Source organism: Balaenoptera borealis, assembly GCF_965194805.1.
Source record: "Balaenoptera borealis genome assembly, chromosome: 1".
In the NCBI taxonomy this organism is placed as follows: domain Eukaryota; kingdom Metazoa; phylum Chordata; class Mammalia; order Artiodactyla; family Balaenopteridae; genus Balaenoptera; species Balaenoptera borealis.
The window spans coordinates 128,683,108-129,259,823 of NC_138860.1; the positions used below are offsets into that span (position 1 = coordinate 128,683,108).

The following is a 576,716-nucleotide window of genomic DNA, read 5'->3' on the forward strand; positions in this document are numbered from 1 at the left end:
CAATTAAGCTTCAAGAAGAAGAAAAGAAAAGAAGAAAAATTAGCTTTGTTGCTAGTAACAGAGAAAAGGGGCCTGGTTAATGAAAAAATAAGCTTACAGAAGCCAAAAAGATTTGACTATAAAGCAAGGCAGGGGGGATGCACATGGGAAAGGGGATAAAATTCATTGAAAAGTATATACTTGGATTACTTTCTTCTGGCCCACTTTGTACAGGGCTTCAGTGTAGAGAGCAAAGGGAAGAGCGACACCAGAGGAGGCTGGAAATGGTCATGGGTCAGATCATTCCCATGTAGGCATGTTGAGGATTTGGGATGTTTTTCTATAAGCAGTGGAAGCCCATTGCAAGGATTTTAGCAGGAGAGTGAGATGATCAGCCTCCTCCCTTAATCCTATCCATCCCTATTCTGGCTAGATTCCATAATACATTACTTTCTCTTCAACTTGTTATCCTTCTCTCAAATCCTTCCTACAAAGCATACACTATCTGGTCCTATGCACTGACTGAGTAAAATAAAGTAATTACCAGCTTGATTCTCCTATAAATCCATTGTCTTCAACACCACCTTGCTGTAACAATGCTCAGGATTCTTTCAGTGTTTTCTTAGTTATCTCTTTCTCTTATTCTCCGCAATGCATATGTCAAATTATTCTATTCTTCTCAGATGTTCTTCCCCACAATTTACTCCTTCAAACTAAGCAGATAACTTTATCTCTTACTTCAAAGAGAAATATAGAAGCCGTTAGACAGAAGCTTTCTCAACTTGTTGCCACCACTATCTACAAACTTACCTGCACCCACACCAACTTTTATCAGTTAAGAAACTGCAAATGCCAGAAAGCACAACAGCAGTTTAAACTATAAGAGTTTGTATTTTCTCACGTAAAAAGCTTGGGGCTAGAGACTAGAGGTGAATGATGAGGATTCAGTACAGTAATTGGGAGGCTGGGACAGGAGTACAAAAAATAAATAAATAAAAGCTTCACTGGCCATCATAACAGGAGCTCAGTAGTTGCTGCTGCTATTATTTTCTTCTTTAATCATCGGAGTAGTCCAAAGTCATAAAGAGTATCAGTAGACAAGTTGTGACTAGAACTCAGATTTCCTGATCTAATATGCTTTGACAACCCTAATGAGGATAATGTTTTTGGCTTAGGAGACCAGTGACTATTTAATTCCTCATAAACCATTTTCCCTGTGGCTCCTTGCACATTGAATCAGTGGCAATCATTGCTTCGGGGAAGGCATAATCCACCTAGAGAAAAGGATCTTCGCTCAGTTTGGAATCTCACAGTGAACTTTCTTGAGTCCCTTGTGAGACAATTGTCTTGAAATTCAGGCTTTTTGAAAGGGAAAGGAGGCATCTAAATTTCAAAAGTGGGGACTTCCCTGGTGGTCCAGTGGTAAAGAATCTGCCTTACAATGCAGGGGATGTGGGTTCCATCCCTGGTCAGGGAATTAAGATCCCACATCCCACAGGGCAGCTAATCCTGCATGCCACAACTACTGAGCTCGCGTGCCTCAACTAGAGCCCACGTGCTGCAAACTACAGAACCCACGCACCCTGGAGCCTGCGCGCCACAACTAGAGAGAGAAAATCCGCATGCCACAGCTAGAGAGAAGCCCGTGCACCACAGCAAAGAGCCCGCGCGCTGCAATGAGAGATCCCGCATGCCACAACTAACACCCGACGCAGCCAAAAAAAAAAAAAAATCTTAAAAAAAAAAGTTTCAAAAGTGTCCCTTTATAAACCAAGGGGAAATTTTAGTTATTTGAAAATAAAGTTAATCCTCTATTAAAAAAGGAACATAATGGAGAAAGGATGGAGGATATGATCCAGGAGAAGTCCCATTGTATGAAAAGTAGAAAGTGCTGGGGAAAGAGTTAAGGGGTGTGTGTGAGAGACAAGTGAGCAAGAGATGAGACAGTGTCATTTACTCACAGTGCAACTCTGTGGCTTGATAGTTTGGGAGAAGTTTGGGAACTTCACTGGCCAAGAGGTTGAAAGCCTCTGAGGAAAACCCTGTGCTAACAGGGGGTGACCACAGAAGCATAAAAATTGTGTCATGGTGTTTTAGGCAGAATAGTAGCTGGTGCATATGGCAGAAGAGATATAGAAGTTCCTGAGCAACTCTGAGGAGATGAAAGGGTAATTTAGAGATAAGCGTTAATATATTGACACTTGCCAGGAAGTCACAGCAGAGGAAATCTCAGTAGAGGTCTCTGTTCAAAGGAACATAATAGTGGTAGCTGTGAGTGGGCAACTCCAAGTCAAGATCCAGATGGAAGATATTGCTAAGGTTCAGAGGATTTGCTGCATCAGTGAAAAATCAGTGTAGGTAGCCTGGTCAGCAGAAGGAGATGGCTGAGCTTCTTGAGAGCCATCATCCTGCATTGCCCGTGCCAAGAGATCAGACAAAAAAACACCAGTTTTAGCAGTGATCACAGTAAACATATGGACCAATGCCCAGTGCTCAGGTGAGGCAAGCTATGCGTCAACCACACATTATCTGGGTGCCAGGAAAGAAGGACAACGTGTAGACCAGATGATACTCCCACTGTGCTATTGCTGAGATATTATATAAACTTCTGTGCCCAGATCTCGAAAGATGAGAGGGGAAGAGAAAGAATAAGAGGAGAAATACCTTGAACAATTGAGCATTAATCTCCCAAGAGACTGGGTTTATCTTAAACTGTTTTACCATTAATTGGGAAAACCTGAGTTTTTCACTCCCCCCCCCCTTTTTCTATTTTGTATTTTGAAAATTCTCAAACCAGCAAAGAGGTTGAAAGATTTTTATAATGAACATTCTTATTCTTTCACCAACATTCATCAGTTTTTAACATTTTGTCTTAATTGATTGATCTACCTATGTACCTATATACTTATCTATTATGTACTAATTTTTTTGCCTAAGCATTTGAAAGCAAGTTGCAGACATCATGGCATTCATATCTAAATATTAGGTTTAACCTTATGAAATTCCTAATACTTAGTCATTTTTGTATTTTCAACTTAATACTTCAGTATGCATCTCCTAAGAATAAGGACGTTCTCCTATATAACAACAATACTACCAACACACATAAGCAAATCACATTAATTCAGTAATATCTAATATACAGTCCATATTTAACTTTTTTAGTTGTCCAAAATGTCTATTATAGGTGATTCACTTTCCCCACCCTGATCCAGGATCCAGTTGCATTTGGTATTTACGCCTCTTTAGTCCCCTTGTCTTTTCATGACATTGACTTTTATATTAAAAAAAAAAAAAAGTCCAGGACAGTGTCTTATAGAATTGCACATTTTGGTTTTATCTGACTTGTTTCCTTATGATTAGATTTAGGTTAAACATTTTTTACAAGAAAACTACATAGGTGATGTTGTGTACTTCTTATTGAGTCCCATCAGGAGGCACATGACACATAGTTCAACTATGTGATGCTAAGTTTGATTATTTCGTTGATTAATGTGGTGACCACACAAACTCTCCATTATAAAGATACATTTTCCCCTTTTCAATCAATAACTAATATACAGGATAATATATAAGAATATCATGTTCCCAACAAACTTTTATCCAAAGGCTTTAGCATCCATCGATGATCCTTAGTTATTATATGGGAAGTTTGCCAAATGATGATTTTCTAATTCTATCATTTCTTCTACACTCACTAGCTCAATTCTTCTGAAAAAAAAAAAAAAAAGCTAAAATTCTCTCTTTTGGATATCACTATGGATTCCTAAATTTTATTCTATTTTATTCAATGTATTATAATCCATTATCATCCTTATATATATATATTTTGAAGCTCAAATTTTCATGTATTTAAGCAGTAGGCAACCACTTCAAGCTGGCTCATTTGTCCTTTTGTCATGACCTCACTGGTCTTTGAGCACTTCCTTGCTTTCTGGCACATCAAGATGTTCCAGGTTCACCTAGTACTTTGTCTGCTACAGACCTGGAGTTGTTTCTCCAAGGATCTCTGTCTCTGTCTTGTGGACAATGGTATTTAGAAACCAAGATCTGGGTGACAATTGTGTTCATTGCTATAGAGTGCACTGCTTCTAGGCCCCATAAGGAGCTCCAGAACATGTCTGAGTGTTGGTGTGAAAATTTAACTCTCACCCAACCCAATAGCCATATAATTAACTTATTAGACTTATTCCGATTACCCACACAGGAATAAGAGTGTTATTTTAAAAGGTAAATTAGATCATATTTTCCCTGGCTTAAAATCATCATGTACTAAATTTCAGCCACATTGATCTTCCTTTAGTTGCTCTAATGCAGTAGTGTCTGGAGGTGATCAAGATGGGCCATTTTCAAAAATCTTACCCTTTAAAACTTTCAAAATTTTGTGTATATTTTATAATGTATATATGTATTACTACAATAGTACACACAATGTAAATATAACCCAATAAATATGGTTGGAGGTGGGCGAGCAATTTTTTTTTTTAATCAGTAATTGATGAGATGCCTATCAGTTTGGAATTTGGGAACCACTGCTGTAATCCAGAATTTCCTACTGGCGTCTTTGGATGTGCTGTTTCCATGAGGAATTTACAGGTTAATTCTGTCTCCTCTGTAAAACTGTAAATACCATGAATGCATGGACCATGCTGTTTTATTTCTCCATTGTATACCCAATCACCTAGAACATGACTGGCACATAATATTACTCAATACATTACAAATGTCAGAGAGAATAAACAGAAATAGAAGAGAATGGAAAATACAGTTTGGTTCATTGTCAAAAATCTCTCTAAAACATTTATTTATTTTGTATGCCATTTATTTTGTGTGCAAACTTCTCACTCGCATATGGAGGAATCCGTTGGTTGACTGGTAGACTCAGTAAAGGAAAAATGTTATAAACAGAATTATAATGGAGGGGGTTACTGCAGACAACTCGAGAACATTTTTGGGGTAAAGTGATTACTTGGAAGCTAGCAGAGGTCAGACTGAACATTCTGTCCTTGAACAGGCCAACTGGAGTATCAAAACAATTTTAGTTGTTTATATATATTCCATAAAATCTTGAGAGTTTGAGTGTGGATCATACACAGCAGACTATCTCTATGTCATGTCTGACTATCCTGCCATCCATGCACTGCTTTACTCAGGCCAGGTCTGTGCCATTTCCCCCAGGGGAACTTCTGGGTTATTTGGGCAGAGACCTAGCTTAAGGATTTCTTAGCCTTCCCAAATGCCTTCTTTTGTTTCTTGTGGGTTTCTGTGGGGTTGAACTCTCTTAAGTATACACTTCATTGTGGGTACAATAAAGCTCCCTATTAATTAACTCCCTTTCAGAAGGACATAGTTCTAGAGGTTAGGTAACAATTGGGAAACTGAACTTAGCAAAATTAAATTTTCTTCTGCATAGATATAGCATGATATCTTCAATTGCTAGTAGTGACAGCAGTATCATGGGTAAGGCAGGTATCTCTGTAGGACAGGTTTGGTCTGAAAGTAGTAAAGTGTTAAGGGATCTTTTTGAGAAGGTTTTGTCTGAGAAACCTAGAATTTACATTTAAGTGCCTAAATGATGTCTCTGAATTTCATGTCTTTCTGTGCAATTCAAACATGCAGAAGTGAAATCACATTTCTTAAGGTCAGGGTCATCAGTGGAAGAATTAGAATGAGGTAAAGGGACAAAGATTCTATAAACTCTCACTCCAGGACTCTCCATCTAAATTCAGGTGAAATTTTATTTAATGAATATCTATATATCTATTATATATATAGTGAATATCATATATATCTATTATAATGATCAGAGAGAAAGGGAAGAAGTGTTATTTAATGTCTCACGTATCCATAATGGTGTGTGAGATGGGGTAGGAAGCCAGCCTCAGTCTTCCCACTCCTTCACATGTTGATTTTCAGTATATAAGCACTATAGGAATCTTTTTTAGTGCACCAGTTGGACTATCCCCCTGTCTTCCCACCATCTTTTCTCTTTTTACCTTTCTTTAGCTCTAGTCACGTAATGGCAGTTTCCCTTAAAACCTCAGCTGAGGTGAGTATTATGATTTTTTTGATATGTAAAGTTTTAAAATACTAGTTTTTTTTTTTTCAATAATGGGGCAAGTTTGGATTCTTTTGATATTTTTTGGTATTAACATGATTAAAACCCGTGGGACTTTTGTTTCCCCTTTTCATTTTCTCTAAACTACAGTAGTTAATTTATGGATAGACATTCAGTATAAAATATTTCAGCCAAAAATACTCTTCTGAGGGTTATAATTTCAACCTTTTTACTGCAATTGCAGTAACACACAATTAATGACAATCACACTTTTGTAATATGAATTATATTTTCACTTTGGTCTTTAGTATAATTTGTATGACAAGTTCATTTTCCCTGTTGAGCTCACTTGATACTTCCACCCAAGGAACATGTATTCCTTGCCTCCATTCTGATTATCTTACTCTATAAGCAGTCTTGACAGGGCTGGAATAATCTAAGAAGAATGACTATACTACGTATAACTAAAGTTACCATTTTAGCACCATGACTATTTTTTGAAAGGATTCATTCAAAACCTTCCTATAAAGGGAAATAGAGTTTAGGCCAGTTTTGTCCTTGTCACCATCATCATCATCAATACTTTGTCATCATTATCAAATAAAATGTATAGATTTGCTCATGCCCAGCAGAATCACATGTGACTTAAAAATTATTTGATTTGCTGTGGTCATTCTCATTGATGGCTCTAAGGACAGCCAGAAATTTAGAAGCGCCAATCTCTGCAATCTATCTTTAGAAATCATGATTAAGTGGACACAAAGCCTTGATAACCTCTAATTCTAAGGGTATGTAGACACCAACAGAATCAGATTAGATCCAAGGATTTGGTTCAGTACCTGTTCTTTGGTGATAAAACTCAGTTGATGGGATGTGAAAACAGATACACGGCCCATAAGCTGTATATTACTGGCAGTTTTGTTCTGTTAAGCCTGCCTTGTTTTGCTTTATGTTAACCAACATCAAAAAGGATATTTTACCTGGGAATCTGGATTCCTGACTCCTCTTAAAAAATCAGAATCCTTATAACCTGAGGTTTCCATTCCCACAAGGCAACCTGCAGCTCTCATGTGCTCTCAACTCCCCGAAGTCCCTACCCCTCACTCAATAAAGCCTACATATTTATACTGCTTGTGTGATGTATTTTGCTTTACTGATCCCTACAGGCATTCTATTTGAACCCTTAAACAAAAGCATGCACTGTGGGCTACCCAGGGCCTGAGTGGTTGTGACTGCAGTTTCTCTGGGCCTGTTTCCTAATCTGTTCCATTGGGCTCAATAAATCTCTTTTGATGGTCTTCTGTGATAGTTGTGACCCTCAATTAAGAAAATGCACATAAAAATACTTTGAAGTTCTACAAGTTAATCATATCCATGTACAAAAAATAGACATAGTTTGTCAACTAAAATTTTGAGTTCCCTCTGCTGAGAATAGTATTGGCATCATGGAGGGAATAAATAGAAGAAAGGAAACTATCTCTGGTCTGAGGCAGAAATATTCTATTTCATAGGCAGCTGGTGTCATGGGATGAGGCTGGTGTTGAGTTAGAAGAGCTGCACAGAAGTCCTGGAAGCTGTGCACAAATAATTGCACCTCCAGGAACCTCATGGCCCCATCTATAAAACGTGGAAGACAGGACCTGCCCTCTGAACTCACAGGTTTGTGGTCAGGATCAAATGAAATAAAGTATGTGAAAGTAATGAATAAGCTGTAAGACATTATCTTAATATAGGCAATAATTAGTACTTAGTGATAAAATATGAACGCATAAAATAAACTAAGAATGTTTACAAGCCTACTATTTACACATCTTAAGAGTTTGAAAAGGTTTTGAATTAAATCAGAGACAGCTTTTCGGAAGAGGAAATTTTGATTGAGTCATTTCTAGCTATGCAACTGAGAATGGGCCTATTTTGCTAATTAAAATAAGCTTGCTATTTGCACACCTTTGTTGTAAGAGGAATTGGGTATTTCACATTTTCTTCAGATTACTTACTTCAATATAATACATTGTATAAAGTTAAATTTAGAAAGAGTGCAAAAAGTAACGTGATGATTTTGTGACTAAAAAATCTCGGGATATTTATTAGAGCTGGAAGGAATCTTTGAGATGATATTTTACAAATCAGGAAGCAGAAGAACAGAGGGATTAAATGACTTGTGTAAATTCTCAGAGCTATGAAGATGCAGGGCTAGAACTCAAACCCAGGGGTTTGGACTCCAGTGTTCTTACTGGGGCACCGCATCAACGTGGGGGCAATTTCTGGCTAATGGTACTGAATTCAATCACTGGATGTTTAGATAATCAGATTAGGTTGGCAACGTAGGCGGAGGAAAGGAGACGTGTTGATAAGATCGCTGTGAATTAGAAAGCGGGTTTTGGGGAAACCTCAGCTCCTGTAAAGAAAAAAATCAATTGGCACCTTCCCGCATACATACTGGTAATCTCCTCCCCACACTACCCCTTCCGCCATTCTTTTAAAGCCCGGTTACTACCTTTACATTCTCAGACGGGTCAAACTTTTGCATGACCTTGCTGTCCCGGGACACTGGTGAGATTCCTTCTCTGATCAGCACGCTAGAGGAGGACAGCTCCTCCCGGATAATGAAAACTTTCCAAACTCACAATCAGAGCGAGAAAGAACGCGGCCACTGGAACAAAAGTTTCTACTGGAGGCCAAGGAATCACTCCTCCCCTCCTAATTCCTCCGACTTGAACTTTCTTTCCTGCTTTCCCACAGCCCCAAGGGACCTGTCCTGAGTTTTCTCTATTAAGAGGTTTAGGGCCTGGGACTTCCCTGGTAGCACAGTGGTTAAGTCCGCCTGCCAGTGCAGGGGACACGCGTTCGATCCCTAGTCTGGGAGGATCCCACATGCCGCGGAGCAACTAAGCCCCAGCGCCACAGCTTACTGAGCCTGCGCTCTGGAGCCCGCGAGCCACAACTACTGAAGCCCTCGCGCTCTAGGGCCTGTGCTTGGCAACAAGAGAAGCCACCGCAATGAGAAGCGCGAGCACCGCAGCCAAGAGTGCCCCCCACCCCCAATCGCCACAACCAGAGAAAGCCCACGTGCAGCAACCAGGACCCAATTGCAGCCACAAATAAATGAATAAAATAAATAAATTAAAAAAAAAAGAGGTTTAGGGCCTGAACTCGGTCATTTTTCCAGGTGACTATCGCTGGGCTGCCTGTGGAACTTAATTTCTCTCCTCTCTACCAGTATCCAGTTTCCCTCTTCCCTTCTCGGTTCCGGAGGGGCAGAGGCATCGGCGCGTCCCGGGGCGTATCGCCCGCTTGGAATTCGGGCTCGGCGCCCGAGAGCAGCTTTGTGCGGAGGACGGCGGCGGGGCCGGGTCGCGAATGCGGGCGCCGGCACTCCTGCAGTTGGCCGGAGTTCTCGTTGGCTTATGGAGACGGGTGTCTTTCGCCGGCCCACCCCGCCGCCCACAGCGCGCCCAGCCGCCTGGGGTGGGGGTGGGGGCGGGGCGGGGGCTTCGGAGGCCTGGAGGCAGGCTGAATGCGGGCGCCGTTAGAGTCGGGCTGCCTGGCTTTCTCCGCCCGGACCGCAGATGGCTGCGGGCCCCCCACTTCCACCAGCAGACCACCGCTGCCGCCACCGCCGCCTTCCCCAGCAGCGGCTGCCGGATGACAGCGCCGTCACTGGTTGGATTGGAGCTGGCGGCTCAGACGGGACACCCGGGGTAGGGAGTGGGGGAGGGAGGGTGCAGGAAAGAGGGAGGTCAGCGCTGGGCGGGCACTCGGGGAGCCCAGCGCTGCCCCCTCCAGCAGCAGGGGCAGCACAGCAGCGTCCACAGCCGCCGCCGCCGCCGCCGCAGCGGCCCCAGCAGCGCGAGCGCGAGCCTCGCAGCGCGGCGCGGCAGAGAGCAGAGGGGCGGCGGCGCCGGCCCCAACCGAGCCGAGCCGAGCCGAGCGCGCAGCCGGGCTGCCGCCGCCGCCGCCGCCGCCTCGCAGATGCCATCACAGCAACAAAGAGCTTGCTGAGCTGAGAGCCGCGGCGAGAGCTCGCCTGGAAGCCACGGCGCCGGCTCCCGGAGCTGGGCGGCAGCAGAAGGAAACGCTCCGGGGGAGGGGAGGGGGCAGAAGATGGCCAAGAAGAGAAAGCCCCCCAGCATCAAGGGTGAGTTCTGCTCCATTCTCGCCTCGCCCCATCCCACCTCCCACCGCGGTCCGCTCCTCTGGCTGGCCTGTTTACACTCAGGCTCGGCCAAGTGAAAAGCTGCCTGCTGGGGAAGAGTTTTCCTTCTCCGGGAGGTGGGGAGACCTCAACACTGCTGCACCTCCCTTTGCCTCCGGGGAGACTCCGATAGGAGTTTGTCCCCTTTTTGTAACCCGGGGAAACCTGAAGACTCTCTCACCCCACCGCTTTCCTACTCCACAAGCTTGGGTATCTGTTGCACCTTACTCCCTCAGGGCAGTGGGGAGAGAGGCGACTCTCGGCTCCCAGGGTCTTAACCTTTTCGGAATCAGGCCGTGTGTGTGTGTGTGTGTGTGTGTGTGTGTGTGTGTGTGTGTAGAAAGAGTTAGTTTTTCATGGTCTCTGCTATTCCTTCCTTCCAACCTCCCTCCTCCCTCCGTCCTTTCATCCCAGGGTGACAAGTTCTGCATCCATTTTCCCAATCTCCATTCTCAGGAGGAGAGAGGAGTTGTCTGGTCCTTCTTTTCCCCGATGGTCAAGGGGACTCGCTACGGGCCGGGTCCCCGCAGCCTATTTCCCCCTTCCCGACCTGTCGAGGCGGGCAGTGACTCATGCTGAGCAGGGCCCCTGTTGCTCCTTTGGAACCAGGGCTTCTAAAGTTGGAAAGTTCCGGGGGGGGGGGTGCGGGAGAGGCGCTGGCAGGGAGAACGAGGACGAGCTTGCTGCTGGGGTGACTTAAGGCATCGCGGCGTTGTCGGGAGCTGGACTCGGGAGGGAGCCTCCTGGGCGGCATCGGGCGGGGGGCGGGGGGGTGCGGCCGTCCCCAGGACGCGCATAGCGCAGCGCGGCGCGCGGGGAGCAGGTGCAGCGGCCGCCGGCGGTCGCAGCGCGGACTCGCAGAGGTCGACGCTCGCCGGCTTCCTAGCGCTCCGGCTCTGCCGCTGGGGAGCCAGCAGTGGCCGAGAGGCTGTTTGCAGCACTGCAGAGAGGTGGAAGCCAGCTCGACACCATGCGCGGTGAGGAAGGCTGTGCCGGGGAACTGGACCTGAGCTTGGTGGGGAGGAGGAATGAGCGGCGTTTGAAGTTGGATTTCGACCCAATGGGCCTCATGGCCCGAGAGGCGGAGATTTATTGCTCCTTGGGGTTATATAAAATAGGACCACACTCTGAGATGCGAGGGGGTGTACTACTGAAAATACCGTCTTGGTTTACAGAGCGCGCCAGGCTTTGGCTGGCTTCTTGCTTTTTTCCCCGAAGTCTTGCTTGTGGGAGCTTAGCTCCACTCTAGAGGTCACTAGGGGGACACAACTTTATCTTGGTGCTTCAGCTTGCTTTTTAATTGCCCCGGAGTACTCAGATCACTTATTGGAAAGGGTTTCAAACCATGATCCTCAATCTTTTGGAAGATGTTACTACGAAACACCTGGGATTTTCTGCTAGAAACTATAATATATGTAAAATAATTTTATTACAGTGTATTTCCTTAAAATTAATACATCTCCTGTAAAATATAAGAGGCCTTAAACCTGATTTTTTCTCTCCCAGTGAATTAGTACATGTTTATAGTGGTAGACGACTAAAGAAAGAATGAGAGAATATATTCATCTATCAACAGTTTCCTTATCATAATATCAAAGAATTAGTGTGAATCCAGATTGACAGGGTGCATTAGCTGCACTTTTGGTTCGCTCCTTTTTTATGGAACCATATGGCACCATGAATGAAACAGGAGGATTGGTTTTCAGCACTGCTGATGTGGCTGTCCATTGGCAGAAATACACTACATACCCACCCCGAACCTTGCAGATTGTAAATGGTCCGTGAAGAGTGGAAAAAATTTTCCAGTTTTCCCGTACATGCTACCTGGAGACAATCTTACCCTGAGATTAATCTTGGTAGAAGTGCAAAAAGATACAAACGAGACCAAATTAATGAGACGTGAACTAGTATAACAGTTTGATGAAACATATCTCATTACTAACCACCCCCCCCCCCAAAAAAAACCACTAAGAAGTTTTTGATTTGTAAGCCAAGACAGAATTGTGTGTATTTTCTTAAATTTGACTTGACAGTGAAATAATTGAAGATCAGCAATTAATAGAGTTTTGTCATTTAAGTGTTAAGAGTTCTTCTGGAGGAGTTAATAACCAATCTTTCCTAGGAAATGGGGTCTCGAGAAATTTTATTGTAGTTCTTTAAAAATAAAGTTTTCTCATACTACATGTTTTATTTAAAAGTAATGTTATTTGGCTCTTATTGACTTATGTTTTTTTCTCTCTCGACTAATGTTGAGTTTCTTTCTTTTTTTAACCAGATTAGTTAATATTTCTTAGACGGAAAGATACCTTTAAAAAAATCCTTGGAGTTTCCCTTTAGCAAAGCACAATTAACTGTGATATTTTATAGATAACAAAAGCAAGCCCAGGAAGTTGGAATCCATTAACTTGTCTCAATTTTGCCTTTTAAGAGGAGAGCTCTACAAAAGCATCCAACTGCAGCCTTGCTGAACTGCTCTCAGACGTCTGCTTCTAAGCTACAACCGACTAATCTGGGACTGCCTGGTAGAAAACAAAATTGCTAAATGTTGGGGGTTTTTTGTTTGTTTTGTTTTTCTTTGGTGGGCTGGGGTGAACTTTGCTCTATAATAAACTATAGGTTTAGCAACATTCCAGGCTGTGTTGGTTATCCTTTTACGAGAGCTGTTTCTCTGCTTAGCTACATTGCATGCGGGGAGAGATCATTTGTTAGACCCCGTGACAGGCAAGTTGCTCATTGGCTTCTGAAATCCTAACAATAGATCCTACATATCTAGAACAGCTAGAAATTGGCCAAAGGGAAATGCGGTTTCTTAACATTGACAGAAGAATAAGATGAGTTGGCAGTATTTCTCAAGGGATACTAGCTTTCATTTGTGACACCTCATTAAAGGACAGCTTTTCAAAAAGGCAAATAGAATATTTATCAATCCAATATTTATAATGTTTTAATGAAAAGAAATGCTGTAGTCCATTATCAATAAATGTCATAGAATCACAAGTTAGTTACATTGGTTATAGTGCTATTAACACCCCGCCCCCCGCCCCCCGCCCCCGACTTCCAGTATTAGTCCAACAAGGATTTCTCACTCAGTTACTTAAGTTTAAAGGTTAAGTTATGCTTGGATTCATCTATTCATGCATTCATTCAGCAATATTTATTTGCCACTGAATATGTACTAGGTTCTGTGCAAAACATTAGGGATGCAGTGATGAACATGATAGACAGTGAAGGGTACATTGAAAGAGGGGGCTGGAAAGGCCAGGTAAACAAATACATAAATAAGAAAATTTCACAGTGATTAATGTCATGAATAAAATAAAACAGGATGATATGCTAGAAAGTGTGAGGTTACTTTAGGTTGTCTGAAGAGATGACATTTTAGTTGGGAACCAAATGATGAAGAGTAATTTGCATGCCAAGAACTGGAACATAGCACTGCAGGCCTTAAGGCAGGAATGAGCTTGCAGCTTGGCACGTTCAAATACAGAAGGATGGCCAGTTAGGCTGGAGTGTAGTGGGTGAGGTAGAGACGGGTAGGGAGAGGCCGGGGTTTTTTTTTGACCCTAAACAGGAGTGTAGATTTTATTTTAAGTTCAGTGAGAAGCCAATTGGATACTCATTAGATGTTTAGGGTTACATTCCTATCCTTGAGGATGATTTCAGGGAGAGCAGCTTTCCTACATCAACTCCCTAGGCCAAGTAAAGCTACCTAATGGACTTCATTTTTCTAAAAGGTCTAGTTCTATTGAAGCATTCCTTCATATTATTCACCAAAATACCTGCAATATTTTGGGCTGGGATGTTGATAGCATTTCTAGGAATCTCTGCTTAAGAAAACAATTCTAAAGAGAATGAGGACTAATTCAACATTTTAGTAAAGATTCTTAGGGTGGCCATCCTCCCCATTCCCCCTGCCAGCAAGCCTCCCAAAGCAAGCAAATCTTAGGAAAAACATATTGTAATGGTAGAAGGGAGGGATATAAAGAGTCTGGAACATTACTGTGCAGTAGGCGGAATGTGGAAGGCAGCACGAGGGCCTCCTAGGTAACGGAAAGGGGTCCATGAAAGAGGAGTGATGCTGGGAGAGGGGATGTGAGAAAGCCTCTAAGACAACATCAGCCAATTCATGATTTTGCCAAGAGAAGCGGAAGCCTGATGTGAGAGTGTTCTAAGAGAAACACTCTAATTCAAACACAAAGGAAGTTCAAATCAGGGTACCTTTATGCTCTTGACTGATTTTTACTTGTGAAGCATTTATAACAATAAAAGCACACAGGCTTTTAGAAGATCTCTTTGATTTTACTTATTCATTATTAGGTTGTTCTTATGGATTATAAACCTCACAGATGAAAACGCCTGAAAAAAATTAATGATAAAAACTGCCATTTGTTGGAGGTAGCTGCTTAACATCTAGTTAGCAGGCAAATTACACTCTTTGAGTTTCTGTCTTGCTGTGGAGATGTTGGCAGGGGGCGAAATGGGGTCTGTGGGATGATTTTCTGCCCCCTAAGCATTTGTGCCTAGAAGGTGCCATGATATTTAGGGGAGATGTAAATAATAATTTTAAAGCCCTCCACTGCCTCTCCCACCTCCAAACTGTCTACTTCTTTGCCAGCGATTAATAATAAAAAATATATTAAGAATTTTTGTAGCTTCAGGACTTTGTGTAGTCCCCTCCCCCTCTTTCTTTGTACTCTAAGGGACTCTGTTGAGGCTAGCAAGAATGGTAGTACTTCAGGGATTATGTGACTAAAAATGGATCTGGGCCTTAGTGATACTGTAACATAATGTGTTTATGACATCAGAGTTTTTTCATAGCACTGAGAGTCATAGTATGTTAGAAGGAAGCCTCAATGTTTATAGCGTTTGTGGAGCAATGCTATAGGAAGAGGTGAGTGATGCTGCGAAATATGAATAGTCTATAAGGAATTTGGTCAAGTTTATTATTTGTAAATATATATTATATATAAGTCAAGATATGTCTATATATATATAGACATATATGTAGAGAGAGACACGTATACAGACATATCTTGATATATATTTGAACTAGAGCTCAGCTCCCAATTTATATTCAGATTTCATTATACATGTGAGTGTGATCATATCTGCATTTTACCTATAAGGAAACTGAGACACAAAGACATTAGGTACTTTCTTGAGGTCTAAGAATAAATTATGTACTGTGGATAAAGGCATAACCAAGCCCCATGACTGTCTCCCCTTTGCCTACATTCAGCATTTTAATATCTGTTCACTTTCCTCAAGGTCTATCAAGTCTAACGTGGAAAGGTAGATAAACTTTTTTTTCCTGCTGAATCAAGAGGATGATATACTTTCCTCAGAAGTGTCACAACTTTATTGTTTGTGATCCACTTTTAAAATTAGAAATACATTGTTAACAAAAAGCAGGCTAGCTGCTCACAGATGCTAAGGTGATATTGTACAGAGGTTTTAGGGCTCTCTAGAGATGGGGAGGCAAGACAAGGTGAACAAATGTTCTCATTTTTTGAAGTGGTGTAAGTGGGAAAAGATGGCATCTGGGTCACCTCTGAGGTAGATTCAAATTATTTTGCCGTTCACATGGTAAGCCATTTGACTGCTGTGGTAGCCTGCCTTTAAGATGGCTTCAATGTTCTTTGCCTACTGGTGTTCACACCCTTACATACTCCACTCCCACACTGAATTGGGGCTGACCTGTGTGACCTGTAGAGTATGGTGGAAGGCTATGTTGTACGTAAAGGCATTGTGGCTTCTGCCTTGCTCTTGTACATCTGCTGCTCTCTTATATTGCTTACTTTTGGGAAAACACTCAAGCATTCCTGTGGAGAGGCCCATGTGGGAAGGAACTGAGGCCTCCCGCTAAGAGCCAGCTCCAGCTTGCCAGCCTTGTGTGTGATCTACCTTAGAAACAGACGCTCTAGCCCAGCTAAGCCTTCAGGTTGCTGAAGACCTTGACAAGGGCAGTTGGACTAGGTTAAAGAGAGAATGGGAGGAGGAGAATTAGAGACAGCAGAGTCAACTCTTTTGAGGGTTTTTTTTTCCAAAGGGAGCAAAGCGATGGTGCTGTGGCTGCGAGCAGGTGTAGTCATTGAAAAAAAAATTTTTTTTAAGATGGGAAAAATAATGGCAGTTTTCGTTCCTTGTTTTTGGTCACCATTTGCTTCGTGAGGTGGTCTTTAACCTCTCTTTCAGTATTTTAGATTTTGGCTGCTTTCTAGAACAGTTTCCTGGGGACGTAAGGAGGAATTAGTGTGCAATGATTTTATGTCAGTTATAAGGTTGTTTCTTTTTTGTCTTTATTTTATTTCTCTAAATATATTCTCTTTAATGGATTTCCTGACAAAATATTTAATAAAATATACCACAATAGGAGAAAGTTCCCATGAGAGGACATTTTGCCAGTCATCATGTTGCTGACTATAGCAGTCCATTCTGTCAGCTAGAAAGCTCGGAAGGGACTAAAGAAAAGTTTAAAATATTTTGTGTAGGGGCTGGCCTAGTGGTTCTTGACCAGAGGCAATTTTGCAGCGTCTGAAGACATTTTTGATTGTCATTACTGGGGTGATGCTATTGGTTTCTAGAGGGTGCTGCTTAACATTCTCTAGTGTCCAGGATGGCCCACACAACAAAGAATTATCTGGTTCAAATTGTCAGTAGTGCCGAGGTTGAGAAATTCTGGGCTAGCCCCAGCATTTTTTTATTCTTCCAGAGAGAAGCTAGGAACCCAAAAGAGGCAGCTTTACCTATCCCATTGTTCTACGTTTAGACGGAGGCACAGCTTTTTAACAAATAATTAGGGTTCAAAATAAAGACAGTTCCTTTGTTTGCCTTTGCTTTCTCTCCCCACTCCCTTCTCCTCCCTTCTGTTGGTTCCCGTCATATGTTACTGTATTTATAAACTTGGGTTGTTTCCCATGAGGGCAACATGACATTAGAGGGACATTAAAGTCATGGTAAAAAATCCCTAGTTCAGTTGGAGAACCACAATGTCACTTTGCTGATTCCTATTCTGCATCTGTCTGACAATTTTGTGAAAGAAAAGATCAAGAATAGGATGATTTGTTATGTTCTAGCTCTTTAATGAGAAAGGATGGGTGGCCTCCCAGCTATCTTTTCTGTGGCTTCTCTTGGCCATTAGGACTTCAGAGGAGAGCTGCACTCTTAATAGCTCTACTGTCAAGGTGTGTGTTACCTGACAAGGAAGACTCCGAACAAAGTCAGGAATGGTCCTAAGTACTTGTTGAGTGACAATTTTCCTGTAGGGTGAAAAATTTTAAATCCAGTTTTATAAAAAGCAATTCAAAATTTATGTATTTAAAAAACTTGAAGGACAGGTTCTTTATGTACATTTTGTAGTTCATTGGATTGTGTTTCACTGTCCAAATCCAGAGACAAAAATAAGATTTTTAAATTGACATTAAAATTTTATAAAAAGTGTATTATCACTCTAGGTTTGCCTTACAAAAAAATTCAAAAGTCATTTTCAAATTAGCCTATGATTATATACATTTTGTAAGTATTAGTTTAAAAATATCGAGTTATAAAATGAGAAAAAACTACAAAAGCTACTTAATAGACATTCATACTTCACAAATTCTGGTATTAACAGTATCTTTCACTTTGAGTTAAGCTCTTTTTTTCTTTTTAGCCACTGTTCTCATCCTCTTATTCACACTTATTTTGTTTGGCTGCACAAAAATGTCATCACATTCTTTTCCCATGGCAGTGACGTTGATTCTGCTGATTTAACACCTTTACTGTAGTGAAAGAATATCTGTGACTAAACAAGAACCATTATGTTGTTTAAAAGAATCTTTGGTCATAAATAAATGTGTCCAGGGATATCTTAGCTATGTGAGGTAGGACAGACTTGAAGTTATAAAGAATAGCATTGGAATCCATCCCTTCCCTTATCCTTGTTAACCATTAAGAAAGTCTTACATTAAAAGGTATACTTTGTAAAACTTTATGGTAATTCTGCATTGAATAATTATCACACTTCTCACATATAAACTTTATTTAGTAATCTATAGAAACAACACAAAGACAAAAAGACATAGGCTTCACATGCCTAATTCTAAGGTCAAGACTGGTTATGTTTTAACCTCTGTAAATTCTCACTGCCTGATTCTGAATCAATGCCTTAAGTATGATGAATAAGCAAATTAATAGATTATACATAAGTTTATATGGGTCAAGAGAGGCATGTAACCTATTTAAACTATTTGGTAAACAAACCATTCTCAAGTTTTTGGCAGCATTAAATGGTAGAAAAGTATATTAATTAGAAATAACTTACTAAAACAAGCCTTTGAGGAATTTTAATGGTAATATTTGGTAATATTAATAAATGGTAATATTTTTAGCTCATTGCTTTTCAATATCTTTTGAATATTTAGAACATTCATGAATCTAGACTTCTTTTCATTCAGTTGGTCCTATTTAGTGTGGTTTTATGCTGCATCTTGTATTTCTGAAAACTGGGTTTTTGTCTGTATTGAGGCTGAAGAACCTTGAGAACTGCCACTGGCAAACCCGCGGCTCAGAAATCATCAAGAAGACCATTGGGGTGGGAAGGAGGTTAGATTGTGTCCTTGAGTAACTTTAGGGGGGGCGCTCTTTATGAGGGATTTCCTGAATAAACACGTAGTCTTTTCATTCCTTTAGATATGCTAAAATTTTTCTTGTAATCAAGAAAAAGCTATCTTGAGATAGCTCTTTATTTAGGTCGTTATTTTGGCCACGTAGAAGTGCTTTTGCTGATTTGTGTTTGGCTGTCGTAATGCTGACTGGCATTGAGAAACTTGACACCATATTAAGTTCAAGGATGTTATTTCTCATGCTGATCGATATTTTATGACGTATCTGCATTATGAGTACCTGATGAAGATGTTTCTCTGAAATGTCACTAGCTAACAATAGACAAAGTAAGTCATGAAACTCATTGAGTTTCCCAATGTTAGGTAGCTAATGAGTTTCCCAATGTTAGGTAGCTAATGAGTTAGGTAGCTAATGAGTTTCCCAATGTTAGGTAGTCATGAAACTCATTGAGTTTCCCAATGTTAGGTAGACAGTTAGTAAGCTCAAAATTGGAATGAGCCCACTTCTTTCATAAGACTATGGGATCATAAATTATGCATCTGTGGATTAATTTTGTTTTTCATACCCTTATTCTTCTTTCCTCTCGTTGTCTCTCTTTATACACTTTGTTTTGTTGAATTGTATGTAGTTTTATAAACTACTTTAAATCTTCTTAGAAACAAGATGAATTGTAAACAAATTAATATTGGCTAAGACTAAACTTATAGAAATTAAATAATCTACTCAAAGTTATAAACTAGTAATTTGCAGAGCGTGCATTTAAACCTAGATGTAGCCCCAATCATTCTATTTTTTTTTTTTTAACGTACAATAGAACATTGAAACAAAGGATCCTATTTTCCTAACCCAACTTCTCATTTGCAGGTTACCACTAGTTTTTGTTCATATATAATTTTCCATAGTTGAGATTTTATTTAACGTCACCTTTATCCACCTGTTGCACAAGCGGAGAATCTGGAGTTATCCTTGACTCTCTTTTACAGGCCTCTGCTCAACCCTGAATAAGTCGGTCATTACTATTGATCCTAATCTTAACCGCCACTGCCACAGATATAATTCAGCACTCATCATGTCTAGTATGGATTAGAACCACCTATACACTAAAGGGTCTCTTTGCATTAGGCCTAAATCACCTCTAATTTATTTTTCACACTGTTGCAAATATGATACTCCCGACAGGCAAATCTGATCATTTCACAATCCTAAAATAAAGTAATGGCTCTCCATTAACTCTACCCAGGATAAAAATCAAAATTCCATAGCAAGGTATACCAGACTTTCTAGGATCTGACCCATGGTTACCCTTCCTGCTTTATCTCTCACCTCTTCTCACATCCATCCTAAACTTAATGACCCTACCATTCCAATACTGGGGACCACACACATTCTTTTATGCTCCTCTGCCTTTGTGATGCCGTGTGTGTGTGTGTGTGTGTGTGTGTGTGTGTGTGTGTGTGTGGTGTGTGTGTGTGTGTGTGTGTGTGTAATGCTGAAAATTCCTTTTTATCCTTCAAACCTCAGCACAAATGTCCCTACTTTCTTTTTCAAACTTTCATCACCATCTTCCCCTCTGACACTCCCTACGAGCACAGTTAAGTTCTTCCTCTTTGATGCTCCCGTTACATCTTCCACATACATCTATTAGTGCCCCTATATTGATTTAAAATGTTGAGTTTACTTGTCCATCTCGTTTCTCAGTCCTCCTGTGGGTCTTTAGTCCTACCACTGCCCTGAAGCAAAAGGAGCGAGAAGCCTGACAGGAAATCAGTCAGTGGCTTAACATCCCAGGGTCAAAGTATCACTGTAGTTTACTCCGCCTCCCATTGTTCTGGTGAATTATAGTTCAGCTTTAGGACAGCCAGTCTATGCTTCATGCCTGAGAGAACAGTGCCCTATGCCCAAGCCAGTCTGCTAGAAACTTTCTGTTTTTTTCCTAGGACTGCTTCCAATTTTTCTGCATCCTGGATTAATTTTCCTGGATCAAACCTGGCTCTGTGTAGGCTGTCATGTGTCTGGAGTTGGACCTGAGTTTAATGGGATTGAGGCAAGGGGGGTTTGCCATGTGCCTATTTGTTGTCCTCTCCTGTAGGTCTCTTCATAGATACCTACCACTAGGCTATGAGCGCCTTGAGGGTCCTGATTGTGTGATATTTATCCTTTAATCCAAAATGTCTAGTATAAATGAATATATTATTGAATGAATCAAGCATATATATTTCTATATTTTTATTCATTCTCTATAATTTTAATGTTTGATAATATTTAATTGCATTGCTTTAATTTAACTAGCATAACTGACTGAATTTTCTGGGTTTTCTTTGCAAATATAATGGTGTAATGAGCATTTGTGTGTATATGTTTACGGTGTTGAACTACCTCTTTAGGTTAAAGAGCCTCAGTAGATCTGAGTCTAAAAGTTAAGTGTGGCCCATGAAAGAGGAAGTAAATTTGTTATTAGTATATCCAGGGACTTGGACTGATTGGATATTAGAAGATTTGAGGTTAGCTCTAACTCATAATAGTACTGTCTTGTAATAACATTATAAAATCTCAGAAAGTTAGCTATAAAGTTAAATCTTGGGTCAGATATGTAATAATTGCTCGAGTTCTAAGAAAAAAGGTACCGAAGTGATACTAAATTATCTTCCTTTAACTGGAAATCCTAAGGTCTATATTTCAAGTATTCATTTTTCTGTTCTATTCTTTCTTTATTGATGGTACATTTTCACATGAATATGAAATTAAGCTGTAAACATCTTGAAAGTAGAGACTACTAAATCTTTCTCTTGGTGCCTAGCACTTAGTAAGTGTTCAATAATAATTTGTCAAATGAATATATGGGTGAAATTTAAGATGCAGTTCTTCTAAAATTAAGCACATGAGTCGAAGAATATACTGGTGCGCTCCCCTGAACTGAAACCCATAAACCCGTAGATATAGCTTAGAGCAGGTATTGCTTCTTCCTGTAGTAGGAAGAGTTCCCAGACCATATCTTAGTAATCTATAACATGAATATATTTCTGGATAATCAGGAATTGACTATTACTGTTTGTCTTACTTCAAAATTTCAAGTAGGGAAAGGCTCAACTCATTGAATGTCTTTTATTATAGAAAAATGTTGGTTCCATGATCCACAGGGAACAAGTAACTTATGGGTCAGAGCCTTTGAGATGCTTTTGAAATATTGACATCTGGTATGCTTGGACAGGAAAATTCTGATTGAAAAATGTAGACAATGGGATGGGTGGTGAGTAAAGTTTGAAAGGCTGCCTTTAGGCAGTGTTTTTTCCAGAGGATACATCACTCTCACCTAGAAATAGTCTTTAGTTAGTTCCGAATAAATGACTTTTCTACATTCAGAATCTTTAAATCTCACTGCTCTAGAATTGCATACCTGGAAAGATATTTTCTCTTTCCTCCCTCCCTTCCTCCCTTCCTCCCTCCCTCCCTTCCTTCCTTTGTTATAAGTATTTTCTTATTTTGGGTTAGTCTTGTTTAACAAAAAGTAATTTATTAAAGATGATTTTATTAAAAACTGCTGATATTTAATATCAAATATAATTGTAAGGATTGGCAAATGAATTTATATATTTGTGTTCACTTTATATGTTTCACTGAAATTTGGGGCAAAATATTATACCTTGAAAAACCAACTTGTTAGGTTATTATTAAAACTGTGAGTTTAATAATCTTTTTTACTAAAGTGATTTAAAAGAAAAAGGTACCATAGTCCCTCTACCTGTTTCTGTTGCATTACAACTTTCTTCCAAGGTATAAAACCTTTATAATTGTTAACTCAGTAATCTTCAAGAGGTAGGGAAGGTTTGCAGATGTAATTTTTCTCATTTCTAAAGATGAGGAAGCATAGAGTCTTTGTTGCTTACTGTCAATTTACATATCACTTGATCATTTCATTATAATTTTTTGGCTGTGCTGAGCAGCTTGCGGGATCTCAGTTCCCTCACCAGGGATTGAACCTGGACCAGGGCAGTGAAAGTGCCGGATCCTAACCACTAGACCACCAGGGAATTCCCATTTCATTACAATTTTGAATGTCATTTTACATTTGACATATGGACACTTTTAAAAGATTGACCTATTAATGAAATACTATTAAGACTGAAATTCAGCTTTTCTAACCTTTAGTCCTATTATTTTTCTACCCTGGGCAGTCAGGTATTATGCTACAAGATGAGAAAAATTCTATCTTTTAACATTTCTTTTCATTTGGAGACACTAATGACATTTGGATATGGCTTAGAAGACCCTGATGCTGTATTTAAACATGTTCTTTTTTTCCCCTTTTGGAACTTTATTTTATTTCAATTTCTCAAAAGCTGATATATTTCCATCTATGATGTCAGTTTTTCTTACCTTTCATATTGATTGTGAAATTTGTGCGACTGGGGTTCAGTTTAAAAAAAAAAATAATGTAACTTGAAATAGTCATCCTTATAAAAGTCTAAAATGCTGAGATATTGAATAGTTTCCAACCAATTTCTGATTAGCAAGCTGTGATATGTAGTTAGAAGTCATTAGAGTTAAAACTATGAGTTAAAGCTCTATGTTATATATGTTAAAAGTGGAAGAGACTTTAGAAATGGTTTAGCTTAATTCCTTTTGCAGATGAGTAAACTTAGGCTCAGGGAGGTTAAATTACTTTTCCACAGTTACACAGCCAGAAATTGGGCAAGCTTGGATTGAAATTCGGATCTGGCTTTTAGTCCGATGTTGCTTTTCACCACATGCTCTCAAATTGGCTCTATTGTCTATGGATAGCATGGCAGATGGAGCAACAGAGGTCTTCCATTTATGACCTGGAATTAGAGTATTGTTTTGAGTGTGAGTGGTGTATGTGTGTGCGCACATGTGCAGTTCCTTCAAACTTAGTGTTAATAGAAGAAAGTGCTTTAATTTTTCTTACTTATGCCTTGAGTCTCAACTTGAAACTGTGTCTGACAGTCCTCCTTGTCAGTACTTACGTGTTCTTATACCTCCTTGGGGTTTCACTTGTTATAGCATTTATCAAACTGTATTTTAATTGCACGTATATCTGTCTTTCTTCCCCACTAGACAGTAAATATCATGCCTTGTTCACAGGTGTACCTTTGATGGCGGTTAGCACAATGCCTTGCTCGCACTTAGTGCTCCACAATTATTTGTTGAGGAAGTAAATGAATAAATATTTTAAAAAAAGGAAACATTATGGAGTAGGTATAGGGATTGGATATCCTACTGTAGAAAGTACAACCTCATATCTCAATTCAGTTTCCTATCATGCTTGGTCACATGTTCGCAAAATGAATATTCTTAACATTTTTAACAATATCTTCCCAGAGCCTACCCCCTTTCTTTTTTTCTGGACTTTGAGGCCAGAAATATGGGTTCAAATCCCACCTCTGTGATCTTGGGCAGGTTACTTAACCTTTTTGAACTTCACTTTCCTTATCTGCAAAACAGAGACAATATCTTACCTTATAAGTAAGTACCTTACAGGACTATTGTGAGGATTAAATAACATAACAAACGGCAAAGTATATACCATCATGTTTGTGTAGTAGTTATTGAATAAATGCTCATTTCATTCCCTTTTCCCTTTTCCTTCTTCACTCTCTCCTTCCTTCCTTCCTCTCTCCCTCCTTCCCTCCCTCCCTTCCTTCTTTCTCCTACTTTCCCTTTTCTGGAAATGAGAACTACAGAAAGTTAGAAGCATAGTCAAAGCTTTTTCTTACAGCAAAGGTGCTCTACCCAGTAAATCACCCTCAGCCTCAAGCTTGCCTCCAGGTCAGCCTCTGTTTTCTCACACTTCTTTTTCTCTGCCGCATTTGTATCTACAGCTGACCAGGTTTACCTTCTGTTTCCCACGTTGGCGTGCCTGAAATCAATTATTCTGCCATATTGGTCAACATGCATTTGGTAGCAAGGTAGCAGAAAAGAGAGTGGGTACAGACAGGGAAATCCGGGAGTGCCCAAGACAGTAAAAACACCAAGAGTTTGTGCAGATTGCAGACGGTTGTTCCAGGAGCAGAGTCTTTGGAATGACATTCAGGGCTCGTTTAAAAAGAAGGGGAAGGTCACAGCTGTTTGTTTTTCTTGCTCCTGACTGTTAAGGATGCTGCTTCATTATCTTCCCATCAGATTATTTTGCAAAATATTTCTAACCAAGATTAGAATTAATATTTAAACAGGCCTAGTCTGAAAAAGAAGAGCTGAGCCACGTAACTGAATGAAGGAAAATGATAAAAATAAGTTGAATTATTATCAAAACAATATCTGAAGGAGAGAGTTCTCCTGACACAGGCAATCTTGTGTAGGCACAGAAAGTGAGCTATCAGGAGCAATCCGTGGTTGAATAGCTACTGGTGAGGTTCAGATTAGATAACGGATCAGCTGGCCCAGAGTTAAGAAGGTCTTCAAGAGTGTCTGGTTCAGAGTGAGACTGTATGTTATTTCTAATCCCACTAACTAGCTGAGTGACCTTGAGCCCTAGGTTGCAAAATGCTGTCTGTGAAACAGTTATCTCCTTGTAAATTGTTGCTATTGATGTTCTTTCTCTGGTTTAAGGCCAAACTTCTGTTTAGGAGGGTGGTGGGAGAATTTAGGAGCCCTGCTTAATCAGCTCACTTGGATTCCTCTAATGCTGAGTTTCTCAATGTAGCCACTTTTGACATTTGGGGCTGGATAATTCTTTGTTATGGAGGCTGCCCTGGGCACTGTAGGATGTTTAGCAGCATCCTGAACCCTACCCACTAAAGGATAGTAGGATCTTCTCCAGTTGTGATAGACAAAAATGTCTCCTAACATAGCCAGATGTCTTCTGGAGGTACTTCCTCCCCCTTTTTGAGAACCACTGCTCTGATGAAAGAGAGGTGAAAAGGAGATGGTTGTCTATATACCTCTAGACTTTCCCATGAAAGTCCATGGAATTACCATGAGAGTTAAAAAAAATAAATAAAATTTATTCCAAACTGAGTTTTCGACCATTTTGTTGAATGTCTGCCAGCACTGTGTTAGGCTCTGTGGGTACATAGGTAAGTAGGACTTGGTCTCTAACTTCGTGGAGCTTGCTTTCTACTAAAGGGAGGAAGTAATGCGTTACCAGTTCATTTCCATACAAAAGTGTTAACTGCAGTGATACATCTCAACTCAATAAAAGGTGCAATGGGATATACCTTCCCATCCCCACCGCCACCCCCACCCCCCCAGGGGAAAGTTGTCAGTTAAGGCTTCATTGAGAAAGTAGTAACCATATGACACTATATTTCAAGTCATCCAACAAAATCAATCTCACTGACATCTAAACTGTAACATTTTGATACTGTATTTTCTGCCTATTGTTTCTTTTTATTTCATATGTACAGCATTTTTAAGATATGATTAATGTTTCTCTAATGCAGTGTTTCCTGGAATTTTATCCTTGGGCCAGCATCATCAGCATCACCTAGGAATTTGCTAGAAATGCAAATTCTTAGGCTCTGCCTCAGACCTACTGAATCAGAAATTCTGGGGATAGGGCTCAGCGATCTGTTTTTACAAGTTTCCCACCCCTCATTAAAATCATGCTGAAGTTTGAGAACCACCACTTTAATAATTCACTGATTATTATTATTGTTATTATTTTTTTGGCTGCGCCATGCGGCTTGTGGAATCTTAGTTCCCCGACCAGGGATCGAACCTGGGGCCCGGTAGTGAAAGTGCCAAGTCCTAAACACTGGCCCGCCAGGGAATTCCCCTTGGATTATTTCTTAAACGTGTCTTATAAAATAACTTTTATAAATATATATAAGATAATATTTTAAACAAGCAGGATATTATCTACATACTTATATGAATTAAGCATGTACTCAGTACCTTTATACATGATCTCATTTAATCCCAATAACAGCCCTAAGAGGGAGCTTAGTATATAGTTCTCAGACCTGGGGTAGTTTCCAAATACCTGTGAAGCTTAAATGTATTTGTTCAGGTCTTGTCTCAGACCTACTGAATCAGAAATTACTGTACAGGGTTTCTAATATGTACTGTGATTGAGAATCACTGAAGTATTTGTATATTTTACATACATGACTGGGGGTTCTGACATAGGAAGAGGCTGAACAAATATTTCATTATTTGCTCAGCAAATACGTATTGACATTGAATGATTTCTGAGACTGTCTGACTTCAAGGACTGTGCTCCTAATCATTCAGGTAAATTCTATTTATGGGATCTATCAGAAAAAAAATGCTTTTTTAAAGATAGAGAAAGCTAGTATTTGCAAGGTGATTTACAGTTCCTTTACTAAGCGTACAACTTTGCTATGTTATTATCATTGCTGTTCTACAAATTAGGAAACCAAGGCTGAGTAAGATTAAGTGATTTGCCAAAAATTACTCAGCCAGCAAGACCTAGGGCCAAGAGTGTGGATCTAGGTTTTTCAACTCTGAACGTTAGCTTTTCTCATGATTACTTAACTGTATATTTATGAATAGAATTAGAGTATGGAAGCTAGTTATGTGACATTGCAGGATTACTTACCTTATTGATAATTAAATTTACTTAGAAATTGTAGAAAAAACAAAGCTAACATAGTATCTGTGGTTGGATTTCATTTTCCTAAAGCTTAAAGAAAGTGTCAATGAATTATCCATCTTCTAAATATGAGGACTCTAGCTTTTCTAATTAATAGATATACTGATAGTGTCCTAATTCATTCCTAATTCAGAATACGTTTACCAATTTTACTATGATACGGGTTTTATATTCTAGTGTAATCTGGCACCTGGACTAGTTTGCTAGCGTGGCAACTGAAGCAGATAGATTTATTTACCCCAGGAAGAATGCCATTAGGATAATATGCTGCTCTTGCTGTCATAACCCTTTTAATTACCTTTGCTTATGCCCTTTCCACCTAGGCTGGACCACAGGTGAAGCTCAATAAAAGAACAGTTTCATTCTAAAGGAACAGAGCCATTAGGGTGAGGGCCTTCGGCTCTTTATTTTGGATTTCTCCTTTGGGGTAGTTGGATGGCAATACAGAAAGACAAATAACTTCTCATTAAAAGAGCTTTATTCAAAAGTCATCTTACATCTGTAACAACATATGGAATGGAAGATGTCCTGTTGTCTTAAAATCTGAGACCTCAAAGCTTAGGACATTAGGTGACAATTACTTCTACACTTCAAAGAGAGGTGCTAGACACAGCCCCACAGGAATTACTGAAAGTTGGTCAGATCACCAGTACTGTCCTCTGCCTCTGGTCTATTTAGGGGAGGTGAGATTCGATTAAGATTTTTTGAAAGGAATTCATAGGGGTAGAAAACAATGTGGCATTTCTTTGTCTTCTTTTACAGGGAAGGAAGAGAGATGCTTCCCTCACCCTTAACTCAATTGTTGGGGAGCCCACAAGTACTGCTTATAAAAGTTAGAGTTGTCTATGAAATGGTGAATTGGCGTCTCAGCCACGGGCCAGTTGCTTTTGCAAAATGTCAGAATCTAGCAGGCTTTTCCCATGCCTCTCCGGAAGCAGAGTGTGAGCATTTTCTTGAGAGAACCTGATGTGTGGACCCCCATAATTTGGAGCAAAGTGTGATAAGAACCGATCCCTTCTGCTCCTCTGGGGAAGACAAAAAAGAAGCTAAGTGGAGCTGCCCTTGACAGCAGGGCAAGGAGGAAGGGGTCAGCAGTTTGTCAAGCTGCACTTCCATTGTAATTCCTGGGAACCACGTGGACCCTATGAAAAAGGGCTGCCTACTAGAGCCTGAGAGCCAGTAATGATGATTACACCTGGTTAGTTGAAGCGTTTACTGTCTATTGCAGGAAACACGTAGGTCATAGGACCTTGCTGAAGGGCTCCCCCAGATCCACAGATATGTCTTGTGAGGTCCAATATTTGGAAGCCCGCCATGCAGAGTACATTTCATAGTCAAATGAGAATTATAAAGAAGACTTCCGATTTTTGATCCCTGCCATTTCCCAGGATCCAGAAATTCCCCGTGATCCAGAAATGCGAAGGGCAAATATGGGGGTGGGGAGGGAAGAAAGGAGCATGAAAGAACAAAGCAGAGCCCTCCTCCATATCTTGCTACTGCTTCTCCTCTTCCCACACACCAGGAGTCATTCCTGAACTGGCGGGAGGGGAAAAGCTCTAAATCGAATGTAAGATTTATGCTTTGATTTAGACGAGACTGAACGTTTTAATACCTGATGGCAAAACTGTTTTGAGAAGAAATCTGAAAGAGATGCTGTCAATGATAGAGGAGGGGAGACCTGACAGAATGTTTAATGAAGTGATAGGAGAAAAATGAAGCTCTTTCCTGATTGTTACTGAGTCCAGTTCAAGCAATAATGAATAATAAAGGTTCCAGTTTCTTTAACAGATAAATTGTGAGGAAAAGAAAAAGATGGAAGCAGATTCTGCTGTTTGAATTATAAACGATTTAGAATACTGTACAGGAATGCTTTTTTATATAAATGAAGCTAAATTAGATCATTTTTATGATACCTTCAAACTTTAAAAATCTATACCTTTTGCGGGGGGTTGTGTGCCTTTTTAGTAAGCTGTGGCCAAGAATAATTTGTCAGCTCTCAATATGCTTTTGTACATAACTGGGGCTCAAATATTATTTTTGGAATACTGTCTAAATTTCCCACACCACCATATCCATATATGTCATTTTTATGAGTTTATGATAGGAGAGTTTTCATTATAATTCTGAAATTACATTCTTCACTGTTGACAGTGCAGCTTTTAAATCGTTGGTCCTAATAGTGGTATTAACTAGCTGGCATTTTTATTATTTTATGCCAGTAGATCAAACCTTTTGAATGTAGGCTAGTTCAGTTAGCTAGCTCCATCATTTCTTTAAAGCCAAGATACAATGTGGAACAATTTTAACAGGTAGACTCCATGATCAGTTTTTAGACAATGAGCTTTAGTTTTTTATAAAGCTTGATTATATATTGTAACATAAGTGCTAGATCTTCCACCATTTCTATTTATTTATTTATAAACATTTTTATTTTATATTGGAGTATAGTTCATTTACAATGTTGTGTTAGTTTCAGGTGTACAGCAAAGTGATTTCTCCTGCCATTTAAAAAAAAGCCTTTGTCTACTAGGGCTAATGGTCCTTGACTCTCTTTAGGTAATGAAAGAATTATATCACTGGAGTCATTATGTGTTGAATTTGGCTATTTTCATCAGCCTTCAGGGGCTGGCCTGTATGGGTTTTTTTAAGATTTTTAAAAAAAATTTACTTATTTATTTTTGGCTGCGTTGGGTGTTCGTTTCTGTGCGCGGGCTTTCTCTAGTTGTGGCGAGCGGGGGCCACTCTTCATCGCGGTGCGCGGGCCTCTCACTGTCGCGGCCTCTCTTGTTGCGGAGCACAGGCTCCAGACGCGCAGACTCAGCACTTGTGGCTCACGGGTCCAGTTGCTCCGCGGCATGTGGGATCCTCCCAGACCAGGGCTCGAACCCGTGTTCCCTGCATTGGCAGGCAGACTCTCAACCACTGCGCCACCAGGGAAGCCCTCTACTATTTTTTTAATTCAAGTATAGTTGATTTGCATTGTTTCAGGTGTACAGCAAAGTGATTCAGTTATATATATACATATATAATTATATTACATATGTATACATATTCATTTTCAGATTCTTTTACATTATAGTTCAACCAGTAAAGACAGACATGCAAAAATATACATGCTATACTCATCCCTTACAGGGTGAAATATTAAAACATATTGTACAGGGGGCTTCCCTGGTGGTGCAGTGGTTAAGAATCCGCCTGCCAACGCAGGGTACACGGGTTCGAGCCCTGGTCTGGGAAGATCCCACATGCTGCGGAGCAACTGGGCCCGTGAGCCGCAACTACTGAGCCTGCGTGTCTGGAGCCTGTGCTCAGCAACAAGAGAAGCCACCGCAATGAGAAACCCGGGCACTGCAACAAAGAGTAGCCCCCGCTCACCGCAATTACAGAAAGCCGGCTAGCAGCAACGAAGACCCAAAGCAGCCAAAAATAAATAAATAAATAAATAAAACATATTGTACAAAAGCTTGAGCTGAGATCTTAAAAGCTAGCCTTTTGTGTAATCTCCCTGAATTCCTCCCTTTTCCCCCCCTCTTGGTTGGCAGATTGAGATAGGTTGACAACTCTTTTTTTTTTTTTTAGTGTAGGTAATTGAATTTTGGCTTTTCAAAATTTTCTTTCTTCGTTAAAGGAAAGTCTATAGAGTCAATTCAGATTTTTTTCTCATATATTCTGCCTTCTCCAAACCCTATCTACTGAGAAAGCTATTTTCATCTTGTCATTTCAAAAGTATTTCTAGGTCTTAACCCACTATTTATGACTCTTGACAAGAAGTGTAATTAGTAGGAAACACATCTCTTAAATGTGTTGGGTCAATGAAAAAAGGGTATCTATTTAGAATTCATGATGAAGAGGAATATATTAGTGTAGGGAAGTGAGTGAAGGAGATTCTTTTAAAAGTTTTGTTTAGGGACCTAGAATTTATTCTTATCCTATAGCCTCTGACTTAAATTTATGTATTCTGGCCAAATTCAGCTGATTATTCAAGGCATTTTCCTTTATTCTGATTTGCCTTCAGTAGTCATCTAAATGTTTAGCACTTTCCTGATTACAACCAGCTCTTTTTCCTGGTAAATTAATGGTCATAATTCAGAGTCCGTTTCATTTCCTGACTGAAGCCCCTGCCTTCAGGAAATTTAACTGGGTGTTTTAATTCTTTCGTTTATAATGAACATTTGAAGCCCAAAGATCCCAGTTTTTAATCAATACTACTATTATCGATTAGAATATTTATAATAATATGTACCATTTTAATTCATATGATAGATTTTGTATGCTAATATTTTTATATTTTAAGTGCTGAAATTTGGCAACATAGATGATTTTTTTTTCTTGGAAACCTAAAGTACTGTACAGAAACATGTGTGGCACAATATACCTACATTATTGGTTAGGTAGAAGAATGAGGCATTTGGTAAATAAAATATTTGTGTTAATTGAAGATTATTACATATACCTTGTAAATTAATAACTGATTTAGCAAAGATTATAATACAGTAAGATGCCTACAACTCTAAAACTATGCAAAACAATCAAGGCTTTCTAACGGTGAGTCAGAATAATTACTATGAACATTTGCTATCATTGTGCCATAGATATAGAGAAGTGCTAATTAAGCAGAGCCCTACTTGTGTTGGATTCCAGAGAGCCACCTGAGTACTGCTCATTTTTTTGACTTATGATCCTATTATGTTTGGAATTTAAAAAGAGGTAAAGAGAATGGTAGAGGAAACTCATGGTATGCTAGATTTTTTTCTTTGCCATTTGAGTAATTTATTAGATTGAGTAAAATTGTTTAAACTCATTTAGCTTTATAACCTTTAAGAAATCATAGAAAATGAATAGATAAATATATACAAATTATATATCACTAGGAATTTTTATAATTCTCCCCACTTAAAATGCACTTAGGGAAAATGTATTTAGGTACTCTTTAAAGAGTATAAAAATATGTATTTAAAGGCTATTGAAAACTAGTTTTTAACAGATCATCCTTGTAGAGAATGTCTTTGGACCTTTATGATCATGAGTTTTTAATGTTAGATTTACTGCATATTGAAGACAAAACAAAAGCAAAAAATTAAGAAACTATGAACTAGTTTGAAGCTAATATGATCTATGATCAAAGATTGAGAAGACTTAAAATACTAGAAGTGACTACATAGGCTAATACCCTGAGTAAACAATAGCTAACACTTATTGTACACTTAGTATGTGTCAGACACATTTTAAAATGTTTTATAGTTATTGAATTCAATTACTTAATAAATATTTATTGTGTACCTAGTCAGTGACAGGTATTAGTTTAGGCTCTGTGGGATATATAACTGGACAATAAACAGAAAAAACCTCTGCCCTCAGGCAATTTATATTCTAGTGGGAGAAGACCCATGATAATCAAAATTAATGAGTAAAACATAGTGTGTTTTATGGTGGTAAGTTTTATGATGAAAAATAAAGGAGTAAAGGAAGGAAGGGTGTGTGAGTGAATGTGGGGTTCTTTAATTTCAAAATGGTTAGTCAGGGAAGCCCTCATTAAGATTGTGACATTCGAGCAAAGACCTGAAGTAGGTGCTAAAGACATCTGGACATCTAGAAGAAGAAAGGCCCAGAAAGGGGCAACATGTGCAAAGGCCCTGAGGTGGGAGCAACTGCACACATTCATTCTAGGTGCGACAGAGAAGCCCATGCGGCAGGAACCAGCAAGTGAGGAGGAGAGTAGCAGGAGAAGATGAGGTCAAGGAGGTGATGAGGGACCTGATCATGTAGACCTGGGCTTTTATTCTGAGGAGATGCAAAGCCAATGAAGGGTTTGAGCAGAGAAGTGACACAATCTGACTTACATTCTAACAGGATTCTTTGAACTGCTCTTCTGAGAATAGACTGTGGGGCGTGGGGGCAAGGATTGGAAGAGGAGATCAATCAGGAAGCTGTTGGAATAGTCCAAGCAGAGACTATGGTTCTTGGAGCAGGGCTGTGTAGTGGTGGAGCGTAGTGAGAAGTGGTTGCATTCTGTTTGTGTTTGGAACGAACGGCCAGTAGGTAAAGGAAGAGCAGAATCAATTCTGACTCAAGGCTTTTGCCCTGGGCAATGGAAAGAGGAAATTACGATGGAGATGTGAAGACCGTGAAAGAAATAGGTTTGGTAGGGGAAGATCAGCAATTCGGTTTTGGACATTTTGAATTTGAGATGCTTGTTAGGTAGTAGAGATGAATCCTCGCTACAACTCTCTGAGGTAGTTACTATTATTGTCCCTCTTGTGCAGACAAAGTATGAGTATAGAAAGGTTAATTTCTCTTTATTCACTCAGGAAGTAACAGGCAAGATTCAAACCCAGGCACTCTGACACCACAGCTCCTGATTTTAGACACTGAGGGGTCTACATCTAAGGAATTTAGAAATGAGCATGGTCATATTGAGTTATGTAGAATTATAACATGGAAAAGTCCTACCAACCGTAAGATCTAGGACAGCTGGCAGCTTAGGTTAAAATGGCTCTTTTAAACGGACCATATATAAAAATTTAAGTGGTTAGCACTATGTCCATGTCCATCTCTATCTCTGTGTCTATTTCTCTCCCTCTTCACTTTTATCCTAGAGATCTACTTCTCCATACCTGCCTGGCTGGAGTGGGAAAGAGTTTTCTATACTACATAGCTCTGTGTAGCTGTGGAAACAGTTCCTATTTTGATCACTACAAATTTCTGGCACTGTTAGTCTCAAGCGCTCCAGTATCTTAGGTTCAAAGAAGCTCTTGTGCTTCCTGATTACTTCCTGAATGTTGAACCAACATCCTTGTTTCCTAGGAATCCACAGGTTATGGCATTGTTCAGGGTTAGTATATCTTTACCGTTCCATTTGGCTCAGTGTACTTATAATTTAACTTATCACATGGCAGCTGTTTAGGTGTTCTTTGTCAATTAATCTCCACATGTAAGCCCAGCCCAGATAACTTGTGTTGCATTGTACAGTATATAACTTAGCAAAACAAATTATTGCAATTTAAATATACACTCTCTGTATTAGGTAGGATAGCATTAATGTGGACTCCTTTATATAGTTCATCCAAACAATTGTGGAGTTAAAAAATTTATTTTTTAAAGAATTACTTATGATTTGAGCTAAGTTTCCTACTAGTTTATAGAAAATGTTTTATATCTTGGCATGACATCCCTAGAAATATGTATTTGTAAATGAATGGCTGACATAACATTAACTATTCAGCAGTACATTCACCAAATCAATACAAATGTAGTGCACTGTCAATAATATGATTCATTTGTCAGTTGGTGGTTGGTCCCATCAGAGTAAGTACGATATTATAAAAGCTAAATTTTTTCCTTCCTATATTGTGTGCTGTGTTGCTGCATGATTAAACCAAATTGTTAAAGTCTGAACTCATTATATTTCATACTTACAAATAATAATACATGTGGCTGGAAGCAATTAGTGAAACAATATAATTTGTTGAGGGAATTTAATCTTAGGGTGCATTGAAACAATGAATGACTTGGAGTTAAGAAGCTTGATTAACTATTAAAAATGTGGAGGCTGTAGAAATTAAGTAGTTTTAGGAAAAGAAAATGATTTTTGGATTTCTACTTGTGTAAACTTTAATAAGCAGTTTAATGTGTTATAAGTGTTCTTTAGAAAATAGGAGTGATAATACCCCTCTTTCTTGGACTATGCTTTTCGGAGTACCTGTCCCTAAGACTTCCTCATTCTTCATTGTCCTTGTTTATGACCCTGAAGGAATGTGTAGAGCTACCATTCACTTAAAGACCCAACAGGCTCTCTTGTGTTGACTCCTATTAGTTCTTAAGCATGTGGCATATAACTATTCATAAATGCATAATCAAATTTTTTCCTTTTGTGTCTTTCATTGTTTAAATAATTTTCTTGCATTACTTATTCCTCCAATATGGGCTTACGGCTTCTGCTAATGACTGAACCTAGGAGAGAACAGAGCCACATCTAGGAGGGATGTGCTTTGTAAGGTAAATAGCATTGCACTGATCTTGAAGGGTGCAGGTGTTGGATTATGGGGTGCTTACTGTAGGAGTGAAACTCCAATAGAGGTGGGTCACTGAAGGTTACTTGCTCCACAGTTTTGCCTAAGAGCCAGATCTGCTTCTGCTCTTATACTATTAAGCAATTTGCTTTATCAGCACTGCTGGGTTACAGTTTAGTACCAGGAATATTTATTATTTTAAATAGTTCATTAAGATTTATCTGTTATTTAAAACTGCAAAAATTTCAGCTGACACAGAAGAAGAAAAGGTCTCAAGTTTAGTGACAGATAATAATTTACCATTAGGGTATTCTTACTTAAGTCAGATAGACTGAAGCCATGTAGCACTATTTAGATCATTTACTGAACAATATCAATGTATATTTTCTGGGTAGGCTTCCTTGAGATTAGATTGCTGCAATGTAGTCTATCTGGAAAAACTTTTGAAAATGCAACTTAGAAAATGAGAGAGGGCTGATAAACCACAGGGAGAACATTGTTTTTGTCCTCTAGTTCCACAGTTTACTCCTAGGTGCAATTCAAGGTGTTGGTTTTGATGTATTCTGCTTTCTTGGCATGTTCTCTTTTTCCAAATGCTTCTCATGAAGCTTATTCAGCTGAGACTGAAATGAGTTGAGACTTTTGCTGACAGTCTCTAGCCATATTTGCTGATGAACTGGGTGCACCAGTGCATGGGGTGCATAATTATCTTTACCATAAATATTAGAACTAGGTAGAAGATGCAAGCCCTATATTTGAACCTCAGTTATGGTGAAAACATTGTACATATTTCTCAAAGCAGCAAACACTCTCATAGGAAGAGGAAGGAAACATTTTTTCTGGCTTCATTACTTGAATTATACTCCATTTAATTCTTGTACTTATTTACATGATATTTATTAGAGCAGCTTCTATTTGTTTCATAAAATAAACCGACATCATTTTTGGTGGCAGCAGGGCCTATTTGGGGTGGAGTCACTTCGCTTATGTATGATCACTGCCACCTTTAGGAGTCAGAATCACACTCAGCAACATTTAAGCACATTCATTTTACATTACCTGTGATGGGGACACGCTAAGGAATATTTTCATTTATTCGTGTATTGATGAACATTAAATTTTATTGAAATAATAAATTCATTGGTTAAAAAAGTCTAGCAATACAGAACAATTTATAATAAAAGCTACAATATCTTAGAGATACAGCAGTAACTAATAGAAGAATCAAAACAGAAACTGTTAAAAGTTGGCCACCTCTGGGGGGTAGGAAAGGGTGTGCCTGGATGTTGTGCCTATATATACACATACCACTATACCTTGATTTATTTAATTTTTAAAAGTTTAATTTTCTTCTTGATATGTTAGATTAGGACTGAATTTATTTGCACCACTGTTCATGTTCCCATTCCCCTTTATCTACATATAATTAATTATATCAGTACAGTCTGCCCTCTGTATCCACGGGTTCCAAATCTGCAGATTCGGAGGGCAGACTGTACTACACCATTGTCCATAAGGGACTTGAGTATCCGTGGATGTTGGTATCCAGGGGTTCCTGGAACCAATCCCCTGTGGATACCGAGGGACAACTGTAGTCTGTTTCCATACAGATTACCTTTGGTACTTGAAAAACATAATTAAATCTTCATTTCTTATTCCATTAACCATGGACAGTACTCTTAACTACCCACTTTGTAAGATGAACACATTATAACTCTAATTCTTTCTTCCATTTCTTTTCATCTTCTACTTCCCAATCTTCCAAGTCAATAAAACAACATTTCCATTAATATTTACTGCAAAGCCATATATAGTGTGTTGGTATTACACTTCCTTCTCTATGGATCTAATGTTAGGACTTCTCTGTCACTCAGTAGAGAATGTTCCTAGCATCAAATTGCAATGGATTATCTATTTAAACATTCCACCAATAGACTTTATCATATCCTTACCTCTTTCAGAGTTCTCAATCCATTCAGTCACCCTGCCTTCTTTTCCTCCTGGGGACCTCCCTCCTGGGGCACTGCATCCCCTGGGTACAGTCTGGAGTGGCTCCTCTCTAGGGCCTTTCCAAAGCTGTCCTCCTAGACTTAACTTTCACTCTCTTTTGAACAACACTCTCTGTTTTTTGGATCTTATGTTCTTTTCTAGCTTACATCCTCAAGTTAACTTCCTAAGGAAGGATGCACAGGAGGAAAACATCTTGTAAACCAGATATGTCTTTATTCTACTTTCATGCTTAATTGTCCCGTTCATTTAGCTGGAAATAGAATCCTTGGTTGAAAATCATTTGCTTTTAGAACTTTGATGGTATTGCTTCACTGTTTTCTAGCACTTTGTTTTGTGGATGAAAAAAATCTGATGTCAGACTAATATTATTTGTTGATTACCTGTTTTTTTCTCTCTGGAATTTTTTAGGACCTTTCTTTATCCTTTGTGCTTCAATCAAACAATTTATATATGTATGTATTTACTTTAGCTCTAAGATATTTTCTTATATTATTTCTTTGATAACCTTCTCCCTTCTATGTACTGTCTCCCTTTTTCTCCAGAATTTATTAGTGGGTATTGAATATTCTGGATTTATCCTCTTTTTTTCTTTATTCCATATTTTCTGTTTCTTTGTCCTACTGTTCTATGTCCTGGGAGATTTCCCTGGTTTTATCTTCTAATATTTCTCTTGAATTATATTATTCATCTAAAGCACTTTCTTGTTTACTTTTTAAAATAATATCTTCTTCCTGTTTATGTTTTCTGGCATCTCTTTGAGAATAATATTTTGACGTTTTAAAAAGTTCTCTTAAATCCCCTGGATTATCATTGCTTCTTGTGGGGTCATTTTTTCCTGCTAGTTCATCTTTATCTTTCTTCTTTAACATTACAGGCTTTACTCAAATGTCTGGTGATTTTGGTGGACTGTTTATATGGAAGAATGAAACTGAATGGAGGCTCTGGGTACATGAGATGGTTTCCTGACTGGCATCCTCTGCTTTTTGGTTCGTGGCTGGGGTACCAGCCATTAACCTTGGGAATCCCTAATGACCAGGCCAAGGAAGGCTTTAATCAGCCCTCTAACACTTAGACTCGCTGCCTTACTTCTTAGTATGATCAGAGAAGATAGCTCAGATCTTTGTGCTGGGTTACCTGCCTGGCCTCGGGCAGTCTTACTTCCTGGGATGTGGGAGGGGCTTTCCTCGGATGTGGGAGGGGCTTGTACAGCTTGACTCTTCTCTAAACCAAGGATCAGTAAATGTTTTCCGTAAAGGGGTGATAGTAATATTTAGGATTTGTGGGCCACATACAGTTTCTGTCACACAGTCTTTTTAAAACAATGCTTTAAAATGTAAAATCCATCCTTAGCTAACTGGCTGTAAAAAATAGGTGGTGGTGGCCTGCAGCTTGCCAACTCTTGCAAAACAGACCTCCTGTTAATCCCTGTTTTCTGCCCTATATTTCACCCTCAATTTCTGAGTCTCAGTCCTATCTGGGACTGGGATTTCATAAAGCAGTTTGAGCTCCCCTGCACCCCGCCCTCTCCCACCCCCCCCTGCTGATCTTCAGCCTTTCTCCGTTTGTATTCTGGGCTGTTTCTTTCTTCTCTGATTTCTTGGTCAGTAGCCTTCCATCTACTTTCTGTCTTCTAAGAATCTGTTGAAAATTCATGTCCACTAATGGCTCCCTCCCTGTTGTGTTTTGCTACTGTGGTAGATGCAGTTGGTACCTATATCCTCTCATCACCTCCAGTTTCCCAGTACCCATCCCATCTTTCAGTTGCCAGCACCTGCAACTCTTAGCGTGAGGGTGCCGTCTGGCTGTAGGAGCTTGCTCTGCCTGCCCGTGAAGGCCGGCTAGAAGAGCCAGGGTAGGTCCCCTCCCACCAGCCCTCAACCAATGGCTTTCAGGAATTGGTGGGTAAATACCCCAGCTTCCTTGCTCCTCTGTTGGCGTATCTCTGAGGTGCGAGTTCTCCACAGGCCCCAGGTGCTAACAGTATCTTGTTTGATAATGAGCCCTTTATTGGCTCTCCCTTGTTCCGTGACTCACGTGACTCACGCTCTCCCTCCTCTACTAAAGTTTCCTGGATTCCTTCTCACATAAGTTGGTTGAATTCGAATGCTTATCAAGAGCCTGCTGCTGAGGAACCAAAATGGAGATATCATGGGTTAGTTTTTTCCCCTTTATTATAATTTTAATTAAATCTCAGGTAGAGGGAACAGATAACTTTGAGTACTTTTATTATACTGAATCTGAATCTGATTAATCAATATTATACTGAGTATTTACCATGGGCCAGGCATTATCTGTGGGGGATAGACTCATGAATTAAACTTGAATTCTAACCTGCAAGGAGCTTGTGTTCTACAGGGTAGATAATCCACGCAGTAGACTGTTTGAAGTGTTCTTAAGAGAGGCTGCGATGTACGTGTCGTGGGGCTTAGCAGGCATGAGAAGTTATTTGCAAATGGGTGATCAGGGATGGCTTCAGGAGGGGAGTGAGATGAGAGCTGGGTAAAGGAGAAATCAATTTGAAAACAGAATGATGGGGCTGGGCGTTCCTAGGGGAGAAAACGGAATGAACACAAACCCTGCTCAAGAGGCATGCGAGGAGGACTGGTTGAGTCGAGAGAAGCCTTCTATTCCTGAGAGAGGACAAAATGGTGTAAAACAAGCATGAGTACATATAAAAGCACAGATGTGTGTGTGTGTTCGTTCGTTCGTGTGTGTGTGTTCATTAATTCAAACGGTAAGGAGATGTTCACATGAATATTGATGGAGGTTGCTGATAATTGATTTTTATAATTAGGAGTTTGGATTTGATGTGGGAAACAAACGGGAGCCATCAGATTCCTCTGAATCCTGAAGGGAAATTAAAAACTTATTTAAGGGAGAATGTTGTGACTTAGGATGTTTTATTTTTGTGAGGGATTGATGGAACGGAGATGAGGAAGAAGCTGCTGCAGGTGAGTGTGATTTTTCAGTCTGCCTCATTGTGGGAGACTGTGGGATTAGGAGTCTAAGGGCTAATTTGAGAAATATGGAGGAAAAAGCTGAACTGCTCAAGGAGGAAAAAGCAGATAGAAGTATGGAGAAGGGGGAAGCAAGGAAAAATTCTAAGAAACAGGTCTAGCTCTTAGGAATCTCTCAAAGTAGGAAAGATACTAGAGAGAGTAAAAAAGAGAAAGGCCTGCATCTGGACCAGTTAGAATTGAGAAGATGAGCTAGATAGGTTAGGAAGAACTCTGCTTTATCATCTACTTATCCTGTCACTATTTCTGATCATTTGTGTCCTTCAGAAGAGTTGGTGAGGAACTGTGTAAACCTATTGAAGGTTAAGCTTTGGGTTCATTTTGAAAAAAAAAAAAAAAAAAAAGTTTTTTTTTTTGTTTTAGTCCTTAAAGAGGTTTCAATGGGAATAATTAAAAAAAATAGAAAGTAATACACCCTTCATTGATAATAAAGTCTTGAGCTTAAGTGAGACTCTTAGAGCTTTCAAATTGTACATTAGAATTTCTATTTAAACTGATTTACTGCTGTAGCCACAACAGTTGATCTGCTGACTTCCATGTGAAGGCTTCCTGTATGGAGAAAAAGTACAAAACAGAATTTAATGCTTTCCCACAATGTCAATTTCTTAGGTACCAAGCCACAAATTAGCATTATTAGTGGGGAAGGACACCCTGTGTCTAGCTACATGTATTTAACTATATGCTGAAAAGACTGTGCTCATTACTGCAACTGTAAGGTAGCTGTAGCCACACATTAATAAGTTATGAGCTACTATCTCAGAGAAATTACTCTACCAATAGTAAGTAGCCTATGTTCTATTTTTCTTCTCCCTTGGATATCTGTATGGAATAAAATTAATTCAGAAAACAACAATCTTCGAGAAGTGGGAAAGCTTAAATTACCTTATAACTGGCCTTCGCCTCCCTTCCCCACCCTTATTAAACAGCATTTATTGATAGAATTATTGTAGCATGTTAGTTGCTCTTTCAGACCCTAAATCTTAAACCTTTTTTTTTTTTAAATTTCACACATCCCTTCAAGGTCACCTCCCACTGTCTTTTCTGTTAGCAACTGCTATAAATGGTATCACACTCTCCTAGTTTTCTACATTTTTACCTATTAGTCATTTACCCTGAAGATTCTTTTCCTTTCTTTTGCCATCCAACAATATGGAAGCAGGCTACTCTATAGGAATTCTGCTCTCTTAGGATTTTGGAGCGAACAATTCCTCAAAAGCCCCCAGGTATCTTAAGAACACCTTTTTTCGGATCTCACCCATTCTTTTTAAATACATCATTGCTTATAATCTACAATAACATAATTAGAATATTGCTGCTTGGTTACTGTCAGATATTTCTGCTTAGCAAATTACATGAAAAGTTCTAATGCCAGGACAGGGGGTACATCTTCTGGGGGGAACTTCTGAGGTTATTATATATGGGGTAGAGCTGCACTTAAGAAGATAGCACATTTTCCTTCCACATCTAGCTTTGGAAAAAAGTGCAGCATCCTGAAGAAACCCGGGATACCTGAATACCTGCAGAAATTGTACGACTTTGTCTAAATTTATCCACTTCCAAGATCATATGATCATTGGGCTTAGGAGCCTGAAAGAGACCATAGAGATTGAGTATCCACCTTTGCATCCATTCAACATTCCCATCCAGTACTTGACCAGTGAAAATGTGAGGTAGAAATAGAGTAACTTAACGTAGTAGCTAAAAGTGTGGGCTGTGGAGTCAGACATTGAAATCTAGACTTTCCACTTAAAATTATGAATTGTAATCCACTTTTGGACAGGTTAATTAACTTCTTTTGCTTTACTCCTCTCAACAGTAAACTAGGGATATTAATACCTACACCATGGAATCACTGCGATTAAGTTGTGTCCTGGGCTATCTTAAATATTAAATAAATGTAAGCTGTTGTTATTTGTTACTTTCAGAATATGTAAGGACCATTTCTTTAAGTTTGTGCTAAAATCTTTTATTGACTCTAGTCAAAGAAATGCATTGTCTGTCCAGCTTTTTGAATGAAATCTTTTCTGTTGTATTCTGCATTGTATCAAACTAAATTAGTAACATAGTTTACACATCATTCACATGTATACACATGTTTAAGTTATTTAAAAAAATCTAGCTACATTTTCAGGAAGGTTTTAATAAAAAGGTTTTTAGAGATCATAAAAATATTTACCTTTTAGCAGGATGGTTTATTTTCATGCTGATGTTGGAATTTTGGGACAGTGCTATTTTGCATGACTGTTTAGAAAGACAACACATATTCTGCTTTAACTGTAGCTGGAATTGACTTTTTTTTAAAAAATAGACTCAGTCTCAGACCTTTGAAAATAAAGGCATTTTTATTGCTAATTTGATTCTATCAAAATGACTTCTGAATCTCATAGAAGAATTTTAGTTGTTACAGGTAGACTTGAGGTGACAATCACATGTATTTTTATCATAATAGAACAGTACTGGGATAAACTTCTGCCCCTTTTAATTTTATATGAATTGGTACTCTAATTATCGGGCACTGAGTCTCAATAACTTCTGGTGCTGTGGCATTCTGTTTTCTCCCAGTTCTCACAGGCTTCAAACACTGATTTCAGAAGTGCCTCATTACTGCATAATGTTCCTGGTTCATTGTCATGAACAGATAGCCTGAAGTAGAATGTATGCCATTTAAAGACAACAAAGTTTTTTTCTTTTTAGTTTTTTTGTTTTTTTACGTTTGAATAATACATTAGTGTGAAAAATAGCACCTTCAATATTAAGTTTTGGAAGCCAAATTGAATTGCACAAAATTTCAAAAGTTTGTGTCTCAAATGTTACTTTACTACTTATAAAACTCTGTGTATACCAGGTAGGGAAAGCATCTCATATTTATTTAGTAGCTTTCCAGTACCAGGCACTTCAGATACATTGTATCATTTAATTCTCATAATTGTTCCTAGAGGCAGGAATTATTACCCTCATTTTATAGAGGAGGAAACTGAGAGTCAAAGAAGTAAAATGATTTGCAAAACTAATAAGTGCAAAGCAAGGACTTACTTGAACCTGGACCTGACACTAAAGACTGTCTGCCTTTCCACTCTACTGCCTGGAGTGAAGGAGAGGGAATGTGTGTAGTGAAGTATGGAAATGAATAGCACCATCTGGAAGGGCAGTTCTGCCAAGTTCTAATATGAAAAGTGCTGGACCTCATTATAGCAAACATTAACGTAAAGTTGAATCCCTTTACTGAATGATCCCACTCTTACAAAGCACTCTGAAATACATTTTAGTTCTGAGTTCCCATCCATGAGGGTACAGCATTGGCCATAATTGCTGCTGCTGTAACTTTGTACATTAATGGCAATTTTGTGAGGCTAGGTGAATTTTCCTATTTAGCTAGAGCTTGATTGTTCTCTCTAGACTTCCCTTAATTTCCTGCTGAGATCTTATTAAACATTTTGAGGATGAACTAATCAGTGTTTTGCATCCTTTTAATAATGTGAATGCTTTTTCTTCAGCATAATTTAATGTGAGACTATTCAGATGGAAATAGATCGAAAGACTTCCTCACCAGTCATGGTCTCTGAAAATGGGCTCGCTTAGTGATGCTGATGGGTAGGCAACCACATTAAGGTTTAATATGAGGTAGAAACTTCAGATAAACGTTTGTAAATGGGCAACAATTTATAAATAACTTTTAGTCATTTATTCTTTCATTCTCAAAATTAATGGTTCCAGGTCACTTGTACATACTGAAATTCCTTCTGGGGGTATTATGAGAGGAAGGTGATCCATTCACAAATCTTCATAGCCAAATTGATAAGCTTTTGATGCTTATGCTTTAATGCCTATTGATTGATGCTCGAAAATCAAATTTGCTCTTCCCTCACCCTAGTGGATCACTTCAGCATAAAATTAGAATGCTTAATTTGAAACAAATTCTCCCAAAAGGAGAAACAGCTCTAATTTTCCTGTAGACGCTATCAGTACTGCTTCTTTGGGTTTAGTGTTAGATTACATTAGTCCCTGGGTCAAGATAGTTCATTGGCATATTATAACTTTTAACAAGAAGCCAGAGTATATTTGGTAGTATGCTGTTGTATGAGGTGAAAATATGTTTTGATGACTTTGATGGCAAGAATCTTTTAATATAGTTTCACATCATTTAAGTATGTAGAGACATGGGAAATAAACCAGTTTTTTTTTTTTCTTTCTGTATGCTACAGGGTACAGATTTTAAATTTTAGCAGTGTAATTCAGATTTTTGCCTTATGTACTGTATTACTAATCTGAATATTTTCCAAACTTTTTGAAGAAAGTTCTTGTGATTTGGTTTGAAGCAGAGTTGGAAATCATAAGCTGCTTGTGTAATTTTCAGACACCTTTATGAAAACTGAAATAGTCAAATGCTTCCATATCTAATGTAATGGAACAATTGTGTTATTTTCAGTTATTATTTGGTTTAGGATGATGAACTCACACAAATATAACCATTTCTCTTACATTTGATACCAAGACCATTACCCTGGCTTGTCTTACGGAGAATGAAAGCATATTTTAAGTTATTTGTATATATATATATGATTTATCTTAATGGTATTGGTTCAACTAATCCTTTTGGCTATCATTTATTATATAAAAATAATTTTTTCCAAATACCATTAAAGAACGTATCTGAATGGGATGATAAGATAGAAAATTTCAAGATTTTGGAGTTCAGAGTAGGTACAATAGATAAACTACTTTTACAGAATGGTTTCTGAATAAGACCCTTTCTTATTCACATGTGCCATTAAAATACACATGAGTATTTAAAGAATACTCACTTACACTTATCATCATCGTATACTTTTCTTCAGTGTTAGTGACTTGGTAAGGAAATTGGTCTTAAACTGTTAACCTCAGCAATTGCTTAACTTAGTTTTACATCTCCCACAAAAACTATCCCTGAGATTTTACTGTGAAACTCTACTTACATCCAAAATCCTTTTATTTTCCCACCAAAGCAGGGATTCTTTTATTTGCATACTTTTTTTCTTCCAGTTGTACTGAGGTATAATTGACGTACAGCGCTGTATAAGTTTAAGGTGTACAGCATAATGATTTTACTTACGTACACTGTGAAATGATGACCACAGTTCTAGTGAATATCCATCATCTCATAGAGATCCAAAAAGAAGGAAAAGAGAAAGAAATTTTTCCTTGATGAGAACGCTTATGATTTACTCTTAACAACTTTCATATATAACATACAACAGTGTTAATTACATTATTTTTTTTAATAAATAAATTTATTTATTTATTTATTTTTGACTGTGTTGGGTCTTTGTTGCTGCGCATAGGCTTTCTCTAGTTGGAGCGAGCGGGGCTACTCTTCGTTGTGGTGCACGGGCTTCTCATTGCGGTGGCTTTTTTTCTTGCGCAGCATGAGCTTTAGGTGTGTGGGCTTCAGGAGCTGAGGCTTGCAGGCTGTAGAGCGCAGGCTCAGTAGTTGTGGCACACGGGCTTAGTTGCTCCGCAGCATGTGGGATCTTCCTGGACCAGGGCTTGAATCCATGTCGCCTGCATTGTCAGGCGGATTCTTAACCACTGCGCCACCAGAGAAGCCTGTTAATTATGTTATTATTGACTGTATTCCCTACACTGTACATTTCATCCCCCTGACTTACTTATTTTGTAACTGGAAGTTTATACCCTTAATTTCCCGCATCTATTTCACTCATTCTCCCACCCTCTGCCCCTCTGGCAATCACCTGTTCATTCTCCATATCTATGACTTTGTTTCTGTTTTATTATATTTATTTTTTGTTTTTTAGATTCTACATATGAATGAAATCATATGGTATTTGTCTTTCTCTTTCTGACTTATTTCACTTAACATAATACCTCTAGGTCCATCCACGTCGTAAATGGCAAGATTTCATTCTTTTTAATGGCTGTGTAATGTTCGTGTGTGTGTGTATGTGTGTGTACCTGCCACATCTTCTTTATCTATTTATCCATCGATGAGCACTTAGATTGCTTCCATGTCTTGCTATTGTGAATAATGATATTTTCATACTTTTATGAAATGGTCTTATATAAAACTGTATTATGTTAAACTATACTATCTTAATGATATTAATATATGTGTAATCTATATTTAAAATTCCATAGAATCTAATTATTGTCTATCAAAGAGAAAAAAATAACATATAGCAGTTTCAGTAGTTGAAAGGAACTCTAAACAATCTCAAAGCAGACAAAATTTTTGAAATATAATATACAAATATATCTGGATAAACTTCACATGTTTTCCTGTGAGCTGTTTCTTGCGTTGTTTCACATATTGCGGCTTACTGTGGTGTCATGATAGCTAGAAGAAATCGTAGGAGCAAAAAATCTTAGCTAAGAAAAGTGGGTGATGTCACTCATTTGATAGAGAAAGAGATAGTAGGAGGATACAGATTCTGAGCTGGCTGAAGGTAAAGATTAAGGGAAATTTTCATAAGGATGAGAAAAATAAAAGTTACAGTATTATCTTAGCAATTACTTTCAAATACTGTCATAAAATAATAAAGAAAATTATGTGAAAATGATATAATTTTTGGAATTATTTCTAAGAAAGATGTTTAAAGGTGATGATGGGGGTGGGGCAAAGGAGAAAGAAAACATTAATAATAAAAAATGGGAAATATTAGAACCTAACATGACTATCTACTAGGAGAGTATTTATCAAAATTTTATTGAAAGATCCTAAAGTTGTATTTGTTATAATGAAAAATATTACATTAACATGGCTCTTGATAAGATGTAACCTGTATCTCCAAATAAAATTTTCGCATTTCCCTTATTCCAGTGCAAATCAGATTATAGCTATCACTTCATGGTAAATTATAAAAATAATCAATAAATTTAAAATAACCATAATATGACAGTAAATGGTAACCTTAAACATTTTTGATCACTGTGTTTGTTGAAAATGTCAGATCTTATTCTGCCTACAGTAGATCAGGGAACCTCAGGAAAGTGGAGGGATTTCGTGATATAAGATAGTTAAAATTTAAAGCATTTTATTTTCTGTTTTTAATTTTATTCAGCCAAGGATTATAAGACTCTCTCAATGCCTCCTAAGTGACAAATTCATTAAATATTTATTGATCATTTATAATATTGGAATATTAAGCCCTGCAGTATTGGATGTTATGGGTGCTGGAGGTATGTAGTGAAAAATACCAAGGTCAGTGTTCTCATAGCATCCACATTCCCTGGGAGAAGAAGGACAATAAAAAGAAATGACAAATGCATGTAAAGTATACCAATTTGCATTAACTACTATCAGGAAAAAATTAAGAAGGGTAAGAGTAATTTTTTTTAGGGTAAGAGTAATTTTTAGGGTAAGAGTAATTTGAACAAATTACCCTAGCCTAGCTTCATTGTAATAAAATATTTCTATTCTTGTCCTTTCTATTGTCAAGGAATTTGCTAATAACAAACTCTGATAGTACAGTGAGACGCCATGACTAATTACGCATAATTGGTCTCTTCACTTTTTCACATATTACAGAGAGCAGATTATGATTCCAGTAAATTTGGATCATGCATAGAAAAGATTTCAGGTAAAAGTGATCCACGGAAATAGACACTGACATCTTGTTTGCTGCCAGAAGCCACAACTAAATGGCTAGCAGAGTGTTGAATTAGCCCATGGACAGATGTATGGGAGTCTTGGAGCAAAATAGTTTTAATCAGGGGTGATTTTTAACCCTCTTAGAATTTTTACATTAAATGTAGCTAAATTGGATTGAGTACCTAATTTATTATCAACCTGGTTTAGGTTTTGGTCACTGAAAGCATACATCTAAAATGTAACTGTCAGAAATCTGAGTAAGGTGTAAGCCCATTTGTCAGTAGAGTAAGTGATTCATAGTAGGTGATAAATAAATATTTTTTGAGGGACTAGCTTGTTCTGAGGAACTGAGCAGAAACTGAGGTTACTGCCTCCCTGAAGGCTTTTGCTCAGTCTTGGGGCACAGAAAGGTAGAGGACCCAATCCACTATAGATAAAACTTTGTTGGGAAAAATATAAACCTGCCAAAATTTTAAAACTTCTTATGAAATATTCTTTTTCAAGATTTAATTCACATACCAGACCATTTACCCATTTAAGGTGTCCAGATTTATTTTGTATATTCTCAGGATGTGCAACCATCATCACAATCCAACATTAGAACATTTTGTCCCCCATTAAAGAAACTCCAGTCCCATTAGCAGTCACTCCTCATTCATCCAAACCCCTCAAATCCTAGGCAGCCACGTATTTAGTTTCCATATCTATGGATTTGCCTATCCTGGACATTTCATTCAGACTTGTTATGGCCAAATAAAATTCAATTGTTTAGAAAAGTTTGCCATATTTTGTTTATCCATTCATCAGTTGATGGACATTTGAGTTTCCACTTTCTGACTATTATGAATAATACTTCTATAAACATATGTGTACAAGTTTATCTGTGGAACTGTATTTTTATTTTTCTTGGGAATATACCTAGGAGTGGAATTGCTGGGTCATATGGTAACTCTGCATTTACTTTCTTAAGGAACTGTCAAACTGTTTTCCAAAATGGCTGTACCATTTTACATTCCTATCAGCAATTTATAAGGGTTCTAATTTTTCCATATTATCACCAACACTTGTTATTGTCTTTTTATTATAGCTATCCCTATGGACTTGAAGTGGTATCTCATTATGGTTTTGATTTGCATTTCCCTGATGACTAATGGTGTCAAACATCTTTTAATGTGCTTATTGGTCATATGTATATCTTATTTAGAGAAATATCTCTTCAGATCTCTTTGTCCATTTTTTAATTGGGCTATATGTCTTTTCACTGTAGAGTTGTAAAATTCTTTATATATTCTAGATACAAGTCCTTTATCAGATACATGGTCTGCAAATATTTTCTCCCATTCTGTGAGTCCAGGGATTGGCAACTTTTCTGAAGTTACATCATAAACCATCATGAATAATTTCATTATATTTGAGAGGATGTTTTGTGGTAAAGGGATGAATGTTCATGAAACTACTGTGATTTTAAGGACCCTGATCAAGCCACTCAGAAGTATGGATGGAAATGCAACGCGGTAGTATTTTTTAGAAAGACAAGGAAGATTTCCTTCCTCTTCTTCCCACCCACCACTTAAACTCATAAAGAGTTTTTTGGTTTTTAAAAAATGAGAACTTCTCTGGAAGGGTGTGAGGGTGAGGTTTAACACTGGCCCTGGATGTGCCATTCAATCATCTATGTGTCACAAATTACTTCATTTAGTTTTCATAAGATCCCACTTCACCTCCCACCAACTCTTCCAGTTCCTCACTCCTGTGATGTTTCCTCTACCATTTCCCTGCTGTTTCAGAAACCTGATTCTTCCAAAGAACCCTTTCCCGTGGAGCCTCCTGGAGTGGGTGCTGCTCATTCTCTCGTGCTCTGTGTATCATAGATCCCCCAAATCTCATGTGAGTTGCCTGCTATCTGGAAATCATCCCTATCCCTTCTCTTTACCGTAATTCACTGACATCTTGGCCACTCTCTCACGTCCATCAAGGCTTTAGTATCTTTCCCCTCAAACTTGAGGCTTATTATTATTTATTATTATACACCATTTATTATTATTCTAGGTGTCTTCATCCGTGTATTGACTGCTCATTTCTTCTTTACTACATCCAGTAATTCCCTACTGTCCACTAGATTAGATTCAAACTTCTCCAAATAGTACTCAGTGCCTCTAACTTAATTGTCCAACATTTTCATACCCAGTGCTTGATGCTAACTGACCATGAAAACCAGAGCTGTCCTTTTTGTGACCCAGCCAACTCCTACAACCTGTGTGTGTTTCTAGCTCTGTGCTTTTGCCTGTGTGATTCCTAGTATTTAGACTGTGCTTTTGCTTGTGTGATTCCTAGTATTTAGACTCTGCTTTTCTTATTCATATTCTGTCCATCATTTAAAACCCTATTTCAGTTCTGCTTTCTTTTCCCCGACTGCTCTTCGTGATTTCCTCTTACACTTGTTTGAGCCAGACAGTGATTACTTATTAAGAACTGGTTATTTAATACAGTTTCTGTACAGTTCAATTTAACACTTTAAGAACACTCTGATTTTTCGTGGTTTTGTGCTTGTAAGACTTTTCTTATCAATTGATAATAGACTTCTTGTGAGCAAGTAAATGTCTGCACATCTACCACAGTGCCTGAAAAGTGGCACATGGTCAGTAAGCACTGGTGTTTGTACACTGACTCCCTGATACCTTTGGGAATTCTTCAGTCGCTATCATTGAGATTATCTGAGTTTTGTTTAATAATAATAATGATAACCTATTATCTTATGTTGATTTTGGGAGGAAATGTGTGACTGAGATCACTGTGCACTTTCCTTCTCTTTGGTTGAGTCTGATTCCACATGAATGTGTTTTTTACACATTCATGATTAGGCAGTGTTGGTTTTATGACAGTGCCTCAATATTGAGGTCTCAGGGCCTACATCAAAATACCGTAAAATCATTGATGATAGAAGAAAAGCATACACAGTTCATGTCCTGTAGTTCTATATGAAAGCTTCGGGATTCTCTGAATATGATCTTTAAATTTTTTTCTTTTTAAAATGCAGCTAACCAACATTATTAAGGCACTATTTATATTTGAGTGTTTCCTTTTCTCTGAGTGGAACAGCAAATCAACAGTGTGCAACCTTCGTGCTCATAGATGACAGAGGGCAGTGAATTGTGCTTATTTTGGATACCCACTTCTGTTGGTTTTAGTACAATGCGATATCTGTGCTAATTTCTAGGCAGCCGTCTGAAATCTGCAACAGAAAATAACTGATATGTCTGCATAAGCAACACACTTAATCTTTGGTAAAGTAATTTGACAATTTGCATTACATTTTATCAAGTGATAAAAATTTTAGATAGTATGTTTCTAAAACCTCTCAGGCGTAAAGTCTACAGTGCTCTTGCTATTACTTGAACATCTTGCTCAACTATCTTGCTGTTACTTCTAAAGAAGTGATAAAAATGAAAAATGTGAAGGAAACAGAAATCAGAATTGGAAGGACATTTGTGGTGCCAATTATATACATTTACCATAGCACTTATCAAACTGTCATCATTAGATTTTTTTTTTTTGAGGGCAGAGGCTATGCTTTATTTTACTTCTGAACCTAGCACAATGCATGGTTCATAGGTGCTCAGTAGATGGCTGCTGAATTTATATGTTTTTGGAGTGAGCTAATATATAATGAAGCTTTAATAATTTAGACTGAAAAAGTAGATTCTTAATGTTTGACTCACTGACCACAAATTATATATTAATATATTCATAAATAAAAATTAATACTCATATTTAATACTTGAAAAAATGCTTTTTCACAACTACTGAATTCTTGAGCAAGTGAATGACATCCAGTCCAATTGACCAGGATACTTACACATACTATGTACATAATGTGTATGGGCTTGATCTCATAGCTGGAAGTTATGAATAGTGTGGTTTGGATTTTAGTCATTGTGGAAACATTTAAGCCTCATAAATGTGAACCATGTCCTTTTTCTTTCCTTGTTTTAAAATTTTATTTTCCTAGAGATGATATTCTGCCTATCTTGCCTCTTCTTCACACTCAGGTAATACTTGTCAAATGTGAAAATTGTCTTGACAGAACACCAGAGAACTTTCTAGATATGAGATATTCAGAAACTGGTGCTAAATCACAGGGCACTACAAGAGGTAAAGCTGATGATTAGATAGAAAAAATGCGAAGTTAAGCTATAGGTCACCATGTCCCACTCCTCCCTTCCACATATTCCTTCCACTTTAAGGAAAGGCAGAAAAGCTTTTTCCTTAATTATGCTTGCTCTCTCGAAGTATAAGAAACTAACGTGTCTCTTACCAAATACCTACATTCTTCCTGTATTCCATTCTCTATCAAGTCCATGTTCCTCAGGATGTTTTTCTGAGGGGGATGAGTCTGGCTTCTTTCACGCAACATAATTATTTGGAGATTCATCTATGTTTTTACATGTTCAGTAGTTTGGTTCTTTTTCTTGTTGAAATAGTATTCTATGGTATGGATATACAAACATTTGTTTTTACCAATTGATGAGGAATTTTGAGTATTTTTAATTATTTTAATTTAATTATTTAAATTTAATTAATTATTTTAATAATTTTTAATTATTTTGAGTATTTTTAATTATTATAAGTATCTCTCTCCCAGAACACTTTGTTCATAACTCTAATGGAACATTTCTCATAGTAGGTTAAACTAGGTTGTTTTCATACATCCTCCATTAGACTATCCTGACCCTTCAAGATAGCGGAACTGTATCTTTTTCATCCTTGCTCTCCCAGCCCCTAGCATAGTGCTGTAGTTTCGAATTGGTACTCCATGTAAACAACCCTCTTAGGTGAAGCCAAAACTTTTTCTTGATCCTGTACTGTCTCCATCATCACCACTTATTGATTCATTCAAATCAGAAGCTTGAGAGATGTTTGTTTGCTTTTTTTTGAAAATCTACTTTGTTTAGGTATAATTCATACACAATAAAAGTCACACATGCTTTTTTTTCTAAATTAAAAAATTTTAATACAATTTCTAAAGATTATACTCCATATCTACCTATATTGGCTATATTCCCTGTGTGGTGTAATACATCCTTGTAGCCTGTCTTACACACAGTAGTTTGTACCTCCCATTCCCTCACCCCTGTGCTGCCCCCCACCCCACCCCCGCCACCGGTAACCACTAGTTTGTTCTCTGTCTGTGAGTCTGCTTCTTTTTCTTATGGTGACTAGTTTGTTGTATTTTTTAGATTCCACAAATAAGTGATATCATAGAGTATTTGTCTTTCTGTGTCTGACTTATTTCATTTAGCATCGTGCCCTCCAAGTCCACTTGTGTTGCTGCAAATGGCAAAATTTCATTCTTTTTTATGGCTGAGTAGTACTCCATCGTGTATGTATGATATGTGTGTGTGTATGTATATATATACACACATATATGTATAGTGTGTGTATAAATATATATACATATGTATAAATATATATATATAAATATAAATAAATATATATATATGCATGCCACATCCTCTTTATCCATTCATCTGTTGATGGACACTTAGGTTGCTTCCTTATCTTGGTGACTGTAAATAATGCTGCTGTGAACATTGGGGTGCATGTATCATTTCAAATTAGTGTTTTTGTTTTTCTCAGATATATACCAGGAGTGGAATTGCTGGGTCATGTGGTAGTTCTATTTTTAGTTTTCTGAGAAACCTCCATACTGTTTTCCACAGTGACTGCACCAATTTACATTCCCACCATCAGTATACGAAGGTTCCCTTTTCTCCACATCCTTGCCAGTGTTTGTTATTTGTGTTCTTTTTGATGATAGCCATTCTGACAGGTGTGAGGTGATATCTCACTGTGATTTTGATTTGCATTTCCCTGATGATTATCAATGTTGAGCATCTTTTCATGTGCCTGTTGGCCATCTGCTTTCCTCTTTGGAAAAATGTTTATTCAGTTCTTCTGTCCCTTTTTTTTTTTTTTTTTTTTTGCCATGTGGCATGGCTTGTGGGAATCTTTGTTCCCTGACCAGGGATTGAACCTGGGCCCTGGCAGTGAAAGTGCCGAGTCCTAACCACTGGACCACCAGGGAATTCCCTGCCCATATTTTAATTGTTTTTTTTTTTTTTATGTTCAGTTGTATGAACTGTTTGTGTATGTTGAATATTAATCCCTTATTGGTCGTATCATTTGCAAATATTTTCTCCCATTTAGTAGGTTGTCTTTTTGTTTTGTTTATGGTTTCCTTTGCTGTGTAAAGGCATTTGTTTAATTAGGTACCATTTGTTTATTTTTTCCTTTTATTTCCTTTACTTTAGGAGATGGATCCTTAAAATATTGCTGCAATTTATGTCAAAGAGCATTCTGCCTATGTTTTCCTCTAGGAGTTTTATACTACAAAGCTACAGTAATCAAAACAGTATAGTACTGGCACAAAAACAGATACATAGATCAATGGAACAGGATAGAGAGCCCAGGAATAAACCCACACATTTATGGTCAATTAATCTACAATAAAGGAGGCAAGAATATACAATGGGGAAAAGATAGTCTCTTCAGTAAGTGGTGCTGGGAAAACCGGATAGCTATGTGTAAAAGAATGAAATTAGAACATTCTGTAGCACCATCTACAAAAATAAACTCAAAATGGATTAAAGACCTAAATGTAAGACCAGATACTATAAAACTCACACATTCTAAGTAGCTAGATCAATGACTTTGAAAAGTGTATAGGGCTGTATAAACCATCAAACCAATTAAGATATAGAACATTTTAATCTCTCACCAAAGTTCACTCTTGTACCTTGACAGTTTCAAACTGTCAGTCTCTTGCAACCCTCTGTCCCAGGCAATTACTGATCTGATTTCTATCAATATAAAGTGGTTTTGTCTGACTTAAAATTTCATATAAATTAAATTATTCAGTATGTACTCTTTTTTATTTCCAATTTCTTTTCAATTTGCATAATATCTGTAAGGTTCAACCATATTGCATTGATCTGTCCTTTTAATTGAGGGTGTTTAATCCATTTACATTTAGTATAATCATTGAAATATCTGGGTTTAAGTGTACCATCTACTTTTTTTTTTCCCATTTTGTCACCTCTACTTTTTCATCTGTTGCTCATTTGTTGACTTCTTTTAGGTTTATTGAATTTTTTTTTGCATGTGTGTTTCATTTTATTTCCTCTGTTGACTCCTTAGCTATACCCTTTATTATTCTTTTTAGTGGTTGCTCTAGGGCTTACAATATATGTCCTAACATAGCATAGTCTATGTAAAAGTGACACTCTACCTTTTCGTGTTTCCTACATCCTTTACAAACATCCCACTTCTCATTTCACAAATATAATAATGTTAATCAGTATTATTCCATTTACACCTTTTCTCAAATTCACTTTTTCATTTAAAATCACTCAAATGACTTTCCTTTTTTTTCTGGTACTAAGTTAACTCCTAACATGGCTTATCAAATTCATTATGTTTTGAGTCTTGTCCACATCTCTAACTTTATCTACTACTGCTTCAATTCCAGGAATACTGATTTTCTTACAATTCTTCAAATACATCTGGCTGTTTCAAACCTCTGTGTCTTATATAAATTGTTCCTCTGTCTGGAATACCCATTCTCTTTTGGCATTTAAAATTTTTTTCTGAGGGATTATATGTCTGTGAAACTTTTCCTGACTCCTCTCCCTCCAGACAGAATTAATTATTCTCTACTCTGTTCTGCTTCTGTGCCTTCTGTATACTTGTATTAGATGCTTCTTGCACCATTTCAAATTTACTTGGCCATACCTCTTATTCCAGCTACAACTGCATTGACCATTTCTGTGAAGATGCTGTCCATCTTCCTGCAGATACAACTTGACAGTGCCCTGCCTCAGTTTAACCTCTCACTCCCCCACTCTAACCTTCATGGATTCTTTATTTGATGGTGAAATAGCATGGGGCACCCCTGGGATTTTGCCCAGCACTCAAGCATGTGCAGCACAAGGAATGATGGGGAGTTATTGCCCTGGGGGACACCCTTGACCAATGAAGAGCAGAGAGATGAGTAAATGCTTCCTGCTTTCTTTCCCTGGGAGGTTATTAGGTGTCCTATAAGGCTGAGTATCCAACCATCTGTATGGGTAGCCAGTCAATTCAATAACAAATCTTTTTTTGACTTTCCTTCCTTCCCGCCTTTGCTCCGTCTTCTCTAAATCTTGTTCCCCGAATCATACTTCTTTGTCTTAGGCTCTGTGTTCTGAGGAAACCAGGCTGAGAAAATACAACTATTACCTGTATAACATTGTCTTTAAGTGTGTTGCTTCCTCCAGACCAGTGATTTTTCAAACCTCTTAAAGCAGTAATATATTAAGCCCAAAAATATACAACTGGTAAAAGTAGAGCAATTCTGATTGGAATGAGAATGAAGCCAGAGGTTTTGTAAAACAAAAAACAATATACTAATTAAGCTATGAACTTCATGAGAGTTAGAATATATGTCTTATTAATCTTTGACTCCTAAGAACCTGGTATAGTGGCTGGCTCCCAGCAGGTAGTCAATAATATCTATTAAACTGAACTAAATTTAATTGAGGGAAACTAAAGTGTATAAAATATAAATAATTTCATTTAGTCTACAGTGATTATGGATAAAAGAAGAAACAAAACAAATATAGTCCTAATACTTTTTCTGGAAGCATGAGGTTTATTAGAAAAGGCAATAAAACTTTTTCTGTAAGCTCAAGTTTTTCTATTCTTAACTTTGTATATTAATTTTCAGATGGTTGTCCAGGCTTCTGCTTTATGTCATCAGTAATAAATTGAAATTGAATTTTTAAAAATCCCCCACATTTTTTTTTTGTTTTTTGTTTTTAATTTTTATTTATTTATGGCTGTTTTGGGTCTTCGTTTCTGTGCGAGGGCTTTCTCCAGTTGTGGCAAGCGGGGGCCACTCTTCATCGCGGTGCGCGGGCCTCTCACTGTCGCGGCCTCTCTTGTTGCGGAGCACAGGCTCCAGACGCGCAGGCTCAGTAATTGTGGCTCACGGGCCCAGTTGCTCCACGGCATGTGGGATCCTCCCAGACCAGGGCTCGAACCCGTGTCCCCTGCATTGGCAGGCAGATTCTCAACCACTGCGCCACCAGGGAAGCCCCCCACCACGTTTTTGAAATTGTTTATTAATAAAGGTGAAAGGGGTGGGAAAGTTATTTACAACTATTTTATGGTCATCAATGTGGAACGGGTGAGATAAAAAACTAAAGATAACATCTAGAAAATAAATATGCCACTACGGAATCAAAGAGCTGCGAATGGAAGCTCCTCTGATGTACTGTGATGATAGTCAGTATTGAAGGGTGTCGTCATTTCTTTTTCTTTTTTTTTTTTTTTGTCGTAATTTCTTAAACATGACAAAAACTCCAGAGGGATAGACTTCTTGAATTAGTTATTATGAACAAGGTTTTCTGAGCATTCAGAGGTGGGGAAAACAATGAAAAAAAAACAACAACAACTTCCCTGGAAATTTATGCTCTTAAAAAATTTATCAGGGTATATTTTTGTATGAATAAGGTATTTTATCAATTGGTCCATCAATTCACCTACTCACTCAACCACCCATTATAATGGTGTTAAGATTGGCATTTTAAAAAGCCTACGTGAGAATCTGTCCTTTACCATCAGTCAATGAATTTTTTTCAATCATATTTCTTTAAATAAGAACTTTAAACTTTTATGGATAGCAAGTTAGTGACTGATTTCCATTTTCTTTATTGTAAAAATTGGGCTTGTTTATGAGAGTTGTGAGAAAAATATAGTCTTAAAATACATCTATCCAGTCATTCAACATACATGTCAATAACACATACTTTGTGCTGAGTGCTAGGATTCAGTGGTGAATATAGTTAGTAGATTTTAGAGATGGAAGGAACACCATGAGATGTTATAGGATGAGCTGGTAAGGCATAGTTACTGACTAATGAGACACAGACATGGAGAAAGGTTGTGGCTTGCCCAAGATCAGAGCTTGTAAATTATTCCTCAGAATATATAAGGTTATTTTTAGATATCATTTTGATTTGCATTAATCTTCTAAGCATTACTGAATGATAAACTACAAAGATAGCCAATGGTAAAACGCCATTGCACAAATGAGAAACCATTAAAAAGGATACTCTTTAGAAGAGGGAGGGTTAGGGATAGATTAGGATGGAGTGGGGGAAAATATTTAGGATCATTTCAGTTCATCTGGAAATTTTTCAAACTTGAGTCTTTTCCCCTGTTGAGTTGCATATGGCTTAAAGAGTTGAAAAATAAACTAATGTTTATTGAGAATCTAATGAGAATCTAATATATGCTAGGCACTTTAATGTATATTAACTCATTTAATATTCACAACTACTCTGTAAAATATTGTATTGTTAAGTCTGAATGGCTGTTTCAGCTTAGTGTCAGAGTGTGTGTGTCATTCCTTAACGGTTGTCATTGTCCAGAGTTTGACACACAACTCTCGGTTCAGTAACTGGACTATTATGTGGTCAACCAGAGGTTAACGGGCCCAGGCAAATTGGTCCCTTCTAACCAAACTCATAAGAGTCTGGTTATAAATCAGAGCATCAATTTACAAGTCTCTATGAGGAAATTAACTGCCAAGTAGACCAAATATTCATGTCAGCTTGTCAGAACATTTTCTTCCCTGAGGAGAAGGACGCTTGGGAAATAAAGGACAGGAGAATGCCAAGGAAGTATAAAATTAGAAGAAAGTGAGTTGAATGCCCTTAATAAGGAGAGTGTCATGCAGTTACTGGAGCCCAATGTGCCTTCCCCACATAGGAATATATCTGCCTGGCTAAGGGATCTGAGTACTATTATTACCGAGTCAGGTCCCTTTGTCAATATTGTTTAAGATCATGGCCAGTTGTAGACTCAGCTGCAGTAAGAGAGAATAGATTGGGAGAATCTGAGACTTTGTTCAAAACAAGCCCTCTAGTTTGGGCCAAGCATCTGCAGATGCTAGAAGAAGGAACAGAGAGGCAGTTTATGGAATAAATATAGTAATTGGGTTAGAGATTATGACAATAATCATCTCTAACAGTGACTCAAGATTTATTATGTGTTAGAAATTGTGCTAAGAACTTTACATCAGTTACCTAACTTAATTTGCACAGCAACCATCTCTGATAAACGCTGTTAATATTCCTATTTTATAGATGAGAAAACTGAAGTTTAGAAAAGTTAAAGAAATATACTGGAAAGTGGAATCTTAACATAGGATAGTCCAAACTGGATTGGGGTCATCTCAAGGTTACTGTGTGCAAAGTTGAACTCTTCATTTCTTCTTAAAACACATTCCTCCTCCAGGTCTGAAGCCTCTGGGTACTAGATCCCTCCTTCTCTCCCTCCCTCCTTCCTTCCTTCTCTCTCTCCCTACTTCTATCCTTCCTTCCTTCCCTGCTTCACTCCCTCCACTCTCAGTTCCTGACATCAGAAAATCCAGTAAATTTTACCTCCAAAATACATAGTGGATCTTCCCCCTTTTCTCCAGCTCTGCAGTCACCACTCTAGCCCAGTTATGGACCACCTCCTGCAGCCGCTAGCCCCCCTCCCCTGCAAACCAATCACTGTCCAAAGAGTGGTATTTTTCTTTATTGAGGTGTAATTCATGTAACATAAAATTAGTCATTGTAGTCATTTAAAAAGTGTACAATTGAGTAGCTTTTAGTACATTCACAATGTTTTGCAACCATCACTACTATCTAATTCTAGGACATTTTCAAAACGAACCCCTCATCTGTTAAGCACTTTCCATTCTTCTTCCCTTGGAAACCACTGATCTACTTTCTGCCTTCATGAATTTGCCTGTTCTGGACATTTCATGTAAATGCAATCATACATTTGTGGCCTTTTGTGTCTGACTTCTTTCATGAGAAATAATGTGTTCAAGGTTCATCCATGATGGAACATGTATCAGTACTTAATTCCTTTTTATGGCTGAGTAATATTTTATTATATTGATATATCACATTTTGTTTATCCATTCATCAGTTGATAGACATTTGGGTTGTTTCCACCTTTTGGCTATAATGCTGCTGTGGACATGTTTTTGTTTTGTTTCTGATTTTTAAAATTTTTATTTATTTTTTTATTGGAGTATAATTGCTTTACAGTGTTGTGTTAGTTTCTGCTGTACAGTGAAGCGAATCAGCTATATGTATACATATATCCCCTCCCTCTTGGACCTTCCCCCACCCCTCATCCCACCCATCTAGGTCATCACAGAGCACTGAGCTGAGCTTCCTGTGCTTTATAGCAGGTTCCCACTAGCTATCTATTTTACACATGGTGGTGTATATATGTCAATCCTAATCTCCCAATTCATCCCACCCTCCCCTTCGCCCTCTGTGTCCCCATATCCATTCACTATGTCTGTGTCTCTATTCCTGCCCTGGAAATAGGTTCATCTGTACCATTTTTCTAGATTCACATATACACGTTAATATAGGATATTTGTTTTTCTCTTTCTGACTTATTTCAGTCTGTATGACAGACTCTAGGTCCATCCACATCTCTACAAATGACCCAATTTTGTTCTTTTTTATGGCTGAGTAATATTCCATTGTATATATGTACCACATCTTCTTTATCCACTCATCTGTTGTTGGACATTTAGTTTGTTTCCATGTCCTGGCACTATAAAACTCTTAGAGGAAAACATAGGAAAAACACTCTTTGACATAAACCACAGCAAGATCTTTTTTGACCCACCTCCTAGAGAAATGGAAATAAAAACAAAAATAAACAAATGGGATGTAATTAAACTTAAAATCTTTTGCATAACAAAGGAAACCATAAACAAAACAAAAAGACAACCCTCAGTAGGGGAGAAAATATTTGCAAACGAAGCAACTGACAAAGGATTAATCTCCAAAATATACAAACAGCTCATGGAGATAAATACCAAAAAAAAACAAAACAAAACAACCCAACTGAAAAATGGGCGGAAGACCTAAATAGACATCTCTCCAAAGAAGACATACAGATGGCCAACAGGCACATGAAAAGATGCTCAACATCACTAATTATTAGAGAAATGCAAATCAAAACTACAATCAGGTATCATCTCACACTGGTCAGAATGGCCATCATCAAAAAATATACAAACAACAAATGCTGGAGAGGGTGTGGAGAAAAGGGAACCCTCTTGCACTGTTGGTGGGAATCTAAACTGATATAGCCACTGTGGAGAACAGTATGGAGGTTCCTTAGAAAACTAAAAATAGAACTACCATATGACCCAGCAATCCCACACCTGGGCATATACCCTGAAAAAACCATAATTCAAAAGGACACATGTACCCCATGTTTTTGTTTTAACACCTGTTTTCAACTCACTAGTGTAATCTTTTAAAAATGAAAATCATGTGGTTTCCCTATTTAAAAGCCTTCAGTGGCTTCTCATTACAATCATATTATAATCCAGATGCTTTCCTTTGCCCCATAAGGGTTTGCATGCTCTGCCTCTCCTTTCTCATTTAAGCATCTTTCCTCTTCCCTCAATATGTTCCAGCCACACTTGCCTCCATTTAGTTCCTCCAACTTCCCAAGCCTTTTTAAGAGTATGTACACCTGCTGTTTTCTGGCCTGAAATGCTCTTTCCATTATTTCACGTGGCTAGTTTATTTCATCCTTCAAATCTTCATCCTTAATGTTACCTTCCCTGAGAGGTTTTTCCCTGGCTACATTATTTCCTGTTTCCTTCCTAATACTTTTCCCACCTTGTAATTACATGGTTGTTTCTACTGTCTGTCACCCTCACAAGAATGTAAGTTCCTTAAGGTCAGGAATTAAAGTATACCCTTTTTCATCATTACTATCTGCACCTGTGCTTAGCACCATACTTGACATAGAAGAGGTACTCCATAAGTGTTTGTTGAATAAATAAATAAATGAGAAAGATCACAGGTGCTGGATGTGAGATGGAGTAATTCAACATGTGGTTACAGAGGTATACTAACAAAAAGGAAGAGCAAGATGGTGGGGAATCTTCAGTTATGCTAACATTTGAAAATCTAGGCAGGTGAGTGGTCAACAGAACAAGTCAGTCATTGGTTCAAGATGGGAATTTGGTCAAGGAGTCAGAGCAAAACCTCTGCATATAAAGTCAGAGTTATGGAAAAAAAGAGCATGGTTAATTTGATGTCAGCTCTAGAGAAGTTGGCTAAATTTTCTTAAATATCACCTTTCTAAAATCAGGATTGCGTCTAGAAACCAGGCTGGGACTGAGGTTACAGCCATAGCTTTTGGGAGAGGAAGGACACAAAAGATGAGGAACTAGGCAGGGATGACAAACCCAAAACTGTGTTAAAGAAACACTAATAGACTTATGCTCTTCAGATCATCAATCTCCTTTTCACACTTTTAATTAACACTTCATCCTTATCTACTTGATGTGAATAGGTTGTGGCCAAATCACATCATGTTCCCTTGCCTCCTGGATAATGACCAGGTCCTTTCTAGCTCTGAAAATCTATGATCCTCCATGCCACAGTTTCCAAGTTTCAAATGATATTTCACTGTACACAATTGATGTTGGCTCTTTCTTGATGATTTCATTGGTAAACAGTCTTCATGGACATAAGAAGTGTTATATGTGTCTGTGGGTCCTTGTGGGTCCTTTCAGACAGAGTGGCACTTCTAGACTTGACTGCTTGACTCAGAAAAACAGCATATTTTGGAACCCGTAGCCCTTAATCTACTGACTAGAGATAGAACTTCAGAAATAAAGAATTTGAGTAATATTTAGTAGCAAAATTGCCTAAATTATTGTTTAATATAGTGGTTGATTAATGGTAAACACTTATGTTTTAAAAAATCATTAAATTTTAGAAAGTTAACATCCAAAGTATTTTTTTCACTGAAGTTATTAGATCAATCCTTTCTCTGAGGATTTCATTTTGATTCTTTCTGAACACAAAATTAAGCTAGTAGAATAGAATGTTACTGGTACCTAAATTACAGGATTAGACTAAATCTATCTTATTCTTCACTGTGCAATGAAACATGATAAAAATGAGAATTAGTCTGTACAAACCAGAGATGTGTTAACAAGATTCTTAGACAAGTGTTAGACATTTTCCATGACTGATTAGGTAGCACTGTAATGAGACAGAGCTAGTCTTGGATTACAGTTAGAAGTTTGAAGCAAGACTTTGAAGTTTTAAACAAATTTTATGGAGTACAAAAATGGTTAAGTTGCGCAATATGAAATGTCAGCTCTGGGCTTCTTAACATGTAACACTGAAAATGTAAAGTTAAAGAAAAATGTGATAACGTTTAAAGATAGATCTAAAAATAACTTTTGAAAAAGTCTTGAATTTGGACTTATAAGGAATAAAAACACGAATCAAGGAGAAGATATTTAAGGAAAAGAATGGTTATGTAAGCAAATGTAGAAGGACTAATGGAAGTAGAAAATCACCATTTTGCAACCACTGTGGAAACTGGATTCAGAAGAATAATCAATGGCTGCCAAACGTTTGAGGAGGAATGGGATATTTATGTGTTACCAGAGTATCTCCTTAGAGATTATTTATTAATTACAAAGCGAGAAATGGTAACTTTACAGTGGGGAAACTTGACTGCCACTACTTTATTGAGTGATCAAAGTTAACATCACCAGTGATGGGATAAACTAAGATTTGATTCCTGATGTGATACACTGAGAAAGTCACAAAATCGTTTCTGTAGTATTCCTGCCAAAAATGCATAAGTCGAATCTAATCATGTGGAAACATCAGACAGACCCAAAAAGACATTCTTCAAAATAACTACCTTGGTACTTTTGAAAAATTTCAATGTCATGAAAAAAATGTGAAGAACTGTTTCCAGTAAAGGAGACTGACAAGACATGCCAAAAACACGTGATTTGTGATCTTTGATCTGTATCAGAGAAAAAAAAATTCCGTAAAGGACATTATTGAGACAATTGGAGAAAAAGAAATAAAGACCATAAATTAGGTAAAGGTGTTATATAAATGTTATATTCCTGGATTTGATAAATGTGCTGTGGTCACATAAGAGAATAACCTTGTTCTTAGGAAATGAAGAATATCCTTGTACTTAGGGATAAAAAGGCATGATTCTGCAAATAACTCTCAAATGGTTCAGGAAAAATATTTTGTGGTGTGTTTATGTGTTTGTGTGTGTGGGTAGAAAGGAGAAATATGGGCAAGTGGTAAGAGTTGGTGAATTTGGTTGAAGGGTATACAACGGTTCTTTGTTCTATTCTTCAGACTCTTCTGTAAGTTTGAAATTATTTCAACATAAAACGTTAAAGAAAAAAATGAGTGATTTTTAATCATCTACCTGAGGAAAGGTGTTCTTTTCTGCTTAAGTCCCTGTCACTGAATAGAAAACATTTGACAGTGCCAAACTGAAAGTGTGGACCCCATGAGGCAGAGCTGATAGCAGAGTTGGTAGATGAACTTGCAGTATTATTTATCAGTATAATTCAGAAACCAAGGTCGAGTTTCTTATAACTCTCTCTGAAGATTGTTACCTTGTGTGGATAATTCAGTTCATTTTATAAATATTAAAAGGGCTCCTATTATATGTCAAAAACTTTGCTAGGCACTGGGGCTACAGTGATGACTGAATCCCTTGTTCTCAGGTTATTGACAGTTGGGGAGGGGGGACAGCTATAAAAATAAATTTAATATGAAATAGTAAAAGTAAACATAGAAAAACAGGCCCAATAATTAAGATGGTATCGGAGAGGAGGGTTTGGTGTGGTTGAGGGGAGTGACAGTGAGGCCCAGGAGTTTTCCATTTGGTAGGGGTGGAGGGATGGAGCAGTAGAGATTCCTGGCAAAGGGAGCAGTAAGGGCAGAGGCAGGAGATGCAAGAAAGCTTGGATTGTTTTGGGGACTCTTAGCAATTTGGTATTGTTGAAGTGTAATATAGCTTTCTGATTTTCAGTTTGTAATAATAAAAAATTAGTTTTTAGTTTAGCTATAGTTATGAATATTGATAAGACATTAAAATAGTATAAAATAATTAACACTAGGGAACATACAATACAAACTGATCCTTTCATAAGCTGTTCTTATTTTGTATAACGTGGCATTTTTAAAAATAACTTGGGATTCCTCCTATTTGGCCTTTGTAACTTTTGCAGCTTTTGTCAAATTTGAATAATATATGGACTCTTTTTTTTTAAGGAAAGAAATTCCCATAATTCTCAGCAGGTACATCTCAGATGCTTAGTGGCTGGTGGATCTCACTTTGAGAATAAAAATGCCTTTTAATTACAAATTACTACTATAAAAGAGATATTTTGTTTTCAATTGGCAAAAGTGTTTTGGATTATCAAAATGAAAATAAAACAAATAAAACACAATCATCAAAATGAAAAATATTTACAGTCTTTGAGTCAAAAGCTTAATATTCATATGCAAGCTTTACACAAATCTGTAAATAATACATTCAGGCACCCATAAGTACATGGGCAAACAACCTGATAAATAATTTACAAAAGATGAAATAAAAATGACTAGTAAGCATTTAAAATGTCCACCTTCATAATAATTTAAAAAGTAATTTATAATGAGAGACCATTTTTGACCTGTAAAATTAGTAGATATTTTTAAAAAGTATAACTTGGGTTGATGAGAATTTTTAATAATAGAAAAAAATTGCAAGCAATCTAGTTACCCAACAGTGTGGAAATAGTTAAATAAAATATGCATTGATGTAGTATGATATTACCTGGACATTAAAATGTTGGTTTTGAAAATTTTTAAATAGAAATGCCTATGCTTCTTATAAGTTAAATGTAAGAAGCAGTGAACAAAAAGTGTGATTTCCCCTTGTCAAAATTTACATAGAGGAGGATTTTGATAAGTATGCTATGGTAATAGAGGATGTTATCAGTAGGAGAAACTGGGTGAAGAGTATACAGGAACTCTCAGTACTATTTTTTGCAGCTTCTCTAAGTCTAAAATTATTTCAAAATAAAAAGTTAAAAAACATACATAGAAAAAGGACCAATAGGAAAAACAACCAAATCTTAGTAGTAATTTCTACGTGGTAAAATTAAGTAGTTTTTCCCTTTCATTTAAAAAATGCTTTTCTGTAACAAATTTTTACAAGTTATATGTTATATCATCATCATCACATACATACACAACTCCTCTCCCTAAAATTAGAACAACAAAAAAAAAGCTAAACTTGAAAGAAATATACCATCTACCACAATCAGTTTGTTGATCAGTGTGGCAGCTAAATATAAAAACATGAATGTGAGTGCTGAAAAAGGGTCCATATGGGTGGAGGATAATACAGAGATATCAACTGTGTAGGGATGCATTTTACAGGTGGATGTGAAGTGTGAGAGTAGATAATAAAAATAAGGACAGAGATAGATTTAGGAGACTGTGGCACTGAGATTTTTATTTTAGTAGTAAAGAAGAACAGGAAGTTGTCTCAAAAGAGAGTAGATACCTGCAGTATTTTATGTTAGAAGAGAATTAAGCTAATTCTCTGGGTTTCTAGGGAGCGTAAATCATAGTAGATTGTGGGAGTATTCCCCAAAGGTTTGTTTTTAATAAGTTAAAATTGTTTCCTTTAAATAACTATCTTCATACTTGTTTTTATCACAGACTCCTTTCTAAGCAGCTCAACTTTGCAGTGGTTCAGGTCTTCTGAAGAGACAGCCTCTTATCTTAATGAGTGACGAAGGTAATCATCTACTCGAATTAAGTCCTTCTTGATGTAGACTTTTGTGTAAAATATTACTTGTTCAATATTAAATAAGGACAAATAGAAAAATGAATATATACTATGGTGTCACTAGGAGCCATACCTGAAAAACTGCAGTATATTAGACATTGTGTTTCTCAGTCTTTTCCTATCTCAAGACCTCTGAGATGCATGGCAACCTCCCGTCTTTGCCTGGGGGCTCCCTATAGCAGCGATTCTGGGGAAGGTGTGGTGAGCAGGGGCTATGTGGTTTGTAAAAGCACATCACCATGCATACTCAAGTCAATTCTGAAACTGCTCCCTTTCTCCTGCATTGCCCCCTCCACCTTAAGAGTTATTGCTAAAAAAAAAAAGATAAATAAAAAATAAAATAAAAAGAGTTATTGCTAGCATCAGAACCTTCACATTTTTCTTAAAGGATTATTATTTTCAGCCCCCTTTCTCATTTTTCTCCTTCGAAAAGGACCTAGAGGCTCCACTTTAAATTCTGACCCTGATTCCTGCTGTCTTCATAATTAGATTTTAAGCCCCTGGCAGGGAAAGATCAGGTCTTATCCACCTTTTTACTTTCTTCAGTGTTAGCCTTTAACTTACGTTTTTTAATTTTTAATTCTTTTGAATTTTATTTTATTTTTTTACACAGCAGGTTCTTATTATCTATTTTATACATATTAGTGTATATATGTCAATCCCAATCTCCCAATTCATCACACCCCCCCCCCCATCCCCGCCGCTTTTCCCCCTTGGTGTCCATACGTTTGTTCTCTACATCTGTGTCTCTATTTCTGCCTTGCAAACCGGTCATCTGTACCATTTTTCTAGATTCCACATATATGCGTTAATAGCCTTTTAAAAAAAAGGTAGTTACGTAGTAAATGTTTACTGAAAATGAATACTATTTTCCTTAAGGGCAAATTTTATTCCTTCATGAAGGAAAATCTATTCCTTGCTATGAAAAAAACAGTAAATGTTGCATAAGTACAAATTAAAATGGAAGATGACAGAGTGTGTAGCTTAAAGCTGAGCAGCAGCTTTGATCTTTGGCTGAGTATTTTAAAAAGATTATAAGGGTTATTAAAAATAGGATCTAAAGGTCTAACAAGACTTTAGAAAGGGCCCAAGAATGTGTCTAAATCTGCATAGGCTCCTGAAGGCTGCAAGCACATTGCAGTAGGCTGATCATCACTGACAGGGACCTCTGCTCCAATGAATGTGTTACAGGGGAATCTGTGTCCAGAGCCTCTGCCCTCTGAGTGTGGATTGCAGTTGTTCCTCAAGTATGAAGACTGGGGAATGACAGATTTAAAAGACATTTTCTTTTACGCAAATATACAGTATTATTAACATTCTCATGCCTGGGGCAGATTACTTCAGTTGTTTAGGCCTGTGTGCTCCTTTGTGAAAGAGAATAACAATAATCACCTCGTAGACCAAGGTAAGGATCAGATTGACCCAATGTCTGAGGAGTAGTATGGATATGTTGAATAAACAGTGGTTTTTATTTTATTCACAAATTGAAATTCAGGAGTATGTTACAAATGTTTAAGTATATTTGAAATAGAATTATTAGGGTCATATTATGCCTCAGCTCCATTGTAGTTTAGATTGGCTTATGTGAACAGAGAGCAGGGCATTGCTACCATGTCTAACAATGCTTTAAGGGAAGACAGTTTCTCAAAACCACATAACTGGCATCCTTCTAGAGTTGTGGAACTGTGATGCACTCGTAGGATGAGTGGTACCCAGCTCTTTTCCCTGTTGCTCATTTGATATTTATCTCTCTTTCCTGAATATTGGCTATTAGATAACCTAGAAGAGATATCACAACTTTCACCATCAGGAAAAAACCATTTCTTTCACAGGTAATATCTACTTTGAAGACTTCTACTAATGGATGCTTCTCTTGGCCTTCATTTAAAGTCAAGTAGCTTGCAGGCCTCCGACCTTAAATTAATGAATGACTTTCTCTTTGTCATTTTTAAGTTAGACTCCTTGGGCATGAGTCATTACTCAACTCACTTTGTAAGGACACTTACTTTTCTTTTTTTTAAAAAATTTATTAATTTATTATTTTTGGCTGCATTGGGCCTTTGTTGCTGTGCGCGGGCTTTCTGTAGTTGCGGCGAGCGGGGGCTACTCTTCGTTGTGGTGTGTGGGCTTCTCATTGCGATGGCTTCTCTTGTTGAGGAGCATGGGCTCTAGGCACATGGGCTTCAGTAGTTGTGGCACGGGGGCTCAGTAGTGGTGGCACACGGGCTCTAGAGCGCAGGCACAGTAGTTGTGGCACGCGGGCTTAGTTGCTCCGCGGCACGTGGGATCTTCCTGGACCAGGGATCGAACCCGTATCCACTGCATTGGCAGGCAGATTCTTAACCACTGCGCCACCAAGGAAGTCCACTTTACATTTTTTTAATCAATTTTTTTTGCAGTTTTTACATGTGCAACAGATGAAAAACTATGATGATTAGAAAAATCATAGAAAAGAGTATAGATCTTGGCAAAAACGTGCCCATCCGTAGGACAACACTTGTATACTTGTTAGAGTAGAACACGGAAGCTGCAGCATCACCAGTGCTACCATTATCAATAGAAAATATTCAGTAAACATAAAATTACCTGTGAAGTTGTGCTAGGTGTCATAATAAGGGAATCACATTGAGAACAGTGACCAGGAACTACTTATATAGAATTGACAGATGGACAGAACAAAAACAGTAAGCAAATATCTGTGTATGGGCACTGTGGTTTTCATCACATATAAGTTACAACCTAAATTTTGGCATGTGGGTAAGGTTGATTATGTGACTGAAATAGCAATCCGAAATAAAGTTTAGGACTTTCATGTCTTGTCAAACTGATGCATACAATAGTAATGTGAATAGGAGCTCTTGAGTTTGTCAGGGGTTAAGGCATTTCAGTTTTGGCAGCCACCAGTGCAGGACATCAGGACAGTGGCAGGGAGAGTGATGGCTGTTATTCTTTGGAGTGCCTTCTTCAAGGCTGACCTAGACTCTGGTTGGGCCTGGTGCTAGTGCCTGAGGCAAGATAATGGCTAGTGCTACTTTTCAGAATGTGCCATTGGCTCCCATGACTGTGGGAGGGGTCAGAGAGGGGAACACCAGCATTTTAATGCATGTAGCTCCAGGGCAATGTACGGCTTCAGGGACAAGAAAGAGGAACACCAGTGCTAGAGAGATAACGATGATGAGACTTGGGGAAATGATTTAGCACCAAAAATTGCCTCAGAGATGAATAATAAACTTAATCTGAAACTTGTAAATTTTGTTTCCAAGTGCACATGTGAGCAACAAAGCCAGCAGACGTTTAAATGGGATTTTCAAGCTGACAGTTTATCCACACTTTAGGCTTTAGCTTAAATGGGAGTGCTGCAAGTCACTTCTTACTCATTTCTGCAATTGAAAGGGAGTCTTTATAGTAATTCTTAAAGCCACTGAGGATTTATTTGTATTAACATCTTAATTTTGCTAAATGCCAATAAAGGCTATGCCTTATATTCACTTTTCTGTTAGGCAATTGCCTGAAAGAAAAATGTGACATTGTAAAATTTAAGAAATATGTCATAACTAGTATTTACAGAAACCTAGAAACTATTTCTATATATATATCTGTATCTATACCTACATCCATATCTGTATTGTCCAATGGTTATACTCTCAAACATACTGATATTATAGAAAATAGAAATTGATATGTTTAGAGTTCATAAGATTAAACATCATATAAAAATTAAACACACACCTATACTTAAAAAAAAAGACTGTAAGAAATGAAGGTAAAGGCAATAATACTTCTCTTACATCGTAAGATAAACATCGTTGCTCAAGACCCACCTGTTCAGTCTTGGATTTTCTATTCTATTTCTGTGGTCAGCCTCACTCCTGTGGCACACATAACAACACTAGAATATTACAAAGAAGATAAGTATAGCCCCTGTGCAAAGATGACTTACAAATTTGTAAAGTTGCCATATTTTTGCATAGTTAATGATTTCTTTCTTTGGGTTCTCATGACACATTGTATATACATTAGCTGTCGTCTTACTGTATTATAATTATTTGTTTACTTCTCTGCCCCTCAACAGAATTACTAAAATAATGAAATTATTCTTTGTATCCATAGTGGCTTGCACATTGCCTGGCTTCTAAAAAGCACCCAGAAAATGTTTAATGAATGAATAAAAGCTTTATAGTCTATGAGTAAGAAACCTGCAGCAACTCTTTGTATATATCCTGCTAACCCAGAAATTGATTCTGAAACAGTTAATCCTTTTCTTACCTTCTCACCTTGTCTTCCGGATGACAGAATTTCTATTTTAGTGTGATGCCCACATGGCCACCTCCTGTTGATAACTAGTGGGCACAACTCAGTTTGATGATGGACAGATGGACAAGCCTGCTGTTGTTCTTGGCCGTAAGACTGTTCCTGCATATTCTCTTATTTGCATCAAACATGCCTTTCTTCCCCTCTTTTTTTGCCAGACTGTACATATTTGCTCCTTACATTGTCTTGCAGTATTAAAGGCTATAAGCAGGCTTTGGAAGACAGATAAGCAGAATTATTTTGAGAGATGCATGGTATCTAACACAAAAGAAAAGGACTTGATGGAAAAAAGGCCATAAAATATTGCTGTTATTCAACTGAGGAGGTGTTGGTTTTCTCTCTTTTCTACCATAGTGCGATTGAAATAAAACTGCAATATATTTCTGATAAAAGAGATCCAGATTATGGTACCAGTTATAATTCATTCAAATTTTATGTATAATCACGTACGTAAATAGTAGTTGCTTCAAATTAGCAATATAAACTAGAGTTGCATAGATAAGACATTGGCATGTTAATTACTTAAACAACATGCAACATTCAAAACATTTTAACACATATATTTTCTTTTCTAGAAAAAAGGAAAGGGGGGAAGGAAATGAATATTTATTTAGTTTCTATCATGGGTCAGGCATTTTTGTGCTTTTTCCTATATTTTTCATGTAATCCTCAGAACTACATTGTAAAATAAATTTTATTGTGATTATTTTATAAAAGAGAAAACTTGAGCTTAAAGGCAATAAGTAATTTGCTCATGGTCACAGAGCTAGGAAGTGACAAAACTGATTCCAAATCGAGTCTTTTCAACTCTTGAATGTATTCTCTACCTACTATGTTTGATTAGCTGGCATACAGTCAGTTTTTAAGGAATTTGGGTTTTTATTATAAATAGTAGTGTTTTAAAGGATTTTCCATAATTGTGAACGGTGTCTTGAATGCCAACTAATGTTTCTGCTACATGAGATGGGATTCTTTTTTAAAATTAATTAATTAATTAATTATTTTGGCTGTGTTGGGTTTTTGTTGCTACACGTGGGCTTTCTCTAGTTGCGGCGAGTGGGGGCTACTCTTCGTTGCGGTGTGTGGGCTTCTCATTGCGGTGGCTTCTCTTGTGGAGCACAGGCTCTAGGTGTGCGGGCTTCAGTAGTTGTGGCACGCAGGCTCAGGAGTTGTAGCTCACGGACTCTAGAGCGCAGGCTCAGTAGTTGTGACGCATGGGCTTAGTTGCTCCGTGGCATGTGGGATCTTCCCGGACCAGGGCTCGAACCCATGTCCCCTGCACTGGCAGGTGGATTCTTAACCAGTGCACCACCAGGGAAGTCTGAGATGGGATTCTTGTCCCCTTTTCCAGATGAGTAAGTGGGTTGATTGGAAAATGATTCAATAATGTGGTACGGGAAAAGTGATCTCTGAATTTTTGGAATGACTAGGCTGGAAGCAGAGTGCTCAGTGTTTCACAAACATCCTTAAGGAACTACTGGTCCATTGTTAGATGTCAGGATTTGCCTTGGCTGTCCTTTTTGCCTAAAGGGTCTGTGCTGGGCTACGATGATGGGGTCTGACTTCAGCTCTTGTTTTCATTCTTGTTTTTGACCTGATTCATGGAGCACCAGTGTCTTGACTGATAAAGGGAGTTGAGGGAAGAACCACTCCAGCCTTCTGGGGCTCTCTTAGCAAGCATCAATTTGTGGCTAGATTTTTTTCTGAGGCCCATTGAGATTGTTCCTGTGTATATCTAGACCCTAGGAGAACCCTTGAACTGATTGCATTTTTTTTTGTGGAGCAGGGGCCATGCAGATCCTGAACTTCCTCTGGCTGTTTTAGCACCACTACTACTCCCTCCCCCGCTTTGGCATGGTAGCAGAGGGCTTACTGAAGACAAGAGATTCTGTGTGTTTGCTACTTTCCTCATCCTACCATCAAACGAGTTAGGCTCACCTTCTCCGTGTGAAAGGACAGGTTATAGGACCAACTGCTGGTGCCTTGTAACCAAGTAACATAGTTGCTAAATGGGATTAACTCTATGAAGTAACAGACCTGCCAGCTGTCATCCTGGTTTCCTTTAGTAATGCAGACAGTGCCAGAGGCAATTTCTAACTGTGTTAATGATGATTACCTGCCCCTCCCCCCAAAAAAAGCCTTCAATTATAGTATGTCTAAAAATGAGAGTTAATCAAGACAGAATGATCAATTGGCTAGGTAAAATTTAACAAGTGAGTTTCATTCCAACTGAGTTACAAAGGTGATTGTAATGTTTGAAAACTGTCTTTTAGAGAGAGGCTCTGGAAAAATTATAATTCTGAAATGCTGGTATAATTTCCATGGTGAGGAAATGGTCATTATGTTAAAATACATGTTTATTTCTCTCTCCCTCATCTCTTTTTCATATTTCTTTAAATATATGTGTTTTCCTATAATGTAAATTTAATGATTAAACTATATTTAAACTAATGCTTTGCCATTAATGAGAGAAAGGTCACCTTTAAAAAGTTGATTCAGTAGTGTAAGTTATTTCAGGACTGGAGTTGAGCCCAGTTCCTGTTAATGAAGACTATTTCCCTTTTCTTTTTCTAAGACAGTGGAATTAAAATAATCAGTTCTGTCTCTTTCCAGTCATGATGCATTCTAGGCTTAGGTAAATAAACCCAACTGAAAAATAACAAACTAGCCAACCCTGTCTGTCACTCGGCTCGAAGCTGTCATTTTTCGTTTCAACGTTATATTCATGAGCATTAATATGAAAAGCCTCTGTCAAACGTTTGCTTCGTGTGTTTTGATTGCTTTAGAATGGCAATTTAAATACTGAATTTCAGAAACGAATTAGGAGGGGGGTGGAGAGAGAGCCCTGCACAAAGTCAGGCAGCTGGTTCTGGTCTTGCTCTGCTACCTTGTATGCACCTGGATAAATCACTTTAAATTTCTTAGCATGCTTCCTTTGCTTTTAGAACCAAGATGGTTCGACTAGGTTGGGATGGCACATAGGTGTCCGCTTGTCTGCCAGCTCTGATCACTTGGTCATGCCTGCCTAGGGGGCTGCACTGGGGATGAGGGTGAGCCTTTTCCAGGTGACAGGAACACTGGGAGCGAGAGAGCCACTTATTTGCCAATACCCAGACTCAACTATCAATACTTCTTGGGTCATTTTCTGCTTCTATTATGACTTTCATGATTGTTTTTTTTGGCCAAGCCACATGCCTTGTGGGGTCTTAGTTCCCTAACTAGGGATTGAACACACGCTCTTGGCATTGAAAGCACGGAGTCCTAACCACTGGACCGCCAGGGAATTCCCATGACTTTCATGATTTATTCTTAATTTTTAACCACAAGAAATGTTCTCTCTATCCTTGAAGGTAATTTGAAAATTTAAGAGCAAGGAGACATAGTCTTTGAGATCATCTAGTCAAAACTAGGCTGATGTGTATAAAAATGCTTTGTAAAATGTCGAGCACTATTTTAGATATTTGAGGACAACATGGCTAACTAATGGTAAGCTTTCCCATTGTTTTTTTTTGGGACCCCCCTTCCTCCCTAATTTTTGTGAAACGCTTGCTAGAGAAATGATGCAGGTTTTTAAAAGTACATTTCTTAGAAGTTATTCCACTGACATTAAATTAAGAAAATTAAGTGTTAAGTTGTACCGTATAGGCCGTAAACACTGTAGATATTCCAAGAACTAGAGAGCTAGAGTCATCAGGGGATATTGAAAGAAGAGGTAGAACTTGAACAAGGCCTAAAATGGGCAGAAGTTAGTAGGGCATTTTTAAGTATGGGACAGAATTTGGAGAAAGCATGGAATAAGAACAAAGCATAATTTGGGACAATAAACAGGAAGTATAAACAGGTTTCAATAAGGAAAAATTTGAATTGCTAATAATATTAATATTCATAGTTAACATTTATTCATTCATCTTCCCACCAATATTTTTTGAGTCTTTCCAATGTGTCAGACCCTGTTCTAGATACTGGGGGTATAGCTTTTAGTAAAATAGACAGAAATCATTGATTTTTAGAGCTTACATTCTAGTGGGAGAAGACAGATAATAAACAAAGCAATACGTGAAATATGTAATATGTTAGAGAGTAATAACTACAAAGGAGAAAAATAAACCAGGGGAGGATACAATGGAATGGTAGGGGTGAGCTGCAGTTTTGGATACAGTGGCCAGGGAAATACTCAATAGGTGGGTAATGAATATCACATTTTAGGCAGTCTGCTAAGTGAGTTATAGATATGAAATCATTTAATTTTCATAGCAACTTTATGAGAGTAGGTACGATTGTTATTCTCATTTTATAGATGAGGACCTGAAACACAGACAACCAAAGTCATCAAGAGTGCACAGCAATTAACTGTTAGAACTGGGATTTAAATCCAGGAAGTCTAGTTCCAGAGCTTATAATTTTGGTCTGCAAATCTGGATAACAAAAGTCCTTGAAGAGGCTGTCAGAGGTCACAGTATTGATAGCATTTTAGAGCTAGAGGGAAATTTACTTATTTTCTAATCCAGTGGTTTTCAAAATGTATTAGAGCCACCTGGAGAGCTGGTTAAAACCTAGATTTCTGGATCCTGTCCCCAGTTTTTTGATCTAGTAGGTCTGGGGTGAGGTCTGGGAATTTGCATTCTAACAGGTTTCCAGGTGATGCTGGTGTTGATGGTTTGGGCAGCATTTGGGAATCACTGGTTAGTCTAGTGGTTGGCAAACTCGGCTGCACGTTAGAATCACCTGGGGAGCTTGTAAGGCCAGCCCATGCCTTAATGCAGGAGGTACTGAGTACGCATAATTGGTCTGGGCTGAGACTCTGGTGGTATTAGTGACTACAGTGAACATAGGGGATTAAATACCACTGGTCTAGTTTAACCTTCATTTTACAGATGAGGAAACTGAGGTCTGAAGAAATAGCTATTACCTTCTTGTTTTGGCTCCTAGTATTCTGCACATTGTTTCTTGCTCACCCACTCGGTTCTTGATTGTATAAGGTCAGGAGGTCTGTTAATCTATTTGCCACACAGTAAAAGTTCAATAAACCTCTGTTGTTGAGTTACGAATGTAGCTGGGAATAGGGAACCACTGAAAGTTTTTGACCAGCAAAGTGACATAATGAATGTAATATTTTAGGAGGATTCATTATTAGAAAGGGTAGGGTAAAGAAATTAGAGCTGTGATGATCTTCCTTTTGCAATGTTCCTGTAGAGCCTTGCTACTCAAAATGTGACAGAGACCACCAGCAGCAGTAGTATCACCTGGAGCTTTGTTAGACATGCAACTCTCAGGCCCCACGTCAGACCTACTGAATTAGAACCTACGTTTTACAATATCCCCAGTGATTTGTATGCACATGGATGTTTAAGAAACACTGCCTAAAACATCATATGACCAATACCTGGGCTTATAGGGTGGCCCTAGAGGAGATTGAGAAGCAGCAGCAAACATAAATGGCTGAGCAGGTTAGCTTTTCCTTAAGCCTATTCCTTGATATCTTTCTTTCCTCCTCCAGGATCTTAATAGGTATTCAGTGGTCAAAAAGGTTTGGCAAATACCAGGTTAAACAAAGTTAACATGTTTCTTTATGACCAGACTTCTTTTATCTTTTAATATGCTAATGCACTTTCTGAATCTCTAAGATAAAAGTCGAAGCAGCTACACAGCACAGTTTTTATTGATCATCGAAGTTAGTCTGGGAGTCATCTTCACATATTACTATTTTGTGGAGCACATCTTGGTAAAGATGTAATAGGCCCTTTGTGATTATTAAGGTTCCAGACTTGTAAGATATTCTAGCCCCTGGTCATCTTAGACTTCCTACATTTAATATCTGTTACTTATCTGTGCAAGTGCCCAGCCTTTCCATCACTGGTTCAGGTATATGACTTTACTTCTGACTTACTTTCATTGGCTGAGCCCTATTTGGAAAGAATCATAGGATAGGTCTGTGGGTTCTGTCAGTGCTGGTCTGGGAAAAACATTCAAGAGTTAGTTGCTGGTTATGGTGTCTGATGAAAATGAGGAGGAGATACTGGAGAATGTTAGGGTCACTGGTAATTTACCAACGTTTAGATTGTGGTAGGAATAAAATCAGGAGGTATGACTGAGAGCAAATACTGAGCGTATAGAGAAAAAACATGGAAGTTTGATTGACTATTATGAGACACAACATCTGTCAGCAAATTTATAGTCAAAAATAAAAAGCGAATGAACAGATACATTGGGGAACTAGGGTAGGGTGGTCCAAAATGGCTTTTCTGCAGTTTATTTCCATTGATGGCCTTTTTGAAAAATCATGGCCCATTTTAACCTTGACAGGTTGATTTATCCCATATTCTATGACTCAGAACACATTTGATTTTAAGTTATGTTCTCCAATAAATTACCGGTATTTTGGATATAATTCGTATTACTGACATAAAGTTTTTACTTTATTTTTGGTAGCAGAATACCTACTCTACTCTTAGCCCTAAGAGGAATGAAAATATTTTCTCAATAATACCCTTACTTTGGGCAGTAAGCACATCACTTTTAATTTTTATCTTTTCTGTTAATAAACCAATGGAAAGTATTTTTGATTTAGACCTGTCCCTCAAATGCTCAAAGGCTTTGTTTTTTATCCCGTTTCCTGACACTTAAAAAATGTCATTTCTTGAAAAATCAAGGGAGTACTGTTCTTTCTATTTATGGCATCAGTATAACTTTTCTTAGGAATTTTTCTCTTGAAAAATGTAATATTACTTTAATGGGTGAACTTGGATACATAAACGTTTCAAATCTGATTCAATTTGTTTCGCTTTACTGAACCCTTAGTTAACAGAATTTCTTGCACTTTCAGGAGAAATTTTGAAGAGAAGGGAAAAACATTTAAAAATCAAGAATGTATTGAATTAAATAGTCTTTGATTTCAGAAACTTCTGGAGGGGAATAGTGAAGTTTAAACCCACTTTTCTCCATCTCTAAAATCTACAGTTCTCAGAACAATATGACTAGAATGGTGATCCAGAGATCTTATAAGCTGCTAAGTCAACCCAAAGACATTCAATTTTTCTTATTTTACTAGATAAGGCAGAAAAGTAGACTGATTCTTTACACAATATATAGAGGACGGCAGTCTCTAGAAGGAGTGCTAAGATGCTTGTTGTGTCCTATTGTCAGGCTAAAAATGGTGGGAGATGCAGTTTAGTAGGCAACCCTGACTCTTCAGTGGAGGGGGGGCATGGGAGATTGTGGTAGCTGAGTGACTACCTCTGAACAGGCAAAGAAGACTAGGTGGGTGCTATGAGCATCAGCTGCTGAATTTTGCACAGCGCGGGTAGCTTGTGCCAACTCTACACCCTATGGTCATAGGGAAGGGATAATAGAGGCAGGAATTGTCCCACATGCCAAAGGTAAATTACTAATGAGCCTTACATACATGCTACGGGTTGCCACTATTCTAGAAAGATTTTCAACAAGGATTGAAGCTGGAAATTCAAATTAAGCCTTGGGTTACTAGACAATACCATCAGCTAAATATTTGTACAACATCCATCCAATAAAGTTTTTATTAAACATCATCAGGTGCCAGGTTCTGTGCTGGCTGCTGGAATACCAGGGCAAAAAAGGTAAACGTTGTCATTGCCATTGTATTGCTTGCCAACTAGAATGGGATGCACATAAGTAAACAAAATAGTATAACATAGTATATTATGTGCTCTGATAGGAGAAATACAGTGAACCATGGTAACATACAGAAGAGGGGTGCTTAACTTTTAGTTAATGAGTCAGGTAAGAAAGGCATCTACAGGAAGGATGAATAAGCATTGAACGGACTGAGAGGAGCTGGGGCAGGAAAGAGAATTCTGGGCAAGGGCAAAAAAAGCATGTACAAATGGCTGGAGAAAGATGATAAAGAATGTTCTGTTTAGAACATACAGATCTTGGGAAGGAGGAGAAGTGGCTAGAAGTGAGGCTAGAAAAGTAAACACAGTCTAGACGTGGGGTTTTGTAAACTTTTAGGTTTATTCTAAATGAAAGGGAGAGCCATTGAAAAGTTTTCTAGCAGAGAAATGATTAAACATGTGTTTTAAGGTAATGACTCTGACAGCATTCTGGAAACTGGGGTGGAGGGAGATAGTACTGGAGACAGTGAGACCAGTGGGGACACTGTTGTAGAGGTTTACGTAAGAGAAGATGGTAGCCTGTATTTGACAAATGATTTCATTCTTAATGGCTGGTATTTTTGTATCTGGCACACTAGACATTAAAGTGATTCACTCTTACAAGATTCAAGATTTTATGTCATTCTTTAACTTAATATTCCCCATTTTATAATTCTTCAAGAAACCATTCTTATTTCCTCTCTCTCGTATCTTTGTAAATGATTATGTTTTTCTTGCTTCCTGAATATTCTCCTGCCAATGTCTTTTTTGCTCTTGACACATATCTCTTTTCCACCTTTTGTCATTGTGTTTTCTTTTTCAAACTTGAGTAAGGAGAATTAATGTTGAGAGAGAAATAACTATGATTCTAGTGAATAGGTCTCGGTTGTCACAAATATGGAGAAGCTGAGGTTTCCTGGAAAGGACTAGTAGAAAAAAATTCAGTGGTTCTCAGCATTGGAAGGAAAGAAGATAGTTTAAAGACAGACAGTGCTTGTAGAGGAAAGGCTTGCTGTACAGCAATCAATATACTAGGATTAGGAAAGACCAACATGGATCAACCCCAAAGTGGAAAAAGTAATTAAGGGCACAAAAGGCACATAATACATGTCAAGTTCAAAGGAGAAGCTCTAAAATTACACAGGGGAGTTCAGAGTTTAAAAATGACAGAAAGAGCAAAGGCAGAAAATGACAAAAGCATTTCATGTAAGACTAACTAAAAGTGCTGAGATATTACAGCGATAGTACATGGGACACAAAAGGTCAGTGAACAGCCTGGAAAGGTGTCTAATGGATGGAAAGGGTAACCCATTGATTGAGGGGGCCTTGTAGACATTGATTAAAAAAAAGTAAAATTAAATGAATTCTTTGCCTCAGTGCTCTCAAAAAGCACAATCTTGCTAAAAAGAGAAATCAATTTAAAATGAAAGAAATAAAATTGTTCCTTGGAAATGTTACCAATCAATAGGTGGTAAAGAAATTGAGAAATTTGAATTCTCAAATAGAACTAGATATGCTTTCTTCCAGAATTAGTGGTGTCAAAAGCCAATATTTCATTCTTAGGTTTGGAAACCCTTTTAAAAATGTATTATGTCACTTTTGTGTATGTTGTTCGCAAGTCACTCAATGTAGGCCATTTTTATTTTTTAATTTTTAATTTTTTTTTACATCTTTATTGGAGTATAATTGCTTTACAATATTTTGTTAATTTCTGCTGTATAAAAAAGTGAATCAGCTATATGCATACGTATATCCCCATATCCCCTCCCTCTTGCATCTCCCTCCCACTCTCCCTATCCCACCCCTCCAGGTGGTCACAAAGCGATCTCCCTGTGCTATGCGGCTGCTTCCCACTGGCTATCTATTTTACATTTGGTAGTATATATATGTCAATGCTATTCTCTCACTTCGTCCCAGCTTACCCTTCCCCCTCCCCCTGTCCTCAAGTCCATTCTCTAAGTCTGCGTCTTTATTCCTGTCCTGCCCCTAGGTTCTTCAGAACCATTTTTTTTTTTAGATTCCATATATATGTGTTAGCATACGGTATTTATTTTTCTCTTTCTGACTTACTTCACTCTGTATGACAGACTCTAGGTCCATTCACCTTACTACAAATAACTCAATTTCATTTCTTTTTATGGCTGAGTAATGTTCCATTGTATATATGTGCCACATCTTCTTTATCCATTTATCTATTAATGGACACTTAGGTTGCTTCCATGTCCTGGCTATTGGAAATAGTGCTGCAATGAACATTGTGGTACATGACTCTTTTTGAATATGGTTGTCTCAGGTGTCTCAGGGTATATGCCCCGTAGTGGGATTGCTGGGTCATATGGTAGTTGTATTTTTAGTTTTTTAAGGAACGTCCATACTGTTCTCCATAGTGGCTGTATCAATTTACATTCCCACCAACAGAGCAAGAGGGTTCCCTTTTCTCCACACCCTCTCCAGCATTTGTTGTTTGTAGATTTTTTGATGAGGGCCATTCTGACAGGTGTGAGGTGATACCTCATTGTAGTTTTGATTTGCATTTCTCTAATGATTAGTGATGTTGAGCATCCTCTCATGTGTTTCTTGGCAATCTGTATACTTTCTTTGGAGAAATGTCTGTTTAGGACTTCTGCCCATTTTTGGATTGGGTTGTTTGTTTTTTTGATTTTGAGTTGCATGAGCTGCTTGTATATTTTGGAGATTAATCCTTTGTCAGTTGTTTCATTTGCAACTATTTTCTCCCATTCTGAGAGTTGTCTTTTCATCTTGTTTATGATTTCCTTTGCTGTGCAAAAGTTTTAAGTTTCATTAAGTTGCATTTGTTTATTTTTGTTTTTATTTCCATTTCTCTAGGAGGTGGGTCAAAAAGGATCTTGCTGTGATTTATGTCATAGAGTGTTCTGCCTATGTTTTCCTCTAAGAGTTTTATAGTGTCTGGCCTTACATTTAGGTCTTTAATCCATTTTGAGTTTATTTTTGTGTATGGTGTTAGAGAGTGTTCTAATTTCACTCTTTTACATGTAGCTGTCCAGTTTTCCCAGCACCACTTATTGAAGGGGCTGTCTTTTCTCCATTGCATATTCTTGCCTCCTTTGTCAAAGATAAGGTGATAATATGTGCATGGGTTTATCTCTGGGCTTTCTATCCTGTTCCATTGATCTATATTTCTGTTTTTGTGCCACTACTGTACTGTCTTGATTACTGTAGCTTTGTAGTATAGTCTGAAGTCAGGCAGCCTGATTCCTCCAGCTCCATTTTTCTTTCTCAAGATTGCTTTGGCTATTCGGGGTCTTTTGTGTTTCCATACAAATTGTGAATTTTTTTGTTCTAGTTCTGTGAAAAATGCCACTGGTAGTTTGATAGGGATTGCATTGAATCTGTAGATTGCTTTGGGTAGTATTGTCATTTTCACAATGTTGATTCTTCCAACCCAAGAACATCGTATATCTCTCCATATATTTCTATCATCTTTAATTTCCTTCATCAGTGTGTTATGGTTTTCTGCCTACAGGTCTTTTGTCTCTTTAGGTAGGTTTATTCCTAGGTATTTTATTTTTTTGTTGCAGTGGTAAATGGGAGTGTTTCCTTAATTTCTCTTTGAGGTTTTTCATCTTTAGTGTATAAGAATGCAAGAAATATCTGTGCATTAATTTTGTATCCTGCTACTTTACCAAATTCATTGATTAGCTCTAGTAGTTTTCTGGTGGCATCTTTAGGATTCTCTATGTATAGTATCATGTCATCTGCAGACAGTGACAGTTTTACTTCTTCTTTTCCAATTTGGATTCCTTTTATTTAATTTGGGATCTGTTTGATTGTTACCAAGGTAGTTCTTACTTATTTTTATCATCTGTACATGGAATTGGCTGTGTGAATAGAAGGTGCCCAATATGTACTAGTTTCCACTTATACTTGCATAGGGTTATCATAACCATCTGCTAATGAGTCTGCAGGACTTAAAGGGGAAACCAGATGAAAGGGGACTGATTACCTTTTCTTTGTTTGGCCTTTAAAAGCTGTTCTCTCTGCTTTCCCTCAATGTTGATGACTTGTACTTTGAAGAAGGGAACACGAGACAAACAGACTCCAGGTCATGGACAGATGACGGAAGTACAGTTTAAGTCCCTGAAAGAAATGTTGATCCTTCTTTTTATCTTCTGTCTTCAAAGCTGTTCAGAATAAGAAAGCCATCTTCAGTCTCTGAAAGTAAAACCCTACATATGTAGTTTAGTTCCAGATTGTTTGGGGACAGGTTCTAAGACATAAACGTAGGACTGGTGAGCGGAGAGAGGATCAGACTGGAGAGACCATTTTGGGTACATTCTTGTGGTGAAGTCAGTCCACCAGTACTGCCAATGAATGCCTGAGTGATGATGGGGTGGTAGGAGGAATTTGGTGGGTATCCTAACATTGGAGGAAGATGTTTGGCTTAAGTTTAGCAGCTAAGCTCAATTTAGAGCTTTAAATACGGTAATCTCAGGAAGCATGGCTGGACTAAAACTAGTTTTATCTAGGCTTTTCTCATTCTAAATAGTGGACATTGCTGATTGTGGAGGCTCTTGAAAGGAAAAGCAGAGAGGCACTATGACAGAATCACCTTTCCCCTAGAAGATACTAGGCCAGGAGAGAAAAAAGAGACCTGGATCTGAAATACAGGGAGTTCTCTTTTATTCTTGAACTATTCTTAACTTCAAAATATGCCACTTTATGTTTTGTAGTACTCTGTGGTTTTTAAAACGTTTTCTCAAATGTTAGATCTTTGACCACCTAAAGAGGCAAGTCAGGCAAACATCCACGTTTCAGAAGAAGAAATGAAACATGGAGAAATTGTATTTTTTCTAGCTTTATAGAATTAGGAGTGACAGAGTATCCTTGATGCTTGTACATCAGTGTTGTCTGTAGTCTACACCAACGCTTATGTAGTTCCAGAGGTTACACAGTTTCTCTGTTCTTAGACTTTTTGTTGTTTGGAATTTTAAACTAGTCCATCTGTGAATAGTATTTAAAATAATGATTATTATGTGGTTGCCTTCCCCCAAATTCAACACAAGACTTCAGAGTATGCCCACTGTGTTCTCTGAAATTTGAGTGCTACCCCTACTCTCTTTTTTTATGTTTTCCTCTTTTCTGTCCCTGTGTAAGGCTGAGCAGAGTTTATTGCTGTACATATATCACATTTTGAGTTTATGGTAGGTTTTCTGTTCATGGGTTGGATATTATTGTGTTTCAACCCCTGTGACCCTGTGTCAGGACAGCTCGGCTCTGGGATATATTGCTGAGTCGTAATTTAAAAACCTTCAGCTCTTCTCCCTGTCAAGCAAACTTGAACATATAACAGTGTTGTCTTAAATAGGACAGAATTAGGATTTATTTTTTGGTAAACGATGGATATTTGAAAAACAGTGTCTGCTTAGAATAGCTCTCTCTCTGTCTCTTCTCTACTGTCTTTAGATTCTTGCTCACAATGTGTTAAAGCATAATATAAGGTGGTAAAACTATCTTCCCCACTTTATCATGGTGCTATTTTAACTTATACCTTTCAACTACTTCATTTTATGAGTCTTTTTGACCCAAATTATTTTCTGTCCTGAGCAGCTTTCTTGTAGCTGATCATTGCCAGTTGCAATTCTCAGTATTTTCTCTTCTTTTCTCTCCATCCTTGCCTCCTTTTTCTCACTCCCCCTTTCTGTTATTTTCTATCATTCATCCACCCACTGATCAATTCATCCATTCATCCATCCATTTCTATCTCTTAGTAATAGGAAGCTCATATTTAGCATCCATAGTAGCCAAAGCTGTACAATTTCAGAATTTAAAGTTCGAAAGTATTCTTAAATTGAGCAAGTTTAAAGTGAATTTAGAATTGATCTGCCCACTCCGTTTTTGAGCGTGTTTTATAATATTATTATCTTTTAAGTATGATTATATAACCAGCTGCCCATAATTTATGGACTTTATGTGGCATCAAAAACTAAGAAGTCTTTGCTTAAGAGATTGAAATTTAAAGTCAATTCAGGGTGTAGATAAAAATGGCTTTCTGTGTCTATCCAGGTATATTTCAGTAATTGATCTTTATGATTTCAGTGGCTGTGCTGTTTCAGTATCACCCCCCTCAACTCCTCCCCCCAAAGATGGAGCCAGCCCTGCTAGCAAAATAACCCTCAATCTCTCGCACTCTGAACTGCCTCAAGATTATCTCACATTATAGTCTCCGAAGGAAAATGACAGGTGGCCAGGGAATTTTCTTTCAGCAATTCAGTCTGACTTCCTAAGAGAAAACTCTACCTCCCCATTTCCATCTTACAAAAGGCATCATGAGGAATTTAGATAACTCAGAGCTGAGTGACTGGTGAGTTACTGCATGATAAAGATATATTATTTAGGAGATGATGGTCAGAGACATGTAAACTAAATGAAGAAGGAAGAAATAATAGCTTCAGTCTCTATTTTTTGTGGAATAGTGCATATTTTCCAATATGTAGTAGGTTTTCCTGTGTTTTAATATTGAGAATTTTGTGTGTGTGTTGGGGGGAGGGTACAAATAATAATGTAGTAAATCCAGGAGGATTTCGATTTAAGGTAACCTAGCTTATGAGCCAAGAAATGTATCTTATGTGGGTGGTCTCACACTTTGTGCTGAATTTGTCATTATTGTCTTTGTTGAAATGTTATGAGAAAAGAAAAAAAAATTAGGGATATGTATATCCAGAGCTACAACCCTGAAGACTTGTTTGTGGGTTCAAATTTTTTAAAAAAGCTTCTAATGAAATAATTTTTACTAATATTTAAAATATCTAAAATATCTGAAACAGCTTTATTGAGATATACTTTAAATTTAATATAATTCTCTTTAAAGTGTGCAGTTCAGTGGTTTTTAGCATATTTGTGATGTTGTGTGACCATCACTATAATATAATTTTAGAACATTTTTACCATGCCAACAAGGAATCTCTTTTGCATTCACTCCCTGCCCCCCAGCCCTAGACAACCATTAATCTGTCTTTTCTACTGACTTGCCTATTTTGGGCATCTCATATAAATGGAACCATACAATATGTGCTCTTTGGAGATTGACCTTTACTAATAACCTTTTGTGATTATATAAGAAAATTGTTTTAGAATTACTTAACATAGATTTTTTAAAGAAGAACATTAAAACCACTTCTAGCAAATCACTCTTAAGAAAACAACTTTAAATCATGTTTTATCTGTTTATTTCCCAGTCTTTTTCTATTTATTTGTTATTTCATTCATTAATTTGCTTAGCAAATTAATTTATTGAGTATGTAACATGGATCAATCACAGTGCTGGGCATTGGACATACTGACGTACACAGACGAGCAGCTTAAGAGTTGATGAAGAAGTAATAACCATTGCAATAAGTGTTGCAAATGAGTACAGACTGCCTGTACTGTACAATGCAGATCTAACTTAATTTTTCTAAAGAAGTTATTTAATATATGCCTATATATATGTATTTTATTTTATTTATTTATTTTTTTAACATCTTTATTGGCGTATAATTGCTTACAATGGTGTGTTAGTTTCTGCTTTATAACAAAGTGAATCAGTTATACATATACATATGTCCCCATATCTCTTCCCTCTTGCATCTCCCTCCCTCCCACCCTCCCTATCCCACCCCTCTAGGGGGTGACAGAGCACCAAGCTGATCTCCCTGTGCTATGCGGCTGCTTCCCACTAGCTATCTATTTTACGTTTGGTAGTGTATGTATGTCCATGCCACTCTCTCACTTTATCCCAGCTTACCCTTCCCCCTCCCCATGTCCTCAAGTACATTCTCTAGTGGGTCTGTGTCTTTATTCCTGTCTTGTCCCTAGGTTCTTCATGACCATTTTTTTTTTTTTTAGATTCCAGATATATGTGTTAGCATACGGTATTTGTTTTTCTCTTTCTGACTTACTTCACTCTGTGTGACAGACTCTAGGTCCATCCATCTCACAACAAATAACTCAGTTTCGTTTATTTTTATGGCTGAGTAATATTCCATTGTATATATGTGCCACATCTTCTTTATCCATTCATCTGTTGATGGACACTTAGGTTGCTTCCATGTCCTGGCTATTGTCGATAGAGCTGCAATAAACATTTTGGTACATGACTCTTTTTGAATTATGGTTTTCTCAGAGTATATGCCCAGTAGTGGGATTGCTGGGTCGTATGGTAGTTCTATTTTTAGTTTTTTAAGGAACGTCCATACTGTTCTCCATAGTGGCTGTATCAATTTACATTCCCACAACAGTGCATATCAATTTACATTCCCACCAACAGTGCAGGAGGGTTCCCTTTTCTCCACACCCTCTCCAGCATTTATTGTTTGTAGATTTTCTGATGATGGCCATTCTGACCAGTGTGAGGTGATATCTCATTATAGTTTTGATTTGCATTTCTCTAATGATTAATGATGTTGAGCATTCTTTCATGTTTTTGTTGGCAATCTGTATATCTTCTTTGGAGAAATGTCTATTTAGGTCTTCTGCCCATTTTTGGATTGGGTTGTTTGTATTTTTGATATTGAGCTGCATGAGCTGCTTGTAAATTTTGGAGATGAATCCTTTGTCAGTTGCTTCATTTGCAAATATTTTCTCCCATTCTGGGGGTTGTCTTTTTGTCTTCTTTGTGGTTTCCTTTGCTGTGCAAAAGCTTTTAAGTTTCATTAGGTCCCAATTGTTTATTTTTGTTTTTATTTCCATTTCTCTAGAAGGTGGGTCAAAAAGGATCTTGCTGTGATTTATGTCATAGAGTGTTCTGCCTATGTTTTCCTCTAAGAGTTTTATAGTGTCTGGCCTTACATTTAGGTCTTTAATCCATTTTGAGTTTATTTTTGTGTATGGTGTTAGAGAGTGTTCTAATTTCATTCTTTTACATGTAGCTGTCCAGTTTTCCCAGCACCACTTTTTGAAGGGGCTGTCTTTTCTCCATTGCATATTCTTGCCTCCTTTGTCAAAGATAAGGTGATAATATGTGCATGGGTTTATCTCTGGGCTTTCTATCCTGTTCCATTGATCTATATTTCTGTTTTTGTGCCACTACTGTACTGTCTTGATTACTGTAGCTTTGTAGTATAGTCTGAAGTCAGGCAGCCTGATTCCTCCAGCTCCGTTTTTCTTTCTCAAGATTGCTTTGGCTATTCGGGGTCTTTTGTGTTTCCATACAAATTGTGAAATTTTTTGTTCTCGTTCTGTGAAAAATGTCACTGGTAGTTTGATAGGGATTGCATTGAATCTGTAGATTGCTTTGGGTAGTAGAGTCATTTTCACAATGTTGATTCTTCCAATCCAAGAACATGGTATATCTCTCCATCTAGTTGTATCTTCTCTAATTTCTTTCATCAGTGCCTTATAATTTTCTGTATACAGGTCTTTTGTCTCCTTAGGTAGGTTTATTCCTAGATATTTTATTCTTTTCGTTTCAGTGGTAAATGGGAGTGTTTTCTTAATTTCACTTTCAGATTTTTCATCATTAATATATAGGAATGCAAGAGATTTCTGTGCATTAATTCTGTGTATCCTGCTACTTTACCAAATTCACTGATTAGCTCTAGTAGTTTTCTGGTAGCATCTTTAGGATTCTCTATGTATAGTATCATGTCATCTGCAAACAGTGACAGCTTTACTTCTTCTTTTCCGATTTGGATTCCTTTTATTTCTTTTTCTTCTCTGATTGCTGTGGCTAAAACTTCCATGTTGAATAATAGTGGTGACAGTGGGCAACCTTGTCTTGTTCCTGATCTTAGTGGAAATGGTTTCAGTTTTTCACCATTGAGGACGATGTTGGCTGTGGGTTTGTCATATATGGCCTTTATTATGTTGAGGAAAGTTCCCTCTATGCCTACTTTCTGGAGGGTTTTTATCATAAATGGGTGTTGAATTTTGTCGAAAGCTTTCTCTGCATCTATTGAGATGATCATATGGTTTTTCTCCTTCAATTTGTTAATATGGTGTATCACATTGATTGATTTGCATATATTGAAGAATCCTTGCATTCCTGGGATAAACCCCACTTGATCATAGTGTATGATCCTTTTAATGTGTCGTTGGATTCTGTTTGCTAGTATTTTGTTGAGGATTTTTGTAACTGTGTTCATCAGAGATATTGGCCTCTAGTTTTCTCTCTTTGTGGCATCTTTGTCTGGTTTTGGCATCAGGGTGATGGTGGCCTTGTAGAATGAGTTTGAGAGTGTTCCTCCCTCTGCTATATTTTGGAAGAGTTTGAGAAGGATAGGTGTTAGCTCTTCTCTAAATGTTTAATAGAATTCGCCTGTGAAGCCATCTGGTCCTGGGCTTTTGTTTGTTGGAAGATTATATAAGTATTTTAAATAATTGGGATCATATGACACACAAAGTTTAGTATCTTGTTTTCTTAAAAATTTGTAATGAATAATTTCCTATTTCTTTAAATATTCTTCGAGAATGCTATTTTCAGTGACTTCATAATATTCTACTGGATGGATATATCAAATTTATTGGAAATCTGAACATTGCCTGGAATTTAAACTGCCCACAGTGGCATTCACCTGAGGTTTAAAGTGACAAAAACTTATGTGTGAAAGCATATGAATTTATAAATAAGACTTGCCAGTTAATTCCTTTTAATGTATGTCTGCCCTGTACCTTTTGCTTTAAGATCCTTCTAGAATCAGGGCTTAGGATTTTTGGCTCCTGGAGATAAAAAGGTGGTTACAGCACCTTTTGCTTTAATAGACACTCTCACTGTCACTGCTGTAAGATATTTGGGAAATCTCAGAGAAATCCAATGTAAGAGGTGGCAAAAAAAACTGCTAAGCTTTCATGGGCTCCTCTGGACTCCAAGTTGAGAGTTCTTTCTGGACTTAGATACTAGGGTGATTGTTGGGAAGTTAGGGGCAGGAAAAGATATTGTTGAAAATGAACTTTTAAAAGAAATGGTGACTCCACAATCATTGATGTTTGGGAAGTACTCTCTTTTTTATTTATGAGTTTATTTGCTTTTTATTTTTCCTTTTTCATTTTGGTTTCTCCTCATTTTAGTCTGTTTCTGTGTGCTCCCACCTTGTTTATTTATTTTATTTATTTATTTTTGGCTGCGTTGGGTCTTTGTTGTTGTGCGTGGGCTTTCTCTAGTTGCGGCAAGTGGGGGCTGTACTCTTTGTTGCAGTGCGCGGGCTTCTCATTGCGGTGGCTTCTCTTGTTGTGGAGTGCGGGCTCTAGGCGTGCGGGCTTCAGTAGTTGTAGCACGCAGGCTCAGTAGTTGTGGTGAACGGGCTTGGTTGTTTCACGGCACGTGGGGTCTTCCTGGACCAGGGCTTGAACCTGTGTCCCCTGCATTGGCAGGCGGATTCTTGATCACTGCGCCACCAGGGAATTCCCTCCCACCTTGTTTAAATGTGCCCTCTATTTATCTCTATTTCTTTCCTGTGCAGGTCAGACATATTGTCAGCTACTTCTCTGGGGTCAAAGTCATCCATAAATCCTCTTCTGTTGGTCTCTTGGTTTTCTCCCACCCCTGCGTGTTGCCATTTCATTCCCCACTTTTGTTTTCCATTTTGCTTTCTTGGGCTGTTAGCTCTACTTCTATTCTTTCTTGGGGGGTTATAAGGTCCTTTTTTCATTTAGCGGTATAACCTCTTCATTCTGTTGTGCTTTGGTATCTGTGATGCTTCTCTCTCTCTCTCTCTCTCTCTGTATTAATATGTATTTCACCTTGGCTCTGTTCATTTCTGGTCCTGAATTTCTTCAGTAGCTTCTCACACATCCTATGTAGACTCATAGAGGGTAGAGAAATTGGAAGGAAAGGGAAAGGACAGCTGCTGTAGTCACTGATGGAACAGCAGCTCCTAATATAGATTTACTTAGAAACGGGACTAACTGAAAAACGGAATTTCCCTAACATGCTGCTCCTATTAAGAAGTTTCCTGGCTTAAGTCCAGAGATTCATTGTTGTTTTTAAAGAAGACCTCTAAAAATAGGCTGGTCCTCCAAGTATGATTATTTATAGAGCCACACCAGATTCTCCCCATGAGCACAATTGACTGTTTTAGAGGCTTGTAATAGGGGAGATATTCTAGGAGGCAGCTGCCTAGAGTCACTTTGAAATAGGTTTTAAAAATTTCACACACAGGATGTGCTTCAATACTCCATATGACAGAACTGGTTGTTTAAGAGCTCTTACCCCAGCTTGCAAGAAGAGAGGGTCAAAGAGTCAATTTGACAAAACTTATTGTAGGGCTGCTATGTGCCGTATACTGAGCTGGATGTTGGGAAGTTATAGGTGAGTGGGTGTACATAGTACCTGCCCTGGTCATAGTCTAACAAGGAACTTGCCTTCATCCATCAGTTCATTCATTTATTTATGCATCATGAATGAACAAACTCTTAGACCTTGAACTCAAGTAGTTCACAGCCAAACTGTTGCTTACTGTTCATGGGAAGACATGTGTTAGAAAAGGGGTTAGGGAACTAACATTTTACATACAGAAAGAATGGTATGTAAAACCATTTCATACCATGGTATGTAAGATTTCAGTTTGATAAATTTTAGATTTCAAATTGATACAAAATTTCTGAAATAACCAAGAGCTTTTCATAGTGGCCCTAATTAATATAATTGGAAAGTTGGAATGGATGATTTCTAAGGCCGTTTTCAGTTATTAAAAAAGATTGTTTTCTGATTTTATTCATGTCTATTTTATCAATTGCTCTCCATCCGTAAGAGTCATATACCTGAAAGACATTTACCTAACTCACAGAGATCAAATTTTAGTTTCTGTAGCCACACATCACATTTTATTATCATTTATAACAGGTGCCCCCGGATAGTATTGGACATATGGTCTGGGTTTGTCCTAATAGATCAGTGTAATTTTTTGACCCTGAGTAATTATATCAAAATAACTTACCTTTATTCATAATTGGATATTTAAATCAGAAGTCTGTCATTACCCTTGCATAGTCTGAAATAAACTGCTTCGTTGCTGCAATCAGTGTGTTTTCTGGTGATGTGTAAATGTTTGAAAATACTAATCACCTAATTAAGTACCAAAAAATAACCCTGTTCCAAATCAAATTTATATTGGTAAAGGAGAGAGGTTAAAATGATTATCTCAGATTAAAGGGGAAGGAGTGTGAAAAGAAAAGAAGCTCCTCCATTCAGTGTCTGTGTCTCATTTTTTACTTGGACACCAGTCAGCATTTCCTTCACAGGCAGAGTATCTGAGTACTTCACATGATGGCTGTGCTGACTTACCTGGAAATATAATGCATTTTTGCAATTGCTGTCACCCCAGAATCTTTGAGTACCAGACGGAAGTTGGCTGAAAGGAAAGTGTGGAAAAATGTGGACCAGATTTGAATAGTTCCCAGGTTAGACTGAAAGAAGTATAGAGCTATCATCAAGTTTTAGCTAGTGATATTTGGGTCTAGTAAATGTAGCAGAAGAGACAGTAAACAACAATCTATTTATCCATTAGTAAATTATCTTTTATAAATAGATTATATAAATAGATTTTTTTATGTTAATAGTGATAAGGTATAATTTAAATAGGAAATGATAGTCTAGTGGTCCCTTCTATGGTATTGATTTAAAAATTAGAGCAGATTCAGTATACTCATCATGCAATAAAGAGAAGAGGCAATAAGAAAAGTATAATTTTCCCTTCAAAGGCTCCCTTTTGTATGTTGGATTGGAACTCCTCCTGTATCTCTAGTTATATACTGATCAGTATTGTTGAATAGCATCCATTTTCAAGAGAGTGGTTGGCAATCTTTAACTGGGAACTTAAATATAATTACAGTTGTTTTAGATGTGTATAAGAAAACGTATTTTTGCTAGTATATGCCATTTAAAATAAGCTTTAAATTTACTGTTGCAGTCTTATGTTTCTTTTATAAACTCAGCATATTTTATTTTAAGCTTCTATGTTATGGAGTGGTTTATGTCATCTATTATCTAGTAAAAATAAAGTTCTGGACAAAGATGCACTGTACAATATCCTTAGACTATGAGCTCTATGAGTAAAATATCTAACAATAATTTGAATTTGAGAAGCCAAATGATTGGATTCTGATAAACACTATTCCTCTATGAAAATCAGATATATTGGCAATTGCATTTGGGAAATATGTTATGCCAGTTCATCTAATTCAGGCATCAAGATGGGTTTTGCATCAAAATGGTAAATATTGGCCACCTACATAGCTGCAGTATAGAACTGCCTTCTGTTTAATGTTTACTGCATAGTTCAGATCTGAGCCTCTCTCTAATAGCACCTGACTTGGAGCCAGAAGATCTAGGTTCCAATTCTGGCTTCATTGTTCACTGACCCTGTGACATAGAGCAAGATGAAACTCAGGCTCAAGGTTCTCCTATGTGAAATGAGCCTAACATTATCATCGTACCAAATTGATATTTGTGGTGAGGATCAAATAGCATTAGATAAGAGAATGGAAAAAAAAAGCTCTGAATGCTGTAATCACCCCAAGTAGGTTAGTAATAAATATAAGGTAGCAATGTTGTCAAATGCATTTTAATAGAAAAATTTCATTTTTCCAACAACACAAAGTGAAATTACTGGCATAAAGTACATGTGGCAAACATAAATATGGAATATGAGCTTGTAGGTGTTCCTTTTCTTCCTTACCCACTTTGCTTAGGGAGCCTTACCTCAGTCTTGCTCAGGATCATCTTAGCTGAAGGCTTTCTCCTCCCCTCCTACCCCATTACAATGGGTAATTATGTGCCACCTCCCTTATACAATCTAGTGCTTGCTAGCATTCCTCTATGTAGCTCGTGTCACCCTTTGTAATGGTTACTTGTGTGCATATTTGATTGTCTCTCCCGTTAAGTTCTGAACTCCGTGAGGGTAGGCTCTTGTTTGTTTTGCTTACATACCTGATCGCCAACGCAACATGTGGCACCAAATCATCACTGAATGATTGATTGTTAGGTAAAAGTTTCAGCTGTTAATATGTTTATCTAAATCAATTGGAGTCACTAACCAAAAACTGGGTTCAGGACTGCTCAAAAACTCAACACTGTAATCCGCAGAGATGAAGGAATAGTCAGTCATTCTACTTGAACTCGGATGAATTATGTTTGCTCTAAACGCAGGTGCAAATTGCCACCTTTGGGGCCCTAGGTTCAAAATAAATTCAATTCTTTTAATATTACATGAAAAGGATTTCTGGTTTTAGTACTGTTTACTGCAGTCAGTCGTCCCGGATGTTGCAAACCTTCTGGTTGTAAATAAATTTTGAGTCAATTTTTCATTATTCATTTATAAAATAATTCCTTAAAGTAAGATTATATTTTCAGAGAGAAATCCGTATCTTAAGGCTTTTATTTTTTTTACTTGAGCTGTGCTTATTTACCTGAGCACATTCTCAGATTTATTGAGGCCAAACCATCATAGCACATCATCAAGATTGCACAGGACCCAGAGGCTTATGAGTTCCTGTCACAGCTCTGCACATAACTTCTCTGTGGCCTTGTGCCAGTCAGTAAGCACTTACGGACTTTAATGTCCCAGTCATGTAATTGGGATTATAATGTGTGTTTCTTCCCCGCCTCACTTGAATGGTGAGAGGATTAATGAAGAGACTGACTTGACCCTACCAGTGAGAAAGAAATAAATCACTTGCTTTTTAAGAGGTTCATTAACTGTTTGAGGCTAGTAGCTATTTAGTGCTTGGAAAAGATAATTTACTAAATGACCCCAGGTTAGCCTCAAAGATGTAATGCACCTCCCCAAAGTGAGAAATTGTTCACTTCTTGCTGGCAAGAGCAGACATCCAACCTTGTATATCACTTTGCAGGAGTAGGTTTCATACATGTGCATATTAGTCACATTGCTCTGTTAATACCTTGTAAAACTAATGCTGGTGAGACTGTATTGAGAATATATTAAAATGGATTTTACAGTTAATATTTGTTCAAATGAGAAACACTCTGCTGTACTTGATATTTATGTTATTTTGCATCCTAATTATTTTGGGGGAAAAATGTTCAAGCAAGTTCTAGAAACACATTTGCTTTTATCGTAGCAGTGTTTGTGTAGTCATATCCCCCCACAAGCTTTATGTGTTTTTTAAATTAACTGATATAGCTACCATGTAAATGTCTGTAAAACATGTTTTATGATAAAAAAAAAGAAGTCCCCATACCTGAAAAGTTTAGAAAAAACTGTCCAATAACAAGTCTGACTATATTTAGAGTACAAATCTGGGTATATTTAGCATTTCTGTTCCTGACTATAACAAGATCTAAGATACCATATTGGATTTTCCCCATTGTTTCTACCACTTCTGTCTCACTGACTAATTTTCTGATCTTTGTTGTTGATCAGAATTGGGTTCAGAAAGCATGTACCTTTATTCTTCCTTCTAACTTATCAAACAGGGGCTCTTATCATGCACACCAAGAATTTATCAGATGTACTGATTTTATCAAATAGGCTTCTTTGAGATGCCTAGCTATTTGAAGTCTCCCATAATTACATGTCTTGAGACAGTATATGTGAATGTGTTTAGCACACTGTCTAGTAGCTACACAGTAGATGTTCAGTAAATCTAAGTCTTTTTGCCTTTAAAACGGCTGCATCAGAAATGTGACATTTACATCCTTCAGTTGGCCAAAGGGCCTGTGGTATATGCCCTGAATGGTCTCAGGTCTCTTTCTTTCTCCTTTTATCCTCTTCCAAGTTTTCTACCAATCACACTGCTCTTTCTCCAACCTGGGCTTCTTTTCATTGAACTAATACATTTTCATCACTGAAATCTAGTTGCAAAGTTATACTATCAAGTTTGGGAAATACATTACAGTCGCCCCTAGATATTCATAGGGGACTGGTTCCACGACCCCTGCAGATACCAAAATCTGCAGATGCTTAAGTCTCTTTAATACAATGGTATAGTATTTGCATATAATCTATGCACATCCTCCCATATACTTTAGAACATCTCTAGATTATTTATAATACCGAATAAAATGTAAATGCTATGTAAATAGCTGCTGGAGTATGGCAAATTCAAATTTTGTCTTTTGGAACTTTCTGGAATTTTTTTGGAATATTTTTGATCTGTAGTTGGTTGAATCTGTGTGTGCAGAACGTGTGGATACAAAGGGCCAACTGCACTTTCTTTGCTTAGAACACTCCTGCTCTTTCTGCTCTTTTGGACTCTGTTTAAGAACCACCTACTCTAGCAAGCTTTCCCTACCCTCTGGTTTGAGTTAAATGTCCCTCATCTCTTATTTCATAGAAATCCATATGTATCTCTATTGGTATTTAAAATACGATAATTGTTAGTCCACTAAGCCGCCTCACCCACTAGATTGTAGGTCGCAGCCACTGAGGTTCTCAGGCACTGTATTGCATCTCCGTATGTACATAATCAGCATTCAATAAATATTTACTGATCCGATAAATAAAATTGTATTTATTTCCTTGTGTTAGCATCTCAAATTTATTAGCCATTATGCTTTGGAGTGTAGACATCTCAGATCATAACTCTTATTTCTGCCTCTCCTTTACAAGTGGGTTTCTCATGTAAATTATTGAGCATCTCCTCCATTGTGAGTTTTCTTCCAATATCATTTATGTCCTCCAAAGTAACCATTCTATTTTTATAGTTTTAACTGAGCATTTTCACCACACCACTTTCATTTCCCATTTAAAGACTTTCTGATCAAAGCTGTAAATTTCTGAGCAAACATATTGAGTCTTTCATTTCTTGCAAGATGAGTGTTTTGTCCCAACTAATTTTCATCATTTTGATCTTTTTTTAAACTTTTCATTTTATATTGAAGTATAGTTGATTAATAATGTTGTTAATTTCAGGTGTACAGCAAAGTGATTCAGTTATACATATACATGTATCTATTCTTTTTCAAATTCTTTTCCCATTTAGGTTGTTACATAATATTGAGCAGAGTTCTCTGTGCCACACAGTAGGTCCTTGTTGGTTATCCTTTTTTTTTTTTTTTAATCCATTTGAAATATAGCAGTGTGTACATGTCAATCCCAAACTCCCTAACTTTCCCTCTCCCCCACCTTTCCCCCTGGTAACCATAAGTTCATTCTCTAAGTCTGTGAGTCTGTTTTGTAAACGAGTTCATTTGTATCAATTTTTTTAGATTTCACATATAAGCAATATCACACGACATTTCTCTTTCTCTGTCTGACTTACTTCCCTCAGTATGACAATCTCTAGGTCCATCCATGTTGCTGCAAATGACATTATTTTATTCTTTCTAATGGCTGAGTAATATTCCATTGTATATATGTACCACATCTTCTTTATCCATTCCTCTGTCAACATTTTGATATCTTAAACAATCTTAGAAGTCCAAATCACATTCTGTATTCTCATAACCATCCATTGCTTCTACTCTCTTCTCTTCCCCAAATCAAACTTTTCAGTTTGAGTTAAAAATACATCCCTGGTTCCCAAAGTCTCAAGTTTCCTCTTGGCATAGATACTTTCTAGATTTCTCTACAGTGTTTTTCATCTCACTATGAAACACCAGGAGTGAGACATGTTTATTGTTATGTCCAGAAAAATCAACAGCTTCTGAGTGTCTGTGTCAGTCGATCCAAGTCACTTCCATACCCCATACCAAATACTACCCCACCACTCCCTCCAGCCCCCAGCTTTGTCATTGACATTATGGCATATATTTCCTTCTAACTCTTCAAGGATGATTTAGTTAGGCTTCTTCAAAGGATCCAGAGAATCCCACTGTGGGTCCAAATCTCAAAGGTGTGGCATAGCTCAAGTGCTTTAGCATTTTTTCCCCTTCTTGCCTAATTCTTTTTATTTTTTTAATGTATTCCGTAGTATTTTTTTTTTAATATTTATTTATTTATTTATTTATTTATTTATTTGGCTGTGTCGGGTCTACGTGGCGGCATGCGGGCTCTTTGTTGTAGCACGCGGGCTTCTCTCTAGTTGTGGTGTGCAGGTTTTCTCTTCTGTAGTTGTGACGCGGGTTCCAGAGCTCGTGGGATCTGTAGTTTGCCGCACATGGGCTCTCTAGTTGAGGCACGCAAGCTCAGTAGCTATGGCGTGTGGGCTTAGTTGCCCCGTGGCATGTGGGATCTTAGTTCCTCGGCCAGGGATCAAACTCACATCCCCTGCACTGGGAGGTGAATTCTTTACCAGTGGAGCACAAGGGAAGTCCCTAATTCTTTTTATTAACCCCTCTCTCAACAATGAGTATGATTGTCAGAATACTTTATTTCCTTCCTATTTGTAGTCTTTTCTTTATCTGAAGAAGAAAGTAATCATTTTCTCTGACAAGCTGGGTGATATGGAGGTATTTTTCTATAGAAAATTTATGTGTATTTCTATATGAGGCAGGGAAGATAATGCTTTAGCACTAACGTAGAACCTTTATGACCAGTTTCCACATTGATTTTACAGGTACTGATTTCAAATTAGTTTACAGTATTGATATACTTTACTTTGTGCCTTATATAGAAGATTTTGTGGGATTTTTTTTGTTTGTTTTTTGTTTGTTTTTTTGTTTTTTAGTTAAAACAAAAGGAAAACATATACTTCTGTGGTTTCTACATTTTATTTATAAAACTTTGGAAATCTTATAGATATGCAGTTAGGATAGTGATTGCAAAACCAATTTTCAGTGTTCCTATGTTCTGTGCTATTTATTTTATTTATTTTTTTTTAAAATTTTTATTGGAGTATAGTTGATTTACAGTGTTGTGTTAGTCTCTGCTGTACAGCAAAGTAAATCAGTTTCACATATAAAAATATCCACTCTTTTTTAGATTCTTTTCCCATATAGGCCATGACAGTATATTGAGCATTCCCTGTGTTATACAGTTGGTCCTTATTAGTTATCTATTTTATATATAGTAGTGTGTATATATCAATTCCAATCTCCCAATTATCCCTCCCCCCTTACTCCCTGGTAACCATAAGAGTTTCTTTTCTACATGTGTAACTCTTATTTCTGTTTTGTAGGTAAGTTCATTTGTACCCTTTAAAAAAATTATTATATTTTATTTTTTTAAGATTTTTTTGATTTGGACCATTTTCATAGTCTTTATTAAATTTGTTACAACACTGCTTCTGTTTCACGTCTTGGATTTTTTTTGGCCACGAGGCATGTGGGATCCTAGCTCCCCAACCAGGGATCAAACCTGTACTCCATGCACTGGAAGGTGAAGTCCCAACCACTGGACCGCCAGGGAAGTCCCTGTACCCTTTTTTTAGATTCCACATATAAGTGATATCGTATGATATTTGTCTTCTCTGCCTGACTTACTTCACTCAGTATGACGATCTCTAGGTCCATCCATGTTGCTGCAAATGGCATTATTTTGTTCTTTTTTATGACTGAGTAATATTCCATGATATATATGTACCACATCTTCTTTATCCATTCCTCTGTTGATGGACACTTAGGTTGCTTCCATGTCCTGGCTATTGTAAATAGTGCTGCAGTGAACATTGGGGTGCATGTATCTTTTCGAATTATGGTTTTCTCAGGGTATATGCCCAGGTGTGGGATTGCTGAGTCATATGGTAGCCCTATTTTTAGTTTTTTAAGGAACCTCCGTACTGTTCTCCATAGTGGCTGTACCAGTTTACATTCCCACCAACAGTGTGGGAGGGTTCCCTGTTCTCCACATCCTCTCCAGCATTTATTATTTGTAGATTTTTTGATGATGGCCATTCTGACCCATATGAGGTGATACCTCATTGTAGTTTTGATTTGCATTTCTCTAATAATTAGTGATGTTGAGCATCTTTTCATGTGCTTTTTAGCCATCTTTTTTCACATCTCCAGCCTACTCATGTGGACATATTAGAGATCCTTTTCAGCTCTTAACTTTGGTGACTCAGGGTGCTGCTCGTGGTGGATTAGCCTGGCAGAACAATATTGTTGGAGTAGTTCTATGGCCGTTCATGTAGACAGTCTTTCTCTTTCACTTCAACCTAAATATTATGGCAGGCCAGTGGTTGTGTCAACGTGTGAGAACTTGTTTTTACAAATGAAGTTTCAACAGAACATTTATTACTTCAGAGGTTTATAAGGTTAATACATTTTTGAAAAGGATGTGATTCAAGTATGATATTTTGACAAATATAAATTATTAATATATATTAACATTATTAAGGAGAAGAATTAATTGACATTACTTGAGAGGAGATGTGGAGAAAGGGTTGAGATGTCCATATGTTTTTGTAACTATTCCTGTAGCTGTGAGTGCTGTGGGAATCAAACATAGTGGCAGTGATACCTTTCGTTCACATCACACTTCTAACTTTAACATAGTACTTTAATCTCATTTAATTCTCAGAATAACCATGTAAGATAGGCAAGAAGAGTATGAGCCAGATAAGAAAGTTAGGGCTCAGGAGAGGTTGAGTGATTTGAGGACCAGCCAAGCCAAGACTGGAGCTCTCCTCCTGAGCTCCCAGGGCCAGGCTTGTTCCACCACAGTGCTCGGACTTGTTCAAAGAATATGCTAAAGTGCCATTTGAGCCACTTTTGAAATAGTAATTCTTTCCACGTCAGTATACAGGCCAAAACAAATTAAATTTCTATTTTAAAAAGTAAGGATCTTAACATTTATCTTTATCATCTTCATGCACTAATATTTATTGAGGGTCCACAGAGTGGTTGGCACTGTAATTGACTAATTTCATGTGAGTTCAGGCTTCCCATAAGGCAATGATAAAGCAAAATACTGCTGGCTATAAACATGCTCTCAGATACACAGGCAAAAATATTTTTCTGTCCTTTGATCAGTGTTGTTTAGTGTTATTAAGCTAAATTTTTACCTCCCTCTGAAGCCAAGCAAAACATAGCAGATGCAGAGGTACCACTGATTTTTGAAAAAAGCTCTGTACTCAGAGAAGCTCCAGGGGTGTGTGTGTGTGTGTGTGTGTGTGTGTGTGTCTGTGGATGTAATAATGGCATTTGTCCATTTACTGGTGCATCAAAATTGCTGCCTTTCCTCTGCTGCTTTTGTTAATACAAACTATTGTTGGCACTTCACTGGGTACCCTGTGCTGATATTCACCCTTGCTTTTAGGATTTGAATCTGTCTTATGCATTGTTTCATCACAAAGAACTTTAGTAATTTTATTCTCATTGTATCTGAATGATCAACTTTGTATGTATGACTTGGGCTTGTTATATCCATTTTTAGCACATGTGTGCCTAGAGAAAAAGCAGGTTTTAAAAAAGAGAACAATGGAAGTTAATTATTTTGCTGTATAATGCTGTTTTATTAAGCATTTGGCTTTGGCATTATTCATTGGCATCTGTCATTTCTCTATGCCTGAGGCTTTTAACTCGGATAACAATTCATCAGAGAAGCACAATTATTCAACAAGAATCCTCTGTGTAAGAACCTGAAGTGTAAACTATTTCAGCTGTCTTTTTTGGGGGGTGATGTGGCAGCTTACTGATGACTATCAATACCACCATAATGTCTCCTTGGCTCATGAAATTCATGACTGGAAGGTTTTCCTTCTTGTAGCTATTACTTGATCATGTTCCTTTCATTATAATGAGAAAATGGATGTGAAAGTGCTTTGAACTTTATTGAATGCTTAGCAAACATTAAAGTATGGTTATTATCATCAGTTATGCCTACCAGAATGCTCACCTTAATAATGTGAGATTAGCTTGAAAAGGGAGCAAGATCTGGTATCTTTAGTTTTGTGCAAGTTGAGGGAATGTAGGAATAAAATCTCAGCTGACAAAGAAATATCTGATCCATTATCTATTTTGTTACTGCTTTACAGGCTTTCAGTGCTTGGCAAAGAAGGATGAGATTGAGGCGGGGCAGAGGAATGGAGAGATAAGAGGGAAATAATTTCTCAAGAGACTTTCACTAAGATGTGGTGGGAAGGCTGGCTCTTTGTCTCTCCCTCACCCTATTAATTTGTACATGTGTTTTTTAGTTTTCATTAGAGTCAGTGATTGACGGTTTTCACTAAAATTAAGTTTTCTTGAGAGTTACCTTATATAGCAATACAATTTTCTAAGATTTCCTTAATACCCTGAAATTACTATAGGATAAGGAGAGATAATCAATTTGGCGCTTTACTTAATGTCTAACTTTGCCCAAAGCATGCTGTGTGTGTTATAATGTTGTTATAACAACCCTACGAAGTAGAGTAGGTTTTCTCCATTTTATATACGAGAACAAGGAGGGTCCAAGATGATAAATCTATATGTTCAAGGCTATACAACTAGTAAATGGTAGAGCTGGAATTCAAGACTAGGTTTCTCAGAACCCTGCACCAGGGCTTTTAACCTTGTACCCAGCGTACTGACTTTAAAATGACATGCTTATGCATTTGATATTTTCAAGGTTCTTTCACAAAGGTAATTTTCTCTGACTTTACCAAGAATTGTGGTGATGAGCAGAAATGATTTGCTTCATTTTTTACAAATGAGCTTCAGAGTGTTTTATCAGTTAAGGTATCTGCTGTAACACAAAGTCTAAAAATGTGCAATGTTCTAATATGGTACAAGTTTATTTCTCTTCCATATAAAGTAAAAAACCCCCAAAACCCCTCATGTTTATAATTGGTGGAGTTGGCTGTTTTCCAAGCAGTAACTCAGACACCTAGTTGCCATCCATTTGGTGGAGGCTTCATCTTAAACATATGGTTTACAAGATTATACTGGTAGAAAGAACATGAAGAGGGAGAAAGTGATGGACAAGATCATGTCTCTTCCTGTTCTAGGGAGAGCTAGCTACCACCTGACCCTACTTAATTGCAAGAGGGACTGGGAAGTGTAGTCTCTGGCTGGGCAGAGCTGAAGGTTCAGTGGGCACATGACTGATCTTGTGAGTTTTTGCAGGTGATAGTTTTACCAAATGTTCTGCCACTGTGTACCAAGACCCTCCATCTTTCTAGTCTCTGACATTAATTCCTTATTATCCACTGCCTGGCCACAAAGCCAATCACATAAATTTTAGGTTTTTCTTACAGCAGTACCCCATTTTAAGGAATGATTTTTTTTGACATTGATTGCAACAGACTAACTGCAGTACCAAATAAACCTTAGTCGTCATGGTTTACCACAGTAGAAGTTTATTTCTTGCTCACATAGTAGCAATGTGGGTCCACAATGGTATAGTTGTGTGTTGAGAGTGGGAGAAATCAGGGTTAGGGGAACTATGATCTATACAGTTCTTTGCACATCTTGACATCCACTTTGTCACCTTTAACAGGTGGCTTCCAAGATCACATGGGCGTCGACACCTTGATAGTGAATGGGAGTGTTTTATGGGTGGGTCTGGTAGTGGTGTCTATCACTTCTGCTCACATTCTAGTAGTCAGAACTAGGTCATATGGCCACACCTAACTGCAAGGGAGGCTGGAAAGTGTTGTATAGCTATGTGCTTAGGAAGAAGGGGCAATGGTTTGGTGAATAGCTAGCTATTCTGTTCCATAAGGAATAATGATTTTCTAAGCATATTTACATTGGCCACATCTATACATTTGACAAGGACTGAGTATGTTCACATGAATTAAAAAATATTCCTGCTATTATATAAGCAGAAAGAGAGGTGGAACAGCAAAAAGCTACCTAGCTGCAGCTGAAAGCTCCTGTTTCGCATTTGAGTGTATAAAATATACTGACAAATATGCAAAGCACTAGGCAAACCTGCTTTGATTATATTTGCTGATAGTAAAAATTTGACTTTCAATGTACTGCATACAATTTTGTCATTTGAGAGAGGAAGTGTATTTGTAGACCTATGAATGAGTTCTCTCATCTTGAAAATAATCCATATTGGTAACTAGATTAAATTCATTTTATGGAAAATTTATATTCCTGCTGATTTAAAGAGTGTGATTTTGATAATATGTACTTTCTAACACTAAGCTTGTCTGACTTTAATCGCTTTGTATAGCAAAACATAGACTGATTACATAGCTTTCATTGTATTATTAAAATAAAATAAAATATTATAAATAAAATATTTTTGAAGACTAAAGTAAAAATAACTGTATTGGCATGCAAATGTTAGCATCAAACCTGAAAATTCCTATTATTTTAAGGAAAACAGATTTAAAATGAATGAATAGAATAGAATGAATGCTATATTTTCTTATGCCTATCTTAAAAATACAACATAAGGTTCAAATTTATAAAGAGGAAATTATGATTAAATTAACTGAAACAACATCAGATTTTAGGAATATGGTGCTGCTATTCCAGTGGTTTTATTATGAGAATTTATTGTTGGTTTATTGGCTTAGACATGTGGAAAAGGGAAGGTTCACACTGAGCATGTGCATTGTACATGGTTGATTATATCTGACCAATTGAAAACATGGGCCAAAAATTAGGTTTTAAGAAATATTTGTTGAATGAATATTTGGCATATTTTTGGGTTATTTGGTCCAGCATATTGTCAGAAATAGAAATCTTAATTTATACATAATCATGATTTTTTTCTAACAGTTTAAAAGTTTAGATTGTATTCTTATCGAACCTCCCAAACATGACAAGAACCTTACCTGCTTTACATACCCATTAACATCCTCCTTCTCATGCTTCTCTCTTGTTTTTATTGTCCAGAATTTTAGTTTTTCATTTTTTAAGCGTATAAAATAAGTTACTTTTTTGGTAGTCATTAATTAAATATAGTAATAGCCAAAAAAATAAATTTCTGTGGTTATCATTGTTTCTTGTGAACCCCACCTTTCCTCTGGGTTTACTTTTCTTCTAGATAAAGTATATTCTCAAGTAATTATTTTACTTATGGATGGTTTGCTTTATAGTCTGTTAGTCATTATCTATCTGAAAATGTCAGTATTTTATCTTTATTCATAGATGGCAGTTTAGCTTGGTATAAATTTTTGGATTAAAAACTATTTCCCTCAGGATTTTGAAGATGCTATTACATTGTTTTTTTTTTTGGTCTCTCTTGTGACTGATGATTCTGTTGTAAGTCTAATTTCTCTTGTGGTTAATGTGTGTTTATTCTCTGATAGCTTTTCTCTTTGTTGCTGATTTATCATTTATTCTTACAATTTTGCCAGTTGTTACATAACGTATTTTGAGGCTGTGTTGTTAGGTGCATATTTGTTGATAGTGCATACAGGCTAATTGGTATATAATTATACCTTTGTCCATTTTGACAGCTGGTTTGGACGTATAAAGATTAAATGCTATCCAGGTTTAATTCTGGGGGAAAATATTATCAGACACAGCCAAGGGCTTGATATCCTCTGGTATTGTCTATGTATTATTGTTCTTTCAGTTTCAAAAATCAGAAATCTAATGCAAAGTAGCTTAAACAAAAAAAGGGCCTTCATTAGCTCAAGTAATTGTGAAGGGCAAGGTTGAAGCTGAATGTGTATAGAATCAGGAACCTAAATGCTTCCATAACACTTCTTCCATTTCTCGCACTTTGTCTTTATATGATAGGGTCATATGCTAGGGTCATGATCTTTGGCACCTTGGGGCTTATATATGAAGAACATTACAACCAGATAATAAAGGGTACTACTTTGGCAGCTCCAGGTAGAAAAGCCCTAGGGAAGGATTTTGATCTTCCCAACTCTGGTCGTTTGCCCATCCCTTGTCCAATCGACTGTGCTCAAATGGATGGGTGGCATGACTGACCTGGTCTGTTTAATATGCTGATACTGTGATCAGGCAGGGTGGAGGTGAGAATTGTTACCAAAAGAAGGAAGAGGTGCTGAGTAGATAAAAACAATAGTTTACTGCGCCTTTCCCCCCCTACTTTCCCAGATTAGGAACATGACCCTTCCTTAATTCTAATCCTGTTCTAACAATATATCTCTATTATTGCCTTTATGACTGAGCCTTCCTTAGCCTTAGCTATGTGCATTTAATAACTTATTTATATGCTTTCTTAACACTTTGTATTTCCTTTGCAGAATTTATCACATTGCCTTATATCTCTGTGTGTCTCCCTTAGTAGACTGTAATCTCTTTATGATAAGGGACTGTTTCCTTTTTGTTTTTATAGTCTTCATTTAGTCATTCATTCAACTTTTATTTATTGAGTGTCTTAGTGCCAGATACTGTGATAGATCCTGGGAAAATAGTGGACACTCAATAAATGCCTTTGGGAATAAAACTTCCTGTACATTCTGAGAAAATATTTGTTATGCTACTAAGGTTTTGACAGGCTAGATTCTTTCATTTCGTTTTCCTGTTATTGTAATTTAAAAGCCTAGACATTCTAGAGAATGACCTTTGAAATGTTACACATGACGGGCATTTCAAGGGAAAGTTTGGCTTGGCACACTGACCTTCTTACTGTGTTTTGAATTGTGATACCTCAGGGAGGAGGGCAAAGCGGCCAAAAATCTTCACAGAGAGATGAGCTGCAGGGCCCCGTGTATTCCTGTTTTCACTAAAACAGGTAACATACCCATGCGTTTAGTCAGTTACAGGCTATTTCAAGATTCTTTTAAACACTCTGAAGTACTAAAATAAACTTCAGTCCTTCTCAGGGTAGCACCAAATAAAACAAAGAGTAGAATAAAATGGAAGAAATGGAAAAAACAAAACAAAACCCACATTCTACCCTCTGTCTACCACTTGTAATCATAAAAAACATATTAGAGCTGTTTCAGTTTCTAAGACAAATCACTTTTTAAAGAAATAAGCAACTGATATTCCCACACAGCCTATTTTCCGCAGACCCTATAATGTTACCAAAAACTGAATTAATATTGTGTGTGTGTTTACACACACATGTGTATGTGTTCGTTAAACTCTCTGACACATCCGAAACTGTACACATATTCTAACGACAGTTATGTATGATTTGGGGGGATAATAAAGCATCGTAGAGTCAAGAGTTCCTTAAAGAGAAAATGTACTTATTCATCCAGTTTTATCCAATAGAGGTGTTCTTTCTCACTTTTTTGACTTTGCACATCTTGTTTCTTATAACTGTATTGTTCCTCTCCTTCCATGTATCAAATTCATACTAATCCTGCAATTGCAAGTAACAGGAATTCTCCAACTCACATGATTTAATAAGAAAATGTATTACGGAACCTGGAGTTTCCCAGGTTGGTTAATTAAAATCTCATTGACATCATTGAGAACCCAGGTTCTTGCTATTTTAAAACTCTTTGATCCTTAGTGTATCCTTTTTGACATCAGGCTAATTTATTTTGTGGTTGCAAAATAGCAACACAACCAGTCGCAACAGTGTCCTGCTGAAAAAGATACATCTTTTCCCATGTGTCTTTTTCAGAGTGGGGAAATCTCCTTAAGCCCCGGCAGACTTCCCCTGGCAGCTCACTTGCCAGCGTTGAACCACATGACCCTGACTAAACCCACCCCAGGAAGAATGGGATTACTATGTTTGCCTTGGATTAACAGGATTTGCTTCTGAGGAATAGGGGGGAAGCGTAGATACTGGACAAAATCAAGGAAGAAAGGGGAATTGGATACCAGGTAGATTACCCTTGGTGTTGTCTACGCTCACCTAGAGAGTGGCTCTCTGACCACTCCAGGTAGAATTAATCTTTCTTCTCTCTGCTCCCAGCACAAACTTGAAGGGGCGTTTTGCTTCTGTTCTTTGCACTTAGAAGAAATAACAATGTTTCATTTTTGTTTAAAACAATTGCATTGTAATTCGTTATAGATACACTCTGTGTCAATAACAAGTACTTTCTTTGTTGTTTTTGAAAATATACCTCTTAAGATCTCAAGGTTAGACGTTATTCATTTTTGTTTAAAACAATTGCATTGTAATTCGTTATAGATACACTCTGTGTCAATAACAAATACTTTCTTTGTTGTTTTTAAAAATATACCTCTTAAGATCTCAAGGTTGGACGTTATTCCATCCTGTCTCTCTGGCCTCTGCCTTCTGCCTGTTGTGAACACATACTAGAATAATAGAGTGGACATGCTCAGGAGTGTTGAAGGGAGGGTAGAAAACAATGGAAACTGAGAGGGAGAAAAGGTGTCTAACATGTGGGAACCACATAGCTTAGTTCTGGGAGAGAACAAAACCCTAACATTTTAAAGCGGCTCTTACAAATAGTTCTCTCTTCAATGAGCAATAGTGGTAAGATTAGATAGATAAAGACAGTGTGAATGAAGCAGGATTTGAGTAACTAGGCTGAATAATTATCCTTCAGATGTTGACCTGCAATATAACATGAAACAGTTTGGAGAAAAATGCTCTTTTCAATAGGTAGTAAACATTACTTCTATAAAGAGAGCAGTCCTACTGACAGAAAAAAATGCCTCTATCTCAATGTGTTTTTTATCGAAAGCCCAGAAAAAATGAAGTCATTTGTAGACAAAGAACGCAAGTAACCATGTAATTCACAAAGATACCCCAAATGCCTTCATTAAAGACATAACTCATTTTAAATGAACAAACACATTAATATCAGTGCTTAAATGTAACATTCTGTTTCCTTAAGTCAGTAATTACTATAAACGATAATGATTCCTCATATTCTTAGATATCCAATACATTATTCATTCCTCCTTTGGCTGATAATATGAGAGAAATCAGAGTGATTATAGGTTTTTATGTACTGATTTATAGAAAAAATAGATTATTCATTAAGATAATAGATGAATATTAAATGGAGGCATTGTTGCCTCACTGTTTACTTTTCCTGATGGTTTATTAATTTTCTTTACTGTTCTTTACAAAAAAAACACTTTACAACTTAATGTCTTCATGCGGAGTTAAGGGTCTAATGAGTATGAATTTTAGTATCCTTAATGGATATCAAATACTCTAAGTGGGGATTCAGCACATAATTTATGTGACCTCTTGTTCTTTTCTTAACTTTTCATATGGGTTAGTGCATAATGAAGCTAAGTAAAGAATTAATATTCCTTCTTTAGAAGTTACAAATGTTTTGCTTATTAAAATTGAGTAAGTCTACTGTTAAAAAATTTGGAGACTTAAGTTATTGGTTCCTAAATATCTTTCCTTGAATATGTTTTTTTAATAAATTTATTTATTTATTTATTTTGGCTACGTTGGGTCTTCGTTGCTGCGTGCGGGCTTTTCTCTAGTTGCAGCGAGAGGGGCCTACTCTTCATCGTGGTGTGCAGGCTTCTCATTGCAGTGGCTTCTCTTGTTGCGGAGCACGGGCTCTAGGCGCGTGGGCTTCACGGGCTTAGTTGTTCTGTGGCATGTGGGATCTTCCCAGACCAGGGATTGAACCCATGTCCCTCTGCACAAGCAGGTGGATTCTTAACCACTGTGCCACCAGGGAAGTCCCCTTTCCTTGAATATTAAAATCCACTTATTTTATGTCAGCTTCTTTGACAAATGTTTTCTGTTATCTTTTGTTTTCTTGACTTGCCAGTGAGCTCCATTCATTCATTCACTCACTCCACCGCAAAAGGAGGTGTGATCAAGACTATTAGCACAGATAGACCATTCAGTTTGAAGCTTCTACCTGACAAAACATAAAGGACCCTCTAATGCTGCTTCAGATATTTCAGGGGCTTAAACCCAAAGAAGCCCTGTCTTTAAAACAAACAAACAAACAACCTAGCTGTAGATCTTGTATTCTATAGTCTATGGACATGGAGTGTGTACAAATGATGACAGAGCATCTGGCTGCTGGCTGGCTGTTTCTCTTTTCCATCCAACTGTTTTGGTTGTAAACACATTTTAGTCAGTAAGGTAAAAGTTATGAAGCAGAAATCTTTAGACTCTTTACTTTCAGGCCACTAAAGCTCTCTGACCTTTCTCTTCCTCAAACACATGAATTTTTTTATTGTCTGTTATGCCTACTCTCTGAATTCACAGAATAAATTCCAGGCTTGTTTTCAATGATGAAGGCTACTTTAATTTTGGATTAGAGAATAGCTATCATACCTTCAGAGTTGGTCTCAGTCAGCTATCATAGACATTCAACTTAATTATACACATTTTTAACAAGTTGTATATATGTCATCAGATCATTTCACCACAGAACATAAATTAGTGCTGTAATTACAGGGAAATGTCACATGCATCTCATTATCACATAGCAGGATTTGCCTTAGAGAAGTAACTAATTTCATTCTAAAGAAAAGGATAAAAGTTCAAGTATTTCTGGGTATTGCCAATACCTTAATGCATAATTGAATAAGAATGAATTTGGAGGATTAAATATGAGAGGTGAGAGTGATTTTTAAAAAACAGATTACTTGAGCAGTGCTTTCCAAATTCAGATGGAAATTTCTCAGCACTTTGTTACTTTTATTCAGACTTGGCCAAAAATCAGTGCTGTACCTTACCCTGAGGACCTCATAGAAGGACCACAGTCCAGTGAGATCTGAATCAACTCAGCAGAGAGCTCATGTGGATTATTTCTTGAGGCCTTGGATAAATTTATTAGTCTCAGACAAGACATTCCTTTCTATGCAGTATGTGTGATTGACACTTTCTTCAAATTCTTCGAGAGTGCCCACATTCCATCTTGCCTTATGGCCACTGCACACGTGTTTTCCTCTGCCTGGAGCTGTTTTTCTTGCCCAATTTGCATGGCTGATTCCATTCTCATACTTCAAGTTTCAGCCAAGTATCATCGCTTCTAAAGGGCCATTTTTGGACCACTCCATCAAAATCCCTTTTACTGTTATGTTCTCTTATTATGCATTGTCTTTTCATTCATTTTACTTTTATAGTTTATAGTTGTGGATTTATTTAGTCTTATTATGCACTGTCTTTTCATTCATTTTTACTTTTATAGTTTATAGTTGTGGATTTATGTGGTCTTTGTCTTTTCCCTAGCCCCACTTCTTGGGGACTGAGGACTCCATAGGTACAGGGGCACAGAGTAGGTGTTTATTAAAATTTGCTGACTGACGAATGATCCTGGTATTAGGGCTGGAATCGAATCCTAGATCTCCAGAATCCTACTGTTGTTGTACTTTAGCCATTGCATGCTTTTACCATACAATATATTGAATTATTTTCTGTCTTCTCTCCATATGTAAAATAAGTCTCCACATGGCCTAAATTCAAGCAATGTCTCATTTCCATGTTATATTTGGGAAGCATAAAAGAAGCAAGTAATTACGGCCTCCCTAGGTATAGTATTGATTGTAATACAAAATCAAGAATAGTAGGATTCTGAACAGAAAATGACAGTTTCTTTTGACAGTTAAAAGGCTTTTGCTTTTCAAAAAGACTGATTGACTCTCAGGTCAAAAGCTACTTTCTTCAAAGATAAATTGTTTATTTGTGTTTCTTTCCTCTGAATTTCGGTAAATTAATAGGAAAGGGTAAAAATAGGCTTTCTTTCTATGGAATTAAGCCTTGTTAAGCTTTATTTTCATTAAAAACTCTAAACACTGATTATTCCATATCACACCTTCTACACGTGCGCATGCATACACAGACACACACACAGCCTCATTCTGCATTTTTTTTCAAGCACAAATTATCTTGGAGACTTACTTGATTGACTTAGGTGTGAAATAATTTTCTTGTCCAAATCAGGGACAGATATGTCAAATCTTCTCAGATTCTCTTAGCAGCAGGCTTTCATTTGCTGGCTATGTAGAGCCTTTTAAAGTTTTCTTTGTGGAGGAAATACCGTATTTGAAAATGTACCAGCATTTTCATATTACTATTTTATTATTAGAAGCAATTTATATGATTTTAGAATTAGAAGGTTTCTTAGAGATAATCTAGTCCAGTAATCTCATTTCTTAGTTATTAATTTTTATGGTAACAAAATTAACTTGTATTTACATAATGCTTTTTTGAAATGTATTTGAAATAAAAGATTGTAAGTAAGAACCTTCAAATAAAGAATAATTTTTAATTTTCTTTCCTCATAAAAAAGAGAGGGGGAATTTAGTCCCCTGAACGTTTTAGCAACTTTTTGATTCTAAGACCTTATTTTTATCCCCTTTTGGATGTTTCTTATCATAATTTATAGATCTTGGCTAGAGTATTTTTGTTTCATCTTGTTTCAGTTTATAAGGACTTTTAAATAAATTATCCTATGTGCTATTAGATAATTTGTGTGTTTAGGGAACAAGGTATCTTTAAGCTTCTTTTGAGGTTTAGGATGTTGATAATAATAATAGTAGTGGTAGTTATAAATGATATATTGATTTTGGGACCAAAGCTTGCTCGTTTTTAAAATTACACCCAAAGACCCTCTTTTACCTCATAATTTCAGATTGATTAATCTCCCTCTGAAGTAGCACTACTCTTTTCCTCAGGCTGTCTGGCCAATGCAGTTTTCCCTCTGTCCTGAGGTGGCAAGCCATTCCTCTCATCCTTCCTTTCCCTTCTTCTAACTGTTTATATTAAAGGCTTTTCTAATTTATTTTTATGCCCAGCAAATAGTAGATACTCAGTAAATATTTGTTGACTATGAATAAAAATATAATTTATTATATTTACACCATATGTTATTTATTCAGTTTTCAAATTTATCTAGCTGGTAAATTTAACACATTCATGTGACTTAATATTATTTCATAATATATCATATCATTTATTCTATAAATGGATTTTCCTAGTGTTTCAGATTTTCCTGAAAATCTGATCAATTAATATAGGAAGAAAAGAATATATATCTCAGGGAAAACTTGAAATTTATCTTTACTCTTTAAAACAAAAGATTTTATGATTCTTAAGGGCAGAGACTATGCCATGTGTTTGTTTTATGGTTTTCCATGTCCAACAAGTTAAAGAGTAGATTGCTACTAAAGTCTTAGAGTTTTTAAAGAAGGATTTGTGTTAGACTTAAACTCTTGATGTTTTAGGACTAGGAGGAATTTTAGAGATGGTCCAATCTAATCCTTTCATTTTTCAGACAAGGAAATGGAAACACGAGAGATTGTTGCCATTAACATAGTATATGTACATATATAGGGACCAATAATAATAGCCAACATGTATTCAACGGTTGGGCTACTGGGTGTGATTCTAAACGCTTTTCATGTATTACCTTGTTAATCCTGATATCTCCCTTCTGAGCTATGTATTAATTTTATCCCCATTTTGTCCATGAGATAAAGAAGGCCAGACAGGTTAAAATTACTCCTTATCCTCACAAAGCTAGTAGGTGGTAAAGTTGGGATTTGGATCCACATATTTAACCTCTCTAAGCTCTCACTCTTAATTCATAAGCCATATTGCCTCTCTGATTAGAGCCAAGATGTTCTGAGCCTTGATTCCTAATCCTCTGTTTCCATATGTCTACTCTGAAAAGCTTAGAGATGGCTGAGTGTTCTAAGTGAGAAATAGATATTAGGGTGGCAATGAAGATAGTAATGAAGTGAAGCTGGTGAGATGAGAATAGGATTCAGGAGGTATCTTAGGAGAAGAAATGCTGTTGTGGAACTCTGGCTGGAAAAGTAATCGTAAAATATTATTGGAAGAAAATAGACCTTTCTTAGTAGCCCATGAAATGATATTTGTTCAGAGGAGTTTAAACTAATCAGGGGTGGTCCTTCCCAAAGGAGTAGCAAAGCAAGAGGTAATTTCAGAGCTCATCTACAGAAATCTCTATTAGACCTTCCTCTTTGTGGCTTTCCCTCTTCTGAAATAAGTTTGCTATTGTGATTGTTATTTGTCTTTTGAAAGGATCCCTCAAATGACACTGGAAGGACACGTAGACGGTGGACATAAAGTCCACTTTCTTCTTTTGGCTTCTTGCTGAGGTGTGAATCTTTATGAGGCGTAATATCCTCATTATTGATGTTATTTTGCCTTATGAGGACTTCTTTCATAAATGACACAGAGGGCAAGTAGGAAAGGACACAGAACTCAGTCTCCTTATTTAGTTTCCTGCTGATGTGTGAATAACTCAGGGGTGATGCACAGCGTTTTTATTTTATGCCATTTGGCATTTCATGCAGGCAGTTGAATTGCTGGACATCTCTTACCAGAAGTCTTAGTAGGACCATCTTAGCAGAGTGGCACTTTGGAAGAGTTCAGAATTATCTGAAAATTCCAGTTACTAAGGGATGTTTTACAAGCCAAGGAGCAGTTATATTGTTTACCACAAGGTTAGTGCAAAGCACAAGTTTCTGAACTTTTTTTTAAAAAGGAAGCCCAGAAAGATCATGGATTAAACATGTATTTAACTAAGAGAAATGCAGGGTATAACATACTACTGATTACGGCTCTCTCGTATTGACATTTTGAAAATGTCCTTGAGCCACGTAATCCTAGGTCCCAGGAAGCAAACTTACATGAACTTGGCCTACCAAATGGCAATAACAAAATAAAACATTCTAGTCGAATGTTGTATATAAATGTCTTACTATCAAGATTAGCCAGTGGCCTATATCTTAATTTTATGAATGGCAGTAACTCCAGTTTGCTAATTATCAATCCAGGAAGTGTTAAGACTGTTAGTATTTAGGCATCTATTTGCAAAGATTAGAATTATAAGATTGAAAATAATGTGTTCTTATAAGTGAATGTAAATATACATAAAGATAATTATCCTGGGGCACATTTAATTTAGCAGTGTTAAATGAATCATTTAATAATAAAGCACAAAATGAATCTAGTAGGCCTAGGTTGGACAAATTTACTATCGACAATAAGTGCCTAGGAAATGGTGGAAAATGGAGAATATATGATAATGAAATTTAAAAAATGTTGTTAGTGGCTTTGCCTTTTCTAGTCATCAGATTGTTGCCATTTTCCTCCCTCTGGATTTTAGAATAAAATCTGCTATTGACAGTGAACTGATTTAATGAAGGAGTGTTAAATATTCAGTGAAGCAGCAAATCTGTTCATGTTTTTATTAGCATATAGTTTTGAAGAAACAAAGCAAGCCCAAGGAAAGACTTAGAGTATAAGATACAGGCGTTAAAACAAAGTCATGTCTATATGTCATGTATATAGTGAATCAGGATGAAAATATTTGGCCTCTCTGATTTTCTGTGACAGAATCACATTGCAGAACCATAGAGCTTGTATTTAAAAGACTGGTTACATTACTTAGTACAAAATATTCCGCTGACAGCTGGGCTAGACATACTGCCATTGGACAAAGTCTAAAAAGCCTACTGCCTTCCAGAGGAAAAGATCTTCTTATTAAAAAGGAAGGTAATTTATAAAACTATGGGAAGCACATAAGAAAAAAATAAGTCTAGGACCAAGAGAAAGAGCTTATAAAATAAGATGTTGATTATGTGCTAGAATCAAAGAAGCTGAATACAATGGCGAAAGTCATCTGTAAACTTATTGTCTTTTGAAAGTAAACATACAGATGTTTCTAAACCAAGGCAGAGAGGATAATGAAACATCTCTGAGTGAATGGATTCTAATTGAGGCATATAGGTAAGTCTTTTTAGCAAAGAACAGCACAAAACAAGCCCTCCCCACTCAATAAATAAGCAAAACCCCATTCTTCTTTCTACCTTACCCAAAACTGTCTGACACAGTCTAAATCCATGTCATCCATTTAGGAATTTTGCTTTGGAAGTCAGCCAGTGAAACTGAATTGTATCTTTAGATATTATCTTTTACTCTTTGGAAAACTACCAATACATTTTTATTTTATGAGCTGTTTGTTTTAATTGTTTTTGGAATTCTTTTTTAAAAAATTTAATTTTTTATTGAAGTACAGTTGATTTACAATGTTGTGTTAAATTCTGCTGTACAGTAAAGTGATTTAGTTATAGATATATGTATACGTATATGTGTGTGTGTGTGTATATATATATATATATATATATATATATATATATATACACATTCTTTTTTAAAATATTCTTTTCCATTGTGGTTTATCACAGGATATTGAATATGGTTCCCTGTGCTATACAGTAGGACCTTGTCTATTAATTTTTAACCAGCATTAAACAGTTGTATCTACTTCGTGGCTTTTGAACGTCCCTGAAGAAGTTTTTGAAGGATTATGCAAAGTGTTGCTCCCCTTTGGGACTTCCCTGTAGGCCCTAGAGATGTTGGGAAATGCTTGTGAGTAATTTTCATGCAGAAAAAAGGACACCCAGCAGAATTCACTAGACTGTAATTCAGTCAGGAAGATCTGGTGGCATTCTAAAACTGGAAGGTACAGTTTGAATGCTTTATGAATAACACCACATTGCCAACATTGAATTACAGCTAGTATTTTTACTCGAGGACTAGGAATACTAGGAACATAAAACAATTTTATAGCCAGTTACCTTTGAGGTTGAGGGAGATGACAATTCATCACACCAGAGGTCTTTAGTGCATGCCACAAAGAAAGATTATAAGGCTTGCCACTTGTTAGTCTATGAGAGAAGGATTTGAATATAGAGGACACAGTGGTCTGTGAAGCATTACAGGACTTGTGATATGAGGACAGGATTGCAGTGCTTTTGAGGACACCCAGGTTGCCAGGGACACGAAACCTAGTCCTCATACATACCACATTTATACTTCAATGGGAAAAATTCTACTGAGACTAACCTTTCAGCAAGGGAATATTATCTAAACAGAACACAGTCCTTTCGACAGATGAAAAACTTATACTTCATGAGCCTAGAAAGAAGTGAGTTGAATGTTATCGTAAGATAACACATGGTCTGGGGGCACCCTGGGGTGCTGATATCTCTCATCCCAGCACAGGCTCAAAAACCCTTAGCCTGCTTGATAATTGTCAGAGATATTTTAATTTGAGCCATGACCAATTATTTATGTAAAAATATACTGTAAAGACGGTAGCTGGAGAGCAAGAACACGAAAATGTATATTTTTTTCAGACTTGTGGAGATTAATGAACCCTCAAAAATGTTATTAACTCTGCAGAATGAGTGCCAAGTCTAAACAACTCTGCATTTAAAAATGCCTTGGCTTTCTTCTCAGAAGAACGAATGAAGTTGATACACATGACTGGGTCAGAAACGTGCTACAGATAGGTTGCTCTGCACGCTTCTCCCTGCTTGGCTCACCCTAAAGATACCTTAATTTTGCCATGCAGACTTTTTATTCTAGTTCTGCTCCTTTGTCTTGTTTGAGAGCTCTGTTCCCAGAGGCATAGGAGCAGGAAGAATAAATGCCCAGCGAGCCTCAGTATTCAGTTCCCTTTGGCATCATGTTGTTTCACTATTTTTTTAAACTCAGGGATAGTTGTTCTGCCCATTATTCCAAAGAGCCAGAGCCCTACTAGAGTATGGTGTCTAATCTCTCCCAATCCTGCTTTGTGGGTATGTGAAGAACCTGAGTGGACTTTCCAGGACATGCCACAAAAGAGATTCAGGGCTGGAAATTAAGAATGATTAGGAAATGGCATTACAAATACAGAACGGGGAAGAAAAGGCTTAGTGACTCCTTGCCTATGGTTCTTAGGACTGTGCAGAATTTAGGGACAGAGGGTGTTAACTAGCTTTTTTGGATCTTTCCTGAGGATAGAATAAGAGTAAATGGACTTAAGCAATGACTCGAAGGGTGTAGAGACTGAGCTGAGCAGAAGCTGCCAGTCTAAGACAGTAAGCAGAAGAAAATTAATAAGACATAGAGGGTACTGGAACAAATTAGAAAAGAAATCAAACCAAACCAACCGAACAAACAAACAGAAGACCAGTATCTGAAAGAGAGGCATTAGCTATGTCTGCAGCCTCTCAAGAGGATGACTGATTGAGGGATTATGCTCTCCTGGCCGTCAATGGGAGACAAAGGATTTGGTGAGAATGATTCTGAGAGCTGCCTATGCCATTCCTCCAGCCCTTCCTTTTGCCCTTTATTCATGGTGTGTGCGCACGTGTGTGTATGTGTGCATGTAGTAGCTGGAGAGAGGGGTCTGAAACAACATTCGCTTGTTGAAAGGAAGGCCTCAAATAGAACAACATTCCATATCTCAGAAAGATTTCTATCCTGGGGATCCCCTTTAAGGCAGGGATTCAAGCAATGATGAGAAAGGTGCCCTAGACTTGCCCTGTAATGAGATGTTACAAGCCATTAATTTTATGAAACTCCAAAGAAACCCCAGCGAGGCCATTAAAAAAGGAAAAAAATAGATCTAGGAATCACTGAGAAAATACTAGCTTTCCAGGTTCAGTGAATGAATTTGAGCCTTTTTTTGTTCCCTTTTCCCATTGTATTTGAAGTTATGGTGCTTAATTAGTTTTTGGTGCTTTTCCCCTGAAACCCTTGTAGAATGCTTTAGTTCTAGGGTTTTCAAGGAATTAGAGAGCTAGAAAGCCCCGACAGGTGGGAGGTCAAAGCAAAAGCGGTCACTCAGAAGCTCTCCATCTCTGTGAAGATCAAGTTCACACTCCTTAGCTTACAACAGGCCGCAGGATTACATCCCTTACTCACCCTCCAACCTCATGTCTCCACCTGGCTTCCTTATTTCTCTCGGTTCTTTTTTTTTTTTTTTTTTTTAACATCTTTATTGGAGTATAATTGCTTTACAGTGGTGTGTTAGTTTCTGCTTTATAACAAAGTGAATCAGTTATACATATACATGTCCCCATACCCCTTCCCTCTTGCATCTCCCTCCCTCCCACCATCCCTATCCCACTACTCTAGGTGGTCACAAAGCACCGAGCTGATCTCCCTGTGCTATGCGGCTGCTTCCCACTAGCTATCTATTTTACATTTGGTAGTGTATATATGTCCATGACACTCTCTCACTTTGTCCCAGCTTACCCTTTCCCCTCCCCGTGTCCTCAAGTCCATTCTCTAGTAGGTCTGCATCTTTATTCCCATCTTACCCCTAGGTTCTTCATGACCTTTTTCTTTTTTTTTTTTTAGATTCTGTATATATGTGTTAGCATACATTATTTGTTTTTCTCTTTCTGACTTACTTCACTCTCTATGACAGTCTCTACGTCCATCCACCTCACTACAGATAACTCAGTTTCATTCCTTTTCATGGCTGAATAATAGTCCATTGTATATATGTGCCACATCTACTTTATCCATTCATCTGTTGATAGACACTTAGGTTGCTTCCATGTCCTGGCTATTGTAAATAGAGGTGCAATAAATATTTTGGTACATGACTCTTTTTGAATTGTGGTTTTCTCAGGGTATATGCCCAGTAGTGGGATTGCTGGATCGTATGGTAGTTGTATTTTTAGTTTTTTAAGGAACGTCCATACTGTTCTCCATAGTGGCTGTATCAATTTACATTTCCACCAACAGTGCAGGAGGGTTCCCTTTTCTCCACACCCTCTCCAGCATTTATTGTTTGTAGATTTTTTGATGATGGCCATTTCTAAGAATTTGTCCATTTCTTCCAAGTTGTCCATTTTATTGGCATATAGTTGCTTGTAGTAATTTCTCATGATCCTTTGTATTTCTGCAGTGTCAGTTGTTACTTCTCCTTTTTCATTTCTAATTCTATTGATTTGAGTCTTCTTCCTTTTTTTCTTGATAAGTCTGACTAATGGCTTATCAATTTTGTTTATCTTCTCAAAGAACCAGCTTTTAGTTTTATTGATCTTTGCTATCGTTTCCTTCATTTCTTTTTCATTTATTTCTGATCTGATCGTTATGATTTCTTTCCTTCTGCTAACTTTGGGGTTTTCTTGTTCTTCTCTCTCTAATTGCTTTAGGTGTAAGGTTAGGTTGTTTATTTGAGATGTTTCTTGTTTCTTAAGGTAGGATTGTATTGCTGTAAACTTCCCTCTTAGAACTGCTTTTGCTGCATCCCATAGGTTTTGGGTTGTCGTGTTTTTATTGTCATTTGTTTCCAGGTATTTTTTGATTTCCTCTTTGATTTCTTCAGTGATCTCTTGATTATTAAGTAGTGTGTTGTTTAGCTTCCATGTGTTTGTATTTCTTACAGATTTTTTCCTGTAATTGATATCTAGTCTCATAGCGTTGTGGTCGGAAAAGATACTTGATATGATTTCAATTTTCTTAAATTTACCAAGACTTGATTTGTGACTCAGGATATGATCTATCCTGGAGAATGTTCCATGAGCACTTGAGAAGAAAGTGTATTCTGTTGTTTTTGGATGGAATGTCCTATAAATATCAATTAAGACCATCTTGTTTAATGTATCATTTAAAGCTTGTGTTTCCTTATTTATTTTCATTTTGGATGATCTGTCCATTGGTGAAAGTGGGGTGTTAAAGTCCCCTACTATGATTGTGTTACTGTCGATTTCCCCTTTTATGGCTGTTAGTATTTGCCTTATGTATTGAGGTGCTCCTATGTTGGGTGCCTAAATATTTACAATTGTTATATCTTCTTCTTGGATCAATCCCTTGATCATTATGTAGTGTCCTCTTTGTCTCTTGTAATAGTCTTTGTTTTAAAGTCTATTTTGTCTGATATGAGAATTGCTACTCCAGCTTTCTTTTAATTTCCATTTGCATGGAATATCTTTTTCCATCCCCTCACTTTCAGTCTGTATGTGTCCCTAGGTCTGAAGTGGGTCTCTTGTAGACAGCGTATATGCCGGTCTTGTTTTTGTATCCATTCAGCCAATTTATGTCTTTTGGTTGGAGCATTTAATCTATTTACATTTAAGATAATTATCAATATGTATGTTCATATTACCATTTTCTTAATTGTTTTGGGTTTATTATTGTAGGTCTTTTCCTTCTCTTGTGTTTCCTGCCTAGAGAAGTTCCTTTAGCATTTGTTGTAAAGCTGGTTTGGTGGTGCTGAATTCTCTTAGCTTTTGCTTGTCTGTTAAGGTCTTAATTTCTCCATCAAATCTGAATGAGATCCTTGCTGGGTAGAGTAATCTTGGTTGTAGGTTTTCCTCCTTCATCACTTTAAATATGTCCTGCCACTCCCTTCTGGCTTGCAGAGTTTCTGCTGAAAGATCAGCTGTTAACCTTACGGGGATTCCCTTATGTGTTATTTATTGTTTTCCCTTGTGGCTTTTAATATTTGTTGCTTGTATTTAATTTTTGATAGTTTGATTAATATGTGTCTTGGCGTGTTTCTCCTTGGATTTTTCCTGTATGAGATTCTGTGTGCTTCCTGGACTTAACTATTTCCTTTCTCATATTAGGGAAGTTTTCAACTATAATCTCTTCAAATATTTTCTCAATCCCTTTCTTTTTCTCTTCTTCTTCTGAGACCCCTATAATTCGAATGTTGGTGCCTTTAATATTGTCCCAGAGGTCTCTGAGACTGTCCTGAATTCTTTTCATTCTTTTTTCTTTATTCTGCTCTGCAGTAGTTATTTCCACTATTTTATCTTCCAGGTCACTTATCCGTTCTTCTGCCTCAGTTATTCTGCTATTGATCTTGTCTAGAGTATTTTTAATTTCATTAATTGTGTTGTTCATCACTGTTTGTTTGCTCTTTAGTTCTTCCAGTTCCTTGTTAAAGGTTTCTTGTATTTTCTCCATTCTATTTCCAAGATTTTGGATCATCTTTACTATCATTATTCTGAATTCTTTTTCAGGTAGACTGCCTATTTCCTCTTCATTTGTTAGGTCTGCTGAGTTTTTGCCTTGTTCCTTCATCTGCTGTGTGTTTCTCTGTCTTCTCATTTTGCTTAACTTACTGTGTTTGGGGTCTCCTTTTCGCAGGCTTCAGGTTCGTAGTTCCTGTTGTTTTTGGTGTCTGTCCCCAGTGGCTAAGGTTGGTTCAGTGGGTTGTGTAGGCTTCCTGGTAGAGGGATCTAATGCCTGTGTTCTGGTGGATGAGGCTGGATCTTGTCTTTCTGGTGGGCAGGTCCACGTCTGGTGGTGTATTTTGGTGTGTCTGTGGCCTTATTATGATTTTAGGCAGCCTCTCTGCTAATGGATGGGGTTGTGTACCTGTCTTGTTAGTTGTCTGGCATAGGGTGCCCAGCACTGTAGCTTCCTGGTCTTTGAGTGGAGCTGGGTCTTGGCATTGAGATGGAGATGTCTGGGAGATTTTCGCCGTTTGTTATTACGAGAAGCTGGGAGGTCTCTTGTTAACCAGTGTCCTGAACTTGGCTCTCCCACCTCAGAGGCACAGCCCTGATGCCTGGCTGGAGCACCAAGAGCCTGTCCTCCACATGGCTCAGAATAAAAGGGAGAAAAAACAGAAAGAAAGAAAGAAGATAAAATAAAATAAAGTAAAGTAAAATAAAATAAATAAAGTTATTAAAATAAAAAATAATTATTAAGAAAAAAATTTTTTAAGTAATTAAAAAAAAAAAAAAGACTGACAGAACCCTAGGACAAATGGTAAAAGCAAAGCTGTAAAGAGAAAATCACACACAGAAGCATACACATACTCACAAAAAGAGAAAAAGGGAAAAAAATATGTATATCGTTGCTCCCAAAGTCCACCTCCTCAATTTGGGATGATTCGTTGTCTATTCAGGTATTCCACAGATGCAGGTACATCAAGTTGATTGTGGAGATTTCATCCGCTGCTTCTGAGGCTGCTGGGAGAAATTTCCCTTTCTCTTCTTTGCTCGCACAGCTCCTGGGGTTCAGCTTTGGACTTGGCCTGTTCTTCGCTCAGACAGGACGGGGTTAAAGGAGCAGCTGCTTCGGGGGCTCTGGCTCACTCAGGCCGGGGGGAGGGAGGGGTAAGGATGCGGGACGAGCCTGCGGCGGCAGAGGCCGGCATGACATTGCACCAGCCTGAGACGCGCCGTGCGTTCTCCTGGGGAAGTTGTCCCTGGATCACATGACCCTGGCAGTGGCGGGCTGCACAGGCTCCCGGGAGGGGCGGTGTGGAGAGTGACCTGTGCTCACACACAGGCTTCTTGGTGGCGGCAGCAGCAGCAGCCTTAGCGTCTCATGCTCATCTTTGGGGTCCGCGCTGATCGCCGCGGCTCGCGCCCGCCTCTGGAGCTCATTTAGGCGGAGCTCTGAATCCCCTCTCCTCGCGCACCAGGAAACAAAGAGGCAAGAAAAAGTCTCTTGCCTCTTCGGCAGCTGCAGACTTTTTCCCGGACTCCCTCCCGGCTAGCTGTGGTGCACTAACTCCTTCAGGCTGTGTTCACGCCGCCAACCCCAGTCCTCTCCCTGGGATCCCACCGAAGCCCAAGCCTCAGCTCCCAGCCCCCGCCCGCCCTGGCAGGTGAGCAGACAAGCCTCTCGGGCTGGTGAGTGCTGGTCGGCACCGATCCTCTGTGCGGGAATCTCTCCGCTTTGCCCTCCGCACCCCTGTGGCTGCGCTCTCCTCCGTGGCTCCCAAGCTTCCCCCCTCCGCCCCCCACAGTCTCCGCCCTCGAAGGGGCTTCCTAGTGTGTGGAAACCTTTCCTCCTTCACGGCTCCCTCCCACTGGTGCAGGTCCCGTCCCTATTCTTTTGTCTCTGTTATTTCTTTTTTCTTTTGCCCTACCCAGGTACGTGGGAATTTCTTGCCTTTTGGGAGCTGTGAGGTCTTTTGCCAGCGTTCAGTAGGTGTTCTGTAGGAGTTGTTCCACATGTAGTGTATTTCTGATGTATTTGTGGGGAGGAAGGTGATCTCTGCGTCTTACTCTTCTGCCATCTTGAAACTCCTCTCTTCTCTCGGTTCTTTGACATGCCATGTTTCTCCCACTTCTGGCCTTGGAGCATTCTGTTTTCTCTGCTTCGAACTCCTTTCACCGGGCTAATACCTACCCATGGAATAGGTTTAGTTTGGGCTTTACTTTTTCCAGGAAGCTGATCCCAATCACACACCCTCCTCAACATGTCTGGCTGACGGCCCCACCTATGTGTTTCCACCACACCTCCCCTATTTTGGTAGTCATCACAGTATATAATAATTTAGATGCTGACTTACTTGGCCGTAGTTGTTCGCAGTAGGCTATAAATTGTATTTCATGTTTCAGAAGAGTTCTTAAACAACATGAACTAGCTTCTGCAGAAGGATTACCTCAAACTTGGAGGCCTAATTTTAGCTGCGGTAGTGGGTGAGGAACATTTATAAGGGGGCAAAACTCTACAACATTTGCTTTCTCTTGTGTGCCCGTTCTCTTCCATCTTTGGGTATTAAAAAAAAAATGTTGTTGTAAAGTATAGCCCTGGGATTTTTGAAAAACAAAGATTTTGTTTCACGCATGGGCCTCATTCAGTTTTCTTTAGAAGTCTTGTCCTGAGGATTGATTTGAAAGCTTGGTTATTATCAAAAGCCCTTATCTTTCCAGGGTCATTTCTTAGTTGCTCTTGCAGAAACACCTAAACTGTGGGAACCCCTTTAACGTGATGTGAAATGATGTGGTGGAGATAAATACCTGCCTCTAAAGAAAGTTTTTGGTGCTTAGGAAATATGCAAGTCATCCTTGAAGGCCCCCTCCCTTTGAACTGCGATGTTTCATTGTGATAGGCTGGATACACTGACTACTTTTTATTTGTGTCATAACCAGGACATCTTACCCCAATGGCATAACATTTTTATTCCATTATAGTCCATAACATTTGTTAGTTTTTTCACTAAGTTACACACATATTGGTTTCAGAATAATATCACAAAAAGAAAATGGAAAAATATCATTATGCTTTCAGTTGGGAATGGTAATAAAATCTACTTTTGAATTACATAAATGGTATTATTGTCTTAAATGGCACATGGTGTTACAGAATAATGCTTATTATGTTGCAATATACCTTACACAAGTATTTTCAACATTCTGTCATCAATCACTCAGTCTTCAGCTGTGCTGTCCAAGACGGAAGCTCCTAGCCATGTGTGGCCACTGAGCACCTCAAATGTGGTGAATCTGAATTGAGATGAGCTATAAATGTAAAACACAGGGTAGACTTCAAAGACTTAGTAAAAAAAAAGACTTAGAAATATTTCATTAGTAATTTTAATATTGATTACAACTTGAAATTGATGATATTTGGGACATACCAGGTTAAAGATATTAAAATCAATTTCATCTATTTCTTTTTACTTTTTTAATGCTGTTACTAAAAAACTTAAAATTACATACATGGCTTACATGTGTGCCTTGCATTATATTTCAGTTGGACAGTGCTGATCTAGAATTTCCTTTTGCTAGAAAAGGAGGTATTTAGTCAGTGTAGCAAGTAATACTTGGTGACTGGTTGACTTGTAGGAGTGGGGTCCTTAAAAGGCAATTAAGTATACCTAATGTCTTGGGGTAAACCACTCATAATAATATTAATAATAATAACTACCCTAGTGAGCTAATAATATTATTTACCTTTTTGGATTTTTAAAGGATTCAGTAAAATAAGATGTGTGAAGGAGCTTACCTAAATAGTATTGTCTCATGGATAGAAGGGTGCAGGTGCAAACTGTCAGAGATGAATACTATCAGGGAACAATTTAAAAACTGTTTTCAAACATGATATATAGTAGTGATGTACTCTACTCTCTGTGGATTCAATTAAAGCATCAGAGAATGGACTTTTTTTGGTTTATGTGAAGACTTGTTATACCAGCAGCATTTTTCATGTACCTATATAATCTGTGTAACTATGTTTCTAAATGGTGTGTGATATTGTATTTAATCAATATATCAGCCTTTATGTAATCATTCCCTTATTCTTGGACATTGGGCTGCTTCTAGTTTTTTTCTCTATTATTGGTGTTATGACGATAAATATCTGTAAAACTTTTCCCATATTTTACGTAATTTTCCAAGGATGTCAGATTGATTTTAAAGGAGATAATGAGGTATGTAGGGATGGAAAAACCATTCAAATTCCTGGCTGATACTGAATGAGTTGTCCAACTAGGAGAGAGTTGAATACAAGCTGTTTCTTCACCTGTCTTACATTTCTAGGGTAGGAAAGTGAAATGGGTCAAAGATTTACTAAATGTTGACATGAGCTTGCTCCTATTGTGAGAACATTGGCAATAAAAATAAAAAAGTAATAAAATTAACAGATTTTGGATATTTCAATTTCAGTATCTAGACCTTGTTATAACTGAAATCTTGAATGCAGAGTTTTAGCCCCATTGAAAAATTTTGTCTAAAGCAGTCCAGAGGACTCTCAGAGTGCCCTGCAACTGTATAAAGACTCAGATAATTGACCAATATCACATGTGAATTAGCTTAAATCTGCACATTGTGTTTGGGAAGAGACCACTATTTGTATTTCAGACCTTTCATTTCCATAAAAAAAGTCTTGGAAGAAAGGTTTCATTTTGCCCACCAGTGTGTGTTTGTAAAAGTTTTATTTTCAGAGCAGATGTTTAAAGCCCCAAAGGCTGCGTTTACATTTTGTGAATATATTTATTGTCTTAATCGCATAGAGCTTCTGTTACTGGTTGTAGGTTAGAAATTGCAACTCATTCCAAATAAAGGGGCGGAAATAGGAAGGCAACTCCAAATTAAGGCAGAGCACTTCAATAATGATCTCTTTTAAAATACAGCTTCTCATTATCATAACGTTACAAACCCTGTTTGTAGCTAGCATTCCAGAGTTTAAGAGCAAATGTTCAGAGCTGCTGCTGCAGTGCTCATTCAAATGGAGAGAAGAGCTCAGAGAATTTATATTTGGTGAGGCCGATTTGTATAGTTTATGTTCTATGCATATAGAGCTGTTAATTTTAATACAGCTGCCCTTACTCTCAAGAACACCTGCTACCTGAACAATCCAGTTATAAAATCAACTCTCCCAAGAATTATTTCGTACTTATATGGCTTGGGTTTAAGAGCAATGCTTGGGCACTGCTTGTGTATAAGAAGAATGTTTTAAAGTTACAATTACTGTGATATTGGTTGAACATTTAAAAGGTTCTAGACACCTTAAAGACCATGACTATTGCCCCTGCATTGTGCATTGAAAGTTCTAACGATGGTGTGGTGATATTCTGGAATAACAATAACAACAACAATAATAATAGTAATGGAAGGGTATTCCATTTATAATCAAAGCGCCTGGGCTGTGTTACTTCGGTGCTGGCTGCTATGTCACTTGGGCAAGTCACATAACTTCTGAAAACTGCTGAATTTCCTGGTTGAGAAAGTGAGTGCAGAGTGGATGGTCCTTACAATTCTTGGATCTTGATTTGCATGATTTGTTCACCTTTCCTTATCCTTGGGTCAAATAAAATGAAGCTTTTATTTAAGTGAAACCCCCAGGGGACTATCCTTTGCCAATATCTCCTCTCACTTTCTAAGCTCATCCATTCCCACAGCTTCACCTATTCAGATGGCATCTAATTTTCTGTCTTTCTCTTGGACCTCTTTCCTGAGCTCTAAACCTACATTATTTTCAACCGGAAATTTCTACTTGGAAATTTCACAGATATCTTCAAGCTCATTATGTTCAATACCAAACTCATCATTTCCACCAGCCCTTTGCTTTTTCTCATTAATTCCACATATATTTTTTGAGTGCATACTTTATGAAGGCATTGGCCTAGGCACTGGAAATGCAATGGTAAATAACATAGTCCCTTTCTTCACTATGATTACAGACTAATAAAAGTAAATATAATTTAAACAAGTTCAACATGTAATAGGCATTTCCTTCCTTAATTTTTGGAAAACTAGTTGTCATCCTTGATTTCTTTTCCCTCATATTTGCATATTTCTAATCAATAAACTCTTCTTATTTCACCTTCCCATCTGTTACGTTTATTTCCATCTCTCTATCCATCTATAATGTAACTACCTTAGTTCAAGCCCTCAGAACCTCTTTATTGGACTACTGTGGTAGCTTTCTTATTGTTCTCCAAGCCTCTGGACTCCCTTAAATCCATTATCAATGCTATTATCAGAGTGATCAGCCTATAATTGTATGCTTCTCCCAGATCAAAACTCTTCAGTAGTTCTGTGTCACCTATAGCATAAAGCTTAAGGGTCTTAGCAGGGCATTAATTCCTCTTTCTCTTCCCTCCAGTCTCAAGGCTAAACATTTGTTTCATGGTTTGTACCCCAGAAACACTGAACTACTGATGTTTGCTTGGTATCCTACACAACATGCCATTTATCACCCCAAGCCTGCACTTAATTTTTCTTCTTCTAGAAATACTTTTTCTAACTCCATTGGCACCATCCTTTGGTTATCTCTTTCCCATTTTTTAAGACTTGGTTAAGGTGAGTATTTTCTTAACTCTCCTAGGGTGAGTTAAGTGAAATCATAGAGAAGGGCACTTATCACATAATGTTGAAATTCCCTGTTTATGTGTTGGGTTTCATTCACCAGATTATAAACTTATTGAGAGTAGGGACTGTATCTTAGTCTTTGTATTCCCAGTGCTCAGTACATGGTAGGTGCTCAATAAATGTTTGTTGAACTGAATCAAAGGATATGCTCCCTGATTCTTCTCCAACTTCATTTCGTGCCGTTTTCTTCCCACTCTGTTGTTCCATCTCACTGAACTTAGAGTTCTTTGAATATTCCGTGGTCTAGTCTCTAGGCTGTTTATAGGAATGTTGCTGTTCCGTTCCTGGGAATACTTTTCCTCCTGCTTCTCTGTGTGGTTTGTAACTATTTGTTCTGTAAGTCTGACAGTATGACTTGGGCATCTCCTGCTCTAGGAAGCCCCGATTCCTCTTTCTTGACCTTCCCATTTTATGACAGATTAGAAGGTCTACTTTTGTTTTCCTAAAGCGTCCTCTGCTATCACAGTACTGTTTGTACTGATTGTCCTTTTGGGTTTACTTGTCTTTCTCCCCCACTAGACTGGGACCTCTGGTATCTCTCACCATGCCTAGCATTTGGCAGGAACTTAATAAAGCTTTCTTTACAAACATTTTTTTTCCTTCTTGCATGAAAAGGAGAAGAGAGAATTAACATTTTGAGAACCTAATATGTGCCTGTCACGATGCCAGGTGTTTATACAGTTTTTGGAGAAAAGCAGTTGGAGGCAAGAGCCTTGGCAAACAGACAGCATTCGCAGTTCCATAATCTTAGACCTGTGCTTATTCATAGGCTTGAGGATCTATGTTGTTTCCCCCATGTGTGCTCTAAAAGGTGGTTTCTCTCATTAGAAAATGTGTGAAGCCACAGCTATTGGTGAACCCACAGATAATTAGTTTATTTTGTGATATTCTCTTCTTTGTTGGGGAGAAATTCTCTTTTAATAGCCTGTAAGGTGCTTCTTAAACTAGGACAAGCATTCTCCTGGGGTATGAAGCCACAGAATAAACAGACACATCTTCCACATGGTAACATTTACTCATAGCTACAGACACTTCTACTTAAAGGTGGTGGAGTAAAGCCATTTGAATGCTACTTTCCTCCCTGAAACTCATAAAAACAATAAAACAAACTAACCCTCCCCTAAATCCCCAAAGAATAAAAATCAGGGAAGAAAATACTATGTTCAAGTGAAAATTAAAAAAATAAACAATTATGAAGAATATCAGCCAAATATAGTGAAATTTAGATCAAATATGAGGAAAATAGGGTCAAATATGTGGGACTTTAGAGTTCTTGTTAATGATTCCTAAGAGCAATGGGAAGCAATTGAAAGATTTTAATCATAGTTATGACATGACTAAATTTGCATTTTAAAATGATCCCTTTGACTGTAATGAAGACAATTGCTTTGGGAGCAAAGGCTAGTGTGAATGCAGGGAGACCAGTTAAGAGGCTATTGCAGTAAAACAGGTGAGATGTGATGATATCTCAGACAAGGGCTGTGACAGTAAAGATGGATATAAATGGGCAAATGGGTGTTTTTGTGAAATATATAGGAGGCAAACAGACTTAATTTGGTGATAGATTGCATTTTGGGGCGTGCAAGGCAGAAACCACTCATTGTTCCCTGTATCCATTTTCCCTTCATTCCTTCTAGAGACGGTACCACCTATCCCACCCTGAGTTTGAGCCATACACATGACAACCCAGCTAGAGTCTTTGTCAGGCTCTCTTTCAGTTACATGTGACCATGGACTAAACTTGGACCAACAACCAGGTCCCTTCCTAAAAGTCAAGGCTGCTTGCCCTGGACGCTAAGCCCCATTCATGGGCTGGAACATGGACGTGGTGCTGATGATCCAGTTTCCGTCCATGGAGACTTGAGCATCAACTTAAGGGCTGGCAGAAGAAACCTAGGTTCTTGAACGACCTTGAGGAGCAGAGCCTCCCCACTGGCTTTACTCTACTCACTTTTGCATTTTTATGCATTATGAAGATCATTTCCTATCTTCGTTGAGCCACTGTATTTTTGGATGGATTTGTTTCAGCAATTTAGCTTAATTATTCCAGGTGATGAGAGGGGACTGAATTGGATGAATGGTGATGTCGTTCACTGAGATGAGAAACATTTATTATCTCTTTCAGCTTTGAATCATTTACATATTTGATTAAATATTATTGTTATATCTTAACTTGAATAATTGATAAAAATGTTTCAAAACTATTTACCTCTCCTTGAGTTATCACAGATTTATTCTTTTTATGAGATTAAACTTTGCCAGTTATAATCTTATCTAATTGTGCTATCACCCAGCTCATATTTCTGAAACTATTAAGGTATATGAAACGCAAAACTGACTTGCTGAACCCTAGGTATATTTATTTCCATAGCCTTGAGCTGACTTATCCATCTGCTTAGACAACAAAGAACAAACAGATAAAGAGGAGGAGCGAAAAGAAAGAAAATGAGGTTAACTTACAATGAGTTTAGGGACTTCCCTGGTGGTGCAGTGGATAAGACTCCAAGCTCCCAATGCAGGGGGCCTGGGTTCAATCCCTGGTCAGGGAAATAGATCCCACATACATGCTGCAACCAAGAGTTCATATGCCACAACTAAGGAGCCCGCCTGCCGTAACTAAGACCTGGAGCAACCAAATAAATAAATATTTTTTTAAAAAAGATATCTTTAAAAAAAACCAAAAGAATGAGTTTATTTTTTAGTTTACCTATGAGGGCCCCTAGAAATCATCACTTTCATTTTTAAGAAGGGTTTATATGCTCTGCACTTAATAATCCACTTAATAATTTTGTTTGGAATATAAACTATACTCAATATTCAGAAACCATCCTCTTTCCTTTTGAAAATCAGGGCAGCCACCCACATGCAGATTTTAGCATCTCTTATTTTCTATAGTGCCTCTAAGATAACTAAAAAATATTTCTGTCAATACACTTCCTATATTATTTATACAGAGACATTATTATTTTCAAAGTAGTAGAAGCTAAAACTAGGTAAAAAAGTGGTTTATTGCTATGAGAATTATTCCTACCTTACAAAATCTATATTAAACTCACTTGGAATTTTATGAACTTTTCCTATAAACTCAAAAAGATAGAAATCAATGAAGGATCTCAATAATTTCTGTAATAATTTTGATAAAAAGAATATTTTACAGCTCCTATTTCAACAATTCTACTCCTTCATGCTTATCTGTAGAGAATTTTTGGAAGTATATTAGGGCATATCTGTTCCTACTTAACAGATGAGGCAATGGAATTAAGCAACAGAAGCTTTTCTAGGTTTATATACTAATCAGGGACTAAATAAGCTATCTACTCTGAATGTTTTAATTTCTAGTCCAGGGTACTTTTCACAGAACTATGCTTTCTTATGGTAAATGGAAGTTCATTATCAAATAAGGTAGTACTATAATCTATTTGAAATGATGGCAATGAATGAGCTAATTGCATCTAAATGGTGATTTCTGTAGGTACTTTACTTCCAAATCTTTCAGTGAGTGTTATTTTACACATTGGAAAGTCAATTTAAGAAATGATTATTCTTCTACTAGGAAGCAAGCTGACCTTAGAGTGTGCAACAATCCATAGATCCATAAACTTGATGCAAACAAAATTACTTAAAAGATAGATTTACCAATTAGAAAGAGAATTTAATTGTGATTTCCAAAGCTATTTGAAATGAGCTTGAACTTATTCAACCAACAAAAATTTTTTGCTGGCCACTATTCACAGTTAACAATGGCGAACAAGGCAGTCTCTGCCTTCATAGAACTTGAGTTCTAGTGCGAGAGACACACAAAAGGTATATAAAACAGAATGTCATTCATGCAATCAAGAAAAAATAAAGGAGATTAAAGAGATGAAGAGGGTAGGGCTCTTTTGGATAAAAATACCAGCTTCAAGAGGTGATATTTAACTGGGACTCTAATGAAAAGAATGAATAACCTAAAAATATCTGAGGCACCACTGAAAGTCGATGCAAAGACCCTGAAGTAGAGATGAGCTTGACACCTGCTAGAAATGCTAAGAGTTCTGATGTGGCTGAAGCAAAGTTAGAGGTGGGGGGAGTGATGGAGAGATGTAGTTAAGGAGCTAGCCAAGGCCAGATCATGTAGGGCCAGATAAACAGAGTGAGGGCTCTGGATTTTGTACTGAATGTAATAGATAACATGAGAAGATTTAAGCATGAGAGTATGTGATCTGATTTATGCTTTTACTATTTTTTTAAATTTTTATTGGAGTATAGGTGATTTACAGTGTGTTAGTTTCTGCTGTACAGCAAAGTGAATCAGTTATACATATACATATATCCACTCTTTTTTATATTCTTTTCCCATGTGGGTCATTACAGAGTACTGAGTAGAGTTCCCTGTGCTATACAGTAGGTCATTTTTAGTTATCTGTTTTATATACAGTAGTGTGTATATGTCAATCCCAATCTCCCAATTTATCCCTCCCCCGCTGTAACCATAAGTTTTTACATCTGTGACTCTATTTCTGTTTTGTAAATAAGTTCATTTGTACCATTTTTTTAAGATTCCACAAATAAGCAATATCACATGATATTTGTCTTTCTCTTTCTGACTTACTTCACTCAGTATGACAATCTCTAGGTCCATCCATGTTGCTGCAAACGGCATTACTTCATTCTTTTTTATGGTTGAGTAATATTCCATTGTCCATATGCACCACATCTCCTTTATCCATTCTTCTGTTTGTAGACATTTAGATTGATTTATGCTTTTAAAAGATCACTCTGGCTGCATGTGGAGAATGGACTGGGGGTGGGAGTGTAGCTACTTTGGAGGCAGGGAAGCTATTGCAATGATGTGGAGAAGAGATGATAGTGCCTTACAGCAGGATAGTAGTGGTGAGAAGGATTAGATTTGGGATTTGAGAAGGATTATATTTTATAGGTAGAACTACTATAAGTTGCTGATGGATTGGGTGTGAGGTATGAGAAGAAGATAAATCAAGGAAAAAACTAGGTTTCTGCTCTGGGCAACTGGATGAGTAGTTGGTGCCATCTACCGAGCTGTAGAAGACTGAGTAGAAAGAGGAATAGGCAGAAAAATAAAAACTTTGTTTTGGACATGTTGAACATGCCTTTTGGACATCCAAGTGTAAACATCACATGAGCAGTTGGATATACAAGTCTGGAGCTCCTGGAAGAGGTTAGGAGCTGCAGATAGCAATTTGTGAGTCTTTAGCATGGGGATGATATTTAAAGCCATGGGACCAGGTGAGCTCACATAGAAACATAGTGGAGAGAATGTATCTGAGGACTGAGCTCAGGCACTCCAATATTTAGAGGTCAGGAAGAGGATAAAAATCTAGCAAAGGAGAATGATAAGGAGTGCTCAGTGAGGTAGGGGAAAATCAATAGAATGTGCATCAAGGAGGAGGATGTCCCATTACATTTCCTTGTTCAGTTTGCTCTCCTTCTCTTAAAGTTAATTTCTCTTCTTCTCTCTTCTCAAAACTCCAGTGCTCCCTGCTTCACTCCACCCCAATCACTATCAGCATAACCGTGCTGCATATTTCACAGAGAAAATAGAACTACTCAGAAGAGAACTTCATCATCTTTCCATCAACAGATGTATTAACTGTATCTACTCTGCCTTCCCATCTATTAAAACAAGTGAACTTTCTCTGCTGTATTGTAAGATGGACCCCTCCACTTATGTGCTGGATCAGATTTCCTTTTTCCTATCCAAGGACTCTGCTCTTGTAATTATCCTCTTTTTCTCTCTTGCATCCTCAGTCATTCCCATGTTGCTTGTATCATTTCTACTAGTATAAGAGCATGCTGTATTTTCTCCCATATTAAAAAATAAAACCAAAAAGTTGAATTCTTTCTTAGTCCCATGTCCCCTTCTGCCTTTAATCCTTTCAGTTCTTCTCTTTATAGTAAAACTCTAGGTAAGATGTCTGCGTTTGCTATTTCTATGTCCTCACCTCCTTTTCTCTCTCTTTTAAAAATATCTTTATAGTGTAATATTTGATATATACAAAAGATTGTTTTAACATATGTAAAATATAAATCATGATATGAACAACTGAGCAACTAGAACCCAATTTAAGAACTAAAATGGAGGGGGTGGATTCAAGATGGCAGACTAGGAGGATGCGGGACTCACATCTCCACACAACTAGGGCACCTACCAAGCACCAGTGGGAGACCATGGACACCTAAGGGGATGGGAGGAACCCCCAGCAACCAGTTGTTTCAATTATATTTTTATTTTTCCTAATATATTTTTTATCCTTCTAATTTTATTTTATTTTTTATTCTTTGTTATTGTACTGCTCCTTTTTTCTTTTCTTTTGCCATGCCACATGGCTTACGGGATCTTGGTTCCCAGGCTGGGTGTCGGGCCTGAGCTCTTGTGGTCGCAGCGTTGAGTCCAAACCGCTGGACTAACAGAGAACCTCAGACCCCAGGGAATACTAATTGGAGTGAGGCCTCCTGGAAGTCCTCATCTCAGCACCAAGACCTGGCTCTACCCAACTGCCTGCAAACTCCAGTGCTGGACGCCTCAAAAAAATATGTTACAGACGAAGGAGCAAGGTAAAAACCTACAAGACCAAATAAATGAAGACAAAATAGTCAACCTACCTGAAAAAGAATTCAGAGTAATGGTAGTAAAGATGAGCCAAAATCTCAGAAACAGAATGGAGAAAATACAAGAAATGTTTAACAAGGAGCTAGAAGAACTAAAGAGCAAACAAACGTGATGAACAACACAATAACTGAAATTAAAAATACTCTAGAAGGAATCAATAGCAGAATAACGGATAAGTGAGCTGGAAGATAAAATGGTGGAAATAACTGCCGGGGAGCAGAATAAAGAAAAAAGACTGAAAAGAATTGAGGACAGACTCAGAGACATCTGGGACACCACTAAACGCACAAAGGTTCGAATTATAGGTGTCCCAGAAGAACAAGAGAAAGAGAAAGGGTCTGAGGAAATATTTGAAGAGATTATAGTTGAAAACTTCACTAACATGGGAAGGGAAACAGCCACTCAAGTCCAGGAAGCACAGAGAGTCCCATACAGGATAAACCCTAGGAGAAAGACAACAAGACACATATTAATCAAACTAACAAAAATTAAATTCAAAGAAAAAATATTAAAATCAGCAAGGAAAAAGCAAAAAATAACATACAGGGGAATCCCCATACTGGCCAGAAGGGAGTGGCAGGATATATTTAAAGTGGTGAAAGGGAAAAACCTACAAGCAAGATTACTCTACCCAGCAAGGATCTCATTCATATTTGACAGAGAAATCAAAAGCTTTACAGACAAGCAAAAGCTATGAAAATTCAGCAACACCAAACCAGCTTTACAACAAATGCTAAAGGAACTTCTCTAAGTGGGAAACACAAGAGAAGAAAAAGATCCACAAAAACAAACCTAAATCAAGAAAATGGTAATAGGAACATACATGTCAATAATCACCTTGAATGTAAATGGATTAAATTCTCCAACCAAAAGACACAGACTGGCTGAATGGATACAAAAAACAAGACCCTTATATATGCTGTCTACAAGAAACCCACTTCAGACCTAGGGACACATACAGACGTAAAGTGAGGGGATGGAAAAAGATATTCCATGCAAATGGAAATCCCAAGAAAGCTGGAGTAGCAATACTCATATCAGATAAAATAGACTTTAAAATAAAGACTGTTACAGAGATAAGGAGGGACACTACATGATGATCAAGGGATCAATCCAAGAAGAAAACATAACAATTATATATAGTTATGCACCCAACATAGGAGCACATCAATACATAAGGCAAATGCTAACAGCCATAAAAGGGGAAATCAACAGTAACACAATAATAGCGGGGGACTTTAACACCCTATTAGCACCAATAGACAGATCATCCAGACAGAAAATAAGGAAACAGACACTTTGAATGACACAATAGACCAGATAGACTTAATTGATATTTTTATGAAATTCCACGCAAAAGTGGAAGAATACACTTTCTTCTCAAGTGCACACAGAACGTTCTCCAGAATAGATCACATCTTGGGTCACAAATCAAGCCTTGGAAAGTTTAAGAAAATTGAAATTGTATCAAACATCTTTTCCAACCACAATGCTATGAGATGAGAAATCGATTAGAGGAAAAAAACTGTAAAAAACACAAATACCTGGAGGCTAAACAGTGCTCTGCTAAATAACCAAGAGATCACTGAAGAAATCAAAGAAGGAATAAAAAAATACCTAGAAACAAATGACAACGAAAACATGACGACCAAAACCTATGGGATGCAGCAAAAGCAATTCTAAGAGGGAAGTTTATAGCAATTCAAGCTCAACTCAAGAAACAAGAAAACATCTCAAACAATCTAACATTACACCTAAAGCAACTAGAAAAAGAAGAATAAAGAAAACCCAAAGTTAGTAGAAGAAAAGAAATCATAAAGATCAGAGCAGAAATAAATGAAATAGAACTAAAAAAAACAATAGCAAAGATCAATAAAACTAAAAGTTTTTTCTTTGAGAAGTTAAACAAAATTGATAAACCTTTAGCCAGACTCATCAAGAAAAAAAGGGAGAGGACTCAAATCAATAAAATTAGAAATGAAAAGGGAGAGATTACAACTGACACCGCAGAAATACAAAAGATCATGAGACAAGCAACTATATGTCCAATAAAATGGACAACCTGGAAGAAATGGACAAATTCTTGGAAAGGTACAACTTTCCAAGATCGAACCAGGAAGAATTAGAAAATATAAACAGACCAATCACAGGCAATGAAATTGAAACTTTAATTAAAAATCTTCCAACAAACAAAAGTCCAGGACCAGATGGCTTCACAGGCGAATTCTATCAAACATTTAGAGAAGAGTTAACTCCTATCCTTCTCAAACTCTCCCAAAAAATTGTAGAGGGAGGAACACTCCCAAACTCATTCTACAAGGCCACCATCACCGTGATACCAAAATCAGACAAAGATATCACACAAAAAAGAAAATTACAGACCAATATCACTGATGAACATAGATGCAAAAGTCCTCAACAAAGTACTAGCAAACAGAATCCAACAGCACATTAAAAGGATCATACACCATGATCAAGTGGGGTTTATCCCAGGGATGCAAGGATTTTTCGGTATACGCAAAACAATCAATGTGATACACCATATTAACAAATTAAAAATAAAAACCATATGATCATCTCATTAGGTGCAGAAAAAGCTTTTGACAAAATTCAACCCCCTTTTATGTTAAAAACTCTCCAGAAAGTGGGCATAGAGGGAACCTACCTCAACATAATAAAGGCCATATATGACAAACCCACAGCAAACATCATTCTCAATGGTGAAAAACTGAAAGCATTTCCTCTAAGATCAGGAACAAGTCAAGAATGTCCACTCTCGCCACTATTATTCAGCATAGTATTGGAAGTCCTAGTCATGGCAATCAGAAAAGAAAAGAAATAAAAGGAATACAAATTGGAAAAGAAGAAGTGAAACTATCACTCTTTGCCAATGACATGATACTATACATGGATAATCCTAAAGATGCCACCAGAAAACTACTAGAACTAATCAGTGAATTTGGTAAGGTTGCAGGATACAAAATTAATGCACAGGAGTCTCTTGCATTCCTATACACTAACAACAAAAAATCAGAAAGAGAAATTAAGGAAACACTCCCATTTACCATTGCAACAAAATGAATAAAATACCTAGGAATAAACCTACCTAAGGAGGTAAAAGACCTGTACTCAGAAAACTACAAGACACTGATGAAAGAAATCAAAGATGATATAAACAGTTGGAGAGATATACCATGTTCCTGGATTGGAAGAATCAACATTGTGAAAATGACTATACTACCCAAAGCAATCTACAGATTGAATGCAATTCCTATCAAACTACCAATGGCATTTTTCACAGAACTAGAACAAGAAATTTTACAATTTGTATGGAAACACAAAAGACCCCGAATAGCCAAAGCAATCTTGAGAAAGAAAAACGGAGCTGGAGGAAGCAGGCTCCCTGACTTCAGACTATACTACAAAGCTACAGTAATCAAGACAGTATGGTACTGGCAAAAAACAGAAATATAGATCAGTGGAACAGGTTAGAAAGCCCAGAGATAAACCCATGCACATATGATCACCTTATCTTTGACAAAGGAGGCAAGAATATGCAATGGAGAAAAGACAGCCCCTTCAATAAGCAGTGCTGGGAAAACTGGACGGCTACATGTAAAAGAATGAAATTAGAACACTCCTTAACACCATACACAAAAATAAACTCAAAATGGATTAAAGACCTAAATGTAAGGCCAGACACTATAAAACTCTTAGAGGAAAACATAGGCAGAACACTGTATGACATAAATCACAGCAAGATCCTTTTTGACCCACCTCCTAGAGAAATGGAAATAAAAACAAAAATAAACAAATAGGACCTAATGAAACTTAAAAGCTTTTGCACAGCAAAGGAAAACATAAACAAGATGAAAAGACAACCCTCAGAATGGGAGAAAATATTTGCAAATGAAGCAACTGACAAAGGATTAATCTCCAAAATATACAAGCAGCTCATGCAGCTCAATATCAGTTAGTGATACTGTACATCTTTTCATGTGCTTTTTGGCCATCTGTATGTCTTAAAGTAATTTAAAATCTTAAAATCCTCCTTAACAATTCGAGGATCCTAGAACATTAACTCTAATTAACTTTCTTGTGTCATATGTGCTATTGTCCAGAATTTTAGTTCTGCTGTTTTAAATTTTGAACTCCAGATACTGTGCATTATTATCATTATCATTATTTTATACTTGTTTACAGTAAAATTTCCAAATATCATCACTTGCCATTCCTTCTTAAATCTCAGTGTTTCCTTAAGAGATTATTTCTTTGCTTCCTGAAATTCCTTTAATGAAGGACTATTTCTGATAAATTCAAGTTGCCCATTATCTGAAAATGTCTTTGTTTGTTCCTAATCCTTGAAAGATAGTTTTCCTTAAAGCAACTTCTTTAACTTGCTTTCAGGAAACCATAGTCTCCTTATTTTCCTCCTGCCTAACCCACTGCTCTAACACGATCTCCAATGTTTATGGTTCTGGATCCCTCTAACCTCTTAATGTTGGAGTGTCCTAGGTTTTCATCTTTGAATCTTGTCTAATTTCATGACTTTCTATACTATTAATTTACTTCTGACTCCCAAATTTATGTATCCATTCCAAACCTTATGAATGAACTCCAAACACCTGTATCCACTCTGATATCTCCATGTGAGTAATACATATTTCAAACTTGGCATGTTTTAAACTGACCTCCTGGTCTTCCCTCCAAGCTTGTTCTACTCAGTTTGGCTCCTTAGAGTAAATATCAACTGCATCCTTCCGGTTATCCATCTAAAACTCCCCTGCATGATAAACCATTTTAAAACTGCACCAAATCCTTTTGACTCTCCTTCAAATCTGACCACTTCTCACCATCTGCCTTGCTACTACCTTTGTACATGCCACTGTGCTCTTTCACCTAGATCATTGATGTATCTTCCCAACTTGGTTTTCTGGATTTTCCCCTTGCCTTCCTATAATCTTTTCTCATTCAAGTCCCCCTTTAAAAATGTCAATCAGATCATGAGATGACTCTGCTCAAAACTCTCTCATAGCTTCCTGTTTGATTTGGAGTAAAAGCTCAAGTTCTAACAGTCAATCTGGAAGGTTCCAGGTGATACGCCTTCCCCTAGCTCTATCTCTCCAACCTCATTTCTTGCCATTCTATCACTCCCATTGCTTTAGCCACATTAGCATCCTTGCTGTTCTTTAAACATGTCTTTGAGCTACTACATGGCCTTTCAACTTGCTATCTCTCCCTGTAATGCTTTCTTCATAGCTATCTATTTAGCTCCCCCACCCCAACCCTGACCTTACTCTTCTCAGGTCTTTGCTCAAATATCACTTTTTCAGTGAAACCTGCCCAATCCTTCATATTAAAAATTGCCAATTCTTCCTTCCCTTGTACCACCATCCCCTTTCCTGCTTTATTTTTCTTCATAACAATTGACATATTTAATCATATCCCTTATATCTGTCCCCACTACTATAATGTAAGTTCCATGAAGGCAGTGTTTTTTGTCTGTTCCTGACACATAGTAGCTGCTAAACAAATATGAATAAATGAATGGGTTTATAATTCTTTGCTGACTTCTTTTTCTGGCGGTTTTTTTTTTTTTTTGGCATGTGTGATCTTAGTTCCCTGACCAGGGATTGAACCTGCGCCCCCTGCAGTGGAAGCATGGTCTTAACCACTGGGCCGCAAGAGAAGTCCCTTTTCAGTGCTTTTTTGAATACATTTCCCCCCTCTCTCCTTGGCTTCACTTTTTCTGATCAGAAGCTTGTTGACAAGCCTCAGGTAACATCTTTGTTCTTTCCGACTGCCCTAAGATTATCTCCTTGTTTTCACTTTTTCAATTTCCACTAGTATAGTGTATCTTAGTATGGATGTTTTTCTTTTGTCCTGCTTGGTTGACATTCTGCTTCCTGTACCTGTGGATTCAAGTGTTTTATCAATTTTGGAATATTCTCTGTCATTACTCTAATACCAGTATTGCCTTTTCTTTGTTTTCTCATTCTTTCCTTCTGGACTTTAGAGGATTATTAGCTCTTTTTACTCCATGTTTTATTTCTTTTATATCTTTCTTTAATATTATACATCTTGCTTTTCTGTGCTGCATTCTGGATAATCTATTCATTTTTGTCTTCTAGTCACTGATTCTCTCCAACTTCGCTATAATGTTGTTACCCTATCCACTGAATTTCTAATATCAACAATAATGTTTTTAATTTCTAAAAGTTGTGTTAGTTATTCTTCCAATCTGCTTTGTCATTTTTATGACCTCTTACTGCCTGCTTATTTTATGCTTTTATCTATTATGTCTTTGTTTTTTTATATAGTCTTTTCCCTATGTTTTTAACTACTGATTTCAATATCTGAAATCTTTGAAGAGTCTAAATCTATTATTTATTGTTTTGGTTGGTTCTTGCTCTTAGTGTTTGATAATATTTAAATTTTTATTTAATTGTAAGCTCATATTTGTTTGATCTTAATTTGTGAGTGTACTGTGAGCATAAATTGGGGGTGCTCTTTTCCAGAAAGAATTGGTATTTGCTTCTGCTCAGAGCCCAGAGTACTCTTAACCTGGTACCGCTTTAGTCCCTTTGAGATGTTTGGGTTGATGTGAGGGTCTGAAGCTAGGCTGCCATGTCTTGCAGTTGGCCCAAGGCTTGGTCTTAGTTAGTAGTGATGGTATCTGCATTTGTTTATCTTCAACATAACCCATTCCCTCTTCTTATTTGGTATTGCACAGTGCTGCCTACTTAGGTTTCAGCTCTTGGAGTTTTTTCATTTTGTTTTATTTTATGTTTTGGTTACTCTGGTAGAGATGCTTGGATATTTTTTTTTAGTTTCTGCGAACCCAGCAGTTCTTTAAAACACTATGTATTATTCATGATCTACTTGGTTTGTAGCAAAATTGCTCTTTTAGAAAATCTGGTTTACTATTATTTGGAAGCCATCATTTTGTCTTGAAGCCACTCCAATCAGGCTTTCTTCCCTGTCATTTCAGTAAACCTACACTGTCAAGATCACAGTGACTTCTGGATTGCTGAATCCAATGATGAGTTCTTATTTCTTTCTATCTCTTAGCAGCACACTTGAACGACAACTTAAATGTTTTTTTAACATAACCTGTTGAACAGCTTGGCTTTCAATCGCTTGATTTTCTGAGATACTTCTTTTGTATTAGAGTGAATATAAAGATGGCCAAATAGATCTTCAATAGTGGCCCATCCTGGGGGCTAATCTTACTCAGGATCAGTGCAGCAAAAAGCCCAGAAATTCAAAGGAACAAATATAGTACCAACAGTAAATCAGAAGAAACATGCATTAATAAAAAGCCATTACACTCATACACAATTTATCTTTCCTCTTAGTGAACACAGTCTTTTGACAAGGAAGATGATGCTCTTTTGACAGTCTTCCCTCAGAAGTACTGGAGTCAAAGAAAAAAAAGTTATTGCTCCTTCGCAGTGCTTCTGGTAAAATTTCAGAACCTAACCGAAGTATTGCCCACCTATCAATACTAGCTGATGGTAATGGTGAAGCTAATTGTTCTGGTGTTTTTGTACCACCCTACTTTATCATTGCTATGATTACCAAGAGGCCCTTTGGCACCTTGGACCCTATTACTTCATTGATAGAGACTGAAGCCACCCTGATGAAAATTTACAATTCTCAGCAAAGACAAGCTCTTTCAGTAAATATTATCAAAGACTGATGTGTACAGAATTCAGAATAAAAATTTGCTTGTCCTGTCAATCCACTAAGGATGGATGCAGATTTCGAGATTAGATCGTGTCCTTGGCTCATTCATTGTATGAGAGGTGGGGAATTACATATATTTGTGTACCTCTTAATTTCTGGTGCTATTTATCAAATTTGTTTAAATTAGCCACATCACTTTTTTATCCCATAAATGAAGCGATGTAATATCAAGCCCCAAACCTGATTGCTTTATAAATAGATTATTTCAATTCTCAAGTATTAGTCTTGTGTGCCTACTGTAGGTTTGGAACTTGCTAGGATCTGAAGATACAAATGTGAATAAGAGTATCCAGATGATTCACTCTCTAGTAGATCCACCTTTATTCCTTAATACAAATTGAAAAGAAGCAAAGGTCCTATTTCTTTGAGCCAATATCAATTCAAATATCCACTATAATAAAAAAGCTTTTGGAGCTTGCATGTATCTGAGTGAATTATTTGGTTTGGATTGGGAAAAATCTGTAGCACAGCTGATTATGGTTCTTTAGGGAGGAAGAAAACTTTAATCAGTGATAGAAAAAGAGTACGATAATGGTGACATGTTAGAAGCTGTGAAACCTAAAATAGCTCATGTGCAATATAGAAGGCAGCCACATTTGTTTCATCACTTATAGTCCTTGTGAGAATTAATATCACCCATCATTCTCTTTGAACTAAGCGAACTGAGAGGTTTTTATAATTAGATGATTCTTTATGGCAAAGATGGATACGTTTACATGTTAAAAAAACCCAACTTACAACTTACTATTTTATCATGATTATCAGATATTTTATAGTCAGAAAATAAGAAATTTGTTAACGCTCAGTGTCATGTTCAAATATAATTTTGTAAACTGTAGTGTAACTCTGTTTATGTTTTTTAATTCCTCTAAGATTATGATGCAAAGTAAAAACTAATGTAGGATGAATTGGGAGATTGGGATTGACATATATACACTAATATGTATAAAAGAACTTGCTGTATTAAAAACTAAATAAATAAATAATAAAATTTTTAAATGTAGGAAATTCAGACTTTACTTCTTATAGAACACAAATAATAGATAACCTAAAGATGCTATAATGCATTTAATTTTAAACGGCAACTCTTATTTGTGATTATAATTTTGCATTTAACCTCCTTGCATTTAAAAGGTGAAATTCTTTGAGGTTAAGCCCAAATCAGGTTGTGGTAGTTTTATAAGAGAGAGAGAGAGTGTGTGTGTGTGTGGGGGGGAGGGGGGGGTGGTTGGGAGGGAGAGAGAAAATGTGTTTTAAAGATCTCTTTGAAAGAATGCTGAGTAACATTGCTAATTATTTTGTCATATTTTGTCAGTGGTATAGAATCCAGTTATTCCAGTGTTGGGTTTGAGACTTAAGTTTTCATAAACCAGTGAAGGAAATCACCTGTGAGTTTACTCTGACAGGAATGAGCCACCTTTACCGGACATAGAGGAGTGAAAAAGGTCTCTTTTTCTACAGCTCCATGTGGGGATGTGAAGCCTAACATAGTTTGTAGGGCAAATCTAAAATGCCATCTAAAATGAGCCACCTCGAGTTGTGGCCTATCTTACTTATCCACAGGTCCCCTTTGGGGTGAGACTATAGGTGTTGTAGTTAGGTACTGATATAAAGATAAGCAGATATACACTACCAAACGTAAAATAGATAGCTAGTGGGAAGCAGCCTCATAGCACGGGGAGAACAGCTCGGGGCTTTGTGACCACCTAGAGGGGTGGAATAGGGAGGGTGGGAGGGAGGGAGATGCAAGAGGGAAGAGATATGGGAACATATGTATATGTATAACTGATTCACTTTGTTATAAAGTGGAAACTGACACACCATTGTAAACCAATTATACTCTAATAAAGATTTTTTTTTTTTAAAAAGATAAGCAGAGATGAAAGAGTAGAATTTAGAGAGCATAGTTTCCCAATTTTCTTGCTTAGCAAACACTGTTTGTTGTACATAGAGAAGTCATTAAAGAAGTGTCAACAGCCACTACTGTGGTATCCTTTTAGTGTATTAGAATCTGGAATCAGAGATCATGGCAGGGGCCTTGGAACGGGTGACCTTAGAAAAGGAGGCTCCTTTTCTTTCCAAAGGCCAGAGTGATGCTGATGTAAAAGACTAATGCTTCAAAAACAGATTTCTTGTCAAGATTCTTGATTTCCATGTTAAAACCACATATGTGTCATTTGCTTTACATAGATATTTTAATTAATATATTAAAATATTTTCATTAATTGACATATGTATTTCAGTGAACTAAAACCCTAGCACCTTGTACTAGCAGCGCTTTTTTGGGATGGGGTTAGCATAGGGTAGATGGAATACATTTAAATATTTTGGACCAAATGTGCCAGTAGCAGGGAGGATAGTACTAAAATTATTAAACTGGGCTCTTGTAAAATGAAGTGACGCAAGAGTTACTGAGTCACTTCAGTAATCCTTTTATTGAATGCTTTCTGTTGTGAGGCAGTGGCATAAGCATATAGTGGGGGATTCTTCATGTCCTTGAGCAGCTTGCTCTAGTCTAGTTGAGGAAACTCTCATGTCCACACCTGTAATGCAGGGTACAGAACACTGTGTACAATAAGGAGGTATAAAGTGCTAGGGTACACAGAGAGGGAAGCAGTTCTTCCTTACAGGAAGAATTGGAGAAAACTTCATTGAGGAGGTGGAATTTTATTTTGACCTTAAAAGTTAAGTAGGATTTCAGTAGGCAGAGATATAAAACAGACATCCCAAACCATAGATGTAAGTAATACAGAGTGGATTCTAGAAATATAAGTAGAAAGAGTAAATAGTGTGCGTGTCTAGAGTGGCGAGTAGATGGTGGGAGATCAGACATAGTCACAGGTTCAGAGCAGTACACAGAGGACTCTGAATGTCATGCTAAGGAGTTTTTTCTCTTATTCTGTGGTAAGAGTCATTGAAGATTTGGGGGCAGTGAATTTACAGGATCAGACGTCTGTTTTAGGAAGATAATTGCTGGCAGTGGGAGTTCAGTTCCACAAATATGTATTGAGTGATGGCGCAGGGGAATACAAAGATGACAAAGACATTCCTACTCCAGAGAATTTAGTCTGTTGGTATGAAAAAAAATGGATTGGAGAAGGGTGAGGTTGGCAGCACAGAGATCAATTAATAGGCTTTTGTAATGGTCTCATTAAGAGATTATAAAAATTTAAACTAGGACAGTAGCAAGGGGAATAGAAAGTATGGGGCAGAATCAAGAGACATTTCAGAAACAGTATCAATAGGACTTGAAGCTGAGTGGAAGTTGCAGGTAAGGGGGATGCTCACCTCAAAAAGCACTCTAAAATTTCTAACTACGTGACCCGGAGGATGGTGCTGCTATTCATTAAGGTGGGGACACAGAGGAAAGGCAGACTTAGGGATGGAGGGAGGGAAGGTTGAGTCTATTTGGTTCTACTGAGTTTGAGGTGCCAACATGACATCTATGAGGAGAGGTTCAAAGGGCATTTAGAAAGGCAAGTCTGAGAGGTCGAAGAAAAATGAGAACTAGAATTATGTTTGGATGATGCTGACAGAGAAGGTATTTGAAACTGTGTCAGTGGTTGAGATCTCCTATTGGAAGAGTATAGAGGAAAAAAGAGGAGAGGGTTAGAAAACATGTGTTATCAGTGAGTTTTGGGAGGCTCGGCCATATAAGTAAGAGGAGCCTTAGTATATTGCAAGAAAACTTGAGCGAAAGAGTATTAATAATAAGGGTTGGTTAGCAATGTCAGGTGCTGTGTAGATGTCAAGTAGAACGAAGGGTAAGGAGAACTCATGGATTTTTTAAATTAGAAAGTTACTGGCCACCTCTGGAGACCAGTTTTAGTAGAGGAGTGGGCAGAGTAGTTTCATTAGTTTGCAGTGGAATGGGGAATACATGTGAGATGAAGCAATAGGGAAATAGATTTCTTTTCACCCATTTCATCCATAAATATTTATTGAGAATTTGCCTCTCATTTGTGAAGTGAGGGCAAGAGGAGAGATGGGATAGTTATTTAAAGGGGAAATCAAGGTCAGAGAGAGATTATTTTTGGATGGGAAAGCAGTGCAGAGGGAGAGATTGAGGCTAAAAGAAGAAATAATAGAACCAAGGTCCCAGGGAAGGAGTGCAAGTTCATAAGCCCAGGTGGAGAGGTTTACTTTGGCCTAACAGTGTTCATGTGGGTGGGGAAAAGGGCGAGGCTGAACCAGAGCTCCACACACAGAGCTCTTTAAAGTCACACTAACAATTGCTTTCTTTATCGCATGTTACTGTTTGTGACGATGTTTGCAAAATGGCATAATAATAGTACTTTTGCGGGGGGGTTGGATCTTCACATTTTTCAGGTGAACAGAGCTCTCTGAACACCATTTGCAATATTAATGTGGGTGCAGTGTTGTCAGGAGTCCACCTAGTCATTGAAGACAACATTACGAAGTGGAGTTGGGATAATCCCAGTAGTGCAGTCACACAGAAACGGCGTCTCCCAAGCAGGAATCTCACCTGCTCTGCAGCGAATAACGGCTGTTCTCTGGAAATGACTCCTCTTGGAGTCAATTGGTGATCACGTGAAATAATAGCAATGTCCGCTTCTGGATGCGTAATACAATGTACGTGACATTTAAACATTTTGGAGAGCTGAAGGAGCTGTGTTTTTATTCATATACAAGAGAGAGTGTGAATCAGCTGATTCAACAAAGTGAATCAGCTATACATATACATATATCCCCACATCTCCTCCCTCTTGCATCTCCCTCTCACCCCTCTAGGTGATCACAAAGCACTGAGCTGATCTCCCTGTGCTATGCAGCTGCTTCCCACTAGCTGTCTATTTTACCTTTGGTAGTGTATATAAGTCCATGCCACTCTCACCTTGTCCCAGCTTACCCTTCCCCCTCCCCGTGTCCTCAAGTCCATTCTCTACGTCTGCGTCTTTATTCCTGTCCTGCCCCTAGGTTCTTCAGAACCATTTTTTTTAAATTTTAGATTCCATATATATGTGTTAGCATATGGTATTTATTTTTCTCTTTCTGACTTAACTTCACTCTGTGTGACAGACTGTAGGTCCCTCCACCTCACTACCAATAACTCAATTTCGTTTCTTTTTATGGCTGAGTAATATTCCATTGTATATATGTGCCACATCTTCTTTATCCATTCATCTGTTGATGGACACTTAGGTTGCTTCCATGTCCTGGCTATTGTAAATAGAGCTGCAATGAACATTGTGGTACATGAGTCTTTTTGAATTATGGTTTTCTCAGGGTATATGCCCAGTAGTGGGATTGCTGGGACATATGGTAGGTCTATTTGTAGTTTTTTAAGGAACCTCCATACTGTTCTCCATAGTGGCTGTATCAGTTTACATTCCCACCAACAGTGCAAGAGGGTTCCCTTTTCTCCACACCCTCTCCAGAAGCTGGGTTTATTATAAAGAATGTTCTCATTGCCATTACATTTGTATTGAAACTGCTTTTGCTGCTAAGATGTTTAATAAAGAATCATTTCAGGAAGGTTCACCAAACAGCATGGGAAATGGATTCCTGAAAGGGTTTAGAGCAGTTGAGGGAAGATCAGAATTGACAAGAAAATTTAACCTTGATTTAATGCTTTATAAAAATCGCTCACTAAAAGGAATGGGGAGGGGTTAAGAGGGAATTCTATTTTTATTATTGACAAGAACTGGCTTGATATTCACATACCCTAAATGGCACTGTCTACACTTAGGCAGGAATAAAATGAAGGCAGGAATGCTCTAAAAATTCTATGTTGTGAAATAATTTTCCAAAAAAGGAATGAAATTTGAAACAGAGACATTCCTCTTTGACTAATAGGAAATAAACAAGCTATATTTTTGACCATATACTTGAATTATATGTTTTCACCTAAAGGTCTGACCTATTCCTCCCCTTTCCTTCAGATGATTGTCTTTTTTAGTTTTTGCTACATCATCAAAAATCTTGTATATTTCTCATTGGACATGAATTAATAATGCTTTACCTGCAACATAAAGACCTATTAAAGTGATAAAAAAGACGATGAGTGTATTTTAGCTCTCCAATAAAAATTAAAATCTACTCATTTTCTTCCCCACTAGACTATTAAATGCTGAAAAATCCGCAGCCTTTCTGCAAAGAGGGTCACCTTACAGATCTTTTAGATAAATAAGTTAATTAAACCTTGACATTATAAAACAATTCTGAAAAGTTCTAATTAATTTTTAAACAATATTGAAATAATGACTTGGTGCCTCACATTAAAATAAAATATTGTAACCCAATCAATCCCACCATACAGTATGCCACAGTAGACTGCTGATTTTCTAATGGTTAGAAACACAGTTCATTGGCCTGGATAGTAATCAAGATCGCTTGGGGAAGAAAACCACTGAGGGTTTATAGAAGCGACCAGAATTTTTAATGGCTTTATTGAGTCTCGAAGTATTTGCTTTGTTTCTTCCTTGATAGTATGATAAGGCACAGAAACTACTGTATTCAACTGCAATCTTTTAATTTAAGTCAGTGTTTACCTAAGGTTGTTGGATTGACTCTTTTCACTGGAGAGATTTTCCAACTCAGTAAAATAGGTCTGGAATTTTTCCCATGGAATTCTGCAATTATGCTCCAGTCCCCCTGTGACTTGACTGCACAGTGTAGACAAAACCGCTTCTTAATCACTGGAGGATTCATCTAATTTCTTTGTTGTTTTTGTTCCTGCTGCTACTGCTGTTGGCATGAGTTGTGGGTGTTTGAAGGGAATGCTCGACTTGAACAAGAGTTATAGGGGAGTTGGTGGGGAATGGTAGAGAGGGAGCTGCATCTGGCTGGAGCCCAGAGGCCTGAGCTCAGGACCTGTGATCTTTCTGAAATGTGTAGCTGCTCTTGAGACTATCTTGCTTCATGGGCAGCAGAGTTTCTCACCACCTGTTTGAGATTTCCTGACATGATTGTTAAAAAGCCATCTCCAAGGGCTCCATTCCAGCCTACTGAATCAGATTCTCTGGGGATGGTGTCTGCAAATTTGCATTTTTAACAAGCTTTAGGACTTCATACTTTAAAGTCTGAGAACCTGAACTATGAGATAAAGTTTAAGTTTCTTGGCATACACAGCAAAGATAGTCCTCCCTGAGATGCTGTCTCACTATTCATTCCCAGACACTACAGTTATCAGTGGGGAAATGCATGCATTTCTGTTCACATCATGCTGTTTCAGGATCCCCTGTCTTTGTATATGACTTGGCCCAGAATTGCTCACCTGACAATTTCTATAGATCCCTTTATATCAGAGAGTTCTGCAGACAATAAGCTCTATGAGGGCCATGACCCTGTGTGTTTTCACAGTTGTATCCATAGTGCCTTGTACAGTGCCAGCACATAGTAGGTGCTCAATAAATACTTTGAACGCATCAGTGCTTAGACATCATATCCCTCCTTTGCCCAGGAAAGATGAAATCATCTCTGCTCTTTCTTTTGGTCATAGTTTTGATATGAAGCCAGTTCATGATCGTCAGGACCCAGGCCTACTGACCCTGGAGTCTGTGTCTTAGTTTCTTAGAATATGTTTCTCTAACGAGAACCCTTGCTAACAACAACCAAAAGTCTGGATATTCTTTAAGAAACAGTTATTTTTGAAATATTAGAAATGATTATTGCTGAAATTGACAGGGAATCCAGCTGCACCAAACCCAAGCTCCACTATTAGAATCCCTAAGGATGAGGTCCAGGCATGCGTCCTCTTTAAGAGCTATAGGATTCTGATATTCAGCCAGAGTTGAATCACCTTTTATGCTGCATGCGGATAATGTCTTTACTGACCAACTATTTAAGTATATGTTCTGTAAACTATTTGGTATCATGGGAAGACTGGAAAGCTGAGTCTTACCTCTGGCACTAACTAGCTTTGTGCTTGAGGCCAGTTACTTATTGCTCCTGGGCCTCAGTTATGCTGTCTTTAAAATGGGGTATTGGGTAGCTAATCTCTGATACTTGACAACCCTACTCTTCTATACTCTTCTGATTGTAAGCCAAAGTAAAATCAGACACTGGAATGGCAGAGTTGCACAGGTGGTATATGTATCTCGTGGCAGCTGTCATTTATTTTTTCCTAAGTAAATCATTCTAAATTGGTGCTTGCACTGGGAATGCCTGTCAGGTTTAGTTTATTGTGCTAAATAGTACCCTCAGATGAAGCTAATTTCGCTTCCAAAGTCACATCGACTAGCAACTTCCATGATGAGAAGATCTGATCAGACCACATTTTGCACTCTAAAGTTTAATTTGGGTTAGCAAACATTTCTTGAGTTCCAACTGGTATATCATACACTGTGCTAAATTCTGAGATACAAAGATTAATAAGATATGGTCCCTGTCCTTGAGTTGCTAACAAGGAAAATGCACAAATAGGGAGGTGTAAGCAGGGTGATTGCCCATAATGGAAAACTGATGAAGTCACTGTATTTCTAGGCCTTTCCTCCAGCTACAGCCAGATCTTATCATAATCCAGGGTTAAGAGTCTGAAGGATAGAGACCACATAGGTCAGCTTGTTTATCAAGGAATATTAGACATTGAGAGAGTGGCTATAACTAGAAGTGGGTTTTAAAATAAAAAAAGAAAAGAAAGATTTCAAAGCATATGCATTTCATTTCAGCTTATGGTTTGGAATCATAGAGATGTAGGTACTAGGACATCTGAGAGGGTGTTCAGGAAACAAGATTGGAAGGAGCTTTCTGAAGTATGTGTTGACACAGTTTATGCAGAATGGAAAACAGTACGTTTTCTAGACTCATCGAAAACGTGTTAAGGTACTCCTCTGCCCAGCTCAAGTCCAATACTCAATTTTCAGAGAAGAGTATGAGGTTAACTAGACGGAAGGTTTAAAGATCTAGCAACTGCTTAGGCAAGCGACTGATATTTTAACTTGGCATTCCAACAGAATTATAAAACGCATGGAAACTTGCTCGCCTTGACTTGGAAGATCATCCATGACGAATTTTCACACAGTTTTAGAAGCAGTGCAACCAGTGTTTTTTGGGGTCCTCTGGCAAAAAGGCCCCATTAGAGCTGAAAATGAGATGATGAGAATCATGACAGCCCCTAACACTTAGTGTGGGCCTGCTTTTGCTGGGCCCTGGGCTAAGCACCTGACATTCATTGTTTTACTTAATTCTAACAGTGACTCCTTTTATAATTTTACACAGAAGAAACCTAAGGCACAAAGATGTTAGCTCTTGCCCAAATTCAAGCAGCTAGAAGGTGGTGGGTCTAGGAATCAAGCACATAGGTTAGTTAGTACCCTCCTGATGGTGAGTAAAAGAAATATACCTAAGCCCACTTAAACAAAAGAAAGGATGTAGGGCTCTATGATGTAACCCATTGATAGAGATGCGATTGAACCTTTGGAAGGGATTGACTCTCCACCTTTCTGGTCTTCATTTCGTCTCCTTTCTGTATGTCTGCTTTGTTGCCTCTTTCTCTTCAACCATTTTTGACCCCTTGCCTTCAGACTGACAAAGTAACAGCAGGGTATAGTGGTTAAAGTCCTGCTATGTGAGTCAGACAGGAGCTTTGCAATGACTTATCCAGTGGCCTCGAGCATGTCATTGAGGCTGTATGAACAGTAGTTCCTGTAGTTGGCTGGGTCTGTCTTAATATAAAGTGACATGGATCTCGGATAATTATTTCCATAATTAAACAGCCTCCATGATTTCCCCCATACACATAATTTTTTCTGAATTATAAATCAGGAAGACTTTCCAAGTTTATCTTCCAACACAACTCTTTTTTTTTTTTTTTTTTAATGAGAAACACAGGCATGGTACCCACAAAGCCTTTTTTTTTTAAAATTAATTAATTAATTTATTTATTTTTGGCTGTGTTGTGTCTTCGTTTCTGTGCGAGGGCTTTCTCTAGTTGCGGCAAGTGGGGGCCACTCTTCATCGCGGTGCGCGGGCCTCTCATTATCACGGCCTCTCTTGTTGCGGAGCACAGGCTCCAGATGCGCAGGCTCAGTAGTTGTGGCTCACGGGCCCAGTTGCTCCGTGGCATGTGGGATCTTCCTGGACCAGGGCTCGAACCCGTGTCCCCTACATCGGCAGGCAGATTCTCAACCACTGCGCCACCAGGGAAGCCCCCAACACAACTCTTATGCTGCCCTGATTCTTCCTGGAAATGGATTGGATAAACACATTCACTTGAATGTATAAAGATTTGCTGATTTCTGTATTACTTATCCCAGGGTTTTATGCCTTATTTAAAGGGATGACTTGAGAGTGCTTTCCAAAAATCTTCAGAATGAATGTCAGACCCCAAAGGAAAGGCTGAGACAAGGCAGATATTTGGGGACATCACGGACCTGGGCAGCATTCTTCAAATTACTCTTTATCGGTATTATTCCACTCTAGATATTCCTGAGGGTGTCATTCACTTGAATATAAAATGATATTTCATTGAAATATCCAGATAATTGTCTTGCTTTCTGCATTACTCAGGATAGTCAAGGTTATGCTTTGGAACAAGCAATCCCCAAAATGCCAGTGGCTTGAAACTACAGAGGCTTATCTTTTGCTCATGTGACATATCCATCTCAGAGCAGCAAAGAGGCTCTGCTCGTTTTAATTACTCTAGTCCTCCAGGCTCCACCATATCAAACACTCCTAGTTGCCATGCCGGAGGGAAAAGATGCTCTGAAGAATCTCATACTCCCATTTAAATACTCTAATTCACTTGACTTGTTCATTGGCCAGATAGAAACATGACCCCACCCAACCACAAGGGAGGTAGGGGGTGCCATATGCTAGAAGGAATGAAAATTTTATTTGATTAATAGCGCTAATGACTGTCCTGCATTCTAATAATTTTCCTCTATAGGACATTCCCAGAATATAATAAAAGCAGACATTTCAGTGGTATTTACTAAGAGTCAGGTACTATTTTAACCATTTTATGTGTATCATATCTCATTTAATCTAATGACAACCCTTTTGTTATTCCCATTTTAAAGATAAGAAAACTGAGGCATAAGGGATTTAACAGTAGTTTGTCTAAGATCTCACAGCAGCCTGGGATTTGATGCCAGGCAGTGGAGTCAATGCTTTTAACCATAAAACCATGTCCTATATCTGGATTTTCTATAAATAGTGATGGTTTTCATGAGACATGATTAATTATTGACACATTTGCTAGGGAAATTCTGAGTTTATAGGCATATCAGAGGTGTAAAATCTAACTGTTGCTACAAAAATAGAAGTAGCCCAATTTTGAGAGCATTTATTACAGGAGGCATTTTTCTCTTTTGGTATATTTTGGAATTTCAGTGCATGACTGGTATCCCAATGGCAAGCTCTAATTTAGAGTGATTTGTTTGGGAGAAATAAATGATAACTTATTTATAGAGATTAACATGCAATCTGACTTTATAACATGTTTACCTAAAAACTAATGAAGGTAGCATGTAGGGCTATTAACTTTTAATGATGAGAAATAATGAGGATGCAGACACCTGAGAAAATCTTGCTGTGGCGTAGGAGGGTCCCCCAACAATGTCGCAAGCCTGGTGCATCAGTCCAGGGTGAGGGGTGATGAGCAGCAGGACCCGACCCTGGTTGACTTAAGCAGGAGATGGATTTATTGACGGGCATCGGTGTAGCAGACAGAGCTGCTGGGAATGCTGGAGAACCTGCCCCAGAAAACAGGCAGAACAAAGTGGAGCTGGGCTCCAAGAAATTCAGCCGGTGTCATGAGCACCAGTCCTGTGAGGGCTTCACGGTCACCGATGCTGAGCATTGGGTGCTGCGGCTTGTCCTGCTGGCACTGATGCCGCTGCTACATCTGGACACTATGCATTGCTGCTGCCGTCAGAGCCACCAGAATGGATTCTCCTCTCTCTCTGCTTCTTTGTGCCACTGGTAACTCATTCTAAGTCCCAAGTGGCTTCAGCTGTTTTGGCCATATCTAGGTCAGGTGCCCTGTTCTAGTTGCCAGAGAGACTGGGAAAGTGAGTCCCCTTTAAGTTTTATAGCGGGCGGTGGGCTCTTTCTTCTTCATATGCGAGGCATTTTCCAAACATAGGAAGGGAGTGCTGAGCAGCCAGTAGAAAAAAAAAAAAAAAAAGACAAATGTCCTCTATAACTGGTTGGGTATTGTTTAAATGATTAATCAGGAAAATGTATCCTTGTTCCTTTGTCTGTTTTGTTGTTTTCTTTCACAGAGATTTGTATCCAGAAGACTTTTAATTTATTCATTTATTTATTTAGCTAAAAATAATTTACTATAACATGTGAAACCTTATTCTAGGTGCTGAGAGAGTTACAAAAACAAAAAAGATACAGACCTACGTTTCCATTGCTCAGGTTGAGTTGGGGAGGGGTAAGGAAGTGGAATGTAATTCAGAAGATGGAGAGAGAGTTCATAGAAGCAGACAAGGAAAGACTTCGAGGGCAAAGGGCATTTAAGCTGAAAATCAGACATGCAGAGGTGGGAGGACAAACATTTCACATGGAGGAAAAGATAAGAAAAGAGATAGTGTGGCTATATTTGGGGAACAATAAGTTATTTGACTGCTGGTCTTAGAGGTAAGGCGGGAAATGTGAATCAGGCCTCGATCGTGGATGTTTTTGAATGATTGGCTGGGAATTTGGAGTTTTAGTTCATAAGTACTAGGGAGCTATTAAGTGATTTTGAGCAGAGTGACAGAAATCTACCTGTGATTTAGGAAGATCAACTATCAATAATATATAGGACAGACCATAAAGGAAACCAGAGTCAGAGAAATTATTTAAGAAATCGAATAACCCAGGACAAAGATATGAAGGCCCTAAAAGAAGATGATAGCACTGAGAATAAAGAGAAGGGAATGGATGTAAGAAATAGTCCATATATTGTAGTTAAGGAAATGATTTTTTTGTATGTAATCACTGTAATGAGAAAGAGATTCCTATTAAAGACCAATCATAGCCAGTCAGAGAGAGAGAGGAGAGAGATGGGGAGGGAGAGGGAGAGGAGGAGAGGGGGAGAGAGGGAGAGGGGGAGGAGCAAACTGGCCCAGGCCTTTCCTGAGCACCACTCTAGGATGCTACCATCACCTTTTCGGACCTTGCTATCCTGGCCTCACTATAAAAGTGACTCGTTTCGTTAGTTCTTCTGAAGTAAGATTGGGATTCTTTTTTTTTTTTTTTTTTTATAATGAAACTCTCTAGGAGTTAAGCCAGCATTTTATTTATTTATTTATTTTTGGCTGTGTTGGGTCTTCGTTTCTGTGCGAGGGCTTTCTCTAGTTGCGGCAAGCGGGGGCCACTCTTCATGGCGGTGCGCGGGCCTTTCACCGTCGCGGCCTTTCTTGTTGCAGAGCACAGGCTCCAGACGTGCAGGCTCAGTAGTTGTGGCTCACGGGCCCAGTCGCTCCGCGGCATATGGGATCCTCCCAGACCAGGGCGCGAACCTGCGTCCCCTGCATTGGCAGGCAGATTCTCAACCACTGCGCCACCAGGGAAGCCCTGGGATTCATTTAAAAAAAAAAACGTTAACACACTCTACCATTTTTGACGGTCGATCATGTGCCAAACATTTTTCATGCTTCATTCCCAATCTTCATCACAACCTTAAGAGGCAAGTACTGGTATCACTTTAAGTGTGAAGAAACTGGGGACTAAAGAAGTAATAGGCAGAACTAACATTCAAAGTCAAGTCTTCTCACCAATAGCCTATGATTTTTCTGCTCTTTTTTTTTTTTTTGGCTGTGCAAGAAGTGACTCAAGTTTATATTTTTATCTTAAAGTTCTCTACAACTGAGTAATCCTGTTCTTTTTTCCTGCTCTTTATGCTGCCTTTCAATGAACTTAAAAAAGAAAAAAATAAATATATAAGAGAAAAACTTAAGAGAAAAGGAAGCAAAATAAGAAACGCACACATGGCTGACTTTCAGAATCCAGATTTGTCCACCCTAAACTAACAAAACTCTGCTACAGTTTAGCTTAGCTGCTAAATGAGCTTATCAGAAAGAACCTACCTAATTACTCTCCTCCTCAGTGTAACCATGTCTAGACCGCCTGATTCTTACAATCATTCATTGTTCTTCTTTGAGCATTCCTCCTTTCTGGCAAGGTGTGGTCAGTAGGAAGTTCAGTGTGTTGACCATCCCTGGCCAATAAACCAGTGAAACCTCAGACACCTTCCCTTGGGAACAGTCAAGGGACATTTCTTAGAGACTAATAAAATCAAATGGAGGTAAAAGCATGAGAAAACCCCCCTGAAGGAAACAGAGAAGGGACACTGAAATGGGGGTGGGGTGGGGGAATGGGGGCCGGTGCTGGCTGGGTCTTTAGAGATCTAGCAGTGAGACCTGTCCTAGAGCCTTTCTTGCTCTGCTCGTTTCTGTCCAAGGTGCTGCTGCTAATGGAGGTAGTATCGATACACTGCAGTACAGTGTGGGTAGAACCATGAGATCCGAGACAGAAGGACAAGAGTGAGCGTGGCACGTTCAGATCATTCAGGATATAACACTGTTAGTACTGGTGGAATCCATGCAGGGGCTGCTACTACCATGGTCTTTACTCTTCAGGAGAAGGATTAGGACAGACTTTGCAGATCTAAAGCAAGTTTCTTAATTAAGTTGGCCTGTCTATTTGACAGCCTTTGGGTTCCTGAGAAGATAATCATCTGTGCCGCTTCTGTCTCTTGTACTAGGTCTCAGCCCCTTGGTTGCTGGCAGTGTTCCTTTAAAAGGTAATGCTTCTGCAAGTTTACAGACTTCAGGGCTCCACAGCTTTATCCACCATCTGCCACTTTCACACAATTAGTTTTGCCCTTTCTTTCTGATTTTAATCATTCCAGTTTACAAAGTTCTTCACTACTCATGTCTTTTATTATTCAATCAATCAACCACCAAATGCTTACTAACGTTCCTAGTGTGCCTAACACAGTGTGCTGGACGCCTTGCAGGGAACATGCAAAAAACCCATGGTGGCTCTTTTCCAGGTTGGGCTGCCCTTTGCCTCCTTTTTGCCGTGGCTTTCCTGTCACCTTCCACCTGGTTAGTACATTTAGAGTTACTATCTTGTCTCAACTTTTGGACGAGTTGTGTTTAAAGAGTTACAGGATAATAAAGATAAAAGTTTTAACAACTTGGAAAGGAAGCTAAAATGGTATGGAAAAAAAATGAACTGAACGGATGGAACAGTACTGTTATTTTTAATGCTTCCTACCATCGAATGGCTCCTTTTGTTGAGAAATGTATTAGGTATTTCTTGGGTTGCTTGTACTTTTCACATGAATCATTTATGTTTTTGTTTGCTGAGTTGAGGGGTACAGTTGGCTTACTAAATTCTTCATGTTGTGTCTTCTTTACAAGAAAGAAACTATACTGAGAGACTGTAACTTAAAATCACATTCCCTGCAATTTGATGCAGAGAATGCATTATTTAACTAGAGTCTTATTATTACAGAGGACTTTGCTATTAAAAAGTATGATGATGTATCATCATATTGATGTAATATTGATGATGTAAATATTTAACACTACCTTAGGGAAAATTTCAAAAACACAGAGTGGGGGTCTCTTTGTTAATCTATTAATGTAGAGCTATAGACTGAGAGTTGTTAGTTTTATACAGTCAGTATTATAATCTTTAGAAACAAAACAAGCCCCTGCATAGCAGAGAGCAAAGTAAATTATTCAGAATCTTTACACAACGAGGTGTGTTAAAAATCCTTCTGTATTCTGGGAGGTGGTCCTAAACATTTGCAATGCCTGATTACTTCCAGAAGTGGAAAGAAAGTGACGCATACCAAAACCAAGTTCAAATTCTCCAGGGACATATGGGCTTCCAGCAAAGCAACACCTTTTCTAACCACTTTATGGTGTCTTTGTGGCTTATACCCTGAGCAACAAACCATAGGAAACTAATGGTGTTTTAAATGGAAAACAGCAGTTCATTAGGACTGGTTAATAGGTTCTTGGCAAAATTTCAACTTAATGGGTATGCAAGTGTGTCTGTGTGCTCAGCAAGGCCTGTCCGGAGCTTTCTAATGGTGTCACTCAGTACTATAAATTTACTTTGACAGCTAGTAAACAGATAAGTGTGTCCTGGGAACAGGGAATGTGGAGCCTGCAGCGGTTTCCAAAAGACGCAGGGCAAATAGAGCCAGGCACATATTAACACAGCAAACACTGAACTTTTCTGCTTCTCCATTCTTTCATGGAATGTTAGTAACATAGCAAAACATGATGCAAAACCTTCATTTTTAAAAATCCTTAACTGATAGACTCTAGTTAGGAATTTAGGATTAGAACTAAATTATTAAAATGTACATTTCAAGGGAAATAACCAATGGCCAAGCAATATTTCAAGGATATTAGCTTCGTCGCTCTGTGTTAGATCAATGTTTCTGTTGGCTACAGCTGACTTGGTAGAAGATTCATATAACAAGCAGACAACCATCTAATTTAATTCTACCAGCCTTAGGAAACTGTAGTAGGAGATGTTTGTATTTCATTGTTTGCTGAGGAAGCTTAACCTTACTAAGCAGATTGCTAAGTATTGTTTTATGGTGTGTTTATGAAATTGCTGTATATGTGGGAAATTACTATAGGTGTTTATCCCATAGAGAATACTGTAGCTTTCTCCTTGCTTTTGGGCAGTCAGAATAATACGGCTCACACCAGAGAATGTTTTTTTTTCTAATCCTTGCAAAAGGTGCATTGGAAGAAAGAACCAGGTTTTAATGTCAATGAGTGGAAGTAGCTTGAGCCTTGAAAATTTTTGGAGCAGAGAAAATGGAAGGAAGTTTTTATTTTTTAACTAAAATATTTTTTAAATTAATTTATTTATTTTTAGCACAGAAAGGCAGCAGGAAGGGAAGAGAGCTGGTTTCTGTTTAGTCCAAGTCTATAGCAGAAAGCTCTTTCTAATGGAAAGAGCACTAGACCTAGAGTCAAAATGTAGGACCAAGTTCCAGTTTGGTCGTTTGATCATCTTGCTTCATGGTGAGATCCACGTCACCCTTGCCAGCAAATGAAACAAATAAGGCCTCCCTCACATGCTCAAGGTGGTATGCAACTGCTAAGTGTTCTAATAGCTTCATAACATATAAAACTTGCTGCACACTCAAAATCTCTATTTCCAACTCTCCTATTTCTGTTACTGACATCAACATTTCCCCCACCCCCCCAAAGCAGCTCTAATCACTACTGCTGTGTGTAGTATCAGTTGATTTGGGATACTGATTCTTTGACTAAACTAAAGTTTCCTTTCTAAGTTTTTATCTACACGAATATTTTGACGTGAAACAAAGCGAGCTTGTCAAAAGGTAACTGTGTTTTCACTTGTTTGTTGCACACCTATTCACTAAAGACCTACTAAGTGCAAAACACGGTGCTCTGCACTCTGGGCAGCTGACCGAGGACATGAATAAGGCTCTCTTCTGGCCCTCAGTGAGCTGACAGCCTAGTGAAGCTTCAGATGTGTCCATACCTAACCCTGGTACAAAGCATAGCTCTTAGAACCGTTGGGTCACTCTAACATGGAAACAACTTACAGCAGTATCCACTCCAGAAAAGGCATTCACTTTTCCACTTGTCGAAATTTTACATCACATCACTCTGGGTAAAGAGCCCAGCTCCCTATTTAACGCACACACACACACACACACACACACACACACACACACGCACACACACGTTAAATTCTCTTTTGCCAAATACTTCTTGAGGATAGTATTTTTATTGAATACCTGAGAAGGTCATAGAATATGACCATGCTGTACAGTCACATCTTCTTGATCATATCGTCTTGAATAAGCAGTTCCGTGACAATCCTTAATGTATGCACTCCACTTCAAATGGCCCACCAAAGTGCTTTTTTTTCCCCCCCAAACAAATAACACTGTTCTTCTGAAGAGGAATTCTGGCACATAACATTTTCGCCTTCTTACCCCACAAGATTTTATGAGTTGTAGACAAAGTCTGCCTAACAAAAGCTTTTTTATACCTATAGATTTTTCTTTTTTCTATTATGTTTTGATCACTCTTAGCAAGGCAGCAATGAACTGATGACATATATGAAATGAATAACCAGCAATTGGCCCTTCAAGAGCTACATGCAAAATGGTGATCTTAATGAAAGTAGAGGACAGCCTTAGTAAATTTCTCAGCCCACTAGGGCACCATTGAGAACAATAGTGAAACATTGTTTCTATGCAGTCAGCAAAATGCACCACAGCACACGACAGTGCCGTGGCTTCCTGTTGAAAGAAAAATTAAAATGAGAGAAATGACTGGGCTGTCATCTGTTAATCTTTTGCACATATGGCTAATGGCCTACATTAAAATCTCTAACCAATCTGTATACTTCTATATATAAAGAAGCAGCTCCTTTACTTCCTCCTCAAGTTTGCTGTCCGTGGGCCAAATAGGATATCTTAAAAGATGATGGTGGATGCGTTAAGCACCTATAGGGTCATGAGTCCTGAATCGGCTGTACATATTATTCTGTCTGTGCTAATTAAAATGATATAGAATGATTTTGTAATACATAGGTATATTTTTATACTAATAGCATATGGTTTCCATTTTAAAACTATTTCATGGTAAATAATTGTTGTGTTTGGAAAGGATGATATTTGAAGTGGACCATACTATATTTGAAAACAATCCTGCAAGTAAAAGTTTCACTTCTAAAACAGTAAAATTATATTAAGTTCCAAAGAGATCATTTCCTAGATGGCCAAATGCTTGCTCTTCTCATTTTTGTGAAATCCACAAATTTAATCTGTAGCCATTATCAAGTATGGCTTACAATATGCAAGTGTAGGGTAAGAAACTCCTAAGGCTATGGTGTTTGGATACTCCAACTATGGGCTGTAAAGTCTTCCACTTCACCGAGCGTGATAAATGAAAGCAAAGCATGAGAATAGAAATTTTAACCTTGAATATGCTTGCACTTTGTAGATTCCTTTATAAACTAGTCTGTACAATTATCAAGATATAGTTATTATTGAGAAAACAATGTGTTTAATTTATCAAAAAAGTATTTCCTTTGATTGAGTGAAGAAAACTGTACACACCTCAATAATCTGAAAACCTAGAGGCTCTAATCAGAGCACTCAAAGTCTAAGAAATTGAGGAACCTATATTGAAAAACTAGTCAATCCCAGGATTTATATTTCTGTGGACAGCAGGTAGTTGTCTTGTGCTTTCTTATTTATCTAACCTGACAATTTCTTTTAATTGAAGTGTTTAGACAATTTACTTTAATCTAATTACCAATAGAGTTGCTGTTTATTTTTATTTGTGCCATCTGTTCTGTGTTCCATTTTCTTTTTTTTCCTTCTCTCTTTTTCTTTATTTTTAATTTTTAAATTGAAGTATAGTTGATTTACAATGTTGTGTTAGTTTCAGGTGTACAGCAAAGTGATTTGTAAATAAGTTCTTTTGTATCATTTTTTTAGATTCCACATATAAGTGGTATCATATATTTGTCTTTGTCTGACTTACTTCACTTAGTATGATAATCTCCAAGTCCATTCATATTGCTGCAAATGGCATTATTTCATTCTCTTTTATGGCTGAATAATATTCCATTGTATATATATACTACATCTTCTTTATCTATTCATCTGTCGATGGACATTTAGGTTGCTTCCATGTCTTGGCTATTGTAAGTAGTGTTCCTATGAACATTGGGGTGCACATATCTTTTTGAATTAGAGTTTTCATCTTTTCCGGATATATGCCCAGGCGTGAGATTGCTGGGTCATATGGTAGTTCTATTTTTAGTTTTTTAAGGAACCTCCATGCTGTTCTCCATAGTGGCTGCACCAATTTACATTCCCACCAACAGTGTAGGAGGGTTCCCTTTTCTCCACACCCTCTCCAGCATTTATTATTTGTAGACTTTTTTAATGATGGCCATTCTGACTGGTGTGAGGTGATACTTCATTGTAGTTTTGATTTGCATTTCTCTAATAATTAGTGATGTTGATCATTTTTTAATGTGCCTGTTGGTCATCTGTATGTCTTCTTTGGAGAAGTGTCTATTTAGGTCTTCTGCCCATTTTTGATTGGGTTGTTTGTTTTTTTGTTGTTGAGCTATATAAGCTGTTTGTATATTTTGGAAATTAAGCCCCTGTTGGTCGCATCATTTGCAAATATTTTCTCCCATTCCGTAGGTTGTATTTTTGTTTTGTATATGGTTTCCTTTGTTGTGCAAAAGCTTTTAAGTTTAATTAGGTCCCATTTGTGTATTTTTGCTTTTATTTCCATTACTCTAGGAGACAGATTCAAAAAAATATTGCTGCAATTTTTGTCAAAGAGTGTTCTGCCTATGTTTTCCTCTAGGAGTTTTATAGTATCTAATCTTACACTTACATCTTTAATCCATTTTGAGTTTACTTTTGTATACAGTGTTAGAGAATGTTCTAATTTCATTCTTTTACATGTAGCTGTCCATTTTTTTCAGCACCACTTATTGAAGAGTCTTTCCTTCTTTTGATTGAGTATTTTTTTATTCCGTTTTATCTCCACCAATGATTTAACACCCCTGATGTCTGCACCTTCTCCCCTCCCATGCCCTGTCGTGGGCCAGCACTCTAGTGTATTTGCTATAGGTCCTCAAATACACACGTGTGCAACTTAGTAAATGAGTTTTGCATGCTTGTATTTTTCAATTACGCAAATGACATGCTATAAAAATATTTTAATACGTTATATACTTTAATATACTTAAAGTATATTTTTAAATACTTTAATATACTTAAGGTATATTTTAAAATACTTTAATATACTCCTTTGTTTTATTTTTTAGTGGTTGCTCTAGGGTTTACAGTATACATCTTTAACTTATGACAGTGTACCTTGAAATAATATTATACCACTTCATGTATAATATAAGAATCTTATAGCAGTATGCTTCCATCACTCTCCTCCTGTCATTGGTATGATTATTGTCACTAATTTAAATTCCTTATGTGTTATAAATCTCACAATACACTGCTGTTATTTTTGCTTTAAACAGTCTATGATCAACTGAAAAGGTTAAAAATGAGAAAAATATTTTTATATTTACCTACATATATACATTTATGTTGCTGTTCATTTCTTTGTGTAGGTTCATCTTTTTATCTGACATAATTTTACTTCTGCCTTCTCTAGAACTTCCTTTAACATAACACACAGATCTGATAATGAACTCTTTCACCTTTTTCTTGTCTGAAACAAGTATTTCAGCCTCATGTTTGAAAGCTTTTCTTCTGGATATATAATTTCATGTTCACAGTCCTTTTTTCCCCTTCAGCACTTTAAAGATGCCATTCATTGTCTTAGATCTCTGATGAAAAGTCTAGTGCCATTCATTCTCATCTTTCTTCCTGTGTACATATATTATCTTTCTCTGGCTGCTTTTCAGATTTTATTTTCTATTTTGTTGTTTCTCATCAATTTGATTATGATATTCCCCGGTGTGGTTTTCTTCATGTTTATTCTGCTTGTGGTTTGTTGAGATTCTGGCTCCGTGGGTTTATAATTTTCATCAAATTTGGAAAAATTTCATCCATTATCTCTTTAAGTATTTTTCTGTTCCTTTCCACCTTTATGGAACTCTAATTATGTATGTATCAGACTGCTTGATATTGCGATATTTTTTATATTCTGCCCACAAATTTCAGGCCTCTCTGCCTTTTCAAACTCTGATCTCAGTGAAATCACTGGGCTCTGTTTAGGTTTCCTTCTCTGAGCTGTGGCCTGGACCTGCTTCCAGGTGGTAATCAGGGGCAACCAAAAGCCTCACCTGCTTTATTTCCCTTCCCTCAGAGATCACAGTCCCATGCTCTGAAAACTGCTGTTTTATGATTTTTTGTTTTGTTTCCCTACTTATATAAGGCACGAAGGCGATTCACACAGCAGTTAATCCTTCACGAGCAAAAGTTCCCCCGCTATACTTTTAATCAATTCATAAAATTCTTTTAAATAACTGATCTTTTCATAATATGAATTAGAATATATGAATATCATGAAAAAATGTATTGCATTTAGGATCAAATCCTGAATGCTTTCTCTGGCTTAGAGACCTTGCAGGCCCTGGCCCCTTTTTTCCATTGTAGGTACCTCTTTTACTACTCTTTCCTCCATTCAAACCCTCCAATGATACTGGTTAAATTCTTTTATTCCTCAGATCTACCATGCATGCTCTTGTCTCTGCCTGGCAGGCTTCTCCCAACCATTTCTTGAGTACTTTTCTGTCATCTTTTATATGTAGGCTTGAATGCCACTTACTGAGTGATTCTTTACCCGATCCGTCACCACCCATGTGGGTGAAAAAATTAGGTTTTCTTGTTATATTGTGTCATAGCATCTTCTTGTTTTCCTTCACAGCACTGAACATAATTTGTTGTTATATTTTTATTTGTATGTTTATTTTTAATTGTCTATCTGCGTGGTAGACTGTAAGCTCCAAGAGGGCAATGACTGGCTATTTTGTACACTCTGTATCCTAGGCTCTGGGATATAGTAGGTTCTCAACAAATACTTGTTAACTGACTGTTGTGCAACCTGTACAGTGAATTCTGCACCTTGTAGGCCATGGGATGACGAATAGGCATCATTATTGGGAAAATGTTCCCTTCCAAGAAGGTACTTAAATGTCACAGCTCCTCTACTTTACTGTTATTTTAGTGTCAAGAAAATGGGTGTGAGGCGTTAAAGCAAAGGGAAATGCCACTTTTTGGTATTTCTGTGCTTCTGTATTTATCACTATTAGTTGCTGTAATCTTATGGTTTTAAAAGTATAGCACAGAAGATCTGCCATGAATATTCTGATACATTTTCTCACTTTCAAATAATGACTATTGCTTTTAGTTATTATAAGACATTCTAATTGTAGAAAATTTGGAGAGTAAAGAAAAGTTTCTAAAAGTTTCCTTGTTATCTCTTAGTCTCCTTTATTGGCTCATCACCCTCTTCCCATCCTTTTTGGTGTGGGCTGAAGGTTTTAGCCTTGGCTTTCTTCCCTTCTCATTGGGATTCTTTCCTTAGCCCTTATTACCCTTGTGTGTAGCTTCTCTTTCAAATGTGTATATATATATATATATTTTTTAAAATTTGTTTTATTTTATTTATTTATTTTTGGCTGCGTTGGGTCTTCGTTGCTGCGCGTGGGCTTTCTCTAGTTGCGGCTAGCGGGGGCTACTCTTTGTTGCAGTGCACGGGCTTCTCATTGCAGTGGCTTCTTTTGTTGCGGAGCACGGGCTCTAGGCGCGCGGGCTTCAGTAGTTGTGGCACGTGGGCTCAGTAGTTGTGGCTCGTGGGCTCCAGAGCACAGGCTCAGCAGTTGTGGTGCACGGGCTTAGTTGCTCCGTGGCATGTGGGATCTTACCGACCCAGGGCTCGAACCCGTGTCCTCTGCATTGGCAGGCAGATTCTTAACCACTGCACCACCAGGGAAGTCCCTCAAATGTATATATATATATTTTTTTAATATATATTTTTAATTAATTAATTAATTTATTTTTGGCTGTGTTGGGTCTTTGTTTCTGTGCGAGGGCTTTCTCCAGTTGCGGCGAGCGGGGGCCACTCTTCATCGCGGTGCGCGGGCCTCTCACTATCGCGGCCTCTCTTGTTGCGGAGCACAGTCTCCAGACGCACAGTCTCAGTAGCTGTGGCTCACGGGACTAGTTGCTCCGCGGCATGTGGGATCTTCCCAGACCAGGGCTTGAACCCGTGTCCCCTGCATTAGCAGGCAGATTCTCAACCACTGCGCCACCAGGGAAGCCCTCCAAATGTATATTTTTAATCCCAGTGTTTGTTCTGGGCTCCAGCCCCATGTATCCAATGCCAACATGACACCTCCACTTAGAGATCTGACCCATGTCCAGAAACAATGCATCATCAGTCTTCTAGACTCATTCCATGTCTATCCTAGTGTCTGGTACAACCATCTACCTAGCTGTCCAATCCAGAAACCTGTACATTATCATGAGCTCCTCTTTCCCCTTCCTTATAACCCTGATCAAATTCTATCACTTTAACCAATCAAATGACTTTGTGTCAGTCTATTTTTCTCCATCTCCAGTGGCGTTTTTTAGACTGAGCTACAACTATCTCTCACCTAGAATACTACTCCAGTCTCCTGACTGGTCTCCTTCATCATTCTTATTTCCTTCCTTTCATTCTGCACACTGCAGCCAGACTAATCTTTGAAAAATACACGTTTTCCCCTGCCTAGAGCTCTTCAATGGTTTCCCACTGATGTCACAGTAAAGATAAAAAATCCTAGTCTGCTAGGCCCTACATAAAGCCTTCCACCTATTGCTCCCATGTTTTCTCTTTTGCTCTTTTTCTTCTTTGCAATTATGCTAGACTTTTTAAAAATTAATTTTTATTGGCGTGTATTTGATTTACAATGTTGTGTTAGTTTCTGCTGTACAGTACAGTGAATCAGTTATACATATACATATATCCCCTCTTTTTTAGATTCTGTTCCCATATTGTTCATTACAGAGTATTGAGTAGAGATCCCTGTGCTATACGGTAGGTCCTTATTAGTTATCTATTTTATATATAGTAGTGTGTATATGTCAATCCCAATCTCGCAATTATCCTTCCCAACCCCTTTCTCCCTTGGTAACTGTAAGTTTGTTTTCTACATCTGTGACTCTATTTCTGTTTTGTAAATAGGTTCATCTGTACCACTTTTTTAGATTCCACATATAAGAGATATCATATGATATTTGTCTTTCTCTGTCTGGCTTACTTCACTCAGTATGACAATCTCTAGGTCCATCCATGGTGCTGCAAACGGCATTATTTCATTCTTTTTTTTATGGCTGAATGATATTCCATTATATGTATGTACCACATCTTCTTTATCCTTTCCTCCATCAATGTACATTTAGGTTGCTTCCATGTCCTGGGTATTATAAATAGTGTTGCAATGAACATTGGGGCACACGTATCTAGACTTTTATCAGGTCTTATAATGTGCATGCTCTCTCTTTCCTTATAGGCTTCGTATGTGCTGTTCCCTCAGCCTTAAACACTCATCCTCCTAAACTTTGGTCTATTTAATTCCTGCCTGTACTTTAACACTTAACACAAGGCTTCCTTGACTCTCAAACAGGTTTCCTTGTTTCATGCTTTTATATCACCTCATACCTCTTTTTTATGGCACCTCAACACAATTGTAAATTGATTATTAATTTTAAGTTAGTTGGTTATGTCCTTCTCTTACTAGAATGTGAGCTTCCTGAGAGGAAGGCTTGTGCCTGCCTTATTCTTTGTTAGCTCTGGTGCCTAGCACAGCGTTCTGAACAAAGTAGGTACTCGGTAAATATTTCTGGATGGAAAGATCCTTTGAAAAAATTGCTGACGAAAGAATCAGGGTTCCCTTCTGATTGTTGGGCTCTGTTATCCATATTTAAAATGGGTGGCAATAGAGATTGAGCACAAAGGATACACTAAACAATAGACAAGGGAAGAAAAGCAAGACTGGCCACATACAGTTGAAAGTTTAGGAGAGTGTAACTTTCAGGTTAGGTAGGATGTCTGGGATTCTGTTTATCCCTAGCCATGTATGGCTTTTTGGCATGGGGTAACAGAGTATTCCCTGAATAAACCTGCCAACTTGATAATGGAAAAGAAATTAATAAAAAACATACCACTGGACATGGGTCACATTAACCCAGAGACCTGGCTAAGAGTAAAATTTGTAATTTGTGGGCAGTAGATTTTATTGTGGGCTATTCGGCAGGGTTCAGGACAGGAAGAAACTGTCCCAGATAACCCACGCTTTGCAGGTTAAGTGTCTACAGTAGGGAGAAAGGAAGTTGAAGGACCTGAAAATTTTATAACCCAGTTGATCAATAAATACTTATTGAACATCTTATATGTGCCAGGTACTAGTGATTCCATGGTGATCAAGACAGACATTAAATAAATATACAAGATCTTGGATAACAGAAAAATTGATGTCAAATTTTATAACTGTCATAATAGCCTAAGTACCAAATTAATTTTACTTATAATAAGGATATCAACAAAAGCTGTCTTGTGCTGGGTCTCTGGTCTGCTCAAGATTTATGGATGTACATAATATTATAAGAGGGGAAGAAGAAGACAGAATAACATACTCTAAAATGTATATGTTTGTGGATATGATGATTATCAGAATTGTTAATTTCTATGTTGATACCAGAGGAGAAATTCTGTGAAAACATTTCCTGCTTATGGCTTGCCTGATGGAAACTTCTATTTCAGGGATAGGAATAGATTTCACTCTAAATGCCAACTTTGATAATAGACTGTAGCTGCCTGGAATCCTGTGCTGAGAAGGATTCTGAGGCTGTGTCTAGGCTTAAGGTGTAGAACCCTGTGATTGAAATATTTGACATAAGCTGAGGGTATAGTTATGGAAGCTCTCATGTCATAAATTGGTTCTCCTTTTTTCCATATGGTAGCAGAACTTACCTTTTTTCTCCTCAGTAAGTGAAATTGATTATTTATTTATTCAACAAACATTTGTTGAATGCTTAGATATGCCTGGCACTGTGCTACGCGCTGGAACTACAAGGATAAAAGGACGTAACCCTTGCACTTAGAAGAACTTACAGTCAAATAAAACAAAATTACAATGTTATTGCATTAAAAAATGCCACGTCTCTACGTCTGAGCAGTATTGTGAAGTGCTACATTTTCTATTTTTTCCCTCATCAAATCCTACTGAATAAAATCTGCTCAATTTAATTAAATACTGAAGGTAGGCTGAAAACTGTCATTCTCAACTCATTTGGAGTTCAAGATGAGAAATCTTGCACAATTCACAAATCACAGTGAATTGCCATCCAACAGAGAATATTTTCATCGAAGGATATAGGCTACCCTGAACTAACAGTTGTATTTTGGCGCATATTCTAAACCTCCATGGCAACAACAACAAGAATAAAGTATATCATTGTGGTGTGGCAGCTGTTCAGAATAAATATGGAAAAATATCACAGAAAAAATGTCCTATTATAGTGTATCTGTGCATATATAATAACTTCTCTCTACTTTTTTGTCTTTATTTTCCTTTTCCTCTCCTTCCCCCCATTGTCATCCCTGCTAGGTCATACCTGAGTTTTCTTGTTTTTCATTGAGGACCATTGTTCTTTTCCCTTTGTATGTGGTGATTGGATTCTGTTATGGGTCAATGACTGTGAAAGAGAGAAGCCCTCACGTTCTCCTTTTGTGACTGTTTAATTGTTTTCTTATCTTCAGTCATCACATACTTGGTAGCTCATGCTTAATCAGCTTGCACCCCGTTTCTTCGCTTCGTCCACTACTTGCACTGAAGTACTGCAATTGTCTTGCTTCTGACCTTTTCGGGGTGGGGGGGACATAATTGCACAGTCTCCAAAGGCAGATGAATCTATGTGAAGTGATCTTTAGACTAACCTTCAAATGTCTCTTGAAGGTTGGGAAATTGACTAGTATCATGGCACCAGAAGCATTTTCCTAACCTACTTTATGAGCCATGTTTAACTCTAACTGCTTCATTACACTTGAGATCCCCTTCCTCTTCAACTCTTTCTAATAAAGGTGCTTAAGGTAATGGAATGGAATGAGTTATGATTGTTGAATACCATTTCTTTATCTAATTTGCTGTCTTGTCTCACGGACCTGGGTAAAACTCTGACATTGACTATGCTTCTGGCATTCAAAAATGGGATACACCATTATGCCAGTAGTCCAATTTGGATCCCCAAAGTTGCTAACTTCTGTACTCTGTACTTCAAACATCTCACTTCCCCATGCCTTTTTTTTTTTTAATTTAATTAAAAAATTTTTTTTATTTTTGGCTGCGTTGGGTCTTCACTGCTGTGCGCGGGCTTTCTCTAGCTGCAGCAAGTGGGGGCTATTCTTTGTTGCGGTGCGTGGGCTTCTCATCGCGGTGACTTGTTGTGGAGCGTAGGCTCTAGGTGCACAGCCTTCAGTAGTTGTAGCACGCGGGCTCAGTAGTTGCAGTGCATGGGCTCTAGGGTGCACAGGCTTCAGTAGTTGTGGTGCATGGGCTCAGCAGTTGTGGCGCATGGGCTCAGTTGTTCCGTGGCATGTGGGATCCTCCCATACTAGGGATCGAACCCGTGTCGCCTACATTGGCAGGTGGACTCTTAACCACTGCGCCACTAGGGAAGTCCCCCCTTGTCTTATAATGGTAACACCCTCATGTCCTGTCACTGCCTCAAGAGTATGGTAAAATTCTCATTCTTGCTGGACTGCAAACTATTCAGGGGGTGGAGACAGGGCCTTGCTATTTCTTTGTGACCCCAATGCCACACTACTAGCACAGAGCAGGTGCTCAAGAAATTTTGGTTGAATGAATAAAAACAATACAAAGCTATTTTCATTTAAAATAGTATAAATGTAACAAGCAACATTTCTACAACCTCCCTCTCCCAAAACACAGTGCAGAAATTTGCAAAATCAGTGCTGATTCTCAAGTTTGTGAGAATCATTTTCAAGTTTGTGATTCTACATGCTGTTGTTAGATTCTGTCTTCTACCCAATTTCTACTTTTCCTTCTCTTACCTGCCCCATCACACAGCATTATGACATGTTATACAGGCTGATATGAAAAGAGATTGCACCTTTCCTCATTCAAAGGATAGTGCTGATCTGGACAAAGGAGGTGAATCCTAGAAGCGTGGATTTATTTAGGATGACATTGCTTGAGATGATATCACATAGATCTTTTTCATTCAATGAACCCTTGTTTTTTGGGGGGGACACAAAGGGCTTTATTTTTTTTAATCACAGATGAAAAGAGACAATAGCATAAGTTGGGAAACATGACTTGCCTTGTAAACAGACAATTAATTGCATAAAGGATTCAGAAATGGCATCATTACTGCCAAACCTATTCTTTTCTTTACCTCCCCTTGTCTGCTGTGCATCACCTGGATGCCACAATTTCTGCAGGGAATTTGTGCTTTATGTGTGTCTTTTTGGGGACATCTTTTAAAATGTAGTTAGTATAAATATGGATAAATTACCCAGTTTCTTTCCAAGACGTGTAGCATAACACTAATTCACGCTACAGCATTAAAGACATCTGTTAAGAGAGGGTTTTAAAGTGGGACACATTATATCTGAATATCTGGAATAAGGATGAGTTAATTGAGAGCACTGAGAGAGAGGAACAGGTGGAAAAAAGTGAGTTCAAGAGTCCTGGAAAATGTATGTATGTATGTATGTATGTATTTATATGGAGAAAGATGTTCATCATAGTGGCAAAAGCTGGGAGAGAATCAAGTGGGTAAACCCTGAAACAGCCTTGGGCCAAAGCTGCCTGGGGCATGATTATTAAAGGAGTTTTGGGAGACTCCTGCTATATATGAATATCAGTGACCATCTATTGTGCTCTTGGGGATTTGGAAGGGATACCAGTGGGTATGTTCTGAGGTGCACATATTTTCCTCATAGTTCATGCTATTTCAAAAAATACCAGTGATTTAAAAATTAATCTTTTCTTTATCAATTGTCTCTTCTTTTCATCCACCTATTTTATTTTCATGTGGCAGCATCTGTCAGAGCTCCTGTGTTCTATAAGGAAGGGTGTGAACATTCATTCACCGAGTATCTATTATGTGACAGACACTGTGGTGAGCATTTTAATATCATGTCACCTACTCCTGACAACAACCCTGTGATGGAGCTCCCTCCCATGTTACAGATGAAGCAGACACAGCATACTTGCCCCATGCCATAGAGGAAGTGGGGGGCAGTGCCGGGCCAGGTCTCTCTTGACCCCATCGTGCCATGCAGAAAGCAGAACTTGATCTCATCTGCTTAAAATGTATTTTTTGGGGGGCTATGAATTTGCAAACCTTCTACATTCCATAAAAACACCATTTCTAATTTCTAAAATGTAGTGTTCATCTTTCTTTTCCCTTGCAACCATTCTGTAGCCTTTGATTTCATAGACTTGGGTCATCTCTACCTTCATCTTTTTTTCTCTCTGTGTGAAGCTCTTTATGTATGGACCACATTTTCTGGCCTTTTTTTTTTTTTTTTTTTTTTACTTTCTCTGGGCTTTCCCTAACTGCGTTACATTTTTCTTTAAATTATGGCTACTAGAACTGTAAAAAAAGGTTACTGATGCATGGGATGATGATTTTTGTTTTGTTCCAGTACCTGACCTTGATGCCCAGAATACTGTTACCTTTTTGGACTCAGCAGCAGTTCTTCTTTTGAAAAACATAAAAGGTTACAGATGATACCCAGCAACCTCAGGTCCATCTCAGACCTCAGTTGCTTGAGCATATATTTCTACAAGGCCATCTAGGTGGGGAACAATCACGTGTGCCCATTTGCCCTCCCTTCCTGCTTGTCCAGCCCCAGCTCCTATCACTCAGCTCCTCACCCAGTGTCCTCCAGCCATGCTGGCCTTGTTTTAGTTCCTCATAGTTGCCAAGTTCCTTCCTATCATAGGCTCTTTGCCCACGCTGTGCCCTTTGCCAAGACTGCCAACCATCATGCCAGCTTACTCATCTTTTAAATTTTCAATTAGATATTTTCCTCACACCTTGTACTTCTCCTTCATAGCATCTCTGGTATCACATTTGCAAGTAAATAATTATTGGTGGGTTTATTTGGTTAAGGTCTATCATCCTGAAGCATTATGAACAACTCTAAGGGGGCAGGGGTTCCCTTGGTCACCTATGTAGCCTCAGTGCCCAGTATAGTATTTGATACCCAGTAAGAGGTCGATAAATGCTTGCTAGTAAATGAGTGAATGAAGGAAGGAGGAAATTAATAAGCCTGTGGATGTAGTTGTGCCCAGACCTTGGGTCCTGTTCTCTCCTTCAGCAAGGAGTTTATAACCAGCCTCTTCTTCAGATGATGTAGGCTTAGCATCACATCTGTCTTGGGCTTGCAGACTGCCAGGTCTTTATAGCAGCGTGCAGTGAAGGCAGGAGAGAAAGAAATCGGCTACAGAGGCTGGCTCCACCTGGGCAGCTGCCTGGTCCCTTGCAGGATACCGGACGTGCTGCGCTCAGGCACAGTTTGGGTGAACAGCAGCAGCCAGAGCATGTCCGATTTGGCAGGCAGGGCACAGCAGTGGCAATTCCAGCCACGAGAAGCTGTTGGAATTTCAGATAAATGGCAGCATTGTGGCTCTGAGTGTTCCCTCTGTTCAGACATATCCAAGCCGGGGAGTTGGAGTACTGTGAACAAGATTCAGTCTTTGGGGCTGGCAGGAGTGAAGCAGGACCTCAGGGTCAAAGCCAGGAGGTGAGCTCAGGAAACAAAATGGAGCTCTGGGCAAAGCAACTAAGGCAGAAGCCCGGGCTTTCCCACTGATGGGCCCATCACGGTGGGCGAGCATGGGCAGCTAACAGGAATGCTAACACAGATCAAAGGTTTCATGAATGCTGGGACTCATCCCTGGCACCTGGAGCCTAAGGGGTGGACAGAAGTTAGGGTCCTACTGAAAAATGTCAACCACTGTGTTTAATTCCTGAGTATTCTACTAAGGAGTTGTGTATTACGGGTACTGAAAAATGGGCTCTGTGGGAAGGACCATGCATTTCTATTTCAATAGCTAATTCTTTTAATTAAAATAATTTTTATTACTATAAAAACAGTTTTATTCACATTGTAGAAAGTTTAGAAAATACATCAAAGTAAAATTTAACTACATAAAGCACCATATTCTAATCACCATATTCTAATCACAAACTTTATCATGTGTCCTTCCAGATCTGTACTTTCTTTACAAGAGTGAGATTTTGCTTTATAATCTTTTTGCTACCTGCTTTTTTCAATTAACAATTTCGACTTTTTCAGTTCAACAAACGTTAATTTTATCTCGTATTCATTCTACATTCAGATTTCCCCAGCTATTCCCCCCCCTCCCCAAACGTCTTTACAGCATTCTGTCCAAAGCAGGATCTAATCCAGGGCCAGGCCTTGCATCTGGTGGTTTATGTCCCTCAAATCTCTTCTAATTGACACAGTTCCCTTTTCTCCTAATACTGACCTGTTGTCCTGCAGAATATCTCACTTTCTGGATTTGTTTGGTTCCTTCCCAAGAATATAACTTACATTGTTTCTCTATCTCCTGTATTTCCCATAGGTTAGGTTAAATCTGAATGATTGGTGGATTTCTATTAAACATTTTTGGGCCAGAATACATCCTAGGTATGCTGCATCACATCAGGAGAAACGTAATATCTGGTTGACCCACCATTAGCGATGCTGAACTTGAGTCTGGGATTAGGGTCCTGGTTCTTTTTAATGAGATTCTAGCAAGAACATGACTCTCTCACCAGTTTCCAACCTGGCTCCACTCATTGCTACTCCCTCCTCCACCCCTATCTCTAACCAATCCTCATCCCCCTAAACACCTTTCAAGCAAGAAAGGCAAAAGGGAATAAAGGTAGTAAAAGGCACAGCAACCAGACTAGAAAGTAGAGTCCACTGGCTCCTGTCTCCAACCTCATACTGATTCTACTGCACTGGATACAAGTGGCAGGCTGCATATCTGGGAGCTTATCTCACTCTAGATGCCAGTCTTCCCAGCTGTTGCCAGGGTCAGAATAACTTGGCTTCGGTGTCTGTACACACCACAAGGCAATCTGCATAAGATATGAATGTTCACACAAACAGCTTTCGAAAAAGACATAAGCTCGCACAGAAAGCTGGCTCAACCATCTTGTAAATTGATCACACCAAAAAAAGAACTTGGATGTTCTTACTCTTTGTGCAAAATCTGGGAAGAAGGAGTCAAAATTATATTGTACAATATTCAGACTAGGAGATAGGAGACCTGCTTTATTTGTTTGTTTTGGTTTTTTTTAAACAATAAGACTATGCAAACTTTGTCAAGTACTTTTAACACTCTGAGTTTCCATATTCCTCATCTCTAAAATGCGGATAATAACACTTATAGTGTATAGTTGTGAGGATTTAACTATGTCTATAAAAGCACCCATATTACAGTGAATACCCACTTTCCTCCGCCTCATCTGCTAGGGCTGAGATTGCTGATCTGCTTCCTGCCATGCCCAGCTGTGATCCTGGAGGGGCCTGGGCCGGCAGGTGGAGTTCATGAGTCATATTAGTATATTAGTTCATTAGGTGGGAGAGCTGGGGAAGATCAGAGTAGAAGACTCAAGGCATGGGCTGACCACTGTTATTGTATGAGCTAGCATTTGATTAGAATGGTGCACTGGTGGGCTTTTCAGAAAAACCCTTGTGACATGGGATTTTTTTAATCAAACCTCAAATTTTGTCGCTTTTTAGTATATTGGGGTATTAAAGACTAGTCTTGTCACTTAGGGCCCAGGAACAGTTATGAAGCAGCTAGTATTGGATCTTGACATCTTATTCTCTCTCTCATGCACTAAGCCTTGCACATACATGCTAGTAGTCTAATAAAACCAGTGGGAGATGGCCATTCTCATGATATTCGGAAGCTTTATTTGGTTTTGCAAATGGTAAATCTGGAACCTATATGTCGAATGAAAAAGCTGGGAAGTCAGATAATGCTTATCATCCTGATGAATGTGGTCCAGCATTGCTATTTTTGAAGTGGGGAGGGGGAGAGGAATGTCATACAAAAAAATTTTATGAATAATCTTTAAGTTTGTGGTAAATTTGATAGTACTAGAGGCTAGTAGTTGTGCTGGTTACGAGTGGATTCTGGAGCCACACAGACCTAAGTTTGAATTCCAGATCCCTCACTTGCTAGCTGTGTGACTGTAAGCAAAGATTAGACCCTAAGGTTCACATTGCCTCTGGGAGCCTCAACTTTGCATTTTTTCAGAAGCGAACCGGTTATTGTGACTATAGCAAGGGTTCTTGTGAGTCTTAAATTAGGTAATGTTCATGAAGCATGGCTTCATGCCTAGTAAGTACTCAAAAATCGGTTGCTATTTTAATTATCATTATTATTATCTTTTCCAAGTGAACACAGTTTGTACATATTCACTTTCCCTGGACTCTTTATCACAACTCTGACTCTCAGTGATTTATTATTGTTAGTCAAAGCTTAGACCAAGTGTTGTTATTTCTGCCCATCATGCCTATAGTGGGAATTTTTTTCAATAGCTTTCATTAATGGGTGGCAAGTCTGATAAAGCACCAAAGAATGGGGTATTCATAGAAAGTATTAATATTTTTGTTTAACATATGTATGGGATTATTTGAACCTTAAAGCCTTAGGGTGCTGTCATTGTTCACTATGGAGCTTGCTTCCTTTATTTTCTTTCCTCCAAGTAACCCTGAATTTTACCTTCCAAATTGAATGGGCTGTGCTAATAGCTATCATGTGGAGCTTCTGTTAAAGCAAAAGGCCACACATAATGTGGTTAAAGTGTGGCTGCTGAATTTGAATTACATCTCTTTTCTCTAGTCTACAATGGCTATTCTGCATGTAGTTAAAGGTATTTCATGCATATTAAGTTTCTCGCGACCAATGTGCCTTCTGAGGTCTAAGTAGTAACATAAAGTGAAAGTAAACAAAGTGCCTCATTTTTTGATGCCGAATTTTGCAAGACTGTGCATATATCATCTATTACATTGTACAAGGCATGGACAAAAATGGAAGAGTTAACAGCTTTATTCCCCTACCCCCAAACTCTTACCTCCAGCATTTTCATACAGTCTTTAGACAAAATTTTTTATTGAAATATAGATTTACAATATTGTGTTAGTTTCAGGTGTACAGGAAAGTGATTCTGTTAAATATATATATGTATATATGTATATTGTATATATATATATATGTTCTTTTTCAGATTCTTTTCCATTATAGGTTATTATAAGCATGCAGGTTTTTTTTTACATTTCAAATGTTATCATTTATGATGCTTTATAGTAATGATTTTAAATTATTACCTATTTTATTTTATATCTAGCAGTTTGTATCTCTTAATTCCCTTCCTGCTGCCCCTGTCCCCTCTGGTAACTGCTAGTATGTTCTCTGTATCTGTTTCTGTTTTGTCATATTCAATCGTTTTATTTTTTGTGAAAACATACAGTATGTGTCTTTCTCTGCATGCAGTTTTTAATTTTTAATTTAAGATTAAGTGTTCATTATCAGTGAATTCAGGTATTCACCAGTCCAACTGACTTTGTAATTCTGTGCATTAAAGTTTAAGGACCAGGATTTTTAGGGCAGGGAGAAGTGGGTATTGAGCTCCAGAGTCACCAAGTCCTACAAATAAAGATTTGTTTGCCCTTTGTGCTTTTTCCTAGGAGAACTACCAGCCACTTACTTAGAGGGCAAGAACTATAGTAAGTCATAGTCTGAGCGTTAAGTACTAAGTTAGTCTAAGAATGCTTTATGACAGTCTATCGATAACAAATACACGATTCTTTCAAACTCTAGGAACACCTAAGTATTTGGTTGATAAAGACTAATTGCTGATGAAGACTTTTGGTTCTTTCAAGTGGCTGATTTCTACCTCCTGAAGGGGTTCCCTCTCTTTAGAGTTATAAAAGAATCCCCCACGAAGAGCATCATATAGCTACTGACGCTTCATGACCTCACTTCATCCTATACAAGTTGTTTTCTTCTGGTCCTTCCATCCCAGTTTGTGACTGACACATGTGTCTTCTTTAAATCTCTTTTTCTGATAAAGATCTCCACCATCAGGCTTCTTGGATGTTTCGTGACATTCTGAGTATCTTACCCAGTCCTCTTTGTTTGGTGTCACCTGCCTTGCTCCTCAGTTAGCCCCTGATAGTTGAGTCTTGCTACTCCAAGTGTGGTCTGTGGACCAGCAGCCTGGGTATCACCTGGGAGCTTGCTAGAAATGCAGACTCTCAGGCCCTGCCCCAGACTTATTGAACCAGAATCTGCATTTTCACAAGATTCCCAGTGACTCACGCAAATGAAAGTTTGAGCAGCACTGGCTTCAAGAACTGTTCTTCCTTTATGCATTCTCATTGCCCCTGAGATCTACAAATAAGTACTTTTCTGCTGTGACTTCCTACATTACTTGGGTTCCAAATCCTCAACTAAAAAAATTATCATGTATGTACTTTCCTACCTCTGTTCTCAAAGCCACATTTTGGACTCTTGTGTACTTTAATTTTACCTACGTAGATTCTATTGTTTACTACACTTACGTAGCATTTTATGGTTTTCAAAGTTCCTTCACACAGATTTTGTTAGTAGATCACATATGATCCTATAAAGAGGAGAGGTAGGTAATATAACGTTTTGAAGAGGCTATTTTATAAATTTCCAGTTGTGATTTTTTTTTTAACCTTAGGGGTGAAAAATGTATCAGCAGATTTTTTTTTTCTCCTACCTTACAAAAAAGCAGAAGCCAAGCCTTTCAGGGCTATCAGAAGTCAGTGAGTTGTTCTGATTCAAAATGTATCATGATTCAAAACCATGTTTTACTGCTCAGTGTGATGAAAGTTATATTTTCATTCATAAGTCTTGCCTTCTTAATTAGGATAAAGTAATTAGGCCTATAATAAAATCTTCATCTTTCTGATAAGAATTTTGAGATAAATGAGCCAATGAAGAATAAGCCCTCCACTTCTGGTATCATAGCCTAAGGTGAGAGGGACCACTGAGTACTGCTTCTCCTTGAATGGACACGAGTCAAAGAAAAGGAAAAAGTCCAACATAAGATATTGCCTTGAGACCCTATGCAACTTTCATTCTCCCAGAGAAGATATATATGGGGGAACTCCCTGCTGAATCATGGCCTGGGAAGAACTGTTGGGTTTACATCCCCTGAAAGTACATCTATACTGGGGGAAACACTCCCAGATCCTAAGAGTGTTACACCCAGAAGTTAGGGGTGAATGGGTCAATAGGCATTGCAAGCGGATTTGGCAAGTGGTGCCATTTTTGTCTTTTCTCTTTTGTCCATTCACTCAACATGCACACTCATTCTTAACCTTATGTTTAAGAAAGTGTAACTGTGATTGACAATGTGGGTGAGCTTGGAAGAATTGGAGTGTTGTTGAGGTTAGCCCATAGAAAACATTCTTCAACAGCATCCTGTTTCAAAGAAATTGAGACCTAGAGAAACCCGAGACTTGCGCCCATGTGCTCCATCTCCTCTGCTCTTACGAAGAAGGGGAATCTTCACCCTCTCTGAGGTTAGTACCTCCTCAAAGACCTTGCTATGAAATCCCCCTTCTGCACCATTCCCATCTAGAAACAAACATGCCTTAATATCGGCCACCTGAAGTTTTAAAAAAGCCTCCATTGACCCCCCTCATCGTCTTCCAACTACCTCCCCATTTCTTTGCTTTCTCTCACAGAACACTCCTCAAAAGCATTGGCTAGAGGCACTGACTCCACTCCTCCCTCCCAGCCTCTCATTAACCTTCACCAACTGGAATTATCTCTGCACTACTTCATAAAACAGCTTTTTACCCAAGTTTCCAAAAACTTCTATCTTGTTCCTCTAATGAAAAACTATCCTTTCTCACCTTATTCTCCTTTAGCAGCATTTAACACATGCAGCCACTCTCTCTTTTGAAATACTTTCTTCTTCTCCTTCCGTGATGCCACACTCTCCTGATTCCTCCTGTCTCCTGATATCTCCTCCTCCTCTGCCCATTTACTATCTGATTATTGGAGGGCCCCCAGGACACATTTTTTCTTTCTGTACTCTCCTAGGTGAGTTCATCAGGTCCCATAGTTCTAAAGCCCATGAATATGCTGTTAACTCGTACATTTTTATCTCTGACCCTGATTGCTTTGTCTTGCTCCAGACTTGTTGGTTCAACTTTACATCCCACCAAACCTGCTCTTGTCTCCCTACCTTCCCATCTCTAAGAAGGGCTCTAAACTCACCGTCTCCAGTGCATCACTTCATTCAAGCCACTGTCTGTTATTTACATACTTACAATAGCCTCCCAACTGGTTTTTAAGCTTTAGCCATTGCCCTACTCTTGTCCATTCTCCACTGAAGAATATAACTACAACTTCTGTTCCTAGAATCAAGTAGTGAACTGAGCAAATAACCAACTGCTATTTAAAATTTCAAAGCACAAATGCTGATGATTTAATATTACTTTTCTCTAAAAGGTTAATTTTTGCAGTTTTAAGATTTACTAACAATATTTGATTCTTCAACCCATTTTTTAATTAAAAAGGAAAAGGGAAAAAAACCCCTTTACTATATATAGATATATCTATATCTGTATATATATCTATATCTATATACATACATATATATAATATATCTTTAGCATTGTTAGTTTTATTTTTCATGATAATTTCTACCTAATCTAATTTTACTTGAGTCAAATTGTATTTTCTGTTAAATGTCCGCAGTGTCAAAATGCCTGGGTTAAAATGTTCTGCTGTACTTTTAATTGCTTCTTATTATTTTCTCAGTCAGGATATCAATGTTAGCTAGAGCTGTAGCAATGGAAAATTATTGCTAAAACAGGTTTGACTTCAAATAGAAATTCCAGAAAGCCTAGAGACATCTTGGGGGGAGCAAATGTAAATTTAAGGGAAAAGGACGCATTTCTTCTTCAGGCAAAACATGTTATATAAAGGTGACTTCTGATTCCCTGGGAAAGAGCTCTTCCTTACCTTGGAACTTTTATTTCCCCTGGTAATCCAAGCTGGCTTCCTCTCTCTCCATAGCATTGAGTGCCTCTTGGCACAAACTATTGCCATCAACTATTCCACATCTATGTGAACAAGAGCCTTTGGAAGCAGGAACTGATTAAAATATATAATTTCCTTACAGTATTAAATATGACACCCTTTATTATAGTTTTTGATGGCTTGGTTTAAGTAACTGAAATGTATATATCTCTCATTATTAATTTTTGAAATGGTTTGGACTTTGCCTGCCTAGTCTTTCAAATTACATAGATAAAGTTGGCTTTTCTAGAATGGAGTTCATTTTATTTCCCAAATGTTTTTCTATTTTTGGATTTTCTTGAGGATCAGGAAGGTCGAATGCTATGCACTGTTGAAAGCTATCTGAGTCTTTGGGGGTGTTGATGTGACAACAACAGCAATAAAATATTTTCATAGCACAGTAAGTGTGTGTTGGACACTATTCTAATCGCTTTACGTATGGGAATTTACTTAATCTACCCAACTACTCTTTGAGGTTGGTTTTATTTTCCCCATTTTAAAGGTGAGAAAACTGAAGCATAGGGAGGTTAAGTAACTTGCATAAACAAGCACAGTAAAGATCTGACACAAACTGCATAAAGTTTTCTATTTTAAAAAAGACTTTGTATCTTGCTTTTAACTAAAAACAAACTTTTGATTTCCCCACCTTAGGAAACGAAGTGAGCCTGTAATTTCCCACTGACATATCCTTGCTGCCCATAGATAGATAGAGAATGAAGTCTGAAATATTTGCTAATTATGGATTGATTCCTCCACTTGTTTGGTAGCTACCAAATCCAACAGAAAACTGAAGTGATTTCTCCACATCAGACTGAGACCACAGCTCCGATTCTCTTTCCTGACAGACTGCTTAGTTTAGGTCTTCTCTGTAGCACATGCATGTTATTCCTATAACCGACAAAACTGGTCATTATTGTTAAGGAGTTTGTGAGGACAAACTACATTCAGTCGAGATTTATTAAATGCTCAATCTCTTATTACTTAAACAGGGAAATTACATTTTCCCTCCCATTCCTGCTTTTCTCTGTCTGGCAGCACTGATTCCTCTCAATAGCCTCCCTCATTCCCACTCAGATCCCACATCAAAGATTCTCTTTTGGGTGGTGCTCAGCTTCCTGTATGATTGCTGCAGAAAACCAACGTTCTGAATTTTGGTTGAATGTTCTGTGTACAACCTGTATATCATAACCTCTAGTAGGGTTGCCCTGGTTTGAATTTTATTCCTTCTGTTCCCTCTGTACAGTTTATGAGACTGACTCTGGCTTCCTGGTGGTTCTCCATTCTCTCCACTTTGAATCAAAGCAGTCTGGGTAGGCTGTATTCTGTATTTTCTATCTCTTGATTTTCGGCGGTTGTAGGCATTTTTATTCAACAAGCATTTATTCAGGATCTATCATATGCCAGGTGTTTAGAGCCTGAAGGAACCTTGAGGATCATCTTCAATCCCTTCCTTTTATAGGTGAAGGGTTGAAGTTCAGAGGTTTTAAAGGACTTGCCCCAGATAGTTAGTGCTGGGCAAGTATTAGACCCAGATCTTAGAATCTATGCTCTTTCAACACCATGCTTTTCTGCCCTTACACTTTTTTTTTAATACATTTATTTATTTATTTATTTATTTATTGGCTGCATTGGGTCTTCGTAGCTGCTCACAGGCTTTCTCTAGTTGTGGCGAGTGGGGGCTACTGTTTGTTGCGATGCGCGGGCTTCTCGTTGCAGTGGCTTCTCTTGTTGTGGAGCACGGGCTCTAGGTGCGCGGGCTCAGTAGTTGTGGCTCACGGGCTCTAGAGCGCAGGCTCAGTAGTTGCGGCGCACGGGCTTAGTTGCTCCGCGGCATGTGGAGTCTTCCCGGACCAGGGCTCGAAACCTTGTCCCCTGCATTGGCAGGCGGATTCTTAACCACTGCACCACCAGGGAAGTCCTGCCCTTACACTTTTAATTGGGGGATCTTGGTTGTACCTAGACTTCCATAATATTCTTAAATTTCTCCTAAAAACTTAAAAATGTTAACAAGTGTCCCCTAGCTTTTGTAACCAGAGAGCAAGGATGCCTTATTATGCAAAATGGGTCCTGATTCCTACCTTATGTTTCCAGAGATTCATGATACATGTTTGCATATTAACAAGAGTTCCCACCTATTTATTTCTCTACTTCTGTAGCTACATATTTGCATTTTATCCCAGTTTGGTTTGCTCTTGTAGGATAAGGTGAGAGCAGAGCACTTCAGCACAAGGACAAGGGGTAAGGAGTACGTACTCTGTATAAATTGCATGGCAAGGGCGTCTATAGGCATTTGTAAGGACATACCCTTGACCATTTTTGTAATGCTTGAGAATATTCTGACAAATATGCTACCTGAGCCTGAGTCAGTTCCAGTAGCTGGAGAGATGAAAGGAGTTATAAAAGAATGGAACTATTTTAAGTGCAAGAAATTCCAATCAACAAATCCTTAAAGTTATACTCTTCTTTCTAAAATAATAGTTTCAGATGTAGATAGGTATAAGTATATATTATAGCCTAGGAATACAAAGAGCCCAGAAATTCTTTCTTTCCTCCTGCAACTAAAGGAAATCCTATAATGTTAATTTTTGAGCTTGGCATTCTTTTCCAGGTAACCAGGCCTGCCTTAATGCCAGAGGGTGGAACATTGAGGAATATAATTTTTCTATTCATTGAAGAAAGCTCTTCAGTTAGAACCACCCTTAGCAGAGAAAAAGCTAAGCTACTCAATTTTATTTTTAAACATAGATAAATAGTATCTTAGCAGCTCAGAACTTGCTGAGAAAACTGGATTGCTTAAATGGGAAAGTGCAGTTGGGGTTTGAGAGCATGAGCCGGAAGCAGGGACATGAGTAAGCAACTGGAAAACTTCAGCTGGAAACCTGGTAATTGGTTAATGTGGTTCACCTTTATTTTTCATTCTTTTGGTGAAGCTTTACTTTTCCTTTCTTTACAAACGTAGCTAACGTCTTCGTTTATTGAAAAAGAAAGCTGTTTGTTTTTTTATACTGATGAAACAACAGAACTACATTTAACTGGAAATGTGAAAAAAGAAAGAATAAATTCTTATTTTTATTTTAAATAATAATTGTGTGCCAAAATTATTATTTTGAAATTAAAAATCAACCTCTGATTTAAAGAGACCAATTTAAATTGTTTTCAAAAATGAAATAATAATAATATACCTTCAAAATAGAAAGTTCTATCATGGCAGATTTGCTCTATGAATCAATGTTATCATCTCAATTTTAATCACTGCATTGAAAAGAACAAGTAATTATTTCACACCAGTTCTTTCTTTTCCTTATCCCAGGAACTCCTGAAAGTTTTGATCATCCTTAAAGCCAAAAATACAAAAAATAGTATTATTTTAAAATATTTCTGATGTAATACTTAGCAGGTTATTTATTCTATACCAAAATATACAAGTAGTAAGAAGAAAAGAATTAATCACTCTTGCTTTCTTTGGATGTCTTCCATAAAACCATAAGAATAAGAGAGATGTGTGCCTGCAAGGAAAATTTCCATTGCACTGTAGTTTAGCATTGCTGACAAATTTTAATGTGCATTTAACTGGTTGGTATACTTAATGTTCCATACATAAATGTCCAGTGTTCTAGGATAGATTGTGGAAACAGTAAACATAGGGAATGTTTTCATAGTTACATGTCCCTCAGGAAGCAGAATTCCTTTTGACAATAATAAACAATAATAATGAAGTTCTTGGAATACATTTTCAGTATGTTTGATTTTGAGCATTCAGAATACCAATTTGTCCTGAATTTGTGGGTGTCCTGTGTGTGTATGCGTGCTTGTAAGAGAGGGGGAGCCAAAGTCCATTTTGTTATGATATCAAGGTACGCACTTAAAGTAGTTTTACAAGCACATTTTCCAGAAAAACTGAGTTGATGCTGCCAAAGTCAGAGCTCATTAGGATCTACAGAACAAATAATTACTCAAGTCAGTGATTGTGATAAGAACCTTGACCTGATTGGTCAGATGGTCTTGTTAAATGTGATACTTAGCAGGGGCCTTTTTCTTTTTCTTGGTTACTCTGTCAAATAATTCTGGCTAAAGCAACATGTCCTGATAATATTGACATTTTACTCCAATACCTGACTTAGTGATATACCAGCCTAAATAAATATTCACAAAAAATTGTTAGTTATTTGTTAAACTTTTATAAACCTAGTTAAATGCTCTCCTGCAAATATACAAACCAATGTATTCCTTAAGCATAGGGAATATGATGTAAAAGTGCAATGCAAAAAAGTTGGCTTTTTGTGTAATGAACACATTAGACTGAGTCATTGGCATAACAATCTCTATCGATACTTTAAATATACTAAATATGGCATGCATGCTTATCAAGCTTCTGTAACTCATACCAGTTTCCCCTGTGCTTCATATATTCACTGCATCTTTTTGGGGTGCTTTTAAAAAAATTATTTTGTTGAAGTATAGTTGATTTACAATGTGATGTTGATTTCTGCTGTACAGCAAAGTGATTCGGTTATATACGTATATATACATTCTTTTTCGTATTCTTGTCCATTATGGTTTGTCACAGGATACTGAATATAGTTCCCTGTGCTATACAATAGGACCTTGTTGTTTATCCATCCTCTATATACTAGTTTGCGTCTGCTAACCCCAGCCTCCCACTCTATCGCTCCCCTACCCACCTTCCCCTTGGCAACCACAAGTCTGTTCTCTATTTCTATGTTCACTGCATCTTGATTTACATCATTTCAAGCATTTTTTCCCCTGAAGAATCTGCTGGAGAACCTTGACTGTGCAAACTCTTATCTGTTTTCTGTTCTATTCTTTTTGTATGTTTACTAAGTACTTAAACTATGAATCAGGTATAGTTTCTAGTATGAAACAAAGTAGCTCATAGAATAAAAATCTTTCCTAAGCAATAGTCTAGAATTGTGTGTGTGCATGTGTGTATGTGTGTGAATGTTTAAGAAGCACAGAACTAAAGACAGATTAGGGTAAAAGCCATATTAAATTTTAAAGGCAAGTTGTTTTCCAAAATTTCTGAAGTTCTGGAGTAGGTTTTCTGGAAGCTATGTGCGACATTACTTATTGAATCATATTTGTTGGTTTTCTAATGAGATTTGAGAACAGGGTTAAATTCAAATTAGTAAGAAAGATAAAACTAGCTTATTTGAACAAGTCTTTAAGCTAGCTCTGACCGTATTTACACATCTTCCTCCTGTGTGATTCACTATTTTCTTGACACACTGAATTTCTCCATCTCAGGTTTTCCTTTCTTTACCCACTGGGCCCAGGCTCTCACCAAGTCTAGCTCAAATGATACCTCCTTAATTTGAAGGCTTTCTTGGTGTCTTCAGCTGAATGTGAGCTGTCCTTCCATCACATTACCTGAGGTCTTTGTACTCTCCTTCCAGAACTCTTGGAGTTCTTGCCGAGTTACAATATTGGTGTGTTCCCACTTCTACAGTGCAATTTCCTTCTCAAGAGGAGCACTGTTTCTTATCCATCTTGACCCTCACAGTGTAAGTGCTCAGTGAAATAAAATCAGTTCTGTTCAGTACTCAGAGAAAACTGTTCAGAGGTCGAAATCAACTTAAAGGGAAGTTTTTGGTCAGGACACATATTTTAAGGGCTCTTTGTCAGTGAATAGTATCCCAGGTTGCCTGAGCCTCTAAGTTCAGGAACTCTTGGAGATGAGATTTGTGAAGGCACTTTTGGTCATTTTGGCAGCTGGAAAGGCACCAGAAGCTAAAGACAAGAGAGGAAGATGTAAAGGTGATCCTTTCCTTTCTCTAAATTCTCACTGGTAAGATAAAGGAAGACAGAGTGAGTGGCATGGGTGTGGGAATTAAAATTGAGCTGCGTTTTTAGGAAATCAATAGGGAAGGAGAAGGGAAATTTTTTATTGAGGACCTGTGATGTGTCAGACATTTTACATATGATATTTAAAGTAAAACTGTAATAATCATAATCATAATGCTTTCTCATGTTCATGGAAATATACTTTTTATAAATGATTTCACATCATGATCTCATTTGATTTTTCAAGCCGTGACTTAGGTGGTGTATCGATTATATCCTTCAACAGGCAACTAAGATATAAAAAGGCAAAATGTATTCAGAGTTACATATAGAGTCAAAGACACAAGACTTGAATATAAACTTTCTGTTTCTTGTTTAACTCTCTTTCTACTACATCTTTATATGTTATAAAACCCAACAATGTAGTTTATAAGTGTTTTATACAGTTGTCTTTTAAATCAGTTAAGAGCCTTTTATTTTTTCATGTGCATCAACACTGGTTTTATTTTGGGAAATATTTTATTGTGGGAAATTTTTGTTTATTAAACACAGAGAATACCGTAATTTAAAAGTTTTGACTAAATATATATTGCTAAATAAATAAACACATCTTACTAACGTCTCACTTCTGACTCTAACTGATAACAGAGTGGGGAAAAGTGGACATTAGGAAGTAGATATACTTGTAATAACCTATAATGGAAAAGACTCTGAAAAAGAATATATATGTATATATATGTATATATGTGTGTGTGTGAGTGTGTATATATATATGTATATATATAGATAAAACTGAATCACTTTGCTGTACACCTGAAACTAACACAACATTGTAAATCAACTATACTTCAATAAAAAAAGAAGTAGGTATAGATTTCAGAGGTAATGGGGAAATGTTTCTCAGTCATCTACTCGTGGAGGACGGTAGCAAACTCTCCTTGGACTGGTGTCATCTTGGCATAGAAAAGATGTCCCAAACAACGTTTTACTTGAGTACATAGGGTAACCTAATAGACCTGAGTCAAAAATAAATGTCTTAGAAATTCTAAAGAGTTCCTAGAAGAAAGAGAAGACCTAGGAGGTTTTAGTTAAGAGCTCGAGTTGGCTGGACCACTGGCTGATCATTGGATTTTGAAAGCTCTTCTAGCTACCTTAAATCAGGTATCATCCCATTAATCAGGAAGCCTTGGGAATGATTGGGATGGGGCTGTAACCTGAGTTATCTTCAAAATGCCTAAAGTACCCACCTGTGCACAGCTGTGTAGACCTCTGCATAAAGCTGCTCTAAAGGATGCTATCTGCATCCTCTAAGAGCTTTTTCCTGTGGCCCTGGGATGATCAGGGGAATTTATGGCTAAAGTAACAGACAGCTGCAGTGATTCTACAGGTAGAATCTGTATGTGTTCTTTAGAGGTAGAAACTGCTCTAAAATCCCTCTAAAATATTTCACTTATTTAAAAAAAATAGTAGTGGGAGGAAAGGTCATATGTTAATTTACAGGCCTTTGGGGTGAATAAAATGTGAAGGAAGAATCATCCTTAGAAAAGTGTAGCAAATCTTGCCCTATATTATTTCTTCTTTATGAACGTGAGGCTAGAGGTGGCACCCATCCTTGGCTGCCGCAGCGGTAGGAAACGGCTATTGGCAGGATCATCACTGAAATAACCCAAGTGACTAGGAAGCACTTGAGAAGTGTACACATTCCTTCTGGCTGTGACTTCATCTTCATTGTCTCCTCTGCGGAAAGCAGGTTTGAAATCTGGCATTGAAATCTGGCGGGCAGTCAGGCTTTTAAAATGTGAAAGCAATCCCAGTCTCCCAATTCCTCCCGCCCTACCCCTTTCCCCCTGGGATTGACACATATACATTATTGATACTATGTATAAAATAGCCAACTGATGGGAACATATTGTATAGCACAGGGAACTCTGCCTAATGCACTGTGATAACCTAAATGGGAAGGAAGTTCAAAAGGGAGGGGATATCTGTATGTGTATGGCTGATTCATTTTGTTGTGCACTGGAGGCTAACACAACATTATAAAGCAACCAATTAAAATCAATTTAAAAAAATGTGAAAGCAGGGCACTTCTTAAGTCAATTTTATGATGCGTTCTGGCCAATAGTTGCATGTGTAGCATTATGAAAAGCCTAACTGGCATCAGTCTGTGTTAGAGAGTGAATAAAAAGTAACTGTATGATGACTAATGTAGTCAAAATATTACTATATTTTGAGTCAGAGAAGTGACTTGCTGAGATAACACAGATTTTGCAGCTGTAATCAAGGTCATAGCTGGTTTCTTGGTAGATTCACTAAATGGACTATTTGAGTCTTTGGATTTGAACTACCAGAGTCTCTGAAGTAATATGGGTATCCTCTGTGGGACTTTTTCTTTGGAAAAAGTAGAATTTTATTTTCCATGTTTGTGAGTTTGGGTGTGTTTATATGTGTGCCTGAGAAAGAGCATATGTACAGCTGTATGGATTTCGTAAACATAATGATAAGGGGAAAAGACAACCCCCCTCCCATTCCATTTACGTAAAGCCAAAAATAACCAAAACTAAATTATATTATTTAGGAATACATAAGAGATGATAAACTACAAGAAAAACAAGGAAATGATTATCATAAAACTAAGGGCAATGATCACCTCTAGCAAGGAGGTAACTGCTTGGTATTTCATATATGACTACCATAATTTATTTATCTTCTCTACTTTGGATGGACATTGAGTTGTCTTAAATTTTTGGCTATTACAGATGTTGCTGCCATGAATATTATTGTACATGTATCTTTATACATACAGGCAGTAGTTTGGGATATTATACTTAGGAGTAAAATTGCTCGGTCATAGGGTCAGATCATGCCAAACTTTTCCAAAAGTGGCTCTACCGATGTTCATTCTCACTGACAGTGTATGAGATCCCATTACTCCACATCTTTGTCAACATCATCTTATCAAGCTTTTTACTTTTTGCAAGTGTTTTGGGGTTATATAGTTATTTCTTTTTTGTGGTTTTCACTTATATCTGCTTAATTATTAACAAGATGGAATATTACTTTATTATTTATTGACCATTTGGATTTCCTCCTCTGAAGTTCCTACCCAAGTCCTTTGCTCACTTTTCCATTAAGCTTTTGGCTGGTCTTTTTCTCTTTAACAGTAGGAGTTCGTTATATACTCTGGGTATCAGTAATTCAATGTTATAGGTGTGATTAGTATCCTCTGTGAATGTCTTATCCCTCTTTTTAGTGAGTCTTTTGATAAACAGAATTTCTTATTTTTGTTGCAGTTAAATTTATCATTTATTTCCTTTATGACTAGTACTTTTTGTGCTATTGCTTAATAAATCCTCTGTCTGAGGCTTTATGATTTTATCTTTCACTTTAAGTTTTTCTGGAATCGATTTTTGTGTCTGATGTGAGGTAGGGGGTTCAAGTTTATTATTATTTTTTTTCTTTGTGGATATCCATTGTCCTATCATATTTACTGAAAAGAATGTACACAGAAAAGGGTTTTTTGGGTCTGTTTTATCATAGTATTTGAAATACTGAGAAAGTATGTCAAAATCTTCTACTATGATTGTGGATTTGTCTGTTTTTCCTTGCAGTTCTATACATGTACACTTAAAATTTTATTAATTGCCTGTGTTACATCTTCCTGGTTAATTGGACCTTTTATCATTATGAAGTGACCCTTTTTATTGCTAGTAATGCTTTTTACTATAATCTCTGTTTTCAGAGATTACATACAACTCCTTTCTTTTGGTTATTATTTACATGCCGTATCTTTTTCCATCCTTTTGCCTCAACTTTTTTCTATCCTTATTTTTTGGATATACATATGGCATATAGTTGGATTTTTTTAATCCAGTATGACAATTTTTATTTCTCACAGGCACATCTAGTCCATTTATATTTAATGTAATTGTCATTATATTTGAGTTTATATATGTCTTAGTCTGCTACAACAAAATACCATAGACTGGGTGGCTTAAACAACAGATATTTATTTCTCACAATTCTGGTGGCTGGGAAGTCCAAGATCAAGGTGCTGGCTGATTTGGTTCCTGGTGAGAGCCCTCTTTCTGGCTTGAAGATGGCTGCCTTCTCACTATGTCCTCACATGGCAGAGAGAGCTGGCTCTGGTCTCCCTTCCTCTTCTTATAAGGACACTAATCCCATTGTGGGGGTCCACCCTCATGACCTCATCTAAACCTAAGTATCTCCCAAAGACCCTTCCTCCAAATACCATCATATTCGGTGTTGGGACTTCAACATATGAGTTTTGGGAGGACACAAACATTCAGTCCATAACAATATACGTCACTTTATATACGTACGTATCCCCTTCTTTTCAAAAGTTCCCTTCACGTCACTTTGCTTTTATGAAAGACCTAAAACAGGTACTAAAACATTAGTACCTGTTTTCATTAACTGAAAGAAATTGGAAGAGGATTTTCGCTTTTACAAAAACAGTGAAAAGTGAAAATAGCATTCAGCATTTGTTTTGCAGCGCAGCCAGTGTAGAGGCAGCACACATTCCAGGGGGCAAGAGTGGCACTGCCAAGCTCCTTCCCCAGGAACTATACACTCAGTCTCAGCATCAAGCTGCCATAGCTTTAGAGTATATCTGTAAGCATCTGTGCTTCATCTCAATTTATTTTGTGCATCTGTTAGCAAGATGTGTCCTAAGGTAATTGCTTCTTTGCTTTACCCCGTTTTGGCTTATGAAAGGTTTCATAGAATTTTGGATAGTGGGGGAAACCTGTATTGTGCTTTCTCATTGCCCTGTCTTTTTTTTTTTAAATAAATTTATTTATTTACTAGTTTTTTTTTTGGCTGTGTTAGGTCTTCATTGCTGCACGTGGGCTTTCTCTAGTTGCAGCGAGCAGGGGCTTCTCACTGTGGTGGCTTCTCTTGTTGTAGAGCACGGGCTCTAGGTGCACGGGCTTCAGTAGCTGTGGCACGTGGGCTCAGTTGCTCCGCGGCATGTGGGATCTTCCCAGACCAGGGCTCGAACCCGTGTCCCCTGCATTGGCAGGTGGATTCTTAACCACTGCGCCACCAGGGAAGCCCGCCCTGTCTGATCTATAATGATTTTTCTTCTCTTTCTTATCTGATTTTGGATTGGCTAATTTTTCTTATTCCGTTTTCTTCCTATATTATTTTCAAAGTAATATATACTGATTCTGCTTTTTAAAAATTATAGCATGCATACTCATTAAAGTTTAAAATTCATTAATATTTTACCTGCTATTTATACAAGAAGCTTACAATACTTCAACTCTTGGATTACATTCTATTATTGTTGTAATTTTCTCTTGTTTTATTTAACCCCACAGACTTTATTATCATTGCTTTCTATAGCCACTGATTGTTCTCTTCCTCCCTTCATAGGTCTTCACACTACATTTCTTCTTTAATCAAAGACCTTCCATCTGTCTCACTGTTACTTCTCTCAGAAATACATAATATATTTTAGTGAGATGCTGCTGATGGCAAACTTTCTTGCTTTTTTTTTCCCCTAAAAGTCTCTCTATTTCACCTTTTATTGGGGAACATGTTTTCTCTAGATATAGGGATACTAGATATCGAATTCTATGTTAGCAATTATTTTCTTTCATTGCCCCTCTCCATCATCTCTATTCTCTTTTTCTGGAAATCTGATTTGACATATATTAAAACTTCTCACTCTGTACTTAGTGTATCAACTATTCTTTAATATTTTTCATTCTTAGTTTCTCTGTGCTGCATTCTGAATAATTTATTTTTACTTACTTTCTAGTTTGCCAGTTGCCTCTTCAGCTGTGTCTAACCTGATGTCAAACTTATTCACTAAGTTTTACATTTCATTTACTGTATTTTTCACTTCCAGATTCAATTTGATTCATTTTCAAATCTGCTGGGTAATTTTGCATTTTGTATTTCTAGCACGGCAGATTATTTAGGCAAATCCTTGTCCTGAATGCTAGATTTCCCTTCCCTAGTTTTTCACTCCCTCCTCTAAATCTGCCCAGAATGTCTAAGAAATAAACCCCCAAACTTGTCTTTTGACATTGAGCTCACAATATGTTCAGTCTCTTTGTGAAAAATCCATTTTGTGAGCAAAAAAATTTCATGAGCATTTCTGTCTCACATACGCTCCATAGAATTTACAAGTATAAAACCCAGTCTATTTTATCTTTGACTTGATTCAAGGAGACAGGACTCCAGGAAGGAGTGAGATAAGCCCCCAGGCATCCATTCCAAGGGATTGTCTTGTTCTGTAACACACCCCCACCCACTACCCTGAGAAAGAAGAAAGAATATCAATCTCTCTCTTTTGTTCTCTCTCTGAATAGAGGCGACAGTTTAGAATGGGTCATGAAGTAGGTTGTGTACCCCTGCTGTCTGCTATTCCCCTGATGGTCATTATAAGTGACTAGTTTGACTGATTGGTGAAAGACCATAGTTTACCACAATTTTCCCTCAATTATCCTATAAGTAGAGGCATCCACATGATACAGATTCTAATAGTGTACTCCACCTGCAGTTTTTATTAGTTGGATTGTGATGCCTTGTGGGTAGAAATTATGTGCTAAAACACGTTTTCTTTCCAACATTTCAGGCCCACGAATAGGGATGTTTTTCTAGTGATTATGATCTTCCATCTTCTTGAGTTGTGGCAAAAGTCAGAGTTGATAAGCAGTTTAATTTTGGTCTCATCAATAACCTGTGGACGATATGAGGAAGTAGGAGAGATATTATCACCAGCTACCAAACTGCTTTATGCAATTGTGATAAGTTGACCACTTCTTGCTATTTTTCTTTAGTGTTTATTCTTAAGTTCAACAGAAAGTCTTGTACTCAACTATAACTTTTTTTTTTTGTCATAAGAACCAAAAGAAATTTATTTACAAAATTTCTGACTTGACTGGTGGTGAGAAGCAAGAAACCATCAACTAAGACCCCACTGATAGTGTTCAAGCCAGTTCACACAAGAGAACAACCATTGCAGCTCCTGATGATTAGGCCAGAAAGATGTCCTTCTGCATGTCCTTCCAGTGAACAAGGAGATACATTTGACCACAGGGGCCTGTGTAAGTAGCATCATGGTACTTGTAGGCTCAGTTGAATCACAGCTTCTAGAGTGCTGTTACCTGTCTACCTTACATAGCTGTTTCACCACTTTTCTTGATTTCTTTGTAGGCTTCTTTCTCTTTTTCTCCTCCTTTGTTGGTTTTCTCCTTTTCTCCTTCTCTGTTGACTCCTTTATCTTCTTTTCCTCCATTGTTGGCTCCTTTCTCTTCTTCTTTGTCCTGAACACTAGTGTAAACTGCTTTGTTATAACCTTCCCGGTTCCTAGCAATTTCAATGGCAAAAAATTGTATCCTGGGTGCAAAGATGGTGTTTTCCTCAGTGTACCCCTGAGAACAGTTCAGTCGCAGCAAAGTACCATAGTTGAAGTCTTTTACAATCCCATCAAACTTCAAACAGAATGGTCTCCACTTTTTGTAGTAGACTTCAGCATGCTGCATTGCTCTCATGGCCCAAGCCATCTCAATATCAGGATCGTTGCCGTAAGACTCGGCTTGGAGAGAAACAGCGTGCGCCACAGACGTCAGTCCCCGGAAACCTCATCATTTCCACTGGTCGCCTCCATGTTGCAGCCCACAAGGCGTGGCTCCAGTTCTCCGGAAATGACGTTTTGCGTGCTCCTTCCGCAGTTCCCCAACTATAACTTTAAAGATAATTTTCTCCTTTTTTTTTTTTTACAAAAGTTAATGTCTGTATTTATATAATGATGAAAACTATCATTTTCCCTAACCTTTATTCATTTACTGTGCTACTGCCTGAACTCTGTAGATGGAAAGGCAAGATGAAGTCACTTATTTTTATTTTTAGGGTGAGTAAATATGCTCTTCATTTCCTATCTCTGGTTGTGAAATTGTTCTTATAATTTTTAGGAGGTAGAGGAATAGGGAGGGACTGGCATGATAATGAAATGTATAACCTATGAAACTGGAAGAAAATATGGAGTTGCTTTAGTATAATTAGAGTATGTCATGGGTCTTTTTTTTTGTTTTTTTTTGAGTGCCACATGTTGAGCAATAAAATACAAATATGGCTAGAAAGAAATATTAGAAAACCCAAGCTGAATAACCTTCAAACTCAATTCATGTTCTTGTTTGCTTCCAGACTCTTTTTAAATCAATATTGATTCAGAATTTTATTTATTCTGAGAAGATGTGTGATTATCCAATAATTCATGGCTGTTCTATAGCACAAATTCACTGCTTTGTCACAGTAGTCAAGAAAAATCATTTTTTCAGAAGTGCATTTCCAATGCCCCCAAACGTGCATCTTTCAGCACTGCCTATAAAATCAGTCTATTAAGACGCAGCCTGAGTGCTTTATGTATGTTTTCTTTTACCTGCTCAGTGGAAATGAGGTTGCTTCTTTTAGGTATTACTTCTAAGGTTGGCATTCTAACTAAATGTTAACAATTTGTGTTCATATAGGGCAGACTGTTTCAAATGATGATGCAAACTATTTAGAAACCAACGCTGTGAGTAGAAAAACCTTTCTTAAAGTAGGAGATTTGACATTCTGGTGTAACATAGGGTGATTTATCATCCATATGTTTAGGAGGTTACTCAGACTGGGAGAAAAACCACCATTATAAGGTCATGATACCATGGTATTGTTTGGTTTGAGTCAATGCTGAAGGAGTCTCATTTCCATTTCCATTAATCTTGCCATGTCCAGTGTGAGGTCATGTTTCTACTCAAGATGAGTTTCTGGAATGCACATCATTTTCTGCATGAGGCATTGCCATCACTAGGTGATGAAGCATGGTACCATGCCCTTTCTTTCACCCCCACCAAATGCATTCCTCTGCAGTGCTTCTGGAATTGCCTCATCGTCTCTCACTGCTACAGCCTCAGTCAGGCATCTACCATCTTATGTCTGAAATATGATAGCAATCTTCATGTTGGTGCGTCTGCCTTAACTTTTCTATTTCCTCTGCATCAAGCAGAAACAAAAACACATGACGGTTGGGTTACTTTCTCAGGGGACTTGAGGGGCTTTGTACATCCTCCTCCAACTCCCGATGATATACATCATTCCCCTAACTGCTCTCCTCCCCCAGACATAGCTCTTCGCTATGGCTCAGTATGTGCTTTTGTCCAGCTTTCCCATGTGCCACAAAATTCTGTCCTTTAAGCAGGCTCAAAATTCCTCTCCTCCAAAAAGTGATTCCATAAATGTCACACCCATCTTAGTCATTGAAACCATTTAGAATTGTTGGTGTCACTTATAGCCAATGTGACAATTCAACCAAAGTTGAGTTGCATCGATTCTGCACAGATCAACTTTGGTTATAAAGGTGATTTACATATCCTTTACTATTTTCCAGTTAGATGGTCACCCCGAAGGCAGAAATTGTTTCGTTCTTTTTCATTTTTTATTTTTTGCTACTATCATTCTATAAATGACAAAATGGAAGTTCAGAGAGAAAAAAGCAATTCTCTCAAGATCATACAGCTTGTAGGTAGCAGAGATGACATTTGATACTAGGTAATTTGATACCAATTTTTAAAAAAAATCTCATTAATAGGTTTTTAATATGATTTTTTAAATTAATTAATTAATTTTATTTATTTTTGGCTGCGCTGGGTCTTCCTTGCTGCGTGCGTGCTTTCTCTAGTTGCGGAGAGCGGGGGCTACTCTTCGTTGCAGTGCGTGGGCTGCTTATTGCGGTGGTTTCTCTTGTTGCAGAGCACGGGCTTCCGTAGTTGTGGCTTGCGGGCTCTAGAGCGCAGGCTCAGTAGTTGTGGTGCAGGGGCTTCGTTGCTCCGCGGCCTGTGGGAACTTCCCGGATCAGGGGTTGAACCCTTGTCCCCTGCATTGGCAGGCGTATTCTTAACCACTGCGCCACCAGGGAAGCCCAGATACCAATTTTTATGCACCGGTATGAGATACTGTCTCCCTTACTTCCTTTGTTAACTCCTACTGATCTTGACATTACAAATTGTATGGTAAATTAGTGTTAGTGATAGGGAGAGTAATTTTTTTTCCATAAGTGCATTTTAAGGAGTCTATTAACTTGCTTTTAATCCAAGTTGAAATCTATCTAAAATAATTACCTGATGATTGTCAAGATTGCTCTCCTATTTGTATTTTTATAACCTAAATTAAAGATATGAGAGTTCAAAATTACATTGACATTCTTTTTAAACTTACTCTATAAACATTTATTGAGTGCCTGTTATGTATATATTGATACCAGGCACCAAAGTAGGTAATAGCAATAGAGCAATAACCAAGGTCTAGTTTCTGCCCTGTAGGAACTATCAATCCAATAGGAGGATAGTCGTGTGTATTAGCTTCCTCTGCTGCTGTAATGAATTACCACTAATGAGGTGGCTTAAAAATCACACAAATGTATCTTATAATTCTGGAGGTCAGAAGTCCAAAATAGGTCTCAGTGGGCTAGAATCAAGGTGTCGGCAGGGCTGCGTTTTTTCTAGAGACTCAATGGGAGAAGCAGTCTTCTTACATTTCCAGCTTCTAGAATTTGCCACATTCTTTGGCTCATCACCCGCTTCTGTCATCAAAGCCAGCAATGTCCAGTCAGGTTTTTCTCATCTTGAGTCACTCTGACCTTGTTTCCATTGTTGCACCTCCTTCTTTGACTCTTCTGTCTCCCTTTTCCCCACTTAAGGACTCTTATGATTATATTGGGCTCACCTAGATTATCCAGGATAATCTCCACATCTCATGGTTCTCAACTTAATTAAATCTGCAAAGTCCCTCTTGCCATGTAAGGTAACATTCACAAATTTTGGCATTAGGACGTGGGCATCAGTCTACCACTGCATATAAACAAACACCTTGTTGGTACAGTGTATCAAGTGCAACAATGCAAATAATAGAAGTATGTATGTCTCAGAGATGAATGGAATTAGTTACCATGGGGTGGGGTTATATGAAAGTTCTCAACATTGGTCTCCAAAGTGGGCTCCACTTACTGGCACAATGGCCAGTAGAATGTCTTTAGTCCTTGTTCTCCTTGACAATGAGTGGGAAGTTTGTAAGGGGAACTGTAGGCTTCCTTTAACCATTGCCAAGGGAACAAAGAAGGGAAAGTCATATTATTCAAAGGGCAGTATGCAAAATACCTGATTTTTGGAGGGGAACCATAGCAGTACAGATTGGCTAAAAGATCAAGTTAAAGTGAAGGGTGGTAGGAGATGAGTCTGGTGAGATGGGCCAGGTGGAGAAAGGCCAGATGTGCTGGGCTGAGAAGTCGAAACATCATCCTGTAAGAAATGGCAAAGAACATGGCTCCTTATCCTTTGTTGAGACTTAGAGGAAAGAGAACCCTTTCCTTGTAAGAAATGACAGGCCCTTATTTATGGACACAGCATCTTAAACATGTTTGAAAAATAAAGTAAAACAAGTATTTAATTATTCACAATTCTCCACTGACTGTTGTTGAATATTAAAGCAAGACAATTTTGTATGACACTATTTTCCCATGCTTGTTGGAAAGTTACCTGATGTGCTTGCTCATAATAGTTCTAAGTTCCAGGATACTTATTTACCCCACCTTAGTTCTCCCTTCACTAAGTCACATTAGATCCTCTGAAGGAGACTACCTGAATGAATAAAATTAAATGTCTCAGAATTTTGCTTTTAATAACTGATCAATGGTAGTTATATTGTCATTTAAACAGATTGCATTTAAGAAAGAAAAGAGTCTTTCTAAGCATGACTGGCTGCTTTATCTTGACATTTTCATTCAACAGAGTCATGTGCAATCAGCACCCATGAACTGAATTAATTACCTGGACTGTTTTTCGTAATATTCATGAATTATTTCTAGTAAGAAAAAATTGCATTGTATGCATGCAGTATAAACTGTTAGCTACAATAACAAATGTGCAACTGTCTGTAATGAATATTTTTTAGTGATTGTATTGTCACAATAATTTTGGTGATCAGAGAGTCATAAGAACTGAAGAAGCTTTTAAAATGATTACCTAATCTTAATTTCTTTTTCTTTAATTGAGAAGTATGAATTGCATTTAATTAGCTAAGCTATGTGATAGTGAAGCATTGTAGCTCTTTTTACTTAGCTGGCCCCTCAGTCTATTTATTCCAGAGATGCAATTAGAGCACATGAGAGCCTCAGAAAAAGCGATGCCCTGTATTGATTTCAGGAAATAAAAAATTTGCATGACAATACAAATTCTGTCAGCACATGGGGCAGGCTGAAGTCATCACTTTCCAGCTGCCATTACTATATGAAATCAGCTAAATCTTATCATTTGACTGTGGTCTTAGTGTATTTGCAACTGAAATATAAGGTAGCCAGAATTTACAGTCAAAAAGTGTCAGCTTTTCAGATTTGACAATAGCATTTCATTTATACTACAATCCACTTTTTCACTTTGTGAGGTGCAAATCACACCAAAATTAGAAGCCAGACTAGACACTTTTAAACCAGTTTTTCCCATTTTTATGTAAAAAGCAAATAATTACAGGATCAATATAAGTTTTTAACCTCTTTCAATATATCTCCTCTCCCCACTCATCTATGGAATTTCTCTAAGATCACTATTGAGAAATTCACTGCCAGGTAGCTCAACACAGGCTTTGGGATCAGACCATCTGCCTTTGAATGCCATCTCCACCCCTTATTAGCTGAGTGAGCTAGGACAAATTAGCTTATCCTCTGTGACTCAACTTCCTCATCTATAAAATTGAAGGATAACAATGGCATACATCACAGAATTATTGATAGCATTAAATGATATAATAAATATACCAGTGCTATTGTATTGCACAGCTCAAGGGGGTACAATTCACACTGTGTTCTATGTGGAATTGTGAAAAATGACATATCTGTGTGTAAATCACTTAACAGCAGTTCCTGGTACAAATAAGCATTCATTTAATAATCATTTTTCTGTGGAATTTATAATCCTTCTTTCTTGAAATTCTTGAGCTTTTTTGAATATCACTTTTCTGCTTCTCTTTCTGTAACTGTTATCTCTTACCCTTAATTGTGGTATTTCCCAAAGCTCATACACATCTGATGACGTGCTTTTCTCTTACTCCATCAGGTTTGGTCTGTTATGTACATCTAGAATTAGGGACTGTGCATGAACTGAGACAGAGGTTAAGAATGAAATTCAGAATAAAATCAAGTGGCCTAGTGGTCTCCAAATCTGATTGTGCATCAGAATTATCTGATGGGACATTAAAAATTACACATTCTAGGTCCACCCCAGGCCTACAGAATTGTAGTACTTTGTGTGGAGGTGCTGGAAGTTGTACCACCACCACCGGCACCCCCCCACCCCCAACCAAAGTTTTCAAGATATTTTAGCTGTTCAGCCAGTTTGGGGATGGAAATCTGGAACCAGCAAGAATATCGGCACTAGTGTTCCACATTAGAGTGGAAGATCCAAGCCAAAAAGCACAGGGGCCAGAGAGCTGGTGGAAAGTAGAGCCCAAGTTCAGAGTCAGTCAAGAGCAGGAGAGACCTATCCATTCATGACGCCCTCTGCGTTCCACAGCACCCTCTGCATGTCTCTATCATGGCTCTTAACACCAGTGATGATATTATAGTCTTGAGCTTATATTTCTTACTCAACTGTGAGATTTGTGAAAGCAGACTTAGTCTCCAGAATTCATCCTTGAATCCCCACCACCTTTTTATTGCAACGATATAATAATGTTGTTAAAATGAGTTATTGAAACCCTAACTCAGGTCAAGAGAGTGAGTGTATTATGGGACTCCTTGGTTGGCTGTACCTAGCAAAAAGCAAGAAAAAGGACTTCAGTATAAGGATACAATGTATCTCATGAAACTCAACCCCAGGTCTCAGGTAGGGACTGGAACAGGAAGCTGAAGTCTATCAGGATTTCCATCTTCGCTTCTCCTTGTGCATCTGCTTCAGTAATTTCTTTCTGAAAGCTCGCTTTCTCTGCTTCTCTGGTCTTCAAGCTTTATATTTTGCAGTTCTGATCTCCTGATGCCTAACTCACTGTCTATTCTAATTCCTGGGATAGAGTGGCCAGAAATGACTGGCCTAGTTTGGGTCTAGTGTCCAAACCAGATCTAGTCACTGATTGCCAAGGAACAGGCACATGGGAGAAACTTGGCAGCCAGAGACCATGCCTGTGGATTACAGAGGAAGTCAGTTCCCAGAGAAGGGGTGACTAGATACCCTGAAATGTATTTGTCGCCATGAGGCAGAGTCAGACAAGCAGTCAGAAAGGAAGCTGACAGTGTGTCAGAGAACTGTAGGATATACAGACTGTCTCAAACAGGAAGCATTTTACTCATTTCCCCAGAGTAGGAACCGATGCTGGCAGTGCAGGGTATGACCAACAGGGGTCTGTTCTGCTGCAACGAGACAGGGACGAGTGTGGCTCCCAGGTGCATTATTTACCACCTGGGTGATGGTGGGTACAGTCCTTAGCCTCTCTATGCCTGGTTTTTTGCATATGTAAAGTGAGGCTAATAATGGTTTCCAGTCTACCTACACAATAAGGTTATTTTTTCAAAATAAACAAAATAATGCATAAGAGCACTTAGTACAGTGCTAAAAACGTATTAAATATTTAATGCTAAAAACGTATTAAATGTTACTGTTATTGTCATTATAACAAGAGATCCTGATATTCTTTGTGGAAAATTGATCACTTTTCATGTGGTAACGTTATGACTTCCAAATATTTATCTCAAGATTTGACCCAAGACTTCAGTTTCTTTCTGTAAACTTTTTAAATTGAAATAGAGTTGATTTACAATGTTGTGCCAATGTCTGCTGTACAGCAGGGTGACTCAGTTATACACATATACACATTCTTTTTTTTAATTTTTATTAATTTAACATCTTTATTGGAGTATAATTGCTTTACAATGGTGTGTTAGTTTCTGCTGTGTAACAAAGTGAATCAACTATACATATACATATATCCCCATATCTCCTCCCTGTTGGGTCTCCATCCCACTCGCCCTATCCCGCCCCTCTAGGTGGACACAAAGCACAAGGCTGATCTCCCTGTGCTATGCGGCTGCTTCCCACTAGCTATCTATTTTATGTTTGGTAGTGTATATATGTCAATGCTACTCTCACTTCGTCCCAGCTTCCCCTTCCCCCTCCCCGTGTCCTCAAGTCCATTCTCTACATCTGCAACTTTATTCCTGTCCTGCCCCTAGGCTGACCAGAACGACTTTTTTTTTAGATTCCATATATGTGTTAGTACACGGCATTTCTTTTTCTCTTCCTGACTTACCTCACTCTGTATGACAGACTCTAGGTCCATCCACCTTACTAAAAATAACTTAATTTCATTTCTTTTTATGGCTGAGTAATATTCCATTGTATATATGTGCCACATCGTCTTTATCCATTCATCTGTCGATGGACACTTAGGTTGCTTCCGTGTCCTGGCTATTGTAAATAGAGCTGCAATGAACATTGGGGTACATGACTCTTTTTGAATTATGGTTTTCTCAGGGTATATGCCCAGTAGTGGCATTGCTGGGTTGTATGGTAGTTCTATTTTTAGTTTTTTAAGGAACCTCCATAGTGTTCTCCATAGTGACTGTATCAATTTACATTCCCACCAACAGTGCAAGAGGGTTCCCTTTTCTCCACACCCTCTCCAGCATTTATTGTTTGTAGATTTTTTGATGATATCCATTCTGACTGGGATGAGATGATATCTCATTATAGTTTTGATTTGCATTTCTCTAATGATTAATGATGTTGAGCATTCTTTCATGTGTTTGTTGGCAATCTGTATATCTTCTTTGGAGAAATGTCTATTTAGGTCTTCTGCCCATTTTTGGATTGGGTGTTTGTTTTTCTGATATTGAGCTGCATGAGCTGCTTGTAAATTTTGGAGATGAATCCTTGGTCAGTTGCTTCATTTGCAAATACCTTCTCCCATTCTGAGGGTTGTCTTTTCGTCTTGTTTATAGTTTCCTTTGCTGTGCAAAAGCTTTTAAGTTTCATTAGGTCCCATTTGTTTATTTTTGTTTTTATTTCCATTTCTCTAGGAGGTGGGTCAAAAAGGATCTTGCTGTGATTTATGTCATAGTGTTCTGCCTATGTTTGTTTTGCTCTGAGAGTTTGATAGCGTCTGGCCTTACATTTAGGTCTTTAATCCATTTTGAGTTTATTTTTGTGTATGGTGTTAGGGAGTGTTCTAATTTCATTCTTTTACATGTAGCTGTGCAGTTTTCCCGGCATCACTTATTGAAGAGGCTGTCTTTTCTCCATTGTATATTCTTGCCTCCTTTATCAAAGATAAGTTGACCATATGTGCGTGGGTTTTTCTCTGGGCTTTCTATCCTGTCCATTGATCTATATTTCTGTTTTTGTGCCAGTACCGTACTGTCTTGATTACTGTAGCTTTGTAGTTTAGTCTGTAGTCTGAGAGCCTGATTCTTCTAGCTCCATTTTTCTTTCTCAAGATTGCTTTGGCTATTCGGAGTCTTTTGCGTTTCCATACAAATTGTGAAATTTTTTGTTCTAGTTCTGTGAAAAATGCCATTGGTAGTTTGATAGGGATTGCAATGAATCTGTAGATTCCTTTGGGTAGTATAGTAATTTTCACAATGTTGATTCTTCCAATCCAAGAACTTGGTATATCTCTCCATCTATTTGTATCATCTTTAATTTCTTTCATCAGTGTCTTATAATTTTCTGCATACAGGTCTTTTGTCTCCTTAGGTGGGTTTATTCCTAGGTATTTTATTCTTTTTGTTGCCATGGTAAATGGGAGTGTTTTCTTAATTTCACTTTCAGATTTTTCATCATTAGTGTATAGGAATGCAAGAGATTTCTGTGCGTTAATTTTGTGTCCTGCTACTTTACCAAATTCATTTATTAGCTATAGTAGTTTTATGGTAGCATCTTTAGGATTCTCTATGTATAGTATCATGTCATCTGCAAACAGTGACAGCTTTACTTCTTTTCCGATTTGGATTCCTTTTATTTCTTTTTCTTCTCTGATTGCTGTGGCTAAAACTTCCATGTTGAATAATAGCGGTGAGAGTGGGCAACCTTGTCTTGTTCCTGATCTTAGTAGAAATGGTTTCAGTTTTTCACCATTGAGGACAATGTTGGCTGTGGGTTTGTCATATACGGCCTTTATTATGTTGAGGTAAGTTCCCTCTATGCCTACTTTCTGGAGGGTTTTTATCATAAATCTGTGTTGAATTTTATTGAAAGCTTTCTCTGCATCTATTGAGATGATCATATGGTTTTTCTCCTTCAATTTGTTAATATGGTGTATCACATTGATTGATTTGCGTATATTGAAGAATCCTTGCATTCCTGGGATAAACCCCACTTGATCATGGTGTATGATCCTTTTAATGTGTTGTTGAATTCTGTTTGCTAGTATTTTGTTGAGGATTTTTGCATCTATGTTCATCAGTGATATTGGTCTGTAGTTTTCTTTCTTTGTGGCATCTTTGTCTGGTTTTGGTATCAGGGTGATGGTGGCCTCGTAGAATGAGTTTGGGAGTGTTCCTCCCTCTGCTATATTTTGGAAGAGTTTGAGAAGGATAGGTGTTAGCTCTTCTCTAAATGTTTGATAGAATTTGCCTGTGAAGCCTTCTGGTCCTGGGCTTTTGTTTGTTGGAAGATTTTTAATAACAGTTTCAATTTCAGTGCCTGTGATTGGTCTGTTTATCTTTTCTATTTCTTCCTGGTTCAGTCTCGGAAGGTTGTGCTTTTCTAAGAATTTGTCCATTTCTTCCAGGTTGTCCATTTTATTGGCATAGAGTTGCCTGTAGTAATCTCTCACGATCCTTTGCATTCTGCACTGTCAGTTGTTACTTTTCCTTTTTCATTTCTAATTCTACTGATTTGAGTCTTTTCCCTTTTTTTCTTGATTAGTCTGACTAATGGTTTATTAATTTTGTTTATCTTCTCAAAGAACCAGCTTTTAGTTTTATTGATCTTTGCTGTCGTTTCCTCAATTTCTTTTTCATTTATTTCTGATCTGATCTTTATGATTTCTTTCCTTCTGCTAACTTTGGGGTTTTTTGTTCTTCTTTCTCTAATTGCTTTAGGTGTAAGGTTAGGTTGTTTATTTGAGATGTTTCTTGTCTCTTAAGGTAGGATCGTATTGATATAAAATTCCCTTTTAGAACTGCTTTTGCTGCATCCCATAGGTTTTGGGTCGTCATGTTTTCATTGTCATTTGTTTCCAGGTATTTTTTGATTTCCTCTTTGATTTCTTCAGTGATCTCTTGGTTATTTAGTAGTGTATTGTTTAGCCTCCATGTGTTTGTATTTTTTACACCTTTTTTCCTATAATTGATATCTAGTCTCATAGTGTTGTGGTCAGAAAAGATACTTGATACGATTTCAATTTTCTTAAATTTACCAAGGCTTGATTTGTGACCCAAGATATGATCTATCCTGGAGAATGCTCCATGAGCACTTGAGAAGAAAGTGTATTCTGTTGTTTTTGGATGGAATGTCCTATAAATATCAGTTAAGTCCATCTTGTTTAATGTATCATTTAAAGCTTGTGTTTCCTTATTTATTTTCATTTTGGATGATCTGTCCATTGGTGAAAGTGGGGTGTTAACGTCCCCTACCATGATTGTGTTGCTGTCAATTTCCCCTTTTATGGCTGTCAGTATTTGCATTATGTATTGTGGTGCTCCTATGTTGGGTGCATAAATATTTACAATTCTTATATCTTCTTCTTGGATTGATCCCTTGATCATTATGTAGTGTCCTTCTTTGTGTCTTGTAATAGTCTTTATTTTAAAGTCTATTTTGTCTGATATGAGAATTACTATGACAGCTTTCTTTTGATTTCCATTTGCATGGAATATCTTTTTCCATCCCCTCACTTTCAGTCTGTATGTGTCCCTAGGTCTGAAGTGGATCTCTTGTAGACAGTATATATACAGGTCTTTTTTTTTGTATCCATTCAGTCAGTCTATGTCTTTTGATTGGAGCATTTAATTCATTTACATTTAAGGTAATTATCAATATGTATGTTCCTATTACCATTTTCTTAATTGTTTGGGGTTTGTTATTGTAGGTCTTTTCCTTCTCTTGTATTTCCTGCCTAGAGAAGTTCCTTTAGCATTTGTTGTAAAGGTGGTTTGGTGGTGCTGAATTCTCTTAGCTTTTGCTTATCTGTAAAGGTTTTAATTTCTCCGTTGAATCTGAATGAGATATTTGCTGGGTAGAGTAATCTCGGTTGTAGGTTTTTGTCTTTCATCACTGTAAATATGTCCTGCCACTCCCTTCTGGCCTGCACAGTTTCTGCGAAAAGATCAGTTGTTAACCTTATGGGGATTCCCTTGTATGTTATTTGTTGTTTTTCCCTTGCTGCTTTTAATATTTTTTCTTTGTATTGAATTTTTGATAGTTTGATTAATATGTGTCTTGGCATGTTTCTCCCTGGATTTATCCTCTGTGGGACTGTCTGTGCTTCCTGGACTTGATTAACTGTTTCCTTTCCCATATTAGGGAAGTTTTCAACTATAATCTCTTCAAATATTTTCTCAATCCCTTTCTTTTTCTCTTCTTCTTCTGAGACCCCTATAATTCGAATGTTGGTGTGTTTAATGTTGTCCCAGAGGTCTCTGAGACTGTCCTCAAATCTTTTCATTCTTTTTTCTTTATTCTGCTCTGCAATAGTCATTTCCACTCTTTTATCTTCCAGGTCACTTATCTGTTCTTCTGCCTCAGTTATTCTGCTATTGATCCCTTCTAGAGAATTTTGTATTTCATTTATTGTGTTGGTCATCATTGTTTGTTTGCTCTTTAGTTCTTCTAGGTCCTTGTTAAACATTTCTTGTATTTTCTCCATTCTATTTCCAAGATTCTGGATCATCTTTACTCTCATTATTCTGAACTCTTTTTCAGGTAGGCTGCCTATTTTCTCTTCATTTGTTAGGTCTGGTGGGTTTTTACCTTGCTCCTTCATCTGCTGTGTGTTTCTCTGTCTTCTCATTTTGCTTAACTTACTGTATTTGGTGTCTCCCTTTTGCAGGCTGCAGGTTTGTAGTTCCTGTTGTTTTTGGTATCTGCCCTCAATGGCTAAGGTTGGTTCAGTGGGTTGTGTAGGCTTCCTGGTGGAGGGGACTAGTGCCTGTGTTCCAGTGGATGAGGGTAGATCTTGTCTTTCTGGTGGACAGGTCCACGTCTGGTGGTGTGTTTTGGGGTGTCTATGACCTTATTATGATTTTAGGCAGCCTCTCTGCTAATGGGTGGGGTTGTGTTCCTGTCTTGCTAGTAGTTTGGCATAGGGTGCCCAGCACTGTAGCTTGCTGGTCATTGAATGGAGCTGGGTCTTGCCATTGAGATGGAGATCTCTGGGAGATTTTCGCCTTTTGATATTACATGGAGCTGGGAGGTTTCTGGTGGACCAATGTCCTGAACTTTGCTCTCCCACCTCAGAGGCACAGCCCTGATGCCTGGGTGGAGCACCAAGAGCCTTTCATCCATACGGCTCAGAATAAAAGGATGAGAGAAAGAAAGAAAGAAAAAGATAAAGTAAAATAAAATAAAATAAATTGAAATGAAATGAAATAAAATGAAATACAATTAAGTTATTAAAATAAAAAATAATTGTTAAACAAATTTTTTAAAGTAATGAAATGAAAAAGAAAGAAAGAATGAAGAGAGCAACCAAACCAAAAAACAAATCCAGCAATGATAACAAGAGCTAAAAACTATACTAAAAAATAAAAGAAAAACAAACAAACAAAAAAATGGACAGACAGAACCCTAGGAGAAATGGTAAAAGTAAAGCTATACAGACAAAATCACACACAGAGGCATACGCATACACACTCACAAAAAGAGAAAAAGGGAAAAAATATATATATATCATTGCTCCCAAAGTCCACCTCCTCAATTTGGGATGATTTGTTGTCTATTCAGGTATTCCAGAGATGCAGGTTACATCAAGTTGATTGTGGAGATTTAATCCGCTGCTCCTGAGGCTGCTGGGAGAGATTTCCCTTTCTCTTCTTTGTTCACACAGTTCCTGGGGTTCAGCTTTGGATTTGGACCCGCCTCTGTGTGTAGGTCACCTGAGGGCGTCTGTTTTTCGCTCAGACAGGACGGGGTTAAAGGAGCAGCTGATTCGGGGGCTCTGGCTCACTCAGGCCGGGGGGGAGGGAGGGGTACGAATGCGGGGCGAGCCTGCGGCGTCAGAGGCCGGCATGACATTGCACCAGCCTGAGGCGTGCCATGCATTCTCCCGGGGAAGTTGTCCCTGGATCACAGGACCCTGGCAGTGGCGGGCTGCACAGTCTCCTGGGAGGGGAGGTGTGGAGAGTGACCTGTACTTGCATACAGGCTTCTTGGTGGCTGCAGTAGCAGCCTCAGCATCTCATGCCCATCTCTGGGGTCCGCGCTGATAGCCGCGGCTCACGCCCGTCTCTGGAGCTCCTTTAAGTGGCGCTCTTAATCCCCTCTCCTCGCGCACCAGGAAACAAAGAGGCAAGAAAAAGTCTCTTGCCTCTTAGGCAGCTCCAGACTTTTCCCGGACTCCCTCCCAGCTAGCTGTGGCGCACTAGCCCCCTTCACGCTGTGTTCACGCCGCCAGCCCCAGTCCTGTCCCTGGGATCCGACCGAAGCCGGAGCCTCAGCTCTCAGCCCCCGCCCGCCTCGGCGGGTGAGCAGACAAGCCTCTCGGGCTGGTGAGTGCTGGTCGGCACCGATCCTCTGTGTGGGAATCTCTCCCCTTTGCCCTCCGCACCCCTGTGGCTGCGCTCTCCTCCGTGGCTCCGAAGCTTCCCCCCTCCGCCACCCGCAGTCTCCGCCCGCGAAGGGGCTTCGTAGTGTGTGGAAACATTTCTTTCTTCACAGCTCCCTCCCACTGGTGCAGGTCCCGTCCCTATTCTTTTGTCTCTGTTATTTCTTGTTTCTTTTGCCCTACCCAGGTACCTGGGGAGTTTCTTGCCTTTTGGGAGGTCTGAGGTCTTCTGCCAGCGTTCAGTAGGTGTTCTGTAGGAGCAGTTCTACGTGTAGATGTATTTCTGGTGTATCTGTGGGGAGGAAGGTGATCTCCACGTCTTACTCTTCCGCCATCTTGAAGCTCCTCCCCTAGACATTCTTTTTTTAAAAATATTCTTTTCCATTATGGATTATCACAGGATATTGAGTATAGTTCCCTGTGCTATACATTAGGGCCTTGGTGTTTATCCTTTCTAAATGTAATAGTTTACATCTACCAACCCCAAATTCCCAGTCCATCCCTCTCCCTCCCCACAAGACTTCAGTTTCTGAACTCCAGTTGAACACTGGACTTTCAATTAGATGTCACTTCAAATTCAAAAAGCGCCAAATCAACCTCATGCTCTTTTCCTTATGACAACTGTATAACCTCTTCCACCTGCTAACATTCCCATCTGTTTTAATAGCATCAAAATTTCCTTAAACTGAGATAAAAACCAGAAGTGACTGAGAATCACAATTTCTAGGTCTGAAATCTCTTTGTTTGGAACCTTTTTTGACTTCTTTTACATCCTGAGTCTTACCATTCATCAAGTGCTTTTTATCTTTTTCGTGTAATTCTCTGACTAAGAATGAACATTTATTGGGGGCCTCCTAAGTGCCAGCCACTGTTTTAAGCAGTTTTACAGGTATTAATTCATTTAATCCTCATAACATCTTTCTGGCATAGGTACTATTATCATCCCCATATACAAATATGGAAACTGAGACTCAGAGAAGTAATATGATCTGTCTAGGGTCACTGCTAATAAGTGATAGAGAGCAGGCAGTCTGACTCCAGAGCCATTGCTCCTAACCCATAAGCCCCATGACTGCTCTGTGATGATCCTTGAATCTCTCTTTCCATTACTCCTACCACTTTGGGTCGTAGCTCACATGACTTTACCTCTATTACTGCAATAGACTCCTGGTTGGTCCCCTTGACTTTGCACTTTGTGATGCAACTTATATACGGCCACCAGATTGCTCTTCCTTAATTAAGCCCTGCTTCTACCTGGTCCTTCCTTTGTTCCAAATCCTTCTATGACTCCCTGTGGCCTAGGATATATAAAAAAACTTCCATCCCTGGCTTTTTAGGCTTTCTGTAGTCTGGTTCCATACCATCTATTCAGCTTTATGTTTTCCTTCTCCTGTTCCATTATCTATGACTCCAATCAAGCTGATCTTTTCACCGTTCCTGAAAACATGCTGTTCTTTCCTTACTCTGTGACTTCATACATCTCTAAACTTTATTTGTCCATCTCAAGATATTGTGGCTCTAGGAACCCTTCCTTACTAATCTCAACTGAATGTGACCTTTCCTTCTTTAGAACGTTCCTAACGCTTTCCTTGTACCTCCTCTCACGATATCACATTCTGCCTTATTTGATAGCGACTTGTGTTCTTTTCTTATTTCTCTCCCTGCTTCACCACTTTGTTAGCCTGTTGAAGGCAGAGACTGTGTTTCACTAAATCTTGTATCCCCTGCAGTGCTTCTTCTAATGCAGAGCACATAACAGGCGATCAATACATAGTTACTGAATTTAACAGAATTCTAGTTTCACTCACTCAGAATGTTTCTCTTTTCCCTTTTGTTTTGTTCCAGTCTTTCACAAAAATCTCACTTCTTGAATGAAACTCCCTTGACTGCTCTAGTCCTTGATGAAACCTACTTTTCAGAACTCTTGTAACACTTCAGGCCGATACATATAATTTAGTACTTGATTAATCATTTTATACGGTATATTCATTGTTCATGTATTACAACACAGGGCCTGATACATAAAGATTCTCAACAAATATTTGTTGAATGAATCAATATGTCGATCTTGCCCCACCAACTGTAAGGTCTCGAAGACAGGGACCATGCTTTATAGATCTTCTGTGTCCCCTCAGAGCTCTCAGCATGTAATAGGTGCTTTATGAATATTTGCTGACTGACTGGCTCTTGGATTTCTGTTGCAAGTCTGTCCTTACCTTCCTGTTGTTCTGCCCTCAGCCTGTGATTACACTGAAGAGGTTTCTGAGTCCTCAGGTCTAATTTCCCCACTGAGAACAGGCTGAGTCAGGTTGCTGACACACAGGCCTCTTTTTGCCAGTCCCTTTTGATTCTGTCTTTGAATCAGAACTAGGCCTTCTTACAGGGACAAATCCCTGGAGGAAGAGAGCAGGAGTCCTTAGGTTGGGGAAGAAGAGTCGGGGATTGAGAATTGCAAAATATAAACCTTTGGCCAGAAATAATTCTACAGAACTTGTTACTGGGCCTACCCAGTACATGTGAGGGAAAGACCATTCTGTGTCTACTTTGTACTGTTTAAAGACAAGGGAAATATATGGCAATCATGATGCAAGAGTAAATGACTAGGGCCCATCTTCAGATGGCATGAAGTCTGCCAGTAGATCTAAAAAAAAAAAACAAAAATAACATTTGTATAATGTAATAATGATTTGTATATACCATATAGCCAACATGGCAGAGACCAACAGTGACTTGTATTCCAGCTTCTCGAAGGGACGCCTCATCTACTGAGAGGAAAGGGAGAACTGAGATAAGCCGACATCTCTATTATGCTGCGCACCTCACAAATACACAGCAATACTTGGGAATGGCAGATGGTGGAATGTGCTTTTGCAGACTGGAAGGGCTTCAAGTTTTGCTGTCCTGGCTGCAATCTATAATGTTGCTGCTCAGAACTGTGGGAGATATGTACACAGTGTGTCTAAGAATTATGGTCCTTAACAACTCTTCCCAGACTTGCTTCTAGCTGGAGAGAGGGAAAATGATTGACAGCTGTATCCTAGGCATACTGATGTTTCACTGGACCAAAGAATGAGTTCAACACTGCACTGAGCAGTGGACTAGCTAAGATATAAATTTTTCCTTTATTAGTATCTTATATGTATTTATTTGCCATTTCATTGGCTTATATGCTTAGCAAGTTCTTTGTTTTAAATGCAGGTGATCCAAGGATACATGACCCACATTTCAAGGGGCCCATTGTCAACAGGTAAGCAATTCTTTTCTTTGGAATGTATTTTTTAACAAACACAGAAAGCTTATTTTTTGGTATCATTTTCCGGTCAATGGAGAATTGTGTCTACTGTGAGGGGGAAATGACTTATTTTTAGCCTAAATGTCACCTTATTTATACAGGGTACAGGTAATAAATCTTTCCATGAGTCATAAATATCCCCTCCTGTTCAGCAAATGAACTGCCTTAATTTATGACTGAAGAGTTTGTATTTCTGATAAAGAGAAGCCAAAAATGCTTTATAAGATTTAACCCCTTGGTGGAGAAGGAAACACATTCCAGTAGCTGTCTTACGCACCCGTTTACTCTGATTCACCACTGCAAGTGCAGAGTTGCTATGCCAACTTCTTCCACACAGGGTGTTTGTGCTACTCAGCCTCCCAAACCAGAGAGCTTTCTGAGAGACAAACATTCACCAATGCATCATGTATGCTTTAGGATATTTTAAAATGCTCTAGGGAAGTGTGTACTTGTCTTAACTGGTGCTTCTCCTGCACGGTTGCATAGCGTTTAAAAAGTATCCAATAATTCATAGGCCTCTTTTATTATTATATTTTATCCTCTATTCCCAGGCTTCCTGCTAATCAAAAAGGGGGTTTGCAGAGTAGAATGGCTAAAAATGAGGAGAAGATTATGCTGTGTGTAGCTGTTTTTCCACTTAGCGTTGACTTTAATTTCTGGCAGTTGCATGTCATAATAAACTGTGATGTGAAATAATGATCAACATGCTTATTTGCACTTGCCAGCCATCAGCATGTATATGAGCATTACTGTTATGTCTCTATAATATCCCAGCTTTAAACAAATGTGTATCTAGTTTATTCTAATTCTGTAGGAAGCCAAGTCATTTGTTTGGGTTACTCTTTCAAAGGTGTACCTATGCCCTCTTTAGAGTAAGTCTGAAATCTCTCTCATTCTCTCCATGGTAACACCATGAATACATTTTGTTGTCCAGTGTACAAATAGCCTCATTTGATATGGAGGTTACTTTTATTGTACTTGCATTCATTTTATAATAACTAATTTGTATGAACAGAATCTAGCTTATTGGCCTCAAGGGACCTCTAGATATAATCTGGATTCAATAGTAGTAACAACAACGATAATAATAAGTGAACTACCCCATTTGGACAGATGAAATACAGATTACAGATGTGCCTTTTCTAGCCATAGAGAAGAAAGCAGAGCTCAGTCTGGCTGGCTGTAGGTGTGGGCAGCGAGGTGAAATCTCTTGTCTTCAGTTATTTAGAATTTAGTGATGGAACCACGCAATCCAGGTAAAGTCTAAACAACTATGATAAACAGAATAGTTTATTTTTACTAAGGACCTTTTGTGATGTCCTAGGTACCACAAAGGCCTTCAAAGGTGAAATGGTCATTGTGTATACATACCCCTTCCCCCCAGATCTTCAATCCAAGAACGGAGAGAAGTATTGTAAAACCACAGGGGCTTAACTACAGGAAGACACAGTTTGGCCCATTGGTAACTTCCCAGGCTGCAGGGGTCTATAATGCCTTTCCTGGGAAAATAATTGGGGTGTTTAAGGAGCAAGTGAGAAACCCCACATCCTTCACATTGCCTCTTGCTTACTATAACATTTTTTTGCTTACATAATGTCATTTTCCTTTTGAGAGGTCCAAAGTCTTATTAGATATTCAGGTGGACCCTCACGGCACTGTCTGCTCATCACCCACCATGTTCTGTGCGCCTCTCTCTGTTTACAAGGACATCGTTTTGTGCCTAGTGATCACCCAACTGCAGTTGTTTCCAGGAGAGGTGAAGGAATGATGGTAATGCCACAGGAGAGATTAACTCAGTTTCTCATTTGTCCCCATCTACTAAGATAAGAATTGGACATGTGGAAGCTATTGCCCCGTAGTGTTGACCAGAAACAAACAAACAGCGATTTTGATAGTCTCTTTTGAAAGAGTAGTTATCCAATGCCTATGCTTTGTCCCCTATATTCAACAGAATTTTAGCATTGGATTGAGGTGAGATTTGTAGAAGTTTAAGGGCTGTTCAGTACTGTTCTTGGCAGTACATTAGAGAGCAAAAATGAATGCACATAGAAAACTAAAAAATAAATCTCTTTTACAAGGTTCTACATGAGAAATTCTCTTATAATTTTAGAAGAAAATTTTCATTTAATGGAGAGTTAATATACTTTCTCCTGTTAGATAGGGAGAACTGTAATCCACTGTTTCTCCCTTTGTCTTGACTTGTAGAAAGCCCACTGATACATTTAATTTCAATGCCAGCAACTACATTAGCCTTTGAGTTAAGCATTTCTTTTCAGGACTTTGAATTTCTATTTCTATTTTAATAATGCTATTGCATCCAGTTTTAAGTCATTTCGTTTATATTCATTCTGAAAAGAGGCAGCATATAGGTGGACAGGTAAATAGAAATGAAAACCTTGGATGTTCCATAATTGACTCTTTTCCCTTCTCTACACACAAAGTAGGTGAAGGACATATGACTCATACTAATCAAATTGGTAGGTTTCACAATGCTGAAAACAACTATTATTATAGAAGGTGGAAAATCTGTCTGGAATGTAATAAGATGCATTTATTTTTACCTGAGGCATCGGGGAGAGGTTAAACTCACTATCATGAAGGGATTCAAGGAGAGAATGAAGAGGCATTTATTAGGGATGTTGTAGAGGGGATTCATTCATATAAAGGAGTTAGACTCAATGACCTCTGAGTTCTTTCCAATCCTGAAATTCTATGACTCTGTGATTCAACATTTTTTTTTAAATTAATTAATTAATTAATTTATTATTTATGGGTGTGTTGGGTCTTCGTTTCTGTGCGAGGGCTTTCTCTAGTTGCGGCAAGCGGGGGCCACTCCTCATCGCGGTGCGCGGGCCTCTCATTATCGCGGCCTCTCTTGTTGCAGAGCACAGGCTCCAGACGCGCAGGCTCAGTAATTGCGGCTCACAGGCCTAGTTGCTCTGCGGCATATGGGATCTTCCCAGACCGGGGCTCGAACCCGTGTCCCCCGCATTGGCAGGCAGACTCTCAACCACTGCGCCACCAGGGAAGCCCCCAACATTTTTTATTGTTATAATTAGCATACAATATTATATTACTTTCAGGTATACAACATAGTGATTTGATATTTTTTATTCATTATGAAATGATCACAGTAAGTCTAGTTACCATCCATCACCATACAAAGTTAAAATATTATTGACTATATTCCCTATGTATGTATTATATCCCTGTGACTTTTTTATAACTGGAGGTTTTGTGCCCCATAATGCCCTTCACCTATTTTGTTTTGTCCTCCCACGTCCCTCCCATCTGGCAACTATCAGTTTGTTCTCTGTATTTATGAGTCTGTTTCTGTTTTGTTTGTTCCTTTGTTTCTTAGATTCCACATATAAGTGAAATCATATGGTATTTGTTTTTCTCTGTCTAACTTATTTCACTTAGCATAGTACCTTCTAGGTCTATCAATATTGCCACAAATGGCAAGATTTCACTCTTTTATGGCTGAGTAATATTCCATTACACACACAGACACACACACACACCACACCACACCACATCTTCTTTATCCATTCGTATATTGAGGGACATTTAGGTTGCTTCTGTGTCTTGGCTATTGTAAATAGTGCTGCAAAGAACATAGGGGTGGATATCTTTTTGAATTAGTGTTTTCATTTTCCTCAGTTAAATACCTTGAAGTGGAATTGCTGGATCATATGGTAGTTCTATGTTTAGTTTTTAAAGGAACCTCCATACTGTTTTCCATAGTGGCTGCACTAATTTACACTTCCACCAATAATTCACCAGAGTTCCTTTTCTCCACATCCTTGCCAACACTTGTTTCTTGTCTTTTTGATCATAGCCATTCTGACAGGTGTGAGGTGGTATCTCACTGAGGTTTGGATTTGCATTTTCCTGTTGATTAGTGATGTTGAGTACCTTTTCATGTGTTTGTTGGCCATCTGTCTTCTTTGGAGAAATGTCTATTCCGGGTTTCTGCCCATTTTTAAGTCAGGTTGTTTATTTTTTTGATATTGAATTGTATGAGTTGTTTATATATTTTGTATATCAACCCCTTATCACAAGTATTGTTTGCAAATATCTTCTCCGATTTAGTAGGTTGCATTTTCATTTTGTTGGTGGTTTCCTTCACTGTGCAAAAACTTTTTAGTTTGATTTAGTCACATTAATTTATTTTTGCTTTTGTTGCCATTGGATATTTGGAGACGTATCCAAAAAGATATTGCTAAGACCAATGTCAGAGAGGTTACTGCTTATGTTTTCTTCTAGGAGTTTTATGGTTTCAGGTCTTTCATTTAAGTTTTTAATCCATTTTGATTTTATTTTGTATATGGTATGAAAAAGTTGTCTAGTTGGATTCTTTCACAATTAGCTGTCCAGTTTTCCCAACATCATTTATTGAAGAGACTGTTTCTCTACATTGTACATTCTTGCATCCTTTATTGTAGATTAACTGACCATATAAGAGTGGGTTTACTTCTGAGCTCTCTATTCTGTTCCATTCATCTATATGTCTGCTTTTGTGCTCATATCATGCTGTTCTAATTACTATAGCTTTATAGTATAGTTTGAAATCAGGGAACATGACACTTCCAGCTTGGTTCTTCTTTCTCAAGATTGCTTTGGCTATTTGGGGTCTTTTGTGGTTCCATACAAATTTTAGAATTATTTGTTCTAGTTCTGTGGAAAATGCCATAGGTAATTTGAAAGGGGTTGTATTGAATCTGTGGATTGCTTTGGGTAATATGGACATTTTAACGATATTAATTCTTATAATCCATGAGCACAGAGTATCTTTCTGTTTATTTGTGTCATCTTCAATTTCTTTTATCAATGTCTTATAGTTTTCAGAGTAAAAGTCTTTTACTTCCTTTGTTAAATTTATTCCTAGATATTTTATTTGTTGAAGTAACAGTAAGTGGGATTGTTTTCTTCATTTCTAATGGTTCATTATTAGTGTATAGAAAAGAAACAGATTTCTGTTTATTAAATTTGTATCCTGCAACTTTACTGAACTCTTTTATTAGTTTCGATAGTGTTTTGGTGAAGTCTTTAGGGTGTTCTATATGTAGTTATGTTGTCTGCAGATAGTAACAGTTTTATTTCTTCCCTTCCAGTTTGAACACATTTTATTCCTTTTTCTTGTCTGGTTACCATGGCTAGGGCTTCCAATACCATGCTGATTAAAAGTGGTAAGCGTGGGCATCCTTGTCTTGTTCTTAATCTTAGAGGAAAATCTTTCATCTTTTTACTGTTGAGTACAACATTGGATATGGATTTGTCATATATGGCCTCTATTATGTTGAGGTATGTTCCCTCTATACCCACTTTGTTGAGAGTGTTTATCATAAATGGATGTTGAATTTTGTCAAATGCTTTTTTTCTGCATCTACTGAGATGATCATATGATTTCTTACATTTGTTTCATTAATGTGATGTATCACATTGATTGATTTGCAGCTATTGAACCATCCTTCAATCCCTGGAATAAATAAATCCCACTTGATCATGGTATATGATCATTTTAATGTATTGTTGTATTCAGTTTGCTGATTTTTTTTGAAGATTTTTGCATCTATGTTCATCAGGGATATTGGCCTGTAATTTTCTCTGTGTGTGTGTGTGTGTGTGTGTGTATGTGTGTGTCTTTGTCTGGTTTTGGTATCAGGGTAATGCTGGCCTCATAGAATGAGTTTAGAAGTACTACCTTCTCTTCAATTTTCTGAGATAGCTTGAGAAGAATTGATAACTCTTTTTCAAATGTTTCATAGAATTCCCCTGTGAAGCCATCTGGTCCTGGAATTTTGTTTGTTGGGAGGTTTTTTTTTTATTAATGTTTCAATATCATTACTAGTGATTGATCTGTTCAGAATTTCTATTTCTTCCTGGAAATTGAGTCTTGGAAGTCTTGGAAGATTGTATGTTTCTAGGAATGTATCCATTTCTTCTAGGTTGTCCAATTTGATGGCATATAACTGTCCATAGTGTTTCCCTATTGATTTTCTGTCTGGATGATTTATCTATTGATGTAAGTAGGGTATATAACTCCCCTACTGTTATTGTATTACTATTCCTTCTTTATGTCTGTTTATATTTTGCTTTACATATTCAAGTGCTCCTTTGTTGGGTGCATAAATGCCACGAAATGTTATATTCTCTTGTTGTACTGACCCCTTTATCATTATGTAATGCCCTTCTTTGTCTTTAGTTACAATCTTTTTTAAAAGTCTATTTTGTCTGATATGAGTATGGCTACCCTAGCTTTCTGTTTGTTTCCATTTGCATGGAATATCTTTTTCTATCCCTTCACTTTCACTCTGTGTGTGTCTTTAGAGCTGAGGTGAGTCCCCTGTAGCAACATATTAGGTGGGTCTTTTTTTTTTTTTAAGCTACCCTATGTCTTTTGATTGAAGAATTTAATCCATTTGCATTTAAAGTGATTACTGATAGGTATGTACTTATTGCCATTTTATTAATTGTTTTCTGGTTGTTTTTGTAGTTCTTCTCTGTTCTTGTCTTCTTCTCTTGGTTACTTCTCTATGGTTTGATGGGTTCCTTTAGTGTTATGTCTGGATACCTTTCTCTTTATTTTTTGTGTATCTATTTTAAGTTTTTGGTTTGGTCATGAGGTTCATATACACCAACCTGTATACATGGCCATGTATTTTAAGCTGATAGTCTTAAGTTTGAAGGCATCTAAAAGCACTGCATTTTTACTCCCCCCTCACATTTTATATTTTTGAGATCATATTTTACATCTTTTTATTATGTGTATCTTTTAACTACTCATTGTGGTTATAGTTGACTGTCCTACTCTTGTCTTTTAACTTTCAGGCTAGCTTTTTAAGTAGCTGATCTAACACATTTACTATATATTTGCCTTTACCAGTGAGTTTTTTTTCTTTCATGTATTTAAAAATTTCTATTCTGAAATAGAATAGAAATTTTCTGTTCTATTCTATTCTTTTCTTTTCCACTTAAAGAAGATCCTTTAAGATTTCTTGTAAGGTGGGTTTAGTGGTGATGAACTCCTTTATTTTAGCTTGTCTGGGAAACTCTTTATCTCTTTTAATTCTGAATTCTATAACCTTGCCAGATAGATTATTCTGGGTTGTAATTTTTTTTCTTTCAACACTTTAAATATATCCTGCCACTCTCTTCTGGCCTTGTAAAGTTTCTGCTGAAAAATCAGCTGATAGCCTTATGGGATTTTCCTTTTATGGGATTAGTTGTTTTTCTCTTGCTGCCTTTGAGATTCTCTCTTTAACTGTTGCCACTTTAATTATAATATATCTTGTGTTGATTACTTTGGGTTCATCTTGTTTGGGACTCTCTAGGCTTCCTGTACCTGGATGTCTTTTTCCTTCCCCAGGACAGGGAAGTTTTCAGCCATTATGTCTTCAAATAAGTTTTCTGTCCCTTTCTCTCTCTCTTCTTTTTCTGGGACCCCTATAATGCAAATGTTAGTATGCTTGATGTTTTCCTAGAAGTCCCTTAAACTCTCTTCATTTAAAGAAATTCTTTCTTCTCTTTGCTGTTCTGTTTGGGTGATTTCCACTATTCTTTCTCTAGATAGCTGATCTACTGTTTTGTATTATATAATCTGCTACTGGTTCCCTCTTTCAGTTATTGTATTCTTCAGCTCTGATTGGTTCTGTCTTATATTTTCTAAGTCTTTGTAGAAGATCTCACTGTATTTCTCCATTCTTCTCCTAAGTATAGTGAGCATCCTTCTGACCATTTCTATGTACTCTATGTCAGGTAAATTACTTACCTCAGTTTCATTAGGATTTTTCCTAGGGTTTTATTTTGTTCTTTCATTTGGAACATATTCCTCTGTCTCCTCATCTTGTTTGACTCTTGGTGTGTGTTTCTATGAATTAGGCAGAACAGCTACCTCTCCTAGTACTGAAGGAGTAGCCTTGTGTGGGACTGTCTACTCTGTAGACTGTTTGTACCTGGTAGCTTTGGCAGGCTAACTGGAGCTGGAGCAGGTTTGAGTTGGGTGAAGTCTCAGGGTGCATTGTGCCAAGGCTGCCTTGGCAGGTTGGCGGGAGTTAGAGTGGGCATGCGTTGGGGACAGTCCTGAAGCCACCTTGGTGGGGCCACTAGAACAGGAGCAGTCTCTGGCTGGGGACAGTCCCTGGGTGTGCCATGTTGAGGTCACTTTGGCGGGATGGCTGGAGCTGGGGTGGGTGTGGACCAGGGGGAGTTCTGGGGGTGATTCAAACAATGGCACTTGCCAGTGCCCCTTACATCAGAGAGAGTTCCTGCAATTCTCTGCCAGTTTGGCAGAGGCTCTAAGGTTAGTAAATGGATTTCTTTTCCACATAATCTAGGTGCCCTTTAAACTAGTGTGTTTTTTGGTTTGTTTGGTTTTTATTTTTTGCGGTGTCTCAGGATGGGTGAGTCTGCGCTCAGGTCCCTCAGTAACATCTGTCCCTGTTGCAGGTTGTGGGGTCAGGGGTGAGGTTTCTGTGGATATTGTTTCTCTGTCTTTCCTACAAATTTCTACATGGTCCTTCTATTTGTAGAGCTGTTCAATCAGCCCTCACAAGGAATTGCTCTCTAGGTAGGTGAAGATTCGGTGTGTTCGTGGGAGGAGGTGATTTTAGCGTCTCTCTACTGCACCATCTTGAACCTCTTTCTGTCTCTGTGATGCAACTTATAATGCCAAAGCAGAGAAGGAAGAGTTCAGCTTCTGCCTACGTGATGCACACATACAGGTCTATGTTGATGCTCACCACAAACTTTTGTAATTTCTAAAGTGCCGTTATTAAGTAGACATCTCAAATTATTGTGACAACATCATGCTGTCTCCTAAATTTATGCAGTTCTCATGAACTTTTTGTTCGTTTTGAAATAATTGATATGCTTCTTGTCACTGTAGATGGAAATTGAATGTCTAAAAGTGGGGTCCATCATCATGGAAAAACGTGAGGAAAAGTTTATTGAAAAAAGTACACAAAGGTTAATAAAAAATATAGATCCCATGTTGTAAAAATGTATGGAAGAGGTTAAAAATCATTTTGACTTGTAAAATAGTTTGAAATAAAAGGCCTATATCCATAGCACTCCTTCGAAAACTTTTAAATAATCTCAAAATGTGGAAGGAAATAAAAATAAATAATTTCCCTGAATGGCTAATTCTTCAGAATGCAAATGTGAGTTGAAGATGTGCTCTAAACCTGGCATTTATTTGCCTCATTCCGAATGGAGCTAATGGCCTAATGTGATCAATTATTTATCAGTGTGACTCTTTACTACAGGAAGATGTAGACTAACACATGTCTAAAATTCATAGCCTATCCCTTGTATGCCTCAGTATGTGAGCTTGTTCTTTTTTTATGTTTTTGCACTTTGAAGAAACACCACCTACAAATTATTCCTAATGATGAAAATAATCGACCTAAAAATACTATTAAACGTTGCAAGCACCTTTAAATCAAAAGATTTAAAGAAAAGTATTCATTAACTGTGTGCTTGTTATGTGTCCGGCAATGTGCTAGGTGCTAGAAATACAAAGATGAACTGAGCAAAGTTCCTGTCCAACAGAGCTTGCAGTCTAGTAGGAAGAGCAGATGATAAAATGATTAATGTGGTGAGTACAAAAACAGAGTTATTTACATGGGCTCTGGAAGCAAAGAAGAGTGTGCACTAGGAGTAGGGAAAGGGGAATCTGGAAAAACCTCAGAGTAGAGGTGACCCGTGAGCTGGTTCTTGAAAACATTCCAAGAAAAGTCAGCAACACACATCAAAGTACAGAAGCCTAAGAAAAATTGTCCTAGAAATGGTTTGGTGTACACCCAACGTGTACATGTGTGGGTGGTGGAGGCATGAAGGTCAGGATGAGGTGGAGAGCAAGGATGCTGAAAAGGTAACAATGAGCAGAATCACCAAGGACTTATTCAACATACCAATGTGTTTGGCATTTCATTCTGTAGACTCAGAGGAGACATTGAAGAATTTTAAGTAAGAAATCGACAGAATGCAATTTGCACTGTAGAAGCTTTTGTTTAGCAAGGACTTGAGAACACTACTCTGTACAAGATCTATGGTGAGCACTGGGGACACAAACCTCCTAGAAATGATCCCAAACTTCACAGTTTGTCCTTGTTCTGTTGTGTGTGTTTGTGTTAGAGAAGTAGGGGAGAGGAGTGCTGTGGTCAAATTGGAGACTGCAATGTAGTGAAGTGAACATTACATAGAGGTGCAGGTTGCAAGAGAAGCCCTAGGGAGAGAGTAAATCACGTGGCGGGAGTGGCACTGCTTGCCTGATGTGGTCATTCCTGAGGGTGATCGAAGGACCTGTAAAGGTTTTGCTTCGTGTAGGGAAGAGCAAGGAGTAACTCAGAGAGAGCCAGATGTGTGAAGGAAGAGACCTTGCATGATTCATGTTAGAGTGTTGTGAGTACTTACAGTAGTAGGAGGGAGAGTATAGTTGGGAGATTAAGTTGCATAGGTAGCAAGAGCCCAGATAGCGAAAGGCATTGTATATCCTAAGGCAAGGAACTTGAACTTTATTCTAAAGGGCATGAGATGAATGGCAAGCCTCTTATTGCTCTTAATCAGTGGAGTTGCAAGGTTAAATTTGCTTTAGTTGTCTGTACTTGCCATTTCTCCTTTCTCCCCTTCATCACATTCTCTCCAGTAGAGATTTATTCCCCACTCTCCTCAAACTGATTTTGAAAATGTCACCAGTGACTTCCATCTTGCCAAGTGTAGTGGGGCGACGTCTTTTATTTTAACTTCACAGCAGCATTTGACAAAGGTGACCACTCTCTCCTTTTTGAAACACTTTTCTCTTGGCTTCTGTGATATCATACTCACCTGATGCTTCTTCCACCTCATTGGCATCTCCTTTATAGTCTTCTTCTCTGGCTCCTCAACCCCTGCTTGATCTCCGAACGTGAGAGTGCCTTGGTCCTCGTCCTTCACTCTTCTCTTTCTCTAGTCTACTTTTAGACTAGGCCAATGACTTTAAATACTGTCTATATGTCAGTGACACACAAGCTTTATATCTCTAGCAATGAATCTTCCATTGACCTCCATATTTCTTTATTCAACTGCCTTCTTGACTTCTCTATTTGAATTCATAGTATTCACACTTAATTTGACCAAACAGAGCTCTTGCTTCCTGTTCCCACTCCAAAGCTCTAAAACCTCCTCCCCCAGTTTTTTCCATTTTAGAAAATGACACCAATATCCCCACCCTGTTTTACTCAAATTATAGGTCCTTGGCTTCCTCTTTTTCTCCCCTCATCTCTCACATTCAATCCATCAGCAAGTCTTATTGGCTTTAGCTCCAAAATATTTGTATATCCCCAAGCCACCTACTTCTCCATCTTTCCTACTTTCACCCTCATCCGTGGCACTATATATCCTGTCTGTACTTTAGCACTGGACTATAGAATGGTCTTCCTTCTCTCCTTGTGTTTCTATAATCCATTCTACATACAAAACTCTTGAGTTTTCAAATCATGAACTAATCATAGCTCTTCTTAATACATTTTCAATAGCTTTCCATACCATTTAAATTAAACTCAAACTCGTGTCCTACATGAGTGCCCTCTGTGTGACTCACATCATCCCCTACCACTCTCTCTCTCTCTCTCTTATCCTCTTATTGTAGCCATGCTTGCCTTCTTCTCATTTCTTGAAGATTTTAAACTTGCATGCATCCTGGGGACTTTGTATTTGTTATTCCTCTGCCTGAAATGCTTGGACCCCAGACCTTTGCATGACTGGCTCCCTCTTGCCATCTAACTCTTAACTGCCATTGCCCGAGAGCCCTTCCTGACAACCCAGTCTTCTGATCACTATCTACCACATCATTTAATTGTATTTTCTTGAAAGTTTCTTCATTCATTTCTTTCTTACACAATTAATATCCTGTCTAAAATATCAGGTCTGTGAGAAGCAAGAACCTTGGCTGTTTCATTCATCAGTGTGTCCCATGGAGTTAGAAAAGCCCCTGACACATAATATATACCTGTTGAATGTGTAAATGAACTATTATCCTAGCTCTAAAACCAAGGATATCCTGGAGAGTATAGAAACTAGTTGAAATGAAGGCAGGACACCATTTAGAAGATTATTTCAGTAATCTAGCTGACAAGTGATTAAAACCTAGACTAAGGCAGTGGCTCTAAGAGAGAAGAAATCTAAGAGGTAATAAGAAGGCAGAAATCTACAAGGCTTTAGGACTGATTGTATTCAATATGCTGGGGGTAAAAGAGAGAATCTAGCATGACTGTGCCTAATAACTAGCTGGATTGCAGTTACATTCACCAAGGTAGGGAACACATGAGGAGGAGCAGGAATGGTTATGAAGGGCAGAGAAAATCATGAGTTTAGGTTTTGAAATGTTGAGTTTGAAATGCCTATGGACTATCCAGGGAAGAATATTTAGTAGAGAGTCAGAAATATACTTCTGAATCTCTTTGAAATATCGATATATTTCTTTTAACTAAAATAAGTATCTAAATAAAAGGGAAAATTTGAAAGAATGTTAAAATCTAATAGAAAAATGTGTAAGTTTTATCTTCTGAGAAATGCTTCCTGATCATCCCTAGACTGAACTTCAGTACCTTCCTTGGTGCTCTCAGAGTACTCTGTGTGCTTATAATACTGTGTTGTAATTAGTTGTTTGCTTGGATGGATGGGATGGGGGGGGGAAGGATGTCCAAGAGGGAAGGGATATATATGTACATATAGCTGATTCACTTCATTGTACAACAGAAACTAATGCAACATTGTAAAACAGCTATCCCCCAATTAAAAAAACAAAAAAACATGAGTTCTCCCAAGTAGAGCTGCACATAATAGACCTGTAAATAACAGTTTCGATCATGTTATACCCCCTATTCAAATTTCATCAGTGAGCTCCCGCTGCCTAAAAGTTAACTCCAAATGCTTTAACATGATATTAAAATCGCAACACAAATTTGTCTTAACATATCTGCCTAAACTACACTCTCTCTGGGGTTTCTAAACCCTTGAACTCTCTGTTGAGCCAAACCAGTTGTGTTCATCTCTGCAAGGTCTGAAAATTGATTTTGTCCGTGTCCTAGAATTACTCTAATTCAGGTATGATGACTGGTACTAACAAAGCTCACAAGAGACTGATATATAAAGCCAGAATGTTAATGCAATCATTTACATTGAGAAATTTAATTGCTGAGAAGACCTGATGTTCCTTTTGGCCTGACCAGCACATTGTTCCCTTTAGGCAAACTGTACAAGAAACCTAATTATCAAAAGGTTGCTGACTGAATGTATAGTCAGAACAAGGAAATTACATGAGTGGAATGGCTAATGGCATCAGGCTCTGCAGCCTGTGCTGTCTATCAGCAGACCAAGATCATCCTCGCATTGGATCCTCATATCAATCCTTCATAACCTGGAGGGTCCTCAGATGGGCAGAGCTGTTTGATCATCATTTGCACTTCTCTTTAGATTTGTTAATAAATTCAAGAAGTTTGAAATCAAGCCTTGCTGGGCTGGGAGGCTTAGTCTCATTGAGGTGACTGTGTACGTTAATGATGTGTTGAGTCATAGTTTTAACTCTCAGAAAGCAGTATTATTTTCTATACTCTCACATTTTGGGGAAGCATCTTATTGTCACCTCAAGTGATAGTCTTCCTTGCTCAGGATCCACCTCCTCCGCCCCCAGCTTCAGAGTGCCTTCCCTCCAACGAAATCCTGCAGCTTTTGCTGTAGATGGTATACAGCACATAATATATGTGATTGCTCTTTAGCTTTTGGTATTCATGTATTGTCTTGTCATCTGGTTTGTAATTCCCTTGGAGGACAGAGATCAGCATGCAGTGTGTGTGTAAGTAATTATTGATGAGCCGGTCTTTTTTTTCTCTTCTCAATGTAGCACTAGTTAGAGCACCTGCTCCTTGGATGGCATTCTGTTGTAAGGAACGGGGTTATTTCTTCCATGGCTGTGCTTAAAAATGTCAAGATTCTTTTCATTTGCATCCTCTTTCAGATGAGTTTTCTGTTAAAAAAAATAAACAAACAAATAAATCCGATCTCCATGTCCTGAGAAGAGAGTACATGACCTTTATTACAGGGTGCCAATTGTAGCAGTTTGGACTTTATTTTTCCAGACTCGGATCACAGGTCAAGCAAGTGGTCATAACATTTTAATGAATTTTCTCTGACACAAAAAGAATGAGATAAACAGGATAAGCTGACTTTTTGCATTGGGACCTGTGAATCGTTGACCTGTTTTGACACAGCATATTCAAATCCACACTGTGTACAATGTCATGCCCTCTGTGGATGCTTCACAAAAACTAATTGAATTGAAAAATAGTCTGAGGTGTATTTCATAAGTTCTAGTAATGCAAATAGCTCAGAGAACTCTGACACTACTTTTCTATTACCTGATCATCTCATTTAGGAATTCGAACTCCTGTATCATACCAGTGTCATCTGAAAATTGTGTAGGATTTGGATAGCTTCTAATAGGCAAGAGTGTTAATAATGACTTTAAAGTCTTGAAGTTCAAATCTATAAGTGAAGCTTCACTTATATGTGATGACTGTTTTGCCTCTAATGTGACTGTGCCATGGTCATTATCCAGCTTCTTTTGAGGGTTGCCTTTGTATTCATCCATAGGTTCTATGTCACACTGCTTCCTCCCTATCCTTGTTTTCTTTCATTCCTTAAACAAATATTTGTAGTACACCTTACTCTATGATAATAATTATGCTAGTTGGTAATAATACAAAGATAGGATGTCCTTGTCCTCAAGGAATTAGTAAATAGTAGAAGAGATAGGCAATGGAAAAGAGTTTACAGTTCAATGTGGGAAGTACCGCTGTGGAAGAGAGAACAAAGGACCTGGCTCTCGGTGGTGGATGCCTTATGTGGCTGCTATTCCAAAGATTAATATTCATTTATTCTCACTCAACAAATACTTACTGATCATCTATTATGTGCCCTGTCTCCTCTAGGCGTTAGAGATAGTGATGAGCAAGATAGGCAAAGCGCCTGTTCTCCTGGAAGGGGGAAGAGACAGGGCAGATAACATCTGAGAAATGAACATGACAGTTTCATAAGATGATAAATATGAAGAAGAAAATAAAACAAGGTGATGTGATAGTACCTAGCTGGGGTGTGTGTGGGAGCATTAATTTAGATTTGGTGATCAGGGAAGACCTCTCTGTGGAGGTGACAACTGAAATGAGACTTGAATGATAAGGAGCAGCCAGCCATGCAAAGACGGAGAACAGTGCATTTCAGATAGAGGAAAAAGAAAATGTAAAATCCCTAAGGCAGGGATTTTAAGCTTCGTGTGCTCAAGGAGCCAAAAGAAGGCCAGTGTAAGGGCAGCTTACACTGGATGGGGATGGATGGGGGTGGGTAGGGGAGTGGGAAATGGGTTGGTAGGAGATCCCTGCAAGCACATTCTAGTAAGTGCAATGGAAAAGACATTGGAGAAGGTTTTAGTAGGAGAGTAAGTTAATCTAACATATTTTAAAAACTTATTCTGACTGCTGTGTGGAGGATGGATTTTTAGAGTCCAAATGCAGAAGCAGGGAGATCAATAGGAAGCTTTTGCAGTCATCTAAGTGAAGGAGTCAGTGACTTGGCATAGGGTGGCAGTAGTGAAGATGGAGAGACGTGAATAGATTCAAGATATGTTCCGGTGTCAGAGCTTATTGATATGAAAGGTGAGGGAAAGAAAGAAGTCAAGGATAACTGCTAAATTTGTGACATGAACAATTAGGTGTATGACGATCCCCTATGCTAAGAATGGAAAGATTAGGGGAGGTGCAGGTGTGCTGATTCAGAAATCAAGACTTCTGTTTGGCTGTGTTAAGTTTGCGATACAGAATAGATATCCGTGTGATGATGCTCTATGTGGGCCTGGAGGTCAGTGGAGAGTAAAGCGAGGGCGGGAGATTGAGAGTTGGGGGTCACTGGCATTTAGATAATATTTAAAGCCAAGTATCTGGGTGAGACCACTTAGGAGGGTAGAGAAGAGGCCCAAGGACAAAACTCCACATTTGACAACATTCGGAGGTCAAGCAGAGGTGGAGGAGCCAGCAAAGGAGCCCTCAGTGAGTTAGGAAAAGCCAAAAGAATGCAATGTTGTAGAAACTAAAAGAAGTGTCGTAAGAAGAGTTTGGTTTTTATTTGTTTATTTGTAAAGTTGCCAACTGTGTTGACAGCTTTGAGAAGTCAAGCAAGATGAAGACTGAGAAGTGACCACTGGATTTGGCACCATGAAAGTCATCAGTGACCTCATCACAAATAGGGCTACTAGAGACAACTCTTTGAATAAGTTTTATTGGAGGATGAGGGGAATCTGGGATCAAAGTAGAGTTTTATGGAAGATGGAAGGTACTAGAACATGATAGTGTGTGGTGCTGGAGATGATCCAGGACACTGATGATGCAAGGGAAAGGGGAACTATGGACATGAAGTACTGAAGATAGACTCCAGAACACAATTGGAGAGTCTGGCCTTTGGTAGGAACAGGGATTCCTAGTCCGTAGTGTAAGATGGTAAGCAGGGAATAGACGAGAGATATCGAGTGTCAATAGTTTTGGTGATGAAAAGAAGAGAGATTCTTACTGCTTGCTTTTGACTTCTCAATGAACTATGGGGTAACGTTATCAGGCAGGGATGGGCTGGTGGTGGTGGCAGCGGCAGGCCCAGGTGTATGAGGATTGAGAGGAGAAAGGATGAGCAATCATTTTGGAGAGTGGGGCAATAAACATACATATATGATTAATGCAGAGTATATACATATATACCGCATTTCCCATACAGAGAGTATTATTCTAGTCTTAGACTTAAGAGAACCTAAAAATTGGCCGCTGTTCTGATGGAGCATAAAGAGTTTTAGACACATATTAGATACTAGAAGATCCTGAGGTAGCTGGACTTGAGAGGCAGTACCCTGGGGTGCTTCACAAAGAAGGAGGGTCTGGGAGAATATTTTGAAGGAACATGCTATCAGAGGAGACTGGAAAAGCATGTACCATGCAAAAGCAGATTTGCTTAGCTAGATTGGAAAGCAGAAGCTAATATAACATATAGCTGAAAAATAGAGGGGGCCGGGCCTATGTATGAAATATTGGCAGGATTTCATTTCAGTTATAATAGAGAAGGGAAAAAAGAAGAGGTTTAGGCAGATTCCAGATCATACATTAATTTTTTTAAAAATTATTTATTTATTTATTTTTGGCTGCGTTGGGTCTTCGTTGGTGTGCACGGGCCTTCTCTAGTTGTGGAGAGTGTGGGCTACTCTGCGTTGCGGTGTGCATGCTTATTGTGGTGGCTTCTCTTGTTGCGGAGCGCGGGCTCTAGGCTCACGGGCTTCAGTAGTTGTGGCACGCGGGCTCAGTAGTCATGGCACACGGGCTTAGTTGCTCTGTGGCGTGTGGGATCTTCCCGGACCAGGGCTCAAACCCGTGTCTCCTGCATTGGCAGGCAGATTCTTAACCACTGCGCCACCAGGGAAGCCCCTCATACATTAATTTATTCCTTCATTCATAACTCTTATCTGTTATGCACTGTGGGGCATACAGAAATGAATGACACAGACTATGCTCTCAGTAAACTTGAAATTTAATCTCCTAGCTTTAATACAAAAAATTAATGACCTGCTCAATAGAGGTGTAAGCACAATTCAGGGGGACAAAGTAAAATGAGTAAAATGAATAATTATTCCTGATTGGAAGGATCAAGAAATGTTTCTTGAGGGTGTTATTTAAGCTGGACCTTGCAGGAAGAGAATCAGATAGAGAATGAAGGAGAATCAGACTCAGGGAGGCATGTGTTGCAGACTGGGTTCTCCACAGGCAGATGCTGAGATGGAGTTTGGGGTGCAAGCTCTCTGATAAGGATCAACACCTGTGAAAAGAAAGGGAAGGAAGTGGGATTACACAGAGGGAGATATCAGCCTGTTACCAGACCCCACAAAACCTCAGCCCACATTTCAGGGAGCTCTGGAGTACTGCCCTGCCCAGGGATCTGGAGTAACTTTGAAATGGCTGCATCTTTATGAGCCCACCTGACTCAGTCCCTGATTTGTCAGCTTCCCTGGAGGGGTGAAGCGGTGGAAGTGGATCCTGAAGATGCTGGAAGCTAGAAGCTGTCTGCAGCCACACTCACCATAGCCAGGCGGCAAGTTCTTCCTTGAAGGGGAGCCTGGGTGGCATGCATCTTGGTGTGGACTGTAGAGTGTGAGTGCATGGCGTGTCCCATCATGCTCCAGAGGGATTGGAACAGAGACTAGGGCAAAAGACACTTGGGGAATAAAATTGGACAGATCCTTTGGGATTATGGTTTGAAAGGCATGTATGAGGATTGGGACTTTTTTTTTTCCCTATGGGGATCTTAAGGGAATTAAATAGGGCTATATAATGAACGAGTGCTCTGCTTTCAGGAAAGAACCCCAGGTAATGAACCTAGGGCAGCAGAACCTCTTAGAAATAATAGTTGCCATAGAACACAGCTGCCTAATGAATTTGGTAGTGGGGGCAAAGGGCGGGAAAGACCACACACTGTGTCCATTGTCATTTGGATCCCTTGTTCTTGGATAACAGTGTCCTTGATGGTTCATTCAGAACAGACATCTAACCCTTCACCTTTACTCTGATAACAACTAAAATGTTTCTAGGGGACCCATATCCCCTCTTTTTGGAGAAGTTAATTTATTACCATATATAATACTTGTATCAGAAAAACATACCTGTGTCAGAAGCATATATTAGCATATATTCTTCGAATATCGTTGCGCTTAGGCTGTTTTGCCATTGAATGAATTTGTTTTCCATTTGCTCTCAATCCACCATTATATATATTTTAAATGTGAATTCTTTTGGCAGGGGGAATGGGGAGAGAGACCATTTTTCTATTTAAAAATTAGAGGTAGTTTGTGTCCCGCCAGAGCAGGAGACCAGTGAATGGGCACAGTCCGGAAGCCAGCAGGGGTGGGAAGCAGCAGGCAGCTTGCAAGGGCTTGGGCCCTGGGGTGTGGCGCCCACTTGTGACTGGGCTGTAGAATGTGAAATGAGGGCCCTTGAGGCAATGCTAGTAGCAGCATCCCATTATTGAATTTCTAAGTCATTCAGAAACCAGCAGTGTGGAACAAGGTTACCAAGTCAAAATAGAAGCGCAGAGGACTCGAGAGTATAAAGATAATATCAAGAAGCAGAAAGGCCAGGCCTGCAAGAATTCCCTTCATTCACTAGCATGCCACTTTAATTGCCTCTTAATGTAATGACCGTGCAGGGCTTCGCTGCCAAGGTTATTTTCTAGTTAGACCTGTGAGGAAAAATTACTGAAGAAATAATATCAAATTTTATCTGGGTATTGGTATTTAATTTAAATCTTTTCCAAATTGTGTATTAGTTTTCAAATGATTATTTTGCTTGGTTAGTTACATAAGGAGTTATATAAATAGTGTATGCAACTATCAGTTAAATGTTGCTTGAGATGCTTTCCTATTTTGGTCATGAAGCCATCACTCAGGCACGACCCTTCACTCAATATGAGCTTGCCCAAATTCCACATATAGTGTCTGACAGAAAAGGAACAACTTTTTTTTTTAGGAATAACTTTTTATTACTAGCCTTATAAACCCAAATGAATAAAGTGACAACAAACCTCACAGCTGTACATTTTTAAAGTATGGGCATGATAAAACTTCCTAACACATATCATACTGTCATTTAGATTTCATTTATTTGTTAAAAATTTATCCAAGATCTCATTGTGTTTCATGACTTTTGATCATAGACATCACTTTTCATGCTTTGGACTTTTGAATTCGGATCATTATGAGTTTATTTCAAACTAGAAGTCATTTTATTTGGTGAATGTCTTTAGGAACCAATTTCTTCATGTTGGCAAAGTTGTGGCCCTGCAAATTATAATTTATCTTATGTTTTTGGTAATTTGTTGTCTATTCTTCACAGGATGCTTTCTGTCAGACATAGTAAAAAAAAAAATAAAGCTGAAAATCAATGATAAAAATTAAAAGAAAATAAGTAATATTTGCTAAAAATTTAAGTAAAAATAATCCACACCAGAGTTGATGGTCTCAACGTGTTATATTTCTTAATGTTTCCTTCCTGAAAACACTCTATTGTAATGTGCATTAACATTTTATAGGTCCCTCTTACAAAGAAGGGGAAGTTTGCCGCCTGCAATAAGTGGCGAATGTACTGTTATTTTACAGTTGTGCATTTGATACCACAATTTGTTTTTTCAAATTTCAGGTTTCAAAGTTACAACCACATAAGCCATCTCCATACGCATTATCCATAATTTAATTTTGTCCTGTTCAATAAAAGAGGGAATGAAACTCCATCTCCCTCTTCCTGCAAAAGGTTTGATTCCCTATCCCACTGCCATCCATTCCTCCCTAAAACCTTCATTTTGATGTTTGTATATAATATTTGTACTGAGTTTATGAATTTATTCAATGCTCTTGGTTTCCCTAAACTAGCTATGATAGTGTTGGTATACTGTTTATTGATTCTGTGATCTATTTTGGATTAGTAAACTGTGTTTAAATTTCTGTGCCATCTGTATCATTTGCTATTCAATTGGGGAGTTAATACTAACACACATAAACTTTAGAGAGTTGTTTAGTGCTTAACCATGATGGTGATTGTAAGACCAATGGGATTTCCAGTTATAGAAGAGAAAGCTCAGTCAAGTGCTAAAAATCAGATTTAATGTAGGAGAGAACTTTTGAAGTGAGCCTGGAAAGATGGGTAAGATGAGAATTTTTAAAGAAAAGGACAAAGTATTCCAAGTTAAGAAATATCCAGAATAAAGGCAAGGAGTCTTCATTCAGCATGTGGAATACTGTCCTAAGCATAGGGCTTCAGCTCATCTAAGTTTCCTGAATGAATATATATCTATCTATCTGAAGATATATATATATAATATATGAATATATATGCATATTTGTGTTCAATTTGCATTAGAAGCTGGCCCAAGTATTGATGAAACAACTTGTTTGACTGAGTTGTACCCCCTTTGAACTGGTCCAGTTCTTTCATTGGATTGATCATATTGAATAATTGTCTTGATATTGAGTAGATATAGTCTCAGCATCCTTAATGAGGAACACAGTAATTTTCTCTCACTATTCCTGATTAACTTTTGTTGCCCGAGTGTGCCAAAATGAGAGAAGTCCTTTGGCCACAATCCTTGGTCTGAGACTTACTTTTTAATTCCCTTAAAAATCAGAAGCCATTATGACATATGCTGAATGGTTTTTACATCCCTGGGAATGTTCGGAGTAAAATAAAAATATGTTATTTACTCGTTAAAATAACCATAGAAAGTGTTTTGTTTTAACAAATTTATTCATTTATTTAATTAGTAATACATGGGGCATGGGTAAATGATTCAAACAGCACAGAAAAGGCGTAGAGTCCCTAGTACCTCAGAATCCTGCCTCAGAGATGGCAAGTATTATCAATGCCTTGTGTATCCTTTCAAGTAAATGTATGCATTTAAAAGTATATATTTGTGTCTATATGCATACATATATATATATATGTATCTGTATATACCTTTCTTTATATAAATAAAAGCATGCTATAATAGCATTCTATGCACACAATGTATTTGGGAAATCAATTCATCAGTATATACAGAGCAGTCATAGGAATTTGAAGAAAATATTTGACTCTTAACATTTTATTATTATTCATAAAATTCGAAGAAATATGTCTTCAATACCCGTCTCTGTCTTCTACTCACATATAAAGGCCTAGTCCACACGTTCCCTTTCTAACTCTTAGACCTAGTTGTTCTCTGGCAGAATCCATTGCTCTCTTGTCTGTGTTCTCTAAATAATTTATATATTATACATACTCCGTTTATGACCCTGATCATACTGAAGATTTTTTGTTTTCTTGTTTATCTGTTTTCATCCATGAATAGATTGTGAGTTCCCTTAAACTTTTCTTTCTCTGGATCCTCATTCCCTAATACAGAGTCTGGTATATAATAGGTACTCAATAAATATTTGCCTGATTTAAAACAAAAGTGTGAGGCCCTTACCTTTTGCTGCTCATAGAATCCATATTTTTTCCTTGTTGTTGTTATTCTTTGGTATTTGACTTGAATACTTATCTCCCCAGTGATAACTTTTTTAAACCATGGAGCAGGAAAAGAATTAAGGTGAAAAATAAAACAAATATGTCACCTGGAAATATTTATACAATGCACCTTTTATGAACTTTTATGAGAAAAACAAATGATCCTTTCCATTTGTGTTAAGAGTTACTGAAGAAAGGCTGATAATGGCCAAAATAAATCTGCAACCTTCAGCCTGGAGCAACTGCCTGTAGATGTGTTTGCATATACACTTCTTGAACCTACTGCATGATGTATGCACGCATTTGTGTAATGCTCACAAAGATGTTTCATGTCATTACTTCTAAAATCTTCATGTTTGGCTTAGTCAAGCAGACTTCTTTGATAGCATCATGGATTTTGCTGCCATGCTATAAGTCTACAGTGCTATACTTTCATCTATCTATGCTCTGTTCATTTATATCATCTTCCCTTACTTGCAATATTTAATAGAACTTTTGGTGTAAATGCAAATAGTTGAAAGAATTATTTTTTATTTGTTCATATTACAGAGCTTGTGGTTCTGTTTTAAACATCCTTACCCAAAGCATGAGCAGTTTTCTTCATTTTGCTTTGAAGATCATTTAAGACTTATCTTTAAACTGCCTCATTATGTCTTTCAGAAATACAGTTCTCGTGTAACAACTAATCAGGAAATTCAAAGTTTTTGAAATATGTTAGGAAAAACAGATGTTTGCTATTTAAAGTACTGCAGATGATTATTTCTTTTTCTAGTCAAAAGACGTTCATATCCACTAGATAAATGTATTGTCTTTTGCACCCTTCTGTGTCACAGTGGTGGGAAGTCTTCATTGCTAGAGTTAGAAATGAAACTGTTTTGCTAATGTTCTGCTTAGCTTTTCATTTTGCACAGTAGGAAAGCTTGGGTTGGGAAAACATCAGTAAATTTCACTCTTCTCAGCCTAACATGAAAAATAAACAATGGAAATAGCAGTTGTTGGCTCGTTGCTATGAAATATTAGCATACTGAATGAGTTCAATAGCTTTTTTTTTTAAACCCAAAATAAGCTTAGCTGATTTTGTAGAAAACTAAACCTTACAGATAAATGTAGATGTTAACAGTTAAGCAACTGAGCTAATGAAGCCAAATCTAAGGAAGTAGAAGTAGGAAGAATTGTTCAAACAGGTATTATAATTACACATTGAATTCAACTACAGAATTTAAAAGGTTTAGTATCATTTAATAATTTCGTTGAAACAATCATAATAATTTCCCATTTACCTTTAAAAGAACTTTAGAGTTTATTTGGTTCAGCATTCTGTTTTGGGATTGCAGGCCTGGATAGGTGGAAAGGCTTAACCAAGATTACCTGATGACTTGGTGGCAAAGCTGGGGTTTGAATCTGGGTCTCCAGGTTATGAGTCTAGAGTTCGCCTGTATTTCTTCAACATACAGGAAATATGCCACTTTTAATTTCTTGGCAGTATTTTGTTTTACTTTTTGGCGGGTGGGGAAGCAAGCTGAGAGTGAGAGGAAAACCATATTTATGCAATGGACGGAGGAAGAAGAAAAAAGGTGAGACTGGTTGGAAGATGGGAGGAACTTTGGGAGCACAAAAACATCCATTAGGGAATATACTCGTGTTTCTGGCATATGGTGTACAGTGTGTGTCCTCTTCTCTGCCTCCCCCATGAACACTTCAGCAAACATTTGTTCCTCAACTCCATTGTAGAGTTGGATCACTTTTGATGGACATGACTAAAATGCTGAGGATAACCTCTGAGTGGATGGTGTCAAGAGCCCAGACTGTCATGTGAAAGACTGTCACATGTATTTATTTGTGGGATTATTTGAATAAGTCTCTTCTCTAAACTATGAGCTCTACAAGAATAAGCCATGGGTCTCATGTTCACCATTGTATCTTTAATACCGTGTATATTGCCTGGCATGTAATCATGCACAATACATTTTTTGAAATCTGTTAGGACACAAATATAAGATGACTACTTCTTTGCAAAGGATATGTATCAGGAACTTGATCTTCAGGATGGTTTAATCTCAGGACAACTCTACAAGGTGTTTATTTCTAACTGCCAATAGAGATTAGGGAGCTGAAACTTGGGGATAGCAAGTCACTATACAAGGGCACACAACTCATTAGTGGCAAAGCTGGTATATGGAAAGAATGCTAGGGCTATGTGACTTCAAATGTCATAGCTGGGGGACAGTTCAAGATGACAGCATAGGAAGACCCTGAAGTCACTCCTCCCATAGAAACACTGAATCTACACCTACATATAGAGCAATTCCTCCTGAAGAAGAACTGAGGGCTGATTGAACAGCTTCTGTACAACAATAGAGGGACCACATAGAGATGGTTAGGAAAGACAGAGATGTGGTATTGACAGGAACCCCACCCCTGATGCAGTGATCTGTAGTAGGGGTAACACTGAAGGGCTCATGTTCAGACTTACACACTCTGGGGCATAGTGAAAAAACAATGATTTAAAGGGCACCTAGACCATACATGAAGGAAATCCATTTACTAAACCTAGAGTGTCTGCCAAATGGGCAGGGAACTGCATGAACTCTCTCCAGGGCTGGAAGTCCTGGAAAGTGCCATTTTTTTGTGTTCTTCCTCCACCTTGATGATGGTACTGGAACATGGTCTAGGCTCTCTGGCTACCTGCCAAAACTGCCCTAGCATGCTCTGGGCCCCTAGCCCACATCAGCTCCAGCCCCCCCTGCCAGGTGTCCCCTGCCCCATGCTTGTTCTTGCCCCAGCTCTAACCTTCCTGCTAGAGCAGCCCTGGTGCAGAGCACCCTGAAACAGCCCCAGCCTGTACCTACTCTAGCTCCAGCCAGCCTGCCAAAGCTTCCTGGCACATCCAGTCTACACAGCAGATGCCCTTACACAAGACCACACCATTAAAACCAGGAGAGGTTCCTGTTTTGCCTAATTCATAGAAACAATCACTGAGAGTCAAACAACATGAGGAGTCAGAGGAATATGTTTTAAACAAAAGAACAAGATAAAACCATAGAAAAAACCTAATGAAACAGAGACAAGTAATTTACCTGATAAAGAGTTCAAAGTAATAGTCTTAAAATGCTCATCAAACTCAGGAGAATGGAGGAACACAGTAAGACCTTCAACAGAGAGATGGAAAATGTAAGAAAGAGCTGAAGAATAAAATAAAAAAATACACTAGATGGAATCAACAGCAGATTAGATGATACAGAAGAGTGGATCAGCAATCTGGAGGACACAACAATGGAAATCACCCAATCAGGACAGCAAAAAGAAAAAAGAATTTTAAGATGAGGATAGTTTAAGGAACTTCTGTGACAACATCAAGCATGCTAACATTCACATGGATGGGGTCCCAGAAGAAGAAGAAGAGAGAAAGGGACAAAAAACTTATTTGGCGAAATAATGGCTTAAAACTTCCCTAATCTGGGGAAGGAAACAGATATCCAGGTCCAGGAAGCACAGAGTCCAAAACAAGATGAACCCAAAGAGATCCAGAACAAGACATATCATAATTAAAATGTGAAAACTTAAAGAGAGAACTTTAAAGATGGCAAAAGAAAAACAACCAATTACATCAGCTGATATTTCAGGAGAAACTTTGTGGGCCCAAAGAGAGTAGTATAATATATTCAAAGTGCTGAGAGGAAAAAACTTGCAACCTAGAATACTCTATCCAGCAAGGCTATTATTTAGAATTGAAAGAGAGATGAAGAGTTTCCCAGACAAGCAAAATTTAAGAGTCTGTCACCACTAAAGAGGACTTACAAGAAATGTTGAAGGTTCTTATTTAAGTGGAAAAGGCCATAACCAGAAATAAGAAAATATATGAAAGAAAAAAATGTCTATGGTAAAGGCAATGTATATAGTTAAGGCAGTGGATCAGCAACTTATAAAGCTATTATGAAGGTTAAAAGGCAGAAGTAGTACAATCAATTATAACTACAATAAGCAGTTAAGGGATACACAAAATAAAATGTAATTATGATGTAAAAAAACATAAAATGTGTGAGGGGTTAGTAAAAATGTAGTGCTTTAAGAATTTATTCAAAATGCAGTGACTATAGGCTTAAAATAAACTGCTGTATATAAGTCAATGTGTAGTAACCTCATGGTAACTACAAACCAAAAACATACAATAGATACACAGAAAAATAAAGAGAAAGAAACCCAAATATAACCCTAAGGAAAATAATCAAACTACAGGGAAAGAGATGAAGAGAAGAAGAAAGTAATAGAGAAGAACTATCAAAAAAAAAATCCAGAAAACAATGCACAAAATGACAATACATACATACCTATCAATAATCACTTTAAATATAAATGGATTAAATTCTCCAATCAAAAGACATAGGGCGGCTGAATGGATAAAAAACAAGACCCGCCCCTATGCTGCCTACAAGGGACTCACCTCAGTTCTAAAGGTACAAATAGAGTGAAAGTGAAGGGATGGAAAAAGATACTCCATGCAAATGGAAACAAAAAGAAAGCTGGGGTAGCAATACTCATATTAGATAAAATAGACTTTTAAAAAAGACTGTAACTAAAGACAAAGAAGGGCATTACATAATGATAAAGGGGTCAGTACAACAAGAGAATATAACATTTTGTGGCATTTATCCACCCAAGAAAGGAGCACGTGAGTATGTAAAGCAAAATAAAAACAGACATAAAGAAAAAAACAGGCAGCAATACAATGACAGTAGGGGAGTTAAATACCCTACTTACATCAATGGATAAATCATCCAGATAGAAAATCAATAGAGAAATACTATGAACATTTATATGTCATCAAATTGGACAACTTAGAAGAAATGGGTATATTCCTAGAAACATACATCTGAAACTCTATGTCCAGGAAGAAATAGAAAATCTGAACAGACCAATCACTAGTAATAATATTGAATCAGTAATAAAAACAACAACAACAAAACTCCCAACAAACAAAAGTCCCAGGACCAGATGGCTTCACAGGGAAATTCTATGAAACACTTGAAGAAGAGTTAATATCTATTCTTCTCAAACTATTCCAGAATATTGAAGAGGAGGGGACAATTCTAAACTCATTCTACATGGCCAGCATTACCTCGATACCAGAACCAGACAAAGACACACACACACACACACGCACACACACACACACACACACACACATACACATACACATAAAAAGAAAATTACAGGCCAATATCCCTCATGAACACAGATGCAAAAATCCTCAAAAAATATTAGCGAAGTGAATACAATACATTAAAAGATCATACATTATGAAGTGGAATTTATTACAGAGATTCAAGGATGGTTCAATAGCCACAGATCAATCAATATGATAAACCACATTAACAAAACAAATGATAAAAATCATATGATCATCTCAATAGATGCAGAAAAAAAGCATTTGACAAAATTCAACATCCATTTATGATAAACACTCTCAACAAAGTGAGTGCAGAGGGAACATACCTCAACACAATAAAGGCCATATATGACAAATCCACATCCAACATTATACTCAATAGTGAAAAAATGAAATTTTCCTCTAAGATCAAGAACAAGAGAAGGATGCCCACTCTCACCACTTTTATCAGCATGGTATTGAAAGTTCTAGCCATGGTAACCAGACTAGAAAAAGGAATAAAAGGCATTCAGATTGGAAGGGAAGAACTAAGACACTATTTGCAAAAAACATGACTATATACAGAATGCCCTAAAGACTCCACCAAAACACTATCAACACTAATAAAAGAGTTCAGTAAAGTTGCAGGATATAAAATTAATATACAGAAATCCTTTGCATTTCTACACAGTAATAATGAACTATTAGAAGTGAAAAAACAATGCCATTTACTATTGTATCAACAAATAAAATACCTAGGAACAAATTTAACAAAAGAGGTAAAAGACCTGTACTCTGAAAACTGTAAGACATTGAAAAAAGAAATTGAAGATGACACAGATAAGTGGAAGGATACTCTGCTCATAGATTGTAAGAATTAAAATTGTTAAAATATCAATATCACCCAAAGCAATCCTCTGATTCAGTGCAATGTCTTTCAGTATACCCAGGACATTTTCCACAGAACTAGAACAAATAATTCTAAAATTTGTATGGACCTAAAAAAAACCTCAAATAGCCAAAGCAATCTTGAGAAAGAAGAACCAACCTGGAGGATCATGCTCCCTGATTTCAAACTATACTACAAAATTAGAGTAATCAAACAGTATGGTACTGGCACAAAAACAGACATGTAGATCGGTGGAACAGGATAGAAATCCCAGAAATAAACTCAGCTTTATATGGTCAATCAATCTATGACAAAGACTGCCAGAATATACAATGGAGAAAGACATCTCTTCAATAAATGGTGCTGGGAAAACTGCACAGCTACATGCAAAAGAATAAAACTAGACAACTTTATCACACCATATACAAAAGCAAACTCAAAACTGAGTAAATACTTAAATATAAGACCTGAAACCATAAAACTCTTAGAAGAAAACATAGGGAAAACAATAATCTTAGCAATATTTTTTTGGAGCTCTCTCAGGCAAGGGCAACAAAAGCAAAAATAAAAAATGGGACTATATCAAACTAAAAAGATTTGCACAGCAAAGGAAACCATCAACAAAACAAAAAGGCAACCTACTGAATGGGAGAAGATACTGCAAATGATATATGAGATAAGGGGTTGATTTCCAAAATATATAAACAACTCACAGTTCAATAGCAAAAAAATGAAACAACCCAATGAAAAAATGGGTAGGACCTGAACAGACATTTCTGCAAAGGAGACAAACCAAAATGACCAAAATGTACCTGAAAAGGTGCTCAACATGGCTAATCATCAGGGTAATGCAAATCAAAATGACAAGATATCATCTCATATCTGCCAGAATGGCTATTGTCAAAAAGACAATAAATAAATGTTAGCAAAGGTTTGGAGAAAAGGGAACCCTCATGCTCTGTTGGTGGGACTATAAATTGTTGCAGCCACTATGGAAAACAGTGTGAAGGTTCCTAAAAAAATTAAATTAGAACTACCATGCAATCTAGCAATTCCACTGCTGGGTATTTATCCAAAGAAAACAAAAACACTAATTCAAAAAGATATATACACCCCAATACTCACTGCAGTATTATTTACAATAGACAAGGTATGAAAGCAACCTGAATGCCCACTAATAGATGATAAAGAAGATGAGGGGTGTGTGTATACATTTATGTATATATATAATGGATATTAGCCATAAAAAGAATGAAACCTTGCCATTTGCAATAACATGTATGGACCTAGAGGGTGTTATGCTAAATGAATAAGTCATACAGAGAAAGATAAATACTGTATGATTTCATTTATATGTGGAATCTAAAAAATAAAACAAATGAGCAAATGTAACAAAACAGAAACAGAGTCATAGATATAGAGAACAAACTGATGGTTGCCAGAGGTGAGAGGGGTGGGGGAATGGGTGGAAATAGGTGAAGGGGATTAAAAGCTACAAACTTCCAGTTATAAAATAAGTTAAGTCATGGGGAGGTAATACACAGTATAGAGAATATAGTCAGTAATATTGTAACAACTTTGTTTGGTGACACATGGTAACTAGACTTATAGTGATGATCATTTTGTAAAGTATAAAAATACCTAATCACTGTGTTGTGCACCTGGAACTAATATAAATTGTAAGTCAATTATACTTCAATAAAAAATAATTTTTTCATGAAATTTAAAAGAAAAAAATCACTAATTCCAAATTAATATATCATTTATATTTATATAACATGATTTTACAAATGCATGTGTAAATAAACGTGTAAGTCAAATATATAAGTAGATCTTTGATTATTTAATCCAGTTAAATATATCTTGCTTGAACCCTGCTCCACCCCGCCCCCTTTTTTTAATCTTCTCACTGGGGAGATAGGAACTTGTCATACATCTGGGGCTGTAATGCTAGGTATATAATATTGTTTCTGGCTTTTTCCCTTTAAATAATCCAATTATCAAATTAGTATGTGTAGAAAGATAAGATTTGTTAGTTCTCAAGATGATGAAATGGAAAAGGGTAAACGTTTAGAATGGAGTATGTATTCACTAGAAAGGAAATGCCAGTAAATAAAGGCAAGTGAACTTTCTCTGGTAAAACTGAGTATCTGGGGCTTCCCCCTTGGCGCAGTGGTTGAGAATCTGCCTGCCAATGCAGGGGACACGGGTTCGAGCCCTGGTCTGGGAAGATCCCACATGCCACGGAGCAACTAAGCCCGTGAGCCACAATTACTGAGCCTGCGCGTCTGGAGCCTGTGCTCCGCAACGGGAGAGGCCGCGACAGTGAGAGGCCCGCGCACCGCGATGAAGAGTGGCCCCCGCTCACCGCAACTGGAGAGAGCCCTCGCACAGAAACGAAGACCCAACACAGCCAAAAATAAATAAATAAATAAATTTATTAAGAAACCAAAAAACAAAAAACTGAGTATCTGTAATTATTTATAGATAAAGATTTTTGAGAAATGCTTTCTTTAATATCATAAAGGTATACATAAGCATCTTTTTTTTTTTAATTAATTTATTTATTTATGGCTGTGTTGGGTCTTCGTTTCTGTGCGAGCGCTTTGTCTAGTTGCGGCAAGTGGGGACCACTCTTCATCGCGGTGCGCGGGCCTCTCACCATCGCGGCCTCTCTTGTTGCAGAGCACAGGCTCCAGACGCACAGGCTCAGTAATTGTGGCTCACGGGCCCAGTTGCTCCGTGGCATGTGGGATCTTCCCAGACCAGGGCTCGAACCCGTGTCCCCTGCACCGGCAGGCAGACTCTCAACCACTGCGCCACCAGGGAAGCCCCATAAGCATCTTTTTATGATACTGTTCTAATTTTCATTTTCTCCTATATATTTATGATAAATATATTCATATTTCTTTGTCTTTTGCCTTACTGTAGCAATCCAACAATGATAAATAAGCATACTTGCTTAGAATTCCAGCCTGATTTTCTGAAACAAGGTCATGTATCACTAGCTTATTTGTGCTGCCCCAACCTTTTACTAGAAGGCTCTTATGGGGTTTGTGAATTAAATCTTTGAGTGCATTTGAAAAGCTTGCCTGGTAATTGGACAGAAAGAGACCCTTAAGTACAAGGTCACCTAACCAAAACCATTATTTAGGTCACATACCTCTCTAATATTAAGCAGTTAGGAAGACACACATATAATTAAATGATCCGTAGTATCTAATGAATATCTATTTGTCATTCAAAATATTGTTCCCATCAGGGAAAGGTGACAACTATTAGTAAACAGCCCTTTGGGCTATAACTTAAAGGTGAACTTTTATCCTTAGGCACATAGAATGGTTTTGACCTCCCTCAACTTACAAGAAAAAATATGTACATATCTTTGGCTTTTTCTTTGGTTATGTTGTCTTTCGGAGCACAAAACGTGGTTCTTTCTTTCCATACAGATTAATGTCATTGTATTCAGTCTCTAAAGAGTTATCACAGAATTTTGATATTTGCTACAGGGCAAATGAATTATAAAAATCATGTTTTTAAAATACCTTTCATTTCTAGGTTTTGCATGAAGAATTCCCTTGTCATTTATCATTCATTTTTCTTTCTATGAATTTCTTTGATTGCTCTTATGGATTTTATTTTGCTAGTCAGATACAGCTTGATAGCATTCTCTTATTATTTTTTTCAGGAATCAATTCTTTTTGAGGCTGCTAGTGGATAGCTTTTACTAAATTTAAATATAAGCTTCTATATAAACCCTATTACACTTGAAACTTAGAGGCCATACATTCTTGACTTTCCAGCATATTTGAATTCCAAATAATGAATTTTTGTTTTCTGTTTATAAGTAATGATCTCTTCTTTAGTCTAGAAGGGTCTAAAACTTTTGAAAAAGATCAGAGTAAAAAATGGTAGAGAGGAGGGGATTTGGGAAGTGGAGGAGAATAGGTTTTCCAACTCAGGTGCAAAAGCCAAGTAAGTATTTAACACAATTACTGGGAAGATGAAATGAGAAAAGTTCAAAGTTTTTTCTACATTTAAGTAATTTATTTTATCTTCTGCTTCCTTTATTTAAAGACTATATTCTTTCTTTTTTCTAGGATACATTATTATTTTGCCTGTTATATTTTGAAGGCTTCCTCTGAGCTGCTCATGATTTGTAATCATTATACCTTCTGTTCCCTGTGACCCATTCTAATGTAAGAAAGTTAGGACGTGCATGATCCATGACAGTTCCAGACTGAACCCATTATTAAATACACACACCTTTGTCTCTCTTTGCCAGAAGGATGAGAGCAGGGAGGCAGGAATACACTGGCGGCTTACTTCTATTGAGGTCTATAGAATCAATTCAGAAGAATATAGGGTCGATTTTAAGCCTTGAGCCTAAGATCCTTTTCTTTCATTGCTTTTAGAAGAATTGATAATGATTTAAATAAATCAATAATAAAAATATTTTAATAAAGTTAAGAATTTTCTTTACCTCTTAGTATCACGTCTGAGAAAGTAGATAGAGAGGTATTACTGAGGTCCATGCTGCAAATAAAATCAAACTAAAAAAGCTTAATAACAAATTTCAAGAACCCGATGAGTCTGGGATGATGGTTATAAATTTTTCTCATTTGAGTTGATACGGCATCTAGGACAAATGCTATTTCCTGTCTGCTGCTTATATATTCAGAGAGGATGTATTTGCCTAAGGATTGGGGGTAGAGAGGGAAAGGAAATATTACATTCTGTTTCGTACAAATATTAATGCATCCCAAAGCACATAGAAGTCTCTATGGAATCATATGGAGCTAAATAAAAATCAACATAATGCACTGTTTACCAACCTAGCATCTAAATGTCAGCTTGGCTAGATTTTTATGGGACCCTTCTTATTTGATAGTCTTGATGTGCTTTTGTCAACTAAGCACACATCTCTGAAGATTTTCAGATCCAGAAGGGCCTTGAAAATATGGGACGGAGAGATGTGTGTTGGGGGTTGAGATTTGGACTGGATATTTGGAATGAATAATGTTAAACCAACTTTGGATACTGGAGCTGGAGAATAAGAAGCAGGCTTTTGTCCTTCACTTTATTCTGGTGTTCACCTCTCCATCTAAGACAGCTGCCAAGAATACCAAGGAGACAGTGCAACAGGGGAGCCACAAAGACTGATGCTGGCCAAAAAAACCCCCTCTGGACCAAAAATGAAGCTTAGAGTAGAATATTCAAGAGGTAGCCAAGGGTGATGCTTCTGCATCGAAATCCAGAGGACAATGTAGTTAACCTGGCATTTGTGTCTGGCATTCTTTCGTCTCTTCCAGGGTTTTATTTATCTTGAGATTCAAGGACATGAAGCCTCAGGTCACTATATGAAACCCATATGTGCCTGTCATAGAACCTCATTTTGGTATGACTTGTTTATCTGTACTTTTGGATAAAACAAACCAGATCATCTTGCTTCAAATTAAATATATACTCACAAAAGTCAAATGTTTAAGCATATATTTTACTTTTAGTCTATGTGGCAGATTTAAATGACTTCCATCAGCTACGTTTTTAGAAAGAGGTTTGTGTATAAAAAGGGATACCGCACCCAAACTGGAATAGGTTCTATCCTGGCACTGCACTATGAGAAATGCCACTTACCTGATGTTATGGACTGAACGTTTGTGTTCCCCCGAAATGCATATGATGAGCACAACCTCCACAGTGATATTTGGAGATGTGGGGACTTTGGAGGTAATCAGGTTCAGAGGAGGTTATTAGGGTGGATTCCTCATAATGTAATTAGTGCCCGTATAAGAAGAGAACAGACCTCTCTCTCTCTCTCTCTGCCATGTGAGGATACAGCAAGAAGGCAGCTATCCGCAAGTCAGGAAGAGAGTACTCACCAGAACCTGACCATGCTGGAACTATGATCTCAGGTTTTCCAACCTCCAGAATGAGAAATAAATGCCTGTTGCTTAAGTCACCGTGTCTATGTTATTTTGTTACAGCATCCCAAGCTGACTAAGACACCTGGGATGCTCACTTTGTCTACCAGGATAGCATTTTTAAATGATGGATGCATCTCCCTTGTTTAAGACTCTATTCTTACTCGTGTGTGAAAGGCATTTTATGACAACTACAGAAATATTGAGAATAAGTGATTGAACACAACTAAGTGTGTTACTTAGTGTATAATTTTCCAACTACTTTTGATCAGTTTCAGCAACCAGTAATATGTAGGCATCAAACACTATGATTCTGGTATTAATTCCCAGTTGGTTTTGCTAATTGGTGGGGGACATGGTTTGGTGAAGAGTCTGTCCTAGTTCTGCTTTGAGTCCTTCCAATGTCTAAGCCCTGCTGTGGTCCTGGTCCTTCCTGGGTCTGTCAGTGATCTGCTTGTGATATGCATATCCTGTCTGTACCTAGATTAATCCAAGCTAAGTAGACATCTTCCTGTTATCAGAGATGATTGAAAAATTGGAGCATTCACAGTCTCTCAGTCTAAAATCATACTTTTTGAAGAGCTAATATTGCAGTCATATATAAAATCCAGTCTTTAAAATAACAGGCTTCATCTCTTCTATTTCTATTGCTCTTGGGATTTTCTTAATCACTAACTCCGCACATTTATAAAATTCTGGATCTGCAGCTTCTTTCAACATAAATAAGCTCTGCAAAAATATCTGCTATAAAATGCCTCCTGTACATTTTGCAGTTTCTATGAATGTCCTCCCTGCATTTTCAGGGAGGGGTTTCGTTGATCCCCACGGTTTTTGGTGGGTAGAAAATAATTTTGGTTTTAATGTTACCAGAAACCATCTTAGGATTTGCTTAGGAAATCTTTACCTTGTGGCTGATACCTGTCTGCTTGCTGCCTCCTGGAGCTTTGCTGATTGGACGTTACATGTGGGTTACATGTGCATAGCATAGCTCATGGTGACCATATGCTCCGGTAGCATATAATCATATCTTTCATAGCTGTATTAAATCCATCTGGTATGGAGAAAAGGGAACCCTCCTGCACTGCTGGTGGGAATGTAAATTGATACAGCCACTATGGAGAACATTTTGGAGGTTCCTTAAAAAGCTAAAAACAGAACTACCATATGACCCAGCAATCCCACTACTGTGCATATACCCTGAGAAAACCATAATTCAAAAAGAGTCATGTACCACAATGTTCATTGCAGCTCTATTTACAATAGCCAGGACATGGAAGCAACCTAAGTGTCCACTGACAGATGAATGGATAAAGAAGATGTGGCACATATATACAATGGAATATTACTCAGCCATAAAAAGAAACAAAATTGAGTTATTTGTAGTGAGGTGGATGGACCTAGAGTCTGTCTTACAGAGTGAAGTAAGTCAGAAAGAGAAAAACAAATACTAACACATATGCTAACACATTTATATGGAATCTAAAAAAAAATGGTTCTGATGAACCTAGGGGCAGGACAGGAATAAAGACGCAGGCATAGAGAATGGATTTGAGGACACAGGGGGAAGGGGAGACTGGGATGAAGTGAGAGAGTGGCATGGACATATATATACTACCAAATGTAAAATAGATAGCTAGTGGGAAGCAGCTGCGTAGCACAGGGAGATCAGCTCTGTGCTTTGTGACCACCTAGAGGGGTGGGATAGGGAGGGTGGGAGGGAGACACAAGAGGGAGGGGATATGGAAATATATGTATACATATAGCTGATTCACTTGGTTATACAGCAGCACCTAACACAATAATGTAAAGCAGTTATACCTCAATAAAGATGTTAAAAACAAAACAAAACAAATACATAGCTAGTAAGAAGCAAAAGGGGGAAGGTGATATAAAAAGACGAAAGAGATATTCTAGTGATACAATGTATTAAAGCATAATACTAACCCACCTCTCATTTTTAACCAAAAAATATATCAGCTCCTTTGTATAGCAAGTTCAGAAGGAAATTTAATCTTTCATTCAACAAATATTTATTAACTCCTAGTTAGACATTGTACTAGAAGTAAAGATACAGAGATAATTACATCCTTGGTTCTACCTACTCTCAAGTTTCCCATATTCCAGCGGCAGAGACAAGTATGTACAAATAATGAAAACATAGTGCTGTGGCAGAGATATGACAAAGTGGTTAGGGAGCACAGAGGAGGGACCAGTTCTTTAGCCTAGTGTGGTCAGTGATTACTTCCCAAAGGAGGCAACATTTAAGATGAGTCTTGATGTTTTGACAGGTAGTAAGAGTGAAAGAGCATTCAAGCCAGAGACAAAAGGCATTATTAGTTGAGCCATATGAAATTGCCATTTTTATGTCAAAATCATTTAAATATCAGCAATTTCATATGGTTCAGCCAAATATAAAGCCACTAAGATTTGAGAGAGCAGAGGTTATTTGTGAGAGTGGATAGAGGATGGAAAGTAATTTTGAGCAGCTTAGTAGGGGCCAGATTAAGGAGTCTAGATTTTATTTTGTAAGCAATTGAGAATCTTAAAAGGTTTTTCCGATGGATTTATATGTCAAGTTCTGTATTTTATAAAGTGTGGATGGTGGGTCAGTGAGAGCAAGATGCTGTTTGGAGACTGTGGTATCAGTCCAGATAAGAGATAATGAGGCTTCTGCCTAGACAGTGGCAGTGAGATTGGAGAGAAAGAAACAGAGCATTGTAGGATGGAGAATTTTAGGACTTGTCAATCAAGCAGATGTGGAGGATGAGAGAGGAGTCGAGAATGGCAGGATTTGTAGTTCGAAAGAGTGGGTGGTAGATAGAAATAGATAAGGAAAAGAGCAAATTTTTAGAGCTCTGGGAGCAATAGATAGTAAATTCAATTTTGGACATTTGGATTTAAAAATAAGGGGCTAGCACTCAGGAGAAAGGTTAAGGCTCTTCATGGCTGAAGCCTTGGAAACGATGATACAGATGAGATCCCCTTAGATAAGCAGATAGAATTGAAAGATGAGCTGGATCACAAGAGAACACTGAGATTATGCCAACACTAAGATGAAGGCAGACAAAGAAGTGTCCATGAAGAAGACTGAGAAGGAACAGAAGAGTTGAAAGAGGTATGCATGTGAAAGAGTTTTTCTGGAAGACCAAGTGAGAGAGAATTTTAAGGATGGAGTCATTAATAATTATGGTTTCCTGGGAAATTCATGTTTGGGGGTGCTCTGAAAGTATATCATGTATTGTAGTGTTCTGCTTAGTAAAATGAGAACCAATATTAAATATTGGGAGAGTTCAGACTCTAGATACTAGAAAAGCAAAGATATTTTAGACTGGTATAAACCCTTTCCAGTCCCAAGCCTTATTTTTTTTTAAATTTAAGTTTTGCATATGGATTTATATATAATGGTGGTAATAATTTATAGTTCATTTATGTCAAAGTTCCAGTTTTCTGCTTCTCCCTGTGCTTTTCTAAACATACATTCACAGGACACACTCCAAACTCACCCTTTTCTCTGGGGAGTTCTACATGCTTTACAAATGTTGCATAGAGACTTCGCTGGTGGTCCAGTGGTTAAGACTCTGTGCTTCCATTGCAAGGGGCACAGGTTCCATCCCTGGTCAGGGAACTAAGATCCCATATGCTGCATGGTGTGGCCAAAAAAACCCACAAATCCTCTAACAAATGTTGCATAATTCATCTTCTACACTCAGTGCTGTGTTGTGGATAGAAATAATAACTTTGTGCTGGAAACTAAGTTAAAGGGGTTGTTAAGAGACTTGCCAGATAGACAACTTTAGATAGAACCTAAATTCCCAGACTGTGATTCTGTTTGCAGCATGATGAAGCAGGGAAGAATGACTAAAAGCTGCAGTTCAGCAACTTTATTCTTCTAGAAAAGCTCTTAGTGAACACAAACTAAGATGAAGCAATAATAGTAATTTGCTGTCTAAATTTAAGATCAATTTGATGGATCAAAATTCAGAAAAGCTACCATTGAGCTCAACAGAAGTGATGATCAAGAATCCGGGATGGTTCAGAGTTATTTGATGATTGCTAAGACAGTCTTAGGATTCCCAGTTATCGTCCCAAATATTTGCATTAGTTTAGGTAAACTCAAGCCTTTTTTGTGCCCAGCATATTTCATTTTAGCCTTCATAAGTCTTTAGAGAGTATCTCAGCTGCTGTTATTGCTGCTACTGCAACCCTAGAGTTGATTAAAATCTAAAGACAGGCTGCTTCTCCACACACTCTGGCACATTTATCCAGGCACTAAAAGATAAAGTAAGGGTGAAAGTCTGAAAATCTTCCAGCCTTTGAAACAAAGAGCTACTGAACACACACAGCTTTCCCAGCGAAGTATGAACGATAATGCTGGCATGTTTCCTGTTATCCAGCGTTAATTAGCATTAGATTGGAGGTTGTCCTAACTGTGACTCTTCTGGGACTAGCCTGCACAGACATGAAGTTTTGGTAGGCTTGCCAAGTGTATTAATAAGAGAGACAGAAAGAGACATATTAGGTTTGTTGAGTGGCTTGTAGGTAACTGACAGATAGTAGTTGTATTAGAAAGGAATTAACTATAAGTGTTTTAAAATGAGGGGAACAATAGATACAAAGAATAAATGTCCTTAAACTTTTCTCTGGTGTACAACCTTTATTATTTGACTGTTAGAATTACTTAAACTAAAAAGTAAAAGTAGAGAAATTAAATTTCAGGTTATTTAATAACCATCACCCACCTCATTACCTCCTTTCACAGAATATGAAATACTAATTTTATAATTGGATGTGTGTATCTGCTTTTAGATTTTCTTCAAACTCAAAAGGATTTCAGTAAACTTTCTCATGTATGACCTTTGTATACTTTGTTTTCCTTTTCTTATACCGTAATGGTTCTTTCTCTACATTTTTCTTGATCCTGTTTGTCTGATTTTTTTCTCTTTTGCCTTTTTCCTTTTCAACCTTTACCTTGATTCTTCTGATTTTAATCAGGAGCCTACTCCTTCCTCTCATTTTTTTCTTCCTTAAATCTCTCTCCAGCTTATTTTTCTCTTGGTTTTTTCTTGCCTTCAGTTGTCACTTTTCTCTTTGCATCCTTGTCCTTTACCCTGTCTTTGCCTGCTTACGTTGCATGCAATTGACAAGAGCTAGAGACAACACAGTTCAATAACTTGTCACATAGGTTGTTAATAATGGACATCCACACCTAGGAGCGTTCAAGGCCAGCTCTCTTTTGATGTGGCCCTTGGGGATTAAAACCAACAATAGAGCAACCCTTTATGTCCGTTACAGAAAAGACAGATGTTACCGAACCACACTCACAGCAGAAAACTGAAAAATAAGATCTTTGATCTCCCAAAGCTCAGAGAAAATATACTTTTATCAAGTTGCTATAATAAAAAAGTGGAACAGGGCTTCCCTGGTGGCGCAGTGGTTGAGAATCTGCCTGCCAATGCAGGGGACACGGGTTCGAGCCCTGGTCTGGGAAGATCCCACATGCCACGGAGCAACTGGGCCCGTGAGCCACAATTACTGAGCCTGCGCGTCTGGAGCCTGTGCTCCGCAACAAGAGAGGCCGCGATGGTGAGAGGCCCGCGCACCGCGATGAGGAGTGGTCCCCACTTGCCGCAACTGGAGAAAGCCCTTGCACAGAAACGAAGACTCAACACAGTCATAAATAAATAAATAAAAGAACGTGAATTTCTAAAAAAAAAAAAAAAAAAAAAGTGGAACAGAGTGCTTTGAAGACCGTAGGAGAGATAAATATAAGATTTGTTGCTCAAAGATGTGTGAGCCTCCCTTTCTCCTTCTGTGTTAGAAACCATTAGGGAGAAATTCATTCACATCTATTCCAGTCTATGAAGAGTCTTTGTGGAGCCGTAAACTCTCTCCATGCTGTGGCATTTATCTTCACAGTATCCTGGTGACCCAGGAAAACAGATGTTCGTGGGAGACCAGTGGTGCTGATGAAGCAGAACTGGCCCTATTTCATTCTCTTCTGTCTTGCCACCATCCTATTTCAGCCCTCATTTCCCTAACTCATCCTTCTGCACTTACCACATACTTCATTCCAATTTGTTCCCCTTTCTGGTGCCAAATATATCTAACTAAGATACTGCTTTTGATATATTACTACTCTATTCAAGAACTTTCAGTAGAAAATAAACTGAAATTGTAGTCAGTAGTTACCTAATTTGTAAAATGATGTGTTAGTAACAGCTCTGTGTCAACTTTACAGAGTGGTTGTAACAATCCAAATGAGATATAAACGTCAAAATGAGTCATGAACTGTCAAGTCCTTAAACATATAAAATACTGTAACTGTGGATTTCCTTGATAAACAAGTTCAAACTGAGGACTAGTCAGTCATTCTGCTGTATCAACCTCCTCTTGTACTGCTATCTCCCTTTTCCTCTGTTTTTTTTTTTTATTTTAACATCTTTATTGGAGTATAATTGCTTTACAATGGTGTGTTAGTTTCTGCTGTATAACAAAGTGAATCAGCTATACGTATACATATATCCCCATATCCCCTCCCTCTTGCGTCTCCCTCCCACCCTCCCTATCCCACCCCTCTAGGTGGACACAATCTCCTCTATGTTTTGTTCATATTGACCATCTGTCACTTCCCAGGGCAATCCTGGTCTCACCTGCCCTCAGGGCCTTTGCATTTGTTGTTTCTTCTGCCTAAAACACAACCCCCACCACCTCTTTATTTTTTCAATCCAGCTTTATTGAGATATAATTGGGGCCTTCCCTGGTGGTGCAGTGGTTAGGAATCTGCCCACCAATGCAGGGGACATGGGTTTGAGCCCTGGTCTGGGAAGATCCCACATGCCGTGGAGCAACTAAGCCCACGAGCCACAACTACTGAGCCTGCGTGCTGCAGCTACTGAAGCCCGCGCTCCTGGACCCCGTGCTTTGCAGCAGGGGAGGCCACGGCGCTGGGAGGCCCGTGCGCTGCAGTGAAGAGTGGCCCCCGCTCGCTGCAGCTGGAGAAGGCTCGTGCACAGCAAGGAGGACCCAACATAGCCAAAAATAAAAAACAAGCAAATAAATAAATTTATTAAAGAAAAAAGAGAGATATAATTGATATATGACATTGTATAAGTCTAATGTGTTGATTTGATACACTTAAATGTTGTAAAATGATTACCACTGAAGTGTTAGCTAATACCTCCATCCTATCACACAATTACTGTTTCTTTCTTGTGATAAGAACATTTAAGGCTAGTCTCTTAGGAACTCTGAAGTATATAATGCAGTATTGTTGACTATAATCACTATGCTATACATTAGATCTCCAGAATTTTTTCGTTTTCTAACTGCAAGTTGTACTTTTTGGCCAACATCTCCCCACTCCCCACACCCACAGCCCTCAGTAACCTCCATTCTACTTGGTTTCCAAGAGTTCAGCTTCTTTAAATTACATATGCAAGTGATATCATACAGTATTTGTCTTACTCTATCTGACTTATCTCACTTAGCATCATGTCCTCAAGCTCCATCCATCTTGGAACAAATGGCAGGTTTTCCTTGTTTCTGATGGCTGAATAATATTCTATTGTATAGAATTATACCATATCTTTATCCATTAATTCAACTGACAGGTTGTTTCCATGTCTTGGCTAGTATGAATGATACTACAATGAACATGAGAGTGCAGATATCTCTTCAAGATCCTGTCTCATTTCCTTTGGATACATACCCAGAAGTGAGATTGCTGAATCATATGATAGTTCTTTTTTTAATATTTTGAAGAACCTCCATACTGTTTTCCATAGTGGCTGCACCAATTTACATCCCCACCAACAGTGCACAAGGGGTCCCTTTTCTTCAAATCCTTAGAAACACTTATCTCTTGCCTCTTTGATGGTATCCATTCTAATAGGTATGAGGTGATAATTCATTGTGATTTTGGTTTGCATTTCCTTGATGATTAGTGATGTTGAACACCTTTTCACACATGTGTTGGCCACCTGTATGTCTTCTTTGGAAAAATGTCTACTTAGATCCCCTGCTCATTTTTAATTGGATTGTTTGGATTTGCTTTTGAACTGTATGAGTTCTTTATATTTTTTGGATGTTAATCCCGTATCAAATATATGATTTTCAAATATTTTCTCATATTCTGTAGGTTGCCTTTTCATCTTGTGATGGTTTCATTTGCTGTGGGGAAGGTTTTCAGTATGATGTAGTCCCACTTATTTTTGCCTTTGTTGCTTGTGCTTTTGATGTTATATCTCAAAAATTGTTGCTAAGACCAGTGTCAAGGAGGTATTTTCCTTATGTTTTCTTTTAGGAGTTCTACAGTTTCAGGTCCTACATTTAAGTTTTTAACCCACTTTGAGTTAATTTTTGTGAGTGGTGTAAGATAGGGATCGAATTTCACTTTTTTGTATGTGGTTATTTCATTTTCCCAACACCATTCATTGAAGAGGCTCTCCTTTCCTCACTGAGTAGTATTGGCTCCCTTGTCAAATATTTGTTGACCATTGAAATGGGGGGTTATTTCTGGGCTCTCAGTTCTGCTCCATTTATGTATGTGTCTGTTTTTATGCCAGTACCATACTGTTTTGATTACTATAGCTTGGTAATAGTATAGTTTGAAATCAGGAAGTATAATTCCTCCAGCCTTGTTCTTCTTTCTCAAGATTGCTTTGGCTATTCAAGGTCTTTTGTGGTTCCATATGAATTTTAATCAGAAAAGTATGGTACCCACCACCTTTTTAGAGAGTCCTTCCCTACTCTTTCATAGTGTCCTTATTATACTCTTTCATAGTATCATGTTTGTTTCCTTCCTAGCACTTCTGTCACTACCACACAATCTGTCATTATTTTATGTGTTGACCTTTACTTATTTATTGCTAGCTTCCCACACTAAATTGTGAGCTTCATAAGAGAAGGCACCTTATCTGTCTGGCTCACTACTGTATTTATAGTATGTACTACCTGGTACAAAATAGGTACCAAATAAATATTATGAAAATAAAAGAACAGGTTAATATTTTTGACTCTGTAATACTAATCTGGTCTGTTTTATAATTTCTACTGAATAAGGATTCTAGCTAGCCTGGTCTCTTTCTCATCCCCATCAGCCATACTTGTTTTGCACCTTTGTTCTTATACTTCTTTTTGCCTAGAATGGACCTCTCTCCCCAGCCAGTCATAATCTTCTCCATAATTCAAAAGTTTAACCCATCCCTTGTAATTAAAGTGCTCACATACTCTAGCTCACACTGAGCTTTTTCTACTCTAACCATCTAGAGCGTTCCTACTTGTAGTACTTATTTTTGCCTCTACATTTTAAACTGTATTTTTTAACATTAATCTTTTAGATGTGTTTATCTTTTTTTTCTCCTTAAATCATGAAATGAGTATTTGAGGGCTAGGATCATATTCTTCTTTTTTTTTTAATATCTCCTTCCTCCCCCTAACAGTCTTGGTTTACCACCCATCCATCCTGCCCCCCACCCCCCATACACATATCTCACCATAGGAGCAAATAGTAGACACTTAACAAATAGCCATTGAAAAAATTGCTGGGGAGGTTTTGTGAAACCCTGAGGAGGAAGGACTTACATCTGGGGGGAAATTTGGGTTTTCCATGAACTTTTATCTCAGAATGGAAGGAAAGAGGATAGTAGTAGGAACTGACACCCATTATGTATGCTGCGTTGTAATACTTTGTTATAAAAAAAAAAACAGGGACAATTCCTGAACAGAATTGCCTAATATCTCCCAGACTTACTATTAAGATGCTGTTCTGAGTATCGCATATTGAAATGAAAGAGACTTACTGGTATAGTTTGTGATACATTTTATGTCTAATGATTTTTAAAATATATACATTATTTGTTTTTTTCTTTCTGACTTACTTCACTCTGTATGACAGTCTCTAGGTCCATCCACCTCACTACAAATAACTCAGTTTCGTTCCTTTTTATGGCTGAGTAATATTCCATTGTATACATGTGCCACATCTTCTTTATCCATTCATCTGTTGATGGACACTTAGGTTGCTTCCATGTCCTGGCTATTGTAAATAGAGCTGCAATAAATATTTTGGTACATGACTCTTTTTGAATTATGGTTTTCTCAGGGTATATGCCCAGTAGTGGGATTGCTGGGTCATATGGTAGTTCTATTTTTAGTTTTTTAAGGAACCTCCATACTGTTCTCCATAGTGGCTGTATCAATTTATATTCCCACCAAGAGTGCAAGAGTGTTCCCTTTTCTCCACACCCTCTCCAGCATTTATTGTTTGTAGATTTTTTGATGATGGCCATTCTGACCAGTGTGAGATGATATCTCATTGTAGTTTTGATTTGCATTTCTCTAATGATTAATGATGTTGAGCATTCTTTCATGTGTTTGCTGCCAACCTGTATATCTTCTTTGGAGAAATGTCTATTTAGGTCTTCTGCCCATTTTTGGATTGGGTTGTTTGGTTTTTTGATATTGAGCTGCATGAGTTGCTTGTATATTTTGGAGATTAATCCTTTGTCAGTTGCTTCATTTGCAAATATTTTCTCCCTTTCTGAGGGTTGTCTTTTCGTTTTGTTTGTGGTTTCCTTTGCTGTGCAAGAGCTTTTAAGTTTCATTAGGTCCCATTTGTTTATTTTTGTTTTTATTTCCATTCTTCTAGGAGGTGGGTCAAAAAGGATCTTGCTGTGATTTATGTCATAGAGTGTTCTGCCTATGTCTTCCTCTAAGAGTTTGGTGGTGTCTGGCCTTACATTTAGGTCTTTAATCCATTTTGAGTTTATTTTTGTGTATGGTGCTAGGGAGTGTTCTAATTTCATTCTTTTCCATGTAGCTGTCCAGTTTTCCCAGCACCACTTATTGAAGAGGCTGTCTTTTCTCCACTGTATATTCTTGCCTCCTTTATCAAAAATAAGGTGACCATATGTGCGTGGGTTTATCTCTGGGCTTTCTATCCTGTTCCATTGATCTATATTTCTGTTTTTGTGCCAGTACCATACTGTCTTGATTACTGTAGCTTTGTAGTATAGTCTGAAGTCCAGGAGCCTGATTCCTCCAGCTCCATTTTTCTTTCTCAAGATTGCTTTGGCTATTCGGGGTCTTTTGTGTTTCCATACAAATTGTGACATTTTTTGTTCTAGTTCTGTGAAAAATGCCAGTGGTAGTTTGATAGGGATTGCACTGAATCTGTAGATTGCTTTGGGTAGTAGAGTCGTTTTCACAGTGTTGTTACTTCCAATCCAGGAACATGGTATAGCTCTCCATCTATTTGTATCATCTTTAATTTCTTTCATCAGTGTCTTATAGTTTTATGCATACAGATCTTTTGTCTCCTTAGGTAAGTTTATTCCTAGTTATTTTATTCTTTTTGTTGCAATGGTAAGTGGGAGTGTTTCCTTAATTTCTCTTTCAGATTTTTCATCATTAGTGTATAGGAATGCAAGAGATTTCTGTGCATTAATTTTGTGTCCTGCTACTTTACCAAATTCATTGATTAGCTCTAGTAGTTTTCTGTTAGCATCTTTAGGATTCTCTATGTATAGTATCATGTCATCTGCAAACAGTGACAGTTTTACTTCTTCTTTTCCAATTTGTATTCCTTTTATTTCTTTTTCTTCTCTGATTGCTGTGGGTAAAACTTCCAAAACTATGTGGAATAATAGTGGTGAGAGTGGGCAACCTTGTCTTGTTCCTGATCTTAGAGGAAATGCTTTCAGTTTTTCACCATTGAGAATGATGTTTGCTGTGGGTTTGTCATATATGGCCTTTATTATGTTGAGGTAAGTTCCCTCTATGCCTACTTTCTGGAGGGTTTTTATCATAAATGGGTGTTGAATTTTGTCAAAAGCTTTTTCTGCATCTATTCAGATGATCATATGGTTTTTATTCTTCACTTTGTTAATATGGTGTATCACATTGATTGATTTGCATCTATTGAAGAATACTTTCATTCCTGAGATAAACCCCACTTGATCATGGTGTATGATCCCTTTAATGTGTTGTTGGATTCTGTTTGCTAGTATTTTGTTGAGGATTTTTGCATCTATGTTCATCAGTGATGTTGGCCTGTAGTTTTCATTTTTTGTGACATCTTTGTCTGGTTTTGGTATCAGGGTAATGGTGGCCTTGTAGAATGAGTTTGGGAGTGTTCCTCCCTCTGCTATAATTTGGAAGAGTTTGAGAAGGATAGGTGTTAGATCTTCACTAAATGTTTGATAGAATTCGCCTGTGAAGCCATCTGGTCCTGGACTTTTGTTTGTTGGAAGATTTTTAATCACAGTTTCAATTTCACTGCTCGTGATTGGTCTGTTTATATTTTCTATTTCTTCCTGGTTCAGGAACAGAAGGTTGTGCTTTTCTAAGAATTGTCCATGTCTTCCAGGTTGTCCATTTTATTGGCATATAATTGCTTGCAGTAATCTCTCCTGATCCTTTGTATTTCTGCGGTGTCAGTTGTTACTTCTTTTTCATTTCTAATTCTGTTGATTTGAGTCTTCTCCCTTTTCTCTTGATGAGTCTGGCTAATGGTCTATCAATTTTGTTTATCTTCTCAAAGAAACAGCTTTTAGGTTTATTGATCTTTGCTACCATCTACTTCATTTGTTTTTCATTTCTGATCTGATCTTTATGATTTCTTTCCTTCTGCTAACTTTGGGGTTTTTTTGTTCTTCTTTCTCTAATTGCTTTAGGTGTAAGTTTAGGTTGTTTATTTGAGATGTTTCTTGTTTCTTAAGGTAGTATTGTATTGCTATAAAATTCCCTCTTAGAACTGCTTTTGCTGCATCCCGTAGGTTTTGGGTCATCATGTTTTCATTGTCATTTGTTTCTAGGTATTTTTTGAGTTCCTCTTTGACTTCTTCAGTGATCTATTGGTTATTAAGTAGTGTATTGTTTAGCCTCCATGTGTTTGTAGTTTTTACAGATATTTTCCTGTAATTGGTATGTAGTCTCATAGCATTGTGGTCAGAAAAGATACTTGATACGATTTCAGTTTTCTTAAATTTACCAAGGCTTGATTTGCCACCCAAGATATGATCTGTCCTGGAGAATGTTCCATGAGCACTTGAGAAAAATGTGTATTCTGTTGTTTTGGGATGGAATGTCCTACAAATATCAATTAAGTCCATCTTGTTTAATGTATCATTTAAAGCTTGTGTTTCCTTATTTATTTTCATTTTGGATGATCTGTCCATTGGTGAAAGTGGGGTGTTAAAGTCCCCTACTATGATTGTGTTACTGTTGCTTTCCCCTTTTATGGCTGTTAGCATTTGCTTTATGTATTGAGGTGCTCCTATGTTGGATGAATAAATATTTACAATTGTTATATCTTCTTCTTGGATTGATCCCTTGATCATTATGTAGTGTCGTTCTTTGTCTCTTGTAATAGTCTTTTTTTTTTAAATTTTTTTTTAATTAATTGATTTATTTATTTTTGGCTGTGTTGGGTCTCCATTTCTGTGCGAGGGCTTTCTCTGGTTGCAGCAAGTGGGGGCCACTCTTCATCGCGGTGCGTGGGCCTCTCACTGTCACAGCCTCTCTTGTTGTGGAACACAGGCTCCAGATGCGCAGGCTCAGTAGTTGTGGCTCACGGGCCCAGTTGCTCCGCGGCATGTGGGATCTTCCCCAACCAGGGCTCGAACCCGTGTCCCCTGCATTGGCAGGCAGATTCTCAACCACTGCGCCACCAGGGAAGCCCAATAGTCTTTATTTTAAAGTCTATTTTGTCTGATATGAGAATTGCTACGCCAGCTTTCTTTTGATTTCCATTTGCATGGAATATCTTTTTCCATCCCCTCACTTTCAGTCTGTATGTGTCCCTAGGTCTGAAGTGCGTCTCTTGTAGAAAGCATATATATGGGTCTTGTTTTTGTATCCATTCAGCCAATCTATGTCTTTTGGTTGGAGCATTTATTCCATTTACATTTAAGATAATTATCGATATGTATGTTCCTATTACCATTTTCTTAATTTTTTGGATTTTTTTATTATATGTCTTTTCCTTCTCTTGTGTTTCCTGCCTAGAGAGGTTCCTTTAGCATTTGTTGTAAAGCTGGTTTGGTGGTACTGAATTCTCTTAGCTTTTGCTTGTCTGTAAAGGTTTTAATTTCTCCATCAAATCTGAATGAGATCCTTACTAGGTAGAGTAATCTTGGTTGCAGGTTTTTCCCTTTCATCACTTTAAATATGTCCTGCCACTCCCTTCTGGCTTGCAGAGTTTCTGCTGAAAGATCAGCTGTTAACCTTATGATGATTCCATTTTATGTTATTTGTTGCTTTTGTCTTGCTGCTTTTAATATTTTTTCTTTGTATTTAATTTTTGCCAATTTGATTACTATGTGTCTCGGTGTGTTTCTCCTTGGATTTATCCTATATGGGACTCTCTGCACTTCCTGTACTTGACTGACTATTTCCTTTCCCATATTAGGGAAGTTTTCAACTATAATCTCTTCAAATATTTTCTCAGTCCCTTTTTTTTCTCTTCTTCTTCTGGGAGCCCTATAATTCGAATGTTGGTGCATTTAATGTCCCAGATGTCTCTGAGACTGTCCTCAATTCTTTTCATTCTTTTTTCTTTATTCGGCTCTGCAGTAGTTATTTCCACTATCTTATCTTCCAGGTCACTTATCCGTTCTTCTGCCTCAGTTATTCTGCTATTGATTCCTTCTAGAGAACTTTTAATTTCATTTATTGTATTGTTCATCACTGTTTGTTTGCTCTTTAGTTCTTCTAGGTCCTTGTTAAACCTTTCTTGTATTTTCTCCATTCTATTTCCAAGATTTTGCATCATCTTTACTATCATTATTCTGAATTCTTTTTCGGGTAGACTGCCTATTTCCTCTTCATTTGTTTGGTCTGGTGGGTTTTTAGCTTGCTCCTTCATCTGCTGCGTATTCCTCTGTCTTCTCATTTTGCTTAACTTACTGTGTTTGGGGTTTCCATTTCGCAGGCTGCTGGTTCATAGTTCCTGTTGTTTTTGTTGTCTGCCCCCAGTGGGTAAGGTTGGTTCAGTGGGTTATGTAGGCTTCCTGGTGGAGGGGACTGGTGCATGTGTTCTGGTGGATGAGGCTGGATCTTGTCTTTCTGGTGGGCAGGACTGCATCCGGTGGTGTGTTTTGGAGTGTCTGTGAACTTGGTATGATTTTAGGCAGCCTCTCTGCTAATGGGTGGGGTTGTGTTCCTGTCTTGCTATTTGTTTGGCATGGGGTGTCCAGCACTGGAGCTTGCTGGTCGTTCAGTGGAGCTGGGTCTTAGCATTGAGACAGAAATCTCTGGGAGAGCTCTCGCTGATTGATATTATGTGGGACCAGGAGGTCTGGTGGTCCAGTGTCCTGAACTTGGCTCTCCCACCTCAGAGGCTCAGGCCTGACACCCAGCCAGAGCACCAAGACCCTGTCAGCCACACAGCCATGTATGTGGGGAGTTTCTTTCCTTTTGGGAAGTCTGAGGTCTTCTGCCAGTGTTCAGCAGGTGTTCTGTAGGAGTTGTTCCACATGTAGATTTATTTTTTATGTGTTTGTGGGGAGGAAGATGATCTCCACGTCTTACTCCTCCGCCATCTTGCAGGTCCCTCCTTTAATTTTTTTAAGTTAAAAAAATTTTACATTTACAATCATGTATTTAATACCTGTATTAAGCTTAGTCATAGCAAAATTTTAAATGCAAATAACTTATGAACTTGAACAAATATATTCCTATATATTGCAGCCTTGCAGTGGTTATTATGTCTTCCATGCTATGTGTTTTTTTTTAAAATTATGGTAAGAACACTTAATTTGAGCTCTCCCCTCTTAACAAATTTTTAAGTGCCCAATACAGTGGTGTTAAACATATAGGCACAATGTTGTACCACAGATCTCTGGAACTTATTCATCTTGCATACTTGGAACTTATTGCCGTTGAATAAGTGACTCCCCATTTGCCCCTCTCTCCTGCCCCTGGCAACCACCAGGGGTTAGATATCTCAAATTAGTAGAATCCTGCAGTTATTTGTCTTTCTGTGATTGGCTTACTTCACTTAGCATAAGTTTCTCTAGGTTTATCCACGTTGTCCAAAGGAATTGAAATCAGGATCTCAAAGACATATCTGCACTCCCATGTTCACTGCAGCACTATTCACAGTAGCTAAGATGTGGAAACAACCTAAATGTTCATTGACAAATGAATGGGTTAAAAAACATGGCATATACATGCAATGGAATGTTATTCAGCCCTAGAAGAGGAAGGGAATCCGACCATATGAAGAATGGGATTTTAGTAGATGGGGTTGAGATCCACACTGGGGCACTTTTCATAGTAAAAGGGAGCATTGCTAATTGTTACTTCAGGGTAATAGGTGTAAACCCTGGCTGTTTCCTACAAATTGGGACATATGATATCCCAGGAGGATGAGTCTAAAAGGACCATGAACAGAGAGCCCTGAGTGTGGTCAAGGGAGATTTCATGGTGTATTCAGTGAGTGAAAAAGTCCAAGTTGGTTGAAGCACATTGAGATGAATAGAGGGAGAAAAGCTAGAAAGGTAGTCTGGGGCTTGAACTAGGATTAAATCTGTAGGTTCTTAAACATAAAGCTAAGACATTTGGAAATTATTGAACAGGTGGTGGAGAAGCACTGCAATTTTTAAAATAATAAAGTGACATTGTCCCCTATCAGTGGTATCAGTGATGTGCAGAATGATTTGGATCAGGCAGAGACTACATGCAGGAGCCCAATTAAGGGACCACAGTAATAGTTTGAAGAGAGGTTAAGAGAATGTGGACCAATGTGGCAGCAGGAATAGAAAGGAAGGGGTGGATGAAAGACACATCAGAGAGAAGGAATCAAGAGAACTTATCAACTGAATATGAAAGATAAGCAATGAAAAAGGGAAAGTCAAAGGAAACTCCCAGGACTTCAAGTTGAGGTGACTGTAGGCATTCTGTACTTGTGGGTTAGAGATAGGAAGGAAAGGGAAATCTGCAAATGATTATATAATTGGGATCCTATTCATATTGCAATTTGGAAAAATAGATGTAAGATAGCAATGGTACTTCTAGTTTAACTTTTGAAAATACTTTTACGCCAGGACAGCTCAATCTGAATAAAAATTTGAATAACTTTCTTATAACGTGAGTGTAAGCAGCTTGTTCTGAAAAAATTGGACTTTGATTTGGAGGGAGGGTAGGGGAGAGGGTTCAGGTATATTTAATCTTCTTTCTAGAACTCAGTGGGATGCAACCCATTTTTAGGTTAGTACAGTGGTTCTTATAGTGGTTCTTACTGTAAAAGTGAAAATGGACCCAACTGAGGAAAATGTACAGCTATGACAGGCCTCTAGCTAGAACATGATTCAGAATGATTTTAAACCATGAGCTTGTATCACCCAGTTACCTCAATAGCTATCTTAAGAGTATTCAAAATTATCCAAATTAAATACTTGGTTTTTAAAAAATAACTCATTTTCTACAGAATACTTGGGATTGTAAAGATACCTTGAAATCAAAGAATCAATGATGATGTGCTGTAACTTCTAAAATTTGAATTAAGCTTCTGCTATGTTTCTGACTCCCAAAATGGTGCCCAAGCTATATTTTATATTTTCTTCATATTCAATTTCCCAATAATTTTCTAAGCAGTGAATTTTTTCCAGTAGGGAATATATCTGAGGAAGTGGGGAGAAATAGATGAGTTAATGGGGAAAAAAATGACAGATAACTGTAATTATCTGAAAGCGCGCGCGCGCGCACACACACACACACACACACACACACACACACACACACACACACCTATTTTTAAAAGAAAAATTTTTAAACAGCAAAGGGAATCAAATCACTATAGGAAAAATTTCAGAAATAAGAATGTTTCATCTAGAAAAACTTTCCTGCTTTTTGAAACTCTTGAATTCTCCATAATTTTCACTTTGTTCAACATTATTCCATGCTTAAATAAAATGAAATTAACCAGTCTGGCCATGGGGTATCGGCTGCTATTTCTCTAAAGCAGAGTTCCAGAAAAGCAAAGCAGACTTGAATACGTTATCCTGCCTAGTCCCAGAATAGAATCCCCAAACATCTCAAGGTGTGAGTTACTGAGAAATGCTGTCCCACTGTGGTGAGAGACTGCTGGGGGAAGGGGTAGAGAGAGGTTGTGTGGGTACACAGTAGCCCCTGGGGCTGTAGTGTGTCCTTGGCACCAAAAAGAAAGAGAAATGATAATGTAAAACCCCACATGGAACCAAACCCTGACTGATGCCATTCATCAGGGCCAGTAACCGAGGAGTGTGGGTTTTACTTTTTAGAAATTGGGGGGGGGGGGGGTTTCTGCTTCTTTCCTCGTGCTCTGTTTTTAAGTTTCTTTTATTCATCTTTCTAGTATGTTTTTAAGTTTCTCTGTGCTTCTCTCTGTGCTTACTACATAGTATGAGAAGAAAACGTTATAATACTATATGATATTGTCATTATAGTATATATTATATACAATGTAACTATGTAGATATAAACATATTATAGATATAATATTACAGGATGCTGGCCAGCCTGTCTGGGGCTTCTGGTTACATCCCTGTCTCCTTGGTAGTTACCATTACATACAGGGCTTTGACAACTTCAAGATTTCTAGTAAAAACATACCACTGTTCTAGTTTTCTCTCCTTTAGTTCCTCACCTGCAGGCATTCGTTATTAGGTATCAGGCTATTTAGCAACTGCCCTGACAGGATGAGAACCTGATCTTGAGTAGGATGTGTCAAAATGCACACGAGCTAGATCCTCTCCTCACCTCCATCAGGTTTTGCCTTCAATGGTTGTTAACCAAAGAAAACGAGGGTGCCTGTTTTCTTCTCTTTTTATTATTCTCATAATTCTTCAGTCCCAATGAAATTTAAAATTCCTGGGTTGAAATTAGACTTAAACAAGTGATAGTTTGTTTCTGCATTGACTGTGATTAGCTTTCCCTATGATGGATCCATTTCCTATTGTGAGGTAGAGTAATAGGATGTGTGTGGAGTTTTAGATATGGCTAATTGGAATCTTTCTAGAAAGTTGTAATCATATTAGAATAGCCACTAAATGAAAAAGTTTAGGTATCGGAGACGTAGATATTTGTCTGCCTCTCTAACTACCTCTCTCTCATGGAGGTCTCATGACTTACATAAGTCAGCTTACCTCACTACCCCTAAAAAACCAAAGTTATGTATGTGAGAGCAGTAAAGGTATAACAGGGTTTTATCAATGTGTAAGGTATTACTGTGTCTGTTACTGTACAATTATCATTCGTTATTATTATTACTACCACCACTAAAAATAGAATGTAACTTCTGCCTGCCTGTGCTAAAAGACTGGACCATATCCATATGCCCTCTAGAACAAGAAGTTTTTGCTATGAAAATTCTCATGCGCATCTTTTAATCCTGTCAAATAGGTCGATCTTTTTCTTTACTAATAGATTCTTCATTAAGTTTCAAGTAAAGAATGATTGTATTGTTTCATACTTTCAAGACATAGTTTTGACCTTCTAGACCACTTATGAGCTGAACAAAATTTAATATTAGAAATAGGAAATACTTTAGTTGAAAACCTGAGTATCCTACTGGATACTGGTTTGACTTGTGATCCCTTAGAAAATAACCAAGTCTCTATGAGCTAAAATTTCTCTAAACCTCATTTCACAATATCCAGCTTTCAGAATAGCTGGAAAATTACCGTTTAGACGCATTTCATTTCTTAATGCATTATAGACATTGTTGTTCAAATAGTTGCAACTCTATTCCTCATAGAAAGCTTATGTAGTCAATCCTTTATTTAATAATAGTACCCTTTAAATGTGCATGTAGAAAGATAATGGAGAGAGAGGGGAATGGAAATGGCTAATTTTTTTTATTATACCATGTATTGGGAAGCATGAAGAAAATCAAATAGCTTAAATTACAATTTCAAATAAAAAATAGTTTCTTGATGTTGGTGTACTCTAACCTCTAAAAACATTTTACAAATAAAGAATCAAGAAAATAAATACTAACAGCTCTGGGGAAACTTCCTGAATCATGGAACTATAACCACTCCCTGCTGCTAAAGTCTTTGATTGCAGAAATGCATCCGATCTACCTTTCAGAATTATTAGGTATAAAATGGCACATCACTGTTGTTATTGTCTTTTTCTCCCTTCTTATATTTTTTTGCACTGAACAATAAGTTATTTTGTACCCCTTTTAATTCTCCCCCCCCCCCACCTTCTAATACTATCACCTTGGGGGTTAGGTTTCAACATAGGGAATTGGGGGAGACACATTAAGTCCAAAAGAGGGAGGAAAACGGATGCTATGTGAGTCTTCTCAGGACGCTTTTAACTCTTTATTCCTTTTTGTCTTTAGGAGTTGTACAGATGTGCTGTGCTGCATGATCTTCATACTGTTCATTATTGCCTACATTCTTTTAGGACTTGTGGGTGAGTAAATACAGGTATAGAAGATATTTAACATTTGCTAATTAAATAACTAAGTCAATGCCACATTTTTAACATTAATCATTTTCTTCCAAAATCCTTCTTATTATCGATTATTATATTTTCTGGAGGGAATGTACCTCACCAGGACTCATTGGGTAGCAGATGCAATGAAAAATAAACACAAAGCAGTTTATCCAAAAGCAAGCCTAAATTACTTAGGTAAATACAATTATACAGAAGAACAAAAAAACCTTATGGTTGCTTTTTAATCATTTTTACTTTTGAAATTTTATTAAGCAGCTAATAAAGTTCATGTTGCTATTTGCTAATAAGAACTAGGGCCTAGATAAGTTTAAGTAATACATAACCTTTTCTTTTTATAAGTAAATTAAAAAGAAGGAACAGATATTAAGAATTTCACCAAATATGCATTGACATATAGGAAATCCTATTGTCTTTGCCTACCAGAAAGAGATATCCTGTTGTTCATTGTTAGATTAAAGATTTCTCTATGGAAGTGAAAATTAAGAGGGCGAATATAGATGGTCTTTATTTGGGTTGTTTTAAAAACTACCAAAGGGGATCAATCAAGGTGGCAGAGTAAGAGGACGTGGAGCTCACCTCCTTCCACAAACACATCAAAAATACATCTACATGTGGAGCAGCTCTCACTGAAAACTAACTGGAAACTGGCAGAAAGACTCCAAGGCTGTAAGAATGATACACACATAATTGGGTAGGAAGGAAAAAAAAAAGCAATCAGATCAGGACCTGTGCTCCTGGGAGGGGACTTCAGAGGGCAAGAAAGATCACACAGTTGGACACTCACCCTGGGGAGTAAGCAGTGAGAGCCACTTGGGTTGGATTGGGTGCCCCAGTCCTGGGGTCCTATACAGAGGAGACGAGCCCCCTTAGCTGGTTGGAGGACTGCTGGGCCTAACAGGAGGGCTGTGGGAAGCCTGGACTCCAGTTGTGAGGAACACTCATGTGCTGTCTTGCCCTGAGGCAGGGTGGAGAGAGGTCTGCTGCAGTGCCTGCTGGGTTTCCCATAACTGCCTTGGCATGCACCCAAGCCAAGCAGAGGCTCTGATCCTGCTCATTCCATGTCACAGAGCAGCACTGGATCTGGGGCAGCCACGACTGGGGAGAAGACTCGACTGTGGGAGGCAGAGATGAGCTAGTCCCTGGGCACGGCCTGGGTGGGATGGTGGCAGCCACTCTTGAGCTTACTCAAGCAGTGCATCTGACGTAGCCCCGACCTCTGACAGCAGCTGCCCCACCACAGCTCACCCCCTGATCACATGCCAAGTGTCCACATAGGCCTCACCTGCCCAGTGATGTGGCTCAGCAACAGGGTGGGGGTGCGGGAGGCTGAGGACACTGATCCGCTGTGAGGAGCAAAGGGGACTTGCACCTGAGTCTGTGTCTGAGCAGAATAAGGAAAACGGTTGTGCGTGCCTGCACAGGCAGTGCATTAGAGACAGCTTGGACCTCTGTCTGCAGACAACATGAGCAGAGAGCCCTCACAAGCCCCACTTGCTTCAGCACTCCCCCACTCTGGGGCAAAGGTGCCAGTTCAGAGAGAGGGGAAAACACACACTTAAGGGGAACAGAGCCAGCTCGAGCCCGCCCCTCTGGGCTTCTGCTCCAGCAACTTGGGCTCAGACCCCACCCCTGATAGGGCAGTGACAGCCACTGAGCAGAAAGGAAGCCCTGCCTCACACTGGGCTCCAGCTCTAGCCCCTCCATCTCTAGCCCCACCCCCTACCAAGGTGATAGCTGCCAGCAAACCCTGAGGAAAGATGTGACTTGGATCCACATCAAATCCAGCTCTCCCACCAAAGGCAGTGGACACACTGCACCTGTACAGGAATGGCCCCACATAAGAACAACCCTTCAAAGCAACGATAGGTAACTGTTTCACCTAAATTCATAGAGGCAGAGAAAGTTAAGCAAAATGAAAAAGCAGAGGAACTGCTGTCAATTAAAAGAGCCAAAGAAACACTCTGAAAAAAATAATGAAATAGAAATAAACAATTTACCAGATAAAGAATTCAAAGCATTAGTAATTAAAATGTTTACTGAATTAGGAAAAAGAATAGATGTGCACAGTAAAAATTTTAACAAGGAACTATAAAATATAAAAAAGACCCAATCAGAAATGAAGAATTCAATAGCTGAAATAAACACACTAGAAGGAATGAATAGCAGACTGAGTGATCCAGAAGAATGTATATATGATCTGAAAGACAGAATAATGGGAATCACTGAATCAGAACAGCAAAATAAATAAATAAATAAATAAAAACTTGAAACGGTTTAAGAGATCTCTGAGATAGCATTAAGCATATGAACCTTCACATTATAGGAGTCCCAGAAGGAGAAGAGAGAGAGAAGGGGATTGAAAATGTATTTGATGAAATTATGGTTGAAAACTTCCCAAACCTGAAGAAGGAAATAGACATCCAGGTACAGGAAGCACAGAGAGTCCCAAACATGATGAACCCAAAAAATACCCACAGCAAGACATACATAATTAAAATGGCAAAAGTCAAGGCTAAAGAGAATTCTAAAGGCAGCAAGAGAAAACAAGGAGTCATATACAAGGGAATTCCTGTAAGGCTATCAGCTGATTTCTCTGCAGAAAGTTTTCAGGCCAGAAGAGAGTGACATGATGTATTCAAAGTGCTGAAGGGAAAACCCTGCAACCTACAATACTCTACACAGCAAGATTATCATTTTGAATAGAGGAAATGTTAAAGGGTCTTATCTAAGTGGAAAAGAAGTAAGAATCTAAAAGGGAAAATCTCACTAGGAAATGCAAATATATAATAAGGACTGATGATCAACCACTTAAAGACTAAAAGACAGAAAATTCTAAAGCAACTATAACTATAATAAACAGTTACAGGTGTTCCTTAAGAAATAAGAAAAATCTCAAATAAACAGCCTAAACTGCCACCTAAAGGAATTAGAAAAAGAAGAACAAACAAAACCCAAAGTCAGCAGAAGGAAGGAAATATTAAAGAACAGAGAGGAAATAAATAAAATAGAGATTTGTAAATCAGCTATACTTCAATTTAAGAAAAAACTACCAAAGGAACTGGTGTGAATATTTTCTGTAAAAAGATTTCACCATTGCATATGAATGTATCACATATCCACAGAGACTTAAGTCCTATCCCTTAGATGCTGACTTAGGAAACTTTATTATTATTGGGAGGGGGGGCTGTGAAAGTCAGATAATAGCTTCTAGTAACAATAATTAATGCCTAGAGTTAATGTGGATAGATTGTATCAGCAGAAAGAAGGCAGTGCCTACCTAGAGAACAATGGAAAATACTTTTCTCTGGTCTTCAGTTTTATCTTCCAGTAAAGAGAAATACTTTGAGAACAGCAATTGAAAGTGATTTCCAAAAGATCATCTGAGTAATACCAGGTGAAAACTACACATAAATGGAGAATTCAAAAAAGTAAGGCAGGAAGATAGGGAAGGAGAGAAGAAGAAAGGAGTATAAACCACAAAACCAAATAATGTGCTCTTAGGTCTTCAGAAGATTCCTTTGTTATTTCTTCAGTGTATTTGAACTTCTAAACGTTAATGCATTAGTAGCACAATACATAAATATATAAATTGAATATTATAATACAGTGCATTTTCTTATTATACAACTAATAGAATTTTAGCTTCTCCAACTTTGGGACACATGTCTGTCTCTGTAATTTTTTTGTTTTTACTTTTTGTCATCGAGTTGAAATATGTTGCATGAGAGAAAAAAAGATTTGGAGTCAAGCAGATCTAGGGTTTCCCCATGTTATTTGGTGGACTTGAGCTACTTTCTAAATCTCAGTAGTTTTCTCACCTGTAAAAATATGGAGGGCTTCCCTGGTGGCGCAGTGGTTGGGAGTCTTCCTGCCAATGCAGGGGACGCGGGTTCGAGCCCTGGTCTGGGAGGATCCCACATGCCACGGAGCGGCTGGGCCCGTGAGCCACAATTACTGAGCCTGCGTGTCTGGAGCCTGTGCTCCGCAACAAGGGAGGCCGCGATGGTGGGAGGCCCGCGCACCGCGATGAAGAGTGGCCCCCGCTCACCGCAACTGGGGAAAGCCCTCGCACAGAAACGAAGACCCAACACAGCCAAAAATAAATAAATAAATAAATAAATAAATAAATAAATAAATAAATAAATAAATAAAAATCCTCTTCTCATCCTTTAAAAAAAAAAAAATATGGAAACACTACCTACTTTGCAGGGCTGTTATGAGGAGTAAATGAAATAATATCCAGCTACACCAATAATGCTACATAATAGTAAGAGGCAGTACTTCATTTGCTACCATTGTATAATCTAGCTGCTCTGAATTTTAATAAATTGCTTTTAAATGTAATTTACTATACTGTTTCTATAGCAACCCATAATTTTGGTTATTAAAGTTTGAATGCACACAGGGATCTCTTATTGTGCCCAAAATCTTTCCCTTAGGAGGCCTTATGGCATAATTGAGTAAGTCTCTCCTCTGTATCTCAGAGCCAGTCTCTTGTAATCCATAGAGAAATGCCTTCTGTCCTTATCTAGAGCTGGGAAAGCCACTGCCACTCTCCCCCTTGTCAGCACGGTAGAAGAAACGGGAGTGTGTACTGTCATTCCCTCTGGAGCAAGATGAGAAATCTGCCTTTTTGTTCAAGATCTCCAGATTCAGTTTGTAAATGCCTTAATTCACATAAGGAAATTGGAAGATAAAGATTCCTCAATGAAAAACTGTGTTTAATATTGGATTAATTTAGTGTTTCCTCTAAATTAATCCTTATGCCACTGATTAAAATGAGCGACTCACAAAATTTAATATATGTATATTTCTCATCCCTGAACTACAAATAGCCGTACTTGCCTGTTTCTAAGATAAATTTAACTCTTACAATGTTGGACTAAAAGAAGAATGAAGGAAAACGCTTGGCAGAGGTTAGTAGGAGTGTTAAGAATTTTTTTAACATGAAAGAATGTGTACCTTCACCTGAGGAAAGGTGAAGCTAAGTCAGTTTTACTGATGTGTTGTAAGTAGTTTTGCATCTTTTGCCATTTTGTTAGATCAGGACCTTCTTAGGCTTACTTTCATCCATGTTCTTTTCATAAGAAGTGCTCCCATGAAAGAGCCATGTTTCTTACAAATTCTCCCAAGAAAAAAACTGTTCTTTGCCCTTTATGTAGAATATGGCCAGCTAGGGTAACACTTGGATGCAACAAAGGCACTTGACATTCGACTGATGAAAGGCAGAACCTCCGTTCAAGTGGGTGAAGTGGAGTCTGGGTAGAAGGTAATCAAATCTCCTTGAAAGATCAAACATTTATGGTAATAGCCCTCTTTTGTCCTACTTCACTGATGGGTGCTATTCAATTGTGGTAGCTAGAAAAAAAGAATAGGAATATTTATTATGCAGATTGTTCTTGCTGTCCTTGTGCTAGCATTATGTATACAATAGTGCAATTTTAACATTCAATAATTTTTTCTTTCTTTTTTTTTTCAAATGGATTTCCAGTTGAGAGAGTTAGTTATTTCATTGTTGTATTTACACAGGAAGCACTTACAGTTAGGGTCTAAAGTTTGTTTTTGGTTTTGTTTTTTAATCTTCCTCTGGAATAATTATTCCTGTTAGTTGAGAAGATAGGAAGTTAATAAGAAAGTAAATTTATGCAGACAAGCCTAGAACTCTGTCACTATCCTGTGAGAAACCCAAGCAACATGGAGAAGCCCTGTATAGGGGTCCTAGTCAATAGGCTGGGCTGAGCTCCCAGGGATAGATAGTGTTTACTGTCAGCCCTGAGGGTTTTCAGATGATTGAAACCCCACTCAACATCTGGCTGCGTGAGAGAGCCCCAAGGGGCTCAGCTAAGCCTTCCCCAAATTCCTAACTCCCAAAGTCATGAGCAAAATAAAATGGTTGTATTAAGCCAGTGGGTTTGGGGGTGCAATAATAGATAAGCAGGACAAAACTTGATATCCAGAAGTGGCATGCTGGCTTAACAAAACCTAAAATATGGGCATTGGTTTTGGAGACCAGGTGGTGTTCAGAAGCCAGGTGGATTTTGAAAGGGTTGTTGGCGAGAGTTTGAAGGAAAGGGAGGAAATGTAATTGGAAGCAGGAGGGAAGGGCACTTTGTTAGGCGGTGGTGAAGGTTTGGCAACACTGTTGCCAATGGTAATTAGGAAATATACCTAATGAGTTCAATGATCTAGCTAAAGACACCATCCTTACAAGAGGAACCAACCCTCAAGGGCTTCATCAACCCCTGGACCCGACTTAGGTGATGAGATTCAGACCTTTAGCTTGAGCCTGATGCCTTAATTGGATGAGGCTTCTGGGGCTCCTGGGAGAGTAAAAGCATATTTGATTGTGGAGGGAATGTAAAAAGTTTGCAGCCACAGGCTGAACTATAGTAGTTTTAACACATGGCTGCAAACTCTTTGCCATTCCTTTCATCAAGAGGTGGGGTCTGCATCCCTGTTTCTTGAATTTAGTGAGGTTAGGGATTGCTCCTCTAATAGAGAATGAACCAAGGCAAAACATACCAGTAAAGGGCCTTGATGGGCAAGTAATTTATAGATCAGTGCAAAGGATTAAAGGAAGGCCATCATGGGTCGACTGGAAACAGCGGAACTGAGAGTACCAAGTACAGAAAGGAGGAGGTTTACATAATTCAGTCTTAAATCCTTCATGGAGTGAGGTGGAGAATAAACAAAATGGCTGAATTAATAATCAAAGTAGGGCTTCCCTGGTGGCGCATTGTTTGAGAGTCTGCCTGCCAATGCAGGGGACACGGGTTCGCGCCCTGGTCTGGGAAGATCCCACATGCCGCGGAGCAACTAGGCCCGTGAGCCACAACTACTGAGCCTGCGCGTCTGGAGCCTGTGCTCCGCAGCAAGAGAGGCCGCGATAGTGAGAGGCCCGCGCACCGCGATGAAGAGTGGCCCCCGCTTGCCGCAACTAGAGAAAGCCCTCGCACAGAAAACGAAGACCCAACACAGCCAAAAAAAAATAATACAAATTAATTAATTAATTTAAAAAAAATCAAATGTAGTCCAGCTTGACCACATCATTTCTGGTATTAAAGTACATGTGCGTTGTCTGGGGGTAGCAATACAGTCACACATCTACTTTTCCATTCATTGTGTTCATAGCAAGAATGATATGCAACCAGCGTATCATTCTTTACCCTGACCTGGACTGCCCCGAAATGTCAAGGAGGGGGCAGTCTTATTTCCAGTTTCTCACTGGAGAGCAAGACCTTGTAGTCTACTGGAGCTCTGATGTTTTGGTTGGTGCCATTTGGATCATTTCTTAGTGAATTGCTCATCTGGATCCTTCCACTCTTGTAGTGGTTTCCTACACTAGGATCCAAGACTATAGCTTTTTAAGTCTTTATACCATGCTCAGCCATTTCTCCTCAAAGCATGGCTAGTATCAGAATGCAGCCCCTACTCTTAGACCCTTCTATTAAGCCTAGGACAACAGCCCAGTCTCTGCCTTCAAGGTATTTGTATTCCTTTTGGCCTATAGACCTAGTTCAGGGTCAGTCTGTTCTGTCCTAAATTAAAATCTCAAGGAGAAAAATTTAGTTCTTGTCCCTTCCTTCTCTTAAAGCTAATTAGTCTTCCCATCCCAAGGGATATGAGGAAGGGAGAGAACCATATTTTCATAACTGAGAGGTCCCTCAAGTGACTTTTTGAAGAACAAAGATAATTCCAAGATGACTTTTTGATACTGTCTATACAGAGAAGCAGTGGACAGTCTCTCTTACTAATAAATAAATATAATTTTAAAAATTATGTTATGCCTCACCAGGCATCCCTTTGTATTGAGCTTAAAGGTATGATCCTAATATTCATTGTAAGTGGACACTGGTGATGGAGAATGAATGTGACAGGAAGTCACACTGTGCCTTTAGTCGACTTCAGAACTAAAATGAGCCTGCCTATCAGGTCACAGCTTGGAAACATTGTTTTAGCAAAAAAATTTTTTTTCGATAAAAAGGTAAGAAATTTAAACGACTCCTGTTCCATTATTTTTAAAATTGTTCTCGTAAACTTTTTTTAATGAAAAATTTATTGTATTTATAAATAACCAGAACCAGTGTTAAATGTCCTTTTGCATTCTTGACAAATATATAGATGTTTATAAATAAAACTACATACTTAATACTTTACTATGGAAGCCTTCATTTTAAAAGGAAAACACTTAGTTTTGACTGTTACTGGAACAGATTTTTTTTTTAATGCTGAGTGAGATTTTTACTGTTTGTTGTATTTTGCTGAATGCACGAATTCTAGAGGATTTCAAGTAGAATATTGTTAGCATGAGAGAGACTGATTTGTGCTCAAGGACATGACCCTAAACTCACCATTGGGTGGAAGAGGCCACCTGTGAAATGAGAAACGTCGTTTTTCTTATCCAGGCAACCGGACACAGGGCTGCTTCCAAAAATGTTTCTACGGCAGCAGTGTCATGAACACAGATTTTCAAATTCGGTATCATGTGTCCTATTATCTGCTTCATTGCATTTGTAAATTGCTTGTGTTAAAAAGCCATAAGCACGATTTGGCAGGCCTGTTCCTCACATATTAAAACAGTTAAAATGTATCTTTAAGGGATACAAAATAATGATTTGAAAGCCGACATTCCCAACCAGCAAGTGTTCAGGGAATGCCTTAGCTGCCCCAAACAGATTTGCAGTTAATTTTTAAGTGTCAGTGCAAGCAGTTGGTCTAATCACATTTTCTCCTTGACAGAGGGCTTTGTAATGGCTGCAACTTCTGACTCAACCCTAGAGCACAACAGGAACATACTTTGCAAATGTTTGGAAATAAGAGATAATACTAGGTAATAATACTTGCTCCTGGTATTTCAGTAACAGGATATGAGTTCCTTGATATGAGTGAAAATATGATTTGCCTGAACAAAGTTTTTACCCATCGCTTATCAATCTTTGTTAATCTGCTATGAATTACCCAAATAGGAGTGTTTCACAAATAATTTCTCTTCTTACCTTTCTCTTCTCCCTGTGTCTCTCTCTGTCTCTCTGTCTCTCTCTCTCTCTCTCACACACACACACACACACACACACACACACACACACACACACACACATGCATCGGCTACACTTAAAGTAGTCTTTTATAGTTATTTCTAAAATAGTGAGAAAATTAAGGGAAAAAGATGATTGATCCTGATTTGTATTGATTGCTGTGTAACTTTGGCATTTGGTTTTATTCACCAGTATAATCCAGGCAGTTTTATTCTAGAGCCTCTGCTCTTAATCATCATGCTATACTGCCTTTTATTTAATAAAGAAGATGAATGAGGATTCTTTAAGTAATGAAGGATACTGAGAGAGGGGGCAGATCAGAACCCCATGATACTCTCCTAATGCTTTCTCTCCCTCCTTTCCCTCCATCGTCTAATTCCACGTAGAGTTGGACTTAAAACAGAGAGAACGGCACCAGAGGAGTGAGTGAAATGCAGGTATTGTTTTGCAAGCAAAAATCATGAATAATTTGGTAGCTGCAGTCTTGCTCTGTGAGACTGAGTACATGTTCACTTTGCTGCAGCGTCATTGTTTACATTCAGTAACCATTTGCTAAATTAGCCTCTATTATGTACCCACTAAAGAGAGGACCATATTCTTTATGATAATCCACACCTATTAGTAGATTTGGTTTTTTCTTTCAGTTAATGCTTGTGCTATAGAGTAAATAAAATTATGTCAGACAGTATCTCATTCTTCGGGCTTTTTTGGCCAGGAAGACCTCAAAGGATTTCATAGATCTTTCTAAAAAGTGTATTTAGTAGTAGATGTTAATAATGAAGATTACATGTAGCATTTTCAGATATAATAAATTGCATCAGGTTTTAGGAACAATGAAAGCTCTTCCTTGACATAAAGCAATGGTTGCCAATTATAGAACCACAATTAAGCAAGTAAACACCAAGATGAGTGATACTGAATGTGTGGTGACCTTGAGTTTTTCAAGGAAAATTTAATAGGAAGAGAAGGACCCACTTGAACAGAGCCTCTGCTATGGATTACACAGCTGGCACTGACAATCTTGTTACGCTAAAACAATCTCCCTGTAGTTCATTGTATAAAATAACCTAAGATACTGCTTCTCCATCCAGATCTGGGACCATGCTCCAGCCCACGTGTGCACCACACTGGCCTCCTTTCCATCCCAGTACCCATCGTGCCCCTCCCCCTCACAGGGCCTTGTCCAGGTGTCCATCGGCTGGAAGCCTCTTTGTGCCTCTCTTCGTTTTTCAGATCTCAGCTCCTGCATACCTCTCAGGAACATCATCCCTGGCTTTCCTCATTTGATCATCTGCCTCTATGAATCCCTCTCTCTGTACCACATATTGCTTCTTTGTAGTGCTTGTCAGAATTGAAATTTCACATCTGTGCAATTAATTCATTAAGATCTCTTTCCCCCAGTAGACTGTAGGCTCTAGGAGAGCAAGGACCTTTATATACCCAGAGTTTAGCATGGTGCTGACACATAGCAGGCACTCAAAAAACATCTGGAGAGTGAATGAAGGAGAGAATAAATAAATTTTTGTCTTCATTATTTCCAGCCACTTCAATGTGAATCAAAACCTTGAACAGGTTGTAAATAGTAGTAGACTAACATCTATTTAGATTAACTAGAAAAAGAAGCATATTAATGTTGCAAGCATAAAGTCAGACCTGCTAATACAGAAAAAAAACAAAGGTGTTGTGAAAAGCCTAATTTGATTTCTTAGTTATTGGGTGGTTTTTCCATTTTCTTTCAATTCTGTGTATTATTTACAAATATGCTTTAAACATACTCTTCGTCCCATCTTTTACTTCCTATTCTCACCCCTTCCATTTTACAGACTCTGAAATTTAGAATGTGTGTCATTTTGCTCTTTTCTTTTGCTGTCCTATGTGGCAGTAAATTCTAATAAAAGAGTCTGAAAACATTGTACCTCTGGTAGTTTTTTGTTTGTCTTTATGAAGTCCTGAATGTCTTGCTGAATATATCTAAAGTTTCCCCTGTGAGTAGGCTGGTCTCTTGTTCAGAACATGGGCTGGGTATTTTTCTTTCTTTTTTTTTTTAAAGATTTTTTTACGTGGATCATTTTTAAAAATCTTTATTAAATTTATTACCATATTGCTTCTGCTTTATGTTTTGGGTTTTTTTGGCCGTGAGGCATGTGGGATCTTAGCTCCCTGACCAGGGATCGAACCCACACCTCCTGCATTGCAAGGCAAAGTCTGAACCACTGGACCACCAGGGAAGTCCCTGAGCTGGGTATTATTCATTTAACCCCTTGGATCTCTTCTCTACCCTACTCTTCACCCTGCTCTGTCCCTCGAGAAGTTGGCTTTTATGATGACACCCACAGGCTCTCTTGTCCCCTGGCTTCCAATTTGGTCTGTGGGAGGTATCAACAGCAGATTGGAGTGTAAGAGAATGGTTTTATGGAGTTTATTCCTCTGATTCTCTTGCTGGTAGGTCACCACAGGTTAGCTGCACCTCTCTACCTAAGGGCCCAAGTCCAGTCAGTCAACTCTTTCCATTTGGCTTCTCTCTCTGGATTTAGGGAACTCCTTCCTCCTTTGCCCCTTCAGGCCTAGAGGTAAAAACGACTCCCTGTTGTAGCTAGCCTCTGGGTTCTGAACCAACTCTTCTTTTCCTTAACTCTGCCCATACCTTTGTAAATATTTCTTTATTAAACTCTCTGCAATTATCTTGTGTGACTATAACATCGATTTCCTGCTAGGATCTTGCTGTATTCTAGAAAACAGCAACCCAACCTTGAAAGGCTTGCTTCCTAGGTGGTGCTTTAACTGGATCTTGCATAGGGTATTTTGTTCCATAAGGCTGGCTATTCTGGGTGATTGAGTTCAGTGTTGGTTATCCACTGCTGACAGATTTGTCACATAAGCATTGTTGGGATCCAGGTCAGCCTTTGTGAATTAAAAGTCCATGTTATCCAAAACCCACGCATAATTTTCATCCCTATTGTCATGATTACTTTTTCACAAAATCATTGAAAAATTACTTTTCGATCTGGTTATTGAAAGCTGTCTCTACAGAGGGTTCTTTACTAAGCAGCTACATGAGACATAAATATTTTCATATTCTGGGTCCATTTGGAGGTCAGTACTTCTAATATTTCTTAAACTTCCTTGCCATTGGTTGTCTAATATTTTTTCTTTTCCAGTTTGTGATAACGTGGCCAAATCATTGGCCTCTGTCTATGAATAGATAAACGTTTCAGATTCAGTTCCTCTCTTCTTTCAGTCAAAGTAGATAACCAGAAGAATGCCTCCTGATCCGTGCCAACAGATCCTCCACACCCACCTGTAAATCTGATTTGATTTTTTTGCTTCCTAGTCAAATAATCACAGGGACATTTCCATGAGCCATAGGTATGTGTTAAAGCTGTGCCTCAGGAGCACGTGCCTATTATTGTGAGCAATCTTCTTATGTAACTTTCTTGTGCCTTCATGACCTTCTCAAGCGTTGTATGAATACACCACTTCTACTCAATAAGGGAGTGCTATTGGGCACAGCCAACTTTAGGCTTGATGGATCAGATAACATTCAGTTCACTAATGGGCTTCTCATGTCATTAGGTGATCATTCAACGTTCAGGAGCTACTTCTCAAAAGAAGAACATTTATTTGCTGAAAGGATATGGATTTTCTCCAAAGCCATAAGAACCTCTAATAGGCATTTGCCATATAGACCTAGTGGCAGACCTGCTATTACAGTAACCTGGATTATCTGAAAAGCACTTTATTTCTTGGGGCAGCCATTAAATGCCGTGCCTCTTTTTAAATAACAGACAATGCAAGGTACAGCAACTTATCTTTTACTTTGGAGGAGATATCACTACCTGACCCTCAGATCTTACTGGAAGACTCCTGTATTTTCATGAGGTTTATCTCCCATCCATTAGCACACGTATGTCTTTGTAAGACATCCAGGTTACACGCTATCCAATATTCTCCAGATCTTATCAGCATGATGCCATCAGTGTAAGGAATCTGTGTGGTATCCTGTGAAGTAAGATATTATATTAAAACCTTGCAGACTAAATTGTGACAAAGAGCTAGGAGGTCATGTAACTTCAAGGGGAGATGGTGAGGATGCAGCACGCTATCCCTGCCAGGTGAAAGCAAATGCTCCTGGTGTTTTATACTTACTGGGAAAGGGGAAAGCTTTTGTTAGATCAATTGCTGCATGCAAGCTGGCAGAGGCTGCTTTTATTTGTTCCAGTAGAGAGACTACAACTTGAACAGCAGCTAAAATTAAGGCTGTGACTTGGTTAAGCTTAAGCGAATCCGTTATCATTCTTCAGAAACCATCTTCCCTCTGCACTGGCCAATAGTAAGGCCCAATGAATGAACGAATGATTTAACTTAATAAGAATATGATGACTGGGGGCTTCCCTGCTGGCGCAGTGGTTGAGAATCTGCCTGCCAATGCAGGGGACGCGGGTTCGAGCCCTGGTCTGGGAAGATCCCACATGCCGCGGAGCAACTAGGCCCGTGAGCCACAACTACTGAGCCTGCGCGTCTGGAGCCTGTGCTCCGCAACAAGAGAGGCCGTGACAGTGAGAGGCCCACGCACCACGATGAAGAGTGGCCCCCACTCGCCACAACTAGAGAAAGCCCTCGCACAGAAAGGAAGACCCAACACAGCCAAATATAAATAAATAAATTAATTAATTAATAAAAAAAAAGAATATGATGACTGACAATTCAGTATGAATGATTGAATGGGAGTTTGACTATATTCTAGACCCACACTTTAAGATAAAGTTTTCGTATTAACTTTTTTAAAGAAGTAAGGTAACTAGGTATCAGATAATGTATAATTGGTTAGGTAGGCCCTAAGTCATATTTTAATCAAGTTGCAGGCTCCATGTATTAAATCATATAGTGAAGCAACAAAAAAATACTTAAATCCTAAGAATTGTAGCTATGAGTTTAAAACATGACAAGAGAAAATAAAAATAGAAATAGAAATCAAATAGAAAATAAAATTTAAGTATTGTGAATATTTAGGTTGAAGGAGAGAAAGGTGATTTAACTGCTTCCTTTAAGTATATAAAAGATTTTTTAAAGCTATATAGTAATTAGTTATCTATTGCTGCATAACAAATTACTCTCAAACTTGGCAATGTAAAATAAGCAAACATTTCTTATCTCACAGTTTCTGTGGTCCGGAATTGGGAATAGCTTAGTTGAGTGGCTCTGGCTCTGAGTTCTTTATGAAGTAGCAGTCAAGATGTAAGCCAAGGCCACACTCAGCTGAAGGCTTGACTGTGGTGAGGGATCAGCCTTCTAGTTGGCTCCCTTGCGCGGATGTCAGCACGAGGCTTCAGTTCTTACTGACTGCTGACAATCGTGGGCTTTTTCTATAGGACTGTCTGAGTGTCCTCATGACATGTCAGATGGCTTCCCCTAGAGCTACTGATCTAAAATAGAGGGAGAGCAAAGAGGAAGCTGCACTGCCTTTTATGACCTATTCTTGGAAGTCACCAAATATTATTCTGTCACTTTCTATTCATTAGAAGCAAGTCACTAAGTCTAGTCCACACTCAAAGGATAGGGAATTAAGCGCCACTATTTGAAGGAAAATTGTCAAATAATTTATGGACGTATTTGAAAGCCACCATACATGCTGATCAGCTGAATAAAAGTAAATGGCATTATTCAGGTCTTTTGTCCATTTTTTAATCAGGTCATTTGGTTTTTTGATGTTGAGCTGTATGAGCTGTTTATGTATTTTGGTTATTAACCCCTTATTGGTCATATCATTTGCAAATATTTTCTCCTATTCAGTTGGTTGTCTTTTCGTTTTGTTGATGGTTACCTTTGCTGTACAGAAGTTTTTAAGCTAATTAGGTCCCATTTGTTTATTTTTGCTTTTATTTTCTTTTGCCTTAGGAGATGGATCTAAAAAAATATTACCACAATTTATGTCAAAGGCTGTTCAGCCTATGTTTTCTTCTAGGAGTTTTATGGTTCCCAGTCTTATTGGGTTGGCCAAAAGGTGCCTTCAGTTTTTAAGTACAAATAAAAGGCACATTTTCCATTTTCACCAGGAACTTTATCGAAAAACGTGTTCGCCCTTTTGTTTCACTACCTTCTGCCATTTTTCAGGCACCTTCATAATTCCATCTTCCAAAACTTTTTATCTTTTTGAGCAAAGAACTGTTCCAGGTGCCTTTTACAGTCTTCCAGGGAACTGAAATTGTTTCCATTAAGAGAATTTTGTAAAGACCAGAATAAATGGAAATCTGAAGGTGCAATGTCTGATGAATACGGCAGATGAATCAGAACTTCCCAGCCAGGCTGTACCAGTTTTTGCCTGGTCATCAAAGAAACATGCGGTCTTGCTTTATCCTGATGGAAGATTATGCATTTTCTGTTGACTAATTCCAGATGCTTTTCATCGAGTGCCACTTTCAGTTGGTCTAATAGGGAGCAGTACTTGTTGGAATTAATTGTTTGGTCTTCCAGAAGGAGCTCATCATAGAGGACTCCCTTCCAATCCCACCATATACACAAGATCACCTTCTTTGGATGAAGACCGGCCTTTGGTGTGGTTGGTGGTTTATTTCGCTTGCCCCATGATCTCTTCCATTCCACATTGTTATACAGTATCCACTGTTCATTGCCCATCACAAGTTGTTTTAAAAACAGAATGATTTCATTACTTTTCAATAGAGAATCTCATGCGGAAATACGGTCAAGAAGATTTTTTTCACTTAACTTATGTGGAACCCAAACATCAAAGCGATGAACATAACCAAGCTGGTGCAAATGATTTTCAACGCTTGATTTGGATATTTTGAGTATGTCGGCTATCTCACGTATAACGTTGATTGTTCTCAGTTAATGTCTCAATTTAATCGCTATCAACTTCAGCTGGTCTACCCGACCACGAGCATCGTCTAGCGAGAAATCTCCAGCATGAAACTTTGCAGACCACTTTCGACATGTTCCATCAGTCACAGCACCTTCTCCATATACAGCACAAATCTTTTTTTTTTGCATTTCGGTTGCGTTTCTACTTTCCTGAAATAATGACGCATAATACGCCGAAAATGTTGCTTTTTTTTTCCATCTTCAATATTAAAATGGCTACACAAAAATTCACCAATTTTGATAAGTCTTTTTTTAAATGCATGCTGATATGACAGCTGTCACATGCAATCTAACAAAATTGTTTCCAGTGAAAGACAACTAAGTGCTACTAGAGCCATCTTATGGAAAAAAATGAACAAACCTTTTGGCCAACCCAATACATTCAGGTCTTTAATTCATTTTGAGTTTATTTTTGTATATGGTATTAGAAAATGTTTGAATTTCATTCTTTTACATGTAGCTGTCCAGTCTTCCCAGCACCACTTATTAAAGAGACTGGCTTTTCTCCATTGTATGTTCTTGCCTCCTTTGTTGTAAATTGACCATAAGTTCATGGGCTTATTTCTGGGGTCTCTATTCTGTTCCATTGATCTATAAGTCTGTTTTTGTGCCGATACCATATTGTTACTATAGCTTTGTAGTATAGTCTGAAGTCAGGGAGTGTGATTCTTTCTCAAGATTGTTTTGGCTATTTAGGGTATTTTGTGTTTCCATACAAATTTTAACATAGACATTTTTCCAAAGAATACAGATGACCAACAGGCACGTGAAAAGATGCTCAACATTGCTAATCATCAGAGAAATGCAAATTAAAACCACAACTAGATATCACCACATACCTGTAAGAATAACTATCATCAAAAATAACACAAATCACAAATGTTGGCAAAGATGTGGAGCAAAGGGAACTCTTGTACACTGTTGGTAGGAATGTAAATTGGTGTAACCACTGTGGAATACAGTATAGAGGTTTCTCAAAAAAAAAAAAAAAAAAAAAGGGTGGCGCAGTGGTTAAGACTCCATGCTCCCAATGCAGGGGGCCCGGGTTCGATCTCTGGTCAGGGAACTAGATCCCACATGCATGCCACAACTAAGAGTTTGCGTGCCACAACTAAGGAGCCCACAGGCCACAACTAAGGAGTCCATGTGCTGCAACTAAGGAGCTGGTGAGCCACAACTAAGGATCCCTGGAGCCTCAACTAAGGAGCCTGCCTGCCACAACTAAGACCTGGTGCAACCTAAATAAATAAATAAATATTAAAAAGAAAAGGCAGTACTTAAAAAAAAAAAAATAGAACTACCATATGACTCAGCAATTCCACTCTGGGGTATATAGCCAAAAGAAACAAAAACACTAATTCAAAAAGATATGTACACTGCAGTGTTCATAGCAGCATTATTTACAATTGCTAAGATATGGAAACAAATGTCCATCAACAGGTGAATGGATAAAGAAGATGCGGTATATACATACAATGGAATACTACTCAGCCATAAAAAAGAATGAAATTTTGCCATTTGCAACAGCATGGATGTACTTGGAAGGCAATATGCTTAGTGAAATAACTCAGAGAGAAAGATAAATACTGTATGATATCACTTATATGTAGAATCCAAAAAATAAAACTAGTGAATAAAAAAGTATATGGGATTAAATTATAAGAAAGAACTCCATGATAGCATATCCCCCAAAAAACCAGGGAGGAAAAGACCATGTGAAATCTATATATTTTGGAAATTTTTAAGAGTGTGAATAAACATCTACATCAGTGGCTCTCAACTGGAGCAGTACCACTGCAAAGGGGGTCTTCTGGAAAATTTGAGTTGACTTTCTGATTGTCATATGTTTTGGAGGTACTACTGTCTTTTAGTGGGTGGGTGGGAGCCAGGGAAGATAGATGCCTGGCAATATCTGGGACAGTTCTGCAAAACCAAGAATTGCCCCACTTCTTGCCTAACTTTCCCATGTACCACTCATGTAGGTAACAATTTGCTTTTAAATATTTGAATCTAGAACTTCTGTTTTAAAATTACAAATTTTTATTTTTGCATGGTTTTAATAACTACCAAGAGAATTTGAGGAAAGATTGTACTTTTTTGGTTGGAATTTACTAAAATTTTTTCGTTTAGGAAAATCATATCATTGACAACACCACTTACAGTATTTGAGTCTCCTACACAATACACCTGAATCCTCCTGCAATTATAACTGTTACATTCAGTGATTCTATCTATAGGTGCAATTACCTATTTTACTGTGTCTTCTAGTTTGGTCACATGTGAGCATTTGCAATATTGATATGGATACTGTTTAATTAGAACTTATTTTCTTAGTTCTCATTTACATTACAGCTAGTACACTTTATTGTTTTTTTTTAAAGAAATTGTGTGTGGGGGGTAGATGAGTTATGTATAAATAGTACTTCAAGATTTATATAAAAGCAGCATTGTCAAATATTCGTTATAAAAAGGATGTGTTGGGTATGATGGAGTTGAGGAGGACTGACGTACAAACCCATGATGCTACAGCACAATTAATCACCTTATATGAGAAGCCCTGGCATTTTTGGGGAAATATTCTAGAACAGATCGAGCCAGAAGAAACATAAGTGAGTCAAATGTGTAATGTTAAATTTCCTAGTAGCTACATTTAAGGGAGTAAAAATAAACAGATGAAATTAGTTATAATAATTAACCATAACCAAATATTATCATTTCAAATATACTCAATATGAACAGTATTAATGAGATATTTACATTCTTTTTTTTTGTTGTTCATACTCTCTTTAAAACCTGATGTGTATTTTGCAGTTACAGTATGTCTCACTTCAGATAAGCCACATTTAAGTGCACAGTAGACATATGTGGTTAGTGGCTACCATATTGGACAGCACAGTTCTAGAAGTTCCATGAATAGAGAAATTCCAAGAAAGGGAGTAAAATGTGAGAAGCCCCTTACTTTACTAATGGACAGAATGACTGCTACTGCATATTTCCTTTTCCTCCTCCTTTTTTCCCTGCCATATTCCTCCACTGGAGGTGTGGAGAGATGTGGTCTTAATGGAGAAGATAAAGAAAACTAGATACCCTTGACTGAGGTGACTTGGTTGAATTGGCCTTTGAAGCTTTCAGCTCAGACTTGATGTTCCAGCTCAAACACAGAACATATGCAGCAAAACTTCTGTGCCAGAGGATACGTGGAGAGGTGTAGCAGCAGCTTAGTAAACAGCCACTTGCCATAATTCAAAACTACAAAATCAAGAAGGAGAACTCTTCCCTTGACACTTGCATGTTCATCTTCCTCTCCTTTGTCTTGGGCATCAGATCCCCGTCAACCAGACTCTCTGCTTCTCCTGCCAAGTACAAAGCTCTTCTTTACAGGTGGCAGAGGCTCCAAAATTACCTGTGTTATCTCCTTTCCTACCATATGTGTCTAACATACTGCTCATCCTCATTTAGCTGATATCCTTGTCGTTTCCACTGTTAGCAAGCTCTTTCCTAATCTATCCTTTAGTAGGCAGCAGTATAGTGACTATAGTCTAATGTTTAAAGCATGAGCCCCAGAGAGCAACACTCCTAAGTTCAAACCCTGTTTATGCCACTTAAAACCTGGGTGATCTTTTTTTTTTTTTTTAATTTGGTTTTGCCAGCATTCAAACTTTTTTTTTTTTTAATTAATTAATTAATTTATTTATTTATGGCTGTGTTGGGTCTTCATTTCTGTGCGAGGGCTTTCTCTAGTTGCGGCAAGTGGGGGCTACTCTTCATTGCGGTGCGCGGGCCTCTCACTATCGCGGCCTCTGTTGTTGCGGAGCACAGGCTCCAGACGCGCAGGCTCAGTAGTTGTGGCTCACGGGCCTAGTTGCTCCGTGGCATGTGGGATCTTCCCAGACCAGGGCTGGAACCCGTTTTCCCCTGCATTGGCAGGCAGATTCTCAACCACTGCGCCACCAGGGAAGCCCCAACCTGGGTGATCTTGAGAAGTAAATAAAACTCTGAGCTGCAAATAATATCAGAGGTAAAAATATCTACTTTATAGGGTTATTGTGAGACTCAAATGAGAAATGGATATAATATATTTAGCATAGTACTTGATACATGTAAGCAATTAGTAAATTGAAGCTCTTATTATTATACTGTTTCCTCAATCTATAACTCTTTCCCTACTCCTTGTCACCTTCCAGATTCCTTCTCAGATCTCAGTCATTTTCCATTCTTTTCCAGGTCCCACCTCTTCTCCAAGCCTTCTACAAACTTTATTCTCTCCTTTTCATGTGTTTGTTAAGAACTCTGACATAAACTATACTGGTATTGACTTCTAGTACAGGACACATAGCTGTCATTTAGTAAGATCTTTAACTGAATGACTGATGATGAAAAAAGAAAAAAAAAAAAACTACAGCAGGTGTTGCTGATGCCCCACCCCATATCCCCTCAGTCCTTCCAAGTTTGCTTGCAGCTATGGCAGGTAGTTTTATCATGCCCACTGACATGGGGACATGGGCAGATGTTCTCCATGATTCCTCAGAAGGTCCCCAGCAGCGTGGAGTCACCTCACCCATAACAATATCCCACTCATTAACATGCACTTTATTGGCTTTGCTCCCTTCCCTGTCTCACTCTCTTCACCCCCCACTTAATCACTTCCCAAATTAACTACCTGTATCAAAGTCCTTGTCTCAGTGTTTGGTTTCTGTGAAACCCAAATAAGAGAGGAACTATCATTACTGAGTCCATATTGCACGCCAAGCACCACATTAGGCATTCTACTTTCTTTATCTTCTTTCATATCCTCAACATTCTTTGGGGCTGGGTATTATTATACACATATTTTTTAGTAACAAATTGGAAAGCCAAGACTAAAGCATTTAAGTGACTTGTTCAGGGTCATAAAAATATTAAGTAGCAAACCTAGCAATCCAAATGTTTCTTCAGGTGCCCATTTTGAATTAATAATTGTATAGAAAAGGAATAAACCATTTTGGGATAAAGTTAAAAGAAACATATTACAGAGTATAGAGTCAGGTAGAATTAGAACTCTTAGATATCTGACAAACTAAGATATAAAAACAGAATTTAATAAAATAGTGCCTGGAGACATTATACATTGAACACTTAGATGTCATTTAAATGCCTTATTTATAGTCCACTTTCTTTATCCTGGGAAATAAAGATGGGAGCATATGGCAGCAGAGAACTGTCCGAATGAGTCAGATTTTATAAGAAGGTATTAGAAGATGAAACTGTCAATGCCTCTATGACATTGGAGAAAGAATTAGACAAAGGAGACTTTTCTGGGTACTCGGATACTAAAAGGAAAGGCTTGGATGGATGAGAAAAAATATTGAGAAAGGTGTCTTTTCCATATTAAAATTCTCATTCAGAATGGATTTATTTTTGTCTTCCCAAGTCACACAGGCCATATACATAAGAGTGATTGAATTGTAACATGAACTGTCAAATCCATTAAATGTGGGTAAGGAGATAGCTGGAAATGTTAAAAGAAGCAAAGGACAAAGAGATATGTTTTCCATATGCAGAGGCAAGCATTAGGTGACCAATAAATTTCCCAGATTTTTAGGAAACATATTCATCAAATTAGAGAAATTAGAAACATTTAGTTAGAATTAGGGAGTATTGCCCAATTTAGCTAATGTATGTTGCTTTGTGTGGTTCTCTAGTCTAGCTGATAAGTATATAAGGGCGATGAGTTTGTATGAGGTAGAGCCCTCCCAGCATCTTCAGAGAAAACAGAGCCAAATCTTTAATTTCATGAAGTTTGAAAACACTTGATATTTATAGGCAGCTTTGAGATTATCAGACAAAGTGTACAGTGAATTTTTATTATGTGTTACTTCTGAAGTTGCTACTGTTTGCCTTTACAGTGTCATAAGAAATCATAAAGAACTAGGCAATTTGAATTGGGTATTATAGTTTCATTCCTTTGAATTTTTTGTAATGGTCTTCACTTATGTATAACCCAAAAGAATTACATCATAATATGTACTGCAAATTTATTAGCTCTGCTATGAAGTCATTTAGGTTTGAGCCCTAGCAAAAGTGACTTCTTGACAACCAAGCATTTGTAGTGTGCCCTCTAATTCACATTTTAATAAATGTCATTTTCTAAGTGCATTACCTCATGTTTTGGCTACAACCCAGATGAATCCTGAGAGAATAAGAAATGTGCTTTCTGACTGATGCATCCATATTTTATTTTACTTTTCATTAAGAAATTACTCCTTTAAGAAAATCAATAATCTTTTGTGATTGAGGGGAGAGGTTAGTGTGTTGCAATGGTGCATTCTAATTTCTCAAATCAGACTGCCTTCAGCCAGCTGTTGCTGATTTTTTTTGTCTTTTCTTGTTCCTGCAGCCTGGGTCAATGGCGACCCCAGAAGAGTGGCCTATCCTACAGACAGCCAGGGCTACTTTTGTGGCCAAAAGGGCACCCCCAATGAGTGAGTATGGCCACTTTGCTTTGTCTGATTTTACTGTCTAAGCTGGAACCTAGAAATCACTTTTGCATTAATCCTACTCATAAGAGGATTGAAATTCATAAAAAAGGACTCCCTCCCCTTTTCCCCAGAGACAGTTTATAAGCAGGTGGGATGTTTCATACTGTATGACTTAAGACAAGATGTCATTGTTCTGCAGCATTTTATTAGAACACATGAAGACTCTGCTTAGTAAAAATATAATTGTACTGGGTGAATTGGACCAGTGATTTTATCAGAAGCCATATTTTAAAATGCCTTATGAAGTGGGCTATAGGAAGGCTGAGTTCTGAGGAGCTGCTAAAAAGCTAGACGGTGCAGTTGTTAGAATTGTTTTTGCCACAGTGTCTACTGATAAATCACTCCACCTTTCAAAGTGAGGGGCACACCTAGAAAGTCTTCAATGAGTGGCAGGCCAGCTTTTCAAGACAACTAACTAGCCTACTGCTGACAATGACCCTGAGTAGCTGAAACAAACAAGGGAGAATGTTCCATTAAATTCCTTTCTAATGTTAATTATAACAAGTTTTCATTTCTGAAAGCAAGTTTTCTTTCTTCATCATAAAGAAAAAACAAAACAGAAACATAGATTTCATATTTTTAGAAATTTTTTTCTCCTTTCTCACTGGTCCATTTCTTTTCTGGTAATACCTGAGTTTTTACTCAGTACCCTAGTTCTTCATAACCAATTCAGTTTCTATAGAAGTTGGTATTGAAAGGGTAAGAAACCAAGGCAGCAGCAGCGCTCTCTACCACCAAAAACAGCAAAAAGGAGTCTCAGAATATTTCTATTGTGTCCCCATGTTGCCCACCCATAACTTGGAGCTTATTATTCCAAGAGATAAACAGATTTAAAAAATAGGTTTAGGAAAGGGTTAACAACACACAAGGAGTAGAATTATTATGGACAATCGAGAAACCAGAAATTTGGGTGAGGTTGGGGGATAAATCCTTAATCATGTCAGGTTGAGTTTATGGCGGGTAAGTTGACATCTACAAAAGGTCCGCATTGCCTATTAGAGACAACTAGACTAAATTCTGATCTAGGATGGTAATTCTTACCTTAACCTCAGTAACTCAAAAACTCCTAGACATTGCCAACAAAACCTTCACACTATGAAGGACAGCGAAAGCACCAGGTGGTAGAAAGATCACACAAATCTCTAAATCTCTAGTTCTTTAAAATAGGCTATTTTTAAAAGGACCTCTGTAACGTTTCCCAGACCTAAGCCAATGACCCACTTATTTCCAACAAAAATGTGATACCACAAATTTCAGTACGCAAAGATCATTCAAAGACAATCCTAGTGTAACAGACATGTTCTTTAAAGTATTATTTATAATAACAGTATATTGGAAACTATACAGATACCTAACAACATGTGGATGGTAGTAAATTATGGCCCATGTATTTAATAAAATATAATGGAGCCATTAAAAATGTATGTTTATATTTTTAAGAATTGATTATGTTAATTTTCTTTATAGTTTCTGGATTTTGTGTCACGATTTTAATTGCCTTCCTTCTCCTGAAAATAATATTTAGCTATATTTCTCTAGTATGTCTATGGTTTATTAGAAATTATAAATTTCCAATGCACTTGGGATTTATTTTTGTGTATGGAATGAAGTAAGAATCAAACTTTCTTTTTTTCCAATTGCAGCGCCAGTTGATCTCAGAATAGTTTGTTGAAAAATATGCTCTTTTTCCTCTCTGATTTCTGATACCACAATTATCATTTGGTAAATTTATATACTTGTTTACAAACCACCTATTGTATTCCAATATATATATATTCTAAGCCTCTCAATTGTTTTAATTCTTATATAAATGTGTATTAATTTGAAAAGTTAATAAGTTACTTTAAATGATTCTGAGAGTTTTTAGTAGTAAGTGAAAATATTTATGAAAATATCAGATTTCAATCATTAAAACAGTGTGAAATTATCATACAACTAGCAGAAAGAAATAAATACAATTACAAATATCAGTTTTGAATGTGATAAAGATGGGATTCCACACCAGTAGCCAAAGACTAGATTATTAAATAAGTGGTATTGAATTAACTGAAATGACATTCATGAATATAAAATAAAATTTTGGGGCTTCCCTGGTGGCGTAGTGGTTGAGAATCTGCCTGCCAATGCAGGGGACACGGGTTCGAGCCCTGGTCTGGGAAGATCCCACATGCCGTGGAGCGACTAGTCCCGTGAGCCACAATTGCTGAGCCTGCGCATCTGGAGCCTGTGCTCCGCAACAAGAGAGGCTGCGATAGTGAGAGGCCCACGCACTGCGATGAAGAGTGGCCCCCACTTGCCACAACTAGAGAAAGCCCTTGCACAGAAACGAAGACCCAACACAGCCATAAATAAATAAATAAATAAATAAATAAAATTTTAAAAAAATTAAAAAATAAAATTGGATATTTATCTCATACATTATACCAAAATGAATACTGAAACATGGAAATATTGTATATAAAATATACAACCAAAAAGTAGCAGAAGAAAATGCAGGGGCATGTTAATAGAATAATGGGGTAAAGAAGCTTTTTCTAAACATGACACCAAAGCCAGAAAATGTAACAGAAATTTTAAAGTATGACACAGAGTAATCCCACTTTAACCCACAAAGTGGTATGCAAAGTTAAAAGATAAGTGGAAATTCAGGAAAAAGAAATTTTTTCAACATGTATACCTGACTGTGGGTCAGTAGCTTTATAATATGAACTACTTTTATAAAATCAAAAAAGAAAAAGATGATAATTCAGTGTAGAAGTTGGCAAAAGTAATAAACAGGAAATAACATGATATAATGGCCAATAATAACAGAAAGTGCTGATCAACCACAGTTAAAAAAGAAATGCAAATTAATAAAGAGATATTACTTGAGCTTATTAAGTTGTCAAATAAATTAAAAAGATTAATATTTCCAGGGTTGACCAGAATGAGGGGAAAAAAAGACATCTTATTTTCTACTGGTGGTAGTGAAATATGATAATATTTATCACATTTTATCAAGTATTTATGAAATTTGTATGTTCTTTTTGATTCAGCAGTTTTTCTCCTAGAACATATATGATGGAAATTTGCATAAACTTTCCTAATGTTATAGGTACTATGAAATAGTAATAATAAAATGGAAACAGCCTAAATGTCTATCAATAGGAGATTGATTAAATGAGTTACAGTATAGTCATATAATAAAATACTATTTAATCATTAAAAGTGATTGAGTAGAGATATATTTATTGACATGGAAATATGCCCATGATACTTTGTTAATTCAAGAAATCAGGTTACGCCATGATTTAGTATAATTATATAATTTAGTGTAATAAATGCCATGTATAGTATAATTCTGCCTTGTGATATATATGGATATCACGTAAAAAAAAACACCTATATATGAAAGGATATACACATTCCTACATTAATTATTTCTGGGTAGTGGGATTATATTTTTATTTTTATTTATGTGTTTACTGAGTCACTATTATGTTTCCAATAGTGTTCTAAAGGCTGAGGTTATAGTGCAAATAGACAAGCTACCTGCACTCATGAAGCTTACATTCAATTAGGGGGCAATTACAATAAAGATGTAAACAATGAAGATAATTTCAAATTGTGTGATAAATGCTAGGAAGAAACAAAACAGGTGGCCCCATAGAGAATGACTGGTATATAATGAGCTGCCTCGCGGTTGCATGGGGCAGGTTAGGACTTTCATGAGGAGGTGACCTTTAAATTGAAATATGAAGGCTAGGCAGAAGGCAGCCTTTCAAAAGCCTTGGTAAGAGCTTTAAAGCCAGAGACAAGGGCAAAGGTCCTGAGGCAGGAATGAGCCTATGATACTCCAGGAACAGAAAGAAGCCCAGGAGGCTGGAGTGTAGCAAAGAAAAAGGGGAGTGGAATGAGCAGATGTCTGAGAACCAGATAGGAGTCAGATTTTGTGGTTCTATGTGCCCTTTAAAAGTATTTGGATTTTATGTATAAGTGCAGGAAGGCCATGGAAAGGTGTTCATCAAGAAAGTGATACAATCCACGTTACATTTTAAAAGACCATTCTTGTTGCTATTTATACCTTCTTGAACTGTTTCAGTTGTTCACAGTGAGCATGTAGGCAGGAAAATATTAAACTTCTTTTATTTTGAAAAAGAATTAATGACAGATATTATAAAATAGAATTATGAGTAATTTTTATTTGCTTATTTATATATTAATATGCATTACAAGTTTCTACCAAAAAATCTAATACTTTTATATTCCCTCCAAATTGTCCAAAAATAAAAGTCTTGAAAGTACATGAGCTGAGGCAATGAGTTACCTTACTTATCAAAGCCCTTTGAAAGAAAAAGAGAGAAAACATTTTGTTGAAAGAATATACTCTAGAGTCAAATCCTGACTTTACATCTTTCCATTGTTGACCTTTGGGTATTGGATGCAACCTACCTGGCCTTAATTTTCTGATAATAATGCAAAAAATTAAATGAAAGAACAGTAATTAGGGTGAAACTTACATGTCCTTTTTTTAACAAAGCACTTTCATATTCAATATTATAATACATCATTCGTGAGGTCTCCAAAGGGCCAGTCACTATGCAAAAGGTTGGAATCACTCTAGGAGACAAAACACAGTTTTCTCAAGGATTTCAGTCTTCAGGGATATAGCCAAGAAATCCATGGATTTCAGAGAGTTCCAGTCCAAGCTGGCAACATAGGAGGCTTCTAACTCACCTCCTCCCATGGACACACTGGATCTACAGCTACACACAGAGCAATTCCCTCTGAAAGAAATCCAGAAACTAGCTGAGTGACTCCTACGTATCAGGTGAACAAGGAAATACCCACATCAAAATGAGTAGGAAAGGCTGAGACACAGTTTTACCGTAAACCCCACGCCTGGCTCAGTGCCATACAATTGGGAGGAAATGCCCAAATCCCAGCCTGTCCCTGAGGAATGAAAGGTTTGAACCCCACATCTAGTGCCCCAACTTTTAAGACTCTGACCCAAGGGACAGGCCCTCAAAACACTTAGCTCTGAAAGCCAACAGGGCCTGCATCCATGAGACTCATAAGACTATTGTAAACAAGGAAGTTCTTAACTCACTGTGGTTATTTCCCCCAGACCCATCTCAGAGGGAACAGACAGAAACACCCATCTCCCAGGCTTTTCCTGAAAGAAAGCTACTTGCATACTTCAATAGCTGCTGCATGAGGGTTAGACTTCTAATATGCACACATCTGGGGATGACTACAGTCTTCCCCAGAGCCTGGAGGAGGCCAGTGGGCACTGTCTCTGTGTTCTCCCTCTGGTAGCTCCAAGTTGTACTGACTACCTGGAAGGAACTTGTGCACACATCTAGTGCGCGAGCTTTTGCAGCTGCCACCAGGGGACACACCCCTTGATCTGGCTCTGGTGGCCCATGGGGCTTGCATTTCATTGGTCCCACAATGAAATGGGATAACTGTAGCAAACAAAAAAACACTTCTTAACTGGCTATCCCCTCAGCACTCAGTGCAGAGGGAGCAGACTGAAATGCTCATTTCCCAGTCTTTCCCTGAAAGAGATCTATTTATGTACTTTAAAAGCTGGTGTCTGAGGGTCTGACTTCCAATCAGCCTGCATCTATCACTGACTGAGCTCCTCCTCTTTGGGACACTGACAGGTCTTGGCACTACTCAACTACTAAAAGCCACTAAGAACAAAGAAAGCAACTTGGACATGCACGAGGGTTTGAGAGACAGTTAAGAGCTGGGGCTGGGGTGAACATTAAGGTTTACCTCCTACAAGAAACCAGACTGAGAGAGGCAGCTGTTTTATCTAATGCACAAAAACCAACGCATAGAATCAAGGAAAATGAAGAAACAGAGGAATATGTTCCAAACAAAAGAACAGATAAATCTCTAGAAACAGAATTTAATGAAATGGAGATACATGATTTACCTGATATAATTCAAAATAAAGGTCATTAAGATGCTCACCAAAGTCAGGAGAACAATGCATAAGTATAATGAGAATTTCAACAGAGAGATAGAAAATATAGGTAAAGTATCAACAGAAATCACAGAGCTGAAGAATATAAAAATTGAACTGAAAAATTCATTAGAGGGGTTCAACAGCAGACTAGATAAGCAAAAGAAAGAATGAGCAAACTCAAAGATAGGGCAGTAGAATTCATCCAATCAGAGGAGCAAAACGAAAAAAGACTGGAAAAGAGTGTAGATAGTTTAAGGGTCCTATGGGACACCATCAAGTGGATCAACATTTGCGTTATATGGATCCCAGAAGGAGAAGAAAGAGAGAAGGGGCAGAAAGCTTCTTCAAAGAAATAATGGTTTAAAACTTCCCTAAGCTGGGGAAGCAAGCAGACATCCAAATCCAGGAAGCACGGAAAGTTCCAAATAAGATGAACCCAAAGAAACTCATAGCAAGAAATATTATAATTAAACTGTCAAAAGTTAAAGACAAGGACAGAATCTTAAAAGCAGAAAGAGAAAAACAACTTGTTACATATAAGGGAAACCTCTGTAAGACTCCAGGCAGATTTTTCAGTGAGGCTTTGCAAGCCGGAAGGCAGTAGAATGATATATTCAATGATATATATATTGAAAGAATAAAAACTGCCAACCAAGAATACTCTATCCATCAAAATTATCCTTCAGAATTAAAGGAGAGATAAAGAGTTTTCCAGACAAGCAAAAGCTGATAGGGTTCATACTGGCCTTATAAGAAATGTTAAAGGGACTTCCTCAAGCCGAAATGAAAGGATGCTAATTAGTAACAGGAAAAACATATGAAAGTAAAAATATCACTGGTAAAAGAAAATACATAATTAAGCTCTATTTTAGAATAGTCTAAAATTATAATGGTGGTGGGTAAATCATTTATAAATCTAGTATGAAGGTTATAAGACAAAAGTAGTAAAAATAACTAACTACAGTAACTTATTAATGGATACACAAGGTGAAAAGATGCAAATTGTGACATCAAAAGCATGAAATGTTGGAGGGCGAATAAAAATGTAGAACTTTAGTATGCATCTGCATTAAGTTATCGGCTTAAAATAGACTGCTGTAATATGTTTTATGTAAGCCTTGTGGTAACCACAACACAAAAACCTATAGTAGATACACAAAAGGTAAAAAAAAAGGAATCTAAGCATACTACTACAGAAGATCCTCAAATCACAAAGGAAGAGAGCAAGGGAAGAAAAGAACAAAAGAACTGCAAAACAGCCAGATAGCAATGAATAAAATGGCAATAGTAAGTCCCACCTATCAATTATTACTTTAAATGTAAATGGATAAAATGATGCAATCTGAAGATACAGAGTGGCTGAATGAATAATAAAACAAGACTCAACTATATACTGCCTACCAGAGATATACTTAAGCTTTCTGCGCAGACACAGAATAAAAGCAGAGGGATGGAAAAACATATTCCATGCAAATGGAAACCAAAAGAAAGCAGAGGTAGTTATATTTATATCAGACAAAATAAACTTTAAGGCAAAGACTCTAATAAGTGACAAAGAAGATTATTATATAATGATAAAGGGGTCAATCCAACAAGAGGATATAACATTTATAAATATGTACCCAACTTAAAAGCACTGAAATGTATAAAGCAAATATTAACAGATCTGAAGGGAAAAATTAGGCAGCAATATAATAATAGTAGGGGACTTCAATACCCCACTTTCATCAATGGTTAGATCATCCAGACAGAAAATTAGTAAGGAAGAATTGGACTAAATAACATGTTAGACTAGATGGACTTAACAGACATTTACAGACCATTCCATCTAAAACCAACAATACACATTCTTCTCAAATACATGGAATATTCTTCAGGATAGATCATGTGTTGGGCCATAAAATAGGTTTTAATAAACGTAAAAAGTCTGGAATCATATCAAGCCTCTTTTCCTGCCAAAATGGTATGAAACTAGAAATTAATTCAGAAAACTGGAAAATTCACAGATATGTAGAGATTAAACAACTTGCTACTAAGCAAATGGGTCAAAGAAAAAATCAAAAGGGAAATTAGAGAGTATCTTGAGACAAATGAAATTGGAAACATAACATACGAAAGCATATGGAGCACAGCAAAGCAGTTCTAAGAGGGAAATTCATAGCGATAAACAACTACATTAAGAAGCAAGAGACATCTCAAGTAAAGAACCTAATTTTGCACCTAAAGGAACTAGAAAAAGAAGAACAAAATAAGCCCAAAGTTAGTAGAAGGAAGGAAATGACAAAGATCAGAGTGGAAATAAATGAAATAGAGATTAATCATTAGAGAAATGCAAATCAAAACTACAGTGAGGTATCACCTCACACTGGTCAGAATGGCCATCACCAAAAAATCTACAGACAATAAATGCTGAAGAGGGTGTGGAGAAAAGGGAACCCTCTTGCACTGTTGGTGGGAATGTAAATTGATACAGCCACTACGGAGAACAGTATGGAGGTTCCTTAAAAAACTAAAAATAGAACTACCATATGACCCAGCAATCCCACTACTGGGCATATACCCTGAGAAAACCATAATTCAAAAAGAGACATGTACCCCAGTGTTTATTGCAGCACTATTTAGAATAGCCAGGACATGGAAGCAACCTAAGTGTCTATCGACAGATGAATGGATAAAGAAGATGTGGCACATATATACAATGGAATATTACTCAGCCATAAAGGGAAATGAAATTGAGTTATTTTTAGTGAGGTGGATGGACCTAGAGTCTGTCATACAGAGTGAAGTAAGTCGGAAAGAGAAAAATACCATATCCTACCACATATATATGGAATCTTAAAAAAAAAAAAAAGGTTCTAACAAACGTAGGGGCAGGACAGGAATAAAGATGCAGATGTAGAGAATGGACTTGAGAACACAGGGAGGGGCAAGGGTAAGCTGGGACGAAGTGAGAGAGTGAGACATTGACATATATACACTACCAACTGTAAAAGAGATAGCTAGAGGGAAGCAGCTGCACAGCACAGGGAGATCAGCTTGGTGCTTTGTGACCACATAGAGGGGTGGGATAGGGAGGGTGGGAGGGAGGCGCAAGAGGGAGGAGATATGGGGATATATATATACATATAGCTGATTCACTTTGTTATACAGCAGAAACTAACACGCCATTGTAAAGCAATTATACTCCAATAAAGATGTTAAAAAAAACAAAGCAATAGGGAAGATAAGTGAAACTACCAACTGTTTTTTTGAAAACATAAAATTGACAAACCTTTTGCTAGACTCATTGAGAAAAAAGGTGAGACTACTTAAATAAATTCAGAAATGAAACAGGAGACATCTGATACCACACAAACACAAAGGATCATAAGAGACTACTATGAACCATTATATACCAAGAAATTGGACAGCCTAGAAGAAATGGATAAATCCTAGAAACATACAACGTACCAAGACTGAATCATGAAGAAACAGAAAATCTGAACAAGCCAATTACTAATAAGAAGATTGAATCAGTAACCAGAAACCTCCCAACAAAGAAAAGTCCAGGATCAAATGACTTCACTGATAAACTGTACCAAACATTTAAAGAAGAATTAACAACAGTCCTTCTCAAACTCTTTCAAAAAATAGAAGAAGAGAGAGAATTATGACACATTGTTCAATGGAACAGATTAGAGAGCCCCAAAATAAAGCCACAGAAATATGATCAATTACTTTATGACAAAGAAGCCAAGAATATACAATAAGGATATTCTCTTCAATAAATGGTGTTGGGAAAACTGGAATGCCACATGCAAAGCCACGAAACTGGACCACTTCCATCTTACACCATAAACAAAAATCAATTCAAGATGGATTAAAGACTTGAATTAGGACCTGAAACTGTAAAACTCCTAGTAAGCTCCTTGACATCGATCTTGGCAATAATCTTTTGGATCTGACACCAAAAGCAAAGGTAGGAAAAGGCAAAATAAACAAGTGGGACTACATCAAACTAAAAAGCTTCTGCACAGCAAAGGAAACCATCAACAAAATGAAAAGGAAGCCTATGGAATGGGAGGAAATATTTTTGAATCATACATCTGATAAGGGATTAATACCCCAAATTTATAAAGAACCCATGTAACTCAATAGTAAAAAACCAAACAATGAAACAAATGATTAAAAAATTGGCAGGGGATCTGAATAGACATTTTTCCAAAGAAGACATACAGATGGCCGACAGATATATGAAAAGGTGCTCAACATCACTAATCATCAGGAAAATGCAAATCAAAACCATATGAGTTATCACCTGATTAAAATGGCTATCATCAAAAAAGACAAGAGAAAACAAGTGTTGGCAAGGATGTGGAGAAATTATTGTGCATTATTGGTGGGAGTGTAAATTGGTGCAGCCACTATAGAAAACAGTATGGAGATCCTAAAAAAATTAAAAATAGAATTACCACATGATCCAGTAATTCCACTTCTGGGTATATATCCAAAAGAAATTAAATCATGATCTTGAATAGATATCTGCACCTCCATGTTCATTGCAGCATTGCTTATGATAGCCAAGTCGTGGAAACAACCTAAGTCTCACTGCATGGGTGTATGGGTAAAGAAAATGTGATTTTATACAAATAAATAAATTTTAAAATTCAGCAGTAAAAAAGAAGGAAATCCTGCCATTTGTGACAATATGGATGGACCCTGAGGCTATTATGCTATGTGATATCTAAAAAAAAATGAACTCATAGGAACAGAACAGATTGGCGGTTGCCAGAAGTGGGAGGTGTGGGGTGTGGGAAAGGGGTTTAGGTGGTCAAAACGTACAAACTTCCAGTTATAAGTTTCTAAGGATGGAAGGTACAGCATGGTGACTATAAGTAACAATACTATATTGTATATTTGAAAGTTGCTGAGAGAATAGATCTTAAAAGTTCCCATCACAAGAAAATAATTTGTAGCTATATGAAGTGATAGATGTTAACTAAACTTACTGTGGTAATTATTTCTCAATATATGCATATATCAAATCATTATGCTGTATACCTTAAACTAATACAATGTTACATGTCAAGTATATTCTCAATAAAACTGGAAAAAATTAAACTAGGAACTGGACAAAAAAAAAAAAAAAGAAATCCATGGATTTCAATCTAGTGTGTTTCGCAGAGTGTGCTGTCTGAAGAATAATGCTTACAATCCCATCTGAAACATTACACTCACCCCCACTTTCTCTAGTTACTTTCTGGCACAAGACCCTGATTTATTGTCTTGGGTACTTATCACTACTTGAATTTATCCTGATTATTAATTTCACTTGTTTATTTTCCTCTACTAGAGTCAAAGTTCTTTGAGATGAGGGACGTTCTCTGTTTTGCTGTTGTGTCCTCAGCACTTCATTATAGTAGGTGCTCAGTAGGTTCACTGTTAAATGAATCAGAATAAAGGGGTAGCACAGAAAAGACAGTGATTTGCTCCAGTTGGAGGTCAGTGTAAAGTTCTTATCAGATCCTCCTATTAGCACTGCTAAGTGGTGCCATTATTACTACTCTCATCTAGAAAATTAGGAAGCAAATTCAGATAGGTTAAAGTATGCATTCAGGGTCAGCTGACTACTAAATGGCAAAAGTAACACGTTCTAACCCCAAATTCTGTGTTCTTTAGGCTGCATATTGATAGAGTTGCAGTGAAATTGGTTTTCCATGTTCCATGTTTAATCTAGTCCTTAAAATCATGAACATCTAGTCCTTAAAATCTTTTTACAATGGTAAAAGTACCATTAAATTAAAAAAAAATGTGTGTGTATATATTTTCATCTGTAAATGAAATGCATCTCTGTGAGAATGTGTGAAGCAGGTTAGGCACTCCAAACAACTGAGTCCAGGACATACTTGTTAGACTGTAACAGTGTTTGTACTCATTAGTGTCATGATGTGCTTAGAGCAACCCTTTGATTCTCAACTCTAAGAAACATTCCTTAACTGAGCTTAAAATCCCATGCTTAGAGATGGTGTGATAGTGTTTAGGATAGAATTTGGTCAGTCTGTGCTTTGTCTATGCCTAACCAAAAGGACACTAGGGGAAACAATGGGAGTTTTCTAAAATGTCAAAGCAGATAAAACAGACTCAAAGGAAAATGGAGTGCTTTGTTGACGTGTGCAACTTTCTCTGCCTTTTGAGTTGCAGGGAAGTTATTCATGATACTTGGGTATGATCCTTTTCTTTGTGATTTCTACTAAAAAGCAAGAACTCGATTGATTTTGATGCCACCTTCTGGCTACTACAAAAACTTCAGCTTATAAAGTTTGGGTTAAAACAACTTTGAACGTTGTCTGATGCAGCCCAATTGCCAGATTAGACAGACCGAAATACCCATCTTCCTAGTATGAGCTTCAGATAGGGAAACAGGAAAGATTAAGAGAACAAAGCTCTTCTATTTAAGTTTTGCATCAATTTGGCATCTAAGTGAAGCAATAATAACTTTGTCTTCAATTCACTGAAGAAACACTTATAAAATGGCAAGGAGGTCTCACAAATCTGTTTGATTGAACATACTACAAGCCCAGATCTATTACTTGGTTTAATTTTTAAAATCTATATCAAAATAATATATGCCTATGAAAATAAACCAAACAATAATGAAGAGCTTATAATAAAAGCAAAAAAAGCAATGGTCTCCTGTCTTAGGAGATTTCTTTCCAGAAAGATAATTTCTCCTCCTTCTGATTGTTTTAGTCAGTTCAGGCTGCTATAACAGAATACCATAGACTAGGTAGCTTGTAAATGACAAAAATTTATTTCTCACAATTCTTGGGACCAGAAGTCCAAGATTAGGTGCCTGCTTGGTCAGCTTCTTGGCTAGGGTCCATTCCCTGGTTTGCCATCTTTATTCTGCATCCTCAAATGGAGGAAGGGATGAGAGAGCTCTCTGAGGTCTCTTTTATAAGGGCACTAATTCCATTCATGAGGGCTACACCCTCCTGACCTAAGCACCTCCAAAGGCCCCACCTCCTAATACCATCACTTTGGGGGTTAGGATTTTAACATATGACTTTTGGGGGAACACATTCAGTCCGTAACACTACTCTTAGTTCTTCTGGCAGTTTTTTGCATAACTTTAAATCATATGCTTATTCTTTCATTTTGTACTTTATTAATTTTAGATAGTATCCATTGATAGCCTGCTATGAAAAATGAAGATTTAACTAATTTACATTATCTGTTTTCCTGTTCTCCCTCCTCGTTCCATGTTTAATGGTTAAATTATTGCCTTTAGATTTTCTTATAGTTTACTTTTGTGACTTTAAATGGTATACTGAGCTTTGATTGCTTGTTCCACTAACTTCTGTCAGTATCTCAACTCCTCTTTATGTAAGAGGAGGATATTATCCCCACTACCCTTCTCTCCATCTTTCTTTTCCATTCCACTTTCTATATTTACCCTTTACATGGTCAAGTTTGTTATAAAGTTCAGTTCTGCAACTTCATCAGAATCTTTCATGTTCTGTTGGTAGGTTGATTCTAGAAGTTGGAAATAAGACTTTTACTTTGTAATAACTACGTGAAGTTTAGTCACTGTCTGGCCATTACATTTTCATTTCTACTGTGTCCCTGATATCAAAGCCAAATCTTACACTTTATTTGCAGCTTAGCATCATGCTACATTTTAGTTTATTTCAACATAGGGCAATGACATTCTTGTATAATGTTTTATTTGTCAGCCAAGTTTTTCTTGAATAGTCTTTATCAGGACCATAAGTTTGTCTACCATTCCAGTCACACTATTTTTCAGAGGCTCCCTCTTCTCTGAACACCTGCCTTGTAGAACTTCTGTCCTTTTGTTCCACTCAGGACCAGGTAAATATAGGCCTACTGCATAGCTTTAATTCTGGGACTTACCTACCTCATTAGATTGGGTCCCGCTTCTAGAGGTGCCAGATTTAGCAAATAAAAACACAGAATGCTCAGTTAATTTTCAATTTCAAATAAACAAGAAGTATGTATTTTTTTAGTGTAAGCACATCCCATGAACCATTTTCTATATCCCAACTTCTTTCTTTGTGAACACCCTTGTTTTGATGGAGAACATTCTTGATTATCTTCCTAAGAAGAGAAAGCACAGGAAGTAAATTTGAGAAGTCCCTGGAAATGTTTTTCTTCTCCCTCTTTACAGTTGACTGATGGTCTAGCTTTAGAAGTGTAACTTGAAAGACAATTCCTGTCAGAAATTTGAAGATACTGTTCTATTGTTTTTAGCGTCCAATGTGTCTAATGCTAGTCTGATTCACATACCTTGTGGTGACTTTTTTCCTCTGGGAAAGCATTTAAAATTGTTTCTTTACTCTTGGTGTTCTGAAATCTCACAATTTGATGTAGGTCTTTCTTAAAAAATATTCTTTTTGTTCAGGCCTCAGTGGGGGTCCTTTAATTCTAAAGAACTATGACTCTCATCAGCTCTGAAAATTTTTCTTCAGTTATTTCTTTGCTGGTTTCATTCTTTCCATTTTATTGGTTGTCTTTTGGGAACTCTGTTAGTCATACCTTGGACCTCCTGGATTAGTCTCGATGCCTCTTTTTTTTTTTCCTTATATTTTCCATCTATGATTTTTTATTCTGTATTCTAGGAGATTTATCAAGTTTTTTCCAGCTCTGCTTTTGATTTTTAAATTTTGGTAATCATACTTTAAATCTCTTAAAGCCTTCTTGTTTCCTATTTATTCCTCTAATAACATAGTATTTTTATATATGAATAATCTGCTTGAATTACTCTGAAAAAAATTTTTTTAAGGTCCCTCCTATACCCTGAATTATTTTTATTTCATCTGGCATCAGTTTTTGTTTGTTTACTTTAGTCTTTCTCTTTCCTATTCTGATTTCTCTTAAATTCCTGATGCTACTTGGTTATCCATTTTTACTAAAGAAAGAATTGGGTCGCTTGTGTGAATTTGCTCTGTTTCTGTGTTAGTAGCTCAGTTTTTCCAGGGCGGCCTCTGCCCCATATGGGATAGGAACGTTGTATTAGCTGTTAGATTTCACTACAGCATGAACTGGTGGGAAGCTGACTGTCAGGCATGGGCTTTTACAATGCCAGAATATGAAGGGTTGTAGACTGGGGTACCTAATCCCACAAAAGCCCTTGCTATCATTCAACAAAAGAGGCCTCTGTTTTTGCCCATTTTTCCTGGATGCTAGAAGTCTTAAGTGTAGGTGTATGGGAGGAGCACAGAGACACTGATTTGCACTGTAGACCTATATATAAACCTTCATTAATCTTCTTACTTTTGGCCACATTTCTCACTCTCAGCTTTGAGTCCAGAATGTGTCATGATTTCTAACAGGCATATCATATCCCACCCTTTTTGTAGCTTTTCTATGGTGCATTCATCACTCAGCACAGTCTCATATGCTCTCCATCTTCCAGAAATTGTTGAACTCTCTTGTGCAATTGTGTGCAGATCCCATTCTGCACATCCTTAGCTGGTATGGTGAGGTTTATTCCTTTTTGTACTTTTATTCTTTTATTTCCATGAGTCTCGGGAAAGAAGAGAGATGGGCTTAAGTGCATCTTACATCATCTCGAACTAGTAGTTTGTAGTTGCTTCTGTTTTGTTGTTTCATGGCGGAAATATAATTCAAGTTAAATAATGAGTTACTTCCTCAGTCACTTCTGCAGAATTGTTCAGCTGCAACTATCGCCATCTACTTTGTACCTAAGGAATCTGAGGACCACTGATGTTTAAAGATATCAGACAGACTTTGATAGAATGACTATAGATTTGTGCAAAAAACTAAGGAGGATTCTAAGATATTGAAAAACTTATTCTGAAATTGATCTCATCCATTCTGCAACATCTGATGAGTGCCTAACATGGGCCAAGTACTCAGCTAAGTGTTGGCAAGGTAGATGGGTATAAAGATGAATAAGGTACAAACTTTACCCTTGAGGATCACATAATCTGGTGAATAACTTGAGTTTATGTAGCATTTTGCAGTTTATAAATCAGTTTTACCTGTGGGGGACTCTTGACACTTACTGATTTACCATTCAGCATTTTAACTACTCCTAAGGGACTCCAATGAATCATGACATGTAATAATTTATTCATTTTCTTAGGTACAAATCTGAATCACATGTATAAGATATAGTTGCTTGGGTGGTGAAAGAGCCAAGCTCACTCTTGTGGAATCGTGAAGTAGCCTTGTGCATATTGTGTATGAATTTATAGCCAGATTCTTGAGCCATCTGAACTAGATGGGATTACAAACATGAAATGGGTTTATTTTTCCCCTATTATTGCCTTTAACAATGTTCTTTCAAATTTCTTTCCTTCTTGTTTTGGCATCTTGGGTAGCTTCCTTCCATAGCTTTCTAAATACTTTCTATTGTTAAAAAGTTCAGTGCAGTCCAATTTAAAATTTGAATCTTGTTTCTTCCAATTCCCCAGCTCAGGTTTGAACTCTGCAAGGGAACTTAGAGTGGGAGAGAGGCCCTGTTCTGCTATTTCCCTTCTCTTCCCTCTCTCCTGGTCCTAGCTCTTTGTGTTGTGACAGATAGAAGGAAGAGTATCTGTTACTTTCCTGGCCACTGCCCTAGTCCCACATGGTTGTTGCTGCTGCAGCTAAGACGTAACTGACTATGCATAAACCCTGTCTTTGGGGTAAGCATCCAAAGGCTGGCTCTCTCATGGTGCACAAGTGGAAATTCTCTGGGGAAGTCCTCACTGACTAGTTCTTTGATGTGAGAAATCAGCTTTGGCTTGCCCTCCACCAAACCCCTTTGGCTTTATGCCTGGTGATTCACCTCCAGTCTCTTGTCAGATGAGGTACCACCAGGAAGATGCAAGCCCATTTACTTGACTCCACGTTCTCCCATGACAGGCTGCTTCAGTGCTGCCCTCTTTCTACCCCCATTGGTTTATTTCAACTCTCCTGTGATCTCTTTGGGTCTCACTTTTCCCTGCTAAAACATTAAACATTTTTCAACATTATTTTCAATGGCAATATAGTCTTCTACTTTATGGATGTGGAATTCTTTATGTAACCAATCCCCTGTTGATGGACAATTTGATTATTTCAACTTTTTACTATTACCAAAAGGTGCTTTAAGTGTTAGGCAGCTTAAAGGGGAGTTGGAGAATATTTTGCAACTGTCTGGGGAAAATGAAGCCGATTTTTAAATGTTATGTTATATTAAAGTATACAGGGGCTGAAATGATATGAAATATTTCCACAGTCACTAAAAATATTATGTTGTTCTCTTAGGAACAAGCCCATTTTGTTTTACTTTAACCTGCTCAGCTGTACCAGTCCCTCCGTGGTGGTAAACCTACAGTGCCCTACCAGACAGGTAAGGCAAAAAAAAAAAAATGCCTCGCTGGTGATGTTAGCGATTTCGAACATTCTTGGGTGAAAGAATTGAGAAACTGCATTTGAGTTCTGGGTGTGTGTGATTAATGATGAATTTATGGAAGGTGGGAAGACAGAAGTATAAGCTCATGTTGGTTCATATACAATAAAAAAAAAAAGCAGGGATTAATCATTTTAGTATGACTAGGAACCTCAGTGATTATCTTGTCTAACCACCTATTTTTATAAATGAATAAACTGCAGCCCAGAGAAATGGAGATATTTTTCTCAAGATCAGTATTAGGAAGAATAAAGCCAGCTACTGTAACTAATAAACCCCAGTTTTTCAGTGACTTAAAACAGTAGTTTCTTTTTGGTCATATAAGAGTAAAAGGCGGTGTTTGTGGTCAATGGGCAACTCTCTTCCCGGCTCCTTTCATCTGGTGGCTCTGTCGTCCCTTAAGTCCTCAGCAGGAGCAGCACCCAGTTGCCGGAAGAAGACAGAGAGGCTGAATAAAGCAACCCTGTTCTTTTTTTTTTTTTAAACATCTTTATTGGAGTATAATTGCTTTACAATGGTGTGTTAGTTTCTGCTTTATAACAAAGTGAATCAGTTATACATATACATATGTTCCCATATCTCTTCCCTCTTGCATCTCCCTCCCTCCCACCCTCCCTATCCCACCCCTCTAGGTGGTCACAAAGCACCGAGCTGATCTCCCTGTGCTATGCGGCTGCTTCCCACTAGCTATCTATTTTACATTTGGTAGTGTATATATGTCCATGCCACTCTCTCACCCTGTCACATCTCACCCCTCCCCCTCCCCATATCCTCAAGTCCATTCTCTAGTAGGTCTGTGTCTTTATTCCCGTCTTGCCACTAGGTTCTTCATGACCTTTTTTTTTTTTCCTTAGATTCCGTATATATGTGTTAGCATACTGTATTTGTTTTTCTCTTTCTGACTTACTTCACTCTGTATGACAGACTCTAACTCCATCCACCTCATTACAAATACCTCCATTTCATTTCTTTTTATGGCTGAGTAATATTCCATTGTATATATGTGCCACATCTTCTTTATCCATTCATCCGACGATGGATACTTAGGTTGCTTCCATGTCCTGGCTATTGTAAATAGAGCTGCAATGAACATTTTGGTACATGACTCTATTTGAATTATGGTTTTCTCAGAGCACCCCTGTTCTTAAAAGCCTTGGATCAGTAGGGTCACACAGTGCATTTCTACTTATACGCCATAGGCTCATTAGTTTTATTTGTTCACACCGAGATGCAAGAAGGAGGGAACAAAGCAATGTAATTGTGGGCTGAGCAGCCTCTTGTGTACCATGAACAAATGAAACAATAGGGACAAACTTCATGGCTTCTTCCATAGTCTATCCCTCTGTCCTCCAGAACACCCTTCTTCCCAAGGGAGACAACCCAGAATCCCACGTGGTACTATCTTTAACCCATAGTCTAGGATCTATGGATTATGCATAGTCTCTCCATCAGGTCTTGACACTAAATGCACAATGGGGAACAGGGCTAGGAAAATTAGAATACAAGCTCCCATTCAGAAAGGGAGGAGGTCTAAATGCACAGTGGTCTTTAGTGCATGGCACTGGAGAACAGTCTTTTATTCCACCTGGATCGTGTCCTCTGAAGGAAATTGCTTATCCATCACATCCTATGATTCTTTGCTCAACCACCTGGAAGGTTATTTCCTGTCTGTCAGCCTCAGACCACACCATTGCTGAGCATTGGAAATATACCCTCTTAGGGGCCGCGTGGCTTTGAAGCTTTCTACCTATTGTGCGAGTGTAGAACCTCAAAGATTATATTAACAGTCAAAGGCCTTTTCAGGTTAGGTCATGAATTTGGCAGTACAGCTACCTCAAAAACTTAGTAAGATTTTGACTTAGTTGCTTCCTCTTTGTTCCACTTCGCTGTACATCAGAAACTAACACAACATTGTAAATCAACTATACTTCAATAAAATTTAAAAATTTAAAAAAATATCACTCCCTTATATAAACCCTCAGTTCTTTTGCCCCTTCTCATTTACTTGTACTTCCCTGGCAAAACATCATTCATGGATAAATGCAGCTTTCTGCCTACTCCATGCCTCAACCCAGGCAGCTGTGTGTTCTTGCAGAAAACACACACAACAGTCCATTAAATTAAGGACCACTAACCTCAAGGGGGCCCTTAATGCTGTCCCCAAATCACACAGGAGACCCTTTGCCCATTCACTAGCTACTCTGCTAGAAAACAATTTCACACCTTTTCCTCTCACCTCAAACCTCCAAGACCTCCTTCCCAGTCTCCATGTCAGCCTCTGACTTAGCTTCCTATTTCACTGAGAAAGTATCAGCATTCAGAAGACAACTTTTACGAGCTGCCACACTGACCTCCACTTGCCTACCTGTCATCATCTGTGTTCATGTATTTACTCTGCCTTCCCTGCTCTTACTGTGGAGGAACAGCCTGTGCGCCCAAGGCCAGCCCATCCGCTCGTGCATTAGATCTTATCCTCGCTCACAAAGTCCAGCAGACAACTCCAGAAATCTTCTGGTTTTTTCTTTTATTACCATTTTCCTTCTCTACTAAGTTATCCCCATCGGTAGACAAACATGCTGTTATTTCTTCCGTCTTAAATAATTCTCTCCTTGATCCCACATCCCCTTCCAGTTACTGCTTCATATCTCTGTGCCTCTTTTTTTTTGCCAAACTCCTCATAAGAATAGTTTATATTTAATGTGTCTAAATCCTCCCTTCTCATTTTCATTCAGGCTTTTACTCCTACTCCATTTTCTCCAAATGATATTGATACCATTGATCTCCATCTATTTAAACCAATGGTCAATTTTCAATCTGTATTTACTTAAGCTAACAGTACTGTTTAATCAATCCCTCTTCCTTAATATACTTTCTTCACTTGGCTTCTAGGGCACAACATTGTGTTTCCTCCCAACTCTCTGGCTACTCCCTATGAGTCTTCTTTGATGGTTTCTCTTCATCTTTCCAGCATCTTCTAAACACTGGAGTTTCCTCCTCTACCAAGCTTAGTCCTCTTCAATACCTGCATTTACTCCTTTTGGTGATCGCACCTAGTCTTGTGCTTTTAACACAATCTATATGCTGCGCTTCCTAATTTATCTATCCAGATCAGTCTGCTCCCGGAACTCCAGATCTTTCTATCCAACCACCTATGCCATGTCTCTACAGGGATATTTAGTTAGCATCTCAAATTTAACATGTCCAAACTCAATTCCTAGTCTCTGACTTTATCCTTAAAATTGTTCCCCACCTCCATCGGTCTTTTCTATTACAGCTGTAAATACCATTGAATCATCCTTGATCCCTCTTTTCTGTCACACTCATGTTTGAGCTGTGAGCTAATTCCTCTGGTCTCCATTCAAAATATACCCAGGACCAAACTCCTCCTTTTTTCACCATCTCCTCCTTTTTTCAAGGAACCAGCTAGATTAGTTCAATGACCTCCTGACTGGTCTCTTCTTGCCCCTGTCTTCAGCCCCTTAGACTCTTTTCCGCCCAGCAGCCAGTGTGATCCTGTTAAATGTAAGTCACATTATGTCCCTCCTTTGCTCAAGCCCCCTCCCCTCAATAGCTTCCCAAGTTACTCATATTAAAAGCCGAAGTCCTAACAATGGCCTACAAAGTCCTTCACTGTCTGCCCGACTCTGACCACATATGCTATGGCTCTCCCTCTACTCACTGCACTCGGGTCATACTGACTATCTGTTGTCTTCAAAGGATCCAGGAAAGCGCCAACTTCATAGCCCTAGACTTTGCTGATCTCCCTGCCTAGCCTGCTCTTTCTCCAGATGACTAGATCACTAGTCTTCTTCAAGTCTTCCTCAAATATTACCTTTTGTTGAGGCCTCCCTTAACTACCTATTTAAAATTAGAATCCCACCCTGGTACCTTTCATCCTCTGGCCTTATTTCTAGCCTTATTTTTCTCCATAACACCTGCTACCATCTCATAGCAAACAATTTTGTTTATTTTTTGTTGACCATCTCCCCTACTAGAACGTAGGGATTTTTATCTGTTTTGTTCACTACTGTGTCCCCAGTGCCTAGAACAGGCTCAGAGTAGGTGATCAATAAATATTTGTTGAGTGAATGAGTAAATGAATGAATGAGAGAATATCTTCCTATTCTTAGTCTAGAAAATTTTCCACTACACTATACAAATCCATCATTCCCATGATGAAACAAAAAATCCTTGCACATTATGCTTTTTATTACATTTCATAAATTACTAGATTACATAAATTACTAGATTTACTAGATTATCCTTTCTTCATTGCAAATTGTAGTGTTTTAACCTTCAGTGTAACTCTCTCTTCCACTCACCAAATCCTAATTTATATTAGAGTGTTAACCCTATACGAATGGAAGATGTAAAAATAATGATGAAGAACTATATTCAGAATGCCCCTTTGTGGTTATACAAAGAATCAGAACTGAGTCAGAATATATATTAGCTGCCAATAATGCAGGATTGCTTTCAGTATGCCAGGCAGTAGTGTGTCTACTGATCCAAGCCATATTTTTACGCGTGATGTTTTTTGTTAATGCAGCATGGTCCAGACATGTGTCATAAGCATTTAAAGGACAGACCTTGATCAATTAGGATACCCAACCTCAATGTGACCTTCATTTTTGGCTAATTATATGTTGATTGCTACTAATCAGCACCCTATTTGAAGTGAACAAATTGGTCTGATAGAGGGAGAGTAAAGAACATTTGCTATATTGTTTTTTAACAGCTCATTTGTGTCTGGAATGAAATTTGATGTGATTCTCATTATCAAAACATTTTTTACCACTTAAATTACTTTCTTTTATATGTTGCATACACCGCACTTTTATATGTGTAGTATACATTGTGTGTGTGTGTATTTATAAATACAGAAATCATCATAGCCTCAACTCAGTAGCTCCTACCATCATTGAAAGCCTATGAAAACATTAGTATATTCAGTATTCACTTTTATAAATCCATTTAAATGTATCCAACAAGGGGCTAGTTCAGTTATCTTTCAGAATCATGTAAGTAAATTGCCAAAGTCTAAATGTCTGTGAGGTAGCTCCTAATACGTTAATGGTTTTTTCAGCTTAGCTCCGATCAGAGTAAACTTTTGATGTTCGCATTGACAATGACCTCAGTCTTCTTCCAAAAAATGTGAGCATGTTGGATGCTGTGAATGTCCCTAAACAGTTCTTCAGTTTTCATAGAAAGATACCTGTGAGACTTTCAATATTTCCTCTAGAGGTGTATGAATGTGTGTGTGTGCTTGTGTGTGTGTGTGCATATGTGTGTAGGAGAGACTGGGAAAGAGAAAATGCATCTGGAGGTGTGAATGTGGAGATGGGTTGTTTACCTTGTCAAAACTTCTAAAAGAAATTGGACTGCTGCTGCTACCAAACAATATTAACTGTGAGATTTGAGGTACCCATTTAGTTATCTACCTACTACCTTAGCTGTGGGGTTGATACCAATTGTCCTCGTGTAGCAGAGACATGACCCATAAAAGGGGAAAGAGATGTCGCCTCAGCAGCCGTGTTTTTACCTAACTACCAGTGGGGGTTGAGTTAGAATCTGGTCAGTGAGAATAATTACCAAAGTACAGTAGGGAGATGGAGCAAGTCAGAGCTGAGAAGGCTTTTGTAAGGAGGAACTGAAGGTGGAGGAAGGGAATGTTCAAGGATTGACTACAACTCTCATGGCTTCCTATGATCTTTGGTTTTTTATTACAAACAAAAGCAAAGCCAACAGAGTGCATCTTCCCTGATTCTTTCTCTCTGTGGAGTTACTAATTGGATTGCAGTCACTCCACGGTGGCTCTGTGGACTAGCACGGCCATCTGGTTTGGCATTAATAGGCCCCCAAAGTTCATTAATGTAAGATAATTGCATCAGTGACCTCTCTGCCCATGTCTGACTGGTGCTGCTGAAAGACAATAATAATGATTGATTGCCACAAATAGCCCTAATTTTGTTAGTTTCTTATGGTAATAAAACCTCCAATTATGTTCTGAGAATTCATTGGCACTGATAGTTATTAGTGGCATAAGTTATCAATGTTTGGAGCGTTTTAAATTACCATTGTATTCACGTAAAGGAAAGAAAGCAAGATTCTAACCCTGAAAATGTATAAACTACACAGGTAAAATTAATCTTGCATTAAGCTCTTATCTACTAATTCAGAAAATCATAAAAAAATATTAAAAGTTCATCACTGTCCTATGGAAGATGTCACACAAATCTACAAATTATAAAATTGCATAGAACTGCACACACACACACACACACAAATGAATGCATGTAAAACTGGTGGAAACTGAATAAGGTTATTGGATTGTAACAATATCAGTTTCCTGATTGTGATATTGTACTATAGTTATGCAAGTTATTACTGTTGGCCAAAACTGGGTGAAAGGTATGTGGAATCTATTATCTTTCACAGCTGCGTGTAGATCTACAATTATGTCAAATCAGAAGGTAAAAGTAAGTTTGTCATTGTACAGCATCTTATTGTTTTAACAGAACATCAGCATCAAAGGGCAAGGAGTAGAGGTTGAATACTAGTACATGAAATTTTATTTTTTACAGTAAGTTTAGAGAATTGATTTAAGTTTCTTAGATGGAAAATGGTGCTTTGCTTTTTTATAGTGGTGGGTAATTTAGAAGTTTAACCTTGTAGATAATTCCTTGGTTTGTTCAACTCAATTCAATTCCCACCATTGTGTTTCTTTATTTCACAGATCTGTGTCTCCAAGTGCCCAGAAAGATTTTTAACCTACATGGAAATACAATTTAGGTACAGAAAAGACAGAAACTACTGGACATACTACAGCCAGTTCTGCAAGTCTGCTCATCTTAAGCCTGCAAAGGTATGTGTGTTTAAGCTTAAAACTAGAAAGAATTTACCTTGTTTCAATCGCAAGTGTAACACGAGCATTTGTAATGGATCAAGCTCCAAAATCTTCTTGGACGTGATTACTAACGGTACCATTTCATTAAAACACAAATGCACATGTACATACAAACACACACACACACAATTTATGCCATATCATTTTGTAGACTTGGGGTGTTATACAAGACTGTTAGGTCTGGTAAGTTAGCATCAACTATTACCTGACACCAGCAAATTCTCTTCTTGGATTTTTTGCTGTCCAGAGCTAAGAGCTAAATGTCATTTGCAGTCACCATTTCATTAATGTGGTGATAAAGCTCCATGGCTACTTAATAATAAGAACTTTATTTCCAAACCTGGTTTGATAATTACTCATTTTAAAAGTCCCCAAACATTAGATTTAAGATTTATAAGGGATTTCTAAAGCCTTATTGTGTTAATTAGTAGTAATGGCTTCTAAATTAGAGAAGATGCCATTTTTCCAGAAAAATATTAAAGGATTAGAGACTAAGGATATAACTAAGATGAAGATACACACCTTCAAAGACATGCCTTGGTTTCAGCAGGTCTGACTTTATTATTGTTGATTCAATTGAATTACAGTTAGGATATTTAAGAGTGTTTGTCAAACAAGTATGTGTGTGTGATAATCTTACAATTACTCTTATTAGGGGTGTAATTTGGGATAAGGAGATTATTAGGGAATTGAATTTTTAAATGACACAATTTTTATATTAAGAGTAAAACTTGTCATCACATCATCTTTAAAATGTTAACATACCCTTCCTTCAATTTTAGACTCTCACACAAGTTTTACTGGATGATGATTGTCCAACAGCGATTTTTCCAAGCAAACCTTGTAAGTGGCTATTATTTTACCTTAGAAACACAGAATCTACCAAGAAGTTATTTAATTCAATTCCCTTATTTCACAGTTGACAAAACTGAGGCCGGGAATGGTCCTATGACTGGCCGAGGGTCCCAGAGTTAATTAGGAAGAATAAAGCCCATTCTTCTGGCTCCAGCTGGGGATGTTCCACTGGAGCTTGGTGAGGTTTTAGGTTTGGCTGCTTAAACACACACAAAAAAGTTTGAAAATTGATTTTTAAAAGCCCATTCAGATTGATTCTTTGGTGCTCTATGAACACACATAAGCACAGACACACTCTAACACATCCACCCCTGAATTCAGCCAAAAAGTTTGTTGAGAAATTGCCTGGGGAGTGAGGGTGGGGCATATACTTGTATTTATAATTTGAAAGTTGAAATATTTGTATGTCTCCTGAATGCATCAACATTTTATTTCTTTAAAATTTATAAACTTTATTTAACTGTTTAGAAGAAAATGAAATAATCACTCATTTTCCTTTCTTAAGGCTATAATTCTAACAACAGAGAAAAAACTTTACATAAAGATGTCCATCACAGTGTTATGCCAAAAAGCACCCCCCCAAAAAAAAGAAAAGACAAAGAAAATTAAAAGGAAATACTGTAATATCCAAGAGCAAGGAAATGCTTAAATAAATTATGATGTATTCATTAAATGAAATATTTATAATTTTTACATAAGTATTGTGTATACGTTACAATGTTACATAAAATGAAAAATACTATATGCATTATGACAAGCCTGTATAAATTAAAATAAACAACAACGAAAAAAAACTATTCAAAGAAAAAGATTGGAAAGAAATATGCCAAAATATTAAGTGATTGTTTTGGAGGTGGCAAAACTATGGCCATTTTCTCTCTTCTTTCTTCTTTTTTCTATATCTCTGTTTTTCCACAATGAGTACATATTTCTTTTAAAATGGAAGAAAGACAACAGTCATCAGTTTGAGTAGAAAGTCAGTTACCATTGAAGTAGCTACCATCAAACATAATGTCTTACATGCTCCCATCACTCTTCTCTGGATCATTAAAACCCTGCAGCAAAGATGTAGACCTGGCAAGCAACTGCATTTAACCAGGAAGTCCTGGGCAACAAGTGTCTGTAGTCAAGAAGAATGTTACAAATTTTTACGCAAAATGGTAAAAATGAATCATTAGTCACTGAAGATGTAATAGGTATAAAAGTATAACATATAATCCTGCCCTTATAAGTATAGTTTGGTTAAATGACACAATATGAAATGTACATTGGGGATACAAAAATGAATAAGGCACAGTCCTTCACAGTCTAGTGAAGGAAACATTAAGATAAATATTGAAATCACTTGTATCCCCCCAATAGAGGATTAAGTATAGTACTTGAAACAATAGTATGCAGCTAATAAAATTCACTCATTAAAGATTTTATAAATGGAAATAAGTAATATTAAAAGAAAGAAACAAGGGACAACCTCTCATGTACTGTATAATTATAACTCTCAAAAAAAAATTCTTATAGAAGAAAGACTGTAGGAAATGCACCAAAAGGTTAATATAGTTCACTGTGGGTGGTAAAACTATGTACAGTTTTGTATCTTCTTTCATAAAATTTTCTCTACTTTCCAAACATATAATGAGCATATTTAGTAATTAAAGCTAACGGACTAGATGAGTTATTGCCCAGATATAATACGTAGAACAAGTTTCGGGGGTTCTGTATGTGGGAACAGTCATGTTGAAGGGGCAGAAAGAGAAAGAGTACACAGAAAGGAAGAAGGGAAGGCAGGAGAGAACCTGGGCCTGTAAACCAAGGGAAGAGAGTTTTAAAAGGCAGGGGTTGTCTCCCATGTCAAAGACTCATTCAACAGAAAGTTAATTCATTCAACAGCAGATACTTACTGAGTTCCACTATGTACCAAGCACTGTGCTAGGTAATGGGTTCAAGCAGGATGAAGACTGAAAAAGATTTGGAGGTTTTGGCAACTAGGAGGTCACTGGGATCACTGGGAGGCTAATTTGCATGGAGAGGTGGAGACAGAAATACGGTTTGGATTGAGAGAGAATGGAAGCATCTGGTAGAGGCTACTATGTCAGATTTGCCAGGGAAGAGCAGGAGAGAGAGAGGGCACTGAAGCAGTCACCCCGATTGTAAATGCTACGGAAGATGAAGGTAGGTAGATCAGACCATTTTAAGCCAGGAAAGTCAGGAAAAGCTTTACAAAGACATATTTCTTCTTTCTCTATTTCAGCTGCTTTCATATTTTCAGGTTTACACTCCATACGAACCCATGCAAGTCTGTGATACTTCTTGTAAGAAAAAATATAAAAATTATCTATTTCTGATTGCTCCTCCCTCTTCATTTAAAATTGGGGTTTTAAAACATTTTTAGTAATAAAGATTTGTAAAGAGGCAAGGATTCTGTATAATTAAAAATAAGCACATAGAAGATTGAATGGTAAATTAACTCTTATCAGAAATGCTAGTTTTCAAAGTGTGGGCCATTTTTGATAGCTTTAGAATTCCCATTTCCAGCCCCTCTTAAAAAAAACTTGTAAATGAGCTGGAAGAGAGACAAATTATTCAGACTTTGTAAATAAAAATTCAATTGTCTTAGTAACCTAAAATTTGAGCTGATTCTTATTTCCCAAGGAAGTGTTCACTAAACTCTGGTTTTCAAGGTTTCATTCAAGGAGTATCTAAGAATTTTGTAAAATAACAAAATAAATTCATCCAATCATTCAAGTAAATATAGCCTTTTTATTAAAATGTGTTTACCACGAGTGAGAGGTTATCAGTATTACTCTTATAAAACCTGTGCTGTGTGTCCTTCTTATGGCTACTTGATGAATATACCATGTATAAAATAATCAGCAAGTTTAAATCTAGCTTCAGATTATGATCGTATTTGCTTTCCATGTCAGTCTTAGAATCATCAGAAAGTCTGATTATCAAGTAATGGGCAATTATCTATATTCAGCAATTTATACATTGTCTAGTAAGAATTTGATTATAAATAACAGAAGGCTTAAGAAAGGGAGGACATCATGAAGGAGGAAAGTGATTATCATAATTTTAATTTATTTTTACAGATCTCCAGAGATGTTTCCCTGACTTTTCTACTAAAAATGGCACTTTAACAGTAGGAAATAAGACAGTGTTTGAAGATGGAAGTGGAAAGACAAGAAATGCTGTAGAACTCAGGGCAGCTGCAAAGTATGTTGTTTACACTCCCATTTTCAATTTTGATGCATCCCATTATTGTCCCCAAACTAAAACTTCCATTAAGTTAAGGGTTATGGAGGAAGAATTATGTATTATTCTGAAATATCCATGTCACTGTGGATTAGAGAACTCGGTATGTGTTCATTAAGAAAGCCAAGTAAAAGAGAAAGCAGAATGAATTTGAAAGAACAAGTATGTTTTTCAAAATGGTTAAGTCTTTCATTATCAACAGGTATAGAAATGAGACATCAGGAAACAGATTGCAAGACCTAAGTATAATTTACTTTTGAATAAGCATAATTTTAAAAACCCATGCTTTTTTAAAGCACCATTTTAAAAAAATGACTGAAGTAATAAAACTGCTAGATATTTTAAAGGGAAGGGGGCCTTAAGAAAGGTGAAACAACCATGATGCTGCTCTGTCAGTACAGTGTCGAATTTCTATGGACTAACTACAGGGAAGTGAATTTTCTGTTTCCCTTGGCTGTATACATCATGGTGTTCCACGTTATTGGGAAATACAATTCCCTGGGTGCACACAGACTTGTATGTGCACAAATATAAACACACAGAGTACCATTTCATAGCTTAGTTGTTGAATTTGAAGTAAAAAAATAAAGGCATTGTAAAAAATTTATTGTTCTGTCTCAAAAGATTTTAGCAGTCCGAGTAGGACAGTGCAGTTCCTGTGTGTTTAGAATATGATAGCAACATGGATGAATTTCACAAATACAAAGCTATGTGAAAGAAATCATAAAGTAATAGTACAATTCCATTGATGAAAAATTTTGAAGTAAGCACAACTAAATTAAATTACCCTATGATGCATATATAAATGGTACAACTAAAAAGAAAACTAGGAAATTATTATCACAAAAGTCAGGATTACGGTTAACTTTAGGGGAAGGGGGAGGTGTTGTAATTGGGGCACATGGGGGAAAGGAATGACTACGCTGTAGTTACTAAGTATGTTCACTTTGATAATTCATCAAACTGGATGCTAACGATTGGTGCGCTTTTCTGTATGTGCCTCTTTGTGCCTTCCTGCTACAGAGCTGTCAGAAGATTAAGAAGGGGAATTAAATATCATATTCATTCTTGGCTCTATGGATTTTATATTGGCTCTATGGATTTTATAAGTTAAAAGCTGATCTTACCATCTAAATTCATGCCTTATAGTGAGGCTCCTGCAACACTGAGGGTGTGTTGCATGTGTTGGAGAGGGGTCTGATTATCGCTCTTGGAAGCCATGTTCCGTCTGCGTGCAGCTATAGCTGGCTACCTTTGCAGGTTTACCAAAGTGGCACCTCATGTATTGTTGTGGCTAGGAAATGAGTCACTAGTGATAAATGGTTTCTAAAAATATGCTTAGAACTGCAGCTTCCAAATCCCTTTTATCATAACAAGAACATTTCTGTTTAGTGGTAGTCAAAAAATAATTGATTTTTTTTCCTTCTTTGAATTCAGTGGTATCAATAAAGTCCTTGATGCAAGGGCAATTGGAGTGAAAGTGTTTGAAGACTATGCAACAACGTGGTATTGGATTCTCATGTAAGTGAAAGCTTAGGTGTTTCTTCTCCAGCCCCAATCTGATTTTATCTTTGTAAAATTTCTTTCTTCAAATTCCCCATTCATAGTCATGAATAAAAGGTTGACTTGGATTTCAGTTCCTGCCACTTTCTTTTTCAGACAGAGTGAAGATGAGGCAAAGATATTTGGAAATCTGCCCACTGGTAGCAGAAAGTTATAAGAATGTAAATTTAATTTTATTAAATCACTAGTAAAAGTCCTCTTATAAACATATACTTCAAGTCACGCGGGGCCATATCTGTGGTATGTTTGCTTTTCATCACACGATACAGTGGATGCAGTGTTATTTCTCTGGTACTCATTTGTCCTCCCCTTGACCTCCAAAGGATTAGTCTTATTTTTTAACACAGCCCTTCCACATAATGTTTCTTATCATCAGCATCAAAGTCACTGTACTTAAGAGAAGCTGAAAAAGACATTTGAAGGGAGGAGGAGATTTTAAATTTCCAGACATAAGATTTGCATTTCTGAAACATAAAGGAAAATGTAGTCACTCTTCTGGAGCAGGTACATGTTTTGATATGCCTAAGGCTGTCATTACTATCTGGCTCTTGTGTCACCTTCTTGTACCCTAAGTACCCTAAAAGCATCTATGATTCTCTGGTGATCAAAGAATAAAGTGAAAACTTCTTCAGATACTTACAAAGCCCCTTACAATCTGGCCCAACTTAGTTTCCCAGATTTATCTCCATCCATGTTTCTGGATTAACCCTATGTTCTAAACACATCAAATAGCATGCCCGTCCCCGGACTGTCAAACCCCCATGTTTTTGCACATTCTGTTCTCTTTCCTAGCATATCCTTCCTTGTGTCCTGGGCAACCCCATCTCATTATTTAAAATCAGCTTTTGTGTCATCTATGATGTCTTTCTTGACTTCCCCAGCTATAGTAAATTACTTGCCCCTCTGTGTTCCTCATAGTCATTGTGTGTGTGTGTGTGTGTGTGTGTGTGTGTGTGTACGTGTGTACATACCTATATATAAACACACATACCTGTCTTCCATATAGCACCACCGTCTTGTGTTTTATTTACCTGACTCTTTCCCTCTGATAAACTATGAACTCTTTACCATGGTAACTATGTCTAACTCATCTTTATTTTCCTAACTCCTGGTATGGTTCTTGGACCATAGAGATGCATAGAAAATGTGGAACAGTTATAAAAATACTAGGGGAACAAGATAGACATATTTAACTATAAGGTGCTTAATAAAGTCAAAATTGCACTGTGTGTAAAATACTAGTGAGTAGTTTTTGGAGCTATAAAACTAGGTAGTTTTATCAGATTTTACTCATTTTGATGCTTTGTCTTACACAATTACAGTAATTATTTTCAGTGTGTATTTCAGGATATATCTCCATAGCAGAGATTGTAGTCTATACTTGACAGGAAACTGGTGCCCCTATTGTCAGACCCAAATATCACTAGATAATTTCTATGTGTTTCCTTTGTTTTGGCTTTCCCACTCTTACCTGAAAAAAGTGTAAATTATGATAGATTCTCCTGCCCTCCTCACTCCCAACACACACACTGAAATACTCTCTACCCAGGGACTAAACACCTAGAACTGCTAGAACATAAACTACACCTCCCTTTATTTTCAACTCTTCTGTTCTCATCTATTTTATACATATAAAGCAAAAGACTGACATGCTGGGACTTAGTTTATTCAGTTAGAATTTTTATGCGGCAATTAAAAACACACAACAGAAAAAAAAAAAACAAAAAAAAAACCACACAACAGTAAAGAGCTATATTTCTTTTCTTCCCCCCCCCGACCTTTTTTAATAACCCCCTTGGACTATGCCACAGAATAATTCTTCAACTATGTTGAATATTTCAGCATTAAAGTATCTGTGATTTTTAAAAGGGAATGGCTTCTGAAGTTAAAAGCACAGGCTCTGCAAGACTGTGAGCTGAGGGGGCACTCTGATACATGCTGTCATCTATCCAGTGACAGTATTATTAATATTTTCTTTTTAAAGATAATATTTGAAGACAATAAACTCAATAAATGTGCCAGGCTCTGTCTGTTTGGAAACTTGCAGATATCACCAGTGGTGTCAGTTCTTAATAGAAGCATCAGCCAAATTTCCAATCTTAGTGAGTTCTCTTTGATGAAATTACCTAGAAGAATCCAATATGACTTTAACCTGGATATATGGCGGGGGTGAAGAAGTACCTCTAGTAGCTCAATCAAACCCCAGTAAGAAATTAAAACAGAAGGAAAATATTCGTGCTGTTGATTGGTTGATAAAGTTGCATGGCCCAGGAGACACAGGAGCCTTATCACGGCTCCAAATAATGGCCCACAGATCACTGGGAACCTGAAATAAATGTCTAGTGAGGTTAGACATCACAAACGATTAGAGATAATTAGACCAGAATGATAATAACTGCAAAATCATGGATTCAGGAACTGTGTGGGGCAGTTATTTTGCTTGTCTTTCTGCCCTAAGATTGTTCCCTTACCGCTAGAGTGTTACATTACATAAGGTTTTCATTAGTCACCAGGTAGATAGAACAAGAACAGCACAATTTCCTCATGGATATGCTTTATCCATGCTTTTTATCCTTGGTGGGTAAGTGTGAAGGAAAAAAATAGGACTGTGGCAGATAGGAACTGTGGTTTTTCCTGGAACAACTATTGATACTGAACTTCAGTTTACCTAGGCACAAAATTGATTCATGTGTAAAGTCCCTGATGGTCCTACTCTTTCACATGAAAATCTTAACAGCAAAAATTATTTATACTTTTTAACATTATAAATGTTTCTATAGCCAGGTAAAATAATCAAGAATCATTTTGAATAGAAAAAAGTGTTGTCTTGCTGTGCTCATTCTGCTATGTTTAGCACACTGGCCCACTGTGTTTGCTGTGCATTTTTTCCTCCAGTGGCCTGACTATTGCCATGCTCCTCAGTTGGATGTTTGTGATACTCCTGCGGTTCACGGCTGGCTTCCTCTTCTGGCTCTTCACCTTTGGTGTGATTGGGATTATAGCTTATGGTAGGTATTACCCTCTTAAAATCACCAAATATCAAAATAATCTTTTTCTTTTCAGTCCCCATTATCAATCACCAGAAAGCATTTTCCTTGCAGTGAGTTTAATTATTCCCCTCCAAAAGTTGTTAAATTGAGAAAAATTATTTAATTTTGCATATATTGTCTCTATTATTTCTTCTTTATCTTGGAAAAAAAAAAGTGCTATCAGAAAGTTCTACTCTTTTTCTCTACCAGCCTTTGGTCTCATGCCTCATGGGTATTAAGAAGGAGGTGAAAAGAATCCCTTTTAAGTTAATGAAAAATATTTCAGACAATTTCTTTGAACCCTTTAACTTTTCTATCTGATCAAAGGCCAGGTCTGCATTGTTACAGAAGTGTGATTGATCTGTTTTCCTCTTTCAACTTGAACTTTTAATCCAGGTACTGTCACACATTTTAATAATTGGCCAGTACTCCATAATGAGGCATCACCCTCTAGAGGCAAGTATTCTGAATCACACATTGGATGGAGAGTTACTTTATTTCAAGGTTGAACTCTAATTATTAACTCAATCCTGCCAAATGCAGTACAGGTAAAATACAAACACTAAAAAAGGAATTAAAGTCTCTCCTAACGAACAGTATAGCACTTATGGCAGCTTCTTCTCAGTCTTCTAATAAATGTATGGGCCAATATATGAATGTTTGAGAGGTTTCTATCCAAAAGAATGATTTCTGCTACAACACCATTTAGATTGACAATGAGATTTTATGGTCACAGATACCAAAAATAACAATTTCCTATTTTTGTCACTCAAAGAAGAGCTTTAAACATGTCAGTATTAGAAACCAGCAGAATCCGCAAAATCTGTAGCTAACTTGGGTTCCAATCCCAGCTCCATAATGTAACTGGGAGATTTTGGAAAATTTTAATGATTATAAGCCTCAGTTTCCTTATCCATAACATCAGCACAATAATGGTATCTCCATCTCACAAGACTGTGAGTGTAAAATGAGACAATGAATATAAAGATCTTAGAACAGTCCCTGGAATACAGCAAACACTCAGCATGTCTTGGGGTATTGTTATTATCCTGCTCGTTATCCTCATTAAGTTTCTAGACAATTGTTCACGTCTTTCCAGGTATTATTCCTTATCTGCTCTTCCTGTGCAGCTGCCGGTGAAGAGGTGGGTCAGTCTGGTAGAGGAATGCAAGAATTGCTGTCCTCTAATCTGAAACTCCCAAGAAAGCTTTTTGTCTAAAAGTCGTTTTTTGTTTTCCTCCTTGGAGCTCAAAATATCCCCTTTCCTTTGCCATCTTAGAGGTTGAGCATATGAACAATTCTCATTGACCAGAACAAATTAAGAGATATATAGGGGAGGCCATATAACACCATGGTTACAAATATGTATTTGGAGTTTGTAAAAGGCACAGTTCTAGAATCATCACATATTAATTGTGTGATTCTCTGCAAGTACATAGTGTCTCTAATTCATAGTTTCCTCAACTGTATAATAGGAATCTGTGAGTGTTAATAAATAATGTATATAAAGTACTTAGAGAGCTGCCTAACACATAGTAATTGTTCAGTAAATGGTACCTATTATTTTGTTATTATGCAGGAATATTATTGAGGAAAGAGGACTTGAAGCCCAGGGAACATACTTTTAAAAACAAACAAACAAACACTAGGACAGGAGTGAGAAAGCAATGGAAAAATAAATTGGAAAACACTGCTGAGATTTTCACATCCACCAGTATGGAGGAATTAATAACCTGAAGGGTCCTCTTGCTATGAAATAATGGCATAAAATAGTATTGTATTGTTTTATGTAATGTATTTTTTTGATGAGCTTACCAGAAGTAAAGGAAATCTACCCAAAAGGAAAACCATTTTAAACCCACAAACTAAAATGTGGGGAACTGAGCAGGAAGCACATATGAAATTATGGGCGGACCATACCAGGGCTACAATCAGGACACTTAGAGCCAGCAGAAGAGTAGAGGGTCAGACCTGAAACTCCTGGAGTAGGTCTGGGATCCTGGAAAACTTATAAAGTGACCCCAGTTTGGTAGTACCCTTTTGTTGCCAACAGAAACAAATATAAATCCCCTCTAGATGAAAGCACCTTCAATTCAGATCACCAGGTTTCCACAGATTAAAATGAACAAACTATCAGTTGCAATCAAAGATTGCCAAACATGCAAGGAAATGGTCTTTTGCAAGAAACAAAAGAGGGCTTCCCTGGTGGTGCAGTGGTTAAGAATCTACGACACAGGTTCGAGCCTTGGTCTGGGAAGATCCCACATGCTGCGGAGCAACTAAGCCTGTGCGCCACAACTAGTAAGCCTGTGCTCTAGAGTCCACAAGCCACAACTACTGAAGCCTGTGCGCCTAGAGCCCATGCTCTGCAACAAGAGAAGCCACTGCAATGAGAAGCCCGTGCACCACAACGAAGAGTAGTCCCCTCTCACCACAACTAGAGAAAACCTGTGCACAGCAATGAAGACCCAACGCAGCCAAAAAACATATATAAGATAAATAAATCCAACGCAGCCAAAAAACATATATAAGATAAATAAATTTATATTAAAAAAAAAACAAAAGAAACTATAAACATCAGATTGAGGCCTCCAAGAATTCAGATATGGATTGATACAGAACATGAGATAATCATGTATAAAATGTTTAAGAATTAAAAATACAATTAAAAAAAAAAGAAATCATCAAAAATATCCAGGCATACATGGAGATGAACCAAATAGAACTTTTCAAAACAAAGCAATACTGTGTTAGATTAAAAATTAAATTGATAAGTTAAATAGTAAAATAGAGAATTAATGAACTGAAAGATGAACCTCTGAAATAATTACTCAGAATACAGCAGAATGTGACAAGAGGACAAAATATGATTGTGTGGTTAAGAGAGATAGAGAATAGATTGAGAAGGGCCTAAAATATATCAACATATTTGAAAGGTATTGGCTGAGAATTTTCTAGAACTGATGAAAGATATAAATTCAAAGATACAGGAAACTCTAATTATACCAAGGAGAGTAAGGGAAGTGACACCCATATCTAGTTGTACTTTCTTTTATTTGTTCAGTCAACAAATATTAGTTGAGCAGCTGCTGTGTAACAGGCACTATTCTAGGCTCTTGAGAAAGAACAGTAAACAAAAAGACAAACGTTCTAACTTTCCTGATACTTATAGCCTAAGCAAATTTTCTATTAGAAGGTGATTCTTGCCATGAAAAAAAGAAAAAGTAGAATAGATAAAGGGGGATTGAGAGTATCACGGTAGGGCAAGGAGAGCAAATTGCAGTATTAGTAGGGTAGGCCTTTTTGAGAAGAGGTCTGAGAAAACACTTGAAGGAGGCAATGGAGTTAGCCATTGGAGATAAAGGAAAAGTTCCAGACAGTGAGTACAGCTAGCGCAAAGTCCTGAAGGTGGGAGCGTGTTGAAGAAATGGCTAGAATGCTTGTGTGGATGAGTGTACTGAGTAAAGGGGAGAATAGGAGATGAGGTCATAGAATTTATGGAGGGCCAGAGACTTATAGATTATTGTAAGATCTTGCTTTTTACTCTGAGTGAAATGGGGAGGCAAGGTAGGGTTTTGAGTAGAGAAGGGATATGAAATGATGACAGCTTTAGTCCCTGTGTTGAGAAGAGACCATAGTGAGGCAAGAGAAGAAGCAATGAGATCAGTGAATAGGTTACTGCAGTAATTCATGTGCCAAATGAGGGAAGCTCAGACCAAGGTGGTAGCAATAAGGATGGGCATATAGGTTTTTAATGTAGAACCAACCGAATTTCCTGATGGATTGAATGCAGTTCAAAAGAGAGTGTGAGGAGTCAAGAATGACTTCTAAGGTTTTAATCCAAGCAACTGGAGAGATGGAGTTGACATCAACTGAGATAGGGAAGGTTTGAGTGGAGCAAGGTTCTAAACCTTTTGGTTTAGAAAAGGGATTGATCAGAAGTATAATTTTGAACATGTTGAGTTTGAGATGTTTATTAGGCATTAAAGTGGAGATGTCAAGTAGGCAGTTGAATATACAGTCTGGAGTTAGAAAGAGAGAGTTAGCCTAAAGAAATATAGTTAGGAGTCAGCAGCACTAGAGCCATGAGACTGGCTGAGATTACCCCAAAAAATAGGTATACGTAGAGATGTGGACCAAAGACTGAGCTCAGAGGTCCTCCAACATTAATAGGTCAGGGAGAAGAGAAGGGACCAGCAAAGACAACTGAGGAAAAACAGGTTTTTTAAAAAACTAAAAGCAGGTGATGTTATAGAAGCCAAGTTAAAAAGTAGCAACAACAACAAACAACAACAAAAGCGGAGGGAGTGATAAACCATGTCATATGGGGCTGATAGGTCAAGAAAGATGAGAATTGAGAAACTGAGACTAGGCCTTGGATTTAGAAATGTGATGAGATCATTGGTAATCTGATGAGGGCAGTTTTGGTAGAATAATGAGAAAGAAAAGTCTGGTTAGAGTGGATTGAAAGAGGATGGGAGGAGAGGAACTGCAGATAGACAATATAGATGGCTATTTGGGAGAGTTTTATTGCAGTGGGGAGTAATTGGGCAGTGGATTGGGGGAAGAGTGTCAAAAGTAGAATATCTTTTGTTTTATTCTTTAAGATGTGAGAAAGAACAACATGCTTGTATACTGTTCGGAATGACCCATTAGAGAGCAAGAAATTAATGATGTAAAAGAAAGAAATTGTTGTGAAACTTCAGAAGACCAAAGACAAAAGATTTTTTTTTTTTGGCTGTGTTGGGTCTTCGTTTCTGTGCAAGGGCTTTCTCCAGTTGCGGTGAGCGGGGGCCACTCTTCATTGCGGTGCGCGGGCCTCTTACTGTCGCGGCCTCTCCCGTTGCGGAGCACAGGCTCCAGACGCGCAGGCTCAGTAGTTGTGGCTCATGGGCTTAGTTGCTCCGTGGCATGTGGGATCTTCCCAGACCACGGCTCGAACCCGTGTCCCCTGCATTGGCAGGCAGATTCTTAACCACTGCGCCACCAAGAAGCCCAAGACAAAAGATTTTTAAAACAACTGGAGAGAAAAGACAGATCATATACAAAGGAACAATTAGGCTGAAGCAGACTTTTTTTTTTTAATTATAAAATTTTTTATTTATTTTTATTTTTGGCTGCATTGAGTCTTCGTTGCTGTGTGTGGGCTTTCTCTAGTTGCGTCGAACGCGGGCTACTCTTTATTGCAGTGCGCAGGCTTCTCATTGCGGTGGTTTCTCTTGTTTTGAAGCATGGGCTCTAGGTGCGCAGGCTTCAGTAGTTGTGGCACGTGGGCTCAGTAGTTGTGGCTCGCAGGCTCTAGAGCGCAGGCTCAGTAGTTGTGGTGCATGGGCTTAGTTGCTCCGTGGCATGTGGGATCTTCCCAGACCAGGGATCAAACCCGTGTCCCCTTCATTGGCAGGCGGATTCTTAACCACTGCGCCACCAGGGAAGTCCCTGAAGCAGACTTTTTGACAGCAACAAAAGAACTAGAATAATACCTTCAAAGAGCTAAGAAAAAATAACAGTCAACCTACAGCTGTACACCCAGCAAAACTATCTTTCAAGAATAAGAGTAACATAAAGATATTTTAAGATAAGTAAAAACCAGAGTTTACAAATAGACATATACTAAAGGAATGCCTACTTCAAGAAGGAAAATGATTCCACAAAAATGTATGAGATGCATGAAAGAATGATGAGCAAAGAAAATGAATTGGTAAATGTATAGGTAGAGCTTAACAACCTTTGTATAAAATAATGATAATATCCAATTTTTTGAGGTCTAACTGTACATAAATAAAATACAGAGGAATAATCAGCCTGGGGTGATTATTGAGTAATCTAAGTTTCTTGTATTTCCTTGTGTTGACTTTAGACTTGGTTAGTAAGTACACATAGTCAATTTTCAAGGGTAATTTATTCTAAAAACAGAGAAGACATCTCTGAACCAGTAGAGGGGAAAAATAGAATATAAGTAAACGAACAAAAACTGATCAAATTTTAAAGGACAAGAATTGGAAGAAAAGAAGTACAGATACAAAGTGGAACAGGAAAAGCAAAAAGTAAGAAGGTTGAAAAATAAATATAGCAATACATTAAATATAAATTTATTAAGCTCATCATTTAGAATACAGAGATTGTCAGGTCAGATTAAGATATAAATATACAAATTGGAGCTGTGCTATTTACATAAGTTGCACAAAACATAAGGAAACTGGAAGTTTCAAAGTGAAGGGATAGATAAAAATATACTAGCAATCATTAACCAAAAGAAAGCTGCAGTAGCCATAATAATATCAGACAAAATAGATTTTGGAATGAAAAACATTGCTAGGGATATAAAGGATACAATTTACTAAAAAGATATACTAATTCTAAACATGTATGCATCTAAAAATAGCCTCAAAAGTCAGAGAACTATAAGAATTAATAATAAATCAATAAATAATAAATATGGGATATAAATACCCCTTAAGGAGATATTTCAACATATCTTTCTGCTCAAATAAGAGAATAATAAGTACAGGATTCAGAATAATTGTTCTTTGGCAGGGAGAGGCAGTAGGTATGACAGGATGAAACTCTCAGGTAGAAGAAAAATTTTTATTTTGTGTAATTAGAGCAAAATTAGCATGATAAAATCTTAAGATGGGTGATGCATTCATATGTGTTTATTTTACTTTATGCTTTAACACCAACATCTGCATTACATATAATTTTGTATGTATCAAATATTCCATAAAGCATTTTTAAAGCAATTTTTTAAAATTCACAGGGAAAGCAGTGCCTAAAAGGAAGGGATTTATCTTATATTTCTTTGAGAAACAACTGTCCTTTCTAATTTAGTTTTTTGTCTTTCCATGGGCCATACCCTCTCACCTTGTATCTAGGAAAAAAACCAGTTAGTTTACAGTTAGAGGTTTTAAAAGCTATTTTCCTCATTATTGCTAGAACATATCCAATGGACCTAATCCAGACCCATGGGTCATTAAAATAAATAGGGCTCTTAACTCTGTTTTTTACTCCCACTTTATCTAGACCATGTGAAAAGTCATATACAGTTTGAAACACAGAGTCTTGGGGAAAATACAGTAAGTCCACGTTTGCCTTGCCTGGACACAATCTTTGATAAGAATATGCTTTTAGATAGTTCCATCAAGACATTCCTTCACCATCAAAAAGATTTCACAAGGGCTTTTTTCAACTTAAATAATTTTTAAAATTTGCTTTTTAAATAGATTATATGTTAAAAGATAAAAAGTTTATACAGTGAAAATTTTCCTTCTCATTCTATTCCTTAGTCACCAAGTTTCCCGCCCTGGAAGCAAAAAATATTGTATTTCTATGTATCCTCCCAGAGATACTTTATGTGTGTATAAGAAAATATATATAGTTCTTACTTCTTATATGAATTATAGCATATTTTTATATCATCTTGTACTTTTCTTTTTTCCACTTAACAAAACATCTAGTGATCATTCACTAACACTACACTTTCTCCTCTTTATATGGAAATGCAGTGTTCTACTGTACAAATATACCATAATTTTTTTAACCAGTCGCTATTGATGGACATTAAGGTTGTTTCTAGTTAAAAGGTCATTTAAAGCCAGATGTTGCCACAGTCATCCAGACAAATACTGAAAACATTTATATTGAATACAATAGCACATTTAGACTATTAGATGCACATAAAATATTTAATGTGAAATATGAATCTTGCCTTTGTAAAAATGACCATGCTGATCAATTTCATGTAGATATGTGTTATAAGTGTATAGCTTATATTTCAGAAAATAACATTTTATATTAGTCTACTTTTCTCTCCTTTTCAAGGAATATGGCACTGTTACCGGGAATACAGCAGTCTTCAGGGACAGCCAGATTCTCACTTAACTGTATATCACATCGGGATTCAGACTGATATAAGCATGTACTTTCAACTGAAACAAACATGGTTCGCATTTAGTGAGTGGATTTTAAAAACTTGTTTGTTAAAATTGTAATAACAAGAAAGCATCTTTTTGTGTAAAGGAAAATTTGGGTTGGTATAACTTGTTAAATATACTTATTGCTAATGTCATTAAAGTAAGTGTGTCTATAATAATACTAGCTACAATAAATGGAAAAGTCATTGAGGGGAATTTATTATATAATCTAGGAAAATGTTACTTTACAATGATCTCAAGCTATTTGCCTTCAACTTAAAATGGGTTGGATATAGACGTTTATAGCCATTAATCTGATATCCAAGAAAGGTATTTTAAAAGGAAAAAAATGCTTGATTTTTCAAACTTGTTTTTAAAAATAGAAAAAGGAAAAAGAAAAATAAGAAACAACAAATTTTTCATAGCAGGATTTTTAAACAACTTATTATAGAATTGGAATAATAAGTAACTGAAAAGAAATTTACATTTTAAAATGTTTATTTAGATTCAGTTAGTTAAGGGTAATATTAACAAAATTTTAAAAAGCTACATGATTTCAGAGATGGCTTTAATCCTATATTTCTAGAATGGTTTTATTATACTATTCCTTGCACTTTACAGAGATTCATGTTATTTATTCAAGATTTTAAAGATGATTTATAATTACATGGTGCTTTAGAAATATTTCATCTTCATATATTGTTGAAGTTAGAGAGCCAGGGAAGACAAGTTTGAGGATGCCTGGTAAGAAGCCCAGAGGTAGCCTAAGAGGGGGGCAGTATCTTGGAGAGGATCATGATTCCGGCATGGATCCCATCACCGTAAATCTGAAAACTTAATTTTGCCACTTCACCCAAAAGTCATCAGGGACAGGCTCAGAACATGCCACCAGACTGCCTTTTTATTCGTTAAAACTATTAGGGTACTCTCTCTGTGACCAGAATACAGACATATATCCCACCTAGGACAGTGCTTTCCTGGGGTCAAGGCATATGGGGAATAAGATTACTAATGGGAAAGATTTTTAGCAGAGACCCTTGGATAGTCTTGAGAGATGTTTTCTTCAGGCTCATGCCAATCCTGATGACCTAGCCCTGCTGCACAGAAGCCCCCAACAGATTCCTTTGTCTGCCAAATTCAGTTTTTCTCTGTTCCTTGGATAGTGCTAGATCAAAATGCCAAATTCTTGCTCTTTCGGTTCCCATTTCTAGCCCCCATGCAGCTAATTCCCTTCACATAACACATTATTTTTTCAAATATGTTTCAGAAGAACTTCACTGATAGCCATTTTTTTTAACTATAAAAATCAGGCGTCTTAGAACTTACATCCTCATTACTTTTTCTGAATTTGAGTGATTCCATATCTCCTCAGCAGTCCAGTTACTGTTATCTGTCATTTCTAAAGATGACAAATCTCATCCATTATGTATTGAAACCTCTAGTTTTACTCTCAGATGGATCTTAGTTACAGGTTCTATGGTCATCCCGCTGCTGTCTCTTAAGGACCTTCAACACAAAAATCATTGAGATGATCAGAATCTGCCATTGGAAAAGCTGAGAGGTACTTTGAGGAAAAAACAGAGCTTGCTTTTATTTTCAAGTCTAGCAATACTTATCTTTCCTCAAATGAGTGTTAGCTTTCACAACGCATTTAGCAGACATTAATTGATTACTTGCTCTGTGTTTGATGAAATCCTAGGCACCAGAGACAAGGGTGTACGTATGAAATTATACTAATTGACAGAAACACTAAAAATATGCAGTTATACATGCAAAAATTATAATTTTTATGAGTCTGGGATTGTGTTAGGAGATGGTTCTATTCTCATTTCTATTAATTATCCCAGCCTCCTTGGTAAAGTTAGATTTATACCAGCTTCTCTATAGGGGCTTAAAAATATGTTTCTATTGTTTGCTCTTGCTCAAACAAAAGGAGGGAATATAATATATAAATTCAAAAGACAGTTAAATTTCTCTAATATAACCATTTAAAATATGTAATTTTGTAAAGGTACAAATTTAATATGCAATGTTCTTTTTCAATGCAATATCAGAACATAAAGTGACTGATATATTTCATATTCTTAAGTTTGTCCAAAGAAGATAATGATTTTAGGTTAATATGGCTATACTCCACAATTTTGGACTCAGTTTAGTTTTAAGAGAATCACATTTGCATAAAAACATAAATACATCGTTTAACTAAAAGAAGATGTAGTAGCGAGATGATACGTTACTAAGATCCTCCCACATCTCTGGGTTAACTGATCTCTACTTACTTGGAGATACTAACTGAAGTGTGATTTATCATCCGAATCTCAGTGTTATAACAATAGAATGAAATAATGAGTGCCCTATCACTGGAAGTGTTCAGACATGAGCGGAATAACTATCTAGCAAGAATGTTAGAACGGATTCTTTCATGGGTAGGAATTATTTAACTTTCCAGTAAGTTTCTTTTATAATTTCAGATTTTGTTATTAGCAGTACTATATTTCCTTAATTTAGGATCCACACCTTTTCACTTTTTAACATCTCTGAGGTCAGGATGCATTTTATAATCAATGAATAGACATTTAATAAAGGATTTCTTTACTTTTCCTAAAAGGATATTACTAAATTGAAGGCATGTCTTAGAATTGAGGAAATATAGTAATTAGGACTGTTTGGCTTTAAGTAAAAAGAAACAAAGGAACAAGCTGGAGGCAAGGCAGGGGTATTTATTCTAAGAATATAGAAGTGTCTCACCAAACTCAAAGTAGCAGAAAAGCAGCTGGACTTTCAGGTGTATGTGGATCCAGAAAACAAAAATCCAAAAAGGAGCCAAGATTTCCTCCACTTGCTCTCTTTCTTTACACATATACATTTTATTCTTTCTTTGCAGGTTCTCTTACTTCACATAAAGATGGGTTTTACACAGTTTATTAAATGTGTGTAACTCTTAGTTCAAGAGGTTTATAAACTTCAATTCAAAACTGAACTAGATTCCCTTAATTCTAATTCTGAGACTTTTATGACACAACTTGGGTTGGGTTTACACTCTGATTTCATCAGTGGCAGCCGTGATAGGTGGAGTGTGAAACTTAAAATGTGGCATCTCAGAACCCACCCCGTCCATCAGCAAGATCAATTAATTAAGAGGCATTGTGAGTGGGGAGGCAGCCCAGAATTTTTCTTCTGTAATGATTCTCTTACTCAAAGGAGTGAAAGTGAAAACATCTAAAATAGAGTTGCCTAAAGCAGCCCTTCCTTCCTTCCATGCCTGTTTTCTCATTTCTACCAATGGTGTGAAATGTTTCCATAGATAAAATGAAGCCTGTCCAACTGAGTTGTTTAAACTCCAGCTAAAAGTTTTAATCTAGATTTTTTTAAGCGTTTCTGGGAGGTTTTGAAAGCGAATTTCTAAAACTGGCATTTTTGGAGAGGTAGCACTGCTTAAATTATGAAGTGTCAGAATTGGCAGAAATAATCATGAAGATCAGTCCTAACTTTTGCAGAGAAAGTTTGCTTTTTGGATTGATTTGCATCGTACACTATTTTTTTTTTTTTTTTTCCCTGTTTAAAGTGATAATACTCTGCATCCTTGAAGTGTTCATCATCCTCATGCTGATCTTCCTCAGGGACCGAATCCGCATCTCCATTGCCCTGCTGAAGGAGGGGAGCAAGTAAGGCCTTGATGGAGAAAGTCATATACTGTATATCAATCAGTCATATTGGTCACTGCTTATTTGTAGATGCCCCAGACTATTTTCCCTTTAAGATGGCTTGTTAAATCTGCCTTCCATTCAAGAAGACTTGTTCAAGTTCAGACTCTGCCACATATTAAAAACTTCATGCTAACAAATCTTTCAAAATCCCCAAACCTCAATTATCATAGGGTAAAATAAAGCTAAAACCCGTGTATTCTATGCACTAGCACTTTTTTTTTTTAACACCAAATATATGTTAGGAGGATAACTTATGTGAAAGTAAGTGAGAAAGTGCTATATAAAAGTTAGTTATGTTATATTATTCCCATACTGAGTCATATGTTAATATTAATGGTTGAGATCATTTGCAGAACTTTAAATCACCATAACTCTATAAAGTCAATTATGTGCTCTTGCTAGTTTTGTATAAGTAACAAAATTTGCCAGTAGACAGAATAATTGGTCCTAGCACTACCAGACTATACGTTTTGTATCTACAGCTCTCAATTCAGGAACATTTTATACCCAGAGCCATTTGTATTTTAAAATGCTACAGAATAAACACAATTTTTCATAAAATTCATGTTGTGAGGTAATAACACTTACAGTTTCTAAACTATTCCAAAAGGTCACTTGAGGATAATACTTAAAACTTTTGAATAATGCATGGAAACAGCAAGGAAAGGGTTACTACAAAGTAACATGTTCTCTGTTTAGAACGATGGAAACTGAGGTGTTAATGACCAAGGACAAAATTATTTTAAATAGTCTTTAAGGATTGTTTTAACAAAATCATCATCTATAATAATAATAGTGCCACCTAAAGCCAGTGTTTGAAATAGTTAACAAGCAGTTTGTTAAATTAAACTCTCTCCTTCCCACAATAACTGAAGCCCTATCATTAGCCACTGAAAACTACTGATTTGCTGGGTTATTTCTTAAATAATATGATATTGTACAATTCATTTATCCCACTGCTATGCCTCTAAATGTGTGTGTGTGTATGTTAAAGGGCAATTACTACTGTGACTGGTTAATAATTTTTTTCAAGGGAAAATAAGAGCTGGAATAAATGGGCTTGAGAATACAGGGTAAACATAGGGATGCCCAATAATTCACTCAACAGCAGTGTCTGGGGAAAAGAGAGAATAGCATAGCCCAAATAGTGAGGTGGAGAAGGTAACAAATACAAAAATGAATCTAAAATGTGTCAATGCATTAAGAGTGGAAATAGTTCCATCATAGTTCTCAGTGGCTATATCAAACAGCATAGGGTTAATTCAGTATCATATGCTGAAAAGATTATAGGGCAACTAGGATATGAATATTTTAGAAACCATATCTTAGGAGGAAATATCAAAAGAATTACTACCCTGGAGAATAAAAGAATAATGAGTTACTTGAAGGGTTGCTGTATGGAAAAGGTGGTCATTTCTTCTCCAGAAGGTAGTGGATGTGAATTACATGCAGGCAGATAAGGAAGAACTTTCTAATAGTTTGGTTGTTAAGAAAATAGAATAAGCTGTGTCATATAAAAGTAAGTTCCTTTCACTCAATGAGATCACCAGAGACTAATGAACATGTTTTGAAGATAGTTCAGAAGAGATGCTTAAATTAGGGATGGATTCTCACATTTGATCAGATGATCTTCAAGGTCCTCTCTAATTTTAAAAGTCTAAGGAAAAGGGAGAAATACCATGATTATAATGCATCAAATATTTATGCGTCAGATAGAAATAACCAAAGAGGAGAAGGTTTAGGGAACTTTTGGCAGGAATCAAACATGAGCATTGGAAGAATGCCTCTAACTTGCTAAACATGAATAAATAAAATTTTAAAACCTACTAAGTATACACCAGCAAAAAAGAGCTGATGGTTATTACCACTGTTCTTAGAATGAATTCAGTCAAAGGCTTATTTCTAGTTCTAACAGATAAAATTTTAATTGAGAAATTATAACTGGATCATTTTCAGTTTCAACTATTTGTTTTATTTTAGAGCCATTGGATACATCCCTACTACCTTAATTTATCCAGTTTTAACTTTCATTTTCCTCTCAATCTGCATTTCCTACTGGGCTGTGATAGCAGTGTATCCTTCGGTAATTGACCCCTTCAAACCTCAGGTACACACTACTATTCAGGAGCTAGGAGTTTGTGTCTGTTTCCATCCGGGAAAGACTAGGAACATCCTAAAGATATAATTGAGATGATGATGATGATGATGATGATGATGGTGATGATGATGATGATGATGATGATGATGGTGATGATGATGATGGAGATTATGATTGCTAAGCTCTAAAAATGCTTCAGTGTACCAATTGAATTTCCCCTCAGATAGGTCACATGGTACATTTTGTTTTATTTTGTCTTCACATGTGGTACTCCTCCTTTGCAATACGTAAAAAAAATCTCTTTTTATATTTCACTGTTTTTAAGGGGCCACTCAGTGCAGCTGACCCACGTTATATTACTCTGGGTCTGAAAATGAATGAATTATTAAAAGATTAGTTTTTTCAAATTAATCTTTCAGTGGACTTTCGAGTTATTTGCATTACTTTCTTGTCCATTTACTTTCAATCTACCAGCAAATAATTTATCCTTAATAGAGTTCACTCAGTTACTTGGCTACATCAGGGGTACCTATATACAAAGTCACAGCCCCAGAGGGGCAATGTAAACATGAAAATAAAACCTGTAATCCAGAGGTAAGTAAAAGAAACTCTTTTATTTATTTCAATACAGAACTCTACTGTATTTCATCTAGCAGTAGTGGTAGGAATCATCCTGAAATAGAGACCATGTGCATTGATGAGGATCACTGTAGAGAAGGGGAGGGTGGGTCAGGTGTTAGCAGGAGAGCACTGAAAACGGTAGGCAGAATATAGAGAAAGCACTGCTATTTCCTGAGCTCACTTGTCCTGTCATACACCTAAGAAGCAGGCACAGTCAACAACAACACTAATAAATGTGAAATTATAGTGGAGGCAGACTGATGAACATACGATGGAAAAATGAGGTACTTTCCAGAGCTCATTAAAGAATTGTATAAAGTGATGTTATAGAAAATAGAAATAACAGCAGAAGCTAATAGGAACAAAGCAAGATATGCAATTGGGGGCCACACAAGAGAAGGCAAGGAAGGTATTATCTTGGAATAGCACTTAATATTATATTATTTGTGTTTTGTTTTTTTTTTTCCTGAGTGCAGATTTTTAATACAACTGAAATTGCCAAAGCTTGCCCTGGGGCTCAGTGTCATTTTGCTTTCTATGGTGGAAAGAGCCTGTACCATCAATATATCACTACCTTCCAGATATTCAATCTATTTATCTTTCTCTGGCTTATAAATTTTGTCATTGCATTGGGTCAGTGTGCCCTTGCTGGTGCCTTTGCTTCTTATTACTGGGCCTTGAAAAAACCTGATGACATCCCACCATATCCACTTTTTACTGCATTTGGACGAGCCATAAGGTAAGTTTCACACTGAAACCTCCACCTATCTTCCCAGTTATGTTTAGTGTGCTTATAACTCAATCTTGTGCTTATAATTCAAGTGCCAAAGTACTTGAGGTCAAAGGTATAATTCAAGATTCATAGATGTCCACTGGCTTTGTCTGGTTTTATAGCCACAGTTTTATAATCCCTACCCAGGCCAATATCCTTCTAAAAGGTTACTGGAGAGAAGAAGTAGGGGAGGGCACCAAATTAAAGATCAAGGACTAACTTGTTTGTGTTTCTTCATTGCTCAGCTCAAACATAAAATCATCATAAGATGACAGGCTATTGGTATCATTTCTGTAGATGGAGTACAAAACGGATGTATATGGTTTAAAATCCTCTATGGAGACCTTTGTCAATCTGAATAAGAGAGTATAAGAAGCTCTTTCCTATCAATCCTTCTGCAGATCGCTTTTACCAATAAAAATTAACTAACATCCTTTTAGTTAATAGTAAAAATATTTTAACTTTTATTCTCATTTTATCTTTGCCCAGATATCACACAGGATCCCTAGCATTTGGATCTTTAATTCTTGCAGTAGTTCAAATGTTTAGATTAATCCTAGAATACTTGGACAAACGTCTTAAAGGTAAGATTCCAGAATTCATCTTTTCTCAGACTTCCTGACTTCTGTGAATAGAATAGATTGGGTCAGGGGGTTGCGGGGGACATAATGACTGTAACTTGGACACAGTAATAAGGATGGATGTGGTCAGATTGGGCAGATGTTTGGAAGGAAAAGCCAATAGGACTTGTTGAGGGATGGAATATGGTGGGGGGTGGGGAGAGGAGCAGTGGTAAAATAGAGTAAAAGTGTGTGATGCTATTTACTAAGATATGGAAACCAGTAGAATGAAATTTCAAAGAAGAGATTTAAAACTGTGTTTTTGACGTGTTAATATTGAGAAGCACGGTGGAGATGTCAGGCAGTTCCAAGTCTAGAGCTCAGGACAGGTCAGGCTTAAAATATAAATGTGGCCATCGGCGTAAATCTTCATACATGACACATACAGTTTACAAACACATAAACTCTGCTTGGGTTGTACTTTAAAAGATTTTATTATTAATTATCAAAATAATCTTGAAACAGAACAACCAAGTTGGAACACTCACATTTCCTGATTTCAAAACTTAATACAAAGCTACAGTAATCAAAACAGTGTGGCACTGGTATAAGGACAGACATATAGACCTGGAAAAGAATAGAGAGCCCTAAAATAAATGCTCACATATAAGACTATTTAGTGGGGGAAGGAGAGTTTTTTTCAGCTAATGTTACTAGGAAAACTGGATATCTACATTCAAAAGAATGAAGTTGGACCCTTACTTTACACCATATACATAAATTAATTCAAAATGGATCAAAGACTTAAACATAAAAGCTAAAACTATAAAAGCCTTAGAAGAAAGCAAAGAAAGAAATCTTGACATTGGATTTAATGATGATTTCATTATTTTAATGATCATTTTAATGACGATATGACACCAGAAATACAGGTAACAAAAGAAAAAAACAGATAAATTAGAATTCATCAAAAAAAAAATGTCTGTGCATCAAAGGACACTATCAAGAGAGTGAAAAGACAACCCACAGAATGGGAGGAAATATTTGCAAGTCATATATCAGATAAGCAACTAATATTTAGAATATGTAAATAACTCCTACAACTCAACAATAAACAAACAACCTATTTCAACATGGGCAAAGGATTTTTTAAATTAAGTAAATTTTTTTCAGCTTTACTGAGGTATAATTGACAAATAAAATTGTAATATTTTTAAAGTGTACAACATGATGATTTAATACACATATACATTGTGAAAGGATTCCCACATTTAAGGTGGGACACATCTGTCCAACTCATGTATTTCCTTTTTTTTTTTTTTCCTTTTTTGGTGAGAATGCTTAAGTTCTACTCTCTTAGCAAATTTCAATTATACAATACAGTATACTCAACTATACTCACCATGTTCTACATTAGATCCTAATATCTTATTCATCTTATAGCTGAAAGATTGTACCCTTTTACCAGCCTCTCCCAATTTCTTCCACTCCGAGCATGTGGCAACCACCATTCTATTCTATTTATATGCATTCAACATTTTTTCCCCATGTATGAGCAATACCACGCATATTTGTTTTTGTGTGGCTTATTTCACTTAGCATAATGCCCTTCAGGTTCATCCACGTTATTGCAAAAGCAGGATTTCTTTCTTTTTAAGGCTGAATAATATTCCATTGTGTATATATAAGGTAATTTATCCATTGATCCATTTAATGACACTTACGTTGTTTCCATACATTAGATACTATAAATAATGCTGCAGTGAACATTGGAGTACAAATATCTCTTCAAGATAGTGATTTTGTTTCCTCCAATTATATATACAGAATTAGAATTGCTGGATCATATAGTAGTTCTATTTTTAATTTCTTGAGTAACCTCCGTACTGTTTTCCACAATGGAGTAATCAATTCACATTCCTACCAACAGTGTACAAGGATTCCCTTTTCTCTTCATCCTTACCAACACTTGTTATCTCTTGTCTTTTTGATAAGAGATATCCTAACAGGTATGAGGTGATATCTCACTGGGGTTTCGATTTGTATATCTCTGAAAATAATGTTGAGCACTTTTCATGCACCTATTGGCCATTTTTATGTCTTCTTTGAAACAATGTCTATTCAGGTTCTTTGCCCATTTTTTATTGGGTTATTTGTGTGTTTTTTGCTGTTGAGTTCTATAAGTTCCTTGTATATTTTGGATATTAACTCCTTATCCCATTCAGTAGGTCGCCTTTTCATTTGTTGATGGTTTCCTTTGCTGTGCAGAAGCTTTTTAGTTTGATGTAGTCTCACTTGTTTATTTTTGCTTTTGTTGCCTTTGCTTTTGGTGTGAAATCCAAAAAATCATTGCCAAGACCAATGTCAAGGAGCTTACAACTATAAAATCTTCTAGGTTTCAGGTTTTACTTTCAAGTCTTTAATCCATTTTGAGTTGATTATTGTGTATGGTGTAAGATAAAGGTCCAATTTCACTCTTTTGCATGTAGATGTCTAGTTTTCCCAGCACCATTTATTAAAGAGACTATCCTTTCCCCATTATATATTCATGACTCCTTTGTCAAAAATTAATTTACCATATTGCATGGGTTATTTCTGGGCTCTCTATTCTCTTCCATTCATCTATGTGTCTGTTTTCATACTGATACCATACTGTTTTGATTACTATAGCTTTGTAATAGAGTTTGAAATCAGGAAGTGTAATGCCTTTAGCTTTGTTATTCTTTCTTGATTGCTTTGATTATTTGGATCTTTTGTGGTTTTATACAAATTTTAGGATTGGTTTTTCTATTTCTGTGAAAAATGACATTGAAATTTTGATAGGGATTGCATGAAATTTTGTAGATCACTTTGAGTACTACGAACATTTTAACAACATTAATTCTTCCAATCCATGAACATGGAATATTTGCCACTTATTTGTTTCTTCAATTTCTTTTGTCTACAGCTCACAGTTTTCAATGCATAAATATTGGGTTGGCCAAAAAGTTCATTTGGGTTTTTCCATAACATGGCAAAACCAGAACAAACTTTTCGTCAACCCAATAATTCTCCTCCTCATTTAAATTTATTCCTAGGTATTTTATTGTTTTCATGAAATTGTAAATGAAATTTTACTCTTGATTTCTCTTTCCAATAGTTAGTTGTTGGTGTATAGAAAGACAACTGATTTTTGTATATTGATTTTATTTCCTGAAACTTTACTGATTTCATGTACTAGCTCTAATATTTTTTTGGTGGACTTTATAGGGTTTTCTATATATGATATCATGTGATCTGCAAACAGAGACAGTCTTACTTCTTGCTTTCTGATTTGGATACCTTTTATTTCTTTTACTTGTCTAATTGCTCTGGCTAGGACTTCCAAGTACCAAATTGAAAAAAAGTGGCCAGAAAAAAGAAAAAGAAAAAAGTGGCAAGAGTAGGCATCCTTGTCTTGCTCCTAATCTTAGAGGAAAAGCTTTTGGCTTTGTCACCAATGAGTATGATGTTAGCTGTGGGTTTGTCACATATGGTCTTGATTATATTAAGGCCTTCTATAACCAGTTTATTGAGAGTTTTTATTACTAAAGGAGGTTGAATTTTGTCAAGTAATTTTTCTGCATCTATTGAGATAATCACGATTTCCTCCTTCATTTTGTTAATGTGGAACATCACATTTATTGATTTGCATATGTTAAATCATACTTGCATCCCTGGAATAAATCCTACTTCATCTTGGTATATGATTCTTTTAATCTAGTATTGAATTCAATTTGCTAATATTTTGCTGAGGATTTTTGCATTTATGTTCATCAGGGATATTGGCCTGTAATTTTCTTTTCTTGCAGTGTCCTTGTCTGGCTTTGGTATCAGGGTCATGCTGGCCTCATAAAGTGTGTTTGGAAATGTTCTCTCCATTTCTATTGTTTGAAAGAGTTTGAGAAGAATTGGTATTAATTCTTCTTCAAATGTTTGGTAGAATTTCACAAGTGAAGCCATTTGATCCTGGACTTTTCTTCGTTGGGAGGTTTTTGATTACTGATTCAAAATCTTTACTAGTAATTGATCTGTTCAGATTTTCTATTTCTTCATGATTCAGTTTGGTAGGTTCTATGTTTCTAGGAATTTATCCATTTCTTCTAGGTAGTCCCATTTGTTGGTGTAAGACTGTTCCTAGCAGTCTCTTATGATCCTTTGTATTTGTGTGGTATCAGTTGTAATGTCCCCTCTTTCATTTCTGAATTTAAGTCTTCTCTCCTTTTCTTTCAATTAGTCTAGTGAAACGTTTGTCAATTTTATGTTTCAAAAAAACAGCTGGTACTTTCACTTATCTTTCCTATTTTTAAGTCTCTATTTCATTTATTTCCACTCTGATCTTTACTATTTCCGTCCTTCTATTATCTTTGTACTTAGTTTCTTCTTTTTTTTTTTTTTCTTTCTAATTCCTTGAGGTGAAAAGTTAGGTTGTTTGAGATCTTTCTTAACTTAGGTGTTTATTGCTATGGACTTCCCTCTTAGAACTGCTTTGCTACATTCCATACATTTTGGTATGTTGTGTTTGCATTTTCTTTAGTCTCAAGGTACTCTTTGATTTCCCTTTTGATTTATTCTTTGACCTGTTGGTTGTTCAGTGGCATGTTGTTTAATCGCCACACGTTGAATTTTCCAGTTTTCTTCTTGTAATTGATATCTAGTTTCATACCACTGTGTTTGGAAAAGATGCTTGATATTATTTCACACTTCTTACATTTATTAAGTCTTGTTTTGTGACCTAACATATGATCTATCCTGGAAAATGTCCCACGTGTACTTGAGAAGAATGTGTACTCTGCTGTGGTTGGATGGAATGTACTGTAAATGTCTGTTAAGTCCTTCTAGTCTAATGTGTAGTTAAGTCCAATGCTTTTCTGTCTGGATGATCTATCCATTGTTGAAAGTGAAATTTTGAAATTCCCTACTATTATTATATTGCTATTTATTTCTTCCTTCATATCTGTTTATATTTGCTTTATATATTTAGGTGCTCCAATGTTGGGTGCATAAATATTTATAATTTTTATATCCCCTTGATAAATAGACTCTTTTTTCATTGTATAATGACCTTTGTGTGTTGTTTCAGCTTTTGGCTTAAAGTCTATTTTGACTAATATAAGGATAGGTACACCTGATTTCTTTTGGTTTCCATTTGCCTGCAAAATCTTTTTCTAATCCTTCACTTGCAGTCTAAGTATGTCTTTAAAGGTGAAATGAGACTCTTGTAGGTAGCATATATTTAAGTCTTTAAAAAAAAAATTCATTCAGCCACTCTATATCTTTTGATTGGAGAATTTAGTCCATTTACAATTAATTGTAATTATTGATAGCTACGGACTTACTCTTTCTATCTTGTTAACTATTTTCTGGCTGTTTTATAGTTTTTGTTTCTCTCCTCCTCTCTTCCTTTGTGATTTGATGATTTTCTGTAGTGGTATGTTTTGATTCCTTTCTTGTATCTACTATAGGTTTTTGCTTTGTGGTTATCATGAGGCTTACATAAAATATTTTATAGTTATAATAATGTGTTTTAAGCTGATAGCAACTTAACTACAAATGCATACAAAAGCTCTATGTTTTATACCCACACACACACATTTTATACTACAATGTTTTTGATGTCACAATTTACATCTTTTTATATTGTGTATCCATTAACAAGTTATGTAGTTATAGTTCTTTTTAATACTTTGTCTTTAACCTTTATACTGTAGTTCTAAGTTATTTACCTACCACCATTACAGTTTTAGAGTATTTTGAATTTAAGTGTATATTTACCTTTACTGTGAGTTTTATACTTTCATATATTTTTATGTTACCAATAAGCATCCTTTTGTTTCAGCTTAAAGAAATCCCTTTAACATTTCTTGTAAGGCTGGTCTACTGGTGATAAACTTTTAGCTTCTGTTTGTCTGGAAAACTTTTACCTCTCCTTCAATTCTGAAGGACAACTTTGCCACATAGATAGAGTTTCTTGGTCAGCAGATTTTTCTTTCAGCACTTTTAACATACCATTCTACTTCATTCTGGCCTGCAAATTTTCTGCTGAAAAATCTGCTTATAGTATTATGGGGATTCCTTTGTATATAAGAAGTTGCTTTTCTCCTCCTGCATTTACCCACCTTTTAACTTTTGAAAATTAATTTTATGTGAGTCAGTATGGATCTCTTTACATTGATATTCTTTGGGCTTTCTGGATCTGGATGTCTCTTTGTTTCTCCAGGTTAGGGAAGTTTTCAATCGTTATTTCTTTGAATATATTTTCAGCCCCTTTATCTTTCTTCTCCTGGGACCTCTGTAACGTGTAAAAAGTACATTCTCTTTAATTTTTCTTCCTCTAATTGGATGAATCCCACTGCCTTGTCTTTGAATTCATCAATCCTTTCTTTCTTTCTTTTTTTTTGAATTTTCTTTTATTTATTTTTTTATACAGCAGGTTCTTATTAGTTATCCATTTTATACATATTAGTGTATATATGTCAATCCCAATCTCCCAATTCATCACACCACCACCCGCCCCCCCCACCACTTTCCTCACTTAGTGTCCATACGTTTGTTCTTTACACCGGTGTCTTAATTTCTGCCCTGCAAACTGATTCATCTGTACCATTTTTCTAGGTTCCACATGTATGCATTAACATATGATATTTATTTTTCTCTTTCTGACTTACTTTACTCTGTATGACAGTCTCTAGATCCATCCACGTCTCTAGAAATGACCCAATTTCATACCTTTTTATGGCTGAGTAATATTCCATTGTATATATGTACCACATCTTCTTTATCCATTCATCTGTTGATGGGCATTTAGATTGCTTCCATGTCCTGGCTATTGTAAATAGTGCTGCAGTGAACATTGGGATGCATGTGTCTTTTTGAATTATGGTTTTCTCTGGGTATATGCCCAGAGGTGGGATTACTGGGTCATATGGTAATTCTGTTTTTAGTTTTTTAAGGAAACTCCATACTGTTCTCCATAGTGGCTGTATCAATTTACATTCCCACCAACGGTGCAAGAGGGTTCCCCTTTCTCCACACCCTCTCCAGCATTTGTTGTGTAGATTTTCAGATGATGCCCATTCTAACTGGTGTGAGGTGATACCTCCTTGTAGTTCTGATTTGCACTTCTCTAATAATTAGTGGTGTTGAGCAGCTTTTCATGTGCTTCTTGGCCATCTGTATGTCTTCTTTGGAGAAATGTCTATTTAGGTCTTCTGCCCATTTTTGGATTGGGTTGTTTGTGTTTTTAAAGTTGAGCTGCATGAGCTCTTTATATATTTTGGAGATTAATCCTTCATCCGTTGATTCGTTTGCAAATACTTTCTCCCATTCTGAGGATTGTCTTTTCATCTTGTTTGTAGTTTCCTTTGCTGTGCAAAAGCTTTTTAAGTTTCCTTAGGTCCCATTTGTTTATTTTTGTTTATATTTCCATTACTCTAGGAGGTGGATCAAAAAAGATGTTGCTGTGATTTATGTCAAAGAGTGTTCTTCCTGTGTTTTCCTCTAAGAGTTTTATAGTGTCCAGTCTTACATTTAGGTCTTGAATCCATTTTGAGTTTATTTTTCTGTATGGTGTTAGGGAGTGTTCTAATTTCATTCTTTTACATGTAGCTGTCCAGTTTTCCTAGCACCACTTATTGAAGAGACTGTCTTTTCTCCATTGTATATCCTTGCCTCCTTTGTCATAGATTAGTTGACCATAGGTGTGTGGGTTTATCTCTGGGCTCTCTATCCTGTTCCATTGATCTATATTTCTGTTTTTGTGCCAGTACCATATTGTCTTGATTACTGTAGCTTTGTAGTATAGTCTGAAGTCAGAGAGTCTGATTCCTCCAGCTCCGTTTTTTTCCCTCAAGACCGCTTTGGCTATTTGGGGTCTTTTTTGTCTTCATACAAATTTTAAGATTTTTTGATCTAGTTCTGTAAAAAATGCCATTGGTAATTTGATAGGGATTGCATTGAATCTGTAGATTGCTTTGGGTAGTATAGTCATTTTCACAGTATTGATTCTTTCAATCCAAGAACATGGTATAGCTCTCCATCTGTTTGTACCATCTTTAATTTCTTTCATCATTGTCTTATAGTTTTCTGCATACAGGTCTTTTGTCTCCCTAGGTAGGTTTATTCCTAGGTATTTTATTCTTTTTGTTGCAATGGTAAATGGGAGTGTTTCCTTAATTTCTCTTTCAGATTTTTTATCATTAGTGTATAGGAATGCAGGAAATTGCTGTGCATTAATTTTGTATCCTGCAACTTTACCAAATTCATTGATTAACTCTAGTAGTTTTCTGGTAGCATCTTTAGGATTCTCTATGTATAGTATCATGTCATCTGCAAACAGTGACAGTTTTACTCCTTCTTTTCCAATTTGTATTCCTTTTATTTCTCTTTCTTCTCTGATTGCCATGGTTAGGACTTCCAAAACTATGTTGAATAATAGTGGTGAGAGTGGATATCCTTGTCTTGTTCCTGATCTTAGAGGAAATGCTTTCAGTTTATCACCATTGAGAATGATGTTTGCTGTGGGTTTGTCATATATGGCCTTTATTATGTTGAGGTAGGTTCCCTCTATGCCCACTTTCTGGAGCATTTTTATCATAAATGTATGTTGAATTTTGTCAAAAGCTTTTTCTGCCATCTATTGAGATGATCATATGGTTTTCTTCTTCAGTTTGTTAATATGGTGTATCACATTGATTGATTTGCATATACTGAAGAATCCTTGCCTCCCTGGGATAAATCCCACTTGATCATGGTGTATGATCCTTTTAATGTGTTGTTGGATTCTGTTTGCTAGTATTCTGTTGAGGATTTTTGCATCTATATTCATCAGTGATATTGGTCTGTAATTTTCTCTTTTTGTAGTATCTTTTTGTGGTTTTGGTATCAGGGTGATGGTGGCCTCATAGAATGAGTTTGGGAGTGTTCCTTCCTCTGCAGTTTTTTGGAAGAGTTTGAGAAGGATGGGTGTTAGCTCTTCTCTAAATGTTTGATAGAATTCACCTGTGAAGCCATCTGGTCCTGGACTTTTGTTTGTTGGAAGATTTTTAATCACAGTTTCAATTTCATTACTTGTGATTGATCTGTTCATATTTTCTGTTTCTTCCTGGTTCAGTCTTGGAAAGGTATACCTTTCTAAGAATTTGTCCATTTCTTCCAGGTTGTCCATTTTATTGGCATAGAGTTGCTTGCAGTAGTCTCTTAGGATGCTTTGTATTACTGCAGTGTCTGTTGTAACTTCTCCTTTTTCATTTCTAATTTTATTGATTTGAGTCCTCTCCCTCCTTTTCTTGATGGGTCTGGCTAATGGTTTATCAGTTTTGTTTATCTTCTCAAAGAACCAGCTTTTAGTTTTATTGACCTTTGCTATTGTTTTCTTTGTTTCTATTTCATTTATTTCTGCTCTCATCTTGATGATTTCTTTCCTTGTACTAACTTTGGGTTTTGTTTGTTCTTCTTTCTCTAGTTTCTTTAGGTGTAAGGTTAGATTGTTTATTTGAGATGTTTGTTGTTTCTTGAATTAGGATTGTATTGCTATAAACTTCCCTCTTACAACTGCTTTTGCTGCATCCCATAGGTTTTGGATCATCGTGTTTTCATCATCATTTGTCTCTAGGTATTTTTTGATTTCCTCAGTGATCTCTTGGTTATTTAGTGATGTATGTTTTAGCCTCCATGTGTTTGTGATTTTTTCCCTGTAATTGATTCCTAATCTCATAGCGTTGTGGTCAGAAAAGATGCTTGATATGATTTTAATTTTCTTAAATTTACTGAGGCTTGATTTGTGACCCAAGATGTGATCTATCCTGGAGAATGTTCCATGCGCACTTGAGAAGAAAGTGTAATCTGCTTTTTTGGATGGAATGTCCTATAGATATCAATTAAATCTATCTGGTCTATTGTGTCATTTAAAGCTTGTGTTCCCTTATTAATTTTCTGTTTGGATGATCTGTCCATTGGTGTAAGTGAGGTGTTAAAGTCCCCCACTATTATTTTGTTACTGTCGATTTCCTCTTTTATAGCTGTTAGCAGTTGCCTTATGTATTGAGGTGCTCCTATGTTGGGTGCATATATATTTATAATTGTTATATCTTCTTCTTGGATTGATCCCTTGATCATTATGTAGTGTCCTTCCTTGTCTCTTGTAACATTCTTTATTTTAAAGTCTATTTTATCTGATATGAGTATCGCTAGTCCAGCTTTCTTTTGATTTCCATTTGCATGGAATATCTTTTTCCATCCCCTCACTTTCAGTCTGTATGTGTCCCTAGGTCTGAAGTGGGTCTCTTGTAGACAGCATATATATGGGTCTTGTTTTTGTATCCATTCAGCAAGCCTGTGTCTTTTGGTTGGAGCATTTAATCCATTCACCTTTAAGGTAATTATTGATATATATGTTCCTATTACAATTGTCTTAATTGTTTTGGGTTTGTTTTTGTAGGTCCTTTTCTTCTCTTGTGTTTCCCACTTAGAGAAGTTCCTTTAGCATTTGTTGTAGAGCTGGTTTGGTGGTGCTGAATTCTGTTAGCTTTTGCTTGTCTGTAAAGCTTTCAATTTCTCCATCGAATCTGAATGAGATCCTTGCCAGGTAGAGTAATCTTGGTTGTAGGTTCTTCCCTTTCATCACTTTAAATATGTCATGCCACTCCCTTCTGGCTTGTAGAGTTTCTGCTGAGAAATAAGCTGTTAACCTTATAGGAGTTCCCTTGTATGTTATTTGTCATTTTTCCCTTGCTGCTTTCAATAATTTTTCTTTGTCTTTAATTTTTGCCAATTTGATTACTATGTGTCTCGGCATGTTTCTCCTTGGGTTTATCCTGTATGGGACTCTCTGCACTTCCTGGACTTGGGTGGCTATTTCCTTTCCCATGTTAGGGAATTTTTCCACTATAATCCCTTCAAATATTTTCTCGGGTCCTTTCTCTCTCTCTTCTCCTTCTGGGACCCCTATAATGCAAATGTTGTTGCATTTAATGTTGTCCTAGAGGTCTCTTAGGCTGTCTTCATTTCTTTTCATTCTTTTTTCTTTAGTCTGTTCTGCAGCAGTGAATTCCAGCATTCTGTCTTCCAGGTCACTTATCCATTCTTCTGCCTCAGTTACTCTGCTATTGATTCCTTCTAGTGTATTTTTCATTTCAGTTATTGTATTGTTCACCTCTGTTTGTTTGTTCTTTAATTCTTCTAGGTCTTTGTTAAACATTTCTTGCATCTTCTCGATCTTTGCCTCCATTCTTTTTCCGAGTTCCTGGATCATCTTCACTATCATTATTCTGAATTCTTTTTCTGGAAGGTTGCCTATCTCCACTTCATTTAGTTGTTTTTCTGGGGTTTTATCTTGTTCCTTCGTCTGGTACATAGTCCTCTGCCTTTTCATCTTGTCTTATCTTTCTGTGGATGTGGTTTTTGTTCCACAGGCTGCAGGATTGTAGTTCTTCTTGCTTCTGCTGTCTGCCCTCTGGTGGATGAGGCTAAGATGCTTGTGCAAGTTTCTTGATGGGAGGGACTGGTGGTGGGTAGAGCTGGCTGTTGCTCTGGTGGGCAGAGCTCAGTAAAATTTTAATCTGCTTGTCTGCTGATGGGTGGGGCTGGGTTCCCCCCCTGTCGGTTGTTTGGCCTGAGACGACCGAACACTGGAGCCTACCCATGCTCTTTGGTGGGGCTAATGGCGGACTCTGGGAGGGCTCACGCCAAGGAGTACTTCCAAGAACTTCTGCTGCCAGTGTCCTTGTCCTCACGGTGAGCCACAGTCACCTTCCACCTCTGCAGGAACCCTCCAACACTAGCAGGTAGGTCTGGTTCAGTCTCCTGTGGGGTCACTGCTCCTTCCCCTGGGTCCCAATGCGCACACTACTTTGTGTTTGCCCTCCAAGAGTGGAGTCTCTGTTTCCCCCAGTCCTGCCGGAGTCCTGCGATCAAATCCTGCTAGCCTTCAAAGTCTGATTCTCTAGAAATTCCTCCTCCCATTGCCAGACCCCCAGGTTGGGAAGTCTGATGTGCGGCTCAGAACCTTCACTCCAGTGGGTGGACTTCTGTGGTATATTTGTTCTCCAGTTTGTGAGTCACCCACCCAGCAGTTATGGGATTTGAATTTATTGTGATTGCGCCCCTCCTACCATCTCATTTTGGGTTCCCCTTTGTCTTTGAATGTGGAGTATCTCTTTTGGTGAGTTCCAGTGTCTTCCTGTCAATGATTGTTCAGCAGTTAGTTGTGATTCCGGTGCTCTCACAAGAGGGAGTCCATCAATCCTTTCTTTCACTAGATCTAATCTGCTATGAATCCCCCTATTGGATTTTTCAGTTCAATTGTATTCTTCAGCTGTATAAATTCTGTTTGATTTTTTTTTTTGGATATTTTCTATCTCTTTATTGAATTCTTATTTTGTTCATGCATTTCTCCCTGACCGTGGTGAGCATCTTTATGACCATTATTTTGAATTCTTTATTGGTTAAATCACTTATCTCTGTTTCAGAAATATCAGTTTCTGGAAATATATTTTGTTTTTTTATTCGGAAAGTATTCCCTTGTTTCTCCTCTTTTTTTTTCTTGACTCTCTGTATTGCTTTCTGTGAATTAGATAAAACAGCCATCTTTCCCAACTTGACAGAATAGTCTTATGTAGGAGATGAGCTTCATTAATCAACCCAGCCCAACCTTCTGGTTCTCTCAAATCTTTGTGATTGTCCTAGCCACCATAGTTAGTTTAGTGGCTCTTAGTAATTGAAGGTGTACCTAGACCTGTCAGGGTCCCAACGTGGAAGATCACAGTCAGAACCTAGATGCAGGCTGATTAGAAGGTAAACCCTTATGCAGCAGCTGGGAAAGTATGTAGATTCTCATGTCAGGGAGAAACTGGGAGGTGGCTTTTGCCTGCACCCTCTGCACTGAGCCAGGATGTATAGCCATGGTAGTGGTGGTGGTGGTAGGGCATTCCTTTACCATTTAAAAACGGATTCTTTGTTTTCTACAGTCCTGTGAGACTCATTTGTGCAAGCCCTATTAGAGCCACACAAAGGGGGGACCGTGACTCAGGCAGCAGCTGCAGAAACTGGGGCACCACACAGGTGTATAAGCTCCTTCCAAAGAGATGTTGGTGACCTCCTCCCCCTGGGTCCATGGAGGATCACAGCTAGCTCCAAGGGTGTGCAAACTAGAAGACGGAATTTTAGGCAGTAGGTTGTAAAGTACGCAGTCAATCCCCTCCCAGGAAAAGACTGGAAAATGGGCGTTTTTGCCTGCTCCCTCTTTGCTAAGCCTGGCGGTATAGTGATTGCTAGCATATGTGCCTGTTAAGAACTGCTTCTTTGTTTTTTATAGTCCTTTAGAACTTGTGGAAACAAGCCCCTTTGGCTATCAGAGCTAAGTGTTTTGGGGGTCTGTCTCTTGGGTGGGAGCCTTAAAAGTTGGAATCCTTGATGTGCTGCCCAAACCCTTCACTCCTCAGGGAGAAGCTGAGAGTTGGGTGTATTGTCCTGACTGCATGGTGTTGTACCAGGGGTAGAGTTTATGGCGAGTGTGTTTCAGCCTTTCCTACCATTTCAACATGGGATTTTCATAGTTGCCTGATGTGTTGGAGTCACTCAGCTTGTTTCTGGATTTCTCTCAGAGGAAATTGCTCCATGTGTAGCTGTACATTCAGTGCATCTGTGGGAGGAGGGAAGTTCAAGAGCCTCCTATGTCACCATCTTTGTCCCTCCTGCAAAGGATTTCATATACATTGCTCTAAAGAACATATATAAATGGCAAATGAACACGTGAAAAGATGTTCAATATTAGTCATTAGGGAAATGCAAATCAAAACCATAGTGAGGTACCAATTCATACCCATTAGAATGTCTAGTATCAAAAAATGAAAAAACAAATTTTTTTAGGGTGAGGATAAATTGGAACACCTGTGCATTGCTGGTGGGAATGTAAAATCATATTGCCACTGTGGAAAACAGTATGGTGATTCCTTTAAAAGTTAAAAATATGATTGCCATATAAGCCAGCAATTCCACTTCTACATATATACTCAAAATAATTGAAAGCAGGGACTCAAACAAATACTTGCACACCAGTGTTCATAGGAGCATTATTTGCAATAGCCAGAAGGTAGAAACAACCCAAATTTCCATTAACAGATAAAAGAATAAACAAATGTGACATATACATACAATGAAATGTTATTCAGCTCTAAAAATAAATGTAATAATGAATCTTGACAATTTAATGCTAAGTGAAATAAGCAAGACACAGAAGGACAAATATTGTATGATTCTACTTATATGAGGTATCTAGAAGAGGCAAATTCATACAGACAGAAGTATGACAGAGGTTACCAGGGACTGGGAGAAAGGGAGAATGAGAAGTTATTGTTTAATGGGTACAGAGTTTCTATATGAGATGATGAAAAGTTCTGGAAATTGATAGTGATGGTAATTTCACAAAATCGTGAATGTACTAAATGCTACTGAATTGTACACTTAAAAATGGTTAAAATAGTAAATCTTATGTATATTTCACTGCAATTAAAAAAATTTAAAAGCACACTTAAAATTTTACTGTATTTTTTTGATTCATAGAGTTTGCAAATCATTAATAGGTTTAAATATCTCCTTCTCATAGAGGCCCAGAACAACATTTCTAAATTCCTAAAATGCTGCCTGAGATGCTGTTTCTGGTGTTTAGAAAAAGCAGTAAAGTTTTTGAACAGAAATGCCTATGTTATGGTAAGTAGCTTATTTTTATTTACTAAACTGCTTCTTTGCAAACCCAAACCCCATGTCTACATTTCCATCTCTAAAGCACTTGTACCTCAAGCAGTTGAATTTATCACCATGTTGTTATAAGAATTTGTGAATCCAATGCATCATTCAGGGCTATGCTTTCCTAGTTGCGACAGTAACTTAACTGTAGTTCATTATTACCTTCAATACCTTTTTGGAGAGGGAAAATATTATTTACCTTAGAAGTATAAAAATGTGCTAGATTGAAAATGATTTTGTTTGTCTTTGACATAGTTTAGTGGGAGGAAAGCTTACCTAGTCTATGTTTCACTGTGAAAAGAAAATATTCTTCTAATTCTGGGATTTACATATTTTTAAGGAAGGGTCTATTTCTTTTTATGATTCTTATTTTGAAATGTGTGGGAATTGATAATGCATAACTGCATTTGTTACTTATTTCCTATGGGAATATGGAGGCTTCTAAAGAGATTTTTTTTAAAATAGGGGATCCAAAAATATTATTCTAAAATTTAGCAGCTACAACCTTATAACACTTGCATATTATCACAGTGATATAGGGTCTGCATGGGTGATTTAAATAGTTACGGACATTCAAAGAGTCATTAATATACCTCCAATGAGAATATTGTATTGAGCCTTTTAATCAATAAAGCAAGTGTACTGGAAGGCACTGGGTTTCCTGAGAGTAATTTTTAATGTGAACGCTACAACATTTAACCCATTCAGCAACAAACCATAGCCAAAACACTTCAAAGACAGAAGCTGTGTCCTGCCTGGGATTTGAGAAGAAGACCTACCTCTGTTTGAAGCTGTCTAATCCCCATGGAGTTAAGGGCAAATAGCAACCGAAACATACCTTATTGTCAATGACTCTGAGAGTTGTGCAGAGTAGAGTTGAGGACACACACTTCCCAAGCCTCCCATGAACCCAACTGTTGGAAAGAGGAATGAGAATAACTGTGTGGGTGACAGAATTAATTCATGTTCCTGTCATTGGATTGTCTGTTGGTCTTGTTAAGTTATGTTACTGACTCCAGAATAATATCAACTGTCTTCCTCAGATTGCAATATATGGCAAAAACTTCTGCAGGTCAGCGAGAGATGCTTTCAATCTGCTGATGAGAAATATTTTAAAGTAAGTAATCAGGTTTAGCATGGCAGTAGATGATTTGGTGAAGCTTTAGCATCCATACTTCACATGTTGGTGGTCTTATTAGACATGAATCTTATCTTTTATTTTAATAGATTTAAATCTTCTCCTTCACACCATTAATTTCTTCGTATGTTTTAGAATTATTGCTCCCATCATCCACCTGTGCCTTTATACCCACTGGCACTTATTCATTTTTATTATCCCCTATGCTCAAGAAATTCCCCACATGAACATTATCATCATGTTTCTGACTATTCCCCCCTCCCAAAATTGACAGAGTCTGAGTGAACAAAATCAGAGAACCAGTGCAGCCATCCTCAGGATTCAGGGTATCTATAGTCCCCGAATTAGAGACAGAGATGCTGACACCACCAATAGCACCTGACAGCCTTACAATGCCATCTTCTGTTTACTCCATTATAAATAAGTCAGAAAGTCATGCCTGGGTTCTAACTTCATTTCTTGCATTTAACAAAGGCCAAATAAAATTTCAGCAAAGACACATCAAAATGAACTCATGAATTACTCTCATAAATTTCTGATAACAAATATAATTTAAACACAAAATTATACTCTCTTTTTTCTGATTCTCAGAGTTGCAGTTATGGATAGAGTGACAGACTTTGTGCTAATCCTGGGGAAGATTCTAGTTGCTGGGTGTATAGGTAAGTAGTAGTAGTAGTAGTAGTAGTAGTAGTAGTAGTAGTAGTAGTAGTAAGTTTAACATGTGCTTAGAAAAACTTCTTTACTACAAAAAGCTACGTTCCTTTGCAAATGCATAATATACATGTTCTGCCTTTTCACTCTAGGTGTCCTGGCCTTTCTACTCTTCACAGAAAGACTCCCAATGATTACAGAAGGACCAACATCTTTAAATTACTACTGGGTACCTTTGATGGTAAGAGCTGATGTCTTAGTAAGTTTGGGCTGCTACAACAGAAATACCATAGACTGGGTGGCTTAAACAACAGGGATTTATTCCTCACAGTTCTGAAGACTGAGAACTCCAAGATCAAGGTGCCCACAGATTCAGTTCCTGGTGAGAGCTTTCTTCCTAATTTGCAAAGGGACACTTTCTTGCTGTATCCTAACATGGTAAAGAGAGATTTCATCTCTCCTGTCTTCTCTTATAAGGGCACTAATCCCATTCACGAGGGCTTCATCATTGTGACCTCATTACTTCCTGAAGGCCCCACCTCCAGATGCCATCACTTTGGGGATTAGGTTTCAACATATGAATTTTGAGGGGACACAATTCATTCCATAGCATCTGGGTAACATTGATTCTGATTTATGAGAAATGGCAAAATAAAAAACCAAAAAGGAATAGGAGAAATAATGATAGCTGACATGATTGGTCTTACTTTGAGGCCAAGCCTCATTCTGCTTTAGAGCTTGGGTTCCTTGGAAGCAACCCCTGAGACAGAGGATTGCATGCAGAAGGCTTACTATGAAGTGCTCTCCTGAGATACACTTGAAAGGAAGTGAGGAGGACAGGCCCAGGCAAAAGAAGAAGCTGACCCATGCTGCAATTATAGCTGAAGCCTCAGACATAATTACAGGAAGTTCTGACAAAGGGACTAGGCCTCTGTATGCTGCATCAGGCAGCCGTTGCCCAGGGGTTGCCCTCTGAATGATGGCATAACCTTGGGTGAGGCAGTTCCCTGCAAGAGCAATTCCTAGTGAGCAAAACAGCTGAGTCATCAGCAGCCTACATACATTCCCAGCAACTAGGGGATAGATGTGGCAGCTGGAGAGGACCTGGGGGGAGCCCTGCGAGATCTATTACAGTATATTAACTCACTCAATCCATGTGTCATAAATACCATTATTACTCACATTCTCCCCTTCCCCACCAACAGTCTTATGTAGGAAGCACAGAGATGTTAGGTGACTTGTTGAGTGAGTGCCTGAGCTGTGATTAAACCTAGGCAGTGTATGCTCTTAACTCCTATGCTTTACTGCCTCAGTGTGCAGGATCCTAAATCTGGGATGTTTTTGGTAGGCACTGGGGATAGTGATACGAAAATTGGCAGGTAATCGAGTACATTTTGTTTAAATCCCAATACAAAGACACTCAAAAACTTTATCACTGAATTTTTTACATTCCTATATTGAAATCTTTTCCAACACAGAGTATTTCAAAGCGTCTTCATCATGATTTTATTTAAAGCTGCATTATTGTTCTTTTGGACAAGTTAATGGACAAGTTAATGGCATCTTCATTCTCTTCTCTGCTCATTTACAGACAGTCATTATTGGATCTTACCTAATTGCACATGGATTCTTCAGCGTCTATGCAATGTGTATTGAAACAATTTTCATCTGCTTCTGTAAGTTTTCAGTATATGTGTTTTCCCCCTTTGGTGGATAACCAAAAGATGAAAAGGTTAAGACCCAGTCTTTTAGCTGGCTTGTGGATTTGCTATGACCTGGCTGAAACTGCAAAACAGTTTATTTGGAAAGAGACATTGTCTAGTAGATGCTTTGTAAACCTTAAAGGCTGAGAGATGGGGTTTGCAAAGCACAGGAGGGTCAGGCATCATGGCGTGGTGTTAGCATGAAATTATTTTAATTTCTTAATGTTTTCAAATTTATAATAATGATTGGCTTCTGTTGTGCTTTATTAACAACTGAAGACATAACTGGGCTTTGAGGCTGGGCTTTGGGGACTCTGAGGAGAGCCTTTAGCTTCTGATAAAGCCAAGCTGGCAATGGTTTCAAAGACACATAGGGCCAATTCACACTGGGTAACACAGTGACAAATAGATAGGATTCATGGAGAGGCGTGTTTAGGAAATGGCTAGATCAACTCTGCTGCGTAGTGTTAAAATACTTCAATAGAGCTTTCATCACTGACTTCTTCACTGTGCTTCTATGTGGCATGTGCACCTCACGTATGCAGAATGGACATGTTTTCTATTAATACCTCATCTTAAAAGCCCTGGAGAACCTAGTGCCCATCAGGAGCTTGATCTGTCCTTACCTTCAACCTAGATAAAGTAGGGTCAACAGGTGAAAGAACAGAACTTGTTAGCCCTACATCTAATACCCTCTGAGAGATTATTTCTCTGGCACATTGCTCTCAAGAGAAGCAGAGAAAACATTCTATGACAGGGCATTACTGAGTGATCTACTTGTATAAAAGGAACAGTTTATTTTTTAGTGTAACTCACAGCACCAACTGCATGCTGGGGTCAGGAGAGGGGATATATATATATATATACCTCCCTAAAGATCGTAACTTTAGGGAGATATATTGAAGGAAAAAACCTTCTAGAAAATGGTTTGATCTTTTTTCTTTTCTGAACATTTAACAAATCAATTTTCAATAACTGGACAAATTAATCAGGAGAACTTTGTGTACAAGTTAGCTCTTCCTCTGGCTATAAATGGAACTGGAATGTTTAATCTTTTCCTAGTGCTTCAGTGGTTTGTCAGGAAAAGCCATCTACAAAATACCACATGAACAAACTTCAGCTCAGGTATGAGGTGGAAGAAGGAGCATGGGAATAAGGTAGCTTAAGACACAGAAGAGACAGAGATCTTGAATGTTCAGAGGTCTCTCCTTTCATCTCAAATGCTAATCATGGGAATGAAACTGGGAGAGCCCACTGGGATCTTCCTGCTTCTTGTAACTGAAAAGTTTTCTCAAAATGTATCCCGGGAAATGTTTAGAACCTATCAGTTTCCAATCTTTGGAAGCTTTGGCAAATCTTATAGATTTTCATTTTGACAGTGGATTTTAAATTTGAGCACTAAGAAATGTTTTCCACTCATCTATATTACTAATTGCCAACTTCTTGAAAAGCAGGTATAATTTCAGCCTTATTTAACACATTGTGTGTTGAATGTGAATAGTTTCTTTTTGGATGTTCTTGTCTTTGATAGTAAAGAACAAGAGAAACCAAATTGTATTTTTCTTCCCTCTGCAGCTGTTACTATGGGCGACATCTAACTTTGGAAAATTTTCTTCTTAAATGATACTCTAAGGCAAATTATGATTGTGTAGAATTGTACCTTTTTAAAAAATATACACCTCTTTATACCTGTTATCTTGACTGCCAGAAAACTGATGTTTTTAAAAATGCAAACTATTTGCAAACAAACACTTCATTTATAGAGACATAGCATCCTTTCAACATTACAAGGCAATGAGAATTCTGGTCCCAGGATGGGAAAAAAACAATAGTTGTAGATGATTATTTTCATTATTATGTGATTGATACCACAGTTCCTACCAATCCCTCAAAAGTAATAATGATATAAACATACAACATATGATATGTGATATAAGATATAGAAATATGATTAAGGAAAAAAGAACAAAAATGTTCAGCATCTTTCATGTTCCCTCCTTAGCTTTTCATTTTGTATGTGAGGAAAGTCACTGTGAAGTCTAATGTAAAAATCTAATAAACCAATAATCCAACCATTCCTAAGAGAGTATGATGAAAAATAACTTAGATTTATTCCATAAATCTGTGATTATGCTATATGGTTTTATATATTTCTTATCCTTTATTTCATAATAAATAAAAGCTAAAATAGCATAATATTTTTAATATACTAGTCAAAACAGTTTCAAGTTGCATTTATATATTTATTGAGATAGATATTATCAGCTGTGAATTATACGTATCTGCAGGAAATTTAATTCCATGCAAACTTCTCCTTGCTTCTCAGCATCATTCTGATGTTTTTCCCCAACCACCCAACAGATGTGTGCTCAGTGAATACCCATCATTTTATTATTATCCTAAGCAAAGCAGGAATATAAACTCATGTATTACAGAAGTCAGCAAACACTGTATTAGCTTTTGAATATAACCTGAGGTAAACTACAAGGATTTAGGACAGGACACCGTTTAGTTAAGTAGGATGAGAACTGAAGTAGGTGTCAAGAGACTGGGTCCTCACCTCATCCTGTTGCCCCAGAGCTTTCAATTTCAGGAGAATCATTTTACATCCCTGGGTCTCAGTTTCTTCATCTGTAACATTAGGGTGTGAATGACCATTAAAAGAGACTTTGAACTGTGAAATTCAATTATTCTCTACATTTATCACACCATACTTTTTATTCAGCTTCATCTCAGAGGATGTGGCAATTTACCTTTCTGAAATGAACAGTCGTTAGAATTTAAAGATAACACATTTGAAAGGACATAAAAGATCTTATTAACCTTTAAACTATCAAAATAAACCTCTTTGGAGTGGGTGGGATTTAGGAAGTTTCAGTGCTTCCTGGCAGAGGTTGAAGCTTCTTACTTTGACCAGCATCAGCTACTTAACTGCACTAATTTGTCTTATATTTGACTTTCTAACACTGCTTTCTCTGATTTTTCCCTGTTCGACTCTCCAATTTATAAAAATGCATATAATTGTTCTGCTGCTGTTGCTGCTTTTGCCTGCTTTGGCTGCTGCATATACAGGTGAAGATCTGGAAAGAAATGATGGATCTACAGAAAAACCCTACTTCATAACCCCTACCCTGCACGGAATTCTGAACAAGAAGCAACTAGTTCCCCAGAAGCAGAAAGAGTAGAAAAGCTCCAAACAGTGCCATTCATTTTTAAGTAGAAGTTTTGTAAATTAGGTCACTTGTATTTGAAAATGATGCTTTTAAGTAATGTGAAATTTCAGTGCTTATTCCTAAAAAGCGAGAACTTGGTACCATCTGAGGTATCAGGCAATTGATGACAGTAGCCTCTGTGAACTAGGATACTTTATAGTGGTCCCAGCTGAAGAGCAAGGTGTAAATGTCACACATTTTTTTAAAGCCTATAGCTGAAAGTGTTTCCAAAACTTTTATAACTTGGCATGCTGTTTCCCATTGCAGCACTTTGATAGCCTTTCTTTTTATAAATGTATATTTGTAAAGGGTATTCAGGAAATTTTTGAAAGCACTATAAATGTGTAATCAATTAGCCATAAAAAGATTGATTTATAGTTAACCAGCATATGGTACTAAATTTGTAAATATGGTGCTATGGTTATATTTATACTGTTCAAGCTAGTGGACAACATTCTAAACTGTGATTAAACTTGTATTAATGGTTCCCTAGGAAGTATATTTCAGTAAGTGATTCGAGACCATAACAAACGTATAGACGTTAATGTTATACAGGTTCCACAGGCCGCATTACTAGGTAAAAATTACTGTGGAACCTTCATAGGCCATTTTGTTTTAGTGAAATTATATTTATAGTGAAGTTGAATCTGAGTTCTGGAATGTCATTTCCAATAATATGAACCTCTGGCCACCATGAAAATATTCTGAGCAGAACTGAGATGGCCACATAACTCATGCCATTTGTCTGTAACCCAAATAATAGAGATAAATCCCTATTTTCCTATGCCCATCATATAGAAAATGGGTATGGATCTGTTTCAGAAGAGTGATTATATCTGTTATGAGTTTCTAGATTAAAGAGATGATGTGGCTTTTTTCTATAAAAAGTTTAATTTTAGCTTAACTTTCAGTGAAGAAAGAGAAAAGATAAGAAAGACAGACACTTCAGATTTTACCCTAAGGAAATATTAGCCCTCCATAGGTACCTCATCTTGTACCTTTACAAGAGGCATACTGTGGGTTAGGAAATCTCTTCCTGAAGGGTTTAGGAGGAGAGTTACTTTCATACTCCACCCTTGCTGGCCAGAGCAACAAACCGGGCTCTGGCGTAGGAAAGCATGAATCAGACACTCACGTACTTTGCCTATCCACCTCCTGTGTGCAAGTGCGTATGACATGGCAAACAGTGTAAAAATGTACCCCAAAATGAGCATTGAATCAATAGTATCCTTTTGGCTTTTACACTAAGTAAGTTTGTGTATAAGGATTATTTATGTCTTGACAGAAAGGAACATGTTGATCTAACATTTTGATTTGAATATGATCCATGTATCCAAAAAGAGAGTCAGAAATGTATTATTGTTATAAATTAATATAAATAGTAATTTATTTAATGACCCTGAAGTGTGGGAACCTAGATTTAGACTGACTTCATAGCAGCTTAATAGCAAGAAGCTAATGAATAGGGGAGATTTTCAAAATATTGGTCCTTCTATGGCCACCATCTTGCTCTTGGCTTACTTTCTTGAGATTATTGTACTCAAAAGTGTCATTTGGCTTCATACCTTGGCAAAACCTTCTTCACTCTCATGCTCCTTGAAGTATAATTCAGAGAACAGTGATAACCTATCTTTCTAGATGATAGTTATTATTTTATTATTCAGTAATACAGCGTTCACAACAAAAATCTAGTAAAATGGTTACCTCTAACTAACTTAAGTGTTGAAAAAGTATAAGGAATAAGTCCCCTTTTAGGAGTAGTTGAAAAATTCATAATGATGAAACAATTTTTAATTTTTTGTGTATGTATCAGAATCACTCTGAGAAATTGTTATAAATATTGATACCTGTGCTCCCCACCCCAAGAGATTCTGATATAAGTATTTGGGTGTGGGGCAGCTTGTGAATTATTATAAAGTTCTCTAGTGATTCTGATACACATAAAAGTTGGAAAATCACTTGAATAAAATATAAATCAACATGTGTGAAACCAGTTGCCTATTTTTTCCTTATAAGTCTGGCTGTTCTAGGAGTTAGAAAATTGAGAAAGACAAAGGAGATTAATTTGGAGAATTCTAACAATCATAACTTCTGTATTTTAGATTCTTGGTACTAGATGGGGGCCCATGTTTTAAATGCTTAACATTAAATCTGCTGATTAGACCAGAAAATTCTCCACAGTAAAAGTATTCACTGAACTATACGGAGATAGAAACATTCTAAACTTGGGTATATTTTAAGAATATAACCCTTGGTTGCAAAATCATAGGAAAAGGAATGTCGTTTGGTTCAATATTCTTAATAAATATTCTTTAAAAATCTCTAAGTATAGAAGTTTTAACTATATTATGTGCTTAATTCTAGTTAGAAAAATATTTTTCATTAATTACTTCTTTGTATAATTGAAACATAGAGAGAAAAATGAGTTTTTGAGAAAAATTTAAAAGCCACTTTCTTATAAAGAAATTAAGGTAATAACTGAAAAAACAGAGCAATACTTCTCAAAATTTTGGGTTCAAAGATTTGAAATATACTGAAAATTTACAAATCTTTAAAAAAAAAAAACTGTACTACCTAAATTGTTGCTCGAAAACAAAAGCAATTTTGAACTAATATGGTAAATTAGAAGGCAAGTCGAATACATCATACTTTTTAGGAATTTGAAGGTGAATTTAGAAATTCCTCATACATCTTTTGTTTTTTGTGTAGTTACATTTGCTCTCTAAAAGAAGATAAAACTTATTTCCTTAATCATGCAGCTGAGAGGCACGTGCTATTGGCAGAATCAGACCTGGTACACAGAATGAGATAATATCTTATTGACATAATAACAAGGGCTGATTGTTTTCTCATAATTATGTTACAATAATGTTGATGCCAAACTATGCTGTTTTTTAGAATAACATTTTGAACTGCTGTAAAGCAAGTATGCAGCAGATGGCGATGTTACTTCTCTTACAGTTTTGCTTTGATATTTACCCTGTGCCATTCTTCCTCCTAGTGGAAGATTTAGAAAGAAACGATGGTTCTGCTGAAAGACCCTATTACATGAGTCAATCTCTGCTGAAGATTTTGAACGAGCAAAATGCACAAACTAAGAAGCAGTAGAAGTGCAAACTCTGGTCATCCTGCAGTGGTGTTACCTTTCTCTCATCTGCTGTGTATGTGCTACACTTGTTTCATAAGTGCTTTGTGTATGGAACACTGTATTCACCACCTTGTTGGCTTTTATTTGCATGTTTTATACCAAAGCTTATACTGTAATACGTGAAGCCATCAGAAGTTGCAAGGGAATTGTTAATAACACGGAACATTTTTTATACTAAGATGTTTTGTTTTGTAATTCATTTTTAAATAGAATGGCTTGGATGTTTTGAAAATGCTAGTGAATATGTTAATATTGTTTTAAATATTAGATTGAAAAATGATACGTTATTTAAATTGGTAGCTTCTAATATATTTTTAAAATGACAACTAAAAGACTTCTGCAGGGAAAATTGGTAAACAAAGTAAAACAGAAGATTTTAAAGTTTTCCCCACTCCTGTTTGACAATAAATCGGTAAAAGGAGCGCCACACTCCAGATTTTGCTCTAAGTATAGACTGTTTCCTATTAAACAAATTGTCAATCATCCAGCCTTTACGACTTAGTCCTCTCTGACAAAGTGCCTTACTGGCTGTTTAATATTACCCAGCTTTTGTGGGCAAGTTTACACACATTGTTAAAAAAAAAGAATCCTGCAATGTTTAGTGATTAAAACAAGTCTTCTTGCATTTGTTTTTTTCTTAGCTCACTGGTTGAAAACCATTTGTCATTTCAGTATGTTTGATATCCTCACTGTATAGACTACATTTTGCAGCATAAACAATTTCCCTTGCGCCTAGTGGACATTCATGAATGTGTACTACACGCAAGAAAAAAACCTGAAAGGACACTTGTTGGGTTTGTTTTTTTACTAAAAGTGAGTTTAAAATGTAATCTTTTCTATGATAGATATTTGAAAATACAATAGGTATAAGACTACATTTCTCAGTGTTTTACACAGATTGGAAAGGGAAACTTGAAGAAATTACAAAGGGAAACTTTACCCCAGAAAGGGTGCTCACAGATGTCATGTACTGAATAGCTCCATTTTAAATGATTGTTTATTATCATCAATGAGTGTTCTATGTATGTTATTTCCATTTTCTAACTTTTGATATGAAATAATCAGTTTACTCATGTTACTTTTTATTGTGCTAATATGAACAAGAACATAATTTCTAATTCAATTTTAAATAATTTTATTAGTACTAACTTTAAAGAAAATGATTTCCGTTTGTTACTCAGTGTTACAGAAAGAGTCCATAAAACATTCACCCTAAGGGAATGTCAATCACACAATGATAATTTGTGAAAGCTTTGAGAATCTATAGTAAGTTACTAGCAGTTTATCTATTATCATATTTAACTGTGACTTTGGATATTCTTTTATGCCAAAAACGAACTCATATGAGCACAAGACAGTCTGAGCTCTATAATCAGTACACTTCTGCTGTGCAGAAATATTAGGAACATATTGTCTAAATATCTTTGATAACTAAACTGTTTAATATTTAATGAAATTTGTTGTTACTCATTGTTTTAAATCTATTTGTTTTTTCTTCTAATAAAGATTTAGATAAGAAAAAGCTCTTTGCTTTTTTATTTCTTTAAGCTAGAAAAACCCATCTATCATCATGACAAAATCTCCTCTGTATCAAATGTCTAGGTTTTTAAAAAAAATCTAGATTTATCTTTAAACTTGTTTTCCACTTTTTTTCTAGCTGTGCACTGACTGCCAAACCAAATAACTGAAGCTGATAATTTATACAAAGTAAATAAGTCAAAGCTAAATGGATAAGAAATGGATTTTTTAAAAAACCCAAACAACAGCCTAAATTAGTTAGTTGGTCTTTGTTTTAATTTGCCAAAAGTTTGCTCAGTCCCACATTTGGTTTGGCCAACATTCATAAGAAGCAAATCTCATCATTTTAAAGGCAGGGATAAGTTTACAGAAGAATATAAAAAATGTGAACACAAATTAACAATAGTTTCTAAGGAAAGATTAAATGTCCCTATCGCTGGTTTAGCTCAGGCTAAAAATTTTCTTAGGTTCAGATATTCCTTAACAAATCTATGAGTCTATTTTAAAATTGAATTATATGTTAAATCTTCAAACTTAATTTTTCTTTAAAATTTAATAGGTTTCTTTAAATGAAAACATAAATGTTGCAGTTTTCAAGGTTGTTTTAAAATGCCCTATATTGGGACTTCCCTGGTGGCGCAGTGATTAAGAATCCGCCTGCCAGTGCAGGAGACACAGGTTCCAGCCCTGGTCCGGGAAGATCCCACAGGCCCCGGAGCAACTAAGCCTGTGCGCCACAACTAGCGAGCCTATGCTCTAGAGCCCGCGCGCCACAATTACTGAAGCCCGCGCGCCTAGAGCCCGTGCTCTGCAGCAAGAGAAGCCACCGCAGTGAGAAGCCCGCACACCGCAACGAAGAGTAGCCCCCGCTCCCCGCAACTAGAGAAAAGCCTGCGCACAGCAACAAAGACCCAATGCAGCCAGAAATTAATTAATTAATTAATTAAAAAAATAAAATGTAATAAAATGTCCTATATCTAATAAGATGTTTGTTAATATAGCTACTGGTTCTTTTCTTATTTAAAATAAAAATATCATTTGGTTTCCAGAAGAAATCCAAACCTTTATATTTTAATAAGTCCCACTTTTAGATGATAAAGCACTGATCATATTTGTAAATAAATTGTTTGAAATTGGACTATGACTGATTTGATTTTTCTATGTGCCTAGAAAGTTTTAAAAAGAGTTTGTGAATCCACACAGTAAAATCACACTATTAAAGGTTCTGTGGAATCATCAGGCATAATGCATTTATTATTTAAAATAATATTGGAAAGCAGGCTGTATGCAACAATTCCTTATTTTTCTTTTACTATATAGTTGACCAGCACTCATTCCAATGTATGTTCTTTCACTTTAACAAGTGGTGCCTCAGGAAATTGCTCTTAAACTCTAACCAGGCATAGCAATTATCTTTAGTATTATCTGGTTCTGGATGCTTTATAAATCAGTCTTTGTTGGCATAAGATATGGGGACAAAATTGAACAAAAATCATTATTGCAGACCATGGATATGAAATGGTGTTGACATTTTTTCCAGTTTCTTGCAAATATTATCCTTAGATGTTTGCAAATGTTTGTATTTTAGAAACATAGCTATATGATTATAAGAATACAATAAATCATTGATGAAAAGAAATATCTTACCAATATAGCAGGAATAAATTACTTCTCCAAAATTACTTTCCATATACCATGTTTCTAGTCTTGGGGCTAAAATGGGTATTGACGATTTCTCTCAGGACCTAGCTTCATTGCTAGTGAATCAATCATGACCCAGAAAACAAAGCCAACCCCCATTAAAACAAATGTAACTTCATTTATTCATGAAAACTGAGTACCACTTTATGCAAGACTTGGACATCAGGATGATGTCACAGTCACAGACCCTCTTAAAATTTATCAGGCCAAACTGAACTGTTCTTTCCCACATTTATGACTTTCCAATTGCTTAAAATGAAACAGCCAAAATAGTATAGAATCTGGCAATATCTTCTCTAATGGCTTCTGTGCTGGGACGAATGAGGACTGTTATGTGACACATTTAAAAGCAATCAATTCAATTTTACTATTTGAAGTCACTAGCTATTTTTTTTAACACCTTGGCTCTTTTTTTTCCAGTCCTTTTTTCTACTGTATGATTTAGAACAATTTAAGCAAATGGATAAAACAATCTTGTGAACAAAGTACAATGCCCTTCCACCGCTGACTCAAAAACACGGGCGTCTTCATATTCTGGCCCTTTACACGGTACTAAGAGCATCGTGTGTTAACAAAGGTGGGAGAAGCTTATCAAATGAAAAGATGTTTTCATTTTGCATATAAATTAAAGTGAGCCTGGACTTGATCATTGTTAGAGTAATCTTGAAATTTCCACAATCTTCCAGCCAAATGAATGTGTGCTGCTGCATATGTGTACGCAGTGCACAGAAAGAAGAAAATGAAGGTAAGATGTTGGGAAAAGCACTGGTGTTCAAGGAGAGAACAGAAAAAGCTAAGGGTATATAAAAATATATCTCTAACAGGATCTAAGAGGGCAATGTTACAGAAAGCGGGGTGCCTTCTGAATGCAATTCATAAATCTATTGAAAAAAGAAAACACATTTGAAGCCAGTAATTAAAAATATTTTTCAGTTTTCTGGTAAACAGCATTGAAGCAGACTATGTTACAGTAAAACGAATCACATAGATGTATTTAGCCCAAACAAACAAAAAAGAATGATGTCTCAACATGATTTATGATGAAGGGATTAAAAAACATTTGCCTAGCAAAGATATCAAGATGGCAGAATAGAAGGATACAGAACTCACCTCCCCCACCATGAACACATCAAAAATACATCTACATGTGGAGCAATTCTCACTGAAAACTAATTGTAAACTGGCAGAAAGAATCCTGAAAAACCAAGGCTGTAAGAAAGATCTACACGGTATCAGGTAGGAAGTGGTGAGAAGAGATCAGATCAGGACCTGTGCCCCTGAGAGGGAACTCAGAAGATGAGGGAGATTACAGGGCAGAGATCCTCTCTGGGGAGTAAGTGGTTAAAGCCACATACTGGGCACCCAAGCCCTGGCGTCTGACACTGGGAAGACAAGTCCCCTTAGCTGGCTGGAGGACAGTGAGTGGGACTAACAGGAAGGCTGTGGGAAGCCTGGACTCTACTCATGAAGAGCGCACACATGCTTGCTTACTCCCAAAACAGGGCAGAGAGGGCAGACTGAAACTGCAGGGGACACTGGCCAGTTTCCCCCAAGGCTGGTGTAAGCCCCAGTGTGAGCTGAGCACCAGCTCTAACCCCGCTTGCTTCAGGGTGGACACAGCTCCACCCCTGGGGTGAGGGCTGTTGTGGCTGAGGTGAGATCTCAGCTGTGAGGCACAGAGGCGGCTCAGACCTGGAGCAGCATCTGAGTGGGGCAGGGCAGCCATCACTGGTGCTTACACAGGCAGAGCATCAGAAGCAGTCTAGGTTGCTGACTGTAGCTAAGGCCAACATAGCTTGTGCCCAGACCCACGGTGAGTGCCTGGGCCAGCCCCTCTTGTTCCAGCACTGCTCCCCGCTGGGGCAAGGATGCGAGTGTGGGGAGTGGGGAAAGCACACACTTAAAGGGAATGGAGCCAGCTCAGACCTGAACCTCAGGGCTTCTGCTCCAGCAACGTGGGACCTACCCCCACCCTCAGTAGGGTGGTGCTGATCACTGAGCAGAGGAGAAGCCCTGACTCACACCTGGATCTTGCCTGAGCCCCTCCATCTCCAGCCTTCCCTCCTACCAAGATGACAGATGCCAGCACACGCTGGGGGAAAACATGACTCATCCTCACATCAGATCCTGCTCTCCCACCAAAGCAACTGAGCACACACAGACTGTATAGGGAAATTCCCACACAAGGACACCCCTTCAAGACTGCAATAGGTAACTGTTTCACCTAATTTCATAGAGACAGAGGAAGTTAAGCAAAATGAGGAGACAGAGGAATTTGTTTTAATCGAAAGAACAAGAAGAAAACCCAGAAAAAATAAGCAATAAAACAGAAATAAAAAATTAACCAGATAAAGAGCTCAAAGCATTACTAATGAAAATGCTAACTGAATTAGAGAGAAGAATAGATGAACACAGTGAGAATTTTTAACAAGGAACTAGAAAATATAAAAAAGAACCAGTCAGAACTGAAGAATATAATAACTGAAATGAAAAAGACACTAAAAGGAATTAACAGCAGATGAGGTGATACAAAAAAATGTACCAGAAGATAGAATTCTTCTATTCTGGAAGATAGAATAATGGAAATCACCCAGTCAGAACAGCAAAAGGGAGAAAAAATGAGCATAGTTTAAGGGACTTCTAGGACAAAATCAAGTGTACCAACATAGGGGTCCTAGAAGTAGAAGAGAGAGAAAAAGGGCTCAAAAAATGTATTTGATTAAATTATGGCAGAAAACAACCTGAACCTGAAAAAGGAAACAGATATCCAGGTACAGGAAGCATAGAGGGTCTGAAACAAGATAAACCCAAACAGATGCACACCAAGATATACCATAATTAAAATGGCAAAAATTAAAGATAGAGAATTCTGAAGGCAGCAAGAGAAAACAGAGTCATATACAAGAGAACCGCTACAAGGCAATCAACTGATTTTTCTGAATAAATTTTGCAGGCCAGAACAGAGTGGCATGATATATTCCAAGTGATAAAAAGGAAAAACTTGCAACCTAGGATACTCTACCTAGCAAGACTGTCATTGAAGGAGGTAGACAAAGAACTTCTCAGACTAGCAAAACTAAATGTGTTCATCAGTACTAAACCTACCCTAAAAGAAATGTTAAAGGGTCTTCTCTAAGTGGAAAAGAAAAGGCTACAACAAGAAGTAAAAATCTATAAGAAAGGAAAAATCCCACAAGGAAAGGCAAATATATAAGAAAGGCTGATGAACCACTTAAATAAGCTAGTAAGAAGATTAAAAGACAAAAAATTTAAAAAGCAAATACAACTATAATAAACATGGAAGGGATAAACATGAAGATGTAAAATATGATATCAAAAACACAAAATGTGGGGGAGGGGAGTAAAAAATGTAGATATTTTAGAATGTGTCTGAACTTAAATGACTACTAGTTTAAAATGAGTAGATATAGTTATAAGTCAATATACATGAACCCCGTGGTAACCACAAATAAAAAACCTACAATAGATACACAAAACCTAGAAAGAAAGGAACACAAGGATACTGCTAAAGAAAATCATCAAACCACAAGGGAAGGAACTAAAAGAAAAAATGAACAGAGAAGAACTACAAAAACAACCAGAAAACTGGTAATAAAATGGCAGTAAGTACATACCTATCAATAATTACTTTAAATGTCAATGGACTAAATGCTCCAATTAAAAGACATAGAGTAGCTGATCGGTTAAAAAACAGGAACCATCTATCACCTCACACTGGTCAGAATGGCCATCATCAAAAAGTCTACAAATAATAAATGCTGGAGAGGGTGTGGGGGGGAAAGGAGCCCTCCTATACTGTTGGTGGGAATGTAAATTGGTACAGACATTATGGAGAACAGTATGGAGGTCCCTCAAAAATTAAAAATGGAGCTGCCATATGATCCAGGGTTTCCACTCCTGGGCGTATATCTGGAGAAAACTATAATTCAAAAAGATATACCTGAACTCCAATGTTCATTGCAGTACTATATATAATAGCCAAGACATGGAAACAACCTAAATGTCCACTGACAAAGGAAAGGATAAAGAAGATGTGGTATATTTATATACAAAATAGAATATTAATCAGCTGTAAAAAAAAATGAAATAATGTCATTTGCAGCCACATGGATGGGCCTAGAGATTATCATGTTAAGTGAATAAGTCAGACAGAGAAAGACAAATGTAATATTGCTTATATGTGGAATCTAAAAAAATGATACAAATGAACTTATTTACAAAACAGAAATAGACTCATAGACATAGAAAACAAACTTATGGTTACCAAAGGGGAAGGGGGGAAGGATAAATTAGAGTCTGGGAGTAACATATACACACTACTATATATAAAATAGATAACCCACAAGGACCTAGCACAGGGAACTATACTCAATATTTTTAATAACCTATAAGGAAAAAGAATCTGAAAGAGAATATAAATATATGTGTGTGTGTATATATATCTATATCTATATCTATATCTATCTATCTATCTATCTATCTATCTATCTATCTATCTATCTATCTATCTATCTATATATATGTCACTCTGCTATATACCTGAAACTAACACAGCACTGTAAATCAACTGTACTTCAATAAAAAAGAAAAAGAAAAAAATAGATATCTAGAGGACATTCCATCCAAAAATAACAAAATACACATTATTTTAAAGTGCACATGGAATGTTCTCCAGGTTAGATCACATGCTTGGTCACAAAACAAGTCTCAACAAATTTAAGAGAATAGAAATTATATCAAAGTGTTTTTTTCTAACCACAATGGTATGAAACTAGAAATCAACTATAGAAAGAAAAACGGGAAAAGAACAAACATATGGAGATGAAACAACATGCCACTAAAAAACCAACAGGTCACCAATATAATCAAAGAAATCAGAAAATATCTTGAGACAAATGAATATGAAAACACAACTATACAAAATCTATGGAATGCAGGAAAAGCATAAGAGGGAAGTTAATAGTGATACAGTCCTTCCTCAAGAAACAAGAAAAATCTCAAACAACTTAACCTACCACCTAAAAGAATTAGAAAAAGAAGAATAAACAAAGCCCAAAGTTAGAAGAAGGAAGGAAATAATAAAGATCAGAGAGGAAATAAATAAAGTGAATATTAAAAAACAGTAGAAAAGATCAATAAAACCAAGAGCTGTTTTTTTGAGAAGATAAAAAACAATTGAAAAACCTTTAGCCAGCCACACCAAGAAGAAAAGAGAGAGGACCCAAATGAACAAAATAAGAATTGAAAGAGGAGAAATGACAACTGATATCACAGATAAAAAAAAATCATAAGAGAATACTATGAACAGGCCACCCCCTCCTGCCCTGTTCTCTTTCTGGTTGGGTCAGACCTGGCTGGCACCATGAGTACCTGGCAGAGGCTGAGGGAGAAAGAAAGGGGGGAGGGAGGAGGAGGAGGAGGATTCAAGAAGTAGGAGCTGAGCAGCCCTCCTGGGCCACAAACAAATACTCAGGAATGGAATTGCTGGATCTTTGAAAGTTTCCGGAGATTTGGTATAGATAGGAAAGCTATCAGAAAGACTATAGCACTATTGTACTGTATTTGCTGTTTTTCCTGCAGCTCAGCTGAGGAAGAACTGAGCTGACCTCTATTTCTGGATTATTTACTTCCTATTGGCTAACGAAGATTTTTATTTGGAGAACTCTGTTGCACAGAGCCTGAAATCATCTATGACCCATAACAAGAGCATGCATTTTCAAGTGTCAGTTAGATTTGTGTATCAATAAAATTTTCCTGAAAGAAACTGTCTGGGGATTGGAGACAAAATGGCAGAGTAGAAGGACTTGAGCTCACCTCCTCTCATGAAAACACCAAAATCACAACTAACTGCTGAACAACCATCAACAAAAAAAGACTGGAATATACTAAAAAGATATTCTACATCCAAACACAAAGAAGAAGACACAACGAAACAGTAGGAGGGATGCTTTTGCAATATAATCAAATCATATACCTGCTGGGTGGGTGACCCATAAACTGGAAAATAATTCTATCACAGAGGTTCTCACACAGGAATGAAAGTTCTGAGCCCCACGTCAGGCTCCCCAGCCTGGGGGTCTGGCATCAGGAGGAGGAGCCCACAGAGCATTTGACTATGAAGGCTAGCAGTGCTTGAGTTCAGGAGCTGCACAGGACTGGGGGAAACAGAGACTCCACTCTTGGAGGGTACACCCAAGGTTTCACAGGCACTGAAACCCAGGGCAAAGCAGTGACTCCATAGGAGCCTGGGCAAGATCTACCTGCAGGTCTTAGGGGTCTCTTGGGGAGGCAGGGGTCAGCTTTGGACCACTGCATGGGCAAGGACATTTATGGCAGAGGCCCTTAGGGAATATTCCACAGTGTGAGCTCTCCCAGAGGTTGCCATTTTGGCACCAAGGCCTGGCCCAAACCAACAGCCTGCAGGCTCCAGTGCTGGGATGCCTCAGGCCAAACAACCAACAGGGTGGGAACACAGCCCCACCCATCAACAGACAGGCACCTAAAGTCGTCCTGAGCCCACAGCCACCTCTAGACATGCCCTTTGACATGGCCCTGCCCACCAGAGGGACAAGATTCAGTTCCAGCCCCCAGTGGGCAAGCACCAGTCACCCCCACCAGGAAACCTGCACAAGTGTCTGGACCGACCTCACCCACCAGGGGGCAGGCACCAGAAGCAAGAAGAACTACAATCCTGCAGCCTGTGGAAATGAGCCCACAAACACAAAAAGTTAGACAAAATGAGACAGTAGAGAAATATGTTCCAGACGAAGGAACAAGATAAAACCCCAGAAGAACAACTAACTGAAATGGAGATAGGCAATCTGCCTGAAAAAGAATTCAGAATAATGATAGTAAAGATGATGCAAGAGCTCAGAAAAAGAATGGAGGCACAGACCAAGAAGATACAAGAACTGTTTAACAAAGAGCAAGAAGGTTTAATGAACAGAGATGAACAATACAATAACTGAAATGAAAAATACACTAGAAGGAATGAATAGCAGAAAGATGAGGTAGAAGAACGAATAAGTGAGCTGGAAGACAGAATGATGGAAATCACTGCTGCGGAACAGAATAAAGAAAAAAGAATGAAAAAAAATGAGGACAGACTCAGAAACATCTGGGACAATATTAAATACACCAATATTCACATTACAGGGGTCCCAGAAGGAGAAGAGAGAGAGAAAGGTCTTGAGAAAATATTTGAAGAAATAATAAATGAAAAGTTCCCTAACATAGGAAAGGAAACACTCAGTAAAGTCCAGGAAGTGCAGAGAATCCCATACAGGATAAACCCAAGGAGGAACACTGCAAGACACACATTAATCAAAATTGACGAAAATTAAAGACAAAGAACAAATATTAAAAGCAACAAGGGCTTCCCTGGTGGCGCAGTGGTTGAGAATCTGCCTGCCAATGCAGGGGACACGGGTTCACGCCCTGGTCTGGGAAGATCCCACATGCCGCGGAGTAACTAGGCCCGTGAGCCACAACTACTGAGCTTGCGCATCTGGAGCCTGTGCTCCGCAACAAGAGAGGCCACGATAATGAGAGGCCCGCACACCGCGATGAAGGGTGGCCCCCACTTGCCACAACTAGAGAAAGCCCTTGCACAGAAACGAAGACCCAACACAGCCATAAATAAATAAATAAATAAATAAATAAATAAACCCAAAGTTTAAAAAAAAAAAAAGCAACAAGAGAAAAGCAACAAATAACATACAAGGGAATCCCCAAAAGGCTATCAGCTGATTTTTCAGCAGAAACCCTGCAGGTCAGAAGGGAGTGGCACAATATCTTTAAAGTGATGAAAGGGAATAACCTACAACCAAGAATACTCTACCCAGCAAGGCTCTCATTCAGATTCGATGGAGAAATCAAAAGCCTTACAAACAAGCAAAAGCTAAGAGAACTTAGCACCACCACACCAGCTTTAAAACAAATGCTAAAGGAACTTCTCAAAGCAGAAAAGAAAAGCCCACAAGTAGAAACAAGAAAATGATGAATGGGAAAGTTCACCAGTAAAGGCAAACATACAGTAAAGGTAGGAAATCATCCACACACAAATATGATATCAAAACCAGCAACTGTGAGACGAGGAGAGTACAAATGCAGGATATTGAAAATGCATTTGAAATTAAGAGACCAACAACTAAAAACCATCTTGTATACATATAGACTGCTATATCAAAACCTCATGGTAACTGCAAACCAAAACACTACAAGAGATACACACACAAAAAAGAAAAAGGAAACCAAACAAAAGACTAAAGATAGTCACTAAATCACAGGAGAAGAGAACAAAAGAGGAAGGGAAGAAAAAACACCCACAAAAACAAATCCAAAACAATTAACAAAATGGCAATAGGAGCATATATATCAATAATTACCTTAAATGTAAATGGATTAAATGTTCCAAGCAAAAGACATAGACTAGCTGAATGGATACAAAAACAAGACCCATATATATGCTGTCTACAAGAGACCCACTTTATACCTAGGGACATATACATACTGAAAGTGAGGGGATGGAAAAAGATATTGCATGCAAATGGAAATCAAAAGAAAGCTGGAGTAGCAATACTCATATCACATAAAATAGACTTTAAAATAAAGATTGTTACAAGAAAGGAAGGACACGACATAATGATCAAGGGATCAATACAAGAAGAAGATATAACAATTGTAAATATATATGCACCCAATATAGGAGCACCTCAATATATATGGCAAATGCTAACAGCCATAACAGGAGAAATCGACAGTAATAATAATAGTGGGGGAGTTTAATACCCCACTTTCATCAATGGACAGATCACACTGACAGAAAATCAATAAAGCACAAGCCTTAAATGAAACATTAGACCAGATGAAATTAATTGATATTTAGAGAACATTCCATCTGAAAGCAGATTACACATTCTCCTCAAGTGCACATGGAACATACTCCAGAATTGATCACGTGCTGGGCCACAAAGTGAGCTTTGGTAAATTTAAGAAAACCAAAATCATATCAAGCATCTTTTCCAACCACAACGCTATGAGATTAGAAATCAACTACAAGAAAAAAACTAAAAAACACAAACAAGTGGAGGCTAAACAATTTGTTACTGAACAACAAATAGATCACTGAAGAAATCAAAGAGGAAATCAAAAAATACCTAGAGACAAATGAAAATGAAAACATAGCAATGCAAAAACCCATGGGACACAGCAAAGAAGTTCTAAGAAGGAAGTTTATAGCAATACAATCTTACCTCAGGAAACAAGAAGAATCTCAAATAAACAATTAACTTTACACCTAAAGAAACTAGAGAAAGAAGAACAAACAAAACCCAAAGTTAACAGAAGGAAAGAAATCATAAAGATCAGAGCAGAAGTAAATGAAATAGAAACAAAGAAAACAATAGAAAAGATCAATGAAACTAAAAGTTGGTTCTTTGAGAAGATAAACAAAATTGATAAACCTTTAGCCAGACTCATCAAGGAAGAAAGGGAGAGGGCTCAAATCAATAAAATTAGAAATGGAAAAGGAGAAGTTAAAATGGACACCACAGAAATACAAAGGATCATAAGAGACTACTACAAGCAACATGTCAAAAAAATGGACAACCTAGAAGAAGTGAACAAATTCTTAGAAAAGTACAATCTTCCAAGACTGAACCAGGATGAAATACAAACATGAACAGACCAATCACAAGTACTGAAATTGAAACTGTGATTAGAAAACTCCCAACAAACAGAAGTCCAGGACCAGACGGCTTCACAGGCAAATTCTATCAAACATTTAAAGAAGAGTTAACACCTATCCTTCTGGAACTGTTCCAAAAAATTTCAGAGGAAGGAACACTCCCCAACTCATTCTATGAGGTCACCATCACCTTGATATCAAAACCAGACAAAGGGGCTTCCCTGGTGGCACAGTGGTTGAGAGTCTGCCTGCCAGTGCAGGGGACACGGGTTCGAGCCCTGGTCTGGGAGGATCCCACATGCCGCGGAGCGACTGGGCCCGTGAGCCACAATTGCTGAGCCTGCACGTCTGGAGCCTGTGCTCCGCAACAAGAGAGGCTGCGATAGTGAGAGGCCCGCGCACCGCGATGAGGAGTGGCCCCCGCTTGCCGCAACTAGAGAAAGCCGTCACGTGGAAACAGAGACCCAACACAGCAAAAAATAAATAAATAAATAAATTAAAAAAAAAAAAAAAAAACAGACAAAGGTGCCACAAAAAAAGAAAATTACAGACCTGATGAACATAGACACAGAAATCCTCAACAAAATACTAGCAAAATGAATCCAACAATACATTAAAAGGATCATACACCATGGTCAAGTGGGATTTATCTCAGAGATGCAAGGAGTTTTCAATATCCACAAATCAATCAGTGTCATACACCACATTAACAAACTGAAGAATAAAACCATGTGATCATCTCAATAGATGCAGGAAAAGCTTTTGATAAAATTCAACACCGATTTGTAACAAAAACTCTCCAGAAAGTGGGCACAGAGGGAACCTACCTCAACATAATAAAGGCCATATATGACAAACCCACAGACAACATCATACTCAATGGTGAAAAGCTGAAAATATTTCCTCTAAGATGAGGAACAAGACAAGGATGTCCACTCTTGCCAATTTTATTTAACATAGTTTTGTTAGTCCTAGCCACAGCAATCAGAGAGAAAAAAAAAATAAAAGGAATCCAAATTGGAAAAGAAGTAAAACTGTCACTGTTTGTAGATGACATAATACTATACATAGAAAATCCTAAAGATGCTACCAGAAAACTACTAGAGTTCACCAATAAATTTGCTAAAGTTGCAGGATACAAAATTAGTACACAGAAGTCTGCTGCATTTCTATATACTAACAACAAAAGATCAGAAAGAGGGGCTTCCCTGGTGGCGCAGTGGTTAAGAATCTGCCTGCCAATGCAGGGGACACGGGTTCGAGCCCTGGTCTGGGAGGATCCCACATGCCGCGGATCAACTGGGCCCGTGAGCCACAACTACTGAGCCTGTGCGTCTAGAGCCTGTGCTCCGCAACGGGAGAGGCCGCGACAGTGAGAGGCCCGCGCACCGCGATGAAGAGTGGCCCCTGCTCGCCGCAACTGGAGAAAGCCCTCGCACAGAAACGAAGACCCAACACAGCCAAAAATAAATAAATAAATTTATAAAAAAAAAAAAAGCAAAGCCCAAGAGGATTAAAAAAAAAAATACTGTTTAAAAAGATCAGAAAGAGAAATTAAGGAAACAATTCCATTTACCACTGCATATAAAGAATAAAATACGTAGGAATAAACCTACCTAAAGAGACAAAAGACCTGTACTTCGAAAACTGTAAGACACTGATGAAAGAATTAGAAGATGACACAAACAGATGGAAAGATGTACCATGTTCTTGGATTGGAAGAATCAATATTGTCAAAATGACTATACTATCCAAGGCAATCTATAAATTCAATGCAATCCCTATCAAATTACCAATGGCATTTTTCACAGAACTAGAACAAAAAATGTTTAAATTTGTGTGGAAACACAAAAGACCTCAAATAGCCAAAGCAATCCTGAGAAAGAAAAACAGAGCTGGAAGAACCTGGCTCCCTGACTTCAGACTATACTACAAAGCTACAGTAATCAAAACGGTGTGGTACTGGAATAAAAATAGAAATATAGATCAATGGAACAGGATAGAAAGCCCAGAAATAAACCCACGCACCTATGGCCAATTAATCTACAACAAAGGATGCAAGAATATACAGTGGAGAAAAGACGGTCTCTTCAATAAGTGGTGCTGGGAAAACTGGAAAGCTACATGTAAACGAATTAAATTAGAACATTCTCTAACACCATACATAAAAATAAGCTCCAAATGGATTAAAGACCTAAATGTAAGATGTGATACTATAAAACTCTTAGAGGCAAACATAGGCAGAACACACTTTGACATAAATCACAGCAATATTCTTTTTGATCCACCTACTGGAGCAATGAAAATAAAAACAAAAATAAACAAATGGGACCTAATTAAACTTAAAAGCTTTTGCACAGCAAAGGAAACCATAAACAAAATGAAAAGACAACCCACAGAATGAGAGAAAATATTTGCAAATGATGCCGCCGACAAGGGATTAATCGCCAAAATATTCGAACAGCTCATGCAGCTCAATATCAAAAAAAATAACAACCCAATCAAAAAATAGGCAGAATATCTAAGTAGACATTTCTCCAAAGAAGACATATAGATGGCCAAAAAGCACATGCATAGATGCTCAATATCCCTAATTATTAGAGAAACGCAAATCAAAACTACAATGAGGTATCACCGCACACTGGTCAGAATGGCCATCATCAAAAAGTCTACAAACATGGGACTTCCCTGGCGGTCCAGTGGTTAAGACTTTGCCTCCCGATGCAAGGGGTATGGGTTCAATCCATGGTCAAGGAGCTAAGATCCCACATGCTTTGCAGCCAAAAAACCAAAAACATAAAACAGAAGCAATATTGTACCAAACTCAATAAAGACTTTAAAAATGGTCCACATCAAAAAAATCTTAAAAAAAAAAGTCTACAAACAATTAATGCTGGAGATGGTGTGGAGAAAAGGGAACCCTCCTACCCTGTTGGGGGGGGGGAAATGTAAATTAGTACAACCACTATGGAGAACAGTATGGAGGTTCCTTAAAAAGCTAAAAATTGAACTACCATACGATTCAGCAATCCCACTCCTGGGAATATATTCAGAGAAAACCATAATTTGAAAAGATACATGCACCCCATTGTTCACTGTAGCACTATTTACAATAGCCAAGACATAGAAGCAACCTAAATGTCCATCAACAGAGGAATGGATAAAGAAGATTTGGTACACATACACAATGGAATACTACTCAGCCATAAAATAGAATGAAATAATGCCATCTGCAGCAACATGGATGGAACTAGAGATTATCATACTAAGTGAAGTAAGTCAGATATAGAAAGACAAATATCATATGATATCACTTATATATGGAATCTAAAAAAATGATACAAATGAACTTATTTATAAAACAGAAACAGACTCACAGACATAGAAAACAAACTTATGGTTACCAAAGGGGAAATGTGGGGAGGAGGGATAAATTAGGAGTTTGGGATTAACATAAACACACTACTATATATAAAATAGCTAATCAACAAGGACCTACTGTATAGCACAGGGAACTCTACTCAATATTTTGTAGCAACCTAATTGGGAAAATAATCTGAAAAAGAATGAATGTATGTATGTGCATAACTTAATCACCTGAAACTAACACAACATTGTAAATCAACTATACTCCAATATAAATTAAAAATTAAGAAAAAGAATACTATGAACAGTTATATGTTAACAAATTGGACAACCTAGATGAAATGGACAAATTTCTAGAAACATACAGCCTGCCAAGACTGAGTCAAGAAGAAACAGACAATTTGAGAAGACTGATCATTAGAAGTGAGATAAAATCTGTAAAAAAACAAAACAAAACAACGACAACAACAACAACAAAAAACTCCCTGCAAACAAAGTCCAAGACTGGGTGGCTTCACTGGGGAATTCTACCAAACATATAAAGAAGAACTTACACCTATCTTTCTCAAACTATTCCAAAAAATTAAAGAGAAGGAAACCTCCCAAATTCATTCTATGAGAACACCATTACCCTGATAACAAAATGAGACAAAGATATACACAAAAAGAAACTTACAGTCCAATATCTCTGATGAATATATATTCAAAAATCCTCAACAAAATATTAGCAAACCAAATCCAACAAAACATCAAAAGGATCATACACCATGGTCAATTTGAATTATTTCCAGGGTCAGAAGGATGGTTCAACACGTGCAAATCAATCAATGTGATACACCACATTAAAAAAAGGAAAGACAAAAACCACATGATTATCTCAAGAGATGCAAGAAAAATCATTTGAGAAAATTTCACATCCATTAATGATTAAAAACTCTCATGAAAGTGGGTATAGAGGGGATGTATCTCAACATAATAAAAGCCATTTACAACAATCCCACAGCCAACATAACACCCAACAGTGAAATGCTAAAGCCTTCCCGCTATATTCAGGAACGAGGCAAGGAAGTTCTAGCCACAGGAGTCAGACAAGAAAAAGAAATAAAAGGTATCCAAATTGGAAGGGAAGAGATATAATTTTCCCTGTTTGCAGATGACATTATATTATATATAGAGAACTCTAAGGTCTCCATACAAAAACTATTAGAACTAATAAATGATTTCAGCAAGGTAGCTGGTTAATATACAGAAATTAATATACAGAAATCTGTTGCATTTCTATACACTAATAATGAAATAATCAGAAAGGGAAAGTTAAAAAAAATCCCATTAAAATCGTATCAAGGGCTTCCCTGGTGGCTCAGTGGTTGAGAGTCTGCCTGCTGATGCAGGGGACATGGGTTCGAGCCCTGGTCTGGGGGGATCCCACATGCCGCGGAGCAACTGGGCCCGTGAGCCACAGCTACTGAGCCTGCGCATCTGGAGCCTGTGCTCCGCAACAGGAGAGGCCACGATAGTGAGAGGCCTGAGCACTGCGATGAGGAGTGGCCCCCGCTTGCTGCAACTGGAGAGGGCCCTCACACAGAAACGAAGACCCAACACAGCCCAAAATAATTAATTAATTGATTAATTAAATAAAAAAGTGTCATTAAAAAAAAATCGTATCAAAAAATAAAATACCTAGGAATAAACTTAACCAAGGAGGTAAAGACCTATATGTTGAAAACTAAAACATTGATGAAGGGATTTGAAAATGATACCAAAAATGGAAAGATATCACATGTTCATGGGTTGGAAGAATTAATACTATTAAAACAGCCATACTACCCAAAGCAATCTACAAATTTAAGGCAATCCCTGTGAAAATACCCATGACAATATTTTACAGAACTAGAACAAGTAATCTTAAAATTTATGTGGAACCACAGAACACCCCAAATTGCTCAAGTAATCCTGAGGAAAAAGAACAAAGCTGGAGGTATAACTCTTCAAAACTTCATATACTACAAGGCTACAGTAATCAAAATAGCATTGTACTGGCACAAAAACAGACACATAGGTCAGTGTAACAGAATAGAGAGCCCGTAACTAAACCCATGCACCTATGGTCAATTAATCTACAACAAAGGTCACAAGAATATACAATGGAGAAAAGACAGTCTCTTCAACAAGTGGTGCTGGTAAAGCTGGACAGCTACATGTACAACAATAAAATTAGAACTTTCCCTTTCATCATATACAAAAATAAACTCAAAATGATTTAAAGACCTAAATGTAAGACATGATACCATAAAATCCTAGAAGAGAACACAAGGGATTAATATCCAAAATATACAAACAGCTCATACAACTCAGTGTCAAAAAACAATCGACCCAATCAAAAAATGGGCAGAAGACCTAAACAGACATTTTTCCAAAGAAGACATACAGATGGCCAACAGGCACATGAAAAGATACTTAGCATCACTAATTATTATAAAAATGCAAATCAAAACCAAAAAGGGGTATCACCTCACACTGGTCAGAATGGTTATTATTTATTTAAAAGTCTACAAATAATAAATGTTGGTGAGGATGTGGAGAAAATGAACAGTTGTATGCTGTTGGTGGGAATGTAAATTGGTGCAGCCACTGTGGAAACCATTATGGAGGTTCCTCAAAAAACTAAAAATAGAACTACCATACAATCCAGCAATTCCACTTCTGGGTATATATCTGGAAAAATCTAAAACACTAATGAGAAAAGATACATGCACCCCAATGTTCTTAGCAGCACTATTTACAATAGCAAGACATGGAAGCAACCTAAGTGTCAATTGACAGATGAATGGATAAAGAAGATATGGTATATATACAATGGATTACTCAACCATAAAAAAGAATGAAATTGTGCCATTTGTACCAACATGGATGGACCTGAAGGGTATTATGACAAGTGAAATAAGTCAGAGAAAGACAAATATCATATGATATCACTTATACATGGAATCTAAAAAATAAAACAAATGAATATATATAGGAAAAAAGAAACAGACTCACACGTATAAAAGACAAACTAGTGGTTACCAGTGGGGAGAGGGAAGAAGGGACGGGCAAGACAGGGGTATGGGATTAAGAGATACAAACTACTGTGTATTAAATAGATAAGCAACAAGGATATATTGTACAGCACAGGGAAATACAGCCATTGTTTTTAATAAGTTTAAATGGAGTATAACCTATAAAAATATTGAATCACTATGCTGTACACCTGAAACTAACATAAACTGTAAATCGACCTCGATTAAAAAATTTTTTAAAATAAGAAACATTTGCCTCTCTTGCAAGTGTTCTTGCATGTCAGTCGAACCTTTGCTGTCATGATGAGCTGGCGTAATTCTTCCTTTTTCCTCTCAACTATCAAGATGTATTCACTTTTGAACTTTCTCACTTCCTTCACTCCATCTCAGTCTCTCTTTCATCTCATTTTCCCTTGCTTATAAGAAATTGAGGCTCTAATAAGGTCTTTGGAAGGAAATGGAGATGCAAGAAGCAAAGGAAGAATGATAATGAAGACCCTAACTACAACTTGGTTTGTGCTATGGAGTGGCAGGTTCAAAGTATGGGTTCTGAACAACACTAGGGCATCAGGAAAGTGATAGCACCCAGGAGTAGAGCAGAGTGGTATTAGGATGGGCTTTTGAACCAGACCAGGTAAGTTTTGATTTCAAGTCACCCTGTTACTATGTGACCATGGGCTAAGTGTTTAACTGCTCTGAGGCTTTCTCTGCTGAAAATTGAAACTAACCCCCTCCTCACAGTGCTCCCGGGAAGATGATGTGAGAGCTTGTGCATCGTGCCTGTTTTTGAGGACTTGGTACATAGAGCCCTGGTAGCCATTAGCAGTGTATTCTCTTGACTGAGGACTTTCGGTGCCCTTGATGGTTTGACTTTACCCCCCTGCTATGCAGCAGGCAGCTTCCGTGGGCCTCTCTGAGAAGCCAGTGAAGGGCATCCATCATAGCAGTGGGGGTCCCCTCCCACCACTACCCCAACACCAGGCCAGAGTCAATGTCTTCAGAACATGGGTGGCTCTGACTCCTTCCTTGGAGCTTCATTCCAAATCCTCCATAAGATTTCTTCAACAAAGCTGGAATTCTTGGGGCGCTTATGACAGACCCCTTTTTGAGAAGCCAAGGGAATTCCACTGAGATTTCAGCTCTTCTGATTTATACTATTACCTTCTTCTTTTATTTTAAATTCTGGCATTAAACCAATTGTGTGAAGTTGGCAAACTGGATGGCATTTCTACGGTCCCTTAAAACTTTGTTCTCTAAGTAATTCTGAAAACTGAGTAACATTTAAATTTAATGTGGTAAAATTAAGGCCATGGATTTGCACTTTACATATCTGGGTGGTAGCTTTTCTCTGCAAACCCTGCTCTATGAGTCTGTGTAGGTCTGTTGAAAGATTTCTTGCCTTCTGCTTCCCTATGGTGGGTTTCTAGGCAGGAAGCCTTGGATAAACTGCAGGTTTTAGGCCTTTCTTGAAGACTGTCTATTTCAGCCTCTAGGATGGTTCCTGTTTTCCTGAGGTGGAACAAGATGGTTCCACCAATCTTAAATAAAATCAGCAGAGAGGAAACCATGCTTAAAGTAGCAAGAATCCCTGCTAATTAGGACCCACCAAAATTTCAATGCTTAAAGTAGCAAGACTCCCTGATAATTAGGACCCACCAAAATTTCTTTTTGTGGGTCCTAATTAGCTTTTGGTGGCTATAAAAAAGAGGGACTTCCCTGGTGGCACAGTGGTTAAGGCTCTGCACTCCCAATGCAGGGGGCCTGGGTTCGATCCCTGGTCAGGGAACTAGATCCTGCTGCAACTAAGAGTTTGCATGCCACAACTAAGGAGTCCATCTACCGCAACTAAAGGAGCCCACATGCCTCAACTGAGGAGCCCATGAGCTGCAACTAAGCAGCCCGCCTGCTGCAACTAAGACCTGGTGCAACCAAATAAATAAATAAATATTTTATAAAAAAGGGAGGAAAGAAAGGAATGGCTAGAAATCATTTTATGCTGTGTCATTTAAATAATTACAGTGTTTATTTCAACTCACCAGGTAAACTGATGAATAGGCAAATCATTCACCATCTATAACATGAAACCTGAAACATCAGTGTGTTTTTGGTAGGTGGGGTCAAGAGAAATCAAACAAGTAAAAGATTTTAGGAATTATACAATTATGTTCTTTTTTATATGGTTTGCTTGGAGCATCAGGGTATTTTCAGATTGCTAACTTAGCATTTATGTGATAGAAAGAGATAGAGAATATCTGAGCACAAAATATGTTTCCCACCTTAAACAAAAAGTAGATGTTAAGATAAAGAAACAAAACACCTGGTACAAAATATATTAAACTTTAACAATGTTCCTATGTTTTCCTAATTTATTATGTTTAAATTATTTCTTGAATTTTTAAAGTTAACCTGTTTTTGAAAAACAGAGTTGTTTTATTTTTGCTGCTATTCAGAACTTAAAAAAAATAATAATTTTGGTTTGTTCCTGACGCAGTTTGTTGTTCTTGTTGTTTTGCATATGTTAGTCTTGGGCATGTAAATTGCTCTTGAACTGTTTTTACCAAGTGGGCTATTATGAAACAGTCACTCTCAAATGGTACTTAATGGAACTTAAAAGCAGAAAATAAACCACAAGTAGGGAGGACCCTTGATGGGTCTTGATTGCCTCAAAGCACTGTGCCTGCAGTGTGTGTGCCTGCACCAGTACAAGAGGTACAAATGCATGTGTGTTAGGAAGGTGGTATGGTGTGTGTGCCCAGCACACGGCAGAGGACACGAGTAGTGCTCATCTATTGCTACTATCTTAGAAATACAGAAACAATCTCTTTCTAACTCTTTATAAGACCCTTAGCCAGATACCAAAATTACCTTAATGTTAAGAACAGAAATAAGAACTGATCAAAAATGTTTCCCATTACGTTCTACTATACATTCCCAAACCACTGAACAGCCTCATTAGGTTTATAACGTGGTGATATTGGAGGGAAGACCTCTACTGATGCAATCTTCAAAGGGAAGAGTCACAACTATGGCAGTGCAAGCTATTTGGCTGTCATTTGTTCCCCAGCCAGGCTGTAGCTGAATTTACATTAAACTGTGCCATGTGTATCTCATTCAAGCTCCAGAGAATTGGAATTCCTGCCAGTACCACCCAGTCAGCCCTTGAAGAAGTAGCTGCTTGAGCCAGGCTGTGCTTACATCTGTGCAGAACTGCTCCAACAATTTTTCCCACCTGATTCCAACCATTTGACTATCAGCCACCTATGAGGGGTCCCAGTCCACCAAGACCCTGAAGTACTGGTAATGGTACTCACAGATGCAAAGGCACGCTAATAGAGTCTGCCACCAGATCTTCTCTTGGATTTGAAAAAAAATCAACTTGATAGTTACTAAACTCTTTCTGGATGGGTGGCAATGTTAAAGATTTAAAAGTATAAAAACTTGCCCCGGCCCTATGCTTTCTCTTCAGCGTGATCATTACAAATGCTCAGTTACTTACTTATACCCCCATTAGACTGTAAGCACCATGAGGACACAGACTCTGTCTCATTCTGTACTCTATCCGGGGCCTGTCATATGGTAGGTGCTCATTAAATGCTTCTTTAATAAGTGAATGAGATGAGGAAAGTCTTCACGGAGAGGGTAGGATTTACATTGTCTTTGGAAGGACACTGAAGGTAGGTATAAGATATTAAAAAAAAAGAAAGATATTAAGGGTATCAGGAAGAAAATGGGAATTACAAAAGGGAGGTGGAGAGGGAGAAACGAGTCCCATGTTTTGAACATCGGTTTGTGCACTGTTGGGGCAGGAGCCGCAGGCAGTTTTTGATGAGTGACTATAGCTGAGGCTTAAAATACAGCATAACAAGTGTCTGAGGCAGGGGAACAATGGAAGCCCCAGGAGTTGATACCATCTCAGAGAAAGGGTGTGAACCAGGAGGTAGGAGGGCTGGGGAAGGATCTTGGTGTGGAGTCCTTAAGGACTGAGCAATAAGATTCAGAGATCAGAAGAGAGAGACAGAGACACACAGAGAAATGGAGACACACCAAAAGGTGGAATAAGAATATCCTTATCGGGCTTCCCTGGTGGCGCAGTGGTTGAGAATCTGCCTGCCAATGCAGGGGACACGGGTTCGAGCCCTGGTCCGGGAAGATCCCACATGCCGCGGAGCAACTAGGCCCGTGCGCCACAACTACTGAGCCTGCGCGTCTGGAGCCTGTGCTCCGCAACAAGAGAGGCCGCGATAGTGAGGGGCCCGCGCACCGCGATGAAGAGTGGCCCCTGCTTGCCGCAACTAGAGAAAGTCCTCACACGGAAACAAAGACCCAAAGCAGCCATAAATAAATAAATAAATAAAAAAAAAAAAAAAAAAAAGAATATCCTTATCATCTAAGGATAAAGACCATTTTCTTTTTCTCCCTCTCATTCCACCAGCTGGCGGGGCCCCTTGCTGTTCACCACCAGGTAAAGTCTTCCCTTGAGAAAGGGCTCAGTGGCACGGTGCATTATCCACGCCCTTGCTGCGCGCTCCTGCTACTTCACCTCTCTGAAACTCACCTTTCTCATCCGTAAAATTGGGGTGACACTTGCCTCTTGCAATTGGGGTGGTAATGTCAAAATTTAATGTGATGTCATCTAAAGCACGATGTGTATATATATACACATATATATATATATATATTTTTTTTTTTTTTTTCTTCCTCCCATTTAACACTTAGCCCTAGACTCAGAAGACTTAAGTTTAAGGCCTCACTCTGGAACTAAGCTAATGTGTGATCATGGACCTCAGTTTCCTCACTGAGGAAGACATGAAGGAATGGGCTGGTCAACCTCTAAACTACCTTCAAGTGCTAAAATTCTCTAATTCTCAGATTATAAAGAAGAATGTTTGGGAATCCCACATTTAACGATGTAATTTCTCATGAGAGGCGGAAGTCACGAACCAACTTGTCTTCGTTTAGCTTCGTCAATTAGCTTTAAGGACTTCATGACAACGCTTTCTGATCTTCCTCCTCACACAGGCGACGGATGTGTCTGTGAGACTTAATTCTTAAAAGAGTCACTCACGAGTGAATAGAGGGGTTTAAGACCGTGAGAGAAACTCCTTGTTTTCCTTTGAGGCACTGTAAAGTTAAGTGTGGTGGCCTCAGACAGAGACGCTGGAGTGAATAATGAAAGCACAGGTGGTGGCTATAATTGTTGGAAAGGGAGGCTATCAAATGCAGAGATGGAATTACATTGAAAGCACATTTCTAGACAAATCCTCATGGTGTTTGTTATTAAACTATGCTATCTCCAGAGCCATAGGCTTTCAGAACATAATAATTATGTCACGGACCAGACCCCCAGCCCCTCTGGTCCCAGACTCTGCCTCAGGCAGGGACCCAAGCAACTGATGGTAGAAGCCCTCAGCGGCCACCCAGTGCCCGCACCCCGACTTCACTACCACCAGATGGCTAGCACCTTCAGGATACTGCTCTTATTCTTTGGATCCTGCCACAGCCCTCAACATGTGGTTTTACATAGAGGCAGCCCTCAGCAAATGCTGGATAAATGAATGAAAGGTGGGAGGTATCCCCCAAAAGTCCTCATCACTCTCAATAATGGCTAACAGATCAATGCTGTATGAAGCTATTTAACCCTTTTTTTGAATTTGTTTCATATTTTCAGCCTGTATGAGTTTGGATAATTAATGATGGAATGTTTCTGTTCATTTGTTCTCAACAGTTCTTTCCTGCTATGAGGCATTTCCCTAAAGGAGCCCTGGGTCAGATGGGAGAGGTGGCAGATGCATAAATATAAATTATAAAGCAGATTGTGAATCGACATAAAAAAAAAAAAGTAAACAAAGCAACACGGACATTTAAAGGTGAGGATGACTTTCAGGGAAATAGAAATGTTTTGAGGACTGAGTGGTATTTGTGTCAGGTCTTTAAGGAGTTAGAAGATTGAGTAACAGAAAAAATGAAAAGGAGGAAGATGGCGAAGTATAAAGCCTGAGCAAGGCATGAAGGTAGGAAGCAAAATCACATCCCAAAAGCAACTAGTTAGATTAAATGTAAGCTAGTTAGATAAATTAGACTAAATGTAGGCTAGCGATCGTAGGAGTTAAGGCAGAAACACAGGTAGAGGTTTTATTATGAAGAGTTTTATTTACTATTGAATTATATAAGTCATAATATTTTAGCAGGTAAGACTAGGATCAAAGCCTAGGAATACTAATCTGAAAATTGAATTAAAAAGGAAAACATCTGGACTTCAGGGCTCTCACTAGAAGACTACATGCCTTGCTCTGGAAAGTGTGGTAGGGTACCAGCAGCTTTGGCACCACCTGGGAGCTTGTTACAAATGTGGAATCTCTGGCTGTCCCGGACCTACAGAATCAAAATCTGCATGTGCATTAAAATATAAAAGGAGAGCAGAGAAGAGCCTGAACATAGGTGGCTGCTCAAAGATGACAGCGGGGAGATAGAGAAGAGAGATGTGGAGAGGGAACGCACATAAGGGCATCCAGTGCATCTGAAGCTTTGCGCTGGGACCAAGAGAAATGGTTGTGTCATTCTCAGGAATGTCAGGAGGGGAAGGATGTAGGGTGCATGGGATGACAGGTAAGGTGAAAATCTGCCTTCACATACAGAAGTCAAGGAGCCTGCAGGGAGCATCCAGGTACAGATGCCCAGAAGGCATGTGGAGAAACATATTAGATCACATGCAAAGTCCTCAGTAACAAAAACATTCAAATGAAAAATGTAAAAAAATCACCTGAAGTGCTGGAATCAAACAGGAAGATGTCACAACTCAAAGGAAACACAGACATTATCTAGTCCAACCCTCTCCTGTGATTGTAGGAATCTTAAGGCCAGGAAGGGAAAGTGACTTGACAGATGACTCAGAGAAAAAAAACTCAGCTAAATACTGGTCACCTGACTGCCAACATTATCCCACTTCATTGTTATTCTAACAATAGAGGCCTTGGGAACTAGGAATACTGGAATTGGGCTCAATGAGTTATGCTAGAAATCACAAAAGAATCAATGGAAGTCTTAGCAAATGGCTCAGCAAGTAAACTTCAGGAATTTCAGGGTTGTTTCAGAACACACTTAGTATAGGCATACCAATTCTAATCTGGAATGTTTTTTATATGACAACCACATTAACTAGCATTTTTATAGACTTACTGTGTGCCAGGCACTTTTCCAAGTGCCTTATATATATTAACTCACTTATTAAAACAACTATATGAAAGAGGCACCGATGCTCTCCTCATTTTACACATGGAGAAACTGAGGCATAAATACAGTAAATAACCCACCCGAGGTCACACTGCTGGTAAGTGGTGGAACTAGGATTCAAACATGCAATGATTTTTTATTTTTGTGTTAGAAGATTAGCCATATGTATTTTTCCTCCTTTTTATGTAAAACTATAAATCTTCCTGTGAGAATCAGTTCTAACCCTGCAGAGACGGTTGAGCTAACAGAAGTGCTTGGCTTAGTGTAATGCATTAGTCTGTATCCTCTTTGGCTAATCCTTGTGCAGTTTTGATCTAACACTGGCTTCTATCCAATGATGTTCATCCACTTCCATATCCTTTTTAATGCTTTTCAGTCTCATTATCTTCAGGTCATTTCCAATGAGCATCCTAATGTGTTTGCCTCTCCATGTGTTTCAGTAACAGGAGGCAAAAAAGACACTGCTTCTATTGTTTTCAAAGGATGAAGCCTTCTTAGTGGGTTTTCCTTTGTTCAGCTTTGGGTCTGGGTTATTTGTTCAATGGAGTTGAGTTTCCTTAGATAGAAACCAGGGGCACTGGATGAGGTTGGCTCCCTTTCTCCATCCAGAGGAAGATGCTTCCAGCATGCCACCTGCACCTCCTTGTAGCATTGCTTGGTAAAACGTGCTCTGACTGTGTTTCCCTTGGAAGATGCTGGCACAGCTCGTCTGAAATAAATCCTCCCAGCTGGAGAGAGCCTGGGCTGAGGGTGGGGTACAGAGGCCGAGGCTGTCTTATGGGGACCTTCATTAATGGCCTGTGAGTTGTCTTGATTTTCCACATGTCTGACCAAGTCAACTTCCTGCCTTGGATGTCTTTCCTTCTTGTCAAATCCCAACTTTTCTGCTCTTCATTCTTGGCCTGGCTGTGTGGGTGACTGATTTTAATTTTTTTTGCTTGAAATGTACCAAGTGTTTGCCTTCTGGAAAGAAGTCCAGAGCAGTGTCAGGGAAGGGCTCAAAGTTTAATTTTCTCCAAATGATAAAACTGAAAGTCTGTGTTCTGCCCTTCATCCCTCTCATTTCTTTTCTTTTGTAAAAAGAATTTTTAATTTAATTTTTAAATTTTACATGCAATAAAATCAACCATTTAAATGTATGATTCTATGAATTTTAACAAATGTATAAAGTCATGTAACTGCCACCATAATCATTCTTTGCTTTTTTTTTAAACTCCAACTCTCTGGAGTTTAAGTATTAAGTAAACATGTTAATACTTTGTATAACGCAATAGAACTATTATTAGCACAAGACTTGGTGACTTTATTTTTCCTAAAGAGGACTGTGTTATTCATTAAGACATTGTAAACACTGCAGTGTTTTGTTTATCTCTAAGAAAAATTTCCAGTTCTTGAATAGACAAATATAAATGAACAAGATCAACATTTTCATGGTTTAATCCATTGATTCTACCAAGTGTACCTTTAAATTTCTTTTTCCCTTTGGACTAGCATGAATAATGTTTTAATGGTTTGTTTTATAAAGAATCCTGATTTTATTACTTCATTTGAGCAGTATTTATTTAGGACAGGATAAATAAATGATATCTGGTTGAGAAATGATATTTACATCTCATAATGTGGAAAGCAATGTTGTGAAAACAAAATAAGCAGAGGCACACAAATGGAGTCAAGCTTGACTTTCACTTCAAATCACAATTTCCAGATTTGGGAAAAAGTAATAATCATGTGAGAATGTGGTTAAAGGGAACAATCTGTCTGCAGCTTTGTATTCAAAGCCAAAAAGATAGGGAGAAAAAAAGAATCTAATTAATGGAGAATAATCTGTATGATCCTAAAAGCCAAAACAAAGCAAAAGCCCAAAAGTCAATTTAGATATCTTGACTTTTAAATTTTTGAGTAAAAAAAATTTTTTTCTCTATTTATTGAAGACTCTTTTCATACACCATCCCTTTCTCTGTCTGGCCTCTCATTCTTCAAGACCCAGCTAAAAGGAATCCTTCCCTGAAAAGTTTTTCTGATTCCCCATTCTCACCTGTGTTCAGCTAAACATCTCCTAGAGCACTGACATTTTATGTCACAAACATCTGTTAATAAGTCTGTCTTCCTCCTTGGGCTGTGAACTCCTTAAGGAAGGGGCCATGTCTATTCACCCTTATTTTGACAGAGGCTTAGCAAAGAGCCCAAATGTTAATGAATGAAAAGTAAATGGATAAGTATCACTGAGCAGTTGGTTAAATGGTCAATACCCATATCCATTCAGTTGTGTTAGCTAGGCACAGCAAGGCGCTGGAGATACAATCATTAACAAAATGGCCCTGGTCTTTGCCCTCAGAGAGCTTACAATCTGGTGAGGGAGAAGAATAATAATAAATATCATCAATTTTAGAGAGGGTGTTTTTTCTTAATTGATAGAATGCATTTTAAATTAAGTCATTAATATAGTTCCATTATTATTTTTTTATGACACTACTTATATTTGATATTACTCCAATGAGATTTTAGTTTCAGCAAAGGACTATTAACTATGAGATCAACATAACTAGAAAATATATGAGTGTTTTTATTTCTTGGGTTGTCTTAAGTTACTAAAGTTATACAAGTAGTTATATATACAGCTCTATATAATTTTATTTATATATATAGATATAATATTAGTGGAATCTAGTAAAGAGAGCAACGATTTGAATTCATAGATGATAGTTCTAACTCCAGATCTGCCAATAAGCAACTCTGTATCCTTAAATGTTAACAGGTCTTTCTCTTCTCAGCATAAAGAGCTCTAAAAGGGACGTTGTGAGGCCTAGATAATAACTGTAAAACCTAATAAATTTAAAAATACAATGATGTTACGAATTTTAGACACGTTACACAATTCCAGTAAAGGAGGATTTACTGAGTACTTCCTCTGTTAGGCACACCGGTCCAATTAACATAAATATGGGATTGGGGAAGAAGAGCTACTTTGCAGAGAGAGGATGAGTTTGTTCTAGATTTTTCTATCCATTATTACTTGTTTAACTGCAACTTATTTGGGAGAAAGAGAGGGGAGGGAAGGTCCAAATGACATTTAGTTTTCTACTTTATTCTTTGAATTTTTGTAGGAGAATTTTGAGATACCTCTTGACATTATCCACAGCGTCCACAGTTGAAGGGACTGCCCAATTAGAGTTAGGAATCTCCACCGCAGTTACATTTAGGGAAATTATAACTTATTCATTAAGGTTTTAAGAAATTTTCATCTTGAGAACACATCATATAGAAAAGTTCTCAGCAAGAGTGGATAAATGAGGCCTTCAAACAGGCCATTTGGTGAAGAAGGTAGGCCTCTCAGGGGAGCCGCAGGAGGGAGAAAAAACAAACTTTAACTACCAGAGGGCCTTTAACTTGTATTTTTGTTACATACTGGAATTTAGCACTAAATTAAACTTACATGAAAATAATTTAAAAAATGAAACTACTACATCAACCTCATACCATTTACTCTACAAATTCCGGTGAAATTTGAAAATCTCTGGAAGGTTGGAGTACGATGGCCTTGACAATGAACACTTGCCTTTGACACCCAATCCATAAGTTACATTGTACACACCAGCTGCATGTGCCACTTGTACTGAAATCAATAGAATGAGCTGCTAGTTCATGTCTCTTCACTTTAAGGCTTGAATTATATTTACGATGATATTTCTATAAATTAATGGTTTTTTTGGCTGCTCTAGTAACTTGCATTCAGATTATTCAAATTTTGATGACAAACTATCTCTTTAGAAAATGGTTTGATTAAATACAAGAAAACAAGGGGAAAGAAAAAGCATCATAATTTGTTTCTCATTGGTATTTTGTTTTCCTTCATCCCAAGAAAGAAGAAACCTGCTTATGTTTTGATAATGCCATTTATCTGTCAGATGGTGCAGGCAGGAGCCAGCTGTTTCCTATAAAGATATCTTGGGAAATAGGAATGGTGCTTTCTACAATGGCAAATGCTATCTGACACCATTTCTAGAGGATAGTTCCTGTTGAAATGTTGTGGGAGGGTTTTCTAAAGAACACACAAAGATGTCAAAAATGGTTAGTGCTGATACATGCCAAAGTCAATGCAAAATAAGTAGAGAGGAAAGTAAAATCCTCTTTGAAGGAGGAAGGAAAGGTTCAGAAGATACTTAAAAGCAGGCAACGTCCACAATGTGCTGAGAGGGGGATTGGTAAAACTGTCTGGTACCGGGGCTGAAAGTTGAAACCTGTGGCCACAGGCACTGGTACCCAGATCTTAGCCAATGTTTTCATAACAGAGGTTAGGGATCTGAGCTTGGTGATGGAAGGAAGAGAAAGCAAAGCTCAGAAGTCCTCACACGCTTGGAGCTGGGTCATTTTACCTAGGTAAAATGATCTTCCATTGGAGAACATTAAGAATTCTCCTCACGGTCAAAGAGAAATAAAACCTCCACATATGGAGTGCTGGACCTAGGCGTGGGCTCCACAGATGAGCGGCAAGTCAAATGGCAGCAGTTCCAGGGGAGGGGGCCCAGGGTGGAGGGAACTGTGAAGCTCTGGTCCATGAGAAATGATCATGGAGAAAAGGGGTTCAGGGGACACAGGACAAGCCTCCATCAAACGTTTTAAGAGCTGTCATGTAGAGTCTTGGTCTGTGAGTTCCTGAAGGCTGGGCTAGAATACATAGGAAAAAGTCACAAAGTGTATAATTCATCTGAAGAGAAGCAAAACCAATACGTTGGATAAGCAAAGTGCGTGGGTATAAGCATAAACAAAAGTTGACTTTTTCTCACAGTCTCTTTAAACCTGCTCTTTGAGAGAAGTCTTTCCCTATCCTGGATGAAACCTTGGGCGAGCCCATGACTTTCTGTTCTCTTTTAGGTAAAAGAAAGTTTTACAGCTACTTAAAGTCAAAAACATAGCCTCAAACCAGTAATTAAAGGTGACAGGGATGTCGAAGGGGATGGCCCTTCTCTGTTTCCCTGCCTCTTGTTGCTTCTCCTCCTCCAGCTTGCTCACTGTGATTTCTGACCTTTCCGGGTAGAAGCAAAGGAAGGAAGAAGAGATGAGCTGGGGGCGCGGGCGGGGGTGGGGGGAACGGCCGTACTTGGCTGCTCTGCTGTATGGTCTCATGTCCACAGTTCTCTCGACCTGGATGAATGTAATCTAGTCTGACAGTTGCTCCTTTCCCCTCTGACCCTAGAAATCTTCCTCCAGCTTCTCTTCTCCTGAGGCTTTAGTGTCCTTTGGGTGGCCACTGAACAAGATTTAAGAAACCCCCCACGATGGCTTGCTTTTACACATACATAATTTAGAAGTGCAGGCCCTGGCAAAGCAGCTGTTCAAGCAGTTCTTTCTCTCTTCATTCTCCCTTGGTTCCTGTGCCCACCAAGGAGAGGAGGTGAGTATCCAACTTTCCAAGTGGACCCCCAAAGCCCCTTTCCCTTGAATTGAGATGATCGTAAGGAAGGGACTCTCCAACCTTCCCCCACAGATCATTTCCAGTCTCCAACAGCTTGACTCTTTTATATCCTGTATGTTGCAGATAAGTCTTCTAACTATTTCTCAGCCATAGTGGTCTGTCTCTTAATCCATTTTGGAATTTGGTGTTTATTGTCAACAGAAACCGCGATGAGAAGAGTTCCGTGTTAACACCTTATGATCCAAGGGAGGACTTTTTCACCTAAATAGTATACTATTTCTCATGCTAAGTTGGAGACCGGAGTCAGTTGGCAGTTTCCAAATGTCTAAGACTTTGGACTTGTTTTACACTTTTACGGCGGTGCCTCGGGGGCCACAGGTGGAGACAAGAGGGACATCTCGAGTGGTGCTCGGCCCCCTCCACCCTTCAAGCATCAGCTGCAGCAGCTCCACTACTATGTTCCTTACATGCTGAGTTTTTGTGTAAGATTTCATTGATTTCAGTCAAATAAAAGGTGGCTTACCCAGTAAAAACATCTTGACTGGTGACATTCACTCATTTGCCTACTCTAAGCAAGACACCAATCTAGGCAGGTTTATCCCGAACCTAGGCATCCAGAACTACTATCATGGTTAATCAGCAGCTTCCAATTCCAATTCCAATGAAAAACACCTCTTTTTAGTTCAGCCATCTACTATCTACTCACTGGAGGAACTTGGGGGAGTAACTGAAATTCTATGTATCTCAGTTTTCTCATCTGTTAAATACCTATCTGTTAGTATTGTTTTTAATCCTGTATGTCAAGTGCCTAATGTGATATCGCAATCATTGTTAGTACGCAGGAAATCACAGCTGTACAGCCTTTCAAAGCTTCCTCGGAAGATAATGTGCAATTGTCCCCCACAACCATCCTCTACTACATCATCAGTTTGAAGAACTTTGCTCTGTGTCAAAAGGACACGATGTCCTCTCAAACCATTTCCTTCTCCTACTCCCTAAGTAAAAGGTTTAAACCTCTCAGAGAGTTTCCTTGAAGCCTTTATTATGGGTACAGACATAAAGAGCCCATCTGGGAAGCTGTACCTAAACAGAAACCTGAGCAAACCTCATTACTGGATAGCCCCATAAATGTCCTCCCCACCTTGAATTGAGATCCGCCACAAGGCACTGGAAAGAAGCTTTATAGAAATAAAAGAATGAATAACTGTTGTATAATTCTGCTTGGAACTTGCAGTCACCTCTAGTCTACTAACTTCCAACATCTCTCAGTGCCCACAGGGAGTAATTTTCAATATCATGATTTCCAGATGAAGAATGGATCCTGTGATGGTTAATTTTATGCATCAACTTGGCTAGGCTATGGTGCCCAGTTGTTTAGCTTAGGTGTTGCTGTGAAAGTATTTTTACATGTGACTAATATTTAATCAGTAGACTTTGAATAAAGCAGATAACCCTCCATAATGTGGTGGGCTTCACCCAATAAATTGAAGGCCTTATGAGCAAAAACTGAAGTTTCCTGAAAAAGAAGAAATTCAGTCTCAAGACTGCAACACAGAAACCCTGCCTCAGTTTCCAGCCTGCCTACCCTGCCCTGCAGATTTCAGACTCCAGTCTGCAACATCAATTCTTATTTGAATTTCCAAACTGCTGGCCTCCCCTATAGATTTCAGGCTTGCCAGCCCACACAATCATGTGTGCCAATTCCTTAAAATAAATCTCTCTATATATCTCTCTCTACATCCCACTGGTTGTTTCTCTGAAGAACCCTGACTGATAAAGATCCCATCTTGGTACTCCTCACAGTACCCAGCACAGTGTTGAAGTGAATTTTCTTGAATGGGGTTGGTTATTCCTTGAACATGAACTAGAGCATAAGTGGCCACAGATTGTGCTGTACTGGGAAAAGCACTACCCTGAATTTGATTCTGCCCTGCCACTTACTACTGTACCAGGCTCATCTTCTGTGCTCAGCCCTGCAACCTTCTTGGCAGCTCAGCCACATAAAGCCCAGGTCATTCCCTCTGACACCACCTGTGGTCTCTGCCTGCATTGAGCCCTTTGTGGTAGAAGTTACAATGACTGCAGCACCGAGCCCCAGCTGACGAGACCCATGAGACTCTGTCTTTTCCAAATGGTTGCCCAGAGGGAACAGGTGATAAACTGGAAGTACAGGAAAATTAATGCCACATGGGACAGATGTTGATAAAAAGAAAGGACCCAGCAGATAAACTGCATGCTCTCCCTCTCCATGATGGGATTTGGGATTCAGTGGTTCTGCACGGAAAGACCATGGGGTTCTTTCTCTCCAAAGAACCCCATGTGACCAAGCAGAATGCTCTGAATAAAAGCCCATGGTAAAGCACCACTTTGAATTTGCTTTCCCTCTGTCCTTGACTCATTTCTTCTTTTCCTACATTTACGATTCACTGGAATTGTACCCCACTCCCCAACAGTGTTGGCATGTAAGTTTTATTTAAGTTTTGTTTTCTCAAGACCTGGGTGAAGACACTAGCTGTGTGACTTTGGTAAATCATTTGACCAATCTAAGCTCCAATCCCCTCATCTTTAATGTGGAAACAGGAAGAGTATTTTCTTCAAAGATGTTTTGAGGACTGGATGAGATAATGCACAGGTCTTGGGGACACTTTTGATAAATGACAACTATAGCTTTTGCTGCCTCATGCAGTAAACGTACAGGAGCAGCCCCACATGGGAGAGGGCTAAAGCTTTCCAGTGACGCCTGTGACTGAGGGGCCCAATCTGTCTAATTCTGGGGCCTATTACTAGGAAGCCTGTTGCTGTTGCACATATAAGCCAAGTTCTCTAATGATAGCAGAGCAGAATGCCTGTTCCCTAAGGGCAGCTGGCTCCCAAGTGAAAACCATTCCCAGAACTCCTCCTAACATCATTCATCTAGTATCCCTATTTCTGGGAGGAGTAAAGGGTGGGGCAATCGGTCAGAAGAATATAGAAAAAGTTCCTCCACATAAAAACCAGGAACGGTGAAAAAGAAAAAAGAAAGAAAGGAAGGGAGGGAGGGAGGGAGGGAGGAAGGAAGGAAGGAAGGAAGGAAGGAAGGAAGGAAGGAAGGAAGGAAAAGAAAACCAGGAATGGTGAAGACACATTCTATCTGCTACCATGTACTGTAGCACTTTATCATGTCCCACCTTGAATAAGGAGTTGCTGGGGTACAGTTGGGGGGATTTCTCTAGAGGAAATGTCATTTATCCCGAAACAAGAAATAGGATGGATTTTGAATCTGAGATTTCAGGGCTAGAGTGCAGAGTTAGGGGAAGGAGCTGGCTCTAGGCTCCAGGACGTTGCAGGCATGTCTTGGGGAAAATGGCTATAGGGTATGTGTGTGTGTATATATATATATATATATATATATATGTGTGTGTGTGTGTGTGTGTGTGTGTGTGTGTGTGTGTAAAATAGAGAAGCTATAGAACCAGGCATATAAAATGATTGAGAACCTGGGTTTATGGGGGCAGGGAGATTCTATAACTTAGTACACCCAGAGTGGGGTGATCAGAAGGGAGGCATCCTCTTCTCTATACTGGGAGAACCCCCAGCTGCACGAGGGACAGGAGCAGGGGCCTGACGTCACCACCCTTCTTCAGTGCACAGGGGTTGTGCGAGGCTCCAGGACTACCAGGCTGGGGGTGGGAGTTCACGACCAAATCACTAGGCTTCAATGTTTCAGTGATGTCATGTGGCACAGCAGCCAAAAGAATGGGAGTTTTCAACAGAACAAAAAGTGTTCTCTCTCCAGAGCCATACTAATAGAGAACTCCTTAGACTGAGGAAGTATAATTGAGATTCTAGAAGCTACCATGATAGGAAGGAAGAAGGACACACTTGTTGTAGTTAGGATGAGGTATCAGAGTTATTTCATTTGGATACTTAAAAGATCAGATCCTTTTTTTAAGTTCCCTGAGTTGGTAACTTAGGATGGTTTCTTATTTACACCTCAGTATTTTGGAGACAGGATAGCATAATGATTAAGAATATATATTCTGGAGCTAAACTGCCTGGATTTAAACCCTGGTTCTGTCACTTACAAGCACTGTGACTTGTACTTCAGTCTCCTCAAATGTGAAATCAGGCTGGTAATAATGAACTCGTGGGATGTAGGGAGGAGTGCAGAAAGCTAATGTATATAGTGCCTGACACATAATAAGTGCTCACTAAATGTCAGGTAGTAATATTGCCTTGTTTTTTTGTTTCCCTAGAGATCTTGCTTTCCCCAGTGGAAACGGAGGCTCCCAAAAGGTTCCCAGAACAGGCTGAGTATGCTTACAATCAACTCTTAATGATGGAGCCCTTTCTTCAAAGGAAAGAGACTGAGATGAAAAGAAACAGATTGCCAGAATTCAGAGTTTGATATTAGTGTTTCCAGCTGAGGGTTATTTTGAAGTACAAGCAGATAGTGTCGCAAAGACTTGGGAGCAGCTCAGTGATCTCGCAGAGACATCATTGGCAAGCACATTATTTAGCAGAACCTGGGTGTTTCTCCGAGATCCAGGCGGGGGCCCCAAGCTAGATTATTTTTGTTTCCACTTCTAAGGTGAAGCTGGAAGGGAGAGGAACTTGGATTCAGAGAGTAAAATGAGGGCACTGGATGAGATGATCTCTAAAGACTGTTCCAGAATTCTGCAAGGCACTGAGTCTGCGATCATGACTAAAAGAAGGGAGATTAAAAAATATTCAAGGCAGGAGAATTCAGGCAGATGCTCAGGAAAATATGTCCCTACCAAATTCCTGCTGAGCCTCAGAATACCCTTGTAAGGGAAATGATGGGACTTTCATACTCGGCGTTACGGAAAATAAAGTGAAGCACATAAAGTTGGGGGAAAAACTTACACTGATAGAGATAAGCTTTTTTATCCAGCTAGTCTCTCCTCATTTCACCATGGCTGAAAGTTATGTTCTATCAAAGAAAGCTTTAAAAGAATTTGGATGGACACGCTCAACAGTGGCTATAATCAAATTATTCCTATTGTCTTTTCAAATCCCCTGTTCGAGCAATAGCTATTAGGCCTAGACTTACAAGGGTAAAACAATTCATAAAATATATTCAAGTGTGACTGTCAGAAGATCTTAGGACTAATGTAATGGTCCCACATGTCTCTAAAAAGCAGTCCAAATAGTTGTGATATGCAGTATAGTTTGTGTGCTATAAGGTAATGAAATTAGACTGTAAAACTCCATTTGATGGATAAGGATATTAAAATGGAATTAAAGTATTGTTGCAAGAGAGGAATTCTTGTGCTTCAAGAGATGAAAGATGCGGGAAGCTTTGGCAAGTCCAGGGGTGAGACAAGCAGCTGCTGTACAAATCTCTTCGCTATTACTCTACCAGAGCAACCCTAAAGTTTCCAGTTCAGGATCTCTTGCCCTACACAAACACCAATAATTCTGCCAAGATGTTGGCTCAACATTCAATGTAAGAGCTGAAGCCTCTCAATTCGGTCCATCAGCAAAGCCTCAGATTCATCATGCTCCTTCTCTCTTAGCCATTCTCTGTCCCTAAGATGGTCTTTGTCACCCTGCTTATCATTCTTTCTTTGGAGGAAAGGAGGGAAAGGAAGAGAAATCTTATAAGGTTATATCAACTGAAATCTGAGATAAGATAGCAGTCTTTTCCTAGTGCTGGCTTTCTACTCACACCAAACTTCAGCAACTTAAAGCACAGCACAATTTTAAAAAGCAAAGTAAAATTGTTAATTGTTAAGCATTAATGTAACTCCAGCTTGGGCAATCTTGAGGCACAGAGGACATGCCTGTTAACACTGATTCCCTTTATCTCCAGCTATCAGCCTCTTTGGGAAACGGATTCTCATGTGAGAATGACCTCTGACAAGACCAACTATACTGGTTCCTTACCATTTTGGAAGAAGTGATTACACCCATGCAGGTTAGCACACCAGGTAGAGAAAATACACATTAAAAAAAAAAAATGGGCCCCACCTCTCAGTCACTTAGTGACTCAGATTTCCTACCTGAAAATTACAAAACTGGCACAAGCCAGTGTCTCTGACTCACCAAAATGTCTGAATATTTGAAAATATGTGGATGTGGGGTACCAAGTACACTCATCCAGAGGACTGACTCACATTTTTGGCAGCTGGGTAATGCCAAATAGCATCTCGGTCAAAGATTTCATGGAATTAAAAAAAAGTCAGCAAAAGTAATTTTTGGCGTAAACAAAACAGACCCAATTGTTTGTTATAATTTTGTGAACCCCCGGGGCTGATTTAGCTCTGAGTGTGCCTTGGTTGGTTTGCTCCCAGGACACCTGCCTCACTTCCTCAACCTTTACTATAACACATGCAGTAAAAAAAAACATCTAAAAGCTGGGTTCAAATTCCAGCCTACTAGGAAAGTTTTTTGGCCACCCTGAACCTCAACTGTATCATCTGTAAAGTGGGAATGAGAATAACTTACGCTGTGGTATTGTTGTGAGGAGTAAACACACAACACAGCTTCCCCCCTCACAGCAGACCCTCAATAAATAAATAGTAGCTTAATGAGGGCAAACACAGTGTGAATTAAGCACCTGCAGAGGCAGAATCAGTTATCAGGAACCTGCTGTTTAAAGTCCCTCCTACTGTCCCAGGGCTTGTCAAAAGTGTGATCTCTGACCATTTGCTGCAGAAACCCTCAGGGTGCGTATAAGAGAGACTTCCGGTCCCCATCCCAGATGTGGCAGATCAGAATCCCTGGCAATCACCATTTCTAACGTCTCCCTAGTCTTCAGATGATTGTTTAGTATCTTAAAATTTGAGAACCACTGAATTAGAGTGCTAGTTAAAATGTATTACCCTTTTTAGTCATTGGTTGGTAAAGAAATAGACGAGTTATAAGTTTCAATGATTTTAAAGCACTCTCTGCAGTTCCTGAGTCCTGAGGTCCACAGATCCTCTGAAAGATTAGATAATATGGTCAACCGAGGGATGTTAAAAGCTAGTCAAGGTAGTTCGTAGGGAAGCTTTTTATTTTTCCTTGACTTGCTGGTCAACTGAGTAATTCTGGGCTATTATTTAGGCCCAATGGGCAGCACTTACCCAATTCCCTGGACTATTAAACACAATTTTATATTATTTGCTCATTTAACTTGCTTAATAAAACTCCAACTCCTGTAGAAGATGCCTGGTCTAAAATCCACTTACTCTTAGACTCAATAGTCCTAAAGAAACTCTTGACCCAGGATCACTGAAGTCTTGAACTTACAGTTGAACAGAGAAAAATTATTTAGCAGCCATGAGACACTGGGCTAGTGGAGATACATGTTAGCACAAAGGTGAGAGTCTGAACAGCAAACACTAGCCATTTGGTTGGCAATGGATAAGTGTGGCCCTGGAGTATCTGCTGAAAAAGTAAAAAGAGAGTTGGCAGAGCTGTCAGGCTACCACTGTTCATCTAGCAGTGAAACCAGGGGAGCACCATGAAGCCTGAAAAGTGAGCCAGTTTCACTGGCAAAGACTAGGAGCTCCCCCTCAGCATTAGTGGAGCCTTTATTAAATGGGCCCCACAGCTGAGCAGCGATATGGAGAATTTGGAGAAGGGCCATGAAAAGCAATCAAGATCAATCAGGCATCAGAGGAATAAATTCTTTGAGGGTTTGTCTTCCTTTAGACCACAGTGAAGGAGTCGTGGGCTGGGAGGGTGGCTGCGAGGGGGAGATTAACAGTGCATTTAGATGGCTAAGTGGTAATTAGGAGTGAAAATATTTCTACTAAGAAGATCAAAAGAAAAAGCTTGGGGTGGACTTCAGCAGAAATTGGGCCTGAAATTGGAGACCTGGTTGTGAGGAAGAGGGTTATTCTCTTTCAGCGCGTTAGGGAAAGCTCTAATGCTGCTTTCCACTTCAGAGCACCCTCTCTCCTCCGCCCCCCTCTTGCCTCGTCCCCTCACTCCAGTAGCTGCCACCCGTTCTTCATTTAGGGCCAACAATATGCCAGATATGGGGCTAACTGCCTTACATTTCCATCTCATTTAATCTTCACAGACACCCTGCAAGGAGGGGAGTGGAGTGCCCATTTATAGAAAACAGGTTCCATGAGATTAAGCAACTTTCTCAGAGTCATACAGTCAGAAAAGTGGCAGACCCCGATGTGTCTTATTCCAAATCTCTAAGCACTGTTTTACCCTGTCCTCTTGCCCATAGCCCAGAAGGCTAGTGTGGCTGGAAGCGAGAGAGTGAGGCAAGGGTTGGAAATGAGGACAGAAAAATGATGGGGTGGGGGTGGCCACCTGATGGTAAGTGCCCTACAAGGCCATGGAGGATGCTGGATTTTCTTCTGAATATGAAAGGAAGCCACTGGAGGGTTTTGAGCAGAAAAACACTTATCTAGGTTTTAGATAGATCTGTATTTTAGGGGAGAAGGGGCAAAACCCAGGAAAATAGTTGTGTATATACTTTAATAGTCCAGATGTGAGAAGGTGGCTTGCACCAGGTGTGAGTGGTAAAGACGTAGGGAAGTGGGTGGATTCTAGAGACATTTCAAGAGTAAAAAACAGCATGTGATGAATTGGTAAGTGATATGCCCAAGGTCACATAGGTAGTAAGTCTGGACTAGGTTGGATTTGGAACAAGGCTCTATCTGACACCAAACCCTGTGATCTTTCCCTAACTACAGTGAGCCATGCCACAGGTTCCTGGGAAAGGGATTTCCTGAACCTGAGGCCAAAATATAGATAGTTTCTAGCATGTAAAACTTACGACTCAGTTGTGTGTGAGTGTCTGTGTATGTATCCTGTATGTCCACGGCCTCTTCTCCTCACATACCAAAAAAGAGGAGAGGTGACAGCAGATTATCCAGAACACAGGTAAAAAAACAATTACCAATCCTCTATCCAAACGTTTTAGCCCACTCTGATGACTACTAGAGCGAGGTCAGCTGACGCCTAGAATAGCTACCATGGGCATGGTGAAAGGTAAATGTTATGTTTTAAGCTGTACTAGGTAGAGGATGGGAGGAGCCACTTAACAGAAATGAAGAGACCCTGTGGCCACATTTACACAGCAAAAGCCAAGTGGAAGATTGAGCAATTACTCAGTAAGTGCAGGCTGGGGAGTCAGCCAATTTGGGTAACTCCGATAAAAACATGTGCTTTGGATGCTTTCTCTTGCCTGAATTACTCGATAATGGTCCAACTGTCTGTTTTGCTTAGTTGAAGAGAACAAGAAACAGGTCCATCTGAGTCAGAGACCTTCCGTGGACCATGGTGCAGCCCGGGCTGAGGAGCCAGCAGGGGAAGGCTGCCCACAGGAGCCCGCCTCCAAGCTGGGACAATGTAGTGAACCTTGATGAAGAGCTTGCTCTGTCAGTGCCTTCTGCTAGGTTCTACAGACCCTGAAACGAACAGTCTTTATGCCGATGTTTCTCAAAGTCTAGTCTTGAGACAAACTTGAGAAAGAATAATTGTAATAATATGTGTGAAGTATAGAGGTAGTCTTTTAGGAAATGATAGGAACACAAAGGCGGCAACTGACCGGCACTGGGATGGGCTGGGGAACAGTCATGGAAGGCTCCCCTGGAGGACATGATGCCGGGGAGAGGGGGTCCTGCAAGATGAAGAGTTAGTAGCTAGGAAGAGAGAAATGGAGAAGGGAGAGGGAAGGCTAATGTGAAAGCTGGTGGCATTTTTTCCTCTGGTGATAAGAGTTTACCCCAAAATAATATTCAGTAGATAATATTCAGGCTTTACTATGCAGCAGACACCTTACTAAGCACTTTATAGGCATTGTCTTATTGCATCTTCACAATAACCATTTGGGAATGGCACTGTTATAATCTTATTCTGTTTTGTGTATGAGAAAACTGAGGCACAGAACAGTTCAATAATTTGCCCACAGTCACACCAGTGGGGTGCGGCAAAACCAGAACTTCAGGCTATATGACTTCAGAGTCTTTGCAATGCTTCTCCCTGTCCTGGTTTTGTCTGTAACATGGCTTCTGTAGCCCTAGGTGCTGCCATGCAGTTTCCACACATGTCCATGACAGATCAGAATAAACTCATGCTTCACTGAGGCCAGAAGTCTGCTCTCAGGGTAGAACTCTTAGCAGGCAAATGACACACAGAGGCAGCAACTTCGCCTTTGACCTGCCTTCTCCTGAGCCAGCTCAGCACCACCTCAACTCTGCCCTCTTTGCTGCCTGGCACCTTGTCTCCTGCCTTATGTGGGCTCAGGATGTTTCTCAGAACCCATGAATTCCCGGCAGACTCGGGCTCGCTCCACTTAGTTTCACCACAGTCTCCTTCCTTCCATCCTAACAGGAATACAAGCCCATCAGAGGGTGGGACCTATGTCTTGGTTAGAATTTTCCTGATTCCTCTCTCACCTTCCTTCCATTACTGATCTCCTACAAGTGCCATGCTCTGTTAAGGAGTCTGTGAAGCCAGCTTTGCCCACCAAGACTCCTGAGACATGTTTTTATCATTGTCAGAAAAAGCACCAGACCATGTTCCGAAAGATAAATGATTAACTAAGAATAGCACATGGTCTCACTTGGAGGAGTTTCAACCGAAGATGAAATTTTGTGGTTCAGAACCATGCTGGCAAAGTAACAGACTTATTCCAGTGCATCTCAAAGAAATGAGCTAATAACTAGTAGTGGTTCTCTAGAGACTTTACCCTTGTTCCAGGAAATACATATTCTGAAATTGAATTTGTAGCAATGATTTCCATTTTCACATATAGCATCATCATTCCTTTAGATTTAAAAACTATTTTTGGAAACATTCACATCACCTCTGCAAGATAAATTATATATAGATTTTATCTACCCAAATCACAGAAGGTGACACCTCTACTTGCCTGAAAAGCTTTCTAAGATGAAGAAGGGATTCATGTGGACAATGAAAGATGTTTTCCATTTGTACTGAGGTTAAGAGAAAAACTTCATTTGAGAACATGGAACTCATTACCAGTATAGATGCTCCACCTCTGACGTTATTTAAAGAAATGGATGGGGCACTGTCCTTCTGGGGTTGCTTGGGGTTGGGCAGTGCTTGCCAGACTTCTGGTGCTCTAATGGCCCAGCCTCAGTTTGCCTGATCTCCTGCTACCAGCCCCACCCTACTAAATTAATAGATCATGTTTTTACCACGTCTTTTCCATTTATCATCTCACGTTAGTCTCATAAAAATCTTCCTTTTACTGTTGAGGAAACTGGCATCCAGGGAGGCCAAGTGTCCTTGTTCTACAGTTCACTGGTGTCAGAAATTGCTAAAACCGGGTGTCCCACATCTTAAGTTAAATGGTGTAAAAAGAATATAAAATGCAAAAGGTATATAAAAAATATTTGCTGAAGGAAGAATATTTTGAGAATTTAAGAAGAGTTCTTTTGGAATTTGAAGATATTCTAGGATGCTCAAGCCTGAGTATTATGCTAATTATTTTCCTACCCACCTCATTCAATCAGTGAATTCAGTGAATGTTTACTACATTACACTGTGAATGCAATGGGAAAGCAAGTCCCTCGCAGGACTCACTATCCCTTACTTCTTAACATACGCCCTCCTTTTGTCCTGTGATATCCCCCACCACACACACACACACACACACACAGTCCACGCCTAAACTCTGCTCTTAGCCCCCACCAAATACAGATCCTTGGTAGATCCTTAGTAAGTACTGTTGATACAATTAGAGAGGGAGAAGGGCATTTCCTGCAGGGGGCTTCACATCCTCTGCGCCTATGAAAGTCTATCTTCCTTGGGGCTGCTTATGAAACTCAAGCAATTGGGAACCACTTACAAATTTATTCTCCTGAGATCTCTACAGAGTTATAAAAACAATCTGATGCTCTGGAGAACTCTTGCATATTAAAACTAAAGGCCTAAATATGTTAATCAAAGTTCCCTAAATTTTAATTCCCTCGTCTGCTGAATGGGGACACAATGATGTACAGAAAAACATTTGAAAAGCATGAAGGGCTTTGTTAAAAAAAAAAAAAAAAAAAAAAGATACCAATAAAATCATCAACAAAGCTAATAAAATATGTTATAAAGAGTTCCAGGTGCTAAAGTAAAATATGTGATGTCAAGTAAACGATACCTCAGCTGAACAAATGCTAAAGAATGTTCACTTAGCCATGTATGCAGAACAACTGAAGGAAGAAAGGTCATAAAAGTGGTTGCTTGTGTTTAACTTTACCCCTTTTATAAGAAACTAGATCTCTGAAATGTAAATTAAAATTTCTTATCAAGTAATAAATAAGGCTTTAAAAATGATCTTTTTGACTATCATATTGGAAAAATAATCGATATTAATTCCACTGGTAGGCAAGATGGACAAGTGCTCTGGAAAACACCTCAAACACTGCTGGGGGAGATGTAAATTAGTATAGCATTCTGGAAACAATTAATGAATTTCAAGAGTCTTAAAACTATTCATGCACATCTATTCCACTTCTAAGAATTCATAGTGGGGAAATAAGAATATGAATAAAAGGGTGGCTATCGAATGCTCATCATGGTGTTACCTAACATATAGTGAATGCTTAAAGTACAGAAGTTAAGAATATGGTATCTGGAGTCACTCTGCTGCTAGATTCAAATCCTGGCTTTGTTACTTCTCACTGATATACTGGACGTACTACTTTTAATTTCCACAATCGTAAAATAAGGGTTATAGTAACAAAAACTGTTTCATGAGGTGGTTGTAAATATTGAACAAAATACATTTAAGGCTCTCAGGACAAACTGAAAGTGCTCACAATGTTAGATTATGTTCATTATAATGAAAAATTATAAACAATCTACATATATAATTGTTTTTCCAAGCAATGTAGTGCTAGGTATCAATTAAAATGATGTTGTAGATGAGTAGTTCACTTTGAAAGATGATTCTTGTATTAAAGGGGAAAAGCATGCTATAAAATAATTTCTACTATGTGACTGAATCCAAGCAGATATTTATTAGACATTATCCAGCGTACTTGTTTTGAATTCAGGTCCATTTCTTCTCTAAAAATTTGGTTGTACTTCAAAAGAGCAAAATCAAATCGTGCTAATTTCAGTTCCTTTATCTCCTGGAATGGAGATCATTGAGAATTTTTCCTGGGCTAATATACTTTTGGTACTTAGTGTATTGCAATCCAAATGACTTCTGTTCTAAATAATAAAGTAGAATCATTTCTTTCACTAACAGGTAAAGTCCTTCATGCCACAACACAGTCCCAAGATCCCATTTAGTCTCATAAAGCTACTAGAGTAATTATATACATAATTTACCAAGTCAAGAAATACTACAGCTATAAGTTTTCAAATGCTTATAACAATTTTTAACAGCATGAACTATAATTCTAACAATACGTATTATGAGATATTCAAAACACATGTACTTTAAAGTAATGTGGAATTTAAGAATGACATTTGCATAATGTACAATTACTGCTAAATGTTAAAGCTACCCTGTCTTACTAAGAAGAATCACTTAAGGGTATTGACTTAGTGTGACTTCACTTTTAATGTCTGAATTGGTGAATTCAATTGATTGCAGAGCAAGAAAGTTATCTTTACCCTCTTACAGCTCATGAATCTCTGAATGCCTAAGAGATAACTTATTTGTTACCCAGCTCTTTGCTAGTCCAACAATAAAAAGTCTTCCTCCAAGCCTCACAATAGTCGTTTGATCACCCTCTAATTTCAAGCAAATAAGTACTGTGCCTACATGCTTACACTGAGTATTACTAATATATAAATAATTCAGTTTTCCCCTAATTTAAGGTTATAAATTAGGACCTCTGACTTCTACTGACAGAAATGAAAACATAGTCATATATTTGCATCACATGCAAAATTCTTTTAGTATTTTCTTATCTATCATATTTTATTATTAACAACTTTATATGCTGGATATATGTCTCATTCATTTTGACAGCTTTGAACCTTTCTGTTATGGAAATTTTACTTCAACTTTGGGCATTCATCCTCGGAACTAAAAAGGGTAGTGATGTGGTTCGTAAAATTTCTCTGAACACTCAGAGAGTGGTGAGCACAGGAAAAACACAAAAGAGACAGGAGGAGGAACACTCACAATCAAGCACCTCCCAGGCTAAACGGTGCCAATTATATGCAGCTGGGAAATGCTATAAGCCGCTAACAGTGCAGAGGTTGGCTAGACTACAAGTGCTTTCCTCCACATCTGGTAAAGGTAAAGCTGACCTCACCACTTCGTGCCTGGGACAGGTAAACAAAAACCCAAGGAGATTAGCATCAATTTCACAAGATCGGATGGAGTGACTACTGGCTATGTTTTTTGTTTTTTGGCCAGAAGGATTCTAACTGGAGTAGAAAGTTTAAAAAAAAAAACAAAACACTTTTTTTCCTCCTTTCTCCCATAGTGAAACTTAGGATTGTTGCTTCTGGTTTGAGGTAGATAGTAAGTTACTGACATCCACGTGACTGCTTTCTGGTTGCTTTTATGATTACTAGAATAGAATTACAAATACTCCACCTATTACTTCCGGTCCTCAGCCAGATGTGAATCCGCCGAGTTAAAAGACGCAAACTTAAGATTCTTAAGATTTTTTTCTCACTACCTTTTTTTTCCCTGATTGGTATATAAAAGACAAGAAGTGAGTACTGATTAAATTCTTTAAACCCCAAAATTAGTGAGGGTGGCACTACTTACTTTTGTATTTCCGAGACAAGTGTCCACTGCTACATAGGATAAAGTCCTGAGGTTTAGATTTCAGCTCTCAGAATCACAATCCCTAAAGAGGGTTCACTAGGAAGAAAAAGTAAAGAGTCTCTGCTCTAGAAGCGTTGATCACAAACTCCAAATATTTCTAGTCCTCCTTTTTCAACCCTGAAGAAAAATATTCCTATGCCCACATTTCATTTCTGATTTGGGACACCCCAAAAGGTCATTTTGAAAAGTGCTCTGCCTTTTCTTTCACATTAATTTTATTAGATAGTTCAAAAGGGACAATCTGCCAAATTAGATATTTTCATGTATTCTTTTGTTGAGTAAGTGCAATCATCTACAAATAAGTTTTCTATTAAAATGTACTCACAACACAGCTCAAAACAAAACGACTTTTTAAAATTAAGAATTATTATATTTGAAAGAGGCTAAAGTCAACTTACTGCTGAAAACACACACACACACACACAAAGGATTAATTGGTTGAAACTTTCACAAGAATGGAAAATGTTTAATAAACTTAGAATGATGGGCTTATTAAACTATAGTGTTATTTACAGCCATAGTTCATCAACCACAAACACAATAATGTGTTTGCATGGCATGCTACAACAGAAGCTTTATTCAGTTCATTCAGAAAACATTGGCAAAATAAATTTCAGTTGCAAATTCACAGATACAAGCTTCAAAGTATAAAGCTGTATATAACAAAAAATACAGGTAATATTTATAACAATAACTTACAGATACAAACTAATGATACACTACAATTTCACAAAGGATTGTAAACATTTTGCACACTTGTCAGTCCTTTCTTTTAGGCAAAGTGCTCTTTTGATGACAAATAAATTAACAGATACACACTCGAGTGAACTATTTCCATACAATACAAAAAAAAGTTTTGATTTGTTTTCTTCTTGTAAACATAAGTTTTACAAAAAAATGAAGAATCAATAAAAGTGTCTTGCAGGCCAACTAGAGATACATACCTGGGCAGCAAAGTGATGTTGGAAATGCTTTGGATGTTAAATAAAAAATTAACATTAATATATTTTCAATGGTATTTTATACATAATAAATGACAAATTTATATCCTTAATCATTTCTATCCCTGAAAAAAGGAATTAGGTGTGACTTATTGGCAGTTGTGTCATTGAATGGGGTAACAAGGGCTGGAGTCCAAGGGTTGTTGGTGAATGAGCTACAAAATAGAAAGAAATTTGTGGATCAGTTTTGTAGGGTAAATAAAACTGATTTAAAAAACAAACAAAAAACAATCCAAGGCAATGTTCTCTCACTACTGATTTCATAGCTGAGGGCACCAAGCTACACTCATTCCACTGACCTCAGCAGGAGCATTAGCTTATTCAGCACAGTGAGTATAGTATTAAATGAGAATCCAGGAATGGTTTACCCCAAAATCTTTATTTGGGGTCACAAGCTTTTGCCACTTTACTGTCCTCCATCCATACCCCATTCACTGCACTTTACCCTGCAGCTAGAAACACGTGAGCTTTGCCTGCATAGACGTTGCTAGCTTTCATACGAAGGTGCCTCTATAGGGTGATCCCTGCCCCAAATTCTCATTTATGACTGCTGAGCTGCCTCTTCCCTAAACATACATCAAAACACATTTGACTTGGGCAACACTACAGTCATTCATGTGAACACACACAACTTTAATCCTAGTGTAGGTAAATGCATCAATGGTACAGGCTCTGAGTTCTTCTTTAATCAAACCTTAAAATGAACTTTCCACTCTCAGTAAGAACTATGTTGCTTCAAACCAAATGTCCCTCTAAGAGCAATTAAGAAAGCTGGACAAAATTTTTAGAAATCTGTTTGAAGGCATCTGAAAGATACCCAGGTAGTGAGAACTGGCAAAGTCAAGTCCCAGAGAAGGAGATAAATAAAATGAGGCTACTTTTCCTCCACAAGTATAGTAACAATTTTAAAAGACAAGGAGTGTGAGAGGCTGAGACATTTAGCAAAGTTTTCAGGAGTTAGACTTTGGGTTGTGGGGAATAAATATGAAAGATCAGGGACTACTGAAGAGAAGCCCTCATTAAAAATGACAGACACAAGACAAAATGTAAGCTTTTTTGGGGATCCCAAAAGGCTAGTTCCAAGGAGTAGTGATCCCGAAATACACCAGCCCTTGTGAGGATTGATGCCTGATTGGATATACAATGGAGAAAAGACAGTCTCTTCAATAAGTGGTGCTGGGAAAACTGTGCAGCTACATATAAAAGAATGAAATTAGAACACTCCCTAACACCATACACAAAAATAAACTCAAAATGGATTAGAGGCCTAAATGTAAGACCGGACACTGTAAAACTCTTAGAGGAAAACATAGGAAGAACACTCTTTGACATAAATCACAGCAACATCTTTTTTGATCCACCTCCTAGAGTAATGGGAATAAAAACAAAAATAAACAAATGGGACCTAATGAAACTTCAAAGCTTTTGCACAGCAAAGGAAACCATAAACAAGACGAAAAGACAACCCTCAGAATGGGAGAAAATATTTGCAAATGAATCAATGGACAAAGGATTAATCTCCAAAATATATAAACAGCCCATGCAGCTCAATATTAAAAAAACAAACAACCCAATCCAAAAATGGGCAGAAGACCTAAATAGACATTTCTCCAAAGAAGACATACAGATGGCCAAGAAGCACATGAAAAGCTGCTCAACATCACTAATTATTAAAGAAATGCAAATCAAAACTACAATGACGTTATCACCTCACACCAGTTAGAATGGGCATCATCTGAAAATCTACAAACAACAAATGCTGGAGAGGGTGTGGAGAAAAGGGAACCCTCTGCACTGTTGGTGGGAATGTAAATTGATACAGCCACTATGGAGAACAGTATGGAAGTTCCTTAAAAAACTAAAAAAAGAATTACCATATGGCCCAGCAATCCCACTACTGGGCATATACCTAGAGAAAAGCATAATTCAAAAAGACACATGCACCCCAATGTTCACTGCAGCACTATTTACAATAGCCAGGTCATGGAAGCAACCTAAATGCCCATCAACAGACGAATGGATAAAGAAGTTGTGGTACATATATACAATGGAATATTACTCAGCCATAAAAAGGAATGAAATTGGGTCATTTGTAGAGACGTGGATGGATCTAGAGACTGTCATACAGAGTGAAGTAAGTCAGAAAGAGAAAAACAAATATCGTATATTAACACATATATGTGGAACCTAGAAAAACGGTACAGATGACCAGTTTGCAGGGCAGTAATTGAGACACAGATGTAGAGAACAAATGTATGGACACCAAGGGGGGAAAGCAGCAGTGGGTGGGGGTGGTGGTGTGATGAATTGGGAGATTGGGATTGACATGTATACACTGATGTGTATAAAATGGATGACTAATAAGAACCTGCTGTATAAAAAAATAAATAAAATTCAAAAATTCAAAAAAAAGATGACAAACACAAAACAAAACAAAATGTAAGCTTTTTGGGGGGATTCCCAAAAGGCTAGTTCCAAGGAGTAGTGACCCCGAAATACACCAGCCCTTGTGAGGACTGATGCCTGATTGGATTAAGTTGATCTTCCTCTGACCTAATCGCTTGCCAAAGGCAAAACTAAATCCTCTCTGGTGGAAGATATTAACCAGAGCCTCAAATTATTTCTAGTTTTCATACCTAACATCTGAAGTTTAATAAAAAACAACAAGGCAAATAAGACATGACTTGAATGAAAACAAAGAGGAAAAAACAATAGAACAGACCCACAAAATACTGGAGTTGTCAGATATGTCCTTTAGTGTTACTATAATTAATATAACAATTTTGTTAAGGAATAAAGTGATAAAATAGATAATTCTGGCACAGAAGTGGAAACTATATAAAAGAATGAAATGGAAATTCTAAAAATGGAAAACACAATAACTGAAATTAAGAACTCAGTGGATGAGTTTTACAGCATAGACAGAGAGAGAATTAGTGAACTGGAAGATAGGTCAGAAGAATATCTAGACTAGAACATGGAAGGTCAAAATGCTGGAAAATATGGACTTTTTCAATAAGGGTAGAAACAATACTTGAAGAGACAAAATCTGATCCTTTTGCATAGTGAAATACATCAAACTACCTATTCAAGAAGCATATTTAGGCACACTATACTAAAACTGAAAACCAAACATAAAGAGAAAAGCTGGGGAAAAAAAGAGATTCACTTTTAAAGGAGCAAGAATAAGACCAACAGCTGACTTCAACAATAAGTGGTATCAAGTTAATTAACTATCTATATTCTAAACAACAGAAACAATAGAAGCAAGAAGACAATGTAATTCATACTGCCAAAGTGCTGAAAGAAAACAGCTGCCAACCTAGATTTCCACATACAGAGGAAAAAACATTTACAACTGCATCAAAACAAAAACTTATGTATAAACCTAACAAAAGATGTGCAAGATTACTAAACAGAAAACTCTAGAATATAAGAGAGCATTTGAAGATGACCTAAATAAATAGAAAGACAGACTAAGATCATGGTATGGAAGACAATATTATTAAGATAGCAGTTTCCTACAAACGGATCTAATAGATTATTTCAAAATCTCAATTGTTTTCTCTTTTTTGGTTGAAAAATTTATGGCAATACAAATGAACAACAAAGTAGGACAAGGTTGTACTACTGGATATCAAGAATATAGGCCTAGCATTATTAAAACAATTAGGTATTGATATAAAAATAAATAGACCAATAAAACAGAATAGAGGGTACAGAAACTGGCACATAAATTACATGGACACTTGATTTATGATAAGTGTGGCACAGCAAAGCAGCTGAGAAATTGGTACTTTCATAAGCATAACAAAAACTTTGCTCCTTATTTTACACCACATACAAAATTCATTTGTAGATGGACTGTAAATCTAAATGTCAAAGGTAAAACAAAGTTAACGAAATTTCTAGAAGATAACATAGGAGAAATATCTTCATTATCTCTGAGTAGGAACAATTTCTTGAACAGGTCACAAGAAAAGCACTCCCCATGAAGGAAAAAAACTGATGAAATGAACTACATTAAAATTAGGAACTTGTGCTCAATAAAACATACTCAAGAGAGGAGAAAAAGCAAACCACTGAATAGGAGATATCTGCAACACATATAATCATCAAAAAACGTATTTATATTCAATATATAGCCAAAACTAGAACAAATCAAGGAAAAAACAAAACAGACAAGCCAATAGACCAACAAGCAAAAGACATGAATAAGCTCTTCACAAAAAGGATATACAAATGCTCAATGAAAAAATGCTCAGTCTCATCAGTGATGAGGGAAAAGCAAATGAAAATAATGAGATAACACTACACGACAACTAAATTGGCTAAATTAAGAAGTCACACCATACCAAGTGTTAGCGAGGATGTGGAGCACCTTGAACTCTCATGTGCTGCTGGTCTCAGTGTAAAATGGTTCAACCACTATTGGAAACTTTTTGGCAGAATCAACTAAAATTGAACATATGTGTAGCCAGGACCCTATGTTCTACTCCCAGGTATATACCAAATCAAACTGTGAATTAATGTGCACCAAAGGGCATGTACAATAAGGTCCATAGCAGCATAAACATAACTGGAAATAACGCAAATGTCTATCAACCCTAAAGTGGATTGTGGTATATTCCTACAGTGGAATTCTGTATAACAATGAAAACCAACAAATCACTGATTCTTGCAACAATACAGATGAATCTCACAAACACTGTAGTTGAAGGAAGTGAGACACAAGAATACATTCTGCATGGTTCGATTCATATAAAGCTCAAAAACAGGCAAAACTAGAACGTGATTTTAGAAGTCAACACAATATTACTTTGGAGGAAGAGGATAATGATTGGGAGGGACATAAGAGAGGCTTCCAGGGTGCTAACTGCGTTTTACTACTTCATCTGGGTAGTACTTACATGGATATGTTCATTTTATTAATTCATCAAGCTGAATACTTATGTGTGCACTTTTCTATATGTATGTTTTGCTTCAATAAAAAAGTTTCTTTAACAAAACTCAGTAAACCCCAATCTAAAAATCTGAGTGTGAATACTTCCTCTGACCATAGGAAAATAAATTATTTAAATATTTATCAGGTGAAAACAAAAAGAATGTTTTTCCTAAGTTAAAATCAAGCACTATGGGTCATTATCAATATTTGTATTTTAGCTGTGAGTGTTAAACTTGTCCCTTAAAAAAGGCAGTCACAGAAATCAGAATGTTGGGTAGTTCTTCTCCCTACTACACCCACCCCTGACAATATTTTTCAGCTACTACTGAGGTAATAGTTCAAAATGTGAATAGTATATCAATAGTATACTATTAGAAGGTACCAGTAATTGATTGCTTGGGAGGCAGCTGTTAAATATCAGGATACCTACCATCCATATAACTATGCAGCGCAGTTAACATTGTCCCATCTTGGGGCACATAGGCAGAATAAGCCATTTCTTCTAACATGGGTGGAGACAGCCTGGAGGGCGGGACTGCTGTGACTGGGGCAGAGGAGGAGTGATTAGGACTGACGTGTTTCTTGTGGCGTGCTCTACAGTTCTGAAACCACACCTGAGGGAGGAGAAAAGCAATGTAGCTATGTCACATTATCAGTTGAGTACATTACCAGTTCAGTTTACCAAGGAATGCAACCTCACTCTACCATATAAGCACAGCATCAATCTAAATAAGCTTTCTAAGAAAGAATTCTGTAGACACAAGAGAAACAATTTTGCACAGTTATCAATGGTCATTTTCTTTGCCCAAATAATAATTATTTGTTGATTTACTTAAAAACTAATTCTATCCTAAGCCAGCATCTTCCAAAATAAAAATGGGGTAAGGGATTCAAAATTCCAGAAAAGAAGTTTCCTTGGTTTTACTACTGGTGTTTGGGACAAAAAGGAAAACAGAAAAAGCCCTTTCATCAGAAAATTTTAAAAAATGCACTACTAAATGTATTCTCAGACACCTGCTGGACTTATTGTAAATCTTTTTTCAAATGACTAAAATCCCTACTGAGAGCTTAAAGCTTTCTACAAACCTCTTGATTCAGTTATTCCAGTCACACTGTAACCTGCTGAGTTCAATTTCTATTAGTAAATACATAGGCTATTCTCTAAGAAGCAGGTTAAGGTCGGGCTTATGATAAGAAACAACTAGTGACATTTAAGCAGAATAAAAATAACAAACACATCCACTGGTGAAACAGTTCACCAGTGTAAAGAGCTAACCACCCTGTTGTCCGCTCTATCACAGAAATAAAGGAAGCATATTCTGGGTAAGCAGAGTTGTACGTGCAGGTCAGGGTAAGTAAGGCTAGATTGCCCAGAATGCTTCCAGGATCTAAGCTACCTGCATTTGAACCCCCTGCTCTTAGATAAAACTTGCCTACAGAGTGTTTCTCTATTAAAATATTATAGTATTTATTTGCTATCACTCAGAACAATTCTGTCATAAGAAGACAGAGACGTGGAGGGATAAAAAACTTTAAGGAAATTAGGGTAAGAACATTTGGGGATCAGGGGAGAAGGCTAGGGGCGTTAAGTCTCTACCTAGGGCTGGGAGGTAGGTACTTGACGGCACTAGGGAATCAGGGCTGAATAATGTGGAACAGAAGGAAGCTGCAAAAAGATTTATGTGAAAAAGTTGCCCTGATCTCAAAAGACACACCTTGTCCTTGGGACTCACAAACAGAAGGCTGCAAAGTATAAACTCAAGGGGTTAAAACCAAAGGAACAGAAACCAATAATACAATGGCGTCTGAGCAGGTGGCTGAATGGCAGCACCTGAGGTATATTTCAGGAACAAGCTTAGGCATGTACCAAGGAAGAGGAGTGAGAAGTCACAGCCTTCTCCCCCATCTTCTGGAGTGCTAGTTAGACTCTCAGGTACCTATACAGAGACTTTACCCAAAGTCTTCAGTCACAGTTCCTCCCCAGGCTCCTTAACAGGTGCCACTGCCGTCACCCACCTGGCCAAGAAGACACACGCACACATTCTCCAACTTGTAAGCAGGAACTGCCGTCACCTGCCTTTTCCCCTGACAGTGCCCGGAAGACAAGCACCCCAGAGGACTACATATAACCTAAAACACATGGCGCTATGATTCCCAGAGTTTCTTCAAAGTATCTTATGTCTCCAATAAATTATATATTGGATGGAAACTGTTCAGTTATTTTTAAAAATCTCAGACTTTGTAAATAAAGATGAAGAAAGCATGACATAAACAGTAGAATGACTACCTTAATGCTAATTCAAATAGCTCCTTGGAAAGATCAACAGGTAATTAAGCAGAGAGGGGTTTGAAAACCCAAAGTGTCATGTAACTTGCACAGCAAAATGTAGTTGAAGATTCCAGACATCAGAAAACAACTTCTGACATGAGGGCTACCTAGCTTCAGGAATAAAATACAGTCCTTTTGACTCTCCTCACTGACTTAAAATTTCCTCCTTCTGCTTTCAAACCTCTAACAAGGGTTAAAATTTCTTATGAGCAACATACTCTTTAAAAAATTTGAGTTCTAAATTGTAAAATACATAAGCTGAAAGCAGGCCATGTAGACATTCTGCAAAAGAAAAGACTAATGCGTAAGATGAATCTCTTAGAAAACCCGAAGAGTCAAATACGAGAATTTAATGTATGAAAAAGATGGAATTTTAAATTATTGGGAAATCAGTATTGGCGTAATATTGATTTAGAGGAAGCTGGCTAATCGTTTGGGAGAAAAGAAATAGAAAAATCCCTACTTTACAACATGTAACCAAAAGTCAATTCCAGATAAATTAGGGTTTAGGTGTAAATAATTGGGACCATAAATGTTTAAGGAAACAAAAGCCAATGTTGATATACTCTCTAGGTGGAACCAAAGCTATGAGAAAAAAATATTAAGAGATTTGAATACAAAACAATGTAAAATTTCTATGTGGAAAAAATAAGTGAAAGGGAAACTGATGAACTATGAAAGTTTAACTATGATAAACAATAAAAATCAGTACAATAAAGAGAAAAGAAATAACCTAATAGAAAAGAGCGCTAAAAAATACAAATTTTATTTTCAAAATAAGCAAACATGTTAAGGTTTACTGACAATAAAAGAAATATACATGAAAACAATGACATTTTCTGACTGCCAAATTGGAAAGGATGTAACAGAATGACAGTTTTTAGGATTTACGTGCGTTGGGGAAAGGGAAATTTCACACGTAGGTCCTGGTAGAATAAATTGGTTATGAACTTTCTGCAAGGCGATTTTTGTACTATCAGTCAAAGGCCCAAAAATGTTTTATCTTTTGACTCAACAATCCCACTTTTAGAAATTTATCCTATGGACACTACCGAACAAACGTGCAAGGTATACACACAATGTTGTTCACTATAGCATTTTTATGATACCAAAAAATTGGAAATAAACTAAATAAATTGTGCTATGCTCAGTATGTGTAGCAATAAAAATGATGTAAATCTTAATATGGAAAGAGAACTTCAAGCACACTGACTGGAAGAAATAGCAATGTTTTATCATGTTTCTGTAAGATACACAATTCGTAATTCACCTCTGAAAGGGTATGTGAACAGTGGTTGTATCTGGATGCAGAGTGTGAAAAGTAAAATCATCCATCTTTATTCTGTGATTTCAGCTCAATGATGATCTGCTCTGTTATAATGTCTCACTATGCAGACTTTAGCTAGTAAAGGTGAGACTTGTACTTACACCCTGTATAAGAACATTACTTCCACCTAATCTTTGGGTAGCCTAGTTTGCATATTAGAATCAAGGCCTAGTAATCAAATCTCTTTTCTTTAACTTTTCTAAAGTGTGTCCAATGCTAGGAAGTAGGCTGGGCAAAGAGGTTATGACTACTATTTGAGATAACTGTAATTAATCCTTCAAAAATACTGTGACAGACTATATATTTGGATTGCTAGTACTCCTTCCTTTGCCATCTTACCAAAAATATTTAAATTCAATCCTCACATATTAAAAGCCACCATCCAACAGCATATTCTCCAAGTTCTAGTGCTTGAAATGAAGATGACTTGCTCATAATACTGGTGACCTAAGTATCTGGAAATTACATGACAGATGTCTGTCTGCGGTCCTTATTTCTTCAAATAATAAGAAAAGCTCTCAGAAAACCCTCCATTTTCCTTTCCTTCCAACTTCAAAATAATCTAAAACATAATAATCATGAATCTGACTTAGCTACAGCAGTCACTGTCATTGAATGTATAGAGTCTTAGATTACAAGGACCCCTCAGACCATTAAGTTTGAACTACCTCAACAAAGGAAGCTTCACTCCCAGGTACAGGGACTCACTACCTCGATGGTAGCCTATGCCATTTTTGTAGCCTTACATACTGAGAAAATTCTTCATAGTGAGTGAAATCTGTTTCTTTCCTACATTCCCTTGCAGACACTCAATCCCGCTGCCTGTAGGACAGCCTTTCACATACGTTTGAAGACATCTATTCTGTTTATACTATTCCTTCCCTTACCATCTCTGGATCTTTTTTCCAGATAAATATCCCTGTTGCTGTTAATACCAGCACATAATTTCTAGACTTTCATGACCTTAACCTTCCTGTAAAGGGAGCACTCTTTTCACATTGGTTCCCTGTTAGTCCCTTTCTAAAATTTGGTACTCTGAAACAAACACAATACCCTGGACATTTAGAAAAATACTGAGGTCATGGGACTTGCCTCTTCAGAGAGCCTCATTACACTGCACTCAACCAAATCCACTGGGAATCTAGGTCTTTGGAGAAGATACAATATCATCAGGTCTTTCCCACTGACTTCTTGGTATAAATGATTTTTTAATTATGAAATACTTCAGGCTTAATAAACTGAAGAATAAATACCTGTTTACCAATCACCCAATTTAAGAAGTAAAACATTATATGTGCAGTTTTGGACTTAACCTTTTTTCTCCCCACTGAACTTTATCTCGATAGTTATGGTCACTAGCATTATTAATTCTTTACACCATTTTTAACCTTAAATATTATTTAAAATTATTTTCCACTTCCTTGATCTGAGGGAAACAGAAAATCTTGACACAATTGACCACTTCCATCTTGAACCCACCTAACTCCTTGGCCCTCCATGATGCTTCTATACCAGATTCATTCCTTGTTTCTGACTGTAATGGTCCAATTCAAACAGCTCTTTCCATAAAGTCCGTGCTTCCCTTTTTACTGTCCGTGATCTCTTTCTAAAGGATCTTACCCAATTTCATGGGATTGGATCTCTCTGTTTGAGTCCTGTTCATCCTTTAAAATACCTGTTTATGTGCTCAACTGCTACCATCATTGTCTGATTATCACAGCTAGAAGGGAATTCATCTCCCTCCCAACTACCAAACCCGTTTTTTAAAAAAACCTTTAATATTTCTGTCAATAGCACCATTCCCATGGATACGTTGACTTCAAATTTAAGAGTCATCTTTGATGTCTCTCTGCTTCCCCATTACAGTATCCAGGTCCTTTTCTTGTCTCTCTAGCATCCAGTACCTGCCATCAGTGTTCAGTCAATAAAATGTTTTCGGATGAATTCTAGGCCACTACCTCAGTTAATTCTCTTTTCAAAAAATCACTATTTTGCTGGGCATCACACCTAATCTGTCAATCTCTATGCAGCCTCTCCCAACTCTAATTCTTCCCACGTACTGTCACCAGACCTTTCTTCCTAAAATTATGTAAAATCACGTAAAATCTCTTCCTAAAATCTCTTCCTGCTCAGAAGATAACTCTACATGCACAGCCTCTCCAAGTTCAGCTCCAAGAATTCCATCCCCCACAATTTGCAAACATAAATCTTATCTGTCAACAGATTTGCTCTGACTCATCCTTCCCTAGTTTTGTTTACATCACTCCCTCTACCAGGATCATTAACAAAGGCCATAGATATCCCCCCTCTTGCCCACCCCTCCCCCACTCACTCACATTCACAATAATAGAAAAGTAGAAAAAAATTCTGGCCTCAGAACCAGATCTAGCTTGGAACCACAGTTGTCTTTGTAGCCTGAGGATCCTTAGGGTTGCTCTGAGCAATGAATGAATGGTCAACAAATGGTAGCCTAGACCAAGCAGGCTAATTATCAGGTTTAAAAAAATTGATTAGAGTGTGAAGAGACCTAAAATGGGAAGCTAAGGCTCTGACGTTTCTTCACAAAGCAAAACAAACAATGACAACAACAAAAAAACAAAACAAAAACCCCCCGCCAACAATTTACACATTTAAAGACCTAGAATACCTGGATTGTTTGTTTGTTTGATATTGAGCTCCATGAGCTGTTTGTATATTTTGGAGATTAATCCTTTGTCTGTTGTTTCATTATGCTAACATGTATATATGGAATCTTAAAAAAAAAAATGGTACTGATAAACCTAGTTGCAGGGCAGGAATAAAGATGTAGACATAGAGAATGGACTTGAGGACATGGGGTGGCAGGGCGAAGCTGGGGTGAAGTGAGAGTAGCATCGACATACATACACTACCGAATGTAAAATAGTTGGCTGGTGGGAAGCAGCAGCATAGCACAGGGAGATCAGCTTGGTGCTTTGCGATGACCTAGAGGGGTGGGATAGGGAGGGTGGGAGGGAGGCTCAAGAGGGAGGGGATATGGGGACATGTGTATGCATATGGCTGATTCCCTTTGTTGTGCAACAGAAACTAACACAGTATTGTGAAGTAATTATACTCCAATAAAGATCTATTTAAAAAAAAAAAAAAGCTAAACACAGAATTACCATATGATCCAGCAATTCCATTCCTAGGCATATATCTGAAGGAATTGAAAGCAAGCGTTCAGATAATTGTGTGCTGATGTGTATAGCAGCATTATTCATAATAGCCAAAAAGTGGAAATGACCCAAATATTCATCCATGGACAAATAAAATGTGGTACATACATTGGAATATTATCCAACCATAAAAAGGAATGAAGTACTGATACATGTTACAACCTGGATGAACATTATGCTAAGTGAAATAAACCAGATACCAAAAGGGGGAAAAGAAAAATGACCTAGAACTTTTAACATCTCTTGATTAACCTTTAAAATAATCACCTGTATCACACGTCTGCTCAAGCCTGTCCTTTCTGCCAGTTTCTGGAGGGTCTGTGCATCTGGGTTGTTGTCCTGAGCAAATTGTGCTTGCATAACCTGTTTTTTAAAAAAGTGTAGGTAGTAAATAGCTAAAAATAAGAAGCTCAATCTTATGCATTTTGATGACAGGAGAGATAAGACATGCACAAGAAAATGGGATACTTGCACTTTATTACTTGAAAATCAATATGGGGATGTATAAAAAAAGAATGCATATTGTGTACATTTATGCACAAGTTGCTATGTTGAAATCTTAAAAAAAATCTATTTCAACATAAAAACTTGTCTCTCAACTATGCTGTTAAAAATAAGCTCATCTTTTTTTCCATTCTGACAATCCACAAATAAAATGCCTAATAGTATAAGTCTCTTTACTATTTTTTCCGTTTTGTTAAAAATTGCTAGCATTAAAAAAATTAAAAAAATATTTTTTTTATCTTCAGCCTCTACTGAGCAAAACAGGTTCAAGGCCCCTACCGCAATTTTTATCAGTCTGCAAAAGTAGACAGTGCAACAGAGGGATTCCACTTAATTGTAATGACTCCATCATTAATTGTTTTGAGCACTTGCTCTACGCAAAGGAACATCTGGGATCTTAAAAAGAGACACCCATCAGCCCACTGAATAAGAATTTCCTGAGATCTAAACATTTATAGATGGAAAAGCTCCCAAGTGATTCTGGTCTCAACTTCCTAGGAGAAGATATACGCATGCCAATAATTAGCAACAATACAAGCTAAAGTGAGAGGTGAGGAGTGGGGTGGGGGGGGGAGGGAGGAGGAGTACCAGAATAAAAGCACACTCCAAGGGCTTTGGATTCTTTCAGAAAAGGAAATCACGGAAATCAAGTGGGATATTTGAATTTTATTACTTAAAAGTCAATAGAGGGAAGTATTATAAAATATAAAGAAAGTATTATAAGAATGAGAAAGGGGAGTCTGGCATCCAACATGATTGTGCATGTCTGTGGGCATGTGATGGGGATAATCTACCTAAAGACCTTAAGTCCTGCTGACCTAGACACCATTTCCAGGAGGCAAGATTAACTGCATTCTCCACTATGCTCCTCATCTAATACTATCTTTTGCCACTGCACTTGTCACTGCGTAGCTAACTAATGTGTTAGTAAGTCGAGCTCTCCATAGCAGATAGTGAGTTTCTTGAGGGCAAAGGGACTGTCTTATTCTTCATATCCGCAGGAGTTAATCCCCCTTCCTGTCACACAGTATGCGCTGAAGACTTTGTGTGTGACGGAATGAACCTCGGCAATGTGAGGAAAATCTGAAGATAGTGTGGAGAAAAAGACCGATGTTGTTCCAGGAAACCTTATAAAGTTTACAAATTATATAATTTTTTTCAGTTACGTTCTCGCTGATAGTGACTCTTCCAGAATAAGGTATTCCTGTCTTCCTATCCAACTACACTTGTCCACACACTCACTGTAAACAGCACATGTATTTTTGCTTTAAAAAATGGGCAGAATCAGCCTAAAAGTGTATGATCTCGCCCAGCTCACTTCCTTCTTCCTCTCCTACTCCAAATGTGTTAACTTTAATATCTTCATGTGCAAATAGAGTTGTGTTTATATGTAGTTGAGCATGTAACATCCCAAAGAGAAAAAAGAATGAACAAATTAATTATGTCTTTGTTTTTTAATTTTTCAAGGAGAAAAGCTGAACAGATATTTGAAGATTTGTTTGTAAGGCCATTATTGATAATTTATAAAACAAAAACAGCATGCTTTTCACAAATGCATTTCAAATTCACAAGTTTAATAATGGAAGTAAATTACATTTACTAAAGCAATTTCTCATTAAGGAATAAAGGAAAACTTAAATCAACACTGATGGTTTGAAGCTGGAATATGCTAAAGGAAAAGTAAGATGTGTTCATCAGTGTTTAGTCTCACAAAAGAACCCTTTTAATTTTAACTTGGTTTCATTACTCTCTGGTCACTAATGATGCCAAAACCCACCCTACTCCTTTTCTGAGCTCTTTTAACATGGTCAAGGAGCAAGCCTCTGTAGACACATCATTTTAAGGCCAGAAGGTCTACCAGAAATGTGAGGAGTCTGCATAGTAGCAGCTGACCAACTTGATCTGAAAGTAGATTAAAGTAGGTACTAACCCTGGCATGTTTAACATTAATAATCATTGAGCAAATACTTCCAATTACAATAAGCAAACCATAGTACTGCCGGAACTTTTAAAATACAATTTATACAAATGAGACAATATTTGAAATATTTTTGCTACCACAAAATAGTACTCTATTCTGAAAGTCAAACTATTTTTTCTTCCCATAAGCTTCTAAAGAAGAATTTGGGAAATTTGTTTGTTCCTCCCATTTTAAGTCTTATAAGTCCAAACCAGTACTCTATGAATAGTCTTGACTTATTGATCACCTATATTTTATTGTTTTGCTAAATTCAAGCACTACTTAACTATATTCAGCTTTCTGAAAAGTAGGACAATTTGACAATGAGGTACACTGCCTGATTTATTAGAGGTTCTGGCAAAGTATAATGATTCAACTTATCCTAGATTCCTAAGCTACAAAGAACACTTGAGGACAAGGATTGTGTCTCATTTGTTTCAGCCATTCCTGGCACAGATAGATGCTAATAAATACTGAATAAATGAGAACATGCTTTGAAAGTATATAATTTCTGCTTTCATTTAAAAAAACCTATGATTCTGATATAAATTTTTAAAACATGATTCAGATCATATTTTCGTATAATAATGCATGGCTTAAATAGTTTATGCACATTTGCAATTTAAAACTATAAGGCTATCTACAAGATTCAGAATCTCACTCTTGTTTTAGCTGCCACTGTCGTTAAGTGGAGTTTTGTTAAGGCACAGTTCTACTCATGGTCTCCTGGGAGGCCAAGCAAAATGAAAAGACCAGAGGTTTGGGGAGCAGGGTCCAAATGTCTTCTCTGCCATTCCCTTGGTGGTCTGCCTTGGGGGAGTACCTACACTTCTTGGATGAGGCTACCTATATCAAGGAATTGTAAGAGATAAAAGAAGATAATGTAGAGAAAATGTCTGGCATAAGACTTGGTATACAAAGACCTCCACAAATATTATTCCCTTTCTATTTAATTAGTGCCTCTATCTTCCTATATGAGATTGTATATCTACCTAAAGCAGTTTCAAATTTTCACAGTTATCCTTTTACTAATAAATTTTTATATCGAACTAAAGCTATCAGCCTTATGATTATTAAAGTTATAGCCAGGCTTTCATGGAAACAGCCCACTTTATAAACAGAACATATTTACATTAGAGATTATATTTTAACTCAGACACCTTTTAACTACTGGGTATTCTGCTGCCAGGTCTCCCACAGTTATTCATATCTCCTAACCTGGGGCTTTACGTGATCTTCATTACAACCAAATGAGGCACCCAGAAAAGCAAGGTTCAAACAGATATCTCTTTCAACTGCCTTATCTTTCATTTCCTACCTACTGACCATGCAGTCTATGCCTAAATTAAGAAATCAAAAACACTTTTGGAAATTTTTTAGAATAGATCTAGATTTTAATGCTAGATTGCTTCCAATGCCATTAAGTTCCCTTGGAATATTTGTGTCATATCAAGGCTTCTCTCTTAATCATTCTCAAAATAAAAATTCTCTTTTACTGCATTCATCTTAAATACTGCCAAGTATTAGAATACTATAAGTGATTTTTCAAAATATTACCTTCACTCATTTCTTAACATTGTATAAATATCCTTTCAAGTCTGAGCTAAGATGGATACTATGTGTAAAGCACCCAGCCATACATGGTAGGCGCTTTACAGATGTTACCTCACCTTAACATAAAACAAATACTTCAGTCACATTAATCTTTTAGAAAATGTGATTTCTTTATCTGAAAAAAAATGCCAGAAAGAATCACTGTATGCGTAGACTTAAATATAAAGCAAGGAGTAATTATTTCATTACTTTCATGACAATTTGCATAAATAGAACTTACAACAATTATACTTAGGGCAACTAAGTTGAAAATAATCCCTCCCTTTTCAGGGAACATAATGAACCTTTAGCATCAAATTATAGAATTACTCCCTCTACCCTCTTTAAAAACAAGAAGGGTCTACTTGATTGGAGTCAATCGGTAGACTCCTATTTATGGTAAAGCGTTTACAATTCTTTCCTACTCAGAAAATGTACACTCTTGTCCATTAAAACACTCAATGTGGTTTGTTAAAAAGATGAACACGTTAGTGTCCCACCGACCCACATACTGAGTGTCTCTTTCTGTTAAGAGTCCCCAAATATTTTATCTTCTAGCGCAATTACATGTAGTAATGTAAATGCCTGGGTTAAAGTAATTTTTATCAGGAAGTCGGAACAGATCAACATTTTGTTTCCACTTTGATGTTAATGCTAACAGACCCCAGGGAGACGAACTTGAATGATGAGTTCATATCACATCATGACTCTCGAAATATTGATAAACAATATTTAGGGCAATGTTTTCATACATCTAACAAGTTAGTTTTCACAAAAAGCACAGGCTAACCTTTTTGTAAACAAAAATGTTTTAAGACAGCATAGAGATTGTTTTTTGTTTGGCTTTGTTAGTTTGGGGTTGGTGGTTTTTTTTTTTTTTTTTTTTAGGTGGGGAAGGGCTTCAAAAACTCATAAATTCATTGTCATGTCTACCTGGAGCTGATCTGCTGTAAAGCTTGTTCGAGCTCTTTTTGCTGGTTTTGGATGATTGACATCTTGCTCTGTGAGGAGGGCGCCTTCGACACTAATCCCATTACCTGCATTTAAAAAACACACCATTCATACAATAATAGGTTGTTGTATGAACAATCATACAATAATAGGTTTCTTGCATCTCTTGGCTTGGTATGAAACCGTATACGTCTTCTAGTTTGCCAAATCCCTTAAGTTTTAGAACATACTAGAAACATACTGTGGAAACAATATTCCATTTGTAGGCTTGTATATTTAGTCAAAAGTGCACCAAGTTGGAAGTGCACATTCTAAGGCTCATCCTTACAAAGGCAAATACAAGGAAACAAATGGTTACAAAAAGCAAAACACAACCCTAAACTCAAGGCTGCTTCCTGAGAATATGGCACAAGGCGAATACATATGCCATGGCTTTTCTTGTAAATAAACAGATGGAGACCATCACTAACAGCGGAGGGCTTAATGAGTTTCACCACAATTACACTGCACAAAGTAATGCTTTAAGACGACCTTAGGAAAAATCGTTATTGTCCCTGTGTTCACTGTCCCAAAAGATTCAAAAGTATTTTAAGTATATATTTACCATTTTCCACTTCTCTTTTTAAATTATCCAGCATGCAGTCATAATGCACTCTGCAGAGGACTTTCTCTTCCACCAAAGCAAACTCCTCTCCTGTGGAAAGTTGCCTTTTGCAAGAAAAGCAGGCAAAGCACGCCAAGTGATAGACATTCCCCTTGGCCCTCCGGACCCAGTCAGTAGAATGGATGTGCCTCCCACAGCGAGAGCAGCGAGTTCCATACCTTCTACATAAATAGAAGGGTGGGAGGTGAAGATTTTAATGCTTGGTGAGATATTCATCAGTCTAAGATTAAACTAACACATTATTTACTCATTGGATTAACCCAAGTATTTAAATCTTTTGAAAAGGAAACAGGAATCAATTATTTTTTAAAAGTCATATGGTACACAATCGAGACTTGAGATGGGATCATAATTCAAACCTGTTTATAAAACAAAAACTTCTCATTGTTACTCTAAAGGAGAAAAGGATTTTTTTTCTTTTAAAATAAATGACATAGGAGTTTCAGTATCCTTCTTGTAACAAATATCAGTACATTTATAAATTACCTAGAGACTCAACATAACTCACACACACACACACACACTCGAGACTGAAACCTAAAAATACAAAAGCATACCATTGAAGATATAAATAATGACGTCTTAAAACCAAGTTGAGATAATTAGAAAATGCTCTAAACTTTTTTTTAAAGTTAAAACATTTTCAATTGATATTATCAAAGAATGAATAGAACAGAAATTGTTCACTCTGGTGTGAAGAAACCTCAGAAACCTCAGTGAAGGAAAACTCAGAAATGTTTCCTTTGGTGAACAAGCTGTTGCAATACCATCCACAAGAGGAGGGGAAATATTACCTAAAACTTTTAGACACATATCTGGACATTAAATGCAAGTTAATCTTAACAAAATGCCAGATGTAAAGATTTCTTTTTTCTCTCAGTCCTAGTGACCAGACACTCTCTGTCATATCTCCTACCACAACTGCAGTCATAACCTGGCATATCCACATTAAACTAGATAAGTATATGTGTCTGTGTCTATTCCTTAACATATCTTTAGAGGTATTGCCAGTTTTTAAGTTAATCTGAAAAACTGAATCATAAGAATAAATTTCAGAATATAATAAAATATGAAGTATAAAAAAAATCCTGAAGAACTAGACTTTCAATAAGTCTCTGAAACCAAACATTTCAAGGGGCTTTATATTACCCAAAAAAAAAAAAAAAAATTAAGATTAGCATATCCTAAGTGAAAGAGGAGGCAAACTGCTACTATTTTTGAGGAAACAGAGAGTAAACCTGCTGAGAAATATATGTTTTGGGTAATTATAAAATTCTATGACTTTATAAAATAAAGGACTCTGGATTTCATGAAGTGCTTTAAATTACCTAGCAATTTTATTCAAATCAATCACTAAATTCTCTTAAATCAGTTTTTGAAATGGAGTATAAATAACATAATTAGTATTACAAACTTCACTATGTAGTATTAACTTCCCAATTTCACAATGAACATTCTTCTTCGTTTGGAAATGCAAATAGGGAAAAAAATGTGATAATTTTAAAAAGTCATGCTTAAGGATGATTTCAATTTTGAGATAGCTATCCATTAAGAATTAAATTCTATCTTAGAAGAAACTTTACATTTAAACTATTATAAAGAGACCATGTGGAGAAAATGTTACATTTAATATCCTAGGCAAATACAATCTCACAAAACAAAGATCAAAGAACGGACAAAAGAAATAGGATTTTTAGGCAGAATACGTAATTAGACTTGGTGTATTTCCAACACTGGAATGGTCAATTCTTCTGAATAATATGGTTTAATCACAGTTTCCAAACTGCTGGCATTTTATAGGTATATTACTAGGGGTCATTCTATAGTAAACTGGAGAAAGCACAACAAAACCTTGATTTTTTTTCCCCCATAATTACTTCATTTTTGTCTTGCTACTCCTCCTGAACAAAGGGCTTTGCTATAATAAGTCATCTTATATTTCATACTTTATATCTCTGCACAGCAAAGAAAGTTCCCTGTTTTTAATACCAAAAACTTTCATTCGCCAAAGTGGAAATAATTATTTAAAATTTATTTTTGTATACTGAGTTCCTAAAACACATAAGCATGCTAATTTTGTTTTAATACAAATTATACCTCAAAAATATGAAGCATTCTCATTTTGAAATTTGTATAAGAAAAAGTGGGCTTCAGTAAATAAAACTGGACAAGAAAGGCTATTTACAAAATTCTCTTTGTGTAATACCTTCTTGGAGTATCTACTTACTAAAAAAAAAAGTTTCGGTGTACCTGAAATAATCAAGTTTGCAGAAAATGTCTTTGTCTTTAATATAACAGCTGGTATGCCTTCCTAAGGAGGTCCTGCAGACACTGCAGGAGAGACACCGAACATGCCAGCACAGGTCATTCACCTGTGAAGAAGAAGGGGTTAGGATGAGAAGCCATTCTAAAACCACACTTAAGAGTATCCTTCATTGGTTTTCTGTATCAGGCAATTTTAAAAGCTGGCCCCTTAATATTTTAACACATACTCTGAATGTTTCTATCTAAGAGGTGTCATTTACACAAATACGCATCTAGATATATTCTCTTTTAGACCTCAAACAGAAAATCACAGTAGCATATTATACACTTTGTGTTTAATTTTTTAAATACACTTCTGAAAAATTCAGGTTTTTTTTTTTAATTGAACGTCTATTCAGGTTTTTTTTTGTTTGTTTTTTGTTTTGTTTTGTTATCGAATGTCCATGAACACAGGGAAAATTTTAGCCACTTTAAAATCCTACATACTGGTTTTATATTTTTTTCCTTGACCAAATTCTTCCCACCATGAAACATGGTAGCTAAAGAATTCAAGCCACATCCCTTCTCAATCTACTTTTTAGTTAAAGTGAGAAAGAAAATGGAAAAGAAGCTTTGTAAGAAATACTTACCCGTGTAAAGAAGCCAGGCAACCATTTTACTTACAAAACAGAAATTCCTAAGGTAGATTTAAATGTTGATATGGCCAAAGCCCTGGCTCCTGTCTAACATTAAATAATCAAAACATAAAGCATTGGTAACCCTACTTTAATGATATGGTTACTAGAGGAAAAAAATAAATCTATTATAAACGGTTCTAAAAAGGCACCCAACTATTTGCCATTTATACTTCAGGAAGTGAGACATTAAACGCTTTAATTTAATTTAATAAATCACAGCACTTTATATACTATATAGGAGCATGAAACATTGTCAAATCAGGGGACAAATCATAAATAGCCTTACCTTAAACTGTTGCTATCATTGTATAAGCGGCACATCTTTAGCCTTCAAAAACGAAGATGTGTATTGAATTGAATTTGCCTGTAATGCAGGCTCCTAAATTTTGCTCTTGTTAAATGGACACAGGAACTAGGCTTATGCTTAATTAAATTTCATTTAAGAGAACGGCAATGATGCAAAAACACCACTTATACTCTACAAATGGATCTAATGCCTAATATAAGAATTAGGAAATTGGAAAAATGGGAAATTGTGAAATACAGCTTTTGCTACACTATTTCATAATACAGACTATCTTGTCCAATGATTCTATCATATTAGCGCTACTGTTCAACATATTTTTCTGTGATATGAAATATAAAAGGTCCTTCGAAGCGGAAGAAAGTTTCACTGGCTTCTAATTACAGTTATGTGTCTCTTTCCAAAGCACTAATGAGAGTATCATTTTAGTGAAATTTTAAGTTTTGGTCTTGCTATAAAAGAACTACATCCTCACCATACAAGAAAACAGGGAAAATAGCAATAGGAAACAATAGGAAAAAAATCTGAGGAAATCGAAATAAAAAAAATTAACAATGGTGAATGCTGTCCTATTAATTAGAGATGCATTTTCTTTCTATTTTTTTCCTCAAACGGGCCCAATTAAGTTAAAGTGTAGAAATACAGGTTTCCTTTAGTATTCCACTGTTTAAGGCCTTCTGCATCTTGATGTTATCCAGGCTCTTTTTTTTTTTTTTTTTTAAAGCAAGGCTAGATGCAGGCTTCAGGGCAGAGTCATGGCCATTCTCTAGTTCCCTAAAGCCAGATGTAACGCCTGGTTTGCCACCTTTCCTCAAAGTTTACTTAAAAAAAAATCTCCTTCATCTTCCATTTCTTTTCCAGAGATGAAAGTAAGGTGAACAGAGAAAATTCTGGCGACTATAAACCTTTCCTGATGGCTAGCATTGATCCAATCTCTGTATGTATACATATATAGGACCAAGCCAGAAAAAAAAATCCCTCAAACGACAGGGCACTGAAGTATCAGATGGGGCAACAGATGCACCTAACTCCTCTCATTTTTTTTTGTTCTAACTCCATTTAACTTGCCTCACAATATGGTGTTTTTCTATATTAAACAGTTATACCCTCAAATATTCTATTAGGTCTAACAATTATTTTTTCACCAGTGACTCAAATTGAATTCAAACTTATCTGGAAGAATAAGCGCACAAAATGGGGGGGGGGGGAGTTAAGAACTCAGTTTTTAAACATAAAGTGTCAAACTTTTGTTAGAACTAGTTTCCTATGTAATAAGCAGCAGCTAGTTTTCTTGTACATACACTAATATGTACAAAAAGGGGTGGTCTAAGACTGTATGTAGAAGACTTCATTGAGAGGACTCTGGTCCTACTACAAAGGAAAGCTTTAAAAGACTCTTCAGATAGATCATTTTATACAATACAAATATAAAACATATAAACATATGTTAACATATAAAAGATGAACACTAGAAATGATTTTATCTATTTCAGAGGATATGTTAAGAGTCACCTTATAATAACTTTTTTCTTTACCCTCTCTGCTGTGTAGTGGATCCATTATAGATCCATCAGAAACATTCTTAAAGATTAAGCTAATTATTGAGAGGGCTCATTGAAAATAAGAAACTAGTTTTGATCCAAAAGATGGTTTTTAAATATCCAAAAAGGCTCAGGTGTGGAAACACTGAAATGGGAATCTTAAGAATACAGACTTAAAGAGAAAGCCAGCTTTAAGAATCAACCACCAATTAAGTAAATTAGTCACTTTTTAAACGTTTTCACCAAAACTCCTTTTGGTGCTTTATCTGGGTTGTATCTACAGGGTATCATTCCAACTCCCCAGATGAAGCAGCTTTGTATGTTGAGGGAGAAATTTAAAGAAACTCACTAATTTGTTTTTTGAATTCATATTCTCCATAATGAATTCTTTTGAAAAACTGGGGTGGGGAGGAGGAGGTGAGGAGAATAGAAAGTGAACTGGTTTGCTACTAAGTCAGTGTAGGAGAGATCATTATTTTAAATAGTGGTTTAAAAAAGCTATTGAAGTTGAAATTCCATGGTATTAGAATTAAGACACAAGGGACTATGATCCTTCATGCAATGACATGGGTAACTAGCCTGCCAGAATTTGTACTCCAAAACTCCCCCACAATATCTTGAGAGAAGTAAAACAAATCAAGACAGACAGTCAACTCTCAAACCACCACTTGAAGCACTTCATCCCAAGCATTTTTCTTTCTTTCTGTTTTGTATAAATTTACATCAATTTCCATTTTTTTTCCACTAAGCACTGGAGATGACATTAAAAAAAAAATCATTGGGTGGCCCTGAAGTATTAAACCTTAATAAGAGGAGGAAGATATTGAAAATGGTTTTCATTTAAATGCTACTATGAACTTTTACTCTGGAAAAGCCTCAGGTTAGTGTAAACAAACATAAGATTGTAAAATATCTATCCAGAAAAGACCCTTTAAGGCACTTGACAGTGGTTCTCACCAAAGGAGACACTGAAAAGGGGAAATCGATCAACATATACAGACCTGGAGTCCTCATAAGCAGGCAGACGTGTGGGTGTTATTGGGGGTGGAGGGACCATAACCCGAGGCTCAGTAAAAATAATCGGGCAGGACCCTGTTTCCAGAATGGGTAAGCGTTTCCCCAGTTCTGTTCCGCTACAAGTAGGTGGCTAACTCCAGCACATCCACCCAGGGTATCGGCACGTCTAGACCAGGATGGGTCACACGCAAGCAGTTTTGCAACAGCGGGTATTCTAAGATTTCTTCTCCCACTCTCCCACCCCATGAGTTGCCCCTGACTGGGCCGTAGTGCTGAGAAAGTCTATATTCTCCAGCGAGAACTTGAGTGGAAAAGAGAGGGAAAATAAACTTTTCTCTTCTCCCAGAGCTCCCGGGGAACCCCGCTGCCCCTGGGCCTCGCGGCTGCGCCCTACCTTGAGAAGGTACTTGTCCACGATCTCCAGGCCGCAGCTGTTGCACACACACTTGCCAGGGGGGCAGACGGAGCCTGAGGCCATGGACCGGGGCGAGGACGACGGGGACAGTGGGGCCGAGGAGGAGCACGAGTCCTCGTCCCCCACTCCCTCGGGGCTCACCTGCAGGAAGCCACGAGGCGCGGTCTCAGGCGGTTCTAGACCCCTCCTTCTCTCCCCGTCCCACAGACCCACGGGGGCTCCCTCACAGCCTCCCCTCCCTTACCCCAAACCACCCCCAGTTCCTGAGGTCCCGCTTCTCGCCCTCTCCCCCCGGGTCCATGCTCCCACCACGCCCCCGCCGGGGCTGCAGGCCACTGACCTCAATGACCTGGGGCGCCTGGCGGCCCTGCGCAGCCCGCCACACCGGCTCAGCTTCTCCCCCCGCCCCAGCACCCCTCTCCACCGGCTCCCCGAGGGGCCAACTGGGCCCGGGGAGGAGTGCGGGGACAGCAGCCCTTCGTCTTTGGGCTGCCTCCCCACGGCCCGGCTCGCCACCATCCGGGTCCCTACCCACTCACCAGTCCCTCTTCCCCGGCGCCTTTCCGAGTCCTCCCGGCCGCCAGGGCTGCAGTCCGCCCGCACTCCTCCGACATGAGCCCCTGGCACTGAGGAGGTGAGGGCGGGGAAGTGGGGAGGAACAGAGACGAGAAGTTCAGAGCCGGCACGTGCGGCCCAGAGCTTCAGCTTCTCCGCACGCGGGGCGGGCTAATGAAGGCCCACGGCGCTCCGGGCCGCACGTGCAGCCGTCTGGGCGCCTGGGCCCGCGCGCGCCTGGCAAGCCGACGCCGACGCAGCCTCGTTTGCAGACAGCGGGCGGCGGCGGCGGCGCAGCCTCAGCGCGCGACTAGGCGGCCACCGGAGCACCAACGGCTCGCCCGGCGCGCTGCCGCGCTCTCGGGGCTCCGGGTCCCCGCGCTTACCGTAGCACGTCGGTTCCCCGCCCCCCTGCCGGGGGTAACAAGTTAATAACAGTCATCCCGGCACAAAGCAGTTTCTTTCTAGACGTCAATCACAGCGGAGCGGGGATCACCCGGCTAAAGGGGGTGCATGGGGGTGGAGTGAAGTGGGAAAGAAGAAAAGAGGATTTGAGGAGGGGGTGGGGGTAGAAACTTGATTTCTTTAATAGCCTCAATTAAAAGAGCAAGACACATATATATTTTTAAAAGGGGGCTTTTTGAATTGGATAGCCCAAAAGGTGAAGAGGTTTAATAGGATACTTGAAAGCTAATTACAGCTGGATTTAAGAAGCCTGGTGTTTGTTCCGATGACAATTTGAATGAAAATGCTTCAGATTAAACCGAGCCAGCAGCTCTTTCGTAAACTTAACAGCAATTAGAGCTGCGAGTGATTTATACTCGTTTCTTTAAGGTGTAAATTGCCACTTATTGCTCGGTAAGTCAACATTTGAGCTACTAAAGGATTATTTTTAGCTAGCGCAAAAAAGCGGGTCGAATAATGGAAAATATCCAGCTGAATTTAATTTGTGTCATTAAAAAAAAAAAAACTCACCCAACCTCGGTCAAAATGTTTTAAAGCAACAACGCGCATTACTCAAGTGTTTCCAAGCCTTTGTAGGAGTTTTGTTCTTAAACGAAAACGCAGCCGCTCTGGGCTTTTTCTGCCTTCGTTTACGGAAACTCTAGCTTGGGGGACGAGGGGGGGTCCCGGAACTCGAACGGCCCACAGTTCTGCATTTCTGTCTCTTCGCTTCCCTCTTTCCGTCACTCTGGTAGCACCAGAAGAGATACTGTCCGGGCCCCCCAGTCCCTCGGGCTCTCCGCCAGGACCCTCGGGTGCGCTCCCTACTCGGGACCCAGCGCCGCAGACACAAAGAGTTTAGGCAGAAGAGCCCCGAGTTCGCCGAGTGTTCCCCGCCAGCGTCGGCGCGAAGACAAAGTCAGCGGTGCCCAGTGCGGGTCCGGCGGAGGCGCTCAAACAGGCTGCAGATGATTTTCAAACCTAAAACGCGAGATACCCCGCGGCTCCTGCCTCCAAAGTGAGGTGAGAGTTTGTCAGTTTCCCCCCATCTACTCGAAGAATCATGTGACTCGAGAGCCCTGGGGTTTGCTTCTTTCGGTTTTTTAAAGTAAAATGGCCTTCCTAGCCCGCCCTAGGATCCCAGAGGCCTTCCTGGAGCCACGTCTGCTTCTATTTCGCTGTGGGGCCGCGGCAGCGCGGACCGCCCTACGGCCGGAGGAGCTCCTTAGGGCCGGCAAGCGTCCGCCGGCGGCTGGGAGCGGGAAGCCGCGCCTGTTCCTTCCCACCCCACAGCCGCCTGGACCTCCAGACTCACTCTCCCGACCGCCCTTTCACCACTGCAAACACAACAAAAGCACGACTCACATGTACCCGAGAGCGCCTTAGGCTTGAGGTTTCGTCTCCCAAATTACGGTCTCCATGGCCTCAGGTTAAGTGAGCTTGTGGGGAGGGGAGGCAATGATTACTGACTAACGCTACTACGTAAGAAAAAAAAAAAAAAACTGCCAGGTTTGAAGATGAGGCCGTTACAGGTAATTTCTGAACCTCATTTAGGAGCGCAAACAGCTCGCGTTTCAAGGAAACTGCGATTCAGCTGGTCTGGCCAGGCGTCGGGTCGCTCACCTTCTCGGGAGGAACTGCCAGCTCCGGCACGTCCTTTTCTTCTAGTTTACACACAAACATCTGCTCGCTTTTCCAATACATGGCACTGCTAGGGCTGCTTATCACATACCAACTCCAGAGGGTCAGAGGCTGTCCGTGTCTGCCGATCTGGCCCGCCTCCCCAGCCCCAGCGCACTAATAAAAGCTGACACCGAGAAGAGAAAGAATGCTACAAGTCTTCGTCCAAAGAGGCCGCTGTGACCGTAACCGCTCTGATGGACTGCTCTTAAGATTGTTTCCCAACTTCATTGAGGTCTGTCCCTCTAGGAAAAGGAAAAAAAAGAGTTTTGTTTTTCCAGAGGGTGGAACCTTACATGAAGGGAGGGAAGAGGGTGTGGGGGGAAAAGTCTTTTCCTGGAGGAATAGCCTCACCTCATTAAGAAAAACCCGCCTTCTCTACAAGTCAAGATCTTTATCAGGACAAGCCAACTTACTCCAGATTTAGTATTAAAGAAGAAGAAGAAAAAAACAAAACAAAACATTGGGAATGGCCTGTTAACTTTTGACTTAAAAAAAAAAAAAAAATCTCCTCTCCGCATTTGCCGTGGCTTTTTGATTCTCACTCCCCAACCAAAACCTAAACAAAGATTCAGGTTACATCTCTTTCTGCAGCAGGCTGAAGGGGAAGCGGAGGTCTGGGTGACTTGAATGTTTCAGTCATTCTCCTGAAACGAGCAGCTCCCCTGTCTAGCTGAGGACAGCGACGGCTCCCTGGAAACCTGGGGGCTGACTTATCTAGAGGTTCGCACTCCCTTTGCGAAAAGTTTTCTCATTAAGATAAAGAAGGAACATCTGAGCAGCACAAAAGCTTATGATTTGCGACTAGATTTGAAATCAAGGCTACAAGAAAGACAAAAAGTATGTTGCTAATAGTATTGCTCTTTCATCTCATGCTACGCAAAATTTAAGCCATAGAAGCGGCCAGCTCCTGCCTCAAATTTTGGCGGCGGGTTTGTTGGGGGGGGAAGGGGGGTGAGAGGGGGGTCTCAGAATACCGTAATTTTGATTAGGATTGGAGGGTGTGTTTGTTTAAATAACTTATTTATGGTACAAATTTTACTTCATTATGTAGTGTACAAAGAGGAATTTGGTAAGGCTAACAATTTTTATTTCCAATTTTCCCTTTTTAAGAAAACAAAGCAAGCTTCTGAAACAGTAATATAAGAATAGGAGTCTCTGTTTCTTAATGGCCTTTAACAAAATCATATGATATTGCTTCGATAAGATATATATGTTTATAATATTATCTCCTTGCCTTATTGTCTAGAAGAGGAAGATCGAAGTGCTCCCGCCCAGACCCGTCAGCAGCAGGCTAGAGGAAGGGCAGTGGGCAAAGACAGGTAGACTTTCCTGTGATGAAGTGAGCCCATGTAACAGCCTGGGACCAAGCAACGACTGCAAATTTAGTTTTTCCTCCATTACATTTTTCTCCCATAAGCACGAGGGTCTCTAGAGCATTTTCCTAACGCCATTGTTTTCTTTACGCACAGCTGCGCCCACGTTAATATTAGCTATCCCCCTGCAGGTCCTCTCTGGGAGCTCTCGCTTAAATTTACGCAGTGGGGGGAGGGGGACGCTATGATTAATCTGTGACCTCTCACAGAATTGAAGGCTTGGGGTGGACCGACTTCTCGAAATGCTAACCTGTGCTTGGAGAACAGAAAGACTTGTGTTTCTCATCAAGTGCAAATATTAGTATTTTTGGAAAAATCCACATAATGCATTTTCCATGAAATAGCATCGGTCTCGAGATGGCTCTTCTGAATGGAAAGAGAGTCGTGTAGAATGTTGACTACCAGGCCGTGTATAGAGCAGGAATGAAAGTGGAATTAAAAATAAAGACCCAATTCGGAGATTTAGTTACAGTTTCTATTCGTGAGGGTCTGCAAAATGAATCTGGGGTACTGTTTGGCTGCTATCCGGGAGAAAAAGTCGCGCGGGTCATTTGGAGATCCGGGGAGAGCTGGAGTTGTTTTTGGAAGTAGGGCGGGGGCGCGGGCGTTTATGCGGTCTTTCCACATACACACCCCCCCACCCCCCCGCCTAATCAGGCGGCTCTCAATCAGGTTTTCAAAATACTAATCTTGATCTAAGAGCTCCTATCGCTGCATAAGTGGAGGAAATGATTCATTTTTAGAGGCTTCTGGGCTTGGGGAAGAAGAATGGTAGTCAGACATAAGAAGACCTAAAAGACTGGTCTGACGGCCGTTTTACTCCTGGCGCCCGGCACGACGCGGACTTTTCCCGCGGGGTAATTGCGCGCACCCAGCCTTGCTCAGTAGGCCTGCGGGTGGTGAGTTTCTGAGTCCCAGGCGGTGTAGGCCTTTGGCTGGAGGTCGTGTGTGGAGGCGGGAGGAGGAGGAGGACGCGCAGGTGTTTGCTATGAATGTCAGGGCTGCGCTTCCCTCTCGTCCTCGACCCAACCACCCTATGACCCCTTGCCAAGGGCAAGCATACCGAGAGGTCATTCCTGCACAGTGGCCCCAACTCCTCGGAGCTCGCGTCACACCTCTTACCCAGGCTCCTCCTCGGCTCCGGAAAAGGAAGCGTTCGCCTGATGCTTTGCAGAGTACCTCTTCCTACGTTAGGTGCTTGTGCTACAAGTCAGGACGCTTTTTGTCTTCGTAATGAGGGTTTTTAGCTCGAACTCCAACTGAGACCAATTTTGGTCGAACAAGGACAGACCAAAAAAACATCATCATGTGTGTCTGCAGGTGGGTGAGGATTCGCCGCGTTGGGGCGGTTCCTACCTACTAACCTGAAATTTCTGGAATGCCACCTCTCCTTAAATGAAAATCTGAGACCTCAAGCCCACCCAGGGGGCAACCAACACCCCTGGAGGGCAGGGCTGTTTGCAAGGGTGGGAGAAAGAAAGCCAGAGAGACTTGGGAGTGCATCCTGTCCCGGGCTTTGCGGTGCCCAGCTAGCTGGGAGGCGCAGGGTGTCTCCCTAAAGCCCGAGGGGGTCAGGGAAGGGGTCTGGGTAGAGTCAGGCCTTGACTGGAGGTCCAGGGCTGGAGAGCTGGAACACCAACCCGCTCTGACCCCCGCAGCTTCCACTCACGGCGAAGAGCTGCCTAATTGGGCTACGAGCAGCTGCGAAATTTGTAATCGCCTAATAAGCCTTCCACCTCGGTAATTCTTATCCAAAGGCGTAAAACTGATATTTTCACACTCGGCTTGCACCACAGGAGCCGTTTATAAACATCCTTCATCAGTGGGATGAAATTAAGCCTGCATTGACAAGAGGTCTCTGGAACTCGATATTTAAAAGCAATAGATCCGAATTAGCAAATTATTACTTTAAGTAGGGAAAGTCCCCACAAACTTGACTATTGAACCCATTGCCTTTGAGCTCCTCGCGGTGAGTAACCACGTTTGACGGAACTTAACCTGGAGTTTCCGCGGTACTCAAGCAATCTTCGGGATCTCGCTTCCTGAATCCGCGCCCGCCCCGGCTCCCAGCCCTCCCACCAGCCTTTGAGGACGCGCTCGAGTCAGACCTGTGTAGACTTGGGAGAGACGCTACTGGGGCCCGGACGAAAACGCTGTCAAACGAGACGTGTCCAGGACTCCTGGGCCTGCAGGCGCAAAAGCAGCGCCAGCGCTTGGGGCCCTGCACTTTCCCGAGCCGGCGGCTCTCGCTGACCGCACCCCTACCCTCAGGTACCCGCGCCGGGGGTCGGCCAGAGGACTGTCGGAGCGTGGAGGTGGGGAAGACCTCTGCGCCGGTAAGAAGACACAGCTTGTGGGTGATTCTTTTAGTGACCTCTTTACCCGTAAGCGGGAAAGCTCTCAGCCAAGAGCGCTCTGAAACTGCGGAGGTCACACTTGGTTCAGGGTATCCTTTGATTTTTGCCCACCTCGTCTAACCATTATTAATATTGATCTGGAAAGGGGCGGAAAGAAATAGTTTCCAGAGGTTTGTTTCCCCCCCCCCACACACACACAAATTTGCCCAGCTCAGAAGCCCCCTTAGAGATCGCGGAGTGGGAAATACGCTCACCTTGGGACTTACCGGTCCCAGGCTCCTTTTTCAGACCTCGTCACCCAGTTTCCGAGGAAAAGGGAAGGGCACGTTTATTCATGCCAGCGGAGGTCGCCCAAGGGTGGCGAGGGCCTCCGTCTGGGACCCACCAGTCTCTCCCCCACTGCGGGCCGAGGCTGGAGGGGCTTCCCGGCGAGGCTAGCGTGCTCGGCGCGGGACAGCTGGAGTGCACGGTGCTCAGACCCAGCCTCCGCTCTCCGGCCCCGCCGGGAATCTGTTCCGCTGTATGCTGTCGGATGCGCCCGCTGGGGCCGGTTGTCACCAGCAGTTCTAGAAACCCAACAACCAAAAACCGAGTCCTGCTTCCAAGAGGGTTGTACGTGTAGATTCGGTGTTCCTTTTCAGGGGGTGCGCTCGACCCCCTCCTCCCCCTTTCCCTCCTGAGCTCAAGTAAACTCGCCAGGTCCGCAGCGGCAGGAGAGAGCGGAAGTGTTTCTCGCCTGATAGGACGGATGGTAAGAGAGAGGGAATTAGAAGCCATATACAGCCCGAAATTAGGCAGGGCGCAGTCTGGGACGCTCCCGCGCTAAATGCTACTGCGCAAAGCGCAGAAGTCCACTACACTCTTTACTCGTTATGACATTTCCAAGCCGACAATCTCGCCTTAAGCACGCTTGTGGTTTGGAGCTGCTGATTTTATATGCATTTTATCGTTCAGAATGAGCAACAGGGCAGGACCAGCGGAAACCCGATTCTAACCTATTTCTACAGACCTCTGCCCACGCAACTCCGTAAGTGCCAAACTACGAGTTGGAGAGAAACAACAACAACAACTCACTAACTCCCTTCTCCCCGGCGTTTTCCTACACATCCTAGGCCACCAAGCTGATCTAGCTTGGAGCTCACTAATCTAGAAAGAGGACGGAAACCAATCCCCGCAGGCTTCCCGTCCTCCTCTCCCCGCCCCCGCCTCGTTTCCCAGGGATCCCTGAGAGTTAACTAAAACCCAGCAAGGGAGGCAGGAGAGCCAAACTTGATCCGAGTGCAAAAACGTGGGCGCCTGACGGTGTTTTTTGGGTGGAGTGGGGAGGGGTAGTGGTGGCAGGGAGCTGTGTGAGCCTACCATTCGCAGGCGTCGATCCGGTTTTGATAAGAGAACTTGCAGCTCCGGTGGTTAGCCAGTGTGAGTGCACCCATACAAGCCCACGCAGTTCTACCCGCAACCTCAGTGTCTCCCCCGGCAACACTTCCATGTCCCATTGTTGCTTATCAGATGTATCTTGTAAAATGATAATTTTTTAAAAGCCTGAGGAATAATCTTGAGCCATAATTTTTCAACTTAAATAACTTTTTATATGGATTTCTGCCACGGGAGATTGGTTCTTGCAATTGTGGCAGTGTTTTCTTCCTCTCCTCCCCTTCTCCCTTCCTCCTTCCCTGCCTGCCTGCCTGCCTTCATGGGAGATCAGGGTTTAAAAAAATAATAAAAAATAAAAAACAAATAAAAATAAAAAAATAAAACACCATTGTAAAGCAATTATACTCCAATAAAGATGTTAAAAAAATAAAAATAAAAATAAAAAGAGCTAGGCAATGTGTTATACTAAGAGCACGGTTTTTGAAGTTAGTCAAACCTGTACTGGATTTTCGAGTAATTTATTTAACAACTTAACAACTTGGTTTTCTCATCAGTAAAATGGGGATGACAGCACTAATGATGTTGAATGTGTACACCGACAGACACAGTAGATTCTCAATGAATGCAATCTTCTTCCTCTCCTCCGCGTCTTCCTTCGCCACCCTACAGATGTCCAGAAGCAGAGGCGTCACCAAAGGCTTCATTCCCCAGGTGAAGCGGACAGGCCATGCTCCTCAGCACCGACCTTGATTCCAGCTGACCATTTCGAGTAGTTCACCTGATCTGGTCGCCAGTGCCGGAGGAGCCTCTCAGTGCTGCAGGGCCTCTGGAGAAGAACGCACAGCTGCGAGCCACCTCTAACCGTGGCATCTCGGCCCGAGGACGCACCCGAACAACTTTTCCTCCCCTGCTTTATTTGGGGGTTAATCTGGCGCATTTAAATGCTTGGCACCCTGCCTTCTGTCAGTTTGTGCAAACTTCTGAATATTGTGAAAGTGGCAGTACTCATAGCTGTTGCTCTTTGTCAAACGCCCCACTGGCGCCGAGGAGCATAATCTGTACTTCAGTAACTTGCCTAAGGCCATTATACCAGGCTGAGTCGGAATTCGAACCCAGACGCCGTATGCTAAGGCCCGACTTTCCTTCTTTTTTGAAAGCCCGCGTCTTAACCATTCCGCTATGTTGTCCTCTTTGGGATGAGTTCGGAAAAGGACAATTTCATTCAATGGATTCATCCACCCCAACTGCAGATGGTTTTTTACGTAGTCCAGTTGACCTGGGTTGCGGCTCCAGTGCAGGTGGTCCACCTGCCAGCCGCTTGCCCCTGCCCGCTTCCGGCTGAGTTGCAGTTAGCGGGCATCCGGCGGGAAAGAGCTCCCTAGCCCCCACCTTTACTCTGCGGTGCCGAGGTTTAAAAGCACAGAATGGTTTGGAGTGTCTAATAAGCCAACCGCAAAGGGGAAAAAGGAGTCGAGCTTTTAAATCGGTGGTAAAATCTTTCTCCTTTTCTTTGCAAATTACAGAATCCGATGACTAATCATCAGCCAGTGGATCAAAACCCGGATTGAACAAGTGACCACAGCTCTCCGTACCTCCTGCGGTGCAAAGGCCAGCGCCCACTTCCGGAACTTTCCTTTGGACTTCCACTAAAGTGGAGTCTGCAGAAGCCTCGGTGCCCAGCTCCGGCTCTGCAAAGGTCATCTCGCCGCACCCTCTATCACTACTCCGGAGAAGTCCTTAGAAATAGATTTCCCCGAAACAAACAGGTGAATAAAGTCGACCCCAACAGATCTTACGCAGCTCCAGGCTTCAGGCACTCCAGAGGCAGTGTGCTGTTCTGACTCTCTGGAACCTAGTTCAGTGTCTGGCACCAGGCAATAAAGGATGGCTTTTTGAATGAGGAAAAACTATGTGCTGGTAGTACAGAGGGTCTCACGCCTTTCTCTGTATTGGTAGTTCTAGCTTCCTATTTCTTTACATTGGCACCTTCTTGCCCAGGACCCAAAATCTTTTAATCCCTTAAATCGAAGCGAGGAAGGGCACAGATATTCTGAAAATTTAAATTGAGGGATTTGCCGGGCTCCACTTTTCTTCTAGGGAGAGCGTCTTATAATGGTTCATTTTGCACCTTAACTGTCCTTCAGACCTCAGTGTTTGCAATTGGAAGCCTACTCTGGGTGCCTCAGAGACCATCCAGGTCTGAGCCTCAGTTATAGAGGAGGATGCTAACGGGATTAGGAGTTGGAACATATTGGACCCCAGAAGCCCGGGTAAGCCTCCATGGACTCACTCTGACTGCACACATGGAAATGCTGTGTGTGTTGGCCTGACATAAGTTGACATAAGTTTTGGCTTGCTCCAGGGCAAAAAGGGAGCCTGTGGTGGACAGTCAGGATGGGAGCTGAGGTCACTGAGAGCCAGATGCTGATGCTGTCAGGCTTCCCTGGCTTGGAAAGGAGATGCACCCCTGTTTACAGTTTGCAAAATTACAGAAGAAGGTGGAGGAGAGGTGCAGGCAATGGATAGTCTTAAGCTAGGTAGATCCCCCTCTCTGCGTCACCCAACCCGTCTCAAGCAAGGACCGCTCCAGAGCACGAACAGTAGCCATGGGACTCTGCAACTAGGGTCCCGAAGTCCTGGAAAAGGGCTGGAAGAGTTCTCTTGGCCTGGGATGACTGCACCAGCCCCGTGGTGTTGAATTTACTGCGACACCAAGAGGAAGGCACTAGGGCTTTATCTTGAAGACTGGGGTCTCTTGGTAGACGCACCAAGAAGGTTTGCAAACTCAGCCACAGCCGCTGCAGGCAAAGAAACATGGGGGGAAAAAAATCCCTTTAAAAGAGTGTAATCCCTTCTCATTTCCTTCAAATAGCCGCCCCTTCCTCTGGAGGGACTCAGAGCAGCGTTTTTTAAAAGGGCACCTACATGTTGCACTACCTTTCAGGAATAACGCCTTGACCTGCTCAGCACTTAGTTTACCTTTATTATTGCTTTTGAGTTTCAAAGTCACCCAAAACAATAAGCAGCTGTTTCTGGTGAAGGTTTAAATAAATACAATGCCTTTTCAAGGTTTCTTCCTCCTCCTCCTTTCAAAATACTTGTGCCCTAATAATTAATTTTAGGGATATTATGGAAGAAACCTCTCGCATTATAAAACATACATGGACTGATCTGGAAGTCTGTCTTTTAAAGGTCAGGGTGCAAAAAAATTAGGCAGTTAATAAACTAAGCCACAATTCCTGTTTCTTTACACGGTCCCCCATCCCCAGCCAGGCCGAGATATCTTTTTTCCTAAAAAGGCTTTGTATTTTTAGAGACGAATATGTGCATGTATGTAGATACTCTTCTATAATAAGAAATACCATTTACTGTTTAGCTTCACCTAGATTTCACATATGTTGTCACGTATATTCCTCACAATCATCAAGGAGGTAGATATTATTATGCCCAGTTCACAGGCGGCGAGCCTAAAGCTCAGAGAGGAGACTCAGGTTCTCAAGGCAAATTAGCAAGAGTCGGGATGCAAACCGATTCCAAGGTCTTAACCATTGTACTATATATAAAGGATATTTGGTGAGCCTGGCAGAGTATGAAGCCAAGTGCCCCCTTCTGGCTGATTGGAAGTGTGGCTCCTCCCTTGCTTCTGGAGTCCCAGAAGCCTGAATTCTCTTAGGAGCTGGCGGGGCGAGAGGGGGACGGCAAGGCTTGAGGAGCCCGACTGCCGCCGCTGTCAGTTACTTAGGGCTCAGAAGCGTGCGTGGAGCCCGAGGGGGGAGGGGAGGAAGGGCTAAAGGGGCGGGAAGCTGCCGGGGGAGGGGAAGGAGGTAGCTCTCACGCTGGGCGAACACTTTCTCATTGCCAGGTCGTAAATATTGTTGCATTTCCTTGGTAACCCCCAAGCCCAAGGCGCAGGCCTGCAGGCAGCCTCCCGAGGGGGCTGAGGCCCTTCCCCGCCGGCACCGGCCTGGGCCGGCTCGGCCGGCGCCTGCCTTCGGAGGCGACCTCCCCAGAACGGCCCTGGAGCCCCGCAGGTCCTCGCGGCGTTCGGGCCGTGGTCCCCAGCCCCTTGGCCTTGGTCAGAGGCAGGCGGCGGCCCCGGGGCAGGCCGGGAACGTCCCGGCCGCGCGGTGCACCCCGGGAGGCTCCGAGGCGGCGCAAGCAGGGAGGGCGACGAGGGCGAGTGCCCCAGCGACGTGCCCCGGTCCCAAAGCAGGCGGGGACCCTGCGTGAACCCCCACATCACTAATCCAAGCTCCGGGAGAATGCGGGAGGAGGGTGGCCCCGGCTCCGAGCGCCCGAATGCCCACCCCAGGCCAGGCTCTGAAGTCAGGCTGGTCGCCCTGGTGGGTTTGACCACCGCCTTCCTCGCGCCCTTTTCCGTGGGCGACCATAGGGCGGAAGCTTTGGTTTCAAATGCGAAACATTCGTCTCCTGGAATCAGATCTGGATTCCAGAGGATGTTAAAACTTTTCTTTCCCGAAAAAGTCAGCGCCTGGAGGAGACCCAAGGCCCAAGGCCTTCTGCCCCTCAGCTGTATCTGCCCGTAAATAGGTAGGTAATTCTTATTCAACCCTTCCAACCCCCAGAGGGCACATCTTAGCATCTCACAGAAAGCTGTTACAGAGGAGGAAAAAACCTAGAATCCAAGCCTGCAACAAACCAGGCCGTGGGGCGAGGCCCGACTAGGTCAGAACAACGTGTGCCTGAACTGATCAGTAAAGTGGACAGGCTCGAAATGTCCGAGTCGGGAATGCAGGCTGGGTCGGGAATGCAGGCTGTCTCGGGACAGACGACCAGAGAGTCGCGTCGTGGACTGGTTTTCCTCCAGGCATGGCGTCTACGCAGGCAGGCCAAGGCCCTGGTGATCTAGGCCCTAGGACTTTGAACCTGACCTGCGTTTGGGAGGGGCAGGTTCTGGCCTCAGGGAGAGCGTTTCTAGGGATTCGAGTTTCTTCTCCTTGGTCTTAGTTTCTGTGCCAGCCATAGACGCTTGGCCCTTGGTACTTTTAATACTGCTGTGCCATGCTTGGGCAAATACTTGTAACTGAGCAGGCACTTGTGTATAGCTCTGATAAAAGGTGTTTGTGTGTGTGTGTGTGTGTGAGAGAGAGAGAGAGAGGGAGGGAGGGTGAGAGAGAGAGGGAGGGACGGCGGGGGGTGGGGGAGAGAGATTTTTCTGGGCTGATGAGAATATTTGCAGTTCCAAATGATGGATAGGGACTCTTAGATCCTCTAAATTTCCTAGGTTAATGCAAAAACCTATTTCCTTTTTATATGATCACTTTTTAAAAACATGCATGAAAAATTATATTCTTAATTTCGGCCACCCTGTTAGAGGTTTAATACCAACCATAAGAGGAAGCCAAAGGGAAAATATTTGTATGCCTACCTTGCTCTGGAAAAATATCAGTAGCGTTTCTTATTTGACAAGGAAATGCGTTTGCTCACTCTTTTTCTTTCCCTTTCTTTTTCAGTTGGCACAGGGATCGTTTTTATTATATATCCCATGTTTATTGTTTCTGTTTGGTACTTTGGTCATTTGCAGCACATCTGTTTCTGATATTGGTCTTGTGTTAAGCACACACTATTGTGTTAGTAAGATTTTACACCATCTGTTTTAGAAAATTCTTGCCAGTGCTATTTGATGCCCAGTTGAACTTTAGCCAAACTTCTTCATTTTATAATGTTCTCTCAGTCCTGAGCATATATATAATAAACTTTAATGAAATTATGCTTTTATAGTTGCTGACAGACATCAGAAACACATATGCCCAGGTCAACAGCAGTTTAGCTAAATGTTAGATAGGAGGAACAATATTAAGGTAGTAAAGATGTTGAAAAAGAAAAATATTTAGAAATAAAACTATTAAATTTAGATCAAATAATCATCCAAATAAACAACTGCTACACACACGCACACACACACACATACACACACACACACATAGACACACACAAGAATTTTGATGTGGCTATTGGGAGTTAATGTGTATTTCTGATGATTTATGTATTTCTTCATTATATATATTAAACTTGGCAATTTGTATTTTTGACGTTATTCCCAAGGGTGTAACAACTGGTTTAAAATGTAATAAAGTAGAATAACATTATAATGTGACTATATAAAATATATACTAAATTATATTAAATACATACAGATAAACTTAATAATTGAGCCTAACTAAAATTATATATCTATATGTACATATAGATATTTTATCATGAGGTCACTCATAAAGGTTTTTCACTGTATTATCAAAAGGTAACAGGCAATGTTGCCCACATCTGACCTCTTTAAAAGTAGAGCTGCTATTTAGGGAATTCCCTGGTTGTCCAGTGGTTAGGACTCCGCACTCTCACTGCCAAGGGCCCTGGGTGTGACCAAAAAAAAAAAAAAGTAGAGCTATTTATGACAATTCAAAAAAAATTAAGGTATCTATATTTGATGGCTAAGCATATATATCTAATAGTGGCATAAGACTGGAATTGGCTTGAAAAAGTGAATACTGGCTGTATGTTTTCAAATATCTTTTCTAGAATGCAACACTCTTATTGATACATTGACCTATTTTGTTTACACCCAATGTGTATACCCCAGTGTAAAGCCTTAAAAATGGTAATTCCACATGATACTTTAGTTATAAGCACAGAAATATAAAGCTTGACACTTGGGTTAATAAACTTCTGACATTCTTTCCTGAAAATCAGCATTCTTCAATTGACAAAGACATTTCCTTTGATTGAGTTATGCCAAAAACAGATTGTCACAGTCTTTCAGTTGTTACCTTGGACAGACTGCTTTTATGGTAGATCTATGATTAAAGATGTGTCCATTAGATAACTGCTTAGGGGGCTATAGTCTCTTTCTATTCGTTTCTTTAGGAAAACAAATCTTTGTTTTGGTATATTTAATTTCTAAATAAAATGTATCCATAATAATGTAGGTAATTGACATTATTTAATCAAGAGAGTTGGAATTCAGTACTGTGTTTCTGTGAGATAAATCTGGTTATAGAACTGGAACCAGTCTCATAACATTTCTGTCTATCTATACTTCTAAAAAATTTTTTATCAAGATCTACATTTTCCTTAAACTGTTAATTTAGATGTGTCAAATTTAACCTATAAATTTATTTTTAATAACTGATATTACAAAAAATCAAACCTTATGAATCTTCTCATGTCTGGCTCCAATTAATCTGCTTAGACTATTTAATGGAAAAAATAACAAACCTAATTTTGTCAATCTGCAGTTCTGCACCAATATTCTATGTGCCTCTTTAAGGTCAAATGCCTTTTCCTATACATATTTAATGCATAATTATCCTCATGTAAAACCTTGGATTAGAAGAATAATTAAATAGATGCATTTTCTTAAAAGATTATTTTTCGGTTACATCAGTATAAAAGTGGGATGTATAAAAGTGGGATGGTCTCAAAATGATGTCAATGATTATTGAAAGAAAACTATATACATCTTCGGAGTTCAATTCATCAAGCATCTACAAAGTACCAGGTGCTGTGGATACAAAGAAGAGTAAGACATGGGTCGTCCTTGCTCTCAGAAAATCCCCAAAATCCATTAAAAAGACTGACAAAAATAGAACTAGCTCATCCCTGCAATTCTATAATGATTTCTGTCTATTTCGTGGGCTTTGAATTGGTAAAGTGTCAGATGATCTTATCATAATACTTTCTATAGGTTTTTAAAATTAAAAAAAATTTTATAGAATTCATATGGAATGAAAGTGAATAAAAGCAGACTACCCCCAGAATACCATATGGTTCTGAGAGAACCAAGACTTTTGGTACTTTTTCGGGTGTGGGAAGGGGACAGCATTTACTTGCTGTTCCTGAAACATCTGCTCAATTATTTTGAGTCTTGCATCATAGTTACTCTTCAGTCTGTTGTAGAATCTGTTGAAAGAGTAGTAATGGGATGCCATATTGGAGCTAGAAAAAATTTTAGGTTTGTTTAATTCAAAAATCTGGAACAGCTCTTTTCCTCTTGCCTTCTCCCTCTCCCCTACAAAATAATTTTATATTTTTATCACCGAAAAATTTTATAGGTGATTGGGAGGGGAGAGAAGGATTCTACAAAGACTATCATTTAAGACATTGGATGATCGAGGTCAATATTGGCTATTTTTTTCCAACATATATTTGCTAACTTTGGGAATTAATTATCCCAAAACTACAAGAGTGAGCTTATTTTTCATACAAACAAGTTGGGATTAAGTGTTTAGCAGATTTTTTTAAAAAGTTGAATGTTTTTGTTTACAGAAAGTTTTGTTGGGAATTTAGAGTAAAAAAATGTAGATGTAAAGTTTCTTTAGCACTTCAAAGAATTACAGCCAAGTTAATTTTAATTACTCACTCTAATACTTTTAGAGATTAAAGTATAATTTTCTTCTTTTATTATACATTGATGAAAAATATCAGGAGAGAAAGGAGCAATCATTTGATTGAATTAATTGAATGCCTTTTACCCTTGAGGAAACATTGCATTTTAATTGTCTTCTGTCTAATCATAGTTTTTGGATAAGTCTACATTATGTTTTCCTTTTAGAGGATATTGCATCTCATTTGCCTCATCATAATCACAGATTTATTTATGTGATCAGCTGATTCCTACTGGCTGTTGTCGTACATTTCATTTCTGATTCTCTCCATTTTCCTCAACTCCTTGCTTCTTAGGAAGGCAGAATGCTGATGTGAAAACTTTTACAGTTGGGATCTGCTGACCTGTATGCCAGTTTTAGCCCCTTCTCTTTTTAGTTATTTGTGTGATGACCTTGGGGAAATCACTTAACTTTCTAAGCCCCAGTTTCTGCATTTTTTGGGGGGAGATAGGGGTCATCAGAATAAGTCATCATTGAAAATCTTTCTAGCTTTTAATGGTAAATCACTGTTCACAGAGTTTCAAGAACTTTTCTTAAACCAGCTTTGAAATCTTAGTTATGACAGTCCTCCAGAAGGAAATTTTTCTTCAGTTTATATTCCTGTTTAAGAGTATCATCACGTCATAGTTTATTTACTGAAATCAAGTTGAGGCTGAACTCTGGTCTCTAACCAGCATCGGTTCCTTCTACAAAGCTAGATTAAATTATCTCAAGAGAAGTTAACTCTGACTCCAGCCCAGAGTATGGATCCAAGTCTAGCAGAATGAGAAATCCCCAACAGGCTTCCTCATTCTTCTGCTTCTTTTCCCTCAACCTTTAAAACCTAGCTTAAATGCTGCTTTCTCCTTGAGCATTTCCCTTCAAGTTGGAGGTGATTTCTCTTTTCGTTGAGCAGCCATATTCATCGAGTTGGGCAGTTGCTTGGCTATATAGTTAGTGTCCATTGTAGGCACAGCTGAATGTGATTCTGCTAATGCTATAGCTCTGGCATCCTATTTTTGTTGATTCATCCTTAGGTTTGGTGTTAAATAAACCCCAGTAATGATGAAGATGAGGCAGAGCTAGAAACTGGTAACGTGATCTGATAGGTCATTTGTTAATGAGCTCAACATATTTAACTGGTGTCTTTTAATTCTAACAGACCTCTCACCCATGAGTGTGACATGTATTTTTTGGTTTGTTTTCTGGTAGTCATAATGACTTTGGACTGAAATGGCCATCCTAAATTCAGGTCTCCTTAGTGCATATTTGCAGGGCAGTGGACTAAAGTCAAGGATGAAGATTGTGGCCATGGAAGAGACTAAAGGGAACTAGGACACTGTAGGCTTGGTTTGGAGAGTGATGATATTTTACTTTCCAAAATATAAGTTTTTTAAAAAAGTTATCCAACATATTTCCTGACATTAACTACATTGATAAAAAACATTGGCATGGCTAACGTTTTTTTAGGTGGTGGACAACTCAAGAGCAGCTGGGTAGAACTGAAGTCCCATCATCCTGTCTGGCTGAGATCCATAGCCCATTTCACAACTGGAGGGGATTACTTCCATTCTCCCCAAGGTATAGCTTATTTCCATGTAGAATAATTCCATATATATATATATTTTTTTATTTTTTTCAACTCATATAGAATTGTGTATGAATTGATTTAATTGATTATCAATATCCATTGCCAAATATTAATAGGTGAGAGGGATAAACATTGCAGTTGCCTTACTGACATGTATTTTATTCCATCGTGCAGTAGCTGTGTAGTTTGATTAGGATTGGCTCTAACCCTAGGTCCAGGAGTGGCAAACTAATGGAGGTAAACCAGTTGTCACTGTGATTTTTAAAAATTGAATTATAATTAATCTAAAATGTTATATTTCAGGTGTGCAACCTTACTGTGATTAATTCAGGGATGGTTACAGAAACTTAAGCTCCATGAAGATATGTAATCTGTTTTGTGCATGGCTGTATTCCCAGTGCCAAGAATAGTACCTGACACACAGTAGATGATCAATGAATATATGTTGAAAGAATAAAGGAAGCAAATTGTCTGATCAAAATGACCCTTGGGAGTTTTGTTTGATCCTCAGAATGTTGGAGAGTCCCTATTTTCCATAGATATAAACTAGGAAGCCTGTAGCAAATGTATCCGTCTTGTGGCCATGAAAGAAATGCCTGAAGATGAAACTGACATATGGAGGAGAGAGGAGGGCAAAGATGAGAAAATGAGTGAGAAAAAGAGCCTCTGTGTTAACCTGTACCTCTGCTTTACCTCTATGGTTTAAACTACCTTGAATTAGATATTTTTGATTTGACCAAGAGCATCCTAAATGATATATGGAGAACAGTTGAAGGTATATGACAAAGACCAGTTAGCACATTCATTAGCTCTTTTCCTGTACACACTGATTCCTGAGGCTAAGAGTTTAAAGACTTGAATACAAAACTACCATCAGACAATCTGACTGAATTAGAGTTTTTGGTAAAAACTCCAAGACATGTGAAATCTAAACAGTTTTCATGTTGTGGTTGAACCAGACCGCCTTTAACAAATCAACAAATAGTTTTAAACATAAAATTCAGTTTTTCTAGATCCAGAGGCTTAGTGAGTATTAGGTAATACATAGAAAACTGGATGTGTTCCTTTTAGGTAAATTTTGTTATGTGCTTTTTACCTTCCCTGAATTTGATATAATAAATGCACATGTATTTAGAACACAGTGGTATACATAGTGCTAAATAAAACACTTGAAGTGGTTTTAATCTAACTATAATATAGAATATAGCTTATATATCAGAAATAAGGCATCTCTCATCTACCTTTTTGTTATATATTAAAGATCTATTTTTAAAATTCTTAAATCTATAGTAGAATTGTAGACTTAGGCGCGCCTCCAAAACATAATTACTAATTTTTAACACAAATCTGTAGTGATTGAGCTTAACCTGAAGCTGTCTATAGTTTTCATTCCATATGACAGAATATTAATAAGAACTCAAAATTTAAACTTTGAAAGCTGTGCTCTGGAATGCTATCTGAAAACTAAGGAGGGTATTAGGGGAGAGGTGTTGGGGCTTATAATAGCCATACAGTGATTACCTTTCATGATCTGATCTGCACATTCTGATTTAAATACCTTACCTTTGTGCTTGGCTGGTATTTTGTACATTTCTCTATCTGCTACCCTGTTATCCAGATGGCCTTATCTGATTCCATTACTAGCTTAAAAACTTTTTGAGGGCAGTGACCATGTCTTATGGAACTTGATAATCCTGGTGTCTAAATAGTGGCTATACTGTGTTTGTTGAACAAATGAATAGATCAGTGAATAAATGAATGGCTGTTCTTTTTGATGGGATCTCAATGCAAATAAATTTAGTGACCAGGTAGTAATATGAATGTATGAAGAGGCTCAATAAAATACAATAAGGAGTGGTAGGCCTGTGACATACCTTGCTTATGCACATTCAGATTAAGTTTGGTTTTAAAAAAGTTGAGTGTCAAGACACGAAGATTGCTAGTTTGGGATTCCTGCATTAGGTCTTTTAAAAAAAAGTCTGAAGTTATAGTTGAAAGAATCAGCTATGCTACTTACTAGCCTTGTGACCTTTCCATGTCTCTTTTTCATTTAGAAAATGAAGGTAGTAATGACTTCTTTGACTAACTTAAAGGGTCATTGTGATGATCAAATGAGACAGTGTATCAGAGATGTCTACAACTTTAGGTAACCTTTTGAATTTCTAGAGCATAAATTGTGGAGCATATTCTAAATGCAAACAAACAAAAAAAGCCACAGTGATAAGGGCTCATTAGCACTTAGGGATTATATGAGAAAATCTGGTAATGGTTTCTGTTGTAATTCATATCTAAACTGAAGTGACTTGATTTTGGTAGATAGTGTGCAACCTAGGGATTTAGAACTGCTTGGGGCTTTCTAAAGAGTTTATAAGGTGTGGTCCAAAAAAGACTTCCAATAAGAGAAGACACATTGGGAAGTCTTGGTGGAATGGCAGATGAAACAGACACTGCTTGAACTAAAGTTATGAACCTACAGACTACACTGCTCCTCTCAAATTTGTACTGATTGTTGGTCTTCCCTTCTAGGCCTTCAGGAAGGCAAAGTCTAAAGCCCTAATGTGGAGAAGGAAAAAGCTGTGGCACTAAGGTTCTTCTTCCCTCAAGAGGAAGAATAAGTAGATGGAACTGGTTTTTAAAAACATACCGAGTATAGATAATCTAAGTGATAAGCAGAGCAGTAGTAGACCTTTTCTTCTGTCAGCAAGAGAATGGAAAATATGGCTTGTGAATATTCACTCAAGTATTTATTGAGCACCTGTTATGTGCCAAGCACTGTGACAGGCACTGGGGGCACACTGATGAACAGAACAGACACAGTCTTTCCTGATCCCTTGATGCTTCCAGGCAGTTGGCTGACATAGACATTTAACAACTTATTGTACAAATAATTTTTCCCACAGATGGGAGTAGATGATACTGCAAAATATTTATGAACCAGTTTTCTAATGTAGAATAATATAATTCTTTCATCTTTCCTCCCCAAACTAATTTTCATACATTCTCCAAAATAAATTTTAAAGTGCTTCTTTGTTTATCTTCTTCAATGTTACCACTAAGTCTGATTATTTAAGGATGTAGAATTTAATTCAACACTGAAAGTAGACATGGGCAAATTCTCCAAAATCTCACTAAATAAAACAAATAATTGAAAAGCAAAAGAATTAAGAACAAAACCAAGTTGTGATAGTTTTTTTTTTTTTTTTTTTTTTTTATTTTATTTTTTGCTGTGCTGGGTCTTTGTTGCTGCGTGCAGGCTCTTCTCTGGTTGTAGCGAGCGGGGACTACTCCTCGTTGCAGCACACGGGCTTCTCATTGCAGTGGCTTCTCTTGTTGCAGAGCACAGGCTCTAGGCGCGCGGGCTTCAGTAGTTGTGGCACACGGGCTCTAGAGCGCAGGCTCAGTAGTTGTGGCTCATGGGCTTAGTTGCTCCGTGGCCTGTGGAATCTTCCCGGACCAGGGCTCAAACCCGTGTCCCCTGCATTAGCAGGTGGATTCTTAACCACTGAGCCACCAGGGAAGCCCATGATAGTTTAACTGTAAACATTTTTGAAAACTTTTTAATTTAAATAAATCTTACTGGGTGTTTTAAAGGAAAAAGTTTATTAAAACATATTTCTCCTTATTACTTATCCTTATTTATCTCATTTGTAGTAAGTAATCAATAAATATTTGTTGCATAAATGAGTAAATTCATGGTCAGACTCTGAAGGATGTAGGAATGCAGTGAGAAAAAAATGATATTTTACTTCCCTCCTACAGGCTATGACCTTATGAAGCTGATGACTGTAGATTTAATTAAAAAAAAACACAAAAACCAACAAACAGCAATATAAAAAAACCTGATAGTCTATGTGGCAGGAAGAATTAAAAAAACAAAAAAATAAATTAAGAAACCCAAAACAACTCCAAGGCAAATAAACACTATTAGAAGTTGCTGGCTTCAGAGTTAGTTGTAAATCCCAGAATGCCTGATCTTAAGTATTTACTACCTATCTCACTTTCTGCACAAACATGCTATTTGCAAAACTGTATTGCAAAGAGATTTTCCACATCTGTCAGTTATTTCTAGCTACTAGCTAATCTGGTAGTTTAGATCAGAGAAAATGAAATAATCAAACTGACTTGCTTATCATGATGCAGCTGAAGCTTCCATTTTTAGGAAAGTCTTTTGTACTTCTGAGTAACCATCAAATCACCAATTCCACTATTTTTTACTTTACAAAATATTTTTAAGCTTTTGGGTATGTAACTCAGTCATTAATTCAGAGTGTTTTAATTTTAATCCTGATAAAGGATTTAGATTTTTTTTTTTTTTTTTTTTTTTTTTTGCTACACTTTCTCCTAAATGCTTTTGAGAATTTGCTTTGGGGTATTGCCTTTTTTCTCTATATTGAGTTACTGTTCACTTGGTTTTTTTTGCTTTCCAACTTGTGGATTTACATGGGGCAGATATTCCTGATAGATTACTTTTTCCTGGTTCCTAAGAAATAAAGAATATATTAAAATAAATTTTGATGTTATTAAATTTTGATGTAAACAGAGAAAAATTATGGATATTTGTATTTTAAAGTAAAGCATAGTAGTGTCTTATTTTTGTGAATGTCTCTTAAAATGCACATCTGCCCTAAATAGAACCAAGAGGAAATTAAAAACTCCAACTTTAAAGCTTTTGAAAATGATGAAATTCAGGGGGTAAATATTTATTACTGATATTTGTTAACCAGAAATTCAGAATGAGTCAGGCTTAAGCTTTGCTAGTTGAAATTTTCTACTGTATGTTCCATTCATCTAGACCTTTTTAACTGTTTTAATTGTGGGGGGGTGTGTTTTAAAAACTTTACAATAAATGTCTCTGTCTTCAGGTATTTGCCTCTCTTTCGCTTAGACTCTGGTTTTGAGTCTTTAATGGTGAGATTAAGTGGGAAGGTATGTAGTTCTCCTCTAGCATGGGGACTGAGTTCTAGAGCACACATTTAGGGTGGAGGACTCTCCTGGACTTACACGGCACTTTCTGCTTTTGTTTTTGTTTTGGTTCAGGTTCTTTTTACAATTTGCTTATGTAAGGCTTACCAGTTGGCAAAGTCTTAGGCTCTTGGATGGTCAGCAGTTGTGATGGCAATAGGTAATTGACCAAGGGCATACGTATTAGTATTTCTAAAGACTTCCCAGAATATTGGTGGATTTTAAAGTAAGCTATTAATATACAGTACATGAAGTTTTAAACATGTTCACTGCTGACCCTTTTAAGTTAGGGTTCTAGTATCTTTTCTTTTTCCTTTTAGTAAAACTTTAAGTATAGGAAAGTGCTTTGTTGCAAATTGAGCATTTTACAAGTAAATACTATATTTGACACACTTAAAATGTTCACAAGTAACTAATTATTTCATATCTTTTAAGTTCAATGAAAATGTGATGGGTAAAGTACCATTATTTGTCTTCCAGCCAGTGCTACTGTTAGGTCTACCTAGGACATTATAGTTTAATCAGCATTTTGTCTTTAGAAAGAATTGCTAGGCATCTGGGGGGAAGGGAAAATAAAGTAAAAACACTCTCATACTCAAGTTTAACCTATTTTGGCTGCCTGGCTATTGTATCTGTTGCTAAATGTGACTGGTTTGTTTTTTGTTTTTGTTTTTGTTTTTTAAGAGAACGCCAAGCCAAAAGTCTCAGCAAGATTTAAATTACAAGTAAAACATCTCAAATTTTAGAGCATTTCTTTCTTACTCTTCTCTTTGGAGAACAAAAAACATTTAAAATAATACTGTTGATAAAACAAATTATCAAAGAGAAATGCTAAATAAATATTTATGAATGACTAAAATAATTTCAGGAATAACCAAAATTTCATTTAAATTACACAAATGACGAATTGATTTTTTTTTTCATTTGGAAAAAATATTTCAAAACAATTGCGTTGTAGAAAATGTTATAGTATTTTTAGAAGATTGGTCAGTAATATCTTGAATTTATTATCTATGAATGTATAAAAGTAATTCATCAGAATTAGAGTGTAAATAAGGTGGATTTTAATAGACTCTTAGTTCCAAGTACATTTTTATTCTTTATTTTTGATAAAGAATTTGGAAAGTGAGCCTTTATTCAAGGTTAAATAGCAAGGAGTTTCAGTATTTTTTTGTTGTTTTACTAACACCTTGATTCTCCATGTTAAGCTGCTCTTATGGTGAAGGGAAATACAGTATTAAGGCAGCAAAGATTAACTTCTGTTACTGATCTAGCAAAGTACAATATTTTTCTGGGAAAAATAATATTAAAACAAATACTTTTTAAAAATTGTGATATATAGTTTTGAATATTTTCTGTGTAGACTGCTGAAATAATTACTAAAATGAAATTGGAAAAAAAAAGAAATAAAGACCGTAGAAATTATGAGTTTATTTCCCTCCTGATAAGCTACATATTAAACAGTCTTTGTATTAAAGAAGTAATACTTTTAAATTTAAGCTTTTCTTACAGTAACAATAAATAATAAAATACTAGTATATTTTTTAAAAACTATTAAAATATACAGTTTCATTCCTCATAATTAATATACTTAAACATAATTAAGTTGCATATTATATAATATTTAACATATGGGGGAATTATAAATATAGTTGACATTTATAATCCTTTGTTAATTATATTTATCTGTTAACAGAATAATATAATGCATATTCATTAAGATTATAGGTCTTTATAAACATATTGGAATTAAAATTTCAGGTTACACTTTAGGCATTAGTTTTATATGAATTCGTCTGTGTGACCACAAATAAGAAATGAATCTGTTCCAAAATGTTGAAAGCCAATGTCAAAGCAAAAAAAAAAACAAAAAATAAATGAACAAAAAACTTGACAAAGGCATTTTGAAATAATTGATGTGTTCAATCAAACTACAAACACACTGCAATGAAGAGCCTAGGTTATTTTGTTTTCTTTTGCATTCATAAGGTATGCCAGCACTGGATACATTTTTACATTTTATAATTTGAAATAATGAGTTATGTTTAGACAAAGTAACAGAGCATTCAGAGTTGGAAACTTTACTTTTTATTTTCTTAGCTGCATTCCATCTGTTTTGTCAAAGGCATGGTTCCAGCAGTTTCATGATGTCCAAATCATTATACACAAAGCTTTTCTATGTGTATGTGAATCAGGATAGATTTGTTTTATGTTTGACTTACTTTGGAGAAAAGAACAGGAATGATCGTGAGGTACTTAGATGATTCAGAAATGCTTGGAGAGAAAGCCATACATGGATCCCTGGTTATAATAATTTTTAAAAAAGCGTCATTTTGAGCCAAAATATTTGTTATTTATGAACTATTTGATTCCATTAATTAATTATAATAGTAGATATGATGACTTCATGGCTTCATTTTAAGGACTATTAACAGTTTCCCCCAATAGATGTGAACATGTAGTGCTATGTTAAGCAGAGTTTTTTTTTTTCCTCGTGAAGGTAAATCAGAAAAAAATGTTTTGGGACTAATTAAAAATTATTTTATTTTTTTAACTATAATTATGGTATATGTACTCATTGTAAAATTAAAATATTAAACATACAAATAAAAGAACCGATACATCTCACACGCAGACTGTGTTACATTTTAAAATGATAGAAGATTGTTTTTCACTTTGTTGGATCTCATGGAAAAAGTGTATATTCTTAAAATGCATTTTGTTGATTTCATTGTTAATGAGAAAAATGACTCTGCTTTCAGCCAGTAAAATTTAATATGTGAGCATATTTGTGTGGAACAACATGGAAGTTTTCCAATCTTTTATGAAAGAAATTAGAGAGAGCCATATCTTGAAGTTAGGATCCATAAGTGTTGACCTCTTACCATTTCCCTACCTTCAGTTTATTACTGATAGAGAATATTTGATTTAGCTTTAATTTGCATCATATTTTTTCAACCAGGAAAAACATCTAAATAATTTAGAATTGCTTTATTTCTGAAAATAATCTGGATTGTTTGGGCAAGGTTTTACCTAATGCATTCTAATACGTATGCTTGGTTAAATTTTTATGAGTGAAACATTTATGGGTAGTGGTACTTCTTATGTAGAAATTCTTTTTCATCAGCCAGCTTGGTTAGCAATAAATGGAAAGTAATATATTTTAAAAATGAATGATCCAAATTGCTTTCTCAAGTAGATTTTTAAGTGTATTTTTTACTCCAAATTTGCTAAACTCCCCAAAGCATCAAAATAAGAGGGCATAAATAATAACTTAATTTGGTTAGCTTTTTATAATTTACAAAATAATTTTCAAAATATATAATATAATTAAATAAAAGTATTCTAAAAGTCTTTGTGGAGCTAGGAAGACAATCCGTTGAGAATTTTGTTTAATCATCATAAATGCCTATATTGACCTAATATCCATGTCTATTATTTAAATAACTTTCTTTTAATCTTGAGTGAATTTTTTAAAATAAAATAAAATAAAAATAAATTTATAAAATAAATTTATGAAATAATAAATAATTAATAATTTATAAAATAAATTTATTTATTTTAGACTGCGTTGGGTCTTCGTTGCTGCGTGCGGGCTTTCTCTAGTTGTGGCGAGTGGGGGCTACTCTTCGTTGCCGTGTGCAGGCTTCTCATTGTGGTGGCTTCTCTTGTTGCAGAGCACAGGCTCTAGGCGCACGGGTTTCAGTAGTTGTGGCACATGGGCTCAGTAGTTGTGGCTTGTGGGCTCTATAGCACCGGCTCAGTAGTTGTGGCGCACGGGCTTAGTTGCTCCGCAGTATGTGGGATCTTCCCGGACCAGGGATTGAACCTGTGTCCCCTGCATTGGCAAGCAGATTCTTAACCACTGCGCCACCAGGGAAGTCCCTTGAGTGAATTAAATAGTATTTTTGTGAAATCTGTTCCCTACTATTAATGTAATGGATGGAGGAGCTTTGCCAAATTTATTTAGATTTTTCTCCATTAAAAGAAAAATCATTGTTTGAAAACTTGTTTGCTTATTTTGCTCTTTCATAATTAAGGATGCTGTAGAGACCTGAAGTTGATGCTGTACATTGTTTCTTATCTTCTGGAAATACTTTTATGCTCAATTGGCCGTAAAAGAAATCCTTATATGAGTTTCCAGATCTAATAATACCTCTGTATGTTCACAGGTTTTCTTAAGTGAAAACCTCATGTGAATTACCATTATCATTTTATAGTCATCCCTAGTCTTTAAAGTGACAAAAGGTAGGTAGTGCACTTAATCTACTTTCAGAAAAACCTTTTTAATTTAAACTCTGCTAATTTAGAGTTGATAATCGTGTAAGTGGAAGTTAGCCTTTCTTAAGGGAGAGTACTCATGAGTAATTTATACGGTATTATTTTAGTAATATTTAAAATATTTCAGTGAATTTTTTGATGTACTGTGATATGTTAAACAAAATTTGTCTTGTGTACTATTTAAACAATAAATTTTCCAACAGGATGAAATAAATTTGCAGTGAATGTGACAAAGAATTGATAACTTTGTTCAGTAAAGAGCTCATAAAACTCTATAAGAAAAATAAGAAGTCTCATAAATAAATGGGCAAAAAACATGACTGTTTTGTAATAGAGGAAATACAAATGGTTGAGAAACATATGAAAAAAATTTCAACCTCAAATATATCTGAAAAATACAAATAATAGAGTAATGAGATTATTTATTACTCAAATCAGATTAGCAAATCGTAAAGGTATGTTATGCTGGTAAGGGTGAAGGTCATCTATACTATTGCTGGAAGTAAAAATTGATTCAGCTTTCAACAATATGTAGCAAAAAAGCTTTATAGAATGTTTATTATGAAGTATTTTCCTTTTTATAGTCTGTGCAAAGGAAATAATATAAAAATTCTCACTAAGGTTTATACACTAGGATGTTTGTCTCAGCCTTTTGTATATAAAGGAAAAATTGTAAACAATCTAAATTCTCAGGGACATGGTTAGGTAAATTATGCTTCATTCAAATGATGGAACATAATGCAGTCATTAATAATAAATAAAAACGATTTTATTGCCTTATGAAAATACTTCTGATATGTTAGATGAGAAAAACTGGATGCAAAAGTAAATATACAAGATGGTTTACATTATAATGAAAGAAAAAAGACTGGACAGAAATATGACAGAATGTAGTTGCACAAGGAGGAAAGTTATGGGTATTTTTTTCCTACTGCTTTTTTATTTACTACTACTAACCAATGAGAATTATCTTACTTTTAAATTAGGGAGGAGGGACCATATCCTTTGCCTCAGCTATCTCATATCTACAAATCTATTCTGAGGAAATAATCCTAAATATTGACTTAGATTTGTGCAAAAGAAGTACAACTTTTTGTTGTTATTGATAGCATGCTATTTGAATCAAGCAAGATATTCAAAATAGATGAATCATTAAGATGTGGTATATTTACATAATGGAATATTATATAGTTATTAAAGTTGTTTTTCTGAAGAAATTTTCACATGAGAAAATTTTATGATGTACTTAAGTAAAATAAGACGTCATGTATAAAGTATGATTTCAACTATATGCAAAATAACATTTGGAGAGAAAACAAGAATAGAATGAAATGTGTCAAAATGTTGGTGATTTTTATTTTTTTCTTTAAATGTTTTTGCATTTTCCAAATTTTTTCAAAATGTACCTCCAATTACTTTTTCAGTCAGGAATACATAGGAGTTGGAATTTTTAATCAGCAAGTTTTTAAAAGATTTAACTTGGGTGAAATTTGTTATCCTGAAAGTAATTATTTAAATAATAACTTGTATATTACTTATAACTTAAGTTATATCTTACAAATTAATAACTTGCAAAATAATAACAGCTTTTAAGTTTCAAATCAGACTTTTACCAGTAGAGAAAACTATTTTCTCTTAACCTAAATTGGGGAGGTATTCTTGTAGAAGCATGTAATTTCATTAGTAACAAATAACTGGTGATCTATTAGAATTTTGATACCTGAGTCACACTGTTGAAAAACATACTCGAAGAAAAGTGGAAAACCAAATCAGGAAGGCTAGCACATGTGCCTGTCAGCATGGCTTCATGCTTCTCACTAAATCAAAGTTCCACAGTATCATGGATAACTTTTTAAAATAGTCATGACTATCATAGATGAGTCTTATTTTGCATAAAAGTGCAGTCTCATGGGGGAAGGTGTAGAACGTGGCTGTTTCACTGTACTGTCTCCATGACCATGGGGAGCTATTGATGGTGCCTACTGTGGTGTTAAAGGTACAGCAAACCCTATTTTCAAACAATACAGGATAGTGTTGGACCCTCCCTGGTAAAAGTTAGACCCACCTGACTGGGTACCATAGATTGTAGCTAGTTACAGAGTCTAAAAACTTTAGAGGTTCTTAACAAAGAATAATTATTTCTACCCATATAACATGCCAGGGATGGCTGGCAAGATCAACATTTCACAGCCTGTTCACATTCCTGTGGCTATAGAATCATCAAAAGTATTATCTTGGGGACTTCCCTGGTGGTGCAGTGGTTAAGAATCCGCCTGCCAATGCAGGGGACACAGGTTTGAGCCCTGGTCCGGGAAGATCCCACATGCCGAGGAGCAGCTAAGCCCAAGTGCCACAGCTACTGAGCCTGCGCTCTAGAGCCCGCGAGCCACAACTACTGAAGCCCGTGCTCCTAGAGTCCATGCTTCACAACAAGAGAAGCCACTGCAATGAGAAGCCCGCGTACCACAACTAGAGAAAGCCCGCGAGCAGCAACGAAGACCCAACGCAGCCAAAAATAAATAAATAAATAAATTTATTTTTTTAAAAAAAGAAATATCTTGGAATGTCAAGCACATTAATAAACACATAATATTCAGAATACATCAGTGGTCATGATAAAGAACTAAGACACTTGTGCTTTTTAAAAAGATGATTTAAAAGGGAAATTTGGGCAAAAAGAGTAAATAAAATGGTTTTTGCTTCATTTAAAAATCCATTTCAAATAAAAATATATAGTACCATAATAAGCATGAGGCATCTACTCATAAATAAGACATCTTAATTTGAAAGTACTAGAATTAGATGTTCCTACTTATTTCTTCCTTAGTCACTTTGTTTATAGATGAATAAATGTATGCTATAAACATATGTTCATTTAAAATATATATTGACATAAAATCAGTTCAGATAATCACAAGCCATATCTTCCTATCTCATCTCAGAAGCATACAATAAAATTTAAACTACCCAAGTTACCAACATCAACTTTATTTCTTTTTAAAGAAATAACAGATCTTGAAAAGAAACATGGTTTCTGATAGTGGGGAACCAAGATTTTGAGAGTTCATAAATATCTAGTGGGGGAACTTGTAAAAGAAATATGTGTTATTACATATCACACTAAATTTTTTTCTCAAATTTAGTTCCATTTTCTTTCTTTCTACAAAAAAAGAGGCCTGAATCAATGTAAAAAATCCCATCCGCAACCTCCAAAAGCAAAAAACAAAAAAACCCAATTTTGTTCATATGATATTTCCCTTGAGGTCTTAATCGGTTTAGTCTGTAGGATTTCCTTTTTGGGTGACATTATCAGAAGAAATTACCCTGTACCATTACCTTTGGTCAATGAGGTTTGACAGGCTTTCCTTCTCTCTCATCTGCATCTAAGTGGAGGTTGCAAGCAATTCCCTGAGACAGGAAGGTGTCGTCTAGACGTGACCCTTTGAAGTTTCTTTTGCTTCCATCTTCAGCTCACTGAAATTTCATTTTGGAGGGTCATCAACCTTAAACACTCAGAGTCTGTGGATGCTGCTGCTTTATTATAACCATTCACTGTACTACTCTGTACTGGAGAAAAAGTCAGGCTACCTATGGAATTTGCCTGGAATTCATTCAGTATCACCCTTGGTGGCCCTTACTTGGGCAGTGGCTTCAGGCCAGGGAGGAATACAGGGAGAAGCTGGGAAGAAAACTTTGCAAATTGGGAAGGCCCAAGGGAGTGTATCTCAGTCATGCAATAGTAATTTTTGATTCGTTTTGATTTTCTGAGGAGCAGAGCATTCATTGCAAATTCGCAGTTTAAAACTGGTAATAATCAATAATGACAGAAAAGAGTGGTGCTCCAGCCAATTTCTTAACTAATTTTAAAAACTTGCATTGTTTTTGTTTTAGTTTTTTTTCTTCTTACATTGCCCCCATAAAGCAATATAGTTGAATTCTCTTGATAATAGCACATTGGGCAAAGTTTCAAAAGAGTGGAAGTTTTCACTTTAGGAAAAATGCTCATTTCCTACAATGTACCCCAATTTCCAATGGATACAGTAGATTGTGGATAAGGTGTTGCATGGTCTTCAGCATAGTCCTTGACTTGTTCATTGTGAGTACAACATTAAAGAAATGGTAACCTTAATAAACCCTGAGACTCCTTTAGACTTTTACCTAGAAACTAATAACAACTTCCAGAAGTCAGTCTTACAGCCAAACAGTACTTATTGGGCGGGGTGGGGGAGATGGGGGTTGATTGAGGGTTGCATAGTAATTCTAGATTTTTTCTTTTCCTGATAAAAGGATAAACTTTAGTGTTTCTTATTACATACCCATTTTGTTTGTTTTAATATCAGTTAACTGTCCTGCGTGTGTTCTTCATGCTGTAGGAAAAAGCTTTATTCACTTCAAATTTATTTCTGCCTTGTTTGGGTTGCAGTTTTAGGAAGTGATCAGTTTCCTAAAACCTTTTGTAAGTAGGGCTTTACAGTTACTCTGCAAAGGCCTTAATTCCAATAGGGAAACTTACTAATAAGTTAGACAACATGGTGGGAACAGGATCTTAGAAAGCCCCAAGAAATGCACTTATATTTTTCAGGTAGTGATCTGGGTCTCTTAGTATCACATAATTGAACTGAGTCCTAAGATTTAGAAAAACGATGTTTTGGATCGATTCTTATCAAATGCGAGTTAAAAGGAAGAGAGGTTGCAGCACAAATACTGCTAGGCCAGAGAGAGCATTTTTATGGAGTGCTCTATAGTTTAAAACAGCATTTTACCTATATATCATCTCACTTTGATTTTGATCCTAAAAATAATCCTTCTTAAGTAGGCCATCATCAAGTGGCCACTATCAAATTTCCATTTTTCAAGGTATGGAAACTGAGGCTTCTACTTAGTAACATTCTTAAATTTGCAAAGTTAATAAAGGGCAAAGGATTAAAACGAGGTCTGATTGTAAGATCTTGCCACTACACCAAAATTTAATGAGGATTCCTTGGTGGGAAGGGAAGTATAGAAAAATTTGGTTTCTTGAGATTTGCCAAAGGCTAAACCTATGTAAAGCATCATTTAGCCTGAGAATAAGTCAAACTTCAAAGTGCAGAGCAAATATGCATTGTTTTAAACACCCACAAATTGATTTATAAATGTTTTTTACATTCTTTTACAAAGCATTTTACAGATGTTCAGTTTTAATTTGATAGACTTTTTGCACATTTTCACTTGTATACCTAACACTTCGGTATGTCATAAATGTACCCCCCCAAATTATAACACATATCTTCAGGAGATGGTTTTCTAATTATTTTTCAGAATAAGTTACGTGGCGTGTAGGATAAAGTTTTAAAATCTGATATCTGTGGTTGGGGACTGAGAAAGGTAGATTCTTAAGACTCCTAAGAGATGAAAAATTATACATTATAAATATCTGAAAGAGTTGCTAAGATTATTTTCTTTGTCATTCAAATGGGTAGGTTTGTTTTTATTGTGGATTCAGTTATAAACTGAAATTTCCATTTTTGTTTATTTTTTAATTAATTAGAGCCTAGAAAAATTATTGTCTACATACTCTTAAAAACCCATCCATAAACCCAATAATGAAGTTTTAAAAAGTAAAATTTTATTATTTGTTGATTAGAATATTATATACCAATACTGTATGGTCACAAATATTTAAAACTAAGAGTAACAAAACTGAAAAAAAGGATATAGTCAAACATTTTAATGGTGAGATTGTGTGATTTTTTTTTTCTTTGAGGAGTTTGGTTTCTGATGTTTCAATAAAAAATTATTGTGCGTAATTTTTATAATAATTTTTAACTAAAGACAAATATTAGGAAAATAATTTAAATGTTGAGGATTTACCATGATATCATTTGTTTAATAATTTTCTAGTTACTGTTATAATTTTTCCTGGCCCATTACAACTTACTATTTTCTGATTTTGAAAATTAATGGGATTCGTCGTTAGTGCTTTATTGTCTAGCAGAACCAGAGGATTTCCACCAAAAAAAAATAAAAAGGATCTCACTGTGATTCTGAATCATTCCAGTAATTTTATTGGGCCTCAAAGTGTTCTGAGCCTGGAGGAAACACTCTGTGTAAAACTTACAGACTCATCTGGTAGTGATTTGTCATTTACTACGTTTTAGACTTGCATCCAGGTCAGCTGTTGCCAAGAGAAGGCAGACGGGGGAATAAAATTATTATCAAGAAAAGACTTGGAGATACACTGAATGAAGCAAACTGAGATAAACTCAAACAAAATTAAGGATGAAATGGACTCCCAGAAATAAAGGGGGTTAGAAAAAGAAGTGGACTCAATCCCTCTAGGCTAGTTTTCTTTTTTTTCCCCCTGCCCTTGCCATATCAAGTATTAGTCTTTAAATTTATTTAACTAACTGACAACTAGGAATAGATTTTCCTCTAACATTTCAGTCAAATTGATTCTGTGACCTGAAAATTTGCCCTTCTTGTTACTCCTTCACCACTGCTTTAGTAGTTTTTTTTTTGTTTTTTGTTTTCTTTGGCCACGTGGCATGTGGGATCCTAGTTCCCCAACCAGGGATTGAACCTGTGCCCCCTGCATTGGAAGTGTGGAGTCTTAACCACTGGACCACCAGGGAAGTCCCTTCTTTAGTAGTTTTAAATGTAATTTCTAGCAGGTTTATCTCGAACTCAGTATTCCTCAGACTCAGTCAATAAAATATGTAAATGAATAATGTAAAGAAGTTTAAGGAAAAGACATAGTTTAAATCTAAGAAGAAAACATTATGGGCTGAGAATTTTAAGTGTACTTGTAGGTCAAATTTGAGTCCTATAGTTTAAGTAAAAAGATACTGAATAAAGATAGAAATATATAGATAAATCCCTGCAATATACAACTCAAAAGTATTTGTAACACACTTGCAGTTAAGGTTCAAAAATCTTTAGACTTGAAAAACATCCTTTAGGGGCTCACCAAACCTCAAGAGTTCTTTTGGCACTTTTAAATTGAGTAATTGTAATAATCACTATTATTTATCAGGTACTCTAAGTTGATACTATTTACTAAAAAGCTGAAGGTAGAACTTGTGCATTCAGTCAATAAATTTCAGTTGAACCTTTTGTCTTATGGGAGCTGTTATTATAAAGCAGACAATATCGATGATGACCAAGAGATGACAAATAGAAGACGGATAACTTGTTTATCTTGTGATCTGTCTGAAATGTAGAAAACTTCTCAGGATGATGACAGTTTATATATGCTCAAGAAACAAGTAAAATAATTTAGAATGTCAGATTGATTCGTATGTCTAAAATAGTAGTTTGTATGAAATGGGTTAATTTTTGAGAGAATTGTTTACTTAAATTAAGAAGATATTGTATAGGGACTTCCCTGGTGACGCAGTGGTTAAGAATCCGCCTGCCAATGCAGGGGACACGGGTTTGAGCCCTGGTCTGGGAAGATCCCACATGCCGCGGAGCAACTAAGCCCATGCTCCACAACGAGAGAAGCCACTGCAATGAGAAGTCTGCGCACCGCAGGGAAGAGTAGCCCCCTCTTGCCGCAACTAGAGAAAGCCCGTGTGCAGCAACAAAGACCCAACACAGCCAAAAATAAAATAAATAAATAAATTTATTTAAAAAAAAAAAGAAGAAGATATTGTATAATGTAAGTGGAAATGGCACTGACTTGGCATCAGGCAAACCTGGACTGGAATCCCAACACTACCGCTTACAACCTGGATGATCTTGGGCAAATCATTTAAACAGTTTCCTCATACATAAAGGGGGTGTGTTTTGTAATAATATCTTCTTCATAGAATTCTTGCTGATAATGTAGCTATAGTGCCTAGAATGACAACTGTTACATGGAAGAGTTCAATAAATGGTGGCCCCCATTATTATAACATTTCTAATGATTAGTTTATTCTGAGCTTTTAAATTCCTAACACTTCATAATTTTAAAGAGTATAAACTCCTTATGCTTCATTTCTTATGTGAAGTTCTTCTAGGATTGTTTCTTGATCATATTATGGTGACATCAGTCATCTTGAAACAGGTTGGAGCATGGTTTGGGGTAAATGAAAAGACTTGAAACTGGGAGGTTGGTGTGCTCAAGTTTACCATGCTGGCTTTCTGGGCCGCTATCCTACTGAAGTCAAATGTATAGCTCAGGATTGTTGCTTCATGGCCATAGGACAGGCAAAAATGTTATGGCCCACTATTAGGAAAGGAAAAGAAAAAAGGGCAACTCAGGAATCCCTCTGCTATTTCAAGAGTCAGTACCATTATTACAGCCACTACTACCTATGAGGTAGACATGTGTTTTGTTGCCAAAGCCATCTGTCATGTGTCCGTTAGTCCTGTTATTTAAGAAAGAAAAGAAGTTGCTAAATTTGAAGGTTATATTTATAACTTTTATATTAACAAGATGTTTTAGAAAGCTATTGTGTGGCAATGTTTTAGGACTTATAAGATCTGATTATTATTTTTTTAATGTTCATTAAAGCAAGGGTTTGTCTTTTATTGCTTTGCATTCCTCATGGTGCCTAAGTTAGGGTCTTGCATGTATAAGTTTTTAAATAAAAGTTAATTGATTTAAAAATTCCTATTTCCCCTGAGGACTTGTCCTTTTCATGAGTTTTTTTTTTTTTTTTTAGAAATACATAACAATATGGATTACTCCAAAGCTTTTCTACCATAACCACTTTGCTTGTAACCATCCATAAATATTGCAGACAAAACAAAACATTTAGAATGGTGATTGAATTGAAAGCTTCTATCCCTAGAAATTCTTAAAATAAGCATCACATATACCTATTAAACATGAAATTGGTATAAGAACAATAATTAAATATGTTTACATCAACCGGGTATGCATCAACCCAAGGTATTCATCAACTAAAAGAACTCTGTGTTCCCAGTTGAGGCAGTAGAGATCAGAGACTTATTTCCCTCTAAACCAGGTTCAGCAGTGACCCTCTTCCAAGAATGTAACTTTATGGCCATCAATTTTAAAAATTATTTTTCTGTTGAAATAAAAACAGTGTATTTTTATTTTAGAATATTTAGAAAATACACATGTTATATGTGTGAAGATTTGTTCCCAGTGAACCATGCTTATGTGATTTCAAGGCCTGTGTAGTCCTCTTTCACATTGAATCTGGCCTGGCCTTGTGGTTTGTTTGGTATAATAAAACGGGGTGAAAGTGCGGTTATGCAAGTTCTAGGTCTAGGCTTTAAAAAGCCTTGCAAGGGACTTCCCTGGTGGTGCAGTGGTTAGGAATCTGCCTGCCAATGCAGGGGACATGGGTTTGATCTCTGGTCTGGGAAGATCCCACATGCTGCAGAGCAACTAAGCCAGTGTGCCACAACTACTGAGCCTGCGCTCTAGAGCCCATGAGCCACAACTACTGAGCCCACGTGCCACAACTACTGAAGCCCGTGTGCCTAAAGCCTGTGCTCCACAACAAGAAAAGCCACTGCAATGAGAAGCCCATGCACTTTGATGAGTAGCCCCTGCTCGCCGCAACTAGAGAAAGCCCACTCACTGCAACTAGAGAAAGCCCGCGTGCAGCAACGAAGACTCAACGCAGCCAAAAATAAATAAATAAATAAATGGATAAGTAAATTAATAAATTTATATTAAAAAAAATAAAAGCGTTGCAGCATTTTCTTGTCCTGAGACACCATGTAACGAAGCCTGAATTAATTTACTTGAGGATGAGCGATCTTGTAGAAAGAGAGGCCCTGTTGTGGAAAGACTACAAAGAGAGATTCAGCCAGACCCCAGCCATTCCAGCCATACCAGCCTAGGACCTTGACATGTGGATGGAACCATCGTGGATCCTTCATCTCTGGTCAGACTGCAAACTGACTGCAGATGCATGAATAAGCTCAGTTAATACCATATGGAGCAGACATAAGCTGCCCAGCTGGATCCAGTCCATATTGCAGAATTGTTAGCAAATAAATTGTTGTCTTGTTTTAAGCACTAACTTTAAGAATTGTTTGTTAGGCAACAAAAATTAACTTTTCTATTATGTATAAGAAAATTATGTGTAATCCCACCACTTTGACAGAAATCAACATTTTGGAATAATATTGTGTAGAGAGTTTGTAATTTGCTTTTCTAAATTTAACATTGTACCATGGATATTTTCTTATGCAATTAATCTTTAAAATAGTTAGATTTAAGAGAAAAAAGATACATAAAAATAAAATCAACAACCAAAACAAAAACATCATAAAAATTCTTTTAAAAGTGAGCAATATATGTTCTTCTCTATATTAATGATGGTATAAATATATGTGGGATCTGGGCAATGCTGCATATTAGTTATCTATTGCTATGAAATAAATCACCCCAAAACTTAATTACTTAAAGCAACAATAAACATTTTTTATCTCTCACAGTTTCTCCCAGACAGGAATTCAGGAGTGGCTTAGCTTGGTGGTCTGGCTCTGGCTCTGTCATGAGGTTGTAGTTAAGATTTTGGCTGGCCTGTAGTCATCTTAAGCCTTTACTAGGGCTGGAATATTCACTTCCTAGGTGCCTTTCTCAAGAGGCTGACAAGTTTATCCCTGTTGTCAGTGGGAAGGCTCCATTCCCCCCAACCTGGGCCTCTCCACAGGGCTGGTTGAGTGTTCTCAGGACCTGGTGGCTGGCTTCCCTCGCTTCAAGTGATCCAAGAACCTAAGATGGAAGCCGCAATGCCTTTTATGACCTAGCCTCAGAAGTTACATACTATTACTTCTGTAGTATCATCTTAGTCACCTAAGTCAGCCCTATGCAGGTGATATAAATCACCTTTGCTGGAATATAGAACAATAGAAATGACCATTAGAAATATGTTGACAATAATGGAATCTGACAGAATATTGAACCAAAATTGCCATAGGATGAAAATAGTTTTATTGAAATATAACCTTAGGACTTGAGACATAAGGGTTGTGTAGCTGTGGAAAACAAGGTTTATATGTTCTTTTTGGAAGAAAAAATTTTATTTATTACTAAAAATCATAAATGGTGACGAATAGGTTAATGATAGATAGCTAAGTAAAGAAATTAAGTTAGATTTCGGTATTTTAGTGAAATGGTATGTTAAGAAAAATTTTCCACCTTTGAGTTAAAAAAATTCTCTGTTGAAGATTAAGTTATGCAGAAAGCTGAGCTGAAAAGCAACTTAAAACTATTTTAAAAAGCTTTAACACTCAGTTAATGCACATAGCATGAATCTACATAAAGTGGAGTTCAAGATATTTTCTGATGAATAAAATTGGTTTATAATGTAGATGATCAATCTGGAAAATGCAGGTATAATCAGAGTTATTATTTTTTTAAGTAACAGTGTTCCTTTGTTGATTTATCCATAAAATCAAAACTGATTCATGGAATCCTAGTAGATTAAAACTGGAAGATACTTTGGCAATCAATGAGCCAGTCTTCCATCTAATACAATAATTCTTCCTGTAGTTTTTTGATAGCTGTATATCCTTTACTCGGATATCTCTGTTGCACAATTCTAGTTTTTTAAATTTTCTTTTTTTTATGTTGTCAAAATGTAACATTTTATAATCCATCTATTTCTGCCTTTAGAGTAGCGAATACTGACTTCTGCTTCTACACGGCAGTCTTCAGGTATCTTCCTTCACCTTGTCTTCCCTATGTCATATATACCAAGATCTAGGTTATTCATAGACAGCATTTATTGTCACCGTCCACTTTAGAGCTTCATTTTGCCTCACTCTGCCATTGTAAAAGCAGTCTCAAAATATGACTAGAAAATATAGATATACGTTGATCTGATAGAATTTGAGTTTAATACTTTACTAGAAGTGTAAGCCTCATGAAGGCAGGGGCTATGTATTTTTACTCAGCATTATATACCTACCACCTAGCAAATTGCCTAGCACATAATAAACATTGGTTGAATAAAATCAGTGAATGAATATGGCGCAACTCAGCATATGTGTCTTTTTGCTATATCCAAGATTTGTTCCTTTCTTAAAATTTCAAGGTTACATTACCAGTGGACAACAGTACTTTATATTTTTTAACTTTATGGCTATCAATTTTTAAAAATTATTTTTCTATTGAAATAAAAACAGTGTATTTTTATTTTAGAATATTTAGAAAATACACATGTTATATGTGTGAAGATTTGTTCCCAGTGAACCATGCTTATGTGATTTCAAGGCCTATGTAGTCCTCTTTCACATTGAATCTGGCCTGGCCTTGTGGTTTGTTTGGTATAATAAAACGGGGTGAAAGTGCAGTTATGCAAGTTCTAGGTCTAGGCTTTAAAAAGCCTTGCAAGGGACTTCCCTGGTGGTGCAGTGGTTAGGAATCTGCCTGCCAATGCAGGGGACACGGGTTCGAGCCCTGGTCTGGGAAGATCCCACATGCCACGGAGCAACTAAGCCAGTGTGCCACAACTACTGAGCCTGCGCTCTAGAGCCCATGAGCCACAACTACTGAGCCCACGTGCCACAACTACTGAAGCCCGTGTGCCTAGAGCCTGTGCTCCACAACAAGAAAAGCCATTGCAATGAGAAGCCCACGCACTGCGATGAGTAGACCCTGCTCGCCGCAACTGGAGAAAGCCCACTCGCTGCAACTAGAGAAAGCCCGCGTGCAGCAACGAAGACTCAACGCAGCCAAAAATAAATAAATAGATAAATAAATGGATAAGTAAATAAATAATATATTTTTCAAAGTTTATTCCAACATTTCAAGATATTTTGTGGACAAATTAGTGGATCATCCCTATATTATTGGACAATGTCTGTCTTTCATTGAACTGGTACTACCCTAATTCCCTAAAGGCATTTTTAAAAACCATTAAAAAAAAAAAGTACATTATGCCCAGTGGGAGATGAAAGGGGAGCAAGAACAATTCTGTGAACTGAAATAAGACCACATAACAAGGATAGCCTCTTTATTCTTATTCTTATAAAAATCAACAGTGGAATTTTATAATTCCTTTTTAAAAATAACAAAAAATGAAACAAAAAAACACCTCTTTCTTACATTTGGGAATCGTTAGATTTAGATCTGGTTCAGAATGAAGAGTTCTTATTCATCATCTACACATTTACATCATCTACACATCTTGAATTTACTGAAGCTGTTTGTTGTAAGTATAGATTTAGCCTCATTTTATTAAGCTTTGAGTAACTGACAGAATCAATGTCAAAGTTAAGAGGTTAACTTTACATTGAAGCTGTTTATTGAGATTAGCTGGGGTGATTTTAGCTTTCATGTCAACCTTAAGTGTAATCTATTTAGTTGCTCTAGTCATTTAAGAATTACTGTTAAGGCTGCCAAAACACTTGAATTAGAAAGCCCCAACTCAATTACTCAATTGCTACCCAACTAATCAAGGAATAGTCAATACATTGGAGCAAAGTGAGGAGTCCCTAAAACTTGGAAATAAGACTACTTTCTAAATGTAAGACAAGTAAGAATTATTGAGTTTTATATGAGATTAGGCATCTGTAGAAACCGTTAATATGTGCCTGAAGTTGTCCATGGTTTAGATAAAATACTCTTCCAAACTCAATTTGCTCAGATTCTTGCTTACCAACTACTTTCTGATTAAGTCAGTCTTCCGGATATTTTGATTTGGAAGATCTACTTCCCTGAATAATAATAATAGACCTCTGTCCATGGTCACTGGAAAAAACATATTCCTCATTATAAATGAATGTGTTGCTTCATGAATCAGCCTCTGGTGAATTTAGCTAGTCTAAATCAGTATTCAGCTCTAGGTGCACTGAGAACAACAACAAATAGTAACCTCTCAGGGTAAAGATATAGGTATTATGTTATTAGCCCTTTTTACATCTATGTGGACAGCTAACACCTTTCCTTTTATTTTATCCCTAATTTCTCACTTAACTTTACTCAAAATATTTTAAAGAATTCCACTACAGTTGTAAATATAGTGAGTAGATATCACCATCATCATTATTGTTTAAAATTCTAATAGGAACACACAATTTTGGCAGTATGCAAAGTACCAGTTGGTTCAGCTCATTAACGTTTTCTGAGATGAGAGCTGAATTTGACAAAGCAACAAAGGCTGGCTTGTCAGATTGTGTGTTTACCTGATATCTTGGCACCATCAACCCAACAATAACTATGTAACAAAGCTCCTTATAATATCTGTAAAGAATATTTCAGGATTGTACAAAATTATCTAGTTCAGATTGTGTATAGGAGAATCACTATATATAAGTGAAAATGTTCTGTAAGCATTGAAATCGAAGTAGGACTCTCAGATTTTAAATGAAAAATTCTGGTGTCTTAAATAAGGAATTTTTGCTGTTTCAAGAGGGTTCCTAAAACTACTATAATTTATTTACAGAACCATGAAAACTGAGAAGAATATAAAATTTATTCAGATAATATAATAGCAGTAAAATATAATATGTGTGTGTGATAGGCAAAAAAATGGCACCCCCAAAGATATATTCACTGCATCATCCCTAGATCCTTGAATATTACCTTATATAGCAAAAGATATGATTAAATTAATGATCCTGAGAGGCAGATCTTATCCCAAATTATCTAGTGGGCCCTAAATGCAATCACATATTCTTATAAGAGAGAGGCAGAAGGAGATTAACCAGACAGAACAGAAGAAGATACACACACTGGGAACAAGGCAACCTGAAGGCAGAATAGAGAGATGTGACCACAAGCCAAGGAATGCCAATAGCCACTAGAAGCTGGAAGAGGCAAAGAGTGGATTCTCCTCTGTCTCCAGAAACAGTGTGGCTCTGTGACACCTTGATTTTGAACTTCTGACCTACAAAACTATGAGAGAATAAGTTTCTGTTGTTTTAAGTCACCAAATTTGTGGCAAATTGTTATAACAGTCAGGGGAACCTAATACAGTAAGTGTAGGTTTGCAAAAGTTTTGTTTCCCTCCCTAACTTAAAAATCATACTACTTGTTTTGGTGTTGAGTTACAGTGGAAAGCATACAGTTGTACCTTTGATGAAGTGCATTGTATCCTTATCTGTTTATATGGTATTTTGCTAAATTAAAATATTTTCCTTCATTTTTTAATAATGAAGAGTCATACATACTTTGACCAAAAAACATTTAGCTAGACTAATAAGGTGTCAGAATGATAAAAATTAGGTTGTAGTCTAATATACCTCAACACAATTTGTTTGTCATGATTTTTTTATATATTAATAAAAACACAAGACAACATATGATGCTTATTTTTCTTTTCTCTTTGACTTTCCATGTCCAACAGTGCACATTCTAAAGCCAAAGAAAGGAGCACTTATCTCAGGTCCTTTGCTTGAGCTTTTGCACTTGTAGACACTTCACATAGAGATTCTTTATTTCCTTTTTTCCTTCATTTTCCAAATATTTATTAAGTTTCTGTTATGTGCCATGGACAACTCAAAATGCCAAGGATGTGGTGGTAGAAGGGGCAGATATGGCCCTTGACTCTAGAGTCACCTCTAGCCCATTAGTGCCTTTGCACAGATTAGTAAAAGGTGCCTCCTTTCAGCAGTGACAGCCTGAGGGTACAGGATTTGTCCAGCTGAATAAAGCTGGGTTTTAGCCCCACTTGCTCCCTTGGCTGGGTACTTTTGTGCCCAACCTGCACTGCTATAGGCAGAAGACCAGCTTTGAATCAAGGAGATTATTATGTACCCATAGCACATGGTTTTCTCAGTACCTCCAGAACTTCTCTCTAGTTTGAAAAAGGGACAAAAACCTGTTTCTGAATTACTGACTACAGCAGGCTCCATTTCCAAATAAGGTTGTATACACCAGAGAATGGAGAAGCTGAGAAGGTGAATATTGCTACTTTCCACTACTGCATGCTTTCTCCCATAGAAGCTGGTGGATTTATCTTGACAGGTTTTCATGAACCTAATTCTATCCCACAGGTCAGAGAATTTGTTCTGTTCTGTGTTTTCCAGAAGGTGAAATGCTGATGAATTGGGTAAGAAACCTACTACTGGGATGCTAAGAAATATTCCGGGGGCTCTGGACTGCTAAAATTTGTGGAGAGGTGCTAATAGGCTGTGAGAGACTATTTGGGAGGATGATATATTGAATGAAAAAATGTTACAAGAGCACATGTAGCCAGAGCTACAACACAGATGTGTATGGAGAAAATGCCGCTCTTTTCGGACTACTCAGAATTATCACATGACAAGGATGAAGAAAGCTCTTGAGTTCTCAGTATACTCCATCTTTTTTTCACAGCGGTAAAGGTACACATAGATAAATCGTTCATATATTGTCGAAAAGTGAAGATATATTGTTAGAAAAAAGAAATTATTATCCATTGGAAAGTTGAGAAGATTGTGGGATTTAGGGTGTGTGTGTGTGTTGGGGGGAAGGTGTCTGTGTGTGCACACATGTGTACATGGTAATTAGGTGTGTTTTGCTTTAAAAAGTTAATGGGAGAATAAAGTTTCCTCATCTTTCCCTATCGCAGCATAGGGATTTAGGGACAGAAAAATAACTGATAAGTGATATTTTTTTAATCAAAAAAGAAAAGAAATGCCTGAATCAGTAATCTAGCTTGCCAAATGAAGTCCGATGTATAAGAAAGATTTGTATTTTAGGGGTTGGGATTGAGTGGGAGTGGAGGAAAGGATGTGAAGGGGGAAAAAGTAACCAACAACAGGCTGCAAATAGGAGGGAGCCAAGAAAGAAAGACAGAGCCAAGATCTGGAAGATTCATTCCATTCTAAAATAAGTATCTCACTGCTTAGTTAAGTTGAGAGAATGGTTTATGTTAAAATTGCCTGTATGTGGGATAGCTTACTATAAACTTTCTCTTAAGATGACTGAACTACTCATTCAGTTATAATTAGGTTGGTCAAAATAGAGTTCTTTCTTTGAGTTCTAACTCTTCAGATGGATTGTTGTTACATTGTGTGGACAATTGAGTGTGATATAAAATTGCACTTGAATAGAAGGTGAGATATCTTAAAAAGTAGCCTGATTTTTTACTTTTCTTTCTTTCTTTTTTTCGCAGTGAACAGAAAAATCCCTCTAAAGAGTCATTTTTCTTTTCTTCAATTTCCATAACTGTATTGAATATGAAAAGCAGAGTTTATCTTCTTATACTGTATCCTCACAGTTTAGATAAGAAAGGCCATAAGGTTAAATGTCTCTAGTTTATATAGCTATACTAACTATAGCTGTGGGCTTCGAACATGGCTATAAAACTCCAGTGGGCTCCACTCCAAGCAAAACTGGAATTTTTGTATTTTCAGATACAGGACAGTAAGTTTGCAAAGCAGACCTAATCTCCTGACTGTAGCTGATAGCAGACAGATTTGAAAAGATACAGATTGAACCAAATACAGATATAGTTGACCAATGGTTTTTAATTTCAGAGAATAGCTGCATGTGGCAGTGGTGGTCTCAGTAATATACATTGTAAACTGTATCTTCCGTACCACAAGAAGCAGTGGCATCCCTCTTTCTCAACTTCTCATGAAGGACTTGTTTGGACTGATTCTTTCCTTTGTCAGCCTGCATTTGATTCCTGAATGCTGAGTCAAAGTCTCCTTGCTCTCAGCCCACCCAGTGGGCATCCTTATAAATAGAAAGATGTGTTAGTTCACAAAAGAGGAAGTGGTAAGGCCCAGGAAAAGCACTTTGCTGCTCCAGATAGCTCTTTTCTCTGGGAAATTTCTGAAACGCGCCAAACTATCAGAAACAATTCCTAGATTCCATCATGGGAAGAGTTTAGTATCTACTGGAAGGCAGCATAGGGTAGTGATTAAAAGTACTAAAGTCAGATTTCCAGGATTTGCAAGACTACAGGGCTTTGCGCAAGTTAGCCAACTTCTTTCTGTGCCTCACTTTCCTCATTATTAAAGTGGTGATAATAACAATACCCATCTCATACGATTGTTGCCAGAATTAAGTGAGTTAATATAAAGTGCTTAGAATAGTAAGCACTCTAATTCTTTTAAAATACAGTGAGCATTGACAGCAAGATACTATTTAAAGGGTACAGAGTGATACCTCAAATTATCTGCCCGGTAGACTTTGCTAATGCCTTGCATTTCTTATTAGAAATCACTCAGAGTAGAACAAAATTAAGACATATTTGTCATAGGAACAAGGGCCATAAACTGGAAAAAGGCCAGTGTTAGGGTTAACTGGCTGTGATAAAGGGTACCGGCTGCAGCATTCTCTATAGTTCTCCTGATTAAGGGCTAGTTTTATCTCAGAGTTTGACTCAAGACTTGAGTTTTCAATGGAGGACTTAAATTGGTTGGCCTAGCTTTGGTGCTGGGCCTAGCTGCAGTGACACCCAACCAGGTTAGTTAGCCCAAATGACATCATGATGGCAGTTTAAAAAAAATCTGAAGAGGTGTGAATTAGAAGAAATATGGGACTTATTTCCATAAGAGAACTAAGATGAATGACTGGAGTTTTCATGAAAGCAACTTGGGAAATAGTTTTCAACCACAACTCTTTTAAAATAGAAAGGGCTGCCTTATTAGGTAATAAGCTTTCTAACACTAAAAATGTTCCAGGAGAAGCTGGCCTGCCACTAATCAGGAATGTACCTGTATATTCATCTGTAAAGTGGGGATAATAATCACCCAGCAGGATTATTATGAGGATTAAATGAGATAATGTGCCTATGGCAGTTAGCATGGTGCCCAACACACTGTAACTATTCCATGAATGGTAACTGCTGAAACTACCACAACCACCACTGCCATCATTACTACTACTATCTTTAGTATTATTAATGGGGATTTTAAATTTAGCAAAGAGCCTTATTATGTGATCCCTCTAGTTTCTATGAAAATAGATGGTTAGCTTATGCTTTTTAAGGTCTCTTTCCACTCAGGAAGTTTAAAATACTTAGAAATGGGAGACATTTTACGTTGTAGGATGTGGTATTACTCTTCATGTGTTTATTATGGTAACTCCTTTGACTATTCTATTATTTATTATTCTCTACTTTATTTAGAATGGTTTAACCTGTGTGTAGTTCAGCTGTATTCTTTGTTAGTGTAGTAATTATAGACTTTCTTCTGTTTATAAAGATGAAAAGGAGATGATGGGATAAAGAGACGAAAGAAGTTTCAAGTTTAAATACCAAGATCTTTTATTTCTCAGCTGGTGAACAAGTTAGAAAAAATGGCACCTTGTTTATTTTCTCCTGAAGGATTCACTTTGTGCTAAACTCAGACTTTGAAAGTTTTAATACTTTTTTTGTGACTAAGTCTTTTCTTGCAAAAAAATTTGAGTTAGGAATAAAATAAAAATCAGCATATTTCCTTCCAAGGCAAAAGAACAGAACTTGCAGAAGCAAGATAAGAACAAAAAAATTTAAATGAAGGACATGTCTAAATGAAGGAAAAAGTGAAAACTATTATTTTTCCTATTGCTCTAAGTATATTCTCTGATATACAGTATTTTATATCACTAAGGACACCTCTAATTGTTCTCTCTCTCTGTATTCATTAATGGTGAGGTAGGTCTCCACAGGACAAATGAAAGATTTCAGATTTATCACATCTATGAGGAAATAGGGGACAACAAAAAGGAACACAGATAGTGAAATTATAATGGGTTCAGAATCATAAATGGTTTTTGCTCTATAACCCCTACTTTCTTAGCAGATGATAAATGCTAAGCCTAGCTGCAGCCTAACCCCCTGTTGGGGTTTGGCTTCATTTTTATTTTTCCTGTATGTGTTCAATTTACTTAGATTCCCTTCTTCTTCAAGGTCTTTTTTTGTTTTTTGTTTTTTCCCCTTGCCTATAGTCCTGCAGAGGCAATCATGACTGAACAATAGGTGCCTTCTTATTTCAAGTGGGTAATTTGCATTTCTGAGGATCTCCCGACTGGATTAAGCACATTTCCCAGAGGCTTCTGCAGCTCAGGGGAATGTTCCGTCTAGAAATTTACTTCATCTCTAGCAGGGTAGGGTGTTGCTCAGCTTTCACACTCCTGAGAAACACAAGGCACCTGAATTTGTACAAAGTAATTGTTTCATTTCCTCTGTGATTCAGTTATTCATAAATTCAGAACTGTTGAGTACATACACTTTACTAATTTTCATACTGTTTATTTGAGTGTTTTGCTTAAAATGGAGTAGGCAGGCTGTGAAAGAATAGGAAACCAGAATTTTGAAAATCTGTTCTTGAGTTTTGAGTTTAGGTCAACTGCTTTGCCATTCTGAGCCTCAGTTTCCCCATTTGTAACATGAGGGGTTGCTACCCTTTAGAGCTCTAAGAGATGAAAATTCTATGCAAAAGGTAACAGTGACTGACCCTCCTTCCCTTCCTGCAAAAACAAAGCACTTAGGGAGCAGTCTTTACAGAGGAGATGGTATTTTGTTTGCATCTTAAAGAATAGAAAGGAATTCATATTGAGAAAGGGGAGAGGTTGGAACTCTGGGTGATATCAACATCTCAGGTCTGTGTAGAGGAAGCAGAGCTCACAATGGAGACTCAGGGAGGTTGGAGAGGTAAGGGGAAAAGCAAGAGAATGGAGTCCTGGAAGCCAAGGAAGAAGGCTTGCTCATCAGTCATACCAGGTGTCACTAAGGGCCCACTTTAGGCTCATGTCTGTTAGAACAAACAACAGAGTTAATTGAAGACTTTTCTCATGAAGTTGGTTGGAGCAGTGGGACAATATTGTGGTAGGTTTAACAGTAAATGTGAAGTGGAGGCTGAAAGTATAGAATATTATTTACATGATAATAGAGAACGATAAAGAAGCTTGGCTATTTGTTTGGGAAAAGAAGGAAAAATATAGGAAAAGATAAAGAAATGTAGGATCAAAAGATACTTTCTTTTTAAAGGAGGAGAGCTATTGATACGTTTATATATTGAGGGAACAGAGACAGTAGAGAAGGGATAGTAGATGCAAGCCAAGAAAGATGCAAGCCACAGCCCTGCTTAAAATTCTCTGGTCTCTTTGGATTGACATACAAAGTCCTTTGAGTTCTGACTGTTCTTACCTTTCTGGCTTTATCTCTAACCATCCTCTGTATGCACTTGAACTAAGCAGTGCAACTGAACTAAGGATGACATTTCCTTGAATGTCATTTCAGATGCTGCCCAAAATGCCCTTCCTTTTTCTCCTTCTCCTTCTTCTTCTTCCTTCTTTTTTGGCCTGGTTAATTTTCACTTATCCTTAAAGCTTTGTTCAGATGATCCCTTTCTCTGGGAAACATTTCCTGACATCCCTCTCCTCACCCTCACTCAACCAGGGTTAGTCACTTCAATTGGAACTCTTTTAAAATTCTTTGTAGACTTTTATGTTATTAATCACATAATATTAAGATTTTTATTTATTTGTCTGCCTCCTATAGGTGGCCATTAATTTCCTAAGGCCAGAGAGCATTACTTGAGAGGTAAGTGCTCAGTAGATGTTTATTAAACAAGGCAAGGAGGGCAACACTTGGGTATCATGGTGCCTTACTGAACCTTGCTATTCTTCAGAGATTCTTGTTTGAATGTCTCTGTTCCCCAGTTCTCCTCTAAAATAACTGCAGCTTTCTCGATTGTTAGGAAGAGCTGCTAGGATGGCAGATAGTACTCATCTTGCCACCTGTTCCAAGGCCAAGGCAGACTCCATTAATCAATTACTGTACTTTCTCACACAGCTTGGATGCTGCTTCTTTGCTCGGTAGCTATTAATGGATCAGAGTTGACACTTGGGGCAAAAACTATTTGCTGTTCTTATACATTTCGCAGTCTCTTGTTTTTCTTAAACCTTTCCTAGAAATGCAATATGAAATCTCCCTCTGCTCTAAAACTGTTCCCTGGGTTCTCTAGGAATCCACCTGGCCACTTTCATGTCTATGTGATCTTCAAGCAATAAAGCTCAGATAGATTTTCATTTTCCTTAGAAATTTATGATAGGAATTATACTCCTATAAATAAACAGTGAGTGTTAAGCCCACTTTTCAGATGAAGGGGCTGGGAATCATAAATGTTTTTAGAATTATAGTAGGGAGAATGTTGAGGGGGAGAAAGATGATATCGTACCTACATGGAAAGATTACATTGTATTTACACAGGAAAAAAAAAAATATGGAGGAGTGAGGAATTCATCCTGATTGTTACCCTTTTCTTAATCCCTTGTTCTGCATTCCTCACTCCACACTGTATAATTCAGTTAACAAAAATTTACTGAGTACTTAACTTGTGCTAAGTATGTACTAGGAATGGGAGATACAAAAATGCATAGGACAAACATCCCTCAGGGAGTTTACAATATTACTAGGGAAAGTGTTAAGAACTAAAACAGGGATACATAGGATGATGGTGGAAAACATGCTAATATCACTTAGTCTGAATTGTTCCATTTATCTAGCTATTGTTGCTAGATTTATGAGATCATTACTAACCTTTTAATTTTAATGATCAAAGTCACTTAGAATTTTTTGCTCTTAATCTTGAATCATGTTTGTATACAGGATAATTCCCTTGAATCATGGAAACCGTGTGTGGGTAAGAGCTTATACTCTTATGCTCCTATGGATAAAAACATTAAAAAATAATACATTATAAACAGAATATATACTTTTTTCTGGGTCAGAAAGTCAGAAGTTAGAATTTAGTAAGACAATAAAAAATAACTCAATAAGACAAGAATTAATCAATTTAGAAAATATTACTAAATTTTTTTAAAGACCATCCAGACTTTGTTGAGTCTGTAGAATTGGTTTGTTATAAGAGGCAAAAGACAAACTTTATTTAGAAAATTAAACACAAAAAAAGACATCTCCTCACCCTGTTTACTCTTGACTCAAATTGCAGCACAAGCATTAAAGAAAGCCTTGCTAAACTTATTGTGTTCTCCAGTGAACATTAAATTAGCACCCATGTGAATATTATAAAAATACGGAACAGAATGTTCACAGTAAACCTTAGGAAGATTCTGATGCAGATAAGGCCAAATGTTTCATTTTTGTTTTTTAATGTAATGCAGTTACAACTTACTTGCAACATTATTCCCTGCATGGCGGCCCCCTAATTATTTCATCATGCAGCAGGAAATCCTGGTAGGTCATATATAAACAGCCTGAGGCAGGAACCTCTTCATCTGATAGAGTATGACATCTGACATCTGTGCAGCCTGCTGCTTGCCTGACACAATTAACCAGGAAGCTCGGGCATTAACTAATGCAAAGGCAACTGGGAGCTTGTGATAATGTGGAATAGCAAAGGTCTTTCCTAATCCAATAAATTCCTATGAAGATGAAAAAGTGACAGCAAATAGGTGACAATTTTCGCAGGAACTGAACCTTTGTGGTCTTTCTGTTGATTGTTTTCCAAGAAGCAGCAAGCCATCTTTCTTATCATCTCCCTTCCCCTTCTACTTCTCATGTATGCATAATTTCCCTTGACTTTGAATGAGACTTAAGTGCACTTAGAGGCTGCTGGATTTAGCTCTTGGTATTGTTTATGTTTACTGCTGAAGTGGGGGTGGGAGTCCCTTTCTGGGCTTCACAAACTAAATGAACCCCAGAATGGAACTTCTGTATACAATGTGTTGAGGGATTGAGCCAGCACCTGCTTTATAGGCTAATTGTTTCTACCAGCCATTTATTGTTTGTTATTCTGTTTGGAGGCAAATGCTAAGAACAGTGGGTGATTTAAATTGGCAGGAGTTTAACTGTATTACCTGCTTAAAAAAAAAAAAAAAATATATATATATATATATATATATATAATTTTCATATTTTATTTCAGTGTTTTTATTAAACAAATATTTACTTAGCACCTACTATGTGTGGGACACTATGCTTGACCCAGGGCTAAATAAGATCATCTCTACTCAGAACTGAAGAAGATCATCTCTGCCTATGAGCTTGGTCTAGTGAAGGAGACTACCACATAAAGCAAATAACATGCAAATGTGGTTAATGGCTTGTAATGTGAACTAAGAATTGATAAGGAGAAAACAGATAACTTAAGAAGAGGACAGTCAGGAAAGATAGCACGGAGGAGGTGACAGCTGTTCTGCATCTTGAGTGCTAAGTTTTCCAGGTTCTCAAAGTGAGGAAGAGTGTTACAGGGTGAGTAATGAACACAAAGGCACTGAGATATTGAAGATCCAGGGATATTTGAGGGAATTCAGGGAGGATTAATACTGTGTGCACATAGGATGTGTGGAGGGGTGTGGAAGGAGATCAAGCTAGAAAGGTAGGCCTGGGAACTGGGGGGCCATGCTAAAGAGTTATTGTACAGGCAGTGATTAGCTTGATTTTCTTCTAAAATTAAAGGAAAACTATTGCTGGAACTATATTTTTGGAAGCTTGTTCTGGCAAAAGTGTGGGATAGATTGGTGAGGGAAAACATATTTGAGTCAGGAAGTCAGTTAGAAAGCTGTTTCAATAGGGACTCTCTGCACTCATTCGTTGATTCCTTCAACAAGTAAGTGCCCAATAAGGTAAAAAAAAAGATACCTTTGAGTTTTCATGTCTTGGTATTTTACTGGTATGGCTTCATAATTAGTTTCTCTACCCTCTCTTTCTCCTTACTCCCCTACCCATTTCCCACTTTCTTTTTTCCATTTCTGAGCTGTATGAAACCAGAAATCACTGAAATCACACCCCTTTGAGGTTAAAGCTCTTGGCCAGAATTCCAATCATTTCAACAGTATCCAAGTTGAACTCTTTGAAGTCCATGCCTTGCTAGTAATGATATAGCAGATATTTGTCCAAAATAATCACTAGTTGGTTTGTAAGAGAGAAAGAAGCCTAAGAGGCAAGTATTGGGAAATACATATGGTCAATTATGAATTGACTTAAAAAGAAAAGTAGGCAGCAAGAATCTGATAAGAAGTCTGTGGGATTCAGAACAAACATACTGTATTAATTATTATTATTCATTCTATATTGCCACAAGTGTGCAAAATGCTATATAAATGGTTGACAGTGCTGGAGAAAGAATAATAGCCCAGCCCTGGAGTGCTTATAATTTATGTAAACACATCATTTTATTTCATTTTTCTAAGCCATATCTCTGAATTGTTATTTGGCTTATTTTGCTCATATTCATATTTCATCTCTGGTTCTCATATAAACTAAAAAATGAGTTGTTTTAGGAATCATACATGTTTTTACAAAATGATGGCTGTCATCCATAATACTAGAACCATTGCATTGGGAATTCTGAGTACAAAGCAGCTCCTTGGTTGGGATCCTATGTATGTGAAATGAGAAAAGGGGAGTATATTTAAGGCCCCCTGGAGATGAATGGGACTAGAAGTGTGTAGTATTATTAGGAGTTTTTCTTAATAGAGTATTAAAATTCTTTGCCTTTAGAAGTGTTTTTGCTACTAGGAAAACAGAGGAAGTCATGTAGAGATTAGTACCAACATTTATCATTACCCTAAATTTCTTGCTAGTTCTGCCTCCTGAGCACACTTAATTTATCAGGTTCATTGGTCTCCTCCAATATAAATCCATGCTATGTTATTGCTTTATTTTACCTTGTTCAGGAAATATTTTAAGCTGGCTTAGTTCAGAAGCAGACTGAGTGATTTATACAGCCTCAGGTTTTTGTTAGATAACAATGTCTCTTACAGACAGGCAAATTCAGTATTGATATGAATGTGACAGTAGAGAGACCTCTGTCTTACTGCAACTACACGTATTACTTATTTTACTACCTTTTATTTTACTGTTTCAAAATATTTGAAAGATACAATTTAAACATTGACGCAACCTATACTAGTCTCTGAAAAGCTTTTCCTTAAAGTCAGAAATAAAATTTGTGACCAAATTTGGAACCTCTAATTTGAAGGCCCTATAAAATATGATTGATAAAACATATCTATCTTCTGATATGAAATAACCACCATTTATAAGAAAGAAATAAGAGGCCAATAAAAGTGACTTTATTTTAATTCCCTAATATTAATTGGGTCCTCATCATGTGAGCATTATACTAGGCACTATTGATACCATGGTGAATAAAACAGACATATTCCCTGACCTTATGAGTGTGCATAATATAAACTGACAATCACAGTGCTTTGTGGAAGTGTTTTGATAGGAGAAGTACAGAATAAACTGTGGATCTCTTTTATGGCTCTAAACTCATGCTTAATTGTCAGAGAGGACTTCCCAGAGGAAATGATGTCTAAGTAGTGACCTTAAAAATGAGTGATAGTTAGATGAAAGTTGGGGTTGGGGGTTTGGAGAGGATTCCAGGTGGAGGGAAGAGAAGAGTCTAGAGGCAAGTGAAAGCCTAGTAAGAGTCTATAATTGAAAATAATCCAGTATGATTTGAGTTTAGATTGCAAGGAGATGGAAGAGGGGGAGGGAGAACTAAACAAAAGTAAAATTATTCAGATTAATATAAGCCAAGATAATATATTAGACCATATGCTAAAAAAGAGGTTCTAAACTTGGGTTCCGTGGCCTTGTAGGGAGTCAAGGATGAGCTTCAGGGAATTGCTTGAGGAAATTTTATGCATAAATATATTCTCAAAGGGTTCCAACAAGCCACTCTCCTTGCTAAGAACGAAAATCTCTTCCTTGTTGTCCCTCCCTCACCAACACACAATAACTATTTGTGAAATGTTACCAGTTGGGCCTTGGCAACTTCATTCATTCATTCACGCATTCATATATTCAACAAATATTTATTGAATTTTTCATAAGCAAGGGATACAGTGGTGAGTAAAAGAAGACAGACTTCTACAAGAGAATGACAGAAAATAAGCAACAAGTAAATAAATGAGATTTCATAGTAATAAGCATTATAAAGAAACTAAAATAAGGAACTCTGATAGAGAGGAAGGCTTCCCTGAGGAGGTGACATTTGAGTTAAAACTTGAATTGGCTAGAAACTGAAACAGGTAGTGAAAGGCCCTGAGACAGAATTGATCTGATATAATTGCTGAATAGAAAAAAGGTCAGTGTCACTGCAGTATAAATAGTTGGTGGGAGAGAAGTGCAAAGTAGGATATGACATTGGAGAAATGGGCCGGGAATCAGGTCATATAGATCATGGCCAGGAATTTGAATTTTACTCTCAGGACCATGGGAAATCATTGGAAGAATTTAACAGTAGTTATCACATAATCTGATTTATGTTAAGGGAAAAAAAATGTAGGGAAGGGAAGAGTAGAAATAGGGAGAGAGACTAGTTAGCAGTATATTGCAGTAGGTCAGGTGAGAGATGATTTCATCTTAAACTAGGGTGATAGTAATGGAAATGGAGATTAGTATATAAATATGAGATATATTTTGGAGCAATACATAGCTGCCTGTGTGTAGGCATGGAAACATGACCAACTGCAAAAGATAAGATTCTCCAAATACGAATACCTTTAACAAGGAAAATACTAAAGAAACTTCAACAAAATTACTTTACGGATCTGACAGGTAAAACCAAGTCAGGATATGTGAGTTCACACCTTAACCCTGTCATTTGTGACTTTGGGTCAACCGGTGATTTACCTTCTCTTTGTCAATTTTCTTATCTAAAACATGAAGTTAATAAAATATGAAATCACCGGACACTCCTGCTACCAAGTAAATTTTGTTTAGCTCTAAAATGAGCAATAAATAACTTCAGCAACAACCAAATGATCTTTGAGAATGGATAGCTGAAAAGGGAGATAAGAGAATCCAAAGGAAAAAATGTATCATTTTTACCAAAAGCGAAATTGCTACCTTTCTTATCATGGTGCTCCACATTGAAAACTTGCTTTTAGGACCCCATTAAACATGGTCTTAACTGTTCCTTTTGTTTCTGTATTCAGAAGTGTACACACACAGGCAAGGTAGTGAAATTTCCAGTGCTACGTAAACAATGTAGTCTGGCTCCTGAAAATTCATTCCGCATATATTACATGCATTAATATTCAAATATTCACATGAACTTCCCAGCAAGCTCACAGTGATTATGACCTCCACAATCACCTTAATTGGCCCAGACGCTCTCCAAGAGTGTGCCCAGGGGACACTGAGGATGAGCTCAGACCTTTGTGGCTGTGTATTTACAAATCTTCTCTTCCTTTCTCTTTTCTATCCGTTGTGAAAGCTCTGCAGTTAAAAGTAACTCTAGGAAGCAGGTTTGTGGGGGAGGGTGTGTGGCACAGTCTCAAAAAGCTTTAATTAGATACATCCTTTGTGAAAACTAGGGACTAGCGTTGTTTATATATTTCTTTGAAAATTATTTGAGGTAGCTTTTACTCTCTTAAGCAGCTAGGTCAGTGTTAAGTAAAACTGTAGCTTAGTTAATGTTGTTTGTAGAAACGGGAGTTCTTTGTCATATTGCTATAGTGGTATAAAAGCAAAGAAACACCACATGCCTTTCTTATTCCCTTGGTATAGAAACAAGGCTCATGAACTGGGGGTGTGCGGGTGACTTGGGTGGGGAGTGCAGTGGGGGAAGGCCTTTGATGGCATACATCAATTTTCCCAGTTGGAAAGTTGCTCTTCTCAGTCTGCACCCAGAATCCTGTAAATGGACTTAAAGCTTCACTGCCAAAGTTGATCTGGAAGAAACCTGCTAGAAATAACCCAATGTTTCAAAAATCTTAAAAGAAAACAAATGGTTTTAAGATTTTAGAAATCTTAGAAGAAAACATGCTTTTAGGTTGTGCCTGTGAATTTTATATAACTAGTATTTGGATAAACTGGGCAGTGCCCCTGTGGACAAAAGATGTTGAATTTTAATTTTGATTTTTCTCCATATTGCTGCTCAGCTCTCTCCCCTTCGTTTATGTTGGTATATTTTAAGAAAAAAAGCCCTTGAATCCAGACATCTGAGCTTTCTACACTGCTGGAATATTCCTTTGAATAGCAGGGCAGGAAATCTTCCTGTAAAGTAAAATATTACAATAAGTCCTAAAGGAGATGTCTCTCCTGCTCTTTTGACATACCCCTTTTCATTTTTTTACCCTACAGTGTTCTAAAAGATAATTTTTAGAAAAGGTAAAATCATGACTCTTGTACATATATAAAAATGAACATGGGTTAAAGATTTTATTTAACACATTCAGTGAGGGAACCAGGCAGATGTTATAACTGGTCAAAAGAGAATCTGTGAAACAGATGGATATATAGATTAGGAACAGTGAAACAAGCAGGCAAATGAAGGCAAAGCTTGTTTTTCCAGCGCTGGGGAGGGAAGTCCATTAAATCTCTCACAGGACAGAAGTTGTATCTTTATCAGTTACGAACATTTTACAGAGCTGTAAAATAGCTCAAAGACAATGAAGACTAAAGTCAGATAACCTGAAACAGTGTCTTTTAGACAATGCATAGTTTTCTACTGAAGATCAAAATTTCTTGTGCAGTTTTTCTCTCATTTCTTCTATAAATTTATTGATATTATAGAACAGGGTAAGTATCAAGCAAGTATGACAAGTATCGAGCAAGTTTGGCAAGTACCCATTGGAGTCTTTGATCAATTGGCAATGACTGCCTGGAGCATTCCGTTGAGTTTTTAGGTTCAACAGGAAAGGGTGTCACATAAATTAGCAATGGAGTAGTAAATAGTGGTATTTGTGGCAGGTATTTGATACTCTGTTATGGAAGAATGTCATCTGTAAACTAATTCACCCTAGAATATCATGGACTCATGTTACTCCTCCCAGAGCATTTACATGTAAAAAGAAGAAAGACACTATGGAGGAAAATATTTAAATCCCTTTTTTCTGTTACATATGTGAAATTACATACTTTGGAAAGGTTCAAATGGAAAAAATTCAAGCATTACAAAATAGAACACAGTGAAAAGCTGTCTCCCACACCTGCTTACTGGTTCATTTCACTGTTTTTCCTAACAAAGCAACTGCTGGTTACCAGTTTCTTGTGTATCCTTTGAGAGATTTACATACAAAGGTTGAACATAAAGTTCATTGCATGTTAGTAGAAATTATTTGTTCGGTCCCATAGTTATTTTTAAGGTCTTCAACTGTTAAGTGGAGTCCCTACATATGCGACCATAAGTGTGAAATTTCTTGTGTGCCTTTATTTTTTTCTTAAAATGTTTTGTTTTGAATTATGAAATACTGTAAGCATATCGAAGTTCAGAAAGTAACATAATAGACATCCATGTACCCATCGCAGATTACAGATTTAGAAATTTTAGCAGATCCTCTTAAGAATAAATGAATATTACTGAAGTAGCTAAAGTTCCACTCTCCTAGCACTTCCTTTTCTTTCTTGCATCAGGGGAAACTGGTAGTATTCTGAGGTTGGGATATATCATTTCTATGCAAATTTTTTCCTACCTACGTATATATCCAGAATATATATGCATACATGCATATACTGTGCATAAGTGTGTATGTATATATATAATATCAATAGCATATATATATACACAGACACACGCTCATATATATATATATATATGTTATTGATATTTGTTCAGGATTTTACATTATCCTGCTCTATGCATCTTTTGGAAACTTCATTAATAAACATTATTATTATTATTTTTTTTTTTTGAAATTAACCATAATGATACAGCAGATACAGTTAATTTATTTTTATTGCTATATAGTGCTAAAAGATAGACTGGGGCATATTAAAAAACTTAAGAGTTTATTTGAGCAAAAATTGATTTGAATTGGGCAGCACCAAACCAGAAGCGATTAGGGGCACTCCGACAGCAGGTAAGGGAAAGAACTTTACAGAGAAGAGGTGGAAGCAAAGCAAAGAAATTATTTAATTGTCTCTAGCTTAAGTGGTTGCCTTATTTGGGAAAGCCTAGTTGTCTGTTTGTGGTTGACTGTCTTTAGGTTTCAATTTCTTAAGTGTCAACTGAAAAAAGTGTACAATGTGAGAGTTGTGAGTTGGGTTTTATTTGGCGCAAAATGAGGACTATAGCTGGGAGACAGCATTTCAGGTAGTTCTGAGAAGCTGCTCCAGAGAGGTAGGGGAGAGGTCAGTATTACATATGATATTAGTGAAAGCGGCATATGTGCAATCAAGCACACATTTCAGCAGAGCGTTGCTGCTAGTCATGAGGAGCAGATGTCACCGTTAATGATTTTAGTGCTTTTCTAGATATGAGGAGATGCAAGAATTGGGCTCATAAAATCTCCAGAAAATATCTAGCTGTCTGAAGGCCTGTTCTGCCAGTTTTACCCCCAGGCACGAAGTGCCTCATTCCTGATCTCCACCCTGAACTCCTTTCAGGGTGTGTTGAATTTCAGCAGCTATAGCCAATTGTGACTTAATCCTTGTAGAGGCAGATGGCAAGTGCCAATTTTTAGTTGGCATAACCTTGAGGCATTTAGGCTTAGGTTTTTGTTTGCTTAAGTAGGCTACTAAGACACTGAAGCCAGCTTACTCTAATGGCCTCTTTGCTTAACTAATTTAACAATAGTATTCCACTGTATGAGTAAACCGTTTATTTTCTATCCCCAACTGATGGACTATTAGTTTGATGCCACGTTTTCGTTGTCAAAAGTATTCCAATAAACACCCCTTTTTATGTCTCCTTGTGTATATTTGTGTAAGGAAAAGCCTCAGGTTTTTCCTTCCTGTGTAGAGAAAAACCCATTTCTTCCCTCATGTGTGTTCTTCCTTGTGTGTCTTCTTTATTTTTACACAGAACACTTTACTTCTGACATTTCTGGTCATCAGATGTGTGGAGGTTTTTCCACCACAATGAGCAGTTCTCTGTGGTGCCAGCTGGATGTCCGTTAATTTAACTTAATTGTTACACTATCTACCCCAGCCCCTTCAGATCACCTGTGCTTCTGACCCTACCGGCTATAGATCAGAGGATCCAATGGCCCCCTCCTCAGGTTAGATTAATTTGCTAGAGTGGCTCACAGAACTCAGGAAAACATGTTTACCAGTCTGTTAAAGGATATAATAAAGGAAACAGATGAACCCTCCTGGTGTGTATGTGTTTGCAGTCTGCAAGCTCCCTGCACCCCCTAACACTGGGATTTTATGGAGGCTTCCTCATATAGGCATGATCAATCAGAAACTCCATTTCTAGTCCCTCTCTCCTCTCTGGAGGATGGGGGTTGGAGCTGAAACTTCTAGACATCTAATCATGACTTGATCTTTATGGTGACCAGCCCTATCCAGGAGTCATCCAGGAGCCCACCCAGAGTCACCTCATTGAACAAAAGATGCTCCTAGTGCTCTTACCACTTAGAAATTTACAAGGGTTTTAGGATCCCTGTGCCAGGGACAGGGTCAAAGACAAATATTAGAACGAGAGATGCTCCTAGTGTTCTTGTCACTTAGGAAATTACAAGAGTTTCAGGAGCTCTGTGCCAGGAACCCGGAGCAGAGACCGATATATATATATATATGTTTTCCATTGTTTCACAATGTGCAAGTTTCTTTTTTAGAAACGTAGAAGTGAAATTGCTGTCTTTTACAGTATATGCAACTTCACATATTCTGAAATTACCTCTTCAAAGTGGTTGTACCAGCATATACTTTAATAGCAATCTATGACTAATACTTGTTTTTAGATTTACTACATTTTGCCAGGCTGGAGGGTATTATTATTTAATTTCTGTCTTCTGGTTTACTAGTGAGGTTGATCATGTTTTCATTGTCCATTATAGATTTTCCTTCTCTGAATTGTCTATTCATCTATTGGATTGCTTGACTTTTTCTTATTGATTTGAAGAAATTTTTAAAATATTCTGGGTATGAATATTTTTGTGATTACAAAGATTTCAAATTTCTTTTAACAGTATGAGGCTTGTCTTTTAATTTTATCATACCTTTTGACACATAAAAGCTTATCACTTTAATGTTGATCTATCTTTTCTTCTATGATATGTGTCCTTTTTGGGCAATCATAAGAAATCCTTTCCTAACTGTGATGGCATTATGATGTGTCAGTTTCACTAGGCTGAGCTACATTCCGCAGATTTTCCTTCTGTGTTTCCAGTTAGGGTAGGCCACAAGAGAGATTCTTGTGAGAGATTTAGAGAGTGAAGTGAAGCAACAGGCATTTTGTAGCTCATACATATTTATCACAAATCCGATAGATCACTTCATTGGCCTGAAGTGGCAGTCAGGCTGTAACTGCTTTACTTTTTCCTGAATCATCCTTTAGCTGTTCTAACACCTGGGCCAGATGTGTGTATTTTAAAAGCTCCATGAAGAAGAGCCCTAGTTTCTATTGGACACCTATACGATCGAGGTCAGAAGCAACAAGATCTTACAGAGATTTTAGCCTGTTCTCTTTGGCTCCAGCTCATGCTTATGAGTTCCAGATTGTTCTTGCTATTCCCCACTTCATGTTTACCTTGCCTTCCTAACTTTCTGCCGTGTGGACTTAAAGCTCCAGCATCACATGGGAAGACAGCAGGCTTACAGAAACTGGTTAACTAGCTTCCACAGTCACATAAAGTCAAATCTGTATAACAAACTGTGTGTGTGTGTGTGTGTGTGTGTGTGTGTGTGTGTGTGTGTATCTCCTAATGCTTTGCTTTTCTGATTGAAACTCTGATACAGTATCTTTATGACATAAAGAAAGTGTTTTATAGTTTTTTGTAATAGCTATATTTTTCACATTTAGGCATTTAGTGCATCCAGAATTTACCTTTTTGTGTGGTGAGTTACATGCACACCAAAATAGTTATCTTTTTTTTTTCATGTGGATAGCTGTTTGTCTATCCTTATTCCACTGATTTCTCCATCACAAATAAAATACCCATATGTATGCATGTGGACCTTTTAATTCATTCTGTTTCATTAGTCCACTTACCTGTAGATGGCACACTGTCAGAATTATTATTGCCTTATAGTAAGTCGTGAAACTAAGTAGATAAGCCCTCATTCGATTCTTTCTCTTCAAAATCATCTTAGTTATTTTTGGCTCTCTATACTAACATAGGAATTTTAGTATAAATTTGCCAAGTTTCATGAAAAAAATTGAATTTTGTCTCTAGTAACCCTTACTGTATAGATCAAATTAGGGAGAATTGTTCTAACTCCAATACCTCCCATCTAAGGACATGATACATTGCTCTCCCCTCTCTTAAAGTCAATAGACTTTATTTTTTTAGAGCAGTTTTAGGTTTATAGAAAATTTGAGCAGAAAATACAAAGGACTCATATACCCCTCACCTCCCACCCCCCAGTTTTTCCTATTGTTAACATCTTGCATTATTGTAATAAATTTGTTACAATTTATCTGCCAGTACTTACATAATATTAACTAGAGTCCATAGATATATATTTAGGGTTCACTCTTTGTGTTGTATATTCAGTGGGGTTTGACACATATGTAATGACATGTATTCACCATTACAGCATCATCCAAGGTAGTTTCACTGCATTAAAGATTCCGTGCATTCCGCCTATTCATCCCTCCCTCCCAAACCCTGGCAACCACTGAGCTTTTTACTTTCTCCATAGATTTGTCTTTTCCAGTGTCATATATTTGAAATCATACAGTATGTAGTCTTTTGAGACTGGTTTCTTTCACTTAGCAGTATGCCTTTTAGTTTCCTCCATGTGTTTCCATGGCTTAATAGCTCATTTCTTTTTATCACTGAATAATATTCTGTTATATGGATGTACCAGAGTTCGTTTATCCACTCACTGTTGAAGAATATCTTAACTGCTTCCAAGTTTTGGCAATTATGAATAAAGCTGATGTAAACATACATGTTTAGGTTTTTGTGTAGACATAAGTTTTCAACTCATTTGTGTAAATACCAAGGAGCATGGTTACTGAATTGTATGGTAAGAATATGTTTAGTTTTGTAAGAAACTGTCACACTGTCTTCCACAGTGCCTGTACCATTTTGCATTCCCACCAGCAATGAATGAGAATTCCTGTTGCTCCACGTACTTGTCAGTAGTTGGAGTTGTCAGTTTTGGATTTTAGCCGATCTAACATATGTGTAGTGGTATCTTATTGGTTAATTTGCAATTCCCTAATGATATATGATCTGAGTATCTTTTCATATATTTATTTATCATCTGTATATCTTCTTTGATGAAGTGTCTGTTCATATCTTTTGCCCATATTTTAATTGGGTTGTCTGTTTTGTTATCATTGAGTTTTAAGAGTTCTTTGTATATTTTGAATACCAGTTCTTTATCAGATATGTGTTTTGCAAAGATTTTCTCCCAGTCTATGGCTTATCTTTTGATTCTCTTAGTGTGTTTCATATAGTGAATTTTTTAATTTTAATGAAGTTAAGTTTATCAATTATTTCTTTCATGGATCATGCTTTTGATGTTGTGTTTAAAAAGTCATCAACAAATCTAAAGTCACCTGGATTTTCTCCTATGTTATCTTCTAAGAGTTTTGTAGTTTTGCATTTTATATTTACATCTATGATCCATTTTGTATTAATTTTTGTGAAAGATGTAAGGTTTGTACCTATTTTTTTTTTTTGCATGTGGATATTCAGTTGTTCCAGAACCATTCATCAAACAGATTATCCTTTTTCATTGAATTGCCTTTGCTCCTCTTTTGGTCATTTCTAGGCTTTCTGTTTTGTTCCACTGATCTACTTGTCTGTTCTTTTACCAATTACCCCACTGTCTTGATAACTGTAGCTTTCTAGTAAGTCTTAAAGTTAGGTATTATCAGTCCTCTGATTTTGTTCTTCTCTTTCAATATTTTGTTGGTTATTTTGGGTCTTTTGCTACTCCATATAATCTTTAAAGTCAGTTTGTCAATATTCACAAACTAACTTGCTTGAATTTTTATTGGGATTGTGTTGAATCTATAGATCAAGTTGGGAAGAACTGACATCTTGACAGTATTATGTCTTTCTGTCCTTGTACATGGAATGTCTCTCCATTTATTTAGATCTGTGATTTCTTTCATGAGAATTTTGTAGTTTTCCTCTTATAGATCTTTTATGTATATACTTTTAGATTTACATCTAGGTATTTCTTCTTTTTTTGGCACTAAAGTAAATGGTATTGTTTTTAATATCAAAATCTGATTGTTTCTTGCTGGTATTTAAGAACACAATGGATTTTTAAAACCTTTTTATATTAACCTTATATCCTGCAATCTTGCTATAATTGCATTTTAGTTCCAGGAGTTTTCTGTTGTTGATTTTTTAAAAGATTTTCTATATAGATAGCTATGTCATCTGTGAACAAAGACAGTTTTATTTCTTCCTTCCCAATTTGTGTACCTTTTATTTCCTTTTCTTGTCTTATTTCATTAGTTAGGATGTCCAGTACAATGTAAAATAAGAATGGTAAGAGGAGACATCCTTGCCTTGTTCTTGATCTTAACAGGAAAGCATCCAATCCTTTCTAAGGACCTTTTTCGTGTACATAAACAACATTTTGATTTTCCATTAAGGGCCCACACATCTTTTATTTTAAGTATTTTAATGTTTTTGTTGCTATTGATTTTCCTATGTTCATCTTATGTCCAGCAATTCTCCTGCAGATTCTTACTAGTTTTTATAATTTCTCTTGTGTTCTTTGGGTGTACAATCATATTATCTGCAATAATGACTTTTCTTTTTTGTTTATTCCATACTAATCCTTTCATCTCTAGTCTATTTTCCTTACCATATTGCACAAGCTACAATCTATAGAACAAATGTTAAAATGGTATGGTGATAGCAGATATCTGTTTCTCACTTCTGTTTTAGTTGTTTTCAGGCACAACTTAGAGGAAGTATAAACTCAGGAGTTGTTGAGTTTGCAGATAAAACTATTTCTCACTTAGTCTCTCCTGGCTAAAAACTCTGAAAGTAAGAAATGGCCTCAGAGCAAAGATCAAATTCAGGGAGCTACCAGTAAACATGACCTCAGGGTAAAAATCAGATCAACGATGTAGCTATAGGACCCTTGTTGAGATCTTAGAAGGAATAAAAATGATGCCTTATAGACCTTCACAGCTAGACAAGAGAGCTCTAAGAATCTTAAGAGTGCTCTCCCACAACACCCTGACTCTTAGCCCACATTGGAGAGAGGGCTGTTTCAAAAAGACAGGTGGGTGTGTTGTTTGTCTAATAGTGTGGATTATAGTAGAACCTTTAGCATATTAATCATAGTTGTTTTAAATTCCCAGTCTGGTAACTCTAACATTCTTGCCATGTCTGGTTCTGATGCTTGCTCTGTCTCTTCAAGCTGTGTCTTTTGCCTTTTGATATGACTTGTCATTTTCTCTGGATAGCCAGACATGATGTACCACGTAAAAGGAACTGCCATAAATAGGCCTACAGAAATGTTATGGTGAGGTGTGGGGTGGGGAGGGGAAGTATTCTATAGTCCTGTGATTAGGTCTCAGCCTTTCAATGAGTCTATGCCTCTTGTGAACTTCACATGTGCTTCTCTAGTTTTTTCACCCCTTAGGTAGGAGAGGATGGCTAGAGGGCTGGATGTGGGTGTTTCCTTTCTCCCAGGTGGAATGCTAGAGCTGAATGGAGTTTGATGTTCCCCTTTCCTGAGTCAGCTAGCCTCTAATAATACCCTAGCAGGTCAACCTTTGGTGAGCTAGTTTGCCCTGAGGGCAAACCTTTTGGGGAAGAAGAGGGTGTTCTGGTGTATTTTGAAATGGTTCCTTTTCTCCTCCCCTGCTGGAAGTCTGAGGGGATTTTTCTCTGGTATTTACTGTGAGAATCTGGTCTAGCTGCTAGAGGTAAATCTAATATTGTGCAGCCCCCTCTATAACTGGGCCCCCCTGGAGTGTTTTTTACTCTAAGAGTCATCTGCTGTGAGCTTCCAGGAATTTGTCAATTACAGTACAGGTTTTCCTACCCTGGCACTGGTTTCTGTGGCAGTTTCTGCCTGTGAATCTCTGCTCTGGTAAGCTATGATTGCTTGTATGCACCAGTCTCTCTGATCTTGAGGTTAGCAGTTTGCCCTGTTTCCTCCCTGCTCTCAGGGATCCGAAAAGTGTTAGTCTGTTCAACTTTTACTTTTTGTTAGGACAGAGTGGCTACTTCCAAGCTCCTTACACGTGGAACCAGAAACCAGAGGTCCTGTACCTCTCATTTTTTCTTTTCTTTAATAAATTTATTTATTTTATTTATTTATTTTTGGCTGCATTTTGTCTTTGTTGCTGCACACAGGCTTCCTCTAGTTGCGGCGAGCAGGGACTACTCTTTGTTGCGTGTGCGGGCTTCTCATCGCGGTGCCTTCTCTTATTGCAGAGCACAGGCTTTAGGCGCACGGGCTTCAGTAGTTGTGGTGCACAGGCTCTAGAGCACAGGCTCAGTAGTTGTGACGCATGGGCATAGTTGCTCTGCAGCATGTGGGATTTTCCCGGACCAGGGCTCGAACCCGTGTCCCCTGCATTGGCAGGCGGATTCTTAACCACTGTGCCACCAGGGAAGCCCTGTACCTCTTATTTTTATCCTCCTTTTTGAACCAGACTATCTCTTGTGGTTATCCTATCTCTGTCTTTACTGTATATGAGTGTATACCTATATACAAAGGAACATATACATGTACACAAGGGAAGATAACTTGTCTCCTTAGTTCACAGGTCTTTAGGTTGAAAGAATTGTATGCAATGATCCTCAGCCACACCTATACCTGATTTAGATGATGAGATCCTGGATTTCAAATCAGAGCCTAATTCTGTAATGAAATGAGATTTTGAAGGTAATGAGAGTGAGTGAATGTATTTTACTTGTGGGGAGAATATGAATCATTAAGAGATAGAGGGTTAATTAGTAGTCTTTTACATTGTTGGTCACTGATGGACCATGCCACCTGGTATTCACTGTTGTGTGACTCTTTACCTTAACTATGGACTAGCTCAAGGACTGCTTATAATGTAGGTTAGATGTCTAGGATTTCTGAGTTCAGGCATTTAGAAGATTCAGCAGTCCCCATTTTTGAACTTTTGGGAGCTCTGAGCTGCTGCATAAGAACTCCAGCTGCCCACATGGAGAGATCACATGACGAAGAGGCCCTGAGACTACATAGAGAAAAATTGAGGAATTTAGATGCTTATGGGAATCATGGCCCCAGACAAATGATCTCACTTGAGCCATTCTACCTGCTTCCCAGCTGTTTGAACCATTCTAGCTGAGGCACCAGATACATGAGTGAAGAAGTCATCTTGGACATGCCAGCCCCAGCAGACATAAAGTAGAACAGAAATGAGCCATTCCAGTTGTGCCCTGTTCAAATTCCTGACTCAGAATCATGAGGAATAATAAAATATATGTGTACTTACGTTCCACAGAGACTTTAAATACTATTGACTCTGTTAAGTCATAAAGTATAAGTGATAGGAAAGATTTGTTAAGGAACCCACTCAAAACTGGCAACCTTATGGGTTATTTGGCGACTGAGTTAGAAAATCACAACCAAATGTGGCACATATTACCTCCAAAACCCAAGGTCACCCACCAAGTGTTGTGACTCTTCTTCATTGTGAGCAGTGTAAGTTTAAAAATTTTGCCCCATCTTTGTGGGTCTATCTCCTGGACCAATTAATTTCAGTTCTATATCAGACCAGGTCCAATGAGGAGACCAAAACCACACAGTAATTTCAATAAGGGAAGTTTAATATAAAGAATAATTAACTCAGTCAGTTGGAGTAATGACTAGAATTGGGTAAGGGAACTGCGAAGAATACTGGAATAGGGAGCAGCTACTACCCCTAAGGCTAAGATAGAGCATCCAAGGAAGAGCCCCTCTACCACTCCGGGCTGAGATCCAGCTCTTATTGGAGAGGGTGCAGTTTATTGGAGGGTAGAGCAGTTTGCTGCGATGCTGTGCCAACAGAACTCGCTGAGACTATGTTGGGTGCTAGAGAAAGCTGTGAAGAGGTGGTACACCTCAGAACCTACTGTAAAGCTTCCCCAAGGTTGCCCCAGAAAGGCTTCTAAAAAAGGGTGCCATTCTTAAGAAATCATTGCAGAGCCATCCAAGGAGGTGCCTGGGCCTAGCCATTCTTGGGTGGTACCAGATGCTGTTGGCTCCAGGTACTGCCGAGCCTCATGTCCTTCAGGAGCTGAACACTGCAGAAGTCACCTTAGAGGGCAACGAGGGAAGCCATTCACAGGGATGTGTCACGTGCTGCTGACCTTGGGGTACTACAGAGGCTGCTCACACTGCAGGAGCCTTCCAAGAGGAGTACACTGGAACCAGATACAGAAACCTCTTCCTCCTCCAGTGCCTTCTACTCACAAGTTTAACACTGTGCCAACTGGCAGAGGAGAAGAATTTACAGCCTGAGAGCAGGCAGTGAAGGGTGGATCTGGAGCTGAGAGGCAATAAATGGGTAACTGGAACACTAACCATTACATATTTATTACTCTTAATTCTATATTTAGGGAGTAACCTAAATTAGGTATCTTGTTTCACATCTACATACTGATTACAATAAATATTTTCATTTTAATATCATTTTTATCAATGACTCAAAGGCATATAAATCAAATCTATGTATGACTCAAATTTATGGAAGAGCTGGCTAACAGTCACACACAGGGTAATTGTACACAGTGAGTGTTCCAATAAATATCTGTTGTATGAATGGTTAAGTGTGTGGATAACTGTATTATCATTTAACAAGATTTCAAAAGACTCAAGCCAACTTTTGACATTTTAATAAGTGTTCAAAAAATTAACTCCAAGTAATGGGATGGAGGAGAAGTATAGGTGGTTTATGTGACGTGGCAATTCTTTAAAAAGACAGAAGGCTTTTAGGTGACTGTAACCTCAAAGTGAGATAAATGAAAGAAAAGGGAAAAATTTAGACAGATTCCAGATCCAGATGTCAAATTAGTTTCATTTTTAGAGGTTACTCTGGTAAAAAAATAGTATCTGCCTAGAGCTATCCTTTGAGAATTGTGAATCTACTTCAAGACTCAGAGGAAAATAGTTTAGTGATTGATTAGCGATGTCTTATATGAGTGTGGGAAGGAGCAGTGTTAAGAGAGATAATGGCTTCAACTTTTCCCAATGGTTGGTCAACTTTTTTTTTTAATCTTTCTTTCTTTCTTTACTTATTTATTTATTTTTAATTTATTTTTGGCTGCGTTGGGTCTTTGTTGCTGCACACGGGCTTTCTCTAGTTGCGGCAAGCTGGGGATACGCTTCGTTGCGGTGCGCAGGCTTCTCATTGCGATGGCTCCTCTTGTTGCGGAGCACGGACTCTAGGCACGTGGGCTTCAGTAGTTGTGGCACACAGCCTCAGTAGTTGTTCCTCGCGGACTCTAGAGCGCAGGCTCAGTAGTTGTGGCGCAGGGGCTTAGTTGTTCCGCGGCATGTGAGATCTTCCCGGACCAGGGCTCGAATCCGTGTTCCCTGCATTGGCAGGCGGATTCGTAACCACTGCGCCACCAGGGAAGTCCCAGTTGGTTGGTCAACTTCTGTGATGTTATGTTCTATGCTGGAAATCACATTGAAGGGTTACACTGAAGCAACTGTTTTTACTGCTTTTAGAATTTGGTGAAAGTTACGAACTTTCTCCCAGAAGAATGCACGTTGCATATATATGTAAAATTTTGTATGAAGTTGCAAGGGATTCATGGAATCTAGGTTAAGAATTCTTGAGTTGGAGGATATGGGAAATTATACCTTAAATAATAGTAATAGGAGCTATGTTTAGTGAACAGTTCTGTGGGCCAGTGCTCTACCAGGTAATTTCATATATAAAATATCCTTTAAGATGCAACAACAATCTTGCAAAATGGAGAGTATTACTTTCATTTCACAGTAGAGGTAACCAATGGTAAGAGATATTCTGTAATTTGCTTAAAGTCACACAATGGCACATCTGGGATTCCGACTCAGGTAGCTCTCACTCAGAGCTCATGGTTTCCATTTTTTATAAAGGAACATATTTTACATACAATGCTTAATAAATGTTTGAACAGTAAATAAATGAAATGCTGCCATGTGGAAGATGTATTATTTTGTATTGCTCTGGAAGGAATGTATAGGTAGAATCTATTTGGAATGATGTTTGATATTTGAAATTAGACCCGTACATTACTAGTCCTTACCTAACAGTTTGTCTCCTTAAAAGACCTTGCTTTCATGTATAATTTTGTATGGCTTTTGCGCTTACTCTATGAGGCAGATAAGTCAGGTATAATTACTACTGTTTTATAGATAATGACACTCAAACAAAGGGATTTAGTGATTTGTCTAAGATCAGAGAGCAAATTATGATCAGAGCTCCAGGTCTCCTTTAGTCATCTAGTCCATGCTCCTTTAACCCTGGGATTCTGCTTGTCAGAACATCTCACTGTAAAATGAGATGTAAGACAATGAAAAGGGTAGGGTATATTTTGGAGTGATACAGTTCACTTTGGCTGGCCAGATAAATGAAGACATCCATTTAGGAACTCTAAAGCAATTATTAATAATTCAAGTTTATATCCTCCCTACTACTGTAAAGGAGTTCAGAGGTGTACAATTAAACATCCTGACTCTTGGAATTGTTTTATGTGGAATTTTACAATTTACAGAGTTCTTTCATGTACATTATGTCTATTGATTTTCTTTTTTTTTAAATTAATTAATTTTATTTTTGGCTGCGTTGGGTCTTCACTGCTGCGCACGCGCTTTCTCTAGTTGCGGCGAGCGGGGGCTGCTCTTTGTTGTGGTGCGCAGGCTTCTCATTGCGGTGGCTTCTCTTGTTGTGGAGCACGGGCTCTAGGTGCACGGGCTCCAGTAGTTGTGGCATGCGGGCTCGGTGGTTGTGGCTTGCAGGCTCTAGAGCGCAGGCTCAGTAGTTGTGGCCCATGGGCTTAGCTGCTCTGCGGCATGTGGGATCTTCCCAGACCAGGGCTCGAACTCATGTCCCCTGCATTGGGAGGCAGATTCTTAACCACTGTACCACCAGGGAAGTCCTTCTATTGATTTTCAAGCCACCCTGCTTAGTAGACAGACCAGACCTTGTTTATCCTTATTTTAGTAATGAAGAAATTAGGTTCAGAGAGATTGAAAGACTTCCCCTAGTCACACAGCTTTATGTGGTAGAGCCAGTGTTTAAGCCCGCCAGCTTTCCTGCCTCTTTCCACTAGTAGAGCTAAGAAAAGAGAGTCCAGTAAGTACAAATTGGAAAATGGATGCTAAGGTGTTTTTTGTAGTGCGCAGCAGCACTGAAACCTTTCAGGATGACTAGGATTTGTTTTTAGAGCTACCTTCAATCTACTTTTTAGGACAGTCTGTTTACCTGTCCTGGTATGGAGCAATCTGGTTTTCTTTACTTGTGTTCATAACTTGTCTTAGGAAAAGGTAAAGGGGATAAATTGTTCTCATGACATGGGTTTTTGGATGGATCAGAAATTGTTTTCTGAATCTGTCAAGTGCTACAAATGATTGAGATTTTGGCTGTAGATGCTTTTGGCAGTTCACTCAAGTGCAACCCTCTTACTTTCCCTCCATCTGCTTGTTTTTGTCGAGTTAGGGCCTAACTTATGTAGGTCTGACTATTTGTTAAAGAAGGCCAAGAATGAAAACAAAACATGGCATCTATTCACACTTTCAAAAGTAAACCACACCCTTTTTACTTTTAAAAAAGATTGAGGTATAACTGACATATAACATTATATTAGTTTTGGGGGCTTCCCTGGTGGCGCAGTGGTTAAGAATCCGCCTGCCAGTCAGTGTAAGGGACACGGGTTCAATCACTGTCCGGGAAGATCCCACATGCTGTGGAGCAACTAAGCCTGTACACCACAACTACAGAGCTTGTGCACTACAACCCGCGAGCCACAACTACTGAGCCTGCGTGCTGCAGCTACTGAAGCCCGCGTGCCTAGAGCCCGTTCTCCACAACAAGAGAAGCCACCGCAATGAGAAGCCCGCGCACCACAATGAAGAGTAGCCCCCACTCGCTGCAACTAGAGAAAGCCCGCACGCAGCAACGAGGACCCAACGCAGCCAAAAATAAACATAAATAAATTTATTTTAAAAAATTAGTTTCAGGTGTACAACATAACGATTTGATATTTGTATATATTGTCTAGATAACATCTGTCCCATACATAGTTATAAAAATTTTTTTCTTATGATCTCTTAGCAACTTTCAAATATGCAGTACAGCATTATTAACTATAGTAACCATGCTGTACATTATATCCCTATGACATTTATTTTTAATGGGAAGTTTGTACCTTTTGACCATTCCCATCATCGTCCCCTGCCTTTGGCAACCACAGCCTGTTCCTGTATCTATGAGTCTGGTTTTTTAGATTCCGCATGTAGGTAAGATCATGAGGTACTTGTCTTTCTCTGTCTGACTTATTTCACTTAGCATAATGCTCTCAAAGTCCATCCATGTTGTCACAAATGGCAAGATTTCATTCTTTTTTAAGCTCAATAATATTCCAGTGTGTTTGTGCGTGTGGCACGTTTTCTTTATCCATTCATCTATTGACGGACACTTAGGTTGTTTCCATATCTTGGCTGTTGTAAATAATGCTGCAGTGAACATGGGGTTGCTTATATCTTTTGGGGTTAGTGTTTTCATTTTTTTTGGATAAATACCCAGAAGTGGTATTGCTGGATCACCTGCTAATTCTATTTTTATTTTTTTGAGGAACTGCCATACTGTTTTCCATAGTGGCTTCACCAATTTACATTCCTACCAACAGTGTACAAGGGTTCCCTTTTCCCCACATCCTCACTAACACTTGTTATTTGTTGTCTTTTTGATAATAGCCATTCTAACAGGTGTGAGGTGATAGCTCATTGTGCCTATTCGCTTTATAAAGAAATCATTATGGCAGCTACATTTCTTTGTTGTATTATTATTTTTATAATATCAATAGCTTTATTAAGATATAGTTCACATCCTATAAAATTCACCCTTTAAAGAGTACAATTCAGTGCTTTTTAGTATATTCACAGAATTGTACAATCATTACTACCATCTAATTTTATAATATTTTCATAATTCCAAAAAGACACTGGACCTATTAGCAGTCTTTTCTCATACTCCTCCTCTAGCCCCTGACCACCACTGATCTACTTCTGTCTTTATGGATTTACTTATTCTGGATATTTCATATAAATGGATTATGCAATATATGGTCTTTTGTGACTGACTTCTTTCATAATGTTTTCAAAGTTCATCCATGTTATAGCATGCATGTTTCATGTTGTAACATGTATGTTGTAGCATGTAACAGAACATGTACTCTTGTTTTTATTGACGAATAATTTTCTTTGGAGACGAAAAGAAAAAGCACATGCGTGAGCCTCACCCAGTGGTAGCCAAGAGCTGCTTGTCCACTCTGCATGGCTAGGTCTGGAACAAGGAGGCTCAGACTTCAGCTTCCTGGTCTCCTGTGCTTGAGCTCTGGTTCCAGGGCCAGTGCTGCCAACCTTTGCCTAGATCCTGAGGGCAAAGAACCGTGGAGGTCTGCCCAGTGTGGTGTGTCTTGGCGTGGCTTTTCAGCATTGTGCAGCCCAGTTGGATCTGACCCTCAGGTGACAATGACACACACATAGCCCTAGCAGTTCACAAGTCGGGAGAGGGGTATAGGTTTAAATGCAGGTGGTTTGAAGGAGGGAAGTTTAATAAAAGCTTTGATTAAAAAAAAATACAATATTCCATTGTATGGATTTACCAAATTTTGTTTCTCCATTTATCAGTTGATGGCCATTTGGGTTGTTTCCATTTTTCGGTTATTATGAATATTGCTACTATGAACATTTATGTACAAATTTTGATGAGGATATATGTTTCTGTTTCTCTTTGGAGTATACCTAGGAGTGGAATTGCTGGGTCATATGGTAAATCTAAGTTTAATATTCTGAGGAACAGTCAAACTGTTTTCCAAAGAGGCTGGACCATTTTACAATACCACTAGCAAGGCACAAACGTTTTAATTTTGCTATAGACATTCTAAGCACTTGTTATATGTCTTTTTTACTTTTTAATTTTAACCATCCTAGTTGTTGGGAAGTGCTTTCTCATTGTGGGTTTCTTTCATTTCCCTAATGGCTAATGATATTGAGCATCTTTTCATGGGCTTTTGGCCATTTGCATATATTCTTTAGAGAAATGTCTATTCAAATCCTTTGTCCATTTTTCACTTGGGTTGTTTATATTATTGATTCGTAAGGGTTCTTTATATATTCACGATACAAGTCCTTTATCAGATATGTGGTTTGCAAATATTTTCTCTTTGTCTGTGAGTTGTCTTTTTTTTTTTTCTTGGTAGTGTCCTTTGAAGAAAACTGTTTGATTTGTATTAGTCCAATTTATCTATTTTTTCTTGTTAAGAAACCATTGCCTAACACAAAGTCATGAAGAAATACTCCTGTGTGTGTGTGTGTGTGTGTGTGTGTGTGTGTGTGTGTGTGTGTCACAGGTTTTATAATTTTAGCTCTTAAATATAGGTCTGTAATCCATCTTTGAGTTAATTTTTATGTATGGTGTATGGTAGGAGTTCAAATTCATTCTTTTGTATGTGGATAAAAAATTGCCCCAGCACCATATGTTGAAAAGACAAATCTTTCTCCATTGAATTTTGGCACCCTTGTCAAAAACTTTCTTTTAGTTTATTTATTTATTTATTAATTTTTTTTGGAGTATAGTTGCTTTGCAATGTTGTGTTAGTTTCTACTGTACGGCAAAGTGAATCAGCTATACATATACAAATATCCCCTCTTTTTTGGACTTCCTTCCCATTTAGGTCACTGCAGAGCACTGACCAGAGTTCCCTGTGCTATATAGTATGTTCTCATTAGTGATCTATTTTATACATCGTATCAATGGTGTATATATGTCAATCCCAATCTCCCAATTCATCCCACCTCCCCCCTTCCCCCTTGGTATCCATACGTTTGTTTTCTACATCTGTGTCTCTATTTCTGCTTTGCAAATAAGATCATCTATACCATTTTTCTAGATTCCGCATACATGCGTTTATATACGATATTTGTTTTTCTCTTTCTGACTTACTTCACTCTGTGTGACACTCTGTAGGTCCATCCACGTCTCTACAAATGGCCCAATTTCGTTCCTTTTTATGGCTGAGTAATATTCCACATCTTCTTTATCCATTCTTCTGTTGATGGACATTTAGGTTGCTTCCATGTCCTGGCTATTGTAGATAGTGCTGCAACTAACATTGGGGTGCATGTGTCTTTTTGAATTATGGTTTTCTCAGAGTATATGCCCACTAGTGGGATTGCTGGGTCATATGGTAGTTTTATTTTTACTTTTTTAAGGAACCTCTATACTGTTCTCCACAGTGACTGCATCAGTTTACATTCCCACCAACAGTGCAAAAGGGTTCCCTTTTCTCCACACCCTCTCCAGCATTTATTGTTTGTAGATTTTTTGATGATGGCCATTCTGACTGGTGTGAGGTGATACCTCTTTATAGTTTTGATTTGCATTTCTCTAATGATTAGTGATGTTGAGCAGCTTTTCATGTATTTGTTGGCCATCTGTATGTCTTCTTTGGAGAAATGTCTATTTAGGTCTTCTGCCCATTTTTAGATTGGGTTGTTTGTTTTTTTGATATTGAGCTGCATGAGCTGTTTGTGTATTCTGGAGATTAATCCCTTGTCAGTTGCTTCATTTGCAAATATTTTCTCCCATTCTGAGGGTTGTCTTTTCATCTTGTTTATGGTTTCCTTTGCTGTGCAAAAGCTTTTAAGTTTCATTAGGTGCAATTTGTTTATATTTGCTTTTGCTTTCATTACTCTAGGAGGTGGGTCAAGAAAGATCTTGCTGCGATTTATGTCAAAGAGTGTTCTGCCTATGTTTTCTTCTAAGAGTTTTATAGTGTCTGACCTTACATTTAGGTCTTTAATCCATTTTGAGTTTATTTTTGTGTATGGTGTTGGGGAGTGTTCAAATTTCATTCTTTTACATGTAGTTGTCCAGTTTTCCCAGTACCACTTATTGAAGAGGCTGTCTTTTCTCCATTGTATATTCTTGCCTCCTTTGCCATAGATTAGGTGACCATATGTGTGTGGGTTTATCTCTGGGCTTTCTATCCTGTTCCACTGATCTATATTTCTGTTTTTGTGCCAGTACCATACTGTCTTGGTCACTGTAGCTTTGTACTATAGTCTAAAGTCAGGGAGCCTGATTCCTCCTGCTCCATTTTTCTTTCTCAAGATTGCTTTGGCTATTTGGGGTCTTTTGTGTTTCCATAGAAACCTTCTCAAAAATTAAAGACCATAAAATTTGGGTTTATTTCTTGACTTTCAATTCTATTCTGTTGATATACTCTCTATTCTTTTACCAGCACCATGCTGTCTTGATTTCTGTAACTTTGTAGTAAGTTTTGAAATTAAGAAGTATAAATTCTCTAACTTATTTCTTATTCAAGATTGTTTTGGATATTTTGGGTTCCTTGCATTGCCATATGAATTTTAGGATCAGTTTGCTAATTTCTGGCGAAAAGCAGCTGGGATTTTGACAGGCTTTGCTCTGAATTTATAGATCAATTTAATGAATATTGCCATTGCAGCAATATTAAATCTTCAGATTTATGTACATGAATGGCTTTACATTTATTTAGATTCTCTTCGATTTCTTCCAATAATGTTTTCTGGTTTTTATTTTTATTTATTATTTTTTGAATTTTTGAATTTTATTTTATTTTTTATACAGCAGGTTCTTATTAGTTATCCATTTTATACATATTAGTGTATATATGTCAATCCCAATCTCCCAATTCATCCCACCACCACCACCACCACCCTGCCACTTTCCCCCCCTTGGTGTCCATACGTTTATTCTCTACATCTGTGTGTTCTGGTTTTTAGTATACAAATCTTATGCTCCTTTTGTTAAATCTAGTCCTAAGTATTTAATTCTTTTTGATGCTATTGTAAATGGAATTGTGTTCTTAATTTCATGTTTAGATTCTTCATTACCAGTGTTTAGAAATACAGTTTTTAATATAGAGATCTTGTATCTTGTACCTTACTGAAATCCTTTGTTAGTCCTAATAGGTTTCTTGGTACATTTACGAGGATTTTTAATATTAAAAATCTGCAAATAGAGATATTTAAAATTCTTCCTTTTCAATATGCATGCCTTTTATTTCTTTTTCTTGCCTAGTTGCTCTGCCTAGAACCTATGTCCTACAAGTGATGTGGAATAGAGGTGGCAACAGTAGACATCCTTGTCTTATTCCTGATCTTAGATGGAAAGTGTTCTGTTTTTCACCATTAAGTATGATGTTCTGTGGGTTTTTTTATGGATGACCTTTATCACATTGAGGAAGTTCCCATCTATTCCTAGTTTGCTGAGTATTTTTACACTCAAAAAAAGTGTTAGATTTTGTCAAATTTTTTTCTGCATATATTGAGATGATCATGCACTTTTTGTCCTTTATTCTATTAATGTGGTACATTACCTTGGTTGATTTTTATATATTAAACCAGTATGCATTTCTGAAATAAATCTCACTTGATCATGGTGTATAATCTTTTTTATAAGTGGCTGGATTCGGTTTGCTAGTATTTTGTTGAGGAGTTTTACCTCTTTATTCATAAAAGTTATTGGCCTATAGTTTTCTTTACTTGTGATGTCTTTTGTCTGATTTTGGTATCAGAGTAATACTGATTTCATAAAGTGACTTGGAAAATGTTTCCTCTGCTTCTTTTTTTGAAGAATTTTTGAAGGATTGGTATTAATTTTTCTTGAAACATTTATAGAATTAACCAGTAAAATCATTTGGGCCTGGGCTTTATTTTGTGGGAAATTTAAAAATTATGAATTCAGTCTATTTCCTTGCTGTATATTTACTCAGTTTGTGTCTTTCTAGGAAATCTTGCATTTTCTCTAAGTTATCTAATTTTTTGGTATATAGTTTTTTCCTGATATTCCCTTTTAATCCTTTTTATTTCTCTAAAGGTGGTAGCAATGTCCCCCTTTTCATTCATAATTTTCATAATCCAAGTCTTCTTTTTTCCTTGATTCTTCTAGCTGAAGTTTTGTCAATTCTTTTGGTCTTTAATAGAACCAATTTGGTCTTGTTGATTTTTTAAAATTGCTTTTCTATTCTCTATTTCATTTGTTTTGCTCTAATCTTTATTATTTCCTTCTATCTTCTTGCTTTGGGTTTAATTTTCTCTACTTTTTCTATTTTCTTAAAGATGAAGTTTAGGTTATTGATTTTAGATCTTTCATCTTTTTTTAAAAATACAGATGTTTACAGTTTTAAATCTTCCTCTAACCACTGCTTCAGTTGCATCACATAAGTTTCGGCATATTGGGGTTGTGTTTTCATTCATCTCAAAATATTTTATTTTCTTTTAAAAATTTATTTATTTATTACTTTATTTTTGGCTGTATTGTGTCTTCGTTGCTGTGCGTGGGCTTTCTCTAGTTGCGGCGAGCGGGGGCTACTCTTTGTTGCAGTGCGCAGGCTTATTGTCGTGGCTTCTCATGTTGCAGGGCACAGGCTCTAGACGTGTGGGCTTCAGTAGTTGTGGTGTGCAGGCTCAGTAGTTGTGGCTTGTGGGCTCTAGAGCGCAGGCTCAGTAGTTGTGGCGCACAGGCTTAGTTGCTCCATGGCATGTGGGACCTTCCCGGACCAGGGCTTGAACCCATGTCCCCTGCATTGGCTGGTGGATTCTTAACCCCTGCGCCACCACGGAAGTCCCTCATCTCAAAATATTTTAAATTTACCCTTCTGATTTCTTCTTTTACCCAATGGATATTTAGGAATGTGTGTTTAAATTCCACATATTTGTAAATTTCCCCAAATTTCCTTTGGTTATTGATTCCTAACTTTATTCTCTTGTGGCTGGAGAACATGGTTTATTCTGGAGAATGTTTCATGTGCACCTGATAAAAATGTTTATTGTGCTGTTGAGTAGCATGTTCTATCATTCTATAGATGTCTTTTAGGTCTAGTTCATTTATAGTATTGTTCAAGTCTTCCATTTCCTTGCTGATCTTCTATCTATTTGTTCTATTTATTATTGAAAGTGAAATATTGAAGTCCCTAACTATTATTGTTGATGTGTCTATTTCTCCCATCAATTCTGTGAACTTTTGCTTCATGTATTTTGAGCTTCTGTTGCTAAGTACATATGAGTTTATAATAATTATGTCTTCCTGATGGAGTGAGCCTTTTATCACTATAAAATGTACTTCTTTGAATTAGCAAGCATTTTTATCCTAAAGTCTGTTTTATCTGATGTTAGCTTAGTCACTCCAGCTCTCTTTTGGTTACTGTTTACATGATATATAATTTTCAGTCCTTTTAGATGCAACTTATTTGTGTCTGTAAATTATAAGTGTCTTTTCTAAATGGCAGGTATTTGGGTTCTTTTTAAACCATTATGTCAATCTCTACCTTTTGATTAGAGTGTTCAGTCCAATTACATTTAATATAATTTATAATAAAGTATGATTTACACATGACATTTTTCTATTCGTATTCTATGTTTTGTGACCTCTTTATTCCTTAATTTTTCTATTTGTGCCTTATTTTGTATTAAATAGGTATTTTCTAGTATGCCAATTTAAATCACTTGTTTCTTTTACTATATATATATATATATATTTGAGTTATTTTCTTGTTGCCATGGGCATCACAAGTCTCATTTTAACTTAAAACAATCTAGTTCAGATTCATTAATACCAGCTTAATTTTGATAGTATACAGAAGCTTTGCTCTAATAATGCTTCATTCCCTTCTGCTCCTTTGTGTTATTATTATCATACACATTACATCTCTATACATTATAAGCTCATTGACACATAATTGTTGCTTCATGTAGTTGTCTTTTAAATAAGAGAAAGAAATAGTTACAAACAAAAATACATTTTATGGTCTTTTATACTTACATATGTAGTTATCTTTACTGGTACACTTTATTTCTTTATGTAAATCTGTGTTACTGTCTAGTATCCATTTCTTTTTGCCTGAAGGACTCCTTTCAGTATTTCTTGTAGCGCTAGTGACAAAATATCTGTGGGTTTTTAAAAAAATCTAGAGTGTTTTAATTTCTCCTGCATTTTTGAATGATAGTTTGGTGTTTATAGAACTTTGGGTTGGCATTCCTTTTCTTTCAGCACTTTGAATATGTCCTCCTACTGCCTACTAGTCTCCATAGTTGTTGATGAGAAGTCAGCTGCTAATTTTATTGAGGATTCTTTGAATGTGATGCGTTGTTTTTCTCTTGCTGCTATATCTGTGGTTTTCAACATTTTGACTCTGATGTACTTAAACGTGAATCTTTTTGAGTTTATCTTTTTGGAGTTCATTAAGCTTCTTGTTTGTGTAGATTAATGTTCTTCATCAATTTGGGAACTTTTAGCCATTTTTTACTTCAAACATTCCTTTTGCTATTTTATCCTCCCATTATACACATCTTGATACGCTTGATAATGTCCTATAGGTCTCTGAGGCTTTGTTCAATTTTTTCCTCATTTTCTTCTGTTCTTCAGATTGGATAATTCGATTGACCTGTCTTCAAATTTGCTGATTCTTCCTTTTACTAGTCTGCCTAATCTTGTATTGAGACCCCCAGTGGATATTTTATTTTAGTTATCATATTTTTCAACTCCAGAATTTCTATTAACTTCTTTTAAATAATTTCTATCTCTTTACTGATATTTTCTTTTTGGTGAGGGATTGTTCCCATATTGTCTTTAATTCTTTAGACATCATTCCTTTAGTTCTCTGAACATATTTATGGTAGCTTATTTAAAGTCTTTGTTGAGTAAGTCCAACTTCTGGACTTCTTCAGGCATAATTTCTGTTTATTGCTTTTTTACCCCTGTTTATGGTCTATCTTTCCTGTTTCTTTGCATGACTTATAGTGTTTTGTTCAAAACTAGACATTTAAAATAATTTAATGTGATAACTCTTGAAATCAGATCCACTTCTCTCCAGGGTTTGTTGTTGTTGCTGTTGGTTGTTTTTGTTTCTTTGCTAAGTGACTTTCTGGGATGAATTCTCTAAATTTATATTCCTTATTGTATGTTGCCACTCAAGTCTCTGTTCACTTGGCTTAGTGGTCAGTGGAAGTCACCCCCCCACCCCCTTTTTTTTTTTTTAATAAACTCTCCTTTAATTGTTGCAAACCTTTGGTTAATTTTCAGAGTTCTGGAAAAGTTGATTTTGGCAGTTGTTTCCAGTGTTTGCATTGCTTTTATAGAGGAGTAGATTATCAGAGGTCTTTACTTCACCACTCCAGAAATGCTTCCTTTTGCATTATTCCCTATTCACTTTTACCAAGGCTAATGGGAAAATGTACCCCCATGAGGATGCCTAGCCCTACTCGCCTCATGTCATTTTTTTCCAGCAATGCTGTTGAAGTCTGTGTAGCTGACCATCAGATTGTCTTCTTGTGAGCAGAGAATTTTATTTTGAATTCATTTTTTGTATGACATTATTCAAGGGTACTTAACTGTATATCATTAATAACAACATTAGACCTGTTGACTAAATCTTATTCCTCCCATCTGTTCTACTTCTCACTAATGTAATATGCCTTCCTCAACCCTCCTGGGTCATCTTACAGAGATAATAATAGAATCTAAATGTAGTCACTATTTATTACTTGTCAGCAATTTTATTAAGTGCTTTATTTGCATTATCTTATTTGATGTTCACAATTATCTTTATGTGGTCAGTACTTTCTTAGCCCAATTTTACAGCAGAGGAAACTGAAGTTGAAAAGGTCAAGCAACTTGTCCAAGGTCATCCAGCTAAGTAGCAAAGCTGGTACTCAAACCCAGGAAGTCTCATTGTAGAGATCATATGCAGTGACTGCATTGTGCTGATCTTTACCTCACAGAGCTGTCAGGAAATAAGAGGGTCTGGAATGTGGAGGCAGACATTTGATAGACACATTTTTGGCACTATAAATCTATATTCTTTTTCACCTTTGCAGATCTTTCCTTTAGTACTGCTGTGAGAAATCTTTGGAGCTGCTTTGATAATTAATCTGACCGGTTATAGAGAGAAATCATAGACATTCTGGACACATGGGCTCAAATATCACATGAAATTATTTTTGAGATTTAAATGTAAAGATGGAAGTAAGAGGAATTTGTTGACTTAGAATATTTCTATTGGGTAGAATAGTTATAATGATTTTTGGATAAAGAGAATTAAAATGCTAAGTATATACCTTTTACATAATGGATAATATGCTAGATGAATGAATGAGGAATGTTTTATAGGGAATTTATAGATAATATTTTAAATAATCAATTAAAGAATCAGGGTAAGTATATTTTCTTGATTTTGTGACATAATGGTTATAAAAAAGCAGTTTGTTTTCCCTAAGAAAATTATTATTTTCTTAGTGATGCTTATACTCACAGATTTCTCAATTGGGAGTTATAGTGTTAAATGCAAGAATATTTAAATTTTTGAGGAAAAATGATGCACTCTAGGAACCATATAAAAATATTCATGTACAAATGATATTCTTTTCTTTCATTTCAAGGGAATAAAGCTAATTTATGTAGCTCAGAAAAACCATGAATTGAAACCTATTTGCCAAGCTCAAGGAAGTAAAAAACATTCATGCAAATTTCATTTCTAATTATATAATATGAATTATATATATTTAAACATACCAACAAACATATTTTCTTTATTAATGAGTGCATTGATGTCATATAGTGGTATTTAATATTTCAAAGAGTGGCATTCTGAATTGAATTTTTTTTCCTATTGATGTTCTTGTTTCTCCTTTCACTTGAAGGAAAAATCATGTTCATTTTATAGGGATTTCAAGGTCACTTTCAGTTTTCCCTGGATGAAGATATTAATAACATTTTCTTTAAGGCATCTGTTTTGGGTTTTCTAAGAAGCTTCTCAATAACTAATGGAAAAGGACCAAAGAATGAAAGAAATGTTCTGAAATATTTCTTCAGATTAGAGTCATTGGACACTCCACCTGTGGTAGCTGGTTTGTTGCTGGCAGTCATACTCCTCTGCCTGGCCACTGTGCAGAGCAGAGGAAAGCAATCCTGTAGTCTGGCTGTATGTTGGTACATCTGTTTGGAAGTCTGGTGGGTGTGCATTCTTGTAAGCAATACACTCCAGCTCGTAAGCTTAGGCTCAATTTGCTTAGATTGCTCTTAGTCATGTGTCCCCAGTCAGTTGGCCTGGAAGTGGCTAGAAAAGTCTGTGAGATCTGCTGCTGACCTTAGAGCATGGGACAGTTTATAGCATCCCTCCATAAAAGAGAGATAATAGAAATCTGGATACCCAGAAGCCAACTTGCACAGCTGCCTCCCATCAGAATTGCAGTCAGCTAATCCTTCTGGAAGATTAGCTCTTAGAGACAGTTAGGCAGGTTATTGGATCAACATTTTCTGGCTTGCAGCCCTGCCAGGTGCTTCAAGCTTTGCCTCATTTAGCCAGATTTAACCCAGAGATTTTTTCCTTTGTGTGTTCTACCAGCTGTTGAACTCTGGGGACGTGGACTTTGGAACAAGAAAACTTACTTCTTCTGCATCCTGTCAATTGCAAGTGTTTCTGCTGTGTGTTTCAAGCCATAATCACTGGTATTCAGAGACATGGGTCCATAAAAGGGGAGGTTTTGTGTACTAGTTAGGAGTATCTGCTGCGGAGTTAGGCCAATCTGAATTTGAATCCTGGCTTCAACACCTACAAGCCTTGTGCCTAGCTTCCTGTTTTGTAAAGTTGGATAATAATATCTTTTTTACAGGTTGTAAAAAGGTTTAAGCTAGTTAATACATATAAAGGGTTTAACAGTATCTGGCAAATAAAAATCCAGTTTGTTCTGGAAAGTTCTAACAATTTCTAATGACTTGACAAATGGTACTGTTTGGGATAACACATAACATTTTATCAAAGCCGTTGATTAATCAGAATACTTCATTCTAGATGACATTAATTCCAATATAAATAAATTCCAGTTTCTGAAATTTTGCTTATAGTATCCTTTGTTCAAATAATAACTGTCCTAGTCCATTTGGGCTGCTATATCAAAATATCATAGTCAGGGTAGCTCATACAGTTCTGGAGTCTGGAAGTCTGAGATCCCGGTGGCAGCATGGTCAAGTGAGGGCCCTTCTTCTGGGTTGCAGACATCTTGTTGTATTCTCACATGGTAAAAGGGGCTGGAGAGCTCTGTGAGGTCTGTTTTATAAGAGCACTAACCCTGTTTATGAGGGCTTCATCCTCATGACCTAATCACTTCCCAAAGGCCCCATCTCCTAACACCATCACATTGGGCAGTAGGATTCTACCATGTGAGTTTTGGGGGGAACAAAGATTCAGATCATGACCATAACCATTTAGTATATTTGTAATATATCTCCAGCTTAGGTGTTAGGAGGCATACAAAAGAAGCAGAGATGTGCTGTACTAGAAGAGGTTGTAATCCCTTTTTAGCTTTGTATGAAAAGCCAGTTAGCTTGCTTCTAGCATTCTTTTGGTCTTGGAATTTGGAGCAGTACTTTTATATTACACTGGACTTAAGACATTATACTTCTCCTGGAGTTTCAATCATATATAAAACTTCCACTGAAGGTTTACTAGTCATTTTATATACATGCCTAAAAATATGGGGCTATCACCGTGGTTTATTCTTCAGTGAAGAGCACCAGAGTACCTTCTGAGATATCAAAATATTTCCTATTTCTAATATGATATACTGGATAGTTACAATCTCTTAATTTTCCTTCCTCTTGTATTTCTAAAGCCATAGCAAGTGGTTGCTCTGCTGGGTAGGTTGGATGAAGGAATATGACCAGACACTGAATTTTTAAAACATTGGCTAGTGTGTGATACTAGAAAGAAGAAGAGGGAGCAACATTTTCAGATATATCTCTTGTTCTGAGAAAGTACTCAATTTTTATAAATCCTGACTTTCAGTTTTTTCGTTTTAGATGGAAGGTGCTATGGTCTAAATGTTTGTGTCTTCCCCCCACCCCGAATTTATACATTGAAATCCTAATGCCCATTGTGATGATGTTAGGAGATGGACCTTTTCTTAAATTGAAGTATAGTTGATTTACAATGCTGCGTTAATTACTGCCGTACAGCAAAGTGATTCAGTTATACATATATGTACATTCTTTTTTTAAAATATTCTTTTCTGTTATGGTTTAACATAGGATATTGAATATAGTTTTCTGTGCTATACAGTAGGACCTTGTTGTTTATCTATTCTATATATAATAAAGTTTACATCTGCTAACCCCAACCTCAGGAGATTATGAATTGGGTTAGTGTTCTTGAAAAAGAGAACCCACAGAGCTCCCCTGGCCCCTTCCGCTATGTGAGGGCACAGAGAGAAGACAGTAGTTTGTAACCCAGAAGAGGGCTTTCACCCGAACTTGACCACACAGGCATCCTGGTCTTGGACTCTCATCCTCCAGAATTGTAAGAAATAAATTTCTGTTGTTTATAAGCTACCCAGTCTTTGGTATTTTGTTATAGCACCTCAAGTGGACTAATAGCCAAGTTTTTCAGTAACGAATGAACCAGGGGAACCCAATGATGGCTGGGTTTCCTAAATTAGTGGGATATATGAAGCAGTGTCAGAAAATGTCAGATTTTTAGAGAGGTTGTTAATTGACAGTGAGATTTTCTAGCCTGGTTTGAGTTTGGCCATCTAGAGATTTCCATGTACAAATGCTCCACACTGTTTTGTGCTGTATAGACTGGTCTTGGAACAGGCAAGGTCTGCAATTAACCATATGATTCTAAACCTCAAATACCAAATTGAGCAAATTATTGAATTGTCTATAGTATGCATACAACCAAAAATTCTTTTCTTTCTTTTTTTTTTTTTATAAATTTATTTATTTATTTATTTTTGGCTGCGTTGGATCTTCGTTGCTGTGCGAGGGCTTTCTCTAGTTGCGGCAAGCAGGGGCTACTCTTTCGTGGCGGTGCGCAGGCTTCTCATTGCGTGGCTTCTCTTGTTGCAGAGCTCAGGCTCTAGGCACGAGGGCTTCAGTAGTTGTGGCACGCAGGCTCAGTAGTTGTGGCTCGTGGGCTCTAGAGCGCAGGCTCAGTAGTTTTGGCGCACGGGCTTAGTTGCTCCGCGGCATGTGGAATCTTCCCAGACCAGGGCTCGAATGCGTGTCCCCTGCATTGGCAGGTGGATTCTTAACCACTGTGCCACCAAGGAAGCCCAAATTCTTTTCTTGAAATGCCTAGATAATAACAATAGTAATTATCTGTGTTTATTTGAAGCTTCCAATTTTTCAAAGTGTTCCCCACCTGCCTTATCTTATTTATAAATTAGCGTCATTTGATGATGAAAAAAACATGAGAAATTGGGATACAAAGAGGTTAAGTGACTTGCTTTAGGCTGTATAGCACATCAGTGGAGAAGGACTCAAACCTATCTATTGATATTTTGGCTGCAGATCCAGCTTTCTTTGCCCTATATAACCCAGCCCAATAAGGTCTAATAGCCATGCCACTCTCTGTGAGTTAATCTCCATTTAGAATATGACTGATTAACACATGCCTTTGTAGTAGACTTTTAAAACTTGAACTATTCTACTTAATCAGTCTTGTGTTTGGCTGATGTAAAATTCACAATGGAGTTAGCTTGCCTGCCATGTGGAATATAATGGTGACAAATCACTTTCTACATTGCTAGGCTTTTTACAGTATACTTAAACTTCACTGGCTATAGATCTGTCTTTGAGAAAGGGGAATGTGAAAAATACAATGCAAAACACAAAACATCTGTTAGATTTTGTTATCCCTAAACAAGTGTTGTTTAGCAAGCACTTTAAGATAAAAAAAACATCCTAGTAACAAGTTATGGAAGCTAGAAAACTAACAATTACATGAGTTAGCTTCTGAGCGTTGGTTGTTTTTGTATACTTAAGCTTCTAGATGACCCTTGCGTAAAGTATATCCCAACTTGATCTAACTTGACTGTGGCTTTTAATACCATGTACAAAGAAAAGTTAAGGCTAAAAATGAATGATTGTAACTTACAAATGGTATAATGGGGAAACACACAGAGCCAACATACTGAAGTGTTTTCTGTTATTTATACTAAACAGTTATAGAAATTATATAGATGTAGGATATAATGACTCTAAATTACATACTTTCTATAATAGTCTTATTCAGTAACCTTTATCCTCCACTATGAATAGATCCTTTTGCAGAAGTGGGATGGGAGTAGGAAAAAAACCAAAAAGTTAAGATGGCCCTCAATTAGATGGTACTGGGTATAGCTGACTATCCCCCTTATTTTGAGGAAATGTGCATTCTTTTTCCTCTGTGCTAATAGAAGACGTTTGTGTGTCTTACTTTCTCTTAGCCATCTTTCATCATTCTTGATAATGTGGCTTGTATTTTAAGTAATTGAATACCAGATTCTTTTTCCCTCAATTAATTCCTTTTTATAGATGGATTATTACCAAACTGGTAGGATGCTTGGAGACAACTGGGATGTGGTAAGCAGCTATAATTCCCCATAAAATAGACAATAAGCAGTTTATTATAATGCTTGAATACTGTTTGACATTGCAGTTGTGAAAGAACATTTACAAACATGCAAGAAGAGAAGAAAAATATGTTTTAGCTCTTTGCATCCCTTTTGTAAATATACAGATTTTCATGTTCCTTGTATGAGGGAATTTGTAAATACTTATTCTAAAATAACTCTTGAGATAAGTAAAAGGTAGATGTTCGAATTTTCAGGCCTCCCTTATCGAAGAAGATGGAGGGAGAACTGTTGACCAGTTTAAGCACAAGTTTTTCCTTTCTTTTTTTCTAATCATGAGTTTATACTGTTCATAAATAAATTTATCATGCAAAATCAGAAGAGTTATCTGTATGTTTTTGGCTAAATATTTAAGACATAGAGTGAATTGTAGAGTTAGCAATTATCTAGTAAATTTGGGCTTTGTAGACAACCAGAATCATTGTAGGCCTACATCAAAAACAAAACCAAAAACACTCAGCCATTTAAATAAGCAAGAAAGTACACACTTGATTTAGCCTTAACTAACTTAAAATTCTAGAGTTCTTATACCCGATTTCCTCAGTTCTCTTTGTGGAATCAAAATAAGCCTCTTCCTATTTACATTAAAGACTATCCTTAAAGATGATGATGGAAGTAAAAAGATTTTTAAAATATTTTGCATATTCAGAAAGGGAAGTTTGAAGACAAAATAAAAAACATTCTTGGCTCATAATAGTTTTGTAAGAGTACCATGGGTATGTTTTCACTCAGCCAATATGATCATCAAAAAAGCCTGGATTTTAATGAGATAGGTATCTCAGAGATCAAATGATTGACAGAAGCACTCTCTTTTCCTTATGTGTCAGCCTTCAAAATCCAAGTGGTTCCTGTACTTTAAAAAGGTACAGACATTGCATGAAAACTGCTTTTCCTGTCCATTGTGTCATGTCAAGTTGTAGGTCAAGGCATTATTTATGCCATTAGTTATACTGCCTGGAAAATGTTTAGGATCTATAAAAAATGTAAAATAATCTAAAGGTAGTAGTTATCATCGGCATTAATAAAGATTGATAATTTAGCACTTCTTATCAGTATTATTTAACGTAATTTCTCAGGAAACTGAGAGATAAGTGACAGAGGAAAGAGTTGTCATTGTGAGTGGACTGTAACAAGATCATAGTAATAGAAAGGTCTAACGAACCCTTAGGAGGAAGAGGAGCGGTGCCATCACTGCTCTGAAGATAATTATCATTCTGTGCCAAAAACTTTTCTAGAGGGATTTTTTTTTTTTTTTGGTGCTTGTTTCTGGGTCTGTGAAATAAGAATAAGAGAGATCTTAGTTTTGGTCAGCTCTGCCAGCTGTGCGATCATGGACAATATATCACTGAAGCTCTCTGGGTTTTGATATTTTCACCTATAAAAATTTGAGATCTGGATTGGGACTCTACAGCCCTTTCCAGCTTGAAAGTTCTAGGATTCTAGGAAAAAAATAAAAAAGAAGAGAAAAACACATAGGGATTATAATCAGTTTTTAAGCAACTCTTCAAAACCCCTCTCCTGAAATAACCTTTTTGGAAGTAGTGGTCTTTAGGTTTTCAAGGTCCTATCAATAAATATATGTGTAAGGAGGAGGGAACATCTACTGAGCACTTGGAAATGTTAGATGTCACTTTCTCCTGGAAGTTTTTCCTAAACACCCACCCTCCTGCACACCTTTTAAAATGGATATTCATTCCCACCTCTATGTTCCATTTGCATCTTCCACATGCTTCTATTATTATTGCATTGTACTTACTTAAGTGCCTGTTATCTCTACCAGACTGTTAGTTCCTTGCGTGTAGAACTGTGTTTTAGTGTTCTACTCATCTTTTAATCACAGTTTCTCACACAGACCCTGGCATATTAAAGGCACTTAATAATAAATATCTTTGGAATAAATACTCACTGTTTTACATATGCTATCTCACTCAACCTACGTAATATAACCCTGTCTCTAAGAAACTGAGCTCAAAGTGGAAACATAAATGTCACCTGCTAATAAATGATAAAGCAGATCTCTCTGACTCCAAATGTGAGTTCTTTCTACTTGATCAAGCTGCCTTCCATACAGAGTAATGAGAAGACCAATAGGACTTATATAAAGTCAGAATTTGGTTGATAGCTTGGAGGGGAAATCTGGCCAAATTCCACATTGTTGAACAATGTATAAATTACTTTTGTCTTTCAGTATGGCTGATGTACCTGTTTTCCCTAAGAAAACAAGGTTGGCTTGGATGCTTATTTTGAATTTTTAAAGTTTGGGTACTATTGATCTTTGCATTAAAAAAAAAAAAATCATTTCAGCCGTAATTGGGATTGTTGAGACAAGTGGGAAGGCAGAATTCACTTGCCTTTCTTTTCAGTCTGGGATCCATGATAGGTTCCACACCCTCTATTCTCCTTTCACCTCCACTTCTTATTATTTCACTACCTGCTTTCTTATGTTCATAGGCTATCAGCATTCCTAGAGAAAGTCACAATATCCCTTTCCCTGATTCCACCACATATCCTTGCTGGACCTCATTGCTGCTTTCATTTCCTGTCGGATTGATTGCCTGTTGCATTCCCTACAACACCTATTCCAAATCTTTTTACTTGTTCTATCCTCCTTACATCTTCCTTCATCCCTTTATCTTTATCTCCAACTATGTTGATAGATTTGAAATTATTATCTATTGGGAATTTGAGCTTTGCTATTCTCCATCTTAATCTTTCTTTCACTTTTCCATTTTTTTTCTCTGCTTCACTCTCCTGCCTTCTCCCTCTTCTCTCCTGAAGAGTGATATTTCCCAAGGCTGTGCCTTCCATTGTCTTCTCTTGATTTGCTCTTTTGTGATCCTGTGTGTCCCATGACTTAAACTATCATCTCTATAGGCATGACTTTCAAATCTACATCTAGCTCTGATCTCTCAAGTCAATTCCATCCTTACCTTTAAAATTGCTATTTGGAAATCTTCCCTTAGCTGTGTTTTACTCACTTCAAACTCAGCATGTCATTATCCTGATCCTAGATCATCCTTTCCTCACCTTCTTATTTCTCATAATAAATGAGTGTTCTTTCTACTTTGTTGTGAGACTCTTCTCCTGGAGCATAGTTCTGATCATGTCATTCCCATTGCTGATTCTGTATTTAACCTTCCTACGCCTCAGTTTCCCCATCTTAGTGTGTTATGAATGTTTGGCTTGTGGTGATTAAAGTATACACTCATATGAAATAGGCTGAACTTGGTGCCTGATATATGGTCGGCATTCCCTGTTGGGCTTTCCTTCTTTAAACACCTCTGCTGGCTCTGTATTGTTTACAAAATAGAGCCAGTACTTCTCAGCCTGACATGCAAACTCTCATCAAATTATCCCCTGAAAATGCTTTACTTTTTCTTACTTTTGCTTATATACTTTTCTCTTCTTTTGAAAGTTGGCCCTTTATTATTTATACCAGTTGAAATCCTAACCCAGTATAAGTACTTTCTCTTCTATGAAAGGCTCCCTAATGCTTACATTTAGTTATGAATTCCTCTTTTCATTCTCAGCCCTTTCTCCACAACTTACAAATTCTGTCTTGAATTATAAGTATAGGTAAAGGTGCCATTTTCCTGTTAGAATTTTACATTCATTCTGAGGGCTAGCCTTATTCTTAACTATTTTTATAAACTTCACAGTGCTAATAGAGGGCCTTCTCCATAATAGACTCTCAAAATATTTTTTGAATAACTTTGAATAGATCATCAGTGTGTTTTGTTTGTACTTTCAGATTCCCAAATGCTTCAGTGGGAAGAACTGATTGTGAAATATGATAGAGTTATGGGTCATGACATTGCACAAATATGCTAAAACTACATTTGATTAGATCATGCAATAGTCTGAAAGAGAAATCATATATGGTTTGTTCACTTTATGTGGTATTAGGAGAATGGGACCAGGCCTAGACTAAACATTTTCATAATCTTTCATTGACCTTCCTGGAGATAGACTGCCCAGTCTTTGCCATCTCTAATTATTGTAATTTTGTACTTAGAACACATGTGTTATATGGAAATCTCCCTTGCCTGTACTACTTCCCCATGCCCTGCTGGAAAGCACTGTAGGTATTTGTTGAGGTTCCACTTTGTAAAGGCTGCAGTTAAACTCAAAGCCATTTTGAAGAGAATTCATGGGTCTACCCAGTCAAAGTAAAGGGGGAATTAAAACAATTAAAATATCTTACTCATGAAAACAAATCTTAACAACCAATAAAACCCATAATATAACACCATCATTATTGAGGACAAGAAGAGGAGGGTGTGGGGGTAGGGATGTGAAACATATGTAGAGATGAAGAAAAACGCTCTACCAGAAGAACTCTCTACCCTGTTTATTGTTTCTCACCTCTTAATCTGCCCTTCCCTGGGTATATCTGGCCTATGATTCCTAGAGCCCTTTTACAAAATTGGGATATTCGTGGTTAGGATGAAACTTTGGTATAGTGGAAAGAATGTTGGCTTTGGCATCTGAGAAACTAGGTACAAGTTCTGGTTCTGGTGTTACTAAGTGACCGTAGACTAGTCATTTCACATCTCTGATGCCTTAGTTTCTGTCTGTAAAGTGAAGTTATTAATACTTCCCTCCTGTAGTTGTTATGATGATTGAGAATAATATTGTAAAACACTTCCAAATTATAAAGTGTTTCGTGAATAATCACTCAGTGAAGGAGCTATGTTGACTCACTCCTGAAACCAGAAGAAGGTTTGAAGTTTTAAATTTTTTTTCCACATCTTTATTGGAGTATAAATGCTTTACAATGTTGTGTTAGTTTCTGCTGTACAACAAAGTGAATCAACTATATGTATACATATATCCCCATATCTCCTCCCTCTTGAGCCTCCTTCCCACTCTTCCTATCCCACCCCTCTAGGTCATCACAAAGCATCGAGTTGATCTCCTTGTGCTATGCAGCAGCTTCCCACTAGCCATCCATTTTACATTTGGTAGTGTATATATGTCAATGCTACTCTCTCACTTCATCCCAGCTTCCCTTTCCCCCACTGTGCCATCAAGTCCGTTCTCTACGTCTGCATCTTTATTCCTGCCCTGCCACGGGGTTCGTCAGTACCGCTTTTTAAAATTCCGTATATACATGCTAGCATACGGTATTTGTTTTTCTCTTTCTGACTTACTTCACTCTGTATGACAGGTTCTAGGTCTATCCACCTCACTACAAATAACTCAATTTCGTTCCTTTTCATGGCTGAATAATATTCTATTGTATATATGTGGCACATCTTCTTTATCCATTCACCTTTTGACGGACATTTAGGTTACTTCCATGTCCTGGCTATTGTAAATAGTGCTGCAATGAACATTGAGGTACATGTATCTTTTTAAATTATGGTTTTCACAGGGTATATGCCCAGGAGCAACATTGCTGGGTCATATGGTAGTTCTATTTTTAATTTAAGGAACCACCATACTGTTCTCCATAGTGACTGTATCAGTTTACATTCCCATCAACAGTGCAAAAGGGTTCCCTTTTCTCCACACCCTCTCCAGCATTTATTGTTTCTAGATTTTTTGATGATGGTCCTTCTGACCAGTGTGAGGTTGATCAAACCTCATTGTGGTTTTGATTTGCATTTCTCTAATGATTAGTGATGTTGAGCATCTTTTCATGTATTTGTTGGCCATCTGTATGTCTTCTTCAGAGAAATGTCTATTTAGGTCTTCTGCCCATTTTTGGATTGGGTTGTTTGTTTTCATGATATTGAGCTGCATGAGCTACTTGTATATTTTGGAGATTAATCCTTTGTCAGTTGCTTCATTTGCAAATATTTTCTCCCATTCTGAGGGCTGTCTTTTCGTCTTGTTTGTAGTTTCCTTTGCTTTGCAAAAGGGTTTCAGTTTCATTAGGTCCCATTTGTTTATTTTTGTTTTTATTCCCATTACTCTAGGAGGTGGATCAAAAAAGATCTTGCTGTGATTTATGTCAAAGAGTGTTCTTCCTATGTTTTCCTCTAAGAGTTTTACAGTGTCCGGTCTTACATTTAGGTCCCTAATCCATTTTGAGTTTATTTTTGTGTATGGTGTTAGGGAGTGTTCTAATTTCATTCTTTTACATGTAGCTGTCCAGTTTTCCCAGCACCACTTATTGAAGAGACTGTCTTTTCTCCATTATATCTCGTTGCCTCCTCTGTCATAGATTAGTTGACCATAGGTGCATGGGTTTATCTCTGGGCTTTCTATCCTGTTCCATTGATCTATATTTCTGTTTTTGTGCCAGTACCATATTGTTTTGATTACTGTAGCTTTGTAGTATAGTCTGAAGTCAGGGAGTCTGATTCCTCCAGCTCCGTTTCTTTCCCTCAAGACTTCTTTGGCTGTTTGGGGTCTTTTGTGTCTCCATACAGATTTTAAGATTTTTTGTTCTAGTTCCATAAAAAATGCCATTGGTAATTTGATAGGGATTGCATTGAATCTGTAGATTGCTTTGGGTAGTATAGTCATTTTCACAATATTGATTCTTCCAATCCAAGAACATGGTATATCTCTCCATCTGTTTGTATCATCTTTAATTTCTTTCATCAGTGTCTTATAGTTTTCTGCATACAGGTCTTTTGTTTCCCTAGGTAGGTTTATTCCTAGGTATTTTATTCTTTTTGTTGCATTGGTAAATGGGAGTCTTTCCTTAATTTCTCTTTAAGATTTTTCATCATTAGTGTATAGGAATGCAAGAGATTTCTGTGCATTAATTTTGTATCCTGCAACTTTACCAGATTCATTGATTAGCTCTAGTAGTTTTCTGGTGGCATCTTTAGGATTCTCTATGTATAGCATCATGTCATCTGCAAACATTTCTGTGCATTAATTTTGTATCCTGCAACTTTACCAGATTCATTGATTAGCTCTAGTAGTTTTCTGGTGGCATCTTTAGGATTCTCTATGTATAGCATCATGTCATCTGCAAACAGTGACAGTTTTACTTCTTCTTTTCAGATTTGTATTCCTTGTATTTCTTTTTCTTCTCTTATTTCTGTGGCTATGACTTCCAAAACTATGTTGAATAATAGTGGTGAGAGTGGACATCCTTGTCTTGTTCCTGATCTTAGAGAAAATGCTTTCAGTTTTTCACCATTGAGAATGAGGTTTGCTGTGGGTTGGTTGTATATGGCCTTCTTTATGTTGCGGTAGGTTCCCTCTGTGCCCACTTTCTGGAGCGTTTTTATCATAAATGGGTGTTGAATTTTGTCAAAAGCTTTTTCTGCATCGATTAAGATGATCATATGGTTTTTCTTCTTGAAATTGTTAATATGGTGTATCACATTGATTGATTTGCATATGTTGAAGAATGCTTGCATTCCTGGGATAAACCCCACTTGATCATGGTGTATGATCCTTTTAATGTGTTGTTGGATTCTGTTTGCTAGTATTCTGTTGAGGATTTTTGCATCTATATTCATCAGTGATATTGGTCTGTAATTTTCTTTTTTTGTAGTATCTTTGTGTGGTTTTGGTATCAGGGTGAGGGTGGCCTCATAGAATGAGTTTGGGAGTGTTCCTTCCTCTGCAATTTTTTGGAAGAGTTTGAGAAGGATGGGTGTTAGGTCTTCTCTAAATGTTTGATAGAATTCACCTGTGAAGCCATCTGGTCCTGGGCTTTTGTTTGTTGGAAGATTTTTAATCACAGTTTCAATTTCATTACTTGAGATTGGTCTGTTCATATTTTGTATTTCTTCCTGGTTCAGTCTTGGGAGGTTATACCTTTCTAAGAATTTGTCCATTTCTTCCAGGTTGTCCATTTTATTGGCATAGAGTTGCTTGTAGTAGTCTCTTAGGATGCTTTGTATTACTGTGGTGTCTGTTGTAACTTCTCCTTTTTCATTTCTAATTTTACTGATTTGATTCCTCTCCCTCTTTTTCTTGATGAGTCTGGCTAATGGTTTATCAAATTTGTTTATCTTCTTAAAGAACCAGCTTTTAGTTTTATTGATCTTTGCTACTGTTTTCTTTTTTTCTATTTCATTTATTTCTGCTCTTATCTTTATGATTTCTTTCCTTCTGCTAACTTTGGGTTTTGTTTGTTCTTCTTTCTCTAGTTCCTTTAGGTGTAAGGTTAGATTGTTTATTTGAGATTTTTCTTGTTTCTTGAGGTAGGCTTGTATTGCTGTAAACTTCCCTCTTAGAACTGCTTTTGCTGCATCCCATGTGTTTTGGATTGTCGTGTTTTCACTGTCATTTGTTTCCAGGTATTTTTTGATTTCCTCTTTGATTTCAGTGATCTCTTGGTTATTTAGTAACATATTGTCTAGCCTCCATGTGTTTGTGTCTTTTACTTTTTTCCCCCCGTAACTGATTTCTAATGTCATAGCGTTGTGGTCAGAAAAGATGCTTGATATGATTTCAGTTTTTTAAAATTTACCAAGGCTTGATTTGTGACCCAAGATGTGATCTATCCTGGAGAATGTTCCATGAGCACTTGAGAAGAAAGTGTAATCTGCTGTTTTTGGATGGAATGTCCTATAAATATCAATTAAATCTATTTGGTCTATTGTGTCATTTAAAGTTTGTGTTTCCTTATTAATTTTCTGTTTGGATGATCTGTCCATTGGTGTAAGTGAGGTTCTAAAGTCCCCCAGTATTGTGGTGTAACTGTCAATTTCTTCTTTTATAGCTGTTAGCAGTTGCCTTATGTATTGAGGTGCTCCTCTGTTGGGTGCATATATATTTATAATTGTTATATCTTCTTCTTGGATTGATCCCTTAAACATTATGTAGTGTCCTTCCTTGTCTCTTTTAACATTCTTTATTTTAAAGTCTATTTTATCTGATATGAATATTGCTACTCCAGCTTTCTTGTGGTTTCCATTTGCATGGAATATCTTTTTCCATCACCTCACTTTCCGTCTGTATGTGTCCCTAGGTCTGAAGTGGGTCTCTTGTTGACAGCATATATATGGGTCTTGTTTTTGTATCCATTCAGCAAGCCTGTGTCTTTTGGTTGGAGCATTTAATCCATTCATGTTTAAGGTAATTATCAGTATGTTTGTTCCTGTTACCATTTTCTTAATTGTTTTGGGTTTGTTTTTGTAGTTCCTTTTCTTCTTTTGTGTTTCCCACTTAGAGAAGTTCCTTTAGCATTTGTTGTGGAGCTGGTTTGGTGGTGCTGAATTCTCTTAGCTTTTGCTTGTCTGTAAAGCTTTTGATTTCTCCATCGAATCTGAATGAGATCCTTGCCAGGTAGAGTAATCTTGGTTGTAGGTTTTTCCCTTTCATCACTTTAAATATGTCCTGCCACTCCCTTCTGGCTTGTAGAGTTTCTACTGAGAAGTCAGCTGTTAACCTTATGGGAGTTCCCTTGTATGTTATTTGTCGTTTTTCCCTTGCTGCTTTCAATAATTTTTCTTTGTCTTTAATTTTTGCCAATTTGATTACTATGTGTCTCAGCGTGTTTCTCCTTGGGTTTATCCTGTATGGGACTCCCTGCACTTCCTGGACTTGGGTGGCTATTTCCTTTCCCATGTTAGTGAAGTTTTTGACTATAATCTCTTCAAATATTTTCTCGGGTCCTTTCTCTCTCTCTTCTCCTTCTGGGACCCCTATAATGCGAATGTTGTTGCATTTAATGTTGTCCTAGAGGTCTCTTAGGCTGTCTTCATTTCTTTTCGTTCTTTTTTCTTTATTCTGTTCTGCAGCAGTGAATTCCAGCATTCTGTCTTCCAGGTCACTTATCCATTCTTCTGCCTCAGTTACTCTGCTATTGATTCCTTCTAGTGTATTTTTCATTTCAGTTATTGTATTGTTCACCTCTGTTTGTTTGTTCTTTAATTCTTCTAGGTCTTTGTTAAACATTTCTTGCATCTTCTCGATCTTTGCCTCCATTCTTTTTCTGAGGTCCTGGATCATCTTCACTATCATTATTCTGAATTCTTTTTCTGGAAGGTTGCCTATCTCCACTTCATTTAGTTGTTTTTCTGGGGTTTTATCTTGTTCCTTCGTCTGGTACATAGCCCTCTGCCTTTTCATCTTGTCTTATCTTTCTGTGGATGTGGTTTTTGTTCCACAGGCTGCAGGATTGTAGTTCTTCTTACTTCTGCTGTCTGCCCTCTGGTGGATGAGGCTATCTAAGAGGCTTGTGCAAGTTTCCTGATGAGAGGGACTGGTGGTGGGTAGAGCTGGTTGTTGCTCTGGTGGGCAGAGCTCAGTAAAACTTTAATCTGCTTGTCTGCTGATGGGTGGGGCTGGGTTCCCTCCCTGTTGGTTGTTTGGCCTGAGGCGACCCAACACTGGAGCCTACCCAGGCTCTTTGGTGGGGCTAATGGCAGACTCTGGGAGGGCTCACCCCAAGGAGTACTTCCCAGAACTTCTGCTGCCAGTGTCCTTGTCCCCACTGTGAGCCACAGCCACACCCCACCTCTGCAGGAGACCCTCCAACACTAGCAGGTAGGTCTGTTTCAGTCCCCTATGGGGTCACTGCTCCTTCCCCTGGGTCCTGATGCCCACACAACTTTCTGTGTGCCCTCCAAGAGTGGAGTCTCCATTTCTCCCACTCCTGTTGAAGTACTGCAGTCAAATCCTGCTAGCCTTCAAAGTCTGATTCTCTAGGAATTCCTCCTCCCATTGCCGGACCCCCAGGTTGGGAAGCCTGTCGTGGGGCTCAGAACCTTCACTCCAGTGGGTGGACTTCTGTGGTATAAGTGTTCTCCAGTTTGTGAGTCACCCACCCAGCAGTTATGGGATTTGATTTCATTGTGATTGTGCCCCTCCTACCATCTCACTGTGGCTTCTCCTTTTTCTTTGGATGTGGGGTATCTTTTTTGGTGAGTTCCAGTGTCTTCCTTTCGATGATTATTCAGCAGTTAGCTGTGATTCCAGTGTTCTCGCAAGAGGGAATGAGCTGTTCTTGGACTTTTGTTTGTTGGAATATTTTAAATTACAGTTTCCATTTCATTACCTGTGATTGGTCTGTTTATGTTTTCTATTTCTTCCTGGCTCAGTCTAGGAAGGTTGTACTTTTCCAGGAATTTGTCCATTTCTTCCAGGTTGTCCATTTTATTGGCATATAGTTGCTTGTAGTAGTCTCTTATGATCTTTTGTATTTCTGTGGTGCCAGTTGTAATTTCTCCTTTTTTCATTTCTAATTTTATTGATTTGAGTCCTCTCCCTTTTTTTCTTGATGAGTCTGGCTAAAGGTTTATCAATTTTGTTTATCTTCTCAAAGAACCAACTTTTAGTTTTATTGATCTTTGCTATTGTTTTCTTCATTTCTATTTCATTTGTCTCTGCTCTGAACTTTATGATTTCTTTCCTTGTATTAACTTTGGGTTTTCTTTGTTTTTTTTTCTAGTTGCTTTAGGTGTAAGTTTAAATTGTTTATTTGAGATTTTTCTTGTTTCTTGAGGTGAGCTTGAATTGCTATGAACTTCCCTCTTAGAACTGCCTTTGCTGCCTCCCATAGATTTTGGATCATCATGTTTTCGTTGTCATTTGTTTCTAGGAATTTTAAGATTTCTTCTTTGATTTCTTCAGTGATCTCTTGGTTATTTATTTAGCAGTGTGCTGTTTAGCCTCCATGTGTTTGTATTTTTTACAGTTTTTTTTCCTGTAATTGATATCTAGTCTCATAGCTCTGTGGTCGGAAAAGATGCTTGATAAAATTTCAATTTCAATTTTCTTAAATTTACCAAGGCTTGATTTGTGACCCAAGATGTGATCTATTCTGGAGAGCATTCCATGTGCACTTGAGAAGAAACTGTGTTCGTCCACTTTCGGGTGGAATGTCCTAAAAATATCATTCAAGTCTATCTGGTCTATTGTGTCATTTAAAGCTTGTGTTTCCATATTTATTTTCTGTCTGGATGAACTGTGTATTGCTGTAAGTGGGGTGTTAAAGTCCCCCACTATTATTGTGTTACTGTCAATTTCCCCTTTTATGGCTCTTAGCATTTGCCTTATGTGTTGAGGTGCTCCTATGTTGGGTGCATAAATATTTATAATTGTTATGTTTTCTTCTTGGATTGATCCCTTGATCATTATGTAGTGTTCTTCCTTATGTCTTGTAACCATCTTTATTTTAAAGTCTATTTTATCTGATATGAGTATTGCTACTCCACCTTTCTTTTGATTTCCATTTGCATGGAATATCTTTTTCCATCCCCTCTCTTTTAGTCTGTATGTGTCCCTAGGTCTGAAGTGGGTTTCGTGTAGACAGCATATATAAGGGTCTTGTTTTTGTATCCATCAGCCAGTCTGTGTCTTTTGGTTGGAGCATTTAAACCATTTACATTCTAGGTGATTATCAATATGTATGTTCCTATTACCATTTTCTTAATTTATTTGGGTTTTCTTTTTGTGGATCTTTTTCTTCTCTTCTGTTTCCTGCTTAGAGAAGTTCCTTTAGCATTTGTTGTAGAGCTGGTTTGGTGCTGCTGAATTCTTGCAGCTTTTGCTTGTCTGCAAAGCTTTTGATTTCTCTGTTGAATCTGAATGAGATCCTTGCCGGGTAGAGTAATCTTGGTTGTAGGTTTTTCCCTTTATATATTCCCCTTTATATTTCACTTTAAATATGTCCTGCCACTCCCTTCTGGCTTGCAGAGTTTCTGCTGAAAATTCAGCTGTTAATGTTATGGAGATTTCCTTGTAGGTTATTTGTTGCTTTTCCCTTGCTGCTTTTAATATTTTTTCTTGTTTTTAATTTTTGATAGTTTGATTAATATGTGACTTGGCATGTTTCTCTTTGGGTTTATCCTGTATGGGACTCTCTGTGCTTCTGGACTCCATTGACTATTTCCTTTCCCATGTTAGTGAAGTTTTTGACTATAATCTCTTCAAATATTTTCTCAAACCCTTTCTTTTTCTCGGACCCCTAAAATTCAAATGTTGTTTCATTTAATGTTGTCACAGAAGTCTCTGAGACTGTCCTCAATTCTTTTCATTCTTTTTTCTTTATTCTGCTCCCTGGCAGTTATTTCCACCATTTTATCTTCCAGCTCACTTATCTGTTCTTCTGCCTCAGTTATTCTGCTATTGATTCCTTCTAGAGTATTTTTAGTTTCAATTATTGTGTTGTTCATCACTGTTTTTTGCTCTTTAGTTCTTCTAGATCCTTGTTAAACGTTTCTTGTATTTTCACCATTCTGTTTCCGAGATTTTGGATCATATTTACTATCATTACTCTGAATTCTTTTTCAGGTAGTTTGCCTATTTCATCCTCATTTATTTGGTCTTGTAGGTTTTTACCTTGCTCCTTCGTCTGTAACATATTTTTTTTGACATTCCAATTTTTTTTTTTTTTTTTATGGGTGCAGCTGTATTCCTGTCTTACTGGTTGTTTGGCATGAGGCATCCAGCGCTGGAGTTTGCAGGCAGTTGCGTAGAACTGGGTCTTGGTGCTGAGATGAGGACCTCTGGGAGGCCTCACTCTGATTAATATTTCCTGGCATCTGAGGTTCTCTGTTAGTCCAGTGGTTTGGACTCGGTGCTCCTACCACAGGAGCTCGGGCCCGAACTCTGGCCTGGGAACCAAGATCCCACAAGGTGTGTGGCACGGCAGAAAAAAAAAAGAATAAAAGGAGCAGTACAATAACAAAGAATAAGAAATAAAATAAAATTTGAAAGATTAAAAAATATATTCGGAAAAATAAAAATATAATTGAAACAACTGCAACAAGGTAAAACAAAACCACAACAGAAAAAAGAAATAAAAAGGGGGGGAGGGGGAAGAAGCCAAAAGTAGCAGAACAATAACAAAGTATAAAGAATAAAATAAAATTAGAAAAATAAAAGGTCTATTAGAAAAAATAAAAATATAAATGAATCAACAACAACAAGGTAAAACAGAACCCCAACCTAAAAGAAGAAGAAAGAAAAAAATAAAAGGCCTTGGCTTTGGGGGGCAGAGTTTAGGTGTGGGGTGGAACTTAGGCAGGGTTGTGGTTTAGGGTGGGGCGGGGCCTAGGCAGTGTGTGTGTGTGTGTGTGCGTGTGTGTGTGTGTGTGTGTGAGACGTTTGAAATTGGGGCGGGGCCTAGGCTCAGAACCCATGCATCTGGAAAAGGCCTTCAGGGTGGGGCCTATGCCGGGCGACGTTGAAGCGTGGGGTGGGTTCTCTGCTTAGGACCATTGTGGGAAGGGGAGAGGCAGCATGTGTGGAGTGTGGAGTTCCGGAGTTTGGGGGTAAGTCCCTGGGTGAGCGTGTGTGGGTGGGGTTTAGGCCCAGCGCAGTTGGAGGGTGTCTCAGATGAGTTCTCCTAGTGTAGAGGTAGGGCCCTGGGTGGGGGTGTAGGGACGGGGCTTGAGCTCTGCGTGGCAGCAGGGAGGCTCTGAGGGCAGAGGATTAGGCCTGGGAGCCCAACAGGCTCCCCGGTGCCTTAGTGGATAGGAAGAGCGCTGGCCTCATTCCCTTCCATTCCCCCATCCCCTGCCAGGGTCTCCCCTGGGGTCTCCCCTGTCCCTGCTGGACTCCTAACCGTGGGTGGGTCCCACTGGGTGTAGGAATTCCTCCCCTCCCTCAGCCACCCCTCAGGGGTGATGGTCTTGGAGGTCTGGCCTTTACTTTTGCTCCCCCTTCCCTCCCTCCCACTCCCTCAGGACCCGTGAGGCTGGAGGGGACCTAGGTGGGCAGAGGATCAGGCCTGGGATCTCAGCAGGCTCCCAGGGGCCCAAGTGGGCAGGGGGAACCTGGCCACGCTCTCTTTTGATCCTCTGCCCTCCCAGTGGTCCCTCAATTCCCCCCTTCAGTCATGGGATCCCTTCCCCTCCCCCCATCCACCCCTCAGGGGCACCAGTCCTGTCCCACCTCCACTGCTCCTTCCCCTTCACTCCCCCCACTCCCCACATCCTACCCGGTCACTGGGGGTTCCTCCCATCCCCTTAGGTGTCCACTGGTGCCTGGTAGGTGCCCTAGTTGTGCAGAGATGCCAATTCCACATCCTCCTACTCTGCCATCTTGACTCTGCCCCCTGAAGCTTTTAATTCTCACCTCAAGGCCTCTGCTCTTTTTCCTCTGTCTGGAGCTCTCTTCTATTTTTTTTCATTCTGTAAGTCCTACCTTGAAATATCCTCACTTCAAAGAGAGGCTTCCCTTGACCATTGTATTAGTTTTCTTTTTTTTAGTTTATTTATTTGTTTTTGACTGCTTTGGGTTTTCGTTGCTTCACTCAGGCTTTCTCTAGTTGTGGCGAGTGGGGGCTACTCTTCGTTGTGGTGTGCGGGCTTCTCGCTGCAGTGGCTTCTCTTGTTGTGGAGCACGGGCTCTAGGCGCGTCGGCTTCCGTAGTTGTGGCACATGGGCTCAGTAGTTGTGGCTCACGGGCTCTAGAGCGCAGGCTCAGTAGTTGTGGCACACAGGCTTAGTTGCTCTGCGGCATGTGGGATCTTCCTGGGCCAGGGCTTGAACCCGTGTCCCTTGCATTGGCAGGCGGATTCTTAACCACTGCGCCACCAGGGAAGCCTCTGTATTAGTTTTCTTTTTTCTTTCTTCTTCTTTTTCTTTCTATCAGTTTTCTAGGGCTGCTATAACAAAGTACCCCAGATTGGGTGACTTAAACAACAGAAGTTTATTTTCTTATAGTTCTGGAAGCTGGAAGTGTGAGATCAAGGGGTCTGCAAGTTTGGTTTCTTTTGGAGTCCTCTTTACTTGGCTTGTAGAAGGCTGTCTTCTTCAGATATCTTCACATCCTCTTCTCTCTTTGACCGATTGTATCCTAATCTCTCTTCTTATAAGGACACCAGTCATAGTGGATTAGGGCCCCACTCATATGACCTAATTTTACCTTAGTGGCCTCTTTAAAGACCCTATCTCCAAATACATTCACATTGGAAGTACTGGGGGTTAGAATTCCAACATATGAATTTTGGGGGGCACACAGTTCATCTCATAACAACTACCTTATCAAAAGTACTTCCCTCATTTTCTATTCCTTTTACAGTGCTTATTTGAAATTATTTCATTTGTTTCCTCTTTTTGTCTGTCCTTTTCACTTGAATGTAATTGTCGTAAAGTCAGGGATTAGATAGTACTTTTGTATCCTCAGCCTCTGGCAAAATGCCTTGTACATGGTAAGTACCTGGTTTCATCACTTACCATGTTACTTTGGGCAAATAAATTAACCCCTTTGTGCCTCAGTTTACTTAGTAAGGTGGAGATCTTATGATTATCCACTTCCTATTATGTTATCATTTTTTGGTGCTTAGGGCAGTATCTGACACATAGAAAATTCTCAGTAAATGTTAGCAGTTATTCTTACTTTTCCACACATTTGTTGAAAAAAAAGTGAATGAATGAATCAAGTGCCTTTTAAAAAAATTTAAATATTTCTGAATTGATTTCCATGTGGCAGTCTATTCACAAGGCAGATATTTTTTTTTTCATTTCAGAATATAGTATCTTTCACTGAACGCAGGAACAACCATAAAATGCTTTTGGTGCTGGACGGTTGTGATTCTAATTGCATTTTCAGTGACTTCTATCCAGTCACTTTGACTACATGCATCGTGTTTCTTTGGTGGGTGTGTCTTTGTATACTTGCACTGAATGACGGTTTCTGTTTGTCTATAGTCTTTTATTCAGAGTTAACTGGAAATGGGAAAACAAGTATGTTATACACGATAAAATGACTCTGGATTCCAGGAGAACTAGAGATCAAAAGCATAGCTCCAGCCAAAGGAGACATGAGTTCATGAAAGTTCATGAAAGTTGGGTTGCTATTGATCAAGGAGCTAAAGGAACTTGTTCAGCAGCTTGGCCTAGCTGGGGCCGAGAGCTCAAAGAGGGCCAGATAAGAGCCACTTCTTTGGATGTCTAGCCTGTTCCAGGAAAAGACATAGCTGGAAGCTCAAAGAGCTTATGTGATTCTTAATAGGACTAGACCAGGAATGCCTGTACACATCCATGCCTGGATGGATGTATCCAGACTGAGAGATCTTAAGTGATCTAATCAGTTCAGAGATGCTCTGTTATTTACTATTTTTTAGGGCTCTGTAATTCTTGATTTATACGTAGAGGGTCTCATGTCAATCTTCATTCTTATAAGAAAATAAATGAACTTGTTTCACAGAAGATTTTCCTGAAAGTATGCTACAATATGCTGTCTATACAAGCATTCAAAAAGTAATGAATTAATAATAATTGTTAATATACAATGTGTCAGGCACTGTGGTAAGCATTTTAGATGTATTATCACATTTAAGTATCACATGTCTATGAGATAAGTAATATATCATTACAATTTAAAGAGAAAGAAATTGAAGCTCAGAGAAATTAAGATGGTCAAGGTTACACAGTTTATAAATGGTAGAGCAGGATAGAAATTAGGTATATTTGCTTACAAACCTCTGCACTCTACTTATCTTCCAACTAGCATTTATTGTTTATATTCCCAATTAGCATTTATTGTGTATGTGCTACATGGTATATGAAGGTTATAGCTTTTAATCATGGCAACATTTTTTTTTGTGTGTGGTGGATATTATAAGTCCTAATTTTCCAATGTGAATTCTGAGGCTTAGAGAGGTTTGCCTAGAGGTTTCGCTTTGGGAGATAAGATCATAAGCAAGAGTTCCAGGCTTCTGAGTGAAAGCAGTAATGGGAAGAACCACCATACTTATAACTAATGTACCTATTTTTTTTTTTTTTTAATATTTGCAGTCCAAATGTAGTTACAAAACAAAAACAAAGACAAAAAACACAGTGCAGTTACCACAAATAGAAGGAGGAGGGGGGGTCTTTGGATTAAGTGGTGGTAAATATCATACACTTTTATTCAGTGTGACGCATAGAGGCTTCCACATAGGAATGCTTCCAACACTAATATAGCACATGTGCCTCTGAAGCCAGTTCTTTCTCAACACCGAGCAGCTTCTTACTTGGACAGTGCTGGCACTAGACACCATGACAGGAATGACTCTTGGCAACACCTTTTTCAGGGGAATAAGATGGCAAAAAAAAGTGTGTATTTAAAATAGAGATTTGGCAATGGACTATCCAGTTCTTGACATCCCTGCAAATTTGCCCTCATTAAAAATAAAAGTTGAGACATATAGCTTTCCCCTTTGTTTCTCCTAGGATAATCTCTGAATTCCCATGTTGAATAGAAAATGCTAAAATATCAACATCCCTATGAATCACTCCCCTACCCCAATAAACCCTGAAATTCAACCTCAGAAATCTATAGTTACAGGCCCACTGCAAGTGTATTTTAACACGTGACAGTATCCATGCACACTACTGCATGTTCTTCCTCTCCAGAGGTTGTAAATAATCCTATACAATATATGTGACTTTTTTTTTTTTGGTAACTGCGTAAGTAGACAAAAAGCTTTCGGAAAAAAGTATCTGCTTTCTTTCCCTTTCATGAACCCTTTAGTCTGATTATTGAAACCAAGATAAGCAAAACCCAAGCGTGTTTGCTCTTAATTAAAGCTCTTTTCATAGTGTACCCAGAGGCACCACTTAAGAGTGTGCAAACCAGATGAGAGGAATAGTAAGTACTCTGGTTTACTCCCCGAAAGATTATCTATGCATTTTTGTTTTGAGAAATTGATGTTAGGAACTTAGACAAGAATCCTTAACACTTAGGAGAAAAGTAAGTAGGTATTTGTGTTTCCATAGCAAAGGCTTTACAAAGAAACTGCCATATGGATTGGGAGTGAGGAAAGGAATAGGAGAGTGTTACCTCTACAAAGAGGTAAAGGTATGACTCTTGCCCCTGAATTTCCTTAGTACTCTCTCAGTTCTCCTGATTTTCCTGTCATCAAAACACATGGCTTATGTTCCCAAGTAGATTATAAGTTCCTGGTCCTATGTTAGTAGTATGAATAAATGAAAATAGAAAGTTGATAGTAGTCATTCCAGAAAACAGGACACCTCAACAGGATCTCATAAATCTCAAAAACAAAAGCTTCATTTTGCTTTTTAGATACAGGAACAAATGGAGGGGGAAAAGCTGCTTGTCTAGAGTTAGTTTCAAGAAGAATCAGTACAACACAAATAAGCAAACCATCGGGCGTTACAGCTCTAGATTCCATATCCTAGCCTACTCTCCTTCTATTTTTATAACCTATCTGTTTAACTTTGGGTTTTTAACCTTTCTGCTTCTTAGTTTTCTTATCTATATTAATGCTATACAGTGTTTAGGCATTGTGTACAGCTCTTCATACATTATCCCTTTCAGTCTTGACAATAATAACATGAAACAGATATTATTTCCTATTATACAGATGAAGAAACTGAGGTTCAGAGAGGCAAAAGCTTGTCCAACTTGATATTACTAGTAGAAGAGTTAGCATCAGACTCATGATATTCTGATACCAATGCTCAAGCGTTTAACCCCAAGTTGGTTGTAATGATATACTAAGGTAATGGTTACATAGTAGGGGATTAACAAATGATTTATCAATTCAACTAATATTTATGAATGTTTCTACTGTTTGTCATGTACTGTTCTATGCATTTAGGCTATAGCAATTAATAATAAAGGCAAAGTCCATGGACTTATGAAACTTACATTACTATGAGGAAAACAGATAATAAAAAATTAATATTCCAGGTAGTGATGACTGTTATGAAGAAAAAATGAAGGGATGACTCTTTCACAGTTTCTCTGATAAGGTGACATTTGAACAGACACTTGAATAAAATGAGGGAGCAAGATATATAGATATAAGTGGGAAGAATGTTTCAAGCAGAGAGAAAAGCTAGTGTAAAGTCTTGAAGTATTCAGGAACACTACAGAGTTCTGTCTGGCTAGAGTGGGGTGAGCTAGAAGAAAAATACTGGGAGGTGAAATTAGAGAAATAGGGGCAACATTATGAAGGGCCTTGTAGACCATAGTAAGAACTTCGGACTTTATTCTGAATGAGATGGGAAGCTACTACAGGATTTTTAAACAAAGGAGTGACACTATCTGGTATAAATTTTAAAGTAAGGGATACTCTGGCTGCTTATTAGATTGTAGGGTAAATTATTAAACTGAAGTCAGATTGAAAGTGGTGTTAATAGGACTTACTTATGTATTAGATGTGGCTGAGAGTGGTGTGAGAGGGTGTCAAAGGAGGTTTTGACCTGAGCAGCTTAAAAAATGGAATTGCTATGTACAGAGTTAAAGAAGGGTGGAGGCAAGGGGTAGAAATTGGAAAACAGGAGTTCAGGTTGGGAAATGTTATATATGAGATATCTCCTAGGCAGCCAAATGGAGATGTCCAGTGGTCAATTGGATATACAAATCTGGAATTCAAGGGAGAGGTTGGAGTTAGAGATATACATTTACAAGCTATTAGTCTCTACATGTTATTTAAAATATGGACTTGGATGAGATCACTAGAGAGGGGGGTTAGCTAAAGGACACAGAGATCCGAGGCCCAGGGCACTCGTACAATTCTAGAAGATGAGTCAGAACCGGTAGAGAAGATTGAAAGGGAGACCTGAGAGAACTGAGAGAGTAGAAGGAAAACCAAGAGAGTGCTGTTATGGTTGCCAAGTGAAAAAAACGATTCAAAAAGGAAAAAATGGTCAACTGTGTTAAATGTTGCTTAAAGGACAAGTAAGATGAGCACTGGATTTGATAATGAGGAGGTCCTTGGTGATCTTGACAAAAGTGGTTTGCAAAGAGGTGTTAGGAAGAAAAAAAGCTCTTTAGTGTGGTTTCAAGAGAGAATGGGAGGAAAGTATGGACAATGAGTATAAACATGATTTTGAAGATTTTTGTTCCAATGGGGAGCACAAAAATTGAGTTATAGTTAAGAGGGAAATGTAGTGCACAGGAGAGTTGTTTTTTAAAATGAAGTGTATATAGCAGATTTGATGTTGATGTTATCATTCCTGTAGAGGGAACAATAGATGACCAGGAAAGAGAGGGAATAGTTATTATTGCTATTTTACTAATTTATCATCATTGCTACTAATTATTACCACTACTGTACAATGAGAACTGATATTTAAAATTCATATCCAAAAGCTTTATAAATGTTTCAGTTATACTAATAACCATATCTATTGAGTGTTTACTGTATGACTGGGACTATTTCAGACACTTCCAATTGTCATTTCCTTATTTATTCCTCTCAATGCCACTATTATCACCCCCATTTAACATGTGAGAACACATCAGTTTAGCAAAGTTAAGAATTTCCTCAAGGTCACACAGCTGGGGTTCAAACCCAAAGCCAGGTTTGATTGCTCTCAGAGTAGGTTGTTAATCTCTTCTAAAATGCCTCTGGTCAACTGCTAACCATGCTTTACTTAGGAAGAATGCTAGATTCTTTGTGGAGATTTCAGCAAATAACTTACTGATTATTCTAAACCAGAAATTTTATATTTAGTGAAGGTATGGTCTTTACGAAGATTTCCCACTCTATAAAGTTTACTTTTCACTTAAACATAACTATAAATCTGAAATCTCTGTGAATGCTTCTGGACATTATGTAAATGAAAGGGTCATTTCAGGACAGCGAGACACATGGTCACCTATTCTTATTGGTGTCTTTAAGAGCAGTGTGTGGGGGACTATTAAAAGATCTCTTAACAAGTTTTGTGGCCTTGGGCAGAATACTTATATTTATTAGTCCCAGCTTTCTTATCAGTAAAATGGAGATAAAAGATATACTTTGCAGGTTTATGGCAAAAATTGTATACACATGTGGGATAATGTATGTAAATTGCTTAGCACAGTGCATGGCACGGAGTAAGTAAGCACTTAATAATGCTCACTATTATTTTTCTTCTCTCAGTAGCTTCAGTTCATTTCCAACTGAATTCCAGGGAGCTTTGTGAAACTTACAGGGCCAAGGGAATTGCTTAAATGGAAGAAAATATTTGGGGGATTGAACACAAAACTATATTTAGAATGAATGCTGAGTTCTAAAGAGACTATCTCACGCTCCAGTTCTACTCAGCCCAGTTTCAGCTGGGCACCACATGAAACAGGTCCTTCTCGTTACAGGGGTAACTCACCTAGACAGCTGGTTCAATTTATCTTATGAAATCAACATCTTCATGAAGCAAACATTGTGAATTGTGTTATGTTTTCAATGACCTAATCCCAGTGCTTTTTAAACTTCCTGTAGCAGTAGAATCCCTTCTTGTGAGTAAAGTTCTTACACAGAATTGCAAAATATGAAATAGATAAAGGCAAACTGCTTTGCTTAAAGTTAGGCTAGGAGTGGGGGCCCAACTCAGCTTCCTCTTCATCAGTTTCCCCTCCTACCTCAAATGGTCCCTATGGCACAGCAATGGAACTTTAGGATTCTGTTAGATCTAGTTTGAAAATCACTGGCCTAAACTATCTGGGTATGAAGGTAATCAATGAATATATCTTTCAGTAGTATATATCAATCAAAAACTATATTCCTGGCACTGTGCTGAGTAGTGATAGGGAATAAATCAGGCCCAGCCTCAAATTATGTAGGCTTTAACTATAGGGAAATTTATTGTACCAAATGACTACAAATCCAGAACCAGAATGGTTATGGAAGGCAGTATAATGGCTCCCCCGAAGTGTCCATGTACTGTTTCCCAAAACCAGTGAAATGTCATGTTATAATGCAAAGGGGAATTAAGGCTGCTAATCAGTTGACTTTATATAGGGAAATTATCCTGTGTTATTTGGGTGAGTCCAGTGTAATCATAAGGGTCTTTAGAAGTGGAAGAGGGAAGCAGAAGAGGGTCCGAGTCAAAGAAGGAGACATGATGATGGAATAAAATTCAGAGTGATTTAATGTGAGAAGGACTTGATCTGCCTTCACTGGTTTGAAGACGGAAGAAGGCCGTGAACCAAGGAATGTGGTTGGCCCCTAGAATCAGGCAGAGATAAGGAAATGAATTCTTCCCTAGAGTTGCCAGACAAGAATACAGCCTTGCCGACACGTTGGTTTTACCATAGTGAAACCCATTTTGGACCCCTGTCCTCTAGAACTATAAGTAATAAAGTTGTTTTTGTTTAAGCCACCAAGTTTGTAGTAACTTGTTATAGCAAAAATAGAAAACGAATATAGTGGCCTTCCGGCTTTGTTAATTCAGCCACTCAAAAAGTCATCATGGCATAGAGCTAGACATATAGACCAAAAGAATGGAATTGAGATTCTAGAAGTAAACTCATATATTTATGGCCAGTTGATTTTTGACATGAGTACCAAGTCCATTCAATGGGGAAAGAATATTCTCTTCAATCGAGGTGCTGGGACAATTGGATTTCCACATGTAAAGAAATGAAGTTGGACCTGTACCTCACATTATATACAAAAATTGACTTAAATTGAGCCAACAACCTAAATATGAGCTAAAATCATAAAACTCTTAGAAGAAAACAAAGGGGTAATCTTCGTGACCTTGGATTTGACAGTAGATTCTTAGATATGACACCAAAAGCAACAAAAACAACAAAAAAGTTAGTTAAAATGGACCTCATCAAAATTAAAAACTTTCATGTATCAGAGAACATTGGCAAGAAAGTGGAAAGATAACCTGCAAAATATTTGCAAATAATATCTGTGATCAGAGTTTATATCCAGAATATATAAAGAACTCCTACAACTCAACAACAAAAAGATAAAAACTTAAAGGACTTGAACAGACATTTTTCCAAAGAAGAGATATGAATGGCCAACGTGAAAATATCCTCTATATCATTTGGCATTAGAGAAATGCATACCAAAAGTATGATGAGATACCGCTTCACACCTACTAGGATGACTATAATAATACTTTTTAAAAATGAAAATAACAAATATTGGCAAGGATGTGGAGAAATTGGAATCCTCATATGTTACTGGTGGAAAAGTAAAATGGTGCAGCCATTCTGGAAAACAACTCGGTAATTTCTCAAAAAGCTAGACATGACATGAAATTAACATATGAGCCACCAATTTCACTCCTAGTTATATAACCAAAAGAGTGGGAAGCAGACACTCAGATACTTGTATGTCAATGCTTATTGTAGCATTATTCACAATAGCCAAAATATGTAAATAATCTGTGTCCATCAACAGATGAATGGATAAGCAAATGTTGTATGTACATACAATGGAATATTTATTTTTCAGCAATAAAAAAAGCAATGAAATTCTGATAGAATGGAGTTCTGAAGTTTTTTTTTTACAATAAACATTTATTAAACTGTAATTTTCACAATATTTTAATTCTGTTCTGAAATCGATCTACAAATATCTCTACATAACACCAAAACCAGTGATTTAACAAATAGAGGAATGTATGTATCACTTTGCAAAAAATAAATAAATAAGCCTTATACATTTATATCTATTTATGTTATTTGTAGAATGTTTCCCAAGGCGCTTGGAACTAAAGTGTACACACATCACACACACACACACACACACACACACACGCCACTGTATTCAAATCAAATGGATTTATATAAAGTATCCAATTAAATGCTATACAAAATTTATAACCAGATTCACAAAATATGAATTAAATCATGAATACACTGTTGATAATGGGTACCTCACAAATCTTGAACCTTGAAAACATGCTAGGTGAAATAAGCCAGACACAAAAGGACAAATATTGTATGATTCTACTTATATGAAATATCTAGAAAATGAACTATATTTAAATAAAAAAGGAAATATTTAGAATAGGCAAATATATAGAGACTGAAAGTAGATTAAAAGTGGCCAGGGGCTGGAGAGGAGGGAGAATGGGAACTATTGCTGAAGGGTTACAAAGTTTCTGTTTGGGATGATGAAGAAGTTTTGGAAATAGAGAGTGATGATGGTGGTACAACATTGTGAATGTTATTAAGGCCACTGAATTGTACAATTAAAAATAGTTATAATGGCAAATTTTGTGTTATATGATTTTACCACAATAAAAAAGTTCATCAAGGACCCAGGATCTTTCCTTCTTTTCTCTTTGCCATATACAGCATCAACTTTATCCTAAGGCTACTCCCTCAGACAACAAAAACTGTAACTGAGTTATGAGAGCACTAGAATCATGGGAGGACAAGATGAATGATATTAACATATGGATCACAGGGACGATGCAGCCAAAAATAGTGCTACTGAGAAAAGTAAGTGAAGTCATGGTGGATTTCAATCTCCAAAGACACAACATTTCAGTCTAGATCCATCTAGAAGGACAACAGGTCTACAGTAGAAGGAAAATTCAAGCCTTCCTGGGTCCCACCAGAGTAGTGCAAAACTGGTTATAATATGAATTGAGTAAATGTCAGTCATCATCTCTAGAAAGCTCCTAGTTTTTTTTTTTTAACATCTTCATTGGAATATAATTGCTTTACAATGGTGTGTTGTTTCTGCCCCCATATCTCTTCCCTCTTGTGTCTCCCTGCCTCCCACCCTCCCTATCCCACCCCTCTAGGTGGTCACAAAGCACCGAGCTGATCTCCCTGTGCTATGTAGCTGCTTCCCACTAGCTATCTATTTTACATTTGGTAGTATATATATGTCCATGCTACTCTCTCACTTTGTCCCAGCTTACCCTTCCCACTCCCCATATCCTCAAGTCCATTCTCTAGTAGGTCTGTGTCTTTATTCCCGTCTTGCCCCTAGGTTCTTCATGACCATTTTTTTTTCTTAGATTCCATATATATATGTTAGCATACAGTATCTGTTTTTCTCTTTCTGACTTACTTCACTGTGTATGACACACTCTAGGTCCATCCACCTCACTACAAATAACTCAATTTCGTTTCTTTTCATGGCTGAGTAATATTCCATTGTATATATGTGCCACATCTTCTTTATCCATTCATCTCTTGATGGACACTTTGGTTGCTTCCATGTCCTGGCTATTGTAAATAGACCTGAAGTGAACAGTTTGGTACATGACTCTTTTTGAATTATGGTTTTCTCAGGGTATATGCCCAGTAGTGGGATTGCTGGGTCGTATGGTAGTTCTATTTTTAGTTTTTAAAGGAACCTCCATACTGTTCTCCATGGTGGCTGTATCAATGTACATTCCCACCAACAGTGCAAGAGGGTTCCCTTTTCTCCACACCCTCTCCAGCATTAATTGTTTGTAGATTTTTTGATGATGGCCATTCTGACTGGTGTGAGGTGATATCTCATTGTAGTTTTGATTTGCGTTTCTCTAATGATTAATGATGTTGAGCATTCTTTCATGTGTTTGTTGGCAATCTGTGTATCTTCTTTGGAGAAATGTCTATTTAGGTCTTCTGCCCATTTTTGGTTTGGGTTGTTTGTTTTTTTGATACTGAGCTGCTTGTAAATTTTGGAGATTAATCCTTTGTCAGTTGCTTCATTTGCAAATATTTTCTCCCATTCTGAGGGTTGTCTTTTTGTCTTGTTTGTGGTTTCCTTCACTGTGCAAAAGCTTTTAAGTTTCATTAGGTCCCATTTGTTTATTTTTGTTTTTATCTCCGTTTCTCTAGGAGGTGGGTCAAAAAGGATCTTGCTGTGATTTATGTCATAGTGTTCTGCCTATGTTTTCTTCTAAGAGTTTGATAGTGTCTGGCCTTACATTGAGGTCTTTAATCCATTTTGAGTTTATTTTTGTGTATGGTGTTAGGGAGTGTTCTAATTTCATTCTTTTACATGTAGCTGTCCAGTTTTCCCAGCACCACTTATTGAAGAGGCTGTCTTTTCTCCATTGTATATTCTTGCCTCCTTTATCAAAGATAAGGTGACCATATGTGCGTGAATTTATCTCTGGGCTTTCTATCCTGTTCCATTGATCTATATTTCTGTTTTTGTGCCAGTACCATACTGTCTTGATTACTTTAGCTTTGTAGTATAGTCTGACGTCAGGGAGCCAGATTCCTCTAGCTCTGTTTTTCTTTCTCAAGATTGCTTTGGCTATTTGGGGTCTTTTGTGTTTCCATACAAATTGTGAAATTTTTTGTTCTAGTTCTGTGAAAAATGCCACTGGTAGTTTGATACGGATTGCATTGAATCTGTAGATTGCTTTGGGTAGTATAGTCATTTTCACAATGTTGATTCTTCCAATCCAAGAATGTGATATACCTCTCCATCTATTTGTATCATCTTTAATTTCTTTATCAGTGTCTTACAGTTTTCTGCATACAGGTCTTTTGTCTCCTTAGGTAGGTTTATTCCTAGGTATTTTATGCTTTTTGTTGCAGTGGTAAATGGGAGTGTTTCCTTAATTTCTCTTTCTGATTTTTCATCATTAGTGTATAGGAATGCAAGAGATTTCTGTACATTAATTTTGTATCCTGCTACTTTACCAAATTCATTGATTAGCTCTAGTAGTTTTCTGGTAGCATCTTCAGGATTCTCTATGTATAGTGTCATGTCATCTGCAAACACTGACAGTTTTACTTCTTCTTTTCCGATTTGGATTCCATTTATTTCTTTTTCATCTCTGATTGCTGTGGCTAAAACTTCCAAAACGATGTTGAATAATAGTGGTAAGAGTGGGCAGCCTTGTCTTGTTCCTGATCTTAGTGGAAATGGTTTCAGTTTTTCACCATTGAGGACGATGTTGGCTGTGGGTTTGTCATATATGGCCTTTATTATGTTGAGGTAAGTTCCCTCTATGCCTACTTTCTGGAGGACTTTTATCATAAATGGGTGTTGAATTTTGTCAAAAGCTTTCTCTGCATCTATTGAGATGATCATACGGTTTTTCTCCTTCAATTTGTTAATATGGTGTATCACATTGATTGATTTGCGTATATTGAAGAATCCTTGCATTCCTGGGATAAACCGCACTTGATCATGGTGTATGATCCTTTTAATGTGCTGTTGGATTCTGTTTGCTAGTATTTTGTTGAGGATTTTTACATGTATGTTCATCAGTGATATTGGTCTGTAGTTTTCTTTCTTTGTGACATCTTTGTCTGGTTTTGGTATCAGAGTGATGGTGGCCTCGTAGAATGAGTTTGGGAGTGTTCCTCCCTCTGCTATATTTTGGAAGAGTTTGAGAAGGATAGGTGTTAGCTCTTCTCTAAATGTTTGATAGAATCCGCCTGTGAAGTCATCTGGTCCTGGGCTTTTGTTTGTTGGAAGATTTTTAATCACAGTTTCAATTTCAGTGTTTGTGATTGGTCTGTTTATCTTTTCTATTTCTTCCTGGTTCAGTCTCTGAAGGTTGTGCTTCTCTAAGAATTTGTCCATTTCTTCCAGGTTGTCCATTTTATTGACATATAGTTGCTTGTAGTAATCTCTCATGATCCTTTGTATTTCTGCAGTGTCCGCTGTTACTTCTTCTTTTTCATTTCTAATTCTATTGATATGAATCTTCTCCCTTTTTTTCTTGATGAGTCTGGCTAATGGTTTATCAATTTTGTTTATCTTCTCAAAGAACCAACTTTTAGTTTTATTGATCTTTGCTATCGTTTCCTTCATTTCTTTTTCATTTATTTCTGATCTGATCTTTATGATTTCTTTTCTTCTGCTCACTTTGGGTTTTTTTTGTTGTTGTTGTTCTTCTTTCTCTAATTGCTTTAGGTGTAAGGTTAGGTTGTTTATTTGAGATGTTTCTTGTTTATTAAGGTAGGATTCTATTGCTATAAACTTCCCTGTTAGAACTGCTTTTGCTGCATCCCATAGGTTTTGGGTCATCGTGTTTTCACTGTCATTTGTTTGTAGGTATTTTTTGATTTCTTCAGTGATCTCTTGGTTATTAAGTAGTGTATTGTTTAGCCTCCATGTGTTTGTATTTTTTACAGATTTTTTCATGTAATTGATATCTAGTCTCATAGTGTTGTGGTCGGAAAAAATACTTGATATGATTTCAATTTTCTTAAATTTACCAAGGCTTGATTTGTGACCCAAGATATGATCTATCCTGGAGAATGTTACATGAGCACTTGAGGAGAAGGTGTATTCTGTTGTTTTTGGATGGAACGTCCTATAAATATCAATTAAGTTCATCTTGTTTAATGTATCTTTTAAAGCTTGTGTTTCCTTATTTATTTTCATTTTGGATGATCGGTCCATTGGTGAAAGTGGGATGTTAAAGTCCCCTACTATGATTGTGTTACTGTCAATTTCCCCTTTTATGGCTGTTACTGTTTTCCTTATATATTGAGGTGCTCCTATGTTGGGTGCATAAATATTTACAGTTGTTATATCTTCATCCTGGATTGATCCCTTGATCATTATGTAGTGTCCTTCTTTGTCTCTTGTAATAGTCTTTGTTTTAAAGTCTATTTTGTCTGACATGAGAATTGCTACTCCAGCTTTCTTTTGATTTCCATTTGCATAGAATATCTTTTTCCATCCCCTCACTTTCAGTCTGTATGTGTCCCTAGGTTTGAAGTGGGTCTCTTGTAGGCAGCATATATATGGGTCTTGTTTTTGTATCCATTCAGCCCATCTATGTCTTTGGGTTGGAGCATTTAATCCATTTACATTTAAGGCAGTTATCGATATGTATGTTCCTATTCCCATTTTCTTAATTGTTTTGGGTTTGTTATTGTAGGTCTTTTCCTTCTCTTATGTTTCCTGCCTAGAGAAGTTCCTTTAGCATTTGTTGTAAAGCTGGTTTGGTGGTGCTGAATTCTCTTAGGTTTTGCTTGTTTGTAAAGGTTTTAATTTCTCCGTTGAATCTGAATGAGATCCTTGCTGGGTAGAGTAATCTTGGTTGTAGGTTTATCCCTTTCATCACTTTAAATATGTCCTGCCACTCCCTTCTGACTTCCAGAGTTTCTGCTGAAAGATCAGCTGTTAACCTTATGGGGATTCCCTTGTGTGTTATTTGTTGTTTTTCCCTTGCTGCTTTTAATATTTTTTCTTTGTACTTAATTTTTGATTGTTTGATTAATATGTGTCTTGGCGTGTTTCTCCTTGGATTTATCCTGTATGGGACTCTCTGTGCTTCCTGGACTTGATTAACTGTTTCCTTTCCCACAGTAGGGAAGTTTTTGACTATAATCTCTTCAAATATTTTCTCAGCCCCTTTCTTTTTCTCTTCTTCTTCTGGGACCCCTATAATTCGAATGTTGGTGCGTTTAATGCTGTCCCAGAGGTCTCTGAGACTGTCCTCAATTCTCTTCCTTCTTTTTTCTTTATTCTTCTCTGCAGTACTTATTTCCACCATTTTATCTTCCAGGTCACTTATCCGTTCTTCTTCCTCAGTTATTCTGCTATTGATTCCTTCCAGAGGATTTTTAATTTCATTTATTGTGTTGTTCGTCACTGTTTGTTTGCTCTTTAGTTCTTCTAGTTCCTTGTTAAATGTTTCTTTTATTTTCTGCATTCTATTTCCAAGATTTTGGATCATCTTTACTATCATTATTCTGAATTCTTTTTCAGGTAGACCTAGTTTGTTAAAGGGTCCTGGAAAAGCTTATAGAGATTTTGCAGCCTGGTCCTGAATTAGAGATGATTTTGGGTCCTAAGGAAAAGAGTCATGGTTGTAAAGGGTCAGTTTAAAGGCAAAAACAAAAACCAAATGTGGTATTTAGGGGAGAATAAGGTGAGATGTTTTGGGTGAGGCAAGATCTGTAGACATTAAAGAGATTGGGTTGAGTTTAGAAGGAGTCTGCTGAGGGAAGAAGAGAATTCAGCAACAGGACTAGCATTAGGGAAACTGAGTGATAAAACTGCCATCCTACTCCCAACAGGTACCTTGAAACAGAGGCCTGCTTTCTCAATCTTACTGCCCTCCTGCAGTTCCTCTGGCATCATGGCTAAGGCCAGAACATCCCACCAATGATAGCTGTTCTGAGACATGACTCAATATTTGTTGGGGAACACTCAAGGTAGGACCTGGGTTTCACAAATTTTTTTTCCCTAAAACTTAGCTCTGTGGTCTTCACCAGAGCAGATAGTTGTTATTGTTATTGTTTTTATTGTTAATAAAGGTAAGGATATGATGACTCCTTTTGGTCTCACTATATGAGATTTTTTAAAAAATATTTATTTATTTATTTATTTGGGTGCACCGGGTCTTAGTTGTGGCACATGGGATCTTTAGTTGTGGCGTGCAAACTCTTAGTTGCAGCATGTGGGATCTAGTTCCCTGACCAGGGATCGAACCAGGGCCACCTGCATTGGGAGTGTGGAGTCTTAGCCACTTGACCACCAGGGAAGTCCCTGAGATTTTTAAGACAAGTAGTTAAGAAAGACAATAAAATAATATGTAAAAAGGAAAACAGTTTTGTGAAGTTTGGTATTTTGGAGCCCATAAAATACACCATATTGTCAGCCTCATCACTGATCTGTGCCACATCAAATCTTTCCCTATATTGGGCTGAATTTTGGGCCTGGTAGAAAATTCACATTCATCACTAGTAGAAAGGGTAGTTAGGCTCAGAGGGGAGTGGATTAGAAAGGTGGAGACATGAGACTGCCACCAGATCCAGGGAATCATTCAGAAGGCTGATATCTAAGGGGCTGAGTCACAGGAAAGATGGGGTTCCCAGAGAGTTGAGATAATTGTACTACCAGCCGAAGGCACAAGTGTACTCAAGGAACTTGGAATCAAGAAGGTCTGAAATATAAACAGAAGCTTGGATTTTGCTTACTCTCTAGCCTCAAGCTGACTTTTATAGCCTTTGTTTCTTGTTCTGTATGGTTTAAAGGTCTGGCCCTTTCCACTATAAGCAAAGGATCTGATGGGCAGGGGTTGAGTGGATTCATTCAACGGTTCAAGCTCAGAGTCGTGATGATTAGAGGGCAGAATGGTATACTGTCAGATTGATCAGGGTCTTTGGGGTCTCTGGAATATATAATTCAGAAGTTTGATCTTCTAGTGTGACTTGAGAGCTATGATAGTATCTGAATCTTAACCCTTTCAAGCAGGATATCTACTACCCATAAAGTACCTTTGTGTGGATTAGAAAAAGGTGTCTGGTCCACTGAGTGAGGTAAGCCCCATGCTAGGGCACAAAGCTTGTTGAACAGAGTTCAGGCTGGATTTCAGTACCCAGCCGTTGTTTTGGGTGGGCATCTTTGTGTAGTGAGCAACCTGCAGAATCATACAGGATAACTGCCCAGGATTTACAGACAGGACATGAGGTTAACCATGATTTGCAGATTTTGACAAATCTCAGTGCATGAAAGAGTATCAAGTACGTCAACAGGAAGTGTTTTGATTAGCTAATTAATGAAAACGGACCAAGGAATCCTTACTTTCTGACCAATTTTACATGCAACATTACTGTGCCCTGAGGATCTTTGCTTTTTTTTCTCATATTATGTAAAATTGTTATTTTATTTCAACTTGTTCTTGTTTTATTTCAACTTGTTCAGCTTTCTATTGAAAAGGGGTGTGCAAGAAGGTTTTGATTCCATTTTTAGCAAACAAACATGTTAATACTTGTTAAGAGGTTAGGTTTTGGTTTTTCTTATGCCTGGGACAGCCTTGATTTGGGATAAGTGGAACGACAAGGAGAATTTATGTGTGGGGATGGGAGGAGAAGGTGAATTTATGGTCAGCTTGGAGCAAATATTTATCTAGACTCAGTATTAGACTGAGTGGCCGGAGGACTTTGTGAAAAATAGAAATCTCTAAAAGAAGTGTCTGAACATATGATAGCATGTAATGTTCAGTTTCAAATATCATTACTATTTCCTGCCACCATAGAAAGTTAAAGAAGCTCTGTTTAGATAAGGAGTTATTATTACCTCTGCCTGGTGTTTTTTTTTGTATTTTTTTTCCCTTTGCTTTCTTTAGTTGTTTACTGCTGGTTCACTGATGCTATACATTAGATCGCCAGAACTTACTTTGTGACTGGAAGTCTGTACCCTTTGACCAACATCTCCCCTTTTCCCCTTACCACCAACCCATGGCAACCATGTCCTCAGGGTCTATCCATGTTATTGTCACAAATGGCAGGTTTTCCTTCTTATCTTATGACTGAATAATATTCCATGGTGTGTGTGCATGTGTGTATGTATATATATATATATATATATATATATATATATATATACCATATTTTCTTTATCTACTCATCTGTGATGGACACATAGGTTGTTTCCATGTCTTGGCTATTGTGAATAATGCTGCAATGAACATGGGGGTGCAGATATCTTTTCAAGATATTGATTTCATTTCCTTCAGATATATACCCAGAAGTCGGCTTGCTGGATCATATAAGAGTACTATTTTTAATTTTTTGTCAATTAAAAAAACATAATCTATTCAGAATCTGTCAGGTGTGTAGTCCCCAAGTCACCCAATCCAGTCCACTAATTAAATATTCATTGATTGTATGCTGTCTTCTAGGCAGTGTGATAAGAGCTGGAAGTACAAAGTTCATCAAAAAGACAAAAGCAAGCAAAGAGGCAGCTGCAATATGGTATTTGTCGCCCTTATTATAGTGTCTGCAATTATAGGAATGGGGTACAAAGCCCACTCTTAGGGAAATGGGAACCCCTCTTTGAGGAAGTGAAGGAGTAGTACTTAGTCAGGTGAAGATGTTCAAACCCCAGAAGCAAGAGGGATCATGGCATATACAGGGAGCTACAAGTAATTGGGGAGGGCTAGAACACAGACTATAGGAGACGTAGTGGTAAGAAATGGGGATTAGTTAGGATAATGATGTCCTGAACTAAAGTAGTGACAGTGGGAATAGAAAGAAGTGACAAATTCAAAAGACGTGGGAGACGCAAGAAGGAAGAGATATGGGGATATATGTATATGTATAGCTGATTCACTTTGCTATAAAGCAGAAACTAACACACCATTGTAAAGCAATTATACTCCAATAAAGAGGTAAAAAAAAAAAAAGACATTAAGGATGCAGAACAAAAGCATTGGTGTTTGATTTGGGTATAAGGGAGTGAGAGAGGGAGGCATCATATATGGTGCCTAGGTTTCTGACTTGGGCACTTGAGTGGACTGTTGGGGCTAGTGGCAAGAGTGTGAAATATGTGAAAGACAGGAGTTTGGGGGCTTCACTTTCTATGTGGTAGCCTGCTTGGTTACCCTTCCTAGTATTCTAGTCAGGTCTCCTAGATATCTAGCAACCCACCTTAGCCCGGGCTATTACAAGGTCCTGATAATCTCATTTGTCTCTTTGAGGGCTAGAACTGTGCCCTTAGAGATAACCTCACCGTCACCAGGTCCATTGGCTGGAGACCTCTCTGATGTGGACAGAATTCCTTGGATCACAGTTATAATATACCAGGGCACCAATGTAAATTCCTAGATCCCCCTCTGCAATGCTGAGTCTTACAAATGTACCCCTGGTATTGACAATCTTAAATCATGTCTGAGGTCGCTCTGACCTTCAGCATGACCATGCCCTGTGTTTTCACTCAGTCACCTTCTATGACCAGGCCAGCAGCTCCAATAATTTTTTTTCTCCTTCCATGGTGACCCAATATTTCAGGTGACCCTGCAGCTTTGACCAAACTGGCCTGTGGATAATGGGGTATGGAAGCTTAAGCAACACCCAGAATTCTACCTTGGTAGCACATCTGCCTTTGACAGATGAACTAAAATTGAATGACAGTGAGCTGCAGGAAGGGCATACTTTCCCATTGTTTTCTTCCAGAGATCACATAGCTGAAGGGTGGGCTCTCTGTTAAATATCAGTCACTTTCACCTTCTTAGCTCTGATTTGAAGCTAGTTCTGGTCCTGCAAACTTAAAACAAAGAGCAACCAACCAATGAGAGACCTAATGAGAATGAGAAGGCTCTCAAGTCATTAGGTTGCCTCTTAAAATTCTTACCTGTGGTGAGTACACAACATTCAACACCTTCACTCTGTGTGCAGTCTCTCGCTAGGCATTTATAACTAATTACCTTATGTATGGATTTGTCAGAGTGCTTGAGTTAATGCGGCTCATGGAGATAAGTGACTCACAGATCCCTGCTGGCCAGAACACCTCTTCTAGTCAGGTTTTCACTGCTGACACGCAGTGGAAAGTTGACTAACCAGCAAATTTGACAAGGTTTGCTCTAACTCAAAAGTTTAAAACCTGCACAGGAACTTTATGAAAACCTCATGGGCTGCCGTGCTGGAGAATGGGACATTTTCCCAAGAAAAAGGGCATGCAGGGAGGTGTTAGTGCAGTTAAAGAAAAACCTTTGCTCATTTTCCTGTATGGAATTGTGATATGGTTCTGGAAACTCTCCCACCATCCATTTCCATCTCCCTCCTTGAGCAAAAGTTGGAGGTCATAGGGAGGCAGAGGCATGGCCCCCAGACAAGACAGCATAAGTGCTTGGTGGGGAGAAGGCTGTCGATGTCTATTCTCCTTTCTCAGAGATAATAAATCTGAGAATTGGAGCAATCCTGAATATGTCTGCACATTGCTACCTCCTCCAGCCATAGCAGCATAGATGAGCAGCGTGCTGGAGCTGAGGGGTACTTGAGAAAGAGCTATGACTTCTTGGAGACCAGTAAACTCCCTACACTGGTAGTAGAGGAGCCAGCTGGATTTTGCTGGGAAGAGGGAGGCTCCTGTAACAGTGGTGCTGTACCTCAGTTAGCAAGAGCTGAGTCATGGCAGGCCCTGCTGTTAGACACAGGTAACTTCTAACCTGACACGTGCTAGAATAGCCCCAATCTTCATGTAACCAGCATGGCATCCCACAAGGCACACACCATGAGGTGGAGAGTTATAACTTGTGGTGGAAGTGGTTCCAAGTAACCTCTTCTGGGTGTGTGGGGACCATTCATATCTACTGTGTGCTTGGTGAAGCGTTCATCACAGAGTCTGGAGAGAGATCAGAGGGAATCATTTTGGGAAGGGTTATAGACAGTGACACAGTCTGGCTCTGACTGGTTGTTGGAGAAAATAAGTATTGAGCATATGAATATACTTACTTCTTATGTAATAGTTATCACTTATTGAACACTTACTCCAGGCACATTACATACAACTTTTCACTCTATACTCACAATGATCTTAGACAGTATCATTTCGCCAGTTACATAGAAGAGTACAAAAGACTGAGGTACAAACAGACTAAGTAGTTTGCTATCTCAAAACATATGCTCTGAATCACTTTCTGTTCTGTCCTCCAGTTCCCTGTAGTTCTATTAGTAGCTAAGGACTTCAGTTCTTAGTATTATCAGCTTAACTGGATGAGGAAAATGTAAAAATTTTTTTCAGTTGACCTATTAGTCTCAGGCCATTTATTGTAAATAAATGAGAATAAAATTGAATGAAATACAAATGCCTTGTCTCTTCTGTGCGTAACGGAAATCTTAAGCTGGTTTTTGGTGGGATTGAATAAAGATATAATGCATGTGAAAGTGTCAGGCACAGTGCCTGGCACATAGTGGAAGCTCAAAAAAAAATGTTAGTTTACTTTAGTCTCCATCCTAGAGTTATATGAGTTAAATCTTTAATTAGAAAGAGACTTAAAAGGAAATTATATAGTCCAAAGAATATTTCGGATTTTCTTTAAAACTGAAAGACTTGCTCTTTAAACACAGGTTTTGAAAAGATTAAAAAAATTTATTCCACTCTCCCTTTTTTTTTCAATTACCTCTAAATTTAGGTCTAGACATTTAACCTGTAAGCTATTTACGTACTTACACCCTTCCTTATATTAAGACCAGAAGCATGGGATAGGGATGAATTAGGGATGGGTGAATCCAGCTGTACTCTTGAGTTCACTGAACATCTCAGATGATTTTTTGAGTGTTTTGGGCTCACTGAAATCCAAAACAGGTTTCACCCATACTTACACTCTTCAGTTCAGAGCATGTGCAATTTAAGGGAAATTTAATCCATATGTTTCTGATTCGTTTACACTTAAATAGTCAAAATATTGTTTTTAATAGTTATTTGATGCCCAAGTAGCCTTTTGAACCTTTAAAATAAGCTTTTAGAAGCCTGCATTTCTCTTGAAAACAGGAAATCATGTCTTTCCAAGGAGGTAAACTAATTTATATATTTGAAAATTCAGGTTCAGTTGAAAACACCCCACACCACACGTTTTTAATGGCCTGTTTGCTTGGCAAATGAACACTCAGCTTTAGACTAAATGCTATTTGAATGCACCTCCTTCTTGCTGTGTATTTGGACTGGACATCCATTTCAGTTGGTTTTGGGCTGTTTTGTGTGTAGATTTAGCATCATGAAGCTTGGAATTTACCTGGTTTTTGTTTCGGTTGCAATTCCAGTGTGTGTTTTTTTTAAAATTAATTTATTAATTTATTTATTTTTGGCTGTGTTGGGTCTTCGTTGCTGCGTGCAGGCTTTCTCTAGTTGTGGCGAGCAGGGGTTACTCTTCGTTGCGGTGCGTGGGCTTCTCATTGTGGTGGCTTCTCTTGTTGTGGAGCACGGGCTCTAGGTGCGTTGGCTTCAGTAGTTATGGCATGTGGGCTCAGTAGTAGTGGCTTGCAGGCTCTAGAGCACAGGCTCAGTAGTTGTAGCACACAGGCTTAGTTGCTCCGCGGCATGTGGGATCTTCCCGGACCAGGGCTGGAACCCATGTCCCCTGCATTGGCAGGCGGATTCTTAACCATTGCACCACCAGGGAAGCCCTACTTTCAGTTTTAATTCATTCCACCTCTTGTTGTTAGTTGACTAACATGGCTACTATTTTTCCAAATGTTTCATGCATGATGAACTCTTTTTGTGTTTTTTTCTTCCTTTTCTTCACCAATTATCTCAATTTTTAACGAATAAATGGAATAGCTGATTTTCAATAAGACTAGTCAGGACTTCAGTAGAGATATTAGCACTCTTTTTCAACTGCATGCAGAGAGACTGACTAACACCTTGCAAAAAAAAAAAAAAAAAGAAAAACCATGAGGATTAGTGGGAAAAATGGATTTAATTATTTTTACTTATTTTGTGAATTTGTTTTAAAGGGATAAGACACTTGCTTAGAGAAACTGAAGTATAGTTGCATGATCCCCATCTCCTACCCCTCTCTCTTCATTAAATATTTGTTGAGTGAATGAATGAGTATAGTTTTAGCTTACACGTGCAGCCATTTCTACTGCATTTCATACAGCCATTTCTACTTCAACTTTTACAAATGTTTATTATTATTAATACGTATGTAGATTGCTGATGCGTGCTGAGTCACTAGTTTTGTGAACTTGGATATATCACTAAACTTCACTTTACCCATTTATAAAATGGAGATTAATAATAATAGTTTTTAATTCATAGGGTTTTGTGAGGATTAAAATTATGTACATAAAGCCCTTATTATAGAGCCTGGCGAATAGCAAATCCTCAGTAAATGGTAGCAAAAAAAACACAGTAAGCAAACTTTGGGGAGAGGGTACTTGCTATGTATGAGGCTGAGAGCTATTCTAGGGACACCAGGTTGTACTTTCTTCTCTTAAGGAGTTCATTGCTAACTATTACTATACAGTTTTAGAAATGCTTCAACAGAAGTTCACCTAGAGTGATACTGAAATCCATTTGAAGGGCATTTAGACTTGGCAGGTCAGAAAAGGCTTGAACTGCATTGTCTGGGACAAATAGTATTTATCAGTAAAGAGGAAAGGGTAGAACAAATTGGTGTGCCAGGCATGGGGAACAGCATACAAAAAGTCATGGAAGCATGACTTAGTGTGACCTGAGTAGGTTGGTGTAGTAAACTCTGAGTTGTTTGCTATAGCTGGATCATAGGGCTAAACTAAGATGTTTGCATTTTTCTTGAGTTTTTCATTGAAAAATTCTAAGAAGAGGAATAATGTTATAGATTTGGGTTGTAACACAGCAGTCAACAAGGTACAAGGACATTTGACAGTCAAATGAAATTTGCTGGAAGTTCAAAACACAGGTGGAGGAAGTTCTATGTCCCTCCCAATCTTTCTAGGGATTTGGTGGAGGAGCAGGGAAGAGAAGGGGTTGTTGGATATCCTAGGCCTTCGGCTCAAAGTGTCTGCTTCTGCTGAATTAGTTCAATGTATGGATCCTCTTATCCTACACATATCCTTAATCTTTATCTTGTCCATCCAGATGTAGAATTTAGCTCATTTCTTCCTCTTTGTTTCTCTCCTTCTCTTTCAGGAAATAGCCACTTCAAATTTATCCTATTTTACCATGGTAGACTACTTGTGGGAAGAGAGAACATTTTTTTGCCTCCTGCCAAAACAAAGTCCTTTGTGTGGGTAAGTAATGAATCTGAAGCAGATCAAGCTAGGAGGCAAGCAGACCAGGTAAAAGGCTGTTTTCAAAGAGCAAAATGCTGAGGACCTGAAGTAAGGCAGTGGCATTGGCAATGGAAATGGTGAGCAATGGAAATGTCTCATATGTATGAGACAGAATCTACAGGACTGGACTCAGTGATTGAATCGACCTGGGGCAGCAGTACAGGGGAACATGACCGAGGAGAGATGTGAAAGGGAATGGTAGGGGATGCAGGGTTCTGTTTGTAATTGGGGATTTTGTTTGAGATAAGTGAACAGTTCAAGGTGACATTCACTTTTGTTCAAGATATAGAAAGAAGTGTATATTTGGGGAGAAATTTATGAGTTCCAGTTTTGGGCAGGTTGGCTTTGAGGTACTAAATGGAGATATTACTAAAGTAGTTGGTGTGTATATCTAAAATTTAGAAGAGTGATCTGGACTGGAGAAGCTAGGTTTCAGAGTGGATCATTTAGGGACTGTGCTCAGGTACAAGTCTGGGAAACCCAGCTACAGGAGCTTAACAAAATAGTGAGTTACTTTTCTTATGTAATAAGAAGTTCAGAGTTAAGTAAATAGTTCAGGATTAATATGGTGAGTCCAAGATTTCACTGATGTTTCAGGCTCTTTTTTATCTTTCTGTTCTGTCATCCTTAGTGTCTTGTCAGGTTTCCTAGAAGCTGAGTTGAGATGAGAATTCAGGTTAAGATATTCATTAAGGGAGTGCTTTTCAGGAAAAACCTGGAAGGAAAAGTCTGAGGCAGGATAGAGAAGAGGAGAGAGCAGGTTGTCGGACCAACTAACTAAATTATTAAAAGTGGGTTGAAGTAGCAATGAAAGTGTAAGGAGCCAAGGGTTATGATTAATCCCATTCTGTGAACATGTGGTCCAAGGAAAATTCAAAAGAATAGATGAAGAGAGGAAAGAACTCAAGGAATATAAAGGTCTTTTTTCCAGTAGTTTGACTTTGAAAGGAAGAAGAGTAGGGGGTTAGTTAAGGGAGGACATGGGTTAAAAGATAATTTTAAATATTAGAGTTGTTTAAGGGAATGAGCTAAAGAAAAAGAGCCAGGGCTTCCCTGGTGGCGCAGTGGTTGAGAATCTGCCTGCCAATGCAGGGGACACGGGTTCGAGCCCTGGTCTGGGAAGATCCCACATACCGCGGAGCAACTAAGCCCGTGAGCCACAACTACTGAGCCTGCGCGTCTGGAGCTTGTGCTCCGCAACAAGAGAGGCCGCGACAGTGGGAGGCCCGCGCACCGCGATGAAGAGTGGCCCCCGCTCGCCACAACTAGAGGAAGCCCTCACACAGAAACGAAGACCCAACACAGCCAAAAATAAATAAATAAATAAATTAATTAAAAAAAAAAAAAAAAAAGAAAAAGAGCCAGTAGAGAAGGGAAGATTGAAAATTTAGGAATGGGGGAAATTAGTTGGTGAAGTGATATCATAGAGTTGGGAGGGAGTCCAGAGTACAGATAAAAAGATTATCTTTGGACACAGAGATGGGCATCTTTTTACTGATCCAGGAGGTAAAGACATAAAAATAAGTGTGTTTACAAATAAATTCATGATGGTGGCAAGTGAGGAGCTGAGGAATTCCTACATGATTGCATTTAAATTTATTTTCACAGCAAAATGCAAAAAAAGTCATCTGTTGAGCATGTGTGTGTATGAAATAGGAGGTGTCAGTGATGGTAGGATGTGGGAGAGGTGTAGAAGGCTTAAGAGTGGTGAAAATTTGTAATAGCCACTGAGGGGAATAGAAGAGTTATCTGTCTAGAGCTGCCTGGCACATTTCAGGCCCGGCTGAGGTTGAAGATCATGAATTTGTAGTAGCATCATCCCTGGTTATGTGATTTTCTCCAATAATGCTTTATAGTTGGGGATAGCAACTGGGTGGGGGAATGAGTTGGACTATTAAATCAAGAGGCATCGCACATGTGATTCATTTTCTAGTTGTTAAATACCTTTCAGTTGTAAATCACAAAGAGACTATGGATATACATGAATGTCTGCACCTACACTTAGGCAGTGGAATGTAACACTATTATTTAGTTTGTGTTGATTTAGGAATCAGCCAATACACGTCTCAACTTTTCTTTTGGTTATTTAGTGCTGAAGTTATTATTGATTATGGTTTAGAGACCAAATGGGGTTACATAGATAAATGAGTCTTTAAGGTAAGTTTGAAGGACAAAAAAAAATTGGCCTAGTTTCTACAAATTTATTTGGGATATGTTTGGTCTACTTGATATTGCTATGGCCAGAAATTTCTAATCCATCCAGAATTCTGTGGCCAGATGAATCTTTCTAAAATACATCACTGCCCAGAAACCTTCAGTTGCTTCTCACTGCCTGTAGTATATCATCTAATTGTCTTAGCTTGATGAATTCAAGATCCTCTGTAGTTTGACTTCAGCCTACTTTATTTTCCCACTGCTTCCCATACTTAGAAAGTATAGCTTAGTGGTTAAGAACATAGGCTTTGCATTTGTGTTTGCATCCTAGCTTTTAAATTATCAGCTGTGTGATCTTAAGAAATTTAACTCTCTTAGTTCTAGTTTTCTTACCAGTAACATGGAAGTAGCAATACATACGTTATAGGATGATGAAGATTAAATGAAATAATATAATGTGCTTAATTATTACAGTGCCTGGAGTACAGTATATTTACAATACTTTCAGTACTTTATATAGTTAACTCAACTTGCATAGTGCTTTGACACTGTTGTAAACTCATTTAATCCTTGTAATAATCCTCTGAAATAGATAATATCATTATCCTAATTTTACAGATGAGAAAACTGAGGTATAGGGAAATTAATTAATCCTTAGCAGCTAAGAAGTAGTAGAATCATGTTTCAAACCCAGGAGTCTGTCTTCAGAATCCATTCTTTTAACCACTAAGCCATGTTGCCTTTCAATAAATGGCAACTGTTATATTAATACTCTACTTATTGTCCCTTAAACATGTCATGTGTATTTCTACTTCCTTGTTACTATTCATATCATATCATCCATATCATCCACATTTTCATGCCAGGAAAGTCCTTCCTCCTTTTCTACCCAAATTCTCTTAACCTTTTAAGGCCATCTTAGCCATCTTAATGTCTGCACCTTCCGTGAAGCTTTCAATGATTCCTCAGTTACCAGCGATCCTTCTCCTCTCTGAATCCTTGTTGCTTACTGCCTGCGTAATTTAGTTGGCACTTAAAACACTGTGTTTTATAGTGCCTATATTGCTTTATGTTGTTATTTAATCTGTCCTTGATTTTCAACTAGATAAAATTTGTGAAGGTAGGAACAACGTGTTGTTACCTTCTTTGTGTCCTTAGCACTGTTTAATGGGAAATTCACTGAACTTTGCATTGGAGGACCCAAATTCAAGTCACAGCACTGACACTTAATAAACCTGGTCACCTAAGACATGTTGACTTGACCTCTTTGAACCTTAACTTTGTCAACTGTAAAATGGGGTTAATAACTCATCTATCTCAGAGAGTTATTATGGGGATTAAATGAAAAGTATATGTGAAAAAGTTATGAGGTTCTATTGCAAAAGTTAGATGTTTTGTGCATAGTATGCTTTCTGTATTATTTGCTAAAGGCATGAATAAATGAATTAATTAATGTGTGAAGGATGGAAAGAAGTAAAAATACCGGGAAATGAACTCTACAACTTTATATCTGTATTATCTCAAACTAGTGATTTAACTACTCTAAGCATTCTTTTTCACCTGAAAAGCAGAGATAAGAAGGTAGGTATAGGGAATTCCCTGGTGGTCCAGTGGTTAGAACTTGGTGCTTTCACTTCTGAGAACCAGGGTTCAATCCCTGGTTGAAGAACTAAGATCCCACAAACTGCTGGCGTGGCCAAAAAAAAAAAGGTACAAAAATATACAGGTAAAAATGTAAATAAAGGCTAACTATTTATTTATTTTTAACATCTTTATTGGAGTATAATTGCTTTACAATGGTGTGTTAGTTTCTGCTGTATAACAAAGTGAATCAGCTATATATATATATATATATATATATATATACATATATCCCCACATTTCCTCCCTCTTGCGTCTCCGTCCCACCCTCCTTATCCCAACCCTCTAGGTGGTCCCAGAGCACCGAACTGATCTCCCTGTGCCATGCAGCTGCTTCCCACTAGCTGTCTATTTTACATTTGGTAGTATATATATTTCAATGCTACTCTCTCACCTTGTCCCAGCTTAACCTTCCCCCTCCCCGTGTCCTCAAGTCCATTCTCTACATCTGCGTCTTTATTCCTGACCTGCCCTTAGATTCTTCAGAACCGTTTTTTTTTATTTTTTTAAGATTCCATATATATGTGTTAGCATACGGTATTTGTTTTTCTCTTTCTGACTTACTTCACTCTGTATGACAGGTTCTAGGTCTATCCACCTCACTACAAATAACTCAATTTCGTTCCTTTTCATGGCTGAGTAATATTCCATTTATATATGTGCCACATCTTCTTTATCCATTCATCTGTCGATGGACACTCTGGTTGCTTAGATGTCCTGGCTATTGTAACTAGTGTTGCAATGAATATTGTGGTACATGACTCTTTTTGAATTATGGTTTTCTCAGGGTATATGCCCAGTAGTGGGATTGTTGGGTAATATGGTAGTTCTATTTTTAGTTTTTTAAGGAACCTCCATACTGTTCTCCATAGTGGCTGTATCAGTTTACATTCCCACCAACAGTGCAAGAGGGTTCCCTTTTCTCCACACCCTCTCCAGCATTTATTGTTTGTAGATTTTTTGATGATGGCCATTCTGACTGGTGTGAGGTGATACCTCATTGTAGTTTTGATTTGCATTTCTCTAATGATTAATGATGTTGAGCATTCTTTCATGTGTTTGTTGGCAATCTGTATATCTCCTTTGGAGAAATGTCTGTTTAGGTCTTCTGCCCATTTTTGGATTGGGTTGTTTGTTTTTTTGGTATTGAGCTGCATGAGCTGCTTGTAAATCTTGGAGATTAATCCTTTGTCAGTTGCTTCTTTTGCAAATATTTTCTCCCATTCTGAGGATTGTCTTTTTGTCTTGTTTATGGTTTCTTTCACTGTGCAAAAGCTTTTAAGTTTCATTAGGTCCCATTTGTTTATTTTTGTTTTTATCTCCATTTCTCTAGGAGGTGGGTCAAAAAGGATTTTGCTGTGATTTATGTCATAGAGTGTTCTGCCTATGTTTTCCTTTAAGAGTTTTATAGTGTCTGGCCTTACATTTAGGTCTTTAATCCATTTTGAGTTTATTTTTTGTGTATGGTGTTAGGGAGTGTTCTAATTTCATTGTTTTCCATGTAGCTGTCCAGTTATCCCAGCACCACTTATTGAAGAGGCTGTCTTTTCTCCATTGTATATTCTTGCCTCCTTTATCCAAAATAAGGTGACCATATGTGCGTGGGTTTATCTCTGGGCTTTCTATCCTGTTTTATTGATCTATATTTCTGTTTTTGTGCCAGTACCATACTGTATTGATTATTGTAGCTTTGTAGTATAGTCTGAAGTCTGGGAGCCTGATTCCTCCAGCTCCGTTTTTCTTTATCAAGATTGCTTTGGCTATTCGGGGTCTTTTGTCTTCCATACAAATTGTGAAATTTTTTGTTCTAGTTCTGTGAAAAATGCCATTGTAATTTGATAGGGATTGCATTGAATCTGTAGATTACTTTGGGTAGTATAGTCATTTTCACAGTGTTGATTCTTCCAATCCAGGAACATGGTATATCTCTCCATCTGTTTGTATCATCTCTAATTTCTTTCATCAGTGTCTCATAGTTTTCTGCATACAGGTCTTTTGTCCCTTAGGTAGGTTTATTCCTAGATATTTTATTCTTTTTGTTGCAGTGGTAAGTGGGAGTGTTTCCTTAATTTCTCTTTCAGATTTTTCATCATTAGTGTATAGGAATGCCAGAAATTTCTGTGCATTAATTTTGTATACTGCTACTTTACAAAATTCATTGATCAGCTCTAGTAGTTTTCTGGTAGCATCTTTAGGATTCTCTATGTATAGTATCATGTCATCTGCAAACAGCGACAGCTTTACTTCTTCTTTTCTGATTTGGATTCCTTTTATTTCTTTTTCTTCTCTGACTGCTGTGGCTAAAACTTCCAGAACTATGTTGAATAATAGTGGTGAGAGTGGGCATCCTTGTCTTGTTCCTGATTTTAGAGGAAATGGTTTCAGTTTTTCACCTTTGAGAACAATGTTGGCTGTGGGTTTGTCATATATGGCCATTATTATGTTGAGGTAAGTTCCCTCTGTGCATGCTTTCTGGAGAGTTTTTGTCATAAATGGGTGTTGAATTTTGTTGAAAGCTTTTTCTGCATCTACTGAGATGATCATATGGTTTTTATCCTTCAGTTTATTAATATGGTGTATCACATTGATTGATTTCTGTATATTGAAGAATCCTTGCATTCCTGGGATAAACCCCACTTGATCCTGGTGTATGATCCTTTTAATATGCTGTTGGATTCTGTTTGCTAGTATTTTGTTGAAGATTTTTGCATCTATGTTCATCAGTGATATTGGTCTGTAGTTTTCTTTTTTTGTGACATCTATGTCTGGTTTTGGTATCAGGGTGATGGTGGCCTCATAGAATGAGTTTGGGAGTGTTCCTCCCTCTGCTATATTTTGGAAGAGTTTGAGAAGGATAGGTGTTAGCTCTTCTCTAAATGTTAGATAGAATTCGCCTGTGAAGTCATCTGGTCCTGGGCTTTTGTTTGTTGGAAGATTTTTAATCACAGTTTCAATTTCAGTGCTCGTGATTGGTCTGTTTATATTTTCTATTTCTTCCTGGTTCAGTCTCAGAAGGTTGTGCTTTTCTAAGAATTTGTCCATTTCTTCCAGGTTGTCCATTTTATTGACATATAGTTGCTTGTAGTAATCTCTCATGATCCTTTGTATTTCTGCAGTGTCAGTTGTTACTTCTCCTTTTTCATTTCTAATTCTGCTGATTTGATTCTTCTCTCTTTTTTTCTTGGTGAGTCTGGCTAGCGGTTTATCAATTTTGTTTATCTTCTCAAAGAACCAGCTTGTAGTTTTATGCATCTTTGCTGTTTTCTTCATTTCTTTTTCATTTATTTCTGATCTGATCTTTATGATTTCTTTCCTTTAGCTAACTTTGGGGTTTTTTTGTTCTTCTTTCTCCAATTGCTTTAGGTGTAAGGTTAGATTGTTTATTTGAGACGTTTTTTATTTGTTGAGGTAGGATTGTATTGCTATAAACTTCCCTCTTAGAACTGCTTTTGCTGTCCCATAGGTTTTGGGTCATCGTGATTTCATTATCATTTGTTTCTAAGTATTTTTCAGTTTCCTCTTTGATTTCTTCAGTGATCCCTTGGTTATTTAATAGTGTATTGTTTTGCCTCCATGTGTTTGTATTTTTTACATTTTTTCCCCTGTAATTGATATCTAGTCTCATAGTGTTGTAGTCTGAAAGGACACTTGATATGATTTCAGTTTTCTTAATTTTACCAAGTCTTGATTTGTGACCCAAGATATGATCTATCCTGGAGAATATTGCATGAGCACTTGAGAAGAAAGTGTATTCTATTGTTTTTGGATGGAATGTCCTATAAATATCATTTAAGTCCCTCTTTTTTAATGTTTTATTTAAAGCTTGTGTTTCGTTATTTGTTTTCATTTTGGATGATCTGTTCATTGGTGAAAGTGTGGTGTTAAAATCCCCTATTATGATTGTGTTGCTGTCGATTTCCCCTTTTATGGCTGTTAACATTTGCTTTATGTATTGAGGTGCTCCTATATTGGGTGCGTAAATATTTACAATTGTTATATCTTCTTCTTGGATTGATCCCTTGATCATTCTGTAGTGTCCTTCTTTGTCTCTTGTAATAGTCTTTATTTTAAAGTCTATTATCTCTGATACGAGACTTGCTACTCCAGCTTTCTTTTGATTTCTATTTGCATGTAATACTTTTTTCCATCCCCTCATTTTCAATGTGTATGTGTCCCTAGGTCTGAAGTGGGTCTCTTGTAGACAGCATATATATGGGTCTTGTTTTTGTATCCATTCAGTCAGTATATGACTTTTTGTTGGAGCATTTAATCCATTTTTACTTATAGTAATTATCGATATGTATGCTCTTATTACCATTTTCTTAATTGTTTTGGGGTTTTTTTGTAGATCTTTTCCTTCTCTTGTGTTTCCTGCCTAGAGAAGTTCCTTTAGCATTTGTTTTAAAGCTGGTTTGGTGGTGCTGAGTTCTCTTAGCTTTTGCTTGTCTGTAAAGGTTTTAATTTCTCTGTCAAAGCTGAATGAGGTCCTTGCTGGGTAGAGTAATCTTGGTTGTAAATTTTTCCCTTTCATCACTTTAAATATGTCCTGCCACTCCCTTCTGGCTTTTAGAGTTTCTGCTGAAAGATAAGCTATTAACCTTATGGTGATTCCCTTGTATGTTATTTGTTGTTTTTCCCTTGCTGCTTTTAATTTTTTTCTTTGTATTTATTTTTTGATAGTTTGATTAATATGTGTCTTGGCGTGTTTCTCCTTGGATTTATCTTGTATGCGACTCTCTCTGCTTCCTGGACTTGACTGACTATTTCCTTTCCCATGTTAGGGAAGTTTTCAACTATAATCTCTTCAAATATTTTCTCAGACCATTTCTTTTTGTCTTCTTCTTCTGGGACGCCTATAGTTTGAATGTTGGTGCATTTAATGTTGTCCCAGAGGTCTCTGAGACTGTCCACAATTCTTTTCATTCCTTTTTCTTTCTTCTGCTCTGTGGTAGTTATTTCCACTATTTTATCTTCCAGGTCACTTATCCATTTTTCTCCCTCAGTTGTTATGCTATTGATTCCTTCTAGAGAATTTTTAATTTCAGTTATTGTGTTGTTCATCAGTGTTTGTTTGCTCTTTAGTTCTTCTAGGTCCTTGTTAAACATTTCTTGTATTTTCTCCATTCTATTTCTAAGAGTTTGGATCATGTCTACTATCATTGCTCTGAATTCTTTTGCAGGTAGGTTGCCTATTTCCTCTTCATTTGTTTGGTCTGGTGGGTTTTTACCTTGCTCCTTCATCTGCTGCATATTTCTCTGTCTTCCCATTTTGCTTAACTTAGTGTGTTTGGGGGTCTCCTTTTTGCAGGCTGCAGGTTTGTAGTTCCCATTGTTTTTGGTGTCTGCCCCTAGTGGGTAAGGTTGGTTCAGCAGCCTGTGTAGGCTTCCTGGAGGAGGAGACTGGTGCCTGTGTTCTGGTGGGTAGGGCTGGATCTTGTCTTTCTGGTCAGCATGGCTGAGTCCGGTCATGTGTTTTTGGATTGTCTGTGAACTTAGTATGATTTTAGGCAGCCTCTCTGCTAATGGGTCGGGTTGTGTTCCTGTCTTGGTAGTTGTTTGGCATGGGGCGTCCAACACTGGAGCTTGCTGGCCGTTGGGTGGAGCTGGGTCTTAGTGTTGAGATAGAGGTCTCTTGGAGAGCTCTTGCCGATTGATATTACGTGGGGCTGCAAGGTGTCTGGTGGTCCATCGTCCAGAACTTGGCTCTCCCACCTCAGAGGCTCAGGCCTGACAGCAGGCTGGAGCACCAAGAACCTTTTGGGAAGTCTGAGGTCTTCAACCAGTGTTCAGTAGGTGTTCTGTAGGAGTTGTTCCACATGTAGATGTATTTTTGATGTATTTGTGGGGAGGAAGGTGATCTCCATGTCCTACTTCTCCACCATCTTGAAGGTCCTGTCAAGGCTAACTATTTAAAAATAAAAAAAGAAGCTAGGTATATAGGACCCTTTGAAAGAATGCAGGCCTTTATGGAATTCAGCTTTGGACTGATGTATGAAGGGCCTGGGTCTCCAGGATAGAAATGTAAAGGGAGATAGGTTGCAGACATGCAAGAAATGGGAGGTTATAAAACACAAACTTCTAAGTTTTTTGTTCAAACTAAACTCTGTGCCTTTAGCATATGAAAACAGGAAAAAATTCCTTAGATTCATATTTTTCACAAATACATCACTGACTAGCATATCTGATGTTCCTCTCTTGGCTCTAGGGTAAAGAATTCCAGCCAATTTCTCCTCATAAAAGTTCAGCTTGAACTTAAATCCCCTACCCACAGGATGAATCTATCTAAAATTTCATATGACTGACATGTAGCATTTTAAGTTTTCTCTAACCACATAACCATGGATTTCTAAATAGTATGTGAAAGTTCTTGATTCTTATTAGGCTTACTGGTATAAGTCCAGCCAACTTTCACATTCTTTCCCCTTCCTGATAATTCTTTCAAAATAAACCTCCCATTGCTAATTTCTTAGAACTTATGACATGCACTTATATCTCAGGTATCTTTCACCTTTCTATAGTTAAGGTATCCACAACCTAATCCCCCTGTGGTCACTTGCTATTTTTCTTTCTATCTTATTCTGATACCTAATTAATTACTCTTTGTTTCTCTCTGGACTCTGTATTCTTATGCTTAGAGTCTGCTCAGGTCTCTTTTTTTTTCCTTTCTCAGCCTTAACACAAACAATTTCTGTAGCCTACATGTTGTGGGAAGGAAATGGTTAAAGAGAAAAGACCTCAGCTGCCAGTTGTAAGAGTTGGGGGTGAGGTGATTAAGAAAAGTTTTAAAAATAAAGGACATGAAACACCTTGGGAGAAAAGAATTTTGAGTTGTGAGGAGAGAGTCTTCCAGGTAGCACTTTGCTCAGAAGAAATACCACTTTTGTCAAGACATGCCTGCCCTACTTCCACCCATGGTCTATAATTATGTATGTCATTTGCAGGTTCATCACAGACCAGTGAGATTTAGAGTCTCTCCCTCTTTTGCTCTCTACTTAACAAATACGACGTGAACTATTCCAGTCTTTCCATAATTGCATAAGGGCCTGGAGCATAGTTAGAGGCTACTGTGTTGTGCTTCAGTACCCTATGTAACCTCCATCACATGTGACTAGTCTGCTTGTATTCTGATACTTGGAAATTCTGTCCACTTTCCCTTTGCTTCTTCTTCCATGGAATATGAAGTCTAACTTCAAATCCTAGCCAGAAGGCTGGAGATTCTGACCTCCTTATTGAGTTTTAGCTAGCTACTTTCTCTTCTTAAATTATTTAATCCCCAAGAGTGACATCAGCAAGATTGTGGTATAGGACTTTGTAGCACTTGTCTATCCCAGAAACACCAATTTGAATAACTGTCCATGCAGAAAATACTTTCACAAGAGCTAGGAATTTCAGGTGAGGGTTAACAGTACCTGGGTGGAGCACAGAAATAAGAAAAGATGCATTGAAGAGAATAGGAAAGACAGTTTCACATTGACCCATCATCCCTCCCACAAGCCTAGGCAGCCCATTATGGAGAGAGACACGTTTCTGTGGGGGAGGGAAAGTGAAGTGAGTACCTGACATCACCATGGACACTAGCACTAACCCAAATCGGCACTTGGCCCCCTCCCATGGCCCTAGGCAGCTCTCATGGCCCCAGGCTCCTGGCCCACTGCAGTACCAGGACAGCTCTCATGGACCTGGACTCCAAACCAGCTACTGTGGGCTCCTGACCCTCCTCAGCACTGGGCTGGTTATCACAGTCCCAGGCTCCTGGCAAGCCCCAGAACCAGGTCAGCTCCCATGGTCCCAGACCACAAAGATCATGAATACTCAAAGAAACATGATATCAACAAAAGAAACTAATAAAGCTTCAATAGAAGGCCTAAAGAAATGAAGATCTATGAACTGTCTGACAAAGAATTCAGAATTTTCCTCTTGAAGAAATTCAGTGAACTACAAGGAATCACAGATAGACAACTAAATAAAATTAGGAAAGCAATGCATGAACAAAACGAGAAGTTCAACAAAGAAAGAGAATTCATTATAAAAGCCAAACAGAAATACTAGAGTTGAAGAATGCAATGACTGAAGAATTCAATAGAGAGCTTCAACATTAGACTCAACCAAACAGAGGAAAGAATTAATGAACTAGAAGACAGGTCATTTGAAATCATCCAGTCAGAGGAACAAAATGAAAAAAAGAAAGAAAATGAGTAAAGAAGCCAGTGTGAATTATGGGATACCATTGAGAGAAACTATCTACATATTGTTGGAGTCCCAGAGGAGAAGAGAGGGAGAAAAGGGTGGAAAGCTTGTTTAAAGAAATAATGGCTGTGAACTTTTCCAAATCCGGGGAGGGATTTGGACATACCATGTTCATGCAGCTCACTGTCCCCTTGAAATTTCAACCCAAAATGATCTTCTCCAAGACACATTACAATAAGACTGTCTAAAAAACAAAGAGAGAATTTTAAAAGCAGCAGGAGAAGAAAACCTCCTTACATACAAAGGAACCCCCATAAGCCTATCTGTGGATTTCTCAGCAGAAACTTTGGAGGCCAGGAGAGAGAGGAATGATACATTCAAAGTGATGAAAGAAAAAACTGCCAACCAAGAATACTCTTCAGAGCAAAATAATCCTTCAAAAATAAAGGAGAGGTAAACACTGTCCCAAACAAACAAAAGTTGAGGGAGTTCATCACCACTAGAACTGCTTTACAAGAAACAATGAAAGGAGTTCTTCAACCTAAAATGAAAGCATACTAATTAGTAATATGAAAACATATGAAAATATAAAATATACTGATAGAGGTAATTATATACTCAAATTCAGAATTCTCTACTACTGTAATATGATGGTGTGTTAATCATTTAACTCTAGTATAAAGGTTAAATGACAAAAGCATTAAAAAATAATTATAGATACAATAATTTGTTAATGGATACACAAAATAAAAAGGTAAATTGTGATGTCAAAAACATAAAATATGAGAGGGGGAGTAAAAGGGTAGAGATTTGTATGTGATCAAAGTTATCAGCTTAAAATAGACTGTTATATCTATAAGATATTTTATCTAAGCATCATGGTAACCACAAAGCAAAAACCTGCAGTAGATATACAAAATATAAAGAGAAGGGAACCAAAACATACCACTATGGAAAATCATCAATTCGTAAATGAATACATTAAGAGAGGAAGAAAGAACAAGGAATACAAAACAACCAGAATATAAGTAATGATGTTTTAAAAGATGTTTGAAAGATGGCATTAGTAAGTTCCTTACCTATCAATAATTTCTTTAAAAATAAGTGGCCTAAATTGTCCAATCAAATGGCATAGAATGGCTGAATAGATAACACAAGACCCAACTATATGAGAGACTCACTTCACCTTTAATGACACACAAAGGCTTCAAGTGAAGGGATGCAAACGATACTTCATGCAAATGGAAATGAAAAGAGAGAAGGGGTAGCTGTACTTATATCAGAAAAAATAGACTTTAAGTAGAAAACTGTAACAAAGGGCAAAGAAGGTCATTATATTATGATAAAGAAGTCGATGCATCAAGAGGATGTAACTATTACATACACACGTACAACATCAGAGCACCTAAACATATAAAGCAAATAATAGCTAATCCAAAGGGAGAAAGAGACAATACAATAATAGTAGAGGACCCTATTTTCAACAGTGATCCTCTAGCAGAAAATCAATAAGGAAACAGTGGACTTGAACTATAGTTAGACCAAATGGACCTAATAATATATATATATATATATATATATATATATATATATATATATATATATAGACAACGGCAGAATACACATTCTTCTCAATTGTACACAGAAAATTCACAAGGATAGATCATATGTTAGGGCACAAAACAAATCTTAGCCAGTTTAAGAAGACAGAAGGAAAATTGGAAAATTCACAACTATGTAGAAAGTAAACAATATGCTTCTGAAAAATGAATGGATCAAAGAAGAACTCAAAGAGAATTTTTTTTAAAAATGTGGAAATAAACAAAGATGGAAACACAACATACCCAAACTTATGGAATGCAACAAAAGCAGTTCTAAGAGGGAAGTTCATAGTGATAAATGCCTACATTTAAAAAAAGGAAGATTACAAATAAACAACCTAACTTTATACCCCAAAGAACTAGAAGAAGAAGAACAAACTAAGCCCGAAGTTAGTAGAAGGGAGAAAATAACAAAGATCAGAGCAGAAATAAATGAAATAGAGAGACCAGAAAAACAATAGAAATACTCAATAAGGTACAGATAATCTCTTCAATAAATGATGTTGGGAAAATTATTTTCACATGCAAAACAATGAAATTGGACCCTATCTTATACTATGCACAAAAGTTAACTCAAATGGTTTAATGATTGAAATGCAAGATCTGTAACTCATACAAGAAAACATGAGGGAAAAGGTCCTTGACATTGATCTAGGCAATGAATTTTTGAGTCTGACACCAAAAGCACAAGCAACAAAAGCAAGAATAAACAGGTGGGACTATATCAAACTGAAAAGCTTCACACAGCAGGAGATATAATAAATGAAAAGGCAACCTACAGAATGGGAGAAAATATTTGCAAACCTGTATCCAATAAGCGGTTAATATCGCCAACATATAAGGAACTCTTACAACTCAATAGCAGAACACTCAAATACCCTGATTAAAGAATGGGCTGAGGGCCTGAATATTTTCCCCAAAAAGACATACAAATGGCCAACAAATACATGAAGAAGTGCTCAACAATACCAATCATCAAGGAAATGCAAATCAACATCAGAATTATATATTATCTCACACATGTTATAATAGCTATTATCAAAAAAAAACCCAAAAAATAAGAGAAATAACAAGTGTTGGTGAGGATGTGGGGAAAAAGCAACCCTTGTGCACTGTTGGTGGGGATGTAAATTGGTACAACCACTGTGAAAAACAGTATGGAGATTTCTCAAAAGTTTAAAAATAGAACTACCATATGATTCAGCAGTCCCACTTCTGGGTATATATCTAAAGGAAATGAAATCACTATCTTGAAGAGATATCTGCACCCCTATGATCTTTACAGCATCATTCACTATATCCAAGACACGGAAACAACCTAAGTGTCCATCAGTGGATGAATGGATAAAGAAAATGTGGGAGACACATACACGCACACACACACACACACACACACACACACACACTGTAGTATTATTCAGCCATAAAAAAGGAATTCTGCCATTTGTGGCAACATGGATGGGCCTTGAAGACATTATCTTAAGTGAAATAAGACAGAGAAAGACAAATACTATACAATATCACTTATATGTGGATTCTATAAAAACCAAACTCATAGAAGCAGAGTAAAATGGTGGTTGCCAGGGGCTGGGGGTTTGGGAAAATGGGGAGATATTTTACAAGAGGTACAAATTTCCAGATGTAAGACAAACACATTCTGGGGATCTAATGTACAGCATGGTGACTATAGTTTACAATACAATATTATATACTTGAAATTGGAAAAAAAATATGGAGAGAAGTTATTTAATTCTCAAATTTAAATCTTAATCTCCTACTTGATATGAGAAGCACTACTGCTTAGAAGTCTTAACATTAGTGTAATGTGGTAGAAGTGACATATACACTACTTCTAGACCTGGCCCATAAATCCTGTGCAGGTCTCCATTCTCTGTCTTATATGGATTTGTCTATTTCTCTGTGTTTCTTTTGTCCATTTTGCTATATATATTTCTTGAGGCTGTGTTATTAGGTGCACACAAATTTGAATTTTAAATTGTAAAAGGAAAGATTGACTCTTTTATCATTGTGAAATACCCTTTTTCTCTAAAATTGTTCTTACCCTAATGTCTAATTTTCCTAATATTAGTATAGGTATACCAGCTTTGTTTTGGTTAGTGTTTGCATGGTATATTTCTTCCATAATTTTACTTTCAATCTTTCCATATACCTACAATTAAATTGTATTTCTTATAAGCAGTATATAGTTGTTAGATTCTCTTTTAGATATGAAAATCTTTGTATTTTAATTGGAGTATTCATTTACATTTAATATAATTATTGATATATTTGGATTGAAAATCTATGATTTTTTTTCTATTTATCTCACTTGTCTTTGTTCAGTTTCTCCTGCTCTCTTGCCTTCTTTTGGAATAATTGATTTTTATTATTTCATTTTTCATTCTGTTATTTTGTTATCATATGAGCTTTCTTACTTTAGTGGTATTTTTCCCTTTTTACTTTGAAGATGTTACAGCCTTCTAGCATGCATTAGTCCTGTTTTAAAGTTCTAGTGTAAGTCTGCTCTGTTTAAAATAAAAACATTTTTTTCCCTGTCTGCCTTTAAAATTTTCTCTTAATGTTTGGTTTTTAGCAGTTTTAGTAAGATAGGCTTGGACGTGGTTTTCTTTATTCTGGATGGAGTTTGTATTGCTTCTTAAATGTGTAACTTGATATCTTTAATCAATTTTTTAAAATTCTTGAATATTATATCTAGAAATGTTGCTTTTGTCTACTATCTTTCTTCTCTTTCTCTTTTGCTCTCACTTTCTCCCTTTCTCTTCTTCTGAGACACTAGTTACATATATTAAACTTTTATACTGGATCCCATATCTTATTTTTTTCCTCCATGCTTTAGACTGGATTTTTTCTTATGCTATATAATATAATTCACTAATACTTTCTTTAGCTATGTTGATGCCTATTATTGAGCTTTTCAATAACTTTATTTTGTGTTCTAGAATTTTCATGTGATTCTTTTTTCATAATTTCCATCTATCTCATGTAAATCATTTGACAATATTACTCATAGAGATTTTACTGCATGTATCTAAGATTTCAATACCTAGGTATCCTGACAGCATATTTTTATTTTCTGTGCATTTGTTCTTCTCCTTTTCAGAAAGTCTTGTTTTATTGCATGCCTGGGTATTTTTATTTAAGTGCTGGGCATTTGTCCATGAAAAATTATAGACATAGTTTAAGCTCTAGATGATAGCTTCTTCCAGAGACGATTTAATTTTGCTTCTGGAAGACAATCAAATTTGGGGGAGATCACCATAATCCAGTAAAGATTGAAATGATTCAAAACTAGGCTTCACTTCTTTTGAGGACTGATCTACTTCTTATTCTTTACCATGTAGCCCGTCAGATTTCTAACCAAATGCTGGAGGTTTTTAACAGGGCCCCATGTCTTCGAAACTCCTTGAACTATTATTTGGCCCCCTGAATCATGAGATTGCTAAATGCTTTGCTTAGCTTCTCAGTTTCTTAACCTCTCAGCTATTGTACTGTTGGTTGATATTAATATTCATCTACAGACAAAGGTGACTCCAAATTCTGGGCTCCCTTTTCTTGACTTCTCTCTTCTTCTGATTTTGTCCCACAAATTCTCACTGCCTTGATCTTTAATAATGTCTAATTGATATTTAATTGAAAACTTTGTATGATTCCATTTTCTCTTCTTCTTAGCATATCAGTTATGTTTCTTTTATTTTTTAAACTTTTTTTTAGTGGTTGCCCTAGAGTTGCAATAAACATTTATAACTAATCCAATTCTGTCTTTGAATTACATTATATTGGTTTATGGGTAGTTTGAATACCTTATCAACAAAATAATTCTAATTCCTCCCTCCTCTCATTTGTATTAGTGTTGTCATTCATTTTGAAATGGAGCAAGACCCTGTGGGGCCCTCCTGGGTACAAAATCCTTTCTGTGTCCCCTGTTTCTTGTTTGTAGGAAAAAGGCTTCAGCCTCCTTGACTTTCTCTGAGTTCCAAATGGCTGATTCAAACATTTGCTTATCAGGGAAGGGAGGGAATGCAGAAACAAAGGAGGAGCAGTCAAGAAACAATAGTGCAGTGATGGGGCAGGGTCCTGGTTCTTCCTCAAGGAATATATATAACAATATCTTTGAATGTTTCTGTAGGAACTAAGGCCCTCACCCAGGTGGAGGATAGTAGCTTCAGGCTGAGCACAAGATTCCTGGAACACTGCCTTGTTACCTCACCACCAACCAATCAGAAGAAAGTCTGCACACGTGGAAGATAACAAAGACTCTGACCCCCTCCTCAAATGACTTTCCCTTTAAAAACTTTCATGGTAGAGCAGAGTCCTTGGAGTTGGTTTTTGGACACAAGTCTGTCTTCTCCCCAGATTACTGGCATCCTGAATAAAGCAACCTTTCCTTTCCAACCAACACTTGCCTCTCAAATATTGGCTTTTGAGTGGCGAGCAGCCAAACCTGAGTTCAGTAACAATTTCACTTATATAAAAGTGAAATGTATGTATGTTTATATGCATATACATATATTAATATATATAAGCATACATAATCAAATATATTGTTGCTATTACTGTTTTGAACAAACTGTTAACTGTTGGATCAGCTAAGAATAAGAAAAAGTTTTAATTTAATCTTCACTTGTTCCTTCTTCAATACTCTTCCTTTATTTATGTAGATCTGAGTTTCTGACCTTTATCATTTTCCTTCTCTTTAAAGAACTTCTCAGCATTTCTTGAAAAGAATGTCTACTAACAACAAATTCCCTCAATTCTTGTTTGTCTGAGAAAGTCTTTATTTCTCCTTCATTTTGAAGAATAATTTCTCAGAGTAAAGAATTCTAGGTTG

At 37.8% G+C, this 576,716-nt stretch overlaps 2 protein-coding genes and 1 pseudogene across 6 annotated transcripts; 1 reads left to right on the forward strand and 2 right to left on the reverse strand.

The window, feature by feature from the left end:
• The first annotated feature begins 9,785 nt into the window (after nucleotides 1-9,785).
• SLC44A5 (solute carrier family 44 member 5) lies at nucleotides 9,786-366,538 on the forward strand. Of its 4 annotated transcripts, XM_082355240.1 has the most exons (22): nucleotides 9,786-10,175; nucleotides 211,363-211,411; nucleotides 265,845-265,918; nucleotides 288,254-288,338; nucleotides 305,611-305,695; nucleotides 312,492-312,620; nucleotides 313,445-313,505; nucleotides 316,607-316,730; nucleotides 318,207-318,290; nucleotides 321,228-321,340; nucleotides 329,180-329,311; nucleotides 332,837-332,936; nucleotides 334,959-335,051; nucleotides 335,583-335,670; nucleotides 336,174-336,436; nucleotides 336,959-337,053; nucleotides 351,650-351,753; nucleotides 352,833-352,906; nucleotides 353,519-353,589; nucleotides 353,734-353,822; nucleotides 355,173-355,257; nucleotides 358,357-361,589. In XM_082355240.1, the coding sequence occupies exons 1-22, from the start codon at nucleotides 10,142-10,144 to the stop codon at nucleotides 358,467-358,469; spliced, it is 2,145 nt and encodes a 714-aa protein (XP_082211366.1). In that variant the 5' UTR covers nucleotides 9,786-10,141; the 3' UTR covers nucleotides 358,470-361,589. The 4 variants fall into 4 exon arrangements, with proteins under 4 accessions (XP_082211366.1, XP_082211367.1, XP_082211365.1 ...); XM_082355241.1 differs by lacking the exon at nucleotides 211,363-211,411 and having other exon boundaries at nucleotides 10,056-10,175; XM_082355239.1 differs by lacking the exon at nucleotides 9,786-10,175 and having other exon boundaries at nucleotides 208,900-211,411; nucleotides 361,498-366,538.
• LOC309611436 lies at nucleotides 182,051-196,162 on the reverse strand (annotated as a pseudogene). The gene has a single exon. The product of its transcript is annotated as an uncharacterized misc_RNA (transcript).
• A 30,527-nt stretch (nucleotides 366,539-397,065) lies between the features above and the next one.
• LHX8 (LIM homeobox 8) lies at nucleotides 397,066-435,752 on the reverse strand. Its single transcript, XM_082356066.1, has 9 exons — nucleotides 435,663-435,752; nucleotides 433,580-433,666; nucleotides 433,020-433,181; nucleotides 429,072-429,193; nucleotides 426,762-426,982; nucleotides 426,140-426,243; nucleotides 421,417-421,512; nucleotides 414,727-414,910; nucleotides 397,066-409,506 (listed from the first exon to the last, which is right to left on the reverse strand). Exons 1-9 carry the CDS (start codon nucleotides 435,741-435,743, stop codon nucleotides 409,430-409,432), a joined length of 1,134 nt encoding a protein of 377 aa, XP_082212192.1. The 5' UTR covers nucleotides 435,744-435,752; the 3' UTR covers nucleotides 397,066-409,429.
• Nucleotides 435,753-576,716: the final 140,964 nt, after the last annotated feature.

What these genes read in the sequence shown, in the direction of transcription:
- LHX8 (XM_082356066.1), bottom strand. Translation starts at nt 435,743, where the DNA reads ATGTATTGGAAAAGCGAGCAGATGTTTGTGTGTAAACTAGAAGAAAAG. An exon ending in TTACAGCAGATCAGCTCCAG is followed by an intron (nt 421,513 to 426,139) that starts GTAGACATGACA and finishes TTTAAAAAACAG; the next exon opens with GTTATGCAAGCACAATTTGC. An exon ending in GCTGCATAGTTATATGGATG is followed by an intron (nt 409,507 to 414,726) that starts GTAGGTATCCTG and finishes TCTATTTTGTAG; the next exon opens with CTCATTCACCAACAACCCTT.
- SLC44A5 (XM_082355238.1), top strand. Translation starts at nt 211,302, where the DNA reads ATGTATTTATTTGCCATTTCATTGGCTTATATGCTTAGCAAGTTCTTT. An exon ending in AAGGGGCCCATTGTCAACAG is followed by an intron (nt 211,412 to 265,844) that starts GTAAGCAATTCT and finishes TTTTGTCTTTAG; the next exon opens with GAGTTGTACAGATGTGCTGT. An exon ending in TCTAGTTGCTGGGTGTATAG is followed by an intron (nt 353,590 to 353,733) that starts GTAAGTAGTAGT and finishes TTTTCACTCTAG; the next exon opens with GTGTCCTGGCCTTTCTACTC.